General features: G+C 42.4%; 7 protein-coding genes, 1 non-coding gene and 1 pseudogene across 8 annotated transcripts; 6 read left to right on the top strand and 3 right to left on the bottom strand.

Annotated features, from left to right (window-relative positions):
* Positions 1-68,766: 68,766 nt before the first annotated feature.
* EIF3M (eukaryotic translation initiation factor 3 subunit M) lies at positions 68,767-86,716 on the top strand. The gene is made up of 11 exons (XM_056851657.1): positions 68,767-68,849; positions 72,239-72,371; positions 73,042-73,180; positions 73,865-73,988; positions 74,567-74,661; positions 77,027-77,110; positions 77,713-77,812; positions 79,582-79,663; positions 85,379-85,522; positions 85,914-85,974; positions 86,443-86,716. Exons 1-11 carry the CDS (start codon positions 68,808-68,810, stop codon positions 86,561-86,563), a joined length of 1,125 nt encoding a protein of 374 aa, XP_056707635.1. The 5' UTR covers positions 68,767-68,807; the 3' UTR covers positions 86,564-86,716.
* A 281-nt stretch (positions 86,717-86,997) lies between these two features.
* Positions 86,998-155,185, bottom strand: CCDC73 (coiled-coil domain containing 73). Its single transcript, XM_056851934.1, has 15 exons — positions 155,054-155,185; positions 142,706-142,777; positions 141,507-141,578; positions 139,667-139,702; positions 137,335-137,409; positions 129,269-129,307; positions 124,278-124,413; positions 120,241-120,320; positions 116,852-116,980; positions 116,077-116,136; positions 107,538-107,648; positions 104,830-105,040; positions 101,657-103,027; positions 95,562-95,695; positions 86,998-87,249 (listed from the first exon to the last, which is right to left on the bottom strand). The coding sequence occupies exons 1-15, from the start codon at positions 155,183-155,185 to the stop codon at positions 86,998-87,000; spliced, it is 2,910 nt and encodes a 969-aa protein (XP_056707912.1).
* Positions 155,186-189,605: 34,420 nt separating this feature from the next.
* On the top strand, positions 189,606-203,053 carry PRRG4 (proline rich and Gla domain 4). The gene is made up of 5 exons (XM_056851787.1): positions 189,606-189,711; positions 194,707-194,870; positions 196,766-196,814; positions 199,716-199,851; positions 202,837-203,053. Exons 1-5 carry the CDS (start codon positions 189,609-189,611, stop codon positions 203,051-203,053), a joined length of 669 nt encoding a protein of 222 aa, XP_056707765.1. The 5' UTR covers positions 189,606-189,608.
* Positions 203,054-215,332: 12,279 nt separating this feature from the next.
* On the top strand, positions 215,333-253,028 carry QSER1 (glutamine and serine rich 1). Its single transcript, XM_056850976.1, has 13 exons — positions 215,333-215,466; positions 231,588-231,697; positions 232,416-232,577; positions 235,174-238,812; positions 240,216-240,490; positions 242,230-242,346; positions 243,234-243,367; positions 244,802-245,004; positions 245,391-245,528; positions 249,273-249,370; positions 249,771-249,923; positions 251,160-251,255; positions 252,866-253,028. The coding sequence occupies exons 1-13, from the start codon at positions 215,333-215,335 to the stop codon at positions 253,004-253,006; spliced, it is 5,400 nt and encodes a 1,799-aa protein (XP_056706954.1). The 3' UTR covers positions 253,007-253,028.
* On the top strand, positions 217,903-218,349 carry LOC130478766 (40S ribosomal protein S15a-like; annotated as a pseudogene).
* A 19,552-nt stretch (positions 253,029-272,580) lies between the features above and the next one.
* DEPDC7 (DEP domain containing 7) lies at positions 272,581-290,196 on the top strand. The gene is made up of 9 exons (XM_056851480.1): positions 272,581-272,656; positions 280,235-280,628; positions 284,324-284,451; positions 285,716-285,905; positions 286,207-286,421; positions 287,410-287,552; positions 288,840-288,965; positions 289,061-289,139; positions 289,952-290,196. Exons 1-9 carry the CDS (start codon positions 272,581-272,583, stop codon positions 290,164-290,166), a joined length of 1,566 nt encoding a protein of 521 aa, XP_056707458.1. The 3' UTR covers positions 290,167-290,196.
* A 15,758-nt stretch (positions 290,197-305,954) lies between these two features.
* TCP11L1 (t-complex 11 like 1) lies at positions 305,955-324,395 on the top strand. The gene is made up of 9 exons (XM_056851567.1): positions 305,955-306,108; positions 307,943-308,075; positions 309,274-309,394; positions 314,662-314,882; positions 315,899-316,035; positions 316,126-316,313; positions 322,156-322,337; positions 323,217-323,389; positions 324,169-324,395. The coding sequence occupies exons 1-9, from the start codon at positions 305,955-305,957 to the stop codon at positions 324,393-324,395; spliced, it is 1,536 nt and encodes a 511-aa protein (XP_056707545.1).
* Positions 324,396-330,256: 5,861 nt separating this feature from the next.
* Positions 330,257-417,618, bottom strand: CSTF3 (cleavage stimulation factor subunit 3). Its single transcript, XM_056851149.1, has 21 exons — positions 417,543-417,618; positions 405,880-405,981; positions 405,659-405,754; positions 351,445-351,477; positions 347,695-347,792; positions 345,798-345,864; positions 345,666-345,700; positions 345,433-345,559; positions 344,076-344,153; positions 343,738-343,900; positions 342,400-342,509; positions 341,865-341,981; positions 341,659-341,733; positions 339,969-340,112; positions 339,789-339,891; positions 338,512-338,581; positions 335,543-335,738; positions 334,447-334,600; positions 333,687-333,781; positions 333,491-333,551; positions 330,257-330,979 (listed from the first exon to the last, which is right to left on the bottom strand). Exons 1-21 carry the CDS (start codon positions 417,570-417,572, stop codon positions 330,777-330,779), a joined length of 2,157 nt encoding a protein of 718 aa, XP_056707127.1. The 5' UTR covers positions 417,573-417,618; the 3' UTR covers positions 330,257-330,776.
* Positions 417,619-420,667: 3,049 nt separating this feature from the next.
* On the bottom strand, positions 420,668-420,739 carry TRNAT-GGU (transfer RNA threonine (anticodon GGU)). Its single transcript has one exon. It is a non-coding gene; the product is annotated as a tRNA-Thr (tRNA).
* Between the last annotated feature and the right edge of the window lie 13,190 nt (positions 420,740-433,929).

A 433,929-nucleotide genomic window follows, 5' to 3' on the forward strand; every position in this document is an offset into this window, starting at 1 on the left:
GACCGCCCTCCAAAGTGGAAGGGTCTGCAATCAAAGCTCCCCTCGCAGAGGAGCTGCAAGTGTCAGCCAAGCGTGGGGGTGACGTCATAGGACCGGAACGCTGAAAATGTATATGAACACGTGAAGCTGCCCTATACTGAATCAGGCCATCAAGTAGTAGGAAAGAGCAAGAGTCCGGGAGCACCTTAAAGACTTAACAAAAATATTTTCTGGCAGGGGATGAGCTTTCCTGAGCCACAGCGTGAGCTGTGGCTCACGAAAGCTCATCCCCTGCCAGAAAATATTTTTGTTAGTCTTTAAGGTGCTCCTGGGCTCTTGCTCTTTCCTACTACTGCAGACAGACTAACGCGGCTACCCACTGCAGACCATCAAGGTCCATCAAAGTCAGTATTGTCAGACCGGCAGCGGCTCTCCGGGGTCTCAGGCGGAGGTCTTTCGCATCCCCTCCTCGCCTAGTCCCTTTAACTGGAGATACCGGGGATTGAGCCTGGGACCTTGTGCGTGCCAAGCAGATGCTCTACCGACTGTGGCGTGGCGGCTCCACCTGCACGCTGAAGCAGGATGGCTTTAACAAAAATAATAACTTCCTGCAGGGGCTTCGCACTCTGCCTTGTGGGGAGGTTCTCCGCCGGCCAGGTGACTCAGGAAACGTCAGGGGCTTTTCGACGTTGACCTGCCAGGGCACCAGCCCTTTCCAGACACGGAATCCTCCCGCAGAGAGCATAAGGCCCTGCTGGATCAGACCAAGGCCCATCAAGGCCAGCCGCCTGTTCACACAGTGACCAACCAGGGGCCTCTAGGAAGCCCCCAAACAAGACGACTGCAGCAGCACTATCCTGCCTGTGTTCCACAGCACCTAATATATTCAGCATGCTCCTCTGATCCTGGAGGGAATAGGCATGCATCATGGCTAGTATCCATTTTGACTAGTAGCCATGAATAGCCCTCTCCTCCATGAACATGTCCACTCCCCTCTTAAAGCCTTCCAAGTTGGCAGCCATCACCACATCCTGGGGCAGGGAGTTCCACAGCTCCGCCAAAGCCTGGAAACTCGGTTCTCTTCAGAGGTGCTGCCCGCAGAAACAGTCGTTCAGCGGCCAAACCGGGTGTCTGTCCCGTTTCACTGACCTGCTCCTTCACCCGCAGCTTCCTTTTCGTCGGAAGACCTCGAGGCATCGCCTAAGCCCCTTCTCGCACTTCTAGTGACTGGGAAAGTAGGCTAGGCGATGGGAGACAGAGGCCAGTCACAGAGGACCCTTTGCCTCTGCGCAGATCTTACCACGCTTCTGCGCTGGAAAGGCTCAAAAAATGCCGAGGAGGCTCAGAAACGTATGAAAATTCTCCTCGCGGACAGTACAGAGGTTCGCCTTGCCAGGTGGCCAAATGCCGCAGGAGAAACGGACATCGACCATTTCCCCGCAGGCACTAGTCCAAGTTCACCGTTAGTGGCGGCGTTCCGCCGCATTTGAACCCAGGGCTCGGTAGAAAACGACCGTGCCGGCTCTGATAATCAGAAGACTCGATCGGCGTTAGGGGTGCTAGATCACGATGGTGCTGAAGAAGTGAGCGGTGGCTCGCCAAAGCTCATACCCTGCCAGAAATTTTGTTAGTCTTTGAGGTGCTACTGGACTCTTGCTCTTTTCTACTGTTAGGGGTGCTGTTATTGGTAACTAACACATTCTCGGTGTACAGAGAGGTTTGTCATCGTCTTCTTTGATTTCACCCGCGCAGCAGTCGCGTGAAGCCCCTGACCCTCAAAGGGAGGGATTTCCCCCCAAGCTGCTTAGGGAATTTGGTGTCCCTATGTCTCCTGTCCCATGCTTAAAACCAGGAAAAGTTTTAAAGCCATTCGTAAGGGATGGCACGAGACTCAAGTTGAACTTTCATTTCAGGGGAGGAACAAGGGAGGCCCTAAGAGCCTCTCTCCTTTGGAGGGGATTCTCGTTTAAAGGGAATTGTTTTGCTCAAGCCATGCGCTCTCAGCCCCGCCTCCTTCACAGGGTTGTTGTTGTTCGGCCAAAGGGTTGCTCTGAGTTCTCGGGAGGCAGGGAAAGATACAAATATAATATATATATATTTTAAACATTGGAGATAAAGGTTAAAGGAGGAGTCAGGAGCGTGTGGGCGCTCCATTCACACTCCCGGCACTCACGCAGCTGTCTGGAGCCCCCAGAACACTCCCCCCGATTTGGGGGATTTGCTTCATTTGCATAAAAATGCATATATTAGCATCAATTTAAAGAGCTCGGATTGGGAGGGAGGGAGGGAGGGAGGGAGGGAGGAAAGAAAGAAAGAAAGAAAGAAAGAAAGAGAAAGAAAGAAAGAAAGAAAGAAAGAAAGAAAGAAAGAAAGAAAGAAAGAAAGAAAGAAAGAAAGAAAGAAAGAAAGAAAGACTCATCTCCTGTTCTCATTGTAGATATCTCTTGGGTGTTCTTTAGATATTTTTTTTACTTCTAGATGAAACGGATGTACCTAACAGATAAAGCATTCAGGCGGAATCATATTCTCAAAGACCAAACACAGGTTAGAATGTGTACCAGTTAGTCACTCGTTGGTTTCAGTGGAAATTTCTTGCTGGGAAACCTAAAGACAGGCCAATCCGAGGAACTCAGAAATAAGGCCCATCGAGTTCAAAAGAGTCTGCTCAAGTAAGCCTTCATTGCATTGCAGCCCTAGGATGGCAGCTTAAGCTGTTTTTGACATCTGGCTCTGATGACAGCTCCCCACAGATGAAATTTAAAGCAATAAACTTACCAGTGTATGTTACAAGAGAGGAAGCAAAACGCCATAAATCACTCTTCTGGTGTCATTTGCAATTTTTCAACAGGTATTAAAGAGCCTAGTTAACATAATATTCCCTGGGGGATCGGGTTACATGGTACATGAAGAGGGCAACATCAGGATCTCCAATCTCAGCAAATTATTTTAATCGCATTCGAAACCTAGGTGTCAATTTACATCATTTGAAAGCAACGCGTACAGCTTTTATATCCAGTGCTGGGAACGCTATGCAGCATTTTAATGGTTTTTGTTAGTTAACTTTTATTCGTTTGTTTGCAAATTTCAGAAATGGACTACGTAGTCCACAGAATGTACTCACGAATATTTTCCTTTCAGCCATGACCTCTTATACGGCAAATACATTTATATGTATTTAAAGAAAGGATTAAGTGAACTTGATAAATTCACCAAAAATTGTTTGACTTCCTGATGATTCACTCCACTAAAACGGGAAAAAGTGTTTTACTTTTTCAGAAAAGTGCTTTGAAAAACAGAATAGATTGTTCCAGAACAGCCTAACATAAAAAATTAATTAAATTGGCAGGTTTCTACATTTTCGTTATTAAATCATTCTAATTAATTTGGAATTCAGCCCCCATAGAGTAGAAATCAACTCCCCTGGATATGTGGAAAATTGGATGGTGGCTAAAGGTACAGATTCGTTTTGCTCCTGCACATAGAATGTGGTAATCTTGGGTACAGAGGCAGCTTCTGCCAAATTTTTTCTGAATTGTCCTCATTTCAGTCATTTCATCTTCAATGTAAAGATCTTAAAAAATTTCCCTGCAGGATTGGTTATTTCAAATAGTATTTTTTAAAATCTGGATAAATGCCGTATTTATTTATTTTTTAAAGTTAATCTTTCAATTACTGAACTGTCCAGTCTCGATAAAGACTGTCCTCAGCATACAACCAAATCTAAACTCGAGATTTCAACAGATTTGGGCACTAAATTGGGCACTCAGATTGAAAAGCTGACTTGCTTTGACATACCTTTCTTGAGGACTGCAGGGGTTTTCATTACCCCCCCCCCCAAAAAAAAAGAGAACACCACTGAAAATCTGCATACAGCATATTCTTCGGAAATGTCACCGATTCTTTGCAAGTACTCTGAAAAGACCAAGGTAGTAACACAGTCAATCAATCATTTCCAGGGCAGCTGGCGCCCCAATCTCCTCGACAGTATCATTGAAGGATACTGCCCCTTCATTGCCGCGAAGAAGAGCTGTTGCTGTTCTCAAAACCTACCTAGGGGATTTATAGCTATAATATAGGCAGTTGTCTCCCGATTATAAATGGGGGGAGGGGTGGTTTGTGTTGTACATGGTGTACTTTTGGATTGTTCTTAAACCTCGATTTAAAAATAATAACTCGCCTTTAAACCTTAGCACAGGGTGGGATACGACTAAAGCCGCGCTGGCGTCTAAACTGATTTGCCCAACAGAGCATTTTGGCAGGAGCTGAAAGTGGGTCATATCGGTGGATTAATTCCTCAAGAAATAGAAATCGGGCCGGGACTGGATGTCCCTGAAACGCCCCTTTAGTCAACTCATCAACATCCCGTGTTTTGTCTTAGGAGGCAGTCAAACGACTTACTTCCCTTGCGCTTTCGAATGCCCGTCAAAGAGCGGTGAAGATCCCAGTCCTCACCCCACGTTTGAGATAATTGCACGTGAGAACTAAGACGCAGGACCCAAGGGTCACTTATGCATGGGAGGTTTTGCCTTGGATTTGCTGCTCCCTAGAAGCACATTTTCCCCATCCGAATTCTCAAACCTCTGCATGGGGACTTATTTTTGAGTTCTGAGAATTCGGATGGGGAAAATGTGCTTCTAGGGAGCGGCCAATCCAAGGCAAAACCTCCCATGTATAAATGGCCAAATGTCTGCCCTCGGCCATTTCCCTGCCGGTCTTCCTTCGCTCCTTCCACCTCCCAGAGCAACGCGCTCTCGTTTCGGAGGCGAAGAGGAGGAGAATCCCAGCCGTGTTGACTCCAGAAGGAAGCCCCTGACCAAATTAGCACGTGGAGGATCGCAGCTTGGTTTGTTGGCTCGCTTATGGGGTGATTTCTCTGTCCATCCACATCCCTGTCGCTCGCCGCGCATTCCGTGCAAGCTGGGGGTGGGGGAGCGGAGGGTGGTCTGTCTCCTCTCACATCCCGATCTGACTCTTTAAAGAGCCGAGAAACAAAGCTGCGAAGCATCTCCCGGCAGGAGACTGAGCCCTCGCCCCATTCCAAGGCGAGACCTGTCCATCCAGCGGGGCCGCAGGAAGCTGGACGGGTCTGCCCTGCGGGGAACGCAGCCAGCGTCGCTCTCCTCCTCCTCCTCCTCCTCCTCAAGCCGTCCCGCCGGCGTTTTCTGGCTGCCCGTAACCCAAGGGACGCGCGGTTCCGCTTCCCGTCCTGTCCTTTCCTCGCCACCTGCCCTCCCCGCAATGACACGCAGTAGGCAGAGGGGCACCCTCCAGCGGACCCGCTCCAGACGGCGAAAGGAGCGCGCGAGGCTTTCCGCTCACGCAGCGCTCTTCGTCGGACGGACAGAACGGGCATCGGCCACGCCAGGAGACTCCAACTGGTTGCTAATAAGAGAAGCTCCGCATAACTCCAACGAGCGCTCATTTTCTAACAGGAGACGATGCAAGAAGATGAAGTGCCTGTTTGGGGGGATTGTTATGGCCACTTATGCATGGGAGGTTTTGCCTTGGATTTGCCCCTCTCTAGATGCCCATTTTCCCCACCCGAATCCTCAAAACACTCTGCATGGGGGCTTATTTTTGAGTTTTGAGAATTCGGATGGGGAAAATGAGCATCTGGAGAGGGGCAAATCCAAGGAAAAACCTCTCATGAATAAATGGCCTGTGATTGTCTTGTACTTGGGGGAGTGGATAAGGCCTGGGGTGGGCGCGAAGATTATTAACACGCGCGTAAACCCTGGCACAAGAAGACAGAGGTCTCCTAGCAATCGCGGAGGGGCAGCGAATGGACCGGCCGCCCCGTCTCTTCTCTCCCGCAGACACCCTCGCCCACGCCGCCAATGGCTGGGGGGTGGGACGGGACACCTTCTCAGCATCAGTACTGATATCGGCAGGCAGCTGGGATTTGTCTGTTCCCGACTAGTTGGCCTGAAACAATTCGGCCGCTGCCACGGTAGAGGATCTGGCTTCCTGGCTCGTCTGAAGACAGGGGCCGTTTATGCAAGGGAGGTTTCGCCTTGGATTTGCCGCTCTCTAGATGCACATTTTTTCCCATCCGAATTCTCCAAACTCATCAATAAGCCCCACCCCCACCCCCCATGCAGAATTTTGAGAATTCGGATGGGGGGAAATGTGCAGCTAGAGAGCGACAAATCCAAGGCAAAACCTCCCGTGCATAAACGGCCAGGAAATTAAGATCTCCACAAGGAGACTTGGGTCGTGAGCTAAACCCGCTTGGCAGGAGGCCGAGGAGCGGTCTGCGGACCCTCGAAAAACGCCGGTGAAAGAAGAGGGCCGTTTATGCACGGGGAGCGTTGCCTTGGATTTGCTGCTCTCTCTCTCTGTGTGTGTGTGTGTGCGCGCGCAAAGCGCCTTCAAGTCGCAGCCGACTTATGGCGACCCCTTTTGGGGTTTTCATGGCAAGAGACTAACAAAGGTGGTTTGCCAGTGCCTTCCTCTGCACAGCAACCCTGGTATTCCTTGGTGGTCTCCCATCCAAATACTAACCAGGGCTGACCCTGCTTAGCTTCTGAGATCTGACCAGATCAGGCTAGCCTGGGCCATCCAGGTTAGGGCTGCTCTCTAGATGCACCTTTTCCCCATCCGAATTCTCAAAACTCTGCACGGGGGCTTACATTTGGATGGGGAAAAGGTGCATCTAGAGAGCAGCAAATCCAAGGCAACGCTCCCCGTGCATAAACGGCCGGAGCCTCCTAAGAGACTTCGCAAGGGCAGGGAAGAGCTGCGTCCAGCGACGGACGGCAAACCGAATCCCCACTCGAGCTGATGTTACTGGGAGATCAAAAGAGGCGCCCGGGAAGGGAGAGGGAATCCCTCTGCCCCCGGACTCCCCCTCTCAACTTCGGCATGTGGCCATCAACATCTAAGGGGAAAGCGAGCCGGGCTCCGTTAGCTCATCCTCGCCAGGGAATTCTGAGCACTTTGGAGCCCGTCTCTCCCCGCTTCCTCTGTAACCCCACCGGCAATGTACAACTGTAAAAACAGACAACAGACGAGCGATCTGTCAAGATTCATGGACTCCTTAGTGGAGGAACTTAACGAAGTAATAAATAGTGCCGGTGACCTCCTCTTGGCCTCGGCCAGCGCCGAAGTATGCATTGCGGGATCCCAGGGCAAGAACTCCATTGGGCGGCGGTGCCTCGGCGAGTCCAGGACTTCGGCCAATGAGAAACGAGAGCGAGCCGAGAGCGCTTGATTAGCACACGCCTAGCGCCGGGAGTCCAGCGGTAGAGAGGGCGGCGGTGCTGGCCGACATGGACAGGCGGTGCGCGGAGAGAGGGGCGGCGAAGCTACACGCTCCCAGCGAGGCCTATAGAAATCCACGTGGAATCGTAGAATCATAGAGTTGGAAGGGACCACCAGGGTCATCTAGTCCAACCCCCTGCACAATGCAGGAAATTCCAAACTACCCACACCCTAGTGACCCCTACTCCATGCCCAGAAGATGGCCAAGGTGCCCTCCTTCTCATAATCACAGAATCATAGAGTTGGAAGGGACCACCAAGGTCATCTAGTCCAACCCCCTGCACAATGCAGGAAATTCTGGACTACCTCCCCCTCCCCACCCCCAGTGATCTGCCTAATTGAGGTCATCGAATCAGCATTGCTGACAGATGGCCATCTAGCCTCTGCTTAAAAACCTCCAGGGAAGGAGTGCTTACCACCTCCTGAGGAAGCCTGTTCCACTGAGGAACTGCTCTGTTAGAAAATTCTTCCTAGTGTCTAGACGGAAACGCTTTTGATTTAATTTCAACCCGTTGGTTCTTGTCCGACCTTCTGGAGCGACAGAAAACAACTCGGCACCCTCCTCTATATGACTGGTTATTGTATCCCCTCTCAGTCTTCTCCTCTTCAGGCTAAACATACCCAGCTCCTTCAGCCTTTCCTCATAGGACTTGGTCTCCAGACCCCTCACGTTGCTCGTTTGAGCAGAAATGTCTTTAGTTTGGGCTGTAACCTGGAAAGGAATTTCAGAGAAAGGCAGGAATGGTTGCCCTAAGCTGTGTTCATGGAATCCTTGAGGTGTAAAGGTGTTAGACTGGAGTTGGACGTCGGACACATCTGGGACATCAGACAAATAAATCTGAGAGGATAAAGAAACAGAAACCTGCTCTGCCCTGATGTTCACCAGTCAAACCCTCACAAACTCACCTGCCTCACAGGGTTTTTGTGAAAATAAAATACAGGCAGGTGAACAGTGTCAGAATTCAGAATGCCCTGAATTCATTGGAGGAACAGTAGGATAAAAAGGTGTGAATCTCTTCCTGACTGGAACATCAAATGTGCAGGGGCTCCTGCAGAATCTCCACAGGTAGAGCCTTCAGGCAGTCCAGTTCACACAATGCTTTTCAGAGCAGTCCAGTTCACACATTCAGCTGCCCATCAATTACACACTAATTCATTTTAGAGAAATGTTAGTGCATTTCTGGCCTTTGTGCTGCAATCCTACAGCTATTCATTGGGAAGTAAACTCAGACAGTACTTTACTTCTGCGTAAACACGCACAGGGTCTAGTTTAATATATTCTTAACATTGCTTCCTTCTAGTTAGATGTAGAAGCAGTGGTAAGGTTATTATCCCTGCAAGTCTTGCTATGTGTGTTTCCATGGGAGTGAATCCCAGTGTGTACAGTGAGATTTATCTCAGGTTCATAGGTTTGCAGCCTAGAGCTATTTGGTAGGGGGAAAGCCCAGTTCAGTTAAATGGGCCTTACTTTTGAGCTGAGTCTTTTATTTGAATTTGGATTGAGGGGGCAATGTACTAGAGGGCCCATTCATCACAGATGCTGAACCATAAATCCTAAATTAAATTTAACATAATTGAATAAATAAGATGGCACATATTTACTAGTTACGTCTTGCAGAACGAAACAGAACAATAATTTGAGCGATGTTAAAATTCATCTGTAGGGAGTGCAGCAATAAAGCTTGCACTCCACAGTGTCATAGTTCAGGGCCCTAGTCCCACTTCTAATCTAAATCTGTACTTGTTGCCAAGGTCAGGAAGCACTCTAGTTCCCAGGAAATGGGCTGCAGGTGAGGGGGAAGAGGTCTAGTTTGTCCTCAGTGCTGCTAATTGTTCATCCTCACCCAAGGACGCATTCCAGCTCACCTGCAAGGAATTATGGAAATAGCTGCAGTAGTAGGGTTGCCAATTGCCTGGATAGAAAAAAAGATGCCCTGTCCTTTTAACAAAGGCTTGATGGGATGTTGTTTACCAGGAGATGTTATTTACCTTCATGCCATGAAAAACGTCATCTGTCCATTTCCACACATTATGTCTCTATTATAGGGACAAAATATTATTTTATCTCCAGGCAGTTTGCAAATCCTGGACCCAGGCCTACTGCCGGATAAGCAGGTGGCGGCCAGGAGTGCCTTTTACCAGCTTTGACTAGTTAGCCAGCTGCATCCTTTCCTGGGCAGAAAAGATCTGGCCACTGTGGTGCATGCCCTGTTTACATCTAGATTAGATTACTGAATTAGATTACTACCTGCCATTGGCCCTTGGGAAATGTTCAGAAACTTCAGTTGGTACAGAATGCTGCAGCCAGAATATTGACTGGAGTGGGTCATAAGGACCAGATCACTCCAGTCTTGGCCCACACTGGCTCCCACTTTGTTTCTGGGCCCAATTCAAGGTGCTGGTGTTGACCTTCAAAGCCCTATATAGTTTGGGACCAACATATCTGAAGGACTGCCTACTTCCTTATGAAGGAACATATCTGAAGGACTGCCTACTTCCTGTCTCTTTTCTGAACAGTGCAGGCAGCTAACATTACATTATACAAGAATGAATGTAGAACACTGATAATTACATTAAATTGATTTTCTTTACTTTACATTAAATTGATTTTCTTTACTTTGATAATATGGAGGGAAACTTGCACTCAGGGTTATGGGATGGCTCCAACATTATATTTAAAGGGTCTGTTCTTGACAACACATGTCCAGGCTGTCAGTTTGAACCAATAGCATAATGTTGTCTGAGTCTCTCCTCCCTCTTCACTCTTGTGCCAGCCAACACACAGGCGGTCTTTAAACCTCCTGAAAGGCCATCGAGAGGGGCATGTGCTTTGATCTGGGACTACTTGGGGGAGGAGCTGCAGCTCAAGGGTAGAGCCTCTGCTTTGCATGCAGAAGGCCCCAGGTTCAAATCCTCGGCATCTACAGTTAAAGGGACTAGGGAAATAGGTGATGTGAAAGACCCTTGCCTGAGGCCCTGGAGAGCCGCTGCCGGTCACAGTAGAAAATACTGACTTTATTGGACCAAGGGTCTGATTCAGTATAAGGCAGCTTCATGTGTGTTCATGTGTACTTACTAGACTCATCCTATAGAAAGGCACCTCAGAGACGCTTTTGTGGGTTTTAAAACAACCCTGTGACATCTGAAAGACTAGCCACATTATTGCAGCGTGAACTTTCCTCGGATTTGATAAATTGGGCTCCACTCCATGAAAGCTGATGAGATCAGCAGGCCTGTTCATTCAAACGCTGAGATGCTTTTTGGCACCCTGAACGCAGCTTCTAAGAACGGGGGTTGGGGCGCAAATCTCTGCACATTCCGCCCAGAGGAACTCCGTTGAAGTCAGTGGGATTTATGCCTGAGTAAATCAGCAGAGGTTTGGTGCGCATGAGACGCTTTGCTGGATCGGACCGAGGTCGTTCTGATCTACAGGCAGAGCACAACGCAGGTCGAAGACTCTTGCCGCCCCTCGACATACAGGCAATACAGTGCTCGCTCCCTTTAACTCCTGTTAGGCATAGCTGCCGTCCATCTGCCTAATCCTTCTCATTGGAAGAAGAAACTTTTTTCCCGTTGCTAAAGTCTAATGGCTTTCACTGTGTGATATACCTGAATTCCCAGCTGGTAAATATACTTTAGGAAAAGTGGAGGGCAGCAGGAAAAGAGGAAGACCCAACAAGAGATGGATGGACTCAATAAAGGAAGCCACAGCCCTCAGTTTGCAAGACCTGAGCAAGGCTATCAAAGATAGGGCATTTTGGAGGACATTGGCCGTTTATGCATGGGAGGTTTTGCCTTGGATTTGCAGCTCTCTAGATGCGCATTTGCCCCATCCAAATTCTCAACACTCTGCTTGGGGGCTTATTTTTTAGTTTTGAGAACTCAGATGGGGAAAATGTGCTGCTAAGAGAGCAGCAAATCCAAGGCGAAACCTCCCATGCATAAGTGGCCATTGATTCATAGGGTCGCCATGAGTCGGAAGCGACTTGACGGCACTTAACACACACAAATATACATAATATTTATTTTTAGATTTTTTCCCTTTTTGAAGCCACGACCCTTCCCCGAACGTGTGTAATTTGAAGTAACTTCCAGAAACTCCAGTAGGACTACCAGTGGCCCATGATAGATAAAGGGCACCTCCACGTTCACAAGCAGTCTACCTCTAAACACCAGTGCCTTGCCCTGTGATCTTCCGGAACATCTGGGTGGCCACTGCGGGAAAGGGGATGCTGGACCTTCTGTCTGATCCAGCAAAGCTGTGCGGGTGATCTCCCACGTGCTGTATGGAGTCGGTCCCCAGTCCTCCTTGGCTTCAGCTCTGCAAAACGGTTTGCGCCAGGCTGTGCTCACCCCCCAAGCCACGAAGCCCCCCGGAGCTCTCTTTCCCTCGCCTCTCTCCTCGCTCCGGTGTCAATGCCCAGCGCCCTCCTCTCGTTGGGCTGGGGGGCGGGGGAAGCCAAAGCAAAACAGCTTTGTGGAGTACGCTCTATTATTTTACCGTAAATCTTGGCAATCCTGGAACTAATTATCGAGAGGATATGTCTCAATTTGTTCTGCATTAATGCCACGTTGGGAATGGAGTCGGGGCCGCAGCCAGAGCAGACACTCGAGCACATGAAATTGATGAACTGAGACTTGCTCCTAGGCCCGAACACAGCATCTGGAATTCCAGTCTGAGGTTACAATTAGAATTTCTGACCCCAGATTCAACTTTGGGGAAGAACGAGGGGAGGAGGGGAAGGGGGAGAAGAAGTGGGGGGGGGAGGATCTCAAGAGAGATAAAGAGAGAGAACCGCTGCTTTTTTCCTGCACCTGTAGGAAATGCAATGCTCTAATCTCCCTTTCCCCAGAACATCATTCCTTTTTGCTGAATGAGCCTGCTAACACTTGTCTCCTGGGTGGAGGTATTTACACTCACACATTATGCTTGGGAGGTTTTGCCTTGGGTTTGCCGCTCTCTAGGTGCACATTTTCCCCCATCCAAATCAAAACTCAACAATAAGCCCCCCGTGCAGAGTTCTGAGAATTCAGATGGGGAAAATTTGCATCCAGAGAGAGGCAAACCCAAGGCAAAACCTCCCGTGCATAAATGGCCACTGTGTCATAACCTACCCTTCTTTGGTCTTATGGAAAAGAAAGACTTTGACCGCCCCCCCCAACTTCAGTGTTCTGGGATAAACTAGTTCCTACATTTTGTTTTCACTGGGCTGAAACTTCTGGATCAGGACGACAGGAATTATCCCTATAGTTTTGTGTTGAGATATGTGTAAGGGTATCATGATATGTGATTCATACACAGCTTAAATGGGAACACTTTCATTGTGATGCATCGATGGCTATGATCCAAACATCAGCTAAGCCTGTACCAGACTTTTCAACCCAGCTTTGAAATTTGAATTGTTTCATAGAATCATAGAGTTAGAAGGGACCACCAGGGTCATCTAGTCCAACCCCCTGCACAATGCAGGAAATTCCAAACTACCCACACCCTAGTGACCCCTACTCCATGCCCAGAAGATGGCCAAGGTGCCCTCCCTCTCATGAACTGCCTAAGGTCATAGAATCAGCATTGCTGACAGATGGCCATCTAGCCTCTGCTTAAAACCCCCCAGGGAAGGAGTGCTTACCACCTCCTGAGGAAGCCTGATCCACTGAGGAACTGCTCTGTTAGAAAATTCTTCCTTGCTTGGAAGTAAATTTCACACCAAATGTGCATTACAGAACAGTTTTATCTGAAAGTGAGCTTGTAAGGCTGCAATCCGTATGTACACTTATTTGGGATTTAGTTGAATTTGCTGTGATTTCATTCTGGGTTAGCATAGGATAAAACTGCCCTAGAGTTCAGGGTGGATGTTAGATTCAGCTGACTGGTATCCTGACCCCAAAACAAACTGAAGGCTCCAGTTTAAACGTGCTTACTTGGCAGTCCCAGTGAGTTCCCGGAGACTCGTAAGCATACATAAGGCTGTAACTAGACTTAAGCCTCACATTGATCTCAATAGAACTGATATCCAACTACTTAGACTTGCAGCCTAAATGTCCCATTTAAATCATTTCCTGTATTGATCTGTAAACCATCTCGGTAACCACTCTTTGGCTCATGGATCAGGTTGTGGCATTCAGTCTTCTAGGACGACTCCTCCCCCTCCCCGCAACATCTCACCTTGCACCGAGCTTCATTTTAAATGAAGTACGAGGGTACTGCAGAGGTCTTGTTAAATTTATTAGCATATTGCTAGGGCAAAACGGAACATAAATCAACCAGGCTGCATAAGGCCATAAAATATCCTTCTACAGCTAGTCCCAGCCAAGATTCTTGTGAATAAAAGTTCATATAAGAGTAGGTATCAGTAACATCTTTCAGATCTGTGTGACGTTTTAAAGGTCTGGGACACACAACAGGATCTCTGTGGAGATTAGCTAGGACTGCTCAGAAACTGTATTAGTAACTAGGACTTCTCATACACAAAAGAAAAACAGAAGAGGGTTCCAGTGGTCCCCAATTCAGCATTTTCACTGTATTTAAAGGAGTGCCTTACATGGCAATAATTTCAGAAATGTAGCCTGGTTAGTCTGTTGTAGAAAAATAAGCTCCTTAAAGATTAACAGTGTTTTATAACAGCATAAAATTTCATGGACAACAAGTCTTTAAGGTAATTTTTTTGATGGACTAGATTCTTGTTTGTTTGTTTGTTCAATTTATAACCCACCCTCCCCAGCCAAAGCCAGGCTCAGGGCAGGGAACATCATCAACATATCAAACATTAACAATAAAAGTAATAATTCTAACATTAAACAATAAAACCCAATTAAAACCCCTTAAAAACTCCAGATGGCTCTTAATTTGATCCATAGTGCCCGGAATATTTGTTTTTAAAAAAGGAAACCCCCAAGGATTCCATACATTTTGAACTGTACCATTCTTTAGATGTATTGGGGGGGGGGCAGCAAATCCTGTTGATTTGAATGAGATTTGACTTCCAAATAGGAAGGGCGGAGGTGTCAGACAGTTAAGACATTTCTCCACTCCAAGTGACATGCTGAGTTACACCCTTCTAAACCAGTTGATTCAGATGAACTTAGAGGGCTGTAATTCTGCGTGGGATGGCACTGTCCTTAGCTAAATATTCAACACTGGACTTTTATTCAGAAGCCCCATTGGGTAAAATTATACTCCCTTACTTGCATGCTAGAAATCAATTGGCCTTATGTTCAATGACCTGGGCTCAGTCCAACAAAAATCAATACTACAACGCCCTATAGAAATCAATGAAAAAGTGTATGGCTTCTTAAATAGTGCAGATCTTGTGATCGAGTAAGTTTTTGTCCAGGAGCCCCATGGCACAGAGAGGTAAGCTGCAGTACTGCAGTCCAAGCTCTGCTCATGACCTGAGTTCAATCCCGACGGAAGTTGGTTTCAGGTAGCCGGCTCAAGGTTGACTCAGCCTTCCATCCTTCCGAGGTCAGTAAAATGAGGACCCAGCTTGCTGGGGGTAAAGGGAAGATGACTGGGGAAGGCACTGGCAAACCACCCCATAAACAAAGTCTGCCTAGTAAACGTCATGATGTGACGTCACCCCATGGGTCAGGAATGACCCGGTGCTTGCACAGGGGACCTTTACCTTTTTAAGTTCTTGTCCACAACTCTTTGTTGCCACAAAGGACTTTGATTCACAAATGATGGTTCAAAGACATATTTATATAAAAAACTGTGTTGTATTACCTGGATCCTGACTTGTATGTTCAGAAATATAAGCTAAAGCTTCAAATGCAGCTGGTTATTGTTATATTAAGCAAGTAGCATGATATTGTGGAGTATGAGCCATGGAGAGGGGATTTTGATGAGTCAATATAAGCAATATGTAACAGATACTGTGACAGAAGAGAACTCAAGGCCTCATTAACTGTAACAAAAATACAGTTTCTTCTTTCATTTCTCCCTAGAACAAATGTTTGTTGTAACAAGGCAAGGGTATCTTGGATGCTGGTTTACCCTTGAGTATCTTGTAGTGAGATATTGTGGATTTGAGTGTGAGACGATGGATACAACTGCATCAATTCCAGTAGCGCAGCGCCCATCAAATCCTGCAGAAGATTCCTAAATTTAATTCAGCAGTAAGCAGAATATTTCAATTGTTAACATTGCTATATATGTTTTGCTGGCCATGTAGTCAACATCAGGGCTTAAATCACTACCCAAATGCAAATACAAATAATGCAAATATGTTTTCCAGATCCCTTCTGATTATTTCTTAGTAGCAGCTAAGATTTTTTTAAAAATAATTGAAAAGTGGATTGAAATAAAACAGCCAGCCTTCCCACACACCATCCTTTGATTCAGAAATCTGGTGTAAGCTTTTTCAAAACTGTACTTCTGTTTTTCACATGTGCACACCAATAGCAGGAGAAGGGCTGAAAAACTTTTAAAGTAGCACATAAGAACACAGCCTAAATATCTGAACATCTCACTGTCTCTAAACACTGAGTGTTATTATTAACAATGAAATGTACCTATACATATATGCATGTCAGAAGGCACAGATCCCATTGATTAAAACAGGTACCTGTTTGTTCTGTGCTGATAGCATTGACATAATTATTATGTGTTGTCAAAAAGTAAAGAAAGCCACCATTAACCTTCTTGACAATTGAACTTGGAATATATTAAAGATCAGGCCTTCCGATATCTCTGAATCTTGCTTCTTTAGTGAAATCGCTCTAAATGTCATCTGGGTTTTCTTTTTAAGTACAAAATCTCACATGAATCTCCAACAAACTAGCATAACCATCCCCCAAACAAAGGTGTGAACAGAGTTCACTGTATCAGAGCTGGCTTTAGGAAACGAACAAGGAGGGGAAGGGGATTGCTAGGGTCTGACCAGGGGGGAAATAATTTTTCATAACTCCAAATAAGGGTTTTCAGATAGACTTAAAAGGAGAAGCAAATCCATCCATTCTCCCTCCCCACTTCCAGAGGAACACTTTCTTGGCCCTCTAGCACAAGGCATCCTCTGTCATGTTGACAAATTCCAGAGAAATAGCAGTCTGTAGAGGGGAGGGGAGCCTTGTGGCTTCTTAAAGATTAACAGATTTACTGTGGCATAAATGCTTGTGGACTACAGCCCACAAAATCCATATCAAAATACATTTGTTCGATTTGAAGTTTCCACAAGACTCCTCCCCCATAACGCATGGCAGTCCCCCCCTCCCCGCCCTACACACACACACCCTAATGGCAGGAAAGTCTTGTCATTAGGGCACAAGTAAAGTACCAGATTAAGAATCAGTCTTAAACGTATACAACTGTCTGAACAACAGTGTGATTCTTTGTTCCCAGAATTGTTCTATGGAGACAATTGTAGACTTCTAATATTTTACAACTTAATTCCTGTGTCCACAGCTAGTTCATGGTGATACTAAAAGGAGGAAAATATCTTGGACAAAATCCAAAACCTGTCTCTCCTTATTTGGCACTTTGTGCTGAATTTTTTACTTAGGCAAAAGTACTATTTCTCTGGGGGGTTTTTCAAACTGTAAAAGTTTCCGGTTCACTCATCTAATATCTCATCTACTTACTCACCCATCAAAAGTCTAGCTCTCTTCTGTCAGGGAAAGCATTTTCTTACCCACACTGATCAATCTTCTTCCTTTTCTTCAGCACACCGACAAACTACATCTTAGTTCTAAATGAGACTGGCAGTATACTAAATTCCAACAATTTTCTATAGTCAAACAAAGAGATTATAACACATGCAACATGCATTTCATGCAGTAAAGGGAGTGAAGATCAATGTCCTATTGTTTTTACTTTCTGTTGTTCGAAATATATTCTCAGAGCATTACACAGGAAAGGGTTACTGATGTTCTACAGCTTCAGCAAATATTAATACAGCAGAAGATTTTAGATGCAACCAGCTTTTCTGCTGGTAAAAAAGGGAGGAGGCAGTTCCCTTTGATTAACCAAAAAAACCCCCCAAAACCTAATGCAGAGACCTGAGACCTGCATGGACAAAAAGTGATGTGGAACATGGGCTATACAGAATGACTTACATGAACATAACCCATTAATGATCTACATGTATGTGTGTTAATTCCTTCCTGCACAGATCTGCTTTTCATATAAGTATGTAATAACATGTGAAGAAGCCATGAGAATTAGTAGTGTTTATCACTCAAAGGTATTGGGGTGGGGGGAGGAGCTGTCTCTTGGTCTCCCGCTTCCTCTGTAATAGGTTTTGGCCTGGGCATTAGGATCTGAGAATTCCACATCACGTCTGAACCAAGTCAATGTGCTTAGTTATAGCAACACATCATACATAGTTTTTAAAAACACATTATTTAAACAGTTTTATAAAATAACCAAGAAAAATAACAAAATAAATCCTGTGGAAATGTGCTGCTGGTCCTCTCCAATTCTAACTTCAGGCTTCCATACATTCTGAACAAACAAACCTTCCATTGTGCCCACTTCACAGAACTAAATAATCCCTTCTTTTCCCTATATGAACAGTTGGATGCCTATCAGAATATTTGTGTTTGCTGATATCAGGTTAAATCACACACACCCAATGGGATACAATAATATTCTATCCAATAAGAAGATAATTGAACAAGAATCTCCAAAAGTAGACACTTTGATTTATTTATGAATTAGCTCATAGGCAGTAATTCATATTCCTGTTTAAGTTATTATTTAAAAACCAGATAATCCACATTTCCAAATGCTTTTAGCTCTTGGGAGCAGAGCAGATGTTAGCCTCTAGTTTCAAAAAATATTTTTTTCAGGGATGCCTCGCTTCTTTTGTTTTGACACTCTGCCTCAGAACTCAAAAAGCCTAGCCCCTGACTGTTTTCTGTACCATAGCTCTTCACTTATTTTCCTACTTCAGGTTGCCTGCTTCTGGAAGAGGAAGAGTTTAGTTGGAGTACACAAGGAGTGGAAAGATCTATGGTTGCTGAAGAGAAATTGCATTGCTCTTATGAAGCTCCGGGTGTGTATAAACAAGTGATGCTCACAGGAAGAGGAGGTAATGAGAGACAGAGAGAGATCTGAATGATGGTATGCTCCCAGTTCAAGTCAGAATTGCAATTTCTATAGTGGTCCTTCTAATGATGACACATTGGCCTTGCTTTGCATTTCTGGACCATTATTCATCTCATGGTAGGTTGTAACTTTTGAAAAAGACTTGTATTTGAGGACTTCCGGTGGTGCTGCTGGGGAGAGCACTCCATTTCCCCAGGCTGTCCTGGGAGAAATCCAAGTTTGCGTTATTTCTGGGGTACATAGATACCCCAATCCGACCCTTGCAAGTGGGTTGGAAAGCAGGAACTCCCTGCAGCCCGCAAACGCGGTTTGACCTCCTAGGTACTCTGAGGGGGCTTTTTAAGCCCCTCGGAGTCCTGGACGCCGGTCCTGCGAGGGCACTAGGGAAGGACATCGCCAAAACGCAACTTAGGCATCAAGCTCCACCCTCCACCACCTTAATACCAACATAAGGACTACATAAAGAAAAGAACCTCACCTCTTGACACCCAAGTGAGTACAAAAGAACTCTTCGTCTACTTACTGGAAACTTGAACAGACGGGGGGCTGATAAGAATATTTCTGGGACCCCCATTCCTCCTTAATCCGAACTGAAAAAGTTTGATCTGAGTTAGCCATCGGGATTAGCGACAGGAGCCTTATCAATCCGATCAGCCTAAACCATAATAAAGAGTCGGAAGGATACCTTTTGATTGACAAGAACTATCACCAATGGGTCCAAGGGAAGGGGAGGGTGATTTTTCTTCCTGATTTTCCGGCGAAGAATATCCTGCCACGTTTGCAGTAAGGGAACGCCTGGAACGGAAGACCCTCTATAACAACCTATCTATCATCGGAACTAAAATAACAGGAAGTAGTTGTAGGACCGATTACGCGTCGCACTCGAATTACTTGGAAATCATTCCTGAAGGAACAACCATCGAGAAGAGGCGGTAGAAGGTCCACGGCACTAGCAACTTCCTGTATACTTCCTGATCAGCCCGACCTAGAGCGACCGAAAAAAACTCACTGGTATTTCAAAACTTTAAAACGCAATTCTAGAGCCAATTTCGACTCTTTTCAACCCCAAAAAATTATAAGGCTGATGTTTGAATTATTATCTTTTAATTAGAACTTTAAAGGCCCTGTCTGTGCACATGTATTTTACCAGCTTCTTTTGGCTTAATACATAGCCCTGCTCCTATGAAATCAAAGGGAATTTTACAGAATTCAAACATGGAAAAAAAAATACAGGACATGCTTGCTAAACATTCTGAGGCGACAATTAAACAATTAAAACAGATTTCAACACAGATGGCTCAACTGATTTCAATGATGACGACTCTTGACCAATCATCACAGGTAGGCAATCAGAAGTTGGATCTGGTTATAGAAGACATAAAAGTCTTGAAAATTCAAACGATGACCACAAATACAGACATACAAGCAATGGACTCTTCTGCCCAAAAAGTCATGGAAGAATACAAGGATACAAAGAAGAAGACAGAAGTTCAAGAAAGCAACCAGCCGGCGATAAAGAGATCAGACATACAAGAAATAGACTTTTCATTTAAAAAAGTCATGGAACGACGTGTGGATATAAGGAAGAAGAGAGCAGGTCAAGGAATACAGATTGAAGCCACGATGGAGATGAAGCCCAGAAAGAGTTATTTTTGGATACGTATCCTGTCTGAGGAAAAGAGAGAGAACAAAGAAATCCTGTTCCCATACCTGACTGGCCTATTTCAGTTACAGAAGGAAGTATTAGACCATGGTTAAAGGATTGATTTAAACATGATTGCTGGATCCAAAGGCTTTGATAGTGTGGACGGGTGGCATGGCTATTAATGATGTAGTGGAATTAAGATTAAGACATCATTTTGGGAATAAAGGGCTAGAAATTCTTGAGAAAAAAGACTGGATTGTTAAAATGTTTGAAGTGGCAGAAATGGCAAAACTCACAGCTATTCTAAATGAAGAAAATGACGTTCGGTTTCTGGGGGAATGGGAGGCGTGGATGCATTATTGTGAATATGAGTTAAAATTGGGAAGAATGGAAGAATATTTTCTAATCTGATCCAGAGGATTATTTTTGGTTTTTTTTATAATGAATAAGCATAATTATATTTACTAACAGATTATGGGTTTTTTTATACAGGATATTGATAGTTTATTAAGATTAGATTAACTACGACGAGATGAACTTTTTATTAAGAGGAAGATAGAGGTGAAGGGGAAGTCAAAATTTTCCATTTCTCTTTTTTTCTTTTTTTCCCCTTTATTATATGTTATGGAACTATAACAACTTTAGGTTAGAATTGAAATTTTATATTGTCATAGATGTTGTATAATGCAATGGAAAATTTTTAGTATAAAATCCAATAAAATCTATAAAAAAAAAAAGAAAAAAAAAAGACTTGTATTTGAGTTTTTATAAAAATCTAGTTTATGGTAGTCTGTTCATGCACACAAGCCATTCCTTAATGGTATAAAGATGATATCCAGTTACCAAGTAGTAAACATGCATAAACTGGTCTAGAAAATCTCAAGCACTACTTAAAATAATGGTGCTATATTCTTTATTTATGTTACCTCATTCTTGCTCTGCAGTTCTCAGAAATTTTAAAGACCCAATCTTTCTGATACAATCTAGACAAACAAAAATACCTGCAGAATTTTGTTACTAATGGACAAAACATTCTGCATTGCTCAACAGGAGCCATGTGCTAGCATGTACACATTATAGCAGTAATAGCATTCCTCCTTTTGAGGAGTCAAAAAGAAATCAGAATGAATATTCATTTTAGTTTTTCCGAATTGTTGCCATTCAGCAATTTCCATATGAAAGTAAACAAAATACTGAAAACCCTTTTAATTTGCATATGATCACATGTAAGACTCTGCTTATGTAACTTAACCCAATGCTTAATTACCTATTTTTCATTCACTATCTTAGTTATATAATAATTATGACATTTGGTATTCCTGACCGGAAGTACATATTTATGGTTGTCACCAGGAATATATCACTTGTGGAAATGCATAATGCTGTCTAATTCTAGTCTCCTATACCAAGCAGGATAACTTGATGATCCTAGATTCACACTAATTAAGAGGTGGAAAAGGGCTACTAGGTCATGCAAGTCAAACCCCATGTGACACTGCAGGATTGTTCCCCCACGGTACACATTTCAACTCTTTGTCAAACTTAATGTTATGTTTCCCACACTGTGGAGCTTCTATCGTTTTCCTGAAGAAACAAGTCCATAATCTAACAGATCTCTCCTTATTCAGGCTCCTTTATTTCCTTTCCTTAATTACCTAATTATTCATTATGCCTTTGAGCAAGGACTTTAATACATTTTGACTTTAAAAAATGTTTCCATCATGTATGCTGTATGCAGCATTGGCCCTAGTACGGAAGGGCCAGGACCAGTGGGTCTAGAAATCAGCATGGTTTCTCTCATGAATCACGAAGTTCAGCCTCAGAACAGTCAGACCTAGGTAGTAGTAGTAGTAGTAGTAGTAGTAGTAGTAGTAGTAGTAGTAGAAGAAGAAGAAGAAGAAGAAGAAGAAGAAGAAGAAGAAGAGCTGGTTTTTATATGCCGACTTTCTCTACCATTTAAGGGAGACTCAAACCAGCTTACAATCACCTTCCCTTCCCCTCCCCACAACAGACACTCTGTGAGGTAGGTGGGGCTGAGACAATGAGACTTGCCCAAGCTCACCCAGCTGGCTTTGTGTGTCGGAGTGGGGAAACAAATCCAGTTCACCAGATTAGCCTCCGCCGCTCACATGGAGGAGAGGGGAATCAAACCCGGTTCTCCAGATCAGACTCCACTGCTCCAAACCACCGCTCTTAACCACTACACCATGCTGGCTCATCCAAGGCAAATCCTCTAGTCAAGCTCCCTGTTGCCACTGTTGTTGTTTCTTTATGGTATTAACTATCTACTCTCTACTTTTTGCCCCTTTCCTGTACTATTCTCTCCTTCACTCCACTGTGTTTCTTTGGTCTTTCAATAGCATCCCTTGTTTCAGTCCCACCTCTTGTAGTTAGATAACCCGGCTGTGTTGCTGGACCAAAAACTGGATGATAATCCATGTTGCTGAGAGACTGCAGCTTGCCTCCATGTCAAATTTTTCCAGCCTCATGACAATGGATGGGCAAAACAACTTCGTTGGGCAGAATGGGCACAGAAAGGATTGTGTAGTCAGCTCAGATGTCTTTACAGGATTCCAAGGCTAACAACCAGGACAAATGTCTTATCCAATGGGCTGCGTAAAATGTTGAATCTCAATATTTTTCCCTTTCTTTTTGAAGTAACAATTTCTGGTCTTTGTGGGAAGGCAAGGGAGTTTCAATGGATTTAGAAGGGTGTAAGGATGTACAAAATTATATGCAAGGGAAGTTGTCTAGGGTTTCTTAGATAACCTAACCTTTGACCAATATAAACCTGATCCGGAATCCTTCAGGTTTTATCTTTGGCAAATAAATATTATCCCCCCTCCCCTGTTCCCAAGAAGAATAGAAATTGTTACTTCACAAAGAAAGGTAAAAAGGAATGTGAGATTCTACATTTTAGGCAGCCCATTGATCGAGGCATTTGTCCTTGGTGTTGGCCTTGGAAACTTGTAAAGACAACTGACTGACTGCTCAGCCCTTTCTGTGCCCATTCCCCCATCACAAGTTGTTTTCCCCAGCCATCATTCTGGGGTGGGAAAAATGTGACATGGAGTCATGGTGCAGACTCTCAACAATATAGTTGATCATCTACCTTTTGGAACAGCAATATAACAATATTGACTTCAGTGGACTTGGAAGGGTGTAACTCTGTGCAGGGTGGCACTGTCAAACTACAGCAGTCATGAGAAGTACATTTAATTATATGGACCATTTAATCGTACATTTCCCATTGTTCTTCATATCTCTTATTTTGGACATTAGTTCTCCTTTGGGTATATGCAGCTGTATATCTTGACTCCTGCAGAACATTACCACCAACAGAAGCAACTTCCTTTAGCAGAGTGGACCTTCCTCACCTCCCTTTCTCACGGCCCCCCAAAATGCCCCCTGAAATGCTGCTTCTGAAATACGGGGCCCCCTAGATGACAGAAGGGGGAAGTCCAATGTCTGCAATGAGGAGAGGGATTGGCAAAAATCACCCTTTCTGTTCATGGGAATCCTCTGTGGGATCCAGACTTTTCTATATTAACATTATATGTCCAACTAAACACTTACAAGGATTGTTTCTACCTTTCTGTATATTCTTAGTATATCTTATTAATTGGTTCTTTGTTTCAAAATTATCAACTGGACTTTTTAATTGATTCTTACAAAGAAAGAGCATCTGAGGTTCTTTCAGGGTGGTGCCTTTTGTACCTGCTCCATCATTCTATGTATAATCACTGACTCATGTCTAAGCCTTCACTATTTTTTATAAATCATTCACAACATATTTTCTTCTTATTACTAAGTGATGGCATGAGATTTATCTCCATATACTTTTTGCTGAGCCATGTAACTAGTGCCTTATGATTAGGGTTGCCAACCTTACAACTGATCTCCAGCCGAGAGAGATCAATTCACCAGGAGAAAATGGCAGCTTTGGCAATTGGACTTTATGGCATTGAAGTCCCTCCCCTCCCCAAACCACACCCTCCTCAGGCTCCACCCCAAAAATCTCCCGCCGGTGGCAAAGATGGACCTGGCAACCCTACTTATGCCCCAGAGTCCCCTGTGCCACAAAGCCATGCAATACCCCTGCCTCTTCTTTGTCATCACAACCAGACCTCCTCAGGCTTCTGATGTGCCCTCTGAACTCATGCAAATGCTAGATATACATTTCAGCTCCATGTTGGAATTTCTAGATAAAGCAGTATAACTATTTGACCTTCCATATTTCCATTCTATGTTGCTCCTTCCACCACTGTCCATTCTACTGGGGAAGAGAATGAGACATACTAACAGACTTGCCTCCTTGTACTAGTTTGGAAATATCGATAGTGACAGGAGGCTATTGTATTATATTTTTCTTGCAAATCTGATCCATAAATCAAATGAGTATGTTAAGGCTGAAGAACATTGCATGGATCTTAAAGAATGCAGTAGTAGTGCATTTCTAAAGAAAATAACTATTTTCCTACACATTAGAACCCTAAAATGTTTATAAAAGTCTTTGGGGGTGGGTGCTGCACAATGGAAAAACATACCACAATGTAATGAAGGCCATGTTGCAAAATGTAAAAACAAAAAAAGTACTTTCTCCCCGCTTTTAGTTCATCTCCCCAAGGAACTAGAAGGCATTTTGTACATGTCTAATGAGACATTAAAAATAATTATGTAGAAGAGTAATAGCTCCCTTGGTTATTTTAATGTATTTTTGTCTACAAACAAGAAAAAAATCTCTAATCTGGTGCCTTGGCTTTGCTTGAAAGGTTTCTCAAACAAAAGCACTTCAAGTAAGCAGCAAGATCAGTGACAAGGATTTCAGAGTGAAAAGAAACCTAAAACATACTGGTGGTTAAAGAAGAGATTGATTCCCAAACAAATACCTTCCAGTAACATGTAAGATAACTTTTGCATTCAGAAGAAGATTGAGACTGGGAAGGGCAGCCATGAAGGAGCTAGAAAAGATTCTGAAGTGTAAGGATGTGTCGCTGGCCACCAAGATTAGGTTAATTCATGCCATTGTATTCCCTATTACTATGTATGGGTGTGAAAGCTGGACAATGAAGAAAGCTGACAGGAAGAAAGTAGACTCTTTTGAAAGGTGGTGTTGGAGGAGAGTGTTACGGATACCATGGATTACCAAAAAACAAATCAGTGGGTTATAGATCAAATCAAGCCTGAACTGACCCTATAAGTTAAAATGACTAAACTGAGGCTATCGTATTTTGGTCACATTATGAGAAGGCAAGAGTCAGTAGAAAAGTCAGTCATGCTAGGAAAAGTTGAGGGCAGCAGGAAAAGAGGAAGACCCAACAAGAGATGGATTGACTCGAAGCCACAGCCCTCAAAATATTGTCGAAGGCTTTCACGGTCAGAGTTCATCGGTTCTTGTAGGTTATCCGGGCTGTGTGACCGTGGTCTTTGTATTTTCTTTCCTGACGTTTCACCAGCAGCTGTGGCAGGCATCTTCAGAGGAGTAACACTGAAGGACAGTGTCTCTGTCCACAGCCCTCAATTTGCAAGACCTGAGCAAGGCTATCAAAGATAGGACATTTTGGAGGACATTGATTCATAGGGTCGCCATAAGTCAGAAGCGACTTGACGGCACTTAACACACACACACACACACACACACACACACACACACAGTGACTCTCCCCGCTTCCGTGAAAAAAAATTCAAGATTTACTATGCTTTTGTCTAAAGGTAAGCCAGCATCACTGCTCAATATTAACAAGTTGTTGTTGGGGCTTCACAATCACTGGAGATGCACCACTGCACCCCGATCCCCCACCACCCAGCAGCCACCTTTGTGATTTGCCACCTTTGCTCTCTCTGGGCAGTGGCAGCAATGGCAGCCATGGTCCACGTCTAATGATTTGGTTGTCTTCCCTCGTGTTTGTGTGCGCCGCTGCCTGTGTCTGGGCCAGCAGGTGCCTTCTTCTCTTCCTCTCTCTGCTGGTCTGGCTGAGCAACAGGGTAGAGGCCGCTTGGAGCAGACAGACCATTGCTTGCTGGCCCATTCACTTGCCTTGAGGTTGGATCCTCACTCAAGTAGCTGGGGATTTGTGCCTGCCCTCTGCAGGGGTTGATAAGAGAGGGGGAAGGAACTGGGTAGGCCCCACCTGAGTGCCCCTCCCCCAAACCTGCAACCCGCTCTGGGAAGGTATCCTAAAAAGACTGGAAGAATGACACTGTTCTATTACGACTTAATACTAAGTTGTTATAGCTACATGAGTTTGGTTGTATAATATTCCTTTTGTTAATTCCCTGTACCTGTTTTTGTGCTGGTTGGGGACCGTAATGAAGTTTTAATGTAATGAGTTATTATAGTGTGTTATTTTAATGGTAGCTTTTATAACACAGTGATCAGTTGCAAATCTTTCTCTAGAGTCCAGTTAGAGCAGGGGTGTCAAACGCATTTGTTATGAGGACCGGATATTACATAAATGTCACTTGGTCGAGCTGGGCCATGCCTTGCTAGTTCAGATCAGGACTGGAGGGGGTGGCTGTCTCAGCTGGCTCACGGGCTGGAAAAGAGCTCTCAAGGTTGGATCCAGCCCGTGTGCCTTATGTTTGACACTCCTGAGTTAGAGTGTCTTTGAAACTCTTAAAGAACTGCATGGGGACATAATGCACAAGACCAAACTGTGTTGACTGGAAGAAATAGTATATCCAGTAACTGGTGGGACATCAGACACCGTAAAGAAAAATGAATGCCAACAAAAGAGATATCAGACATTAGATGGAAACTGGAGGGGTCATCTGGTGGTAGCCCACTCTGCATCAGCAGAAAGGATTAAATAGGTTCTACTTTGGAAGGAGACCGTAACTAGCAGGACGATCCTATGCAGTTAATTTTCAAAGAAGCCATGACATAAGCCCCCAAAGAGTTACAGAGATATTTCTTACATCAGACTACCTTGAAATAAACTTAAATATCTCTATTATATCTAAGCTATCTTTATTTATCTTAATGGATCAAATTCACAAGGTGCTTTCAATGGAACATTTAAAAAATGCAGAGCCATGGCTGGTTCCCACATGCATATTCATTACTCAGAATCTGAGATATGTGTAGGAGCCATCACAGTGAATGCTTGAATAAGCATCCCAGATGGAACTTGCATATCACCCAGAGCCAGGCCAGACACAATGGGTTTGATCCAGCACAAGGAGTGTGCAAGGACCATCTTGGAGCAGTGGAGTCTGATCTGGTGAACTGGATTTGTTTCCCCACTCCTACACACGAAGCCAGCTGGGTGACCTTGGGCTAGTCACACTCTCACAGTCACCTACCTAACAGGGTGTCTGTTGTAGGGAAGGGAAGGTGATTGTAAGCCGGTTTGAGTCTCCCTTAAGTGGTAGAGAAAGTCGGCATATAAAAACTGAACTAGTGAGTGTACACAACACCCACCCCATTACCATTCAATGTGTTGCTTTTTTATAAACAGATATAAATAGAAATAGACATAACTCCTTCTCTTATTTCTGCAGAAGGCCGGCTGGCGTTCTTCCAGCAGAGACTTCTAAAGTATGTTTTGTACTTTGGGGCAGCAGGAAAAGGGGGTGGGGAGAGTCGGCTGCAGGGGAAGCTTGCGATGGGATAGTATCCAAGTTTCACATGAAGCAAAAAAAATATGGAACGAAAGCCTTGATGAAGGAGCCAAGGTGGTACCACCAGCTGCAGGACCATTAATTAATGTTCTACGCTATGTAGCAGTACAAATGACCTTGGTACTTGTTGAATACAAGGAGATAACATTTACAGAGAGGCGCTGCTTGCCCTACACAGGTATATTTATCCAAGAAGTAGCTTGCACATCCCCCCCCCACCCCACCCCATCGCCAGCTCTCAAGGCAGTAAATTAGTCCTAATTGCAAAGATATGTAATAAAAAAAACATGTCCTGCTTTGTGCAGCATTGGAAGATTTATTTTAGGGTTTTAGGTTTGCTTTGAGTGTCCAACTTAAAAAGAAAAGGAGCACCGCAGAAAATGTAGGTTTTATGGATCTATAAAATGACTCAGCTTCAGATAAACGCATGTTCCAGCGCAACTTAAACATGATAACCAAACACTAAAGAATCCGTGGCTGGCAGTGCAATGCACTGTATACATTATGTGACTTTTTAAAAAAACCAAAAACTCCACTTGATGTTTGCCTCTCCAAATGTAGAAACAATGAGCCTTCTTATTGTGTCTCTGAGAGGGGAAATATATGCACACAGCAGCATAACAAATGTGTTACCCCAGAATTTCTATGAAAGCAGTGAGCTAAATAATATAACAGTGCATACAAAGCCAGACTCCTTTGTTCTTGCCTTAAGCCAAACAGCAATTGACTTCAATGATTTATTTATTACATTTCGTCTCTTTCCTGCAACGTGCTCAGGATAGCATACTTGGTTCCCCACTCCTCCATTTCATCCTCACAAAAATCCTGTGAGGTAAATCATATGACATTCATCTTGCATCGGTCACCATCCCTCAGTGATTGGTCCAAGATGAGTTTCATATGAACTCACATTTTCTCAGTCCCAGTCAAACGTTACTCTGTTACACTGGTTCTGGGAGCTCCTTAGACTCAGCTCCTTACAGCTGACAACTTCCACCATTTTATTTGGGCAGAAAACATACTTTGCACCAGTCAAGATGCCACAAAATCCCAACATCTCAGTGAGTCTCTAGACTGTGGTGCATTTGGAGCCTTTATTTAGAATTATCCGAAATTATTTACACACTTTCACCATTGTGGCGTGTGAGGTCCTAACTTGAATTGATGCTCTTGTCGAAGGGTGAAATTCATTAGGTATTATCAGTGGGCCCAACTCTGCCTCTACTACAGGATGATCCTCCAGATTATTATAGCTTCAGTACTCATAGGTTGCAATCCTGTGCACACTTACCTAGGAGTACGCCCTGTTGAACTTCAATAAGATTTTCTTCTGAATAAACCTGTTAAGATCGCTCTCATAGAACAGTAAACATCAAAGAGATATGAAAATCACTGAAGGTTTTTTCAGTGAAGAATGTTTTGCACAGAAACAATCTTTAACTGGCATCAAATATCATAGCCTGGTATCAGGAATGGGCACACTTCCATTATTCAGCTTGCCAAGGATGCCAATTGAAAGAAAATACTAAATAAACCAAAATGGCTCAGTTCAGCAAGTGGTGGTGATCATTATATCAGGAACAGAGTAACAGAGAAGATTTTCCCTTGTTTTTTTTATTAAGGGATGGGGGATCTAGTTCATGTGTCTGTCATGAACTAGAGTTGCTAACTTCCAGGTGGGCCCTGGAGATCTCCTGGAATTACAATTAATCTCCAGACCACAGAGTTCAGTTCCCCTGGACAAAATGGCTCCTTAGGAGGATGAACTCTGTGGCATTGTGGTCGGTTATGCATGGCTGGTTTGTCTTGCAATTCTCCCACAAATGTCCCGATCCTCTGCATGGATTATGCATGATGTTCCACTCCCATTGGGGCTCAGCTTGCTTCCATTCCGCAATTTCCCTGGGTTTTCCATCCCCTGTTTTATCTCAAAAATAAGTGTACTTCTGAGCTTATCTCAGATGTGAGTAGGTGCATAGTTCAGTCAGGGGTCCATCTTCCCACGACATGCCCCCATTCTCCTACCCCTCCTCCAACTCCTCCTTCAGCCACCCTTCAGTCTTCTCCTCCTCAATACCCTAGGAAGCCATATAAGATATGGAGATGGCCATGGTCTGCTCCTTCTCTGTGCTCCCTTGCTGCGTTTTTTAAAAAAATTCTGCTGTTCCAATGGATGATATTATCATATCATCCAAAATATTATTAAAAATTGCAAAGAGAGCTAGTGGAGGCTAGAATTGTATGTTCGCTCTCCCCCTCCCTGCATTTAGGTGATGACTTACCCACGGGGGTGGGGGGAAGTAGGGTTGCCAGGTCCCCCCTCTTTCCGGCGGGAGGGGCTTTGGGGGCAGAGCTCGGAGATTGAGCGCACATCACTTCCGGTTTACAACCGGAAGTGCAGACTTTCTTACTCACCTGGGGAGCCGATTTGGTGGCCCAGGTGGGGAGCAGGGTCGGGCCGGCCAGCTGAGCGTCGAGGCGGCTGGGGCGCGGTGGCGGGAACATCCTGGGGCCTGCGGGCAAGCCGCTGCGGCACCTGTCCTTCCTTGCGGCGCCACGTAATGGTGCCCAACACTTGTGGGGCTGGGGCAGGGCTCTGCCGCACCTGCGCCGTCCTCCTACACTTCCTTGGTCCCACCCAAGTTCCGTGCTGTGGCGCGCATGCGTGCATGTTTGCCCGCTGACCCTCAAGTGGTCAGCGGGCAGAGGGGTAAATGGCCGGGGGTTTGCCCACCACCACCGGGCACCTGGCAACCCTAGGGGGAAGCAAGTGCATGATCCTAGGCTCCGCTGGCTCTCTCTGTGATTTTTAATAGTATTTTGGATGATATGATGATACATTGGTATTCCAGTGGGGTAGCAGAAAACAAAATGCTGCAAGGGGGCACAGAGTAGGATGCTTCTATGTTAGTGATTTTCAGCAGTGTGTGTCCAACCACAGAGATCTCTCCCCTCCCCCTTTCCTTTTGTGCGATTCGCAGGGACAAGCAAAGAACTTCCCCGTCTATTCTAGTCAGTTTCAGCTGAGTGTGTATGAAGGAGAATCCCTCCCCTTTTACTCTTGTGGACGCAACTCTGTACTCCGTTTGGGTAGTGAAATGGCCGCTCGGGGGGTGGGGAGGGGAGGGAGGCGGGGTGACGTTTTTGTCAGAGTCAGTACTACTGCCAATGACAAAGCAGCGTTTAAAGGGGCGGGGACTCAGGCACTTCCTGATTTCTCCTTGTGGTTATGCTGTGCTCATAAGACTGCCCAGGACTTTCTTAACTACAAGCCACACCAGGCATAAGGTTTTCCAATCTGAGGATATAAAAGTGTGAGACAAGAGAGGGACGAACCAGGGGCATAGTAAACATGCATGAACGACTCATAGCTCAGTGGGATCACTCCCATCCCCATCCCCCACCTTCCCCAGTCTCCACCCCCAAATCTCTAGGAATTTCTCAACCAGAAATCGGCAACCCTAGAGGTGACTAACAGCCCTGATGGAAATTACGTGCACAGATTAATATTACCTTTTAAATGTGACCGTGGGAGCTAAATCTTTCACAGGTGATTGTCCTTCAGGTGTCTCGTGTCCTTTGGCCTTGGGAGAAATCAGTTTAATACATTCCCCCCACCTTTGTTTCCTCCCCTCTCCCCCTACTTCTCTCAATCTCTCACTCTTTCACACTCCTGCCACCCTTTTTCTTACTCTCTCTCTTCTGTGCCTGTCTCTTTCTGCCCTCCCACCCCATCACTCTCTCTTTCTGCCCCCCCCCATCACCCTCCAAGCCACCCATCTGTGGGGGTCAGAGGTAGGTGCTCTGTCCAGCCAGGCCAGCAGGGGTTGGCAGCAGGCATGAAAAGTAGGTTCATTCTCTGCACATGCACAGATAATGCCTTTTTTATTTGTGAGGGAATTTAAAACCCCTATTTATTTATTTTTTAGTTTTCAGATTTAGTTTTTTGTTTTTTGAAGAAGCATCTGTTTGGGGTAAGTGTGCCCCCTATCTGTGGATTTAAGTATTTGCAGATAGGTACACACAGTGGGAATTAGATATATAGATATCAGAGAAGAAGCTGAAACATCATTTACCACTTCATGCCCAGATGGCCAAGGTGCCCTCCCTCTCATGATCTGCCTAAGGTCATAGAATCAATATTGCTGACAGATGGCCATCTAGCCTCTTAGAATCATAGAATCTTAGAGTTGGAAGGTACCACCAGGGTCATCTAGTCCAACCCCCTGCACAATGCAGGAATTTCACAACTACCTCCCCCCCACACACACCCAGTTACCCCTACTCCATGCCCAGAAGATGGCCAAGATGCCCTCGCTCTCATAAACTGCCTAAGTTCATAGAATCAGCATTGCTGACAGATGGCCATCTAGTCTCTGCTTAAAAACCTCCAGGGAAGGAACACTTACCACCTCCCGAGGAAGCCTGTTCCACTGAGGAACCGCTCTGTTAGAAATTTCTTCCTAATGTTTAGATGGAAACTCTTGATTTAATTTCAACCCGTTGGTTCTGGGGCGACAGAAAACAACTCGGCACCGTCCTCTATATGACAGCAGGAAACAACTGCTAATGGGCACTGGGAAAAGGTCTGCCTTTGAAGGTGGGATTCTAGATGGCGCCTGTCATAAAAGTTCTAAAAGTCACAGGCTCAAACCCCTAATCAACCTGGAAAATTGCACAACTACTTGGGTGATGAGGGTGAAAAAGGTTTCTGCTGGGAGACAGCTCACCAATCACCACCCAGGTCGCAAAATACTGTGCAGTAGCAATGAAGCTACGTTGCCTTAATGTACATCCTTAATCTGTGGAAATGTAAAATTGATTGATTCCTAATTTTGTTGGCCTTGGTTGTAAACATCTACTCTGCATGGTCAGTTTCTGTTTTACCTGGCATACTAGCCCCAAAATAAAATTTATTTATTTATTTACAAGGCATATCCAGAAGCCATATCCATAGCCCTAAAACAATAATTACAAAACTGCCTGAATGGCAAGCTTTAGAATGGGCATGTGTCTCCCAGGTGACCTGTAGTACAGCAGCCCACAGCCAGCTGGGTAAGGGTCTAGTCCATTGGTCCCATTCATATGCAGGACTCTCCAGTCAGTTGTTTATTCGGTCCTTCAGGCGTACAGCGCAAGGAAGCTGTTGGCAGAACTCTTCATGGCTCAGAACGTCTCCCTCTACCATCCTCAGCAAGCCTCTCCCTGCTGCTTTTAAGCCTTGCCTTAACAACCACCCTGGCTTGGCTGACCTGCTGTCCCCCACCTACTCCCAGCTGCTGCTAATGGCTGCTGACTCACCGGCTCCACCTGAGGACTCCATAGATTAAATATATCTCCTTGGCTAACCTGCCTTTTCTGAGCAAGCTTCTCAGAGCTGTGGTGTACCCTTTTGCGACCAGCCATGCTTGGGGCTTTCCTCACAGGGAGCACCTCCTGGCCTCCAGTAAGTGGGTTCCCCCTCTAGCTCTGCCGCTGTCACAGCTGGCAACCTCAGGCTTACTAGAAATTATTATGGGGCAACCTGCATGTAATGTCCCCCCAGAGTCTTGACAAGGTACTCAGGAAATCTAACCATAAAGTGTTGCTCAGTGAACTTCAGGAGGATTACAATGCATTTGCGCAGACAGGAGAATTATGTGGCATGTAAATTCTGCAGGTTAGCCAAGGAGATATATTTAATCTATGAAGTGCTGTTCATTAGAATGGGAGATGAAAAAAAGCAAATAACTAATTAAATTGATATATCGGTCCTCAAAACCCAAGATAAATATTTCTAGCACATCAGTTAGACAAGTCATTTTATATGGCTACAGTTAACATATAAACAAAGTGCTTTATCTAAGGATTGGCTACAAACTCAGAGCATACTTTCAGATAACATTCCAAACCTATCCTTTTAAGCTTTCAGCCAAGAATTTGTTTTTCTAATTTCTTTACTGTTGACAAAAACATTTTTGAAATTTTACTCCAAGTTCTTCAGTTTTTGCTATTTGTCACTACCAGTTTCATATTTATTTCATCGCAGATGCTGCAAGCATTCTGAAAACCAACTAGTAAAAAAAGTAGCTTTCTTCAAAATAAAATAGACATGCAGCAGCACCTTAAAAACACAGTTTATTATCAGCTTTCGTGAGTTAGACATCACTTCATCAAATGCTTAAAAGTAGTGTACATTAATTTAGGCAGATGCACTTTACACATCTGATAGAATGAGTTCTGAGTCATAAAAACTGGTGCAGGAATAAATTATTAGTCTTTAAGGTATCACTGGACCATTGTTTTATTTTGCTGCTAGAGACGAACGAGGCTACCCCCCTGGAATTATCCGATTGGGCATAAACTATTTGAGCGAATAAGATTCCTTCTTTTAAAAACATACTTGGATTTTGCACCCCACCCCCAAAGGGCAAATAACGTATATGCTAAAAATTAGATTTCCACTGGAATTACTTATTTGTCCATATATGTTAAGGCAAGGATTGAAAAGATTTTCAAGGAAGGAAAACCAGTGTTGACTTACACGGCTCCCACTGAATCTAACTGTGAAACTCCTCAGTGACCTAAATGGGAGTACAGCGGTGGTGAAAGTAGATTATGTGTTTTTCCACACTCCCATAATATTATACCAGAACTCTAAATCTAGTGATTAATGTGAATGCAGTTCTTTGAACAACATATCCAGAGTGGGCTTTATCACTCCTCACCGTCCATTGCCATTCAACCACTTGCTAACCGAATAGTAGTGAAAGGCATATTGTTACTATGGCAATGAGACTGAAGGTTCTGCAGACTGAAGAGCACACTCCCAGAATTTCATCTGCATAGCTCCACCTCTTTGTGTGCAAAGCTTTACCTCATACTTCCGTATGTAGATCATATTGTACAGTTACCAAAACACAGCAGTTGGGAACTGGTTATATATTTTACACAGAATAGTTATATATAGAATCATAGAATCATAGAGTTGGAAGGTACCATCAGGGTCATCTAGTCCAACCACCTGCACAATGCAGGAAATTAACAACTACCTCCTCACCACATCCCCAGTGACCCCAGCCCTCCCCACACCATGCAGGATCCCACAATCAAAGCACTCCCGACAGATGGTCATCCAGCCATCAATATAGACCATAGAATTCTATAAAACATAGAATTAAGTTTTTATTTTTTTCATGGCCTTGTGTTAGGTCAATTGTCAGTGTCTAGTTCTTGATCCTGTGGTGTAGGCGTTTGTATTTATTTTGTGAAATGTGACAGCTGCTGATCAACTTCCCACTATCACATCACTACCCATGTTGTATGTTTTCTCTAAGATTCTTGAACAGCCTCTTATCTAGTTTTAAATATACATCAACAAGGTAGATACAATTAACTGGACAAAAGGGAGCGTAAGCAGATGACATCACAAATGTTCAAAAAACATAACAACTGCCCAGCATCTTAAGTGGGTTACAGACATAAGGATAAAAGGTATAAATGCTCCCAGAGATAAGGAAGTGATCACTGTTCAGTGAAATAAAAAAAAACTTTGGTTGAAAAACTGGTCTCTTTCTGTTCAAATTAGCAATTTTGGGACTACTGAGTATCACTAAACATAAAAGGAAATTAATACGGACTAATACATCCATAGGAGTATATAATCACTAACGTGTGAAGGACACAATACCAATTATGAAATATTTTGATTTTGGAGAAAGCAGTTTAAATCATCAAGGTCAGACCAAATATCCATTGGGAAAATATACCGCCTCATTTGATAATTGTCTTCTTTTAGGCAACACCTGCTGCATATTCTGTCGTACAACAAAAATGTTTGGTCTAAGGATCAAAATCTGAGAGGCAAAGACATAGCATTGTGTCAGATCTCTATGTACTCTCCAGGCTTTCAGATATGACAGTTATTGTCAAAATGTACTGTAAAGGCCAAAGTATTCAATACGTGGAAACATGTGCAATGTTAGCCCAATGGTCCTTTTTAAACTGAAAAAGTCATTTCTGGAGGGAACTATTGTGAACAAAAGTGGACTTGACTCTCCCCAGTTGCTGTTTCCTCACTCCAGTCCTTCCCCCCCCCCCAAGGGTTTTTACATACATATTTGAAAAGTATTGGGTAGACAATTTTGAGAGAGAAAATGGCAAATGAGGGAAGACAAGAGGCTGGCAGGGGAAAGGGGGTATCCCTCCCAGTGCTTCTGTGCTTCCAGTTGCTCTCTTCTGCAGAAACTTTCCACTTTAAAAAAGGCTGCCAAGTTGTCAATTACACCCAATTGATCATAATATATAGTTTGAGCCTAAATCATCTACCTCTTTTGAAGAACTGATTGAAAGCACTGCTTTGCCAGTTAGGTAAATAATGATTGACTGGTCCTCCTAATTCAAGTCCAACACACTAACCACTACCATGGATTTCCATTGCACACACATGAATGGCACATCCTCTTTCACAGAGACTCATTTAACCCATGCATGGCATACATACTTATACAGGAGAAAACAAGAGGCACAGATTCTCTTTCCTTCCTACTCTTGCACACGGAAACACAAGTAGGGGAGAGGAGACACCAGGATTCTCAGTACAAAGATGGCAGCAGACTTTTCCTATGCATTTTCCTGTTCCCACTGCTTCATATCCTATACCCATTTTTCCTGCGCTTGATGGTTTCTGTAGCAGTCAGAAACCTGCATGTTAGGGAAGCAAAAGTTGTTGGGCAAACTGGTGGGCTGTGGCCAGGGCCATCTTAACGCATGGGCACACTGGGCAGTTGCCCAGGAGCCCCACGAGCATTGGGGCCCCATGCTAATCTATGTATGTGGTGAGCTGCTGTCAATGAATAAATAAACACTACACTAAACTATAAATATTTGTTATTGGAAGTGCCAATAAATATATATTTAATATTATCGACCATTTACATTTTTATTCCTGTGAGTGGTTGTGTAGGGAGGGGCCCCTGTGCACTGCTTCGCCCGGGGGCCTATAATACTGTTAAGACGGCCATGACTGTGCCCAGTGACAGTAAATGCCATTGTTGCCTGATTCCATATGCCCCCACCTGCAAGCTAGATTGGAACTTAAATAAAGCTCTGAGTCAGTGAGGACCGCTCTCATCTCACTTAAATACATATCCCATATCTAATTGCACACTGCCACTGGTCTTGCTATTCCCTGCTAGCCAACTGCAGTGAGGTATGGAGGAGCAGAATCAGCAGATCCCAAAGCTGTGCTCTCTGGAGTGGGTTATCCAGGGACAGAGGGCCTGCTACACATTAAATCAGAAGAGTTTATGTCTAAACATTAGGAAGAATTTTCTAACAGTTAGAGCGGTTCCTCAGTGGAACAGGCTTCCTCGGGAGGTGGTAAGCTCTCCTTCCCTGGACGTTTTTAAGCAGAGGCTAGATGGCCATCTGTCAGCAATGCTGATTCTATGACCTTAGGCAGAGCATGAGAGGGAAGGCATCTAGGCCATCTTCTGAACATGGAGTAGGGATCACTGGGAGTGTGTGTGGGGGGGGGAGTAGTTGTGAATTTTCTGCATTGTGCAGGGGGCTGGACTAGATGACCCTGGTGGTACCTTCCAACTGTATGATTCTATTATTCTATACTCATTTGCACACATAAAGCTGCCTTATCCTGGATCAGACCATCAGTCCATCAAGGTCAATATTGTGTACTCACTGGCAGCAGCTTTCCAGTGTCTCAGGCGGAGGTCTTTCACATCACTTACTGTTTGATCCTTTTTAATTGGAGAAACCAAGGTTTGAACCCATGACCTTCTGCATGTAAAGCACAGACTCCTCCATGGAGCCAAAATCCCTCCATGTGTGGCCTTTATTCCTTCCAATTCCAGAAAAAGGGATCAAACTCTGTGTATGCACAGGCACAATCTTGGCAAACAATATTTTACATGATATCACGAAGGGGACAGAAAGAGCAAGATGGTTATCTTGAATTGAAACAGAGTTTATCAAATACACACAAGAAAAGAGAAAGCAAGGAAAGAGAGTAGATGTAAAGGCAATGCAATAAATAATCTGTTGTGTGTGTGTGTGTGTGTGTGTGTGTGTGTGTGTGTGTGTGTGTGTGTAAGTACCATCAAATCACTTCCAACTTATGGCAAATTAATGAATGTTGACCTCTAAAACGTCCTTTCGTTAACAGCCTTGCTCAGACCTCGCAAACTTCCAAAGCCTTCCTTGATTCAGTTAATCCTTCCAATGTTGGGTCTTCCTCTTTTCCTGTTGCCTTCAACTGTTCCTAGCATTGTTGTCTTTCCCGGTGAGTCTTGTCTTCTGTGACCAAAGTATAATAGCCTCAGTTTAGTCATTTTAGCTTCTAGGAAGAGTTCAGGCTTGATTTGATCTCGAATCCACTTAGTTGTCTTTTTGGCTGTCCCCGGACTCTGTAAAATTCTCTTCCAACAGCACATTTCAAATGAATCAACTTTCTTCTTGTCAGCGTTCTTGATAGTCCATCTTTCATACCCATACATAGTAATGGGGAATACTGTGGCATGAATTATCTTGATTTTAGTCACCAGTGATACATCCTTACCGTTAAGATTCTTTTCTAGCTCCTTCATGGCCAGTCTCAGTCTCCTTCTAATTTTTTTTTTCATTTTTTTTTCATTGTCAACCTTACAGTTGAGTAATTCCCCTCTTTAAAACAATCAGCTCCTGGTCTTGGCAGACAGAATGGAGCTTCCCCATCTCCTGCTCCAATTATGTAATCTATTTGATTCTATATTGGCTATTCGGTGATGTCCAGAAATACAATAATGTGCTTGGTTGCCTGAAACATGTTTGCAATGAACAACTTTGTTGTCTTCACAAAATTCTATGAGTTGCTCTCCAGCTTCATTTCGTGCTGCTAACCCAAATCTCCCAACAGTATTTGATTCTGCTTTGTTTCCTACTTTTGCGTTCCAGTCTCTGATGATTACAAGCACGTCTTGTTTAGGTGTGTGATCAATTTCTTGACAGAGTCTAAACTCCTTACAGTATTGCTCTCAGCTTTGATGACACACACAAGCCGCCTCACCACATTAAAATGTGCATCCAATAGGGGGACAGAATATTCTAGTGCTAATGAATCATACAAACACAAACCACACAAATTAGAGAATAGGCAATCCACAAGAAGTTTAATCAATTTCTAGCGGAAGGGATCCTTGTAAGTTTGATGTTTTCTTTTATGGCTATTTGAAAAGTGGGATCCCTTCTGTGTTATTATACATACATGATATCTCAAAACAGACAAACAGAAAGAGATGAGGGGGGAGAAGGGAGAATGAGGAGGATGGGGTAGGGTAGAATTGCCAGCTCCGGGTTGGGAAATCCCTGGAGATTTTGGGGTGGAGCCTGAGGAGAGCAGGATCTGGGGAGGGGGGACTTCAGTGGGGTTTAATTTCGTAGTGTCCACCTTCCAAAGCAGCCATTTTCTCCAGGTGAACTGATCTCTATTGGCTGGAGGTCAGTTGTAATAGCAGGAGATCTCCAGCAATTACCTGGAGGTTGGCAATCCTAGGAGGATGCCATACATCCTTCCTTCCCTTCCCACTTCCTCCTCACCCAGCCCAACAAAGCCTGACATGGCAGCAGACTCTGGACTGCTCGCTACAGGGTAGGTAAGGGAGCAGAAGCTTTCGAAGCAGTAACGGTGGTGGCAGGGCTTCGCCACATAAGCGGCTAACAGTTCAGCCACAACATGTCCGAGGCTAGGGGAGTGAGAGCGGCAATGGGACACACCCTTGAAGGCAAAGCCCAAGTGAGGAGGTGGGGCAACCTATTTGTAACTTCCTCCCCTGCTTTTAACAACATGTGATTTCAAACTGGAGATGGCAGCTAAGTGGTGGGGTGGCAGCAGCTACAAAAAAAAGCAAGCACCACAATCATGTGAGAAAGGAGCATAACTGTGGACACATCCAAACAGTTCTCCAAAAATTGGCTCCATGCTTGCAACTGGTGAGCAGGAAGTGAGCCGAACTTGTGGGTGCTCAAGCATGCCTAGCAACTATATTTTGGTGCATGATGATAACAACACATATCAAGTATAATGTGTTCACAGATTCAGTAGGGTACACCTGCTAAATGCCCTATGTTCTACTTTTACGTTCCGTTGTTATATTGAAGCCAGGTTTCAATTTATTTATGATATGCTCAATATAGCAGATGCATTGGATTTAATGGATCCTTTGGCTGTTGCTATATCTGCTATCATCTGTCACTTAACAACCATGTGCACAGATATGCTACCAGCGCCTCTTATCTTCTATAGGAAGAAGTTTAATTCTTTAAGCTGAGAGTGTACGAAGGGGTCATGAGGTCAACTTAATCTTACAAATAATCTTTGCAACATATAAGGCAATCTGCCAGCATTCTTATCTCCTGGGTTTAAGGTAGTTATCATAGTTAAAAGGCAGGATTAGAGTTATCAAGCCAGTGTTTTAAGTTTTAGGAGATAGACTATTGATCATTATAGGCAGAACAACTTGGACAAGCAGTACATGAAAGATTCCCAGCCCACTACTTATAAATTAAACTGACTGCTTTTTTAGCGAGTTAAGAGCTTTTCTAGAATACAAATTCTCCTTATCACTTAGATAGGAATGATGGAAAAGACATATGCAATCAGAACATACAAGGTTTCATTAGGATCAGTGCCCTCTACTCTGTATTTCATAAAACAAAGCTTTGCTTAGGCAGATTACTGCTCGATTAGCAAATAAGTCGTCGAATGTGGCATTTTAGTTTGGGAAAGGCATACACAAATATGGTTAACATGGCTTTAATGGAGTGAGAATTGTGAAACAGAATAATTCATTAGAGCTAATTCTATTAATTAGCATTCTAACAACAATCAGTACACATTAACTTGACTGATAAGTGTTTCAAAAGATTGTACATATTTATTTATGGGTCTTAGGTTCTGTATTCTTTAGGTAGGACATTTTTCAAAATAAATGTAGAATCAGTGGAAAGACCCTGTCTGTCAAAGGTAAGGCCCAGGTTCAGGAGCCATAAACAAAACAAAGATTTCAAACCAGGGTTTCTAAAGTTAGCAGAGCTTCAGCTGGAAACTGGGAATGCTAAAGCCCATTGGGCAGAGCCAGAAAGTACTGCTTCATTGATTGGCAAGGGATGAAAGTAAGGCAAGTTTCCGGTTTGGGGGTCCCCTAGCCAGAAGATGCTCTAGGATCCCTCTGCCCAGCACCAGGCCTCCCGTTTGTACCTTCCTTCCAGCCCACCAACATGTCCCACCTGTCTGTGTGTCCTTCCCCCACTTGTTTGCAAGCCTTTCCAGTGATCGTATGTCCTTTCCTCAAAAGTGCTGGGTGGTCATGCATGTAGCTGGGATCACCGCCACTGTTTCCACAAGGAGTGCTGCCATTGTATAGCACCTGCAAGTCCTTCCCTGGTAGCACTGGGAAGCACACGCAGCCAGAAATGCGATGGTAGAGTACAAGTGAGCAAGCAGGTGAAGGCTCTGTGGTAGAGGGCCCTGCCAGAAGCCCTGGGCCCCAGCAGCTGTCCCATCTCAGCATATGTTGACAGAGGTCCTGGTAGGATTGCCTCATTGCCTGCCTTGCAACTGGTGGGAGGGTTTGGGGAGGCAGCATCCCAACAGAAAAATTTAAAAGAAGGCTTCATCTACTTAAAGGAAGTTCTTATCAGAGTTACTGGCAATTCCTAGAGGTAGCCACAAGTGAGAAAGGGTGGCTCTATGAATCACCAAAACTCTATGGTAAAAATGGAAGTTCTTATCATAGTTTCCGGTGATTCCTAGAGATGCCCCTTAGCACTTCTGGGTAGGTCTAGGAATCTTATGGTAAGAACTTTCTGTAAGTAAACAAGGCCTTATTTTTCGTTTCAGGACCTTAGGGCAGAGGATCCCCTTACCCTTAGGGTTGCCAGCTCCAGGTTAGGAAATACTTGAAGATTTTTGGGGCGGAGCCTGAGGAGGGCGGGGTTTGGGGAGGGACTTCAATGCCATAAAGTCCAGTTGCCAAAGCAGCCATTTTCTCCAGGTAAACTGATCTCTATCGGCTGGAGATCAGTTGTAACAGAGGGAGATCTCCAGCTACTACCTCAAGGCTACTAAAAAAGAAGACACCACTGTACTGATACTAAACAGTTAAGAAATTAGCACAGGAGCGACACAACAATGTAATTACAAAGTGCAAAAAAGTTCTGTTTGGAAAAGCTACAAATAATAAGCAACCACATAACAAAAATAAATCACATTGTGTCTACAAAGTCCAATAGTAACTGATGTATTAGTATTGAAGATAATAAAGCACAGGTGATGATGCTTTAAGAGATGACTCGGGGATACGGCCGTTTCAAATTTCTTCAGTTCAGTTCATCAGTCCCCAAACGTCAAGAAGACGTGATACAAATAATTTTTGACTGCAGTTACTAATACAGGATAGTTACCACGTTCCACTTAGGATACAACCAGTATAGCAGTTAGTAATACAAAGTAGTCAACATGTTCCACGTAGGATACAGGCAGTGTAGGTTAATTTTGAAATAAATTATGTTATGCTTTTAAGTGCATGGGGGAGGGAAGGCAGCATGGTATAACCCAATCTTGTCAGATCTTAGAAGCTAAGCAGGGTGGGTACTTGGATGGGAGCCCACCATGGAAGGCTCATCAGAGAAAGGCAATTGCAAACCACCCTCTTTCTCCCTTTCTGGGATCGCCATGAGTCAACTGTGACTTGACAGCATTTCACACATACACAAGATTCTCGTTTAAGTCAGCCACTATCAAAACATGATCACAGTTATGGAATGTTTTTCATGGGACAGAGAGCTAAAAAGACATTCTATGTTTTAGAAATGGACAACCAACATTTATTTAATAATCTAATAACAGAAGTAAACAGCATCTTATGAAATTAATAGATGGGAAACTTCCCATGCAGTGTTTCATGTATTCATGTCTGCCTGCCCCCTTTTTCGGAATCACCTTACCAGTAAGAACAGGAAAGGTAACACCAACAAGTTGAGAGAGTATAGAAGGTAATAGGATGTGATTTGGGAGGAGGAAAAATCCCAAATCTCCATTTCTTCTAGCATATGCAATTGGGAAATGCACAGACAGGCTGGCTAAGTAGGCGGGCCTGAGGGCCATTGTGTCACCTTCTGCCAGTAGATCAATTTCCTCTTATTGATAGCTAGCCATGTGATTACAATTAACAATCTAGCCCTTAATGACTCAATTCAGACATTACACAGAACCATAGGTACATAAACTAACTATGGATAGTGTGGTCATCTTGGCCATCTTCTGGTCACTGGGGGCATGGGGGGGAGGTAGTTGTGAATTTCCTGCATTATGCAGGGGGTTGGACTAGATGACCCTAGTGGTCCCTTCCAACTCAATGATTCTATTCTCTAGGAGGATCATTGATTTAAATCTGTATTGCTGTTCATATATTGAATACTCTTTTATCCCTTGAGACTCCTTCTGTTTACATATTCTACACCGAGCAATTTGCAATGTGCTTGTTCCACAATTATTTCTCTTGTCTTCTCTAAAGTGAATACAACCATCTCCTGTAGAATGAGGCTGGTGATGACAAATGGCCATTTTTATATTTGGATAAATTACAGTGTTAGCAAAGGCATCCCTTTTATTCACGCTAGCACACACAGCTTTCTCACTTTAAAATAATGCATTTCAACTTGGGCTTCCCCCTCTCCCCCCCCTTTTGACAAATCTTTCCCCAATTCTTTGACAGATAATCCTAGTCGTCTGCAATGACATCTACTGGATGTCAGACATGATGAAGACCAGACTCTCCTACTGCTTAACTTAACCAGACCTACTGCCAGTTAAAAGCTCAGAACTAGAGTCTTCCTGCAGCAAAGCCCTTAGCGCAGTTAATGGACATTTTTTTGCCTGGAAGGGAGCTACAGGACGGATCAGAACTTCTTCTGCTTATTTAAATTCCTGTTAGTTCTATGAAGCAATTTTCTGTCACTTTTCAAATCCCAGGTAACAAATTTCCAACCAGATTGCAGGGAAGCAAAGATTTTAGCCAGTGCTCTCGGAAACCCTCTAATTATCTGAACTGCTCTGCTCCCAGCTGCTATTTATTTTAGAGCTTTGTATATAAGCTGTAGTCAAAATTATGAGGCATTCATCAAGGCTACTCTACAAAACAGTCAGATATAGAATGTGATTATATTTTCAGTGCACTAATTAATTTCAACAACTTTCTGAGCTGTGAGAAACTTCACTTGTAATTGTGCTTAGCTCGGCTTTGTACAGCTCTGATCTCCTTTAAAATTCAGATTAGTGAATTTTTATATACATTTATAATTTTCTAAACAAAATATGTTAATGATAAATTTCATTAGGAGGCATAATTCACTCTTAGATCCAAAACAATACATATACATTTTCCCAGCCAGCTCTTAAAACAATGGGTAGGCACCACCCTTGAAAGTGCAGGCCAGCCCATAAAATGGTCTTTTGTATTCTCTCCTCCTTTGTTCAGTTAGTCAGGGCTTACTAGGGATTTCCCAAGAAATAGGGTTGTCAGGCAGTGCTCACAACTGATGGGAGGGTTGTGGGGAGGGGGGCAGCATCCTGGGAGAAAACTTAAAAAGAAAAATAAGTCCTAGCCTAGTTACAGGAAGTTATTTCCATAGAGTTCCTGGTGATTCCTAGAGCTACACGGAAGTGACAAGGGTAGCTCTAAGAATCACCAGAAACTCCGTCATAAGAACTTCCTGTAAATGGATGAGGCCATTTTTTTTTATTTTTTCTCCCACCACTACTTCCAATGGTGGTGGGCCACAGGACCTGGGGCCAGGGATAATTCACCCCAACTGGGGCTTAGCCGCCCTACCAAACAATGAGATGCTGCAGGAATTCTGTCACGTACAGTCAGGAAATCCTTGTACATCCTTACTTTGTTCTCAGAATGATGTCACTGCTCATATATTGGCAAAGAGAAAAGTGATCAGTACCACCATTGGTGATCATTGTACCACCATTGTCTCTGCTGCTAGGCCTAATTTTTTTATCACTAAATTTCCAATGTAAAGATACCAACTAGTGTAGTCCAGAGAATAGCACTGGTTAGCAGAATCCAGTGAGTATCAGAGGTCATGTGCCTGCCTAGCCTGGCTCACTGAGCATCTTTAGGCCAGTCAGTATCTCTTAGTCTTGTTAGGTTGGAAGCTGCCCTTACACGTGCAGTATGGTGGCTTCCAAGCCAATGGAAAGACCTTCAGAAAAGGGTAGTGGGAATTTACAGGTCAAAATCTGGACACATAGAACATTTATAGCAGCATGTGCACATTCCAACATTTCTTGAAGCTCTTTTCATAAACTCTTCTTGTTTTGCTTTTGCAGCCCAGTTGGTTGATGTAAAGGCCTAAGGTTAGGAGGAACCTGTCCATATGTCAGATACAAATGTGAGTATAAAGACTTATTGATGCCCTCTACTACTCGTTATCAATGTATGATCAGCCCCAACATAAAGACATCAATAAAAAGAATCAGCTTAACTGGACAGGCTAATAGCACTGGGAAGCAATGTATCACAGATGGATGGCTCTGACAGTGACCATAAACCTTTGGATCCTGCCTAGCACCCACTAGGACAACAAGAATCTTCACATCTGGAAGGAGGCCAATGAAAGAGTCACTAAAAGTATATTTATTACTGCCCACCCCTGGAAAGCATTCCCCAAGAGCCAAGGAAACAGTTAAGGCTTTATACAAGTTATGCAAAGGAAAAGAGAAAGTGCCTCCAGCTGAAATCTAGATAACATAAGACATTGCCCATTCTCTATTGCATTATGATGAGAAACCCACACATTTAACTATTATTTGTTTCTTAGAAAGATTATTGGGTCTCGCTTACTGGCAGGGATATCAAAATAAGGTATTTCCCTTTCTGTGTCAATAAAGTATGCAAGTACCTTCAAACTACTAGCTTTACAAAAATAATAATATTTAGGAATTTTCCCCACTGCAAAAATATGTATTGCTCATTTGAGACAGATTTTGAAATTTTACTGTGCAATCTAATATAGAAATGATCTGTGGTTGGATTGAAAGAAAATCTCTAAGCAACAGTCTTCCTTTGACAGAGGAAATCTTTCTCAGGCAGAGGAAAATCTCCTGCAGCAAAGGAAGTTTTCATCTATCAGAAACAGGGATGCCATGAACATGACACCAAACATGTTTGGACGGCAAACATACCATTTTCAAGAATCGCAATCAAGCACAATCCAGGCCTTTGATTTCCTCTCCTCGCCATCATCTGATTTGAACAGCTGCTGAACAGCTTAGCTTTTGATTCTTTATGAGTTGACTGAGTGGAAAGCGACATTAATTTTAAAGCGACATTAAAATGGCATCATTATTACATCCTACCTGGACAAAATACAAGAAACCGAGAGGCTGGCCCACATCATGGCCCAATAAATTTGTGCTTAAAATCAGGAAAGCCTGAGATTGAATTTTAGGATCATGTATACTAAAGAAGAGGAAGTCTGGCCTCAGGTTTAGGCAGAGAAGTAAAAGACAGGAGGTTTTTTAAAAATATATATATATATCCTGTATGGCGTTTGACAAGTGCTCAACCCTCCCTGTGCCTCTCTCAGCCCTCAGTAAGCAAAACTGAAAAGCAAAGCAAACATGGTTTTCCAAACCTGTGCATGTCTCATGTGTTTAGGTATCATCTTGAATCCTTTATCAGAGAAAGGCAGGCTTAAAGTGTCCTAAACAAATGAATGCTAATGAAAGGGGAACATATGAGCAGGTGGAAGTGGTGCTTTAAGTACCCCCTTGCTTGTCCACTTCCGGCTGCAAGTGCCTCCTCTTTCATTCATGTCAACATCACATGTCTGAGAAAAGAAACTACTTGCTTACTATAATGTATAGTTCTAAGATGAGGTAGCAAATTTGCACCTGGATTCTACCACTTCAGACTGGTAGTGGGGCTCATAATATGAAATGTTCCCCATGGAACAATCCTTTCACCTAGAAAATTAGCATGTCAGGAAGAAAGTCTGGCTAGAATCCTTCTTCCTGACGTCTAGTTTGTTGGTTTTTATGTCATTTATAGTCCACCTCTCTCACTGAGGCATAGCATATTAAACAGTGCAAGTCAATACAATCAACAGGATGAGACATCTAATAAGCAATGCAATTGTATTAGGATTGCAGAAAGATTGAGACCAAGGAGAAATCTGAAAAAGAGCAGAAATAAAACATAAATAATATGACATGTTACGTAGTTGGACTGTATACACAGCGCCAGATAGTACATACTATACATAGCAGTATAGTCCAGTCCCTATTCCTTTAGTAAAGGGTCTTTCTGAACCATTTTGTTATAGTATAGCCCTATTACCTGTGTAGAAACATCCTCCCGATTAAATAAGTTTTTCATAGTTTGCAGAATTCCAGCAGAGTGGGAGCCTTCCTGACCTCCTCAGACAGGCCATTATATAAGCTGGGGGCTGCAACAGAGAAATCATGTGTATGGGCAGAATTAATTTTGCCCATTTTTAGAGTGGTACCTGCAGAAGGCCTTGCTCAGATGATTGAAGCTGTTGTGGTGGAGCACAGGAGAAGAGGCAGTCCCACAGATATAAGGGACCGAGATCGTGAAGGGCTTTGTATGTGATACCTTAAACTAAACCTGGTAACTGATGGGAAGCGATTGAAGTGACTGCAAATTGAGAATAATATGCTCCTGATGATAATAACCAAGCTGTTGCATGATTTGGCACCAACTGGAGTTTCCAAGCTGACTCCAAGGGGAGATCTATGCAGAGTGAATTACATCTGTCTAGTCTCAATGTCACCACAGTGTGGATCCAGGTGGCCAGATTGGCCATACCAAGGCAGGGAGCCATCTTCCAGGCTAGTGTGAGTTGGAAGACAGGCATCAATTCAGGACCTTTACTGCATTGCCATGAGATTTGGATAAGGAGGTATAGAGATGGGTGCCTTCAGCATATTGATGACAGCCAACCATTAATGATTTGTCCTTAGGACAACACAGAGGTTGAAAAGCATGGGGGATAGGATTGTATCCAGTTGAACCCTACAGGATAATTCCATGCTGATGGCAACTGCCCTCCAGTCCATGAGGAATGATTTGAACCAGTCCAAACCACAATCCCTGACACCTACTTCTGCCTCCAAACGCCTCAACAAGATGGCATGGTCCACTGTATCAAAGGCTGCAGATAAATCCAGTAGGAGCAACGAAAAGGCATGGCCTTTGTATACATTCAGACAGAGCTCATCAGCTAAAGCCATCTGGGCCATTTCTGTCCCATAGCCTGGTGAAGCAAACGGAAAGGGGTCTACAGAAGATCATTTTTCTGAGAAGACCTGAAGTTGGTCTGCTAGTGCTCTCTCGGTCACCTTTGCCAGAAAGGGCAGCTCAGAGACTGGGCAAATCAGAGGTGTATTCAATAAGATGAGCCCCTAACCTGCAATCTGAAATTGTATACATAAGTTACAGGTTTGCCATGTGAGAATACCATTTTAATATGATAGAGCAGCTGCTTTTCTCTCTGTGTTCAAACTATTCAGTGATTGTGGTTACCTTATAGCTTAGACAATGCCTTTTCTCTCAGTCTCAAAGATATATGTCCCAAAAGAAATCTACTCATGCAACTCAATAAGATGCTAAAATTCTGAAGTGGTAGAGTAGACTGTACCACTTTAGATTTCAGGAAGGGATGCCAATTTTGAATGCTTCTTCGAGCAATAAAGTCCTTGCAATTAATATATTAAGAAGAAAGATTCTAGGCATTCTTCTGAGCTACTTTTATAATTGCAGGGAAGTGTTTTTTTTTTTTTTAATGGGTTGGCATTCAAAAATATTATTTCCCCCACCCATGTACTGTACCATGAACTGGTACAGTACATTCTGTCACCTCAGGCATCTTAACCTCATCCTCCTAATGTGTAGACCAGATCTATGGAACAGAGCAGATCTGGGGTGATCCTACTTATTCCCTTCCAGTTCCTGGCAGTCCCTTTTAAAGGGTGGAATGATTAGTTAGCTGCATTACAATAATAATATAGTATTTGGACAGGCCAATCTTATCCAAAGCTGTTCTTATGGCAGAATAAACCTTGGCTTGTAGCATCCTATGCAGGACAAGGAAAGTAAAGCACAACTGGTTTGTCTCCCTTGCCTATAAGCACATGGACAAGCTAACCCCCTCCACTCATACCTACTTTGCAAAACCTCCTGGCTGGTACAACACTGCCCCCACTAGGGCTTTGCAGCAGACCTTAAAACTGGGCACAAAGTGCCCTTGAAGATCCTATTCTCTCACAATTCCAAGATATACGCTTTGCTGTATGGGGTTTATCATCATCATCACTTAATGGTGATGATCGTGGCTGTGCCAGCATAGGCAAGGCTTACTTTAGCATGGGATAAGGAGAGTGGAGATTGCACAAGCAAAGGAAATGAGAGCCAGTGTGATGCAGTGTGATGAGAGCGGTGGACTGTAATCTGGAGAAGCAGGTTTGATTCCCCACTCCTCCACATGATGCCGGCTGGGTGACCTTGAACCAATCACAGTTCTCTCAGAATTCTCTCAGTCCTACCTACCTCACAAGGTGCCTGTTGTGAGGAGAGGAAGGGATTGTGATTGTAAAGTGCTTTGAGACTCCTTAAGGTCGAGAAAAATAGGATATAAAAACCAGCTCCTCCTCCTCCTCCTTGCCTGCATTACCATAGCATGTCCTTAATATGCAACAATATTCATTGTTTTTTCTTCTTAAACAAAGCTGTGAGGTAAGGACAATTGTCTTTCTCCTTTGGCAAATGGAAACTAAGGTTAAGATAGGGTCTGCTCAGCTAATCTAGGTTGTACAGGCTGATGATCATTTTAATTGCTTTTGCACCTAGAAACTTGATAACAAGAACTTGGCACACAGAAATTTGGCAAGAAAGCTTTTTTCCTACTATTTATTTGCAGGCAAGGGGAAGCAGCCCAGGCCAAACTTTTACATAAACTTCTATGTACCAAGGCTGTAGACCAGGAAAAATATGGCAACTCTAAGTCTCCCTAGTCCAGTACACAAACGATAGTATCTTGCTTACAGGAGCTGCTGGGAGTCCTACATGTTGTAAAATATCCAACATTTTTAATTAATCTGCTTGTAACTCTGGCCTCTACAATTATGTTATGGTGTCATCTTTCATCAGAAACACAGTATCTGGCAAACAAAATGTATACTCTAAAGTCAGATTGTTCAGTGTTTGAATTTTTTCCACAAAGGAGGGTCAGTGGTGCTTCAGATGCTTCAATTCAGAGGACAAGAAAGATGAGTCGAGTTTCACATTTATTCAGCATTGTTAATGATACTTGGTCCTGGAGGCCTGGGAAGCACTAAACCATTGAGCTGTAGCAGTGGAAATTAAAGATTTGAACAAGAGAATCATGAACTCTGGAAAAGAAAACATAACCCATCAAAGGTGATCACGGAATGGCCCCTTACAGAAACGAAACAAGATTAATGAAAGTGGACACCAGACAAACAACAGTTTTTAAAGGCCCCATATGTCTTATTTTCTAAAGAGCAAGAGGTGAAATCCAGGAATAATTAAAGCATTCAATGTACAAGTGAAAATTAAATGTGTAGAAAGAGAGGAGATAGCTTTGTAGATTCAATACAGTGTCATATTATGCTGCAAAAAATTCCAAACGAATAGTGGCTTCGAAATTTGTTCATATCCAGCAAACTTATTTCCACTGATTAATGAAAGATTGTCAAAATTCTCTCTGTCTCTCTCTCTGATCTTATGTATGCATATCTTGGACCTATTTCAAATAATTTTGCTTAGGACCACCGTTAAAATTAAGGGGAAAGGTATGAAAACCCTTAATAAAATCAACAAACCGCACTCCTTGAATATGATTATGGAGGCGATGAAGTCTTCCACATGCCTTACTGCAATTTCTCAAGGAACACTCTGGACAGTGGTCAACAGGGCTAGAGGTAGTCATGGCAGAAACAAGGATGCACATCAAATAGGCTAGAGGCTCTATTTACATATAATTGTAATTTTAATAGCCATCAAACATCTCACACCCCTGAGCAGTATAATTTTTGGTGCCCACCAGACTTCCAACAGAATAGGTAACTTGGCTTAGGACCAGTGACACTGAAGAAGGGGCTGTGTGCCCCAACACACACACACACAACACTGTGGAATGGGTTGAGGATGTTGTGAAGGTGGCTCTTAGACAGCAAGCTGGAGCAGCTCAGATTTCACTGGCCTCAAGTTCTTTTTGATAGTTGCACCCACTTTTCCCAGGTTAAAAAAAAAAACAGCAGGGAAAACTCAGAAGAGACAGAAAGAAGGTCTGCTTTACATATTAGAACCATGTCCATTTCAAGATTCCAAAAATGAATGAATGTCTGGGAAAGCTCTATGAAGGAGCAGCTGATGGGAAGTCAAAGAAATCAGTGCTTAGAGTGGCCTGCAGCTGTTACTTTTGTTAGAAAACCAATTTATCAATAGCAGGTACCTTTTAAATGTACTGATTTATTATCCCACAAATGATCATCTTTTTAGGACTGCTGTAAGCAGTAATAAAAGTCAGACAGCTCTTGCTGAAGTCCTGTATGGTCTGGTGATCTGTTCTACAGGAACTTATTACCTCAGGAGGCCATATCAATTCAGCAAAGGCCAGAAATGTGAGCCCTGTCAGATCTTGGCCTGACACTTTCCAAACGGAGGCATAACACTGCACCATTGACTGCTTTTCTTCAAGAGCTATCAGTTCACTGAGCATGCATAGCTATTTAATTACTCTTTAATCAGAATCATTCTCTGTGATATAAAAAGGTAGGAGCAGCAGACATAAACCTTCAACTATACCACTGGGATCACCACAACAAAAATCCCACTAGAAGCTCAGTGGACTGAAAACAATAAAAATGGCTACTTCCATTAAAAGTCTGGGACATTTTATTTAGTGAACTTCCCTCCCTAATGCAGTAAATCCAGTCAGTTTTGTTTTCCAGTCCACCATTTTATCACACCCTCTGATTTCTATTTCAAAAATTCCTACACACAGTGAATAGTAATAGCTATGCATACTGAATTCTAGAGGAGGGAAAGGAAGAAATTAGAAAGGTGGATTTACCTGTAACTGTTGTTTGTCGAGTTGTCTTCTGTGGAGGCAAATATTGGGGGGACTGCACAAGTGCAGGCCCTCCACAGAAGGATTTTTTTAGCTTCTAAACGCTGGATGGGGGTACTAACTCCACGTGCATGCGTCAGCTTTCCCCCCGAAATGACGCATCCTAGTGGAGCAGTGCCCCCTTTCCCTCAGTTCTTTATTCTGCCAGCTGAGTAAGCACCTGAAAAACACAATAAAGAGCTCACAGCGGGGCGAGAAGGAGGAATGTGTGCCTGCACAGAAGACCACTTGACAAACAACAGTTATGGGTAAGTGCAACTTTGTTTTCGTCTTCTGTGCAGTTCCACATTGGGAGAATGTGTCGCTACTCACCAGGTGGAGGGTGCTAAGCTTAGTCAAATAAAGAATGCAGGACCACTCTCCCAACAGCTCTATCTCTCCTAGTCTCAACGTCCACTGCATAGTGGCGCACAAAGGTATCCGGAGAGGACCATATTGCTGATTTACAGATCTCAGGTAGGGAAACACCTCCTCTGAATGCCTTAGAAGCCGACTGGGCCTTGGTGGAATGAGCTCTCAAGAGCCGTGGACACCTAGTCCCAGACTGCTGGTAACAGTGACGAATGGTCTGCTCGATCCATCTGGAAATAGACGGAGAAGATGATGCTTGACCTAACTTAGGTAAAACAAATAAAAAATAAATAAAAATAAATAAATAAAAATTATATCCTGCTTTTCTCTACCTTTAAGGAGCCTCAAAGTGACTTGCAATCACCTTCCCTTCCCCTTCCCACAACAGACACCTTGTGACATAGGTGGGGCTGCGAGAGTTCTGAGACAACTGTGACTAGCCCAAAGTCACCTAGCAGGCTTCATGTGTAGGAGGGGAGAATCAAACCCAGTTCTCCAGATTAGATTCTGCCACTCTTAACCACTACACCATGCTGGCACTCAACATGTAACAACTTGGAATTTTAAGGAACACTTGGAACTGGAAATGTTTTGAGGTTTGAAAACGCAGAGTTCCCAGCCCAAAGAAAAGCCAAGAGAATGCAGTTCATAGATGCCTTCTCATGGATAACATTTAATCTAAGGCCATTGCCAGCAAAATTGTAAATTTTATACACCTTTCAGTTCACATGGAGACAGACTTTTGTTTTGGGAAGATGTTTAATTTGTAATGGACTATGCCTATTTGAAAACTGTTTATGTCTCCTTCTGTGCGTAAAGTTTTCCAGAGGCTTTGGTGGTGTCATGAGACATATTTCACAGCATTCCCAAGGAAAAGTGGTTGCTTAAATTACAGCCCATGCCTTCGCAGCTTCATATTTCGGTTTAATGCGAAAAAGGCTTGTACTGCACTCATATAACACCAGCTTTGTGCCTTGCTTGGATCTTCAACAATTGTGTTTGCTGGGTTATTTTTCATGAATTCAAACAGTATAGTTCAGCACGGTGCAATGAGCAGTGTTTCACATTTCCCAGCTCCCCCACAGACCTGTAGTTGCTGCTCATCACTCGGCAGACAATCATATAGCTTAGGGATGAGGTCACTTGGGAGTGACCAGTTAAAAGTAGCTGTCTGCCTGTTCTCCACTGCTGTTGTAATCACTTTCTTATCCTTCCCCTTTAAGCTGCTGTAGCAGCTTCTTTCCTCTTTCTCTTTGGTGTGAAGGAGCCATGCACACCCATAATTTGTTCTGGATGGGGGGAAAACAGCACCAGAAGCCTTTCCTACCAGCCACTCCTCCTCCTCCTTTGGGGAGCTGGGTGCAGGAGAACTGTCCTTGTTCTTATTCTGTATGTTAATTCCACCTTACAATCTTTTGAGGCCTTTTCTGCCAGTGTTCTCATGCAGAAGGGAATCTCTTCTTCCCTGGACTTCAATGTAGCAGCTCCTTTCATGGACTTTGCCTTAGGGCTGGCTGTAGTCAGGCTGCTGGAGCCTAGCTCTCTCCACAGGTATTCAACCCTCCCTGATCTACAGCTTCCTCAGTTCTCAAGTTCCTTCCACCTCCTGAGGGAATTCTCTGCTGCAGGTATCTGGACTTCAGCTCTGTCCATTTTCTGAAGTCCTTCAGAACTCTTTTTCTGTTTTTTTGGGGGCTGACTAAGCTAGTTCTACTTATAGTTTGAAGGGGGATTGAAATCTCTAACTAGTGATTGGCTCTTACCAAAGCTAAAGGGGCCAATAAGATTGCTACGTTGTCCCGCCTGTCTGGTTCTTCTCTAACCAGGCTAAGGGACCAATATGACAGCTCTCTTAACTTGTTAGCTTTACAAACCCTGATTTGCATGATTGTTCAGCTTTCTAATACACATAAAGACCTTAAATTCATTCTAATACAAATATTTTTCTGCTCACAATTATAAATATAGAAATATATGCATGGGTTTCTTTATTCCTTTACAGGAGGTTATACTGAATTCAAAAATTAAGCCAACAGCCATGAGCAAAGCAATATTTACAGCCCATTCTTGAGCTTTTGGAGGCAGGGGACAGTAGGGAGGAGGCATCACTGCAGCGCCTCCTAAGCCGTTCCACAGCCACTGAAAGCTCAAAAAAAAGCCTTTTAAAGGCTTTTTTCTTTAAAAATGGGAATTTTTCACCCCATTGAGAATAGCAAGGCTGCACCTCCTAAAAAGCAGGTGCTTCTTTGGAATACCACCACACAGTTTGCCTGCTTATACTTATTTTTTTACAACTCCTCGCCTTTCTAGAGCTTTCTGTTTAGCTAAACTGAATGCAAACCCCTCTATGGTTATGCAGGGCAGAATTTTGAATATACCATACCCAGACAGGACCTGTCCTTGCTCTTCGGGCTCTATTGATTCATTAGCTCAAGCCCTCTTGGAATGCCGCTTTTATGAGGAACTTCTATCACGTCATATCTCTCCCCTTTTAACATATAAATCTAATGCCTCTGTGTCTGACATAATGCCTTTTTTATTAAGTGACAGGGATCCCAAGGCTACATTGTCAGTGGAAAGATTTGTTTCAGTCCTTATATCCCTCAAACATTAGATATACGCTGCTCAAGATCAATGGATCAAGGAGCTTCTAAGGGATAAAGGAAAGGAAAAAGCAGGCACAACCTTGCTGTTCTCCCCGCCAGCGTACCCGGGGCGAAAGGGGACAGGAGGCTGCCTACAGGCAGCCCTGCCCCCGGAATGCCCCAGGAACACCCCTGGGATGCCGGGATGCCGGTGCAGGCCTTTACGCCAGTGGGATGCCAGTGGAAGGCCCCATTGGCATCCTGGATTGGCACTGCCATGGCAGCGCCGGGCGACCGACGTCCAGGGCTCCCCACCAGCATTGGGGCCACTTATGGCAGCGCAAGTAGCCCAGACGACGGTGTGGGAGCCCCCAATGCCGGCGCAGCTCCTTCCTGGCCTCCTGAGGACTTTTGTCCTCAGAAGTCAGAAATGCGCTGTTAGTATTGCAGATGCAGTGAAAACTGAACTCATCTTGATCTCTCTAAGAAAAGGGTACACTATTCTGACTTTATACTTAGTAGAGGCTGTAGGAGTAAAACATGCCCACAAGATCATCACATCCTTACAGAAATTGAAAACTTATGTGAAAGTCTTGGTGGTCCTGGAAAAATAATTCTTCATTTAGTGTCATCATTCATTTCTTCTGTTTGAAAAATCTAGAATGACATACAAAGACTGATGTCTTTTTCATAAAAGGATATTTTATGAAATAGTGAAATGTAGCATATTTCCACCTGATAAATGCAGAGACCTGTAAATTCTGAACCCATCGTGACCTTTACTTCTTGTGACCCTGTTTAAGTGATTTATTTACCTTTAAGAACTGCAGCTTGAAGGAGGTATAATATGTGGTGTAGGTCTTCAATTAAAACAAATGAAATTTAAACCACTCACATTAGAAATGTTAATATAGAGAAGTATTTTCCTCATTTTGATTTCATTTTGTATGATTTGGGAATATGAACTAAAAAAATGTGACAGAAGGGTACCTTGCAGTCATCTGATTAAGCCATCCCAGAAGAAAATATAAAGGGGGGAATCCAGCTATAGGTAAATACTTTTTAATCCTCATGTGTTTCAATGGAAGAAAATAAAAAATGTGCTTATTTCCCACATTAAAATCAATTGGACTTAAAAGTGATTAACTTTGATTCCATTATGTTCTATTTTTTTTCTAAAATATGAACACCACAAATAGTTTTCTTATACTGGCTGGTTTTCTGACAGCACTCACAAATCAATGATCAGTTCTTGATTTCTAGGAGAGGTAAGGCAGGTGTGTGTTAAGTACTTCCTTTCCGCTTCGTAGTTAGTCAAAGTCACTATCATGTTTTCATTGATCATATGATTATAATAACCCAACTACAAATAATCATTTTTTAAAAAATAAAACGAGTAACAGCTTTGGCTAGCTACAAAGTGAAAAGTAGTACTTAACATACACCCTTTCAAATAAGAATAGACAATTAATAATTGATTCAGGAATGTGGGCAGGTCAGGAAAGAACAAGTGGTAATTAATTAAGCTGGAAGGAGAAGGGAAAAAAATGAAAAGGAGCGGCAGCCCTGAGAAAACATCAGTGCTTTGACTATCTACACAGGACAGCTTTGCACTGCAATTGCATTTTAGTTTTTTTTTAAAATCATCTCAAATTATGGCTGAAAAAAATACATAAAAGCAACACAAAAAAACTAGAAGGCAATGGACTGAGAGCAGTGTCATTGGGATTTGCTATAAAAATGAAATAAGTAATTCCAGACTCAACAGCTAGTGTGAAACTGCCTCACATCACCAATAAAGGGACAATACTGATCTACCTTGCAAGGCTGTTTTGAAGATTACTGAGCTAAAAATTAGTTGCACTCCCCTTCAAGGAAAGGGTAAAATTTATTCTTTTCTGATCCTGGTTTGTTTCCTGTCTTGAATATTGTAACTTGCTTTTCATTAGCCTTGTCCTGCACCTCGACTCCCTTGTTTCTATTCAGAACTTCACAGCCAGAATAAATTACCTTGCAAGTCGTTTTTGGGTGCAGTCCACATCCTACAGAAGTAAATGACAAAGCTCCCACTGATTTTAATGTAGCTGGATTGCAACCTTTGACCACATCCAACTACTCCTCAGTTCACTCAGCTGACTTTCTATTCCATTGAGCATCCAACATAAACTTTCCATCTTTACATTTAAGATTCTTTATGGCTTTCACATCTTTAACTCTTCCCTCATTCCCCACTTCGTTCTTTTCTGCTTAGGTAGTCCAGAACTCCCCAGAACCTGAAAAGCCTTCTTCTCGTTCTTCTAGTTACTAGAATCCATCTGTAGTTCGTTGCCCTCATTTTTATCTTAAAATACATGCTTGAAATCTCTCTTTTCATCTTCTGTTGATTTAGCATATTCTCTTTATAAGATTGTTTAATTCAGTGCTTTTCTCTCTTATTAACCCACAACCTCCACAACATGTATCATAACTCTGGTAAAAACATCTACATGTACTTGGATATTTTTTCGTTCTGTGTCTCCTTTTACATCCCTTCTTTTGGTTGAGGTATAAGAGTTCTTTCGTGACAGAGATTTGTCTTATTTATTTGTTGTGTGGTGGTGGCCAAACATATTTCTGGCACTTTTCCTGCTAATAAATAATAAGAATAGTATACACAGACAGATTGACCCAGATCGGGGTGATGCACTCCACATATTAGGAATTACTTTGGAATATAAAACAGTAAAATGAGCCTAAGTAAACAACTTTTTAAAAAATGGCACAAGCTGACAATCCATCTTGCTGCTGTTTTGAGCATACCAAAGCATAGGAATGAAAGCCTTTTGATACAATCAGCCATTTTTACTGCAAGAGCTATAGTGATGAAATTACATGGACTTCCAATACATCCTGTAAAATCCATGCAGGAACCATTGCCCTTTTAACATTAGCCTCTAAAATTCAATAAATGTTTGCATTTAACTATTAGAATTTTAAATTCTGAGTAGAAATATGTACACAAGCAGGAGACTAGCAAGGACTTGTGGGGGCGTGTCATTTCCCCCTCCCGCACCCGTTCTTCTTTCCCTTCCCTGAAAGCCCCTATAGCCTCTCCTGGCTTCCTTCTGACCTTCCTACCCACCAGACAATCTACCTTTACCTGCACCCTATCTTCAGTTTTCCCTCCTTGCCTCCCCCTGGTAGCCTCTCCCTGAGAAAATTCTGTATGGCTCTGTGTGCACGGACAGGACAGGCCCAGTTCTTTGGTGCTGACCACTGGCCTGGGTCCAACTGCACAGTCGGGAGCCTTGAAGAAGCTGTGAGGGGGCCCTCACTTTCCCCCACCCTAGCCGCCATATTCTCACTTTCCCCTACTTCCTTTCCTCCTACCCACCAACCAATCAACCTTTTACCTGAACCCCCATCTTCAGCTACATTTATTATTTATTTATTTCCATCAATCTCTTTTCCTCCATTCTATCCTTACAGCAAGTCTGTGAGGTAGGTTAGGCTGAGAATGTGTAACTGGCCCAGGGTCATCCAGCAAACTTCCACAGGAGTGGGAATTCAAAACTGGGTCCCCCCAGATCTTAGTCTGAAAATACTAACCACTACCACACTGGCTTTTCTGGTGTGGCTGCAGCCTGGTCTGGGTAAGTCAAGCAAGTTGCATAGTATCAAGTGACTAGTGGTTGCTGCAGGGCCTGGCTATGATGAATCCTTCCTCCAGAGTAGGGGGAAGGAGAGAAGTGGTGGACTGACAGGCCAAACATCCCTAGAAAGGGACCTGCCCCCTCTCCCTGCCTTTTACTCATACAAACCAAGGCTAGAAGGCCAGGATCAGGGCCCCTTAATGGCCACTGAGAGGGCATTCATCTTTTAAACTACTGGTGCTGCTTCTATTATTTTGGGTTTAACCCCTCAGTGTACTTTAAGGTTTCAGATTTTTCAGCAAACTTGGGGCTTTTTCAGGCTTGTAGAAAGATCTTCCATGTCTATATGTGGCCCCAATCTCTGGATTTAAGTATCAACAGATGAGGTCATATTGAAACTTAGATAACACTGACAAGCAAGGAACCCGCAAGGACTGCGAAGGGCATCTCATTTCCCCCTCCCCATTATTTCCTCTTTCCCTTCTCGGAAAGGCTCCATAGGCTCTCCCCTTTTCCTGATTCCTACCTACCAGTAAACCTACCTTTATCTACCCTCTGTCTTCAGCCTTCCCTCCCCCTGGCAGCCTCCCCCTGGGAAACTGGTATCAAGTTGTCCGGTAGTTGCTGTAGTCTTTTCCGATAAGTCTTCCTTCAAAGGCCAAAATAGGCCTGGAAAAGGTTCTGCCCCCTACCCCTACCTTTTACTGACAGAAACCACCCACATCAACCAAAAGGGCATTTATTTCTTAAAACTATAGGCACTGTTTCTATTATTTTGGGGGCAATTAACCCCCACACACACACTATATCTTAGATTTCAGATTTTTCTGCAAGCATGAGGCTTTTCTCAGGTTTGAAAAAATATGTCTTGTCTGTTCATGGCTCCAGTCTCTGGAAGTATAAGATTTGGCCATGCTGAGAATTAGATATATTGATGATAAACACAAAGGCTATATGGAAAATATTTATTTAGTCTTTCTAGCTACTTTCTTGCCGGCTTTAAATATATCCACTAAACGTAACAAATAGCAAGAACAGTAACTTTAATATTAGCATGGTTATAACCCACAGTTTCTGAGTGTCAATTTCACTCAATTAGGTCATGATGGCTATGCATATCATGTCTCATGCCACAAAAATCATATGTTCATATACAAATGGCTCACTACCCTACAATGATCACTTCCACTTGTGCAACTGCCTCCCGCACCTCTGGCATATTTGCCTGCAGAATATCTGTAATACAATTGGGTGTATGCCATAGGCTCACAGTGAGGATTACTGGGTTGAATTGTTGCTACTTCTTGACATGGCTCTGAGTTAACCTCTCTGATAACCTCTCTGATAACTGGGCTTAGGCTTGGGCTAAGCAGCTAGTACTGAAAGGGAACTTAAGAGACTTTTTGACAAATCCTAAAGCCCTAGTGGGTCTAGTGGAATTTACTTACTTATTCTTTTTTTTTTTTTTTAGTGTTTCAAGCCTTAGAATTCCATTTCTTAAATTATTCAAGTAATGCCCAGACACTATGGTCTTCTAATTATGCTTTGTACAAATTTGTTGGAGAATTTCAGTGGACACCCATTAGCCAAAGACAGATGATACTATGGGATGAGATGATAAATATATGAACTTATTTATTCATTTACTTCTTCCCCAACTTTCTCCTCAATGGGGACCAAAAACAGTTTACTTCATTCTCCTCTCCATATTATACTCACAACAACCCTGGGAGGTAGGTGCACGACTGGCCCAAGCTTCCATGGCAGAGTGGGATTCACCAGGGTCTCCCAGATCCTACTCCAACATTCTAACCACTACACAAGGCAGTATTTCACTTAAATCTTGTGGAAGCTGTTTCTGCCCATAGAAGGGGGCATGATTATAGGCAATTCCACACCAAAAAAGGGGGGAACCCAACCCAGAAATTGAATTATGTAACATGAAGATTGAGCAGAAACAATATAAACATGAATTCAACAAAAAAAATCAATTTATTACACAGTGGATTTAAAATAGTATTTTGTTGGATTTTTGGTTGATGTATACATACACACCATGAGGAAATGAACAGCCAAAATCATCATCTATATCAGTGATGGCGAACCTTTTAGAGACAAAGTGCCCAAACTGCAACCCAAAACCCACTTATTTATCGCCGAATGCCAATGCGGCAATTTAACCTGAATACTGAGGTTTTAGTTTAGAAAAAACAACTCATACATTAACATCTTTTGCCTTAAAAGAAAAACACAATAGCAGAGCTTTCAATGATACAAACAACTTTTTATTGAAAGGCAAATCCAAGGCAAAACCTCCCATTCATAAATGTCCAATAACCCCCCATGCAGAGTTTTGAGAATCTGGATGGGGAAAATGTGCATCTGAGTGGCAAATCCAAGGCAAAATCTCCCATTCACAAATGGCCAATAACCCCCCATGCAACTCCAAAAAAGAACAAGAATTTAGACAAGAAGCCCACCCCCTCCCCTCCCGGGCAACTGGGAGGGGCTTCCAGTTTTGTTGCGGGAAGCGATGAGATGTTTAACTCTTTCCCTCCTGGGTCATTTTCCTGATCTAATCTGCCTCTTCTCCTGAAGCTCTTGGAAACCCCCCTCCCGCCCCGCATGCCCAAAGGGAAGCCCGCTTCCCCCACGCGGGACCCCCAGGCCCCACCCGCAGGCAGGCACCCCTGCCTGGCAGGCCTGTGCGGTGGGTGGGGGTGCTGAGGCCGGACCGGAGGTCTGCTCCCCAGCCCCGAAAGGGGCCGCTGCAAGCAGGCCACGCGCTGTCCCACCTCGCAGAGTTGTTGGGAGGGAGGGAGGGAGGAGCCCTGACCCGCGCCCAGGGGGGAGAGGGAGGAGTGGCAGGACCCTCTGGAGCTCGGCAGCCTCCGCATCGGCAGGCTCCCCTGGCCAGGTAGGGGGGGAGAAGAGGGGGGAGAAGAGGGGGAAGTCCCGCCCACCCCCCGCCCGAGCCAGACACCCGAGCCCCGCGGGCTCCGCCCCAGCGCCAGCGAGGGAGCCATGCAGGCCAAGGCCGGTGCCAGGAGAGGCCTCCGTGCACACCTGCCCGCCCGCTCCTTCCCTCCAGGGGGCCCTTCCACACTCTGCACGCGCCCAGAGACGCACGTGCTATCCCCCACCCACCGGACTCACCGCCTGCCGGAAGGAGCCCCTGCCCGCGGCAGCGGCAGCAGTGGGGGTCCCTCAGTCCTCCTCCGGGCTGAGGCGGCGGGAGCTGCCAGCGGAAGCGCGCGGTGGTGGTGGTGGGCGGCAGGGGAGGAGCCACGCCTGGGGAATGGTGCGGACTGCCCGCCCAGCCCCTGCTGGCCCAGCCCCAGCCACGTCCCGCCCCCGCCCCGCCGGGGCCCCCAGCCAAGTTCTCTGACCGCACCCGGCACCGCCGCGTCTCTGCGCCCCATCTTCTCCCGGCTGTCAGCTTGCCAATTCCTCGCCCCGTCCCTCGTGCGTGCCGGCAGAGAGGACTACACGTGCCGAGTCGGGCACGCGTGCCATAGGTTCACCAACACAGACTTAGGGTCTGGGAGTCCCAGCTATCTTCCTGTGGAAGCTCACTGGATGATTTTAGGTTAGTCACATTCTTTCACAGGGTTGTTGTGTGGATAAAAAGAAGAAGAATATAAGCTGCTTTGGTCCTCATTGTGAAGAAAGGTAGAGTATAAATGAAGTCAATAATTACAGTTTAAGATGCAGATAAAAGGTAGGTTGGTGAATGACTGATAAGGAGAGAATGAAGTAGGGAAAGTGGAGTTTATATGGGGGTTCCCAGGGCAAGGGAAAGAGGAAATAGTTATGGAAGGGGGACATAGGGGAAAGTGAGGTGCCCCCCACAAGTCCTTAAGGGTTTTGCCACACAGAACTCATTCTTAACCATTTTGTAATTTTAACTGGCTTATTTGTAATAAAGTATTTGCTGAAATATGCTCTTTTCTTCTTTTTCAAAAATAAATGAAAATCAGTGAGATCTCATCCCCTTAAACATATATGATAGAAATTCACTCAATGGCCCACTTTTTAAATTCACAGTCCTCTATTAAATAGAATGTGTATGAAGAATAATTAGCTTTCATATTCTACTTTTTAGCATGTCCAAACATTTCACATAACATTAGCTCAGTAATGTTTAGAACATTTTTTTAAAGAATGGTTACAGATGAGGATCTAACAGGGAGTACTGTGCCTAAGGGCACCTCGTGAATTCATCAAACATTATTTAATCTGTGGACATCCTGACTCGCCGCTCACACTCTTAGTGCACCCAGGATAATTTAATCAGGGTGCACCCCATGGACATTTCTACAAGCATGCAGAAATTTCTATGGGGCATGGAAATAAGTGCATCTTGATTAAAATATCCTGGGTTCACTGTACACCTTTCCTGAAGTGATAACCATACTGGACATGTGGTTTGTGTGAAGCATGGCTAAATATTTATATAATTAAGAATTCTTACTTTAAATGCCAATGTTAATGTCTTCTTTCATGTAGATTTTGAACAGCAGACTTGAAAAATATCAATTTTGAAGTGTATGAAGCCATTTTTTTGTAAGTTTCCATTATCCGCGGCTATAATCTTCACTGGCTTCAAAAGTAATTGCTTTGCTAAACATAAAGGATGTCTGATTTTAATTTGGTATCTACATTCTCATTCTTTTTATAGATTATTTGAAGTTATCAACAGAATCTTCATTCACTCATATATAAGTGAAAGTTTTATCTTACTTTGGATATCACAAAAATAATTTATTACTAAGGAAACAAAACCTTTTGTCTCTCAATATATTTTGTCAGGACAGCTGTGGTATTTCAGCGCAATCACCAAAGCTGTGATGATCTGGGCTGCAATCAACTATTTTTAATAGGAAATTTTTACAGACTTTTAATAAGATACTCTAACGTAATTTATGAGGAGAGGTTTTGAAGTGAAGAGGTATTGTTTGGCAAGTATTCTTCCTCTAATCTCAGGAAATTTAAATAAAAGAGGGCTCATTTCCTCTAACTTGGGATTTCTTCCACACAAAAAAGGTTAAGAAAAACACCTGCTATATAAGTTACAAAACAAGAGAGTTTATTCACAGAGAGTTTATGCATAGAGCAAGCAAAAAGTTTGAAGACAAAAAATTCTGGGAATGTCAAATCCTATTGGTCTTATTAACTAATATTTAATAACAATAGGTTAGTTATTAATTTTATGCTGCACGGGGAAGGTGAGTGTCTGCTTACTAAATATTCTAATACAGGTGACGGGTTGGCTTGAGGAATGACATACAAATTAAAAATATTCCCAATCTTGTAATGTCAAAGCAATCATAGATTCTGAAATTATGCAGATGCAACAGATGACCAAACCATAACCAGCCTAATCATTTGCTTGCTGGTGCAGCAGATTCAGGACACACAGTTACTATTAAAGAACATGTGATCCAAGATTGTGTGGGTCCACGCACCAAAGAGGCTTTTAGCTTCTCCTGTCTTAACAGCAGCCATTTCAAACCAAATACTTTAAAAAAAAAAAAAAGTAAATGAAGGTTCAAAAGCAGTTTGCAGTGTAACATCAAGGGGTTATGTTAGGAAAACTAATTGATAGCTCTGTTTGGCATGTGCTAGTCCCCTCCTACCACACATGTCTAAAACGGTTGGTTTGCACCTCTGATACAGCCAATGGAAACAGGTTTCTATTTACATTTCTTTCCCACCCCCTAGAAGAGTGCTGCATGGGGGGGGGGAGAGAATCTCTGTATCCAGCACCATGGAGGGGAGGGTTTGAGTGCTTAACTAAACAGATGCTGATAATGACACGTGATAGCTCAGAAAATCTTGCTGAACATGGGGAGGGAGGTTGTTTAAGCACAGCAGTATGCAGGTAGCCTTCTAGAGTAAAAGCTCAAATATGTTGCTCAGAACCACAGTATTACAGTGCAATCCTTCCTGAGAATAAACACCATTGAATAGACCATTGAATCAGCACCATCAGGTTGATATTTGTTAACTGTGTGATCACTAAGTAGTTAGCATTGTCATCAGTAAGGACGTTAAAACTAAAGGCTTATTATGTACATCCATTTCTGAGTTTCACATATCACAGACTAAGACTTATCCCTGACTTTACTAGTGTATATACTATAAAGAAACTATTTTGTACCTTGTCTGGACCAGAGATACAGATATTAGAAGGAATGCATTGTAAATGAATTCACTGATGTGGCTTTTTTCATTTTAGTCTAACATTATAAAATAAATGCAAACACTGAAAGGCAATCCATCGGTGTTGACTAAAAATAAGATTCCTAATACTTGCAAAAGGAAAAACATAAAATTCTCTTATAACTCAATTGTGTGCTAAATGTACAAGAAATCAATTTAGTAATTTGAAGAGCAAAGAGCCTTAAGAAATCTTTATCCTGATTTCTAAGGTACATTTTGAATGTTCCTAGGCATTAAGAATATTTAAGGTCAGGAAGCTGTCTTCAAGACAACCAGCCAGCATGCCATAAAGCAGGGGTGGGGAACGTCAGGCCCGGGGGCCGTTTAAGGCCCGCAAAACCATTTGGTCTGGCCCTTTGTGGGTCCTGGCAGATCTCTAGTTCAGAAGGATCTAAGACTGGTGATCCGCCCCCTCCCGCGGACAGGAATAGTCTCTATTCAAGGCGGATGTGAGGGGGGGTTTTGCTGAGAAAAGGCATCTTTTCCCCCCCTTGCAGAAGAGTCATTAGCTATGGAGCTGCTAGGACCACCCAAGAAACTGTGTTAACCGTTTCCCACCCAGGCTATGGAGTAACATATTCCTGGTTGGATGCCTGCCTGCTTTCCCACGCCGGGGGGGATGGCAGCTGCCTGCTTGGGGCTTGGTTGGCTAATTTTTAAGTTGATAATTTTGTATGGCCCGCAAATGATGTTATAAATATCCAAATGGCACCTGGCGGAAGAAAGGTTCCCCACCCCAGCCATAAAGAGAAGCGCAAGAGGCCTGCAAGAAACAGAGATGGGAGAACTAGCCCCCATAAAAACTTTATCATAATCTCCAGTGTGATAGTTGGAGACTGGATTCTGTGAGGCCCTTTATGAGTTTGCTTTCTTCTCAAGTTTACAGTTCCAAAGAAGTGGGGGAGGGCCTTTTTCAGCAGCCGCATTCCACTATGGAAATCTGCCTGATCCATTCACCCTTGTTAGCATTAGTGGACTCTGACGACCTGTCAGGTTATTGCATTCCACCGCGGGGCTGCCAGGCAAATTAGGAAAGCAGTTTAACATTCTCCTCAGAGAAGCTATTGTGAGGTCATACGCTAACTGTGCTGCTGATACAGAGCAGTCTTTCTCAACTCCTGGTCTTTAAAAATCAGCAGCTATCATCCTCTCTCGGCACTGAACAAATGTTAAATATTAGAAGTAGTAAAACAAGGAACAGACACTTCCTCAATTAGAGAACAATGGAGACAAACACACTGTAATGAGGGACACAGAGAATAAACATGTCATAAATAAGGAAATGCATATTAATAGTGTTTTTAAAAGGGAGGGTATGTGTTGCCATTGGAACAACTTCCTGAAAGATTATTTCAAGAGTCTGTAGAGCTAAGCATACTTATTTTTAGAACTGCTACCTGATTCATCTTACATCAATTAATTGTATGGATAGATCAATTAAATCTGCAGTTTTCATAAGAAAAAGCTTATTTTCTTGTAGGATAGATAGTGCCCACTTTTGTTATAGCAGGTATCATGTTAGAAGAGGCATTCCTCTTCTCTTACACCAGACAGACACTTCTTCTAAAACAGCACCTACTACCCATAGCTTTTCTACATACTTAAATTAAAAATGGCAGGGAAGATGGCATAGTACAGACCAATCTCAGAAGCTAAACAAGGAAGGCTCTGCAGAGGAAGGCAACTGCAAACCACTTCTGCTTCTCACTTGCCTTAAAAGCCCCTTTCTGGGATTACTATAATGTATTTATTTTGTTTATATTTATTTATTTATTAGATTTATATATCCCACCCTCCCAAGCCGAGGCCAGTTGTGACTTGATGGCACAACTGTATATTTTAAAACTTAATTTACGAATTACTGGACTTAACAGATGGGCTACAGGAATGAAATACAATAGTCCTCAGGCTGTAATTTTAAAGGTTTACGAAACCTAATTTACCATTTATTTGTAATTGTTCTCACAAATTTTATTATTACCTCTTCTTTCAGCTTTCCTTTTTTTTTCTCTTTTCTTTTTAGAGTCCTCCTGTTCACTCCTTTCTGTTTAGAGGAGGTGGGTGGAATTGGGTGTCCCACTTTTCCCTGGCTGTGTAAATATAAGTCATTCAATGCAGAAAAAAACAAGGAAGGAACTTTTGAGCACAGCACACATACCTCTGTTGGGACCATGATCTTTGTAAAAATATCTCTGTGTTAAGGCTTAACCAAGCAATCCTGAAGGAGGAGCGGAGCTGCTCATGAGCTGGCATGACCCCTACACCAACGTAAGTGCCACCTGCGCCGACTAAGTGGGCACAGACACTGATGCAGGGACATTACGTTGGCTCCAGGGAGGCATACAGCAGCGCAAGCCTCAAGCACCAGAGCTGCTTCCCCGGAAGCATTTTTCTGATGTCGATGGGGGGGGGGCATTCCCAGGGGCAGAGCTGACATTACCTCCCAAAGCCATTTGGACCAGAAAAGCCCCTTTTGCAGGCGGCTACTTGCTCCTGCAAAATAGCTGGCTTGAGGGTAGTCCCTCAAGTTGCTTGTGGTTATCCCTGCCTGCTGCTCTGGTGATAGGTAGAGACCTAGATAGCCTGACAGACAACAAGGAGTCTGGAATATTCCAAGTGACAGCTGACACTTTATGACAAGCTTAATCCTAACATTTATTTCAGACATTAAATACTAGTGAGCACAAAAATTGCCACTATTCCTACAATTATACTAGAAGATGACAAAACTGCACAGCTCTGACAAATGCATATTCTGAATTGGCGGCTATATTTTAGAAGCACGAATGAAATAAATCAACAATACACCCACCATTTAGTGTAATTACAAATTTTCTGCAGAATCTTTCATGTATGAGCCAAGAAAAATTACACTGTGAAGTCATCCAAAACTTATTTCCAAAACTAACAACAGCAGTATTAGTTTCATGTCTTAGATTATGGAACTGTTTAAATAAGAGTGAACAACTCTTAACTGCATTTGTTACAGGAAAAGACATCCCTCTGGATGTTATTCTTTCTATGTTCATTGTGAAACCTAAGATTTACAGTGCAATCCTAAGAATACTTTCCTGGGAGTAAATCCCATTGGTTAGACACATGTAAGATTACTGAGGCTATCGTACTTTGGACACATTATGAGAAGACAAGAGTCACTGGAAAAGACAATAATGCTAGGAAAAGTTGAAGGCAGCAGGAAAAGAGGAAGCCCCAACATGAGCTGGATTGACTCTATAAAGGAAGACACAGCTTGCAAGACCGGAGCAAGGCTGTTAAGGATAGGATGTTTTGGAAGACATTGGCTGATTCATAGGGTCACCATGAGTCGGAAGCAACTTGACAGCACTTAACAAACACTACACACATGAGAGTCTAAGTAGTCTTGTTTAGGATGACATTGTAATCTGAAATCAATGTGCATAACATTGCAACATATTTTGCTTTTTGCTGTATCAAGTCAGTAGTAAGGTTGCCAACTGCCTGGAGGGGGAAAAATGCCCTGCCTCTTTAACACACCAATAATGATATAGGCTTGCCAACTGCAGGTTGGGAAATTCCTGGAGATTTGGGGGTGGTGGAGCCCAAGGAGTAGAAGGTTTGGGGAAAGAAGGGGCTTCAGCTGGGTTCTGCCATAGAGTTTACTCTCCAAAGCAGCCGTTTTCTACAGGAAACTGATGTCTGTAGTTTGGAGATCAGCCACAATTCCAGGACATCTCCAGGCCCCACCTGGAGATACTCACATTGAATGAGTTATTTCCCTTCATGCTATGGAAACGTCAACTGCCCATTTCTACGCAGTAAGCCTCAAAGAGACAGGACACTACTTCTCTTTTTTTTAAAAAGCGGCATACCTGGCAGTGGGAACGGACAATTTGTGCCGACCAAAAATCATCTTAGACACTATTTCGTCCTGTGTCTTGCAATAACAGCGTTCACAAGGGCATTTTTTTGAAAGGTCGCGCAACGAGCGGGTCCGGGAAACGGCTCTCGGCACCACGAGTGACAGCTCCGACCCGAATTGCAGTGACTATTTAGGAATCACAAACACGCAACACGCTTTCCCCCCCCCCCTTCTTCATCCTGACTAGGCTCGGGGAAGGGGCAACCGCGCACAAACGGAAACGCGGGGCCGGCGCTCGCCCCGGAAGCGGAACTTGCGTGCGTCTGCAGTGAGCGCGGCGTGCCTTTCCGGTCGGCTGGCGTGGTGGAGGGCGAGGAGGGAAGCCGCCGCGACCATGAGCGTCCCGGCTTTCATCGATATCACTGAGGAAGATCAGGTCGGTGGCTGGTTCGCGTCAGGCTGCCCCTCCCCCACCGGACCGTTGGCGGGCAACGGTCGCTCTGCGGAAGCGGGCAACGGTCCCTTCTCTCCCCCCCCCCCGAGACCCGCGAGAGGAGAGTCGGTAGCAGTCGCTGCTCCTCCTCCTCTGTTCCAGGCACGAAGTGAGCTGGGGACGGGCGGTTGCTGCTTATTAGCAGCAGGACGGGCCGAGTCGGTTTGCCGTTGGTGGATTTACGTCTAAGCTAAACAAGCTGTAGCTTAGGGCCCCACTCTCTTGGGGCCCCCCCAAAAAAAAATTAAAGGAAAAAAAAACTAGATGCACATTTCCAAAATATAAAATAAAAAACAAATAAAATAAAACCTACTTACAGCAACAGCGTTTTGTGTTGTGTAGGCTCCTATGATGTAAGTAATGGGCCCCGCCTGCTCCCTAAAATATCGCTGGTTGTCTTAATTGTATTTCAGGTCAACAATTACTTTGATAAAATACATATTTTGTTATGTGCAAATGGCTTTAGATACCTATTAGGTCCATAAATGACCATATAGCATATATTCAACACACAAAAACAGCGACAATTGGTTGTTGACAAAGGACAGCTGGACATATGAAGAGCCCCATTACCTTCAATAGCTTAGGGCCTCATCAAACCTAAATCCGGCCCTGGTGGAGGCACTCCACTTCGTCCATCCCTGGCTGGCTCCTCCTCTCTTTGACAATTACCTTCTCCCCCCCCCCCTTCTCCCGCAGCCAGTCCTAAAAAGGCACTTGCCCGAGCCAGTCGCGCTGGTTCCAGCGTCCTGGAAATTGTGCTTAAAATTGCAGGCCTGACTAGGGCGCTTTCACTCAGCCTAAATAGTGCACTTTCAATCCACTTTCACTGCACCTTAACGATCGTTGGTAAGTGGATTTTGCCAGTTCACACAGTGAAATCCACCTTCAAAGTGCAGTCAAGTCTGTTAATAACGTGACCAATCACGTTCCAACTCATCAACATTTCCAGACACAGTAGTTTTGCACTGCAGAATCACAGACTGCCCATACATATAAAAGTGTAAGGTCAACACCTGCAAAGTGCATTGAAAGTGGATTGAAAGTGCATTATTCGGCATGTGTGAAAGTGCCCTTTAGTTAGTGGAGGCACTCCACTTCATCCGTCCCTAGCTGGCTCATTCTCTCTTCAACAATTACCTTTTCCCCAGCTTCTCCTGCAGCCAATCCTAAAAAGGCACTCGCCCGAGCCAGTCTCACTGGCTCCAGCGTCCTAGAAATTGTGCTTAAAATTGTAGGCCTGACTAGAACACAGAAGTTGGCAGTTGTAAGCAAGGCCGGTGCTACCATTAAGGCGAACTCGGCGGTCGCCTAGGGTGCGGACCTCAGAGGGGCACAGAACTGGCCAGGGGACACAGTTTTAAAAAGATTAGTTTCTTGGTAAAAATGCAACTGACAATTTTTATTTTTTTATTTTAAGATAAGTGCCACAACAGTGCTATGGAAAATAATTAATTATAACATCTTATAAAAATTTTTGTAGGAATGTATCAGGCTTTTTATTTTTTTCTACAAGACATCTGTTTTTGAAAATTGGTTAGCAATGGGGGGGGCACAAGTAGTTAGCCTTGTCTAGGGCGCAAAAAAGACTGACATTGGCCCTGGTTGTAAGCAGCTAGGGCCCGAAGTCGGGCGGGGGTGTTCTCCAGGAGTTCTCTGGTCCCCATCCAGGAGTATCTCAGCATTTCCCTTCCCTGTGTACATATTAGTATGTACGTATTAGTAGTTCTGGGTCCGATAGAAGCAACAGGATAATCACAGTGTGGCTGTGGAGTAACTAAGAATGCGAAAAAAGGGATGATAAAGATACTCTGTGACTACTCCCTTCAGAGGTGCAGGGAGAGGCCTGGAAATCAGGGGAGCCTGTTACGCTTTCTGGGTTATATAGCACTTTATGTTGCTACTGATGGCTGGGATATTACAACAGGCCATGGTATACAACTCCACAGACTAGTTCTGTGCAGATCACTTACCTGAGCCCATGCTATGTGTGTGTGTCAAGTGCCATCAAGTCATGACACTATGAATTAATGTCCTCCTAAACATCTTACTGTTAACAGCCTTATTTGGGTATTGTAAACACAGGGTTGTGGCTTGCTTTATAGAATCAATCCATCTCATGTTCAGTCTTCCTCTTTTCATCGTTCATCCATCAAGCCTTTTCATGTCTTTTGGCGACAGAAATAGTATTTGCCCATTATCTCTAGTTTCAACCCAGAGTTCTTCTGGTTCATGTTCACTTGAACGTACTACTGCAAATATGTTGTTTAAACTCTTCAGAAATGAACTTAGATTGTAGTTTGGCACTATGAATGCTTTGGTGTTTTTCTTCAGTTTTATTCTAAAGTCCATGCTAGATCCTTGGAAACATTAATGTAGCCATATGGGAAATGCTGTTCTAGGACTGGCTAGGATTGGATGAGTCATTTATTAATCAGCCAAATGGAGGTGCACATGTATGCACACACCGGGGGGGGGGAGCAAGACAGTATTTAAAAAACTGTTCGACCTCTATATTGGGAAGAGTCAAATACCTCTGAATACCAGTGCCAGGAGGGAACATCAGGGGGAGACCTTGGCCTCTGTGCACTGTTGTTGGCCCTCCCGGGTAACCTTCTGGCCACTGTGTGAGATGGGATACTATTCTAGCTGGACCACTGGTCTGATCCAGCTGGAATCTTCTTATGATCTTAAATAGGAATTATGGTATTTTATATACTTTCCACAACCTTCACATAGTATCTGTTTATCATCCCTTTTTATTGGATTCCAGTCAGTGTGGTGTAGTGGATAAGAGCGCTGGTTTGGAGCAGTGTAGTCTGATCTGGAGAACCGGGTTTGATTCCCCACTCTTTCATATGAGCGGTGGAGGCTAATCTGGTGAACTGGATTTGTTTCCCCTTTCCTATACATGAAGCCAGCTGGGTGATCTTGGGCTAGTCACGCTCTCTCAGCCTCACCTACCTCACAGGGTGTCTGTTGTGGGGAGGGGAAGAGAAGGTGATTGTAAGCTGGTTTGATTCTGCCTTAAGTGACAGAGAAAGTCGGCATATAAAAACCAACTCTTCTTCTTCTAGTAGGATTGTAAATTATAGGAAATAGTGCTTGAATCATTGGGATTTTAAAATATCTTATTTACCCCAGGGCTTTTAATTTATAATGGTTGGATGTGATCTTTCTCTTAGACTTCTGTACTTAAAGTGGTGTTGTATAGCATAGGTTCTGTTTTCTGTTAACAGTGTTTATGAATAAAATTATAAAGCAGGTGTTTGATTGTTGAAGTGTTATATGAGTTGCTTGTTATATTGCCCCTTCTCCTCTTTTGTTAAAAGGCTGCGGAACTTAGGGCTTACCTAAAATCTAAGGGAGCTGAGATCTCTGAAGAGAATTCTGAAGGAGGACTTCACATTGACTTGGCTCAGATCATTGAAGCCTGTGATGTGTGCCTAAAGGACGATGATAAAGGTTTGTTTAGAAAGATATTAGTAAATGTTTGAATTGCTGACAATTAAAGGTAGTAGTGCAGTTTGATTTAAACAATGCATCTGCTAGTTAAGAAACAGAGACTCCATTCTTCAAGGTAATCTGCAAGTGTTGTTAATTTGATAGCAAATATGTGTACATAATAGTGTATATGGTGACAGCACTAGCTGTGTATCTAGAGATGCAAAGGCCTGGGGGGAAAAACCAGTAAAAAAATTTGGGGGGTCATCTTTTTTTGGAGGCTTCCCCCCATTTTTCCAATGGAAAAATTGGAAATTTTGGGGAGAACTGAGAAACATCCCTATGAAATATTTTTCTCTTTTTGAGTGAGTGAAATGCTTTTAAAGACAAGGTGGGCATGCTGCAGACATATACAGCTCTTAAATCTAAGTAGGCCAGTGGAAGTTTCTTCATGGTCTCTCCCTCTTCTGCACAGTGGCTGGGTGCCGATGGGCGCAGAAGGAAGCAGCTGCCAGTGGAAGCCAAGGTGTTAGTTTATAACAAGCATTTTTTGATAGGCCCATGATTCTGAAAATGCTTTTCTGTAAATCTTGCTACCAACATAAGTAATAATGGCTGGGATGCTTATAGGAAAGGACAAATTTTTCTTAATTATTTCTGTAGCCAAATATACTTTTTGTTTTCTTTGTAGATGTTGAAAGTGTGATGAACAGTGTAGTGTCTCTGCTGCTTATTCTGGAACCTGACAAGCAAGAGGCTTTGATTGAAAGCCTATGTGAGAAACTGGTCAAATTTCGGGAAGGTGAACGACCATCTCTTAGACTGCAGCTGTGAGTGCCTTCTGTGGTTAAAGGGAATAAACCATGTCCTTCATGAATATTAATATAGATAAGAGATAGACTGTCTTTGGTAGAATGTATAGGAATTATGAGCCTGACCTGGATAGCCCCAGGCTAGCCTGATCTTGTCGACTCTGGTTAGTATTTGGATGGGCAACCTCCAAGGAACACCAGAGTCATGATGTGGAGGCAGGCAATGGCAAACCACCTCCGAACATCTCTTGCCTTGAAAACCCTATGAGGTCGCTATAAATCAACTGTGACTTGATGGCACGCGCGCACACACACACACACACACACACACACACACACACACACACAGGAATTATGAGTACTTTGGCACCTATTCAGAATCTGATAATGCAATTATACGTAAATTGAGTTGGATCCTATCATTTTGTCCCAGTGGCAATTGCACTTTTCTCATCTGCATGGAATGTTTTGATGACTCAAGACTCTTCTATCAGTAAAATAGGACTGCTAGAGACTCTGGAGCTCAGTTAAAAAATCTGAGTGCAGATTATTTGATACAGAATTCAATGATGTGGCATACCTGTTGGTTTTAAAGTTTAAATGCTTGTAGCTATTCCAGTGGGGCTTAGTTTGTTGTATGTTCTTTCCATTAATGAATTACAAACACTGAGAAAAATTAATTGACTTTTCATTATTGCTTAGGCTGAGTAATCTCTTCCATGGCATGGATAAGAATACCCCTGCCAGGTATACAGTCTACTGCAGCCTTGTTAAAGTAGCGTCCACCTGCGGTGCTATACAGTACATTCCAACTGAATTGGAGCAGGTGAGCAGTTTTTGCACTTTCATTGTGTATAACTTCTTGGTCAAGGGAATCTTTTATATTATCATATACTTTTTTGTCTTGTTTTGATGTACGTGTCTGTTTGATGCAGTTCTTTCTCCTACATTCCAGGATCCAGAAGATCTTTTTAAAGGAAACCGTAAAGCCATAAATATTGTCGGGAATCCAAAGACCTAATGTGGGCATGTTTAAGAGCTAAGATGTACCTAATAGATTTTTAATTTGAACTGCTTAACCCCACGGTGTATTACATACTGCTCCGGAAATTCCCCTCATTTTCAGAATTGTACTACTGTGTTGGCGTAGAAGGCTACTGCTTTGAGAAACCCAAGCCAAAAGGGGCTTATGGTGCTTAGAACTAATTGTATGTGGTTCTTTGGATCCCCCAAACCTCTGTTTGGTTGCTGCCCTTAATTTGAAATGTAGAACAATATTTTCTAACTTTCACGTCCTCATGATGGGTTTTAAAATATACTTACATTTCAAAGTTGAAACGGTGTTCATTTTTCTCAACAGCCAATCCATTTTTAAAAGCTTGTGTTTAAAATCTTTATGTGTAGGTTCGAAAATGGATTTCAGATTGGAACCTCAACACAGAAAAAAAACATACTCTTCTTCGCTTGTTATATGATGCGCTAGTGGACTACAAAAAGAGGTAATCAACACTAAATACTGGAACATGTTAATTTTATTTATTTATATTTATTTACTTTATAATCTGCCTTTCTCACTGAGACAAAGTAGATTACACAGTATAAATTAATGCAGTTAATAGTTGAAACATCTAATAAGCAATGTAAACATGTGCCTGCAAGCAGGTGAACAAGCTGAAACTTAATCCCGACAAAACACGTGCTACTAGTGGGGATAAGGTCTGATCCAGGCATGGGACTATCCCCTGTTCTGAATGGGGTTGGGCTACCCCTAAAGGAGCAGGTTCTTAGCTTGAAGGTGCTGCTAAATCCAGGCCTCCAGTTGGATAAACAGGTGGAGTGGTGGCTGGGGTAGCTTTTATCAGCTTTAGCTGATAAGCTAGCTTTGGCCCTGCCTGGGCAGGAAAGATCTTGCCACTGTGGTGCATGCCCTGGTAGCATCTAAATTATATTAATGCAGTGCACTCTATGTGGGGCTGCCCTTGAAGACTGTGTGGAAGTGACACTTGATACAGAATGCTGAGTGGAGTGGCTCGTAGGGACAATATCACTCCAGCCTTGTTCTGTCTACGTTGGCTCTTAAAGCCCTGTGTGGCTTGAGGCCAGCATAACTGAAGAACCACCTTCTCCCACATGAACTTACCCATCCATTCCAGTCATCTTTAGAGGCCCTGCTTCAGATGTTCCCTCCATCTGAGGCTAGACAGCTGGCAACCAGAGAAAGCCTTCTCAGTTGTGGCTCTGCAACTTTGGAATTCCCTCCTCAGGGAGAGTTGCCCTCTTCCCTCTATTGTTGCCTTCCGTCAGCGGATGAAGCCTTTTTTGTTTGGCATTTTCTCACTAACTTTTATTACCGTTTCTCCCTGTTCGTGCATTCTGTGTTTTTATTATGTATTATTTGTTTTAAGTATTTTATATATTTTGTATTTTAAATGCTTTTTAGTGTCTCAAATCTTTTAATGTTCTGTTTTAATGCTTGCTACCTTGGGGACCCTGAATTGGGTGAAAAGGCAGCATATAAATGTTTTAAATAAATAAAAGGAGTAGGATTACATAAATCTAAAAGCGTAAAGTATTATACATGTTAAACAAAGCAGAAAATGGTATTACGTAAGTATAAAATGCAGTGAAAGCCCACTATCCCATTACTCTTATAAGAGTGCCTTTCTGAACGGTTTTATTTTAAAGCCCTATTGCCTTTATATAAATGCCCCCGAACAGTTCTGTTTTACGCAGTTTGCAAAATGACAGAAACATGGGAGCTTGCTTCCCCAGCAGCAGTGCAGGATCCAGTATGACCCCTAGGCTCTTGACTGAGTCCGCGAGGGTCATCTGAACCCCACTGAAAGTGGGAAGCCCAGTGTCCTTCAAGATCTCTGCATTCCCAACCAGCATTCATTCTGTCTCATCTGGGTTCTGTTTGAATTGATTCACTTTTAGCAACTGGACCACAGTAGTCAGGCAGCAGCTCAAGACTTCTTACACATCACCCCATCTTACCCATCAAGACTTCTTACACATTGGGCTCATTAATGTGGACCTTACATTGATTTTAGCATCGAGGGTGGGCAAGGGTCCAGCGCACCAGTGGTGGCCTTTACATATTATAAGAAGAAGAGCTTCCTGTCTTACTCAGTAGCCAACTACTTACTCTGGAAGGCTAACAACTAGCATTGGTATTCAGAGGTTTACTGCCTCTGAATATGGAGGTACCCTTTAGTCATGATGGCTATTCACCACTGATAGACCTGTCCTTCATCAACCTGTCTAATCCCCTGTGGCCGTCGCTACATCCTCTGGCACAAATTTTATATTTTAATCACTCAATCCCAGGATCCTGTCAATTGCCATCACAGCAACTGGGTCAAAATGGTCCGTAAGCAGGCCAGATGATACATTAAGCATTTTTAGCATTTGCCTCTGCTTAATTAGCAGTGTACTAATTATTGTATTATTGAACAGAAACGCTTCAATTCCATTTTAAAAGTCGTGGGTTTTCAAGTTAAAGTTAAAAGTCGTGGGTTTTCAAGTTAAAGATGGGTGTAATCATCCAAGACTATATATTCTCCTTTATACAAATCCCAGCCTTACTTTGCCTTTGTATGAATTTATACTAATTTGTGTAAAGAAGTTTTCACCTGAGGGAGGGCTTTCTGTAACTGGCAGATAATTTATTATTCTAAAGGTATAAACTGAACTATGAAATCAACATTTAAGAGTCTGAATGTTGGTCCTTTACCACTTTGCTACAAATGACAGTCAAAACCATTCACTTGCATTTTTCACTTCATTTCATAACTTGCTAGTGGCTTTAATTATTTGAGTATATTGTTAAAATGATTTTCAAAGGAATTTTTCTCTCCACAGTGACAATGCAGCAAAAGTAATGGTAGAGTTGCTGGGAAGTTACACAGAGGACAATGCTTCTCAGGCTAGAGTTGATGCTCACAGGTAATGGGAAAAACTTTCTTTCTGCCTTGCTGTGATATGAATGCTCCAAAGAACCTTTAAAATGCAGTCCAAAATTACATCCTTCTCCCGCTCATGTTCATGGTATGCTGTATGTTGTTGCAAAGGTGGTAACTGTACTGCCTGAGTTCTCAAACATTTGGACATTTTGTATGTGACTGATGACACAAACTAAAAGTATTTGTTAATTATTTTGTCCCGACTCTGTCCCACATACTTCTGGATTGCCATCTATATGACACCTCAAGAGAAAACCTTATAAAACCTCTAGTCCTGTACTCCTCTCTAAACAGCAGAAAAACACTTTACAAACTATTAGCTGATCATGATTCACAGATCACTGAAAATGTGGCAAGATTCCTGATGATAGCGGCCAATCAATGGGAATTTAGTCTGAAGAAGGACCACATCACCAAGGATTGAATTATGCTTAGACTCTATTTAAAAATATATATATTTCTTTTATTCAAAATATATATATTTCTTTTATTCCTTTATCTATTTTTACAAACTATACTATGCCAATAAAGTTATTTGAATTTGTTAATTATTGTTAAGTATGGACGCCCTTATTTTCTAATTAGGTGCATTGTCCGTGCATTGAAGGATCCAACTACCTTTCTTTTTGATCATCTTCTTACCTTAAAACCAGTCAAGTTTTTGGAAGGAGAACTTATTCATGATGTAAGTATTCAATTATGCCATATATAGTAAGTTTTCAGTTCACAAGTTACTTTGGTTTGCCCACCTCTAATGCATCAAAAATTATTTGATATGTCAGTCAGGTACATGTTCACTATAGACTGTCTCAATATGCATATATTTCTACTTCATCTAAGGGCTCATTCAGATTGTGGTTAGGGCTCATTCAGATTGTGGTTATCTGATTTTACAGTCGTCTTGTGCCATCATACCATCTTAGGATCATGTGAAGTTTTCTTGGGAGAAAAAATGGTCAGAGAAAGCCCAAAGCTTTTCACACGGTTTCTTTAAAACAAGTGATATTCCTCTACTCCCTTAAAAAAAAAATCTAGAGTAGTTGAAAGGAGTGTGCCAAATCAGAAAAAAATATGGCCTGGAGACTGGTAAAATCCCATTAACAGAGATTTTTGTTCATTACATATGACCGTAATGCAGAAGACTGTAGAAAGAGTTTATATCCCCCAGTTGAGATCAGCACCCCAAAAAAGAAATTCATAGTTACCTTTAAATAGGACAGCGGTTCCAGCTTCATTTTCAGTCTCACCTTGCAAATATATTTCCAACTGATCCTCTTATGGATTGTTAGGTTTTAGTCCAGTAGCACTTTAGAACCCAGAAGAATTTCAGACATATTAGTCACGTGTCTGTGTCTGACAAAGGGAGCTTTGACTCTCGAAAGTTTGCACTCTGAAACACTTCTGGATCTCTAAGGTACCACTGGACTCCAATCTAGATGTTATACTGCAGACCAGCAAAGCTGCCCTCTGAAACTATCTTATGGATTGCTGACCGGATAAAGAGGAAAAACAAATGATAGGAATAAATAGACAGTTGCCAATAGAATTCCTCAAGAATCAAGGACAACAATAGGTCTTCCAGACTCTGGTCCTAAAACTTCCTGGGGCCTGTGATTGGCCACTGTGAAGCAGGATGCTGGAGCACTGGTCTGATCTAGCAGGGCTGTTCTTATGTTAATCTTTATTGTAACTGCTGCTATGTAAATTATTCATAAATGATCTGGAGGTGGGAATGAGCGGGTGGGTACTCAGAAGCAGGATGCAATGCAGAACACTGCAAAGCTGAGAAAAACACAGAGCTGAGCATCCAACAAGGTCAAGTAGCGGCAGTCCTGTCTCTATATAGAAAATCTAGAATTTGGATTTTTAAAAAAAGTTTAGGAAATAGAGAACTAATAGAAGGATCTGGATTTAGAGAAGTTATGACCGGAGTGAATTTTTTCCTTTGCTGTTGGCATACTAGAATTTAGGGTCTTTCACTTAAGAAGATTTAGAATATAGCCAGGACAGGCAAAAGAGAGAGCTTTACTTAATGCATGATTGTATTATGGAATTAACAGCCACAAAAATACTGCAGTGGCCACCAGCTTTCTAAAGGAGGAATTCATGGACAATAGGTGAACAGCCTTAATAGCTAGACATAAAACCTTCATGGTCAGAGGGTGCATATTTCTCAATATGAATAACAAATGCGGGGTGTAGTTCCATTTATTTATTTGATTTATATTCTACTTTTCAACTATAAGGTCCTTCATATCTTGCTTGTGATTTTCCAGTGGTACCTGGTTGCCTTTTGTTAGGAACAGAGTACTGGGTGAGGTACCCCTAATTTTGTTTAGGCATTGCAAATGTCCATTCTTGATGTTAGACATCTATGAGACACTTGAAGAATTACATTAATTTTTAATTTTATCCTACTCAAACTAATCTGATTACTGATGTTTTCCTTTACAGCTTTTGACTATTTTTGTCAGTGCCAAGTTATCATCCTATGTCCGGTTTTATCAAAACAACAAGGACTTCATTGATTCTCTTGGTAAGTTTTTATTTTCATGTATCTCTGATTATTTTTTCTGTGGTATAGCTCAGATGTCAGTCTAGTGTGGCCTTGTCCTAAGGGAAGATCTCCTATTGGCTCTTGTGGTATAATGGAAGGACTCTCAACTATGTTGACACTTGGTATTTACCTTTAGGTTCCTCAGTTCTGTTTGTGGATTTGTCTGCTCAGCAGTTGAGGGATGCCTTACACTTGGGTGCCTGCAGGGGGCTTTTAAAGGCAGATTGGCCCTTTTGCTGTAAAATCCAGCTATCTACCCTCATTTTCTTCAAATTCTTTAACCAGTTGAGAATCAGGTACACCACTGAGTAGATGGCTTTCTGCTGCTTGGAGAAGTCTAGAACAGCAAAAGGGGTCTATCCTGTCTGCTTCCTTCCCATTATATGGAACATCTAAACACTTCTAGAAGTCTTATTCCCCTTCACTGAAACGACAATTGCTTACTCTAAATGAGATGCCCACTTTCCTTTTGCATTGCACTGAGAAGAGATCTCTATGTCTTTTGACTGCTTCTCATGTATACAGGTCATCATTTAATGTTGTGGTAGTGAATCAATTAACTTTAATAGTAAGACACAGAACCTGTGAATCTTGAAATATAGTCTTCATTTAGACACCACAAACAACCCTCAATTTGTAGTAACAAGGATGAGTGTGGTTTAATCATGGGCTCACCCATTCCATTACTCAGTGGTAGGGCATTTGCTTGGCATGCAGAAGGTCCCAGGTTCAACCCCGGCATCTCCAGTTAAAGGGACTAGGCAAGTGGGTGATGTGAAGAGACCCTGGAGAGCCGCTGCCAATCTGAGTAGACAATACTAACTTTGATGGACCAAGGGTCTGATTCAGTATAAGGCAGCTTCATGTGTTCATCCATTCAAAGGACTGTGGTATAGACCCATTTCTCTGTCAGTGGTTCCCAAAGTGGGCAGTACCACCCCCTGGGGGGGCAGCAGGATTACCTAAGGGGGCACTAAGAGGCAAGGGGGCAGCAGGCGGGAACTAGAAGCTGGTCCCTTCAACTGTGTTGTTCACTAATTTACAATCGATCAAGCTATGGCACCATGCTGGCAAATTTGGTGGAAACTTATCAGAATCCCCCCCCCCCAGACTTTGAAGAGCTGGTACCACTGGATCAGGTTCATCAGTTTTGTTGAATAAATTTCAACTAAAAAGTTTGATTTTGAATAGATGTGCAATTAATTGTTACTTTGAAATTTTATCATATGTTATTATCTTATTTAGTTCAAACCCCTATTTTGAATAATACTTTTTATAGGATAGGGTAGGGGGCACTGGGGTTGAGTTTGTGGAACCAAGGAGCTGTGGCCCAAAAGGTTTGGGAACCACTGCTGTAAGGTATAAAAATGTATAGCCAAGAAACGGATTGGTAGATGTGCAAACTCTGCTACCTTGTCATGGATAAGATGTTCTTTTAGGAGCCGAGGCTAGCCTGATCTTCTCAGATCTCAGAAGCTAAGCAGCATTGGCCCTTGTTAGTATTTGGATGAGAGATCTCCAAGGAGGTCCAGGGCCGCTATGCAAAGGCAGGCAATGGCAAACCACCTCCAAACATCTCTTCCCTTGAAATCCCCACAAGGTTGCCATAAATCAGCTTTGGCTTGACCGCATGTACTACCACCAAAGCTCTGAATGGGATCAAGCTGTGAATCAACCAGATCTTTGCAACAAAGATGAAGTACAATAAGAGAGAGTGCTTCCAAGTGTTCTTAAGCGCAAGTTTTAATTTTTTTTGCATATTCATTAGTCTTAACAAACCACATGCTATCCCGGTTAATGTTTCCTAGAATGAAGCTTTGTGATGGAATGTTAATGTCAGCACCCTTTTATTTACGCGCTGTGGAAAAAGGAGTAGTAATTAACACTTTGGTACTCCCCCATTGATGTGTAATTGACTGTTTCAAAGGAGCACTGGTTCATAAGCTATTGTATGCATGAAAATTACTTTTTCTGTATTGCAGCATTTTGGGACAAGGGTCAGTGACAATGCAGAAATTGTTCAATGGTGCAGGCTTTTATATTACTGCATTAAGGTTTAGATATACTGGTAATGAATAAATGTTTCCATAAAGCTGTTTAAGTGACAGTACATGTTGACAGCATACAAGAAAAGGGTATAATATATTTTTAAAACAAAATTTTAGGTCCACAGTTAACAGTGGCTCTGTCTTTGGCTTAATGGATTGAGGTAGAATCCTGAAAACGATGTTCTCAGTAACTGAGTTTTCTAATACATTGCTATGCATTAGGTTATGTCTGGTTAAGTGTATTTAGGTATTGTTCCCCATGTAGGAATTAAGCATGCTTAATTGTACATTGGATTGTACCCTTTGTCTTCTTGTAAAAAAAAAAAATTTTTTTTTTGGATAACCCAATAAACTAAATTAGAGTTTTTATTTTTTAAAAGTTGTAAGGAATACCCTACATGATCAGCTTGCTGCAGTCCCTAATTTCAAACTGGTCTATTCTCTTTTTCTTTTTTTAATCAACCAGCTAATCCTGTTTTTGTTCAAAATTCATCACAAGGTCCATGAAGCTGCAAAATCTGTTTAGTAAGAGCTTCCACAGGTGGCATCAGTTTGTTACAATTTGTTCTATTAATGCTGACAAGTTAGGCCAACAGTTGTATTGCCGTATGTCAACTGTGAATCGCCCTAACGTGTTCACATTTAATCTGGTAGTACGGGCAACCTTTTTACATTAGAATGGTAATTAACACTTCATTTGCATTTGTTAATTAGAGTTTATGTGCACTAATTGATTTTTGGAGCTTGTAGATTTCTATTAAAGCCAGTTAGCAGTAGTTTCTGGAGCTTCCCATTCGCTTGAGTTATGATGATCACATTTTGTTGAAACTGTGCCAGATAAATAGCCTGCATCATAATTACTCCTAATTAACACAACATTATGTCTGGTAGTAATGTGCTTCGTTGCTCTTCTATTAGTGTAACAATGTTATTAATTCAAAATATAAATATTTGTTGAGCAATCTGGTTATCCTGTCCATGCATTTTTGCTGAAACCTTATTCAAATTTCTGATGTAGTTTGCAAACCTTTGACTAAAAAGTGTACATGTAACTTTTACTTTTGTTTTCTGTTTATATATTGGGAACATCAGAAGTTTGCCCAAAGTCCTGGGAATAGTTAACCCTTGGACAGAATTTTAAAAGATGGCCATAACGGCCCTCTTCCTCCTCCCCTCACCCACAAGGATTCATATTAATGAGTCAAGTGTAAACTAATAGACAAGTAACATCAGGTAGGAAATTAAAATGTATCTTTATAAATAATGATTGCAGTAATTTCTGTAAGTCCCTGAAGAACTAGGGCATTTAGGGTTGAATCTTGAAACCTGGACCCCTTAGAATGGACTGACAAATAACACTTAAGAGTGTTTTGTGTTCTGAGTTTCCTCTTTCCTAAATTCTTATAGCATATTTGATGTCTGTAGAGTGAGGTTGTTTCTTCTTGTTAAATAACATCTGCTTCGTAGGAGAAAGGACAGCAGGTTGTAGCTCTATGCTAGCTCTCATTCAGTGCTGTGGAGAGATGGTAGAGTGCAAAAAAGGTTGCATGTTAATGTAAATCACTATAAGGGAAGTTAATGACGTTCACTTAAACATCTGTCTCAAAAGCAGTAGGGAGTCCACATGAATGTTTGGCTGCTTTTCTGTTACAAAACAGAAATCAGATTCTGCTTTCAGTTAAATCCTGACAGGTGCGTGTTGAATAACTGTCATGCCTCTTAGTTTTATTAACTCAAGCCCATACTACTATTTTGTCTGCAAAAAAAAATTGAGTTACATAGCCCATTCTAGGTTAACCCTCTTTTTCGCTGTGCAGTGTGCACACCACAGCATGCTGTCCTTTCTGTTCTATACATTATGAGTTTCTCTCCCTCATTCTGTCCATCGTGCAGTTCTTCCTTCTGTCTGTATCTCCTGGTGTTTCCTCACCTTATAGGGGTCTCCACCCAAATCTGTGTAATAACGATTTTTTTTTCTGTCTGCACCCTATCACCGGCTTTCTTCTTCCTTCCTTTGGACCACCACAGATTTCTTTGTGCTGCCTTCCCTTCTAACACCATGTTTCTCCACCCACATCAGTTGAATCTCCCACTCTTTTTTTCTCACTGCACAGATTTTTGCGTATCTCGTTTTGTGACCTCCGTCTTCCTTTCCACACCACCAGAAGCCATCCCTTTTTTTTCTTTGCTTGGGGTTGCCAATAGACCAGTAAAAAAAGAGTCTTCTGTTGAACCCAGTAAAGCATCACACAGTTTACAAGCATTGCAGCTGGTCATTTGAAAAGTTGACAAACATGTACTTGTCCTCATGCTCCAGGTCTCTACCTGTTCTCTGTTCTCTTTGTTACCTCCTCCTTTTTTCTGTTTCCCCAAACCATAGTAGTCTTTACACATCCATCCTGGTATCTGCCTTCTCCCCCCACAATTTCTGTTCTTGGTAAGCTTGCAAGTTTTTTTTTTAAATGGGTTTTACTTTCCCAGCAGTTCATATGTTTTTTTAATAATTTTTTTTATTTTTTCCAAATCATTATACATTCCAGTTCACATATCAAAAAGTATAGTTCATTAACTTCCCCTCTCCCCTCCTCTAACCCTTTATTTAGCATTGTTTCTCTCTTTGTGTTATATGTCTAATTCAATTGTAACCAAAACATCCATGTTGAATATATCCACACTGAATTAGATCAAAATATATTTCTTAATATCACATTTAAGTTCATTTCTGCAATAATTAGTCCATGCCTCCCATTCTTTTGCAAATTCATTGTCATCCTTTTGATTTATCAATGCCGTAAGTTTTGCCATCTCTACTAATTCCATCATTTTTTCAATCCACTCCGATTTGTTTGGTATATCCGTCATTTTCCATCTCCTAGCGTATACCATTCTGGCGGCAATGGTGGCATACATCAAAAATGGTCTCTGGGTCACTATGGTATCTGGTATTATACTCAACAGCATCATTTCTGTTGATTTAGGGATATTTTGTTGTAATATCAGCCTTAGTTCATTGTAGATCATATCCCAATAATTCCAGCAGTTCATATGTTGATGGAATTTCAGGCACAGGCAAGCCACGTATCATGACTGGTTGACTGCAAGAGGCTGGAAAAATAGTACCAGCTCCACTGTACACCTGTGACTTTTGGGGGAAGACTGTTGCAAAACGCAAGCCTGTTGCACCGTTGTGCAGGATGGGCAATTTACTATTTTGGAATTCTCCCCAAGAAGCTGCAAAACTCAGGACTACAGTCAGCTTTAGAGCCTTGAGTTGCACAGACCCACAGTATGGTGCTGTGCTGGTGTAGTGACAACTTTATACTGGTGTTCGAGCAGTGCTCAGGCTTAAAATTAAGTTGATACAGGCCAATATAGGAAGTACTATCAGAGGTGATAAAAATGACAAACACTCTTTCTACCAGGCTGCATCTACTCCTTCCCCACAAACACTGCCCCTCTGGCTGGTTGGTATTTTTATGGGGGGTAGTTTTGTTTATGTTAGAGGTTCAAAGCAACCTAAGAAACTGGTTCAAAGCAACCTAAGAAACTGGACATTATCCTAAAACATATGTAATGAAATATTAACACATCTTGTTTCTTATTAGCATTTACTGCTGAAAACTTATATTTGTTTTCTATAATGCAGGCTTATTACATGAACATAATATGGCAAAAATGAGACTGCTCACCTTTATGGGAATGGCGGTAGAAAACAAGGAAATCTCATTTGACACCATGCAGCAAGAACTTCAGATTGGAGCTGATGATGTAGAAGCATTTGTCATAGACGGTAAGAAATAGGTGGCTCATATTAAAAAACGCTCCTAGTAGTTAAGCATGTGGCCTATTTTAAATGGATATATGCTTAACAATAGATGTGCATTCTGCAAAATCTTTTTATATAGCTTTGATATTACAACGTACATAATATTTTAATTTTTTTAAATTTAAACTGGGTACATTGTGTAGAGAGAGACACTTGTAAAAGTTTATAGTATATTTGTTAATGACTTCCTTGTTACATCAATTTCTCTGCTTGCTCGATTGAAATAACCAAATAGAACACACTTCAGGAGGGTATATTTATACTGACCTACTCTAAGAGAATTTCAGAAACTCATATCACTTAACTTTTTAATAACTTTAAAGGCATTTCTTAACTTATATTTCTTTTTCTGCAGCTGTAAAGACAAAAATGGTGAATTGCAAAATTGATCAAACACAGAGAAAAGTTGTAGTCAGGTGAGCCTTAAATCTTTCTGTGGAGTGACTTAGTCCAGTGCTAATTATAACGCTTATACATCTGTTTAATATTTTAACTAGAAGCAAGATATTCCTATCTGTTGCCTGTAGTTAAATAGTTGCTATTTATCATAATTTTATTAAAGCTCAGACTGAACGTGATTAGCTTATTTAATGAAAGAGTCCTATTTTCCAGCACATTTCATTTAATGGCTAAACAGTGGGAAGAATACTAATGAGTTCTGTCTTTTTTTTAATCCTGGTGATGTCTACGGAATACCAGACTAGCTGACAATATAAAACATTAGGTACAGAGAGTAGAAATGTGTTTTTTTCCCTGCATGAAGTATTGCGATCCTGTTTTCCCCTCTTCTAAATAGATGTATACAATAATAGCAAATAATTTTTGGAAGTGCAGCTTTAGCATAATTGCCATGTTAATTCCTTTTTGAATTTATTTTCATTTAGTAACAGCACATACAGGACCTTTGGAAAGCAACAATGGCAACAGCTGTATGACACACTAAACACCTGGAAACAGAATTTGAATCAAGTGAAAAACAGTCTTCTCAGTTTGTCTGATACTTGAGTCTTTCACCTACGATTTGATTTCTCAGATGGAAGCTTAGCTACAGTAAACCAATTCAATTTGTAAAGTTTTTATTTGTTTTCAAAATATACGATTGGCATTCAATAATTTGAACTCCAGTATGCAAAAACAATAAATTTAAACTAAAACAAATCTCAAATTTGTCCAGCTTTTATAATGATGAAAAATTGTTTATATTCCAACATAAGGTAGGAAAGGAGCAGAGAGTCAACAGAACAGTGATATTGCAAAGTGATGGTATTCTATGACCTTTAATAACATTGGTAACTTTCAGGGGGGGATTTATTCTAGAGGGTTTTAATTTAAAGACATAAGAACTGTAGGAAGGTATTCTATTTTCTTCATACAGGGCATTCTTACACCATAAGAAGACTTTTCTCAGCAGATTTTACAAAACATGGCTTCCAAAATAATTACATTTCTGCTGTATTGGCTGTCATTGCTTTTTCTGGGTCATCCTCATACTTTCTTTTTCTTGGCTGACAGTACTTTTCCAAATACAGAAATTTTTCAATGTTGTTGAGTTTTGTTTTTATGGAAACATTCTGGGAATTCCAGTCTTTTCCTTCACTGTTGTGTGGGCTCTGATTTAACAGAAGCGTGCTTTCTTCAAAGATGAGTTGAGAAGACTTCTGTTGCAGTCCTGAGGGACACTGTGTTTTGGCCTAAAATACACATCATCATCATCATCTTATATTCTAATATTGAAATTGACCAAATCTTTGGATACTTAAATCCAGTGATTGCAGCTGTGAATGGGCAAGACAGATCTTTCTACAAACCTGAAAAGGCCCCCAGGTTTGCAGAAAAATGTGAAATTAAAAAAATATATATACTGGTGTTTAAAAAACAAAAAAATGACAAAAGAAGTGGCTGTTTCTAGGCACCCACAGCATTCCAAGGCTTGGTTCTGTCAGTAAAAGAATGGGGCAGAGCCCTTTCCAGGCCTATTTTGGCCTTTGAGGGAGGGTACCTTGGGGCCAGGCCTGACTAGGATTGCCAGCTCTAGGTTAGGAAATTCCTGGAGATTTTGTCTGAGGTTTGAGAAGGGGAGAGGCCTCAGCTGAGAATAATGCCTTAGAATCCAAAGCAGTTATTTTCTCCAGGGGGACAGATCTCTGTAATCTGGAGTTCAGGTGTAATTTTGGGAGACCTCCAGGTCCCACCTAGAGGTTGGCAAACTTAGGCCTGGCCGCAACTTCTGAATAACTAGATACCACCAGACTCATATGACTCAACTAGGCCTGGCTGCTTGCTACTATTCAACAGCAGCCACACTTTGAAAGCCAGTGTGGTATAGCAGTTACAGCTTCAGAGTAGGGTCTGGAAGACCCAGATTCACATCCCCATCTTGCTGTGAAAGCTCACTGAATGATTTTGGGTCAGTCACATGCTTCCAGCTTAACCTACCTCACAATGTTGTGCAGATAAAAAAGGGGTAGGCGAACAGGAGAACAATGTAAGTTGCTTTGGTCCCCACTGTGGAGAAAGGTGGGGGATAAATGAAGTAAATAAATAATAAATATAATTGAAGATGAGGGGCGAATAAAAGGTTGGTTGTTGAAAAGCTGACAAATGAGGCAGGGGAAGGGGAGAGGAGATGGGGATTGCCAGGGGGACGGAAAGGAGAAATAGTATAGGGAAGGGGTTAGAGGTAACACCCCACAAGTCCCATGCAAGTGGGCCTGGCCCAGTAGCCAGCACCACATAACTCGGCCATAGATTTTCTTGGTAGAGGCTGCTGAAGGGGGAGAGGGAAAGCTGAAGATATGGGGGCAGTTAAATGTAGGTTGGCTGTTGCATGGGGAGGAGAAGGAAGCAGAGAAAGGGAAGAGGCAGTGGGAGCTTTCAGGAAAGAGAAAGAGGAACTAATGGGAGGGGGGAATGAGATGCCTCCTGTTAAACTTTGCTGGTTCCTGCTTGTATATACTATTTGAAAAGATATTTTCATGTCAGATTTGGCACTCCTGTAGATTAACAGCATCTAAACATACATCACACTGGGTCAGGGGTCGGCAAACTCATTAGTCAACAGAGCCAAATATCAACAGTACAACGATTAAGATTTCTTTTGTGAGCCAAATTTCTTAAACTTAAACTATATAGGTAGGTACACTGTTTATTAACTTAATAAACTTTAATTAAAGTTTTAAGTCTTAATTAAACTATAGGTACACTGAATAAAACTTGATATCATACTTAATAATGGTCTTATTTATTCCTCTCTTAGCAATCTCTTGACTAACCACAAAACTTGCAATATTAACATTGCAATATTAAATGCAGGACTTGCTATAAATTACATTGCATTAAAAACTATCTTAGTGGAAAATAATGCAAGAGTAGATTGAAATGTAATATGAGTGAATAGGGTAATTTTTTTAAGCCTTGCAATTTTAGGAAATCCTAGATACCAGAATTTAAAGTTAGCAGAACTCCAGCTAGGACTAGATATAGTCCACCTGCCTTCACATATTCGAAACTAAACTCTGCAACATTTACAGAAGTTTTCAACGTTTTCAGATCTGAATCCACATCTAACACAAACCCTCAATAATATGAACAAGTGTTACTTTTTAAACCTTATGTATCAAGCTTTTCCCACTGCAATCATTTGCTTTTTCTTTCTCTCTCTCTCTCTCTCTCTGCACCTCGCATTTTTCTTCATTCGCCTTTAAAAATATTTTTATATTTTTAAAGAGGTGGAGGAGAAAGAGGAAAACACGCATGCTGGATTCCCCCCTCCCCCCCCCAAAAAAAAAAAGATCCAGCAGGGGAGGAAAAGTGGTCTGGCCAGCAGAAAAGGGGTCCGCACCACTCACCCCCTCCCTTTCCGCAGGCCCGCCTCCACTGCGAGGCGACTGTCAGGGGAACAAGGCGCCCTTCCCGCCGAGGACGGCCAAGAGCCGCCGCCCACATCCTACCTTTCGCCCACACAGGGTCATCGGCGACGGAGGGAGCAGACGCTCCGAGAACAGGCCAGCCGGCGACCCGAGAAGAAAGGGCAGCCCTGAAGCCGGGAAGGAGCCGGCTGGCAAGCGGCGCCCTGCCGCTGCCGCCTCAAAGGCCCAACGGCCATCTGGGAAGCGGGTGAGCCCGCCCAGGACAGGGCCAGGGAGGGCGATGTGTCCCCGGCTGGGGATTAGAGAGGGCTGACGTAAGCCCCTCTCTCTCTCCTTATATGGGCTCGAGGGCAGGACCTGGGTCATTTATGGCAGAGCTGCACTCAAGGACCCAAAGAGCCGCATGCGGCTCGCGAGCCACCGTTTTCCGACCACTGCACTGGGTATTATGCTGATACCGACAAATTCCTCACTTCCCTTGCAGACAACTTCATAGTCCAAAAAGTGGAAGACGTGACAAGGGGAACAGCCATTTTGAATCTGATCTTAACCAATTATGATGACTTGGTTTATGGGGTAGAAGGAGTGGGATCTTTAGGTGGGAGTGACCATGTTCTCCTGGAGTTTGTTATATAGCAGAAAGGAGACGCAAGAAATAGTCAAACATGTACTCTAGATTTTAAGAAAGCTGATTTCAATAAATTTAGGGAACTACTGGGTGTGATCCCGTGGGTGAGAATATTGAATGAGAAGGGAATACACGAAGGATGGGAAATTCTTAAAAGGGAGATACTGAAGGCGCAATTTCAATCAATTCCCACGTGGAGAAAAAAAGGTAGAGGTTTGAAAAAACCAGGGTGGATGTCTAAAGAACTTTTGGTTGAGATAGGATTTAAGAAGGGCATGTACAAGAAATAGGAAAGGGGAGAAATCAACAAAGGAATTCAAACAAGTTGCCAGCACATGTAGGGAGAAAGTCAGGAAGGCTAACGCGCAGAATGAGCTCCGGCTAGCCAGGGAAGTTAAAAACAAAAAAAAGGGTTTTTTTAGTTATGTCCATAACAAAAGGAAGATCAAGGTAATGATCGGGTCATTGTGTGGAGAGGATGGTGAGTTATTAACAGGGAAGGCAGAAAAGGCAGAATGACTTAACTCCTTTTTTGTATCAGTCTTCTCCCAAAAGGGGAATGGTGCTCAACCTGGGAATAATGGAGCAGAAGATGCAATAGGGGAATTACAGTATGGTATAGACAATGAGATAGTACAGGAATACCTGGCTACTCTTAATGAATTCAAGTCTCCAGGGCCGGACAAACTGCATCCAAGGGTGTTAAAAGAACTGGCTGAAGTGATTTCAGAACCTCTGGCAATAATCTTTGAGAATTCATGGAAAACAGGAGAAGTTCCAGCAGACTGGAGGAGGGCAAATGTGGTCCCCATCTTTAAAAGGGGGGGGGAAGAAATCCCAAATAATTATCGTCCAGTCAGCCTGACATCAATACCAGGTAAAATACTAGAGCAGATAATTAAACAGACAGTCTGTAAGCACTTAGAAAGAAATGCTGTGCCCACAGACAGCCAACATGGGTTTCTCAAAAACAGGTCTTGCCAAAGTAATCTCATATCTTTTTTGAAAGAGTGACAAGTATGGTAGATGAAGGGAATGCTGTAGATGTAGTGTACCTTGATTTCAGTAAAGCCTTTGATAAAGTCCCCCATGATCTTCTTGAAACAAAGCTAGTAAAATGTGGGCTGGACACTGCTACTGTTAGGTGGATTGGTAATTGGTTGACCAACCGAACTCAAAGGGTGCTCATTAATGGCACAACTTCATCCTGGAGAGGAGTGACCAGTGGGGTACCACAGGGGTCTGTCCTGGGACCGGTACTATTTAATATTTTTATAAATGACTTGGATGATGGAATAGAGAGCATGCTAATCAAATTTGCAGATGACACCAAGTTAGGAGGGGTAGTTAATACCCCAGAGGGTAGGGTCAGAGTTCAGAATGACCTTGATAGACTGGAGAGCTGGGTCATAAGCAATAAAATGGATTTCAATAGGGAGAAGTGTAAAGTACCACCTAGGCAGAAACAACATAAGGCACAGGTACAAGATGGGAGATAGTTGGCTTGACAACAGTACATGTGAAAGAGATCTGGGAGTCATAGTGGACCACAAACTGAACATGAGTCAACAGTGTGATATGGCGGCTAAGAAGGCCAATGGAATTCTGGGCTGCATCAATAGGAGTATTGTGTCTAGATCAAGGGAAGTAATACTACCACTGTATTCTGCATTGGTCAGACATCACTTGGAATACTGTGTCCAGTTTTGGGCTCCACAATTTAAGAAAGATGTTGACAAGTAGGGCTGTCAAAAAAAAAAAATTCGGTACAGTTCGGATTCGGCCGAATTTGGCCCTTGTGGGTTCGGTACGTGCCGAAGTCCGAACTCCCCCACTTCGGATCCGTTCAATTCGGCGGGAATTCAAAGTTCGGGAAAAAAATTCGGCCGAATAAAGCCATTAAAAACACAACCGCACCTTTCCGCGGCTCTGGGGGGGGGCATTTTTGGGCTTAGAGGTCCCAAACTTTCAGCAGAGCTTCAAAGGACGTATATTGAAAGACTCCCCAAGTTTTGTAAAGATTGGGTCAGGGGGGGCTGAGATATGGGCCCTGAAAGGGGTCCCCCCCACCCTTAATGTGGATCTCTCCGCAGAGCTTGCCGCCCACGCACAAAGCTCCCGGCCCGACAAACAGCTGATGAGAGCAAGGGCGGGGCAGGTGCTAAGAACTTTGCAAAGCAACACAACTGCAGAGCAACCCCTTTGCAAATATGCAAAGGGCGGGGCAGGTATGAAGAATTTTGCAAAACAATACAACTGCAAAGCAACACAAGCACGCAATGCAAAACCTTTGCAACAGTGCATAGCAACACCTGACACCTGGGAGTTTGCATACCATGGAAAGGGACAGAGGCAGCTAGCTATGCATAATGAGCAGGAGGGGGTGGAATGTCTCCTTTTGCATTGGACTTGGGACCAGGCAGATGCATTCTTTAAGTCACCATTTGAAAACCAGTTTTGAGCAAGCATCAATAACCTAACTGATCTTATGAATGAGGAAAAACCTGAAGAATAAAAATGAAGCCCCCCCTCAAACCAGGGAGAGAGAGACTGGAGGGGGAACACACACCCCAGGCAGAACCGGCAAAAGCCCCCTTTGGATTCCCCCCCCACCCACAGAAACTGCTCCCTCCCCACACACACACACAGACTCTGCTTTCCCCCACACACACACACAGAAAAGAAAAAATATAGATTAAAGCCCCCAAAGGGGTCTTACTGTGGCTGTCTTCTGTTCCAGCAGGAGGGGCTGGGAGGCTGGGTAATCCAATATGATTCCATTTGTATCCAATATAAGATCCATATGTATGCATCTCTCGAGGGTGATCCATTCATCCCAATAGGGGAAAGGGGAAAGCCCATATCTCGGGGGGCCCTGACCCAATGTTTACAAAACTTGGGTGGTCTCTTAAAAAGCCTTGACTGAAGCTCCGCCGAAAGTCTGGGATCGGCACACCCAAAAATGCGCCCCCTGCAGCCATGGAAAGAGAAAAGGGGGGGAGCCAATATTTCAGCCCCCACTGAACCCATCTTTACAAAACTTGGGTGGTCTCTTAAGAGGGATTCTCTGAAGCTATGACAAAAGTTTGGGGGCTGAACCCCCAAAAAAGCGCCCCCTGCAGCCACGAAAATGGAAAAGGGGGGAGAGGAAAAAGGGGTGGAGCCCATATCTCGGGGGGCCCTGACCCAATGTTTACAAAACTTGGGGGGTATCTTAAGAAGCCTAGTCTGATGCTCCGCTGAAAGTTTGGGGTCAGCACACCCAAAAATGCGCCCTCTGCAGCCATGGAAAGAAAAAAGGGGGGAGCCCATATCTCGGGACCCCCTGACCCAATGTTTACAAAACTTGGGTGGTCTCTTAAAAAAACCTGTCTGAATATCCCCTGAAAGTTTGGGGTCGGTACCCCAAAAAATGCGCCCCCTGCAGCCACGGAAAGGAGCGAATGTGCACAAGCACCCCCTCACACACACATGAGGATTTCCCTCTCTCTCTCTCTTTCCCCGGCCGGCAGCACATCAGCTGATTCCTCCAGCACTCAATCCTGACTGATTGGCCAGAAGAAGACCCAGCTTGGCCACCGATTGGCCGGGGGAGGAGAATGCTGCTTACTGACGGTTATGCTGCTTACTGATGGCCGAATTGGCCGAATTTATTCGCCGAACTCCCGAACTCGCTGAATTCGGGCCCCCCGGTTGCCCGCCAGTTTTGAGTTCGGATCCGTCCGAACTAAAAACCGCCGAATCAAGGGAAATTCGGCTGATTTTCAGTTCGGGCCGAACCGAATTGACAGTCCTATTGACAAGTTGGAGTGTGTCCAGAGGAGGGCGACCAGAATGGTCAAATGTCTGGAATCCATGCCCTATGAGGAGAGACTTAGGGGGTTGGGTTTGTTTAGTTTGGAGAAGAGAAGGTTGAGGGGAGCCATGTTTAAATATTTGAAGGGATGTCATTTTGATGAGGGAACTAGCTTGTTCTCTGTTGTTCCAGAGACTAGGACACGGAGTAATGGATTTAAACTAATAGAAAAGCGATTCCACCTAAACATTAGGAAGAACTTTCTGATGGTGAGGGCTGTTCGACGGTGGAATGTGCTGCCTCGGAGGATGGTGGAGTCCCAGTCTTTGGAGGTCTTTAAGCAGAGGCTAGATGGCCTCTGTCGGGAGTGCTTTGATTGTGGGATCCTGCATGGCGGGGGGAGGGTTGGGGTCACTGGGGATGTGAGGGGAGGTAGTTCTGAATTTCCTGCATTGTGCAGGGGGTTGGACTAGATGACCCTGGTGGTCCCTTCCAATGCTATGATTCTATGAATATTCCTGCTGTTTATGTATTAGAAGGAAATAAAGTGATATCTGGGGGATAGCAAAGTTGACTTATAAGGGAAGGAAATATTCTTGTCCTTTCCCACAAACGGGAACAGATCTTTATAACGGAGGATAGTACAAAAACTCTGTTACCTTCTAATTCAAAATGCTGTTAAAATACTGCTACTTTCATTGTCCACCTGGAGGGTGCTTAAAGGTTCTGTGAGTAAGGTATATTATTACAATGGTCTAATGTGCCTGTCACATTGTGAACTATGTCATTTGGAGGGCCTAATGTTTACATCATTTGCATATTGTAGTTTTCTTTGTGATGGCAAACTAATGTTTGATGCATCAGAAACTTGTACAACTGAGAATGGGAAGTGTGACTGATTTATTAGAAGGAGATGGCCAGCCCATATGTAGTCATGCTTTGGGTATTCTGTAGAGATGTCAGTAAAAGAAGGTGGTCAACCTATATGTAGTCATTCTTTGGACTTAGAACTGTTGTCCGAGAGAGAACTGTAAAATAGTTTATAGTTTCCAGTTCTAGCATGTCGATGTGTTAATTTTTAAAATGTATTATGTTTAGTATTCCAGAATGTTTTTGTTTGCTGTAATAGGGTTGGACTTCCTGATATTTGGCACACGAGAGATGAAGTTCCAATTGGGTATGCTCACAGATAGATGGCCATATTTAAGCAAGCAGGAGACTTGTGGGGTACAGGATCCCCATCATCGCCAATTTTTCTAGTCTTGATCCTCCTCCAGAAAATCCAGTGGCAAAGGCAGTAGTTCATAAATATCATATTAACTGCATTTGGTGAAGTAAGTTCTGACTCATGAAAGCCTATGCTGGAATGAATAGTTAAAGGTGCTACTATAGACTCCTGTTTTATACGGACTGCATTGCATTCAAAGTCTGCCATGCCCAAGAGAATGGATGGAAAGTAAGCAGAAGAACACAATATGCTTAGATTCTTCAATTCAAAAAGACTGGCTAAGATCCACTTGATTTATATGCTGTGACTTTTTCCTGCTGTTTTCCATCAACTTTAATTGTGAAAAATGTTGCCACATTTGCCCTCTAGATATTATTTTAGAGATCAAGTGGGTCTTAAAGCAACCAGATGCATATACTACTACACATAACTCGGGAGTTAGCTCACCAAGGTCTGCTCTGCAATATTTTTAATTGACTTACGTATTCTGTGGGAAAATAAGGTTCATAAAAAGTCTTTGCTATTGCATTCCATTCGTCAGTAGGATTTCTCTTGAGGCCTGGATTGATACTTTCAGAATTCAAAGTGTCAGCAACTCTAGTCATGCTGGTAGAAGCTGATGGACAAGGAGGAAATAGTAACAACTGCAGTTTATTCTCCAGGTACTAATTTTATAGTACATCATATAGTACAATACATCATCATTTTTATTAAACCAGAAAATGTCAGTGAATCTATAACATTTTTCATTGCTTTTGAACAGAGGAATATCAAGGAAACTATTTTAGTTTCAAAAACTTTTTGTATACAAATATTACTATATCTAATATATATACTCTTTCTCAAAATTAAAAGCATGCTTTTGACAAATACTTGCAGCATCTTACTTTTGCCGTTGTTGCACTGTATATGACTTTTAACAAATACCAGTAATTCTTCAAATAGCACACTTCAAAAAGGATCCATAAATATTAAGTTTTCAGTATAATTTTGATACCCACTTACAACTAACTGTTAGCAATATATAATAGACTGTTGAGAACTTTCTCTTCATACTGGGTTGGATCCCACAGTAGATTTCTATGGATGGAGTTGAGGCTATTTCTGAGTCCTCTCTTATACTGTTCCTGGGGGGTCCCACATACTCCAGAAGCAGCTTTTCAGGGGCATTTTGGGCTGTAGCAGTGGGGGAGGGGAGGAAGTCATGCTCCAGAGATGGAAATTCCATCCGTGGAAATGATTGGTGGGTCTGACAAAGGGATCTTTGACTCTCAAATCCTCATACTCCTATTTATTATTTATTTTATTAGATTTTATATCCAGCTCTCTCCTGACTACAGTCAGGCTCAGGGTAGCTAACAACAAGGATGAACAATCAATTTAAAAATATGTACTATAAAAATTTAAAAACCTTATTAATTTAAAATTCCAATGGTTGCCTTAAATAATAAGTACAATGATGGGGACAGCCAGTCAGGAAGAGAGAGAGAGAAAGGGAAGGGAAAGCAGAAACCAAAAAAAAAATGAGGAAATGGAAGGAAAGTAAAAGTAGAGGTAAGGAGGCCAGCTCCGATGTAACCATCACTGTCCTCAACCATAGGCCTGGTGGAACATCTCAGTCTTGCAGGCCCTGCGGAATTGAGCCAGGTCCCGGGTCTCACTTGATAGAGAGTTCCACCAGTTCCTAAAAATCTTGTTTTCTGAGGTGCTACTGGACTCAAATCTGGTGGACCCAAGCAACTGTGTTAAGGTTGGGATTCCAGACAATTGTCTGAGGCTAACTATATGCTCTGTACAGTCAAGAAAGCCTTTGTGTAAGCAGCATTATTTGTATTGCTTTATACTGACTGATAGCAATGCAAAGAACAAGGGCTGAAACTGTGAGTGCTTTAAGAATTTTGAGAACAGGTAGTCAGCGCCATAACAAAATGTCTGTCATGGGAGCTTGGTCTAATCACAAAATGTTTGGAGGATTCACAAAATATTAGGCAGTTCCAAGTCAAGCATCCTCCTGTGATGGGGGCAGGTGTTTCCAAATAGTTATTCCCTGCATACACAAAGATGATGCCTTCTTATCCAATGAAGTGGGGGAAAGCTACAACTGGTACCATCAAGATCACCTCAGCAGGAACCCATGGACACCATATTAAGGATTACTGTGTCAGGGTTATGCATGTGCTCACACACTGCATTCAGAAGCAGGTATTCATAGCCCTTCAACTTTCTCCAAAGAACTTCTGCTGTTTTCCCCAATTAAATCGTATCTCTAAACACAGAGTCCAGGAAAGAAACAGAAATACACACAATGATCAGAGAGGTACATTTCTAGAATTAAGGATTAGCAACAATTTTATTGGTTTTATCAGAATTTTATTGGCTTGACCTGGTGCGAGCCCAGGAGGATGAAAAGCCAGTAGTTCCTGCTGAGCAGTTTTTACTGTTAGTGTTGTAGCATGCACACAGAGCCCATCACATTCAGAGTAGTTACCTTTATACTGTAGGGTACACAGGCATGAGCTGTGGAAGATTTGTGCTGTAAACACAAATGTTCCATTCTTTAATTATCTATGTTGCTGGGACCCATCTGTGAGAGGGCATTACTTTGAACAACCCCATAGAGATTAAAACCTCTTTAACTGAATTAAAGCACTGCATTATAGGACATAAGAAAACTGTGTGGACCTTCTTTATTTTGCCAAGGCACCCATTTTTCTCTGTCGAACGTACTAATGTGTTTGTGCCACATGGGGGAGGGGAGAAATAGGTCTCTGTGCTTTATCGAGAATGCTACATGCAGGATTACATTTGTGGTGGACTGGATGGAATCCTCCATCGTTGTTACATTCTTAAAAATTAAATTATGTTTTGAAAACAAACGCTTTAAATACGTGACTGTTATTTGAATGGTCCATTGGCCAAGATTTCTTTTCGCCAGATAAATGCCATCCCTCGAGTAGGCACAGAAACTGGTTTGTAGATCGTCATCACCTTCCAAAGGTCCAGACTAATGGTATGTTTCCAAGACCTGAGCAAGGCTGTTAACGATAGGATGTTTTGGAGGACATTGATTCATAGGGTCACCATTTAAGAAAGGTGTAGACAAGCTGGAATGTGTCCAGAGGAGGGCAGCAAAGATGGTGATGGGGTCTGGAGACCAAGTCCTATGAGGAAAGGTTGAAAGAGGTGGGTATTTTTAGCCTAAAGATGAGAAGACTAAGAGGTGATATTATAACCATCTTCAAGTACTTGAAGGGCTGTCATATAGAGGAGGGTGCCAAGTTGTTTTCTGTTGCCCCAGAAGGTCGGACCAGAACCAACGGGTTGAAATTAAATCAAAAGAGTTTCCGTCTAGACTTTAGGAAGAATTTTCTAACAGAGCAGTTCCTCAGTGGAACAGGCTTCCTCGGGAGGTGGTAAGCTCTCCTTCCCTGGAGGTTTTTAAGAAGAGGTTGGATAGCCATCTCATTTAGGATTTATTTTATTGGCTTTATACTGTAATTTTTTTAATTATTTGTAAAGTGCCTTGCGCTATGAGGAAAGGTAGGATATAAATATTATGATAAATAAAAGGAGCTCACCATGTGGCATGGAAGGGTTGCTGTTTGAACACACCAACCCAAAGTCCACAGTAAGTCAAAAGCCCATACCTACCGTGTACATAAATCACTCCAATCCAGGGAATTATAATAACAAGCAGGGTTCCCCTCCCATTTCCTCTTTTCTGAAATCCCCCATACCTCTCCCTTGTTCTCTCCTTCCTACCCACTAGCCAACCTACCTTTATCTGTCTGGGAGACAGGCCTGGGCAAAGCTGCATGTATCAGAATCCCTGCTGAGTCAAGCTTCCAGCTAAGTTAGAACAATGGATGCACAGCAGTCTGTCCCCAGATCTTGGCAGTATCCCAAGTTCTGATACTGCTAAGAATACGCTGAATTCTCAGTACAAACTGTACCTATTACTGTTGAGCTGTCTCTGAACCCTGTGTATATCTATAACAGGTACATATCATAATTAAATTGCCAGACCTTAGCCTTCTTTTAACTTAGTGCCCTGCATATCTGATCCAGTGAACCACCCCTACAACAAATAACTGTGTATGACTATATAAGAGAGTAGTAACATCATATATTATAATAGCAAACACAGTGGGTAGCCATGTTAGTCTCTCTGCAGTAGTAGAAAAGAGCAAGAGTCCAGTAGCACCTTAAAGACTAACAAAAATATTTCCCTGCCAGAAAATATTTTTGTTAGTCTTTAAGGTGCTACTGGACTCTTGCTCTTTTCTACTATAATAGCAAAGTCAGCCAAATCTAAGGATACTTAAACCCAGTGACTGGAGCTCTGAATGGACAGGCCAGATCTTTCTACAAACCTGAAAAACTCCCCAGGTTTGCAGAATAATCTGAAATCTTAAAAAAATGCATTGGGGGGTTAAAAACCCCAAAATGATAAAAGAAACGCTTGCAACTTTAAGAAATTGATTCCTTCAGTGGCTGTTGCTAGGCACCCATAGCATTCTAGGCTTGCTTTCTTTGAGGAAAAGGCAGGAGGAATGGGCAGAGCTCCTTCCAGTGCTGTTTTGGCCTTTGAGGGTGGACTTAATGGGGCCAGGACTGGCAGCAACCATACGATGACTTGAAACCACCTGATTTACATGACTCACCTATGTCTGGCTGCTTGCTATTGTTCCACAGCAATCACCCTATGAAAGCCAGTGGGGTGTAGCGGTTAGAGCTTCAGAGTAGTGTCTGGGAGACCCAGGTTCAAATCCCCATCTTGCTGTGGAAGCTCACTGAGTGATTTTTGGCCAGTCTCATACCTTTAGCCTAACATATCGCACAGGGATGGGGAAAACATACCAAAGAACTACACTGAAGACGACCATGGACCGCCAAAAAAGACTAATACGTGGGTTCCAGATCAAATAAAGCCTGAACCCTCCCTAGAAGCTAAAATGACTAAAGTGAGGCTATTGTACTTTGGTCACACTATGAGAGGACAAGAGTCACTGGAAAAGACAATAATGCTAGGAAAAGTTGAAAGCAACAGGAAAAGAGGAAGACCCGATATGAGATGGGTTGACTCTATAAAGGAAGCCACAGCTCTCTGTCTGCAAGATCTGAGCAAGGCTGTTAACAATAGGATGTTTTGGACGTCATTGATTCACACGCAAACATCTTGGTCTGGAGACCAAGTCCTATGAGGAAAGGCTGAAGGAGATGGGTATGTTTAGCCTGAAGAGGAGAAGACTGAGAGGGGATATTATAACCATCTTCAAGTACTTGAAGGGCTGTCATATAGAGGAGGGTGCCAAGTTGTTTTCTGTTGCTCCAGAAGGTCGGACCAGAACCAACGGGTTGAAATTAAATCAAAAGAGTTTCCATCTAGACTTTAGGAAGAATTTTCTAACAGAGCGGTTCCTCAGTGGAACAGGCTTTCTCGGGAGGTGGTAAGCTCTCCTTCCCTGGAGGTTTTTAAGAAGAGGTTGGATGGCCATCTGTCAGCAATGCTGATTCTGTGACCTTAGGCAGATGATGAGAGGGAGGGCATTTTGGCCATCTTCTGGTCACTAGGGGTGTGGAGGGGGGAGGTAGTTGTGAATTTCCTGTGTTGTGCAGGGGGTTGGACTTGATGGCCCTGGTCGTCCCTTCCAACTCTATGATTCTATGATCTCAAAGGGTTGTTGTGAAGATAAAAAGGAGGAGAGAAGAGTAATGTTGGCTGCTTTGGTCCCCATAGTGGAAAAAGTCAGGTTATAAATGAAATAAACAATATATATAGCTGAAGATGGGAGGCAGATAAAAGGTGGGCTTTTTAATGGCTGAAAAAGAAGGAATGAGGCAGGAAAAGGCAAGAGGATACAGGGATTACTGGGAGAAGAGAAAGAGGAAATGGTGCAGAGAGGGGAATTCAGGGGAATGTTTATTTAATTTACTTCATTTCTATCCTTTTTCTCCAATGGGAACCCAGGGCAGCTTATATCATTCACCTCTCTTCCACTTTATAATAAAAAAAAACCTGTGAGGTAGGTTAGGCTGAGACAGTGTGGTTGGCCAGTAAGCTTCTATGGCAGAGAGAGGAATTGAACCTGGGTCTCCCACATCCTAATCCAACACTGTAACTACACCATGCTGACTGTTGAGAGTTGTGATAAGTTGTGCATTGAGTTCTGGTATTTGTGACTGACAGTTGATTCTTATAATACATGTGCATGAAGAAAAATAAGCGCACATGCGTTTGTCACATTTTATACTGGGTATAAATATACATACGGTTTCCAGCACAGAAACACTGTCTATGTAGGCCGTCATCTGGTGTGAACTGGCAGATTTTGTCTTTGTGTATGGATGCTAGCAGATGCTGCTAAATTGTTAAACATCAGCCACCTGAAACTAGAACCATTAGTATGACAGTACAATGACAATGCTTTGAAACTACTGTGAATGGACTTAACAAATGAAACGTCAAATTTACCCTATCTGTTCTTCCCCTTTCCTTTTCTGTACCCTTTATTAGAAAATAAAAACTTATTTAATAAAAAGAAAAACAACTGTGAACACGTAAATAATTTCTTACTTGTTTTTTCTCTTTTTTCAGCACTTTTCATGTTCATATTTTCACCAATTTTTCTTGAATGAGTATTTTTTATTTCTTGAGTACTTAGTTGTTCTTTCAAAAAGAAAGGCATTTTGGAAGCTGAAGCAGACACAATCTGACTTTCACCTTGACATCCTCTTGGTAAATCTAAGCGTGCTGAAATTTTTACAGTTTTATCCTTACTCGGCAGATCAAAGGATGATTTTCCATTTTCATTTAATAAATCGCCAGATGACTTTATGGATAAAGAACAAAATTCCTCCATGTTTTCTTCCTCGGTCATTTTCCCTTTAACTGTACTGCATAATGATTCTTCCTTATCATTTAGCACTATAGTTTCTTTATCATACACTACAAGAAATTGTTCACGCATAGTTTTCAAAGCATGGAATTCTTTTTGTTTATTTCTGGTAATTTTTTCCATTTTCAGATCTACAGCCTGAGACTCATTTTCAGTGCTGAGAGGCAAAACTTCATTTGTATGCTTAGGTACATCTGTAGTCATTTCTGGCAGTCTCAAACTGTCTTCTTCTAACTGTTTGTTTGGCCTCTCATTTATATCAATATGTTTAGATAGTTCTGCAGCATTCACAGTTAAGTTCCCTTCCAGAGGTGTATTATTGGTGTTGTCCTCACCGGCAACATGAATATTCAAAACTAAACTGTTATAAACAGAAGCATGCAAATGTGGAATGTTCTCTGGTGTGTTGCCAGTACTGTGGAGCTCACATTTATTATTTTTGCATGGATCACCAATATGTATTTCTTCATGGGAAGTATTAATCTGTTTGCATAAATGGTTGTTAGAGGTTACGCAATCAGTGCTGTGAGTTGTTTCAGCTTTACTGATATCACTAGACTGCTGCAAGCCATAGCTGTAGAAGGTAGGTTGACTATGCTGTATTTTCTGTGACAGGGTGCCAGAATTAACTTTAGTCTTAGTGTGGTTGTTTGTCGTTTTCTCCCTAGCGTTGTTGTCCTGCACTTTGGAATCTTTATCAAGTGGTTTACTTGTGAAGGAACCTTCATGGGTTGCATTGCTGATGTTTTCATTTGTCTTGGAAATGAGTGGTTTGGGGAGCATCTTGGGGTCTTTGACTGGTACCATGGAGTGGCACCTGTTTGGGAGCTTAATTTCTACTCTCGCATGTATTTCATCAGACAAAAATTCGTCTTCTCTTTCATTAGCAGCTGCTTTTTCACACTCAGCAACACATGACCCAGAGGTCAGCCCTGGAGTAATGAAACTGAGCATGCAGAGGGGTTTGCTTTCAGAAGCCTCCCTTTGGTTTTGTTTGCAAAGACAAGCTATATCATTTTCATTCACACAATTTTCAAGGCAATTTAAAGCTGTCAAGGTAAGAAGATAGCGTTAACGGTGAAAATATGAAATGATTTAAAAATATAATTCTCACAAATTATGCTGTTTTGCTATTTGCTATTTTAATCATTGTCTTCTCCCTTTGTAAAATAACTTTCTAAATGTAGAAATATCCTTAGGGATTATATAATTACAAACAAGAACCCGTAAGAACTTGCAGGGAGGCACCTTCATTCCCACTCCCCCACTATTTCCTTTTATTTTCCCTGAAAAGAACAGTACAGGCAGGAAACCCATAAGGACTTGCGGGGGGGGGGGGAATCTAATTTATCCCTCCCACACTATTTCCTTTCCCTGAAAGCCCCCATAGCTTCCCTCCTTTTTCTGCCTCCTTCTCTCCTTCCTACCTACCAACTAACCTACCTTTTATCTGCCCCCCCATCTTCAGCTACATTTTTATTTACATCATTAATACCCTGCCTTTCTCTACAGTGGGGACCCAAAGCAGCTTACATAATTCTTCTCCCCTCCATTTTATCCACACAACAACCCTATGAGGTGGGTTAGGCTGAGTAAAAATATAAGAAAAGCCATGCTAGATCAGACCAAGGCCCATCAAGTCCAGCAGTCTGTCCAGAAGTTTTGAATCTTTCACCCTCCAGCTTCAGCAGATGACCCCCCTTTCTAGTATTATGAGATGGAGAAAAGCTTCTCACTGTCTCTCCATAGCATGGATAATTTAATAGACTTCTATCATGTCTCCCCTTAACTGCCTTCTTTCCAAGCTTTCCAAGGACACTGCTTTCAATTATGGCCCTGGGTGGTGCACCATGCAACCAACAGCCACTCTCCCTCCAAGACTGGATCAGATGTTCAAGGGCTATAGGTTAACTAGCCAGTAACCTTTCTTTCATGCTTATTTTATTTTTCTTAGCTGTACCTAGATCTGTCTTGTAGTTACAATGAGTAGTGCCTTGCAGTAATAAAGTTATTTAACTAAAGAGCCTGCACACTTCCTTACTCACAGCCTTGCTACCTGGCAACATTAACAGAAGGTTCCCCTTTGGTACTGATCCTTGGGCAACACTAAGTGAGAAGGACAGATTTACGAAGCCTCAGTTGGTGGCATGGTACCAGAGGCAAGAGAGAGAGGCAAGAAGTAGCTTTCTGCCCCAGGTTCCTGACAGGGCTGCGACAAGGGAGGGGCCGTGGCTCTGTGGTAGAGCATCTGCTCAGCATGCAGAAGGTCCTAGGTTCAATCCCCGGCATCTCCAGTAAGGACCAGGTAGTAGGACCTCTGCCTGACACCCTGGAGAGCTGCTGCCAGTCTGAGTAGACAATACTGACTTTGATGGACCAAGGGCCTGATCAGTATAAGGCAGCTTCATGTGTTCAGGTCTGAGGAGAAAGTGTCTTCTCATTTATGGGGCGGTACAACCATTCCGTTACAATCTGTCTTGTCCATTCGTGGCTCCAGTTTATGGATTTGTATCTTCAGATCTGGCCAGGTTGAAAATTAAATGTATTGATCATTTTGGTATATGTACAAAACATTTTGTAATATATGAAATATATGTCACTAATTCTTCCTCCTGGGGCGGGAGGCGGTTCTGTACCAGTGCAGGAGCACAACTACAGGGCAATCAAGGATGTGGGCAGATCTGGTTCTTGCTCAGCACAAGCTCTATACTAGCGGCTTGGAACCCAGCAAAAATGAAAAAATGTGAATATGCCCAAAGGTAAGCACCAGGCCCACTTCTTGTACCACAGAATTTAGTCCTAGTCCCTACTCTTCTCTCATTCCATGCACTGGAAATATGAATATGTATACCTTCAACATGGATTGAATTCACTTCCCCTGCATTTATATCTGCGTAATTTTGTTCCATGTGTATTTCATCAGAATCCAAAGAGCAAGTTACAGTATTTTTTCCTCTCATTTTTTCTAATTCGAGATCATTAGAAATTTCTGTTGTTGCTTGGGCATATTTGTTTTCTTTTTGATTGCTGTGCATTTCACTTTCAGTAGACAACTGTTCATCCTGGAGGAAAACAAAGAATATGTATTTTTGTTAGTGCTTAGCATTGTCATGAAAGAGTAGCCCTCCCCTTTCTAATTTTTCTTATAGTGTGAAATTGATCGCAAAAGGAATGGGGTGGAGGAGGATATGTCTTGTTGCTGAAGAACCCAGGCGATGAGCTCCCTTGGCGATGAGCATGCAAATGTGGCTCTCATCAAAAGTATTGCAGTGCACATTCACAGTTTTTGAAAGACCACTATTCAGGTTGAAATTCAAACACTGTAATGGTTTGGCACTTTGGAGGACACTGATTGATAGGGTCGCCATGAGTTGGAAACGACTTGACGGCACTTAACACACACAATGGTTTGGCACAGCACTAACTTCCCTGCGTGCATTAATATAAACTGACATTGACCTGAAAGTTCTAAATCTGACATTAAACTGGAATTATCATAAGAAAGGGAGGGGGGGGTAAAATTTGGCCAGATTTACAATAGTTAGTAATGGTAACTAGTGAAGATCATTTTTTCATTAAAATATTAGCTTTTATTTTCTTTAGTATCTCTAAAATCAACGGCTTGATCTCTTAGAGAAAGTTTTTGAAAATACTGCCTTCATTCAGCTAATGTCACGGGCAAATTAATCCTGTATTACCATTTTATTTTGCCATCAAGTTGCAACTGACTTATGGTGACCCTCCCTCCATAGGGTTTTCAAAACAAGAGATGGTTTGCCATTGTCTGCCTTTGCATAGCAACTCTGGTATTCCTTGGTGGTCCCCCATCGAAATACTAACCAGGGCTGACCCTGCTTAGCTTCTGATGAGGTTGGGCCAGCCTGGGCTATCCAGGTCAGGGGATAACAATTAATACCCTCCCCTAATCATATTCACCAGCCTGTTCATTAGGCTCAAATGACCTTCCCATTATAGATAAGGATATAAATCCAAATCAGTAGCATGTATGGAAGGTTTATGTGCCGATCTCTCTTGCTGGATTGGAAGAATGACTTAGAGGTTGTTGTGGGTTTTTTTTTTTTTTTTAACAGGTTTGGTGTGTGTTCCAGTTCAGGACATGTATATTTTGACCATCATGCCAACCCTAGCACACCCCATGTACTAGATAACATATTGTACTCTTCTCTTCTCTGAGGAGGAGATGGATTTCAATTTACTTTTGGGCACAAGTAAGACAGACAACGAGTGCTTTGCTCTCAAAATCAGTTTCAAATATTGCCAAATATTCCTGGAAATTAAGAATGCCACATGTAGATTGACTTCTCTGGGTTAGGAGGGTAACTGTATAAAAGAAGGCACTTGTTAGCCATTGTTTGTCTTACTTGTGATCAAAAGTAAATTGAAATCCAAATTCAAATTTCAAATACCTTTATTGGCATAGTACAATTTACAGTATATAAACTGAAATCCATCTCCTCCTCAGAGAAGAGAAGCTGTTGCATGGTTGTCTGGGATCAGACAGATGATGGACAAGGTTTCTGTGACTTAGAGGAGAGGGTTTTACATAATAGGTGGAAATGGTATAAAGGCAATATCCTATAACATCCTAGCCAGAACCTACCCAAATTAGGTCATAGGTTGTGACACCTTCCTTTAAAACTTGATTAATTGCTATTGATAGGGTAAGATATTGGGAACTGGTAGCCCTCTTTCTGCAGAGGTAATTAAATATAGATGTTAGACTAGTAAGCTTGTGTGTAGGGATAGTCATCTATTGTATTCATCCACTTTATGTGTGTCTATCTGATGCTTTAGGAATGAGCACCTCCAGGCTGGGTCCTCCCCAGATCTTCACTGATGGAGAAGAGAGGAACCCTGGAAGACCCCATTGCTACTTTGATTGACAATATCTTTGTGAGCTCTTCCTGATACATATAGCTCTTACTTTAATGTAAATAACTGTGGATGTGGAATTTAGCACCCTGTTACACAATGGAGGCCCTGACCTGGATGTCCCAGGTGAGCCTGATCTTGTCAGATCTCAGAAGCTAAGCAGCAGTGACCATAGTTAGTACTTGGATGGGAGAATACCAAGGAATACCAGAGTCATTATGCAGAGGAAGGCAATGGCAAATCACCTCTGTTACTCTCTTGCCTTGAAAACCCTACTGGGTTGCCATAAATTGGCTGTGACTTGACGGAACTTTACACACACACACACACAAAGAAGTAATAATTCCATTTATTCTAAGTTTTTGATGTACTCTTGGAAATTGTACTTGTGAGTATAAAAAGCTAACTGTAAAAGCCAGGTGGCTTCTATTTTATAAGCACTGAAACAGTTACATCCGATTTCTAGTGCACAATTTGGATAGATTTTTAAAGTTATACAAGCATCTATTTCTTGAGAAGTCTGAAGCTTTCTAGAAAGCAAATAATACATCACTCTTCTTGCCTCATATTATGTAATGTTTTCTTGGCCTTTTGGAGTTATTGGGAATGTTTTGCTTAATATTTGCAAACATTGTTAATACTCTAATATTTAAATAATAAACCTACTTCATTTTTCCAAGTTGCTTGAGCTTTCTCATATTCATGCTGAAGATTAAGGAACTTTTCTTCATTTTCTTTTGCCTTCTCCCTTTGCAGCTCATTATCTCTTTCAAGGGTCTGCAATAAAATTAATTATCCAAAAAATAATCAATACCACATTAATGAATTTTGATGTGTTTTATGTTGCTTGGACCTTTTCTTCTAACATGCTGAAAGTGCCATACAGATCAGTGATAATGTGCTATCTCAACAATAATTTTCATAAATTAACAGAAAGGTGCTTATAGTTTAACTAACAGGAAACAGGGGGAGGTTATGAAAAAGAAATGGCTATAAAAGGGTATAAAAATACTTGCCATTATTCAGTTTCACTGCATAAGTTTTAATGTGCTGAAAAAGTAATATAAAGTGCAGAGCTAAGAAATATGAAATGTAGCACATTCTAAACCCTTTGTTTGTGAGGATAAATACTACAGTTCAACCCAGAATGTATATTTACTTTACCAATCAAACTGGAATGTGTTTTATTATGGTTCTATATAATTTGGATTTAATTTGAGAACTCTGGAAAGTAAAAAAGCATTCCAGTTTCTAATTGGAAATTGTCATTTGATTTCTTTTAAAAATTGTTTCAGTGAAATGGTATAAAATTACATTCACATAATACTCACATGCCATTGCTACTACAAACTGTGCTAAGCAGTGCTCTGAGAAGAATTTTTAAGCTGTCATACTTGTCCTACCATCTCTGGGTTAACTCATTGTCAGCTTTATTGTCATACTGATAAATTAAAGTGAGCTTGAGTAAATCAGCAGTAAAAGTTCTCATATATCTCTCAGGTACTACAGGATTTCTTTTCCTCTATCACAATTAAAATAATGAATTGCAAAGGATAAAACCCAGTGTATCCATTACTTAACAGAAGACAGTGTGATCACAATTGGCATCATAACTACAATGTTAAAACATTTGCCCAAATGGTATTTGTGGTTTTTGTGATTCTGTAAGACCACTTCAGAAAGAAAAGAGACTATAAAAGCTAACTTTTAAAATTGTTTCTTTTCTACTTCGACTTCTGCCTATAATCATATTACTCCTGGATTTATACAGCATTTAACTTGTCTGTGACACCTTTGAGCACATTATGTTGACATTTGAAGTATAACTAAAATATGTATAAAGTTGGTTTTTTTTAATCTTACAAAGACTAACAAATTGCCTTTACAATTGGTGGATGAAAACATTTATGGCGAGCTGGCTGAATTCTCAGTTCTGTGACGACTTTTTCAAAAACTTCTGTAAATGATTGTATGTACTGAACAGATGAAATTTATGTGCCTTGTGGCAAAAAGGAGTATCCTAACATGTATTTTCATGCAGCCATACAAACATACATATACATAATTTTCACTGTTTGAGGTAGAGTTCTGATTTTTTCTGATTTTGTCGTCATGGTATATAAAACTTTTTAAAAAGTTATAGTTTCAAAACTTAGCCAGAATTCCAAGTGTTGATACACAGAATGTTGAAATTATTTCTGAATTCAAGATGCTGACAGGGCAATCTTAAGCAAGAAGTCTTGGAAGTGTGTAACTCTGCTTAGGTCTGCACCATAAGTGGATTTCTGATACCCTCACTGTGTGATTGAGTCAAAAACTCAACTAGGTAAACATCCTCTAGAGTTACTATAAGAAGATTAACACTGCAGAAAGATATGCCAGAAAAAATTCTAAATCTGCCCCCAAAGGCATAAGAATTGCCACATAGATCTGAGAACCAAACTAGGTGGTAATTTTTACACAAATTCGCCTGATTCTGATTGAAACCGCATCATGGGGCCTTCCCCCCTCCACTGTTTTCATCTGCCACAAGCAGGGGAGTGATTTGCTCATCAGAAGGCTATAAGTGCAAGTGTTTAGCACATATGCAGCTTTCCCAACGGAGCGAATAACACACATACACACGGCCACCAGGTTGTTTTGGCTGCCAAAAATGGTGCAGGGGGAAGGAAGAAGCTCCTCTGCCTCTCCCCCTTGCTATGGGCCCAATCAAAATCAGACCCATCTGCACATTTTACACAGGAGTCGCTACCAGGACTTGCAGCAGCACTATGGTTGCCAGTCCCTGAGGTGAACTCACTTCAAAAGTAATGTCAAGTTTGGCTCTGATACACATATGATCTCCTGAGAAAGGACCCCATGCCCACCCTAACCCTATGGAGGCACAAACACTATCTGATTCAAGCTGATCATTTTACACATATTCTTCACACACCCACACATCTGGCTCCTCCAGAATTCCATGGTTCCTGATGGGCTGTTAGCGACTCTGTACACTCACCAAACCAGCTTACAAGGGATTGGTAACTGATAGGAAGGGACAGGACCTTTGCCCATCTATCACAACATGACAAGGCTGCCTTGTCAGGTCAAATGTAGGACTTCATTGTCACTAAGGGACAGTCTCAAGTTGAAATGTGTCAGATCACCATCTTCTGAAGGCAAAGCTGAGTTTGCTACCCCACCCATGCTAGGGTTGCCTACATCCAGATGGGGCCTGGAGATCTCTTGGAATTACAACTGATCTCCAGACTACAGAGATCAGTTCTCCTGGAAAAAATGGCTGCTTTGGAGGGTGGACTGTATGGCATTATACCCCACTGAGGTCCCTTCCCTCCTAGGGCTGCCAGCTCCAGGTTGGGAAATTCCTGGAGATTTTGGGTGGAGCCTGAGGAGGGCAGGATTTGGGGAGGGACTTAAATGGGGTATAATGACATAGAGTCCACATTCCAAAGCAGCCATTTTCTCCAGGTGAACTGATCTCTATTTCCCAGAGATAAGTTGTAATAACAGGAGATCTCAATCCACAACCTGGAGGTTGGCAACCCTATTCCCTCCCAAACCCTGCCCCCTCCACCCCCCAAATCTCCAGGAATTTCCCAACCTGGAATTGGTAACCCTAACCCATGGCAGGCTATTTCTCATTCACAATGGCTTTTATGCAGTGGCTGGTGTTGAACAGTAGTAAGCAGCCAGTCCTGGGTGAGTCAAGCAAACCACATAGTATCATTTTGCTTGTTGGTTGCTTCCTGGCCTAGCCCTAATGAGTCCTCCCCCAAGGGCCAAAACAGCCCTGAAAAGGGCCCTGTCCCCTCCCCGTCTTTTACTGACAGAAACCAAGGCTTCAAGGCTGTCAATATGAGTTTTAACCACCACCACCACCCCATGCATTTTGCAAGTTAGACCACTGTTCTATTAAGGTTAAACTGATAAATCTTTAATTTCGTATCTTCCTGGTCTCCCCCGCCCCCTTCCAAATAGGTATTACACTGGCTATCTTCTAGAACTATGATAAGGCTAATTTTAGTGATGTTGCACCTTTTAGTTAAAAAAACAATAAATTAAAATTTGTGAACAAATTATTAAATATGAAATAAGTACTGCAACTATGATGTAACAAAATTCTTCAGTTCACCAAAATGAATGGAAGTGCCTCTGTTAACAAGATAAATTAGCAGAAGAAGATTTACAGTACAATCCAGCCTTATTGAAATGAATGGACGTCGATTGAAGTAACTCTGCCTAAGGATTGTACTGCTAAAGAATTTAGCCTCTCTTTGACACATGGAAACATGATATAGCATCCTACTGCAGAGGAAACTATGTCTTGGGTATTCTCAAGGGTTCTCTGCATGTTGAGTGTGAGTGTGTGTGTGTGACTGCAGCGAGTCTTTGTGCAGAATAAAGTCTACTATAGACTTTCTAGAAATACAGTTGAATCCATTTGTCATTGCTCAGTCTGTGAAACAATGAGGGATGAACTACTCATAAACTGGGACTAGTACTACACCCATCTTCTTACCCTACTGGGACTATTAACAACTCAAGGGTTTGTGGGGATTCTATTGCAAAATCAGTGGCAAGGAAGGGCTCCCCTAGCTATTTTAACATTTAAATGTCCATCGGTCCTTATTGATAGTTAAAAGTTGAACTTCCTAATTAAAAGTCAAAAACTAAGCATATTTTCTGCTAAATATAGCAACAATTGTTACAGAATTAAGACATGTAAAACTGCAATCCCTAATGGATTTATGTAAGGATGCAGCAGAAGGGGTAACTCGGTTTGTCTCTAGTGACTCTATCAGGGAGAAACTAGGTGTGACAATTTCCTCATGGCATGCCACAAGGATGCTACCACCATTCTAAAGTCAATTTAAAATGCCACAAAGGCCCAATTCTTTGTCAAGCAGCTACTAAGACCCTGGGAACCTGCTGCCAACCACCAATCCAGTGCAGTGAACATAAGATCATACAAAAAGCCCTGCTGGATCAGACCAAGGACCATCAAGTCCAGCAGTCCGTTCACACATTGGCCAACCAGGTGCCTCTAGGAAGCCCCCAAACAAGATGACTGCAGCAGCACCATCCTGCCTATGTTCCACAGCACCCAAGATAATAGGCAAGCTCCTCTGATCCTGGAGAGAATAGGTATGCATCATGACTAGTATCCATTTTATGCTCCATATGCAGAAAAGAATTTACCAACAATATCCAAGGATGCCTTGCGTCAATTACTTCAAATGTGGAAAAGGCAGAAATGCTGGAAATTCAGGATAAAGAGACTGATTTTAAAAAGTCTGGTTTGTTCCTGCTGGTTAAAATTGACAAGTAACTGACTAAAAGAATTGGTTATAATGGAAATGGAATTATATAAAATATTAATCTACTAGAAATGAGTGCTAGGGAGAAATGGAGGATTTACAAATTAACTAATTTTTACGAGAAATAATTATATGCTTCTTACTATACTAATGCATCTTTTATTAGGGAGATTTAATATTTTTCTTCCTTTTTCTTAATCTTTTTTTCTTTTTTCTCCTCCTTATATGATGTTTTTAATTGAATTCTTTTTTTCTCTCTTTTTTTGGTTTTGTTATAGAAAATATAATAATTAAGTGATTAATGATTAATGATTATTAACAATGGTATTAGGGTTAGAAATTTATGCAAAAGAGATTACCGTATATACTCGAGTATAAGCCGAGTTTTTCAGCCCTTTTTTTAGGCTGAAAGAGAAGTCTCCACGGCTTCTCCCCCCCCCCATATACACACACGCAAGCACCGGCTGGTGGGGCGGCCGGGCGCAATCCGGGGAGAAGTCTCCATGGCTTCTCCCCCCCCCCCATACACACAAATGCAAGCACCTGGGCACGACTTCTCCCCGGCATCTCCCTCCCATACACACATCTCCCTCCCATACATACAGAGAAAGGAGGGCGCCTCTGAGGGGGGGGAAGGAGGAGGAGAAGTGGCATGGCAGACGGAGCCCTCTGACCCGCACCCGGCGGCAGCCGCAGCGCCTGCCCAGTGTCCAGCCTGCTGCCAGCCAGGGGCGGCAAGAGCCATTCGCTGCCCACCCAGTCGTCTGCCAAGCCGCCACAGACGGCGGCACCGCCGCATGGGAGCGCGCCCGGCCACGGCTTCAGGTGGGTCACCCTCACCAAGCCCACCTTCTGCCACTACTCCACCGACTTCATCTGGGGGCTGGCCGGATACCTGTGCGAAGGTAATGCGTGTGTGTGTGAGAGAGAGAGAGAGAGACCATCCAGTGCAGTGGTCCTCAACCTTTTTTTTTGCTCCATCCCCCCCCTTTCACCATTGTTCAGAATATAATTCCCCCCCCTTTCCCCACCCTCGGCTTATACTCGAGTCATTCAATTCTCCCAGTTTTTTGGGGTAAAATTAGGTGCCTCGGCTTATATTCGGGTCAGCTTATACTCGAGTATATACGGTACAAGTCTCTTGCAGGATGGAGGGAGAAGCAGGGGAAGTCAATTTTTTTTCTATTCAATATATGTTATTGTTAAACTTTTTATTAATAATTTTGGAAAATAATAAAAAAAATATTTTAAAAAATTACTAGTATCCATTTTAACTAGTAGCCATGAATACCCCTTTCCTCCATGAAAATGTCCACTCCTCTCTTAAAGCCTTCCAAGTTGGCAGCCATCACCACATTTTGGGGCAGGGAATTCCACAATTTAACTAAGCATTGTGTGAAAAAATACTTCCTTTTATCTATTTTGAATCTCTCACCCTCCAGCTTCAGCACATGGCCCCCGCTTTCCAGTATTATGGGAGAGGGAGAAAAACTTCTTCCTGTCTACTCTCTCCAAACTAGTGCAACAGTCATTAGCAGTGGATGGGTTCGAAAGTGACCAAGTAAGCATATGAATTGGGATAAGTAGCAGCCACTGAGCCAACTTTCTGCTGCCTGACAGGAGAGATGCAGCAGCAGCTACTATTCAAGTTCAGGCTCTGTGAGCAGTTAAAATATATAAAAACCTCAGCAGCCAATGCCAATGGTAAAGGAGTACGTGACTTTCTAGCTGCCGTTGCTGCTCACATGGGTAGAGAGGGAGATAGCTGCATGATCACAAATGGCTGAAGTAGAAGGTTCCTTCTCTGCCAGTCAACTGAGAGAAGATGCAGCAACTGCTGTTTGCCACCATTCACACACTTGGCTGTTCATCAGGTAGTAATACTGTCTGGAGCATGGGAATGAGAAGCCGCTGCTTGCTCAATCAATCCATTCTATTTTTACCCCATCCTTCCAACAAGGAAGAGATGTCCCTCACCCATTTTATCTTCACAATGACCTGTGAGTTAGTTAAGTTGAGGAAGAATGATTGGCCAAAGGTCACCAACTGAGCATCATGGCTGCTTACCTTGCCCTTGGGGCATTGGCTGCTCCTACCAACAATCACTGCTTAGTAAGGTATGGAACTGGGACAGCAAACACAAATGGCTAAAGAAATAGCTGCTGGGCCTCTATTGGGGTTAGAAGAAGGGGGAATACTAGATAGCATCTTACCTAAACTCCCCCCCTAAACCTGAAGATGTCCCTGGGATGGGTTTTGGTAGACTCTATGAGGATCACTTTGTGCATGCAACTTGAACACAAAGATAGGGAAGGACGATGTCCTAAATTAGTACACATAAAGTTATAAAATACCCCTCTTTTTTGTTTCATCCAAATCTACTGACAGCCACATGATACATTTCAAAGTTCACATTGATCGTTTTAAATAAATGATAAAAATAATTCAAAACTATTTACCAGACAGCCACAAAATCTAGAATAAAGAAATCTGACCTGATATTTTCCTTTCAGTGCATTCAGCTTTATTTCCATTCTGAGATTTGTTTCAGTTTGTCCACAGAGCAGTTGCTGCATACGTTGTAGAGAAGTAATGAACTCCTTATTTAATTAAAAAAACACACAAATTATCACACTTTAAATGATAGGGTTATTCTGTAAAAAGGGGCAAGATAAGGAGTGTGTGCATGTATTCTTTTATTTTTAGTTATAACTTTGTAGTAAGGTGGTTCAGTAATTATTACTAGCCTCTATATCCTGAATGTCAAAGGTAAAGAATGAGAGCATGTAATGGCATCTTGGCTTGAAGGTCAGAATAGTATGAAGAAGTGGTTAATCTCATACCACTTGAATTCTTCAAATTGCTACAGCTGAGATTCAATGTTTAATTTATTACTCCCCATTTATGTTGGTGCTACTTGGCCATTTTCAGCTTTTGATATAAGGAGTAACATATTTGTTATTTTATGGAAACAATGCATGTCTAGATGGAGAAGAAAAGGGCTCACACTCCAGTCCCTAGTAATTTAGTGCTCAGCAAATGCCTATTTGATTACACTTAAGGATTCTTAACTATTTGGAATAAATCATCTCTTTCTTTAGGAATGTACACAAAAGTTGTTAAAAAGCATGCCGAGCTCTTTGATGTATTGTGAAAATAAGTAGGAGATCACCAAATCTGGACTCTCATCCAGATTCTTAAATCAATCAGCTGTAGCCGTCATAAAAATGTACAGATTAAACAATAGCTTTTCAGCTGTTTTTGAACAGCTTTCCTATCACTCAGTATCTCTGAAGTCTTAGTCCACCATACCTATGGCAACAAAAGGGCTCTGTTTTCTTTTGACTGCCTTAACAGTTTATGTACAACAGGACAACTAGAATTTACAGCTGCAGTCCTATGAATGTAGCTGGGAGCAGGTTCACTGAACTGAACTGACTTGTAACGTAAGTAGATATGCATAGAATGAGGTTCTCAGTTAAGAACTGGTGCTTCAAATTCACCAGAATCTGAAGTGATAATGAGATCCAGGGACATCCTTTGATTATAAATCTAACTTGTCACAAATGGTCTTATTGGCGCTGGGCGCACATTTTGGCCTAGGCCGTACAGTGTTCTGAGCACAATTATTTCAGTCTTATCTAGATTCATCCTGACAGCTCGACCAACAGTTCCTGAATGATTTGAAGCTGTGCTTTTGCACCTCCTTGAGGCTGGATGGGGTGGGAAAAGGACAGCTGGGAGTAACATTGCAGCCATCCAAGTTCAGCCAGGACACCGCAAGAGCAGATAAAAGGACAGAAAGGCAAAATATATATACCCCAAAAAACTAAGTTTCGTATGTTTATTACTTCTATTTAACTGTTCTTGTATTTACAAATTACCTGCTTCTCTTTTTTAAGGTGTTCATTTTCTTCAGTGATTTTTGTCTTTAATTCAGTTGCCTGTAAATGAAAGCAGTATATTGAGCACAATTCAGGCCTTTTGTGGTTAGAACAGCTGCCATGTGAATGTAAGAATGCTGCCAAGAAGGGGTGTGTATGTGGGGAGGGGGTGACAAGAAATCCCTATGTGTAGAACAATGAATGAGGACAGTTGAATTGTGCCCAAAAGAATGTATTTCATATTTTATCATACAGTACTGCTTACTACTCCATAGTATTTTTTAAATTAGTAAATAGTAAAAAAGGAAAATAAATTTAACATGAAAGCATCTCCTCACATCACCATTTAACAACTATTAAAACAAATTACTTAGTAGTGCATGGCATAGTACATTACTGTGTGTGTGTGTGTGTGTAAAGTGCCGTCAAGTCGACTTATGGCGGCCCCTTTTGGGGTTTTCCTGGCAAGAGACTAACAGAGGTGGTTTGCCAGTGCCTTCCTCTGCACAGCAACCCTGGTATTCCTTGGTGGTCTCCCATCCAGATACTAACCAGGGCTCACCCTGCTTAGCTTTTGAGATCTGACAAGATCAGGCTAGCCTGGGCCATCCAGGTTAGGGCAGTACATTACTATAGATAGTTATGTAATCCTACAGTAAAGCAACAGCATCACAAAACAAGTTGTTCAAATCAAAAGCACTGATTAAATACCACTAAAACTCAGTTTTTTCAGATTAAGAATACAAAATGATAGCTGACAAACATTACTAAATACCATTGACAGTTTTTGCTGCAGCTTTTGTAACTCCTGTTCCTTTGCTATTAGACTGAGATTTTCTTCTCCTGCTCTGTGCTGGCCAGTGACATTAGACCTTATCAAGTCTGCAGTGACTTTCTTCAGTTCCTTAAATATAGGAAAAGATTCATAAATAGTTCATCTAGGTACAACTGCAAGCAACAAGACCAAAACCAAAAGTCCTACACCAATCAATTTCCTCATGAAAACTACACGGAGTCATCAATTATAAGGAGAAGAAAGGATAATTAGATTACTAATAATGAAAACTTACATGTGAAACTATGTGGAGAGTTAAATATGATTTACATTGGTTTCACAAAAGAACTTTTTATAGTGTCAGTGTCCTCTTCTGCTGAAACAGTACTATAAATAACACTGCAATTCTTTGTGTCTGATTCTGTGCTGTCATAAAAGTTCCACCAAAAGTTATTACTTTAAACATAGCAAAAAGGAAGAAAATATCACTCTAACGACATCACCTCACAAGAATATTAAATTAGTTACCTTGTTACAAGTAATTAATTACCCTACCGTTACCCAACAAGTAGCTAGTTTTCTCCTGTCTGCACAAAGGATTCGCGAGCAGTTTGTACGTACTTCTAAGTAATGTCCTTTTAATGTAACCTGTTTTAACCGACTTTGTAATTCTGTTTATGGTATACTGATGTAAATGCCTAATAAAGGTAATGATGATGAGGTAATTAATTAATAGTGTAATCCTCTGCACACTTGCCTAGGAATAAGAAGTGGGACTTACTTCTGAGTAAACCTTCATAGGATTGCACTGTAAATTAGTTACATTTATGTTTAAAATGTTTTTCATGCATTATGTATTTTACACTTTTATGCTGTCCTTTTTCCACCTGGTTTAGCCAAACTGACTAGTGTAGCAAATAAACAGTACATGCTTTGATCTCATTAAGTTACAATGTATAGTTCCTGGGGTCATAAATATTGTATCTTTCCCCCCACCCCTCCCATTTTTGTATGGAGTAGCCTGTTTAATATCTCTCTTTGCTTGAGTGCTCTGACGTTTACTCAGACAAATAGCAAAGGTTATGAATGCTGTTTGTAGATAGTATCAAGAATTCTTCATGATGCCATAATCACTGAACCAAGCATTCAGAAAGGCAATAGTTTTTATCTAGTAGCAACTAAGTTTGGTCTGTTTAACTTTTCTTCATAAAACTGGAATTCTCCCTTATCACAGTCCAACAGTTTAACTGTTCTGGACAAAATCATATCACAGTGGAAAGTAGAAATGGCGCTTATCTGAGCTGCTGAATTTTATGAATACCAAGTTACATAAATACAGCTACCAATTTAATGAAATTCATTTATCAGTGAATAATAGCACTGATCTAGCAGAGGATGATCTGCGTAAGGAAATGGGTTTTCATATGTGACAAACACTTTTGTATGCAGCTGTCTGATTGTACATACATAGGAAAAAAGACTGGAGGCTTGATCTAAAAAACAAAATACCACAGCGATCACAATGGCAAACATTATGTTCCCACTCCTGCTCATTCCATCATTCTACATAACTCCTTGACTAGTTTAACCCACAACCTTTTCCCGGCAAGGAATAAGGATTTCTGTGATAGTTTATCAGTCCGCTTTCTTTACAGAGGGAACAAGATGGAGGTTTGCCGTCTATCTCAGTGACACCTCTCCCTGCCCAAAGTGGCTGAAAGGCCATCCAGCAACCAAGAAGGAAAAAGGACTGATTGGTTAAAAAAAAAATTTCTGGGATAGGAAAAAATAGTAAGAAATAAGCTCCCAGCCCAAGGACAGACAGTTCCCTTAAACTATGGTTTTCTACTCATACTAGAGCTAGCCTGGGAGCTGAAAAGTCTTTTCCTTATTCGTGCCCCCGAGAGGATCCCGTTCACAAGAATGCTCTCATTTCAGCAGCTGAGGAGTTTGAAAGATTTATTCGGTTGTGTGCAGTAATAGGGTATACAGTGCTGCCTTCTTGTAGCTTCACATAATTTTTCAGCTCATCTATATAAACGATGAACAATAATAAATTGAAGCAAATGGGTTTATAATTTTATTTTGGTCATCAAACACAACTGATTTTGAAAGGGTTTTTTAAAAGACATCATACTCCAATAAACTTTAACAATGAAAAGCTGTATGCTCTGTTAAAATGCAGAACAATAAGTACAGGAAGAATTACTAAACCATTGACATATGCATCTGCCTCATTTTTTTTCTGGAAAAAAATGACCATGGGGCATAGTAAATGAATGGCCAAATAGTTTGTGATTCATTCTCTCTCTTTTTTATTTTACTTATTTATTTTTATTTTGTTTATGTTAGTTATAGTCTGCCTTTCTCACTGAGACTCAAGGAGGATTACACAGCGTAAGTCAAATACGATCAACAGGATGGGAAATCCAACAAACAGAGAAACAGGGTTTGAATTACAAAAATCTGAAAACAAGCAGAAATCTGACACAGAGCTGGAACAAACCTGAAGCAAAGCATAAGAGTTAAATGATGCAGAAATTACATAGCAGGAGCAGACTTGCAGCAACAGATGGTACTAATATAGGCCGTTAACGCATGGCTGTGTTCAAATATGTTTGTCCCTGTCCTGTCTCACACTTTATGATCCCACATTCAAAAAAACTGAACGCATGGGGACAAGGACAGGGACAAACAAATGACAAGAGGGGCACCTTCACCGCCAGGAGAAGTGGTGGCACCTTTCCGCCCCCTGGACCCCGTGCCTCTCCCCCTCCCTCCCCCACCCCCGCCTCCTCTGCTTCCCCCAGCCCTGGCGGCAGCCAGGGTTTTAGCCCACCTTGCAGCAACCTGCAGCCCAGAGCCCCAACATCAGAAGAGGAGCAGCAGCAGCTCCTTCCGGCACCAACAACACAAACTTCCAGCCCCCCGCCTTCACCTGTCAGGCTGGTGGAGGTGGAGGTGGCTGGAAGTTCACGCCATTGGCGCCAGAAAGAGCCACCACCACTCCTCTTCTGACGCCGGGGCTCCAGGCCACTGGCTGCTGCAAGGTGGGCTCAAACCCCGCCTGGGGCTGGGGGAAGTGGTGGATGAGGAGGGCAGGGGGCAGAGAGAGGGGTACGCTGCTGTTGCAAGCAGGGAGTTGACCCAGGCGCTGAAACGCACCATCAAACTCCCACGGCTGCAGCAAGTCTCCCTGGAAAATCTAAAAAGCATAGAGATCATAGAGTTGGAAGGGACCACCAGGGTCATCTAGTCCAACCCCCTGCACAATGCAGGAAATTAACAACTACCTCCCCCCCCCACATCCCCAGTGACCCCATGGGTTGAAAAAAGGTAGGATAGAAACTAAAATAAATAAAAAAGTACTGAATGAACTTCATACCTACCTCTTTTAAATTATCTATCTCAGATTCTTGCCTTTTATTCACTGCTATCAATTTCTTATTGAGCTGGATTGCTTCTACAACTTAGGGTCAGAAGAGGAGGAATGGAAAATAAGAAGGAAATATTAAAATATTCTCTTTTTGTGTTATTTCAAATGCTACACATAATTGAGGTAAAAATTTAATCTATGTATATGTTTATTTTCTAATGGGTAAATTATAAAGGGTAAGAATATATAATCTCTTTAGAAAATCATGATTATTCATCAATACATTAATATTAGCTGGGTTATCAGGATATGTAATTTTTTCCCCATGTTCCAATTTGTCCTAGGGAATGTAATGGGCCTATTTGGAGATTACTTTTGGAAAGCATACTTCACTGTCAAATGTCATATTGCTACATGTGCAGCAGGAGGTGCCATCTTCAACTTCAACCTATTTGAAAATATTACAACTCTCAAAAATTCTCATACATAATAACCCAAGGGATTAAAATAAACAGTTTGTAAAGGTTAAGGCCTTTTTCAAAGACTATAGTTACATGCTTAGAATATACAAGTGATAAACATAGTAAATCAGCAAATTTCACTGCAATATAAAATGCAATATAAAATGAATTTTATCTGCAGTAAAAGTATTTTACTAGAAGCTAAAATGACTAAACTGTCGTATTTTGGACATATTATGAGAAGACAATAGTCACTGGAAAAGACAGTCATGCTAGGAAAAATTGAAGGCAGCAGGAAAAGAGGAAGACCCAACAAGAGATGGATTGACTCTATAAAGGAAGCCACCGCCCTCAGTTTGCAAGATCTGAGCAAGGCTGTTAAGGATAGGACACTTTGGAGGACATTGATTCATAGGGTCGCCATGAGTCGGAAACAACTTGACAGCACTTAACACACACACAAAAGTATTTTGCAGCTAGTGTTTCCTTTTTCACCAGAATCTGTTTGTATCTGTGTATTAACCTTGCAAATGCTGTAAAATATAGTAAAATCTTATAAATATTTGTTTTGTAGAGAAATACATAAGATATACATTCTGAAGAAATATTTTGTCCTTCCTTTTGTAGCTATCACACAATTCCAGAGGTGTAAAAGTGTACCTATTTAACACAAAGCACTAGAAGATCCTGGTGAGATAAGAACTGGAATCAAGTTCAAGCAAAATTTACGTAAATTGAGCATTCTTCAATTAATTGTAGTCCACTTGTGACATACTAGAACCCTTTAATCCAAAAAGAATAAGGAAAGATGAAGGACATAATCCAGCCTTGAAAAAGTGACAGGCTTGGGTTTGAGGCATCTGCATATAAAAGCATACCAGGAACTGGTAGAAAAAGCCACACACATCTGGACTTCCGGTGCCGAGCTGGGCTGAGTGCTGCGTCTTCCCAGGGGCTCCTGGGGAGTATCCAAGTTTGCATGTGATTTGGGGTGTTTTATTGCACCCCAACCCAGCCCTTGCAAGTGGGCTGAGAGGCAGGAATTCCCTGCAGCCATATATGCGGTTTGACCTCCTGAATACTCTGAGGTAGCTTTAATAAGCCCCCCGGAGTTTCAGACGTTTGGTCCCGTGGGCACGAAGGGATTGAAATCGCCAGCGCGCAACTTCGGCTTTAGACTCTACCCTCCAGCACCCTATAAACATCATAAGGACTACATTAAGATTAAAGCCTCACCTCCGGGCGCCCAAGTGAGTAGATAAGAATCCTTCGTCTTTCACTGGCGTCATCGAATAACAGGGGGTTGAAGAAAATATTCCTGGTAACCGTTTTTCTCCCTTAATTGAACTGGATGATTTTGTTGTATGAGATCCATCAGATAAAGCAGCAGGAGCCTTATCAAACTGATCAACTTAAATTAAAACAACGAGCTTGAATGATTGATGTAAGATCTGCCAATCCGACGCGTTCTTAAAGGAAGGGGAGGGAGGAACTTTTGAGAAGTTACATGAGGAAAAAAAAGGTCCTCCAGCCACGTGTACAACAAAGAGGATCCTTTGACCGGAAGACTCTGTGCTTTACCTCTCCACTGCTCTACAAATCAACAGGAAGAAGGTCGTAAGACCGGAAATTCGTCTTACTCGTGTTACACCAAAACCACTCCTGAAGGTAATAACCATAGAGAAGAGACGATAGAAGGTCTACGATTAGGTAATCCCTGGAATACTTCCTGGCTCAGCCGATCTAGAGCGTCTGGTAAAACTCGTTGGTATTTTTAACTTTAAAAAGTTTTTTTAAGTTTAAATACTTATTTTTTCAACCCGAAAAAGATATTAAGTTGGACAATAAAGTATTCTCTATTAACTACATGCTGGACTCCTGCTAGATGACCATCAAATTTTTAATAAAGTTACATACTCTGGAGCCTCTCCCTGATCTGGCTAAATACATAGCCCTGCTCTTATGAAATCAAAGGGAATTCTACTGAATTCAATCATGGAAAAAAAAGTACAGGACATGTTTGCTAAATATTCTGAGGCGACAATTAAACAATTAAAACAGATTTCTACACAGATGGCTCAATTGATTTCAGTGATGATGACTCTTGACCAATCATCACTGGTATGTAATCAGAAGTTGAATCTGGTTACAGAAGACATAAAAGTCTTGAAAATTCAAATGATGACTACAAATATGGACATACAAGCAATGGATTCTTCTGCCCAAAAAGTCACGGAAGAATATCAGGATATAAAGAAGAAGACAGAAGTTCAAGAAAGTAACCAGCCGGCGACAAAGAGACCAGACATACAAGAAATGGACTTTTCATTTAAAAAAGACATGGAAGGACGTGTGGATACAAGGAAGAAGAGAGCAGATCAAGGAACACAGATTGAAGCCACGATGGGGATTAAGCCCAGAAAGAATTATTTTTGGATATGCACCTTGCCTGAGGAAATGAGAGAAAACAAAGAAATCTTGTTCCCATACCTGACTGACTTATTTCAGTTACAGAAGGAAGTATTAGACCATGGTTAAAGGATTGACTTAAATATGATTGCTGGATTGGAAGGCTTTGACAGTGTGGACGGGTGGCATGGCTATTTTAAATTTATGTTAAATGGAAAGGGACAAAGGTTTCAGAATAAAGGGATTAAATCATTTTAACGCTAGAACTGGTGGAGTTGGAGAAACTGGGGAAAAGGGGAGTATTGAAGGAATCATTGTGATAATGGACAAGATCTGGGAATAATGGAAGGCTACTTTTTATTTTGATCCAGAATGTAAAACTTTATAAAACATGAAACTTTAGAATGAAATTAGTGCTAGGATCAGTATATGTTAACGAAGGCTAATAATACTTTATTAAGAGGTAGATGGAGGTGATGGGGAAGTTGTCATATTTTTTATGTTTAATGGTAATTAAGACAACAATCAATATAATTGCGATTGTGATATTATTTTTACGCTGTTGTCAAATTATGGAGAATTTATAGCTTTAAAAATTCAATAAAAATTTATAAAAAAAAAAGAAAAAGCCACACACATCTGCCTTGACCCAGCCTACAGAATGATTATCACAGTCTCCTCTCTATCATTACACATTTTTCTGAGAGTGGCAAGGCAGTGTTGTCTGGTATTAATTGCATCCTCACCCACTCGCTCACCTCCTTTGCTGGGGTTATGTGGTGACCCTAGACAGGCAGCACAATCCCAATGGACTTAAAAGGTTGACATTCCGATTGCACTGCAAAGCAGCATCTCAGCAAGAGCCTGCTTCAGTGAAGGGAATCCTTCGTGAGGGGCATGTAAGTCCTAACAGACAATGGACAATAAGCCTTGTTTCAGGAGGTGGGAGGGGATACATGGGGGTTAAAAGGCTGTTAAACAGCATGCTCATCCTAGGATTGCCACCGCACTTTGGTCTATCTTGCAGCTGCTTCCTATATTCCCTTTTAATCCCCAGAACATGACCTTTAAGGGCACTAAGATCTTTCAGTTAGAGTCTGAGGGATCACTTGTTGCCTTGGCATTTTCACCAGCTGCCATACATGGCTAGATCCATGACTCAAATTTATAACACATTTACCATTCTGCTCCAGTCTCTCATGTGCTTCTTTTATTGTTCCAAATTGACATGTAATAACTGCATAGCATTTTTCTACTTCGTTCAGGCTCTTCTGATGATCTTCTTTGGCCAACATGTGTAATTGTAATGTTTGTTCCTGTAAAAAACAAAATAGATGAATTGAAAGAACTGTGTACCGTACAGTATACATATATGTACATATTATTAAGGAATGATTTTAAAAGGCATTATAAAAACCATTTACCCATGTTATAGCTGGAAGGACTGCAATTGAGAGACTCCAGTCCCAAAGACTCTGTTAGAGATTTTGCAATACATACAAAGTAGATCTCTCAAGAAAGTGTGCCAAACTTCAAACTACAAGAATATGAATTATGTAAGTCAAGTAACTAACCATAAAATATTTTTAAAACACACAGTGATATTCCAGAAGCTTATTGAGATTCTGCATTGACCACATCATAAATGGTAGACATGTCTCCCTGAAAGACAGCATGACTGCTCTTCACCAGGGGAAAACCCAGCAAAGCTAGACAGCTGGAAACATGAGCTAAGCATTTACCCTAAGTGGAAACATTTACCCCAAAATCTTCTACAATGCCCTGGGATTCCGTGGTAGATGTATCTGTGTGGAATAGGTTTCATAAAAATACAAAGCTTGAAAACTACTGTGGTAGGCTGATGTATTACAAACTCAAGAATCAGAAGATGCTAATAAAATTGGCAGTAATGAAAACGAATGGTCAACACGAGATTAGTGAAATAAGATACACAAATATGCTTTTTATGTTTTATAAGGCAGAAAATTAAAACACAGAACTAAAAAAGCTTAAGGCTAAACAGGTTGGCAACCTGAGAAGGGCTTTCTCATTTCTGGCACCAAAACTATAGAATTGCCTCCCCAGGAAAATTCATCTGTCCTCTTCTATCATTGCTGATGGACAGCAGTTGAAGACTCTTTTTGTTTGTCATTCCCTTACTGACTCTTCTTTCTAGTCATGCATTGATACATTTATATGTTTTGTTTAATTGAAGAAGAGTTGGTTTTTATTTGCCAACTTTCTCTACTACTTAAGGAAGAATCAAGCTAGCTTACAATCACCTTCTCTTCCCCTCCCCACAACAGACACCCTGTGAGGTAGGTAGGGCTGAGAGAGCTCTACGAGACCTGTGACTAGCACAAGGTCACCCAGCTGGCTTCATGTGTAGGAGTGGGAAAACCAACCCAGTCACCAGAGTAGCAACCATCGCTCATGTAGAGGAGTGGGGAATCAAACCCGGATCTCCAGATTAGAGTCCACCGCTCCTAACCACTACATCACTCTGGCACACATATATCACTGTTTTTATATATGTGTCTTTTTTATTGTTTGCCACCTTGGAGACCCTAAATTGGGTGGAAAGGAGGCTCTAAAAATGCAACAAAGTACTAATTCCCAGGGGGTTTTTTGTTTCAAAAAAGTTGTCTCTAGGCTTTTCATTGTGGAGGGGAAAGGTGCATGGGGATATGGCAGCAACGGGATGCTGAGGGAACAGCAAAAAAAGATACACAGAGAACTGACTACATGTGGAAGTACCCAATGTCAACTGAATATATAGATCCACTTTAAAAAAAATTCTAATAATGCCTGTGTGTTTGCTTGTGTAACCAAAGCCACTGAACAGGCAGAGAGCAGATGTCAGGTTCCAGCTCTGAGGAGTTACTAAAAAAGTTCCAGCGCATGACCCCATAGGTCAAGTAGGACTTTTGTGTTGGGTCTTACAAACATAATAGGGTTAGTTATTCAGTAAAGTTGTGGTCAAAATGACCTTAAAGACATTACTTTGCTTGTATTGTTCCATAATTTCCTTGGCTCTCAGCTATCCCTGCTTGTCATTTTCCTGTGCTTAGCAGTTCTTGTGCTCTGAAATGGCTAGGCATGGCACAATACCCAACAAGTGTGGCTGCTATGCTGCACCTATTTATATGTGCTCTGGTTTACTGTTTTCAGTGGGATTGAGTGCCTGCAACTGAATGCAGAATTACATCCAATGTGATACAAAATCATAGTTCAATTAAACTATGGTTAGTTTGAATGCAGGACATTCTAGTAACTATGGTTAGTTAGGATCCAGAATATCAAGCAGCCCATTCCTGGGGGTGGGGGAGGATCTGCAGCAGCCAGGAGCGGCGCAGCCATGCGGGGGGGGGGGGGGAGCCTTATCTAAATGGTAAAAATGAAAAAAATGGAGGAATACCCCATGGCGAACAGCGAGGCTATTGGAAATCCCTGCCTGCATGGCTCCGTGACTCCCGGACACCGGCGTGTTTGCCCCTGCGCCAGCATAATTGCCAACGTATTCCATCATAAAGTGGCACCTATGCTGGTGCAGAGTCATACTGGCTCCTATGGAGCTCCCCACCCCCAGGATTGGGCTGGGGTGTGTTAGTTCACACAACCAGATTGGTTTTAGCTATGCTGATTGCTTTAGCAATTATTTTTAACTGGTGATGAGGGGATTAATTTTCCCCACCTTATTACGGATTAAAATCAATCATGCTAAGCAACAGAGGCATCAGACAATAACTTGGCTGTGTGACTAATTGTAATGTGCAATGAATTTACCATGTCACCAAGGCCAAGAGACTTAACCCTAACATTGCAGTTTATTAGCATGAAGCAAATTCTTAAAACTATAATTTCTTTATCCCATTTGAAAAGATAGGAGGAACTAGTTACTGATGAGTAAGTGTTCTCCCAAAAGTATGCATTTTAATCTGCCATTTCAAGCTTATCCAGGCACATACCTACTCACAAGTAAATGCCTCAATTTGTCATTTCTTGTGATATCATTTCACCTTAATTATTCCTGTATGGCTCTTTCTATATACTATAAAAGTGTAATCAACATCAAAGAACAGAGAGGAATAATTTATGACTTGTATTAGACTAAACAAGTGGGGAACCCACAAGCACTTGCAGGGGGCAACTCATTTCCCCCTATATCCTCTTTCCCCTCTATTTCTTTTTTGCCTCCCCCTCCCCCAGCAGCCCCACAGCCTCTCCCCTTTCCCTGCTTCCTTCTCTCTTTCTGCCCCCAGCCAACCTACCATTATCTGCTCCTAGCCTCAGCTTTGCCTCCTTCTCTTCCCCTAGTAGCCTTTCCCTGGGAACAGTGTAGCCAATTTGTGTGGTGGCCAGCTGCTAGGCCCAACCAAATTATATGAGTTGTGAGTCTTCAGTGGTCATCACCAGGATAACCCCCAGGATAACACCAGCAGGGAGCATGATAGGAAAAGATGGTGGACTGTTTAACCAGGGCTGTTTTGGCTTCCCAGTCTACCTCTGCTCCCCCACCCAGCTTAGTTTGACACAGACCAAGGCTTAGAAGGCTGAGCAATCTTGTTGTGGTTGCCTAGTAGCCCATAAAATGGTCATTGATATCTCAGAATATAGTCTCAGTAGACATTATTTTGTTAAAACTACAGCTGTTGTATCTATTGTCTGGGGAATTTTATTCCTCCAGTGTTTTTTTGATTTATTTATTTTTTAGATTTCAGATATTTTTGGCACACCTGGGGATTTTATCCGATTTGTAGAGAAATCCCATTTGTTGGTCTCTGCCTCCATTTTGTGGATCTTATGATTCACACTCTGTGCTCTGGTTCAGAATTAGATATATGATCAGTCTATTTTCAATAATGTTAAAGAAATCACAATATATACAATAAAGCCTGGAAAACTTCATTTTGTCACAATTATTGACATGACAGATGTAAGGGTGAATCTGGTTCATTTGTTTGAAGGAATCTGAAAATCTTGAAACTTTGAATATCAAAAATGAATATGTCATGTGTATGTCTTTCTGTAAAGGAGGATGAAATCTGGTCACTTGCTAAACACATCTGGTTGGCTTTGAAAGTTACAGGTAAATGTAAGAATTTTCTAATGCTTGCAGCCAATTTCCTACTAAGAATTATCAATAAATTTCAGAATTCATGGTTTCTCTTACAGTTACTTGAGAAAACTACAGAAAGATACACCTAAGTAACTTTTTCTTAAATGGTACAACAGCCAAACTGTTATTCCATCAGCCATAGATAACTGAAAGTATAATAAATAACAGTATAACCGTTAAAGTGAAATAATAATCAACTCCATATTTGTGTATATAAAAATTACAAGTTCTGCTTAAATAACAAACCCAACTTAAAAGTGAAATAAGACAAAACACATTTTATGTTGCCTTTGATCTTTAACTTGTAGCCTTATCTCCCAGGTCAAAGGACACATTATTCAATTTCACCATATTTTGTGTAAAGTCACTGTAGCGTTGAAGATGACTTTCAGTACAAATGTCATGGTACTTAAGGCTAAGCCGGACTCTAGTTTTTCAGCTTCTTAATTAAAATCACAGTTTATAATGGTTCAACAATATTATCTTTATTCTTTCCAGTTGAGCAGCAGCAGAATTTTCACAGCTTTTAGTCAGTCAAGCTTAGCAATGTTTCAACAGCTCTCTTTCATTTGCAGCATGGTTCAGAGTAACTAAACTGCACTTGGAACCCTTTCCTCCTGTATTCCATAGAGGCTCCTGCCTCCTTCCGAGTTATTTCTTTCTATTCACATAAAATTCACATACTATTACCAATGTGTAAAAATTGATCTCTAAAACTCTGTAATATGTCTTCATTGAAAACACCAATCTGCAAATACAGAAAATAAGACCCCCTCAAGCCAGATAGTTTTAACTGTATTTTGTTTGCAGGAATAGACACTAACATACTAGCAAAGATTAAGTTGATAAAGCACCAATGTATCCAAACTAAAAATGTTCCATTAAGAAAAACAAATCCAAGTAATTAAGATGAAGTTTTGCTAAAATGTTTGCAAACTTCAGCATTACTTCCAGCATTTACTCATAAGCTAGAAATTGTTAGTGTACTTAGTAATACCAGTTAGCCCAAAATGTAAAACAGTGACCATTTTATAGATATTGTAATTCCTTACCATTTCATTAAGCTTGTTTTGTAAAGTGTATTTTGAAATCTGCAACAACACAAACAACACTTTATAACATTCTAGACAACAATTCAACATAAATTAACTGCAATTCTGTCATTTTAAAGAAGTGTAAGAGTTTCACCATGTGAATATAGTTAAAATGAATAATAATGTAACTATTAAAAAGCATTCTTGCAAATATTACTAGCTCAGTTTCCCAGTAACGTACTCATGTTGGCTATTTGTGGCATGAATGGGGAGGGACAACAACATGACTTACAGTGCATCCCTGAGGTGGGGGACTGAAAGTTCTCTGGAGGCAGCGTGACCCCGCCGCCAGTGTAAGCGGCCTCTTATCATGGAATAAAAGGCACTAACACTGGCAGCGGGGGCAGTTCCATCAGCGCCTGGGCACCACAGAGCTGCACACCACTCCTCCGACGCCGCAGTCTCTCCAGGACCTAAATCCCAGAAGAGAAATATGGCGCTGGCATGGGAGGGCTGTTCCTGGGGTGGAGCTGACTGTAGTCAACTTCCAAAGCCCCTTCAGCCCGGGAACACCCCCTCCAGCAACAGTGTTGCTGCGCCAGGTTTTTCCAGGCGCAGCATCACTGTTTTCAATGGGGCTTTCCCCCCCATTTTTGAATTTTTGTTTGTAAAAAGGGGGTTTTAAGCCTTGCAGCAGCCGGGAAACCTCTTTGGAGGCGCCACAGTGGCGCCTCAGCCACGCAGTCCCTGGCTGCTGTAATGCTCAGGAATGAGCTCATGGTCTGTTTCAGGTGCAGTACTCATTACAGAGGGCTCCTGCTGGACGAACAGAATCCTTTTACCCATTCCCCTGCTTATATACTCTTGGACATGCACACAGATAGCACAACCGTCAGCAACAACAGGAGTCAGTCTGCGCACCTCGCTTTTCCCCATTCCGCCTCTGCTCAGTGCAAGTTGCTTGTGCTTGGTACACATATGTTGCATTATGGCAAGAAAGGGGGCTAGATAGAGATATAGGAAGGATACACATAGAACATCCACGCTTTTTCACGGTGTTCTGTGTTGACTGCACATGTGCAAATGGAAGATCGAAAGCAGGGTTCTGTTGAGCTTTTTGTAAAAAGTTTCTTAAAAAAGAAACAGAAAAAAGGAGGGGGGACTTAAAATCCAGCAAGATTTAAAAAAGAAAGGGGGGAAAGGTGGGGGAAGGATATATATTAAGTAAAAACAACAATATAACGGTGATGGTAGATCTACACACGAATACCTATAAACAGTTTCCAAATATCTAAAAATAAGTCCATGCACAATTGCCGTCTATACGCCATATTCAAATATTGATAGAGTTCTAAGGTCTTCAGACCCACTGATGTACCAGAGGTAGGGTTTTATCTTTCCAATGTGGTAAAAGGGATTCTGTTGAGATTATGGGAATCCTCTGCACAGGCACTACACCCACAGTGGACTTTACCATGCCTCAGCATTGGTGAAAGTCTCTGCACAATTTTATTTTCACATACTCAGGGGAGACTGATGAACCCTTACTGATTTAAAAGTCTGTAGAAAGGTAGAGGTGATCTTAGGAATATTTTCAGTCCATATCTTATTCCCAATCATTCTCCATCAAAGGCTCTCCCCACATGATGTTTGCAACACTCTTGATTCTACAGGGGAGTGTTGCCTAAGGCATCCACTCCTGAACTGTATGCCATATTATTTTTCCCAGTGCTGCAACATGTATAAAATGTAACCCCTCTGCTGGGAGCCTTGACCATATAAACAATCTGTGACACAATATTTCACGTGCCTAACTGTACCCCAACAGTGAAGAGCATATATGCTCACTAGATTAAATGTACTACCATCTGCATTACTATATGGAAGATTTAATAAAGTTCCGTATCTGGATAAGGTCTGCCCATGTGGGGAGAGCGACATAGAAACAGTTTCACTTATCCTCCTTAAGTGTTCGCTCTATGATAGGGGCCGATCTAATCTCATAGACCTGTTACTTGCTGATAGGGAATGGTTACCTGCCAAATCTAAGGTGTCCCACCTCAAGACCACACAGGATCCAATAATTATTGACTCAGTGGCAAGGCTTTTTCAGCTCGTAATTAGAGAATGTGATTGTTACTGTGCACCACATAACGGTTAAGTTGGGATTGAATAACCAAGTAACCAATTTTGTGGGATTTGCATGTTCTTATAAAAATGATTTTATAGTAAATTTTATCGTATGATATCTGCATGCCTTTATATCATGATTTTACTGTAAACTTCACTGTACAATTTCCTTTTAATGCCAATAAAGGCTTTCATATTCGTAAAAATTCGTATAAAATTTAACATGGGAAGAGGCCCTTAATCTCTTCTCTTCATTGGTCCACTCTATTCCCTTACTGTGTCCATTCCCACTTGTACGCCTGCATGAATATATAAAAACTTCTATTATTTATGCCAGGTGTGCAGTATAATATTAACATTATGTTCAACCATCATACAACTGTAGAACATCCTGCTAGGTTTTGATCTCTACATGCCTTGAAATACTAAGAAGGGAATGACTATTGTAGCCCAGTCCGTCCTTTCCACTGATCAGCTGCTGTGGAGCAAGCAGCAGCTTGTGTTGGAACAACTGAACTTTCAGTCATTGCAAGGCAAGCCACCTTATTTCTGAGACCTCTTCAGATGTCACTTACTTTGTTAGCACAACCTAGACATTGAGCTATGAGAACAAGATCACCCTAGCTCTCGTTAGAGAGAGTGGCATTTGTCCTGCATCCTATTTATTAACTAAATCACTTTTATATTCCACCTTTCTTCCATTATGGAACTTTAATGAACAGTGATCTAGGTTTCCCTGGAAGTTCTCATTGAAGGGATAACCAGAACCAAGCCTGCTTAGTTTCAGCAAGTTTGCTGTATTCATGCCCTTCAACTATATATTGACCTGCCCCTTTTCACCAGCAGCCACTATTGCCTTAGGCAAGCAATTAGGCATTCCAAGGGTTTTAAAATATTTTTCAGTTATAATGACGTGGTTATTAGCAATAGGCCTGAGCACTGAAAACTGGAAGGTGAATCATTCCTAGGAAAATTTAAAATAACCCTAGTACTTGGGACTTTATTCAGGCAAAGATATCACACATTCTCAACTTGTGTTTCATATATGTGTGTGTGTGCTGTCAAATCACAGCTGACTTATGGCAACCCCTTAGGGTTTTCAAGGCAAGAGACATTTAGAGGTGGTTTGCCTGCCTTGGCAAGGGCTGAGAGAGTTCTGAGAGAACTGCAATTGGCTCAAGGTCACCCAGCAGTCTTTATGTGGAGGAGTGGGGAATCGAACCTGGTTCTCCAGATTAGAGTCCATCGCTCTTAACCACTACCAGCCTGTCAGCCAGCCAAGGCAACCACCCATCTCCGCTCCCAATCTGGGCTGGCGAGGCATGGCCCGTCCCAACCAAGTGACATTTATGTCATATTCGGCCCTCGTAGCAAATGAGTTCGACACCCCTGACAGAAGGACCTTCTCCATTTCAGCACCTGTGGCAATAGAGACAAAGAAGTCCACTCCCAGCATCTAAGCAAAATGAGAAAATCCTAAGATCCTAATACCCTGCCACTAGAGCGCAAGCATGCTGAACCTTAATTCAGAGACTGTTCTGATGATACTCTAATCAGATCACACATGCAAATAATTGAATGTATGCAATCAGTTTGCATGAGCAATATACCATGAGAACAGAAACCACCCATGATTTTGTAGCTCTTCTTCAATAAACATGAAAATTTCAACCTTCAGTCTACCTGTTCAGAGAAAGCAAGAGGTGATCTTAAGAAACTTCTGATGTTAAATTGTTTGGCTGACGCAAGTGAAGAGCCCACATAAACTCTTATCTGAGCAAGTGAGCGGGCTGAAATATCAGCAGAACTTTGAATGTCTTTGTTGTGGTGAATTTAAATCGGATTCCATCATTAGATGATAATTTCCCCCCAGTTTATGTTAGTTAAGAAAAGCAAGGGAGCATTTATTACTCTTTCAGTCCATGTATCATGTTCAGCAGACCATGAAGTACACTATATATCACTTGTGCTGTGTCATGAACTGAACAGGGCATAACAAATCCTTTCAGCCTTTTGTACAGAAGGTCAGCAATGTGAAGGAATTTCATTTGCTTTTAAAATAATCTCAGCATTAGCCAGATTATTAAATAAACGGAGAATGACATCAAAATAACTAAGCTATTTATAAAGTTAATGAGAACAGAATAATCAGCACAATATTAATGACAGATAAAACGTCCCATTGTTGCATAATGAAAAGGCACTGTGAATAATTTAGAACAGCAAGAAGACTTTGTAAAAGTCCCTTGTACTCAAATGCTTAAGGTGTGTCTTAAAGGTTTTACAAGAGTACGGGTGAGTTTTCATGGAGAAGAAATTAGAATAGTCTTGTGTGTATGCTTTTTTTTCCCCTCCAAAGTGTTTCCCCCTAAAAATGTCCTATTTTGAAGTTAAGGCAGAAGCAAAACTGTTTGAGAAACACCTTTAATTAGAATAACCCCATTATTTTTTTAGAATGAATGGCTTTGAAAGAAAAACTGAATGTATAGTGAAGTTTCATTCTTGCTGTCGAGTAGAAAACAGTTTACTTCAGGATGAAGTCCCCCCCCCCAAGTGGCCATATCTCAGAGGCAGGGCACCTGTTAAGTCCCAGGTTCCGTTCCTGACACCTCAGGATCTCAGGTAGCTAGGGTTGCCAACCTCCAGGTGGTAGCTGGAGATCTGCTATTTCAACTGATCTCCAGCCTATAGAGATCAGTTCACCAGGAGAAAATGGCCATTTTGGCAATTGGACTCTATGGCATTGAAGTCCTTCCCCTCCCCAAACCCTGCCCTCCTCAGGCTCCACTCCAAAAACCTCCCACCGGTGGTGAAGAGGGACCTGGCAACCCTACAGGTAGCAGATACTGGGAAATACCTTGGAGACCCCCAAGGACAAGCACAGTGGACAACCAAGCTTGTCTGTCTTAGGCGCTCCTTTCCCTCTCGCACACAACATTTTTAGAAGCTGAGGCTGTGGGAGGAATGTTATTTGCCTTTCGGAAGGATGCAGATGCAAGCATTCATTGTATGTGCAGCCCCACAACAGAGCAAATAAAGACCAAATAATGAACATAATGAACTTTAATTGGTCGCATGCAGTCACCAACTACAACTTCAGTTTCTAAGGTATGTTGATACTAGCTAATTTGTGGCAAAAGATCATTTTCACTTCACAGTGGAGACTGATTTGACTGTTGTAGGGCTTTACCTCAGCAGGATTCTGAAAAAGAATATGGCAATGCTGCTTATCAGGGACTTGAGCTAAGCCAGTGAGTATTCTTTGCTTGGATAGCCTCCAGTCAGGCTATGAGCCAAGTTACTAGTTTGCCAGAGCATAAAGTATAGAGAAAGAAGGAGTTTAATGGCCTTATGCTGTCCAAATCTGCAGATCAAAAGGACAATAAAAGTAGATCCCACCAGTGAAATCAATGGTCTTGTAATTGGAACACAGGGCAAACTCAAAGTACTGAAATTACTCCAGGTCTTAGGACTCCATTCCACTGAATAGTACTACTGCCTTGGAAAGAAAACGATCTGGATCGTTTCAAACACTGAAGGATAGTATTGTTTGTCAACCTGACCTGACTACTGTTATGCATGTCTTTCTAAATCCAAATTAGACTCCTGCACAGAGCTGCCTTTGAAGAATCCTCAGAAACAAAAATTGGTACAAAGAGCATCTGTCAGAATGTTACCTGTACAGCACTGGTATTACAATATCTTCACTGATTGCCATTATGTTTCAATTAAAAGAAGTAGTTTTGACCTTCAAAGACCTCATTATCTTGTCAAACATTTTGAGAAAAGGAACCACAAAGCCTATTTCACAAAGCAGAAAGTCTTCTGCTCCCCTTCCCACCCACAGGTTTGTGGGAGACTACAAATACTCCTCTGGTTCATGATTAAGCTTAAGTGCATTAGTGGCTTTAGTCAGAAGTCCAATGAAAACCTACAGTCCAACAGTTTTTCATGTTTAGACTTGGCCCCTCTGTTAGTCTCTTGCCTTGAAAACCCTATTGTGGTCGCCCTAAGTAGGCTGCAACTTCACAACACTTTACACACACACACACACACACACACACACACATTTTTTGTCTCCCCATATCGATTGTTCCTCATCCCTACCCGATGCCCAAGGTCAAGTCACAAATTAAAGAGTCCTTAGGGCCACAACTGAAGAGCCCCGTGGCGCAGAGTGATAAGCTGCAGTACTGCAGTCCAAGCTCTGCTCATGACCTGAGTTCGATCCCAATGGAAGTTGGTTTCAGGTAGCCGGCTCAAGGTTGACTCAACCTTCCATCCTTCCGAGGTCGGTAAAATGAGTACCCAGCTTGCTGAGGGTAAAGGGAAGATGACTGGGGAAGGCACTGGCAAACCACCCCGTAAACAAAGTCTGTCTGGTAAACGTCGGGATGTGACGTCACCCCATGGATCAGGAATGACCCGGTGTTTGCACAGGGGACCTTTACCTTTAGGGCCACAAGCCTTTGAGTCACAAGTGAGCTTTGAATTCTGTACTTGCCAGAAACACACAGATCAATTCTAATTGAGACCCTGGAGTGTATGGAGAAGGGACTTGAACCCCCGCCCCCACTTTCCCAACCTGAATCAGCACTGGGGAGATGCTATTACTCATAGGTTTCCAAACAGAGCAGAGAATAGCTCCCCGGACTCCCTTATAATCAAGGGTTGTTCAGAGGGAGAAAATTGAGACTTGGGCAGAATGAAAACTCACTGGGTTTTGGCATCTACAATGGCACTGGATGGAGTCCCGCTCACTGATGCTAGGCAGGACCTATTATAGGAGTAAGGAAAGCTTTCTCTTCTCCTTCCTGCCTGAAAAAAACTTCCAGCTCTGACTGTGGAAGTAGAAGCTTCAACTTCTTTGCCTCACAGAGTGGTCACTTTATTTAAAGTTGCCAGCATTTTATCAGCAATATATAGAAGACAAAAATATATCTTTAAAAATATGCTGCAGTCCATTTTGGGTAGTGTCCCTCATTTAAATATTTGTAATGTCTACTTGAAACTGAATCATTAACCAGTCATTTGGAGAGAGGATAGTCTTTAAAAAAAATCTAAATAAATGAATAAAACTTAGCATTTTGCCTCAAGAAGCCATTGCACATGCTGGAGCACCTATGTAGTATGCTCCTAATATCCCATTCATCCAAACGTCTGGACACTCATCCTGGGCATTACAGTAGCTTGCATTTATGGATATGAAGTCATGGGGAACTGTTGCTAAGTCCATATTTCCTCATAAGCTCCACAACATCTTATCAACATCAGTTTTTTATCAACATCAATTATAAGAGTAACTAACAGTAACATGATTGTTTTATGGTGCCCCATGTTCATGAAATGTTGATTTGAAACACACAGCAAATTCTGCTTACCAAAAACGAAACAAAAAGACAAGAAAAGAAAAGAAAATGCTCTTAAACATCATGGCCTCAGTCCTGCTAAAGGCTGTAAGTACCTGGCAGCATACTATAGAACTGTGGATGCAGGCTTCTGGGCACTATTTTTAATGAATGATAAACTGCATGTACAAGTGGTTGCTGCATATGCCGTACCAATAGAGTTGCCAACCTCCAAGTAGTAGCTGGAGATCTCCTGCTATTACAACTGATCTCCAGCCGATAGAGATCAGTTCACCTGGAGAAAATGGCCGCTTTGGCCATTGGACTCTATGGCACTGAAGTCCTCCACAAACCCTGCCCTCCTCAGGCTCCGCCCCAAAAACCTCCCGCTGGTGGCAAAGAGGGACGTGGCAACCCTACATACAACCTAATGGTCTCACTTTTCAAAATGAAGTCTGGATTCATCAAGCAGCTGCATGGAAGAAGCAAGGTTTCCTTTCTCCACAGCACGTCCCCAAAAACAAAGAATGGAGCTTATTTTACTCAGCTGACCACAGGTGGACTGGGCTGCTGTGCACATATTTTGCTGCACACGAATAAAGTTACCTGTAACATTTTTAATGTTTCCTTCAGTCCTTCGATTTCTTTTTCTTTTGATTCTTCGGCAAGTAGGTACCTCCCCTTCAAAAAGACAGCAGTTTTTATTAGAAGAAGGAAATTTATGATGGCAGACATTTCTAAGCCAATTCCCACAGGGATAGCTATGTCAGTCAGCCTTGCAGCAAATCTAAAAGATTTAACAGATTTATGGTGATATGAACATTTGTGAACTTTCTCACTTCAGGTAATTGAAGTGAATTCTCAGTTGGCAGACATTATGAATTGGATCTGACAAAATATGAGTGAAAGGGCTCAAACAGATGCAGACCTTTCCTGCTCTCACCCTTTTTCCCAGGAACCCTCCAAAACCTCCAAAAAGCTGTCACTGGTGGTTGCAAGGATCTGCAAGGACAAACAGCCACACAGTCTGGGGTGGTTGCAATGCAGAGAGGGAACTTGGTCAAATTGCCCCATGATCCTCTTTTACCGGCAGTACTTCAGTTGGTGCAAGAGGCTCCCCTGGCATAAGTGGGGTAGGGTTGCCAACCTCCAGGTGGTGGCTGGAGAACTCCCACTATTACAACTGATCTCCAGGTGACATGGAGCAGTTGACCTGGAGAAAATGGCCACTTTGGAAGGTGGACTATATGGCATTAAGTCCCTCCCCTCCCCAAACCCCACCCTTCTCAAGCCCCACCCCCAAATCTCCAGGTATTTCCCAATCCAGAGCTGGTAACCCTGGGAAGGGGGATCTTCACCCAGCTGCACTTTCTCACTGGTCAATTAGTCACTCAAAAAATTGTTGCTCTCTTGAGGCGGAGCAAAAAAAACCCCCTGAACTTAAAAGGTTATTCATGGAATCGAATCGAATTCATAAAGCACGATGTAGCTTGGATTACTCATGAGAAAAAGGCCGCAGCATTTGACAGTGGTTGTGTCTGTCCTGACCTTTCAGCCCTCCTCCTGCCGACAAGCTCACTGTTGAGACCTGCCCCCACCTCCGTCACAACTCCGCCCATCACAGCTCCGTAGAGGGGAGGCATTCGAAGGAGAGGGGGAAGGAGAAGTCCTATTGGGCTCCAAACCGCTCGACTCCACTTTCATGCAACCGAACGCATGTGGAGTTCTGCCTTGGATTTGCCGCTCTCTGGATGCACATTTTCCCCATCCGAATTCTCAAAACTCAACAATAAGCCCCCAATGCAGAGTTTTGAGAATTTGGATGGGGAAATGTGCATCTAGAGAGAGCGGTAAATCCAAGGCAAAACTTCCCCTGCGTAAACGGCCCTTGTCTCCCTTTCTGGTTTGACTCGGCACGGTTCCCCCCCCCTTCCCTTTCAGCTTTGGATTCGTTTTCCCGTTGACTTCTGTTTTCTGCTTCTGTCCGCTTTCCTTGTTTCTCTTTTAGTCCCTCCCTCCCTTTTGATGGTGTGTCCTGACTTGTTGCTTCATCCCCCTTTGGAATAGTTTTTTTCACTTCTCCCCTCGTGATTTATGCTCGCGCGCCTTTTTTTCTTCACCCCTCCACTTTGTTTCCCACTTATTTTTTCTTTCTTCATTAGTGCAGCAGCCAAAGCCCCAGGGCTATTTATGCATGGAAGGCCACACATCTCTTATAATCTTGCCGCAGAGATTTGGATTTGGTACGGCACTCAAGCGCGGATCTAATGGCAGCGCAAAGTGCACGAAAAGGGGTGGGTCTGTCCGGAACAAAAAAAGAACCCTTGGCCAATAGCCGCCCTTGTGGGTGGGGAGACATAGGAGAAGGAGGAGACATTTGCCGGGATGGGCGGGGAGAAGAAATCTGACTCCAGGGAGTTTTTCATGGGACCCTCCGGCAGAAAGGGAAAGATCGTAGCAACACAGGTTTGAGTTGCTGCTGGGATGCTGCGAATTTTATGGGCCAATTCGTGGCAGCTGTAAAAAATCAAAAATAAGGTCCGGAGCAACAAAGCATGGAAACCGCATGAATAAATGACTACTGCCAACCTCCCCACTGGCCATAACCTCCAGCACCAGCTGTTCAAAGATATCTACAGCTGCAGGAGAAAGGAAGAGGTGGTAAACATCCACATTGGCAAGTGCCTTCTGATGGATCCAACCATACACACATGCATGTAGATATACGGGGGGGGGGGGGACTGCAACAATGGGGTCATGGGGTGTTACTCTATAAGGCCTCTGATGAAGGTCTTCAAATGTGTGTGTGGGGTTACCAGAAGGAGAGAGCAAAAAGACTGTCATGAATGCCCAGGATACCACACACACAGCATTTTGGATTCTTACTGACTAAGCATTTGTTGAACAAAAAAAACCTTACAACAAATATATGGATTACCTTTTCTTCTTCAACAGCCAATATTCTTGCTTGAAACTTACATTCCAAAAGAAAGAGATTTTAAAAGTATGTTCTAAGAATATGTGCAACATTTTAGTCAAAGTATGTTACATTTAATGCTTTTTAACACATGGCTTTATTTGTTTATTTATTTGTTTGTTTGTTTGTTTGGTTTCTATCCAGCCCCTCCCTGGCCAGGCTGGACTTGGGGTGGCTCACAACATATTCCAACAATTAAAACATTCCAACAATTTAAACACAATAAATGACAGTTAAAAGTTCTCAACTAAATTCTAATGGTACTCTGAATTATCACAGTAATGGGGGGTGACCAAGAAGAGGAATAAGGGAGGAAAGCAATCTCAGTAAAGGAAGGCATAGGATTAGGAATATGTACACTGAACAATAATAAACTAAAAAAGCAGGGTGAGAAGAGGGGAGGGAAGGAGGCCAGCCAAGATGGAAACCATCGCTGTCCTCAACCATAGGCCTGGCAGATCATCTTGATCTTACAGGCCCTGTGAAATTGCATCAAATCTCGCAGGGCCTGGTCTCATCAGAGAGAGTTACACCAGGATGGTACAAGAGCTGAGAAGGCGCAGTGGGCTCTAATCTAGAGAACTGGGTTTGTTTCCCCACTCCGCCACATAAGCGACGGACTCTAAGCTGGTGAACCAGGTTGGTTTCCCCACTCATACACATGAAGCCAGCTGGGTGATCTTGGGCTAGTCACACTTCTCCCTGAATTCTCTCAGCCCCACCCTACCTCACAAGGTGTCTGTTGTGGGGAGGGGGAGTGAAGGCAATTGTAAACCATTTTGAGCCTCTTTAAAGGTAGAGAAAAGTGGGGTATAAAAACCAACTACTACTCCTACTACTCCTTCTTCATATATTGCTGTATATTGGATCCTACCATATGATTTTTGCATCTTTTTAACGCATCCAATTAATACTATTAACATTTAAGCTTTGCTTCAGCTCTGTTTCAGATTTCTTCTTTTTCAGATTTCTGTAATCCAAATCCAATGGCATTGCTTTTGACATTCAGTTGTAATTCCAGGAAAACTCAAGACCCCACCTGGAGATTAGTAGCCCTATGCCCAGGCCACTTTCTGACCTTTTTGTTGTTAATTTCATTGGCAGTGCCACATCACAGGATCATAGGAGAGATGGGAATGTCAAAAAATAACATAAAAGTGGCAAGCACCAATATGCCACTTCCTATTACACAGGAGTAACCTGGTACTGTGTGGTACTTTTTCATGTATTTATATTTTTTTAATATATTTATAGAGAGCTTCCACTCTAAAATAAGGAACTGCTCTTTACCCTACTTTTGAAAAAAGAAAAACAGAGGCTATCCCCAGCAGCAAAACTCATCCACACCACCAATTGTACATTAGGGCTAGGCCAGCATGGCCAAGGCTAGCAATAATGCAATGCTAACAGTAATATTCCGGGGGGGGGGGTTGTTGTAATCTGAAAAGGCCCATAATAAAAGCTGTTTCCATAAGTATTAACATGCAAAGGATCTATTGCAGAATGGTACAATTAAACTGAATTACCACAATCTAAACTATTTAATTCCAGATACTTCAAAAGAGATTAAATCAGTTTAATAGCAAACACTTCAATTTAACTATCTCTCTGAACTGGAATGACAAGAAGTATTAAAGTATATGGAACTACTAAAAAGCTGATTTTTTTTTGTACAGAGATGTTATAATTTATTACTGACATCTTCGTGAAGTCATCATTAACATTTCCATGTGAATTGAATTGACCTGTACATAATAATAATTATTATCATTATTATTACTGCAAAGAAAATGAAGCTCACCTGTTTTTTAAAGGTTGTCATGGCTTCTGAATGCTGCTTGTTTAATGTTTCTATCTGATATTGAAGAGCTTCCTATTTATTGACAGTAATTTAAATTAGAGAAGATGAAAACGGATCTTCAACCATCTAACTTTTTGTCAGCTATGATAGTAGGTTAACATCTTAATAAAATATTTCAATTTGTATTTTCAGTATCAGTTTTAGAAATAATTATTACAAAAGGCACACAATACTAACAATCTTGCAGTCGAGTAGCAAAATCATAGGTCTGACAGTGCAATGAAAGGGAATCTTTTCTACAGAAGATTAATATACAAATCCAGAAAAAGAAAATGCTATTATTGTTTTAAAACTTATTCACTTTAACACCTTATTCACTTCAGATTAATGTCTACATCAACTTGGTTTAAAATTACCTTTTAAACACTATTACAGTATCACTGTGATCTGAAGCAGTGACACAAGAGCGATTCAGTATTACTAGCTAGGGTCAAAGAGATAGTCAAGTCAAGTTTATTAATAGGGTCGACTTACCAATCACGTGCCAACACATCAAAATTTCCAGACACTATAGTTTTGCACTGCAGAATCACAGACTGCCCGTACATATAAAGGTGTAAGGGTCAAAGAGATAGTACAAACCTTCTCCACGCTTCGTTTTGACAGAACAAATCACTCCTCAAGGGTAGAATCATAGAGCTGGAAGGGACCACCAGGGTCATCTAGTCCAACCCCCTGCACAATGCAGGAAATTCACAACTACCTCCCCACCACACCCCCAATGACCCCTACTGCATGCCCAGAAGATGGGGGAAAACCCCTCCAGGATCCCTGACCAATATGACCTGGAGGAAAATTGATTCCTTACCCCAAAGTGGCAATTGGCACTCTCCTGGGCATGCAAAAAAAGGGCCAAACATTAACGCAACAATACCTGCCCTCCCTTTCATAATCTAAATTCACAGAATCAGCATTGCTGACAAACGGCCATCTAGCCTCTGCTTAAAATCCTCCAAGGAAGGAGAGCCCACCACCTCCTGAGGAAACCCCCACTGTTTCCACAAAACTTCAGAAGCACTTGAGAAAGTATGTGCGTAGATCAGATCAGAAAACAGATTTTCCTCATGTTTAATGTTAATCTCATCATTTAAATTACAAGGATCTTCTACTACTATACCTAATGATTAAAAAATACTAACCTTTTGCCACTCAAGTTCCTGTTTTTCAATAATAAACTTGCTAATTTGCTTCTCATCATGAATTTCTGCCTCCTGATATCAAAAGCAAAAAAGAAACTGTTGACTTTTTAAAAACGGTTTGTTGCAAAGAACTGCTAGTTATTTGTGAATTAAGATATTCTTCTGCTTTTCAAACACTTCAGTATATGCAACAGTCAAATCTTTGTTTAGAATCTGGCTTTGTGGAGGGAAACTAATTCTGGTTAAACTACATGCTTGCATTCAGATGTCATGGGAAACTAGAGCTACAGCCCATTCCTGAAGGGGAGTAGATAGGCGGCAGCTGGGAGCAGCATAGCCGCAGCACCTCGTCAGAGGCTTCTGGCCAGAAAATACCCAAAATAAAGGTATTAAAAGATAGAAGCCCATGAAACTCCATGGAGTTACACAGGGCTACGCCAGCTGGCGTACCAATGCTGGAGCACAGAGGGACGCTCCTAGGCCGAAAGGGATTGGGAAGCTGACTAACATCAGCTCTGCCACTGGGAATGCCCTGGGAATGCCCTCCCTGATACTGGCACGGGCACTTGCTTCCGGGATTTCGCTGCCTGCATGGCAGCACAAGTGGCCAAGACCTGCGCTGTGGCACAACGCCAGCACAGGGTCATGCCAGCTTCTATGGCGCTTCGCCCTCCCCTTCAGGATTGCACAGTTAGTCTTGCAGGTCTTAACAGGAAGGAGACTGACAATATGGATTGACAATGGAGGTCTCAGACAACGTATAAACAAATCACCTTGAACAATGGTCTGGAAACCAATAGTTGATAAGGATAGTTGTTGTAAACTTTATATGTCCTCATTGACAAACCTAGACAAAGACTGGCTTCTGCAATACAGTCTACATGAAGAGAAGCTTCAATGAGTGATCAATGAAGCAATCATTAAGATTACAAATAAGGACAGTTGTTTCTAGATACCTCTCCATGCATTAAGCTCTGAGCCCGGTTTGCTGGGAATGAGGGCAGGCTATAAATGCGACAGACAGACAGACAGACAGACAGACAGACAGACAGATAGATAGATAATTCCTGAACAGAGCGGCTACCTGATAATTCAGGAGCAAGGCAAAGTCCAGAGATGGTCCTAAGGTAGTGCATCTGATGGGAATACAAATGCCATCAGCAATGTGAGGAGTTCCATCTCCTACACAGTAGGTTCACAGGGCAATCCTGAATAGGTTTATACCTTTTATAGTCCATTTAAGTAAATGAGCTGAATTTTATTAAGGATTGCTCTATCATCCTTTCTAAACACCATCATTCCCAGCCTGCCTGTTGACTGTCCTCTTGTGGCCACTTACGGCTTTCAGATAAGTTTGAAACCAAGACTGCTTGCTGTTTGTTGGTGTGATAGCAGACCCGAGGGTTAATTTTTTATCTCAAGATTTTTTCTTATGTTGTAATATAACAAATACTAAAGATATATTTGAGATAACTTTTTGGCTGTTATAGGTGTGTAAAGTTTCGTCAGGTCGCAGCCGACTTATGGCAATCCAGGAAGGTTTTCAAAGCAAGAGACTAACAGAGGTGGCTTGCCATTGCCTTCCTCTGCATAACGACCCCGGTATTCCTTGGAGGTCTCCCATCCAAGGACTAGCCAGGACCGATCCTGCTTAGCTTCTGAGATCTGACAAGATTAGGCTAGCCTGGGACATCCAGGTCAGAGCTTGGCTTTTATATATTGTAACCAAAATGCAAAATGTGATTATAGTATTGTTATCAAAATACTGCAAGTGCCCATGTGACATAAAGGTAAAATAGATAGACAAGAAAATGTAAAAGCTCATTAAACATTTCTCTACATTCATTAAGTAAGAAATATTCTGCAGATACAACAAAATAGTTTTCCTATGATTATCTAGAAACACTGAATCTAGATGCATCTTCTATTACTCTCCCAACAGGGACAAAAGCCAATTATTTTGATTACCTTATGACTTTTCATAGAATGGGGAGTATGCTTTCAAACAATTTATTTACCAATGCTGTTAAAATGTGCAACCATTACAGTACACATTAATGAGAAGTGGAAACATGATATGTCATTAGTAAAAGTTATATAGAAAATACTAAGTGTACTCCTATCTTTCCTCCCACAGGGGAAACAGCAGCTACAGAAACAGATTTTGAACAAAAAATGACCATAGGAAAATACTTACTCTCCCCATTGCCCTTCCACCCCTATTCACAGCCTCTTCAGGCTGCTTATTTCATTAAAAAGTCCAAAAAGCATTGTACAGCAATATGTAATATGGCTTTCAGTGATGGAAGTTACTCTGTGATTGTCTATAAAAGCTATTCTTTATTTTGTAATATTTTATACAAAGCCACATATCGGATAGAATGGTGCTAAATGGATGTTGTTAAAGAAGTCAGGGTTAGACTACTGGACAGCATGACTGACCCATCCCACATGTGGGACTTGAACCTGTGACTTTGGGTATGCTATACATGTGCATTCCTACTCTGCTAAGGCTTTCTCTTCTGTCCTCCCTGCCCTGGTATACATGGCTGGTGTTGATACCAGGGAAGCTGAGAAAGATCAAAATTGCCTGTACAATGTCATGTTCTTGAGTGGCTAGTTGGGTGTGTAGTTATAGGTCTGTCCCAACCATGTGAGCTGTGGCTTCTAGTCTGGCTTTGTTTTGCTGCTGTTGGTAAAAGGTGAGCAATGCCTTCACATCACCATCAGTGGGATCTGAATCTATGATAGTGGACTGATAGTAGTGTTTTTCTCCCTGAGACTTATTACTGAGTTGACAGGAATGGCTTTTGTGAAAATACTGTTGTGTGTTACATGGCTACTACTCCACTGTCAGCATTCCTCTTGTCTAGCAAAAGAGTGGTGCTTCTAAGCCCAACCCAAGACACAAAGGCTTGTATAGGAGAGGTGTGGGTGATATAACAGTGTTCTGGATTTCTCTGGTCAAGTCTGATTCAGATATAAGTGGGCACTTAGGGAACCTTAGGCATATATTTAGCTTTTCTATATCAGATCATTTAATACATAGACAGAGGTACACCTCAACAACATTTTTGTCTGTTATGGGTATAGTGCACAAATAATACTAATATTATATCCTTTATTACTATATAGGACCTGTATATTATAGGTACATGTGTCTTTAACACTAACTCAAAGGCCTTTTATGCAGGGAGGTTTCTCTGCAGTCATCCCAGGCGACTGCTTCGGGGCTTCCTTTTAATTATGCATGCCTTTTCCACCCATTAGCGGTCACCTCGCTCTCCCCATGCATTTTGCCCACATTTTCCAGATTCTGGCAAAAACAGCATCTAGAAAACACAGGCAAAATGTGCTGGGAGAGCAAGGCAACCTCTGACAGGTGAAAAAGGCATGCATAATCAAAAGGAAGACCCGAACCAGTCTGTGGGGGTGACCACAGGGAAATGTCCCTGCATGAAAGGCCAAAGAAAATTATACTATCCATTACTGCTACACAGATAATTTAAAAAGAGCAATTACATGAGTCCATAAAACTATTGTATCCAAAGATCAGCAGGTCACAAGCAAGGAGCCCCTTCTAAAATGAAGCTTCCAAGCAATTCAGCTTCCCATATTTACAGGTTTTTAAAATAATCTCCCAACAACAGCTTGTTGTCCCACTTGATGAGGGCACCCATTCATGTCTAACTAATTATGTTATAACATGGGTTCTCAACAAGGGGGGAATTCCCCCCAGGGGGATTTTAGGGTTCCAGAGGGGGGATTGGGACCACTACTCAGCAAAGTGTGATGTCCTGTAGATTATGTACAATCTGTAAAATTGTAGTTTGTTTTTAATTTAATCTGTGACATTGAATAAAGTTTATGACTATTTTGGGAAGGGGGAATTTTATTCTGAACAATGGTGAAAGGAGGGAATGGATCAAAAAAAGTTGAGAATTACTGTATAACTTCAAACACCTTACAAAGTTATCTATCCATATCTTTATATAAAAACTGTTAGTTCATTCTTACTCCTTTTTATCATAACAAAGTCTATTTTAAATAGTTATTACAAGTTTCTCATATATATGAATATCTGTTGGCCTTCAAGCAACACACACATCTTTGAACTATATCTTCTGTGAAGTTGGATATTCTTGTCATTATCAGAGCTTCTGCAGCTGGGCCTCAGCACATAGTATCCATTGATATGGGTTAAATATTTTCTACCATATTATTGTGTTACTCTTTTGTTTCTTGCCCCTCTCCAAGGCTATACAATTCTGGGTCTTTAAAATCCTCTTTGGGCAATGTTTAGCTGAGAGGCTAGGCCAGCTGTGTTTCTGTTGTGCAGACATCTCCCATGATTAGGATTGCCAACCTCCAGGCACCTGCTATTACAACTGATCTCCCGCCGATAGAGATCAGTCCACCTAGAGAAAATGGCCCCTTTGGCAATTGGACTCTATGGCATTGAAGTCCCTCCCCTCCCCAAACCCCTCCCTCCTCAGGCTCCACCTGAAAACTCTCCAGGTATTTTCCCAACCCGGAGCTGGCAACCCTACCCATGATCTTTTTGGTCAAGACCAACTACTATTCCCTTGTTCGTGAGTGAACCACAGATAGGGTTGCCAGCTCTGGGTTGGGAAATACCTGGAGATTTTGGGGTGGAATCTGAGTGGGCGGGGTTTGGGGAGGGGAGGGACTTCAATGCTATAGAGTCCAATTGTCAAAGTGGCCATTTTCTCCAGATGAACTGATTCTATCGGTGGGAGATCAGATGAAATAGCGGGAGATTTCCAGCCACCACCCGGAGGTTGGCAACCCTAACCACAGAGGAAGCATGTGAATACTGTAGCTGGGGTGGCCCTCTTTCTTTCCCTGAGCATGTGCCTGGGAAAACGAAACTTAGGGCTGCCTATTGCCTTGCAAGCTCAGAGTCCCATGGAGCAGCCCCTGCTGCATTGAGGAGGCTCATTACTACCCCCTGCTCTCATTCACCACATCAGCCTCTGTGTGCTCCATCCATTTCTTAAACCCTATCTGATCCAAGATGGAATCTGCCAACACCTGTGGCTCCACAGGCCACTGAAGTGTAGGCGTTCTTGGGCAGCAACATACAGGTAAACTGGATCTATATAAACTATTATATTAATAATAGACTAGCTGAATGGAAGAAACAGAAGCTGCATTTTTTTTAATAAAGGAGTTTGAAAGCAGCCCACAGAGCTTGAAAGTAACACGAATAGTAGTAGAAAAGTGCATTCCAAAAAGACTAGTCATTTTTAAAGGAAATCACTAACAAAAAGGGTGTTCATCAATATTTTCCACATACCTCAGTTTACCTCAACTACTTGTTTTATTCATGCCAGACTGCAAGTTTTTTAAACTTATGCCATTCAATCTTTAAATATTCATTAAAAAGAAAACTTTATTTTGTTTAGGAAAAGAAACTATATATAATTTAAAGAGGGCAACAAGAAAACAGAACCTTTAGAAGTGTTGATATTTTATTAGCTGCCTTAGGACTACAAGGATTTAAGTGTTAGTACAAAAACACCACCACCATAACAATAAACGAGGAGTCATTTGATGGTTTATTTACTCATTATAACCTTTAGAAAGTGTCAAGCCTTTTGTAAAGTGCTTGCTTCAGGCTGTAGTTTTACAAGATAGGCTGTGCATTGGTCAAGCCCCCCTGATTCTTGACCCTGAACAGATTTAGGAACAGAGTACAGCTGGCTCACATCCAAGCAGCCAAAACTAGCTACTTTTACTATCTTCTTCAAACTCATAATCCACCTCCTACGAAATTGCAAAATCCATTTCTTCATGCTGCTCAATCAAACAGTTCCTAGACTTCCAGACTGTTACAGTCTGTTCAGGATGCCCTACATAAACTAGCCGCTGAAGTAAAACTTTTAAGGACTTAGTGAACATTTCTAAAGTTCAGTGCCCAGTGTAGCATGACTTAAGGGAAGCCAAGGTTACTTGTGATGAATATGTCATGTCACCAATCTCTCGCTCTGATAACAGAGCAAAACAGAAACAAAATGTTAAAACTGTACAGGTGGCTAGTGAATGATAATTAGGAAAAATTAAATATTGCTAGCTCCTGAGAGATTCTCTCAAGCCACAGCACAATGTAACTGCCTTTGACAAAGTAAGCAAATAGACTATGCCATTAAAAAAAACACAAAGGCAGATCTTACTACTATGTAATGACATAGATATCTACAGCACTGTTTTTATGTAAATTATATTGCCTTGACACTATTTATTTATTTAAAGAGATTTTTATGCCACCTTATCAGATTCCTATTCAAGAAGGCTTACAATTAAAATAAGTTATCAGTATGAAAACAATAAGCCATTGAAAAAAAGCAGCTATAAACTAGCCGTTTCTAAACTATCCATAAAACAGATCTCAGACCAGAAGCAGACTATTAAAAAGCTGGAAAGATAAAAACCACTAATTAAAAGTCTGGGTAAAAAGATATGCTTTGGTCTGACAGTGAAGTAGGCACCAGGCAAACCTCAAGTAGGAGGGCATTCCGAAGAATGGGAATGCCCCGTCTCTAAGGTCATTTTTTCACGGAGGTTTGCAGCGGTTTCACTTTTGTTTTGCCACGCTGCTAATTTTTTATTTTTCATGACTGCTTCGAATTTAAGGGAAAAAACTGCTTCATCCCCGTGTCAAGTCAAACCTGTTTTGGTCCGTTCTTTCCTTTTGCTACGCGGTTTTCAGAGCAGATCTTCATGAAAAACTCCCTGGGGTCAGATGTATTTTTCCCACCCATGCAGGCAAATTTCTCCTCCCTCCCCGGCACGCCAACGGTGATTGGACAAGGGGAGTTTTGTGCTCTGACAAGTATCATAGGCCACCATTCCACCTCTGCAGAAGTCGTCCGGCCAGAGATGTGTGTGTTTCCTTTTCATAGGCGTGCTGGGCGGCGCATAGCTGCTGCAGATCGTGCTCTTTGTTCTTCGGAGAGTGAGTGCCGCGGCTTTGCTTGCGGGGGGGTATGTTTAGGGGATTGCGCCCGGGGGACAGCCTCCCTCCAAGGCAGGACGGATCAGCACGCTGCGAAGGGAAGGGAGAGTGTTTGGCCATTTATGCATGGGAGGTTTTGCCTTGGGTTTGCCACTCTTTAGATGTACATTTCCCCATTCAAATTCTCAAAACTCTGCTTTGGGGGATTATTGTTGAATTCTGAGAATTAGTTTTTTTTTAAAAAAAAAATTATTTTCTTATACATTTCCATACATATGAATAACATTATCATTTAATCCCTTCTAAACCTTTGTTTAGCCTACATTATATAATACTATCACCTAGATCTACTTTGACTTCCCCTCTTCCTTCTTCTATCACTAACTTATCTCCATAATCCTCTTTGCAATAATCTTTAATTCATTATAAAACATTCTAAAATTGTTAAAAAATACTTAATTTCCTTATTCATTAATTCTACAATATAACTAACAATTGAATTAGACTAAATCATAACCTTTAACATTTTTCATACTGAGTTCATTATTACAATATACAATCCATGCCTCCCACTCCTTCACAAATTCATCATTGTCTTTTTGGTTTACTAACGCAGTCAGTTTCGCCATTTCTGCTAGTTCAAACATTTTATTTATCCAGTCAGTTTTGTCCGGTGTCTCAGTCATTTTCCATTTAGCTGCATAGACCATTCTTGCAGCTGTGGTGGCATAGAGTAAAAAAGTTCTTTGTGTTAAAATATTTTCTGGTATAATGCTTAACAACATCATTTCCGAAGTTTTAGGGATGTTTTGTTGTAAAATTAATCTTAGCTCATTATATATCATATCCCAAAAAGTTTTTGTTTTGTCGCAAAGCCACCAAACGTGATGAAAAGAACCAACTTTTTCCTGGCATTTCCAACAATTTGGTGACATTGTACTGTACATTTTGGACAATTTTTTCGGTGTCAAATACCATCTATAAATCATCTTGTAAATATTCTCTTTATCGACTGGGAGAGAATCTTTTTCATATCTCTTGACCAAAGTCTTTCCCAACAGTTCAAGGAAATATTATGACCAATTGTCTATGCCCAAGTTATCATCGTTGGCTTAATTCTTTCTTATTCTGTATATAGTAGCAACAAAAGCTTATACATCTTTGAAATTAAATGATCAGTATTATCCAACAGTATCTGTTGTAGAATTGATTTTTCTTTAAGAAATCCCATTTTCATATCTTGTATATATACAGATTTTATTTGATGATATTGAAACCAACTTAGGTAGTCCTTGACATCTTCACAATCTTTTAAGGCAAATTTATTCCCTTCCCATTTTAAAAGGTCTTGATATGTTATAAATTGTGATGGTCTTAATGGACGTAAAGCTAACATTTCTTGTGAGGATATCCATAACGGTGTCTTAATCTCTAACAGATGTTTGTATCTCAGCCAAGTTTTAATCAAGGATGATCTTATAATATGATGTTGAAAAGCCATATGTATTTTAAGTTTGTCATACCACAAATACCCATGCCACCCAAATCTATTATCAAAGCCTCCCAAATCTAATAAACATGCATTGTTCAACAGTATCCAATCTTTTAGCCATACCAAAGCTGAAGCTTCTGCATAAAGTTTGAAATTAGGAAGGGCAAAACCTCCTCTCTCTTTTGTATCTACTAGATATTTATACGCAATTCTTGGTTTTTTTCCTTGCCAAATAAAATTCAACAGATCTTTCCTCCATGTGTCAAAATATTTTATTTGTGTGATTATTGGCAAGTTTTGAAACAAAAACAACAACCTTGGCAAAATATTCATTTGTGTTACTGCAATACGACCCAATAAAGAAATATTTTTATTTGACCACAATATCATGTCTTTTTTAACTGCTTCCCAATGTTTAGAATAATTGTTTGTCAATTATTTTTCATGAACTCCCATGAAACCATATCAAAGGCTTTCTCCGCATCCAAAAAAATGAGAGCCACTTTGTGTTGTATATTTTGTTCATAATATTCTATTGCATCCAATAGAGTCCTCAAATTATCCTTTATCTGCCTTCCAGGTACAAAACCCGCTTGATCTTCATGTATCAAGGTTGTTATAAGTTGCTTTAATTGATTTGACAATATTGAGGCATATATTTTTTAATCCACATTTAATAAAGATATTGGCCTATAATTAGCTACTCTCTCTAGATCCTTTCCAACTTTGGGTATAAGTGATATGAAAGCATGCGACCACGTCTCTGGAGCTTGACCCGTTTGTAGTATTGAATTGCATATCTTCAAAAAAGGATTAAGTCTTCTTTAAATAGTTTGAAAAACATGGCTGTAATACCATCTGGGCCAGGTGTTTTATCTGTCTTTTGTCTAAGTATGGCTTCTTCTAATTCTGTTGTTGTAATCGAAGCATCAATCATATCTCGTTGCTCGGAGGTTAACTTGTTGATATTCACCGTGCTTTAAAAAAATTCAATTTTCTTCCCAGAAATCAAATCTTTTTGGTACAATTTAGTGTAAAATAGTTCAAATTCTTTCTGTATATCAGTTGTTGTATAAACCGGTCCTTTTGCTGTCTGTATTTTATCTATTATTTTCTTTTGTCTGGAGTCCCTCAATTGACTGGCAAGAAGTTTTCCTGGTCGATTTGCGTGTTCAAAGTATCTCTGCTTCGCATATTTCAAATTTTTATTCATTTCTTCCATAACTACTAAATTTAGTAGTAGATGTTTCACTGTCTTTGTATTCTGAATTATTTCTGATCTTTTATCATCATTTTGTTCTGAAACAAGTTGCTGTTCTAAGTTTTGCAGTTCCCAGAGTATTTTGTTCGTTTGTTGTAGCTGTTTTTTCTTCCAAGCAGTATTCTTCTGTATCATAAATCCCCTCAAAACAGCTTTAAAGGCATCCCAAACTATATTCAAACTGGTTTCTCCTTTCATATTAATTTCAAAATAGTCCTTTAGTAACCTATGTATTTCTTTTTTAATATTATCATCTCGCAGTAGTCTATCATTTAGTCTCCACCGAAATACTTGTCTGTTATTCCATTCAAAAGAAACCAGATTATCCATTACTGTGTCTGTAGCTGGCTTAGCTGTTGCTGGGCTAAGAAAGGATCCCGAACGTTGCCATGGTGCAGATATACAAACTAGCAGCTCTTGAAATAAATATAAAAGCGGCTCCGATCCAGTTAATCTTCGGTAATCCAATTGCCATGCATCCTCCCACCTATTTCACTTGATTTATTTGGAAATTGACTTTCAAATTATTGTAGAAAACCAAATTTTAAAAATCCATATACCATACAGTATCAGGACGCTCTAGGTCGGCTTCTAGGACAGGAAGTAGGAAGTACCTCGGACTTTCTGTCTCCTCCTCTCTATGTCCAGCAGTCGGATGAATTTACCTGCTACACTGGGAGGAGCATTTCCGGTCCGTCGGTCTCGCTTTGCAGCCAGAGTTCCCTATCCACAGCCAGTAGCGAACAGCTCTATGGGATGTCGTAGTAAATTATTTTCTTTTGGAAGCCAAAAGAAGAGGGGGATTTCCTCCTTCTCTCCCGATTTTCCGATCATTTCATTGGAGGTTAGTACATCAATTCCAAAACGTTTGTTTAGTCTAACTCCAAATAGTCTTTTTAAAGTCTTTTTAAAGCTTTCCTGCCACTTTTTTCAGAAGTTTGCTCAGATCCAAAGTTCAAAAATAGGATTTTTAAGTGGGAGGTTAGGTTCTCATTTTAACTTTATTAAGTTTCATTTAGTTACGAATAGCAGGGCAAAGAGGTTCTTGGTACTCACTAGGACTTTGAAGGTAGAGGCTTTCGTTGCCTTTATTCATTTCTTTAGATGGCATTGGGTAGGAGAGATCGAAACCTATTTCCAAAGAGACGTCTGCAGCAATGCAATCCCCTTAGCCGGCGGCGCCAGCATCTGAGCCTCCGAGAGTCTTAAAAAAGCACTCTCGAAGAGTTCGGGAGTCAAACCGCTCTTGATCGGCAGCAGGAGTATTCCTGGTATCCCGTTCCAGTTTTTAGGAATCGGGGAGGCCTCGGGGGCCCTTTTCAAGATGTTTCTTGGTTCTCCGCCGGGAGCTCCGGGGAGAAGCTGCGTTCCGTTCAACAAACCTACTGGAAGTCGAATTCTGAGAATTAGGATGGGGAAAATGTGCATCCTGAGAGTGGCAAATCCAAGGCAAAACTCCCTCCTGTCACCCTTCTGAGGAGGGGTGGCCAGTCTGCTCTGGGTCTCCCTCCTCCCCCCACCCCATGCATCCTGTGCCTCCCCAACCTGATAAAAGAACAGAACAAAGGAACTATGGAAATCTTGGGAAAGTGTGCGGATCGGCATGCTGCAAAGGGAAGGGAAGGGAAAGTGTGCATCCAGAGAGCATCCAGAGAGTGGCAAATCCAAGGCAAAACTCCCCATACATTTGGTTGCATGAAAGTGGAGTCGAGCAGTTTGGTATCCTGAGCACTTGCCACCAAGGCTCGCCCCCAAGGCTGCCAGCCCTCTTGGATGGAAGTTCCTGGCACTGGACAGCCTGAGCTGTACTGGGGGGGGCACAACGATGACAGTCTGTCAAAGTCTGGAAAAGGGGGGAAGCGTTGCCAAGTATGGGGGTGGGGGGAAACGGGGAGCATGGTAAATAGAAAAATTATATAAGGAAACAAGAGGGACTGGTGCTTGTTTTTCTGCACTGGGGCCATGTCCACAGAGGTGAACCACACAAGGTAATCCGCTGGGTGGAGTTGGGGCAGAGTTGGGGGCGAGCATAAACAATGAGCTTATCAGAAGGGGAGGGCTCCTGCAAAGGGGCAGACCAAACCGTTGTAGAAGACTGCCTGCTTTGTTCCCATGAAAAACCAAAACTACTTCAGGATTGACAAGGATGATCCGCGGTCATGAAAAACAAATTTAAATCGCTTTTTTTTTTTTTGCTCCACGGCAAAGAGCAGCAAAATTGTCCATGAAAAGTTGCCCTGATTGTCACCTCCACCATGGATTCAATTTTAGAGTTAATAAATTTAATTCACTTATTTGGGGTGGTCTCAGGATAAAATTAATAGAATGAAATTTGAACAGATTGGTATAAATATGCCTATGTCCAGCAAAAACATTCTGACTAGATCCTGCTCCATCCCTTGGAAAAAATCTACCAATTTGATATCTAGGGATATGGATCTATAAGGATCTAGACTCCATAGAAGAATATAAGCACCACAGATGGTATGCAGAAACTGAAAATGAGTTAACATATTGGTGTACCTTTCCTCATTCCTGGTTGGGCAGAATTTCAAGTACAAATTGGAATGTAGACAAGCTAAAAATCTAGATCAATAAATAAGTCAATGTACTTACTCTTCTCATACGCAATTCTTCGACTACTTCCAGAAAACTTGTTTTAAAATCTAATCGCTGAATAGAAAGCAAAGCTTCCGAGGAATTCTGTAAAGTATATGCAGTTGCTTCTTTATTTAAGCCTTCATCCATTTCAGAAATTTTATCTAAAATAAGAAAATATGTACATGATTTCCTAAGTTTTGACTTTAAAAAAGAATTTAAATACAGAATGCTGATATGTAACGCCTGCAAAATGACTGAATCAGGACTGTGGCATGGGGGAGGGGATTCTGCCTCTCATCCTGACCCAAAATGGTCCTGGGGACTTCATTTGCCCCAGAGGAACCTTGCACGTGCAGCCCTACAACTGGGCTGATACCGCCCCCACCAGGACCATTATGGGTAAGGAAGGCAAGAGCCCTTCCCCCCTTGCTGCTGTTGCAATCTAAATTGACCCCTTCTAAATTGAGTTTTCATGGGGAACTTACAGCTATTGTGTGGTGGCAAGTCTCCAAGGTGACCATGTGGTAGATGTAACAGGTAATTTGGAACTCAGTGCTAGCCTAAGCATAGTTATACCTATCATACTACAGGGCCACCATCCTCCTCTCCCCCCCCGGTCTCCTTTCCCAAGCCGGTGAATCACCGGGCTTAGCTCCCCGCCTATGTGCATGTGGCATGTCCCTTACCTGAACTCTTTTCTTCCCAACCCCCCACCTGAATTTTTGGGGTTCCTCTTCTCTGGCAGAAATTGCTACCACTCAAGGCTCCCCTAAATCCTGTTTGCCCACCTCCCAGTGCTTTGAGTCACCAGAAGGTAGAATACGCTTGAGTGTAATTGTGCATGTATGAATAGGCAGGTGCATGGGTAAGGGTTTAGGTGCATTCAAGAACACTTTACAAGAAAAGAATTTTATTAAATAGCATAGATCCTACAGAAAAACCAACACAGGCAACTGGGAATTAATCAGAACACAGCTAGCGATGTTGTAGAGCACTAGAAATAACCCCTGCCCCAAATAACTGGCTACTCTAGACTGATATTGACTTTATGTCAACATTCCTCTTCCAAAGAATGGGCTCAAAGGCAGCAAAAACTTAACAAAAACTGCTTTCCAACCTTGGCACAGTTTCAGGCTTTGTTCCCCTGATTCCTCCTTGTCCTTTGGCATGCTTTTCCCAAAGAAGCTGACCATTTTAACCCTAGCCAGGGGAGACTCTTTAGGACCAATCAAAGATTGGGGGGCTGACTCCCCACTTCCCGCCAAATTTGCATTTTCTAATCCCCCTAGGTCTTGTACTACTGATTTTTAGGGCTCTGGGCTGGAATATTAAAATATATCCATCCTGCACTCTCCCACCCACACCATGACAGCTCAGCCAAACAGAGAGAGCTTTCTTCCAGTTCTCACCCATCTAGCACCATATCTTTGACTGCCTCACTTCCTGGATTCAACTCAATATTTTTATGGCAGGGTTCACAGCGGTGTGTGTGTATTTTCCTAAGGTAAACGGTCTCCCATTCATTACACCACCCTCTCAGTGCCATCCAAAGTCCACAGAAGTCAATGGGTTTAGAAGGATATAACTCTGCTTGAGGATGCACTGACTTTTAGGTACAGCGCCAGCAGGGTAATCATGTTAGTCTGTAACATCAAAAAATAAACAGCAAATTAGCCACACTACTATGAGTGAAATCTATACCTTCTTGATCACATCTGAATTTTATATAATTACATTTCATCCCATACTTTCTGCATTTCACTGCCCTTGACCCTGATGTTAATTATTTTTGCTACCTCATATCCGAATGTCTGCCTAGTGAGGACCCACTGTTATATTGCATCTGACTAAGGGAGCCCTAATCCATGAAAACCTAAACTGGAATAAAATTTTGCTAGTCTTTAAAGTGCCACTAGCCTCTTGTTAAGTATAAGTGTTAAATATTGTCAAGTATAGGCCTTCTTCTCTGAAAACTGCTATATAGGAGCAGGTCCCTAGAAAGCTGCCTCAAGAGCATTTACCAATGGGGCAGGATATATACAGGTAATAAATTAAATAACCTAACTTTGGACCAAGAAGGACCAGTCTGTTCTGTCCTGTCACCAACTTTGGACTCCTCAGCAGCAAGGATCTACACAGCACCTAAGTCTGGGCCTGGCCCTCAGGCAGCATGGAAGTCAAGGTTATACTCTGGGTTTCCTAGGTCTTGGTTTACAGGGAAGCCAAAGCCACTGGCCATGTGAAATGGTTGATCCTGCAAGGCTCCCTCTTGTGTTCAAGGCTTAAACATCCTGCAGAGGGAAAAAAAACCACCTGTTCCCAAGCTCCCTTCAAACAAGGCTTGGTTGAGCCCCTGTTCTGCAAAGAACTATAGGTGCCTGAGCAGTGGTCTGGATGAGTGGCAGGAACATGGGCCACCAGTCTGGCACTTTATTGTCATTGTGATGTGTCCTCATGGCCTTGCTGTCTTCATTGCTCTTACCAGGTGGGGAAGAACCTAAGGGACTGATGGTCTGGGTTCTAGCCTTAAAAAGAAGGGATCCAGCTGCCCTGGCATCAGGCAACATGGCAGCACTGGCTGGAGCAAAGGAGTCAGGGACAGGCCCCTCAACCAAGGCCTTGGGGGCTCCAGGTTTGCAGGGAATCTGTTGGTACCAGGTATTCCCTGAGCCCCCTGATCTTCTTCCAGCGAGGTCCCTGGCCCATCCTGGTCAAAAACAAACATGAAAGGGAGGGACAGTGGCTCAGTGGCAGAGCATCTGATTGGCAGGCAGAGGGTCCCAGGTTCAAGCCCTGGCATCCCCAGTTAAAGGTAGGGCTGTTGATTCGGATCGGCCCGAACTGAAAATCAGCCGAATTTCCCCTGATTCGGTGGTTTTTAGTTTGGGAGGAACCGAACTCAAAACTGGCGGGCAACCGGGGAGCTGAATTCAGCGAGTTCGGGAGTTCACGAATAAATCCGGCAAATTCGGGGCAGTCAGTAAGCAGCATAACCATCAGTAAGCAGCATTCTCATCCCCCGGCCAATCGGTGGCCAAGCTGGGTCTTCTTCTGGCCAATCAGTCAGGATTGAGTACTGGAGGAATCAGCTGATGTGCAGCCCGGCCAGGGAGAGAGAGAGAGAGAGCGAAATCCTCGTGTGTGTGGGTGGGTGTGCTTCTGCACATTCGCTCCTTTCTGTGGCTGCAGGGGGCGTATTTTTTGGGGTACAGACACAAAACTTTCAGTGGAGCTTCATATGAAGCTTCTTAAGATACCCCTCAAGTTTTGTAAACATTGGGTCAGGGGGTCCCGAGATATGGGCTCACCCCCTTTTTCTTTCCATGGCTGCAGGGGGCGCATTTTTGGGGGTACAGACCCCAACCTTTCAGTAGAGCTTCAGATGAAGCTTCTTAAGATACCCCCCAAGTTTTGTAAACATTGGGTCAGGGGGTCTTGAGATATGGGCTCTCCCCCTTTTCCCTCCCCCCTTTTTCCATTTATGTGGCTGCAGGGGGTGCTTTTTGGGGGATATAGCCCCCAAACTTTCAGCATAGCTTCAGACAATCATTCTTAAGATACCACCCAAGTTTTGTAAAGATGGGTTCAGTGGGGGCAGAAATATCGCCTCCCCCCTTTTCTCTTTCCGTGGCTGCAGGGGGCGCATTTTTGGGGGTGCAGATCCCAAACTTTGAGCGGAGTTTCAGACAAGTGTTCTTAAGAGACCACCCAAGTTTTGTGAACATTGGGTCAGGGGGTCCCGAGATATGGGCTTTCCCCTATTGGGATGAATGGATCAGCCGATCCTGTGTGCATCTCCAGAGCAAAACGTCCCGTGCCTAATTGGAATCATCTTGGATTACAAGTCCTCCTCAGCCCCTCCTGATGGAACAGAAGACAGCCACAGTAAGACCCCTTTGGGGGCTTTAATCTATAATTTTTCTCCTGTGTATGTGTGTGTGTGTGGGGGGGGGAAAGCAGAGTCTGTGTGTGGGGGGGGGAGGGAGCAGTTTCTGTGGGTGGGGGGGAAGCCAAAGGGGGCTTTCGTCGGTTCTGCCTGGGGTGTGTGTTCCCCCTCGAGTCTCTCGCTCCCTGGTTTGAGGGGGGAGGTTTCAGTTGTGTGTCTTCTGGTTTTCCCTGTTGCAAAGGTGTTGTTTTACAAGGTTGTGTTGCTTTGCAGTTGCTTTGCAAACTTCTCAGCTGTTGTCGGTCCTGGGAGCCTTGTGCATGGGCGGCAAGCTCTGCTCAGAGATGCACATTAAGGGTGGGGGGGATCCCTTTCAGGGCCCATATCTCAGCCCCCCCGACCCAATCTTTACAAAACTTGGGGAGTCTTTCAATAAACGTCCTTTGAAGCTCTGCTGAAAGTTTGGGACCTCTAACCCCAAAAATGCCCCCCAGAGCCGCAGAAAGGCGCGATTTTGTTTTTAATGGCTTTATTCGGCCGAATTTTTTTCCTGAACTTTGAATTCCCGCCGAATTGAACGGACCCAAAGTGGGGGAGTTCGGACTTCGGCATATCCCGAATCTAAACGGGCCGAATTCGGCCGAATCCGAACTATACCGAATTTTTTTAATTCAACAGCCCTAGTTAAAGGGACTAGACAAGTAGGTGATGTGAAAGACCTCCGTCTGAGACCCTGGAGAGCCGCTGCCGGTCCTAATAGACAATACTGACTGATGGAACAAGGGTCTGGTTCAGTATAAGGCAGCTTCATGTGTTCATGGGTTCATGAAATCTATGTAATAACTATTGTTAGTACCAACCAAAGTGACACAAAACATTGTGCAAGCTTTTGAGCTCACCAGAACTCTTCATCAGGATGGCTGTTACAAAATTTTAAAAGATAGAAGGGTAGAAGGCAGATTTCTCAGGCCATGAAATTGAGGTCGATGTTTTGTGCCAATTTGGTTGGTCCTAGTATAAGGTACTCCATGGATCCCCTTATTGGTTTTGGATTTTGCATGGAACAATATGGCTATACAACATTTTCATTATGGTCACCTTCAGATGAGGAGTCAGTTCCTGGGTCCAAGTCTGGCCCAAGAGAGAGACGCCAATTATCAACCCATCTCTAACCTTCCTTGTTTGAGCCAGATGATCAAGTATGTGTGGTGAAGCAATTTCACATATCACTGAATGGCATACCTTTCCTTGATTAATTTCAGTCAGAGTTCAGACCTGACAGAGAGGGCATTAGTTGTACTAATAGATAATGTGCATATCTCATTATATGGAGGCATTTCTTCTTTATGAAAATACAAACTCTTTTTCAGGAAAATTAATGTTGGACTAACGGGCTGGATCCCTTAATCCACTTTTGTAAAGACTATGGATCTTTCCTACATGCCCCTCCCTCTAGCTGGGAGACATGGAACTGCTCAAGGGGTCAAAGGGAGGCAAAAATGGCCCTACAAAAGAGGAAGAACAGGCTCTCACCCACCCTACACGGGGCTGGGACCACTGGTTCACAGAAGTGGCTCACAACCACCCCATGTGGGGCTGAGGATATTGGCTTGAGGCAGCATCTGCTGCCTGCTTTGCACAGGACAAGGGCTGCCCTTGCCCCACATTGGACTTTTCCCAATGACTTTAATGGCCAATCTGGCCCTGAACTGATTTCTTCTTCATCTTCCATTTGCTGAAGTGTGCTGATGAAAAAAGGTGCTTCCCAAATTGCATGTCTGTTAGTATACAGAGATTCCAGGACTCTAGGAATAAACTTTCCTGGGGTGAGAAAGGAATACTGGGGGAAAGATCTGCGATCCTCATAACCTTCCACTGACCACCTCCTCCAATACTATCCAGCCTGCTAATTAAGATTTCACAACACCTATTCTCTGTGTCACTTCCTGCAGAGGTGATGCAGGAGGCAACCACAGACAGGGCTTTTCCAGTGATGGGACCTTGCCTGTAAATTGCCCTTCCCCTTGAGGCTCACCTACATGTTTTAGGTAACAAAATATTTGTTTCAATCCACACTTTTAATTAAGGGGTTGATCTTTAAATTGTTTTTAGTCTGCTTCTAACCTTAGAATTGTTTTATAAGGCTTATCATAAACTGTTAAATATTTTATACTGTACTTATGCTCCTGCTGGATTTCATTAGTTAGTTAATTTTTAAAACAAATTTCATGCCATTTAATGTTTATCATGTTTTATTTTGTAAGCATCCTCAAGCAGGTTCTCTGAAGAAGTTTTCTAAACAAATACATATATCATATATCTATCCAATCCCTCCTCTCAGGAGTTCAGAGATGCATATATGATTCTCCTATCCTAAATGTTCTTCTCACTACAATCCTGCTAGTTAGATTAATCTGAGAGAGAGTGATTGGGCCAGTGAGCTGCATGGCTAAATGGCAGGAGTGCCAACTCTAGGTTGGGAGATTCATGGAGATTTGGGGGCAGAGCCTGGGGAGGGCAGGGTTTAGGGACAGAAGGGAACTCAGCATTCATCTGACATCATAGAATTCACCCTCCAAAGCAGCCATTTCCTCCGGGGGAACTGATCTCTATAGTCTGGAGATCAGTTGTAATTCTAAGGTATCTCCAGGCCCCACCTGGAGATTGGTAACCCTACATGAGGATTTGAACCCCGTTCTCATCTAACGCATTAACTGCTGTACCACACTGGTTCCAAATTTTATCAAAGGCAAACTCATTTTCTTTTACTTAAACTAATCTGGCAAAAAAATTAAAATTACAAAAATGATTAAATTCACTACATTGAAGTGTCTACTGCATTTGTTTTTCTATTACTGATTTTATGTTTAACAAATATTACACGGTAAAGATGGCCTTCTGGAAAACACGTTATAAAAATCTCTTTTTACCATACCTTTAAGTGCCATAAAGGTGTTTTATATATTTGAACAACACTTATTAAAAATTACATATTAAATACTCTACACTGGAAAGAAAAGCAGCCTATAAGCCTGATAGGGGTCAAGGTAATAACACAGAATGAACAAATTACTCTGTCATTCCACTTAAATTATTTAAGTTATTTAATTTGACCTGTAGATAGTCTCTTGTCTCCTCATCATGCCTGACTTTTAAGTGGGAGGTCTTCATTCATGATGATCCTTTAATGGAAGCAAAGCTTTCTCCATTTAACCCATGGTATTATCAATCATGTACAGGGATAAATGAGCCTGTAAGATTTTGCCAGTATCACAAATGACACTGTGACCCGAGGCCAACATCTTTATTTGCTTCTCCAGTGATTCACTTCAGCAGATATTAACCAATTTTATAATCCATGAAAGGCAAAATTAAAGGACACCATCCATAAAACAGAATAATTCCTATCAGCAACAAAGTGATGTCTGTATTATCTTATAAATTATATGGCCATACAGTGTGGAAATGTAATGAAGTAAAGATGGTAATAATCAAATGCCTCGGGCAAACGCTAATATGCATTTAATCACACAGCATGAAGCCATTTGTCACTACAGTTGAATGCATGTGTACATAAAATACATGAGTCACGTCCTTATTGTTATACTATAACAGCATCAATTTCACACTATCATTTTACTGCAATAACAACTGGAAGGATTTGCTGTTACCTAAAACAGCCCAACATCACACCCACAAGGGTGTCAATACTTTATAACTATTTTTAAATACACTTCTTCCCCTCCATTTGTCTTTTTAAAAAATCCTTTAAAAAAACCTACAATCTATGAAATATTTAAGAAATTCACTGATAACTTTCATTATGCTTTTTAGAAATGCAGTAATTTAAAGATATTTTGGGCAAACTAGATAAGGTATTACCCCGTACCTTTTCATTAATAGTTATAGACATATTTTTGTTTGTTTATGAGTAACTAACCACAGTATGCCACAAACATTCAGGTTTATTTAAATACCTATGATTTCCAACTTTGGGGGCAACCCTGAACAAAATTAGGCTGCTTAGTTCCCATTGGCCACAGTGAGACTTTTGTAGCCTATGTGCATGACTGCTGTCTTAAGTATCACTCATTAAAGTAAAGAAGAATGTATTCATTTATTTATTATATCAATCTTATAACCCACTCTACCCCGGCAAGAAGGAAAGATTTTAATAGCAGCTTCTCAAATCGTCTATTATTCTGCTCCTAAACATATCCCTAAAAAGCCCCGGGCCCAGAGTGGTAAAGCTGCAGTACTGCAGTCAAAAGCTCTGCTCACGACCTGAGTTCGATCCCAACGGAAGTTGGTTTCAGGTAGCCGGCTCAAGGTTGACTCAGCCTTCCATCCTTCCGAGGTCGGCAAAATGAGTACCCAGCTTGCTGGGGGTAAAGGGAAGATGACTGGGGAAGGAACTGGCAAACCACCCCGTAAACAAAGTCTGTCTAGGAAACGTCGGGATGTGACATCACCCCATGGGTCAGGAATGACCCGGTGCTAGCTCAGGGGGCCTTTACCTTTACTTTAAACATATCCCTACCCTGAACTGGATAGCCCAGGCTAGCCTTATCTCATCAGATCTCAGAAGCTAAGCAGGTTGGACCTAGACAGTATTTGGAAAGGAGACTACCAATGAATAACAGGGTCCTGGCATGGAGGTAGGCAATGGCAAAACACCTCTGAATGTATCTTGCCTATAAAACACCATGGGGTCAGCATAAGTCAGCTGTGATTTGACAGCAAATACACACACACACACACACACACACTTACACCTTATATAGAGCTGCATATGCTGATATAGCTATTCAACCTCGCTGAGTAATGAAAAGAATGGGGCAGTCTACTCTGCTTTGGCACAGGCCACATGCAATCTCATTCTAAAACCTTTTCCCAAAGTATTATGCTGAAGTCATACTATATTTGTTCCAGAAAGTTGAAAGTAGTATTAAAGAAACATCACTGACCATGATCTATAAGACTAATCTCAATGTTGCCTAGAGTAAATGGGTTTTGCTGGGTTTCATAATGTTTCAATAACATGAGAAACCTGTTTGATCAGAAGTAACAGTGGAGTGGAAGAAATTAGTTAAGTATATTCGCAGAAAGGATTCCATGGCAGTATACCACCTTTAATGCCCTCAGAAACTATTGTGTTTCTCCACCTTCATGTGCATAATTTTGTACAAATATAGTTGGCCTATATGCTGATTGAAGAGGTATTAAAATGCCAAAACTGTAAAATAACAGCCTGTGTGCAGTACTGCCTTGACTCGCTTCACCATTGTCCGTTTCTGAGCTGCATTACAACTATGCACAACGCTATAATACTGCACTAGCAACGATTGCTGACCTCAGTGCAGTGATTATACTTGGCATTTGTACAGTATATGTATTTTATCATAGTAATCCTTTAGTCACACAAATTAGGCCAGTATTATTTTCCTCATATTAGGTCAGTATTATTTTAGGCCAGTATTATTTCCCTCATATTGTAGGCGGAGCAACTAACGGTGTGTGTGTATAAAAGAAAGAGAGAGAGAAAGGGAGACAAATAACACCCAAGACCAGCAAGTGAGTTTACAGCTGAGTGGAGATTTGAGATGACAATCTCCTCAATCACATATTATTTATTTGTTATATTATATGATTTAGATATTTATGTATTTTGATATTTATGCCAATTTTCCCCCAATGGGGACCCAAAACAGCTTCAGCGTCATTCTTTCCCCCTCCATTCTCACAACAACCACCCTGTAAGGTAGGTTAGCCTAAGAGTGTGTGATGGGCCCAAAGTCATCCAGCAAGTTTCTGTGGCAGAGTGGGGATGTGAACCTGGGTCTCCCAGATTCTAATCACGCTGGTCAGACTACTCTTGCTAGCCATTATACTGTAGCAGCTACCATAGAGTGCTGCCAACCTATGTTTAACGCATTGGAATAGGAAGTTGAAAGGCTTCCTCTGAAGGACTGAAATCATGTCCAAACATCCTTTTTAAAAAAAAAAATCTACATTTTTAGTAACATCACAGAACCCCATAGATTGCATTGCAAAATTATGCAAAGACAATTCATTCTCTTCCCAAACAAAGTATAGAAAAGGAATATATATCATTGTTAATCTTTAAGTAAAAGCTAAATATGTAATCATGTGGCATTTAATTGACACTTGTAGACAACTTGAGAGATTTTCCTTGACAGGGGCAGAATTTAGGATCTCTTGCTGAGTTCTGCCCACCTGTCAAAGCCCAGCTACTATCAACACAACACAGATCAGCTAGCTTATCCAACACATCTGTGGTTCTCACCTGTTCTTTCCTACTGCCACCAATGCTTCCTCTTCTCTGAAAGTTGTGGCTTGAGATTGTACTTCACTGCTACTGTTTCTCTTCCCTGCTAAAGCAACCACTGCTAAAACCTGGCCCGGCCACTGATGCAAGGGCGTCACAGAAGGGAAGAGATAAAAGGTGTCCATACTTACAAATAGGGCTGTCGATTCGGTTCAGCCCGAACCGAAAAACAGCCGAATTTCCCCCGATTCGGCGGTTTTTTGGTTCGGATTGAACCAAACTCAAAAAAGGGGGGGAAACGGGGAGCCGAATTCGGCGAGTTGAGGGTGTTCCTGTATAAATTCGGCGAATTTGGGCCCTTTAAACAGATCTGCGCCTTCCAGCTGGAAGATCTGTTTCCCCCCCGCGCGCGCGCGCACCTCCCTGAAGGTCCGCGGGGGGGGGGGAAATCTGTGCCTCCCGGCTGGGAGGCACAAATCTATTTAAAGGCCCCCCGCGCGCCTTCAGGGGAGTCCTGGGAAGAGGGGCAGGGGTCTTTAAACCCCTCTGGGGGGCCCCCCGCACCTTCACGGAGCTTCCCTGAAGGCGCGCGGGGGGCCCTTTAAACAGATCTGTGCCTTCCAGCACAGAGCCCCCTGCGTGCCTTTATGGAAGCCCTGTGAAGGCCCACGGGGGGGCTCTTTAAAGACCCCCACCCCCTTCCCGACTCTTTGAAGTGGTGAGCGCCGCCTGGGCAGGCGGCGCCCAGCACTTCAAAGACCCGGCCGAATTTTTCCCCAAACTCCGGATCTCCCGCCGAATTTCGGGGATCCGAAGTGGGGGAGTTCGGACTTCGGCATGGCCCGAATTTAAAAAGGGCCGAATTTTGCCGAAGCCGAACTTTACCGAATTTTTTTTCAACAGCCTACTTACAAACATGCGACGAGTCACAAGAAAACAATCCTTAGCAGGTCTACTAGGAATTTTACACAGTTCTATCGAATGGGGGTTACTCTCAGGAAAGTGTTGGGTATCATACTTACAGAGGAGGCCCGTGACAGAGTGGTAAGCTGCAGTAATGCAGTCAGAGCTCTGCTCATGACCTGAATTTGATCCCGACAGAAGTCGGTTTCAGGTAGCCGTCTCAAGGTTGACCCAACCTTCCATCCTTCCGAGGTTGGTAAATATGAGTACCCAGCTTGTTGGGGTAAAGTGTAGATGATGGCAAACTACCCCATAAACACAGTCTGCCTAGTAAACGTGATGCGATGTCACCCCATGGCTCAGTAGTGACCCGATACTTGCACAGAGGACTACCTTTACCTTTATAGTACTTACAAACATAGATTTTTCTCCCTAGAGTTTACTGCCACGGAATAAGCAGACAAGCACCAGGCCTTGGCACAAAACAACTTTTTCCCTACCCCTTTGTTGAACATGTAGCCTAACAAAGTCATTGTGTAACTCAAAATCTCATACACTGCATTTTGAATTTGGCCTGAACAAAATTATGGTTTCACTTGTTCTACTTGATTGGACCAATACTGCTTTGAAAACTTTGAATACAATTCATTGCATTCTCTATCTAAAGCATCTATAATAAGGTAATGTACTCCTTCAGTTACAATGTCAAAATGTATTTCCATATTTCTAATGTTTATACACTGGGAGCTATTGTTGGAAAGAAATCCATGTTCATCTTGATCCCTTATAACTAAATTGAGCCCATCAGTCAAGCTTGTTTTAAATATAAATCCCATGTATAGCTTAGCCACAAAATGCAGTGCTTGTCATAGGTTGCTCTCAGACTTCATGAACAGGGCAAAGAGAAAATGACATTAATTGATTACAGTTTTCTAATCGTGTTTTCCAAACAAATATGTTCAAACAAACATGCTTTCCCATCACATTCTGGCTGTATTTGGCTGTTATTTTTAGCATTCAGAGTTAGAACGCAGTCTAAATCCATGATCCATGCTGTCTGTTTCATATTGGAGACTAAAAGTAGCCTTCCTACCTAGCTGAAGATGAGGGGAAGGGGACAGATGGGTTTGCATAAAGTTCAGCAATTCGGATGTGGGAAGAAAAAGAGGGGCACAGACAGCTGCTAATACAGTTGACTAAAGCACTGGGGGGGGGGAAACAGGATTTCTCACTCTGGGGATCTGATGTGGGGTGCCATATCTGTGGCTGTATATGAGTGCCTATGTGCTTCCAGCTGTGCTCTACCTGTATATTCATAAATAAAGCAAATATTTCAAAGCCACCATAAGCTTTCAGTGCTTTCTCTAAAGCTTTCCTACCTGGGTAAGCACTAGCTCCTGGAACTTCTCACTGCTTGGAGAAGTGGGGCACACATACCAACATTATCAGATACTGCTGACATAATGCCACTGGTTGAAGTGGAGGTACCCTAAAACTACCAAGCAGAAGGTTACCAAATAAAATAATAATTTCAATTTGCACTGGTTTGTGGCCAATGGTGAAAAAATACATTGGGAAAAACATAGCCAGCCATGTTATTGAGCCTGCTGGAGAGAGGCTTCCCTGCCTCCTACTGCACCCCTGAACCCTCTGAGAGCCAGCATGGTAGTTAAGAGCGGTGGTTTGGAGCAGTGGAGTCTGATCTGGAGAACCGGGTTTGATTCCCCACTCCTCCCCATGAGCGGCGGAGGCTAATCTGGTCAACTGGATTTGTTTCCCCACTCCTCCACATGAAGTCAGATGGGTGACCTTGGGCAAGTTACAGCTCTGTTAGAGCTCTCTAAGCCCCACCCACCTCACAGGGTGTCTGTTGTGGGGAGGGGAAGGTGATTGTAAGCTGGTTTGAGTCTCCTTTAAGTGGTAGAGAAAGTCAGTATATAAAAACCAACTCTTCTTCTTCATCGTCTTCTTCTCTCTCCAAATTCTGCTCCTGGGGATGAAGGAATTCTCAGAAATAGCATAGGGTCAAAGTGGGAGCCTACAGTGGAAGCAGGGACTGAAAAACTGCCCTCATCTCCTCCACCAACGGAAGTGCTGTAAGTGCTGTTCCACCACAACAGAGGGATAGTACCTAATGCTTGGGCGGGGGGAGGGGGTTTCCCAGATTACTTTAGACTTAGCTTTTTTAACAGTTTTTTTTTAAAAAAAGTTCTGTCCAGTGTGATCTGACTACTACTACTTCTCTGGCACCAATTCTTCATGACTGTGCACTACCCTCCTGGATTAGTCACACAAATGATCCCACCCAATCAGGGATTTTGTAGTTGATGGGATAACGTCAGCAAGCTATGTAGTCAGACAGAATTGCATTATGACATCACTGAGGGCAAGAAAGCATTTAAATAAATAAGGAGTGCAGAAAAGTTATCCAAAAAGGGATGTTTTGGGCACTGTTTAAAAAGTTCATGAAAATCTCATTGAGGAGATTCAGCTCAATACTGTAAATGATACACTGCACTGTTAAATCATTGTACTGTTAAATCATACAGACAGTCCATATAAACAATTAACAATCACACAATTGTGGCTGAATTAACAACAGAAAAACTTGAAAATATGTTTCTGCAATTCACAAAAAAATCCTGAGACATGATGAATTCCACACAGCACAAGGAAAGCAAAGTAAAATCTAATCTTTGTTAGAGACGTGGAAATAAGGAGCTAAGTATAAGGTCAAGAGTTCCAAGATGACAAAACGGTCCTGAAAAGAGCAAGAGTCCATTAGATATTGGTAGTAAAAGCATCAAGAAGCACCAAGTTTCCGTTCAGCTCCATGATTCATATGATGTTGTGTGGATGCCACTAACAAAGTAGCTGTATACCAACAATTCTAGGAAGGTAATTTCTGCTTTGGCATAATTCCCTTCCAGAGATCTCCAATACACAATTTCCTTTTTGAGCATATTTTCCACAAGAATCTTTTCCTAGGAATCAAGACAAATGAGAAAAAATACACTTTGGGAAACAATTGTCATTTTCTCTTACCTGTACTTTACAGGAAACGGCCCGTTTGTAGAAATCTTATCAAATTGCTACCTTTCAATCTGTAGTGGAAAATAAAGAGTTTTTCCTTGTCTTAAATATTATACTGTCATCCAGTGGTCACTACAATGAACTACGCAATTTTTCCATTTTACACACTAATAGTTGTAGGGGATTGTTACAAAAATAAAATAATATAATTGGGGAAACCGCAAGGACATGCAGGGGGGCATCTAACTTCCCCTTTCCCCACTATTTCCTCTTTCCATTCCTTAAAAGCCCCCATAACCTCTCCCCTTTTCCAGCTTCATTCTTTCCTTCCCACACACCAGCCCTACCTTTAACTGCCCCGTCTTCAGCTTTCGCTCCTTCCCTCCCCCTGGCAACCTCTACCTGAGAAAACTATGGTCCAGCCGTATAGTGCCAGCTGCCAGGCTGGGCCCAGTTGCACAGTGGGGAACCTGCAAGGACTTTCAGAGGGTGCCTTACTTTCCCCTGCATTCCTGCTCCCCACACTATTTCCTCTTTCTCTCTCCTGGTTGGCAATCTTCTATTATTGGGGGGGGGTTGACTCCCCAATTTTATTTATTTATTTTTTAGATTTCAGATTTTCCCATAAACCTACAGCATTTTTCAGATTTGTAGAAAGATCTGTCTTGTCCATGCATGACTCCAATCTCTGGATTTAAGTATCCATGGATTTTACCACATTGAGAATTAGATATATTGATTTGGGGATAAAACAGCAAGAAACTCATATAGAATCATAAAAATCTACAAGAACGTCATTTCCAAATGAAGTACTACAGATTTACTGACAGAAAAAGGTCAAATGACATTAAAGGTAAAGGTCCCCTGTGCAAGCACCGGGTCATTCCTGACCCATGGGGTGATGTCACATCCTGACATTTCCAAGGCAGACTTTGTTTGCGGGGTGGTTTGCCAGTGCCTTCCCCAGTCGTCTTCCCTTTACCCCCAGCAAGCTGGGTACTCATTTGACCGACCTCGGAAGGATGGAAGGCTGAGTCAACCTTGAGCCGGCTACCTGAAACCAACTTCCGTCGGGATCGAACTCAGGTCGTGAGCAGAGCTTTTGACTGCAGTACTGCAGCTTAACACTCTGCGCCACAGGGCTCAAATGACATTACATCATGGATATTTTGCTTGATCATCCAGTGGAAGCTATTTAAAAATAGCTTTCAAGCAGAGAAGTTTACCTATCGCCATAAGAAAATGCCTGATGAAACATGCTTTCAGGAAATATGATAGTCAAAGTCTTTTCACTCCTACTTATCTAAAATGTGTTTTACATGGGTAAAATGTTAAATTATGTCAGTTTGTGTGGGGTGTATGTCAGTGAAAAAGAAACATCTGTGGGTGGACACTAGGATTTATCCACTTGAAGAAATCTTGTCCCTGATTATCTGTAATTCTGCTTTGAACATGTGGTTTGAAACAAATCCAGAAGTTCTGTTCTTGTTTCTTTGTTCATTACTAGCTGGTCCTGAGCTGTCATCCAAAGAAAGTGGTCTTTCATCTTTAGGAACGTGCTTAATGTAGTGTGATGCCTGATTTTATTTGGATTCTTGTTGAAGTATAGTAGTTGTTTCCACATCAGTATGTCCCTGTCACACAAAACCGCAGAGTATCTTTACCTAAGGAAAACTGTCAGTATCTAAATAAAAGTGAACACCAAAGGTGATTCAATACTGAGTCTGTGTTCTGCTTCTTTCAACAAGGAATCCCAGTCAGTCCCTCTCTGGGAGATAGGGTTGCCAGATCCAGGTTGGAAAATTCCTAAAGACAACTGGCAACAGTCAATTAATAGCATTGGAAGTTGTGGGCAGGGCAGCCAGGACCCTATAATAAGCCATACAAAAAGATGGGGGTGGGGGAGCAGGAGAAGAGGAAAAATTAGCAGACTCCCCCCTTCTCCCCAAGGCAATCTGTTAACCTTCCAGGTAGGGCTGCCAGCTCCAGGTTAGGAAATACCTAGAGATTTTGGGGATGGAGCCTGAGAAGGGCGAGGTTTGGGGAGGGATTTATAATGCCATACAGTCCACCTTCCAAAGCGGCCATTTTCTCCAGGTAAACTGAACTCTGTCACCTGGAGGTCAGTTGTAACAGCAGGAGATCTCCGGTCACCACCTGGAGGTTGGCAACCCTACTTCCAGGTCCTAGAGGGTGAGGTAGCCTCAGTGAACTAAGGTCTCCTGAGTCCTGACCCACCTCAACGCTGAGCAAAGACAAGCCCAAGGGGGAAAAAAGCAAAGAGTACAGAAGCAAAACCGCGTACATTCGGATTTCAGGCGCTACTTGCATCCTTTTCAAAGCATAGCCTTTTTTTTATAACATAAACACATAAAACAAAACAAACAAATACAATAATAAAAAGAAAATACAAAAGAATATCAATTATAGAATATAATCTTAATCAACTTAATATAATCAAAATTACAAAATTCATAATATCCTTTTGACCCACCACCCACCAAAAAAAGTGACCCATCCCCAGGCTTCCGGAGAAGTGTCTAGACAGTTTGAAAATTACATTATTAACAGTAAAGTAAAAAAAAAAAAATTAAACTTATTTCTATAACTCATTAACTAATATAGCAAAATCCATTTTTGCCCGTTTATCCCAATATGTGACGGCCTTCATCCATGTTTTTTTTTTTAATTCTTCCATATCTTTTCCATGTAGGAATTCTGTTAATTTGGCCATCCTCATAGAAATCCATAATGTCTCTCTCCAGTCACTGATGAAAGGTTTATTTACTTGCTTCCAAACTTCGGCTATTGTAATCCTTGCAGCAGCAAAACTATATTGGCAAATGACCCTACCCTTTTTATCCATATCCTTTTTACCCTATCCAAGCATAGCCTTGACAGAGAGAAACCATCAGGGGCAAGTTTCACAGTTTTAGCAAAATAAGTAGGCCTCGGGCCTGTAGTAGTCCTGCCTGCCTCTTTGCCATGCTGAGGGGAGAGAAAAAGCCTGCTGGCTCGAATCCTCTGACTATCTCGTGACGAAGAAGCTACGTCCAAAGGGCAAATGGACAGATACCTGAATCTTCTACCTCACCTGCAAGAGGCCAAGGCAGAAAGAGCAGGTGGTCCAGCCAGCTGAACCAATATCAGTCTGAATCTCTTTCTGCCTACAAGTGTGAGCGGGAAGCGGCTTGTCACAAACAAGGTTGCTTTGAGAGGGGCCACCGGAGAAATTTCGCGTTTCCTTTTAAGAGCCTCCTCTCTTTTTCTGCCTTGAGTACAAACATGTTTCCCCCCCCCCTCAGCAATATAATTCAATCAACACAACTTTGTTTAAATTCTGCCCCATGACCAGGGTTAATTCCGTGTCACCATATCGTTTCAGTTTGGTTGGCAACATGGCGCTCGCTCTCTGAAGAGAGGGGATCTCTCTTCAGAACTTGTTGACATAAGTAAAGCGGGAAGACAAATTAACACCTACAATTAGGGTTGCCAGCTCCAGGTTGGGAAATACCTGGAGATTTTGGGGGGTGGAGCCTGAGGAGGGCAGGGTTTGGGGAGGGGAAGGTCTTCAATGCCATAGAGTCCAATGGCCAAAGCGGCCATTTTCTCCAGGGGAACTGATCTCTGTCAGTGGGAGATCTCCAGCTGCCACCTGGAGGTTAGGAAAAAATGGGGCGCTGTGCTGTGGGGTAATGTTGGGAGAACAAAACCAGCACAAGAATTTCAATGCAATACCACTATATTAAGGTGCAAAAAGTAATGAATACTTAAGCCAAAAAACACACAAATATTTACATATGTACAGAGAAAACAGATACCACTATATTAAGGTGCAAAAATTAATGACTACTTAAGCCAAAAAACACACAAATATTTACATATGTACAGAGAAAACAGATTCCGTTCTATAGGTTCTATAGAATTGAATCTGTTTTCTCTGTATAATTGTACATATGTAAATATTTGTGTGTTTTTTGGCTTAAGTATTAATTAATTTTTGCACCTTAATATAGTGGTATTGCATTGAAATTCTTGCGCTGGTTTTGTTCTCCCACCACCACCTGGAGGTTGGCACGCCAACCTACAATCAACATTTCTAAATAAAAGGTACAAAAGTGGCAGATATCAAGGGCTGAGAGTACAGAAAGAAGCCCAGGCTACTATAGGGTTGCCAACCTCCAGGTACTAGCTGGAGATCTCCTGCTATTACAACTGATCTCCAGCCGATAAAGATCAGTTCACCTGGAGAAAATGGCCGTTTTGGCAATTGGACTCTATGGCATTGAAGTCCCTCTCCTCCACAAACCCCGCCCTCCTCAGGCTCTGCCCCAAAAACCTCCTGCCAGTGGTGAAGAGGCACCTGGCAACCCTAGGCTACTAGTATCTTCCTGCCCATATTTTTCACCTGAAGTAGAAGAAAGCTGCTGAATCTCCTTTCACCCCAAAATCCCAACTGTAGATTCTTCATTCTTGGGAATGAAGCATAGCAAAGAGGAAGAGCTTAGGCTAGGACTGCAGGGAACAGCCAAAGCAGCTCACCTAAGTTTAATCCTGGAAGGCCCCTGTACAACCTAAATCCCTTCATCCCAAACTAGACATCACCAGAAGACTGATGTTTCCAACACAGGTTGCTGAACAGGTATAAAGCAGGGATGGGATAAGCAATTAATACTGACCGATGGGGAGGCAACAACATGCAGAATTTCAACAGATGATGCTTTCCAAGTGTGATGGTGTGGTTAGAGTGTCAGATAGGACTGGGGAGTACTGGGTTCAAATCCCCATTTAGGGGCCAAGATGGCGGCGCTGAGTAAATCCATCCCCCACAGCTGCTACGAGATCGGGCACACCTGGCACCCCCACTGCGGGAGGGCCTTCCTGAACATCACCCAGGGGGCGCTGGGAGAGTCGCTCCGGATCTATGGGACCCTCTACCTGTGCCCCCCTTCCCCTGAGGGGTGGGAGGGGTGAGTGGGTGTCTAAGGGGGGGAGAGGGGCATTTGGGGGGGGGAGAGGCCAGACCCGAGGGGTGGGGGGTTGAATGCTTTCTGGAGGGGTGTTTTGGGGGGAGGACTGAGGGGTTGGAGGGGCAGGCAGTGACAGGGGGAGGGGCTGTGGCTCAGTCTGTAGAGCATCTGCTTGGCATGCAGAAGGTCCCAGGTTCAATCCCCAGCATCTCCAGTTAAAGGGACTAGGCGAGTAGGTGATGTGAAAGACCTCTGCCTGAGACCCTGGAGAGCCGCTGCCAGTCTGAGTAGACAATACTGACTTCGATGGGCCAAGGGTCTGATTCAGTATAAGGCAGCTTCATGTGTTCATGAAATGGGCGATGTTAAGACTATGCATCCTTTCTGTCAGTCTTTCTCACGGTCCTATTGTGAACATAAATGGAAGAAAGGAGAACTATTTATGCTGTCCTGAGCTCTTCAGAAGAAGATTGAAAATAATGCAATAGAGAATACTTAATCTGTTGGCTTTATGCCTTTCATTCAGATGATAAATATAAGGAATTCTGCCATTAAAAAGCAGCAAACCTAATCCCATCAGAGAACTGGGTTGTTAAACATCTTACTTATGTGAGTGTGCAGTACTGCAGATGAAATGAAAATGTTGTGATTACAGTAGTTTCATTTTGTAGTTTTGTATTATACTGAACTGAGTTTTTAGCAGTTATTATTAAGTGGTTTCTTTAACTTGCACAGCAAAAATGAAATAACAGACAATATTAGTAAGTAATGTTAACAAATTCCTTCTTCATTCTCCCCTTTATGGTACTCCATACAGAGTTCAATTAAATGTAAAATTTTAAATCCAAATTGAAGTATGAGCTCACATTACTAGCCATTTAAAACTCCATTACTCTTCCCTGTGGATACACCTTAGTTTCAGATGCTTAGATGGAAAAAGCTTGTAATACAATGCATCCTTTCCTGCATGCATAGCTGTACAGGAGAAGACACTGTGAAGGAGTGAATGAAAATTAAAAGCACTCAAGATAAAGGCAGAGAGGGTATGAGAGGGTATGAGTTTTTCACCAACAGAAAGAGCTGATGCCAGAACACTTATGCTGACTCTTACCTTTTCATAAATTTATTCTAAGAAATAAGCTTTTGTAAGTACTTGTCCCAACGACAACCAAAAGCCACACCAGGAGACTTAGTAGTCCAAAAGAGTTGGTTTAATGGTATCACAGGCAAGCAGAGCTTAGAAATCCAAAGACAGCAATGGGGGGAAATGGCATGCACTTGATAATATAAGAACATAGAAAAAAGCGTTCAGCAATACAGTCTCATGAGATCACTTCAAACAGTCTAGAGGCACCACAGCTCCCACGGGCACCTGCTAGCTTCAAAGGGAACAGGAATGCAGTTTAGGGAAAACAGTCCTTGAACAATCCTTGAAGGAAAGTCTGTGAGAAAACGAAACTATTTGAGACACAGCGAGTAGGCCTGACATGGTGTTCTGGTGAAAAACATTAAAAATGGGGTTTGGCTGAGTGAATATGTTACATTAATTTTCTGATATGTGAAGGAGTTGAATACTGCTATAACAGCAATGGAAATTAGTTGCTTTATTTCTTCATTAAGAACGTGGGAGGGAAATTAAATATCTACAATGGCTTTTCAAATTAATTAAAATAATTCTTCATTAACGTGATATTTGTACATACAGGTTTTTTTGCTGAAATAATTTTCTAAATGAATCTTAAATAGACTAAAAAACTAAATTTTTAAGAGAATATTTCTGCTTTGTTTAAATTTCACTAATTTCCATTTGGTAATACAGAAAGATAAACATACTTTCTTATTTCTTGTTCTAAGCACAAGAAAATAATATTTATGGTTCTTTTTTCACCACATGGTAAACAGTCTCTGTCTCTCCCCCCACCCTCTATATATATCTATGTACACACAGAGAGACTCAGCATTCAGCCAGGATCGAACGCATGCGTTTCGCCTAATGTGCATTCGATCCTGGCTAAAACAGGGATTAAAGGAGGATAAAGCGACCATGCGTTAGTCTAAATGGGTTCTAAAGAGAACCAACATGGTGTGGTGGTTAGAGTGTCAGATTCAGATCTAGGAGAGCCAGATTTGAATCCCCACTCTATGAAAGCTATCAAAGTGACCTTGGGACAGTCACATTCTCTCATACCTTGGGACAGTCACATACCTTCCTCCTACGGTTGTGAAGATAAAATGGAGACAAGGAGAATGATGTAAGCTGCTTTGGGCCCCCATTGGAGAGAAAAAGAGTATAAATGAAATAAACAGTTTGTGCCCAGTTTGTGTACTCTGTTGGGGAACATATGCTTGGCATATCTATGCTGTAAACTTATGTCAGTGGTATGCCACCTTAATAGGGTTGCCAACCTCCAGGTAGTAGCTGGAGATCTCCTACTATTACAATTGATATCCAGCTGATAGAGATCAGTTCACCTGGAGAAAATGGCCGCTTTGGCAATTGGACTCTATGGCATTGAAGTCCCTTCCCTCCCCAAACCCCGCCCTCCTAAGGCTCTGCCCCAAAACCTTCCTGCCGGTGGCAAAGAGGGACCTGACAACCCTACGCCTTTACTGTCATAGCTTCTTCCTTTCAAACTTGGTTGTTGTGAGGAGAAGCAGGAAAACACACCAGTACTTTTTCTTCCATCCATAGGCAGTGGCAGACCTACATTTTTGGGGACCTGAAGCTTGAACTGTTATGGGGGGCCCTTCGCAACCGGCAACAATAGGGCAACATCCAACAAGGTCCAAAGGGCCTTGCTGCCCTTGCAAGGACCTCGAGGCCCAAATGGTGGAGAACAGGGTGGTGGGGTGGAGTCCTTGAAAATGGACCATACAGTGGTGAAATAAAACTACAGAACTATTAAGCCATGCACCAACAAAGGATCTGACAATCCAGCTGCCAAAATGTAGGCTGTGAATAGATCCTGGGGAGCTCAGTGAGACCTTACAGCTGGGGGTTCGAGCACAGCAAGCCCCTGAGAAAATTGTGAAATCTGACCAATGACAGGGACATTTTGAGGCCATATGAAATGGGTATTAGAGCATATTCTAAAGTCAATATTAAGTACTTCAACCCATCGGCTTATGATTCTATGCACTTAAAAAACCCCATCGATTTTGTTGAGAAATTCACTCATTAAAAAAAGTTGCTTCAGGAGGCCCCTCCGGGATTAGGGGCCCTGAAGCTTAAACTTCATTAGTTTCACAGTAGATCAGCCTCTGCCCATAGGAAAGGAAATGGTGGGTGAGATTTTAAGGGACAAAGTAGCAGAGCTACTTTTCCCAGAATATCCTGGGAAATAATGGAACAAATGTTTAATCAGTTTGAAGTGTTTTCCACACTGAGATAAACATATGTAGTTTCCCTGTTGCTGCTGCAGAATATGAATCTTTGGCAATGGGGCTTTCACATTGCAGGCTTCCCCACAACTTCCCTGCCTAGGTCCTCCGGAAGCAATCCCCACACACACACACACACACACCCCACATAACCAGGGAATATCCTGGGAAATAATGGAACAAATGTTTAATCAGTTTGAAGTGTTTTCCACACTGAGATAAACATGTGTAGTTTCCCTGTTGCTGCTGCACAATATGAATCTTTGGCAATGGGGCTTTCACATTGCAGGCTTCCCCACAGCTTCCCTGCCTAGGTCCTCCGGCAGCAATCCCCCCCCCCACACACACACACACACCCCACATAACCAGGGCTTTTCCAGGTTTTTTTAATCAACAACTGATAGGGTTGCCAACCTCCAGGTACTAGCTGGAGATCTCCTGCTATTACAACTAATCTCCAGCCGATAGAGATCAGTCCACCTGGAGAAAATGGCAGCTCTGGCAAATGGACTCTATGGTATTGAAGTGCCTCCCCTCCCCAAACCCCACCCTCCTCAGGCTTCATCCAAAAACATTCCCCCAGTGGTGGAGAGGGACCTGGCAACCCTAACAACTGAATATCATTATACTGATATTCCATTACAACAATATGTGCAACAGGTTCTCTGAATTTTTTGTAGGCAAAACTGGGAAAAGCCACCCATAAATCAGCCATCTATGTTTTGCCATGACCTTTCCCAAAACCTTGCAGCAAAACAGGTATTGGAAAAATTAGCAGGGGAGCCAGGAAAACTCCAGGAGGTGCCGAAATCCACCATGATGTTGGGGGGGGGGGGAGAGAGAGCTGCTTCCCAATTGCATGAAACCCAGGACAAATAAACTGTATGAAATTCACCTTACTGCAGTAACACTTTACACTTTACCTCAGAACATCTTTTCCATATGATGCACCTTATCATTTTCATCTCACTCCCTATGCAGAGGTTTTCCTAGCACACATGATGCAGAAGCAGGTGTATTGCCTTTACTGCCACTTAGGTTGCAGTGATAACATGACTACTGAGTTGGTGGGAAAGGGAAACTCACCTGATTACATTTAGCACAGAATTTGGAACTACCTGCTATTTTAGGTAAAAAAAAATAACAGTACATAAATGGGAAGAATGGCCAGCAAAACAACAGAGATGTCATAAATATAAAAAGAAAATGTCTATAATTGTCAGGCCCAGCCTGGGCAGTGAACAGAAACTGCCAGGCATGGTCTGACAGAGGATGTTGTGCTTTCTCCAGGTGCTGGCCAAGGTCAACTCTACTGCCAAGTATTTGTTTTGACTCAGGACTCTGTGGGAATCTTACCTCAGTGGGAGGGGGGTTGCCATGGCATCCTGAATTGTTCTATGCTTTCTGATATAGGCCCCGCACCATGCTTATAGTTTTCATTAGTGCCATCTTGAATCTTAGTTGCTGTTAACCTGTAGATCTTCCAATAAATCAACTCTCTTTTGGACTACCTGTCTACGGATGTTGTTTATGGGATTGTCACGGGACAAGTGCTTACAATAATACAGCACAGATGATGTTTATGTGAAAGCAGTCAAACAGGAAAAACAAGAACAGTAAAGCTATTAGTTGCAATGATTCATATAGTCCACTGCCAAAAACACTTACAGCCCATTCCTGAGCTGAGGCATGCGGGGACGGCGGGGAAGAGGCGCAGTTGCGCCTCTTCCAAAGCCATTTCCTGTACGCCGTTAAACAAACAAAAAAAAGCCTTTTTGCGTCTTTCTTTTGTTTAACTGGGGCCTTTTGCCCCATAGGGAACAGCGAGGCTACGCCTGCTAAAAAGCAGGTGCAGACCCGCCATTCCCGGCGCCAGAAGAAGTGGCCGAAACGGAATAGGGAAGGCCCCCCTGCGCCGGCGTGGCCTCTCCACGCCATTGCTGGTGCCATGGAGATGCCGCGCTGGCTGAAGGGGGAGGCGCAGTCCCATGGCGATTGGCTGCCGCAGGGACTGGCCTCGCCGCTGGCCTGAATGAGTGTAATCGTGTGATTACATGCATTTACGCAGGCGGCCAGATCATGCCGCCTCCAAAGAACTTTCAGCCCCATTCTCAGGAATGGGCTGTTTGGCAGCTACAGCAACTGCATTAAAAAAAAAAATTCAGAAAGACTACCTCCTGGGAATATGATTTGAGATTAAGGTTAAAGTGGATGCCACAGCACTACAGTCATAGATGTATAGATTTCTTATACTTTCTGCTACTAATTGTCTTGTTTCAACAGTCAGCCCTGGATGAGGTATCCAAAGGCACGTCACCACCACAAAGACAGTGGTACAACCCCTACATTTGGAACAAGTTTTTTTTATTGAGACTGCTGTACAGTGGAACCTACTTGCACTATGTAAATGTTGTTGATGATGTACATATACTCCATGCAGTATAAATGTTCAAAACTTGTTACTTGCCAAGTAAGTTGTGCAATCATTTTAGATAGATAGACAGACAGACAGACAGACAAGTTTCAGTCACCTTTATTGGCATGATAATAGTAACAATAGTAACAGGAATACATAAAACTCCATACTCGCTCAAAAGAGTCACACGTACAACAATATAGCCAAAACTTAACCATCAATTTAAAACTCTTCAGTTTTAAATGCTGTAATGATACATTCTTCCAAGCGACAAATGAGAACCAGGACCTATCGCACAGCACAGCTAATACCTTTTTATGTATTATTTCCCAGCGTCTGTAGATTGCCTGTTGGTTTTATTGTTTATGTATTCCCTTACCTCTTATTTTTATTTTTAATAACAGTCGCCAGAAACTTTGCCTCCTGTTTGGAAACAGCAGGAATCCTATCCACTAATAAAAATTTGGTGCCATCATATGCTAAATCTTTTAAGGACATAAGGTGAGGGTTAATTAGTTCTAGACATTGTTTACAGTACAAGGGAATAGATAGATAGATAGATAGATAGATAGATAGATAGATAGATAGATAGATAGATAGATAGATAGATAGATAGATAGATAGATAGATAGATAGATAGATAGATAGATAGATAGATAGTTTACCACTGTATAAGCATAACTGAGTCGCAAAAGATAGATAGATAGATAGATAGATAGATAGATAGATAGATAGATAGATAGATAGATAGATAGATAGATAGATAGATAGATAGATAGATAGATAGATAGATAGATAGTTTACCACTGTATAAGCATAACTGAGTCGCAAATTTAAGCAATCTGACAGAAAGGCAGTAGCAAGTACCCTGCAAATATATAATGGACACATACATAGATAAAGCCTTTTTAAACCAAGACCAGCAAATGCAACAGCTCTCAAAACTCACTAGAGGGCGTCAGTTTCCTAGCCATACGCTCAGATAGCAGAGCTGTCAACCAATAATTTGTTTTTGAAAGGGGTGGGGAGTGCTTACAGCAAAGTTGTCTTGAGTTTGCCATCACAGATCAGACTTGAATCAGCAAATCACTAGGCTGGCATCCTACACAAAGCCACTACTGCAAAATGCTTGAGGCAACAATGAGACAATGCACAATGACAACCACAAGCACATTCTAGTACAGGGGGGCACAACTCAGTGCAAAACATTTCAACGAAAGCAGAAACTGCAAGAGGTTATGGTAACACAGGGACTCTATTTGAGTTGAAAGACAGCATAGAAATGTTTTAAATAAATAAATAAACGTGACATCAGGCTCAGGGCATAAATTATTATTTAAAATAAATAAACAAAAGTTCCTGCTCTAAAATGGGCACGGCTCATTTTAGTTAAAAGTAGTAACAGGGAACAAATAACCTTTGTTAGAAAGTCATTTGCACATGTCCTGTTCCAGACAACCGACAAAAGTTCCATTTAGCAAAGATTCATGTGTTCATGAAACATGTTCATAATTCTCTAGGGTGTGGGTGCCAACATAAAGATGTATACAGTAACAGAATTGCCATTCCTTTGGAAAACTTGCCTTTCCTCTTAGAAGAGCAGAGTCCTTTTTCTTGGTAAAGTTATCCTTTGTATATTCTTCAGTTTCTCCAGTGGCACCAGAAGATCTTTTAAACTGGTGACATCAACCAATTTTAATTACATTTTTTCCTTTCTGTATAGTATGATATGGAAGCCATCTTTATGCTAAGAGCCAGCGTGGTATAGTGGTTAAGAACAGTGGTTTGGAGTGGTGGAGTCTGATCTGGAGAACTGGGTTTGTTTCCCCACTCCTACACAGGAAGCCAGCTGGGTGACCTTGTGCGAGTCACACTCTCTCAGCCCCACGTACCTCACAGGGTGTCTGTTGTGGGGAGGGGAAGGGAAGGTGATCGTAAACCGGTTTGATTCTCCCTTGATTGGTAGAGAAAGTCAGCATATAAAAACCAACTCCTACTCCTCCTACTCCTCCTTCTCCTTCTCTCAGAGAATACCATTCCAGCAACCATGTATAAATTCAGTAGCATAAAATAATCCACAATATCAGACTTTGTCCTTATCCACGATCACTTCTGGAACAGCTTTTATTTGCAGGTTAATGGCATTGTCACAAGACTCCAGAAGACTCCACAAGACTATATTCCTCAGGCTCCCAGTGCCTCTTTTACACTTGAAATGCATAGATAAAATCTTCACCATCCCTTCAGAGATTCCATCCGAACTTCAGCAACTTCCATTCCACTTGCAATCTAAGGCTAGACCAATTGACAGAACAGGTTCATTTTCTGGACACCATGCGTAATGGACATATAAGCGCCACCTTATATTTAGTACCCACTAGTCACTACATGTGGCTACACACTTCCGGCAGCCACCCAGAATACAATGTAGTCATTATTTAGGACCAACCCCTACAATGCAACCACATTTGCTTCAGTTCTCGTTTTTTGGAAAGGATGCATACCAGAAGGATTTACACTAGCCAACCACAATAATACAATACAACAGCAATACCCACCCAAGGAACAGAACGGCAAGACTAGACTTGTAATCCAGATGTAGTCTATTATAGGTCATATGCAAAAGAGAAAGCAACAGGAAACAGCATTACATCATTTACAGCTCCCAGTTAAATATCTCCAGTGTTTCTTCAGCTATTAATATCTTGGACAAGGATAGTTATTTTATCTCACAGACTGGGATTGCAGGCTAGTCCTCCTTTATGTACAGCCCCCTAATCCAAAACAGCTATGCAGCAACATTAACAGGCTATGTAATATGAACACAAACCCAAGAATTAGGCTCTGCAACAAACTCCAGATGCCAGCTCTGCCCCCATCTCTACTCAGGCAGCGCTGTAATAGTAGGGCCTAATAACACCAGCCATACCTCATTAGGGGCTCATTCACCAGCTCATCCTCCAACATAATAAATGTGATCAAATGCTAACAACACACTTCCATTTCTACATAAGATAAACAAGTCTATGCAAAAGAATAAACAGAAACAAACCTGACATTAAAAAAATGGCAACAGTCAGAAACCAATGGGAAAGCAGCTCCGTCCCCTAGAACATGGTGAGTTGACCTGAAAGACACCATTATTCAACAAAATTTTTTGCTGAATTAGAATTTATCAAAATTATATTATTCTGTTAGGCCATGATAATGATTTTTCACACTATGGTGAGTTTTCTTCTCTTACTGCTACCATTATTATGGATATAGCTACAAATATAGGGAAATAGTTGCTAGGTTTGACCAAAAAATTCGCAGAAGATGTCTCTGGGTAGCTACAGACTTAGCCTGGCCTCCCAGCTAAAGATGCCAAAAAGGGAGTTCAGAGTCCCAGAATAGAACAGCCTTGGAGAGGGATAAGAAACAAAGCAGTAACACAGTGATATAGCTTTGTGTAGATTAGAAGCTGTCTAGCCTATTATCAATAGATATTATTTGTTGAGACCCAGGTATAGACAGCATCTAAGAATGCAAGAATGTCCAACTTCACAGAAGTGAAGGTATGATTCCAAGAAGGGTGTGTTGGTTGAGGGATAAAAGGCATTCATATGTATGAGAAATTTGTAATCACTTCTTTAAATAGTCTTTGCTATGATTAAAAGAAGTAAGAATGAACTTACAGTTTTTATATGCTTTAACATGACATTTCAAGTATAGATAACCTTGTATGGTGTTTGAAATTTAAGATAATTAGTGAGCCAAGAATGTACATCCTTATCAAGAGGGACAGTTAGTTATTGTTAGAAGATGATGCTAAAATCCTATAAATAGAGGAATCTGTGCTCTTGGTTGGAATGACAGCCCTCAGAGTGGAATGACACCCTCTGGGAGTAGCAGAAGTATTCTGGCCCATGCAAGTCCATTGGCAATACTGACTCCCATGATCTTCAATAGGCCTTTCAGCCTCTCCTATTGTTTCCAGTGGGCAATCCTGTCATTCCTTTAGTACAACCCTTTGCAGACTACAGCCAATATACAAAGCAGTGTTTTCAAGGGGCAGAGACTCCGATTTGTGCTGGTGATTCTGCATTACAAAAACTTACTCCTGATACCCCAGGACTTTCCTCAGGGCAAACAACCACCATGCATAGGATTTTGAGAATTCAGATCAGAAAACTGTCGGTCAAGGGAGCGTCGAACCCAGGGTAAAATTCCCATGAATAAAAGACCTCTGTCACAATAATGGATTATATAATTTTCTGTTGATTTAGCCATTGTTAAGAATGCTGAATAAAATGCCTGACAGAAAGAAGCCAGTTTCTGTACCTTTGATATTGTCTAAAAACCAATGGAATCCCAAAAATTCATTAAGAACTGCCTTTTAGGGCTGTCTGTTCTTTCAAAATGCCCTGTCCTAGATGGCCCAGGCTAGCCTGATCTCGTCGGATCTCAGAAGCTAAGCAGGGTCAGCCCTGGTTAGTATTTGGATGGAGACCTCCAAGGAATACCAGGGTTGCTGTGCAGAGGAAGGCACTGGCAAACCACCTCTGTTAGTCTCTTGCCATGAAAACCCCAAAAGGGGTCGCCATAAGTCAGCTGCAACTTGAAGGCACTTTACACACACACAAGAATGCTGAATAATTATGTTTTTATAAAAGTTTTTTTAAAAGCAGAAATTCTGTAATAGTATTACTTGTATACTACACCCATAACGAAATAGAAACATTACTGAGGTTTACCTCTGGTTGGGATTTAAATGACCTGATATAGAAAAGCTAACTAGAGAGGGAAAAAACAAAGATTGCTGTAGCAGCTGCTGCTGAAACATTATTCCAATTTGCACAGTCAGTTAGGTCTCTAATGGCCATTCAGAAGCCCTGCTGGGCAGGAGCCCACCTGCCTCTACCCACTTTCTAAAAACTCTTGACAGACACCAGGAAAGGTGTTGGTGAGTGTCATGGTTGGGGACCGCTGTAGTTGAGGCTTAAGATGTCTCTCTAGCTCTGCTACCCCTCTAGATGTCACCCAAAAGGTGGGGGGATAGGTTTGCCCCTTCCACATACTCTTAAGCAGCACAAAGTTAACTAATTCAATCTATCTATTAAATAATAGTACTACAACCATGGAAATAGTACTGATTCAATGGTTCCATAGAAACGATCTATAGCCATCCTTCACCAGAGCGGCCAGGGAAAGTCTTGTTCTGGAGATCATTCTTCCAGTAGTTCTCAAACTCATTTCTTTCCCCACAAGCTGCCACCCACTCCAATACCTGGGCAGGCATTTTCCTACTGCTCAAAAGCAGAGATGGATCACATGAAGCTGCCCTATACTGAATCAGACCATCAAGGTCCATCAAAGTCAGTATTGTCTACTCAGACCTGCAGCGGCTCTCCAGGGTCTCAGGAAGAGGTCTTTCACATCACCTACTTGCCTAGTACCTTTAACTGGAGATGCCGGGGATTGAACCTGGGACCTTTTGCATGCCAAGCAGAGGCTCCACCTCTGAGCCACAGCCCCTCCCAAAGGGTTGGGGACTCCAGTCCACTCAGACTGGCAGCTGCTCTCCAGGGTCTGTGGCAGAGGTCTTTCCTACCTGGTCCTTTTCAGTGGACATGCCTGGGACCTTTGGCATGCAAAGCGGAGGCTCTTCCACGGAGCCACAATAGGAAAAAGGAAATGAGTCTTCATAGGCCATTTATGCATGGGAGGTTTTGCCTTGGATTTGCCACTCTGTAGATACACATTGTGCGTGTAAAGTGCCATCAAATCGCAGCCGACTTATGGCGACCCCTTTTGGGGTGGTTTGCCAGTGCTTTCCTCTGCACAGCAACCCTGGTATTCCTTGGTGGTCTCCCATCCAAATACTAACCAGGGCCGACCCTGCTTAGCTTCTGAGATCTGACGAGATCAGGCTAGCCTGGGCCATCGCAGAGTGGTAAGCTGCAGTACTGCAGTCAAAAGCTCTGCTCACGACCTGAGTTCGATCCCGACGGAAGTCAGTTTCAGGTAGCCGGCTCGAGGTTGACTCAGCCTTCCATCCTTCCAAGGTCGGTAAAATGAGTACCCAGCTTGCTGGGGGTAAAGGGAAGATGACTGGGGAAGGCACTGGCAAACCACCCTGTAAACAAAGGCTGTTACCGCACTAGGTATTCCCAGCGATGTATTAAGAGTTTGAAAATGTTATAAAAAATACTGTTTGCACTTTCTATGTATTCCCACCAATGTATTAAGAGTTTGAAATTGTTATAAAAAATACTGTTCGCACTTTGTTTGGCCCCTTTAGCTGTGAAGACGTCTTCCAACCATTTATAAGCCGTGGTATCCAAAAACCCTTTTAAAGCGATGTTTTTTATAACATTTTCAAACGTTTAATACATCGCTGGGAATACAAGTGCGGTAACAGCCTTTGGGAATACATAGAAAGTGTGAACAGTATTTTTTTATAACATTCTCAAACTCTTAATACATCGCTGGGAATACAAGTGCAGTAACCTCTGCCTAGGAAACGTTGGGATGTGACGTCACCCCATGGGTCAGGAATGACCCGGTGCTTGCACAGGGGACCTTTACCTTTAGATACACATTTTCCCCATCCAAGTTCTCAAACCTCTGCATGGGGTATTGTCGAAGGCTTTCACGGTCAGAGTTCATTGGTTCTTGTAGGTTATCGGGGCTGTGTGACCGTGGTCTTGGTATTTTCTTTCCTGACGTTTCGCCAGCAGCTGTGGCAGGCATCTTCAGAGGAGTAACACTGAAGGACAGTGTCTCTCAGTGTCAAGTGTGTAGGAAGAGTAATATATAGTCAGAAAGGGGTTGGGTTTGAGCTGAATCATTGTCCTGCAAAAAGTATCAAAGGTAATGTGCTAATCATTGTCCTGTATCAAGATAATGAGGGTGTGGTATGTTAATATGGAACCATTGTATCCTGAAGTGATCTGTTAATGTGTGAAATCCAAGGCTAATCTGCATAGCTATTGTGGACTGTAGTCTTTGTTAGTTTGGAGGTTTTCAGGACAGGAAGCCAAGCCTTATTCATTCTTAAACTCTCTTCTTTTCTGTTAAAGTCATGATACTTTTTGCAGGAGAATGATTCAGCTCAAACCCAACCCCTTTCTGACTATATATTACTCTTCCTACACACTTGACACTTCCTACACACTTGACACTGAGAGACACTGTCCTTCAGTGTTACTCCTCTGAAGATGCCTGCCACAGCTGCTGGCAAAACGTCAGGAAAGAAAATACCAAGACCACGGTCATACAGCCCAGATAACCTACAAGAACCTCTGCATGGGTTTTTGAGTTTTGAGAACTCGGATGGGGGAAATGTGCATTTACAGAGTGGCAAATCCAAGGCCAAACCTCCTGTGCATAAAAGGCCATAGCAGCTTTGGGGGAGGAATGAGGCTGATTTGCATCCCAACTTTAACAGAAAAGAAGAGAGTTTAAGAATGAATACGGCTTGGCTTCCTGTCCTGAAAACCTCCAAACTAACAAAGACTACAGTCCACAATAGCCATGCAGATTGGCCTTGGATTTCACACATTAACAGATCACTTCAGGATACAATGGTTCCATATTAACATACCACACCCTCATTATCTTGATACTTACAGGACAATGATTAGCACATTACCTTTGATACTTTTTGCAGGACAATGACTCAGCTCAAACCCAACCCCTTTCTGACTATATATTACTCTTCCTACACGCTTGACACTGAGAGACTGTCCTTCAGTGTTACTCCTCTGAAGATGCCTGCCACAGCTGCTGGCGAAACGTCAGGAAAGAAAATACCAAGACCACGGTCACACAGCCCGGATAACCTACAAGAACCTCTGCATGGGGACTTATTTTTGAGTTTTGAGAACTCGGATGGGGGAAATGTGCGTTTACAGAGTGGCAACTCCAAGGCCAAACCTCCTGTGCATAAAGGGCCATAGCAGCGTTGGGGGAGGAACGAGGCTGGTTTGCACCCCAGGAGCTCCTCTCTCTACAGCACTTATTTGCACACCGGGAAGCGCACGCCGCGCGCCGGCTAGCTGTTGCTAAACTCTCCCCTCCTGCTCTCGCCCGTCCGCCCGGAATTTGGGTGGGCGGCTGCCAAAGCAGCAACGGGGAGGTCAGGTGATCTGGGCTCTTCCCACCCCGCTCGGCGGTCTTCCGCACCGGAGGCGGCCGGCATCTCTACCCCCAGGACTTGAGCGGCGGGTCCTGGGATCTGCGTCTTGGAGTCAGCAGGTAAGTCCGGGAGAAGGAAGGAGAAACTGTCGTGGGGAGAGCAAGGAGAAAGGAAGATCTCCCCCCGTAGGAAGGGGCTGGGTGAGACGCGCGGATCTACTGGAGAGTATATGAGACAAGCCTAGGGAAGGGGACTAGCAAACGTGCCTTTTCCCCGCGGAGCCTTTTTTGGTCTCCTGTTGGACTGACTGCCAGAGCTGTGCCTAAACTCTTTTTGCATAACAGTGTGGAGGCGATCTGGGCTTCAAGGAAGTCGGCAGACAGCTGGGACGGGCACCTCTGCAATCGCGTCGCAGTTTGTGACCAAACGTGTAGAGGGTGGTGGTATTTCAATCGTGGAAGCCTTCTTTTTTTAATTGTTGGGAAACGGGGGAGACGAAACTAAGGTCATTTATGCATGGGAGGTTTTGCCTTGGATTTGCCCCTCTCTAGATGTACATTTTTTCCCCCTTCTGAATTCTTAAAACTCTGCGTGGGGGCTTATTTTTTGAGTTTTGATCATTTGGATGGGGAAAATGTGCCTCTAGAGAGGGGCAGATCCAAGGCAAAACCTCCCGTGCATAAATGGCCTAAGTATCGAGTGTAGAGAGATCACTGCTTTAAAGCTGGTCAGTTTCACTTGAACTAGACTGTTATAAATTCCTTTCTCGGCCACCTTGCAGCTAGTCCTGAGAGGGCAAAGAAGACTTTGGTAGTAGTGAGATCACGATGGGTAGCCGCGTTAGTCAATAGCAGTAGAAGAGAGCAAGAGTCCAGTGGCGCCTTAAAGACTAACAAAATTTCTGGCAGGGTATGAGCTCTCTGAAGAAGGGAGCTTTGGCTCACAGAAGCTCATCCCCTGCCAGAAATTTTGTTAGACTTTTTGATAGTAGCGTTTCTCCAACAGCAACCGCTGTAGACACACAAGGAATGGCGTTGGAAGGGAAACTTCAAAAGCACGTGATATGGGAGGGGGGAATCCCAGGGAGTGGATGAATGCAAATTCTTGGCCATGCCACCAACTTTATCTCTCTCCTTTTGTCTGTTGACAAATGGCCTGGCTTCAGCTGGGGAGGGCAGGTTATAGATATAATAATAATAATAATTGATGTAGTCAATAATAGTTGCCATGTGTTTGTTTTGGAATTTTGTTAGCTAGATTAGTTTGCTATGTAAGGTTCCACACTAGAAGAATGGGCTGGCAGACAAAGATTCTAACATATATAATAATGGTGTTTTATCTTAAGCAACTGTATCCCTCTGATACCAAAGGTTCAACTTGTGGAAACAATCTATGTAACTATCTGCCATTATACAGCAAGGATGATGTGCATGCTAGACTGGTTTGGGGGGTGGCCCATAGCATATTTCTACCATAATATTCATTCAGATTTCTTGTGAAGACTTGTGACTGGTGTTACGTATAGTTATTTGAAATGACTAACATGTCTTTTCTTGACAGGTACCAGGTTATGTTCATTTTTCACCTATTGTTGCTTCAGCAGCTGCTAACACTACTTGCATGTCCACATTGCCAAAAAAAACTAAACAAATCAAAAGATGCAATGAAAGAAGGTAATGTTCCCTTTTTTAAAAAAACCTGTACTTTGTAAAGCTGACTAGATGAGCTGATGCTGCGTTTCTGTTCCCAATATGAGGCACAAAATAATGATTTGTGCAGCAAAGCTTTAACTTTCTTTCATTAATCAGAGAGTTGAGTTAGAGATGAATTGTCCTGGTGCTATTTCAAAAGGCAGCTCAGTCACCGTTCAAGAAATAGTTTATTTATGTGGATCTGTAGAATGTATTGTGATAGTCATAGCAGAATGAGATAAAACACACAATTCTAGATTTAAATAGCGCGTTCTGTTTTCCTATCCCAAACATATTTGTCAGGAGACCGTAGGCCATTACAGAGCTAGGGTGCCTCACACAGCTATCAGTGTTGTCATACTTTGTAAACTTACCACTGCACTGTCGTATTATTTAAACGTCATCTGAAGTTACCCATGATTCATGCACCTCCCAATATCCATAAGAGGTGTGTATTATGTGCAATCCTCTGAGCTCTAGCTAAATATGCAACCTCTGCTTAATTGACACCATCAGATTCATAGAGAGCTTACGCAAGATTTTTTTTTGCAGGGAAATGTCTCCATCAGACTTTCTTGAAAGACTCACAGGGAAAAGATATCTTGCTGAGGTGTGTTCCTACTAAAATTACTACATTAGCTCGCTATAAGGTTCATCTCAGCTTCAAACTGCCTTCAGTTTAACCACAACATGCATTCTTATCTTACTTTGACCATCAATATGCAAGTGACACCCAGGTCTTTTCCCCATGTAACAAAATCGAGTGAACTCGTTGATGTCCAGGAAAAAAGTGTCTGGAGTTGGCAATGAAATGGATGAGGGCCAGTAAACTAAAGCTCAGTCCAAATGAGACGGAGGTGCCCTTTGTCCCTGATGGAGCCTATAAATGATTAAAGAATCCACCTGTTCTAGATGATTTAGCAGGTTTGTAGCTTGTAGGTACTTTAGGTCCATGCTTTCAGAAGGAGACACAAGTTGCCTTTTTTAGCCAGCATGGCATAAGTGGTTAAGACTGGCAGACCCTAATTTGGAGAACCGGGTTTGATTCCCCACTCTTCCACTTAAGCGGCGGACTCTAATCGGGTGAACCGGGTTGGCTTCCCCACTTCTCCACATGAGGCTGCTGGGAGATCTTGGGCTAGTCACAATTCTCTCTCTCAGCCCCACCTACCTTACCAAGTGTCTGTTGTGGGGAAGGGAAGGAAAGGCGATTGCTTTGGGACTCCTTAATAGTAGAGAAAAGCAGGGTATAAAAACCAACTCTTCTTTTTCAAATGTCTTTGGTTAGTGTGGCAGCTACAGGCTGCAATCCTAAGGATATTTTTTGCTAGTAAGTTGCATTGGATAGCATAGGACGTACTTTTGGGTAGACCTGCTTTGGATTGCTCCCATAGTCTTTCACTGAGAAATAAGATTTGCACACAGAAATTCGCGTTCCTATTGTCCATTGTGAAGTGCTGAGTCTTATCTTTAAAGCTTTAAACAGCGTAAGTACCAGGGTACTTGAAGGACTGCCTTCTCTCATACCACTCTGCTTGTCAGCTTAGTTTTCCAGCCCTGCTCTCCCACCTTCTGAAGTAAGGTGGATGATATTCAGAGAAGGGGCTATTCTGGGGACAGCATCTCATTATGGGCTGCGCTCTTCAGCAGTTCACCTGGTACCTAATCTGTTTTTGTTTAGACGCTAGATAAAGAGATTTTCGTTTGGTGAGGCCTTTTAATATGATGTTGATGAATGACCTTTAGAAGTGTTTTTGGTATCTTGACAGTTTTATAGATCTTACTTTATGCATTATCAATAGAAATGTTTTATTTGGATACTGTTTTATTGTGGATTTACTGTACTGTTATCTGGCTACTTTTATGGATATATTACAACATTAATTATTTGCTCTTTATGTGACTCACAGACATTATCTCACCATTGTGAGACTGATGCCATTCTACTACTTTATTGATTATTGTTGCATTTTTAATGTTGATTTCGATTGTTCTGTTGTAATCTGTCTTGGACAGCCACAGGAGCAACAGGGTATAAATACCCTCAAATATAATTTAAAGTAAGGATAGTCGTTACCGTTGATTTTCCAGATCATAAATTTTCTTGCTAATATGTACAAAACTGTGAGGTCAGTCATAGTGCTGGTTCTGTTTGTTATTTTACTATTACTAAGGTAACTATTGCTCTGACTTGGATGGCCCAGGCTAGCCTGATCTCGTCAGATTTCAGAAGCTAAGCAGGGTCAGCCCTGATTAGTATTTGGATGGGAGACCACCAAGGAATACCAGGGTTGCTGTGCAGAGGGAAGCGTCAGTAAGCATGTGGAAAGGAATGAGCCTGTGAAGATTGTGTATTTGGATTTCCGAAAGGCTTTTGACAAAGTGCCCTTCCAAAGACTTCTAAGCAAACTTCATAGTCAGGGATTGAGAGCTGGCTGAAAAATAGGAAGCAGAGAGTAGGAATCAATGGTCGGTTCTCCCAATGGAGGGATGTGAGCAGTGGGGTCCCTCAGGGATCTGAGTTGTGACTGGTGCTTTTCAACCTGTTCATCAATGACCTGGAGTTGGGGGTGAACAGCGAATTGGCCAAGTTTGCAGATGACACCAAATTATTTAGGGTGGTTAAAACAAAATCGGACTGTGAAGAGCTCCAAAAGGATCTCTACAAACTGGAAGAATGGGCATTAAAATGGCAAATGAGATTCAATGTGAGCAAGTGTAAAGTGATGCATATTGGGGCAAAAAATCCCAACTTCACATATACACTGATGGGATCTGTGCTGGCAGCGACAGACCTAGAAAGGGATCTTGGGGTGGTAGTGGATTGCTTGATGAAGATGTCAACCCAGTGTGCAGCTACTGTAAAAAAGGCAAATTCCATGCTGGCCATAATTAGACAAGAAATAGCTGCTGCTATCATACTGCCCTTGTACAAATCTATGGTGAGACCACACTTGGAATACTGGTATAGTTCTGGTCACCACACCTAAAAAAGGATATTGCAGAGCTTGAGGAGGTGCAGAAAAGAGAAACTGCCCTATGAGAAGCAGTTAAAACACTTAGGGCTATTTAGCTTGAAAAGAAGGTTCAGGGGAGACATGATAGAAGTCTAAAAAATTATGCATGGTTTGGAGACAGTGGACAGGGAGAAGCTTTTCTCCCTCTCCCATAATACTAGAATGCGGGGTCATCTGCTGAAGCTAGAGGTAGAGAGATTCAAAATTGATAAAAGGAAGTATTTCTTCACACAACACATAGTTAAATTGTGGAACTCCCTGTCCCAGGATGTGGTGATGGCTGCCAACTTGGAAAGTTTTAAGAGGGGAGTGGACATGTTCACGGAGGAGAGGGCTATTCATGGCTACTAGTAAAAATGGATACTAGTCATGATGCATGCCTATTCTCTCCAGGAGCAGAGGAGCATACCGAATATATTAGGTGCTGTGGAACACAAGCAGGATAATGCTGCTGCAGTTGTCTTGTTTGTGGGCTTCCTAGAGGCACCTGGTTGGCCACTATGTGAACAGACTGCTGGACTTGATGGGCCTTGGTCTGATCCAGCATGGCTTTTCTTATGTTCTTATGTTCATTTTTCTTAAGCAGTCCCACTGATTCAACATTGGGGATACATCGTTTTTCCTACTAATGGAATGATAAGAACAAATAGATTAAGCTCTGTAGAGAATAAACTAATATCAAACATTGAAGACACCCTCCAGTCCAATAATTTTGAGAAAATGAATCTGATCTACCTCTTTAGTGCATAGAAATCAGTCAAACTTCAAATTTTTGTTCCTAAAACCTGCTCTTCTAATGATCAATAATCATTTTTTCCCTTGTGGATATTTTCTTCTTTGTAAAACGGAAGTGAAATGAGTATTGGAAAACTTGTCTAATGTGATTCCTCTCTTGCTGTTGTTTAAAGGTAAACTGCCCCATAATGTTATATGGAGAGTAATAAAAGAAGCATATGGGTGACTTTCTTGTAACTGATGAATAACTTTCTGAAATACCATAGAATAATAAGGAAATATCCCTAAGTCATGTACACTGCAATCCTAAAAACATTTTCCTGGGAGTAAGCCCCAATGAATAGACCTAAACAGGATTTGGAGAAGATCGGTTTAGGATTAAATGGTAAGCTGCAGTGATGCTAACCCTAACCCTAAGTAAAGGACAGCAAACATATAGTCCCAGTTGTCACCAGGAGATAAGAGGTGTGTGACTAACTAACAAGACTCTGCTCTGGTTAGACCTCAGCTAGAGCACTGTGTTCAATTTTGGGCACCACAATTCAGGAAGGATGTAGACAAGCTGGAACATGACCAGAGGAGAGCAACGAAGATGGTGAGGGGTCTGGAGACCAAGTCCTGTGAGGAAAGGTTGAAGGAGCTTGGTATGTTTAATCTGGACTGGAGACGACTGAGAGGTGATATGATAACCATCTTCAAGTACTTGAAGGGCTGTCATATAGAGGATGGTGCGGAGTTGTTTTCTGTTGTTCCAAAAGGTCGGACTAGACCTAACGAGTTGAAATTAAATCAAGAGTTTCCGTCTAGACATTAGGAAGAACTTTCTGACAGAGCAGTTCCTCAGTGGAACAGGCTTCCTCAGGAGGTGGTGGGCTCTCCTTTCCTCCAGGCCAGATTGGCCAGGGATACTGGAGGGTTTTTTCCCCGTCTTCTGGGCATGGAGCAGGGGTCACTGGGGGTTGGCAGAGGGGAGGTAGTTGTGAATTTCCTGCATTGTGCAGGGGGTTGGACTTGATGACCCTGGTGGTCCCTTCCAACTCTATGCTTCCAAAACAGAAGCTGCCGTTTGAGAGAATGGGAGTGCCAGTTCCCGCTCCATCATTGTCTCACTCAGCAGATTTTTACAAGTTCTTTAGTTAGATAAAGATTGCTGTAGAGATTCTTTTGGGGGAAATCCCTGATGGAGTTCCTGATTTAAGTATTTTTAATAATTATTTCCCCCCAGTATTCACCTCAGCAGAGGAAGCCAATTCATTCCTTGGACGGCACCTTCTAGACAATGTACTTGAGCCTGAAATATTTAACACAGATAATCTTGAAAGAGAATGCCATGAAGAACTCTGCAATTATGAGGAAGCGAGAGAAATTTTTGATGACCCAGAACAAATGGTAATGGCTTTACTCGGGTGACTTGAATAGGAGATGTGTCAAAGGTCAATGCTGCAGGCCATTCCACACATTCAATAACTAGTCCAGAACCCACTCTGCTTAGGAGTCAACCATTGATGTTGTAGTTTGGTTAGTTCTGGTTTAGTGCAGTTGGTTCTTAGTGGGACAAGAATGACTGATCATAGAGATCGTCAGATCTGGAATGTGCTGGGACAAGGAATTCCCTGAAAGCGCTTCCATATCTACGTGATTCACTTTTTAACTAGGACTGGAAAAATCCAAGTACTGTAGAGCAGGGGTGGGGAACCTTTTTTCCGCCAAGGGCCATTTGAATATTTATAACATGATTCGCGGGCCGCCCAAAATTATCAACTTAAAAATTAGCCAACCAAGCCCCAAGCAGGCAACTGCCCCAGATGAACCCCCCGGCGTGGGCAAGCAGGCAAGCATCCAACAGGTGGCACACTCACCCACCTGGTGGCACAGGATGGTCTGTTGCACCAGCCAGGCGTAGTCGTCCAGCCACATGCCGGAGTTGCTCCTGCTCTTCATGGTCGGAGCCAGATTCTACAGCTGGCTCCTGCTACCACTGCCTGCAGGGATGAAATGAGGACACACTGGCGAAGAACTCCCTCCCCCCCCCGCGCATTCTGACCCTGCCCCCTTTAACCCCCTTCATTGTTGCCACTTCTGCCCCCAGCCCTCTTGTAGTATAGAGGAAATACGTTTCTCCATGGCCCAGGTGGGAAAAGGTGAACATAGTTTCTTGGGTGGTCCTAGCAGCTCCATAGCTAATGACTCTTCTGCAAGGGGCAAAAAAGGTTCCTTTTCTCCACAAAAAAAACCTCACATCTGCCTTGAATAGAGGCTATTCCTGTCCTCAGGAGGGGGTGGATCACCAGTCTTAGATCCTTCTGAGCTCGAGATCTTCCAGGACCCACGAAGGGCCAGACCAAATGACTTCACGGGCCTTAAATGGCCCCTGGGCCTGACGTTCCCCACCCCTGCTTTAAAGACTTACTAGGTATGGGTAGATCTTGTAGTAGTTCTCTAGGAGGGCTATAGCTATCTTCACTACCATGAAAGAGGGAAGGAGCTTGGTGCCTTCTCTGAAGGGCATCGGGAAGCAGTGACAGAGCAACTGGGATACAGCTGTAGCCCAGCTAGTAAGGGGATAGCAGAAGCCACTGCCAGCAAGAGATGTCCCCACTTGTACCCATTCCAAGTACTACTACTGTCTGTTCAGCAGCCACATACGTGCACAGTGCTGCAGCAGCCTTGGTGCCTCCATTGCTGCCTCCTGGTACCTTGGGGTACAGGTACCAAATCCCCCCTCCCTTAACAGCAGTCAGTGGTAGATATGTCAAGGCACCGTGAGTCTAAGCCCTGTGCAAATGAGCTGAAAGGCCTCTGCCCAAATCCCCTCTGACCCTGCAGAATTTTTTCCCAGACATGAGGGAGAGAGACAGAGAGAAAGCCAGGCTTTAAATTCTTTAATACAGAAGTAATATTTATTAAGCTCACATCAAGAAAATTCAAAAGCAGCCCTTTGTATTCCATTTATACACCATCATATACCTCCAGAAGTTACAATGCAAGCAAATACTACTGTGGCTAAAGAATAATTTCCTACTTTTTTGAGTCAAGTGTTCGGGTCTGCCGTGCCCAAAGCAATTTATCTATGTTGATACTTGTGGAAATAGCTTCATTAATAATAGCATTAGGGCAAATCTTTAACATTCTGAACCAAATTCCATCCAGAGTTCATCAAGAGCAGCTTTCAGGGAAAGACAAGTCCTTAACAGATATTTTTTCTTAACGTTAGAAGTATGTATTTTCCCTCTGTGTTCCTGTAGAGTTGTTCTCAAGCACTTGTTTGTTTTTTATTTTTCTAGAAGACTTTTTGGAGTGCCTATGTCTCTGGAAATTCTGGTACAATGCCAGGTAAGACGAAAGCACATCACATCTTGGTCAGTTTTGCTTTTTATGTTGCAAGTACTAACTATTTTCAATAATTTAATCAGAATTCACTTGTCTTTACATAGGTATTGTTTGTCGTGTTTACCTAAAGTTCTAATCAGTTCTGTTGAACAACGGAAGCTCACTTTTACCTTTGAACCAAAGCTGAGCCAAAGTAATTCTTGAAATGGTCTTAGAGGGCAATGCAACAGCAACTGCCAGTGAAATCAATGCGCTTCATCTGGAATTCTGCATAGGATTGCACTGTTAGTTGCCAGATACTTAATGATACCTATGCACATTACATATGCTCTTTGTCTGTCCACTTAGAAGACTAGGGGACTCATAGACACGGTTGCCAGTCTCCAGGCGTGTCCTGGAGTTCTCCTGGAATTACAACTGATGTCTAGACTACAGAGATCAGTTCCCCTAGAGAAAATGGCTACTTTGGAGGGTGGACTCTCTGGCATTATACCACCCTGAAAGCCCTCCCCTCCCCAAACCTTGCCCTCGCTGGGCTATACCCCCAAATCTCCAGGAATTTACCAACCCAGCGTTGGCAACCCTATACAATGTCAGTGTGGGTGCTTCAATTCATACTGGAAAAAGATGGGCAAAACATTGTATCATACATTTATTTTTCCCTAATAGTGTGGTTTGACCCACTGACATGTTATGTTTTTACCTGGAGGCAGCTACTCTGTGAACATCTTGTCCTGGTGTATTCCTCTCATCCAGGTTTTTTGTTGCAGCTTGTGGCAGGCACCAGGTCTGGTTTCAGGAGTGGACTGGGAAATTAAAATAGGCCCTAGGAGCAAGCAAAGGCCAGTGGTGCCTGCTGCTCTGTGAGGCAGCACTGTAGAAGCCACTCAACTTAGACCTGGCCAGCACCACCAACAATGAGAGAGGCTCACTCATTGTCTCCTCCTGGCACTGCCACCAACTGGCACGAGTTCAAGAAGTCGCAACTGGTAGCATTCACGCAGATCATTATTGCCACTGAAGGATCCAAACTGAGCAGCCTCTGCAGAGCTACTGGGGCTTGGGCCTGCTTGCCCTTCCAGGTTGCCAGTGGCTTGCCAAGGAAGTGGCCCACAGAGAACTTTCCCAGTAAGTTAAATAGCCTGACTTGTCCTGACTTACTTAGCATCATCATCATCATCATCCCTTTATTGGCATACAAACACACTACAAAAGGTTACAAAAGGAATGGAAAGGTTAAAAAGTACCCTTTATAAAATGGTTAAAAGGTGGTTACACTGAGAAATACAGTTTGTTGGTACTGCCACTGAATTAGCTGTTTGGCAGGCTTTTAAAACAAACTTTAAAAACTGAGCCACCATCTCCAATATTTTGGGGTGAATGATTGTTCTATAAATAGAGAGCGTTAAAACAGGGGTGGGGAATGTCAGGCCCGGGGGCCGTATAAGGCCCTCGAGATCATTTGGTCTGGCCCTTCATGGGTCCTGGCAGATCTCTAGCTCAGAAGGATGCTGCCCTGCCTGAATCTCTTGGGCCCAGCTGGGGACAGCAGAGCTCAAAAGCAAGTCACTCTATGTGGCAGACACTCGGAGCTGTCTCTGGTCGTGCCTCTTGGTTAAATGTTTGACCAAAATATAGCAGGCTAATTTTTAAGTTGATAATTTTGTATGGCCCCCAAATGATGTTATAAATATCCAAATGGCCCTTGGGAGAAAAAAGGTTCCCCACCCCTGGTGTTAAAAGAATCCAAGACATTCAATCTATTTACCAACAGGGGGCTTAATAGTTCATTACGAGATTCTGTGTAGAAACTACAATAAAATAAAACGTGAGCGACTGTTTCTATACAATTACTGTCACACGGGCAGAGCCTGTCAAAGGAATTTTCCGAAATCTGCCGTTGAGTACCGCAGATGGCAAAACATTAAATCTGGCCAGAGAGATAGCTCTACATTGGGATGGATCACACAGGAGAGATAAGTATGGCGAGGGTTGGTAAACATCAAAGGGTACCCCTAAATTTAACGGGGAGAGTGTTTTATTTGCAGCACTATTTAGATCAACTTACTTAGTAGTTTAATCTGTATCCTTCTCATCACCTTGTGAGTCTGTTGGCACTTTCACACATGCTGAATAATACACTTTCAATACACTTTAACAATAGTTTGCAAATGGGTTTTGCCTTTTCACACAGTAAAATCCAGCTGCAGAGTGCATTGAAAGTAATTATTTGGCATGTGTGAAAGTGCCATATGTCTTATATAATGATAATCCAAGAGTTTTTCTCCAGTAGAACTTGGGTTTACATGAGAGAGGTTTAGTAGGGTTGCTAGGACTCCCACTAGAATGGTAGACTTCCCTCCAGCAACACTCCAACCCCCAACACCACTTGGTAGGCCAGCAGGGGGAGGGGGAAATGAATGGGGAAATTCCATTGTGTTGGTTGATGGCATGACATTACTTCTGGGGCAAATCCAGAAGTGATGTCACACTGCTCTAGGATTCAGTGGAAGTTCTATGGTAATCATAGTTTCTGCTGAATCCTAGAGTGATGTTTTGTCACTTCTTAGTTTGCCTCCAAAATGATGTCATGCCACCAATGTAACAGCACTCCCCATGTCCCTGCCTCCCACCCACCTCGGTCTCCTGCCGGGTGCCAACCATTGGCTGGCAACCCTCTATATGAGTGATGTTCAGAGTGGAATAAGGAACATTAATACAAAAGAACATGCATTTATATAAAGTTGCATTCGTAATTTTTTTCGGAATAAACCAGGAACAGTTTTAGGAGGTTTAAAATACTGACACATCAGTGTTTTGAGATAGTAGTGGATAAAGGATGTAAAACTAAAATATAGAATCAGTGCAGGCTTCTGATACACTTTATTATTTTGACCTGTTTAGGTGGGCAAGAAGCACAGGGGATTGATGTTATACTGCTTCTGACTGGTCTAATTGCAGTTGGAGTACTATTGGTTATAACTGGCTTGCTAATTTATTATCTCTGCAAAAGAAGATGCCCACGAAGACAACCACCACGGTAAGGCACTGAATGCTGGAACTATTAAACATATTTTAATATAGTGTTGGCATTAAATCTCTGCACCCTAAATACATTTCTGGATTGGCTATGTATAGATGCATGCAAACATCTAACAAATGCAGTAAACCTCTAACAAATGCAGTAAACTAAGTCCAAAGCATATGATGAGTGCATTTTCACCGAAGAATTCATAGGCTTGCAAACTGAACAGCTGAACAGTTAAATTCTTAACAGGAAGGAGCCCCGTGGCACAGAGTGGTAAGCTGCAGTACTACAGTCAAAAGCTCTGCTCACGACCTGAGTTCAATCCCGACGGAAGTTGGATTCAGGTAGCGGGCTCAAGGTTGACTCAGCCTTGACTGATCCTTCCGAGGTCGGTAAAATGAGTACCCAGCTTGCTGAGGGTAAAGCATAGATGACTGAGGAAGGCAATGGCAAACCACCCCATAAACATAGTCTGCCTAGTAAATGTTGGGATGTGACATCACCCCATGGGTCGGGAATGACCTGGTGCTTGCACAGGGGACTACCTTTACCTTTTAACAGGAACGTACTTCTGGTAGAGAGAAGAATGGCAGCAGTACATCCTGATACTTGGCAACCGCCCACTGTCACTATGGAGACCACATTCTCATGAGGGTTGCTTTTCCATTTTTGATTGGGGCCGATCATACCGTTCTCCATTACTAGGGCTTTGTCGCAAAGGATTGTGGAGCTTAGGAATGCGATCTGCTTCTGTGTAGGTTTATCGTTATAAAACTACATGAATTAGAAAAGATGTCGAAGACACCCAAGTTTTAGTGAACCAAAAATTGGCCAGTCCTAGTCTGTTTTGTTACATGGTGCTATGTTTGCAGTGTATAATTTGTGTACGGCCAAAGCCGGTTGCTTAAATAAGAAATCTCATCCATTCAGTTGGCTTCTACTCATTTACAAATTAATTTGCAAACAAAGCTACATTGAAGTGCAAGAAAGCTACCTTGCTTTATTTGTACAAAAGAACCAATGGTGGGATCCTCTGAGATCTTAGTACAGTTTGACCACCCTATCTAATAGTGCAGGTAAATTTGTACAGGGAGATATACAGAATGATTGGAAAGAGAGGGAAATTCAATGTAAATGTCAAGATCAGAACTCTTCAAAAGCATCTGCTAGTGTTTGTTGAGACCACAATGGTAAAATCAGAGGGGGGAAGGATAACATACCTATCTCTTGATGGGAATTTCAAAATTTTAAGTGAGGACTCTTTATAGGAGTGAATACTTCACAGGAAAGCACCCTTTAACTTCTACTTATGCACTTGTTTTGATCTTCAGATAACTAATGCAATATGTGTTGATAATTAAACACCGGTACTTCTAAGAGCTGATACATTACAGCAAGAAATATTAACACTTTAAAGCAGAAAAACGGAAAGGAAACTATCTTTGTCAATGACGAATACCCTGATTTGGCAACAAGGGATCCATACAAGGAAGCAACCTTCTACATGTGCAATTTATTTAAATCCAGATGAGCGCCAGCTTCAGAAACACCTTTTCAAGTACATGGAAAAGTCCATCCAGAGCCCCCAGTGTTAAGCATAACCAGAACGGGGGGGGGGGGGGCTGTAATGTCGATACCGCTACAATATATTGTCCTTAACCAAGTGGCTGATTTCATGGCTACTTTCTGATGACACAATTTTAAGTTTGCTTCTGGGATGGAAAAAAAGAACTTTTTTAATCTTCTAAAAGCATTTGCTGCTTGGTATACCTGATAAGTTAGAGAAACATGAAACGCCTTCTGTGTATAAAGCAATTTAACAAAACATCATTCTAGGGTTACCTCACATTTAGAGAAAACTGGGATTGTTTCTCTGTGATTAACTTTGTGTGAAGTTACTCAAGAAAACCACAGGAAACCGTTAAAACTATGCTATGTAGTACTGATATTGCTTCTATAAAGTAATTCTGCGCACCATCTACAGCTCTCTTCTGTGGTGCCACTACAGGAGCCTCAAATGCATACATATGCACCGTAGCATGGAATTAAAGGTAAAGATCCCCTGTGCAAGCACCGGGTCATTCCTGACCCATGGGGTGATGTCACATGCCGACGTTTACTAGGCAGACTCTTGTTTACGGGGTGGTTTGCCAGTGCCTTCCCCAGTCATCTTCCCTTTACCCCAGCAAGCTGGGTACTCATTTTACCGACCTCGGAAGGATGGAAGGCTGAGTCAACCTTGAGCCGGCTACCTGAAACCGACTTCTGTCGGGATCGAACTCAGGTCGTGAGCAGAGCTTTTGACTGCAGTACTGCAGCTTACCACTCTGTGCCACGGGGAATTAGGACCAGGTAAAATTGGCAATTATCCCTTCCAATACTAACTGTAGGCCTTTAGCCTCTACGTAAAAGCGGCTGTTATCACTCGGATCCATCTCTCTAGCATTTTCTGGTGCATCTTTTGGGACTTCTGTGACACTCTTTTACTGCCAGAGCAACCACACAGTGGTAACTAGAGCTTCCAAGTGGCATTGTCCCAGCAAGTGCTCACATTAGAGAAATTTCTGTTTAACAGCCATCGTACTTCCTTCTGGGATTGACAACTAAGTCAATTATTACAGGTCACTTGAGTGTGGGAAGGTAACAATGCTGGGGGTCATGGACACTTGTAAGATGATGCCCCAGACATGACGGTCCTTTTAGCTGTTGCTCCTTATAGTTAATTTTTCTTGAGAAGTTATATGCTTTTCCTGCCCAGTCTTGGTGCACATACCTAAGTAAACTTTAGGCAATTTCAGAACAAGTGAAAGGTGCAATGACAAGGCCAACCCAACCTTTTTCTTTGTCCTGCTGGATGAAAGGCTCAAAGAAAGAAGCTTTAGTCCACTGTACTGGTAGCCAGACACCAGCGGTATGAAATGCTTTACAATTCTTGTTTTAAAAGTGCTGCCATTCTTCAAAGATGTTTCTTCCTTCTTCTTCCTTTTTTTTTTAAAGGCACGCAGGCTGCCGGCTGCATAATTCTTCCATCTTTAGACGACATGAAGAATTTTCCTTAAATCCTCTCTCCGCCTGCCCTGAACACACAGGACTGCCAACCTACGAACAAGCAGTGGCACTAAGAGGAGATTATGGGGCTCCACCCCCACCCTATCCGGGCCTTTCAGGAAGATTTAAAGCATTCAAGAAGTCTCTCTCACTTCCTGGCCCTTAATAAACACGACTTCTTGAAAGAGACTAAACCCTCACTAAAAGAAACGTGCAGCTGAAATGCCGCAGTATTGTGACTGCTTCACGATAGCCTTTCATAGCATGACAAGGATGTGGCTCTTCAGCATACCTAAGAAGTGAAGTGTCAGGTGAACAAGGAAGCCATCCTTCTGCAATGTTCTGATGCCCCATGTTTTGTCATACGTCTTTTCAGGTGCTAAGTACAGTAGTGAACTTGGCTTCCATGCGTTTTGAGCCAACTGATATGCCACTTTTCTTGTCTCTTACGAACGAAAAAGTTTAATACAGGTTGAATATCCCTCATCCAGAATGCTTGGGACCTATGGTTGCCAGGTCCCTCTTCACTACCCGCAGGAGGTTTTGGGGACGGAGACTGAGGAGGGCGGGGTTTGGGAAGGGACTTCAATGCCATAGAGTCCAATTGCTAAAGCAGCCATTTTCTCCAGATGAACTGATCTCTATCAGCAGGAGATCTCCAGCTAGTACCTGGAGGATGGCAATCCTATTGGGACCAGAAGTGTTCCGATTTTCAGATCTTTCTGTATTTTGGAATATTGGCATATATATAATGCGATACTTGGGGATGGGACCCAAGTTTAAACACAAAATGCATTTATGTTTTATATATGCTTTATACACATAGCCTGAATATAATTTTAAACAATATTTTAAAATAATTTTGTGTACACTGAACCAGCAGAATGCAACGGTGTAACTATCACACCAGAATACCTGTATCAGTTTTTAAACAAGAGCAACAACAAACTACCAATGGCAGGCTTTCAGTCTCCACCTATGATGCTGTGTACTCTGTATTTAATTTTTCTAGGTGAGAAGAAACATCAGAAGCAGTTGAGGGACCAGGAAGTTGGTCCTCTAGAGATAAGGGGGCATTCTACTGGATGGCATTTTAAAATGTTTCTTCCAGAGTCATCCCCCTCATTAACAATGCTTTTTTTGTCTTAGAAGTCTGAGTTTGGGGTCATTCCGGTTTTTGGATGTCCTGTTAAGGGATACTCAACCTGTAGTAATTTTTTCAAAACCCCTTTGTATTTTAACTATTAATCTGTATGAATGATACAATGTAAATGTAACAAGGCACTGTTATTTTTAACTACTTCTAGCAATATTTTAAATGAACTGGTATTCTGTTAATATTTCATGCGTGATGCTGAACAAAGTTTAAACTTGTGTATCTGACTTAAAAGGCCTTGCTACCAAAAGGATATGACTGAAATTCTGTTCGCACTTACTTTCCCCCCCTCATCTTCAGGATGAGTCCTATTTATTGCCTGCTGTGCAAATCAGGAAAATTTGTTAATGAAATTTGCAAATGAGGATAACTGTTACAGAAACTGTTACAATTTTAAAAACAATTAATGTTTGCAGCAAATGTTTACTACATTAAAATTACAAACTTTCCAGACTTGCTTGTCTCCTTCACACTAAAAATGCATGCATAATGTCTACAAGTGTCTAATATACAGATATACTTGGGAAGATTAGCATAGGAGTGGAGTGAAAGACATATGACTCCATCTGGCAGGAGTTACTCTCGGACTCATCGGTGGCAGTTGATGGTTATCCAGCTTCTAATTGACACCTGTTGGGAGCAAGTGGAAGGTACACAGCTCCAAGTGGAAACTTGGGGTAGCTGCAGGAATTTCCGCCCAGAAGGAACAGGGCGGGCTTTTGAGTCCCTTCCTTCACAGCAAGAAAGGCTGGGTATAAACAAACTATTTTCTTCCTTGAATAGAAACTCCCCTCTGCCATAGTGGAAGTTAATTCTAAAAGTCATTTTAAAAAAGTTATACAAGCTATCATTTCTCTTATCAAAAATATGTTTATTTTGGGAAATTATCCATTATCCATTATGTCACTACATCAATGATAACTATGCAAAACAATATTCAGTTTGAAAATCAGCTGACATATATTCATTTCTAACTAACAACCTACGCTATTTTATGCATTACTCTACCACTAAATTTAAATATCTAATTAAGAGTTGCCAACTTCATACTTTATGTTCCCCAAATGTCACAGTGCAGGCTATCACTTCCCCCCTTCCCACTGGGTATTTTGGGTCACCACCACCCAAGCAAATCTCCCCTTCCCTCATATACCAGTGGTTCAGGACGTTGGGTGGGCTCTGTGTGCCTGAGAAGAGTGTGGCTGCTCCTAGTTCCCACCCACCTGTTCACCATCTAGCCCCAATCCAGCCAGGAGATTGTAGCATATATCACAGCACTAAGGACTACTGCAGAATTAAGAACACTCAATTGCAGACATAAATAAGTGCAGAACACTTATTGCAGAAATAAAAACACTTGAAGCTAGTCTAAGTCTTAGAGACACAGATGTTATCCTCTCCATGGGATGGATACAAGCTCACTGGAACTTATGAAATAGAGGCAGACATTCCTCTATTCCCTCCCTTGTTCCTGTTCTGGCTTGACCACTGCTAACCAGGTGTCCAGATCTTTTAACACTCCCTGCCCACTTCCTGGTTGAGTTTCCCTTCACCCAATCCTGAGTTTGGAAAGTGATGTCCCTTGCAGGTCACTTCAGTACTCTTTTCTCCAATCAACCCGGAGAGCATGTCTCCTTCCTTTATTGCCCCTCTCAGGTCATCCAAACAGCTTTTCTATTTGCCCAGCTTCCAGGAAGGAGCAACTCCTTGTAGGAAATTCATCCCCGCTCAGCTAGCAATTATGCAGGTTATTACTCCCTTCCCTGGGAAAGGGTGTTCTTCCCTGAGGTTTGGGTCCCCTGGGTGTAATTCAAAGCATCTTATACTCCACTGTCACACTACCTATCTGAATATATTTCAGGTACTACTGCTTCTACCCTGACCTAGATGGCCCAGGCTAGCCTGATCTCATTAGATCTCAGAAGCTAAGCAGGGTCAGCCATGGTTAGTATTTGGATGGGAGACCACCAAAGAATACCAGGGTTGCTGTGGAGAGGAAGGCACTGGCAAACCACCTCTGTCAGTCTCTTGCCATGAAAACCCCAAAAGGGGCCGCCATAAGTCGGCTGCGACTTGACGGCACTTTACACACACATACATACATATAATGAGGCTCGTGTCCAGCTCATTTTCCCCCTAATAAAAGGTGTCACAGGGGTACTGCAAGCAGATTTATTGCAGATGTCGTTATTGGGTGAAAACAAGCAGGTTACATCCTCCACTGCCAGGTTCTGCACAGTAGCAATTAAAATTTGTCAATCTAAGAGTATTCCTAAGGAGTGAAGGACTAACATCAAAAGGGCATCCATCGGTTATGTAATTATGTATTCAGATTATTTAGGACTGAGTTCCCAGAAAGAAGGATTATGTTGTAACAGCATTTAGTATGTATATGAATATATTTGCCCGTTGAACTAACTATATGTATTTTTCAGGCAAGGCCGTAATGAAGTGTGGGTTTTTTGGCCACACACACTACTGCATCTAGGGAAAATACTACTGCAGCCTAGTGTGGGACAAGACTTCACAAGCCCCACCATTATCCATTTTACATTAAGTGAACAAATTACTAAATGATGTGATGCAGGGCTAGCTCTTGACAGCAGAATGGAGAAGTCAGTATGGAAACAATTTTCCCTGGCCTGTCACCAGGTCATGACTGTACTGGGAGCACAGTGACTTAGGTGCTTTATGTGGTAACTTTCTATTGCAGTGCATACTTCTGCAAGAGTCATGGTGCCATGAAAAGTCACCAGATGAGGTATTTCAGTCATGGTGTGGTGAGGAACCACATGGAACAGCTTCTGCATCACCTGTGTTTACCCTTCAGCTTTCTTCCTATTAAATAAATGCGACAGCAACACTTGGGGGTATTAAGGCATATAGCTCAGGGTCATAACCGTGGCTAACACCCTGAGCTATGTACCTTGATTCACCATTTCACATATTATCTAGGCCAACAGTGGCAAAATGTTTACCATTGCATTCTCATACCTTTGCATAGAAGAGGGAATGTTAGTGGTGCACCTGGCAGAAATTCATTCTTCTACTTAGAGAGCCAGTGTGGTGTAGTGGTTAAGGGAAGTGGTTTGGAGCGGTGGACTCTAATCTGGAGAACTGGGTTTGATTCCCCACTCCTCCACATGAGTGGCAGACGCTAATCTGGTGAACTGGGTTGGTTTCCCCACTTCTACACATGAAGCCAGCTGGGTGACCTTGGGCTAGTCACAGTTCTCTCAGAACTCTCAGCCCCACCTACCTCACAGGGTGTGAGGTAGGCGAAGGGAAGGTGATTGTAAGCCGGTTTGCTTCTTCCTTGAGTGGTAGACAAAGTTGGCATATAAAAACATCTTAGCAGTTAAATGAAAAGGAAAAAGAAACAAGTCCCAAGAATCTGGAACTTGGCTGAGTCCCAAGAATCTACTGCAGGGGTGTCAAACTCATTTGTTATAAGGGCTGGATATGACATAAATGTCATTTGGTCGGGCCGGGCCATGCGCACCAGCCCAGATCGGTCATGTGTACCAGCCCACAGCGGGTTCCCAGCCCAGATCAGGACTGGGGAGTATCTCCCTTGGCTGACAAGTCTACAGCAGTCTCACCAGCCCAGATCAGAAATGGGCGGGGGGGCTTCCTTGGCTGGCAAGCCCAGCGCATACATCACTCTCCCACACTGACCCCAACTTCAGGGGCGGCGGGGGAGGGCGATCCAAGTGCTGGGTTGGTGCCCGGCACATACATTGACCTCCCCAGCAGCCCCCAACTTCAGGGGCAGTGGGGAAGGGCAATCTACATGCTGGGCTAGAGCCCCACCTTCCGATCGCTGCTGCTTCCGAGGTCCCAGCTGGCAAGTGGCATGGATTGGAAGGCCCCTGCAGCCCAGAATCGGGAGCAGAGCTTGCAGGGCTGGATCTGGCCCACGGGCCTTATCTCGACACCTTTGGTCTACTGATTCACTTATTTATTATATCAGTGCCCCTCCATTTCTTCCCTCACCAAAAATAATTTTCTTACTTAGGCAAACATGATCTATAAAAATTACACTGTATTTCTCTTATAAAAATTAAGCATTAGAACTGAGTTTGAGTGGATTCTGGAGCCCAATCAATCAAGCCTATTACCTCCAGCCTATTTTGAGAGCCAGCGTGGTGTAGTGGTTAAGAGCGGCAGACTCTAATCTGGAGAACTGGGTTTGTTTCCCCATTCTTCCACATGCAGCCTGCTGGATGACCTTGGGCTAGTCACAGTTCTCTCTGAACTCTCTCAGCCCCACCTATCTCACAAAGTGTCTGTTGTGGGGAGGGAAAGGGAAGGCGATTGTAAGCCACTTTGAGGTTCCTTAAGGGAATACAGAAAGCAGGGTATAAAAACCAACTCTTCCTCTTCTTCTTTTAAGGGAACAAATATTTTTACAGGCAAACCTTGAGTTGCATTTTTTGTTTCTTTATTTGTCATCAAGACACAACTGACTTATAGCGAACCCTGCTGGGGTTTTGAAGGCAAGAGACATTCAGGAGTGGTTTGCCATTGCCTGCCTCTGCATAGCAACCCTGGCATTCCTTGGTGGTCTCCCATCCAAATACTAAGCAGGGCCAGCCTTGCTTAACTGCTGAGATCTGACAAGACTGCGCTTTCCTGGGCTATATAGGTCAGGGCCTACTGATGCGAGCTGAGCTGCAGTAGCAGCTTTTTTAAAAAAGCAATTAAGCAATTAATCTATTTGATCCTTCCGCAATTAAGCAATTAATCTATTATCAGATCCTTCAGCACCACCCACACACCTTTAAGAATAAAACTGAACAGAGCTCTGAAGGGGAAATATTATATTTATTATTTATAAAAATGCTTTCTCCCCAATGGGAACCCAAAGCTGTGTCATACATTTTTCTCTTTTCCATTGTATCCTCACAATAATGCTGTCAGATAGGTTAGGCTAAAAGAATGTGACTGAACAAAGCTTCCATGGCAGAACCCCAGCGTCCCAGACCCTAGTCCAGAGATCTCCAACCTTTTGGAGTCTATGCACACCTCTGGAATTCTGGCATTGTATGGTGAGAGAAACCACAAAACGGCTGCCATAGAAGGCCCAGCCATGCACATACACAGAGGAAGCCCAAGTTCAGGGAAGATGGGGGATAATTTAAAAATGGGTAAAAGGAGAGAGACAGAATAACACCAAACACTGTGCTGGCAGCTGCTGCTAGAAACAACATTAATTTAATCAGCAGAGTCAATCAGATCATCAATGGCCAATCAGAAGCCCTCCTGGCCCTACCTACTTTGTAAAACACTTGGTGGGCCCCAGGAAAGGTATTGGCAGGCACCATGTCAGGGGTCCTGTCCTAGTCTGACACCCTAACCACTATACCACATCTGTTCTGAGTTAGCACATCTCTACTCTGCTTTAAATTCATGCTAAAAACAAAGGGATTCAACAGTGGTAGAATATAATGCAACAAAGGTATATTTTCTGAGCATATTCAGAGTGCCATATTTCCAAGCAGTGCTATCCCCCCATCCCCGCAGGTTTGGAGTCCAATCCCAGACTCCCAAACCAATATCAAAAACAGTGTACTAGCACATTTTTAAATTTACTATTAAGTTTGGCTTTTGAATGAATGATTGGTCTCTTTTACTTTCTGTGTCACCCAGCAAAAAGGGACAGGAGGGAAAAGAGAGGCTATCACTAGGATTGCCAGGTCCCTCTTCACCACTGGCGGGAGGTTTTTGGGGCGGAGCCTGAGGAGGGTGGATTTGGGGAGGGGAAAGACTTCAATGCCATAGAGTCCAATTGCCAAAGTGGCCATTTTCTCCAGGTGAACAGATCTCTATCAGCTGGAGATCAGTTGTAATAGCAGGAGATCTCCAGCTTGTACCTGGAGGTTGGCTATCACTACTGGCAGACGAGAAATTGTTGCTCTCTAATTGGCTATAGCTACCATCAGTGGTTACAACTAGATTTGCTATGTAAGAGCCCGGTAGAAAAGGAGGCAGCAACCTCTGATAAAAAGATTGAATTGTTCACAACCAATGAGAAACAATGTAGCACATCACACACACACACACACACACAAAAGGTGGTCAGATCCTTTGCACTGAATTTTAACCATATCACTGACCATGCCTGCTGCCTGAGCCAGTAACTGAATAGAACAAAAACAGAACCATATCCCCGCCCTGACAGTAGGGAGAAAGAAAGCTTTGCCACCCTAAACTCAAGAAGATACAAAGTCTAAATGGGTTAAACGGTTAGTAATCAGTGAGGAGTGTTTAGATTTTGTTTCCTTCCAGATCGGGGTGCCTTTACATATGGCAGTTCACTAAAAACTAGGACATAAAAATGGGGGGGGGGAGAGAGAGTTAAAATTCACTTGACGGTGCCTGAAAACTGACTCATCCTGAAGCAATTAGTCAGCTTACAAACCAGCTGCCACAGACCCTAGCAACTGCACACCCAGTCACAAAATTGATTGTCCTAGGTTGTCCTAAGGTCAACTACTGCCATGTGCAAACAGCAGCAAGCAGCAGTGCCCCAGTGGTGTTAAGCAAACTATTCCTCATCTTCTTCATCCCTTGCATATCTATGGTGCAAATTTAATACCTGAAAAGCATCATAGTGCTTTGGCTTGCATTCCAACTACCACAGCTCGAGCTGGGAAACAGCTTGAGCCTGCAAGTCAGTGGTTCAAATCCCCTGCTAGTCTTGCCTAAGCAAAGGCACCATTCCTTTTTCTAGGAATATACAAACATGGGAGTAATTACATTTTACCAATACCACACAAACCTCAGTGGTTGGAGATCAATACAGTGCTTCCATTTACACTGTAAGATACTATAAACTCACCAGATTAGGCAAGTACCTGCAGGCTAGGAGCTGAATCCCACTAATGCCCCCTACCAGGATTACACAGTCTTTTGCTAGACAAAAAACCAGGGACATACAAGGTTTTTTAAAAAAATGAATTTCTAATCACAGGAATCAGCCAGCTTCACAGTCCTATGGGAAGACACTGTCTGTAGAAAACGTTTCATAACAAGGGTTCAAGTCTCACTGTGGGCAACACAGATGGGTGATAGGAATCAAACTTTTTGCAGACAGTGGGGACAGTCACTGGAAAAGTTAGCAAAAACTCATAATAGGGGCTTTGGTCTGAGATGCAGGAACTAGACTATGACACACACCTTTCCGTCACCCAGCCAGCAACCACAATGGGGTGAGCCATTATACAGCCTGGCATACAGTGCTCTGTTTTAGTGGAAGCATTGCTGGTTTAGCACACAAAAAAACTACAGACTCAGTCCCTCTCTATTGAGGCCAACTATGTCTTCCCCTTGCTAATTTTCTTGACTGGTTACAGCTGCTGCTGATCATCCCAGCAGATCCCAATATCCATGTCCTTCCTTTCATCCAGGTCGCCACATAATTTATCTCATTGGCTGTAGCCACAGGGCTTTCAGAGCTGGTGGGAATCCTCTCTCTTGTTCTTTAGTAGAGGGCTTCTTAAACTTTTTCTGCTCGAGACCCCTTTTTGCCTGATAATTTTTTACATGACCCTGGGTATATAGGTATATAAAATAGGTATACAAATCAAACATTTACTGATAATAAATCATAAAGAAATTATTTTTTAAATTGCAACCCCCAAATTTAGTTACATGAACCAATATGGGGTCATGACCCACAGTTTAAGAAGCTTTGCTCTAGTAAGCTGGTGTTGAGGAAGCCAGAGCCTGGAGGAGTAATAATAAGTTCTAGCCTGATGCCTGCTAGGATAAAATCCTAATGGCTAACTGATACAACACTGAGAGATTGTATGTTCTGCTTAAACAAACACAACTTTTATTCAACAGCAGCTACAGAGGATGTGCTCCAAAAAAGTAACCAGGCAGAGGGTGGCAGTTTTTGTTTAAGGCTCCTGTGCTCTTGAAAGCCGCAGATAGAGGAGCAGGTGGAGTGTTCCTATTAGTACAACCCCATGCTAGAAATAGTATCTGAAAAGCACATGGGGATGTGGAATGGTATATAGCCCAATCTCATCAGATCTCCGAAGCTAAACTGGGTTGGTATTTTGAAGGGAGGCTGCTGAGGAAGACAGTGGCAAACCACCTCTGCTTAATCACTTGCCTTGAAAGCCCCACCAGCGGCTGCTGTAAGTTGGCTGCAACTTGATGGCACATTACGCACACACAGTTATAATATTGACTTAAAGTTAGCAGCCCCTTAGACTGTGATCCTGTGCATTTACCTGGGAGTAAGCCCTACTGAACAAAGGACTCAGTTTCTAAGCAAACATATTTAGAAACTTCAGTAGTTATTTCCATGTAACTAGGAGCTACTCCAGCTTAAAAATAATCAAGAGTTCCAATCCTAACCTAGTCTGATCAGGGGTAAAGGAAGATAGGATTCCTCAGCACCCTTAGAGCTGGTGTAGATATTAGTTGTTGGGGGTTACCTGCACAACACTACCTGAGTATGATATCATATTTGTGTAGCCAAGCTGCTCATGAACAACTGCAGTTGCTCCTTCGATGAAAAAAATTGAGCCCATTCTACTCATGGTAAAAGCTCATGAGCAGCAACTCTAACATTAGGGTTGCCAATCTCCAGGTACTAGCTGGAGATCTCCTGCTATTACAACTAATCTCCAGCCGATAGAGATCAGTTCACCTGGAGAAAATGGCCACTTTGGCAATCGGACTCGATGACATTGAAGTTCCTCCCCTCCCCAAACCCTGCCCTCCTCAGGCTCCGCCCCAAAAACCTCCCACTGGTGGCAAAGAGGGACCTGGCAACCATAAACATCATGCTGCTTATACATGTGATTTCCCTACCTACAATATAAAACAGAAGAATCCAGGAAACTGTTTCCCTCTATAAGCTTTTGGACTATTTTGCACTGATGGCAAATTTGGTTTGGGTTTACACTAGGAAGATCATGGTTCAAATATATGTTCAGTAACGCACCTACTTTGATAGTGTCACCCAGTCAATTATTACTAGACTAACCTACCTCATTGTAAAATGGAGGTGTGACAATGTCTATCACCACCAGCTCTTTAGAAGAGTAGGAATAAAATGTAATAAACTAAAAAGAAACCCAGATTTTCCTCTGCATGCATTCAACAGAGAGCAGCAGCACTCAATAGATTCCTTCATCAGTATACCGGTACAGTTCATGCGCTTGCAAGCACCAGTTCATCCTTCCAAAAGTTGAGGTATCAGTCACACCTAAAATATTATAACATGTGGAACAAGAATGAAGAGAAAAAAAGCTGCCCGTATACATCCAAAGCGTCTGTGTGAGCATATACGCCAAATTCATACGTTACGTCTTAGCGAGGTCACGTAAAAACATTCCAGCTGCATACATAGGGTTGCCAACCTTCAGGTACCAGCTGTAGATCTCCTGCTATTACAACTGATCTCCAGCCGATAGAGATAAGTTCACCTGGAAAAAATGACCGCTTTGGCCATTGGATTCTATGGCATTGAAGTCCCTCCCCTCCCCCAAACCTCAGGCTCTGCCCCAAAAACTTACCCAGCAAAGAGGGACCTGGAAACCCTATGCCTACACAAAGGTGTAAGGTGCGCATGGGGAAAATGCATGCCCTACACATGGCATCTAACAATCCCACCAAAAACATCTCACTCACAAAATACTGCATAGTATTATGAAAGTTTTGAAGTGTAAGGATCTGTCACTGGCCACCAAGACTAGATTAATTCATGCCATCGTATTCCCTATTACTATGTACGGGTGGAAAAGCTGGACAGTGAAGAAAGCTGATAGGAAGAAAATAGACTCCTTTGAAATGTGGTGTTGGAGGAAAGTGTTATGGATTCCGTGGACTGCCAAAAAAACCAATCAGTGGGTTATAGATCAAATCAAGCCTGAACTGACCCTAGAAGCTAAAATGACTAAACTGAGGCTGTCGTATTTTGGTCACGTCATGAGACGACAAGAGTCACTGGAAAAGACAGTCATGCGAGGAAAAGTGGAGGGCAGCAGGAAAAGAGGAAGACCCAACAAGAGATGGATTGACTCAATAAAGGAAGCCACAGCCTTCAATTTGCAATTCACACTGGGTAGCCGTGTTAGTCTGTCTGCAGTAGTAGAAAAGGGCAAGAGTCCAGTAGCACCTCAAAGACTAACACAAATATTTTCTGGCAAGGTATGAGCTTTCGTGAGCTGCAGCTCACTTCTTCAGACACACGTAAAAACATACCCTGCCAGAAAATATTTTTGTTAGTCTTTAAGGTGCTACCGGACTCTTGCCCTTTTCTACTACTGCAGACAGACTAACACGGCTACCCACTGTGAAACAAATATTGCCCAGTATTATGAAAGTTGTAGAGGCAAAAAGGTGCTACCGGACTCTTGCCCTTTTCTACTACTGCAGACAGACGAACACGTGAAAAACATTATGTGAAAACCATGTGAAAAATATTGCCCAGTATGATGAAAGTTGTAGAGGCAAAAAGGTGCTACCAGACTCTTGCCCTTTTCTACTACTGCAGACAGACTAACACGGCTACCCACTGTGAAAAAAATATTGCACAGTATGATGAAAGTTGTAGAGGCAAAAAGGTGCTACCGGACTCTTGCTCTTTTCTACTACTGCAGACAGACGAACACGTGAAAAACATTATGTGAAAACCATGTGAAAAATATTGCCCAGTATGATGAAAGCTGCAGAGACAAAACAAGCACAAGCAGGTTGGGGGTTCCCCCCCCATCCCCACCGGTCCCCGGGTTCAGGCGAACCCCTCCTTCCCGGGCGGCTGCAATCCATTCTGGCGCGCCGTCTTCCCCCAAGAGGTCAGGCTCCGGCTGCCGCTCCCTCCTCCGGCCACCGGCGGCGGCGAGAGCAGCAGCAACCGCCGCCGCCGCCGCTTCCCGGGCCGAGGAGCCCACCAGCCCCAGGCCGCGGTGGAGAGGTGGGAGGGGCGTCCTGGGAAGCGGCGGCCGCGAGACCATGGGTCTCCGCCCGGGCTGCTCTGCCGCACCGTTGCGCGCCGCGGCTCCCCAGATGCCGAGCCGCCCCTTGTAGCGGAAACTGAGGGGAGGACCGTTGGGGGGGGGAGGGGAGGACCGTTGGGGGGGGGGTCGGTTGGCCGCTGCCGTAGCCTCCCTCATGTGAGAGAGAGAGAGAGAGAGAGAGAAAGGGGGAGTGACTCCCCCCCTTCAACCGCCGCCCCCCCCTCACCACCCCACGCCGCTTCCTTCTCCTCACACGCCCAGGCCCCAAGCGGAGCCGCGGCGTGTCCCTCTCCCCCTCCCCGCCCTCATGATGGACAGGAACTACCCGGCGGCGCCTGCTTTCCCCGACCCGCTGGCTTCTTCGGCCGCCGCCGCCGCCGCGTCTCCGCAGCCCGCCACCGCTTGGGCCTACGAGCGGGGCGCCAGCGGCCTCAAGCCCAGGTAAGGAGGCCCAGGAAAGGCCGGGGATGGAGGCGAGGCCTGCTGTTTCCCCTCAACCGCGCCTGCGGGGCGCCTCCGCTCTCCTCGGGGCCGGGGCGGCTCCGCTGGCCCCGGGGGCCTCTCCGGAGGTTGCGGGGGGGGGGGAGCACGGAAGCGCGTGCCCAGGACCGGGTCCTGCCAGTAGGGGAGCACTCGGGCCCTGCTCGCTCTTGGAGAGGTGCGTTTGCAGTGTGGGGTGGAGGCATGCATGCCCTGGGGGTTATCGAGGGGGGTCACAATTGCAAGGGGGGGGGGACACCGTGCTGCGCTGTGGATTCATGGGAGGTTTTGCCTTGGGTTTGCCACTCTTTAGATGCGCTTTTTCTCCATCCGTATTCTCAAAACTCAACAATAAGCCGCCATGCAGAGTTTTGAGAATTCAGGGGGGGGGGGCGGAATGTGCATCTGTAGAGTGGCAAATCCAATGCAAAACCTTCCATGAATAAATGGCCCCGGAAGGTATGCTTCGGCGCTGCCGTGCAATGGCAAGCCGCGCTTCCCACCCTGCAGGGCATTTCCTTCCTTTGGCCGTTTGTGCACGGGTGGTTTTTGCCTTGGGGTTGCCGCTCGTTAGATGCGCGTTTTCCCCTATCCCAATTCTCAAAACTCTCTGCAGAGGGGCTTATTGTTGTGTTTTGGGGATGGGGAAAGAAAATGCGTATCTAAAGAGCGGCAAATCCAAGGCGAGCAAAACCTCCCGTTCTTAAATGGCTTTTGACCCTGCAGAGATGAAAGTTTAGCATGATAGTAATTCACAGTGGTGAAGAAGTGAGCTGTGGCTCACAAAAGCTCATACCCTACCAGAAAATATTCTTGTTAGTCTTTAAGGTGCTACTGGACTCTTGCCCTTTTCTACTATAGCAGGGGTGGGGAACGTCAGGCCCGGGGGCCGTATAAGGCCCGCGAAATCATTTGGTCTGACCCTTTGTGGGTCCTGGCAGATCTCCAGCTCAGAAGGATCTAAGACTGGCTATCTGCCCCCTCCCGCGGACAGGAATAGCCTCTATTCAAGGCGGATGTAAGTTTGTTTTGCTGAGAAAAGGAACCTTTTTCCCCCCTTGAAGAAGAGTCGTTAGCTATGGAGCTGCTAGGGACCGCCCAACAAACTGTGTCTTGTGTTTGCTGCCCTTCCTGAATTTCTCGGGCCCAGCTGGGAACGGCAGACCTCAAAAGCGAGTCACTCTATGTGGCAGACACTCGGAGCCGTCTCCGGTTGTGCCTCTTGGCTAAATGTTTGACAAAATATAGCAGGCTAATTTTTAAGTTGATAATTTTGTATGGTCCTCAAATGATGTTATAAATATCCAAATGGCCCTTGGCAGAAAAAAGGTTTCCCACCCCTGTACTATAGCATGATAGTGGTAACCTTCTCCCGCCCCACCCCAGCCATCTACATTGGGGTGCCTTGGCCGCTAAGAATGCAGCCCGAGTGGTGGAAGTGGCTTGCTTTCTTCCCGTTTCCAAGGTGTGCGTTCTCCAGGCCGGGTTCAAGAGTTCATGTTTACCTTTTGCACGGCCTAGGGGAAGCCCGTTTTACTGTATCAACTTTCCCGATGTCTTCTGAGTTGTGGGGGGGGGGGAGTCCAACCCCATAAGTATCAGAGATAATGAAGGGGAAAACGTGTTAAAGTGAGGCTCCAGGAGGCGTGGCTCAATACGTTAACGGCACTGTCTGATGCGGGAAAGGAGTGCAAAGAGAACAATACCTTGTTCCTTGGAAGGAGCAAGCACAAAATTGCCAGGCGAGAAGGGTTGCATTTCGGGGATGGGCATTGCCGGCTCTTGGTGATCTCATGATAACCCATCAACAGAGTGTTTTGGGCTCGTTAAATCGCTTCTCGGTATTTTTCCTTGATTTGGATTTCATTGTGCCATCCTATTGTTTTAATATGGACGAATGTTTCTTAGCCTTTGGATTATAAATACTTTTGTTCAACAGCTTAAAACGTATTTCCTGCTGAAACTTTCAACCCCTGGGGATGGGAGAGTAAAATATAGTAATTGAGTGGGACACTTCATACTCTCTGTGAGGCATTGTTCAGATATAGTGAAAAGCATTCCCTCCCACCTGCAAGTGATAAAATGCAACCTGTCCTGGTATATCAGGGTTTTTTAACGTATGCGTAGCGATACCTTCGAGAACCAGTGTGGTATAGTGTTTAAGGTGTTGGACTAGGATCTGGGAAACCCAGGTTCGAATCCCCACACTACTAAGGAAACTTGCTGGGTGACTTTGGGCCAGTCTCATACTCCGCTTCGATCTTGGCAAGTATTTGGATGAGAGGCCTCCAAGGAATACCAGGGTTGTGATGTGAAGGCAGGCAATGGCAAACCACCTCTAAATGTTTCTTGCCTTGAAAACCCTATGGGGTCCCTTTTTCAGCCATCTTGCTGTCTGGCACCATGGTGCACATGAATGTTCTGGCAGATGCTCTTAAAAGCATCAACAATGCAGAGAAATGTGGCAAATGTCAAGTTCTCATCAGGCTGTGCTCCAAAGTAATTGTCTGGTTCTTAACTGTGATGATGAAACACGGTTACTTTGGTGAATATGAAATCGTCGATCACAGAGCTGGGGAAATTGGTGTGACCCTCACAGGCAGACTCAGCAAGTGTGGTGTGATCAGTCCAAGGTTTGATGTCCAGCTGAAGGATTGGGAAAGTGGCAGAACAACCTGCTTCCTTCACGCCAGCTTGGGTACATTGTGCTGACCACTTCTCCTGGCATCATGGACCATGAGGAAGCGAAGCGAAAACATGCAGGAGGGAAAATCCTGGGCTGCTTTTTCTAAACTTGTAAAAAATAAAAATAAAAAGGCAGATTAATGAATGGTTTTAAAAAAACCTATGGGGTTGCCATAATTTTGCTGTAACTTGACGGCAAAAAAAAATACCTTCTAATTTTATTTAATCAAAAAAATTCATCTTCCTCCTAAAATAGTTATGGCATTTTGCATATTGCTGTCAGAGTCACACATTAAACATTTTAATTGAATTGTTCAACAATTCTATTACAGGGTTAGAACAGTTCACTTCCCAGGTGACATCTGTGTACATTGTGTTAGAAAGCAACTTGTATCTGAGGTAGGGAAAAGCAAGGAAAGAGGTGCTTGTTAATGTAGAGGAGGCTGCAGTTTATCCAGGATATATCAAAATGTCTAAAATGAGTAACGGCCTGAGGTAAATTCAGTAGGTTTCTGAAAAGTGTGTATGGCCCTTTATAGCCAAATCTTTTGCGTTTTTAGTTTGTATAAAACTTGATTCAAAGTGTGCCAGCACAAGGTGTGATTATAATTTCATCCTTGTGCTGATATTTGAAACCAATACATAAATTGGTGCAACACGAACCATAGGCATTTGCCTCTTCCTTCAGTGTGGCAAATAGTGCCTCAAAGAGTTCCCTGTGTGGTGTATGGCCGTGGGTAGCTAAGAATTGATTCAGCCCTTATAGAGCAGGCTATGTTGAGGCCTCCGGTAAAGGCGAGGGGTTGTTGGCAGGGTCCTTTTTAGCAGCACATATGTTTTGGGACACAGTTGGCTTTGCTCTGTCTACTTTCTGAAGCACCGTGTGGGGCAACCAGATATCAGGTCCTTTAATGTGTTGGCACCTCAGTTGAGGACTGCCCACTACGTAGTGTTTTTATTGGTGCCTGGTTTGCTAAGCTTTATGTGTCAAGTGAAACCCATTTTTATTTGGCCAGGCATTCTGTTAATTATTTTGTAACTTTTTGTCTTGTTTTCCTGGTCAGTTTTATCACCTACCTTTATTATTTTGTCATTGTGCTCTCATTTTAATCAGATAGTTTTATGGACCACTTTGTACTGAATAGAAAAGAGCAAGAGTCCAGTAGCACCTTAAAGACTAACAAAGTTTCTGGCAGGGTATGAGCTTTTGTGAGCCATAGCTCGCTTCTTCAGATACTGCTAGGATGTGATTCCATCTATCCTTAAGTAGAGAAGAGTGAATTAGACACACAATGTCAATGTTAAAAGCAAGTAAATGACATTAGCAGGCGTGATTGGATCTTTGTACTGAATGGTTTTGGTTGCATCTCATCTCTTTTGCTGTTTTGTCCTGCTGCTTTATAAATTCATTTTGCAATCTTAAAGTTTTGGTCTTGTTAATTGTTTGCAGTTTCAGCATTTGGGGGGGATGTGGTTAATCCTTAAATGAAAACAAGCAATTTTTAAAACATTAACTTAATCCATTTATGTGTTCCAGACAGATCTATGTGAAGGAAGTTTATAGTGAAATCACTTTTGGGTTCACAGAACAAAATTTTGGAATCTAGTAACAAAAGGCAGAACAAGGCTGAGATTTGTGGGAATTTGTGACACATCTTCAGGATGATGAAATCACTTGGACACTCCTTTTCTTCATTTGTTTGTATGAACAGATCAGTAATAAGGAGCCAAGTGAATTCCCATCACAAATTCTTTCAGAGGGTTGCCAGGTTGGCCTCCAGTAGAACAGCTGGATTCTTAAGCATTTCTTCTCCGATTTAATCCAGCTGATTACAGTGTGCAATTGTACCTTTGCATCCTTGAGTTCCTTGTTTGCAACCAACCCCCCTTATGACTGGTTGTATCTGATCAAGGAAACTTTGTCTCTCAAAAGCTTATACCCTGAAAATTTGTTGGTCTCTAAGGTGGTACTGGACTAGAATCTAGCTGTTAATCACTAATACTGTTTCTGGACAAGCTAACAACTCTGCTACTCTTATAAATGTGCCACATATTTATGTTTCTGGATGTACAACTTCTAATTTTTGCTTCTTAGGAATGAATAATTTTACAGCTTGTATAAGAAGAAGAGAAGATAAATTACCAAACCGTGTTGTCTGTTTGACAACACTTAGATGGGGCAATGTGTCTATATGAATGTTTCTTTTATGACAGATTGCCGTTGTCTCTGATGATCCCAGGATCAGAAATCTGATATTGTCTGAGTCCATTTCTATTCAAATAAAACACTTCCTTTTGTTTAGTACAGCAGTTGTGTTTTCTATTTTAACTTTTATTTTTTATTATGTTTCACAAAGCAGAAACATATGTGCAAAAGTAGCATAGGGTGCAGCAGTCTGCAGCTCTCACTCTCTAATAATGGGTATATTAATAATTTTCCTTGTAGAAAACCAAGGCTTATATACTTGTACATTTTATAAATGGCAGATAGTACAATATTATATGCTGTTTTGTAAATTACCGTATATACGCATGTATAAGCCGACCCGCGTATAAGCCGAGGTGCCTAATTTCTCCCCAAAAATGGGGAAAAATTAGGCACCCGCGTATAAGCCGAGGGTCGGCTTATAACCCCCCCGCCCCACGCGCGCGCAGGCTTACCTTCTGGGCTCCTGGCGGCGGGGCTGGCGGAGCGGCCTCCCTGCGGCCGCAGGGGGCCTCTGCAGGCCGCTCCCGGCCGGGAGAAGGCAGAGGGGGCGGCTGGGCGGCCTCCCCGCGGCCGCAGGGGTCCTCTGCAGGCCGCTCCCGGCCGGGAGAAGGCACAGGGGGCGGCTGGGTGGCCTCTCCGCGGCCGCAGGGGGCCTCTGGAGGCCGCTCCCGGCCAGGAGAAGGCAGAGGGGGCGGCTAGGCGGCCTCCCCGCGGCCGCAGGGGGCCTCTGCAGGCCGCTTCCAGCCAGGAAAAGACGGCAGTGGCAATTTCCCCCTCCTCCCTCCCCCCTCTACCGTATTGACCTGCGTATAAGCCGAGTTCGGCTTTTTCAGCCCTTTTTTTGGGCTGAAAAACTCGGCTTATACGCAAGTATATACGGGATGTACTTTATGTTGTGAAAGCAGCAAAGCAAGTTTAGGTTTGATAACACCAAATATATTGGATCTATTTCAGTTTCCTCCCCCCTCCCCCCACTGGTAAAGAAATCCTGTTGGGTGTATTTTTTCATGACTTCAACGTTTTTCAGAAAGTTACAAATCTGAAAGTAACTGTCTTTCAGACTAATCTATCTCATAGGACTGTTTTGAGAATGAAATGGTATCCCCATGTGTGCTGCCCTGAGTATCTTGGAAGGCAGGGTACGAATGTGCTAGATAAATAATGAAATGGATCAACTTTCCACCTACTTACTGTAGCCAGTTAATATTCACAATCTCAGCAGAAAATATTTCCGAACCTAAGGCGTCTTCCAGATTGCAGCCCTGATCTGGTTTCCCCCCGCCTCCAGGGCACCTCTAATGATAGTGTGATAGGGGCAGTCGTTCCACACTGACTGGTTTAGTGGGGAACTTCCCTTTGTGTGTGTGTCTCGTACTGTTGCTTGCAGATCGTTCTTTGCACTTGTGCTGGAGTGATGTGGCATTTCAATGCCCCCTTTGGCTTATGCAGTTATTGTCCCCAAACCCCAGCAGCAAATCGTACCTTGCCTACCTGTTTGTCCTTTTGATTGGTTAGCTGCTTTCCAATGTTAGTCCGGTTGCTTTGATTGGCTGTGCTACCCTTCCCTCCATTTTTGAATTATGGAATTGAGCATAACTATAATTATGGCTGATTGCAGGGCTAAGGGAATATTGCTTCTTGCTCTGAGGAGGAGGGCTTCTTGAACTTTAAATGATTCCCACCGATTGCTCAGGGAGGCAGGAGCTACTTCAACAACTTCCTGTCTTCTGGTTGGCAGTCACCCAGTCCAGTTTGCTTCCTGCCTTGTTAAGGGAGTGCAGCTGGGGGGGGGAGCTCTTGCAGTGGCTTTAATCCCCCTCCTTTTTACTTACCCTTCTTCTAGAGTGATTCAGACCTCTTTTTCACACCTCCTTTTAACTTTGCTTTTTTCTTTTGTTTTCCAACTCCTCCACCTTCTTCTTAATGGCCCTTCTACAAACCCCAGAGGCTTTGGAGGGGCACAGAAAACAAAAGAGATGAATTTTCTCTCAGAGACCACTGGAGAGCAATGCTCCTCATTGAGCCTGAGCCAGAGCAAGCCAGGAAGGTCACAAATCAAAAGTGAAAGTGCTTAAAGAAGCGCAATAAAAAAAGGCGGGAAAACAGCACCTCTGGTGCAAGTTGCTCTCTCAGCTGCCAGTTTGGCCCCTGGCGGCTACGACTGCATTCCACAGGCTCCTTCACTAGAACAGATGGATTCCTTGACCACCAGAATGGATCTTTAAGGGGGTAATGTACCGTCTTCCCCACCCCCTCAAGGTAGCAGGCAGGTGGACTCCTTGCTCGACTGAGCTGATGGGAATTCTAAGGAGTGCCTCGAGAGAAGCTGCAAGGAATGCATGAACATTCCTCTCACAAGAAAAGAGAGGCTCTCTCAGGTGTCAGTTCAGCCCCTGAGGGCTACAATGGCATGCCAGGCTCCTTCATTGGACCCCTCCATCCAAATGGACTCCTTGACCACCAGAATGGATCTTCAAGTAATGAACAGTCTACCTTTCAAGGTAATGGGTGGGTGGACTCCTTGCTCGGTTGAGATTTCTAAGGAAAACCTTGAGAGGAAATGCAAGTAATGCATGAACGCTTCTCTTCCAAGAAAAGAGAGGCTCTCTTAGCTGCCAGTTTGGCCCCTGAGGGCAACTATGGCATACCAGCCTCCACTGTAGGAACTATCCCCCCTTCCAGACCCCATCTCGAGGGTCTAAACCCTCCAATCCAAAATCACCCTTGCCTGACCTCCCCAGGAAAGGTCCAGGCGCAAAAAGGGATATGCCTCATCCTGTCGGGACCCTTTCTCCCAATGGCCAAGCAAGGCAGCCAGGGAAGCCACCTCCTCCACTGCCACCACTGCCAGGGTCCAAGGCAGCCCCTCAGGGATGGAAAGCCACTCGTGACAATCAGATCCTGAGAGGGAGGAGAATGCCAACCATGTTCTCAAGGCAATCGCCTTCCTGGCAGATGCTTCACTTGACACCATGACTTACGGTCCATCTCAGCAGAACACACTCAGGGTTCCCTGAACTACCAGGTGGACTGGCTGAGCAGACAGACTGACAAAAAACAAATGGTCCCTGCAAATTGCAGCCAGGGTTGGGTTTCCAAAAGTGGATTTGTTTGCCTTGGCATCCAGTTATCAAGTACTGAGATTCTTCTCCAGATACCATCACCCTTGGTCAGAACAAGTAGATGCTTTTACCTCCCCATGGCCTTCCCACCCTTTTCAGTGATCCCAAAAACTCTACAGAAGGTATGTCAGGAGGGGGGAGGAGGAGGAGGTGACCTTCGTGGCACCAGTTGGCCCCACAGTCCATGGTTTCCATCCTTAGTGGCTCTCAATTAAGTCGACTTGGAAAATTCCAGTGAGATCAGACCTGTGCAACAGGGCCCATTTTGGCACCCAGACCGGCTCGATCTGACTATGTGGATCTTGAAAGGAATGGGCTCCTGAATCTAGGCTATTTCTTAGAGGTTGCAGAGACCATCATGCTCTCCAGAAAGGCCTCCATAAGGCACATCGACAATCCTACCTGGAAAACCTTTGCAAGATGTTGCTAGCGCAAGCATGTCAATCCTCTCAACCGTGACCTGGGTCACTTGCTGGCCTTCCTACAAGAAGGCTGTCGTGCCCCCGCTAGTGTCGCCACCCCCTCAGATGGGGACTCACTCGGTCGCAGTTGCCGGTGCTTTTGCAGAGAGGATCTCCTCGGCCTCAGACCACTCAGAGGAGGAGGACGAACCTTCCTCCCCTGATCTGGCTAGCTTGATAACCCTCAGAAAGCTCCGAGAGTCGCAGTCAGCCAGCGTCCTCATCAGCCTCCCCCCCCCTCTGTTTTATACCTCTCCCCCCAAGGTAGCTCCACCTACCTCCGCCTCAAACCAAGGCTACAAATATCCCATTCCCAGCCCCTTTCCCTCTTTGGCTGGAGAGCTTCCCCCCCCCAGAGGGCGGGGGGTCTGTTTCTTCCCCGCCCTAGCTCTTCCTCCCCCCCTGGGCTCGTCCTGTCATGGGCAGGTCTTCCCCTCCTCAGGTCTTCTCCCCGGGTCCTGGCTTCCCTCCCCGTCTCCCCTGCTGTCTCCGAGCGGCAATTGTGGGCTGAACCCTTGCCCGCCCTGCCGCAGTTGTTGGGTCTCCAGGCGCCATACCACCGTCAGCTTCCCTGGGCCCCATCCTGCTCGCTGGCGTGGGGACCGGAGGGCCCTGCGGCTGTCGACACGCCCGGCTTGTGGGGCGTGACTTGCCCAGGCAGTTTTCCCCGCCCATCAACTGACGGGTGGGCCTCACGGCAGCCACTGAATTACCCAGCCTTGCCGCTGGTGCGGGGCGGCAAATCCAGCTGTTGGACGTCTCCCCGGACCTCTCCCCCGGTAAGTGGGGTTCTGTGTGCCTGTCTTCCCCCTGTGGGGCCTGCTGCTCCAGAGAGGGGGGGACAGGAGTCCCGGGAGGTTGGGCGACGCGGGACAAAGGCATTCATTATAAATAAATAAAAATCCTTCCTTTGTTGCCAGGTGGCTGCTATGATAATACCTCAGACAGCTGATGTTCCTTTATTGTCCCCTTCATCAAAGGGGTTTGCTCACATCAACCCTCCTGTGGTCCACAGATTCCTCTCATGAAGACTGGACATGGTTCTTTTGGCTCTCACTAAACCTCCTTTTGATCAGCTAAGGGAAGTTTCCCTTAAATGGCTCCACATGAAGGCTGTCTTCCTCACAGTGGTGACTTCCAGTAGGAGAGAGAGGGAACTTGGGAGCCTTGTCAGCCAGGGAAGGGCTATGTGTCTTCCTCAAGGACAAGGTGGTGTTCAGCCGGACTCCACCTTTATTCCCAAGGTGAACTCACTATTGCATAGGAGTCAAGAGATTCCTCTCCCTCCTCTGCTTGCGACCTAGCCACCCCAAAGAGAGGGAGTAGCACTCACTTGATCTCCAGAGGACTTTCAGTATCTACCTCCAATATACGGAGTCAATCAAAAAGACGGACTCTCTCTTTTCATTTCATTAACAGCCCCGAGTAAGGGGAAGAAGATGTCCAAATTGGCCATCAGCCACGCCATTCAATAATGCATCTCCCATGCCTGCAAGGCAAGCAACATTCCGACTCCAGCAGGGATCACGGCACACTCTGTGAGAAGTGCAGCCACTACTGTAGTCTTCAGTCATGAAGTCTCAGTGGAGGAAATATGCAAGGTGGCCACATGGTCTTCAGTTCTGACATTCGTTAGACAATATAAACTTGTCTCCCCCTCCTCAGCCAACACCACCTTGGACATAGAGTTCTGCAGCATGTGATGGATGATAGTTAATTCCCACCTGTCTCTTGAGACACTGCTATTAGAAGTCCCAAAGTTCAAGATGCCCTCCTCCTCAGAGCAAGAACAGAACCTTGGATACTCACTGTGAGGGTTCCTTCTGCTCTGAAGTTAGGAGGGCATCTTGTCTCCCCCCACAAAAGTGAGAGAAACACAGAACGATAGAGAAGAAAAGAGGAATGTCTATGAAAAGCAGAATCCTGAGTCTGATCAGTGCTATGTGCTCAAGCGACAGTGGAAGATGCTTGCTTGCTTGCTTGCTTGAATCCTCTTTAACACCACTGTTCCTCTGGTTATCAATTGTTTTGCATCTAACAGTGTTTTTTGTACCTGTTCTGGTGTAGTTTTATCTCTGTTCTGTTCCTTCCTGTCCTCTGATTTATTAGCTCATGAAGTAACCAAACTGAGCCGGGCGACCCCCAACTGGGAGACAGGAAGTTGTTAATGTTGGTCCTGCCTCCCTGAGCAATCGGTGGGAATCACCCAAAGTTCAAGATGCTCTCCTAACCTCAGAGCGGAAGGAACCCTCACAGTGAGTATCCAAGGTTCCGTTTGGAAAGTTATTGTTGAAGTTCTTCTAAGCACCCTTACAATGGGCCTGTTCTATTCATCCATCATTTTTTTTTGCTGTGTTTATGCTCCATTCATTATTACTATGCAGTGCTTTTGTTCACAGAAAGTGTTGGAAGGAACTGTACATAGTACAGGCACCTTTTTTTGGCCAGCAGAGATCGGGGCTGCTGTCTTGGCTTGCCTGCCTGCAAGGGCCACATCAGGCTGCCAGCTCCCTCATGGTCACCCCAGCTCATAAGCCTGCACCACACACACAATTTGAAATGGCACCTAAACACGGTGTTCAAATTTGCTCTAGGGAATGTAGTATGAGGTAGCAAGGAAATTATTGGCTGTTTGTTTCTGGTCTTCTGATTGGGCATGATTCAGCACCTACCCAGTCTACCTCTGAAATGCTGACGAGAATTAAAGAAAAGATATCACACCCCACCCAAAATGGCGGGGTGGGCGAAGAACTGGGAAACAGCATAGGCATTTCAGACTGCCCAAAACGTGAGATCAATCCATTTCAGGAAAAAAGATTGCGCAAAAAGAGGCTTCAGAAACATAGAAAAGCTGGAACTGCAAGGGATTGGTAACGAAGCTATGTGGAAATGAAGACGCTTGAGACCACAAACAAGGGCTGTTTCAGACAATGAAGAAACACTCAAAGTCCCCTTCCTGCAATCTCTTCAATAATGTATTATCATCATATGTGTTATAGAATAGTAACTGAACAAAACTAGTAACATTTAAACACATTAATAGTTGAAAATAGTACATGTTTATGTATATACAGGGATTAGCATTGTTGTCTTACATAAAGTTTGTGCTGTACATTTTCATTAAGTAAAATCTTGTGTTAAAAAGCATTTTGCAAATTCCAAACAAGAGTATTTCATAGAAATGTTTTGCAGTACTCCCCAAAATTTCCAGTTTTCCTATTAGAAGAAAGGCCACATTAATTTCCCTCCCCCCCTTTCCCTAGGCCCCCACTATTCTAGTGACTGTACTGACCTAAGCTAAGTAAGCTTCATGGCTGAGTAGAGTTTGCAACCTCATGACTTTCTGGTCCAAGTCAGATACTCCCTCCAGTATACTGCATTATTTTTTCCTTTTTAAAAAGCTTTTGGGTTTTCCCTGGACTTTACAATCTTAGCTGAAAGATGTCTGGCATAGATAGAGCTGCCTGAACTGAAAGTGATGTGTGCCAGGAATAAACGGATTGGACATGGAAGGCAAATATGGGGAAATTAAGGCATTATGACTATCTTGTAAATGTGTGGTAGACTGCCAGATTTCTTCAGGGATTTGATCTGGCATTCTAGGCCAGTTTGCAGTGGTATGCAAGTATGTTTAATTTCACTTGGGCGGTTCTGCCTTTTCTAGAGTATTTCTTCAAACCGATGTTGCTCAGTGGATTTTACAAACATTTTTTTGCTGCACTTATAAAAAGCAGAGGACAATGGTCTATCATGAAATTGGCTTTGGAGGTATCATTGTTTCTGCTGCACAATAGTTCATAATGATAGGCAGTCACCCAAAATTATCACTTTGGGCAGGTGTTAGTGCCAAGAACAAAGTGGAAATGGGCATCTTGTCTATAACAGGGAGTCTGCTAGTAGACAGCATGTTGTATATTTTTTGTGGGGAATCCAGTATACTTGCTCCGGATTCAAATATTAATAATATTCTTCAGAGGTTTTCTATCAACAGAGAGGCTTATAAACTCGTTTAGCAATTAAAGATCTAAGTTAATGAATATTAAGAAACTTAAGTGATTACAATATGAACAAAAACCAACATGTTGCATGGTTCTATAATTAAGTATGAAAAGCTTGTCATTTTCAAGGTATAGAGTTACTCTGATTAACTTGCAAGTCTATGCTAGTTTGGCACAAGTTTAGGAATTCAAATAATTGCATCTTTCACCAAATGATTGCACATTCTGAACCTTCCAGACATTTCTGTGATACCATATACTACATGAATAATTTATTTTGCTCAGTTATGGAAACAAAAAGTAAAACTTTTCAGTTGATGTTACTTTCACTTGTTTTGTAGGAATTGGGCAGTTGTTTAGGATATGCAATTGTAGAAAGATGGTTTTACAGGAAAATATGCGTCAGGAAATATGAATTCAGAACATTTACCGGTGCTGTAAATGGAGCATGATTTCATTCACCATTTTTATTTTGACTTATATTTAGTAAACAAAAGTTTAAAAGGCCTCATACCAACAGCATTTGAACTGAAACATTTGAGTAGAAAAATAATAATCAAGTGTGGTTTAAATGTTATATTCAAACAAATTCAGAGCTTTATGTAGGAACTATTTTTATTGGAATAATGCTTGTAAAATGTAAACACAATATAGTGTGTATTTAATGTACATTGTTTAAGAAAAGACATCTAAAAATAATAGTGACAACTCTGAAACTGCCAAGCTTGTTTAATTTTGTATTATATAGGTAAATGGAATGGTAGAAAACTGCGAGGAACCCTGGTTTGGGGGAGGGGGTTTAGAATATGTAGATCCAGAACTGTTGTTGTTTTTTGCTATTTAAAAATATTGTAGGTATTTAATGGATTTAAGGCAAGCCAATAATTGCTAACTCATATTAAGATACTTCAACAGTATTTGCTTTCAATCGGCACACTTCAGTTTTAGGTGGTTGTTGTCGCTGTTGTTTAAATTAAGGATAAAGCTCAGAAAATCAGGCAAATAAAACTAACATAGTGAAGAATTTAAGTTCCTTCTTCCAAATATATCTGATCTGTATATACATCCAATGGTAATTTGGTGCTCATTAAAAAAACTGTGACAAAAGTAAAAAAGATAATCTCTTTGAAAGGTAAAAAAAAGACAATCTCTTTGAAAGGTATTTCCTCAAGTCATACAGATGCAAAGTGTATTTTTGATATAAGAGGACTTTCTGCTCTTAGTTCCTCTGTTCCTGCTGTTGACGAGGCCTCTAGAAGACATGTTTGAGTACTAAAATTCATAACTCTGCTGGATTATAAAAACATTATGTGTTAAATAGTGGCATCTTTGAAGGTCATTGATATGCATTTTCCATGCCCTGCAGGGATGCATACTTTCCAAATTTAGTGTGTGGTTCGAGATACACTGGAGACAGACTAAGAAAGGAAGTTGCTACTCAGTATAGTAAGGAGGCAACAATGATCCGGATTGGCCATCTGTATAGCCTTGTCTGCTCCAAGCAAATAAAGCAAGAGGTGGAAATCCACTAATGAGACAAATCAAATAATGGGGAACACTGACAGCAGTGTTTCGGTTATTCACCATTTTTATTACTGAGCTGTGATGTCCTTCTATCCAGCAGCCTTGTTTGCTCATACAGATAGATACACAGTTATGTAGAGAGAGGGGATTTGTATTCATTGTCTCTCCTGAACTTGGGACAGTGTGGTACCTTAGGGTTGAATTGTGCCAATTACCACTTAAAGAGGGTTTACAGGTGATAGTGTTGCTTAAATTCTGCAAGTGTGGTTTGTAGATTATTTAAGAGCACATCCTTCTGAATTAGTCCTGCCCTTCATGTCTTCACTCTCTACATTAGTTAACTAAAATAAGTCCCAAGTCCAGCATATCATTAAGTATAGTCTATATTGATGTGTTTATTTACTTCATTTATACCGCACCTTTCCCTCCAGTTGGGGAACCAGAGATGCTTACACAACTCTTCTCCATTTTATCTTCACAACAGCCCTCTGAGGTAGTTTAGGCTGACAGAGTGTGAATAATGCATGGTCACCCAGCAACACCCATGAGGGTGTTGATATCTGAACCTTTTTCTCCTGACTGAGTGGTTATTTAATACTTTGAATGGCGCCTTATGGATTCTGGGAATGTGTAAATTGTGTGTTTTATTAGAGATTTTAATAGAAATTTATTATTATTCGTTTAAACTGAAACTGAACTATTGTTTTATTTATGCTGGATGTGAACCACCCCAAGCCCGACAATTGTCGGGGAGGGGTGGGATAGAAGTGTAATAAATAAATAACCTGGCTCTCCTAGATCCTAATCTGACACTCTAATCACTATAAAACACTGGCTTTCAGGATATGAATCACTCGGTTATTCTTGTTTTGAAAAATGGAGACATAATAAGAATTCTGTATCTTCACATTGCTCACCAACTAAATGTGACTTGTGAGTTTTAAAGGTCAGTGCCAGTCTAGCCTGATCTGATCAGACCTCAGAAGCTCAGCAGGGTTGGCCCTGATTAGTATTTGGAGGGGCAACCTCCAAGGAATCCCAGGGTCATGATGTGGAGGTAGGCAATGGCAAACCACCAAACATCTCTTGCCTTGAATACACTTCAGGGTCACCACAAGTCAGCTGTGACTTGACAGCACACAAAAAAGGAGCGGGGAATTGGGAGAAATTGTCCCTCTACCTGCTGCACTAGTGGAGAGGTTGTTCCATTACCTCTTTAACATAGTTCTTGTAGTATTGCTTGCTTTCAAGAGCTGTGCCAGAAGAAAATTAAGTGGAACAGCATGCTATCTTGATGTATTTTGGAGTTCATAGGAGTAGCAGAGTCCTGGAGGCTATACTTTTTATGCATATGCCAACCTTGGTTTTCTTTTCTTTCTGACAGAGACCAGAATCTGTGGAGCAAAATGGTTCACATCAATGCTGTATGCAGCTGAGCTTAGATATTTTAAGATGAACTAGTATGAATGGTCAGCGCACTTCTATGCATTTGAGCTTTGCATAGAAATGTCCCAGCTCCATTTCAAGGGGTTTCCCCCATCCTGCTGCCTGAGAATCTACTTTATACGTCTGATGAAGTGGACTTTACCCACAAAAGCTCACAATTCAATAAATGTGTTAATCTTGAAGGATGCAATTCCTTTTTGTTTGTTTTTTGCCGCAGCAGTTAACATAACTTACCTCACTTGAATTCTAAATTTCTGTTTTCTTTTTATCCCACTTTTTCAGATAAGTTGAACTTCAAAATTCAAAAGTAAGAGCAAAGGTTCCAGTATGGATCTCTGCAGTCTGTAGAACAGCAAATTGTTGCCAGACTCGTATGGCCACCCTTTAAAATATGTAAAGGAAACAAATCACTGCTTTTGTTGTGTTAATGTTTCAAAGACTGCTTTGTTTTGTAAACCGAATTATCCTGTTTGACCAGTTGGTTCATACAAAAGCAGTCTTAATTTAAAGTATTTGGCACTATCACAGATCAGTCATTGCTTAACCAATGAACTGCTTTAACACTTCTGCTCTATCGGTTTTCATGTAAATGTTCCTCCCCCACTGTACATTTTACCACTTTTAATTTTCTTTTTAGTTTAAGCTATGGAGGAGGACATCCATCACACTCCGAAGCAGATCTTCACAGACAAACATATACAACTTCTCATCAGCTTCCTGCATATGCTACCACACCCCACCCAACTGGTAAAAACTCTGACATTTCAGTTTAAATTTCAGAATAAAGAATTTGACGGTTATATTTTATTCCAAGATATTACTGAATTTAAACCTGTTTCTTACCTGACAAGAAAACTGTGTGCTTCATTATGCTGAAAGATAATAACTTGCCCGGGATCAACCAGTAAGGGTCATAGGGGAGGGGCTGTGGTTCAGTAGCAGAGCATCTGCTTGGCATGCAGAAGGTCCCAGGTTCAATCCCCGGCATCTCCAGTTAAAGGGAGTAGGCAAGTAGGTGATGTGAAAGACCTCAGCCTGAGACTCTGTGCTTCATTATGATGAAAGGTAATAACTTGCCTGGGATCAACCAGTAAGGGTCATCGGGGAGGGACTGTGGCTCAGTGGTAGAGCATCTGCTTGGCATGCAGAAGGTCCCAGGTTCAATCCCCGGTATCTCCAGTTAAAGGGACTAGGCAAGTAGGTGATGTGAAAGACCTCAGCCTGAGACCCTGAAGAGCCGCTGCCTGTCTGAGTAGACAGTACTGACTTTGATGGACCAAGGGTCTGACTCAGTATAAGGCAGCTTCATGTGTTCAGATAGTTGAGCTGCATAGCCAATTAAATATTTGTTTGAATATGTTTAAATATTCAGGCATAGCTCCCTACTAATTGTTGTGTGGTATTGGACAGCATATTCATATGTGGTATGGTATAAATAAAAATGTTTGTCTCTGTCTTTCTCCAGGTCTTTCTGGAATTTTTGACAACACTATGCACAGTGGTAGTAGCAACACTAAAGAAACATCCATAATGAATTTTCTCACTGCTATTGATTCCCGAAACGCTCAAGCTGTTTCTTCAGGAACTACTCTATTACCACAGTTCAGGGCTCCAACATGGCAGCCAGGTGACATTTTTTTCCTATCTTTGGAATTCATGCCAATTGCTCCTCAGTAAAAATATTGATGAAACGTAATGTTATGTTTAATACCTTAATGTTAAACTGAGAGGACTATTTTAGCTTCAGAGTTACTCTTTAATTGCACATTTCTAGAAGGGGAGACTTGAAATATTTTGTGCTAAGAATATTTACTAAAAAAGTGCTTTGAGAAAAATTTTTGAGGACATTGCGATAGTACCAAACTGCAGTTCTCAACTATTTTAATGGTTGCTCTCTGAACCCTGTATAATTAAATTAAAAGCATTTATGCTAGCATATCTTCTTGCAAAACTAGTATAAATTCTTTGGAGGACTGGATTGTTAACTGAATATCTTGCACAAACGTATCCTTGGATCAGCCTCATATGACGTTTTCCAGAACTAATCTGATGTCTGTTTGCAGTCCTATGTCACAAGCCTTTGATGTCCTAAGCCTAGAAGTTGGATCATGGGGCATCCATTAACAGAATTCTTCCTTACAGCCAGCTGTTATGCAAACCTAGCATACATACTCTCAGTGCTTTGCTAACTTCTTAAAGGTATCCTTCGAGCTTATTAGTTAGCCACACATCTTTTTATAACAGGGTGCACAGTTATAGGTTGTTCTCCAGAAGTTATGAGTATTGAGAACAACCCAGTCTCTGCCTTAAGCAAGAAAGTATTTGTTAAGGTGATTGCAACATAATGAGAAGTACATCAGAAATTGAAAGGGACCTAAACTATAGCTTATATATCCTGGTCTGTGTATAGACGTTTGAATTTATACACCCATCTAGCAGAAATACTAGAGGTTCCTTGACAAATTTGCTTCAGTTTTATGAGCCACCCCCAAAATTTAGGAGCCAGACTTATTTCGCAGCTTTCAGAGTTTTAAATTTTAATAACCATAGTTTCTAATTATTGCTACCACAAAACCTAGTCTTACACACAGTTCCTTGCCATTTTTAAAGCTATAATAAAATGTCGTTGCATATAAATAAATATGGGGTAACCCTGGTTGTCATCCCAACAAAAAGCTAACCTCTGTCCCTCACCTGAACCAGCTTTATAACTTCTACTGAGAACCACCAAGAGCCACTTAAAATAAATGACTGCTGAATATACTAGGTGCCAAAATGAAATTTCTAGGCACCCTGGAACCTGGGATTTGTCAAGCCGAGTCCTAATCTTTGTGATGCTATAATAGCTATTTTTTTAAAATGAGGAGGACCCACAGTGTTGATAAGACAGAAAAAAATACGGAGCTGCAGCAAACACTGTGAATATATTAAAAATGGCTATTGCAAAACTTGCAGAAGAATATACAATAACAAGAAACACTGTTAAAATATTACAGTGAATGAGAAATGACAGTTCACATTCAAATATGGTTCAAAGATTACGACTAATGAATACCAAAGCCTACAAATGACAAAGACATGAATCCAGATATAGTCCTGTTTCAGAGGATTCTTCTTTAGTATATGAGTACCAAGTAGACAAAAATGTCCTTCTGACCTCTCATGAAGATGAATATATTCATTTTCCTGTATAGACAAGAGTCACAACAGAGAAACCTCATTCAAACATGTTCAGACTTCTAAGTCAGGAATCCATAATCCTCTCCATGGAGCAGCCAGTGAAATAAGCAGTACCAGTCATTCCTCAATCATTGTAATCTTAGAACTGTATTTCTTGTTGTTGTATATTCTATTGCAAGTATTGTGGTAATCGTTCTTAATATATATGCCAAATGTTTGCTGAGGCACTGTATTTTTTCCCTACTATAATAGCTGTAACATTCTTTGAAAATGAACACGCTAATACATAGAAAATTGAGTCTTCATGAAGGAGAAAGGTTGAAGGAGCTGGATATGTTTAGCCTGAAGAGGAGAAGACTGAGAGGGGACATGGTAACCATCTTCAAGAACTTGAAGGACTGTCATACAGAGGAGGGTGCCGAGTTGTTTTCTGTTGCCCCAGAAGGTTGGACCAGAACCAACGGGTTAAAATTAAATCAGAGTTCCAGAGTTTCCATCTAGACATTACGAAGAATTTTTTAACAGTTAGAGCGGTTCCTCCGTGGAACAGGCTTCCTCGGGAGGGGGTAAGTGCTCCTTCCCTGGAGGTTTTTAAGCAGAGGCTAGATGACCATCTGTCAGCAATGCTGATTCTATGAACTTAGGCACTTCATGAGAGGGAGGGCATCTTGGCCATCTTCTGGGCATGGAGTAGGGGGTCACTGGGGGTGTATGGGGGAGGCAGTTGTGAAATTCCTGCATTGTGCAGGGGGGTTGGACTAGATGACCCTGTAGGTCCCTTCCAACTCTGTGATTCTATGAAGGAGACTTCTGCATTTGTACGAAATAGTCATAATCATTGGAATGCTGTTATCTACGCATGTGTTTAAGTGCATGACCCTAAATATCTTAGCGGCAAGGAGATGCAATGAAGGCAGAACTGGTGCCTGGAATACAACAATCTCACCTCTTCGTTTTTATATTAGCAAAATATCAAACATCTTATTTCCATTTTCCTTTTCCTAAAGGCATCATTGTATTCCCCTCCCTTTCTTTCTCAATAGGTATACATTCTTCAACAGCAGCTGAGCTTTTTGTTACAGGAGCTTTGCCAGCCTCTGGAACATTCCCACCAGCATCAGTTTATCAACATCCCTCCGCTTATAGCAGTAGAAACTTTGCCACAACTCCCTCCCTAACTCTTCAAGATGCAACTTTCAGCACAACATCCAATGGACTTCTAACTACCCATGACCCTTTGTTGCAGATCAAAGCATCCCAAGGCACAATTCCTACTGCACTGACATTTGAGCGCCTGGGCAGTTCTGTGTTGAGTACCAGCATCCCGCCTCAGTCTTCAACGTACCGCTCCGCTCAAGAGTCTGCAGCGCATCTCTTGCAGCCGCAGTTTAGTTTGTTGCCTTCGTCACTTGGAGGAACTCAGCCGGCTCCACAGGTGTATAGCTCATCTCTGTTTACTGGTTCCACTGCCTCCATTGAAAGAGCACTGCAGAGAGAATGTAGTGTTATCAAACACCACCAGCGGCCTTCCAGCACACAGTCTGCTCAGGCGCAACTGACTGGTTCGCAGCATTCCTTACACAACTATTTATCAAGCGCGAGCGGAACTGATTTTCCAGATACATCCCAGCAGTCATCCATTTCTTGTAGCCCAGTTGGCGATGCTACTCAGGTGAGCAATGGTGGACCACAGCAGAAGACCTCTCAAGTTTCAGTGGAACTTGCTCAGTCGTACACGTTTGCAATTCCGTCACCTGGCTTCCCGTCCGTTTCCACTGCCGAGGCAAAACAGTGTTCTACAAAGCAGCCACCAAGGGTAACGGAGACCCCCAAGCCTCAAAGCATAGCCCCTACTGTGCAGATACAAAGCTATTCCAAAACTGCACAGAGTCAGAGTTCTGTGATAGCAGGCCAAGCACAAATCTATTCTACAGCACAGCTCCCCAGTCTCTTGTCAGTAAGCCAATCGCAAAATTATATTTCAACTCAGTCACAGAATATGCCGTCTGTTAGCCATGCACAGGTATTCCCAGCCATTAAGGTTGAGAAGCTGCCTTCATTGTACAAAACTCTTTCTTTTTCTGGGCAATCACAAGCTATTGCTTCTGATAGCCAGACACTAAGTTATTCTGATCAACAGGTATTAAGCTCAGTTGCAAATAACAACTACTCTGGGCAAACAAGGGATCTTTCTTCAGTCAGCCAGTCTCAAAATTATTCTTCTAGTCATTCTCAGGGTTTGACGACAGTCAGCCAATCACAAGTTAGTTATTCATCTCAGTCGCAGGATTTGTCAGTTGTTAGTCCGTCAGAAACCTATACTACAGGTCAGTCTTTAACGTTAACATCACAATCTCTTCCATTTTCATCCTCAGCTCATGTTCAAAATTTATCAGCTTCTAGCCCTCCCCAGAGCTATATTTCTCTACATTCTCAGGCACAAGAGTCATCATCTCCACCGTCTCAAAAGTTTTTGACAGTTGTCCAGTCAACTCCTTTTGCAATGCCAGATCAGTCACAAGCACTGCAGGACAGATCTTCCTCAGATACAAAATCATACATGAAAAGGAAATCGGATCCTAATTTGTATCGGGTATCAAAGCAAGACGATCATTTCCAAATGCAAGATTTGCAGGTATTGCAGCAGCAAACATCTCTCAATTCTACCACTCAAAGAATAACTGACGGTGAAGCTGACACTCAGGACAACACTTACAAAGTTTCCAAAGTGGATAACCCTTATTCTCAAAGTGTAATCAGAAGTAACTCTCGCCTTGAAGATCAAGTTGTTGGGCTTACTCTTCAGGGGTCAAAAAAAGATGAGAGAATGATTAGCTCCGTGGGTCAGCTTACCCAACAAATCAGCCATATCACAAACGTGGTAACCCATGATGTTAAAAAGGGAGCTAATTTAATGCAGACAACTCAAGTGAATGTGGATGCTAAAGAACTAAACCAGCAACATTCTCTTCTGCATAAGGTACATGAAGCTAAAGCCTCAGAGCAGCAAGGTCAAATTGTTAGCACATCACCCCAGCTTCATACACAGGCCATAAGACATGGCCATCAGCTCTGCTTGTCCGGTGCTCAAGTTCTTCTAGAATCTGCCTGTGACTTACAAATGCTTCAGCCATCAATATTGCAATCTGGCCTGGGTACCACCAAAATGTCTCCACAAGTGCAGCGCATTCAGAGTCCTCAGCAGGTGACTCATCAGTTTCTTCAGGTGGACAGTCACATGGTTCAGAGTAACGGAGGACATTCTCAACAGCAGCTTCATCCTCACACTGCTGAAGTTATCTGTGAACCCACAAAACCACTACAGCAGCACTTGGCATCAAAAGATAATTTTGTGCAGCCAAACCATGAACCTAAGAATCAGTTTGTCTCCCTTAGTACTGTATGTTTTCCAGAGTCCATGCTTCTCAACGATGAGAGGAATATACTGTCGAACGTAGATGATATTTTGGCAGCAACAGCTGCTGCTTGTGGTGTAACTCCAACTGAATTTGCCAAAGTATCATCTAATGAAGAAGACATTCAGTCAATTGAAAATGGAGACAATTCTAAATCTCAGTTCCAGGCAATGGATGTCAGGCATGTGACACCTAGCTTCAGCTCCGTGCCAACCGTTGTTGGAAAGCCACTGGGCATAAATAATATTTCTTTAAATGGAGGCCAGGTTACCCTGAGCCTCACAGCAGCGTCTGCAGGGCAGCCGAAAAATTTGAGCCTCGACCAACAACACATAGAGACTCATCAAAGCATTCCTACAAGACTTGCCACATCAGAGCTTGAACAGAGGCAGGGACAGGTTTCTGGCCTAGTTAAACAGCAGTCTAGCACCAGTAATGACTCTGAGGGGAAAAACCTTGACAGTACATTAAATGTAAAAGAGGCAGAGCTTGTCTCAAGTGGTAGGACTTTGAACAAAGACAGTGTCATATCAAATAATAATTTTAACATGGAAAGTGACAACACTGTGATAGGAAACAACGCTAAAATTCCATTGCAACCAGTACTATCTATGCAACCACCAGGAGATGAAAATGGTAGCAAAACTCAAGAGGAGAGGCAAGATATATTGCAAGAGGACCTTCAGAGGCAAAAAGACAAAGGGCAGAGTAAAACTAGAAGCGTCAATGAAGACGACACAAATCAGAAGCAAATGAAGCGAGCTGGGCAATGCAGAAGGCAGAATTTGAGAGGAGCTGATGCCGGCTTGCTGTATCCCTCCCCTGTTGCTGAAAGCTGCTATGAAACCTACCAACATCATGAGAAAATGAGGCAGAAAATCAAAGAAGTGGAGGAAAAACAACCGGAGGTCAAAACAGGATTCATTGGCTCTTTTTTAGATTTCCTGAAGTCTGGGGCCAGGCAACAGTTCTCAGTTCCTGCCATACGAGTGCCTAATCGTGTGAGGAGGCCCGTTGCCCCAGTCATTAGAGCACCTTGCGCACATCTCCAGTCGAAGCCTTGGATGGCAGCACCTCCCGTGTCTCTTGAGAACGGTTGTGAAAATGCAAACAAGAAGGGCAGCGCGGAGCCTAAAAGGAGTTCTGAAGCGTTGCCTTCATTTTCTTCTGACGAAGATTCTGTAGGCGCTAACCAGGATCTTCAAAAAAGCATCACGTCTGCGTTATCGACTTTGGATGACGCTTCTGAGAAAAAGAAGAAAACAGGTAAAGGTGAGGACGTTCATAATTGGATACGTGAAGGTAGATTAAATGGGATAAATGTCGATCATTTCTGTTGGTCAAAAAGTTGTAAGCAGATATCTCGCTTGCTCGCCTTTAAGCAACCCAGTTTCAGCCAGGTAAAAAATGTATTTTGAAGTAAAATTTGTTCTACTGAAAGATGCTGGATGAGCTCTTACATTCACCCACTTTTATTTTCCATCACAGTGTTCTAATTTGCTCTGATTTAATCCTTTGCTGAAAGCATTTTTGTTGTTGCTGTCTGCATTAATTTAATGCACCTTTTAACTTCCCTCCTAGCTTGGCTGAGCTAAGCTTCCAATAGCCTACTGAAATGGACAAGTTTGACAATGAAAAATTAACTGGCATTTTCCTCTAACAGAGGGATCTCATATTCACACTATGTCACCCACACACTTCCCCTCGCCCCAAACATTCACAGTGGTTGGTAAGCTTAAGATCTGCCTCACAAGCCATGCTCTGTGCCCCCACTTTCAGAGGTGAGATGGGTGGCAACCAGAGACAGGGCTTTTTCAGTAGTGGTACCTCGCTTGTGGAATGCCCTTCCCCTTGAGGCTCGCCTGGCACCTATACCGCTTTCTTTTAGGTGCCTTCCAAAATGTTTCTGTTCACCCAGGCCTTTAATTGAGGAGTTGATTTTTTTTAAAACACAATTTTATCCTGAAAACTATTGTCTAGTCTGTTTTTTGTGATCTATTTTTTAATGCTGGCTTTTAGTATCTTTTAATCTGCCTTAGGCAGGTTTCTGGAGAGGCAGCATTAAAATGTTCTAAATTAACACATACTATGTGGGTATCAGGAGCCCCTTGGCGCAGTGTGGTAAGCTGCAATACTGCAGTCCAAACTCTGCTCACGACCTGAGTTCGATCCCGCCGGAAGTCGGTTTCAGGTAGCCAGCTCGAGGTTGACTCAGCCTTCCATCCTTCCGAGGTCGGTAAAATGAGTACCCAGCTTGCTGGGGGTAAAGAGGAGATGACTGGGGAAGGCACTGGCAAACCACCCCGTAAACAAAGTCTGCCTAGTAAACATCAGGATGTGAATTGGTGGCAATTCTAAATGTAGTATCAAAACACAGTTTTGCTTTATGCTGCATATTATCACACTGAGTTCTTAGATCTCCATCATTATGTGGTCTCTCACATATATACACATATGCCGTGTGTAATTGCACTTGCTCTGGTTAGCTCTAGAGCAAAGTGGGACTTGGGCTGTCAAATTAAATTTTGCTAATGGCAGGGAGTTCTGATAATACCACATGTGGAACCAGTGGATCATAATTTTCTAAAGATTTACAAAAAACTAATGATATTTGTATATGAAAGTAAATTGAATTCTTATTGAATCTAATGCTTGTTTTTGCACTTCAGAAATGGAAACAGCCGTGTCCAGTGCCATGACCAACACTGTTACAAAGAAGGAATCTTCTCAGATAGCTCCTTCTGTGGCAGATGCTCCAGTGAAAACCTGTTTTGTACAACCTGAAGAGGAGGGTGCTGATTCAGACCACTTAGCAAAGCCACAGACAACCACTGCAATAGAAGGATGTACTGAGGAAGAGGAGAATGGGGACAGTGGAGGAGAGGGCATGTACAGAGAACGTGATGAATTTGTCGTGAAGATTGAAGATATAGATGCACTAAAGGTAAGCAGGAAGTTTGATTTCTGTGATTTAATGGTGCAGAATGTCTGTTGATTAGCGTATCTTTCCCATGTTTTCTTGGTGTGTTAGAGGTAAAGTGAAGGTCTGATTTAAAAAAAAAACAAATTCTGTTAATGTATATGATTCTATTTAAGTGTTGTTAGGGCCTATAATATTTTAAGATTTAGCAGCTTGATGATGGCATGTCATACAGTGGCTCAGTTCAGGCATCCTGCCGAACCTTAAAAAAACTTCAGCTATGGTTTTGCATGGTATGTTCTCCAGAGAATGTTAAGATCATTGGATACCAATTTAGTGGTGGTCCCCAGCCCAAAGATGGTCCAGATGGCCTGGGCCAGGGTTTTCTCTGCCCTGGCGCCTGCCTGGTGGAATAGTCTTTCTAATGAGACCAGAGCCCTGTGGGACCTTATGGCGTTCCGCAGAGCCTGTAAAACAGAACTATTCCACCAGGTCTATGGATGAGGCCAGCTACGGTTTCTCTTATCAGTGCTGACCTCCCTACTCTACGCCACCATGCCTGAGTGTTCCCATCATACTCGCAGGCTCGGCATCTTGTTCAAACTGCCCGCAGGCCCTGCTGTAGCCTTACGTCACAGTTAATTGCGCCACGGGAGACATGCGGGTTTTATTATTCAATTGGGCTGTTTTAATTTGTTGTTTTTATGTGATTTTGAAGTTTTATTGTATATTTATTGTTGCATGAGCCACCCCTGAGCCTGGCTTCCACTGAGGAGGGTGGGCTATAAGATTGATGAAATAAATCATGTCTAGAACTGTGGTGTGTCACCGAAGACATTTCCTCACCTCCAGAAGCTGCTGCTATATAGAAACAGAAGTGACTGTGAATTTGTGGGGTTTCTAAAGATGACTGTTGAGGTTACAGGAAATGCAAGCAAGCAGCTTAAAATTGTGGCTGACCATTGCCTGACATGTCTCTGTTGAGCCAGAAAGTACCAGACTTCTTCAGAAACTTTTGTGTACTCTGTATGAGTGTGTATGTAATTCTTTCATTCTAAAAACTTGAATGTTCCAAAAAGAAAAAGTAACATTATTCCCTGAGATAGATGTCAACGACTTGCTACTATTTGCTTTTAGTTGAATCTACAGCATTGACAACGACATGTGATTCTCAGTAAGTTTTTAAATATTTTGTAGGGTTTGCAAAGTGCATCATTACATTTTTTCAGCATTAAATCAGAAATGTTATGTATGATTTCTGTGGACTTCCAGTCTCTCTCTAGTATTGTATCTTCCAAATCATTGGTAGGGGAGAGGTGCTGATTTTGCACATGGGGAATCCTACGTCCCAATCTTTACTCATTTATGAGCTTGCTGGGTTGCCTTGGCTGAGTTACTGAGTTTCTGCTTAAGCTACAACTGATGGGGAGATGCCATTTTAACCCTGTGTGTTAAAAAGTGCTGTGGAAGTGATAAAATCATGATTTAAAATAGGTAAAGGTAGTCCCCTGTGCAAGCACCGGGATTTAAAATACATAATAAATATTAAAAGTAGTTCACAGTGGGTAGCCGTGTTAGTCTGTTTGCAGTAGTCAAAAAGGGCAAGAGTGCAAAATATTTTTGTTAGTCTTTAAGGTGCTACTGGACTCTTGCCCTTTTTGACTATTAAAAGTAGTGACAGGTAGAGCTGATTACTAAAGCTGCATAAGTACAACATTAACATAAACTGATACTTTTTCATTTTAACAATTTTGGTTTTATAGGTTGCTTTAAAAACAGGAAGAGAACCTCCAGCCATCTGGAAAGTCCAAAAAGCGTTATTGCAAAAGTTTGTTCCTGAAATAAGAGATGGACAGAGGGAATTTGCAGCTACTAACAGTGTAAGTATGGCTAGGTGGTAAAGCATGTGCTTGGCAACCACGAGGTTCCAGGTTAAATCCCTGGTTATTTCTGGTTAAAAGGATCAGGTAGTAGGTGATGTGAAAGGCCTGAGATCCTGGAGAGCCACTGTCAGACGACATAGACCGTACTGACCTTGATGGACCACGAGTCTGTTAAGGCAGCTTCATGTGTTCAAATATAAAGATTCTGTATTAGTTTCATACCAGAGAAAGTTCTATGTGGTTGGAAAGAAAGTCGAAATATAGTATTGCAGCTTTAAGATTCTCGTGGTGCTCTATAAACATACATTTAATGTGGCATAAGCTTTTGTGGCACTTTTAACTATTGTAGTTAAAGGTCTGACAAGTGCATTCTTTCTCATTCTCTGATTTATATATACTTTCAGTCAAAAGTAGCATAGTGTGGTGAACATTTAGTCCCTATAGTAATGGATGGACCTTTCACTTGCAATGGTTTGACCATTGGGAAGGTGCAGCAGGACTGTGTGCTGCCTCTTCCCTTCCCTTTTCTACTTCTTGGTTTATGCTAATTATAGTTTGCTGTAATCTGTGATTAGTGAAAACTTGGGTTACTTTTCAACCTTTCACACCAGCACTGGAAACCCACTTCAGACTGTGGGGAGAAGGGAAAGGAAAGACACTGAAACTTTCCTTCATTCACCTGCAGCTTGTTTAGTATGATAAAATAATTTCTGATTATCCCAACTATAAATCAACACCTAATCCTGTAGAACGAGAAGTTGTAGTCAAACATTAATAGCACATTGTCTTCTGTCCATTGGCCTAAAGTAGCATAGTTAATTGTACAAAAACATTTCCTCTAAAAGGTATGCTTCTAATTACTTCTTTGTTTTTGCTTGTTGTAGTATCTTGGGTATTTTGGGGATGCAAAATCAAAGTATAAACGGGTGTACGTGAAGGTCTTAGAAAATACAAACAAAAAAGAATATGTCAGAGTATGTTCCAAGAGGCCAAGAAATAAACCTTTGCAGTCTCCAAGGTATTTGATTTCACATTTTTTCTGTAACTCAATGCTGACCATTGACAATATTAGATGTGTAGGCTTATTGGGTTGTATCCAGAATTTCACTCGCAGAATGGAAATTTCCCACCTTCCCTCCTGCTGCAGCCCACTATGTTCTGAAGCATTGCTCCTGGGGTTCAAGGTCCCTCCCAGGGACAGTGCAGGGCACAACGTGGGATCTGCGGTGGTGATTGGAAATCAGTGGAAGCCACACCCATCCCTCTATTGGTGGGGAAAGCAAGCATTGGCTACTTCATATATTAACACTAGTATATTTTAAGGCAATTGTTTTATATCTTGTGTTTCTGCATATGCTTAAGACTTGTTAGTGATTCCATCAAATAGTCTGCTGTACAATAGCCTGAAAACCCAATCTCGCCTTTTCCTGCTGGGAATTAATTTTATCTGATACCTCCCAGCAGAAGTTATATAATAATGCTGGTTATTAACCTCTTCTCCAGCCAATAACCTACAGGACCGAAACATTGCTTATGCATTCCTTTTAGTTTCCTCAGTGGAGTATGTTTGTAGGAAGCTTCCTTTTTGGTTAACAAATAAAACTGTACCACCAGTATGAGTTAGCCTTCAACTGTCTTGCTGCTTCATGGGAGGATCTTTTAGTATATATGTCTGAACATGAAGAATGCATTGAGAACAGCATCTTAACTAAATAACCAGATCCAGTTGTTTAATTATTTAAGCTATTGTGTCTGTCTGTGGTGGCAAAGGGATCAAGGTGTTTGTAAAAATACAGGCATACCTCGGAGATATTGTGGGTTTGATTCCAGACCACCCAATAAAGCAAGTCACATGAATGTTTTGGTTTCCCAGTGCATATAAAAAGGTATGTTTACACTATACTGTAGTCTATTAAGTGTGCAATAGTATTATGTCTAAAAAATGTACATACCTTAATTTAAAAATACTTTATTGCTAAAAAATGCTAACCAAATGGTGGGGAGGTGGTTGTGAATTTCCTGCATTGTGCAGGGGGTTGGACCCTGGTGGTCCCTTCCAACTGTATGGGCACTTTCACACAGCCCAAATAATGAACTTTCAATCCATTTTCAGTGCACCTTAACGATAGTTTGCAAGTGGATTTTGCCAGTTCACAAAGTGCATTGAAAGTGGATTGAAAGCGCATTATTTGGGCTGTGTGAAAGTGCCCAAATATCTCTATCTCAGCCTTCAGCGAGTTGTAATCTTTTTGCTGATGAAGGAAGGGTCTTGCCTCGATGTTAATGACTGCTATTAAAACGCAATATCTGTGAAGCGCAATAAAGCGAGGTATTCCTGTAGTTATAGTACTGATGATAGAAAGTAGCAAAGCTTAAAATGAATAATCTAAACAAATGAATTCATAGAGATCAATCACAGTCTGTTTCAATTACTTTTTTAAAAAATGAGCAGGCCTGTTCATTGTAAGCCGAGTCCTGGCATCAGCAAAGTTCCAGATCCTGCAGCACCAAAACCAGCAACGGTCACAACAAAAGTCTCTTCACTGAAACCCAAAGCTAAGCAGCCAAAGACCAAGGCTGAACCACCACCAAAGAAACGGAAAACATGGAAAGAAGAATTCCCCACTTCTCCTCAACGCCAGAGTGAGGAGGAGGGTGAGTGTTACTGTGTCAAAAGTAATTCTATTCCAGTATGCAGTGTTTTCAGATGCCAGGCCAGGAGTTCAAAATAAGACTATCCACATATTTACTTGTTAAAAGTAAAAACCAAATTTTGGCTAGAATGAATTCACAGCGTACTTGTGAAAACTGCATAAGATCAGATGCGCTTCTCAACTTAGAGTTATTCCACTGTTCAAGTCTGACTTCGACATTTCGTAGCTTCTTCATTACTGAAATGGAAGCTTTCTCAAGTGTTATGAATAGAACATACCTAACTAGGGAGAGTGTCTCTTGATGTGTCTCATTCCTTCCAGTGGTCGCTAGAGGTCACCAGAGTTACAATGAAAAAAAATAAAATGCTTGTGTTTTTGACATTTCAGACGCTGAACCTCCAACTCCCTTTGTCGCTCGCTTTTTGAACACCAGAGCTATGAAGGAAACATTTAGAAGTTATATGGAACTACTTGTTAGCGTCGCTCTGGACCCAGATACAATGCAAGCATTGGAGAAGAGTAATGGTACGGTTTGTTCACCCTTTTGCTTATGATAACTTATTGATGTTTACATATTATGCTTATGCTCAAGAGCCATATACTGGCAAGATCAAAATAGGCACATGTTCATATTGTTTCTTGACATGCTTGTCAAGAGCTTACCAGTCTTGTAACAGTAGCTCTTTGTACCTCTTGGAAGCAGGCATGGACTGGGAGATCAAAATGGTCCTGGAGCAAGCCAGTCTGAATGGCCCTTGCAATGCAAAACAGAGCTTCTGGGGGTTGGTTGTGTTTGCTTTTGGCTGCCAGCAGCTGTCCAGGGCCCAGCAGGAACTTTCCCTGTAAGTTAAATGGCCAGTACTCTCCTACTTGGAAGTCACTTTGGGAGATTATCCTGGCCTAGTCAGACTTTTTGTAGCTCAGGGGACTACAAGAAGCGATCCTGGCTACTGATTCTGATACATTTTGCTTCTCCATTAGAATTCTATAATATAAATAAGTACAGTAAAAGCTTTGTTATGTGGAACTTGATTACCCGGAATGGCCAGTTAACTGGCTTTGACCAGAGTGCTGTTCCTTAAACTGAAAAAGTCTGTTTGATAATCTGTTTCAAAGCAAGTTAGGGCTGAATAATTGCTCTCTAACTTTTATCCCAGATATGCATTTTTCTTTGCACCAGAAAGATGTCCATTCCTTTTCTATTCCAGTCTGTGGCTCAAAGTTGCTTTCAGTTTGTCAATCTTCATCCGTGCTTGCCTGAAATCATATTATGCATGTTCATCCCTTCAGACTGCTCAGAGTACTTCTGCAGGCAGCACATGCACCAAAGTCCCATCCTAACTGAGGTAGATGTGCACCCTGGCAAAGATAGGAAAGCCTGCTGCATCTTGGCTGAATTCTATCAGAATGACACAGAGAGATCACAGGCCTATGAATGTCTGGGATGAGGAGCATGAGGGCAGGGCTGAGGGCTACAGGCTACAGTAGCATGTAATGAATGAGACTTCAGCCTGAGACTGCAAAGACAAAGCAGCGTTTCTCAAGCTGGTGGTCATCCTGTTGGGCGAAAGAAAAACAAGCAGAGTCACGCAAAACTGTTGTGTGTTGTTCAGAACAGAGTCAAGATTTTATTTCCTGATGCAAGTCTTTGACTCAGTTCAATCAGAGTGAACGTTAAAGGCTTTCTTGTCATCATCCTAGCTAATCTGTCTCAATCAGCTTCTTCGGTGTCTTACCTTGGTTTCGTGGCATGTTTCGGTTTAGATACAGATAGTGATCTTATTTGGGATGATAAACATTAAACAGTCTACCAGTACAATGCAGCATATTGGAAGCATGCCTTTTATCCATAATATTATGAAAAAGAAAACATGGGTAAACGGATTTGCACAATGCTACATAAACTCATTAATTCACAATTACAAAAAAATGTTTAGTCTGAAATCTTCTAAAATAGCTGGTACAAAAGAAATAATGTAGTTACAGACCCCCTATCTTGTAGAGAGAGATTTATACGTGTTTTGCAGTGACCATTTATAGTGAGTTGGATCCTAGAAAATGTCAGTGCAAGTAGTTTGGAGGCAGATTGCCCTATTCTCCAGTAGCCCCTGTGACTGAAAAGCTGTTGTTGAGGTAACTCAGCTGGACATGACATGGGGGGGGGTTGCAGTAAGGAAGGGAAATCAACCCCCCTGTGCCTTGTACTGGTGATAGAGACATGATAGAGGTCTATAAAATTATGCATGGTTTGGAGAGAGTGGACAGGGCGAAGCTTTTCTCCCTCTCTCAATACTAGAATAATACTAGAATACGTCTGCTGAAGCTGGAGGGTGAGAGATTCAAAACAGATAAAAGGAAGTATTTCTTCACACAACGCATAGTTAAATTGTAGAACTCCCTGCCCTAGGATGTGGTGATGGCTGCCAACTTGGAAGGCTTTAAGAGGGCAGTGGACATGTTCATGGAGGAGAGGGGTATTCATGGCTACTAGTTAAAATGGATACTAGTCATGATGCCTATTCTCTCCATGATCAGAGGAGCATGCCTGTTATCTTAGGTGCTGTGGAACACAGGCAGTGTGCTGCTGCAGTTGTCTTGTTTGTGGGCTTGCTAGAGGCACCTGGTTGGCCACTGTGTGAACAGACTGCTGGGCTTGATGGGCCTTGGTCTGATCCAGCATGGCTTTTCTTATGTTCTTAGGTTCAGGTGGAAAGTTTGGCCCATTGCTTGAGATCTGCAAGTGCAATGGGTGGAGGTGGTTTCATCCAGTTAACCTCCTTTCTGTGGCCTCCTGTGCCACATGGCATTTTTCCCCAGAAGTGTTCCCAGTCTTCAGCATTTGTTTTTCAGTGTCACAGGACCTCTAAGGTTAGGGGAATGTAAGGAAGATTAGGATCCCATCCAGTGTGGTACTTGAAAGGCTCAGTACAGCAGATAGGCAGTTGGTTTCCTGGGCTTAGTGCTTGCTTTTTATCTGTGTTGGCTTGTGGAGATATGAGAAATGATCAGTATGGGGGTGCAGATATTGGCTCAAGATGCACTGCTGTTAAAGTGGTAATGAGATACATTCTTTGTAAACTCACAGTTCTTGGGTTGTGAATCACTATATTTAGAACTAGGGAGGAGTTTCATTCAAACTGGAATACAGTAAAAACTGGGATAACTGGCATCCTTGGGGACCCAGGGTTTGCTAGTCAAACCAGACGTGCCAGTTACCAAGTGGGTACCCACTTTCTGCTCCTCCACACCCTAAGAGGAGAAGAAGAAGAGTTGGTTTTTATACGCCGACTTTCTCTACCATTTAAGGAAGAATGAAACCAGCTCACAATCACTTTCCCTCCCCACAGCAGACACCCTGTGTAGGTGGGGCTGAGAGAGCTCTAAGAGAGCTGTGACTAGCCCAAGGTCACCCAGCTGGCTTCCTGTGTAGGAGTGAGGAAACAAATCCAGTTCACCAGATTAGCCTCCGCCACTCATGTGGAGGAGCAGGGAATCAAACCCCTTTCTCCACTGCTCCAAACCGCCGCTCTTATCTATTACACCACACTGGCTCAGGAGGCTGAGGAGGAGCAGGCAGCAAGCCTCAGTGGGGTTCCTGGTCATGGGCATCGTCACCCTTGGCCAAAATAAGCAGCCCCCCCCCCCAAACTGCTGATGAGCTGTGTGGCAGGCAGGTTCAAAAGGAATGGCATTCCAGTCCTTTAAATCGCTGTCCACCATACAGCTGATTACCAGCACTGAGGCAGGAAGCAATGGTTCGTGGCAGCGGGCACCCTGGTCATAGGTACTGACTGTGAGCTGGTGGCATCCATGGCTAGTGCTTGGAGCTCTCTCCACCACTGCTTGCTCTACTGTGAGAACAGTCAACAGCAGCCAGCATACCGATTTACTGTGTGCCTATAACAGTTTTTACAGTTTATTGTATGCTTTTGCTCCATCTGATTATTGTACCGAGTATGTTTCTTGTCTTTCTAGATAGCTCTGTGATGCACCTCACTTGAGTTTCTTCTGTTCTTGAAGTATGATTATAATCTAGTTGATTATATACCAGTTGTGGTAGAGATGTACAAAGAACTGCCCTTTTTCAGAGCATAGAGTTACATTATCTCTGGGTCTGTCCCACCTGTACAGCACATTAATCAAGCCCTTTCTACAAGCGTGAAAACAAAATATGTCATCACTTGCTATCTTTTCCAGCCCATCGCCATAGCAGTGTGCTCCACTTGCTTTCCATTTGTTTTGAACTATCATATTGCATTTTTTCCCCAGATGAGCTACTTTTGCCTCACATGAGAAAAATTGACGGTATGTTGAATGAAAATAGAAAAAGGCTGCTCTCCAAATTACGCTTGGAGCGCTCTTTCAAGGTACAGGTTGTCGTTTACACTCTTTACATTACTGGAAACATTATGGAAAGTGTTGCTCAATTTATGCAAGGCAAATACGTAACTGTGAGCTACAACAATTACTGCTAGATTTCTATTTTATTTTACTGTTTGTTAGCAAATGAAAGAGAGCTTTGCTATGTATGTCAATTACTATACTATATTGTTAATCTCTATCTTCACTTAAATGAGGTAGAGATTCTGGACCAGATTTCCCCTAGAGATTTTTAAATGATGAATTGTAGTGGTTTCTGTCTAGTCCTGCCATTGTTTGCGTTATAGAAAGATCTTCGCTAAACTTCTAGCATGCTCATCTGACAGATTTTCTACAGCAGAATCCTTTACGGTCTGTTAATTTGCTGCTTTTATGCTGTGTTTTAAGGCTGCTTTGGAAAGCTTTCCTGAACTAACAGTAATCAATCGTGATTCTAAAACTAAAAGTGGGGTGAGCGGAGTTTCAAGAATCAAGATGAATGGGAAAGCTTACAACAAGAAAACACTGAAGATTTCTAAAGCAACCACTAAATTAGCACAGGTATGTGTGTTTCTGCTGCCCTGTTTCTCAAAGTACACTAATACAATGCAGAATCGTTTCTTGATTGTGGTTTGCATGCATATTTGAAATGTCATGCTAAATGTGATACTTTGATTAAAAAATTTAAGCAGTTGGCACATTGCAGTATCTTAAATAACATTTTATTTTACCTTCATCCTTGAAAGCACAATATGCAGTTTTATTCTAAACTGGTGAATATATTTGAGTTGGGAATAGACAATGAGTTCTGAGTGGAACACTTTACTTCCCGAAAATAAATGCGGGTAGTTGCTGGGGGAGAAAAGTACTAACCTACCTCCACCATTTACTGTGTTGATTAATTCTGGTAAGGAATCAGTTGGTAGGCCTCCATGCACACGTATGTGTTTTTGCAGGGGGCTCTCGTTCTCATCCCTTGATCCTTGGCTGCCTGCCCGCTGGTATCTTTCAGGGCTTTTAGTACATACTTTGTCATCTGCTGTTGTAATTTTCACCTTTGGCCGTGTAAATATTGAAATGGGTTTAATTAATACCGTGAGCTTCTTTGGTCCTCATAATCTTTGTTCTGAATCTCTACAGTTTCTTCTGTCTTGAGAGCCTTAACTAACTTGAGTTGAAAAAACATTTTTCTTCACTTAGACTGCACTATTGCACTATTGCATTTGATATTTACCAGAGTCAATCTCCTGGTTGAATCTTTTGTTTGGTGCCTACTAAAGAAAGTATAGATTCCTCCTTAAAGCAGAATTCTAGACTATTACTAAAGTTACCATCAATCTGGCAGGGTGTTTCTGGGAGACCCAGCTGCACAAAGGGGGAGGGGGATAGAATTTATACTTGCCTTTCTCTTGTACCACATGATCTGTTCCCAGCTATGTTGCAGCCTAAGATGGTAAGGGCCGCCTTTGCTCATGTGACTTTCACATTTATATTGGTGATAATGACCCTGCAAAAGGAAGTAGTACAGCAAGAGTTATTAATGCTTGAAATTTTAAATAATCTACTATTATCTCCTAATAAAAGAACTGGAAAACCCATGTGAAATTACATTTTACTGGAAGCAAAGTGGAGCAGTTATGCTCAGTCTGATGTTAATAAACTCCATTCTGTATGATGTTGGAGTATGATGTTGGAGAGAATATTCACAGCTATACTTTATTTATGGTTTGTTGGGATAAATATTTATACCCAGAAACCTATTATCTATAGTTACCTAACAACTATTTGTCTCTGCAGGAGTTTGCTGTAGATCCAGAAAAAATACCATTGTGTTCTTTGTATCACTCACTCCATCACTACAAATACCATATGTTTCTGAGATGCAAAGTAGAGGTGAGTGTTCCTCTATATTATGGAGTCCAGTCAATGCAACAGAAAAATCGTACAAGGAGGGTAACCCTCAAGGACTGTATCACCTCCTCAGCCACCAGCCAGCCTATCTTTTCTGTCCCCCATCTTCAGCGTATCCTCATCAACAGCCTCTCCCTGGAACAACTCTGGCCAAGTTGTGCAGTGCCAGGCATCAGGCTGTGCCTGGTTGCATGGTGCTAGCTGTTGGTGCTGGACCAGGCCCAGTTACGCAGTGCTGAACCCACAAAGACTTGTGCAGGGCACCTGAGTATCCCCCACCCACACTATTTCTTCTTTCCCTCGTCTTTGCATCCCTATATCCTCTTCCCTATCCCTGATTTCATCCCATCCATCAGCCAACGTATCTTTGTCTGCCCTCTGTCTAGAGCTTTTCTTTCGTTCCTCCCCCAGCAACCTCTCCCCAAGAAAACTCTGGCTGAGTTGCATGGAGCCGGCTCCTAGACCCAGTTGCATGGTGGGGAACCCAAAATTACTTGTGGGAGCACCACTGAATCCCCCTCCCCCATACTGTTTCCTTTTTCTTCCTAGCAGCCTGTCATCTTGTCCCCTTTCCTTTCCCTTCCTTCCTTCCTTCCCTCCTACCCACCAACCAACCTACTTGTTATCTGCCCCTCCATCTTCACCTATATTTACTGTTTATGTACTTCTTTTACACTCTACCTTTCTCTACAATGGGGGCCCAAAGCAGATAATATCATTTTCTTAAAGCAACAGGCACTGCTTCTATCATCTTGGGGAATTTTATCTGCCCCCCACCCCGTACTGGTTTCTTCTTTCTTTTAACTTCAGATTTGTCTGCAAATTGGGGACTTTTCTCAGATTTGTAGGAAGATCTGTCTGTTTGCTTATGGCTCCAATCTCCTGATTTAGGTATCCACAGATGGGGCCACATTAAGAATTAAATGTATTGATATAGTAACACCACAGGATCTTAGGAGATTCTCTGTTCAGCAATAATTGTGTTTAAATGCAAGCTTTTAAAAACATGAAACGCTGTTGCTGATACTTGTGTACTGATACAAGTGTACATAGGTCCATATATTGCAGCGCATGTTAAATGTGTAATAGATCCATAGGTATTAAAGCTGGCTTCTGTGGAACCAGTCCATCAGCAGTTCCTTATGGGTTGATAATCATGCAAATAGGTTGCGTTCAGTGATCCAAGGGCAATGAGGATCACAGATCTTTCCCTTGTATCCTTCCCCCATAAAAGTTTGTTCGTGTAGTCATGGGACCTGTGTGGACGAATAGCCACACAGGTTACACTGTAGAGTGGGAAGAGAGTAAAACCGCCCTCCTGCCTCTTCTCCATCATTGCAGCTCTGCTTACAGAAGGTAAGAGGGCTGATTTTTAACCCCTTTCCCTCTGTACAGTCCCCCTGATTTGTTTTGCTTGTGTTGAAGTTGGCCATCTGTCACAAAATAAATACTTGTGGTGAGAGGATGCATATATTATTCATTATTTATTTATTTGGCTTTGAATCCCGCCCTCAAGTTAAAGTTCTGACTACTTGAGGTGTAAATACTGACAAAACTAATCCTGTCCTGCTTGTTTGGTCTTTCCTCAATAGATTTCTTCTGCTCAAAAAAAGAATGCAGATCTAGGCCAGGAGGAGATTGTACAGTACTGCATGAAAAATGTGAAATGGGTAGAAGAACTCTTTGAGAAGTTTGGTGAACTTCTGAGTCATGTACAGCAGAAATGTTCCTAACAAACTGTCCCAAATCTCATGTTTTTTCTACAATATTCATAACAATAAACTTGAATGCTCAAAGAAGTCTCTGGTTAGCCTAATCATGCCAGACTATTCTGCGTCAGTGGAACAAGTGGTGTTCTTGGTTCCTTGGCTTATAAGGAAAGGTTATGCTGCCACGCAAATGGAACCACAAGCAAACCTCACTGCATTTTTAACCTGAAGAATGATTTTTGTATTTTGTAAACTCTTGTATTGAAATAACTTAGGTTTATTTTTGACAAGATGATCAAAGCATGCACTATATATATATTTTTGGCTGTGATGAAAGCAACACTTAAAATATCATGGCTTTTTCTGACTCTGAATATTAGAAAGAGTCTGGGTTGGTAAACTAATATTTACATTTGGCTGACTTATTAAGTAGATCTTGTACATTTTGTAAACAGAGTTAGTGTGACAGAAAATTCTGTATATGAAAAATCACCATAAAAAGGAAATTCTTGTTCTATGGACTCCTTTTACTGCTGTTGTGTTCAGGAGACTGAACATGGAGTTGGTGCAATCCCAGGACTGGTATTTTGTCAAATTATATTGTAATGAAAACAATGACCTATTTTTCCTGTTTTTGTTTTTTGAAGAAAAGCATTTTCCATTATTCTGTGCTTTTTTTCCTTTGGAAAGAAATTAATTGTACATTTTATCTCACTAATAGTTGTATTTTTCACAGAGGAAATATTGTGACTTATAATTGTTTCATGTATCTTTGTAATACTTTCTATTGTTTTCGGTAAATCCTGTTCATTTTATATGTTAATTTCATATTGTAAACTATATATCTTGAGATAAACATTTTGTTTATACAGGCTTCCTTCAGTGTTAACCAGGAATAAGATGTTCTAGACTTTATAAGTTTGCTCTGTAAGTGCAGTTGTGTTTAGACACTGCATTTATTTTCTGATACATAAGAATAAATTTCTTAGTACAATTGGATGATTAATTGAGAGTTTAAGTGAAGAGCTACACCTGTCTTCTGGAAATCAAAGACTGATGCAGTGTTAAAACACAGCAGGCATAATTTTGTTCTAGAACTGGTAATGGCAGAACTGTTTGCTTCTTGGTGCCTTTAAAATCCTCAGACATATTTTGTAGTTTTTCTCTGAGTTTTTTTTTAATCAGTAGGGCCAGTAGGTCCCACCTAGACGACAGATGTGTTAATCTCAGATCAGTAGGAAATTTTATTTGCCAACAGAATGCCTTACCTCAGCCACTGAGTCCTCTGCTTGGATTTGTGAAAAGACTGGACGTATCTTCTTCAAATAATTTATAAAAAATAATTGATTTGTCCTTTCTCTGCCACTTAGTGCCTTAATTTCAGCCAAGAACGCAGGATTCCTTGTTCACTAGCCAACCAGGATATTCTTATATGTAGCATGGTGTATTTTCCTTAGTTGTAAATATGTTCATTGCACCTTAGATTTGTAAAGTATAATGAAGGGCTGTGATAATGAGCAATTAAACTAGGATTTCAAAATATCGAAGGACAACATCTTGATATCTTCGTTATGTTGGACAACCTCTATACTTTCAGTTGTTTTATGTGGATACAGTACCTTTTTCTTCAGTTTTGGGGGACGGAGATGCAGGAATTGAAAATTTGGAAAATTACTTTATTGGTATTTGAAAAATGATCATGTGTCTTGAAGGTTCTTTATACTGCACTTGCCTTCGATAAGCCAGGTTCTATTTACTGTGACTGTAGGTATGTTGTACTTCAAGTGGTCCTATACAAGAATTTAATTGTCTATAGGTTTACAGTGTTATGGCTGCATTTTTAACCCTCTACCTGAAATTATCTCTTTTCACATTTTATTGGTGAGATACAAGTCTACCTGCAAGGAAGAAGCCAGTACTGCTTAATCTTATCTGAAACCTCAGCATACACATGTTCCCGAGAAAGAGAGGGTGTGGAAGAGATGCAGAGTTGTCATTCTTATTTCTGCCTTTAGAATTCAGAATTTGAAGGTGAATCAGCCAATTGATGGTTCACAACTCTTAATAGTAAAGAGTTCTACAAGGCAGGGTAATATATAAAGATGTACTTTAATGGAACAAATGAAGGCTTGTTGCGTGACTGGCTCATTAATTATAAAATAAGGTAGAATTTGCTCACCATGAACCCTTCAGGAAGGGGTAGTCAAACAAGACAAGTTCTCTTAACTTTTTCAAATGTTCTTCTGTTTCTGTAACTAACTTTTAGAGGTATCTCATCTCAAGCAAACCTTCATTCTTGATTGTTGCGAGTTATTCTAACTGAATAAAGTGCTAGGGATTGCCCTGTGCCATACATAAAATACAGCTTCAGCTTTGTTTTATTCCCGTGGTGGGACTATTAGGAGAAGTGATGCCCAAGTAATGTTTTGGGACCATAGAAGAACGCAAAGGACTCTTCTGTCTTTTGCTAAGCCACCATGTTTTAAACTTCCTACATTCAGGAACCTTCTTTCATGTTTGCCATAGAAATTCCTCATGTCTGATATCGGGCCAAGTCTGGAAAAGGATTCTGGCATCTCTTCTAGGGTGCTGATCAGTTCACACAGAACCTGTTGGGCCTCATCATTCCCCCATGTTAAGTGAGATTACACCCTAAGGCGTAGCCAATGATTCTTTGTGGCTGAGCATTACATGGCAAGATCTAAGGTGGGAGAAAAGCTCTGTCTCACGAACAGTTCCCCATCATTAATTTCTTTGCTGAATAATCCCTAAAAAGCTGTTAGGGAAGTAATTGTGCTAGACAGCCAGCACTTGTGCTTTGTTTGGCAGAGTCCAAAATGCAGTATTTTTCAGGGAAATGAAATGACACATAAACCAAAACATAAATGAAGATTTAAAATTTCGTATGCTAAAGTTACAGGAGGAAATACAAGCTTATAATCCAATTAACAGGGTTACCAAGGAGATAAGAGTAACAGCAACGCTACCTGAGAAATAGTTGATTTGTAACAAAAACATTCTATACAATGCAGAAGTACCAATAAAGATAGAATTTTAGATCAGTGCTTTCTTCTTACCAAGAAGAATGTGTGCCAGAGAGCCTTTGAGGAACAGTCAGCATCCTCAAATGATTGGAGTTACATAGGATTTCACATAGGAGTATACGTAAGATCTGAAATCACTGGGACTTGATTCCACTCTAATGTACATGGTTGGACTGTAGCTGATACAGATGTTATCCTTCTGCAGGCATTGCACATACAAAATGTGGCCATACCTCTGCATTTGCATAATATCATTTTTTTAGATGATAGAACTGGTTGTGGCCACAGAAGTGTGCTCTGATGTATTCAGATTGCAGTATCAATTAGGTGTAAGACTCAACATTTAAATTATTTCCATTTTTTGAAAATTGGCATTCCGACAAGTGTGTTTGTGTTCTGCAAAACAGATTTCTAAAGTCATATACTCTCACCTTTTCCCTTCAATCTTCACATCATATCAGTGATACAAATGATTTGTACAGCTTTCTTCGCCTGGATGTTGCATCGTTTTTCTCTACTGCTTTAAGTAATATATGTTGAAAAGGAAACTCAACCAGTCTTCCAATAAACAGTCTTCATAGAGGAAATATATTTTAAATATTTAAATTTTTACTACTATTTAAAGTAATTTAAAAATGAACAGGCCAAAACTATAGGAAATTGAAAATATGAGTGTATAGTTCAGATTTTGCTGATCACAATTTATGTTTGGCTTTATACGCTAACAACTTTTATAAATTACACAATGCACATCCTATATATCTTACTTTTTAAGTTAATGTTCACATCATTCACAAATGCATGGTAATGCTTATCTCCTCTATGTATTGCAAAACTTTAGGCTAGGACTAATAAGATACCTTTTGCTTTTTAGTCCAATTTTCAGGTGGTCCATAAAAATGTATAGAGTTATAAAAAGAGTCATGATTTTTTGTAACGTTTTGATGTTACTAAACACATTAAAGTGGAACATTTTTTTAATAAAAGATTGTTCAGTGGCTTATTAACTGAGATGTTTTTTAAAAACTGGGTGTCTGAGGCAAGAGTTTAGATCACTTATAAAATGTGTACAGTTTTCCATTCTATTAACTCACGTGGTGTGTCTTAACTTGTTTGGGAGACTTGCTGGCCTCCTTAAAACATCTTTGAAATCATTAAAATGTGTGTTCCTGGTGGTCACAATTAAGACAAGGGTTTGGGGTGGGGTTAGTGTCTGTGTCACTATAACTGTGCATACCACACTGGAAGTTGCCTTTGGCGCTCAGGTGCAGGAGGAGGGTGTTGTATTGAGAAGAATAAATGCACATGATCAGTCATTCACGCTTGATATAATTCCTGCTTGGCAGAAGTTGCAGCCATGGCCAGTTTTGGCCAGCTGCAAGCTTCTCTGAGAACCTCTTTGACAGCTTGCTGCTAGCTAACACGTTGTTTCGAGTAGCCACTATCTGTAGGGCAGCTTCCCCCTAGCATTTTCACTGTCAGACATTTCTGCTGTTCCCTACAAGGAAAAAATGGTTTATGAGTTTCCAAAGAAAGAAGAGTTGGTTTTTATATGCCAACTTTCTCTACCACTTAAGGGAGACTCAAAACAGGCTTACCATTACCTTCCCTTCCCCTCCCCACAACAGACACCCTGTGAGGTAGGTGCGGCTGAGAGAGCTCTTAAGAGAGCTGTGACTGGCCCAAGGTCACCCAGCTGGCTTCGTGTGTAGGAGTGGGGAAACAAATCCAGTTCACCAGATTAGCCTCCGTCGCTCATGTGGAGGAGTGGGGAATCAAACCCAGTTCTCCAGATCAGTGTCCCCCGCTCCAAACGACCGCTCTTAACCACACCACCACACTGGTTGTAAAACAGGTTGATTTTTTTTTAAAGTTCATAAATCTATACATTGCTGGTAAATTCTGTTGTGTTCTTAGAGCAGTAGAAATATTCATTTGTGATTAGGCAAAGTAGTGAAGCTGTGCATTTTAACAAGAACATCTGAGTTCAGACTGAAGGCTGATGTACACAACACTGCCAGCTTACCTCTCACAATAAACAACTGCAACTCAATTAACCAAAAAAATCTCCTTCACAAGAAAGGTCTTCCTAGAGTGAATCAGCATCTTCCATGTTAAAAAAGGACAGACAAGGATGTTATGAACACTTTATTTCAGCTTTTCTTTTTAAAAATTAATTTGGCCAATAAAGTGGCTTATGTTTAGTTTCTCTATATTGTGTCATACAAAAACAGACTAAATTTTACAGTTTCAATTGGCATATTATAATGGACCAATACTGTTGCCTACTTCACAATCCTCCGTTATTAACTACTAATATGACAGTTTCTTCACTGTGGTCCTTAAAGTACTGGCTCAGCTCCAAAGCCCATGCGTCAGCAATATCTGGCTGTTCGTTCCCTACCTGCTTTCTCCCTGCCAATTAATTTTGTGTGCATGAAAGCTGGCTATGATGTTTTACAAACATTTTCATATGTTCTGGTCACAAGCTGGCTGAAGATCTAATTAAATGAGGAATGGAATACAACAAGGAATGTGGATACTTGTCACATATTGAGGCCAGATGTGGCAAGCTGAGCTCATCTTTTACTCCCTTGACTTATAGTTTCTATTGGGGAAAACAAAGCATTCAATATTACCAACATGGCTCACAAGGATTTTTTTCTGTTATAATCCACTGCATACATTACTAATGTTGGAGGAGAGTGTTACGGATTCCATGGACTGCCAAAAAAACAAATCAGTGGGTTATAGATCAAATCAAGCCTGAACTGACCCTAGAAGCTAAAATGACCCTAGAAGCTAAAATGACTAAACTGAGGCTGTCGTATTTTGGTCACGTCATGAGACGACAAGTCACTGGAAAAGACAGTCATGCTAGGAAAAGTTGAGGGCAGCAGGAAAAGAGGAAGACCCAACAAGAGATGGATTGACTCGAAGCCACAGCCTTCAATTTGCAAGATCTGAGCAAGGCTGTCAAAGATAGGACATATTGGAGGACTTTCATTCATAGGGTCGCCATGAGTCGGAAGCGACTTGACGGCACTTAACACACACACACACACACACATTACTAACCTTTAAAAAAAACTATTCAGTATCCTATCTTGATTCCCTATGGGGATCCAAAGAAGCTTATAAAAGTACAATTCAAATATGCAGTTACTCCAGTCTAAGCCCAATGAAATCAGTGGGATTAGACTAGAGTACCTCTGCACGGGATTGCACTGTTAGAATCTCCAGCTGCAAGCTAAGGGTTTTAGAGCCCGTAAGAGCCACACCCAGAATAGATACCTGCAAACGCAGGCCAAACAGCTCAGCCTAAAACCCCATCAACTGTCATAAAGATGCTAACCACCATTCTTCCCTGTGTACCAATTTATGTCTTTTCAATTACAAGAGAAGAACTCTGCCTGTGCCAAAGGTTCAGGAATTGCTTCCATGACGACCTTTGTCATGTGAATAGCAGAACAGTTTTTTTACAGCAGTCACTCTTAAGGTAATGCCCAAGAACAACTGCTATAGGAATTCAGTGCTCATTCCCGGCATTATCTTGGAAAAACCTAGCATCACTGTTTGGCTAGGTGCTTTTTTAAAAAGTTTAAACCCTTTAAAAATAATTTCTAATTTTTTTTACTGATAGAATAATTTTATCTTGGCTTGGTTTGGAATCTGGTTTTCAGAGGTTTTCGGTCCCAGCTTCTTCGTTCATATTGCATCACAGGCTCCTTCCGCACTGCAATGATTCTGTGTAGCTTTCATTGCAGAGATGAGGAAATTCACCAATTGCCTTTTCCCTTATATGGCAGAAACAAGGGCTAGATACTTAAAAAAAAGAAAAAGAAATAAAAGTTGGGAGTTCAGAGGAGCTATTAGATTGTGATAATAAAATGTTACAACCTACAATGCTTCCTGTTTTAAAACCTGAAGACTCCCAAGTTGTGGGGGGAAGATGGCTGCGAGGGGGCTGAGGTGCTGCTGTAAACAGGGCCTGCAAGAGTCCACACCTTCCCCTTCCACATGGCATAGGGCTGCCAGGTTCCTCTTCTTTGGGGTGGAGCCTGAGGAGGGTGGGGTTTGGGGAGGGACTTCAATATTATCAATAAATGTTTGGTTTGTATACCTGCTTTACAACAAAAACACAAACCTTTATTGGCATAATTACAATGCCATAATCATAAATCCATATAAAATACACTTAAAGCATAATATAGATTGGACGGATACAATAAAACTCCATATAAACTAAGATATTATAAAATATACTAATTAAAAGCAGTTTTAATCTTAAGCACTTCTGCGAGATATTGGGCCACCGTCCTAGTTATTTCAGGGATCGAATTGTTCAAAAGAAACTGACATTTAAGATAATTATTCAAAAATCTTTTGGTAGCTAATAAAGTAGATAGCAATCTTTCCCGCAGACATTCATAAAGAGGACATTCTAAAATTATGTGATCAATGGTGTCAATAGAGTTAGAGTTACAAGAGCATAGACGTTTGTGCCTTGGAATCTGGGAATAGGGACTTCAATATCATAGAGTCCAATTGCCAAAGTGGCAATTTTCTCCAGGTGAACTGATCTCTATCTGCTGGAGATCTGTTGTAATAGCAGATCTCCAGCTAGTACCTGGAGGTTGGCAACCTAACACAGTATGCAAATATACTTCGGCTATGATACAAGCCAGGTCCATCAAAAAGTGCAGCAAATCAGGAGACACGAAAGCAGGCCAAAAAATGGGATATTGTCATGTAGATGTTCCAAAACAAACAAGAACAAAAATCCAAGTTTGAACATAAAACCATAGCAAAACCTCTGCCTGGAAGCAGCCACAGAAATCCACAGAAGTTTCATAGAGAAGAAGGGTTTAACATTAAACATCTTTTCATCTGCCTGCAAAACTGACCACACGTGCAGAATCCAATTGAACATTATGAGTGGGAGAAGAACTTGTGGAGGAAATGGCATTACAGGCTTTACAATATGGACAAATAGGTATATCAAATCAGGCAATTACAAATTTTTCATCTCTACTTGAAAAGTAAGTTTTATTTAATTCAATTGGTGTTAAGTGTTCTGAGGGTTACTGCAGCTTTATGTACACTTACCTATGAAGCAGTCTCAATCCCCACTGAAATCAGAGGAATTTACTTTCAACTACAGTGAGCTTGTGAGCAGGATGTTAAGTCACTTTTAAAAAAAACAACTAGTTTTTTTCAAGGTTGACAAGGCAGGCATTTCTACATGGCTATAATCCTAAACATTTACCTTTTGTGATTGTTTAAAATTCAGTGCATGAGATCGCCATTCTTAATGTAGACATGCCTACTTTCTCCTATATTTCCATAGTTAACAAAGTGTTAATCATATGAACCATCTCCAGTTCTTCTATGAACTCTCCTTGAAAAGTAGCAATGCTATTAAAGAGGGGAGGGAAAGAAAAGTAGCAATGCAATTGTCTCAAAAATGCAGTTTATATAAGTGGCAGGTATCTCATTCAAGGAAGCTGAATACTTTTTGTTAAAAAAATAATCACCTTTCCCTGTTTTTCTTTTTCTTTTTTTTTTATATAGATTTTATTGGATTTTATACTAAAAATTTTCCATTGCATTAAACAACATCTATGACAATATAAAATTTCAATTCTAACCTAAAGTTGTTATAGTTCCATAACTTATAATAAAGAAAAAAAAGAAAAAAAAAGAAATGGAAAATTTTGACTTCCCCTTCACCTCTATCTTCCTCTTAATAAAAAGTTCATCTCGTCGTAGTTAATCTAATCTTAATAAACTATCAATATCCTGTATAAAAAAAACCATAATCTGTTAGTAAATATAATTATGCTTATTCATTATAAAAAAAACCAAAAATAATCCTCTGGATCAGATTAGAAAATATTCTTCCATTCTTCCCAATTTTAACTCATATTCACAATAATGCATCCACGCCTCCCATTCCCCCAGAAACCGAACGTCATTTTCTTCATTTAGAATAGCTGTGAGTTTTGCCATTTCTGCCACTTCAAACATTTTAACAATCCAGTCTTTTTTCTCAAGAATTTCTAGCCCTTTATTCCCAAAATGATGTCTTAATCTTAATTCCACTACATCATTAATAGCCATGCCACCCGTCCACACTATCAAAGCCTTTGGATCCAGCAATCATGTTTAAATCAATCCTTTATCCATGGTCTAATACTTCCTTCTGTAACTGAAATAGGCCAGTCAGGTATGGGAACAGGATTTCTTTGTTCTCTCTCATTTCCTCAGACAGGATACGTATCCAAAAATAACTCTTTCTGGGCTTCATCTCCATCGTGGCTTCAATCTGTATTCCTTGCCCTGCTCTCTTCTTCCTTATATCCACACGTCGTTCCATGACTTTTTTAAATGAAAAGTCTATTTCTTGTATGTCTGATCTCTTTATCGCCGGCTGGTTGCTTTCTTGAACTTCTGTCTTCTTCTTTGTATCCTTGTATTCTTCCATGACTTTTTGGGCAGAAGAGTCCATTGCTTGTATGTCTGTATTTGTGGTCATCGTTTGAATTTTCAAGACTTTTATGTCTTCTATAACCAGATCCAACTTCTGATTGCCTACCTGTGATGATTGATCAAGAGTCGTCATCATTGAAATCAGTTGAGCCATCTGTGTTGAAATCTGTTTTAATTGTTTAATTGTCGCCTCAGAATGTTTAGCAAACATGTCCTGTATTTTTTTTTCCATGTTTGAATTCTGTAAAATTCCCTTTGATTTCATAGGAGCAGGGCTATGTATTAAGCCAAAAGAAGCTGGTAAAATACATGTCCACAGACAGGGCCTTTAAAGTTCTAATTAAAAGATAATAATTCAAACATCAGCCTTATAATTTTTTCGGGTTGAAAAGAGTCGAAATTGGCTCTAGAATTGCGTTTTAAAGTTTTGAAATACCAGTGAGTTTTTTTCGGTCGCTCTAGGTCGGGCTGATCAGGAAGTATACAGGAAGTTGCTAGTGCCGTGGACCTTCTACCGCCTCTTCTCGATGGTTGTTCCTTCAGGAATGATTTCCAAGTAACTCGAGTGCGACGCGTAATCGGTCCTACAACTACTTCCTGTTATTTTAGTTCCGATGATAGATAGGTTGTTATAGAGGGTCTTCCGTTCCAGGCGCTCCCTTACTGCAAACGTGGCAGGATATTCTTCGCCGGAAAATCAGGAAGAAAAATCACCCTCCCCTTCCCTTGGACCCATTGGTGATAGTTCTTGTCAATCAAAAGGTATCCTTCCGACTCTTTATTATGGTTTAGGCTGATCGGATTGATAAGGCTCCTGTCGCTAATCCCGATGGCTAACTCAGATCAAACTTTTTCAGTTCGGATTAAGGAGGAATGGGGGTCCCAGAAATATTCTTATCAGCCCCCCGTCTGTTCAAGTTTCCAGTAAGTAGACGAAGAGTTCTTTTGTACTCACTTGGGTGTCAAGAAGTGAGGTTCTTTTCTTTATGTAGTCCTTATGTTGGTATTAAGGTGGTGGAGGGTGGAGCTTGATGCCTAAGTTGCGTTTTGGCGATGTCCTTCCCTAGTGCCCTCGCAGGACCGGCGTCCAGGACTCCGAGGGGCTTAAAAAGCCCCCTCAGAGTACCTAGGAGGTCAAACCGCGTTTGCGGGCTGCAGGGAGTTCCTGCTTTCCAACCCACTTGCAAGGGTCGGATTGGGGTATCTATGTACCCCAGAAATAACGCAAACTTGGATTTCTCCCAGGACAGCCTGGGGAAATGGAGTGCTCTCCCCAGCAGCACCACCGGAAGTCTACCTTTCCCTGTTTTTCGGTAGTGATGATACATAGTTTCAAGAGATGGAGAATCTCATCTACTTTTCACATGAAAGTTAATGAATTGTCTCTGTGTTATGTGCTATCAAGGTGTTTCCAACTAAAGGTAAAGGTAAAGGTCCCCTGTGCAAGCACCGGGTCATTCCTGACCCATGGGGAGACGTCACATCCCGACGTTTTCTAGGCAGACTTTGTTTGCGGGGTGGTTTGCCAGTGCCTTCCCCAGTCATCTTTCCTTCCAACTACCCTGTGAATTAATTTTCTTCATGTCAGCTTTCTTCATTGTCCAACTCTCACACTCATACATAGTAATGAGGAATACCATAGTATGAATGATCTTGATCTCAGTCTTCAGCAACATTTCCTTATACTTAAAACTCTTTTCTAGTTCCTTCATGGTTGCCCTTCTGAGTTATAGAATTAGTAAGATTGTATTTATTTAATTGGTTACATTAATTATTGTTCATCTTTCTCAGTGGGAGTTATCAACTTTACTATTCTCATCAACAAGGGAGGGCCCATGGCTCAGTGGTAGAGTATCTGCTTTGCATGGAGAAGGTTTCAGATGCAATCCCTGAAGTCTCCAGTTAAAAGGATGGTGTGAAAGACCTCTACTTGAGACCCTGGAGAACCTCCACCAGTCACAGTAGACAGTTCTGACTTCGTAGACCAATAGTCTGGTATATGGCAGCTTCATGGCAACAGCCATATTTTCACAGGCTGCTTTTCATTTCATATTTCCCACCGCACCTGAATGAGTGTGCAACTTACAGAAGCTGCTCAAAGTATAAAATTTTCTGCTTGAAGCAATACAATTAATTGGTTTTCCACAGTACATCTTGTATGGATGAAAACTATATAATGAAAATCCATTTGTCTCATCCAAACGGTAATGGCTACAGATGCATGTTTTCCATGAGCAACTGTTTAAAATGTGTTCCTTGTGCTTCAGAGTGGCTTCATCTGGGCTGAATGCAACCATTGTTCATATGATGAAATAAGATGCAGATGAGGGCTTGTTAGAAATAACTGAAATATTTATCAAATAGTTACGGTGAATACTATTCGATATAATTCAACAGTGCTCTAGACATAGAATCAAATTATTCATTCTGTTTATTATAATCCTTTTATCAATATTAAAAAGTTAAAAGTGTTGTTCTCAAGCACACATTTAAAATTTTGTAAAATGAAGGCTAAGTTCAAACAATTGTTTAGAGCAGAGTTATTACAAATTTGTTCACTTGAAAGAAATTCAGACATAGGATACAGACTAGCCTAGTGTTTAATGTTTCTGTATGTGCCTTTAAGACAACTAAACTTTGGTTATCTAATGATCATTGACATATGTAAGCTATGGGTGGTGCACACACATAACCTTAATTTTGTCCTGAAGTCATCCAATGCAAGGAAAAACCTACTTTGGAGGAAACAGGTAACTAGGGACACTTGAAAACCTGCTTGTTCAGCTCACAGTCTGTTTGCTGGTCACAAACAGGGAAACTGTTGTTTTAAAAACATTTTTACTGTTTGGTATTCATTTACTGACATTATTTTGTGCATATGCATTTTCTACAGCACGGTACAGAAGTCATGAAGTCATTATTCTTCCTCACATCATCTAATCACCTGACCCAGTGCAGATGCAAAAGACCCCAACAGGGCAAGGAAATGAAGCTTCACCTCACAAGCTGAGCCCCAAGGGAGGGGAACATCTTGCATAATCCCCACAGAGAATCAGGACATTTGTGGGAGAATCGCAAGACAATCCAGCCAAGCATAACCGGTCCAAATTAGCATTTGACCAGCCTTAATATTGAGAATAGGTTTCAAGCATGAGAACTGGTTTAAATTAAACTCTACCGCATAGCTACACTGCAGAGTTAAGCTTGTTTAACAGTCATTCCTTTTTCCATGTTATCTCTGGCAGCTGTACAGAATTGTGAAGGGGAGTTCAGCACCTTATCAAACTATAATTACCATGCTTTTTTGGAGGCAGCCAGGACAACTAAAGTGGTATAATACTGATGCACGAGTGTAATATAGACATGCCCCAGATGTCTACATTTAAGCGTTAAGGTAGAAACAAGCAGAGACATCCTAATTTCCAACGGTTTAGCTTAGGACAGCGCCCTGACCTGGATGGCCCAAGCTAGCCCGATCCCGTCAGATCTCAGAAGCTAAGCAGGGTAGGCCCTGGTTAGTATTTGGATGGGAGACCACCAAGGAATACCAGGGTTGCTGTGCAGAGGAAGGCACTGGCAAACCACCTCTGTTAGTCTCTTGCCATGAAAACCCCAAAAAGGGGTCGCCATAAGTCGGCTGCGACTTGACAGCACTTTACACACATACACAGCTTAGGACAGCACTGTCAAACTCATATGCATGCTGATGTTCAGTTTGGCCTAGCCTTCTGACAGCCCCATCCTCTGCACAGCTGATTTCAATGGGATCAGAAGTGCCTGGCACCACATTATTATCACAATATTACACACAGCTACAGTGCCATCTGCATTCATTTGGGCATCAGCACTCTGTCCCCCTGTCTCACCATAGGCTGCAGAAGCTCCCTCCAGTTTAAGGATCCTTCTATTGAAGTAGGGGTCGCTTAAATTGCAGGAAGGCTCTTTTGGCAAGAAAAAAGCTGCCGGCTTTTCTCAGTGGAGTGGTAGAATCCCGGCCACAGGACAAGTAGACTTACTGATAAGTAAGCACTCATAGAAACCAAACACCTGAATCTGTGAATCTGGATGGGGACACACAAGAAGTTGCATTAAAGAACACTATTAACAATGCCTTAAACACAATCAGTAGCAGAAAAACTAATGTGTCTGTAACCGTTATCCTGACACAAGTCACACATGTACAAATACTAAAACAATCCACATTTCCTAATGGCAAAAGTATGATCATCCGTAAGTTCGTCGTCCAGGACTGCAGATTTCACAATGCAAGCTGGCCTTGAAAAGACTGAGAAATTCATCTCAGCTGATCTGTATAAATATAAACTAATCTATACACACAAGCAGGATTACAGCTGAACATCAAGGACAAAAGTAACGACTACTGAGGGGTTACACAACTTTAAGGATGACAATGAATAAACTGAAATCGTTAAGGTTACCTGTTTCTTGGCTAAATCATCAACCAAAAAGACTGCCACCAAGTATTCTGAAGGAGATTGACAGTGCAGTCCTAAGGGGGGAGGGGGAAAGGATGACCTTAAAGAAAAACATAGTTGCTGCAGATGGTGTTCCAGGTTCCAGCCGCTTCCAATTCAGCCCTGGGCCCAGTGCCCTCAGAGCTAGGAGCACTCACCCTTTGTGAATGGGGTACCCAGGACTGCACCATGGAGGGATCAGCCACCTGTACAGATGTGCAGTTCCTTCCACATCCCGAAGTGGCTGGATGCTCAGCAATGTCTCTTCTGTGGGGAAGCTGGCCAGCATGGCATCCAGGAAGCTGTGCAGACAGCGGCTCACCAAGGTCTGGGTGAGGCCTTGAGGACCTCAGCCACAACCTCTTGGAAGGATCCCCTTAAGGAGAGCAGGATCTTCTGTAGAGCAGGGCTGGCATTGGGGGGTGGGGTGGAGATCCTGGCCTTTGAGAGCTCGCGTGAGCTCGTCACACAGGATCTGGATGGCTCCCTGTCTGGATGGAAATGATCCAGACAGGTACCGTGGGACAGAGGCCTGGTATCATCAAGCATGGCACCTTCTCTGCCATCACTTTGCCACCCAGACGTGGAGCTCAGGCAGTAAGTGGATGTGTTGAGCACTTAACAGAGGTAGGAGGGGCTGGGGCCTACAGATACAGGAGGCTTCATTCAATACAGTCATAGGTGTTAGGGTCCATGTGGTCCAGGCACCCTTGGTCCCCATTCCCATGGAGGGGTCCCTTGTGTGTGCAGCCTCCTCCTGATGCCCAGTGCCCATTGTGAAAATGGGGGGGGGGAGAACATAAGAAAGGCCCTGCTGGATCAGACCAAGGCCTATCAAGGTTAGCAGTCTGTTCACACAGTGACCAACCAGGTGCCTCTAGGAAGCCCACAAACAAGACGACTGCAGCAGCACCATCCTGCCTGTGTTCCACAGCACCTAATATAATAGGCATGCTCCTCCGATACTAGAGAGAACAGGTATGTAGCATGACTAGTATCCATTTTAACTAATAGCCATGAATACCCCTTTCCTCCATGAACATGTCCACTCCCCTCTTAAAGCCCTCCAAGCTGGCAGCCATCACCACATCCTGGGGCAGGGAGTTCCACAATTTAACTATGTGTTGTGTGAAAAAAGACTTCCTTTTATCTGTTTTGAATCTCTCACCCTCCAGCTTTAGCAGATGACCCCATGTTCTAGTATTATGGGAGAGGGAGAAAAACTTCTCCCTGTCCACTCTCTCCAAACCATGCATAATTTTATAGACCTCTATCATGTCTCCCCTCATCCGCCTTCTTTCCAAGCTAAACAGCCCTAAACATCTTAACCGCTCCCCATAGGACAGTTGCTCTAGTCCCCTAATCATTTTGGTTGCTCTTTTCTGCACCTTCTCAAGCTCTGTAATATCCTTTTTTAGGTGCGGTTCCTTTCCACAGAGTGAAACCAGGGATTCTGTAGCTTGCCAGAGTGCCTCACCCCGCCTCTGCATTTTATTGTGTGCGGGTGACATGGCCACACCAACATCTGGTGGCAGCAGTGGCCACCGCCAGCCTAAATGGACCATGGCTGAGAAGGCACCAGATGACATGGGGGAATCTGGCCCCTTGCCCCACAGCTGGTGCAGCCCATCCCCCCTTCCTCTTGTCCATGTGGGTGGTGATGAAGCAGGAGCGGCTGGAGTGCCACCGAGAGTGTCACTTGCAATGGGACTTGGACCCTTTAAGTGTGTGTGAGGGGGTGCCACTAGTGAGCAAGCATCCCTGGCCCTGCCCATTGGCTGAGACGGGCACTAGGCTCGGCCCCCATGTCTGGAGACCCGATTGGTTCTGGCTGCCCTGTCCATCATGGCCTCGTCACCTTGCCACAACACCTTCAAGGAGTGCAGCAGCTCAGTTGCTGGGGACACTAACACGGTTGCAGCCAACAAAAGCCAAAAAATAACACCTTTTTCCTGCCAGCTGCCACATAACCGTAGGGACCAGACTAGTGGCACCATAGTTACTTTGTGACTAGCTGCTGCAGCACAGGTACACTTCAGGATTGCTCTGCCTGACTGGAAAGGGCAGCCACGAAGGAGCTGGAAAAGATCTCTAAGGTTAAGGATGAGTCACTGGTGACCAAGATCAGAATAATGTATACTATAATATTCCCCATTACTATGTATAGGTGTGAAACTTGGACAATTTAGAAAGCCAACAGGAAGAAAACTAATTCATTTGAAAAGTAAACCGAGGCTATCATACTTTGGTCACATGATGAGAAGACAAGAGTCACTGGAAAAGACAATCATGCTAGGAAAAGTTGAAGGGAGCAGGAAAAGAAGAAGACCCAACACGGGAAAGGAGGCCACCGCCCTCAGTCTACAAAACCTGAGCAACACTGTTAGTGATAGGACGCTTTGGAGGCCAGTAATACATAGGGTCGCCGTAAGTCAGAAGCGATTTGACGACGCTTAACTCAACCACGCATAAACATTATACCAATCATTCTGAGCGAATGTGTGTGTTTCTTGCGTTCAAGAATCTTCCTGGTGCAGGTGACATTTTTAAACGTTTTAGAGGAACTGTGAGCTTTCCCGCTGAAGGCACTTGCCCGACAGCCTAACCGAGCCTTGGGCTCTGAAGTTCCTTTTTTAGATCTATGATTCTTCTCTCCATCTAACTTATCCTCCCCTTCTCCAGCTCTGGGCTACAGGACAAGACTTCTGTACTTTTCACAAGCATGATGAAGAGGAAATTTAACTATGAGCAGCTTCATTTATCACTGAAGCATTATGGATGAGAATAAGCAGCAATGTCCTTCGGTGTGAAAGCTGGACATTGAAGAAAGCGGATAAGAAGAAAGTAGATTCCTTTGAAATGTGGTGTTGGAGGAGAGCGTTACAGATTCCGTGGACTGCCAAAAAAACAAATCAGTGAGTTATAAATCAAATCAAGCCTGAACTGACCCTAGAAGCTAAAATGACTAAACTGAGGCTGTCGTATTTTGGTGACATTATGAGAAGACAAGAGTCACTAGAGTCATGCTAGGAAAAGTTGAGGGCAGCAGGAAAAGAGGAGGACCCAATAAGAGATGGATTGACTCAGTGAAGGAAGCCACAGCCCTCAATTTGCAAGATCTGAGCAAGGCTGTCAAATATATAGGACATTTTGGAGGACACTGATTCATAGGGTCGCCATGAGTCAGAAGCGACTTGACCGCACTTAACACACACACCTTCGGAGGTTCTTTCTTCTGCCTGTATGCAGAAACCCTCCTCTGCTTTCAGTCTGTAACGTATCACAGTCATTTTTGGGCCCTAGGCAAGGCTAACTACAAGTGCCCCCCCTTTGCTAACCAATTTTTTTTTTTTTTAAAAAAAAGACTCCTTGCAGAAAAACAAAAGCACAAAACCTTTTATAGGACGTTGTTATTAACTATTCCAAAGCACTGTTGCGGTACTTACCTTAAAATAAAAAATATATAAATTGTCGAAGGCTTTCACGGTCAGAGTTCATTGGTTCTTGTAGGTCAGGGGTGGGGAACCTTTTTCCTGCCAAGGGCCATTTGCACATTTATAACATCATTTGGGGGCCATACCAGGTGTAGATCTCTGAGTGGGGGGGAGAGGCTAGAGTTGCCAGGTCACCGGCCACCACATGGAAGTTGGAAACCCCAGGGGAGGTCATGCAGAAAAGGCCTGGAGGGCGCCCCCACTCCCCTGGTTTTCCCCCTCCCAGGCAGGAGGGCAGCCAGCAGTGGGCCCGAGCAAATGAGGCGCCAGGGGGTGCAGCCTGCGGTCGATCGGCAAGGGAGGAAGGGATGAAAGGGAGGAAGGAAGGAAAACAGAGAAAGAAGAAAAGGGAGAGAGGGAGAAAAAATGGAAAGGAGGGAGAAAGAAAAAGACAGAGGAAGACAGACACAGAAAGAGACAGAAAGAGAGGGAGAGAGAAAAGCCTTTCCCCACACACACACACACCTGCCGGCCCCATGCAACCGGGCCCCAGGCTCCATGCCTTCCCCCCCCCAGAGTCCACAAAAGGCCCCCTGAACCTCGATCGGCTCCTGTGCGCATGCTCTGCCGCCGGGAGCCACGGGCCTCTTCCCCCCCCTCGCTGTTCAACAGGCAACAGGCAGCTAGAGGGGCTTACAGTGTGACCCGGCGTTCCTGCACGCTGCGGCAATAGGGGGCAGCCTTGGGGAAGCATCCCTCCCCCTCCTCTGGCCGACCAACACCAGTCGGTGAGAGGAGGTCCAAAGGGCACCACAGTGCCCCTGCAAGCCATGGCCCCAGGAACACCCTCGGGGAGAGCCGCCCTGTGCCGTGCCTCAGCGGCAGGGCCCTGGAGCTCCCGAGGGCCACAAAAAATGTCCTCGGGGGCCGCATTCGGCCCTCGGGCCTGAGGTTCCCCATCCCTGTTGTAGGTTATCCGGGCTGTGTGACCGTGGTCTTGGTGTTTTCTTTCCTGACGTTTCGCCAGCAGCTGTGGCAGGAATCTTCAGAGGAGTAACGCTGAAGGACAGTGTCTCTCAGTGTCAAGTGTGTAGGAAGAGTAATATATAGTCAGAAAGGGGGTTGGGTTTGAGCTGAGTCATTACCTTTGATACTTTTTGCAGGACAATGACTCAGCTCAAACCCAACCCCCTTCTGACTATATATTACTCTTCCTACACACTTGACACTGAGAGACACTGTCCTTCAGCGTTACTCCTCTGAAGATGCCTGCCACAGCTGCTGGCGAAACGTCAGGAAAGAAAACACCAAGACCACAGTCACACAGCCCGGATAACCTACAAGAACCAATATATAAATTGTCAGTTGCATTTTTTTCCTTCCAAGAAACCAATCAGTTTAAAACTGTGCACCCTCAGGCCAGGTCTGCGCCCTAGGCGACCGCCTAGTTCGCCTAATGGCAGCACCGGCCCTGAGCACAGGACTGCTTCTTACTTGTCCTCATCCTTGGATAGGATCATTCGCAGTGGGTAGCCGTGTTAGTCTGCCTGAAGTAGTAGAAAAGGGCAAGAGTCCAGTAGCACCTTAAAGACTAACGGAAATATTTTCTGGTAGGGTTTGAGCTTTCGTGTGCCACAGCTCACTTCTTCAGATGAATGAAGGTCCTCCAAAATGTCCTGTCTTCGACAGCCCTGCTCAGATCTTGCAAATTGAAGGCCGTGGCTTCCTTTATTGAGTCCATCCATCTCTTGTTGGGTCTTCCTCTTTTCCTGCTGCCCTCCACTTTTCCTGGCATGACTGTCTTTTCCAGTAGTAGAAAAGGGTGAGAGTCCAGGAGCACCTTAAAGACTAACGGAAATATTTTCTGGTAGGGTATGAGCTTTCGTGAGCCACAGCTCACTTCTTCAGATATAGCTAGAATGACATTCTGCTACTTGGATAGGATCAGAAACAGCGAGCGCAATTTTCATGATTGCACGGGCAGCAAAAAAAAGGGGGGTCTGCGCCTGGCTGGGATGTTAAATAGCCAATAGGCGCGGCCCCCGGCCAATAAGGGGAGCCGCTGCTAGTAGGCGCCGCCCTTTTCTCTTGCAAGGGAGCCGCTAGGAGGCAGCGGCGCTCCTGTCCTGCTCGGGGGACCCATCCACCTGGTCATGATGGCCACCGTGAAGGAGAAGGCGGCAGCTTTGAATCTCTGCCCTCTCTATAGCCCGGCCAACAAGCCTCCAGGTAAGGGCGGGCTCGGGGGTTGCATTCTCCGTCGGGGAAGAGCGAGTCCCCGGGAGGTGCTTTTGCAAGAAGGGTGCGAAGGAGCTGGCTGCCTATGGAGGAGGGAGTTGCTGCCGGCCCCTTTCACTCACCTGCCTCATTCTCAGCCCACCGCAGAAGAAGTGGCCGCCGCAAAGGCTGCGCGGGGCACGTTTCTCTCCGGTTTTGATGGGCGGCTCCGACAAGATCGTTGTTGCGGCGCTCTGGGGCTTGCTTTGCTCCAGCTTGTGCGTGCCGGGTTGGCTTAGTTAGCAGTGAACACAAGGCAACGATCGCTTAAGGCTATGCAGTAGCCCAGCAGATTGGGAATTTGTATTCTGCGAACTGTCTTTATTCTGCGAACTGTATTTCTCCTTATACCTAATGTATGTGCTTTCTGACGGACTGGTTTTACCCGACTTTTGCTCTTATTAAGCACTTCCATTTTAATAACGTACTGCTTTCGTTCGGCTTGATGTTAATTAGCTACGTACCTTTGCATTTCCCCGTCATTTTAAGTATCTAAATTTTAATCGTATTTTGTACTTGTTTTACTTTATATTATTCAGTTTGATGGTCTGTGACTGCAAATAAAATGATGATGAGTGTGTATGTGGGACTTATTTTTTCCTAGTTACTAATGGGGGGCACTCTTTCTCTCCCCTAGCTATGAGGTAGTCGTGGCTGAGAGACTGCAGTTGGCTTGCGTGCTGTTTTGTGTCCTTTTAGTTTAGCCATACTAAAAGGTATTATATGGCTTTTGTGTTTGGATTTTTCTTTCGCCTACCACGTCTGTGTGGCGCCTCTGTCTTATTGGCTCAAGGTTACCCAGGGAGCTTGGGTACCACCTTGGGGCTGAACCCCAGATTTCTCCTGGTTTGTAACTGCTGCACAATACTGCCTCTTCACCCCAAAAAAGCATTTGACTGGCCACTGTCGGAAGCAGAATGGTGTGCAAGAGAGACCTTTGGTCTAATCCTGCAGGACTTCCCCATATCTCTCCTCTCCTGTTTCTGGATGATAAATTAGCTGTAGTCCTTTCGGAAGGTCAGGCTAGTGTTATGTTGAGCTCTGATTTGGGTGTGGTTGGGAGTAGCTTTTCTGCCTCATCAGTTCAATTAACTTGGTGCTAGTTGGGTAAGGGTTCAGGCAAGTGTAGTTGTTTGCTAAGGTGGGTGTATACTTCTGCAGTGGCCTCTATTGGCAAGATAGAGTTCCCTGCTCCCTTCCTCCAAGTTCTGGTATTTTTGATGTTTCCTGACACTGGGGAGGTTAACCTTTGGCTTAATGTGCAGCACCGGTTGGATGCATCTCTTATTGACTTCCTTTCAAAGCTTGGCTGGAACCCTGTTAGTACTGTTGTTCAAGGAAACCAGCCTTTTTCACTTTCCCCTACTGGATGCCCTACAACTTTATGGTATTGTGGCATTCATTCTGTGAAAAGCCTTCATTTCTTTTGGGCTGTTCCTCCACCAAACTTACATGGCTCACCACAAATCCCTTGTGGTCACAGGTTTTATCACCTTGCTTAAAGAGATATATTGTAAAACTATGAATACATTGCTGTTTATGTAAAATGTGTGAAGCTGCTAATTAGAGCAGATAATTAGAGATGCAAAAAAAGATTTTGAGGGGCTTATTGCTAAACACATCAATAAGAAATTCTTTAAGTATATTAGGAGTGGGAAACCAGCTAGGGAAGCAGTTGGACCATTGGATGACAATGGGAGTAAAGGAACTGTAAAGGAGGATAAAGCGACTGCTGAAAAACTAAATGAATTCTTCTCATCTGTCTTCACTGTTGAAGATACAGGGCAGATTCCTTCTCCTGAACAGAGATTTTGGAGAGGGGAAATGAGGAACTGAGGCAAATAGTGGTAACAAGGCAGGAAGTCCTAGAACGTCTAGACCCGTGTTGGCGAACCTATGGCACGCGTGCCACTTCCGGCACGCGTTGCCCTCTCTGCCGGCACGCGTGGTTCCTCCCAGCTGCTGGCCTTTCCGGCTCCGCCCCGCCCCGGATGGGGGAGGCTGTAGGCAGGCGGCTGCTCAGCTGGGCCGCGGGGGCTTTGAACCGCTCGGTTCAAAGCCCCCCTTTCCTGGACTCCTTGCCAAATTTTTCCACCCCAGCCTCAGTCCCGATCCCCCCCTGCCCAGAGCCGAGGGGGGGGCGGAGAACCCCCCCTCCCTGCTGCCTCCCGCGCCACTCCCGGGCCTGGCCGTGGGGGGAGAAATCCCTGCAGGGGGTGCGCGCATCAGGGCCTCCCGCTGCTCCTTCCCCGGCCGTTGAGCCGGGCCTCCTTGCCTCTCGCTGCCCGGAAGAGGGGAGCCCGTCGCCGCTTCCTCTCGCTGACGCTGTCGCGCCTCCTTCGGCGTCTGGTGCCCCTCCGCCCCCCCGGAGGGTGTTCCGCCCAGCCGCCCTTCTCACTCCCAGCAGCCGGCTGGCCGGCTGTCCCCCGCGGCCCTCTGGAGGGGCCCACGTGGAGGAGTAGGGTGCGCGCGTGCACACACACACATGTGTCAGGGGGGCTGGACTCCCCGCCTGCCAGAAGGCCCCCCACCCCTCTTCAGTTGGGCCGATTCAGGGGCGTCTGCCCTTTTTGCCTTTGGGGAACCTGCAGGGGAAAGGTAGGTGGTGGTGGTCGGCTCCTGTCTGGGGATGGTGTCGTCGGCGCTTCGCCCCCCTCCCCCCCCCGGCCAGGCGCCCAACTGTGGAGGTTTGTCGGCGGGTGGAGGAAAGGACGGGTGGGAGGGGCTTTTATCCTGCCGTCCTGACCCCTTTTCTCCCCCCGCGGGTGGTGGCTAGCCCCCGCCGGTGTCTGGGAAGTCCCGAGGTGGCCCGGGCTCAGGACAGGGGTTATTGGCCATTTGTGAATGGGAGGTTTTGCCTTGGACTTGCCACTGAGATGCACATTTACCCCATCCAGAGTCTCAAAACTGCATGGGGGGGGGTGTCTATTTGTGAAAGAGAGGTTTTGCCTTGGACTTGCCACTGAGATGCACATTTACCCCATCCAGAGTCTCAAAACTGCATGGGGGGGTGTCTATTTGTGAAAGAGAGGTTTTGCCTTGGACTTGCCACTGAGATGCACATTTACCCCATCCAGTCTCAAAACTGCATGGAGGGGGTGTCTATTTGTGAAAGAGAGGTTTTGCCTTGGACTTGCCACAGAGATGCACATTTACCCCATCCAGAGTCTCAAAACTGCATGGGGGGTGTCTATTTGTGAAAGAGAGGTTTTGCCTTGGACTTGCCACTGAGATGCACATTTACCCCATCCAGTCTCAAAACTGCATGGGGGGGGTGTCTATTTGTGAAAGAGAGGTTTTGCCTTGGACTTGCCACTGAGATGCACATTTACCCCATCCAGAGTCTCAAAACTGCATGGGGGGGGTGTCTATTTGTGAAAGAGAGGTTTTGCCTTGGACTTGCCACTGAGATGCACATTTACCCCATCCAGTCTCAAAACTGCATGGGGGGGGGTGTCTATTTGTGAAAGAGAGGTTTTGCCTTGGACTTGCCACTGAGATGCACATTTACCCCATCCAGAGTCTTAAAACTGCATGGGGGGGGGTGTCTATTTGTGAAAGAGAGGTTTTGCCTTGGACTTGCCACTGAGATGCACATTTACCCCATCCAGAGTCTCAAAACTGCATGGGGGGGTGTGTCTATTTGTGAAAGAGAGGTTTTGCCTTGGACTTGCCACTGAGATGCACATTTACCCCATCCAGAGTCTCAAAACTGCATGGGGGGTGTCTATTTGTGAAAGAGAGGTTTTGCCTTGGACTTGCCACTGAGATGCACATTTACCCCATCCAGAGTCTCAAAACTGCATGGGGGGGTGTCTATTTGTGAAAGAGAGGTTTTGCCTTGGACTTGCCACTGAGATGCACATTTACCCCATCCAGAGTCTCAAAACTGCATGGGGGGGTGTCTATTTGTGAAAGAGAGGTTTTGCCTTGGACTTGCCACTGAGATGCACATTTACCCCATCCAGAGTCTCAAAACTGCATGGGGGGTGTCTATTTGTGAAAGAGAGGTTTTGCCTTGGACTTGCCACTGAGATGCACATTTACCCCATCCAGTCTCAAAACTGCATGGGGGGGGGTGTCTATTTGTGAAAGAGAGGTTTTGCCTTGGACTTGCCACTGAGATGCACATTTACCCCATCCAGAGTCTCAAAACTGCATGGGGGGGGGTGTCTATTTGTGAAAGAGAGGTTTTGCCATGGACATTCCACTGAGATGCACATTTACCCCATCCAGAGTCTCAAAACTGCATGGGGGGGGTGTCTATTTGTGAAAGAGAGGTTTTGCCTTGGACTTGCCACTGAGATGCACATTTACCCCATCCAGAGTCTCAAAACTGCATGGGGGGGGGGTGTGTGTGTCTATTTGTGAAAGAGAGGTTTTGCCTTGGACTTGCCACTCAGATGCACAACTCAACAATAAGCCCCCCTGCAGAGTTTTGAGAATGCAGATGGGGAAAATGGTGTTTGTCAGTCATTGCCATGATTTAATTTTATGGATGACAAAGGATAGTACAGTTAGTTCTGAAAATGAAATCCTTAAAGTGTGGAATTCTCTGCCAAATAATTTTAAATCAATTAAAGCACTTGGGATTGCTTTCCTTACTTTGTTTGAATCATTTTATGCTTGTGAGCATAAGATGTTAACGTATGAGGGTTTTTTTCTAAACTAAAACCTCAGTATTCAGGTTAAATTGCCGTGCTGGCACTTTACGATGAATAAGTGGGTTTTGGGTTGCAGTTTGGGCACTCGGTCTCTAAAAGGTTCGCCATCACTGGTCTAGACAAACTGCAAACTAACAAGTCACAGGGACCAGACGGTATTCATCCTAGAGTTCTTCAAGAACTCAAATGGAAAATTGCTGAACTTCTAACAAAGATATGTAATATGTCCCTTCGATCAGCCTCTGTACCAGAGGACTGGAGAATGGCCAATGTAACACCCATTTATAAAAAAGGTTCCAGGGGGGACCCAGGAAATTACAGGCCAGTTAGCTTAACGTCTGTTCTGGGTAAATTAGTGGAAAGCATAATTAAAGATAAGAATTGTCAAGCATATAGAAGGGCAAGGTCTGCTGGGCAAAACCCAACATGGCTTCTGTAAGGGTAAGTCTTTTCTCACTAACCTATTAGAGTTTTTTGAAAGTGTCAGTAAGCATGTGGACAGGAATGAGCCTGTGGATATTGTGTATTTGGATTTCCAAAAAGCTCTTGACAAAGTCCCCCACCAAAGACTGCTAAGCAAACTTCATAGTCATGGGATAAGAGGACAAGTCCTCTTATGGATTGAGAGCTGGCTGAAAAATAGGAAGCAGAGAGTAGGAATTGTTTGTGGCTTCCTAGAGGCACCTGGTTGGCCACTGTGTGAACAGACTGCTGGACTTGATGGGCCTTGGTCTGATCCAGCAGGGCCTTTCTTATGTTCTTATGCTTTTCTTCACAATCCCTTTAGGAAGCTAATATGTATAAATGTGCAGGGACAGGTCTCTTGTGAACCCTTTTCCTGGAGATGGTATACTGTCTTCCCAGTTTGGGTTAGCTATTGGGAATCTGCCTGAATCTGAAGGCTGCAAATAAACATATCTGTCCCTGGAATTTATTGGCATCAATAAGAAGAGCTATAATGCTGCTGGCTACTCTTCTATAACATGTATATGGGAAATAAAAGAGCAGCTTCACTACATAATGTATGTATGCCATTCCATTATAATATTTGGCCTGTCACCATGTGGGAATGTTTTCACTTTCAGTCCCTTTAACTGGAGATGCTGTGGAATGAACCTGGGGCCTTCTGCATGCCTAGTAGATGCTCTACCATTGAGCCACAGCCCCTCCCCTATGTGTATGTTATATGCTGATAGCCACCCTGAGCCCGGCATTGCCGGGAAAGGGTGGGATATAAATCAAAATAAAGAAATAAATGTGTGCTTTTGAATTTGGTGGCATAATGGAATGCTATAAATTGGCCACAGGGAGCCTCCAACCCACTGAGCTGCTACCCTTGTTTTTAATTATTTATTACTATTCCTTGGGAGCAGTCTTATTTCTGGCCAGCTCATTAGTTCTGTACTCCCACCCTTATTATAAGCAATTAAACGGGTATATGTGCTAGGTAGGAACCCATTTGCTTTTTAAAAATGGCCATAATGTGTGTATGGTTTTGCTATAGATATTATGAGGTACAAATAGTAACCAGAACAATTGTTTATGGAATATGTTGCTTTTTCTACTGTTTATGGCCAAGGAAAAGTGTCACCCCAATGTCTTATATCTCTATTAGTTTCATTTGTATCTTACTCTTCTTCTAAGGAGCTCAGGGCAGTGTACATAACTCTCATGTTCTCCATTTTATCTTCACAACAACCCTGCAAGGTAGACAGGGCGCTGAGATTGTGACTGACCTAAAGTTACCCAGTCAGTTTTGTGGCTTGGATAGGAATTGGAACCTGGGTCTTTTTGGCCCTAGCCCAAAGTTCTGACCACCACATTAAGTAAGGTAAAGGTCCCCTGTGCAAGCACCAGGTCATTCCTGACCCATGGCACATCCCGACGTTTCCAAGGCAGACTTTGTTTGCGGGGTGGTTTGCCAGTGCCTTCCCCAGTCATCTTCCCTTTACCCCCAGCAAGCTGGGTACTCATTTCACCGACCTCGGAAGGATGGAAGGCTGAGTCAACCTTGAGCCGGCTACCTGAAACCAACTTCCGTTGGGATCGAACTCAGGTCCTGAGCAGAGCTTTTCACTGCAGTACTGCAGCTTAACACTCTGCGCCATGGGGCTCATTGGTTCTCTCATATTTTCCTAGCCTTCTCCCAATTAATACTAGGCAGAGACATCATTTCAGAAGCATCTATACAATTCCTTGTAATATTTTTCTGTATGGTTTTCCCCTACTCCCCCACGGCAAGTCCCACCTGACCTCCTTTTAAACCTGGAGAGCTTGGGGGCTGAACTTAGTGCATCTGCATGCAATTCATGTGCCACCTCCTAAGAACAAGTGGTTGTTTTTTACCCCAAAAAGTCCTAAACGGACTTCTTCCTGCCCATAGAATGACAGGTGAATATTAAAGAGCTAGATGAAATAAAGAGTTTTAATCTATTTCACAGGATATTTTATTGATCCTCCAAGTTCATAGTTTGTTAATGGCTTAGACTTAATTTATGGTAATACACAAGTATGTAATAAAAATGGTCAGCAATATGTAATATTTATGAGGGGGGAGTTATCTATTTGATTTGGAGATACTTACCTCAGATAGTCACAAGCTGTTCTGTTATTAACATCAACGGACTTTCTTTGGGGTTGTGGGGCATAACTATTATAACCCCCTGCAACAGCCAGTAGAGAAAGACATTTTTCATGGTGATGAGATAGTATGGTGTTACAGGCAAGTTTGTATCTCCTTGGTAAACTACACACTTTAGAAAGATTACCAAAGCTTAGGTTTTTGTTGTTTTTTAGAAAGCCCTCTAGAACTTTTTTAGAACTGTCACCAAGATGCATCTAGTAATTCTTCTGCATTGTTTGCTAGGTTTCAGTTTGGCGCAAAGACCATTTGGAGCCACGTATGTCTGGAGCAGCATTATCAATGCGCTCCAGACCCAAGTTGAAGTGAAAAAGCGGCGTCAAAACCTGAAATGCTATAATGACTGCTTTATTGGCTCCAATGCTGTGGATGTTGTCTATGCCCACCTTCTCCAGAACAAATACTTTGGAAAGGTGGATATTTGCCGGACTAAAGTTGTGAGACTCTGCCAGGCATTGATGGACTACAAGGTGTTTGAAGCAGTTTCTACCAGAGTCTTTGGGAAAGATAAACGGTCTGTGTTTGAAGATAGCAGCTGCAGTCTCTACCGGTTTTCAAATGAATCAAGCCAAGGGAATAGCCCCTCTGAGGAGGAGTGTGGCCGTTTTATACATCCAAGGTTAGTACCAATAAAAGTGTTGGAAGACTTAGAAGCTATATTTTTCTTTTCCCCTGGTTAACATACAATCTGATTATGTTGATTGAAACTCTACTTTGCCTAATAACTATTCTTAGGATTGTAGTCTGAGCCTGTGTACGTTTACTCAAGAGTGAGTCCTACATATTGCTATAGTTGGAATCACATTGACTAGTGAAGTAAATGGATCTATTCTTCTCTAAATAGCATGGAAATGCCTAAAGCCAGCGGGACTAATTCCATGTAGTGGCTGCAATCCCTAGAACAGTATATCCAGCCTTTAAAAGTAGGAAGTATGGCTGAAGAAGGAAATACTGCAATCATACGCTGTTGTTCGGGTCTTCTTCAATTGTTAATGATCTGTTCTGGTGGCACTCCCTCTGGCTCTTGTCCAGAAATTCAGGGGTCTGTATCCATGGGCTGTTTTGTGCATGTAATCAAGTAAACTCCAAGTTTACTAGGACTAGCCCAGGTGGATAATGATAGTCTGTTCATGGACTGAAGAACAGCTCCCCATTCTTTCTCAAAAGGTGATTGGTACTCTGGTTGACTTCCTGGCTGGGCATGAGCACAACCCTGAATTTGAATGGCAGTTCCCTGTCCTTGTGATCATGTATGCAGCAAAATAGATACATAAGCAGAAGATGGCTTTTGTCCTTCTGTTACCTTGGCTGGATTGATAGCCGGGGTCCACTAGGCCCATCAGTCACTAGAGCAGTGGTTCTCAACCTTTTTTTCCGACCGTGGCCCCCTTCCAACCTTGTTTCCTTCCTGTGGCCCCCCTGTCCTACCGGTAGAAAGGTAGCTATTTAAATGTTTTGTTTGTAAATAGCCAAGGAACAAAGAAGCATAAACAGCCACTCAAAATGCACACATGCAGTTCTTATTGGGAAACTGAAATTTACAAAAAATGCCCCACAAAAAGGGAATACAGCACGCTAATAAACTACAATGTTCACATACAAGGGAGAACAAAACTTCTATCACTTTTGCACAAGATTACAGTGATACAAAAATTCACAGTTGCAAACCATGCATACAAGTGCAATGAAGAAAGTCATGTGTTAGGTTTTCATGTGTTTGTTTTCTTCACTTCTCACTCCCCTCTGTGGCCCCCTAGTCTTGTGCCATGCCCCCCCCATTTATGCAGTTTTCACCTGTGGCCCCCTTGGAATATTCTGCCCCCCCGGGGGGGCTATATGGCCCCAGGTTGAGAACCACCGACCTAGAGCACCAGTCTTCACTGCAGCTGTAGATAACCACTATGCTAATCTAGGATAGGCATTGGCTTTTACTAATCTAGGATAGGCATTGGCTTTTACATTTCTGGCTTGTATTTTGTTCTTCATGTTCATTATACGTGAATTATTATTTGAAGTTAACTGTAGCATGACTGTACAATTTGAATCAATTGTATTTATGCAATTTCAGACCATGGTAATTAAAAATGGCAAAAAGGGGATATTGTTCTAGGTGTTCAAAAAACTGTTTTGTTTTTTTATTTTGTTGAACATATGAAGCTGCCCTATGAATTAGACCACTGACCCACTTCTACTCTGAATTGCATCAGCTATCTGTAGAGAATGTCTCTCCCCCGCCACCCCCCGTGAGATACCTTTAACTGGAGATGCCAGGGATTGAATCTAGGACCTTCTGCATACATGATACTAAGCCACAGCCAGTCCCAAAAGTAAATGTGGGGAAGGGGAGGAGATTGGCCTACTAGAATCCCTAACTATTTAAAGTATCCTGGCTTAGTGCTGTGGTGTACATGTCATAATACTCGATTCCTTCCTTCTAGGTAATGGCTCACATATTTAATCGCAATTTAATATGTAACTGTGGAATTCTGTTTGTGGAACAGGACTTCTGTTGTGGAAAAGTAAAACATTAGTGCTCCATACTTGGGGCTTAATCACATGGAATAATTCTGATTAAAGGGGGGGGTCTCCACTTTTTCAGTACGTACTTATTTGAGTGGAGATTCTAGTTTGTCATGGACTGTGCGTATGGAACCAGTGCATGCAAGCATGGAACACAAGGGTGTGATCTGGGGCATGTGGTGTAAGGCCTCTGACTAATATCCTTTTTGCTGTCAACTTCATTAAAATACTATTCCATGTGTCGTAAGTATATAAAGAAGCCTAGTTTGGATACATGATACCAGTGTAATAAGCTGAATATGATTCCTTGGTTGAATGTAATTTAGAGGAACTCTGTATTGGATAATGCCAAGCAGAATGTTTAATTAAAATAGCCACCTTGTTCATTTTGGTAAATGGAGACAGTGAAGAGAACATGAACTGAAACTGCTTTCTGGAAATTCTTAAGTCACATGGATGAGCAGAAGCTATAAAACCTATTAGACTCTTGCTGATTGAGGTAAAAACATGGGAAGGAATAGGAGAGCTAACAAGTACATGGCTAGTGTACACTTGGATTTCTAACTTGGATTTCTAAGATTGTCTCTGAAAACAGATCACAGGATTCTTCTTTTTTTGCACATCTGGGGTACTGAAAATTATCTTTTTGGGTATCTCAGGGTAAATTAAAGATAACTAAAAACTTTTTCCTGGGAGAAGTATATTTACAACCTGAATTGCTGACAGGTTGATCCTGTTGTGATTCGGAGATTTTTCTGTACTCCTTCACTGGCAAAAGTGGAGACTACAGCATATTGACTGTTTATTTCCGCAGTGGAGGTGTGTTATTTGATATGTCAGTCTTTATGGAAAGCAAAAATGCTTTTAGACTCTTTGAGTGCCTCCCCTCTCTCCCTCCTCTCTCTCATTTTTAAAGAACAAGTTCTTCCTTCATTACAGTCTATCTGCTGCTGTTGTGGCTGTTTCCATAAATAATGCGAATTACCTCTTGGGAAGTTAGCGCCAGTATTGTGTAGTGGTTAAGGTGTCAGACTAGGACCTGGGAAACCCAGGTTCGAGTCCTCACTCGCGCTATGGAAGCTTGCTGGGTGACCTTGGGCTAGTCACACACTCTCAGCCCTGACCATAGCTAGTATTTGGATGGGAGACCTCCAAGGAATACCTGGATGATGCAGAGGCAGGCAGTGGCAAACCACCTCTGAAGGTCTCCTGCCTTGAAACCCTATGGGGTGGCCATACGTCAGCTGTGACTTGATGGCAAAAAAACACAACAAAAAGGAAGTTTGGTTTTTCAAACATGGAGAAATGCACCAATCACACAAGGGCTTCAACTAGTTTTTTTTTTAATGCTGTGCTTTAATCACGAAGAGCCTTGCTAATATAATATAAGGGTCATCAATATCCAGTCCACCAATATTTTCAATAATTCACATTTACGAATGATTCTTATGCCACATGCAAATCCTCTGTTTAAGCCTGAAGATGCCTGGTTATGTACTTCTAATCACAAACGTAAGTAACTGTCCCAATTTCTCCTTATACTTAAACAAAAAAGTGGGTAAATCTACCCTTTACTGCTCTTGAGAGAAGTAATAATATGACAGTAAGTTAAGGGCACTACATGTCTTTGAGTTTCTTTTTCTGTTCTAATCTGAAAGCTTGAATGGGTGCTTTGAAAAGGCAAAACAATTGGATAGCAGAGTATTCAAAATGTGTGTCAACGGAGTTCACCAAACTATTGCTATGGGGCACTCTTCTAACAAGTGTGTGATTCAACCAAACTCCTTGTTTCAGGCAGGAGAAGAGAGCATTACTTAGCACACCAGTGAAACCTGAAAGCTTGGAGAACCTCTTGGAGAAGTTGAATCTAAAGCCTGCTAGTTTCCCTCAAGTAAACAACTTTTCAAGTTTGTCTCGTCAAGGTAAGTGACATAAAGATGGTACAATTGCTTGCAGCTATGGGAATGAACACCTGTTTGACTTGAAACTGGAGGGAACGTGTAAGCTAAGCTAAACTGATGTCGGTTATGAAATGCAGTGCTTAGACTACAAGAAGTAAATTGATTTGGTGTTTTTGCCTGAATTCTAATAGATATTCAGTCTGAAACTGAAGGGAAATACAGTTATTGAAAGAATTTATTTTGTCACGTGCTATTGTGCATGCACTCTTGAATTGCATCAGAGGCACTAAAGTCTGCTGTCTTTTTGGGAAGAGGGGGGAGTCTTTCCTTACCATATTTAATAACAAATTTGCACCCCAGGTTGGGTATATTTTGGGTAGCCAACTTCTTGCAAAGGCACCGCAGCTGTCAAAGGGGGTGGGAGCTTGAGTCATGTCCAGAGGGAAGTAGGAAGGCATGAAAGACTGGCATTGATGACTCCCTACGTCTTCAGTGATGAGTTTCTGTCTAGTCCCCAGCTTATTTTAATGGAGCAAAACAGCAAGGTATAGGACAGAAGGGGCAGGCTTACCGTACAGATGTGCTGTGGTGTTTCCTATAGTGGCACTTTTTTTCTGCTTCCAGCCTGACTTGTGGTACTCTTGTCAAAAAACTAGGCCACCAGTAGGCCTAACGTTTTTCCATTACTCAGTCATTAAAGTAAGAGCATTCTAATGCAATGCTGCCATCTCTTTCCTTTCCGGCTGAGCAAAAAGAAAATGGGTATTGCTTTGACTGCTTAAAAAACAACGACAACAGTATCTTAAAACCGAGTACTGATTGGGAAATGTAGCAAGGGGAGAAGTCATTAGATTTCAGTTATAGAATCTTTGATTGGGCAGGGACACTTGAAGCTAAGTGTATCATTGTTCAGCTCCAAAGGCCTTAAGAACAAGACCTTCTTTCATCACGGATCCCTATTAGCATGATTTATGTGATCAGACCCTCAGCCTGGCAAAGATCACTTGCAAGTTACACAGGAAAGTATGTAAAGCATTTGGGGTATGTCCAAGCACAATTCTCTTTAACACTTGGAAATGAAGTGCTACAGAAAGGACTATGGGACGCCATCTTTTCACTCTGAAGTATACTTGTAAGGAAACTTAGGAATTGAGTCCCTTCTGGCTGTAAAGTACTAGATCTCTTAACCTAAAATACTGCAATCTCAGATTACTCATTGATTCTCAGACAACTTTGTTTACTTGATCTTGCTGTTTGGTTTGTGTTCTCTCTGCGCCCCTTCCAGTTATTAATGAAGTCTGGAGAGAGCAAACAGTTGTCCGCCTCCTACAGCTTATTGATCTTCCACTTCTGGACTCTTTGCTTGAGTATGGAGAGACAGCAGCCAGATTTCCACAAGCCCAGCAGGAGGAGAAATGTAGAGTCACAAGCAATTGCCTGGACAGAGAGATTCTGAAAGCTTTTGGTGACTCTCAGTAGGTATATATTTGTACAGGAAGACAAAAATACTGACTTGCACACATAGTCACTTTATGTGAACTTAATTTCCAAACTGTGTTGGGTTTCGAATTGTTAGCAGTGTACCAAAACAGACAGACGTGCAGGGAACAAATATGAGATGGTCCATCATAACCGAGGACCTTAAGTGCCACTGAAGTCAAGAGGATATGTTCCATTTATTTTGATGACACTTGGTGATAACTGACTTCACCTGCATTGGGGCCAGTGTCTCGGAAAACATGCAGCTTTTAAGATGTATGTATTTTCACTTTCTAGGGCAGATGAATGGCTGTCAGCAGCAATAGATTGTTTGGATTATCTGCCTGATCAGATGGTGGTTGATGTCAGCCGAAGTTTGCCTGATAGACCCGACATGACACATGTGGGGAAACTGCTCCTCTTTGATATCATTGGTAGATACTACAGTCAAAAGAAGGAACCACTCTTAAGTCATGCCCCTGATATCCATCTGGGAATTGCAGATAAGCTAGGTAAGTGCAATTAAGTACACCTGATGCAGGTAAGTGAAGGCCAGGTATTTCGGCAAATATCACTATATCTAATTTTTAAGATGGCCCCATCTGTGGATGGAAATTAGGGCATAGACAGTTATCTCCTTTTGTTTTAAATTTTCCCCCTCAACCACAATGATCACTCCTGAGACTTTTTACTTGTCTCTTGTTTGTTTGTTTTTGTCCCACACTTAAGATGGTTAGGGGATCTGTCAAAAAAAAAAAAAAACCCTCTTTCTTTATAGAAGGCAGAAATATGGCACAAGAGAGGCTTATTGAAACAAAAACTCAAAATTGTTTTGTTGCTTTTGAGAAGAAATGGAAAAGTCAGGTTTGCAGGGAGGTTTCCAAAAATAAACTAGGCAGGTTAACAAAACTACAGGAATGAGGAAATTTAGTATGTTTAGAAAGCAATAGATGTTTTGTAATCAGAATGTATCTGATGTTGTTCATGGACAGGTGTTGATACTTCAGATAAGTGCTAAGATAGAGTTCAATTGTCAGTCACTGTTTAATTGAATAAACATAAGCTTTTTTACACAATAGTTCTTATGTTGGAGGAGTTAGCAACAAACATACAATTTCCCCCAGTTTTCTTGCCTGCAATATAAAGCTGCTGGGAATGTTCAGTGTGCTTGAAGACATGCTCTTAGCTTACATGGAGGCAATGATGAAGCCCTGTAGGCTTGCCCAATTGCCCGGATGAACTTGATACTCATCCTAGTCTATAAATAGGGATCCTCTGCACAGTTCTAGGTGAGAGGTGATTCCTTTCTTAAAATATTCAGGTTTATGAAACAAGATTTTTTTAAATACATATGTTAGCCTAATGGTAATTGGTGTGTGTCCTTACTAGCAGACTTGACCAGCAGTAATGGGGCAAGTTGTTGGTTATCTAAACAGAACAGCAATGTAATGTGGGTGTTTTGTCATCAACAGCATTGTTCTTTTTTTTTTGTTGTTCCAGTAAATGGAAAGACTGATCAAGCTCTGGAAGCAGTTCAGCTCTACTTGAAGTTGTTGGATAACTCCACAAGAGAGGAGTTCAGGCGGCTGCTGTATTTCATGGCTGTCGTAGCTCAGGATTCTGAGCTCAAGCTGCAAAAAGAGGCAAGTGTGATCACTTGGGCCCCCTTCCAATGTTACATTTAGAGGAAATGTTCACTGCAGGGTAGGGGCTGTGGCTTAGTAGTAGAGCATCTGCATGGCACGCAGAAGGTCCCATGTTCAGTCCCTGGTATCTCCAGTTTAAAAGGTCATGTAGTAGATCTCAGTCTGAGACTCTGAAGAGCCGCTGGCAGTCTGAATAAGCAATACTGACTTTGATGAATTAACAGTTTGATTCAGCATCATGTGTTCCCTGTGGCTGTTTCCAGTGCTTCTGACAGTTTTTGATGTCGAACCTTCTGTGACAGGAGCTTCTGCTGCAGCTCCTTGCTATGTCAGTATAACCAACCCCCACCCCTCCCCGGAACTGAAGTATTGCTGGAGTAAAAAGAAAACACAGCATGAGCTCCACCCACACAGTCTTGATTTCTACTACTGCTGTCCAAGGAGATGGTCTGAAGGCACATGACGTAGTATGGTGAAGCTAAGCAAGTTTGAGTCTGGCCTGTAGATGGGAGGGTGACCTTGGAACATAATGTACGCTATCTTGAGTTACTGATTTTTTGGAGTGTAAGGAGGATGGTATAGAAATGTAACAATAACACTAGAAGGCGTCATGTTTCATTCTTACTTCAGGAAGATCAAGGTGTCAAAAGGCCCATTTTCAACCAGAGGCCCATTTTCAACCAGAGAAACCCAGCAGGCAATAAAGATGCCTCCGCTCATGCCAAGTTAAAATTCGCCCACAATAGCAATAAGCTTATGCCCCTGGACAGTAACCATTCTTTCACAAAGTAATGGGAAATTATTCTCTGGGCTCTTCCTTCTGGATGGAGAACACGCCTCTCTGCTAGGGTTGCCAACTGCCAGGTAGTTACAGGAGTGAGAATTGTTAACAAAGTGCAAAAAACCTTTTATATCGAATGCTACTAATTAAACAACACAACAATTATATGCAACATATAATGTCCACTATCCTATAAATATAACACGGTGCAGCAATTGTGTCAACCTCAGTTATATGGATTTCTCAAAGTGTCTCTTGCAGAGTACATGATCTTTTCTCCCCCAACCCATCCTCACAACCTCCCTGTGAGGTAGGCTAGGCTGAAGTATACTGACTGGCTTGGGGTCATCCATTGAGCTTCATGGCAGACTGGGATTTGAACCTGGGTTTTCCTGTAACCACTCTGACATCCTGATCACTACTACACGCTGGCCTCTATGATGGGCCTTAGGATAGAATTCTGCATGCCCTTCAGTAGAAGTTCTGTTTCCTTTGTTCTGTAGAGTGACAACCGGATGGTTGTGAAAAGACATTTCTCTAAAGCCATAGTGAACAACAAAACACTATCTAAAGGGAAAACGGACCTTTTGGTTTTGTTCTTGGTTGACTATCAAAAAGATGTCTTAAAGGTAAGTGCCTGAAAGTTCTTTTTTCCTCATGTTGTAATTGTATAATCTACCTAAATTTCAATGACTGAAATAAGCTGTTGTCTCCTTTGCTCAAGATCCCAGGGACATTGCATAAAATGGTTAGTGACAAGCTTGTGGCTCTACAGCAAGGGAAAGATTCCAGCTTGGGTTCAGGTAACCTTGGCCTTAACTCTTCAATCACTTAAAATGCTTTAATAAGCCTAAACTCTCTTATTCCATATAATTTGGATCAGGATACTTGATACAGGAGGTACGAAATGATAAAATGGATGCTTAAAACAGAAGTAACAGACTTTACTATAGCATAGTGCAGGGGTCCCCAACCTTTTTGAACAGGTAGACACTTTTGAAATTCTGGCCCAAGGTGGGGGGCACAATCACAAAATGGCTGCCAAAGAAGGCAGAGCTAATCATAAAATAGCTGCTGCAGGAGGACCATAAAACGTCAGGGAGTGAGGTTATACTTAACTCTAATCATAGCAATTCGACATTTCAGGCAGAAGTTCTGTTTGGCTGTGCCGATCCTAAGGCATCCTGTTAATCAGCAGCCTACTGGGCAGACATCCCACCACGCCTCTCCCACTTTCTAAAAGCAAGTGGTGGCACCAGGAAAGGTGTCAGCGGGTGCCCCATAGGGGACCCCCGGCATAAAGCTTCATATGGTGGGGCCCAGTGCATGATGCACTGGGGCCTGCAAACAGCATAACACTACATATTAGTCAAGTTTTCTAGACCAAGATGAAGTTACCACCATGAGCTGGAAATTTCTGGTACAATAAATTTGCAAAGTAGCCATAGGCAAGGTCTCCACTCTGTAATATAGGGATAGCCCTGGCATACCAGTGTTGCTTTATAGATTACAGAGCTAACATACATCTGAAGCAATTTGAGCACTTCAGGAAAATGCTATATAAATGCATAGCACTACTGTTAGTTTTTAATGAATGTTTTAAAACTTTCTTTAGCATATACCTTCTGCCAAAGGCTTGATGAGGGCGAGTATCACTACAGTGCCCAGAAGACTACAAAAGATGAACTCCTAACTTTGCTAAAAACCATTGATGAAGACACGAGTCTCTCCGCCAAAGAGAGAAAAAAATTGCTGGATCAATTCTATGCTACTAATCCGGCAATATTTTTGCAGTATTTTGGTGACAGGACTACAGATGGGGCTGTGTAACTTCAAACATGGCAGGAAACTTTTTTAAACACTGTTTTTCAGCTCTTGTATTAAATAAAATTGTTTTTTGTCAATATAGAAATAACTCACCTGTAATTTTTTTAAATTAAAGCTGTTTATTTGAAATGCTTGAATTCTGCAGATTCATATGTTGATTAGCAGGACAATAGAAGATTGTCCAGTGTTCAGTCTTCCCTATCACAATTTTGTTTAGACTGCATATGCTACCGCTGTTAAAGGCCTGCTTGAGGTAGCTCATAAAGTAAAATGTTTATGTAAGTTTTAGGCTTCCAACAATGGACTATTAGTTAAAATGAATTTTTCCTCCTGAATGTCAGTTCTCTTCTCGTTGCTAATTGTTGGCTGATTCACAGTGCAATCCTAAACCAAGTGTCATCATTCTATAGCCATTGAAAAGTCAGTGGGTTTAGGCTTTCCTGAGGACTGCTCTGTCTGCATACCCGATCTGTTAAGTTCTACAGGAACCTGACAACTTTGGTAAACTAAAGATTGTATCTTAATTGTATATTTCCACTAGCAAGTTTATTGAGTTCCAAGGAACAAATCGTTCCCATTAGGACTGCATTCTTAAAGTCTGAGCCCCACTTACTTCTGAGTAAATGTGCACAGGATTGAGCAGCATGTATATCTGGAAAACCCTGGGGCCTGCTGTGGTAGGATATCTTGTTTATGGGTCAGTTCATGTGATCCTTAGCCTTCTGTTTTCTATCCAGTTTAGTGCTGAATTGGTGATGGTACACTGGATAGCAGTTTATACCTGTGGTAGAGTTTTGTCGATGGCTTAAAATCCAGGCATCTGAAGACTCTGCTCAGCAAGTAGGAAAATACTCATAGATCCAAGGGTTGTGTAAATTGTCCTTTTGGTTGAGAGCAATAGCAAAAAGAGAATTTGTAAGACTTTCGTGTCTCGCAGTTCTAAACGAACCCTCATTACTGGCTCTTCCCTATTTACAGTCTTAAGCTGCAAATTGCGGTGATATTGGAATACATTGTAAAAATGTTTAAAAAATGGTCTCATTCTCTGGAACACCTACATAAATCTGTAGCGGAAATAATAGATCATAACCTAGGAGCTTTCTGTGTACCTTCTGTGACTAGAAATGGCAGTTGTAAATCATCCCTGGTACCTAGACGTACTTCTGACCTTACATGGACACAACACCCGCTGCATTTGCGCAGGAAGACTGGGCATGTTGTCATTTTTATTGAACAATGGGAGCTGAAGGCTAATTGCACTCCTAAATGGCCGAGTGGGAGTAAATGTTTCCAAAATACCCTATTAAAACTGTTCATTCCAGAGCACTGCCAAGGTGCAACCTCAAAATATGTACTGCTGAACTGCTTGTTTTTGTATACTAGGGTGTTGCCTTTTTAAACGAAAAGCTATTGAGCCTTTAATGTTCACAAGGCTGTTGACTTTAAAATATACAGAAATGGGCTTGAATGCTGTAGTTTGTCGCTATCAATTTTGGGGTGGTTGTGGTCTCACCATAACAAGCGATACTATTATTTACAGAATTTATACCCCACATTTCTGCCCTCATCAGGGCCACCAAGGCCGCAAACAGACTAAAAAAGTACATAATAAAAACGCAGCTTACAAACAATTACGATACAATAATACACAAACAATTAAAAACACGGCGGGAAGGAAGGATATCTTCTGCTGGCAGAAGACAGCAACAGAAAGGAACAGGTAAGTGTCTCTGGGGAGAGTGCCAGAGTTTCGGTGCCAAGACTAAAAAGGCCCTCTCCCAGGTTGCCTGCCACCTAGGGTTGCCAACGTCCAGGTACTAGCTGGAGATCTGCTATGACAACTGATTTCCAGCCAATAGAGGTCAGTTCACCTGGAGAAAATGGCCACTTTGGCAACTGGACTCTGTGGCATTGAAGTCCCTCCCCAAACCCCGCCCCCAAAAACCTCCCGCCGGTGGCGAAGAGGGACCTGGCAACCCTACTGCCACCTGCCTAACCTCAGAAGGCAGGGCACTGAAAGCATAGCCCTCAGAAAATAACTGTCGCAATCGGGTATGGTGGTCACAAACCATGTAGCATTTTAAAGGTCAATGCTAGCACCTTGATTTGTGCTTGGAAACCTATTAGGAACCAGCCTAGATGGGCCAAGGCTGGAGATATATAGAGTACTGTGTTCAGTTTTGGGCACCACAATTTAAGAAAGATGTAGACAAGCTGGAACATGTCCAGAGAAGGGCAACAGAGGGGTCTGGAGACCCAAGTCCTATGAGGAAAGGTTGAAGGAGCTGGGTATGTTTAGCCTGAAGAGGAGAAGACTGAGAGGGGATATGATAACCATGTTCAAGTACTTAAAGGGCTGTCATATAAAGGAGGGTGCCGAGTTGTTTTCTGTTGCTCAAGAAGGTCGGACCAGAACCAACGGGTTGAAATTAAATCAAAAGAGTTTCCGTCTAGACATTAGGAAGAATTTTCTAACAGAGCGGTTCCTCAGTGGAACAGGCTTCCTCGGGAGGTGGTAAGCTCTCCTTCCCTGGAGGTTTTTAAGAAGAGGTTAGATGGCCATCTGTCAGCAATGTTGATTCTGTGACCTTAGGCAGATGATGAGAGGGAGGGCATCTTGGCCACCTTCTGGTCACTAGGGGTGTGGAGGGGGAAGGTAGTTGTGAATTTCCTGCATTGTGCAGGGGGTTGGACTTTATGGCCGTGGTGGTCCCTTCCAACTCTGATTCTATGATATATGGTCCCTGTGACGCACTCCAGTCAACATCCTGGCTATAGCATTCTACACCAATCAGTAGACTAGATTTTGTGCTAACAGATTTGCTTGGAAGTAAATGCTTCAGCCTAATATGCAACATTCCAGGTTCAGAGTATAACTTACATGTACTTTGCATTTTTGTGCCAAGTACACAAAAAGCATTGTGGAATGTAGGGTAATGAGTGGCAAAAAAGTGAACCATGTGGAACAATGTTTAAATTCCACTGGTGTGGATAGGATGTTCTATATTTATTGGCCCAAAAGAGAAGAGAGTGTGCTCTGTTACTAGGGAGAAGTACCATTTGTGTGTGTGTGGGTGGGTGAAAAGCATTGAAGCTAAATGTGAAAGATTTTGGTCCATATTTTAGCAGAGCCCAACAAGAGTGGTTTTAAAAGAAATCCTGTTAATGAAAGCTTATAACATTAGGAAAGCCTACAAATATGCATAAGTGCACACCAGGAATCCAATTATTTCCACAGGTGACTAGTAACTTTCTATTTACTCAGTAATGCTTCCTAGCGGTAGAAATGTCAAATTAGCATGTTTTTAGTAACTTAATACAAAGGAGCTAGATCTTAAGATAGGCATAGCACTGCCTTTAGCTAAACAATATGAACCTTTAATTTACTACATTAAGCAACGGATGCAAAGATTGGTGAGAAACACCATTCTTTTGAAATGCAACCAAAAAAAGATCAGGACAACTCTATAGGAGCTCACAGAGCATATTAAGTCCCTAAAAGGGTTGAAGTACCATTTAATTTCCTCCTTGTATCTGCAGTCATACTTAGGGTTTCCAACCACCAGGTAGTAGCAGGAGATCTGCTATTTCAACTGATCTCCAGCAGATACAGATCATTCACCTGGAGAAAATGGCCACTTTGGCAATTGAATTCTATGACATTGAAGTCCCTCCCCTCTCCAAACCCCACCCTCCTCAGGCTCCACCCCAAAAACCTCCCACCGGTAGCAAAGAGGGACCTGGCAACCCTAGCCATACTGGAGGTCTTGTTCTAAAACAACTAGAGCGGTACTATTCTGTTATCACATCTTCTCCCCAAAAAGCTCAGGATGGCATATGTGCTTCTCCCCCACTCCTGCTTCATTCTCACAACAGTCCTGTGAAGCAGATGACACTTAAAGAGAGTTATTGGCCCAGAATGTTCAGCTGCAAGTAGCAAGCCTCTCTTCTTTGCCTCGCATAAGCCTCTAGCAGTGCAGCACAGGCATTCGTCTGAAGTGAATAAAAATGGCATGGTGGGAATAGGATGCTGCCTGGCACCACCCCAGACCATTCCTGTCTGTGCTCAGCTTTCCAGTGCTGCAACTGGAAAGTTGCGCAAATTAGAGATGCCAGGGATTATGTCTTCGACCTTCATAAGAAACATACACTCCACTGCTGAGCTGTAGGCTTTCTAATACAGGGCAGTCAATCTTTACAGGCCCCAACCAATTCTTTCTTTCACAAATAATACCCTCCAGTTCTCCATGGCAATTTGAGTTGAGATATGGGATGTGGATGAGGACATTTTTTGTGAGAGAGAAAGATGTGGAAAAGCACCCTGAGTGTACTCACAACTGTGGATGGAACTAAAAACAAATTCTCTATCTTTGATAGATCTATCAAACTCTATCATGGCCCTAATCTTAAGAATTGCTGAATTAGCAAGAACGTTCTAGGTGGTATAGGTGTATGCATAGATGTATCTGTACTGATCTTTGCCAGCAAAATGTCATTGTGGGTGACAGAATATTGCAGACTCACCTGCTAGCACAAATGTTAAGGATTAGAAGGTTAGTCTGGAGAGTTCATTCATCTGCTTCCTGTGAGAATATGATTGTTCCTGTCTACAACTGGAGAAATAATGTGTTCAAGGGTAGGGCTTCTATTAATATGTATGTATGTGATTAGGTTGTGCTACTGTAGGGCATCATACGGTAAGTGGTTGTGGCTTAATGATGGACCTTCTGCATACTGAACAGATGCTCTAAGTTCAAACCTCAGCATCTCCAGTTAAAGGGATCAGGTAGTAGGTGATGTGAAAGATCTCTGCCTCAGGCCCTGGAGTGCTGCTGCCAGTCTGAGTAGGCAATACTGACCTTGATGGATTCAGTATAAGGCAGCTTCATGTATCCAACTGCCATGCAGCAGGAGCATTTTGTTCCTGGTTCCTAAGAAGACTCCTCAGGTGCCTGGCCTGTGGCGCAGAGTGGTAAACTGAAGTACTGCAGTCCAAGCTCTGCTCACAACCTGAGTTAGATCCTGAAGGAAGTCTGTTTCAGGTAGCCGGCTCAAGGTTGACTCAGCCTTACATCCTTCCGAGGTCGGTCAAATGAAGACCCAGCTTGCTGTGGGTAAAGGGAAGATGACTGGGGAAGGCACTGGCAAACCACCCCATAAACATAGTCTGCCTTGTCGGGATGTGACGTCACCCCATGGGTCAGGAATGACCCGGTGCTTGCACAGGGGACCTTTACCTTTTAGTGAGCCTCAGCCTTTTGTTTCCCTGCCCCACAAATCCTGCTACAGGAGGCACCTCCCTTTTGTATTTCTTGTGTGACAAGGGGTCTTGCAAGGAAGAAGCAAGGACCATTGCATGTATGTAATCGGAGCAACATCTGTCCTCCAACCTACGACACTCATGTTGAGTGTTGGTACAAGTTGCAGTTTAGAACAATTTTGAAAGAGACTTCTCTGTGCTGCTAGGGGTGGGGGGAATCTGAAAACTTCTGCTATGTTGCTATATATGAGAGGCTTTCCTTGCTCGTGGGTGGGGGAGTTGTAACACCCACAAAATCCACGAAGAACTACAAAATCTGCAATGCTTTTTATTAGGACCAACCAAATTGGCTCAAAACATTGTTCAAGCTTTGAGGCTCACCAGAACTCTTCATCAGGCTGGATGATACAAAATGTAAGAAGTTGGGATGGGGGAAGAGGGAGAGACATTTTGACAATGACAAGCCATGATGAGGCCTTGATCTCACAAGCATCTTCTGTGAAATGCATGCAGGTACAAAGCTTAACTGTAGGGCTGGTGTTAGGTTCCAGCACATTCTCTTGGAAGAGGCATTTTTGATTGTGTCTGCTCTTTGTCTGCACATTGAAAACACAGAAACCAGCAATAGTCTAACCATGTTCCTCTCAAATGACAGTATAAAAACAGGAAAGTATTTTGCTAGCGAATACTATACTTATAAGGGCATTTACATTCTCCCACCATCCTCCAGATTTATGGTTGCTACTAATAATCTGCTAGGAAAGCAGAAAAAAGAAACCTCATCCAAATTTGTTGAACATCTTTTAAAAAGCCAATCCATACTTTACTGCTCAAGTATATATACTTCCCCCCTTTAGAGGTATGTGTGCGTGAAATGCCATCAAATTGTGCCCATTTATGGCAAACCGGTAGGGTTCTCCAGGAAAGAGACTTACAGAGGTGGTTTGCCATTGCTCTGCTCTGCATAGCGACTCTGGTATTCCTTGGTTGTCTCCCATCCAAGGACTAGCCAGGACCGACCCTGTTCAGCTTCTGAGATCTGATAAGATCAGGCTAGCATGGGAGAACAATGTAAGATAATTTGGGTACCCACTAGGAAGAAAAGCAGGGTATAATATTAAAATAAATAAATATAAACAAGTGGATCAAAAGCAAACTAGCATCAAGATGGAGCATCAGTGCAATTCCAAGAACACTTTCTACTCAAGGGAAACGCCACTGAATAGACCTGAGTAGGTATCTGAGTAGTCCTGCTTACATGTGTCACGATCCTGCTTTGGGTCTCTGTGTTGCGTGTTTCTCTTTGTGCCACCACCCCAAGATATAAAACCCAGCCTATGACGTAATCTGTGCCCTGAGAAACCCTGGTAAGGCTGCCTCTGAGCAAGTACAAAGGGCAGAGCTTTCCAATTACTTTAGCTCCTGCCGGTGCATGCATGTTCTTAGCATGTATAAGCGGTCTCGTGTGTGGGTCCTTTGGACTCAATTCATAACCTATTTTCCAAAAAAGGTAAGCTCGCCAGTGATACAAATGATTATTAGTAAAACATATCAGATTCTTAAGCACCAGAACCCTACCACCACTAAAAGCTAGGATCACCCATTATTCAGCCCTCTCTGCAGTGGCTGCTGTTGGTTACTATGTGAGTACCAAATTGGGCTTGGCCGAGCACATCTGGATCTAGTTACTGGGAGATAGTTTGGCCTTTTATGCAGGGACGTTTGCCCGTGGTTACCCCCGTCGACTGCTTTGGGGCTTCCTTTTGATTATGCATGCCTCTTCCGATTGTCAGAGGTCAGCTCGCTCTCCCTGCGCATTTTGCCCGCATTTTCTTGATTCTGGCTTCCAGCATCTGGAAGCACTGCAAAAGAAGAATTATCCCATCCAATTAGACATAAGCAAGTATTGACGCATTCATGCAGCTTAGAAATTGGATCTAGCTTCTTGTAGCTTTAGGGAGGGTAATTCAAAAGTCTATTCTGTACCATCTTATCCCTGAGTTCGATCCCAATGGAAGTCGGTTTCAGGTAGCCGGCTCAAGGTTGACTCAGCCTTCCATCCTTCCGAAGTCAGTAAAATGAGTATCCAGCTTGCTGGGGGTAAAGGGAAGATGACTGGGGCAGGCACTGGCAAACCACCCCGTACACCAAGTCTGCCTAGGAAACGTCGGGATGTGACGTCACCCCATGGGTCAGGAATGACTCGGTGCTTGCAAAGGGGACCTTTACCTTTACCTACCATCTTATCAGCGCCCAAGGACAGAGGCCTTGTTTTCTTTGCCAACAGAATAGCAAAGCCAACATAAAAAACTTGTCAGGGTACAAAAGGCCCATTTTCAACCAGAGAAACCCAGCAGGCAATAAAGATGGCTCCGCTCATGCCAAGTTAAAATTCACCCACAATAGCAATAGGCTTATGCCCCTGGACAGTAACCATTCTTTTACAAAGTAATGGGAAATTATTCTCTGGGCTCTTCCTTCTGGATGGAGAACACGCCTCTCTGCTAGGGTTGCCAACTGCCAGGTAGTTACAGGAGCGAGAATTGTTAACAAAGTGCAAAAAAGCCCTTTTATATCGAATGCTACAACACAACAATTATATACAACATATAAAGTCCACTATCCTGTAAAGATAGTCATGCTAGGAAAAGTGGAGGGCAGCAGGAAAAGAGGAAGACCCAAGAAGAGATGGATTGACTCAATAAGGGAAGCCACGGCCTTCAGTTTGCAAGATCTGAGCAAGGCTGTCAAAGACAGGACATTTTGGAGGACTTTCATTCATCTGAAGAAGTGAGCTGTGGCTCACGAAAGCTCATACTCTACCAGAAAATATTTTTGTTAGTTTTTAAGGTGCTACTGGACTCTCGCCCTTTTCTACTACTGGAAAAGACAGTCATGCCAGGAAAAGCGGAGGGCAGCAGGAAAAGAGGAAGACCCAACAAGAGATGGACGGACTCAATAAAGGAAGCCACGGCCTTCAGTTTGCAGGATCCGAGCAGGGCTGTCACAGACAGGACATTTTGGAGGACTTTCATTCATAGGGTCACCGTGAGTCGGGAGCGACTTGATGGCACTTCACACGCACACACATCCTGTAAAGACAACCCGGTGCAGCAATGGTGTCCACCTCAGTGGTACGGGTTTCTCAAAGCGTCTCTTGCAGAGCCCATCCGCCATCGCAGATAAGATATTTCAGCGCGTAGTCCTATTGACTGCAGCGATTGTAGGCTGATGTCAATGCCTAATAAAGGTGATGATGATGATGATGACTACAATTAATTCATTTGTTGCTGCCCTGATGATGACTACAATTAATTCATTTGTTGCTGCCCTGATGATGACTACAATTAATTCATTTGTTGCTGCCCTGGCTCCCCCTGCCGGCGTGCCGCGGCTCTGCTGGACCGGGCTCCCCGGGAACCCGGCCGGGGATGCTGGCGCGAGAGGCGGCCCGAGGCCAGGGCGGAGCGCGCGGCTCTGACTCACGGCTCCCGGCAGCCTGCAGCCATGGCGGAGCCCTGCAAGGAGCGCGCGGCTTCCTGCTCCGTGCAAACGCCCAGCTGGCGGTGAAGCGGGCTGCGAGGAGGAAGCCCCCCGCCCCGCCCGGCCACTTGGCCTTACTGCCGTCGGTGCTACCGGCGTGAGGCTGATCTCCGTAGGCCCGGGGGGAACCAAAGCCGCCGTCCCCTGAGTCCCCCTTTGCAGGTGAGCGGGGCGGGTGGCGGGGTGGGTGTTGCAGCCCCATCTGGCGGGCCGTGCCGGGGCCGGGCGGCCAGGGGAGGGGGCCTGCCTCCGGGTCTCTCGGACGGGGTGGGGACGAGCGGAAGGCGCCCAAGGGACGCCCTGCTGCCCCTGTCTGTGCCAGCTCCCTTCTCCATTCGGACGTAGGCGCCGATTGCAGAACAGCACTGGCGCTTCCCCCCTCCCCCGCCTCGAAGTGCTGCGTCAGGCCCCCCCCCCCCCCAGGATCCCTTTAAAATCACCTAGATTCTGAAACATTGATTGTAAAGCATGTGCTAGGATCTGTGTAAGACGTGACTAAGAAGTCGAAAACTAGATTTATTGCAATGAAGGAATGCACAGAGTGCTGAGAAGCTTCCATAAAAGAGCAGCGTGGACAACAGAAACCTGCAAAAGGAAACAAAGATACTCAGATGAGCAGAAGAATAATTTTCTTATGATTTGGAATCTATCATCTATCTATCTATCATCTATCTATCTATCATCTATCTATCATCTATCTATCATCTATCTATCTTCTATCTATCTTCTATCTATCTATCTAAACTGAAGGACATTGACTTTGAAACAGGACACTTTACCGGATCCCTGTCTTGCTTGTTTTCGATGGTCCTTTGTGATTTTTGTATTTTGAAGAAATTAAGAAAAAGTATGAATTATAGGATCTTTGGGAAGTAACAAATGATTATATTATATATTAATTGAATTTATTTTCAAATTTGGTGTTATTGATTTATGTTACTATTTAGCCATAGTGACTGCATACGGTTGACTAACCTCCAGGTGCTAGCTGGAGATCTCCTGCTGGTACGACTGATCTCCAGCTAGGGTTGCCAACCTCCAGGTACTAGCTGGAGATCTCCTGTTATTACAGCTGATCTCCAGCTAGGGTTGCCAACCATCAGGTACTGTAGATTTCTGTTCCCATAGGGATTAGCAGAAGCAACCCATGTATTCTTTTTCATATAGTAATTCTTCCAACAGGATAATAATTCACTGATACATGGTTGCACAGACAATTGTCACTTTGTTATAACATTGCCTGTGTTCTGTACTCTCTTCCTAATCTTAGATATTAGTACAGAGGTGTTAATTTTTGGTTGCTCAACCACCAGGTACTAGCTGGAGATCTCCTGTTATTACGGCTGATCTCCAGCTAGGGTTGCCAACCACCAAGCACTAGATGGAGATCTCCTGCTATTACAGCTGATCTCCAGCCAATAGAGATCAGTTCACCTGGAGAAAATGGCCACTTTGGCAATTGGACTCTATGGCACTGAAGTCCCCTCCCCTCTCCAAACCCCGCCCTCCTCAGGCTCCTCTCCCAAAACCTCCCGTTGGTGGCAAAGAGGGACCTGGCAACCCTACCCCCAGGGTCATGGTGAGATGGCTCTTGGCTCCTGGGCTATGAACTCCTCCTTGGGCTCCCTGGAAATTGGCCCCAAAGCTTTGTATCCACACCCATTAATGCAAATTAGAAATCCTCACATTGCTCTTGACCGTGTATGGGAAGAGTGCGGCAAAAGCCGGATCTAGGTGATTTTAAAGGGATCTTCATGCATTCATATGATTTTCATACTGAAACAAAATAATGCCACCATGAACACATGAAGCTGCCTTATACTGAATCAGACCCTTGGTCCTTCAAAGTTAGTGTTGTCTACTCAGACTGGCAGCAGCTCTCCAGGGTCTCAGGCAGGGGTCTTTCACATCACCTACCTGCCTACTATCTTTAACTGGAGATGCTGGGGATTGAACCTGGGACCTTCTGCATGCCAAGCAGATGCTCTACCACTGAGCCACAGTCCCTCCCCATCTTACTGTAGATCAGGCAGCACAATAAAAATAATTGATCCACACTTTGTGGCGCAGCCATTGTGAAAAAACATGGATCCAAAGTACGGATCCACATGATTTGTATGTTGGATTAGCCAGATAGGGTTGCCAAGCTCCAGGTGGTGGCTGGAGATCTCCCGGAATTCTGAATGATCTCCAAGCTATAGAGATCAGTTTCCCTGGAGAAAATGGGGGTTTTGAGAGGTGGATCGAGGGCATTATGCCTGCTGAGCTCTCTCCCCTCCCCAAACTCCACGCTCCCCAGGTTCCACCCCAAAGATCTCCAGGAATTTCCCAACCTGGAGCTGGCAATCCTATACCCAAAACTCACCTTCAAATCACTCATCACATCTGTGAGCATAAATTACATCACATCAGACTGTGTTTGTGCGTGTGTTTTGGTTTGGTAAAATTACAAACATGTATATTTCTGGATGCGACTTGACGGCACTTAACACATACACACACATATTTCTGGATGGCCCAGGCTAGCCTGATCTCATCAGATCTGAGAAGCTAAGCAGGGTCGGCCCTGGTTAGTATTTGGATGGGAGACCGCCAAAGGTTGCTGTGCAGAGGAAGGCACTGGCAAACCACCTCTGTTAGTCTCTTGCCATGAAAACCCCAAAAAGGGGTCGCCATAAGTCGGCTGCAACTTGACAGCACTTTACACACACACACATATTTCTGTGTACTTGGAGAATTCCGTGAGTATACAGTCGACTGCCTTATCCATGGGTGGCTTGGTTGTGCAGCTTTTATGAGGGCCAGCCATTTTACTATTAGATGTTGTGGTAGTTGGTCACCACAACCCTATAGGTTTTAATGGGCCTTTGTTGGTTCCCAAACATCACAGCTCCATTTAACATAGTGGATTTTTTCAGATGGCCGGCTACTTTAGTTGCAGCCCAAACAACAACAAAAAAGGCTTATCATGCCTTCAGGATATATACCGAGTATGTTTGGTAAAGCTTTATCCTTTGCTAGATGCTATTTTTTCCAAAGTATTTTGAACTTTGAGGGTAGCCTTGACAGAATTTGGTTGGATATACAGTTCTGCCTTCACAGAAAATGCAGTAAAACTGTGTATAATAAATGTTTGTTTTCTTATTGTCATACCAAAACGTGAATCTGGAGAAATGCCCTCTACTCAAGCATCCACCTTGGTATATTATCAACTGGGACTATACACAAGCTCCAGAAGCTGCAATGCTGGTAAAAGACTGGCAAAAGAAAAGCTACAGGAGATGAGTCATCTCTCTCGTAAGCTTAGAGCACTCCAGTTATGCAAACGGCTGTGGCTGAAGTAAGAAGGGAGGTTGCACATCTCGCAATTTGCTGGAATTTTACACTTAAAGGGACAGATACAGGGATAGCCAAATGGCTAGATAGTATTTTTGTCCTCTTGAGGCAGGAAGTTCAGGACTGACTCCAGGGGAGAACGGACTCCCAAGGGAAGATAATAAATTATCAGGACACAAGGAAGAAGCTGTCTCTTATCTCTTGGTGTTCTTTTGTATACAAGTCATGAAGGTCTAAGTCTCCACCTTGATCACCTGTTGAGAGACAATGGGGAAAAGTCCCAACTCTGAAAACTAAAGTAAAGAGGGACTTTTAAATGCTGCAGATGCATGAATTATTAGCCTATCCTGATTAAACATCATTTAGAATAAGTATAGAGTTTAGTGGTTAGAGGATTGTGCGTTTTCACCTTTACTTCCTTGGTCAACCTGATTCTTGAACAAACCCTGTTTTTTGTTGTTGTTGATTAAAATTTCTATTGCTTTAGTGTTTAGAGCCTGATCTCAGTAAACACACTTTGCCTGTTTGGTCTTGCTTTTCAAAGAGTGACAAATGGGAAGGGTAGAGGGGTAAGCTCACCGTACTTGAAGCCCGATAGCTCAAAAGTGTGTTAGGTCACTCCCGTGCTAGCTAGTACAAGCAGAGCAGGAGGTGCAGCCACTAGGTGAGTCTTTAAGCAGCAGTGTAGACATGGATGTACAAATCGGTCTAGCAGGAGATACTCCCAGATTTGTTGGTTGCAGCAGTTACTACACAGTGAGACGTTTGGTACCCCCACAGGAGAAAGGGAAACAGGTGGTATTACTGCATGGAGACTTGAGATAGCTGTGGGGTAGGGGTTGACCTCCTGGGACTTGAAGGAATGGGGCTTGCAAGTCTGTTCCTTCATAATGAGCAATGCACTAAAGATTATATATAGTTGGCATCCTTAACAGCAATGGTGGTACTTTTTTTAAACATTTATTAAACAACAACAACAAAAGGAATACAAATGGTTACCTGGGAAACTAATTGGGGCAAGTAAATACATAATCTAAATAAAAGGGTCTATATGCCAAAAAATACAGCAAGAAATGAGCTATCTGATTACACCCAACTGTCTAAAAAAGTCTAATGGCAATGTTGAACTACAAAGCAAAACAGGAACCAATACCACAACAAGCCACATAAAACTAATCACATAAAACTAATCACAACAACCTACGGAATAAATGATGGTACACAAATCAAAACAGTAAGTACAAACTGTGAACATCAACAGCTAAAGTAACAGCAATTGTACTTCTGATCTAAGAAAGAGCCGTTTGTCTTTATCAGAACCTAGCCCAGGCTGCTTGGAATCCAGGGGGAGACATTTCACCTATAATCCTGAGACATTTCACCTATAGTTTGCTGTGAAGTGTATATAAAGTTTGCTGATGGTTCTCGGTAATAAACACAGTACCCAGCATTTTTCAGGAAGAAAGCCTTCTGAATGTAACTCACAGTGTAATTGTGTTGAGGAGAATTTGACAGATCAAGCACCACGGGTTTCCAGACAGCTTTCAAAAGATGCTTCTAGCAGGTTCAAAAGGGGCTTTGTGAACAGAGAACAACCAGGGTTTGTTCTACCCACACCAGCAGATCCAAGATACAGTGCGGTGAAAGCGCAGGAACGTTTTAAATGGAAAACTGACCTAGCCGGTATGCTTGTTTCTATAACTGCAGAAAAATACGTTGAAACCAACTGTGCGTAGTATGAAACAGGAACAAAATTTGGAGGAGAAGGTGACTGAGCTCTAAACTGAAAACCTGTTGCTTTTCTTGTTCTGGATGTGTTGAATTTTTAAGATAGATAAGGGAGCTGGATTTGGAGCTTGATTAAAATCGAGGGCTTTAAGTCCTAGTGTTGGATATGCACAAGTGATTTTGGGCCTAGTTGCATATGGATCCCACAACGGATGACTGCAAAAAATGCCACACGTGAGTGCCACTGCTGAAACAATCTATGGGCGAAAATACATGGTCGCTTTATCCTCCTTTAATCCCTGTTTTAGCCAGGATCGAACGCACATTAGGTGAAACGCATGCGTTCGATCCTGGCTGAATCCTGGCTGAAACAGGGATTAAAGGATAAAGTGACCATGCATTTTCGCCCTACGTTTAGAAGAGAGTTGAAGAGTTGGTTTTTTATACCTCGCTTTTCTCTACCTGTAAGGAGTTTCAAAGCGGCTTACAATCACCTTTGCTTCCCCTCCCCACAGCAGACACCTTGTGAGGTAGGTGGGGCTGAGAGAGTTCTGAGAGAAGTGTGACTGGCCCATGGTCACCCAGATTAGAGTCCGCCACTCTTGACCACTATGTATATTGCTCAGGGTGCATTCTTTAGTGTATTTCACTTGAAACTAAGCAGTGTTCGAAAAAAATAGCCCTGCTTGCATTAGTTTTTTTGGAGTGCTTAGGATGCTAAATTCTAAGCAGTTTTTAAGATCCCTTCTTAACTCACGGGCAGCTTATATTTTCTATTGTAGCATGTAATTGTCCTGTGCTATCTTTCCTACAAGAACTCCTGCTCCTGTCTAGATTTCCTGGCCTTGAAATTGTAGTAACCTGTCATTGTTTTGCTGGCATTGTATCTCCTATATTTTAAAGGCTTGGTCCAAGGACATAAAGGTAAAAATTCATATAATTCATGTATAAAGCATATGAAAAGCTAGGGATATATTGGGTAGTTGATTTCAGAGATGTTACTTCTTTTATTCATTGACCAAATTCTAATGCGGAAGTGAAATCTGTTTTGGGTTTTTTAAAAGGTGATAAAACTCTTCATTTCCTCTCTGGGGCATTGCTTTTCTCAGGGTGTTATTTATGTGTTTTGTATTTGTGGGCTTAGAGGCAGTGCATCTTATGCCACTTAATGCTATTTCTGTTGACAGGGTCGGCATAGTTGTGAAAAGGAAAATGACACTAAAAAAGGGTGACGTTAGCTTGTTACTCACTTTCATCACGGTGTTGGTCTGCAAATGCTTTCCTAGAAACTGGGTTTATTTGTAGTATTGTCCATAGTTTTTTTCTTTGCACCCCAGAAGTTCTATATTATTTTCTTCATGAGGCATCAAATTCATATCAATATTTACTAGGAAGTCTGGGAAAGGACTTTCTCGTCCATTACCTCATTGTTCAGTGAATTGCATTTGCATGTGTGAACCATCTCCTATGAAAAGTATAATGGTTGATATTATGCTGGTTCTCTTGCGGGATTTCTTTTGGTGCTTGGGCTATGGTGGCCATTTTTTACCTTCATGTCACTGAGTGATGGTAGCATGAATAGCAGGGGATGATGGTTTCTATGGTCTTCTGAAAAGAGAACTTGAGAAGACCAACAAATTCTTTGAATATGATATGAAGCCAGAGCTATTGAAAATGATAAACATTTCAATTTAAGCATCATTTTATTCCAATATCTCTCAATAAATATTCCTAATTTATCTATGTACCTCAAAGCTATGATGGGCATAGAGGCCGTGTTCTGTATTTTGCTATATTGTGATAAGACTGACTGCATTAGGTACAGAGTTTTGTTGTGTAACCATTCAAAACAGTTTGGGTGGAGTGATGGGATTACAAGAGCTAGTTTAATTGCTTCTAATCTCTTCAAACCCTAAAGCTGAGAATGTCCCAGGACCAAGACAAGCTAGGAAGAAGTGAAAGAAACTCAAGTGAATCTGAAGATGACCAGCAGGACACCTTAGACAATCCAGAACAGTCTGTCAGAAAGAAGATTCGACAAAATACACCAAGTCCAAGCAGAGGCAACATGCCTCAAGGTGAGCAATAACTATCAAGATATTTCCCCTTCCTTAAAACCAAACTATCCTGTAATAATTTCTGTACTATTAAATAGTTTCTCACACTATATGGGCCATTTTAAAACTGCGTTTGCACTTTCATTTCATAAAGTATGGATTGGATCCTTTGGTTGCACAATTGGAAGATGGATTTCCCCCTACCTTCCTGTTCCCACAGCAGTCCCACAAAGGCATTGCTGAAGGGGGTCAAAGGACACCCATTGTCTGGAGAAGGCTGCAGTGTAGAGGGGAAACTGCTGTGTGGAGGGGGAACCCCACCTTGCTTTTGCGCCAGCGGGACTCCTGCTTTGTGTCTCCCTCTTGTGAAATTTCAACATGCTCCAAGGGTTATTTGATGGCGTGAGCCATGGTATTGGTACCCAGTGTAAATTTGTGCCCATATTCATTAATTTGTTCAGTTTAAATATTTTGGATTTTCTGAGTCTGAAACTGAGAACAGATTCCTTTCTTTTCCTGTTGTCCCATTTTCCCCATTGTCCTGTTTGGATGTTTCCCAGATTTTAATAGAATCAGCAATAATGTATAGAGGAAGAGGTTAGTCTCTCCGTTTTTTTAAAACTCTCAGCCTCCTTAGTTTTCTTCTTGTTTATGTTTATTGCAGCACATACACTGCCTTTCTGGCAGCCTTCATTTTATCCTACCCTTGGAAGGATAGATATGAAAAGCAACCTATTTTTCCTAATATCTGGTTGGATCTTCATTAATATGTTTAACTGACTGGTTGCATCTTTATTAATATGCCTAACTGACTGTTCTTTTTAACAGCATTCCTGAAACTCGTAGTATCATTTCCCTATAGTAACTATGCCCTGACCTGGATGGCCCAAGTTAGCCTCATCTTGTCAAATCTCAGAAGCTAAGCAGGGTTGGTCCTGGTTAATACTTGGATGGGTGACCACCAAGGAATACCAGGTTCACTATGCAGAGGAAGGCAATAGCAGACTTCCTCTGTTATTCTCTTGCCCCTCCTGGGTTGCCATAAGTTGGCTGTGGCTTGATGGCACTTTACACACACATTAGTAACTACAGAGGTTTGATATGGTGATTGTACTTTATTATCAAGAACTTTAACCATAAAATAATTCAGAGTCCGCCTAGTTGTGATGGAAGCAAATACATTTGTTTATTCACATGTATGCCCTGTTCATGTGTAAAGCAAGGGGAGGGCCTAATGTTTACATGAAAAGGGATGCAAGCATGTGGGGAGTTTACTTCTGGTCTGCCTTATTTCCACAGTCCATCACTCCAGACATTTTTCTCTCAGTGCAACTCCAATATAGGAAGAGCAGTGGAACTGAGGGAGCTAAGATGGTTTAGCTCTCCTTACCCATATGCCCCTTTTCATGTAAAAATTAGGAACCCTCCCTTTCTTCCACAGGTTATATGTGAACAGGGAAGCCACTTAAATAGCAAAACTGAATGCCTCTGTCATGTCTAGGGTCCTTCATATATGACACCAGATTAAAAAAAGGGTTGGTCTATCTAGCAGCATGAGGAATCCCAAAGAAACCAGAATATTCCATTTCAGAATTTTTGCAGAATTCCAGATGTTCTGCTGGATCTTACAACATAGAATATCTCTGTGGCTTAAAATACCTTAACAACCAGAAAAGCTAGAAAATTTATTTACATTTAAAAAAAACTGTGAAACTCTTATGACTCAGAAACAGCATCAAAGCCTGTGGCTTGGAGCCAGTAAGCAATCTGCCTTTGAGTGAGCAGAATACATTTTAACTTGACCACTGTTAAACCAATAGGATGTTTGGCTGAAGAATATTTAATTACCTTACAGCTAGCCCCCCTCAGTTTGTATCGGTGGAGGAGCTGATGGAAACAGCAAAGGGTGTAACAAACATGGTATTAGCCCACGAGATTGTTGTCGATAGAAGCTTCCAGATTAAACCGGCAGAATTACCAGAAAACAGGTATGAGGTCTGTTATGGCAGATAGAAAAAGGCAAGTAGACTGTTCTGTAGCTTAGAGTAAAGCTTATCCGGACATGAAATCCCTCCTTTGGGAATCCCTTTTTATAGACTTGTCAGTAGGGCTGCCAGGTCCCCCTTCTCCTCCAGCAGGAGCTTTTGGGGCAGGAGAGCGGTGCACGCGGGCCTGCCAACGCACCCACACGGCACTTCCAGTTTGCAATTGGAAGTGCCGCCTTGCGAGGAGCCTTATGCCACTCAAACTCTTAGTTTGAGGTAAAAGGCCACTTGCAATGCGTTTACACCCGGAAGTGCCACATCTCAAGCGGCCCTTTACCACTCAAACTAAGAGTTTGAATGGCATAAGGCTCCTCCCGAGGTGGCACTTCGGCGCACGCTCACACATTTGCCCACCGACCCTCAGGTGGTCGGCAGGCAGAGGGGCAAATTACCGGGGGTTTGCCCACCACCGCCGAGCACCTGGCAACCCTACTTGTCAGAAAAGTAAGTTCTCAAAAAAAGACTGGCTGTAGCCTCTAAATTGATGGTTAAGTTTTAGTTATATTGTTGAATTGTGACTATGGAGTATGGAGATTTATGCATTTCTGTTACTACTATTTTTATTATCATGCCAATAAAGGTGACTGAAACTGACTGGCTGTAGCCGATCAGTCCTTTTGCCACTGTGCCCCAATTGCTTTCATTCCCAATAGTAACAAGGAGAATGCTGAGTTTCTCTTGCTGCTGCATGATTTAGCTGTGGCTTTTGATCCTGGCAACATCTTCCTGGCTACAGATTCTCCCGTCTGTTCTTGTGAACTATGACTCATTCATAGACACAACAAACACATTGTCTTTAGCTAAGACATTTTCTTTCTGTTACAGGGTCAGCCATTTCCTAGTCTAATATAGCTGCTTTTTGCTTGTCACTTTTTAATCTTACCCATCTTCCAAGGAATGCCGGACAACATACACAGTTCCTTCCTCTTCCATTTTATTCTCGTAACCACCCTGTGTGTTAGGTCAGCCTGAGAATGAGTGAATGGCCTAAGATTGCTCAATTAACATCAGGGCATAGTTAAGATTTGAATCTGGGTCTTCTTAGTCCTGTTTTTGCTCATCAGGTTTTCCTTTTCTAAGCCCCACCTGGCTCTGCTCTAGAGATCTCATTTCAGTTTTCTCCTGTTGCATTCTTTGTCAGCCTGGAAAAAAGAGTCAGAGATATTGTCCACAGAGCCTTTTGGGAATGTCTGGAAGCCCAGTTAAAAGAAGACCCACCATCGTATGATCATGCAATTAAACTCGTAGGAGAGATCAAAGAGGTAAGAAGAGGGAATAATTTGTTGTTTGCATACCTTCTCTCTATCCATAGCGCCATTCCAACAGGGCAACCCCACTAATTGGTGCCTCCCATTATGTATCAATGTATTGCTATTTAATGGTTCCTGTTTTTAACCAGCTACCAGGCCATAAGAGGAATTATCCTCTTATTCTGTCTCAGTGGGGAGGGATTTTGTCAGAGGTTCTGCTTTTGAACAGCCTGGTATTTATTACAGTGAGGGGGGAAAGTATTTGATCCCCTGCTGAATTTGCCCATTTGCCCTCTGACGAAGAAATGACCAGTCCATAATTTTAATGGTAGGTTTACCGGTATTGTAGCTGTGAGAGACAGAATAACAACAGGAAAACCCCCAGAAACCCAGAAGACAAAAGTCAGAGATTGATGTGCATTATAATGAGTGAAATATGTATTTGATCCCTTTGCAAAAGATGACTTAGTATTTGGTGGCAAAACCTTTGTTGGCAATTACAGAGGTCAGATGTTTCTTGTAGGTGGCCACCAGGTTTGCACACATCTCAGGAGGTATTTTGCCCCATTCCTCTTTGCAGATCCTCTCCAAGTCAGTAAGATTTCAAGGCTGATGTGTAGCTACTCGAACCTTCAGCTCCCTCCACAGATTTTCGATGGGATTAAGGTCTGGAGACTGGCTAGGCCACTCCAGGACCTTAATGTGCTTCTTCTTGAGCCACTCCTTTGTTGCCTTGGCTGTGTGTTTTGGGTCATTGTCATGCTGGAATACCTCAACCCATTTTCAATGCCCTGGCTGAGGGAAGGAGGTGCTCACCCAAGATTTGACGATACACGGTCCCGTCCATCGTCCCTTCGATGCGGTGAAGGTGTCCTGTCCCCTAAGCAGAAAAACACCCCCAAAGCATAATATGTCCCCCTCCATGTTTGACGGTGGGGATGGTGTTCTTGGGGTCGTAGGCAGCATTCCTCCTCCTCCAAACACGGCGAGTTGAGTTGATGCCAAAGAGCTCGATTTTGGTCTCATCTGACCACAACACTTTCACCCAGTTCTCCTCTGGGTCATTCAGATGTGCATTGGCAAACTGCAGACGGGCCTGTACATGTGCTGTCTTGAGCAAGGGGACCTTGCGGGCTCTGCAAGATCTCAGTCGTTCATGGCGTAGTGTGTTACCAACTGTTTTCATGGTGACTATGGTCCCAGCTGCCCTGAGATCATTGACAAGTTCCCCCCGTGTAGTTCTGGGCTGCTTCATCACTGTTCTCATGATCATTGCAACTCCACGAGATGAGATCTTGCATGGAGCCCCAGACCGAGGGAGGGAGGTTGACAGTTAGGGTTAGGGTTGTCACCTTCTCACCAAGCTGCTTGGCAATATTCTTGTAGCCCAGTCCAGCCTTGTGCAGGTCTACAATCTTATCCCTGACATCCTTGGACAGCTCTTTGGTCTTGGTCATGGTGGCTAGTTTGGAATCTGATGGATTGATTGCTTCTGTCTACAGCAGAACCCTAACCCTAACCCGGCTGGTTGATAGGGGATCAAATACTTATTTCACTCATTATAATGCACATCAATCTCTGACTTTTGTCTTCTGGGTTTTGGGGATTTTCCTGTTGTTATTCTGTCTCTCACAGCTACAATAAACCTACCATTAAAATTATGGACTGGTCATTTCTTCGTCAGAGGGCAAACGGGCAAATTTAGCAGGGGATCAAATACCTTTTCCCCTCACTGTATGTACCAAATGATCCTTGTTTACCTTTTATCAGCACGTTCAAAGATACTTCTAAAGGTTAATTCAGCAGATTCAAAGGCACCTGTAATGGAGACCAGTGCTATCTCTACCGCCTTCACCGAGACAGTTTGAATTTTGTCGAAGGCTTTCACGGTCAGAGTTCATTGGTTCTTGTAGGTTATCCGGGCTGTGTAACCGTGGTCTTGGAATTTTCTTTCCTGACGTTTCGCCAGCAACTGTGGCAGGCATCTTCAGAGTAGTAACACTGAAGGACAGTGTCCAAGACCACGGTTACACAGCCCGGATAACCTACAAGAACCAATGAACTCTGACCGTGAAAGCCTTCGACAATATTTTGAACGCCTCTACGGGGAGGAAATATTTCAACAGACCCGGAGACTGGAAACACTTCAGAACAAGAAAGCACATCTACTGAGACACTGTCCTTCAGTGTTACTACTCTGAAGATGCCTGCCACAGTTGCTGGCGAAACGTCAGGAAAGAAAATTCCAAGACCACGGTTACACAGCCCGGATAACCTACAAGAACCAGTTTGAATTTTCTTACAGCAATAATGTGTTTAGTCTAGTTATGCTGTCTTCAGCAGTGACCTGTTCCATTTATTGTACATTTATTTATTTATTTACTAGATATTTTTAGTCGCTGGTCACCCAAAGGGTCTCGCGGCGACTTATAACATTAAAACAGCATGTGTAAAAGTGCAGTCAAGTAACAACTGACTTATAGTGACCCCTGGTGGAGTTTTCAAAGCAAGTGATTAAGCAGAAGTGGCTTGCCATTGCCTTCCTCTGCAGAGGCTTCCTTGGTGGTCTCTCTTCCAGGTACTGACCCTGCTTAGCTTCCGAGATCTGATCGGGCTATACTGTACCATTCCACACCCCTTAAAACAGTATAAACAACATTAAAGCAGATAACAAATATAAATATTAAAATTAACATTAAAATATTAACATTAAAATTTGGAGTTGACCATTGCATGGATCAATGTGGCAAGGTCTGACCCACACAAATGAGGAGCCAGCTGGCTGGCCTGGTGTAGGGGAAAAATGTTGACCGTGTTACCATGGACACAGGGAGTAGATTGAACCCTGTGGGACCCCACAATTCAGGTCTCGTCAGGAAGACCTCTCCTCCCAGATATCACCCCTCTAAGAGCATCCTTGGAGCAATGAGAACTAACTAAAGGTGGTGCCTCACACCACCAGAGATCCAAAGGAGCCCCGTGGCGCAGAGTGGTAAAGCTGCAGTACTGCAGTCGAAGCTCTGCTCACGACCTGAGTTCGATCCCAGCGGAAATTGGTTTCAGGTAGCCGGCTCAAGGTTGACTCAGCCTTCCATCCTTCCAGCTCGCTGGGGGTAAAGGGAAGATGACTGGGGAAGGCACTGGCAAACCACCCTGCAAAACAAAGTCTGCCTAGAAAACGTCGGGATGTGACGTCGCCCCATGGGTCAGGAATGACCCGGGGCTTGCACAGGGGACCTTTACCTTTACCTTTAATAGATCCAAAAGGATCAACAGCGCCAGCATGCCTTTATCCAGATGTAAATGGAGATCATCAACCAAAGCAAGCAGAGCTGACTCAGCCCTGAAGCCCAATTGAAAAGGGTTGAGAGCAGATGTCTCATCCAGGAAGTCCTGAAGCTGCTCAGCCACCTCTCACTCCATTACCTTCCCCAGGAAAGGTAAATTAGACACTGGGCGGTAATTGGCCATCAGTGATCTTCGGCCTTCTTGGGCATAGTTGGGTGTTAAGCTACATAGGAAACTTTTTGGTGGTTTTGGAATACTTTGATAATTATTTTGCTAATTCATAGTTATGGGCCCTGTACCACAGAGCTCTGAAATCAACATGGTAAGCAGCCTTTGTTTTCCCATAACTCTTTTTATGACTAGATGCTAATGAAGAGTGATGTTGGCCACACTGTTCTCCCAGCTGATTGACCAACAACATTCCTTCCTCTTTGTAGTAACATTTCCACATTATGTCTTGAAACTCTGTATGCTTCTTCTCTTCTGCGAAGCAGTATTGGGAAAAGGCAATTTGCAGGGAAGAAGCATTTATTTGTATATTTATTACATTTGTCCTTTGCCTTTCTTTCTTCATGGATGATAAGGTGGGGCTATATAGGATTCCTAGCAGGTCTCCCACCCAGACACTGACTGGACCTAGACTTACCTTCACTAAGGTAGCTGCACCATGTGTCCTTAGAGCCTCCTGCGGGCCCTCACATGCCTCTTTCCCCTTACATTTCTCCTCTTCCCCAGCCCTGTCACTTCCCCTCCCCTGCTAGGGCAGTGGTCTGCAAACTCATTAGTCAACAGAGCCAAATATCAACAGTACAACAATTGAGATTTGAGAGCCAAAATTTGAGAGCCCTCTTCCTCCTGAAGGCGATTCTAGAGTTGCAAGAATAAAAGATTTTGGTTTTGCATTTCTTGAAAGCAACATATCTACCGGGAACCTTTACACAAATGCAAAGTATTGTTGCTTTTTAAAACCTGTGCCGGTTAGCAACTCTATGCGTGTATGAAGGCAAGGAGGGCACCCTTGACCAAGCCCCTCCCCAGTCTGGGTCTCCCTGGGCCAGAGGTCTCCCCCTCCCCAAGCCTGCCTGATGCATAGACCCTGGCCCACACCACCTCCCCCACCCCCCAGACGTTGCGCCTCTCTCGGGGCCGAGAACCGCTTCCACTTACTTCCCCCTTTTCCACAAACCTCTTTTCACGCCTTTCTCCCCGGTCTCGGCAACCAGCCGCCAACCAGTTGCCTCACCGCCTCCGTGTTGCTACGATCACGTGGCACAAAACAGGCGTCTCCGATTGGGTCCATAGCTGTGTTGACGACACGCAGGCGCCAGAAGGGGGAGGGTAGAAAAAGAAATTGCCTAGGGCCCTACACAATGAGACTGCTGACTGACTCACTCACTCAACTCGTGCATGAGTCGCGCATGCCTCCCCCGCGCCGCGTGCCCCGGTCATTTGTGGCAGAGCCGCACTCAAGGGGCCAAAGAGCCGCATGTGGCCCGCGAGCCGCGGTTTGCCAACCACTGGGCTAGGGTGTTGCATCCCTATTTTCCACAGAGGAGGGAAAGCATCTAGAAGTTGTGACTGGGCAGCAGATGGGAAAAGGGTTAAGCATTGCTTTTCCCAGCCACTACTTTCTCCCTGTAAATCTTCCCCTTCTGACATTAGTTTACCGTGGTTCAAAATATGAGGTAGATGCAAAATATTCAGTTCCCCCTTTAGATGTTTCAGTCAGGGGAGGTATTCCCTGGCTTCATGTATGTAGTTCCTGCTTAAGAATCCCAAGTGGCTTGTTTACTATAAGCAGTGAATAAAAACTTTAATTATTAAGTTTAATTATGAAGTTGGGCTTTATTTTTTGTATGTGAAATGATAAAATTCTACCATATGTAGCAATGTAATATTTCTGTAATGGTTATTGGGTTTGAAATAACATTGACAGACACAGCAATGCAATATTGCTAAATGCTAGTAACAGGAACATTATTTTCTTTCAGGCCCTTCTGTCTTTCTTGCTGCCTGGTCACACTAGATTAAGAAATCAGATTACCGAATCGCTAGATCTGGAGCTGATAAAACAGGAGGCGGAAAATGGTGCCCTTGACATTTCTAAGCTGGCAGAATTCATTATTGGAATGATGGGGACCCTCTGCGCTCCAGCTAGAGATGAAGAAATTAAGAAGCTGAAAGAGATTCATGAAGTAGTTCCCCTTTTCAGGTACTAGAGTGCAATGAATATGTCAGTCGGTTCTGGCTTGCCTGCATGCTCTGGAAAGTTTTGAGAGGTGAAAAGTCTGCATGCAGCACTGAATTGGTTTTTCTTTCAAAACTGGGTAGACTACTGCAGGGAATGCGGGAATAGGGAGTGATAAGGAATATTGTTTTGGTCAATATTTGGTCAGTGTTAAGAACGCTGCGGAAAACTTGTAGTTAGATTAAGTCCGTCTGCCCTTGCTTTCCAAGGATGCTGCTGAATGTTTCTTTCCCTGTGGCCCACTGAGGTGGTAAACTGGACTCCAGCCTGTATTTCTTCAGTTGTACTTCAGGTAGGGGCTCACAAGATTGAATCTTCTTGTATCTGCAAACATTCCTAGCACACACAAAAATAGATGCTGGGTAGAAGGGTTTTAAGGTAACATTCTCCCTGATACCTGGTCTTCTATGTGCAGGGAATTTTTGTGTGAGGACCATTTAATGAGCCCCCAGTCGGAAATGGCACAGCTGAGGCACAGGTTTATCAGTGAGAACGAGCCTGAAATAATGTGAAAATTACTATTAAAGCCAACGGAGTTGTTGTGATAGCCTGTGGCAGTCAAAACCAAAGAGATATCTGGCACCTTAAAGATCAATATTTAATCACAGCAGAAGCTTTTATTTATTTATGCATGCATGCATGGATACTACAAGAAATCTGTTAATCTCAATATGCCTTTTTGCAGTACTTAAAGGTAACCTGTTGTCTTTAAGTTTTTGCAGAACTGAACTCTAAAGAGTGTGTTTGATCTCTGCAGACCTTCCTTTGAAAGGAGAGCAGTCTTGATTCTGTTCACAAAAATCTTGTGTGTGTGTGTGTTGTTGTTGGATGACATCTATATTTGTTTTTCTTGGCAGCTTATTATTTTCATTATTCCTGCTAAGCCGTTTAGTAGGACTTAAAGTTTGGATTGACTGCAACTTTTGCACATCCTGCTTGACAGACTCGGTGTTCTGTTTTCTCTCTCTCTCTTCCTGCAGAGCGATTTTCTCTGTGTTGGACTTGATGAAAATGGACATGGCCAACTTTGCTGTTAGCAGCATCAGACCGCATTTAATGCAGCAGTCGGTGGAATATGAAAGGAAGAAGTTTCAGGAGCTGTACGAGAAACAGCCGAGTATGACTTTTGTTATTTGCCTCTATTAAATGTCCTGCTGCTGTCACTAAAATGCAGTACAGTTCTTGACTGTTTCTGGCTCCTAAACAGATTCCCTGGATTTTGTCACTGAGTGGCTGCAAGAAGCTGCCGATGACCTGAGGTCCAAAATTCCGCCGGCTGTCAGTGAGGGGACTGCCTCTTCCCCTAGAACTCCCGTGCTGTGTCCTCTTGCCATACAGAATCACGCGTACCTTAAGCTCCTCAAGTGGGATCATCTGCGGAAACCATTCCCAGAGGTAATTTAATGTATTTAAAATATTAACATTCCAGCTCTGCTCTCAGATTCGAGGCGGCTTACATAAGTAACGAGTTGCAATCGAAAAAATAAAGCGGTTACACAAAACAGAATTGCAGCAAAATGGAGGTTGAGGATTAATTGGGCTCATCCCTGGATAGATGAATATGTAAGCTGTAGAATCATAGATTCATAGAGTTGGAAGGGACCACCAGGGTCATCTAGTCACAACTACCTCCTCCCCACTCCCCCAGTGACCCCTACTCCACACCCAGAAGATGGCCAAGGTGCCCTCCCTCTCATGATCTTCCTAAGGTCATAGAATCAGCATTGCTGAAAGATGGCCATCTAGCCTCTGTAGGAGCAGGATTGCTGTTATCTTGCATATGAAACTCACAGTTCCATAGAGAAGCACAAAAGGGAGCCATGAACGACCTTAATAGTCAGTAGAGGGGCATTGGGAGAAGGCGCTGAAACACCCTTTAATGCTGTATATGTGTGGACAGGGTGACCTAGGAAGTCAAGCTTAAGAGGATGGCTCGGAAAATTTTGGCTGTGTAAACAAATGTCAAGTTAATACATGCCATAGTATTCCCTATTACTATGTATGGATGTGAAAGCTGGACAATGAAAAAAGCTGACGAAGAAAGATTCCTTGGAAATGTGGTGTTGGGAAAAGAGTGTTACGGATACTGTGGACCACCAAAAAAACAAGTAAGTGATTTCTAGATCAAATTAAGCCTGAACTGACTCTAGAAGCTAAATGGCTAAACTGAGGCTGTCATACTTTGATCACATTATGCTAGGAAAAGTTGAAGGCAACAGGAAAAGAGGAGGACCCAACAAGAGATATGGATTTACTCTAGAAAGGAAGACACGGCCCTCGGTTGGCAAGACCTGAGCAAGGCTGTTAACAATAGGACATTTTGGAGGACATTGATTCATAGGGTCGCCATGAGTCGCAAGCAACTTGACGGCACTTAACACACACAAGCAAATATTGTGTTGCAGTACCTCACTGTCTCATACGTGTTTGCATGTTTTACGGTAGGAAACCTTCAGTGGCAGGAATGATTATTGACAGACAGTGAAAAGAACAATGTTTTGATTCAGTTTCTGGTTTGTTATCTATACTAGTAAAGGCTTATGCTTGTTAACAGGTGATCCGTAGGCATGTCTCTCAGCTGAAATTTATATATAGACTGACTATACATCACATTGACCTTTCCACAGACGTTCAGGAACTGTATGCTCTTGCTTGTGTTACTGCTACCATTGTTAAAAAATGGCTGCTAATTAGTTCTTTCTGGATGGCTGAGAAGTTGTTTTGATTGTTCAGTATCTGGATCCATGAGAAGAGTCTTTATTTATATGTGGGAAATTGCAGCCAATGTCAGTGTCTTTCAGGTACCATATATTTAAAAATTGGGACACACAGCCTGAACATTTGATTCATGGGCATGTGTACTCTGCACCAAATGACCTGATTGCAGGGCAGATTTATGACCTCTGGGCTGGTGCTGGGATCAATATTGTCATTTGAAGTAATGTAGGCTTGGCTGAGTTCCATTGAATCTCGCTTATTTCATTTGTGTTTATGGAAAGGAGAAGATGGCGTGCCTTGTAACAAACTGACTTTCCTTGAGAAATAATTGCAGCAGCTGCTCAGACATATTATTTGCAGCTATTTTTTCCTATTACTGCTGCATAGTTTGTATATTATTACATAATGTGTGTATTATAATCTCAGCTTGAGTCCTCTCTTCCCTCGAAGATGATCCATGCCAGTCTGGGGCTTTTGATCAGGCCACCTATGAAGCTGACAAAGGTGCCTGTGTCCCATCAGGTGGCGGGTGTGGTCATTGGTGATAACAAGTTATGTCAGCCAGTTTCCTTAGTGGCTTTCATATTGCTTCAACAGTTGTCTGTCTTCACTCAAGAGGATTCTGGTGATAAATACTTCACTCTATATATTGTCGAAGGCTTTCACGGTCAGAGTTCATTGGTTCTTGTAGGTTGTCCGGGCTGTGTAACCGTGGTCTTGGAATTTTCTTTCTTGTAACCACGGCTACACAGCCCGGACAACCTACAAGAACCAATACTTCACTCTCCTTGAGGAAAATTCAGATCTGCACTTAAGAGGATTCTGGTCATCATTACTTCAGTTTCCTTGAGGAAAATTCAGATCTTCTCTGTGGTGTTCTTTTAGCTGATGCTACTATGTGGGGCTGAGCCCCGTGGTGCAGAATGGTAAGCTGCAGTACTGCAGTCCAATCTCTGCTCACAACCTGAGTTTGATCCCAATGGAAGTTGGTTTCAGGTAGCTGGCTCAAGGTTGACTCAGCCTTCCATCCTTCCGAGGTCGGTGAAATGAGTACCCAGCTTGCTGGGGGTAAAGGGAAGATGACTGGGGAAGGCACTGGCAAACCACCCCGCAAACAAAGTCTGCCTAGAAAACATTGGGATGTGATGTCACCCCATGGGTCAGGAATGACCCGGTGCTTGCACAGGGGACCTTTACTTTTACCTTTTTACTATATGGGGGGGGGGTAGCTTGGAATGGCTTCCCGTTCTAGCTGCTCTATATGGGAAGCCAACAGGGTGCCGGGGAGCTGGGGAAGGGTTAGTCAATGCCTCCCCGCTACATTTCAGACAATTAAGTAATCTGAAACATCATTCTCTTTGGCAATAACAAGGAATAAAAAATGAGCGTGCGGAATACTGTTACAATATTCTGGCTTTGAATATGAAGCAGCATGGGCAGAATCATGCTCCAGGAAGGCTGTAGCATCATTCTGTCCACTGCACCCTTCTGGTTCTGCACCCTGAAGTTGTACTCTTGTGGGTCAGTGAACACCCCCACTCCAGAAAGGAGGTGGGGAATTGGCAGAAATTGCCCTCCCCTCCTTTGCCAATGGAGCTGCTGTTATACCTACAGAATCACAACTTAGGATCCAAGCCTCTGCTTTTCTTGCAGTTCTCTTGAATATTCAGGTCTCTGAATATTTGCTATAAATCTTGGCCCTCCTGCAACATTAAATGGGGCCCTAATCAGTTAGCGTATAGCTGTGTGCATTGGTAGGCGGTTTTCTTCTGTTACTACAAAGGAGTTACCACATGGAGAAGATCCTTTGAGCCTCGCCGTAATATGTTGCGCACAAACAGCTGGGCCGTGTAGAGGCGGCTAGTGTGGGGGAGCAATTTAAAGCAGGGTCCGTACGGTAAACGTGTCGTGTGCGTGGCTGTTCCTTTCTACACTGTGTGGTTGTGGACTGCTTTGAGAAGAATGTTTCATGCCGTGTACCATTCTGAATAACACAGAGGTGGCAAGAGGAATGGGAAGGCTCAGCCATTATAAATCGTTAAAGAGCTGGGAAGGTTTGTTTAGTGCTCCTTAGTTAACATCCATTACATTTTCTAGTTTTCGATGGGCCTTTTCAAGAGCCCTATTTAATGCCTTTCCATCAGCTATGCTCAGCGGGAGATTTCAGCATATACCTGTAGAGGCCAGATTATGCCCCTGTAATTTTAATTCAGTTGAGTCAATTATACATATTTTATTACCCTGTGAATTTTATCAGCAGGTTAGAAATAAGCTCATTTTACCCGTGTTGTCTAGAAATTTTAGAAATGTTAACCATTCAGATGATTTTATTGTTAATTTTTATTAGAAGATAAAGATGCTTTTATATTTTACTCAGTGGCAAAGTTCTCTTATGTAGCCAATAAGATACGGAGGTCCTCAGTTGGGGTTTCAAAATTGTAAATTTTGTACTGATATATTGTTGAAGGCTTTCACGGTCAGAGTTCATTGGTTCTTGTAGGTTATCCGGGCTGTGTAACCGTGGTCCTGGAACTTTCTTTCCTGATGTTTCGCCAGCAACTGTGGCAGGCATCTTCAGAGTAGTAACACTGAAGGACAGTGTCTCTCAGTGTCAAGGGTGTAGGAAGAGTAATATACAGTCAGAAAGGGGTGGGTTTGAGCTGAGTATTGTCCTGCAAAAGTATTGTCCTGTAAGTATCAAGATAATGTGCTAATGAGGGTATGGTATGTTAATATGGAACCATTGTATCCTGAAGTGATCTGTTAATGTGTGTAATCCAAAACTAATCTGTATGGCTATTGTTGAATGTTGTCTTTGTCTGGAGGAATCAGCACCTTACAAACCTACAGTCTAGTTCAGGTTCGTAGATGATACATTTACCATTTGGAGCCATGGTGAAGAAAAATTAATGGACTTTCTAAACCATCTTAATAATATCCATCCAAACATTCAGTTTACCATGGAAAAGGAAATTGAGGGTAAACTCCCATTTCTTGATACCCTTGTCATCCGTAAATCAAACCTTCAGTTAGGTCACAAGGTCTACCGGAAACCAACTCACACAGATCGCTACTTACACAAAAACTCCAACCACCACCCCCGACAGAAAAGAGGAATAATCAAAACATTAATGGACCGTGCAAGACGGATCTGTGAACCACAGTTTCTCAAGGAAGAAACTAACCATCTAAATCACGCACTGCTAGCAAACGGCTACTCCAAGAATGAAATCAGAAGGGCCATTGAACCAAACAAAAATCAGAAAACTCAAGAAAAACAGTCTCCCATAGGAAAGGTATTCTTGCCATTTATTAAAGGAGTCACTGATAGGATGGAGAAACTTTTGAAAAAACATAACCTACAAACAGTGTTTAAACCCACCAAGAAAATACAACAAATGCTACGATCAGCAAAAGACAAAAGAGACCCCCTCACCTCTGCAGGAGTATATCGTATACCTTGCAGCTGTGGAGAAGTTTACATCGGGACCACAAAACGCAGCATACAAACAAGGATAAAAGAACATGAAAGATACTGCAGACTTGGCCAACCTGAGAAATCAGCAGTGGCTGAACATGGACTGACACAAACAGGACACAGGGTCTTATTCCAAGACACTGAAAGACTGGACAATTCTACCAACTATTTTGTCAGATTGCACAGAGAAGCCATTGAAATTCATAAACATCAGCACAACTTTAACAGAAAAGAGGAGAGTTTAAGAATGAATAAGGCTTGGCTTCCTGCCCTGAAAAACCTCCAGACAAAGACAACATTCAACAATAGCCATGCAGATTAGTTTTGGATTACACACATTAACAGATCACTTCAGGATACAATGGTTCCATATTAACATACCATACCCTCATTAGCACATTATCTTGATACTTACAGGACAATACTTTTGCAGGACAATACTCAGCTCAAACCCACCCCTTTCTGACTGTATATTACTCTTCCTACACCCTTGACACTGAGAGACACTGTCCTTCAGTGTTACTACTCTGAAGATGCCTGCCACAGTTGCTGGCGAAACGTCAGGAAAGAAAGTTCCAGGACCACGGTTACACAGCCCGGATAACCTACAAGAATTTGTACTGATACTTGCTGGTCAAATGACTGTAAATAAACTGAACTGGATTGTCTGAAGCCATGGTGACGAGGTTTTGAAATTTAGGGGGTTACCGCACTTTGTATTCCCAGCAATGTATTAAGAGTTTCAAAATGTTATAAAAAACATTGCTTTAAAAGTGTTTTTGGATACCACGGCTAATAAATGGTTGGAAGACGTCTTCACAGCTAAAGGGGCCAAACAAAGTGCGAACAGTATTTTTTATAACGTTTTCAAACTCTTAATACATCGCTGGGAATACAAGGGTGGTAACCCCCATAATCAAGTTGTAGTCAGTCAAGAATGCCCTCTGCCCTCGCCTTTTCATTCTTACATGTTGTCGTTTGGCCTTCCCACTGTCCTGAAGTCCCTGACTTCTCTGTTGTGTCGAAAACGTTTCTCTGCAGACTGTGCTGATGGACCAAACGCGCTTTCAGGAAATGCAGTTGGAGCTGGGCCAGCTGGTCTTAACGGGCGCCGTTCTCTTGGTAACATTCAATGCAGCAGCCGCAGCCCTTTCGGGTTTGCCAGGCTTTACCGACAAGCTCAAAACCGCTATCCGTGTGCTGCTGACTGGGCTACACCATCCGTGAGTACCAGGCAGCTTTTGATCTCTCTGGGGTGGGATGCTGAATAGTATGGAAGTCATCCCATACCGTTCTTACAGATATGCTGCATGTCCTTCTCCATCTCCCGGAGATGCAAAAGGCATTGTAGTTTTGGGGGCGGGAGACGGGACATGGCATTCCCTGTAACAATTAGTTGTTCATTAGAAGTTCCTCTGTGCCACCAAGGTTGACAGAAAGGGAAGTCAGGCAGGGTATGGGCCTTGGGCTGTGGGTAGGGTGTGTAATGTGAACCCTACGGTGCTCCCAGAGATATAATCAGGAATACAGTGTTTGTTTATTTAGATGATTTGCTTGCTGCTTTTCTCCTGGAACACAATACTCAAATTAGCTTACAAATTCAAAACCCCTAAGCACAAGAGTATAATAATTCAAAATCCCAGTATAGCAAGATGTTACATATCTATTGTAACAAAACCCACTGTTACATACCTATTGTAATAAAACTTAAACTGGAACCCAGTCCCTTCTTGATATCCTTCAGCCCTCTAATATTGCGACAGATCTGGACCCCAACGACAGGTTCCACATTTTTATGTGGTGGAGAATTTTTAACCACATGACATAATGCCCATACTTTGAAGTGGCACTCTGTTTTTCATGAACATTGATCAGCTCCAGTCCTATTTAGGAACCGACTTTTTCTTCCACTCTAGTTTCTCAGGTGGTTTCAGACTTTGTTACTTTTAGTGGGTATATGAGGCTTCCTCCAAGTAGTGCCTCTCTTTTGTTTCCCTTCAGGGTTTGTTATATTAATGTGCCTTATGATTTAAGTTTCAAATGTAAACAAATCAGTGGCGAGTTTTTACCAGCCTTAAAGAATCTAACCCTTCTTCCTCCAGCTCCTTCAACTTGACTGAAGCTTTGGCTACCATCAGCGAAAAGGTCTGTGCTGAAGTTAGCAGTTGTCTTTCCCAGCATGGATTCACACCGTTCACACTTGAAAAAGAGACCGTGCTGAAAGGACAGATCCAGGCTCTGGCCAATCCCGACAATTCCATATGCAAACTGATAGGTATGCTTAGCGGACCGAATTAATTTGCGTGAGGGAGATTGCCTTTTCCCCACACACACACTGACAATCAGACAAAACCTGTTATGGCACATATTTGGGATTGGATGCAGATTAAATTTTCCACTCACGCAGGTCACTTCTATCCGTGGAACAGGATGTTCCGGTCCTCCTCCCCCTGCTGCTGCTGCAGCCCCTTGATCTCCCTGAAACTCTGTTCCTTCAGGACAGGGGACCCCCCCAGGAACAAACAGCATGAGAGGCAAATCCGGGGTCTGCAGCAGAAAAGGGGGATTGGTGGAAATTGCTCCACTCCTTCCATGAGTGGCAAACTTAGCCTGGATTTGGAAGACAAAAATCGTGACACTGAGAAATCATATTGTCATTAACAAGCATCAGAAGGCTACTTCGCCAAGGTGAAAATGCCATGTGAATGCCAGGAAAGAGGGAACTATTTTGGGAGATCAAGGAGCAGGCTGAGAGCTAGAATTTCACCAGCGATTATGGGGACTGAGGGGTATAGAAGAGCAGGGAATGTTTCGTTTTCATTTTGTCTCTGTGGGTGATAGGGTTCCTCTCTTGGATCTGACAGAGGTACATGAGAATCAGAAGACCCTGGTGCTTAAGGAACTTGAGTTCACACTGAAAGAAATATTCTGGGCTAGGATAAGGCTAGAGGATTTTTTTTTAAGTATTAACATGAATTTACTTGATATGCATTTCTGTTTTCCTGCCAGGATCTCTGTTAGTAATTCTTAATCATATTTATTTTCCTTTTCCAGATTCTAGAAGCCAGGTTTTTTTAGACAGCTACCTTGCTTCAGGTTATCAGAAATCCATTCTTGCTATTCCTGGTGGATTAGGCCCTATTCAGCAAGAGCTGGAGGAAATTGCTGTCAAGTACGCTCGCCTTGTTAACTACAACAAGATGGTCTTTAGTCCTTACTATGATGCGGTTCTCAGCAACATACTGAATAAAGAAGAACAAGGAAAACTGGAGGATGATTAACTCCCGGATTTTGCTCTAGCCTGTAAGGCTTTAATCCAGAGAAGTGCAATAAAAGGCTGCATACTCTGATGTTTCTACCAGAATTATGAGGGTTCAAAAACAGATGAGGGGACTCCTATGATCAGTTTTGGCTTCCCCTCCTCTTCTCCTTCTGTCAAAGATTGGTGTTGTTGAGGTACCTGAGGAAATCTGACATAGCATCAATGAACTGATGTGCAGACCGGGATACCAAGATGAGGTGTTCACTTCTTCCTGCTTCTGCCCCATTGATTAGTACTGTGACGAGGAGCTTCAGTCAGAAGTTCCATGCAGAGCTATTGGGAGTATGCTAAATTGTGCCTGCCCCCATTCCTTCTGGCTAGTTGTTCAAGGTACACAGGCAAGATGCTCAGTGAGTCACTCCCTCTGGCACAATAATTTTCCTGCTACATCAGATGCATGCAGTGAAGCCCGTTTCTGTGCATCAAATCAGGGCAATTGATCTGTTGTTGACACCTTGCAACCTTTGGAAAATGGCTTGCCTGCAACCATTTCAGTAATTCAATAGCAGCGATGGAGTGTGAAGCTGATGCATCAAAGAAATAAAGGATAAATGCAGATACACAAGCCTAATATTCAATTCAAAACAAATAGAAGAGCTGGGAGTCTTTTTAATTTTATCTCTGGAATATGAAGACAGATGACAATAATATCTTGATGTTTTTCTATTTACTATAAAGGTAGCATGCACTTTGGTGCAAAAGAGGTAACAACTTCTTTGTACGCTATGATTCGTAAAGCTTTTCCTAATAGTAATTAAATGTCCACATATAGGAAACTTGGATACTGGCAGTTAAAGCACTTTAGATATGCTGTAAGGCCATTAGTCTTTCTGCCAGCCACATTTTTAAAAATAGATTTGTTTCTTGACTTGCACATATTCTACCAAGACATATACAATTATATTTTTGTATTTTTTGGTTTGCTACTAAAGTATTCACAATAGTGACAAGCTGTAAACTCACAGAGCTGCTTCTGTTTTCAGATGCGTGGAAATGAAAACTCTTTTGATGAATAGGGTGTTTCTTGGTTTACTGCTGGTAACATGAAATACTAAATGTAGACATGCAAAACTTTACATCTATAGAAGCTGTATAATAGTTGTCCACTGAATTTCATACTAGACTATATATGTAAAAGTTTTGAGACTGATAAGAGATACTACATTTCTAGTTCTGTTAAATGACAAGACCCTAATCCAGATGTTCTGTGTTCTGCAGGATACCACCGGGCTGCTGTTGACCTAGCCCCTCCCTCTCTGTCCTGCGTAGCAACCGGAAGCAGGCTTTCAGGCTTGACTGCTTCCAGGCAGGTGTTATTCTAGCTGGACTGGGATGCAAGACTTTAGGGCACTTTCACACATGCTGAATAATGCACTTTCAATCCACTTTCAATGCACTTTAACAATCATTTGCAAGTGAATTTTGCCAGTTCACACAATAGAATCCAGCTGCAAAGTGCATTGAAAGTGGATTGAAAGTGCATGATTTGGCATGTGTGGAAGTGCCCTTAATCTGTATATTGTGTGTGTTAAGTGCCGTCAAGTCACTTCTGATTCATGGTGACCCTACGAATGAAAGTCCTCCAAAATGCCCTATCTTTGACAGCCTTGCTCAGATCTTGCAAATTGAGGGCTGTGGCTTCCTTTATTGAGTCAGTCCATCTCTTGTTGAGTCTTCCTCTTTTCCTGCTACCCTCAACTTTTCCTAGCATGACTGTCTTTTCCAGTGACTCTTGTCTTCTCATAATGTGGCCAAAATACCACAGCCTCAGTTTAGTCATTTTAGCTTCTAGGGTCAGTTCAGGCTTGATTTGATCTATAACCCACTGATTTGTTTTTTTTGGCAGTTTACGGTATCCATAACACTCTCCTCCAACACATTTCAAAGGAATCTATTTTCTTCCTATCAGCTTTCTTCACTGTCCAGCTTTCACACCCATACATAGTAATAGGAAATACGATGGCATGAATTAATCTAGTCTTGGTGGCCAGTGACACATCCTTACACTTCAAAATCTTTTCTAGCTCCTTCATGGCTGCCCTTCCTAGTCTCAATCTCCTTCTGATTTCTTGGCTGCAGTCTCCCTTTTGGTTGATGGTGGAGCCAAGGAATAGAAAGTCTTCAACAATTTCAATTTCCTCATTGTCAACCTTAAAGTTGTGTAATTCTGCTGTAGACATTACTTTTGTTTTGTATATTAGACAGTGGTTTATAGCTTAAATTTTATTTTCCAGAGTTCATAAACTTCTGGAGTAAATTTTGAATACTGGAGAAAATTAACGGTGTTTCTTAAGTAGGTGTCCTGTAAAATGATTTTCAGTATCAGAGGCCTGATTTTTATGTATGGTAAAAAAACCTCAAGGAAACAAGATTACATGTTCAGAAAATTGCTTTTGCTTGAAAAACAAAACAAATCTTTGTAACGGAATAAAATGCGAGCCTAAAAAGCATTACCACTTTAGTCCCATTAACTGATGATTTCTCTGAAGTAAGCAGTTTGATTACAGTTTTGACTCTGCAGATAAGTGAATTTGACTAGCATCATCCACCAGGAAAATACATTTACTTGATCAAGCACTTTGTTCTACGTGTATGTAACGGATTCTTCTTGATGTTTCTAACTTCTCCCAGATCACTGGATTAGGATGACTGTCTCTATATGGAAATGCTTTCCATTCTGTGAAGCTCGTGGGATTTGACTTTATGGCAAATGTCAAACAGGTGTTCCTTTGCGAAACAGTTCAGTAATCTATGTATGTGGAAGTAGCATTGATTTGAAGGGTGCTGAATTTGGCTGGATCAGGCCAGTTGGTCTGGGATTTCCAAAACAAAATTAATGTTCTTAGTTTGTTGAAGCCTAATTAAGTTTTGCTTTAGAATTATGATCCCACATGCTTAACTGTTGCTGCAACTACAAAGCAGTAAAGTTGGAAGATAAGGAAATTCAGTGTTCTATCAGCATTGTTACATTGTGTTTGGAGCCCCCTTATGTATTTCCTTGAAGGTTATTAAGAATGTTAACGTGTTGCTGCTGTAAAGTATCAGATGCTGTTGTCCATGCCTTTCCTCCACCATAAATGTGACATTGTAACTCAGCTCACCTGTAATAAATACCTTTTATGTGATCGTCTGTTACAGTTCCACATAGTGTTCATTGTATTTGTCTGTCAGTGACAGAGAATGTCAATGCAAGGATGTTAATTAGCTAGATTATGGGTCAGTACCAGGAGGTGACATCCGGGGCAAGGCCTCATGCTCTGTGCTCTGTTGCTGGCCCTCCAGAATAACTGGTTGGTCACTGTGTGAGACAGGATGCTGGACTAGATGGACCACTGGTCTGATCCAGTGGGGGCTCTCCATACGTTGTAGAAGTAGGGGCGTCCACTCAGATATACCCAATACACTGGAAATTAGCTGTTTTGGATTGGTTCAGGGATATCTGAAATGATGAAAACCATTCCCAAATTCTGGGAATAACAAAAAAAAAATTATTTCCCAGAATTTTGGCAGTGTTTTAGGTTTTGGAGGCCAGGAGCCATGGGGTGGGAGAGAGGAAGCTGTTCTGCCAAATGTTTCTTCAGCGGTGTCTCTCTTCCTTTACACTTTCAAGAGTCATTATTTTCTATGAGAAGACCAAGCCTTCAAAATGGAAGCCCCCATCTACTCCCATAGAAAATAATGGCCCTTTAAAATTTAAAGGGACTGAAGATATATAGCAGTCTCCTAGGCTAGGTCTACCACCCATAGGAAAGAACGGAGCCATTATTTCCTATGGGTAGACATAACCACTCAATGGTCATAGGAAATAAGTTGCTGATTAGTTCCTGTGTATGGGAGATTTGACTTCCCTGTCATCACTGGAAATATTCCCTCCATTAAGTCCTAAGGATTGAGGCCAGGTCTACCCAATCATCTGTTAGTTGGCGCCTCCAGTCCCTTTAAATTTTAAAAGGCTGTTGCTTTTTAGGGGCATAGACCTAACCTGATTTAGCAGCTGAGTCTTTCCCTAGAAAATAACAGCCCTTTAAAATGTAAAGGGAGGGAGAGGCTGCCAAATAGCTGTTTGGAAAGACCTGCTTCCCTTCTCTCCCTGCTCTTGCTGCTTCCGGGGGTGGGGGGTGGGGGCAGGTGAATCGGGGGGGGGGGATTGATAAATAGGTCCTTTACTTTCAAGACCCACAAAAAACCCTGAAAAAATCCTGAAATGGTCACAAACGTTCAGAATAATGAAAAGCATGCCCTCCTCAAATCTGGATTCAAAATTAATCTGAAAATTTGATGTGCACACCCCCTATTTGGAAGAGAACAAACTAGAGCTGTCAGATTGTGACTACTGGTGCTCACACAATAGCTGCAGAAAAAGCTATAGTGCAGTACCAGTTACCACTTGGGGGGGGGGGAATGGAACATTGAATTTATGTGCCATAGTTCCTTAAGATGTTAAAAATTGGGGCAGAAGGATGGTGAAATCCTAAAAGTTACCTTTGGAACAAAGGATGGGTTAGGCCTGAGGTTTGTTTTGTTATGGATGCTGTGTATCTCCTTTCTCAAGGAAAGAGCCCCTAAGTCCACGATCCATGTGGCCAAGGTGATGATCGGAAAAGCCACTATGAAGGAAAGGAACCTAAGATTGGCTTTTTTTGTTAAGGCCTTGAACAGTGTACAAGCTTTTATGTTGGAAATCTGTGAATGGGAGGAGGTCAAATCAGTATAGCTCCCTGCTGAAAGAGATGGCGATGAGGATGGGTAGACAAAGGTTGGACCCCTCTTCTGCTAAGACCATGGGCAAGAATGTTCCTTGAAGTTTCAGGATATTGTGCTTGAAGCTACTGTTCCAAGCTGGTTTTCGATTTTTCTTCTGAACTAGTGAAGGAAGGCTTTCCATGGGACAATTTGTAGAGTCCTCCTTTGAAGCCAACAGATATTTAATACTTGGAGCAGCTAAAACTTAACAAGATATGCTTCTCCACTTCCATGCAAAGATGGAGCTAAGCTGAGTCTGACTAGCTTTGCCTCTTCTCTCTACTCTAAAGACTGACTACTGCAAAAGCAAATGTCAGCCATGACAGGGGGCAAGACTGAGGTAAGGGCTCCAAGAGTGAACACTTTTGCTCCGGTGAGCGTAGTCTTTTATTTGTTTTTTGCTGACAGCATATCTCTAAGAAATGTTAGTGGTTGATAAACTGAGTTTGACCCTGCAAAAATACATACGAACATAAGAAAGGCCCTGCTGGATCAGACCAAGGCCCATCAAGTCCAGCAGTCTGTTCACACAGTGGCCAACCAGGTATCTCTGGAAGACATAAACAAGATGACTGCAGCAGAACCATACATTCTTTAGTTTTTCTGAAGTTTTTTCTGAAGTTTCCCCTTACGTTGCTATGGCCATGAATAGCAGTGTTATCCCTAGTGTGTTGCTGGTAAGATTCCATATAGCAGAATATTTATAGAAAAGTGGCATTAGAGGAACTGTGCACATGAATCCCAGCAAAAGCAAAGGGGTGATGTTCATAAACATGCTTAGATGGTTTCCTATACAGTTCCAAACATGTGCAATAAAGTCTTGGAGTCAGACAAATACACTGGTCTTGTGGTGGATCAAGTAAAGTAATGAATATCCCACACTTCATTGACATATAGCAGAAGCACAGAAGCTGTACTGGAAGATCAGAATTTGCAAATTTAGGAAAAGTTACTGTCAATATCAATTATCTATACCCCCCATGTTTCTGAAGCATATTACTGGTAATAGCTTGCTCTTTTTGATTAGTGATGTTTAAACTCCTTTTGTGTTAGAAATGAAACAGGATGAGACACGACATTATGGAGCTCCTTTATTTGAAAGGAATGTTCTTCCATTTTAAACTACAAAACAGCTTCCATTTATTCTGCCATAAATAAAAACAAAGAATAAGGCAGGACAGACACTACATGAGCAAACTGAGAACAACGGTTTGTTTTTCCAGAAGTGTGAATTTAAAATAGTTCACAATTATAAGCAATCCAGTTTTTAAAATAAAACTGTCAAAACCCCAACAAGATTTCAAGTGGTAGATGGAGATACACTTGAAGAGCAACCAGATGCAAATTCAGACATTTTTGTGTGGCTTGTGATCAAAAACCTAATTTTTGCCAGAGCTCAGATTTGCTCATTCTAAGACTCACCTGCCCTTTTCTGATGAAGAACGAGCTGGTAAAAAAAGAGGCACCACAGTAACAAAACAACCTCAGTGGCAAGATGCATGTTAGAAACCGCAATCCCTTTCCCATGTTTGATTTGTAGAAGGGGAAAATTCTGTCAGAAGTCCTTTGTCTTTTACCATTGTCTTTGCAACTCGTCTCACCGAATCCGCTTTTGCTGCCGTGCTCTGTAAATGTCATGAATGGGAGGAACCACTGATCCTTTTTCCTCTTCATCGTCTGAATCTTCATTTGGTCTCTTGACAGCTTTATTGAGAAGGGCGTTATTTTCCAAAGGTCCATTCCCTTCCATTGATAGATCAGGCAGGCCTCCTGTAATGATCCTTATGGCTTCGTCGACAGCTTGGGAAGGAGGAAGAAAAAGTGAGGTTATTAGTGTTGTGAGGAAATCCTTTTTCTCAATTTTTGTGAAAATTAGTCTGTCAGATAGTAGCATTAAGCTTGTGAATTTCGGTTTAAAATATTGGGGAGACCACTAGAGAAGAATCTTTATTCTTGAATTCTGGAAAGAACTCAGCTGGAAAATGATACTGGGTTGGATCCATCCAGTGATCCAGTCACAAAGGGATTGTGGATATTCCCCACTTTTGCCTCCCCCAGCAGTACCTTCTGACATGGGATAGTTGATTCCTGGGATCTTTGGACCCATATGTTGGTGGGCTGTAGTGAGGAGGGGGAAGGGAAGAAATTGTTCCTTTTATGTCAGTGGAGTTCTGCTGACTGAAGAGGCAGCTTCACCAATGGAAGAGGCAGGAAGGGAAATTTTGACCCTTTATCCTTTTTCACAGAATCCCACCAACCATCCATATGGGTTGGGAATCAACTATGCCAGGAGGAGGAGAAAGCAGGGAAGTTCTGTGACTATCAGAATCTTCTGGCAGATCACTGGATTGAACCCCTGTCCAAAGATATGTTAGGCTAAGGAAATGCATACTCGATGTGCTTTCAGAAAGCGAGATCACATAAGAACAAAGCTGTCACTACCCTCACAGGATTTATTCAGCCACGTGCCATATATATTTCAACTGGAGCTCTTCATTAGAAGCTATGCTCTATTTACTCAAGTATTCAGATGAGAGAAGTGCTGTCTTATATAAATGACTATAATACAAGATATTTTCCACCCCTTTCTTTGGCATTCCTTACACTTGGGAGATAATGACAAATGCAAGCCTTTATTGGCCCCAGGACAGGTATTAACAATGCTGAAAATATTCATCGAGTGTGATGAAACCTTTATTGAAGCAGAATGAAAAACAGAACCACGATATTGGTAAAGCTAGATCTGGTGTTCCTTGAATCATTAACTGTGACATATGCTGACTTACATTTTAGAGGCTACATATTACAACATAGCCAACCTGTGGTCACTCAAGTATTTACTTCTGTTAAAACAAGTTTGGCTTTGTAATGTTACTATGTGGCTTGTTTACAGCCACCTAATTTTGCTTTGTATTCCATGGAATTTTGAAGCTATAGCTCTCCATTAACAGAACTTACAGAAGCTGCCTAGCATTCTACTCTTTCTGTCTTGAAAATGAAAGTGTATTTCCCCCACCGCTAGTTCCCTTACCCAAAGAGTGCCATAAGAATGCAGACGCAGTTTGCCTACTGGTTCAAGAACTATGCATGTTGCTGGTGTTTCCCAGCACTGGATATCTGCATCCCACATTCAGAGCCGCAAATGCAGCACATAATACTGGATTGGAAAATGCAGGCACCGCTGTCAATAGGCAGGGTACCAGCTGACCTCCAGCCCTCCACCTTCCCCATCAGATGGGATGGACGAGTGCTGGATTCATCCCTCTTCATCCTTCCCCAGCAAGTTATTGCTACAATTGTCATGTGATATCTGTGGCTCAGGAACTAAGATTCCGTGAGGGTTTAGAGGGGCTTCTGTTCCTAAATAAAACAAAACTTTGCAACCTGCATAGGTGAGAAATTATGGGGATATGCCACATACTAAGTGGGTGGGAAATGCAGTCAGGAAATATGATTGGCAAGTGGAATTACTTTTTAAAGAACTAATTATGTAGAACATCAGACGAGTCATTTTAAACAGGAATTAATATGCGAGAGAATGTTGTGAATTAACAGGCTGATTTGTGTAATATAATTCATAACAGGATACTAAAGAAGGGGATGGGGCTCAGAAACCCATTGTTGTTCACATGATGATTAGCATGGCAGACTGGCTTCTTCAAGCTTTTATCGAGTAGTGACTTTACCACAACAGGCCTCCAGAGATCCACAACAATAATCAATGGGGAAAAAAGCAGCCACACATTACCACATTGTGAATGGACATTAAAGCTAATATGAGCCCCCTCCCAACAATCTTAGGGAAAACTGTACAGTGACATCATTGGCCTGCTTAATAAAGTCCTCCTTTCTCATGTACTAGTTTTGTTTAAGAAAATTAGGGCAGATCTTCTGTGCGTAAGATGCAGCCTCAGTTTAGTTTGCTTTTCAGGCTACTATCCTATCTACTATGGTGAAGTGTTGAGTCGTGATCATCAAGGGATCAAATCTAAATTCATCTACAGCTCATGTCTGAATACACTGTGCAGTCTTACACTTAAAAATGCAGAGGGCAAACCTGAGCATGGTCTGAAAATTCCAGTGGGATAGCTTAAATTATCTGATTCTTTTCATTTGAACTGGCATGTTTTTAATTTTTGTTTTGTTTTGCTGATAAGAGTATTCACATACATACATCTGTGCCCTCATGGCAATGATCTTAGCACTGCATTTCAATCTGTCAATAATGAAAACAGACGTCCACAATAATTCAGAATTTCAGTGCAGCAGTGTTGATGCAACTCTGTGCTAAATAGGGCAAAATTAACTTACTGTCTGGCAGTTTGCATCTCCTCAAAATTTCCATGAGTTCATCCACCTGCACAAAAGGGCCCTGCAAGGCAAAACAACAGGTTGTTTCAGAGGAAATGATTCTACACAACGGCTGTAGTGAAAAATTTAATGGGTAGAAGTGGAAAGCTACCAGATGGAAAAGGCTTTGATATGTTATCAAAACATAATGACCAACCTGGAAACACAAAGGAGGAGGGAGAAGCTTCATTAGAACTACAGCAGCAGGAGGGACCGGGAAGACCCCGCCAGGGACCGGATGCAAACCTGGAGCTAGCAGGTAAAGAAAACGATACTTGCTTTAGACTCAAGGGCTCTTGTTTTGGAGAAGAAAAAGCAAGATGAGCACAGTTAATTGACAACTTAGCAATGTCTTTGTGCTTTAGGCGACTGCTTACAAAGCACCATACAAGAATGAGAATAAACATGAACAAGATTCCAATTTAGGAAAGAACTTAAGCTAGCTTTAAACCTAGGCCTTTAAAATTCTGCCCCATGGTGCAGAGTGGTAAGCTGCAGTACTGCAGTCAAAAGCTCTGCTCATGACCTGAGTTTGATCCAAACGGAAGTTGGTTTCAGGTAGCCGGCTCAAGGTTGACTCAGCCTTCCATCCTTCCGAGGTCGCTAAAATGAGTACCCAGCTTGCTGGGGGTGTAGATGACTGGGGAGGGCAATGGCAAACCCCGTAAACATAGTCTGCCTAGTAAACGCTGGGATGTGACATCACCCCATGGATCAGTAATGACCTGGTGCTTGCACAGGGGACTGACTACCTTTACCTTTTTAAAAACTATTCAGACATTCAAAAAGACTTAAAAATCTTTAAACACACATGTGTGTAATAATGAATAGTAGAAACAATTAAAGTGAAGACCAGTCAGAGTAAGGTAGAAGGCTAGTTCTTCGGTAACTTTGACATGACTTAGAGACTAACGTACGTGCTAAATGTCTTGGCTGAAATGGAATCATCTGCTGTGTATCTGGTTTTGGATATTCTGGTTTCCTGTCCACTTCGTCTTTCAGCACAGGCACTATTGAAGGAGCCACCACAGTTTCTGGAATCATGGTCGATAGTTTTGCACGAGAAACATCCTGGAAATTCATCCAATGAGAAGAAGCCCAAATTAAATTTTTAGTAAGCAAAAGATGGGTTAAGTTGCCACTCCCTCTCATGTTAGCTCAGTTGTATCAGGGCCGCAGACTGGTCAGAGTTTCTGTTGCTGGCTGTATGAGGGGATCCTTTTCCTCAAACAGTCTGAGCAAGAAAATGAGAGTTCTGCCTGTTACTATGTTTTAAAAGTTATTAACTGTCTTTCTAACTAAAAGAGTTTTTAAGAACATCCATGTTAAAAACAGGCAGGGAAACTTCCTATTAAATTCTAGTTTACGTTAATGAGGGGTTAAGACAGAACAGAAATACGAATTCATTGGATACTTATCTTCCCTGACTAACATAATTTTCGAGTTCTTCCAGCACCAAGCTTTAACAAAATGGCAGGTTTCACATCACTAGTTTGGGCACAAGATTAGAGAACTCATTGGGAACTCATTAGAGCCAGCGTGAGTCCTATAATTGACTCATCCTAATCCTGAAGTAGATATTTGTGTCTGGACTCTTTGCAAAAAGACTCGGTTTTAATTTTTTTGGAGCTTCAACAGGCAACTTATGCCAGAACAGTTCTGGGATGATGAGGGAGCTAGGAGACAGCAGGATGACCCCACCACTTTTTCATACCTTGGAATGTGGGCAGCCAGCTGAAAACCTGCTGTGAGTATTTGGGGTTGTCTGATGGCTATCAGTCGGCTTCCATAGGATGCCGCAGACCACTCCGAAATATTTAGAAGATACCAAACCGCTGTTCATGTTTCAATCTGAAGGCTTAACATTGGCAAGGAATTGGTTAAAAGGCCTGTACAAGTTTTAAATTAACTCCCTGAAAATGATTAGTAATTATGAAGGCTATGTACATGACAATGCAAGGCAACTGTATTTGCTTTTCCCATACATGCTTAAGAAGGTTCCCATCCTCTTACCTTGTAACCAAGAGCTTTGAGTTCACTAGCAGAGCAGGGGTACAGATCCATGAACTTGTATCTGTCTACCAGCAGAGCTGTTTCTTTGCCCTCATACTCCTCTTTGAAGGCTGTGAATCTCCGTTTCTCTACTTTAAGTATGCTAGCCAGGTCACCAATGTTACTTTCAAAAGCTAAAAATCGGGCCCAGATTTCTCTGTACAGGAGAATAGAGAAAGCGAACGAATGATCAAGGAGAAAGTAGTACAAAAAACGGAAGACACAAAAACAGAAGGATTGTGGAAAACTATGCTCTTTATTACCACCATACACCTACAACTGTGTTTGTAAGCTGGTGGACCTCAAGCCAAATCTACTGCAAGCCTAGCCACCAACTAAAGAACTATGGCTCAGTTTGTAGAGCATCTGCTTGGCATACAGAAGGTCCCAGATTCAATCCCCGAGATCTCCAGTTAAAGGGACTAGGCAAGTAGGTGATGTGAAAGACCTCTGCCTCAGACCCTGGAGAGCTGCTGCCGGTCTGAGTAGACAATACTGATTTGATGGACCAAGGATCTGATTCAGTATAGGGCAGCTTCATGTGTTCAACCCCTCTCTTTCCTGTTCTTTCCACTGGGTTGCTACCTCAGGTTAGCCACTTTTATCTTGGCTTGAGAACTATACCTGGAGACGAAGAGAACTGTAGGAAGGACAGTTGCTAGGCAACTAATATGTATCTCTTATCACTTCCTTATCCTGCAACCAGAAGCCATAACAGATGCATAGACTAGTTACTAGGAAGGTGATGCTGGGGAATTGGTGTTCTGCCCTGTGGCATTTTGTAGGGGTCCATCTTGTCTCTTATGCTGTTTATATGAGACTGCTGGGAGAAATTGTGTAAGGATTTAGAGTGAGGTGACACCCATATGATGACAATACCTAGTTTTATTTCCCCTTACTAGCTGAGACTGATGGGTCTATGGAAGTCCTGTACAAATACTTGGAGAAGATAATGGGGTATTTTATGGACATTAACTGAAATTCAGTCTAGACAAGGCTGAAGTGATGTCGGTCAATGACAAAGCCACTCAAGGACCAAGGAGTCAATCTGTTCTGGAGGGGTTTGCCCTCCTATTGAAAAAGCAGGTTCACAGCATGCGCATGTTACTTGATCTTGGTGCATGCAATGCCTTTTGTCAGCTTCAGCTGATAAACCAGTGACTTTTCCTTGAAAAGCATGATCTGGCCACAGATCACATCTAGATTAACATGATTCTAATGCACTTTATGCCCTGACCTGGATGGCCCAGGCTAGCCTGACCTCGTCAGATCTCAGAAGCTAAGCAGGGTCAGCCCTGGTTAGTATTTGGATGGGAGACCACCAAGGAAGTCCAGGGTTGCTATGCAGAGGAAGGCACTGGCAAACCACCTGTTAGTCTCTTGCCTTGCAAACGCTATAAGGGGTCACCATTAGTTGGCTGCAACTTGACGGCACTTTACACACACAATGCACTTTATATTGGGCTGCCTCTGAACACTGTTCAGAATACCCTGGCCAGTCTATGGCTGGGGACTGAAGTCAAGGACTGCATCTTCTCTGCGCCAAAACGTATGAACTGGCTGACCAATTGTTTCTGGGCCCAAATTAAAGTGCTGATTCTTATCTTGAAGGTTTTAAGCAGCTTGGGGCCAAGGTACTTGAAGGGCTGCCTCCTCCTGTACTTTCAAGCCCACCAGTTAATATCTTCTTCCTAAGCCCTGTTGTTGGTGTCCCTGCCTGCAGAAGCACAGTGGGTGGCAACCACAGACTGGGCTTTTAGGTGCCAGACCAAAACATTTCTGTCAAACCAGATGTTTAACTAAAGGGTTCCACCTTTTTTACTGCTTCTAGCCCATTTCTAGTCTGAGTGTGGTTTTGTGGATATTACTGTTTTGATGTTCCTAGCAAGCTCTTTGCTTATATTATTGCTGGTGTTAACACTGATGATTTTATGCTTTTAAAAATGACTTTATTGTTTTACTGCTTTTGCTTTATGAGCTGCCTCAATCAAGTCTCTGCAGAGGTGGCATATAAATTCTCTAAATAAATCAAACTGCAAGTAAAGTTTGAAGGGCCACCTCCTGCAGCATTGACCCGCTTTCCTTCAATCTCCTTGCCGCTGCACAAATTAGACCCAGAACTTGTAAGAAATAGATCAGCAATAGGCAGTGATTATGCGCTGCCTTGGGACTTCTTCCCTGCTGTTGCCACTGGTCACTGAATACCAGAGAGTCTTCTGGGTCTCCAGTTGCTACTTACCCCAGACGCCACTGGCCGAAAGAGAAAGAGATCATGAGTAAAATAGGCAAAACAGCTAGGAGCGGAAAAAATTGGAGGGGGGGTTGGTACTGTGATATGTGTTACTTGTGTGTGTGTGTGTGTGTGATGGTCCATATCAACTGTTGGTCCATATCAGCCAAGAGGCAGAGAATCTAGCAGGCAGCTTTGAAGAGAAGACACAGAAGGCAAAGGCAGGAAAGGAATGTGCAACACATGGGTTTGTATGTGAAAAGGCTACAAAGCGTTTAACCTCATAGCACAGACCAATGTCTTTGTGTGTGTGTAAAGCCAACTTAAGGCGACCCCATAGGGGTTCCAAGGCAAGAGATTAAGCGGAGGCAATTTGCCATTGCCCTCCATTGCAAAGTCTTCCTTGGTGGTCTCCCATCCAAGCACCAACCTTGCTTAGCTTCCAAGATCTGATGAGATCAGGTTAATACTATATCATTCCACATCCCCGCGATGTCTTTATGTTAGGGCTATCATAAAGGTTTATTAAGTGTCCAAAGAATAAACTCCAAAGAAAACTTGTACTACCTACAGCTTTTCTTATATAGGACTCAAACTAAAGTACACACTGCAGTATCTCTGGATGTTATCTAGACTGTACAAGGGGCCTTCAAGCACAGCAAGACCAGCGGGTTTAGAAAGGGGCTTTGGCAAGGCTTACCCAGACTTCTCAGGTGGGAGGCTCCCTGAGGTCAATACACGTTCAAACAGGACTCTTGTATTATTGTCCTCTAGTTAAAAGTAAGTAAAAGAAAAGAATATGAAAATAAGCTTCAGATCTGGTTTTCTTTTAATTATAGAGATTACAGGGGAAAATAAAAGAGCAATTGGAAGTAGCTTTGATTTCAGTGAAAATAATTTTACAATCTCCTCCACAATTTCTGTGCATTGGTCGCTTCTTCTGTTTGGAAAGATTCTTGGGTCAAACCTGTGCTTAAAGTCCTATGCCAACAAAACATACCAAGATGTATCAGGCAAAGGCTCTTGGAAGTACCTCTGGAAGTCTCACTTCTGTTTTCCAGGATAACAAACAGGTATTACAATTCAAACATTTTTTTAAAAATGCATAAATTGCCTTTGTACATTTCTATGCATGGAAGGTGACGTTTTAAAGCAATTATTAAAGTTCGATTAACCTTAACATCAGAATTAAAATGCCATTTGAAATCAGTGATGGCAGCAGAATGCAGGAAGTGGTTTTAGAGTTGCCTCCATCCACAGTGGCCTTTGGCTTTTTTTGGTTCTCTCTTCCTTGCAGACTATTGATTGTTAACGGAAGATCTCCATTCAGATGAGTAGTCAGTCTGTAACTGAGCTGTGAACTTTGCTTATTCTCAGATTATGTTTAGAGGGATGAATTTTATGTATGTTTAAAAAACTCTGATTAATCCAGTTTACCTCAAAAGAATGAACAGTAACACTTGGCACAACATTATTGCAAGTATTCTTTCAATAATCCTTACAGCAACCTTGTACAGTAGGACCATTATTATTATTACAGATGTGAGGAGGGCTAGCAGAACTGCTGCTTTCTGACAACCCGCTACTGAATTTGTGACTGATGTGAGATTTGGGGTCTTCCCTGCTCCCATTTCAATCTTAGCCACTACACCACACCACTTCTCTACATCTAGCTATACGCTATGACACACCAATATTATTCATCACACTACTGAAGCCAGATTTTCCCAGTACGCTTTACACTGTAGGTACACAACCGGATGAAAAAACAAATAGGCAGTCTGTTTGCTGTTAAGATAATATGTCAGGGTGCCCATGAAGTTATGTGCGGCAACTACAATCTGGATCTTCAGAGGATTCTATATAAATTGCTCAATTTTGTATAAAAGAGGCTACTGCCTGGAGAAAAGAATTAGTCCTAGTAAAACTGGAACCAAAAGCTAAATGGACTTAAGGCTCCCCTTTCCCAGAACTTACCATTCAGATGAGAAAGGTAATCAATGTATGCCAAGACATACTCTGGAATGTCTCCATATTTCTTTAGCCCCAGCTCAAAGATTTTAAAGGCCACTGACTTGTCCTGAAAATGTTAAGATTTCATTAGTTGAAGAAAGCTAAAAGGCTGAAAGAAACATATCATCCACTGAATGTGATTACCTTACTGCAATAATACTCCATCAGAGCAGCTGTAACATAGACATGATGGCGGGTCCGGACATCCTCTCGTGCCTTCTTAAATATCATTCTGCCCGATTTTATGCCTTCTGCTCGCCTTGCAAATTTCATGTACTGAATGTATACCTGACACATACATGAAGAAGTGAGGACATTTTTGACATAAAATCCGGTATTCAGAAGTTAACTCCACATTAAACACAGAGTTGGATCCTACACATCCTAGCAACCTGTTATGGTCCCCCCAAACCCTCTACTGAGAGTCAGGGACCACCCCCCTCCCCAACAAAATTCTGCTACTTCAGTCAGGAGAGGTTGAAGTGAGAAAGGGGAAATTGGTAGAAACTGCCCCCCTTCTTTTCTGCTGGCAAATAATAGAAATGTGAAGGCCCAGATTCCTCCATTCAGTCCCCTCCCCCAATTTTTTTATTTTTCCAATGGAGACATTGGGAAGCACTGGGGGGGGAAATCCTGTGAAATATTTTGTCTTTTAGAATAAGTGAAATGCTTCTTAAGGCAACATTTTTCACACTCAAAATGCATAGCATGAAAAAGTTTGAGGATTTTTCCAGTTTTTCCTTCTACTTCTGGAATGAGTGAAATGAAAGACAAGGTTTTACTCAAAATGTGAGGGTTGAATTTTTTGTACATTAAGACAATCTGCAGCATTAGATAATGATAGTTCCTATATATTGTAGACATTTACAATATTTTCAAGAATTTTGTTTTGTTTAAATATAAATAATTTGGCAACAATATTGTATAATATATTTAATGTTAATACATTGTTAAAGACTTCAGTGTTTCCACTGTTACAAACTTAACACCCAGCTATGCTTGTAGTCCTATCTACTGTGGCTATATAAGAATGTTTGTGACCAAATAACACACTTGCTTTTGTTTACTACAAAATGTATTTTCTACCTTTAACTTCTATTTTTTCCCACCTTTCAGATGGCAACAACTAAAGGTATATGTACTATGGTAGCATAGGGTGTAGCAGTTTGTAACAACTCAACTACTGGGTATAATTGCAATTTTTACTTATAGAAAATGAAGACATTTATACATTTTAAATTCTATACATATGCAAAACAGTATAATTTTATATGCAAGTTATACATTTTATGTTGTTAAATTAGTATTTATTTATTTATGGTATTTATACTCTGCCTTTCTCACTTGGACTCAAGGCAGATTACACAGAATGAGGGCCTCGTCTGACCTAGATTCACTATCACTTTTTGCCAGATAACAGGTTTTCATTGAAGGAATTGATTACCAATATGACCCCTTGCTATCTCTTTTCTGTCAATGAAATTTTTGTCTTCTATGGCTCTTTGCTAATCTTAAAGTAGAAAGTTATAAACAGTTGTCATCTTTTCTAGAGATTTTGCAAGTTATATAGAAAGCAAACATATAATCTCTTGTTTCTACTGAGAAAAACAGCTGGAAGAATATACAAATAACTATGTAAAATGTGGGTGCTTTCTATATTTCAGAAACCTGAAAAATAAAAGATAAATGCAAAGGATTTTTAAAAGTGTGGCTTTCAATGTATCTATATATTTTAATTGGCCTTATGCTAAGAGAATCAATGTGAGAAAATTCACATCTTTTGATTCTTTCCTCATTTTAACAATTAAGGTAAAACAATTAAGATTAAACATACCAAAGTAGGATCAATATCTTCTATAGCCAGGAGCCTGTTATATATGCTGTGCACCTTTTCGTATTTCATCCGACTCTGAAGAAATATAACATAAATTCAAGTATATCAAATGACAGAATTGTTTCCTTGGTTATATAGAAATTGAGATCTTCAAATTGAAAATGCCGGCTGTACGGGAGTCTGAAGATAGTAATGTCTGGGCTTACCTCTTCATAATCTGCATATGCAAAATAAAGAAGCATGTTCTTTTTTAGTAAAGTGCTGATTGCTCTTTCATAAATATTTGCAGCTTCATCACTGAAAAGTTTAGCATTGTTCATGTCCTGGAATCAGAGGAAATAATGAAAGGCTACCGACCATGCTGAAAACAACTCAGTCCTGCACTCACACATATATTCTAAACCAGAAGAATTACTTACACCTGCCAAGAACCCACCAACAACCAGAAGACTGGGTCAGGGAACATACTAAAAACATGCAATTTCAGTGCATATACCAACTGCAAAAGTCTAATACAACTCAGCAACTTGACAAACTCAGAATATTTAGCTGTTTATACAGTACAGATTTAGGACCGCTTTAACAATCATAATTTTACCATTTTTAAACAATTAATGATATATTTTTTGCATACAATCACAAATGCTTTTGACAGAATTAACAGTATAACTGCTGCATATCAAACAAAAATGAAATAGACATATATTCAAATGCAGTAAAAAAAAATGTCAAGTACTTTACCCCTTTCTCAGCTAGTAGCTTGCTTGATTGTTCAAGATATTGTGCAGCTTCGTACCAGATATCTGGATGATGCCCCAGTACCAAGAGGCATTGCTCATATGCAAACATTACTGGAGAAAGCAATTGAGATGAGAAAATAAATATTCCTATCAGGAGGTACGTTATAAATTGAGTTACTATTTTTTTTAAACAATGGCTCCTGGATTTAATTAAGAATTTACAGTGCAATCGTAAGAATGCTTCTGTGGAAGTAAACCTCAATGTACACACCTGAGTAGGATTCTGAGTAGACATGCTTAAAATTTCTCTGTTAGCCTCTTCAAAACTCACCTCATGGTATCATTAAGAATAAGAATGTGCCATAGAGTCGCAACCAACTCACGGCAGCCCCGACCATGGGGTGTTCAAGGCAGAAGATAAACAGAGATGGTTTGCCATTGCCTTCCTCTGCGTAACAACCCGTGTTCCTTGGTGGTCTCCCATCCAAGTACTGACTGTAGTTGATCCTACTTAGCTTCCAAGCCCTGACAAACTCAGGCCAAACTGGGTTAATCAGGCTGCTATCCTGAAAGGTCCAAACAAGCCAGCCTACTTTGTGTCCTATCAAGAACTCAGCAGTAACTCTGGGGAATTCTAGGGTCAGTGTCATATATCTCCTAGTTATTTCCAATCCTTTTTGAATTAGAATATCTTAACTAAATTTGGGAGGGAAGGCGATGTGATATAGCCCGATCTCATCAGATCTCAGAAGTTAAGCAGGTTGTGAGACCACCAAGAAAGACTCTGCAGAGGAAGGAAATGACAAACTACCTCTGCTTCTCACTTGCTTTGAAAGCCCCTGGCCGGAGTCGCCATAAGTTGGTTGACTTGACAGCACTTACATACGTAACTGAATTTGGCTTCATTTAGGTTTGAAACTAGACTCCTGAGTAGCCAAAGTAGCACTTGTTAATTGGTGGCACAGGAACCAACAATATTCTGTTTCTTCTAAGTCAGAACCACATAGATTTACTACTTCAAGAGTGATCACTGGATGTCATTTACAGATTATCTATTATGGAGAGTCAGGAACATAAATGTATATGCTGGCAGGCCACAGAGAAAAGTTAAATGCGCTTAAGTCCATTGAAATAAACAGGATTTAAGCTCACAGCCCAGTACTGTGTTTGTATATTGTGTACTTTGTATTCACAGAAGGCCTCAACAGAGCTAAATGTCTGATAAGGTCATCTTCTTAGTACCTCAAATTTCAAATACCTTTATTGGCATAGTACAATCTGCATTCTTAGTACTATCCCTGACTGAATCAAGAGGAGCTCAAAAGGAATGCATAGTTACCTCTTTTTGTTATGAGGGTTTGGTCTTCTGTACGTAAGGGATTGCTCTTTTCCCACTGTATATATTTCTTCCACATGTCTACCTGCTGAGCTTCCTGGGGAGTATTTTGTGGTGGGACAGAGGGAGCATTGCGGTCTAGACCTTTCATTACAGTCTCGTATTCCTGCAGAAAAAAACTGAACTATTACTGCCTTTGTGGCAGGGAAGGGGGCTCATTAAGGTAGTTTTTAAATAATGTGCCCTTTAGATAACCTTCTGCGGCACTTGAAGGTTTCAAATGAATAATCATGCTTATTTAAATCAAAGAAAAAGGCAGCACAATGAATGAGACACTGTACCTTGGCCACACGCCTAGCGTTCATATAATCTCTACTGCGATCTTCAATCATTTTCTTAGCTAAGTGAACATTTATTCCCTATAAGAAAGAAAAACAATCAGTTAAGCCTGGACCAGGATCATCCTTGGACAGTCATGTCTTCCTTATCTCAAAATAAAGAGAAACAGCACAACACTTTTGTTATTCACTGTTTCTATCCAGCCCTGTTCACCAAAATCACTGATGAACAGTGCAGTGCTTATTATGGACTGCAGAAAAGTCTACTTCCTTTTCTGAAGAGAAAGAAAACAGGGTTGCCATGAGGCTGCCTTCTCTCTGTTCAGCCCTGCATAGGGTTGCCAATCTCCAGGTGGGGCCTGGAGATCTCCAGGAATTGTAACTGATCTCCAGAGGGTGCTTTGGAGGGTGGACTTTATGGTGTTATGCTCCCTAAAGTCCCTCCCCTCCCCAAACCGGTGCCGACGAGGGACCTGGCAACCCTACCCATTATTATACCTGTTCTTTTACTTACTAACCTGTTATAGCAGGGGTCCCCAACACAATGCCTGCCAACACCTCTCCTGGCACCTGCCAAGTGTTTTTAGAAACTGGGTGGAGCCAACTGGGGCTTTTGCCCAGCAGGGTTTCTGATTGGGTATTGGAAATCTGATTGGCTGGGCAGAATTTTAAAATGTGGTTTCAGTAATAGCTGCCACTACAGCACAAGGATGTTCACTGTATTACTATGTTCATTTTAAAAGGCATCCGGTTAAACAGAGGTTCTGACTGAATTGTTAAAAGATTTACTGTTAAGAGTTATACATAACCTCGCTTTCTATCACCATGTAGTTGGCTCTGCCTCATGCTGCAGCCGTTCTGTGGCTGAACCCCCCCCCCCACCCTGTGTCAGAATTCCAAAAGTGACCACAGGCTGGAAAAGGTTGGGCACCCCTGTCCTGTTTCTGGCAAAACCTGTATGGCCCCACCCCCTTTCCGTGATAAGGCTGCTTCCCTTCCATTTAGAACTCAAAGGGAAGGGGAAGGAAATGGTCCTGGAAGCACATGTACTCTGATTCACATTCCTGTGTCCCTCACACAGCAATCCGTTAAGTGGCAAGGGGCTGCCACTTCCCATCTTAAAGGGTGAGGAAGAGAGCAGGATTGCGTTTGTTGGATTTATGCAAGCATTTTTAGCTTAGCCTCAGCCAACATGGCCCTACCGGGTTGCTCTCCAGTCACATGGAACTGCTGAACAAAAGAAATGTCTGACAGGTGGAGGCTGTTCCAAGCCTCCAAAGCATAGATGCTACTAGTGCATGAAAGAATTGTGCTAGCGCAGCACCCTGATAACTGGGACGTCAGGCATCTTTGGCTTTACCTCTTCATACTTGTTATAATCTCGCCAGAGTTGTTCAATGTTGATCATGGGGTTCACGCAGCCACGCTGATAAACCCTGCGGACAGCTGTTATCCTCTGGTTTTCCGCATAAGATCCTACTGCTTCACTAAATCATGAGGTGAGACAGTAACACGTCAGCAACTACACAACCCAGCCTGTATGAATATCAACATGGTATCAATCAATTTAAAAGGAAACAGTATTGTACTTACACGCCTTTCAAAAAATTTATGTAATCCACCCAGATCTGTATAAAAATACATAGAATCACATTGTGAGAGTTTACATTTGTCGTGTTAATCAACCACTGCAAATAAACATTTCAGCGAGTAATCAAAAAGTACCTGATATGACATTATTTCCATGCCAATTTTATCCAGAGCAAAGTCGTATGCCTGAGCCATTTTTTCTCTAGGGAAAAGACACACATACATACACACTATTAGAGTCACATGAACAAATTACTGAGGGGCAGTCATACCAGTCTACAGCCAAATAACAAAATCTTGCAGCACCATAAACACTCATAAATATATTGTTGCATAAGCTTTGCAACAAAGTAGGCTCTGATTCATAAAAACTTAACGCCACAAAAACTGTTTAAGGTGTCACAAAACTCTGTTATCCCACCGTTGCTTACAAAACCCTAACATTCTAGACACCAGCACCTTGTGTCAAATTTATTTCATTAGTCAGAGATCAGCATGGTCCAATGGAGTGCAAAAACACGTCTGCCTGGAGACTTTCCGTAGCACCAGCTAGTCCCAACAACCTCAATGTTACTTTTTTAACTCACAAGTCTAAACAGCTCAAGCCACAATACTTAAAAAAAGAAAATAAAGTAGCACCTTTCTTTGAATCTTTAAAAAGAAATTCAAGGCACTCCAATTTAAATTAGACTTTTTGGCCACAGTCTGCTGTTCATTATAATTTTATTCTGGTATTACACTGTTGACAGAGGGTTTTGATATTTGTATCGTTTTCTTTGAATAACTCTCAGTCTAAATTCAGATGTCTCGCTAAGCCAACATTTCCTGTGATGGACACAAATGCCACTTGTTTCTTGGGCCTTGACATGCCCCTTTCTCCTTCCTTCTCATCCAGAGCACAATTAAGGAAGCTTTGCTTTGGGGATGGGGATGGGAAACAGCTCCCCATGACCTATAACTGCAGGCAATTGGCTGAACTGGAATGTGTTTCCTTTCCACAAGCCAGGATTCCAAACCATGGCTTAAGCCTAGTTTAGAATCCTTGCTGGTGAAGATTCCAATTCAGCCAAACACCGGTATTCGTGTCTCACGGGGAGACAGTGTTTGTTTCAAACAAGAAATCTTTAGTTGTACTCCAGATGAGAAAGGAGAGAAGCAAGGGGAGCATTGATGCCCATCACAGCAAATTGCAGCTTAATGTGATGTCTGAATGCAGCCTCATTGTCGTTAGCCACCTTCAACATGGGATGAGACTAGATATTATTTATTAAATATCTTCAAATGGAGGAAAGTTTAAATGTGGTTTGAAGGTTTCATGGGAGCTCCCAAAGAGAGACAATCTACCTCATTTTATCCTGATGGGTAGGCGTGTTAGTCTGTCTGTAGCAGTAGAAAAGAGCAAGAGTCAAGTAGCATCTTAAAGACTAACATGATTTCTGGCAGGGTATGAGCTTTCGTGAGTCACAGCTCACTTCTTCAGATCCTGAAGGGAAATGTGACTCACGAAAACTCATACCCTGCCAGAAATTTTGTTAGCCTTTAAGATGTTACTGGACTGTTGCTCATTTTATCATGTAAGGATATTTTAGGCTGAGAAAAAGTGACTTGCCCAGGACTACACACTGAACTCTAGAGTTATGCAGGGAGTGCATGATGGGTTTGCCTTATCCCGGCTCTCTATTCCCCTGTTGTTCTATCAGCACATGGTGCAAGCAGTAATATGTAAGTAGGAAGGGGACAGCAGGACCAGCTTACAGGGTTGCATTTTCATTGAACTACCAAACCACAGGGGGGGAAAGTAACTGATCTTGCTTATCGAATGCATAGGACCTTGTCTCAGATGTGCCATTTTGCCAGCTCTATCAGCAAGTGAACATAATTGTCAACTGGAAAGAAGTAGGAGGCATATAGGTAAAATGAAACACAGAACAACTAGAAGTCACCTAAACCTGTTTTTAAACTTGAATGCTAGTCTCTGAAGCAGAGTTCCAATTTCAGTGCCCTTTAGTGAAAAGTGGATCGGAGTACTTACTTATAACTGGGCAGCTTCCCTTTGGTTTCCCGCACATATGAAAGATAGCACTTCCACAGGTCAATGTGTAAAACTTTCATAAGGCACCGCTGAAACAGCTATTTATATAAAGGAGAAAGAACCAGGAGCCCATGAGTAGACATTAGTAGACCATTATGCCTTTGGTGCTTGAGTGCTCTCAGGAATCACATCTCAAGGCAATATACAGTCAGAAATTTGAAAAGTAGCTCTTTCAGACAAAAGATGCACAAATGAGAATCATATAGCACATGCTCAATAGTATACTTCTCGGTTGAGACACTGCATATTGATAGCGGTGGAAAGTACCATTAAGTCATAGCTGACCTGCGGAGACCCTGTAGCATTTTCAAGGCAAGAAATGCCTGGCTCTGAATGGAAACCCTGAACTTCCTTGGTGGTCTCCCATCCAAATAGGACTGACCTAGTTTATTTTCTAAGATCTGACAAGATCGGGCTAGCCTGGACCATCTGGGTCAGGGCGCACTGCATATTACCCACCTTAAAGCACAGGTGTAACTACTGAAAGCACATCTCTAAAAGTAATCCTGGTGGGGCAAAGCCACATCACTACAATTCTTATATCTTACACAGGCTTTTTGTCTGTATGCAAACTTGAAACAGTTTTGCAAATAACATTAAGGTTTATTCAAGAAGAGCAGACAGATACAACATTTCTTGAAAAGGGCTCCAGTAGCTCAGCTGGTAAGAGAACCCTGGCTTCCTAGATCCACATCTAGAATGTACATGGATTTGTACATTACTCTGACATCAATACCTTCTTACCAGTGCTCCATATTGAGGAACAATGAAACTTGCATGAGCAGTTCTTTTCTCTAAGGGCTTGTAAATGCATTGAGACTGCATTAGAACAGCAATCAAGAGTGAAACTATACAAGTCAGAGATCATGGATTGCAGTACATCTTTCAAGAAGCAATTTCAGCCACACGCAATCCCAATTTGGGGTCTGCTGGGTAAGGGAAAAGGGGCTTTAACCCTTCTGCCCCCAAATAGTCTTGTTAATTGAAGCAGTCCCCCACACTATTGGCCCTTTAAAAGAAAAAAAAAACTGGGCATAGTCTTTTGCATTTCAACAGCCAATAAAAGTGTCATGGAGACCATTTCGTTTAGCAAAACCATAGCAGGCAGAAGGGTTAAATCATCTTTCCCCAAAACCATCGCAGGCAGAAGGGTTAAAAATCATCTTTCCCTTCCCTGCATGGTTTCAATCCAAACTGAGGATCCACATGGCTGAAACTACTCTTTTAAAATTACAGGAAAGATCTAAGCACAGATTTCCCTGAATACCATCTGCTTTGACCCTGAAATATAACTGCTGAGCTGTTTACCTCGATAAATACTGTGCTCACACATCTTTCCCCCTATATTGTGGAGGTTGCTAGAAATAATTCTGACAGCCCCACATAGTTTCCCCACTGCCATCATTTACATTGTTCAGTCATCTGCATTTGACGAACAAATTTTTCAGCTGTACTGAGGATTCTTTAATTTGTTGACTGATGGTCAAATTAAATCGTTCCCCACACCATTCTTGGCTGCTTAGTTTCATCATCTCCAAGATTGTCAGAAGGCAAACGCATATGCCTTGTCAGATATAACATCAGCGGAATTTGGCTTGCAGCCCGCCAGCTCTCACAGAAAGGAGTCATTTGTAGGAATCAGCAGTTACACATGACAAGGTGTTCACGCAGCCGTTGTGATTTGAAATGTCTGCAGTGCCTCAAAAAGTATTACCAGTACTGCAGAAGTCACAGCAACCCCTTCACAGAGGCAATAGTTATCACCAGGAGTACCTCCACATAAAACACTGTTGGGTTACAAGCCTGGTGGCAGCCTCACACAATCCTGAGTAGGGGTGTGCACTCAGATATACCCAAGCTGAATATAAACTGGAAATGAGCTGTTTTGCGTCATCTCAGGGATATCCAGAATGACCCCACTCCCAAATGCCAGGAGTAACAAAAATTTATCTCTCGGAATTTTGGGGATGTTTTAGGTTTGGGGCACCAGAAACCAAGAGGGAGAGAGAGTGAGCTGGTCTTTAAATTCCCTTTATGTTCTTCCATGGGAAGAATATAAGAAGAGCCATGCTGGATCAGACCACAGGCCCATCAGGTCCAGCAACTGTTCACACAGCAGCTGACCAGCTGCCTCTAGGAAGCTCACAAGCAGGATGACTGCAACAGCATCCTCTCATTCGTGCTCCCAGCAACTGATATACTGCCTCTGGGACTGGAGGGAATAGATATCCATCATGAGTAGTAGCCACTGATAGCCCCGTCCCCCAAGAATTTGTGCACTCCCCTTTTAAAGGCTTCCCAGTTGGGGACCGTCACATCCTGTGACAGCAAGTTCCACATTGTATCTATGCGCTGTGTGAAGTACTTTCTTTTTCGCCCCTTAATCTCCACCCTACAGCTCAGTGGATTACCCCGGGTTCTAGCATTATGTTCACTCTCTCCACATGGTGCAAAATTTGATAGGCTTGTCATGTCTCCCCTTGCTCACCTTCTTTCTAAACTAAACAGCCCTAAGTGTTTTAGCCAGTTCCTCCTAATGCAGCTGCTCCAGCCCCAATCATTTTGGTTGCTTTTTTTGTCTGCCTTTTCAAGCTCTACAATAACGTTTTTCTGGTGCAGTGACCAGAACTGTACACAATATGCCAAGTGTGGTCTCACTACAGATTTATATAAGAGCTGTATGATGACGAGAGTTTTATTCTCTATTCCTGTTCTAATTATGGCCAGTGTGGGATTTGCTTTTTTCACAGCAGCTCCTAGCCGTAGGTCTACCACCCACAGGAAATAATAGAGCCATTATTGCCTATAGTCAGTAGAGAGGCTACGTCGACTGACCATAGGCCATGATTAATGCAGCCATTATTTCTTTTGGGTAGACCTCACCTCTATACCACCCAGAGGAAATAACTGGCCCATTATTTCCTATGGGCGGTAGACTTAGCCTCTCTATGGTCTATAGAAAACAATGGCTCCATTATTTCCTACAGGTGATAGACCTAGCCTCCTTTTTGAGCCCTTTAAAGCTAAAACTGAGGGAGACAATGTATAACAGCTGTTTGGTGAAACCATCTTCCTCTTTCTCCCTGTTCGTTCTACCTCTGGAGAGACAGGGGAATAGGGGAGGGCAATTGCTAAAATGGACCCAAATTTTGAGGAACCCCTGCCCCTCAAAACTGTAAGGAAAGTCCCAAACATTCAGGATGACGAAAAGCATGCCCTCCGCAAATCCAGGTCCAAAATTAATCTGAATATTTTTGAATGTGCACGCCCCTACTCCCGAGATATTCATGTGGGGTTTGCCTTTATATCACAACCAGGCCATTGCAGCCATTTCTGATTGTGAAAATGCCCTTTTCCACGGCGTTGGGGGATTCTTCAGTTTGGCGGTGTATGGTTAAAAAATGTTTCCCATCAGTCTTAGCCGCTTAGTCCCTTCTTCTCCAAGACTGTCCGAAGACAAAAGGTTAGACTTGAGGTGCAGCCTTTTGCGCTCTCTTTCTGCCCAGTGATAGAGATGGGAGATCCTCCCTTTATAACAATAGCAAATATTAGGAGGCTTGATATATATATTATTTACACATCGTTCATAGCTGCTGTCCTCATAGCATTAAATGGACAGACTATAGCTGTTCTGAGTATTTATATTTTTCCCATTATCTGTTCAAAATGTAGGTGTACTCTAGCACTCACCTTTTCTACTTTATCATAGTTTTTTGCTTTTATCTGTAAAACAAACAAAAACCCAAACAATTTAAGTCAGCTGTATGCCAAAGATGAAAAACTTTGTACAACATATTTGCCATAATCTATCTTCATTTTACCATTTATTTACATAATACTTTGCATATTTTCCTAATGTTGCTTTCTCTGAAATAGCTGGAATTATCATGATGACAGCATGACTTATATACCAAAAAACCTATGTTTGCGTTGAGTATCTAAGCAATGTGTATGTTTGTTTACCATATGAAATGGATATATTACCTTTAATCCAAGCAGATACCACCAAGGTTGAACCAAATCAACTGCTGTAGCTAAGGTTTACAAACTATTAATATCAGCTATTTTAGTGCAATGGTTTTCTAACTTGTGGCACCTTAAATTTGGCCTGCACTCGGGTGAATTAGAGCCTAGTTTCCCTCAATCAGCTGAGGTATATAGATAGGGGAGTAATAAAAGAAACACGACAAGGGGGAAGAGGAAATGTTACTGTTTGAAGGGAAAGAGTTTCATTTCTAAGGAAACCACAGATGAAAACAAGATTCTACAAAAAGGGCACATTATTCATTCAGCCTGTGTGGACCATTCCCAGCTGATGGTGAACTGACAAGTCAGAAGAAAATGTACATAAACATCTAGTGAAATTATTGTCCATCTTCAGCTATTCCCTCTCCTTACTGAGTACAAGCCTGTTGGAATTCATATGAAGATATGACACTAACCTAGCATCTTCACGCTGAAGTCTCTCTTTGAAACTTTTGTTCCCTGAAGCATAGCAACATTTAAATATTATTGAATTGATGAAAAATGGAAATCCTCCCTCAGCTAGTTTCTGAGTGTTTCCATTTTTAATGTGTGATGTGTGACCATTTATTTTCTCGTACGGAGAGTCTGGTTTCCTCGTTGTAAATGGCAGAGAGTCGCTTGATAACACACTTGAAGACGTACCGGAGAATAAGATCTTAATGTTAGAATTGTTGACCCCAGTGAGACTGTTCTTTGAGTAGTCAGGGGATTAAATTAGCTCTGGGGCTAGTTCTTGAGTTTGTATTTCCATTGGGTGCTCTATTGTTTTTGAACAGCAGTTTGGAACCTGTGGGTCCTCTGGAGTTTACTATGGCTTCCTCAATGAGAAAATAAGTGACAGTGGCAAGTTTTCCCAGGAAATAGTTTGCCCATCATTGTGTGTGTGTAAAGTGCCGTAAAGTCGCAGCCAACTTATGGCAACCCCTTTTGGGGGGGTTTCATGGCAAGAGACTAACGGAGGTGGTTTGCCAGTGCCTTCCTCTGCACAACAACCCTGGTATTCCTTGGGGGTCTCCCATCCAAATACTAACTAGGGCTGACCCTGCTTAGCTTGAGATCTGACGAGATCTGGCTAGCCTGGGCCATCCAGGTCAGTTGCCCATCATTACATACATTATAATACAGACCTGCTCCCATTGTAGGGCACACTCGCTGGATGACATTCTACGTGCACTGAGAGCATGTCTGGATAACATTCTACGTGCACTGAGAGCATGTCATATAAACTGCCACAGAAAACAGGGTTGCCCTTAACTTTAACCATTGTTCATGGAGTGGTCATCTGTACAGTCAACACATAGGAATTGCACAAGTATACTGAAGAAAAGTTGGTTTTTGTACCTCACTTTTTCTCTATCAAAAGGAGTCTCAAAGTGGCTTACAATCGCATTCCCTCCCCCCCCCCCAACAACAGGCACCATATGAGGTAGGTAGGGGTGAGAGAGTTTGGAGATAACTGTGACTAGCCCAAGGTAACCCAGCAGGCTTCATGTGGAGGAGTGGGGAAACCTGGTTCTCCAAATTAGAGTCTGCCTCTATTAACCACTACACCACTCCCAGCCATGAAAGACTCTCAGGCCCACTGAACCATGAGGTCTTCTTCCCTCCCCCATAGTTTCCCCACCCTTTGGGGTCACATGAGGGGGATGGAAGCAGGAAGGTGCATACAGAAACACACAGGAAATACAATGTTTTGGTTAACATGAAACTGTAATAGTTTTGGTCAAAAATTCCAGACTAGGTCTAACAGCTACCTTGCCTTTGTAAACCAAAGGCAGATCCTATCTAGCACCTAAATTGCTTAGTTGACATGCAAATGTAATCATGACCAAGAATGATGAAGGGAGCTTTGACTTTCGAAAGCTTATACCCGGAAACTCCTGTTGATCTCTAAGGAATTATTGGAATCAAATCTAGCTGTTCTACTGCAGACCAACACTCTGAAACATGACTATGGGCAAAAATGCATGGGAGGTTTTGCCTTGGATTTGCCGCTCTCTAAATGCACATTTTCCCCAGCCAAATTCTCAAAACTCAAAAATAAGCCCCTATGCAGAGTTTTGAGAATTTAGATGGGGGAAATGTGCATCTAGAGTGGCAAATCCAAGGCAAAATCTCCCATGCGTTTTTGCTCTATGAGTGCAGTCTTAACTGAAATAAACTGTTGGGGGCATGTAGCTAAAAGCTCAAATGTTTTAGGCATCAGTTTGGAAAGTACTAAGGACACACCCACCGTGGAACAGTAGCTGAGACTAGTGGAAACACGTTTAATTAAGCCTTTGAAAAATGCTTAGACTCTCTCTGCGCAAAGCCAGACTTCCCTTGTATAGGTACATGAAAAGCACCAGTTGCTGATATGTATATTTTTATAGATTATTAGGCAAGATTCTATGTTTAAGACCTAAAAGATATTCATGTAAACAATTTAAATCACATACTATAGGTAGGATGGCTTTTTTCACAAATAAACAATTCCTTTTCCATTTAGTGGAAGACATTCTGGTGGACAGTTTCTTTTTTAAAGGAGAGGTTGGCTCTCATTAATACTCTTTGAACAGATTCTGAATGCCTCTTGTCTAGATATGAATCCACCAAACAATGAGATGGTAATTACCTGATGTGATGGAATAACCCATCTTCAGACAAGAGGTTGCTGACAATTGAGAGATGAAGACATCTCTCCTTTGATAACCTCCTAAGGTAAGTAACCTAAGGTAAGTACCACTAAAAGGTTTTAAAGGATATTTGCTCTTTCTCTGTTAACTTGCACAAGACCTTGGATTCTATTGGCATTGAGGAAATGTGTAAAAGAGTGTCCTTGTCCAATTCATCTGGAAAGTATCTTCTTAAGATTTGGACCAAGAAAAGCTTGACCAGCTATCAAAAAATAATCCAGCATGTTGTACTGAGCTTTGTGGTGAATAAATCAATAGATGGGAACCCCCATTCTTTGAAAACTGACGGAAGTTAGTGGGAGGATAGGCTCCACTTGTGTTCCTCTGTAGGGATGCTGCTCAATCAGCCTAAGAATATAATTTTTGATGCTGCAGCATGGATTGTCTGAAACCTTATATTCCACTGAATGTAACATTCCTATAGTTTCATTGCTCTTTTGCACAACATTAAGGACGTTCTTCCTTCTTTTTTGTTGAGACAATATATGGTGGTAGCGTTGTGCGCAGTAATCTACTTTCTCTTGTAGTAGGATGGCAAATGAAAGAAGTCATGCTGTAAAGCTTTGTTTTGAACTCTAGCACATTTAGACAGAGAAATCTCAACTGCATCTATGTGAGAAGCATCTGTTTCAACTGTTATGTGCAGAATCAAAATGCCAAATGAACAATCTAGCAACAGATTATGATTGTCTCTATCAATTCAAAGACTGTATAATGTCTCTGGGAATAGTCAAATGTTTCCTCTGATTTTATGCGACTAGGCTGAAACATCCAATGAAGTTGTTTTGAAGAGGCCTCATCCTTGGCCTGGCTAAGAGGACACAAACTATAGCAGAGGACATTAGGACCAGCATTTTTTGTATATGATGGACTGACTGGAAATAGCACATCTGCATTTTCTTGTTTTCCAACTTGTTCTGTGGCATAAATGTATTGCTGTTTTTGTGTTTGGATAAAAACCAACACAGTTAGTTTTGATTTTTCCCAGTTTGTATAAAGGCACAATTCCTATGTTGACTACAGGATAATAACTGGTGCTGAATTTATAGTGATAATTCAGTTGTCTAGATTTGGAAATACAGCGCATTCGTTTAGCTATGCAATCACAACACACTTCATAAATACTACTGGGACTGCAGGTGGTTAATAGCACCTTTTGCTAGTAGACTGTTCACCTCTTCTCCCAATAATGTTGGAAGTTTAACATTTTGAACAAATGGGGGATTTTCTTTTTGAACTCTGAATTCTATTACAAAGGCTGAAAAATATTTGGAGAACCCTTTGATCCCTTGAAACTGGCTAACCTATTGTTGAAAACAGAGTTCTATGAAGGGAACTTTTCAGATAATCAAAAATGTTTTTTGTAGTGCCTTAGATATTGATGAGGACCATTGTTTGACTTACAGGAACAATAGGAGTTGTAATGCTGAAATTATAGATGTTTACACTGTAGGTTGGACACTACACTACTGATTGGTTTAGGCCTTTATGAACTGAACCAAGGATCAGCTGCTTCAAGAGATTTTGCTGTGAATCTGCCATCGTCCTCTCCAAGCCGTGATCTGTGATAGAACTGAATAACTCCAATTCTGGTTTTTGTCTCTTGGGGGGGGGGGAGTTTCTCTCTCTCAGACAGCTCTGTAACTATGTTCCCAACTAAACCGTCTATGACAAGTTTTGTGGTACTTGTTGTTTTGTCAATTACTTTTTGTCCTCTAGAATTAACCCCAGGAACAGAGATGTGTGCTCCCAAAAAATTAACTGTTATCTGCCCATATTAGCATGCTAATTAGATATTTTAAAGGTAGGAGCACATGAGAAGTATGCCTTTCCCCCCATCATATTTAATTTCCTTCCCTCCTTGTCTACTGAGCTGTGGGATACTATTTTGTCTTCCTTGCAGTACATGTGCTACCACTGAGTTTGCTACAGCATGCACAAACAAAAAGGAACACCACTCTTGACTGGATCATTATGAACAGAAGCTGGAAGAGATGGGTTTTAGCCACAGTTCCGCTGAAACATCAAGCAGACTGCATCACAGGGCATGCAACTTGTCCTACAGACTATGAATGCAGAATATGAAAAAGGTGATCAGTGGCTGAACATAACACTTCTGTGTTAAGAGAGTTTGCCATCCTTAGGAACTGTTCACTATGCAATTTAAGATCTTCACTCTCAGATATAGGACTAGGATCTCTAATGGTATCATCAATTGATGTTTCTGACAGTACACTTTCTGACTCTGAAGGTAGGAAGGCCTCTTTGCTATTGGTGTCAGAAGCTGATTCCCCCCACCTTATGGACTGTGTTCTTGTTGAGGTCTGTGAAGTAGAGCTTCATTATGGTAGAGCTTTATTATAGGCATTGCATTTTTCGTTGGGATGCTCATTTAGAATACAGATGTGTGGGTTGGTTCCATGTATCTGTGGCAACGTTTATCCCAGCATCTTGCTCAAATTGACATCTTGCTGGGGATAATTATCAAGGGAAGTTGTGCCCCTAATGATGTGTGTACTCTGTGCCATTCACAGCATCTCCTAGAGCATGCAGCATGTACAATCACATGGGCCATACAACTGCCCTTGTTCATGGGTAATCGTCTTGTAGATTCATGATGTCTGGAACCAAATGGTCGTCATTGTCTATTTCGCTTTCTGAAACTTATTGGATGGACCTTGTATTCACGTTGGCAGAGATATGAGGGAAAAAGGTGTTCGTACAGAAATTATTTCCTCCAGTTTCTAACAGTGATTTTTCCATGTTTTGAAGATCTTGGTTTGAAGCTCAAATCTATTTCTAATTGTCTTTATGATGATGAAGTTTGTGGCTGTTTTTCACTTTCATTTTAGCCAGTGGTTCAGGATAGCTACATGATGCTTCATTGGAACTGGCTGCCTTGATTTCTGAGGCATCATCTTGTTTGGTTCTAGTGTAGGAACAAATGTAGGGCATGAGTGCCTCTCAGAGATGGGATTGCTTTGTTCTTACTTGATGGGCTGCTTCCTTCACTTGCAGCTAGGGCTTTCTCCCATAATGTAGCTTTTTGTCTGTCACTCCTCAATTTGAAGTAAACTGCCTACATACTGGATATGTTTGAACATTATGCTCATCTCCCAAATTAGACAGGGTGAATGGTTGTTTCTCTGAGTAATCCTCATCTGCAATCAACACACTTCGTAGAGTTTTTTGAGCCATTTTAATAAAAAAGAAGACGTCACCTCTGACCAAGTAGACAGCAAACTCTTGATTCATCCTCTCACATGATTCCGAAGACGGGAAAAACACTGAGGGAGACTGCCTCACATTCCAATCAGCTCAAGAAACATCTGCAGCTAGCACTGCTCATGCATGCGCAGTTCTTGTATGGGACTGCTCAAAAACCTTGACAGTGAACTCTTTTATATAGAACACAGAGGAGCGTCTGAGGAGACACGCAAAGGTTTTCTTGGCAGATAAATCAATATACTTAGGGAACGGAGTCCCGAAGTGTACTGAGGTTGAGAATTACAATTTTGAAGTTATATGTTTCTCCAACCAATACCAGGATTAACTGCCAAATGGAAGATACAAAATACAAAGAGAGACAGCTGCTTACAACACTTGCCACTTAGTGGATTCCATGGCAGAGAAAACTTAGAGCAGGGGTGGGGAAAACAGAGTTGCACTTACCTGTAACTGCTGTTCATTGATGTCTTCGGTGCAGACACACATGTGGGACTGCGCCTGCGCGCAGGCCTGCCGCTGGAAAAAATTCAATAGCCTTAGTCCTCAACCGGGGGATGCCCCTCCCTCACAGGCGGGGCCAGCCTTCGCGCCGTGCAGCCCGCATGCTTCTGGGCGGGGCATCCCCTTCCCTCCTCAGTTCCTTCTCCGCCGCCGACCAAGACTGGCATACACGTACCAGCTATAACTTAATCCTTCTACTAATAATTTGTTTCTTTTGTTTCTAGGTCGACAGCGGGGTCGGAAGGGAGGGATGTGTGTCTGCACCGAAGACATCAATGAACAGCAGTTACAGGTAAGTGCAACTCTGTTTTCATCTTCTGTCTTCGGTGCAGCCCCACATGTGGGATATTAGCAAGCTTACCCAGTAGGTGGTGGGGTCGACTCAGGAGAAAAGGGTCTGCAGAACTGCTCTACCCACTGCTGCATCCTTCCTGGCCTGCAGGTCCAGAGCGTAGTGCTTCACAAAGGTGTCTTCTGAAGACCACGTCGCCGCTCTACAGATGTCGCCAACAGGAACCTTTCTATGGAGAGCAGCAGAAGAGCCCTGCGCCCTGGTGGAATGCGCCCTAATGCCCAAGGGGCATGTCACCTTCGCCTGTTTATAGGCTATTCTAACCGCCGTGACCACCCACCTCGCTATAGATTGGGCCGAGGCGGCTTTACCTTTCTTGGGACCCTGATAGCATACAAACAAGGATTTGGACCTTCTGAACTGTTTGGTACGGTCAATGTAATAAAGGAGAGCTCTTTTTACATCAAGGGTATGTAGTGTCCTCTCTGCCTGAGAGGAAGGATTGGGGAAAAACACTGGTAGAACTAAATCTTGAGCTAGGTGAAAAGAAGAGATCACCTTGGGTTTAAATCTAAAACTAAGGTGGAGGACCACCCTTTCATTATAAACCCTGAGAAAGGGGCTATCAATACGAAGGGCTGCCAGCTCCCCCACTCTCCTAGTTGAAGTCACAGCCACCAGGAAAGCTATCTTAGCTGACAAAAACGACAGGTGTACTTGAGCTAAAGGCTCAAAGGGTGCTAGCATCAGTTTGGCTAGGACCAGGGAGAGTGACCATTGGGGTGTTAGTATAGGAGTAGGAGGAAATAAATTATTAAGACCCTTCAGAAAGCGTTTTGCAGGGGGATGGGAGAAAACTGTATAACCCTCCACCTTATCGTGGAAGGCTGAAATCGCAGCCAAATGTACCCTTATGGATGAGACTGCCAGTCCCCTCTTGGTTAATTCCAACAAATAATCCAAGATCTTAGGAACAGGACAGGTAAAGGGAGAAAAACCTTCTCGATTCGCCCAGGCTAGAAATCTATCCCACTTCCTGTCATACGAATAACGAGTAGAGGGCCTTCTAGCTTGCAAAAGGACCTCCTGAACCGACTGTGAACAACCCACTAATGAGAGGGAAGGATTCTCCACGCCATGAGGTGTAGTCTCTGTACATCGTGGTGGGCCAGTTCCCCCCAGCGAAGTAGGTTCGGGTGGTCTGGAAGTGGTTTGTAATTCCCCCCCCCGCCAGGTGTGTAAGAAGGGTGAACCATATCTGTCTCGGCCATCGGGGTGCTATGAGAATGCAGTCGGTGTTGTCTGCAGCTATTTTCCCCAGAACCCGAGCAAGCAGGGGGAATGGGGGGAAGGCGTAAAACAGGCGGTTCGACCAAATGAGCTGGAAAGCGTCTCCCAGGGACAAGGGGTCGCTCCCCGCCAGAGAGCAGAATTCTACCGCCTTCTTGTTGCCCCTGGTCGCAAACAGGTCTATCTGAGGAGTGCCCCATTCTTGGAAAATGGGGAGGATAAACTGATCCTGTAGTTCCCATTCGTGGTTTGTGGTAAAAACCCTGCTCAGGGAGTCTGCCCAGGTATTGTGGATCCCCGCTATATGCATGGCACGCAGGTCTATGTTGTGTCTCCCAGCTATTGCCCAGATCCTCTGGGCTTCCCTGGAGAGAGGAATGGAACCTGTGCCCCCTTGTTTGTTTACATAAAACACTGTGCAGGAGTTGTCCGATTGTAAAAGTGTTCTCGAGTTCTGGAGGATATCTGAGAATGAGGTAAGAACATAACGCACGGCTCTCAGTTCTAGAAAATTAATGTGCATCGACAACTCACTAGGAGACCATCTATCTTGGACATAGTGACTCCCGCAATGACCACCCCAACCCTCCATAGAGGCGTCTGTGGTGACTGTAAAACTTGGAGTCCAAAACCCCAGAGGGATCCCTTTAAGAAGATTAGGCTCAGAGAGCCACCATTGTAGTGATCGCAGAATAGGCCTAGGGATAGACAGTCTATACCACTTGGAGTGGCGAGAGCAGTCGTAGGACCTAATGAACCAATTTTGCAGTTCCCTCATTTTAAGCCTGGCTAGAGGGGTCACTGCCGTGGTCGACGCCATTAGGCCTAACAATCTCTGAATAGACACTATTGGTTGGTGTCTATATCTCATAAAAAGATGAACTAGCCTCTTAATGGAGGACACCCTCTCAGTGGGGAGGAATGCCCGACCTGCTGTGGAATCTAACACAGCACCAATAAACTGAGCCCTGGGAGAAGGGCTTAGTTTAGACTTTTTCAAGTTGACCATCAGTCCCAACTTTGAACAGGTAGAGAGAACCAGCTGCAAATTGACGGAGAGAGACTCAGGGCTAGAAGCCGTGAGCAGCCAATCGTCAAGGTAGGGAAAAATCGAGCATCCCTGGTCTCTGAGGAAGGACATAACTACCGCCATGCATTTCGTAAAGACTCTGGGGGCCGTGGCAAGGCCGAAAGGGAGGACAGAATATTGAAAAAATTCAGACCCATAGCGAAACATTAAGAAGTGTCGATGTTCAGGGTGGATGGAAATATGGAAGTAAGCGTCCTTCAGGTCCAAAACTGCGAACCATGTATGAGGTGAAATAAGTTCCATCACAGAGGGTAGGGAAACCATTCTGAACTTGGAAACTCGTAAATATTTATTCAAAAATCTGAGATCAATAATGGGTCTAGAGCCCCCATCCTTCTTATCAACCATAAAGATACGAGAAAAGAATCCCAAACATGGGAGGTTAACCTTTTCAACAGCACCCTTTAGGAGAAGTTCACCTAGTTGGGGTGCAAATTCTGGGAGTGGGTTATCTGCCGCAGAACTGGCAGGGAAACAAGTAGGAATGGATTTAAACTCCAGGTGGTAACCCTGGGAAATAACCTTGAGAACCCAGGTATCAGAACAGATAGCCTGCCAAGCCTCAGAAAACTTAGCCAACCTATTCAGGAACGGTAGCCCCTCCTCTGAGGGTTGCGGAAATAGTCAGAACTTTTGTGAGGATTGTCTCTGATCCTTGTTTTGGGGGTTAGGGTTAGAGCGTTGCTTGAAAGCGTGTTTTGGTCTGGGTTGCTGATGTTGGAATTTATCCTGTTGAGGATACGGGTGAAATCTTTGAAATCTCTGGTATCTGTTGAAGGAGGGGCCGAAAGATTGCTGACGGTATTGAGGTTTGTCCCTTTGTTGTTGGTGAAAGGGAGGAGCCACCCCTAGGGAACGGGCGGTCTGGCGGTCCTTCTTGAGATTCGTGAGGAAATCTGTGGTTGACGAAGCAAATAGGGTATCGCCTTCAAATGGGAGATCCTCGATGAGCGATCTCGTGTCCAACGGAAGGGCAGTAGAGCGAAGCCAGGAGTGGCGGCGTAGAGTGATTGCTGAAGCCATCGTTCTAGCTGCACTATCTGCTGCATGTTTGCCTGCGTTGATCTGCTGTCTCGATAAGCGAGTGGCCTCTGCTTGGATAAGACGCATGGCATTCTTAGACTCCTCTGGAAGCAGGTCGATATGAGGGGCAGCCTTTTCCCACAAGAAAAGTTGGTACCCCCCCATGATGGTTTGATAGTTGGATATACGGAAACTCAGAGCAGAGGAAGTGTATGTCCGTCTGCCCAGCTGATCCAGTCGTTTACTCTCCTTGTCGGCAGGGGTTGAATGTGGTCCCTGGCGCTGTCGAGATTGCATCTCCGTGGTCACTATGGAGGAGGGTGGAGGGTGAATTGTGAGGAATTCAGCCGACTCAGCTTTTGTCCTATACAGGTTTTCCACCTTCTTAGAAGAAGCTGGTAAGGAAGCAGGTTTCTTCCAGAGAGATGTAGCTATCTCTGAGAGGCCCTCCAGTATGGGGAAGGCAGCAATGCCCGGTGTATCGGGGTAGAGACGACTAAGGATCTTGTCCTTGGGTCTATTGTCCGTTGTGGAAATATTAATATCCAATGCTTCAGCCATCCTTATCATTTGCTCCGTCCGGAGCTTGAGGTCTTCAGATGGTGAAATAGCATCTGTGTCCCCCACCAGTTCATCTGGTGAGGGTTCTGATACATCTTCAGAGCTTTCATCCTTTGACCCTGTTTCCTCTAGTTCGGACTCCGGTCTAGGAGTGCGCTGAGTCAGAGGGGTAAATGGGGAGGGCAGTTGAGGTGTGTGAAGGACCACCGGTTCGCCCCTGATGGAGAGTTGTCTAAAGCGGCAGAATTCAATCCAGTCCTTGACCAACTCAGGGGAAATTGTGGGCCCAGAAGTGGAGGGGGCCGGCTGGAAAATCTGCTGTGGTACCGAGGGGGTCGGTACCATGGAAGCTGGGTCTAGCGGGTCCGGATCCGTAATCAAAAGAGGGTCCTCGAGAGGATCCAGGTCTGCTTCAGAGTAAGAGTGGAACGGAGAGTCCAGATGAGGCGAGGGCGTCCTCGGTACCGAGGGTGGTACCGAGGGCGGTGCCGATGGCGGTACCGAGGGTGGTACCGAGGGCGGTACCGAGATGGAGACGTCCGGTGCCAGAGGTCTTGGTGTCTCCGCAGGCCTCTTATGCACTGGATGGCTGGAGCTAGACTGCTTCTCAAGATGTTTCGTCTTGCGCTTGTGTTTCTTATGGGCCCGGGACGGATCCGAGGAGATCGGATCCGAGGGTCTCGGTGTCGAGCTGGTACCAGGGATCGGTACCGATCTGGTCGACTGCGTATCTCCCGGGGTCCTCGAACCCGTCGAAGGGGAGGGGGCCGAGAGGGCCTTTTTCCACAATTCGGCGCTCAGCCGGTGCGCGCGAGCATTGCGAGACCGGGTAGAGAAGCCTTGGCATATGGAGCATTTAGACACGTTATGCCCTTCGCCTAAGCAAGTTAAGCAGAGTTCATGTTGATCTGAGTGCGGTATCTTGGCCGGGCACTTCTTACAGATCTTAAAGGGGGCCTTAGAGGCCATCACGTAGTTCAGCTTTATTTGTTAACGTCCTTTAGTTACTTATTTTATTTTTAAGTTTCTTTCTTCTTTCTTTTCTTTTTTTTTTTTTTTTTTTTTTTTTTTTGTAGGGAAAGAGAAGAAGGGCCGGGGACGCGGCCCACAGAACTTACGAACTCGGAGAGGTAAGGCAAGGAGCTCCAATCCAGGCGGCGGCAAAAAAGGAACTGAGGAGGGAAGGGGATGCCCCGCCCAGAAGCATGCGGGCTGCACGGCGCGAAGGCCGGCCCCGCCTGTGAGGGAGGGGCATCCCCCGGTTGAGGACTAAGGCTATTGAATTTTTTCCGGCGGCAGGCCTGCGCGCAGGCGCAGTCCCACATGTGGGGCTGCACCGAAGACAGAAGATGAACCATTTTTCCGCCAAGGGCCATTTGGATATTTATAACATCATTCACGGGCCATACAAAATTATCAACTTAAAAATTAGCCAACCAAGCCCCAAGCAGGCAGCTGCCCCAGATGACCCCCCCCCGCATGGCAAGCAGGCAGGCATCCAACCGGTGGTGCTCTCGCCCACCTGGTGGTACAGGATGATCTGTTGCACCAGCCAGGCGTAGCTGTCCAGCTGCACGCCAGAGTTGCACCTGCTCCGCATGGTCGGGGCCGGATTCTACAGCCAGCTCCTGCTACCTCCGCCTGCAGGGATGAAATGAGGACACACTGGCTAAGAACTTGCAGCCCCCCAGACACATTCTGGCCCTGTCTCCTTTAACCCCTCCATTGTCGCCACTTCCGCCCCCAGCCCTCTTGTAGTACAGAGGGAATATGTTTCTCCATGGCCCGGGTGGGGAAAGGTTTCTTGGGCGGTCCTAGCAGCTCCATAGCTTCCAACTCTTCTGCAAGGGAGAAAAAAAGGTTCCTTTTCTTGGCAAAACAAACTCACATCTGCCTTGAATAGAGGCTATTCCTGTCCGTGGGAGAGGGCGGATCACCAGTCTTAGATCCTTCTGAACTACAGATCTGCCAGGACCCACAAAGGGCCAGACCAAATGATTTCGTGGGCCTTAAACGGCCCCCGGGCCTGACGTTCCCCACCCCTGACTTAGAGCTATCAGCTAAGCCAAGCTGGATGAGACAGCAGGATATCTGTGCTCGGATCTCATGTTGTAAGTCAAGAGCAGCCTCAAGATGCCTGTATCCCTCCCCGCCCCATAGTTATTTGTATTACAATGGAAACGTGCAGGCACCATACAGGTTGCTAGCCTATAGACTTCCATATTGGGAATAGATAAAATCCTAGTTTTCCGCACATGCTAGTATAGATAAGACTTGCTCTCTATCTGTGTGAGATTTTCAGAGTGACTGAATATCCAGCACTGAAAACCAGCTTTTCTTCTTCATCTTTCCCCAAACACTTCTACCAGGAGATACCTAAATCCTACAAAGCTGGCTTTCAAAGCTGTTTACACTAAGCAAATTAATTGTTACACAGAGAGACGCAAAAAAAATTAGGCTAGATTAGCAAGTCTGCAGTCTGGTGAAGTTTTATTCAAGACAAAATTGAGTCTACTAAACACATACCTACTAAACACAAGTGAGACATGTTTGCATAAACATGAGTTTGAATGGTTATGCTTCAGAGTAGAAGTAGAATTTAAAACTCAGATCCCAGCTAGCCTAGGAAAAGGTAAAGAAACAATAAACCTTATATTTAAAAATGAAAACAATTTTGCTAGCAATGGCTGGGAACTGAGATTTTTGTTATTATTGACAGTCTGGAGTTTCTTAGAAATAACTCAAGGCACAATTACACTGTGGCAGGTATTACAGATACAAAGTTCACTTTAAACTTCTGAGTATGTATTAACAACATAACAGCTGAGTGCTCCAGAATTTATTGCAAGACAATGAATTGCTGTGGAAGTATACCATTGTGTTGAACGTTACATTATTAACAGATATTCAAATGCCTTTAACTAAACAATGCCCACATTGGCTTTAGTTCTCTTTAGCTGAGATGTTCCCACTTATTGCCAGTATTGTCAAAGAATCCTATCATTTGTTTCCAAAATTCCCTTTTATAAATGGATTTTTAAAAAAATTGGAACTTCATTGCCACAATAAAAAAGATGGCGAAAACTGGCCTGACAGTGCAAGTCTAAGGAGAATTACACTATTGTAAATTCCTTTGTAAATCAATGGGCTTAGAGTAGTACAGCTGTGCTTAGGATTGCACTGTAACTTATAGGTCTAAAACCTTACCTAAGAGCCAAACTAAACACGACGGTGTCCTTGTGACCACAAGGATGCCATCATGTCTAGTTTGACGCTAAGTTATATGTGGCTTTGGTTGAGTCACCTTGTTAGCTAAGATACAGTGCAAAAGTTTCTCATCTTCTTACTCTGCATTGTAACATCTGAACCACAGTCTCCGCATCATCCTGAGTAAAGAATGCTTGCAGATCTCCCAAGTGGGACACAGGCAGTGCCATACTTCAGAGGTGACATTTTTGCAGAGGAATACAAACCACCAGGAACTTGTTTTAAACATTCCTGAGCAGCATGATAACATTCAAAGGCCCTTTTTGCATTTTTTGCCCTCTCTCTTTGCATTTCACTACAATCAAAATGCCTGCAAAGATCACCATGATTCGATTCACTTAAACATCTGATTTCTAGAATGTGTGCACACAATTCCAAAATTCTGGGAATCAAGTTCCATTTCATTGATTCTTTTGTTTAATTTGTTTATTTGGGGGGATTTTTTCTTTATTTGTTTAGGGATGGGAATAGCTGTGGGGGTTATTTTTGCATAAGTGGTGGTTAATTTATATTTCCCCTCTTTTTTGCTTGTCTTAGTAATTTTCACTTTATATGTATTGTAATATTATTTTTATAGAAAGAAAGGTTCTCTACATGATACTCTGTAACTTTTCTACAGCCAGGTAATGAGAGATTTGTGGATTGGGTATATTATTTTCAAGTCTTATGTTCAATGTGATATCATAGAATGCTAAGGGCCTGAGAGATTCTAATAAGCGTAAAAAAGTTATTTCCAAGTTGAAAGATCTTAAACCTGATGTGGCGTTTTTACAAAAAACACATGTAAGATGATAAGAATGAGGATAAGAATTACTTGTGTAAGGATTGGGTCGGTGAGGTATGTTACTGATATATCTAATCAATCTAAAGGTGTTGCTATATTGATATACAAACGTGTTTCTTTTCAGGTTCAGCAAGTGATTACAGATTCAAATTGTTGCTTTATTTCTTTGGTAGTGAAAAGATCTGATTCTATTGTTGTTATGGTTAATGTGTTTGGCCCAAATGTGGATTCTCCGGACACATTTCATCAATGTTTCAGTCACCTGGTAAATTTTACATATAACTTTTGGTGGGAGGAGATTTTAATGACATACAAGATACAGCTTTGGACCAAAGCACACCCCTCCGCAAAGAATATTCTTTGGTTTGATTGATCCCTGGCATATATTGCACCCAATGGACAGAGATTATATTTTTATTTCTTTTGTGCATCATAATTTTTTGTTTCAGCTTCTCTAATGCCCAAGATTATTGTCTGTGATATAGATGTTATTATTGTTTCTGATCACCCCACATAGCATTAGCCCTTTGGCTTCCAGACTGGGTTAGACCATCTGGTTTATGGCATCTTAATATTTCTCTTCTTAAATGATGAGACTTAAAAATCAGATGATGGCTGAGTTATCATACTATTTTAATACAAATCAAGGAACAGCTAGTACTCATCTTATTGAATGAGATGCCTGTAAAGCTTTTATTAGAGGGAAAATCATTGCATAAGCTTCTCATAAGAAAAAGCTTAGATAAATGAAAGAAAGAACATTGAAAGATTGACTGGAATATCTTTTAAGCCAGTTTGCTATGACTCCAACACTATATCTTTATCAGGAACTACAAAAAAGTTAAATATGAATTGAATAATATACTATCAGTGAAAGCAGAATATGCTCTAACTTGTTTGCGTCAGTCATACTGGGAAAGCGGTGAGAGACAAGGTAAAATGTTAGCATTTCATTTAAAATAAAGAATAAGAACTACAGTCCTTTGATAAAGATGAGAAGAATATAATACATACTTGCCTCTAATGCAATAAATTTACAGTTCTATAAGTGTTATTCTGAATTGTACAGTAAAGGCAAAGAATTTACAGAAAAAGATTTGGAAACACACCTTGATCTTCCATGCTTAGATACTATTCAACAACAGATTCTTGCTGAACCTTTATGCATGGACTAAATAAAGGCAGTAATAATGAATATAAGTAATGGCAAATCTCCAAGACCAGATGGGTTGCCAATTGAATGGTATAAAACCTTTGCAGATTTCTTAATTCCAAAACTTTATCAATTGGATAACAAGATTTTTGAGTCTGGCTCATTGACATTATCATTATATGATGCCTGTATCACTGTGATCCCTAAAGACCATTCTCAGTGTGCAAATGTTCATACTATTTCTTTGATGAAAGTAGATACTAAGATATTAACTGCTATTCTTGCTAACCGTCTCCAAAAGGTTGTTACAACTTTGGTACACATAGATCAGGCAGGATTTATACGAGATAAGCAAGGCCCTGATAATCTTAGGCTCGTCAATGATCAAACCGCTTTAAACAGTAAGAGATCTGATCAAGTTGCCAATCTCTCACTTGATGCTGAAAAAGCTTTTGACAAAATATACTGGAAATTTAGCTTTGCTACATTGACTAAATTTAGTTTAGTGGATTAGAATTCTTTATTCATCTCCCAGATCCAGGGTGATGGCTAATGACTAATGGCATATTTTCCACGTCATTCCCTTTGAGAGGGGTATCAGACAGGGTTGCCCCCTTTCTCCTCTAATTTTTTCATTTATGTCTAGAACCTCTGGCTTGTGCCATTAGACAAAATAATAATATTTAGGGCAAAAAAAAAAATTCTGATCACCAGAGTCTAGACACATGGATGGCCTAGGCTGCATTAGTCTGCTAAGTGGCTGAAAAACAAAACTGGCACAAAGCCTGCTTGGGCTGCATAGTCTGTATTTCCTGAGCATTAGCACTAATCTTGGGCTTTCGTCATCTGGAAAGATTTGAACTATATGCCATAAGGAAAGGGAAAAGTTAGCCTTGCTCTGGACTACTGTACATCATAACCCTGCTCAATACATTTTTGAAAAGTGAAATATACAACTCAGCACTGGAGAAAGAGGGGAGTGTTTACTCTTCAGAGATAAAATGTAAAAACAGCAAAAGGTTCATGAAATGCATGGGCATATTCCAGATGGAAAACTAATATGGACAATGACACTATTGCTTTTAAGAGCTGGCTAACTGGCCCAGGTAACATTGATATAGCAATGGAGCACTCATTTTCTGACATGTCATTTTTTATAAATTAGTTCAGCTCATAACACGGTAGAAGCAGCACAGGGAGTGGGTTGTATTGTTCATTTCTCATGTTGTACAGACACTATCTGATTGGTACCTATGGTGCTTGAGAAACTTCATTCCACACAGAAGTTACAGTTGCTACAAATATGCTAGCTGGGGAATTGCTAGTACTTTTCCAGTAATAAATAGGGAAATGCCTTAAACTGTATTTTATGTTTATGTCGATGCTATTGTGGTATAACTAATGCCAATAAAGGCTTCGTATTCGTTTGAATAGGGAAATGCAATTCTCCCCACCACACAAACACTACCTTGCACCTTTATTATACTACGAACATTGACCTGCAAAGCTCCTGATTCATATTCAATGGTTAATGCAGGTATTTCCTTGGAATATCAGATGCCATCAGATTATGTTCATTCAAACAGAGAAAGAGGTAATCTTTGATTTCACATGTCCTTTTCTTATTACGTTTTCATTCATATTTGTGCAACTAAGGATGTATTAAGATGTTTGAATGGTACACAAGAATGAATAAAAACAACCTAAGGTAGCAGAAATTACAGGTCTCTCAATTATAGGGGTAAAAAAGCATCCCTCAATCTTCGCATGAACTACTTTTACTGACATCCAAGGGAAAGACTGGCCTGCGGTTTCATATGTTTTAATACATTGACATAAGAAGACCCAAATGATAGTTAGGGGCGCAATCCACCAGGACATTCTGGTATGCAAGGCCTACTGAAGCAGTAGCACAGAAAAACACTACTTCAATGGAACATGCTGTGTGTGCCTAATTGGGTTTGTAAGTCTTTATTTGGTGTACAACATGTCTCCCTTACACATCCAAAATCAAGATTCTGTAAAAGTAGTTGAGGCCAAATAAAAGTCATTCTTACCTACATGTGCTGCACTGTGCATTATTTTAGGCACTGAAAGCCTGAAGTCTTTGTGATAGGATTCATTTCTTTATCATGCTATTTCAGATAACAGTACATACAAACTGCTTACTTCCTTGTGTATTGTGACACATCACCTTCTATTTTAGTATTCATTTTGGAATTTATTAACATGAGAATTGGTGGTGATCTTTAGCTTGGGTGGATTTTAAGAAAGATTGGATGTACAAGAGTTATTCTATCAACAGCTATTAACAATTAGTTAAATTCAAACTCCTTATCTAGAGAGCCTCATTATCAGGATCTGGGCACATGAAACAGAAGAGGGATAGCACCTGGTTTTGCTTGCAAGCTGCCAAGGGACATCTGAACAGCTAGTTAGAAAAACAGGGTTGGATCCAGAGGCATCAGCAACAACAGCATACCTGTTTCCACATTCCCGTCCCCAAGCAGACCCTTCCAAGCCTGGGAAAGCCAGTTTCTGGGGTCATGGACCCTCATGGATTAGAAGCCATGCAGGTTGGGAAAAGAGAGAAGGGGGTGAAATCACCCCTTGCCTCCTTCTTCTTAGTAGTGTAAAGGGAACAAACACATTTTACACAGGCATCTATGAAACGAGCGGTTGAGTGGATAGTAAAACAAGAGGTACAAACCAGCTACCAGATGCTTAATTTGTAAGTGTATTGAGTCTATATATTCTACCAAACTGATAGCTAATGCCACAAGTATCTGTACAATAGCATATAATTTTTGTTACAACTTTGTGCACCCATTAAAAATTATATATGCCTTCCAGCGGTTGTGAGTATAAGGAAAAAACAGCAAATCCAGTTCTACTATTTAGAACAAATCATGCATTATGCAGCATCTCTATAAATATTTTGAAAGTCTAAGCTGAAGGAACAGTGAAGTAAATCATGGGTATACTTCTATTATATGTAGAAGGCCCAAAACAGTGCAACCTGGAAAATAATAGACTGTCTTCATAGCAGCCAAAACTTGCTCATCAAATCTAGGCATAATGGAATGGACAGCGCACCAAAAGTTGTCACATCCACTGTACTAATGGATTTTGCATTTCATTTTGCTTTGGCAAGAGGGGCTACCTCCTAAATCCAGCACATCAGTAGCCACAGCTAGAAACAGAGGACTGAAGTCAGTGATTTGGGATCACGTCACCCCCTCCCCCAAACCATGCATTTCCCCTATTTAGGTTGGCTGTGCAATAGAATTCTTTCTTAATTCTTCTGTTTGGTTTGAAATGCCAACTGCACCTGCCATCATTGGTGCCCATAGGCTAGGTTTCCCCAACATGGTGCCTATGGCTGCCATGGCACGCACCACTACTTTCCTTGGCGCCTGCCAAGCTTTTTAGAAAGTGGGTGGGGCCACTATAAATTAGGGATTGTTTTTGGGCTGCCCTCGTTCAAATGAAGGAGTTTTCCACTGGATGGTCAGGACTGGTAAGCACCTGAGCTTTCCTTAGTCAGTGTGTGGTTCCCTCCACCCTTCAGGCTTTCCTTCTTCCCTGGAGGTTTGAGGGGGCAGGCAGTCTGTTTGGCTCTGCCTCCTGCAGCAGCCGTTTTGAGGTGGCACTCCCCATCCCCTCTCAAGATTCCAAAGGTGCCCACATTGGGGACTCCTGCTATAGGCAATTAGAGAAAATGCAAATTTGAACAGTGGGCAAGGGGGACAGAAACTAATACCACAGATTTATATAAGTATTTTTGCCTTGAATAGACTGAGAATGTTACAATAAGTCCAAAATAATATTGCCAAATGATTGTTTCAGCATACTTATAGAAGTTGGTAATTAACATGATGCTATAAATTAGTGGGTACAATTATGTACAAGATAAAGGCCTTCCTCCCGCAACCGATAGATATAATATTAAATGTTATAATTTAATAACTACTAACATACAGCCAGCGCCTAGAGGCTGCACCAAAAAATAGCATCAAAAGCATATCAATGCATAGAATGTATATGTTTTTAAACGACAAAATAAAATGTGTTTCATAAAAAGGTCTCTTCAATGGAAAATAACTCAAAGACATGTATACGACTTTAACTTGCTTGAACTTGTGTAAACACCACGCTGAGTTTTCGTTTGTTACATTGAGGATTGTTCATGATTGACAAAGGATTGTTCATGATTTTGAAACATTCTGAAAATTTCTTATTCCAGATTTACAGTGCATTTATTGTATTTTTCATTACCAAACTGAATGCAAAATGGATTCATTATCAAGCTTATTTTATATCACTTTGCTGATGTTATAGAAGATGTATCTCAACTAAATAAATGGAATTTTCCTAGAAATGGAAGTAGACACATATTTTAAGGAAGTAGTTGTTCAGATTTAATAAAATACATACTATTTCTTTGCTGTTTTTCTGCACTAATACTATATAACCTCAATTTATTGTGGTTTTAAGCTTCTTTGATGAATTCCCAAATAAGTTGGCACACCTAGCTTTCTCTGGATTGTGCCCACACCGTGATGTATTATATAATGGTGTTGTATTTTGAGATGATGATGGGGGTGAGGCTGTTGACCATTAAGGGAGAAATCCAAAAACATTACGGCAAAAATGCTAAATTAAATAAAACATATGTAAGCATTTGCAATGCATTACAACTACAGACAGGGCAGCTCTTAAATAGTTTATTTTGGCCTCACCAACCAAGCCCCAGAAACACTGAAAAAATGATACACAAACACACACACACATAATTATTTCAAAAGGCTGATCTTTGTCTTTTGAAGAAATCCCATGCTGATCTGTGCTGGATTACTTGTCCCTTTTAACATGACTCTTTCAATCCACAAGCAATGTCAGGCATGCTTCATATATTACACATCTACAGTGATAACAAGGTTTTTAAAAACATATAATTTTTAAGTGTGACAAACATATACAACATACAAGTAGATCTGCCACAGAGCCAGGATTGCTATGGCTTCCTGTTGACTGGCTGTCACTCGGTGCAGGCTGACAAAATTTTCTTTGGCTGTAGGAATCAGCCCCAAAATTCAAACGCCAGACTCACTTATCAGCTTACAGCGTTGTGGATCTTAATTTTTATATTTTATAATCATGGCTACCACAAAACCTAATCTTCACTTCTTCAGTTTCTTGTAATTCTATTAATGCTGTGACACAAGTGTTGTAGTATATGGATAACTATGGGGACCTTGAAAACTAATGGGATCTCATGTCTCCTTTCCCCCTTCCCATGGCAGTGCCTGAAGCCCCTCTCCTTCTCTCATACCAAACTTCTCTCATACCAAACATACCAAACTTCTCTCATACCAAACTACCCAACTTTTTATCGTTTCTCCCCTGGTAGCCTCTGTCCACTCATTTACCCACCTTTTTCAGTTCCCCTCCCCCATCTTCGTGTTTTCCTTACTTTTTCTGCTCCTCCCTCCTCCAGCTTTACCTTCCCTTCCCCCTATCTTTTACCTTTTGTAGTCTCCCCCCCACCCCAAAAAAATGGCCACTGAGGTTTCACAACATAGTCTCGGAAGATTTTTTTAAAAAAAGCAGATACTGTTTCTAAACTTCTCTCTCTCTCTCTCTTTTTTTTTACATTTAATATTTTTCTGAAAACCCAGAGATTCTCCCAGGATTGTAGAGAAATACTACCAGTTTGTCCCCGACCTAAAAGAACATTAGAAAGGTTTGCTGGTCCATTGTTGTCCAGAATGGTGTTCCACACAGTGGCCGATCAGTTGCCCTGGAGGACTAACAGAGGCAAAGGCCCTCCCCTGCTGCTACCTCCTAGCACTGGTATTGAGAGTTTTGCTGCCTCTGAGTATGGAAGCTCCCTTCAGTCATCATGGTCAGTAGCCATCGATAGACCTCTGCTCCATGCACCTGTTTAATCACCTTTTAAGGCTTTCTATGCTCATGGTCAACACTATCCCTTCTGGCAGGGAATTGCATAGTTTAATTACTCATTGAGTAAAGTATTATTTTCCTTTGGTCTGTTCTGAACCTATTTCCCAACAATTTTGTTGGGTGCCCCCAAGTACTAGTATTATGGGAGAAGGAGAAAAAGTTCTTTCTATCCACTATCTCCACCCCATCCATTATTGCTTTAAAACGCTCCACTTAAATGAATATTGCAGTTGGTATAGAAAGCAACTGGCTAAGAAGGAAATGCATCCACTCTCATTGAATGGTATATGGTTAAGTCTACAAAGAAACAAGGAACGACAAGAAACAAGGAACGAGAATTTCATGCATTCATTTTTGTCATTATGTACTTTTTATGTACAATGCACTTTTTATGTACAATAACAAATAATTCCTGAAAATGCGAGATGCCACAATGAAATTTTTAGGCACTTGGGATTTGTTGAGCCCTTGCTTAGTGTGCATTGACTCTCTATTGTTTGCTTTTGTATGTGGTTGCAGGCTGGGATCCCAAGGGTTTGAGTATGTCTGGTGGAATTGGATTCCTGTTCTTTGAACAGCAGACTCGTGTGCCATAAAGTTGTTTGAGAAACCCTATCTCATCCCTGCTCCCACCCCCTCAGAACATGTAGCAAGGTTTGTTGGTCCTCAGCATTTGTACCTAAATGTAAACACAAGTGTATAAATGTGAAAGTGATAAGCAACCATGTATGTCATAAAGAAAACTTTGTTTTGTTAGGAAGTTGTTGGTAGTTGTGTGTGGCCCATTTTCATGTTTTCAATTTGTAAAAATATAAAGCTTATCAAGAAAGAAAACTATGTTTTCAACTGAGAAATGTCAGTGGGCAATAGAAAAATTATAAAGTTAGAAATAAGACTTCTGGCAAGTACTGGCATGGTGGGACTGGTGGAATGGGGCCTGCTTAGCTTTGGCTTACTTTAGCCACTGACTCAGTGGTTGCCAGGTCAACATTCAAAGAGCTGAAGCAGAAAATGGGCTGAGACACAACTGAGTACAATGTGACTTCAGTCACACTGAAAATAACTGCATGGCAGCAAAGATGCTTTTATATGAGTATACTAGGTAGCAACAATTCCTTCTATACTGTCAGTGCTGAAAGATTTAATTAACTAGGATTTTTCCATCTAAATGCTGAACCGTTCTCAGACTGCTGTAATACATTTGCAATTTAATGTGCCAACAGTATTTTGATTTGGGAGTTGCAAACGGCACACAGAATTAGGCGTCATGATCTGCTTCTCTGAATCATTTGTCTTCCTCTCTCCTAATAAATAAACATGATATGCTTGGCAGAATGAAAGTATTCACCTTAAACCTAACTGTTGAAAGCTAGTCAGGATATAGATTCTTAACTACCATCCATGCCATTTACAAACTGTTCTTACTGGGAAAAGACAATAGGGTCAGGGATAAATCAGTGCCTTTCAGCTCCAAACACAGACAAATATTGTGCCCTTTCCAGAATGCTTGGAGACTAGCTTTTGGCCTGGGTATGGCAATGAGAGTGCCTTGTGCTCTTGACAGGATCTCTGCACAGAGATCCAAGAAGGAAATTGCTGGCCGTTACAACTTTCTTCAGTCTTTGAACATTGGTCCTAAGATGCTGGTTACAATCGCTTATGATTCAGAGAGGGTCTGTTCCTGGTCAGTTAGGCCTGGAGGATGGCAACAGGAAGATACTTGTCACTGCCTTAGGATGTCCTCGGTACAGGCCCACTCTGACTCCCATCGTTTTCAATTTGTATAAAAAGCTTCAGGAAGAGATTGTATGGAGACAGGGAGTACACTAACAATGCCTTCCTCTCTTCCAGTGGTCCAGGAAATGCTGTACTGGTGTTTTCATAGTCTTGGGCCAACTACCGGGTATGAGCAAGCTGACTGAATCTGAATACAGACAAGTCATTATCTAACAGTGGGCATTAGAACTGGGGGAAGGGGTTGGATACATGTAATTGGTAGGGTTCGGTCAGATTCACACTTATATTTGTTGCTGTTTCTGAACATGCAGGTTGCAACAGTTTCTGATTGCTGATAATGCAGGCTGTTGTTTTCCCCCTTCAGTTCAGTGGTAGCATTATACTTTTGCAATTTTAAGGGTAGACCGCTGTCAGGATGTCCATACAGGTCTGCATGATGACTTTGGAAACTCTGGCAGGTACAAAAGGTATAGCCAATTTTCAAGTGCTTATAAGGTAGGAAGAGAATCAGAACTGTATTATGGTAATGCTTCAGTCTGAAGTAGCTATTGGGGGATGTGATTCAAGGTGAAGCTTATTCACTGTAAACGCTCTAGAGCCAACATACCTGTGGCACTGCCCTCACTTCCATGTCCCATCAGAACTTAAAAAAGCAACCAACACACATAACACGTGCCAAGTTAATATTGACTTCATCAGAGCTGTACAACCCTTCCTTTAAAGAATAATTAAAGTCAATGTCAAGTTTTAACATCAGTGTTTTAATGTCGAAGGCTTTCACGGTCAGAGTTCATTGGTTCTTGTAGGTTATCCTGGCTGTGTAACCGTGGTCTTGGTATTTTCTTTCCTGACGTTTCGCCAGCAGCTGTGGCAGGCATCTTCAGAGGAGTAACTCCTTCAGTGTCCTTCAGTGTTACTCCTCTGAAGATGCCTGCCACAGCTGCTGGCGAAACGTCAGGAAAGAAAATACCAAGACCACGGTTACACAGGCCGGATAACCTACAAGAACCAATCAGTGTTTTAATGTTTAAAAAAGTTTTCGCTAGCTCTATTTGCATATTTCAATGGTTCGAGTTGACTGTTTTTATTAGCCTTGACTGTTGCCCAAATAGTTTTCCTAGCATTTTTCATATTTACCTAAGTCATTCAGTACCTTAACAGTTTATACCTTTACATTCGAATGGAACATATTAATATTAAAAAATCTATCAAAATACTTCTGCCACACCAAACAGCATGAAAATATAGGTAGAATCTTGTCTGTATGAATGTTTCATAGTAGAATATTGTCCCTTTAAAGCAGCAAGAGAGTGATCTTGTAAGGAATGAGGCTCTTTTCATATAATGACTGCAGCCTGAGGAAAATATTCAAAGTCACCACCAAAAAGAGAAAGGGTATGATTAATAAATAGGACTAACTAAGAAATGCAGGAAGCACACCCCAGAAGCAACAGAAAATGAGATGGTTTCATTAACATGGTGCATATCAAAAGATTCCACATACGGTTTCGTCTTCCTATAAATAAGTGCATATAATTTAGAGATCCTTCTTAAACAAGCATGGAAGCCAGGAACAGCCTGTTAGAATTACCCTTTCAAACATATCCAAGAAGTATTCTGCCATTCAAGGGCATTAACAGTATTTATACAAGCTGGAATGTGTGTGACTTTTTTTGGATTTTAAAATAGAAGGTGCCTAGCATTCTTTGGATTCTACAGCTGAATGACCAGTATCAGTACCCCTGTGCCAGTATAAAAAACAATGATAGTTTAGAAAGACTTGACACTATTTATTCCAAGCTTCCAGAATAAGATGCTTGTTTTCAGCTCTGCTCAAACTTGTGAATAAAGAGTATTGTTCAGTGTTCATACACTAGATCATGACAGTGTCTACTACTGTTGTACAGTAGACTACTGTAGTCTACTACACCACTGTGTCTTCTAGAGTATAGGAACTTCTTAACGCAACCATTGTTGGGGAAGAATGGCAATAAAAGAAGTTGCTTAATTTCAATATTAAAGTAAAATTGGAAGGATCCAATGCAAAGACATTGAGAGGTTCCATCTTCAAACCCATCTTGCCATTTCTACTGATTTAACATTATATGTCAAGTGCAGAGTGACAATGGCAACATAGGACAATACAATATAATACAATACAATTACCTTTATTGGCATATGATGTAAAACAATAGATTGTCCATACAGATAATAAACGGACAGAGGAAACAAAAAACATATTAATTAATTAAAAGCCATCAATTGTTAGGCCTTATCCAATCTGTTTTTGATTACTGAGCTTAAAAAAATAGCTACTTTTCCAGTTATTTCAGGTGATAAATCATTAAGAAGATGATAAATCTTCAGGGCTTCCGAGTGGCATGATATATTAGCTAACATAGAATCAAGAAAATTGGAGCGGATGACATTATACTGAGGACAACAAAGGAGGATATGGGAAATGGACTCGATTGAATTTGAGTTACAGGGACAAAGCCTCGCTGAGTATCTGGTTTGGTTATATCTGCGAAAAGTAATAGCTGAAGGAAGGGCATTGCACCTAGCAAGTGCAAAAGCTCTGCGCATTTGCGGGACATGTAGGGTAGACAAATAAGGAGCCAGTCGACCAGTAGTTAGGGGAATTTCAAAATTCAAGGGGAACAAGATTTTTTTTCAAGACTAGCAAGAGTTTGTAGTTCAATGTCCAGTGTATTTTGTCCAGTAGGTATTTTAACTGCTTTACTTGTTCTATTTCTTTTCCTGCAAATATCCATTTTTGGATTTTGCAGGATTTAGAAACTACTAATATTTTGGATTTCTCATAGTTCAGTTGTAATTTGTTAATAGAGAAAAAATTTAGACATCTATTCAGCAAACGTCTGAAACCCACCTTTGTGTGGGAGAGTAATACTGCATCATCTGCATAAAGTAAAATGGCAACATAGGACAATGAAGAGCCACCATGTGTTGTGTCAGGTCTTATGGTTCAGGTCTTATGGCTCGTCAGGTCTTATGGTTCAGATAAAGCCATGCTTTATATTCAGATAAAGATGATGTTTATAAAAGCGATGGCAAACGTTATCTCTAAACATTGTCACAAAACGTTTGCGAGCTGTACTTGTACAGTTGTAAAATAAGGATGAAAACAGTATGTCAAAATACTTGCACTTAAACGAATCATAACTTTGAACTGTGAGGCCTGGCCTAGGGAGGTGGTTGGGCCTTTGGATAACAAAGGAACAAAAGGATTGCTTAAGGATGGGGAGACAGAGAAATTGAATGAATTCTTTGCATCTGTTTTCATTGTGGAAAATGTGGGGCACATACCCATGCCAGAACCACTGTTTTTAGGAAGGGAGTCTGATGAACTGAGTCATATTGAGGTGATGAGAGATTAAGTTCTAAGACTACCAGGCAAACTGAAAACTAGTAAGTCTGCAGGTCCAGATGGCTTACACCCGAGGGTTGAGAACTCTAATATGAAACTGTTGATCTACTAATAAGTATATGTAACCTGTTGCTAAAATTGGCCCCTGTGATAGAAAATAGCAAACACAATCCCAATTTTTAAGAAGTAGTCCAGAGGGGTTCAAGGAAATTAAAGGCCAGTTAGCTTAACATCTATTCTGGGTAAATTAGTAGAAACTGTTATGAAAGAGAAACAAAGTCTGCTGGGGGAAAATCAATGTGGTTTCTGAAAAGTAAAGTCCTGCCTCACCAGCCTGGTGGAAGTCTTTGAGCAGGTCCACATGCTTGTGGATAAGGGCAATATGGTAGACTTCATATACTTTAACTTCATATACTTTAGCTGGGTGACCTTGGGCCAGACACACACACTCAGCCCTGACCAGGCTAGTATTTGGATGGGAGACCTTCAAGGAATACCAGGGTCATGACACAGAAGCAAGCAATGGCAAACCACCTCCAAATGTCTCTTGCTTTGAAAACCCTACAGGGTCACCATAAGTCAGCTGTGACTTGACAGCAAAAAAAAAAAAAAAAAAAAAAAAGGCAAGATGCAGAAAACAAGTTCTCGCAATGGAGGGAAGTGAGCAGTGGGGTCCTACAAGGATCAGTATTGGGACCAGTGCTATTCAATTTGTTCATAAATTATTTGGAATTGGGGGTGAGAAATGTAGTAGCCAAGTTTGCAGACGATACCAACATTCGGGATGGTGAAAATCAAGGTAGATTTTGAAGAACTACAGAAGGATCAATCTCTAAATTTGGTGAGTAACAATGTGGTAAATGAAGTTCAATGTGGGTAAAGTGATGCATATAGGAAAATAATCCTAACTTTAGATATATGCTAATGGGGTCTGAACTAGATGAAAGAGATCTTCAGATTGTAGTGGAAAGCTCAATGAAAATGTCAACCCAGTGGCAGCGGTGAAAAAGGCATTGAATGTATACGGTCACAGAGAAGACCTTATAATTTGTACTACATGGATAGAAAGAAAGTTTTAGGCCTGGCCACCAACCAGTTCCTTCAAGAAACCCAAACATTTGGGAACTGCTGAAGAACAAATTATTTGACTACAGTGAATATTCATACTTTATAGTACTTTTTTCTCTCCCCCCCCCCTAGAGTTTTCAAGACATACAAAACTACTACCTTTCTGGACCTGTTACAAATGCACTGCATCCATGCAGAATAAGAACTTAGAAATCATAGTTCCTAAGTTTAGAATGTGGAAAACTTGAGGATGAATAATTGTATTGTACTAGCAGCGGACCCACAAGAATTTGTGGGAGGCAGCTCACATCCCCTCAGTATCCCCCTCCCCATATTATTTCCTCTTTCTCTCTTCTTGCCAGCTCCCTCAGCGTCCTTTCCTTCCCTGCTTACTTCTCACTTTCCCATCCACCTGCCTACCTTTATCTTCAGTTTTCCTTCCTACCCTTGCCCTGGCAGCCTCTTCGTTCCCAGTCATCTAACTACCCTTTTCTATCTCCCCCTTTTCAGGTACTCCTTCTCTCCCCTTTTCCTTCACTTCTTTCTATCCTTTTACCCCCCCCCCCCCCCCATGATTTACAAAAACCAAGACCTGGAAGACTTGGCAATATTGTTTGGTTGCCTAGCAACCTTCCAAATGGCCATCAAGATCTCAGGACCTATGTCTTGCAAAATGTCTGTGGACATTCAGCTCTTAAAGCTATAGATAGTGCTTCTATTATTTTGGAAGGTTTTTTAAAAAACCATATATATTTTATTTTAAAGATTTAAGATTTTTCTATAAACCTGAGGTTTCCCTCAGGTATGTAGGGGGAAAAAACCCTGTTGTCCCTAGCCCCACTGTGTGAATTTTTAAATCCACAGTCTAGGGCCGGGTTCAGAATTAGATGCAATGATCAGACACCATTGTGTTGGATATGGTACTAGTTTCATATTATGTTATGGGTTCTACAATGCCTTAGAGCTAACAAAAGAAAATGAGAAACCTTTACTGTATTTTTGCAGCAGGAGCAAAACAAACTTGCAGGAAACAAGGGGTCTGAGAAAATGCACAATGGTGTATCTTTGGGGAAAGGTACTGCATAATCTGTTATGTTTTGCATAATCCATTACGACAAAGATAACTTTTGGAAGAAAATATAGGTTTGAGGACAGGGAGCAGAATCCAAAGGCTACACTCATATCACATCGTCATTAAGACTCATCAAGTTGGTGCGCTCATCAGAATTAGGCTTAAAGGATTCCTTCATCATGCTCCACCCAACAGGTGAGGGCACAAGCATTCATTCAAAAAGCTCATTCAGGGTTAATATCCAGTTGATGTAATATATGAATGCAGCCTAAGGCTCTATCTCTAACGATTCAACTTTCTCCCAACTAATCAGGGACAGTATTTGGCTGAAGATGAAAGTTTATTTTGGCTCTCAGTATATATTTTAGAACACTGCTTTCTGTGTTCCACACTTTCCATGTGCAAAGAGATTTAGCACAACTTTGATATGAAACATGTTTAACAGCACAGCATATCACAATAGGGGAAAGCTTAAAAGACTTTTTTTTAATTCAACCAATTTCCTTTTAAACCTTTCACTCTGAAAAATTCTGATGACCACCCATAATTTTAGAGCATATAAAACAGTCAAAGGTGATGTACACAGTTTTCAAAGGAACTAATCAGGAATATAACTATGCTGATTTTAAAGGCGAGCACATGCCATAATTGATCAAAATGAACAGGTCTCATTTTAATTAGCTGGCTCAAGGTTGACTCAGCCTTCCATCCTTCCAAGGTCAGTAAAATGAGTACCCAGCTTGGGGAAGATGACTGGGGAAGGCACTGGCAAACCACCCCACAAGCAAAGTCTGCCCAGTAAATGTCGGGATATGATGTCACCCCATGGATCAGGAATGACCCGATGCTTGCACAGGCGACCTTTACCTTTACCATTTTAATTAAACCCTTTATTAAAACGGTAACTACTAAAACCCCTCTATCATAATCTGTACTGGGTCAGGGGCCATTTAACTCTAAAAAGCTCAGACTGGACTGGAAAAAAACCCAGCTATTTTTCTGCAGCAAACAGTGCAATCCTAAGAAGAATTATTCCAGTCTAACTCATTGATTTCAATGGGTTTAGACAGGAGTAACTCTTTTTAGGATTGTGCTGAAAGAGATTTAAACTCAGATTTATTAAACTCAGATTTATTTATTATAAAAGACTCAGCCTTTCATCTTTCCAAGGTTGGTAAAATGAGGACCCAGCTTGCTGGGGGTAAAGGGAAGATGACTGGGGAAGGCACTGGCAAACCACCTTGTAAACAAAGTCTGCCTAGGAAACGTGGGGATGTGACATCACCCCATGGGTCAGGAATGACCTGGTGCTTGCACAAGGGACCTTTACCTTTTTTTAATGGTGTAAGAACAAAAGCAGTTTGAAATACTACTTTGCTTTTGAAGTCTGAATGCATTTTTTCCATTTCCATTTTAAGTTAAACTGTTGACAGAAAGCTTATTTGAAGCATTTCCTTTTAAAAGTCATAGTTATGCTATTGCACAGATTGTTTGCAACCCAAGTCTTGACAGTTTAGGAAGCAATAACAGGCCTGTGATGCACAACACTCACGTCTGAAACAGAGGGATCTCAAATGTGTATTATTAAGCATAGGGGTTTGTTATACAAAGAGGACACCCCCCACCCAATTCCTGTTTTAGTTCTTTGTATCCAGAGTAGTATGCCTTGATAGCTTGAAAACAATGACATAGCACTAAAAAAATCAAAGCTGTGTTTTGACTAACAGATATAAACTATGGCTGGACAGTTGTTTCCATATTCTATATAGCACTTCCATATTCTATATAGCACTTAGACCACAGGCATTAAATTGCTTACTATAACTAGGTTAACTCATTATCGCCAACTACATCCAACTTGAATGGTCACATAACTTACATACTTTTGAGTTTTGCACCGAGATAGCACAATCTGCATTTCACAATTTTCTTTTATTTAAAAAATGTATATGCCACCTTTGCTGTTTCCCTCTGCTTATGTATATTCTGCTGATGATCCATTATATACACCTGATGAAGAAGACCCATCTACAAGTGCATTTCAATAACGTGTTAGTCTTTAAGATTACACACATACACACACACGTTTTCCTACCACTAAATATATGCCCAGAGCACCAGTTTTAGAGTATTCATTTTAGCTGCTTAACAGCAGCAAGGATATTCATAATATGACTTTTGTGGGAAAATACTAATTTCAGGTCAGATTTTTTTATTTTAAAAAAACTGGCACAAGAGTTAGCCAGTTGTTTTAGTGAGTGTTCTAATCATAATAGGATATTTCAAAAGTATCCCAATCACAACTGTATTTCAGCTGCATGTGCAAGAGCAATTACCCTTACTGCAATTTTTTCAAATGTTATAACAATAAAAGATTTTAAATGGGTATTATACACCACTGGAAAAAAGTGTGATGTCATTTTGAAGATGGGAAAATGACCAGTTGACAAACGATATATACACAAAAGGTCTTTTAAGTATCTACAAAATCAACAGAGGAAATGGCGAAATTTCATATGCTCCTGTTAACTAGATGTCATTAAAATAAATATACAGGTTTCTGTGGAAAGAAGGGATAGTATCTGAATTTTATGGGCACAATCTTTATCTACATGCAGAGAGAGGGTCAGCATGACACTGCTACACCTGACAATCACTGGGAGCAAAAGGATGGGTTGAGATATGGGAGATTTCCCATATACCATAATTACAGAATGATGCCAGCCTGCAAGCACACAATGAGTGGAAACACGCAGAGCTGCTGTGTGTGGGGAAAATTTTAATGGGAATTAATAGCTCCAGTGTACAATTAATACTTAGATCTGATAGGAATTCTAAAAATTTGGAATGATATATCACATTAATTAGTACAAGATAGGTTCCTGTCTAATTATCAGCACCCCACCCCCACCCAAACAACAAGAAAAGTCACAGAAGGGGTCCCAAATCTAGAGTTTAATAAAAACCTGGGAGTGCTTAGCAAGATGCAATTCAACTGATACAATTCTGACAGTGAAAACTATTATTTCCCCATTATATTATCAACACATAATAGGCCTGCAAACTCTTAACAGTGTTCTTGTAGGTTATCCGGGCTGTGTAACCGTGGTCTTGGAATTTTCTTTCCTGACGTTTCGCCAGCAACTGTGGCAGGCATCTTCAGAGTAGTAACACTGAAGGACAGTGTCTCTCAGTGTCAAGGGTGTAGGAAGAGTAATATATAGTCAGAAAGGGGTTGGGTTTGAGCTGAGTATTGTCCTGCAAAAGTATTGTCCTGTAAGTATCAAGATAATGTGCTAATGAGGGTATGGTATGTTAATATGGAACCATTGTATCCTGAAGTGATCTGTTAATGTGTGTAATCCAAAGCTAATCTGTATGGCTATTGTTGAATGTTGTCTTTGTCTGGAGGTTTTTCAGGGCAGGAAGCCAAGCCTCCAGACAAAACCTCCAGACAAAGACAACATTCAACAATAGCCATACAGATTAGCTTTGGATTACACACATTAACAGATCACTTCAGGATACAATGGTTCCATATTAACATACCATACCCTCATTAGCACATTATCTTGATACTTACAGGACAATACTTTTGCAGGACAATACTCAGCTCAAACCCAACCCCTTTCTGACTATATATTACTCTTCCTACACCCTTGACACTGAGAGACACTGTCCTTCAGTGTTACTACTCTGAAGATGCCTGCCACAGTTGCTGGCGAAACATCAGGAAAGAAAATTCCAAGACCACGGTTACACAGCCCGGATAACCTACAAGAACCAATGAACTCTGACCGTGAAAGCCTTCGACAATATTCTTAACGGTGTGTTCAGTCAGATTCAGCACAGGCCTTTCATCACCATTGCTTATATTGTCTCCCTGCACACCATGTCTTGCAGCTCCTCAGTAAACTAGGAGGCTGGGGCTCTTTAGGTGGAAAGAGATGAAACCAGAGAGCAATTCTGTCTATTGCTCACTTTGACAAGAGTAATCTATACACTCCCACATTCCCTCAATGCCATCTGGAATCCCAAAGGATCAGGGGGGTGAACCATACGGAATGGTCCTCCATCCAGAATGGATAACTCCAAATATCTCTGGAACATGTAGTGATCTGAACATAACCTAGGCACAACTCCACTGATCACCAGAGCCCACAGGAGAGGAAACCCATCAAATGTACTCTACCCAGTACATCCTGAAACACCCTCAGTTCCCAAGGAAGTTCCGACCTAGACCAGTCACAGAGACTTCAGCATGTTGTAAGTTTAGGCACTTTCAACTCTATGTCAGAGACCCACTTGGCTGACTCAGCCAAGTAGTCTACTGGACAACCAGGTGGATAGTGCACCAACAGAAGCACAGGTCTGTTCCCAGTAAACAGAAAGAACACACTATCAAGGCTGGCCACTACCTATACTGGGTGTCTGCACAAACAAGATCACAGAGGATTACAGAGAAATGACATCACTTCCTCTCCTTGACACACAGTCGAAGGTTGAGAATGGATCAAATTCCCAACTATAATAACATGAGCCAAAACTGGCCCACTTGGTTTACATTTCCAGCATGTTATCACATGAAAGAAGTTTTATTTTTAACAGAGCTGATATTCAGTACATCAAGTTAGTCACAAACTTTGGGAAACAAAGCATCCATTTTCTTTTGAACAGCTATCCTTATCATTTCATGTGCAAACAGAAGGGCAAGCTTTTAACCCTTCACATAAGGTGCTATCAGATGAGCCAGTTTCTGAAACCTGGACCAACCCAAGGCAATCTGTTTTGTTTTGCTGGCTGATTTATATTGAATATATTTATTTTTTGGTGCTATGAGCTCCTTAGAGTCCCTTCAGTGAGAAAAACAGGACATAAACATATAAAGAAAATCAACAGTGTTCTTTCCATACCCACGTTATCTTAGTAGGATTCTGCAGGATGGTAACTAACCTAGCTGCTCTGGCCAGGTACATTACACTCACCTTGCAACAAAAAAGGGGGGGAAGAGAAAAAAACGATCCAACAATTTAAGCCCTTTCTCCCATGGTCCCTCAGCTGATAAAAACTTGTACTTGCTTAGTGTGAAAATAAAAACCCTAGCTGCAACTAGGGAACGTGGGAATGAATAGGGATGCTGGATGCCCCTGTAAATAGGCACTTCGTTCACCATAATGGCCAAGTATAACATGTGGCCAACTAAAGGCCAGTGAGGGAAATGTCTGCTTTCCCCACATGATTATGCCCATATGTAGGACTGAGCTGTATATAAAAATTTGAAAATAAAAGCAATAGTAGCAAATTAATCTCTCATATATTATGATCGTACACGCTTAAGTTGAAAGAGAATACTAAGTATTATTCATAGAATTGTAAACTAAACTGAGAAAGTCCATTGAGGGAAATTGGAGGCTTATTTTTAATTACTGATGAAGCATTTAACTGGACAGAAAATTCTGAATACTACAAACTTTTCTTAACACAAAAGATTCAGATAGTTTAGGTCATGAGTTCTTAACCTGCGGTCAGTGGACCCCTATCAGGTCCATGGACTGGGGGGATTTTTTTTTTAAAATCTTTGATTTCCTTCCTGCAGTTTTGAAAATTGTCCCGTGCAGGGGGCGGGGTAGCATGGGACGCTGCTGTAGTCCGGCAACATACGATCGTAATTGTCACCACGTTATGCTTTTCTGGGGAGTGGGTCTATAGCTTTCATCTGACGCTCAGAGGGGTCTGTGACCCAAAACAGTTAAGGGCTATGGGTTTAGATTATTTTGACAATCAAATAGCACAGATATTAATAGTCATGCTCCAAATCATGCATGTTTACCAGATGGTCAGGGTATGGCTGCCTGCTTTTTTGCTGTAGTCTTCAGCTACATCAAGTAGATAAAGCATGGGCATTCTCAGGGAGATGGTGATACAGGGTTTTTTTTGTACTGAACTACAAACTGCTTTTGAAAGTTCCTCTGTTTCAGAAATAGGTTATTATGCGGGGGAAGCTTCAATTCAATTAAGAGAAATCCAAAGCTACTTTATTAACACAGAACAAATTGTACTTTTTTTGGGGGGGGGATTCTATCCAAGGCTAATTGATTTTAATAAATAGGATATAAAAATATACGAACTTAATAGTTTTTTTTAACAGAAGCTTGCTGGAATAGGAAAAATCTGAACATTTTACTGATTATTTGGATATATGATTACAAATATAACTGAATTATTAGGTATTTATACAAGTTGAAATGAGAAACTTGTGTGTGATTTTGCTGTCACGTCACAGCTGACTTATAGTGACCCCAAAGATTTTTCAAGACAAGAGATGTTCAGAGGTGGTTTGCCATTGCCTGCTTCCATGTGGGCTGAGAGAGTTCTGAGAGAACTGTGACTGGCCCAAGGTCACCCAGGAGGCTTCATGTGGAAGAGTGGGGAATCAAACCCAGTTCTCCTGATTAGAGTCTGCCGCTCTTAACCACTACACTACGCTGGCTCTCAAAATGAGAAACGTAGATGAGGAAATATCTAGATTTAAAGTACTCTCAAACCCCTTTTTCCTGATAACATAGTTGCCTGCTTTTTAAACCTCTCAATGTTTGAAGTATAGTGCAGAATAAATATCCACTAGCCAGAAAAAGAATTAAATTCGAATTCAATAGTGCCTCAGAGACCAACTAGATTTTCAGGATATAAGGGAGCTTTGACTCTCAAAAGCTTACTCCTCAAAAAACTTGTTGGTCTCTAACCACTACTGAATTAAAATCTAACTCTTCTACCACAGACCAATGCGGCTACCCTCTGAAACTATCACCAGAAAAAGGATGAGGCCAAACTGTCAAAAACGTAAGTATAATTATACTTGAAAAGTTACTGAATAGTATTAGAAAACCTACTCTTAAACACTTGCACCTTATTTTAGTTTCACAATTGAATGGCCTATAACTGCATTGTATGCTCTAACAGAAATCACTTGGCCTCTTTAGAATACATGTATGTTTAAACTGAGAATCATGTTGAAAGCAAACAGATTGGAAATTAGAGTGCTTTACATGTAAAATCTCCAGAAAAAGGATTTTGGTGTGGGATGCATTTTGAACTACCATAAAAGAGGAAACTGCAAAAGTCATACTCCAAGGACATACACACAGAAACGTTGGGCTGGATCCGGCCCTAAGAGTATCAAACCACTTAAGTGCCTGAATAAACTGCTGATTAGTAATCCCACTAAATTTAATGGACATCTCCCATAGTGCTGTTAAGCTCATCATACATATATATTCAGCAACTGATATCTGATTCAATACAGGCAGCCTACTTGGAAGCATATTTGTATAATGCCAGATCAATTTTCTTAAACAGGATGTTATTAAAAGAGGGACTTCTCCACACAATCTACAGTCCTGTGGAGCCTTCCTCGTTATGCAAGTAGAAGTACGCATATGCTCTGGGGGTTAGCAATGTTAAATTTAAAAACAGCAATAAGATGGGATAGGTTTCCAAGCCTACGATAGTGAAAAGATTTAATTAAGGAGCTCTGAAAAGCCCATAATACCTAAACATGCAGGGCTCCAAGAACATTTTCCTGGGAGTAAGCCCCACTGAATAGACTTGAGTAGGATTCCAAAGAGACTTAGTTATGATTGTTCTCTATAACACATAATTTTAGATCAATCCATTATATCTCCATTTCTGCATATGAATAAAAAAGACCACCACCAATATAATGCTAAAATTAAGAGCACAATATTATATTACTCAGCTCTAATTCTAATCTGAATTTCAAACTAATTGTTTCAAGGTGGGAAAGTGATACTGGCCCTCCATTGCCACCACTACTACCCTTCTCAGGTAATGCAGGTCCTAACACAGTCTCCATTTTTGCTGGTTTCCACTGCCACATTTGTTTGGGGAGGAGGAACACAAGGAACTGAGCAAGTAAGGATGGTAGAAGTCTGGGACAGCCAACTATAACAACAAGCAATCAAATACTTGGCTCTGCATTCATTTTGAAGGACAAGTGGATTTTACATTTTTTTTGCCATCCTTCCTGAGTTCAGGGCAGTGTACACACAGTACTTCCCAGATATACCATCTTAAAAGAGGCATCTCCCCTTCTCTATCACAAGGAGCGAACGTTTCTTCTAAGATAATTATTGTCAAGCCTATTACTAGTGACTCTTCTGTACTGAATGGGCACCCAAGAATTAAAATTTTGAAGTAGAAAAAAGGGGGGGACTGTTTTCTAGACTTCGATTGTTTTATGATGTGGCACTGTGGAGATTGTTTCACCTTCACCATTGCCATTGAGAAGATGTCTACAAATGTCCACCTTATCTTGATTGTAACAGACATTAACAATATTTTGGGAGAAATTTGATAGTCTGGCAAAACACACACACACACCAGACAGTGATGCAAGTTTCCCTAGAAGTAGAACCCCAGTGCTGACATGAGCTTCTTGGAAAATTCAATCCACAAACACACTAGCGTACAAACACTTGGAAGCTTTTATCTGCAGTGATCTGATAGGATGGCAATTCAGATTATGAAGATATTGTCTTGGATCCTGCAGTAAGTTTCAACTAATGGAAGGAATTTTTGGGAGCATAACATGATTTCCTCACCTCCCCCCCCCCCCCGGCAACCTGAAGAGGTGCTGCTTGGAACAGAGGACTCTCAGGAACACGTACCTGCAGGTAAAAAATCAGCCCTCCCACTTCCACCAGCAGAAGTTTACCATAGGATCAAAGTCATTCTGCACCTGTTAAAGGTGATGTGCATAGAACAGATGCAACCTTGTAATCAATTTTCCATTCAGCAATTTGTGCGCCCCCCCCCAACTATCGGGATAATTCGAGCAGATCCCAAGCAGTTTTAAAATACAAGATAGCATTAAAGCAAAGCAGCTTACCACATCATACCCCTTTTCTAAATTGCACAAACCTGCGTGGCCTGTTCTACATACCTATCTGTTCACTGTCGTACAACACTAAGCGATACACACTCTTCGAATAAAATCGTAAGATGTGGAGGCAAGAGAAATAAATTACAATGGACACATAGTGCTTACAAATAATTTATAAACAAATCATGAGTGTGTTTACACATGAAATGTATACCAAGATATTTCAACACTTCACTTGCACAGGATAAGGGTCCACCACCCTACATAATGATGAGTGACTAAAAGTTGAAGAGAAACAGCCACCTTTTAAAACAAGTTCATTGGGTAGCATAGGGTGAAATTCTCTCTGTACCTAAGATCCCTCAGTAGTAGCGGTAGGTAGAGTGCTGCAAATCAGGACTGTCTGGGGCTCAGACAACTCTGTTATCTTGACAAAAATATTCCACGGACATTGCAAGTTTGGAGGAACTGGATGTAGTTTCTCTCTCTCTGCTGCTAAGCAGGACTAGGGTCTAGGATCAAATCTATGTTGAAAATAATAGAAATGATAGCCATCCTCGTAAGGACTCATGTGTAGATAACTTCTTTTTCCCAAGTACTGCCTGGGATCCAGCCTCTGAATCACCATTTTTTTATATTACTTCAGAAAGAAATTCAAACATCTCCACTGGCCAATGTTAAATGAAAGGCAAATAGCCCTCTTCCCATTTTAGATGTCACACATGTAAAAAAAAAATAGCAGTGAATGCAGTGTGATTAACAGCGATTCTTTAAGTAGGCAGAGGGTACTGCGGCAATTGCAAAATTGTTAGACTTGCATAGGCCTGAATAATTGACCTCTTATGCTTTGAGTAACAGATTTCCATTTTAAGGGTTTATTGCACAGACATTCTGCATCACAGCCCCATTCTATTAGTTTATGACGTCTTCTCATGTGTATTTGCCCCAGTGTTAGGGAAATTAGATACACACATGGCTGTTTTACATTGCTTGGCTTACTGGTTTTCTGATAAGCGGATTTATACATTTAACTGATACATCTCTAATGCTGTGGCCACTGCCTTGTTTTCTGCTTGTGTCATAATATACTATGGATAGTGTCGCTCTAATCTATCAGGGAGGAGTGTATTAATGAATGGAAGCACCAGAAAAGGTCCCTGGATGACCTGACATAAAGACCCGTTCCAGGCCCATGATACTGAACTACTGGAGACATACTGAAAACAAAAATAGAAAATGGTCTTTTAAATAGAAGTCTCTTTATTATATATTTTTGTGAAAATAAAGTCCAGTCATGTTCATAACATTATGCATATTTTACACAATTCAGAAAAAGTATACTTGTTCAACATCTATAGTTATGCTACAGAAAATTAGCTCAATATTGAACATCTAGGATTTAGGACAGAAACACAATTCATTATATTGACTTAATTCAGTGTAAGGCTGTGATGTGTGTATGTGCCTTGACTTTATGACAGACAGCAAGAATGACCAAAAAAACAACAACAAGTTGGGGAATGAGACGAGTTTATCATCATAAAGTACATTAGCAATGTTTACAGCAGGTCAAAAAATTAAGAAGTTTGCAAATACTTCTTGGAAATCATGGATGTGAATGGAACATTCTGTAATCACTAGAGGTTCCCTCTCTCCACGAGGATTGCTAATGCACCACAATCTCAGGCTGCACAGTATTGTACTTTACCAATCTACACTGCAGGGCAATAAAATGTTCTGTCTCAGAGTGAGATGGGGTTCAGAATTTTTGGTTAGATCCAATGAAACATGGGCAAAACTCCGCTCAAGGAAGATGTTCCCTCCTTCCCCTTCCCTGAAGAAGTCTCTTGAGCTCTGCCAAAAGAGGGCCAGGAATCCTTAGGAAAGGCATGGAATATCAGTAAGCTGCAGCTCAAGGGGAAATGAACAAGATTCATAAACTATCCCTTTCTCATTTCTGCTTCTGTAAAAGATACTTTTGGATCCAGGCAATTTTTCCTAAGAGAAATTCCAACTAGATGCTTTTGAAAGCTCACAAAGGGAAATGATAGTGATGGGCTCATCCCATTTGTCCACATCTGACAGGACCAAAACAGAAACACACTGCTTTACACTAGAATCACATCCTAAGGACTGAAATGATGCTGCCATAATGGGAGGGGAAAAACGATAGCAAAAGTGAATCCAAGATTTAGAGAGAGCAGAACTTGTACTACCTACTTTCAACCTACATGAAAATGGATTAGTTGCTGTTCCTGGTTTAGCAATTATATAAACAGCTACTCCCATATAAAATGGCCTCAGTTGGAAACCAGTTGATGCTCACCACAGTAACCAGTAGTACTGTTCATTCATTACAGTAGCCATACTTGGCTACAGGAACCATAGTAGCAGTAATATCGTTAGTATTTAGAGTTGGGGGTCCTCACAAAAGCAACTAATACAAAGCCAGAATTATTAATTCTTTCTGGCTCTGAGGTGTATTGTAGTCTCTTGATCAGTTTCAGAGGGTAGTCATGTTGGTCTGCCATAAAAGAGCCAGATTCTATTAGCATCTTAGAGACCAACAAGCTTTTCAGGGTATAAGCTTATTCCCCAAAAATTGGACTCTAAGGTGCTAGCAGTCTCTTGATCAAATGCTGATAATCACCTGGGGACAATTACTTACCACACAGAAGCAAGCAGGTTATCAGTTGCACTTGTAAGAAAATAGTTAGATTAAATTCTGTTTTATGACCAAGCAGACCAATACAAGTCTCTTGTATGATACTACCTAGTTAGTGGCTAGAGTATATTAGCCTCTCAATATTGGGACTGCATACCCAGCATACCATGGTGCATAATCTATCTGCCTTACTTTATCCCACACTTTAAAAAGATTTGCTTCACTAATTAATCAACACATCCCATGGCTCTCAAATCCATAGAAAACTACATATATTAAAAATAGTCCGTGGTCTTAAGTTTGAACATACCAATTTCGCTAGTACTCCCAAGTCCATACACTAGGTGAATAATTATTTTCTTGCTACTATTTTCATTCCGCTTATAACTTCATAATTATTATTCTGCACTCCCTCAGATGCCTTTTTAAATTGCTTTAGTAGAGGGTATCTCTGAAGTGCCATGTTTTGCATCTTCTCAAGTTCTCTATAACTAAACGTATTACCAATTTTTCTGCAACAGGTTCTCAAAGCAGCTTATAGCATTATAAAATACAATTAAACCTAGATCACTGCAGATGCATGGTGGCACCTTGAAATATTGCTGCAAGGCCACTATATTTGTCAGGGCTTTCAATGGGGTATAGACTGCAGGTATAGTTTTAAAAAGGATGGAGGTTATTGGGGTTTTACATTTTATTCTGTACATTTTAATTTGGGATTTGTAAACCCCGTTGAGCCATGAGGAGAGGCAAGATAAATACTTTAATAAGTGCGTGTATGGGGAGTAGAATGCTCCAGTCCAGTTATGACACAGACATCCAAACGAATGACAGATCCAAGACGACTGTCAATATAAAAGCCTAGCCCTTAAGAGGAAACAGCTTTTCTATATAGTATAGCCATAACCTACATTGTAAAATAAATGTGAAAATTAAATGTAATCACATTCCTTAGTCACAGTAGCCACAGGACTATGCACACTTCACAATTCTATACAAGAGCTAAATTTAGTACGTAAGGATCTCAGCTTTCAGTAGGGGAAAAAAGAGGAAGGCAAGAAAGGCTAACTCATGCATCTAAAGAACATAGGGACAACGTCCAGTGAAATATCCAGAATCAGACAATGATAGAGCATAATTTCCAATGGACAAGATTGTATCTTTTCATCCCACAGTACTAATTGAAACAAAAGTTTGTAAAATGTGAAAAGTGTGCATGATTTATACAGTAAGTGAGCTCCATATTATTGTGGTACAAAATTCAGATTTTTATGGAGATACAGTGCCACACAAACAGAAGATGGACATTAAGTGTTACACATTTTTGACAACTAAATAAATTAGCATTGGGTACATAATACTACAAAATCAGAAAGTAAGCCTTAGTGTACCTTGCAGACTATAAGGAGATATACTCTCAGGTATCTCAGTGTTACTTCAATCACTGTTAAATGACAGCCTCCAGGCTTAGCATTTCTATCAGCAGAAGGGGAACAGAGAGGATTTTCACCAATTCTCCCCTCACACAGACCTCCACCTCTCCCAAGCTCTTCCTAGGGGTCCCCCATCATCCCAGAGAAGCATTTTGGGCTATAGTAGAAAGATGAGAAAGTCACACTGCTTCCAACAGCAAGATCCATGCCAGTCTCATTTGGCAGACCAGTTGCAAGTATTTTTGTGCAAATGTAAACACCTAAAGTAGTTGCATAGGGAGGAGCCATGAAAATCAAATAGGGAATCAATCAGGTATCATTTATGTCAGGGGTGGGGAACGTCAGGCCCGGGGGCCATTTAAGGCCCGCGAAATAATTTGGTCTGGCCCTTCGTGGGTCCTGGCAGATCTCTAGCTCAGAAGGATCTAAGACAGGGGTGGGGAACCTCTGGCCCGCGGGCCATGTAAGGCCTGTGACATCATTTGGTGTGGCCCGCGGAAGCTGCCATTGCCACCACAGGTCCGCGCGCGCAGGTGGGAAGTTGGGAAGGCTTCCCCTGATCGCGCTTTGCCACTTGCATGGCCCAGTGACTCTGTGTATGTGGAGGGGAGGGGAAACCGGGAAGGCTTCCCCCGATTGCCAGGCTGCTTGTGCAGAACCCAGTGAGTGCGTGTGTGTGGAGGAGGGGGGAAAGCCGGGAAGGCTTCCACCGATCGCAGTGCTTTTTGCGCAAAACCCGGTGAGTGCATGTGCGTGTGTGTGGAGGAGGGGGGAAAGCTGGGAAGCTGTGTGTGTGTGGGGGGGGGAAAGAAGCCTCCCTCCCTCCCCTGCAGAGCCTCTCCTAGGTTTGCCAACCTCCAGGTGGTTGTGGAAAACAAAGGTATCAAGCTCACAATAGTAATGCAAAAAGTGCTCTATTATTTACAAGTGCAAAGCGTCAAAAATATCATGAACATATACAAACATAAAACAATGACAATGTATAGCTGAAAGCTACCCGAAGAAGACAAATGTTTGCAAAAGTACAATGACTTGTTTGACAACTTTCTTCTTTTAACAGAAAGCAATAATGGAGCCTAGAATCGGGGGAGGCACGCCTCTGCTGGAGCGTTTGCCGGATGATTTAAACGCTTCACTCAGGCAGCCAGAAAGGTGTATGGAAGAGAAAGATTGCTATTGAAAAATTATTTATAAAGGATTTGAAGGAGCAACAGTTTGAGGCCACCGGCTGACGAAGCTGTCTTCGGACGGCAAAAGCGTTTAAATCATCCGGCAAATGCTCCAGCAGAGGCATGCCTCCCCCGATTCTAGGCTCCATTATTGTTTTCTGTTAAAAGAAGAAAGTTGTCAAACAAGTCATTGTACTTACTTTTGCAAACATTTGTCTTCTTCGGGTAGCTTTCAACTACACATTGTCATTGTTTTATGTTTGTATATGTTTGACGCTTTGCACTTGTAAATAATAGAGCACTTTTTGCATTACTATTGTGAGCTTGATACCTTTGTTTCTCCACAGTTCGCTGTTGGTATCTGTGCTGTATTTTTGCTTAACCTCCAGGTGGTGGCTGGAGACCTGGCAACCCTAGCCTCTCCCCCCCCGCCAGGAGATCTACACCTAGTATGGCCCCCGAATGATGTTATAAATGTGCAAATGGCCCTTGGCAGGAAAAAGGTTCCCCACCCCTGATTTATGTAGTGGGAAAAGGAATTGCATAAAGCATAGAGTAATGCTGGGGGGGGGGGCAATGGCCTTTTTTGGAGCATGCCCCCTGCCAGCTAAGTGGGCACTAACACTGGCATAGGACAACTTATGCTGGAGGCGGTGTGTCCCCAGCTGCAGAAGAACCCCCCTTAGGATTGGCAATTAATCTACTATCTCCAATAAAAAGGTATAGCTAATTGAAAACATGTGTTTTAGTATTTCCCCATCAATGTTCTAAGCAACTATAAAAACAAGTTTGCTGAATTGTTTGCAAAACCTTAGAATGTTCAGAAAAAGACAAACAAGATACATTAATCCAAACACATCATGGTGCTATTAAGCAGAAGAGGACAAAGTTTGTCTTTTTTCAATGTAAAGTCTTGTGGCATCTTCTAGGGGTCAGAGTGAAACACTTACCAAAACAAAGAACCCTTCTATTTGCAGCTGAACCTGAACCAAATAAAAAATGGCTTGTCCCACTGGGCATCTTAAGGACAAATGAATGTTTTGTGGCACAAGTTTTCTACTTTATCAGACTCAAGATTTTGACATATGCTAAAATTCTACTATACCAGAACGCTTGTAATCAGAGAAAAACATTGCTGCAGGAATATTATTGGCTTACTGCATCAGTGTAGAATAAATGGGAAAGCCATCGCTACAGTGTACTTTCAAAAAGGTCAGAAAGGCATGTGTTTTATGGTTAAGCTGTTGCTTATGCCATTTAACAGCTACCTTAATAATGGAGCCAAAAATGGCAGACAAAACTACATCCGATTTCTCATACAAAACTAAAGTAACAACACAGAAAATGTTTATTAACAGGCAGGGAACAACAGATGTTAAAAAGTTGTGCTTACAAAAATCAAGATTTTAAAAATGGCTTCATACAGAGAACCAACAACATTTTTGTTAATGGCTATTCTAAATTATCTATGCAGTCATACATATTTTTATTTCAAGTGATGTTAATATAACAGTGGGAAGATCTTTTACATTATAGCACTTTTATATTTTCAATTTTGTATTTCTCATATACTTTTTTCAGAACTGAAATAGATTATGAAAGTATCAAGAAAAACTGAAGAAAATACTTTAAATACATTTTTTAAAAATCTAAATTCTGGCATATACCTTTTATTTCCTAGAGATTGTGTACTCATTTGTCTGTTAAAATGCAACTAAACCTAAGTTTGTGTTGTACATTGTCGGTCTCTAATATAAGGGAAATTCAAAATATCTAATACTGAAATAGCTTGACGAGAACTGACTCACAAATCAAATTCCATATTAGGTTTCTAAAATGTGCATCTTTAATTATGAGAGGACTTTTTGAATCTATCACAGGGTATAAACAGAAATTTTAATAATTGTCTTTCGTAACCCAATGTAATAAGTACTATTTTGCTGAGAGGAATCAAACACTTCACTCCAGTGCCGTAAAAATACATAATTCTTTGGGACCTTAAAAGTTAATTGTTGCTAAAGGTGGATTTCATCAAAAGCATGAAATCTGCTGAAGCACAATGGCAGGTCTACAAGCTAGTATTTACACGAGGTCTCCTCCCTCCCACCAACACGCTAAGATCATGAAATCTTTATCTGAAATTAGACTGATAGTGATGAGAGGCAAATAGGAGACTCTCCAAACAGACATCTTCATAAGAAAGAAAATATTTGGGGATAATCACTATCCTTTTTAAACATAACTGGTTTTAGATGCAGCTTGTCTGACAATCCATCCTAGATACACTACAGCAGGGGTGGGGAACGTCAGGCCCGGGGGCAGTTTAAGGCCTGCGAAATCATTTGGTCTGTCCTTTTGTGGGTCCTGGCAGATCTTTAGCTCAGAAGGATCTAAGACTGGTGATCCACCCCCTCCCGCCGACAGGAATAGCTTCTATTCAAGGCAGATGTGAGTTTGTTTTGCCGAGAAAAGGAACATTTTTCCCTCTTGCAGAAGAGTCGTTAGGTATGGCGCTGCTAGGACCGCCCAAGAAACTAATTTTTAAGTTGATAATTTTGTATGGCCCACGAATGATGTTATAAATATCCAAATGGCCCTGCCGGAAAAAAGGTTCCCCACCCCTGTACTACAGAGTCATGACGCCTGAGAAGTTTCTAAACTAAAACTTTTCTCTCAGTAAAGTAGTGCAATTGTACCACATGCTTTAACATACATTAAAGTAATATTTTGAAAACTGCAAGCATTGCCCATACCCACAGGAACAGGATCCCAAGACTTTTTTTAGGATGTCCAAGGACATGACAATTTTCTGAAAACATTCAGTTTAAATACACAACCTGTTTCTGTTTACACAGAACCAAGACCTCAGGGTTTAACGGATTGCCGTATACTTTCTAGTAAGGATATTCACTGCTCCAACTCAAGGTTATTTTTAAATTAAAGGGGAACATTTTGTAGTTTATAGTCCCTCATGTGGTATACCCACATAGTGGTAATTGTTAACATTTCTGTATTGCTTTTTTCACAAGAGTCAAAACAAATTAAGCCTCACAACAACCCTGTGAGGTAGGTAATCATGTTATCTATTAGATGGAAAGCTGATTCGTTAAATGAGGAGACACAGCTGTTTGAAGTGAGAGCCTTGCTGGGTTACACATCCAAAGAACATGCACTGTTGCCCACTGGTCTCCAAGAGGAGGCAATCAAGGGAAACATTTCTGGCACAATCCATGTGGGCTTGATGGTGTGTATGCCCCCCCTCAATGCTTCTGTCACTGCCTATTTGCTTTTGCACAATTGAGTTAAAGAAGGAAAAAAGTCCTGCCCATTATTACTAAGAATCAACTGAAATCCTTGCCCTTTTGACCCACCTCATCATCTATTCCCTTACCCAGCAGCCTTAACACTTACCAACTACCCAATATAGTATACGTCAAATATTGTATCCAATGCATGTTTCAAAACTAAAGGTATTTCAACACTAAATTATGTGAAGGACATTAATCAGAAGTCGCAACATCTAAGTTTACACACTTCTAAGGCTGAGAGACCTAGAACAAAATAGTGGCATTCTAAATACGAAGTCTATGAGCAGCAATTCCAATTTAAGAAGTGAAAAACTTCCAATTTAAGAAGTGAAATACAGAGCAGACTTTGGGGGAAATCTGCTACATGGTATTTCAGAGCCAGCTATCCAAAATGCTGGGCCCTAATTTAGCAAATTTTAAGAAAAACAAAACAGAAGTGCTATGGTTCCCTTCAAAGGTCTAAGGAGAGGAAGTTAGCAGCAACTCACTAGCTAGAATTCTAGAATGTCTCGAAAACTGACCCTGCACAAGTTCAGAATCTAATTGCAGAAACAGAGGCCTCAAAAAACAAGAATAACCAGAAAAGGGATACAAACAAAAATACTGCAATACACATGTCAGTCTTCCACTTCAAAAAGATATGGAAAGGATATAAAGAAAAAGATGTAAAAATTAATTAGTTGTATAGAATATTTCACATATAAGAAAAGGCATTTTACAAGTAGGGGATGGGAAAGGTTCACAACTGTGGACTGTGAATGAGTGTGCCATGCTGGAAGAGAAGACCTAACTCAACCTTCTACTCCCTTCATGCACGGATGCCATAGCTGAATAAGGGCAGTGAGATAGATCCAAACAAGATTTGATGCTACACCATATTTGCCCTGGGGGCAGTAGCCCTCTTTTCTGTCACAGCCTCATCAAATTGACAGGAATTTCTCCGGCCACATATACAATTAATTAATTCAGGACAATTAATTCAGCACTGGCATTCAACTATCAATTTAAAACTGGGCAGAAGATGACACAATGAACCTCCCTATACTCATGTTTCCTTTCCCTTAAAACACATCCTATACAGGGGTCTTAAATTCAGACACAATTTGTCTTATACACAAATAAAAATACAGAATTTCTTACATATACACTGGCAGAAAACCTCCGTGACAAAGCGAAGAAAAGGGAGTAAAATATTTGTGTCTGCCTCCAAAAGACAAATACAGAATGGCAGGCAAGCATTAACTTCACACCTCCAGCCATTGGCTGATTGCTATTTCCCCCAGAATACCAGAACTTGGACTTTTATCTTTTTGAACTGGACTTTTATCTTGTGTGAGTCACCTGAGAAAACAGTGCCTAACAAATGTTTTAATTATTCCTTATTTTCTTCCCACTTCCATGTGCAACAGAGACGATACTGAAATGAGTTAGTTAACAAGAATTAAAATCAAGGACTCTCCAGCTGCTGTCTCAAATAGTAAAACAGCCCTTACACCCCAGCCATTCTTTTTTCTGAGCTAGCATGACCATATTACTTAGAAGACTTGAATCCCAGCCAATGATTTAAAACCAGGACTAATAGAAGGGGGATGCTAATTAATCATGCAGAAACTGGAAAGATGTACAGGATCAAGACTGTTTATTTCAAACATCATTAAGAGAAAAACAGAAGTAGTGTTTTAATATGGCACAGAATTGACCTGTGAAATTCCTTCAAAGAGGATGGGGGACATTGATTATACAACAGCAAAAGATCCCCCAAAGGCTGCTGCATTTAAGGTCTTCATGTTCCTATAGTTCCAGGACATACCCATAGATAGGCAAGTTAGCTTGAATATTCTAAGCTCCTGCCCAGAACGTTTAAAAAAAAAAAGTTGAAGTTTCTGCTCAGCTGTTCAGTAAAATAAGCCTGCCCTCATGTTCTCACGAATATATACAAATGAAACTGTGATAGCTGGCATATGGAAGCAGTGATAGGCTGCTTTATTGATCTCTATTTGTATGTACCAACCAATAAAATTGGTATGTCAGTTCCAAGTGGAGTCCTACTCAAAAGGCAAATGGTTGGATATATTTCCTGATTGTCTGGGTATAAATTGATTTTTCTGTCTTGAAAGCAAATTGGTCAGCAGCTGGCACTTATTAATATTATTGCAATTAATTTCAGTAACATCTTTATACTACTGACATTTAGTTGTTTGTCGCTTTGCATTGGTTTATGACAAACATTGGTGTGCCTGTACGCCAATCCACCCTCCATAATTATGTTCTAATTCTATGAAAGGATAAAACTGAAATCAACGTGGACTGAAATACACTGTGCCCAGATTATTAGTTTATAGCATCTGAGTATACCAATATTGCAAAGCAAGTTTAGGCACTGTACTTTTTTTAAAGTGAAATTTAAAAAAAAATCTTACAAAGAGATGCACTAATACATGCCCGCAAACACACTTTAGTGTTTCATATGACCTCTAGAAAATCCCTTTGAAAATTGGAATTCAGGCATCTTCTAAAACACAGGGCAGGTTTTAGCCTTGACAACTGTAACTGTACCTCCGTCCCATCTTGTTTCATATTCCATTTCTTTGTTGAATACGTTCTATTTGTTATAAACGGACTCCAGGATAAAGTTATGCCTGTCTCTCTTCTTCCGAATTCTGTAGACTACAGTAAAAAACACAATAAGGTACAGGGGAGGGCTGTATATGTACAGGTATGTGCATTAAAGTGGCACTATTTCACACTTTGGACTTGACTTGGAGAACACCTACTGAAAATAATAATTACAACTGTTTTAAAACATCAATGTTTTCCCTGTACAAGGATATATAAGGTCAAAGGATGGAACCCCTAAGAACAAGAATACAAAATCTTCTCAGCTGAGTTGTCAGTTATTTAAAAATTACCTTGTCCTACCAAATTACCCTTCTGTTCCTTTCCCATCTGCTACTGCACCATTTTTGGAGTCAGACTGTTAAATGCGAGTAACATTAAATCAAACTGAATTCTTTTTATGCTAAATGAAGCTTGACCAATAAAACAAACTTACTGGTAAATCAAATTTGATCACATTAAGAATGAAAATTTTAGTTCATTTGTGGAATGTTTGGGATGATATGCCATAAACGAAGGTCCTGTCCATGAGTTCACAAACCCACTTACAATGCTAACCATAGTAAGGCTCTCTTCCCCTGGCAACTACAACTTAGCTGCAGTCCTGCCTCCTCCCTTCCCAGCACCAAGGAATACTGAACACATGGTTTGCCGCTGCTTCCTCTCTTCCAACATCTCCTTGTGCTCAAGCCATTTCTGCCAGCACATCCTTCAAACCCAGGTTCATCACAGCAGTGGCACCATGCAATGGCAGTTCATATGCTGACATCCAGGAGATGAAGGGAAACAAAGAGAGTGGCAGATAACCTACTCAGGACTGGTGGTTTTGGGAAGGGAAGAACAAAGGATGCAAAAAAGGGTGGCTGGAGGGAGAGAGGAGAAAACAAGGGGAAAGTAGAACAAAACCACAGGGGGGATCGTCCCTGTAACATTAAGAGAAGACCGAGAGGGTTGGTTGGGAAACTGTCATGCGGCATTATACTTTGGAGAGCATGCCCCAAGATTGAGACAGTCACTAGAGCTTCATGCTCTGAGCTTGAAACCGGTGACAGAAATACAGACTATACGTAATTCCTGGCTTGGCACTTTGCTTCAGAGGCAGCTTCTTTAAGATGCTGAAGAATAAGCTTCACACTGGAGGTGCAGGATTGCACTGTTGCGCTGGCTACTAAGACAAGCTCACTTTGGGCCCTGGACTTGCATATAGGCAAGTCCTTCACTCTTTAATGCAAAAATATGAAAACCAATTTTTTGAACAGGAAACTATATTAATTATAAACTTGGGGGGGACCCTTTTCTATCTTCATTGCTATGTCCCACCACCACTTATTTGAAACATTCACTGAAAGCAACGGGGCTGCCAAGTAGCATGTTAAATGGTTTAAACAAGAGGACACATAACAAGATAATCTTTAATGAAACCGGCAATAAACACACAGAGAGTTATGGTTATTATTGTAAGACACTCTAACTGCTATGCGCAACCCAGTCAAAAAGTTCCAGTCTCTTGATGAGATCCTCATCACAGTCTGGAGGACCATAGCTCTGAAGCAAGGCAAACTTTCCACAGTCACATTAAGAGAAGGTAAAGAAGTCTTTGCCTTTCAAAAAAATAGAATTTCTGCACTTTTTACTTCCTGCCCTAAAAAACCAGAGAATATACCACAGGAATGTATGTCACTCTGCCCTCTTCTAAAATTTAGAAGCAGGAACCTACAAAGAGCCCAGGTGTCAGATGTAAGAACTCTGCAGCAAAATAATGTGCTTAGCATTCTCAAACCTTTAACACAAACCTTTGTCATAACAAGCTGTATTAAGAGACATTGTTCTTTTCAAACCTTTAAAAGTGAAAACTGTTCCTAATCTTAACTACTCTATATATTACTTATGCAATAACTTTCACAACACTCAAGAAACTAGTGACTACACCAGAAAGGAAAGTTCATCACTAATCCAGGATAAGTTAAAAATTTGGGGCAAACAAATGGTCAGACCTGTCAACCTGCTTTAACATAAATACACGTGAACAGGTAAACCAGTCAATATGTGCACTGGCCAGTGAAATATGAGTTTTTGTACTTATTTGCAAAGCTGCAGAAATAAGATTTCTGACAATCAAAAATTAAATGTAGTATAGAATCACAGAGTGGAAGGGATCACCAGGGTTCTCTAGTCCAACCCCCTGCACAATGCACTAACAGGCCAAGAAAATTACCTAGTGACATACCAAATATGACTACTCTAGAAGCAAAAATCTAACATGTAAACATGTTCCCAAACCAAAAATAAATCCTGTTTTAAATTAAGATAGTGCTTTTCACTAAAGTCCCATTTATGAAATATAGAACATGTCCTTGATTTGCTAGTGGATAAATCATTGCTCTCATATACACTGGCCAGGATTCCAGGAGGACAATGCAGTCACATAAAATACTTCTACACATGCATGAGGGAAGATGACTAATTTTTCCTTCCAGTGGCACCCCTTGTTTGGTGCTGCCCCCAAAGGCCTTCACCCTTTAAAAGGGGGCTTTGCGGGAACCATAAGGAGCTCCTCAGGAAAAAGGGAACTGAAAAGTCTCTTTGCACATGCAGAAGTCTGCACATGGTGTTCTGTTTCTGGTCCACTTTCCAAATACCACGTATAAAGTGGGGTGCCAAATTACCGAAGGGTGTCCCTGACATACATATTAAGTAGGTGAAGCTTTTCCTAGTGTGGAGACTAAATGATAAAAAAATCACAAGTAGTTTCAGTATTCTGGGTTGCTTTTAGAGGCCTAGTAAAAGTTGGCAAAACACAAACTAGCAAGAGTAAGTCCTATGTAAGTAAACAAGACCTGCATCCATTTCCTGTACACACATTTCGATCAGCAAGTTTGATCCACACAATTGTGGGTAGACCTTTATTTGTGGAAAAGTTTCCTTTCTGCAATCCCCTCCACCACTGACAAAACCAATCCTGAGAGACAGAGGAATTGTGTGGGATATAATATAGGTGCTACAGAGCAAAGGGGGAAATTCCCCTTCCCATTCTTGTGTAAGTTCACATTCCATTAGTACAAAAGAGGGAAGGAGAAAGGTGATTTCCACCAGTTCCCTTTTCCCAATGCAGACAATGCTATCAACATCTCAGGACCAGCTTGGGGAGGGGGGTGACAACACAAGGGGCTTCAGAAGAAGGGGAAAACAGCAGAGGTGTCTTTTGTGAGGGCTGCTGTCCTCAGTTACCTGCAACCATTCCTAAAAGTCTACAATGTGAAAACACTAAGAATATATTATATGTGAATCTATGTAGCTAAGTGTGATACTGCAATTTAGAATGGAAAGGAAAAATGTACCTTGGACCCACTGAAGTGTTTCCAGGGACAGGAGGACGTCTGCCCACAAAGCATGAATTTCTCACCTCCCCCCTCCTGCTCAACTTAAAGTATGCCCTGGGGCCCCCTTGGGATCCCGTCCCCAAAAAGCAGCATTTTGGGCCGCAGCAGGAAGGGGGAGGCAAGACAGTTGTGCTCTGTGGGTGGAAATCCTTCCATCCTTGGAAACGCTCTGGTGGATCCAAGCTGGAGGTTTCCAGTCTACAAAACAGGGGTTCATAAATGTTGTTAAATGTTGTTATACTATGTCTCCTCAAGTCAAGTAAACAGTTCTTCTGACCTCAAAAATATATATATATTCAGAAAACATAATGTTCACCTGCAAGTGCCTACTTGCCCTAAACCTGCAATAAAGCAGATCATGTGAAAAAAAGTAAGCAGCATGGCCATATCACTTCAAATTATACTTTACATTTACAGCTCAGGGATCTTCTCGTGTGCATGTCACACACAGTAGGCACTTGTTTGTAACATTCTTCCATAATTCATTTTTTCATACCATATCTCAGATTATAAGATATACTAATTTTGTATACCATATATACTATATACCAGGAATTCTTCAAGCTGATTTTACTTACCATTTTAGATAGAAATTTAAGTCACAGCTTGTTTTATCATTACTACAATAAGTTACTATCTACTACTTTAAAACCTATTTTATATATTTACTTGCCAGTTAAAAACATATGTACCTAGATAAAATAACTTATTATCCTCATTTATACTTTATCTGATATTATTGCTCATTAAGACAGGACACATTGCACATTTTAACAGAACAGGACATAATTTAGTCATTTTGATGATGCAATATTTTGCTAGGCATGTACTTTCATTTGACTAGGATAGCTGACACCTAAGTTTAACACTTTCAGCTATTTTCACATAAAATAATTTGCATTTCCACCCCACCCTGTAAACATTTCAGAAATTTAAACCAGCCTAGAAATCAAACTATTAGAGCCCAACAAGTAACAAAAACATTTAAGTTAGCATATGAAAAAGGAGCTCTAAATAAATGACACAGGAGGCAATAAATTGACACGACAAGTAAATAAAAGGCTAAAGCACTCCAATACCATTGAAACTGTTTTAATGTTGTTGCAAGTGCATAATGCAACAATCATCAGACCATAAAGAAACCCAAATATTTAGAATGCATTTTAATTACCCCTTTCCACCTATTTTACAGAAGAAATGTTCAGTTTCACCTTTACCCAGGTTTGTGTGTGTGTGCCTAAGAAATTAACGTTTCTGTGCCAACTTAAATTCCTATATGTTTTAAAAAAGAATATGAAAAAATATTAACCTCAGCTTCAATGTACAGTTTCCAGAATCTGCCAGAACTTGGGAACTGGGCAACAAGGCGTTCATAGGTCTTCCGTGCTTTGTCTATAGGTTGATTCTAAAAATTGAAAACCAATAAACATTTACAATATTTATGATGTAAAATCATACACAATTACTTTCAGAACCAATTACTGTGTGTGGACCCATTTGATAAGGAAATGTAATCCTATGTCACTAAACCTGTGCCTCTCGAATGAGAATGCTCCAAGCGTCAAGGTCATATGGATTCTCTTCTAGTTTCTTTTCAGCTTTCTTTACTTTTTCTGGGACATATTCAGCAGCCTAGAAAACACAAAGTAGAAGATTAAGGATCCCAAATAAACCAATACATTCAGTGCCAACAGCTACTATTAACGATCAGTGCATCACTAGATATGGGGGTGGAGGTTCCATAAAAGTACACAGATGAACTTGCCCAGAAGTTGCATACATAAGCACAGTCCACAAGAAATCAGCTGCACAGTAACAAAGGTACTGAATGTCACGGTCATCTTTGGTTTATTTTTAATTTTTCTTCACCACCTCATGGTCTACAAGCTTTCTACAAAAAGCAAGCACAGGATGGGGGACAGATTTAAACGCTTCACAATTTGAAGGTCTGCGACTGCTCAACATACTTTTTTTTTCTATTCATGAAGCTCTTGTGAACCTTGTGCATTCTAGTGGAAGAGTGTGATTGCTCCAGCGGTTTTCTGGGGGATTAGCACAGGGTTCCCTTGACATTCTATAGACAATATATTACCAATGAACAGTGTTACAGGTATTTCAAACCATCCTAAATGCAGAAAGCTACAGTATGCTATAAAGCATACTTGATGGTTTGTGAGGATATTCTGGATGTGGCAGGTGCTCGGAGTGTGGACTGGATCTCCTTGGCTAAACCTGGGGACTGTACATTTTCCCTTCTCCTCCTCTTCTGCATTCTCCTTCACTGTCCTAATCTGTTCTTGTATGCACTTTCCCCTGTGAGAGTTTCTCCTTCCTTTCTCCTGAAAGTGGAGTATCTGTTGTTACAAAGTAGTTTCACGCAAACGCCAATTTTCATCATCCAGAACAGGCATGGATCTGACTGGCTCAGTGGTAGAGCATCTGGTTGGCAGGCAGAAAGTCCCAGGTTCAATCCCCGGCATCTCCAGTTAAAGGGACTAGGCAAGTAGGTGATGTGAAAGACCTCTACTTGAGTCCCTGGAGAGCCACTGCCAGTCTGAGTAGACAATACTGACTTTGATGGACCAAGGGTCTGATTCAGTATAAGGAAGCTTCATGTGTTCATGTGACTGTCCCACACGATGCAAAAGTGAACTCTGCACAAACATTTCTAAGGAAGAATCCTCCATTCTTCCTTAATTCAACACACTATGGAGCTACTAAGGTGATAGGGGCCAACATTGTAAGAAGGGACAGATGGTAAAAAGGGACAGATGGCAGTCTTTTTACCACAGATATTCTTAATGCTTTGTTGTATCTGGTGTCCCACAAAGAGGAAAGTTTTTAAAAGATATTGTCAGGCGCTGCCTCCTGGGGGGTTGGAATCAGGGGTAGGCACGCTCCCCAGAAACCCAGTGTCATCAGTCCCATCAAAGTCTCAGAAAAGGAGGTGGGGTAACAGCACCCTCAGTCATCTCTCCTCCAGCCTTTGGTCCACCCACTGGTTAACTAGGTATGAACTGGCCCATCTTCCTTGACTCCCTCATAACCTGCATAATAAAGAGTTCCTGGGGGTGGGCCTACTCCCAGGGCTCCTCCAATTCTATCGCTTTGGGGCAGAATGCCTCCCTCAGGATTCCCTTAGAAGACTCCTCTGCTGGCAGGTGCTGCCCCAAGAGATGGGTGGCCCCATTCCCTGTTCTGTGGCCCCTCCCAGGCTGGTAGCCCTATACCTGCCTCCTTCCCCTCCTGCTAGCTGTCTTGTCTTCAAGCCAGCCTCTCTTGTGGGCCAAACCCATGCCTGACTAACCCAGCCTTCCTCATCCTCCCTGTCTCCCAACAGGCCTGCCAGTTCCCCACTGCTCTGGCAGCCTCCTTCCAGCGCCTCTCCCAGCCTTCTGCAAAGTCTGCCGGGACACATTGCTGAGGTCCCAAAGCCACTGCAGCTACCCAGCTTGACTCCCTGGTTTCGGAAGGCAGCAAGGAGAAAGCTGTTGGATTGGCTGTTATCTCAGGTCCTTCACCTCTGCATAGCGGGGGGGGGGGGGCTCGCTGCCAGCCCCAGACAGACATTAAGAGATATACATTTCAGAGGCATACATCAGCCAAATAATCAGTGGCTGGTTGGAACCCCCCACCCAATTCTGAGGCTCCCTCTTCCACTCCTTTCCCTATTATCAGAACACAGGAAGGGGACAGCATACACAGGCTCCCCAACTCCTATAAATTAGGGACAGCTGTAATTTGCTAGGATTACCAAATGCTCAATTCTGGCAGGAGGGCTGCCACTAGTGGGAGGGCTGCTGGACCAGTGGGAGAAAGGTCTGGGACATAAGTGACAAAACACTGCATGTCATGCAACATCATTTTAGCCCACTGACCAACTCCAACAGCTCCCAGGGAGGCTGCCAGCAGCCTGTCATTCCTAGATGAACCCTTTCAAGTAAAGCCTGTTTAAGACTGAGGCCCATTCTGAAGGCAATACATGGAATGGTTTACACACACACAAACACACTCCAGGAATTAGTAGCAACACACCCTGGCACAGTAGCCTTCAGAATAGAGAAGCTCCATTCTGGAGGCATCACACATGGGTGTTTTATTCTCGCTTTCCCCTTGCAAGTAGGGGAAACATAGAGTCTTTGTCAATGCCTCCAAAGTTACAGAGGCTGTATGCATGGTTGGCTTGCCTGACTGCAGGAAGGCAACTCGTATAATATTTTATACAGCAATTGTATTGGACAACATGTGGGAATGCTGGCTTGAAAACATTAGCCTCACTTATTCACTGCTATCATTATTAAGTAACAACCCTAGAAACCCTAACAGCAACAAAATCAAGATGACCTCTGTCCCCAGGTTTACAATGCATTAAAGCAAAACATGAGAAGAGACTAGAATAGCCAAGGCAAATAAGAGTGCAGAGGCTGCCTGAAAATCAACCATTACTTGTACTACTGGAAGTGGCAATGGATATACAATGCTATCCTACAAACCTCAGGTGTAAGGTAGGATTCTCAAATACATTTATGTTTAAGTCCTATTTTTAATGGAATGTACTTCCAAAGCAGCATGTTTACCTCCAGTATTTAAGAAACTTGAAGCCACATTGCAAGTTTTTGCCAATCACCTTGTTACTAAAGGAGAACATATTAGGATATTCTTACCCTACAGGCATTGTTCAATGTATATGTTTACAAAAATGTTGGCACATTGATGTTTTTAAAAAGATAACATATTTAATATATTAAAAAGAATCTTGAACTAAATGTTATTCTTGACATTTAAGTTATGTTACAAAAACATGGGATCAAATTTAATTTTACCTCTTATTTAGAATTCATTTTATGACATTTATAAAAGTAAACCCTTTTCTATGGCAGCAGCTAAGCATGACAAAATTTTCTGGATAATTCATTCATTCAGCTTTTCAAAAAAAATGGTATTAAAAACAAAAACTGATAATTCAGAAGATTGAACTGTTACACTTGTATATCCCATTGACAATGCTTAAGAGGAACTTTAAAAGGTTAACAGTTTGGATACACAAAAACTGGCCTAGCTAAACAAAAAAGCTGAGAAATTATTTAAAATAAGTTACAGGCTTGCACATAATACACACAAGACTTAGCTAAACTCTTTGCCCAGTGATGTTATATACCTATTTTCCCATTTATTTGAAACCAACAACGTTCAAATTTGTAAAGCTCCGAATACATATGAAGTAAATATGAACATTAGTTTGTAGGACTTAGCATAGTCAATTTTCCCTCTGCTTTCAAGCTTCCATACAAGAGTGGTATATACACTACCCAAATCTAGCAAAAAGGTTCAAACAGGAATGCATTGGAGCAATTAGTGAGGTGCACTGACTTATTTCACTTTAACATCATCAGTTTTACTTTACTTACTTCTGACAGATTAAAATGTAAATGCAGCTTTGCCTAAGAACAGGCCAGAACAGTATTTTAACAGTACAGTGGATAGGACCAGTGTGTAACAAAAGGCATTTGTTTTAAAACACGGACTACATCAGGACCACAATGCATGCAGTTAAAAAAATTGCTATAAAAATAACATGCACAGGATCCGTTCTCACTTGAGCTCAAGCCCAGTTGCAGTTCACCATGCAGTAATTTTTAAAAAGTATTTCTGCACATGGCTACTGTCTAGACCTGTACTGAGCAACTTTGTCAGTCCAGCTGCCTCATCCAGCGTGGATCTTGCATACAAAGATTCCCACTGGGCCCTCACATGGAAGGGACTACTAATGTTACTCCTAAACACTCCCACATTTACAGAAGCATCAAACTCAAGCAACTCCACCCACTCCAGTTTTCTCATTATCATATGAGCACCCCATCCCATTGTTCCTTTGCTCTTTGTCACCTAAACAAGTAACCCTTCCCTTTCTGTCTGCCATCCACCCCACCATACTTTTCTTTTTCATTAATCCTCAGCATAAGCATCCCAGTTTCTCATTCACCCCTATGTATGCTCTTTGAGACAAGAGTATTTTTCTCATTCTCCAACAGCCAATTTTGTCTTGAAGTCCCTCCTCAAAATTGCCTTAATCTGGAAAAATTGGGGTCCTGGGATCCCCCTACTAAGGGAGAGACTTCTGATCAGTACAGCCACCTGAATTCTGGCATTAAAATCTGAAACTACATATAAACAGGACTTGATTGGGGGTAGCCCACACTAGTTGTACTTTCATGGTCTTACAGTTTTTTTTCAGGTTGTGCCACAATGATTAGGGGCATGTCCTCAGGACACCCCCTCTGCGCTTAGCTGCATGCCCATTGGGGCTCAGGGAGGCCTGCTGCACTGCTATGGCGGCAGCATGAGTTGTTTCTGGCTGTGCCCTACCCACTCTGCTAGGTTTTTTCAATTACTTCAACACTGTGTGCTTTTCAATGGGCACACCGTGGCTTCCTTCCCTCCCTGGCAGAGATTTTGGAAGGCAAAGGGAAGCAGAAATGGCAGCTGAACCCAGCTGTTCAGCCGCAGCATTAAGAAAAGCTGCTACTGAAGCACAGAAGAGCCTGCAGCTGAGCACTCCAGGGACTACGAGCTGGGTTGTGAAGGCCTTAAAAGGTGGTGCGCTGCATATTCCTTGGTCTTTAAAAAGCAAAATGGAAGTTGAAATTTCTGTCCAATTTGGCAGAACCATCTCTCACTCCTGCACTGCATGCTTGCTCACTTTTCTCAGAGTTGATCACCAGCTCTTCCAGGTTCTGGTGAGGGCTGTCTGAGATCCATACATTCAGATGACCTGGTAGGCTGGCACACTACCTCCCACCTCTTTAAGTAAGACTGCTAGTACATTCTACTGAAATCACCGTATTTTTCACACCTTTCCTTCTGGGTCAACAATAAGAACACAAACAGAAACACTTTTTCTTTGCAATGCACTATAAATCCTAAAACAGTTTGAATATTTTAGCTAAAATCTGAAAATTCAGAGCAAGCCAGGGTTATAGACAGAGGAAGGGACACAGAGGAAGGGACCCCAAACTGACTTGTAGAAGAATCCCCTGAATTCTACTAGTCTTTTATCCCAAAGCCATGCTTGCCCCAAGACTCACATTCTTAACTCAGCCTCCTTAAGATACATTCAGTCAAAGAAACTGCATCTCATTTTGAAAGACTGCAGTAAGGAAAAAAACAGCATGGCAGGCATGACAAAGTTTGGCAGAGGCAAATCTATATATCATCAATATATTTGAAGAAATAACAGAAACCGCAAGCTTTGAGCGCTTAAATAAAGGTGCCAAGATATTAATTCTGTATTCACCAGAAGTAATGTGATAAATTAATGGATGTCATAAGATGCAAGTTGTATCGCTGAAGCTAAGCAACTTTGACCTTTAACTCTCTGAATGGGAGATCTTCTAGAAATGAATGCAAGATCCTCAGAGACTGGAGTAGAAGTTTAACACATTAATAGTAACATATTCATCTTGTGGTATGGAGAGGAGAGTAATGTAAAGTCAAAGAATGTTTTAGCTAACAGCAGTATACCCAGAGAAGCCTGTATTGAAGTGGTAGAATCCTTTCCAATTAATCCACTGCAGTGCTCTTTCTAGCCTGAGGAAAGGATGAAAAGATGTGCTCTATGAGCTGCATGGAGCTACTTCTCATGGGTACGACATCTCTGCTCATGCCACAGAAAACAAGACTGGAGTACTCATTAAAGGTCTGAATAAGACAAGAGAACTTCATTCTCTGGTTTTGTCGCATCTTGGCGAATGAAGATTGCAGCAGCAGACACCCAGGACAGAAAGCCGTGAACACTCACGCCAGAAATCAAAAGTAGAAGGGGCTTAAGAAAAATTAAGTTTAAAGAAGCTAGTGAAATATAGTGGCTGACAGACTGTTCAGACAGTAATTAAAAATCACAAGGTAACAAAACATTTCCTGTACCACTTCAAACTGCAAATGGAGGGGGCTGCATATCAGAATATTACCCCTCCTTGCAGTAAAATTCCTTCCTGATCATAGGAAGTGAATACAGAGAATGCTCTACTGAATTCTTCTCCTACACATGCTCATTTCCTAGATGCTGCAGCTGCAAATTTTTGTATTGGGGGAATAGTTAAGCATCCAGACTGACAGCCTTAAGGGGCACAGAGTTAAAAAAAAAATTACATATTTATTCTGATTATGTAAATAACTCCAGTAAGGGTACATTTTAGTGGAATACTAATTAGTGGAATCCTGGCAAATATAAAAATGTATTTTCCAGCCTCTATTCCTCTAGAGAGCCAACATGGTGTAGCGGTTAGGAACGGTGGACTCTCTAATCCGGAGAACCAGGTTTGATTTCCTACTCCTCCACATGAGTGGCAGACTCTAATCTGGTGAACCAAGGTGTTTTCCCTACTCCAACACATGAAGCCAGCTGGGTGACCTTGGGCTAGTCACAGTTCTCTCTGAACTCTCTCAGCCCCACCTACATCTCAAGGTTCCTGTTGTGGGGAGAGGAAGGAAGGGCGATTGTAAGCCGGTTTGATTCTCCTTAAAAGGTAGAGAAAGGGGGTTACCGCACTTTGTATTCCCAGTGATGTATTAAGAGTTTGAAAATGTTATAAAAAACATTGCTTTAAAAGGGTTTTTGGATACCATGGCTTATAAATGTTTGGAAGACATCTTCACAGCTAAAGGGGCCAAACAAAGTGCAAACAGTATTTTTTATAACGTTTTCAAACTCTTAATACATCGCTGGGAATACAAATGCGGTAACCCCCATAGTCCGCATATAAAAACCAACTCTTCTTCTTTTATGAAGGGCTGAATTGTACTGTCCTTATTTTTCTTTTTTAAATTTTTTTGCAGTCAAGTCATAACCAACTTATGGCGACCCTGAAGGGTTTTTAAGGCAAGAGACATTCAGAGATGGTATGCCATTGCCTACATCATAGCAACCCTAGTTTTCCTTGGTGGTCTCCCATCCAAACAGTAACCAGGGCCAACCTTGTTTAGCTTCCAAGATAGAGCTATCCTGGGCTATCCAGGTCAGCCCTACCTCACAGCAATGTGGGTAACTGAAATATTTGTAACAATATATATGATTCCTTGAACATGAAGTATGTGTAAATATTTTTACTTAAATGTAAACAAGGGTGAATGAACTGCATGCAAAAATCAAAGATTTATTAGCAATGCTACATCAGAGTTCCCCAGCATGGTGCCTGTTGGTGCCATGGCACCCACCAACACTTTTTCTGGCACCTGCCAAGCATTTTAGAAAGTGGTTGGAGCCAGACAGGGCTTTTGCCCAGCAGGGTGTCTGATTGGCCATACAGATCATTAAAAATGTTGCTTTGGCAGCAACTGCCACCACAGCACAAGGATCTCCACTGTCTGACTGAAGTTACGATGTGTATATGCAATATGTTAAGCAATATTTTTATTTTAAAAGACACCCAGTTAAGCAGAGCTTCTGCCTGAAATGTTGAAGAGTTACTGTTAGAGTTATGCATAACCTCATTCCTTACGTTTTGTGGTTGAGTCCACCACCTCTTTAAAATTCTAAAGATGCCCACAGGATCAAAAAGGCAGGGACCCCTGTGCTAAGTTATCCCACTAATGTAAAACCATCCATTTTAAAATTCCAACTGAATATTTTGAACAATCCTGTACTCCTGCAGCATAATGATGCCACATCACTAACCTCTAGAAAGTGTGCAAGTGCACTGAGTTGGATTGTCAAAGAAATAAATAGAACAGATAACAATACAACATGATACAGAGCTGAGGAAATAAATGGCCAACAGGACATTCCTAAGGAGAGTTACTATAGCCTAAGTCCATTCATTTCAATGGGCTTAGACTGGCGTAACTCTCATCAGGAAGGCAGTGTAAATCCTCTAACAGAGAGGAAAGTTCTGATAGCTGCCCTTTTAACAATGAATCTGGGAACCACTGATATAACAAATGATTGATCAGGAAGGAAAAAAATGAATGTCCTACAAAGGAAGAACATTCTACTATGGGAAAAAATAATGAATGGGGGACAAGAGAGCAGACAAGCACTTGTAAGGCATGCAGTCAGAAAACAGAGCTTTTCCTCACTTGTCCAAGGGAATTTTTCTTTAGGTTTTCAACCTCCAGACACCCATTTCTATATCACCTAGACAGGCAAGAAAGAAACCCTGCCACTTTGCAGACTTCTGAACAGTGCACTCTTAATTCATGTGGAATCCAGCCAGACCTCACCATTGCCACACAAGGGTGTGTTCTAGGGCACAGTTCAGCATTTCCCTGCAAAGCTGCATAATGTAGAAAATTAAGTCTTTTTTGGAAACTTGTCCACCATTACTAATCTTTTCAGTGAGAAACCTCACGGTTTTCCATTAGTATGAGAAACTCTGGCTTAAGGCAAGCTCAGCTCAGTCTATAGAACCTCTTTATTTTTGCATAACTGAACAAATGGACAAGAGGCACGTGGCTGCACAGATTAGAAAACTGTCCCTTTCTTGAGAAGATCAGGACTTTCCAACTGTGTTTTGAGAATGCTTTTTCATTTCTTCTAACCCCAATATGGTCCTCCATTTTGGCAGATACTGTAACTTAAATCAGTACACAGCTAAGTATTAATGTATTTCAATGTCATATGTGAATGAAATTGTCTTCTTACCCTTGCCTAAAAACATTTTGCAAGCCACACTATGCCCTTGTCCTTCACTTGGCCACTAAAACTGGCCCAGGGTAATAGCCGCTACAGCTCAGAAGAATGACCGCAAAGCAGAGAACCCCACCATGTAATCCCTTCTGTAGCCTGTAACCAATGTTGTAGTCATAATCACACAGTGCAATAGCTAGATTTAAATTTCCAGCCAGAGAAATTTGCACCCAAGTGGCTGTCACTCTGAGAGGCTGGCTTGGCCCTTCCAACCTAACCCCTGCTCCTTCCATTGCAGCAAAGAAAAAGCAAATGGAGTCAGCAATACAGCCTCCCATGCTGGTACCACGCATACTTCCTCCTTCTGTAGCAATCCTGGCTGATTAGTTCATGTTAGACCATGGGTCCCCAACCTTTTAAAGCCTGTAGGCACCTTTAAAATTCTGACACAGGGTGATGGGTATAACCACAAAATGGCCACTGTGGAAGGCAGAACCCACACACACACAGATAAAGCCCAAGTGCAGGGGACAAGAAAAGTGTTTTTTTTTTAAATACAGTGGGAAACAGGAGTAAGAAAGAGAATAAACCCAACACTGTGGTGCTGAAACAAAATTCTTTTCTGCAAATCCAATTAAATCTCAATGGCCAATCACAATTCCTACTGAGCAGTAGCCCCACCAGGCCCAACCCACTTTCTAAAAGCATTTGGTGAGCACACAAAAAGGTGTCAGAAAGCCCCACGTTGGGGACTTAAGTTTTAGACTGTGGAAATTAACCTGCCCTCCTCACTGTCCTGTTGGAGTTCCCAAAGAAAAACCTTGAAGAGGCCACCCTACACTTAAGTACGGCGTCATGGCTTAAAAACCATAACTATGTAGAAAAAAAGGGAAAATTTTCATATTTTGCAATACACTAAATTTTAAAGGTTTTTTTTTTAAAGCTGGCTGTATATAAACTATAAAAGTGATATGAACTGCCAGGTTTGCAATTGTCCACTCAATATCCAAAAAGATATCTGGCATGACAGCATCCACTTAGTTCCATAGGAACAATCAGTAGACGTTACCACTGGCAGGAAAGCAGACTAATTTTTCTTCTAGGCAGAAAATAAAATGCTTGTTTTTAGCATATTTATTTAGAATATTTACATGCCACTTTCTTCCTGGAACACAAGACTAATTCATAATACTAGCCTTAATGGGGGGGAAACTACATAAATTTTGTGATAAACAATTTTAGCATGACTACAAACTAAAGATCAGCTAGGGGTACAATGGAGGAAAGAAAAGCCTAGTTCATCCCTGGGCCCACAGTATTAGTTTTATTATCTCTGGATCCATGCTAATATCAACTATCTGACAACATATCAACCTTATAGAAATAAAACCACCAAACCCACAGCAGTGACTTCTATGTATCAGTACAAACAGTAATATTTATGTAATTTGGTTGTATGCATTAATTATTTACAAGTTATACCAGTTTTATTTACATTCCTATGCACATCCACTGCAATTTATGTCGAAAACAGAAATCTGCTACAGGAGCCTCAACGGTTCAAAACCATCCAAGATCCTTTACAATTAAAATTCTTTAAATTTAGTGTAATTAAACCACAATTAATAAAAACCTGCAACTTCGGGGCGTTTTCTCGTTCTTGAGAGGGCCCTTCATCGCACGAAAACCGAAACTCGTCCCCCATTACCCAACACATGGTCGTTTGTGGCCATTTATGCACGGGAGGTTTTGCCTTGGAGTTGCCACTCTCTGTATGCACGTTTCTTCCCCTCCCCCCCATCCGAATTCTCAAAACTCTGCACGGGGGCTTAACGTTGAGTTTTGAGAATTTGGATGGGGGGGGGGGAACGTGCATCTAGAGAGCGGCAAATCCAAGGCAAAAAACCTCCAGTGCATAAATAGCCTGTGTGGGGGAAAACCGCTCCTCGTCCCCTCCCCTATTGATTTAGTCGAAGAGGGAAAATACTACAGCTAATCCCGCCACCCGGATGCACGCCCCAGTCAACTCTGTGGCCATTTATTCATGGAAGGTTTTGCACTGGATTTGCCACTCTTTAGATGCACGTTTTCCCCCTCTGAATTCTCAAAACTCTGCATGGGGGCTGATTGTTGAGTTTTGAGAATTTAGAGGGGGGGGGAAAGTGCGTCTAAAGAGTGGCAAAACCTTCCATGAATAAATGGCCACTGTGGGATCTACTCCGTGATAACCGGGCCACGCTGCTTTAATCCTCCTCACGTGAAGCACGTGAACTAAGCGGGCCTCGTTTCGAAGAACGCGTGTTAAAATCAAAAATAAGTCAGGCGCTTAGCTAAACGGGGGGGGGGTATGGCCTGGGTCCCCGCGACAGGCTCCAAAGACTGGAGATGAGGGGGAAGCAGGAGGGATGAGATGAGACGAGACACCCCCCCCATTTCTCTCCAAGCAACACCATCTCAGGGCCTCAGTCGCCCCGTCCGGCCTAATCCCATCACCTCCCCCACCCCCAAGAATAAAAAACCTCCTCTACCCACTACCTCATTCTTAGTGCGGAAGGCCCGGTTCGCTCACCTGGTCGCCGGCGGGAGTTTCTCCAGACATGGTGAGGTAAAATGGTCCCCGCCAAGGGGGAAGGAGAGGCAGCCTCGAGTCTCTCTTTCCTCACCTCCCCCACCCCCTGCCTCCTTCCGCCTTGGGCCAAACCCCGGGGTCCCCCCCCCCCAGCCGCCTCGCTAACCCGCTAGCTGCCCCTCCTCCGCGCGCCGCCTCTCCTAATCCAAGGAACAAAATGGCGGCCTAACCGCCCCCCCCCGGACTCCCGCCTTCCTTAGTAAAGGAGAGAGGCGGGGTCGAAAGGGAAAGCGCGAGGGCTGCCGGGAAACGGAAGGCACGGACGTCATCAGAAGAGAAACCGCGCGAGAGACTCAGTAAACGAGCGGAATCCGAGAGGAGGAAACGGCTGCGCGTGAAGGGGGAAAGTGAGCATGCGCACGGGTCTGAGGCAGGGAGCGTATGGGAAAGGCGTGTTCGCTAGGACGTAGTGCGCAATAGCGAGGCGGAAGTGGGCGAGAGTTCGTGAACGAAGGTCTCGCGGGCGTTGAGGAGTCCTAAACCGCATTCTGTACAGGTTGGGGATGGCTTTGCACGCTGCGGCTCATTTTCCTGCTATCACTTTCTCCCCTTAATCTTTCTGGTATCCGGTTAGTTTCGACCACCCATGCAATTTAACTTCTCTCTGTGTGTGTGTTAAGTGCCGTCAGGTCGCTTCCGACTCATGGCGACCCTATGAATGAAAGTCCTCCAAAATGTCCTGTCTTTGACAGCCTTGCTCAGATCTTGCAAACTGAGGGCTGTGGCTTCCTTTGTGGAGTCCATCCATCTCTTGTTGGGTCTTCCTCTTTTCCTGCTGCCCTCAGCTTCTCCTAACATGACAGTCTTTTCCAGTGACTCTTGTCTTCTCATAATGTGACCAAAATACGATCGCTTCAGTTTAGTCATTTTAGTTTCTAGGGTCAGTTGAGGCTTGATTTGATCTATAACCCACTGATTTGTTTTTGTTTTTTTTGGCAGTCCATGGTATCCGTAAAACTGTCCTTCTTACTTACTCTCCTCCTTCTTACTTCTACCAGCCATCTTTTCCCACCTGGTTGTTTATATCAGATCTATGATGAAACGGCAGGAAACAGTGTGTCTGTCTATTCAACGAAATTACAACAGTGAAAATTTCTTTAGAACTGCACTGGAAATGTTGGTTGTCGTCATGTCAGCTGAGTGGATCGGGTTTTTTAAATGGCTCACTTGTTTCCTTCTTGCGGCCCATCACATCTCGGTACCCGGCTGTCTCTTCGTGTTCCCTCCCCTACAATATCTGTTTTTGTGGTAGCCTTTTCCGTTTAGCTCGCACTTGCTTTCAGCGTGGATGAATAGCAAGGTCTTGCAGTGAGATTTCCTGGATGTTAAGTAGGCAAAAGGCATGATGTATTTGGCCTTATAGCAGCTGTGCTCAGTCACCCGGCTAGCTATGATCAAAAAGGTTGAAAAGCCAAGAACTCTGAGAACTATGTCAGGCCTGATCATTTGAGAGGCTCTGAGGTCCTAATTCCTCATCACCTATTAACCTAAGCAGGACTTTGTCCTTGTTGTTAACCTTATCGGGTATGACTGAAGACTATGTCAACTTTACAATTGTAAACACTAAAAAAAGGAAAAATCTTCCAGCCTGTGTTTTTCCACCTGTGTTCCCTCCCTCATTATTAAGCAAATCCTATTCTTTGTTTATGGAGAGAGTAAATATGAATCCCCTTTTAAAAAAAATAAAATGGGAAGGTACAAGTGTTACATGGTTTAGCATAATTTGCATTAACTGTGTTCAATATGTGTTACTTATTCATGTCTTTTTTGTGTTACAGGCCAAAGTAAAAATGGAAAGGCAAACGTGGCTGTTGCACCATACTCTTTTGTAAACAAAGAAAAAATACTTGCTATACACTGAAGGCTGAAGACTAGCAAATACTCAATGGGTTTCTGCAAGAAACTCAGTTAGAAGCATACAATGCACCAGTAAAAGACTTAGTAATTGGTGGCGTAGTGGGTAGAGTGGTAGACTAGAACCTTGAGTTACCCAGGTTCAAATCCCCACTTCTGCCATCAAAGCTTGCTGGGTGATCTTGGGCCTGTCACACTCTCAGCCTTGCCTACCTCACAGGGCTGCTGTTGTGACTGGCTATAGTTTCTGAATTGTCTTCAAGGGCAGCCCCCTTGAGCAAATTAAAATAGCCTAACCCCAAGGTTACTGTTGCAGACCTAGTGTTGCTGGGCCCAAGTAGGGGCTGGTCTCTGACGTAGATGTAACTGATGGAATACTTTTTGCATTACTCCCTAATCCTGTTTCTCTAGTAAAAGATATGTAACTGATAAATGCACCACATATGTTCTTGATACCAACAGATGTAATTCTAGATTTTTAAGGTTTTATAAGAGTCCTCAGCTCACATCAGAGAACACTTAACATTATGTAGATTAGATTCCAATCAGATGGCTTCTGCATTTGATGTGGCTGTAAACTTATAAGGAAGACACAGTGGAGCACAAGCTTTGCTCTGAAAAAAATGCATTGTTAGGACCTCCAACTCCACCTTGGCTAAATTTGCCAATTTAGGAGTTAGCCGTACCTTGATTTGGAGAAGGTAAAGTCAAGGCTTTCTTTAATCAGGCTATGCTAACGAGTGGCCAAAACCTTGGGCGGGAGACTGATTCACTGACGAGACATCTGCATGCCTACCCATTGCCACAGCAGCTTGCAAAGCCAGGTCTATGTAATTTTGCTGACAAATGCAGATCTTTCCGAGTGCAAAATCTAATTACTATCAAGCAGCCATGTGGGCTTGATTACCCTTACTGACTCTGCCTGAACGTCTCCTGCCAGCCTGCCTCAGGCATGGGCAAAGCCTCTATCCTGCCAGCCCTTTTGCCCTCCCTGCATAGATGCAAGAACCTTTTGTTACCATTCTGGGAAGCCCCCTCTTAATTCAGAGCCAAGATATCCATAGATTGTGATCCTGGACTCACCCTCCATGGGAGGGGGTGGATCACCAGTCGTAGATCCTTCTGAGCCAGGACCCACAAAGGGCCAGACCAAATGATTTTGCAGGCCTTAAACAGCCCCCAGGCCTGTCATTCCCCACCCCTGCTTTAACTGGAGATGCCAGGGATTGAACCTGGGACCCTCTGCATACCAAGCAGATGCTCTACCACTGAGCCACAGCCCCTCCCCAAATCAAATCGCTTTAAATCACAATTTAAATAATGCTTTAAATCACATGCACACATGAAGCTGCCTTATACTGAATCAGACCCTTGGTCCATCAAAGTCAGTATTGGTTAGAAAAGTTATTCCTCCTCACCTGCTTCCCATAAGCCTGCATAGTGAAAAGGTTGCTTTTTGACCTTAGAAAACAGTCTGTTATATCCAGAAAGAGACCCTTTCCCTCTTGGATCTGAGCCTAGACTTTAAAATTATAGGTGAATTAGCATGAACTTTTTGTTTTAAAACTGTCTTTGATTCCTCCCCCTCACCTCTGTTCTATGATAAATTAATGGAATAGGGCTATTGTACTGGCTGCTGAATATGCAGGCCAGAAAATTCTTCTACATGCCTGGCTGCTCTCCCTTATTATTGGGCTTCGTAGAGATAGATACTGAAATAGAATAGCTGCTTGCCCAGTGGACACTGGAACGCTCTGAAGCCTGCCCTGGGAAATGCCCTTAACTCTCCAAGGGTCCAAAAGTTCCCATAGAGTTCTTCTTGCCTAAGAAAATTGGTGTGTGATAAGGTGATAGCAGCTAATAGAGGTCAAGCTGTCAGAACAGGTGAGAATCGAAGTACAGGTGATCTCAGTTCTGTCTAATGCTTAGGATTGGATGCAGCGGTAGCCCTATGCAGATGAGCTGTCTGCACCATTTACTCACTTTATGGGTGGGGAGGAAGAGTGGGCACAAACTTGCCGGCCCTGCCTCCGTAGATGATGTGCAGATGACTTGGCAATCCTGCAGAGGTGGGGGGGCAGGGGCAGCAGGCACATGCCCGCTCTCTCTCCCCATGCAGTGAGTCAACACACAAACAGGTCTTCGGACGGCAGTGCATGCCTTTCTGAGCCTTTTCCTCTATTTTGAAGAATTTCCTGTTTCTATGTAACTGGGTCTGTGCAAGGGTTGGTTTGTTGTTTTTAAAAGATAGCTCTAAGGTTTCCTTTTCACCTTAGAGATTTTGGTCTGCCCTTCCTCCAAGGAGTTGAGAGCAGTGTGCATGGGTTTTCCTCTCCCCCACTCCCAATTTTGTCCTTGCAACAACCCTGTGAGGTTGGTTATGCTGCAAAATAGTAACTGATCCAAGACTGGCCAGGGACCTTGATGGCAGAGTGGGGATTTCAACTGGGTCTTCCTGGACCTTGCCCAATGCCCTAACCAACAGAACACGCTGGCTTGTTCTCATAATGGAGCCCTGTGTCAAACAGGTAACTAGCAACCAAAGTAATAGAAATAGTAAAGCAACTGCTGATCTAGTGAAGTAAGGTGCTAAAGAAATATATCTCATTGCAGAAATGCAGAACCTGCATTGCAAAATTTAATAATAAAATCTGAATTACAGAGGATTTTGAGGTTTAACATTTACAATACAAGTAATCTCATATTAGGGTTTGGGATCAGTTTTGTAGACTGTACTATAGTTGTTCCACTAGATGGCAGCTTGACACAAGTGCAGGAAACCTTGCTCTGAAGGAAGATGTAAGAAGGAACTTTCAAGCTTGTTCTGTGTTCGTACACAAGCTGTTGCAGAAGTCAGGCTCCGCTTCATGCCTGTCAACCCCATCCTGGGATGATCATTTCCCCTCCTGAGCTGGAGTCACATTCTGGCTGCCTCATGCATTCACTGAGCCGGAACCAGCCCAAGATCTTGGGTGCTGCCTTGGGAGCCATGGACTCTCCAGTTCCCATGTAGGGTTGCCAGGTCCCTCTTCGTCACCAACTGGAGGTTTTGGGGGCAGAACCTGAGGAGGGTGGGGAGGGGAGGGACTTCAATGCCATAGAGTCCTATGGCCAAAGCAGCCATTTTCTCCAGGTGGACTGATCTCTTGGCTGGAGATCAGTTGTAATAGCAGGAGATCTCCAGCTAGAACTTGGAGGTTGGCTACCCTATTCCCATGCCATGGCATGCAGAACGTCCAAGGTTCAATCCCTGGCATCTCCAGTTAAAGGGAATAGACAAGTAGGTGATGTGAAAGACCTCTTCCTGAGAGCTGCTGCCGGTCTGAGTATGGACCAGGGGTCTGATTCAGTGTAAGGCAGCTTCATGTGTTCATGTGTCCAGCTGCACATATTTGTGACTAGCAGAACATACTGACTAAAGGGAAAGCCTTTAACTCACACTCTGTTCCCAAGGACTAGATTTGGGTTCTGGCATGGAGCCTCTGTGAGCTGCAAGTGGACTGCAGACTGTATCCCAGGCATGTGCATTATAAGCCTTCACCTGCTAAAACATTATTTACATTTCTCTTGTTTCCTGTGTTAGGCTTGCAGTCAAACTTTGAAGGTTTCTTCTGAAGAAAGTGTGTATTGTACTCTTGCAACTTTATCCAGTTTCACAGATTTAGTAGTGAAGCGTGTGACTTCACATTTCTTTGTTCACAGCAAGTGTCTGCAAACATGCTACATGTCACAGGGAGTTGTATACTCCATATTAGTATATAGGATTGTGTCTTCCATCAAGAAACTGAACTTGGACTGGGATTTGCACTATAAGGTTTCTCAGTTCACAGTGCCTCCTCCTATGGAACGAAGTAAGTGTGCTGCTGTAGAGGTCAGAACAGGCCCACTGGTGAGAGGTTTTGCTCCCATCCAATATTGTCCACTGATGTGATCTTTTGATTTATACCATATCTGTGAATGACTAGTATTCGCACCTATGTGGAAAACAAATTAGGCATTGCATTTGGTGACAACTTTGTGGTGAGGAGAAAACCTGCCTATCGCGCCTGGCAAACAGTGACCTCCATGGTGGGTTGTAAAACATTGATTTGTTTGGGACTCAGATATCTCAGAAAGGTAAAAAGTTAATGTTGCTTGCTTGGAATCAGCAAGTGCCTGTTAGGTGATGCTTTAAAAAGAACACCCATAGCATGGTATTCCTCCTAAGATCTGCCCCTGATTTTGTACATAACATGTTAATAACTTCAGGATGTTTATTAGTGAGGGGGCACAGCAATAGAAGTCCCTGCAAAATTCTTTGCCATCCAGTTCAGAGCAGCTGTTCTCGGCTCTTCCCCAGCTGTCAGTACTGCTCCTGGCATGTCTGCCACAATATTTTTCAAAGGACTAGTGAGCAATTGCTATTTTCTATATTTTGATTAGTATTTCTTCCACAAGTAACAGTCTCCGGAGCCACCTGATTCTGCAGTCTGCTGGGCCTTGGTTGGAGAAAAAGTAAGCCTGAGCATATGTCACTGCTACTAAAACAGAAACATCCATACATAATGCAGTTGGCTTGATGGATTAAATATCTTCTGCTGACTGCCTCTGGCTAATTTTTCAGAGGTGACTGTTACACCTATAAAAACAAGTGGCTAGCTGTGTTTAAATTTTTCTAGCTTACATTTTTTCATTCTGTTTTTATACTTAGGCCATTTCCCAAAACACTGCATACCAGCCTCAGTCCTGCCATGTGGGTGTGCCTAAATATTTTAAAAGGTTTGTGAAAATATAGTTGTGAAAATATAAAAGGCTGTCTCCAAATGTGCAGCTGTAATTGTCGAGAAATGGCCTCCTTTTTTAAAAAAACACTAGCAACACTTGACTGTCCAAAATATCTCATCCCACAAAACTTTGCATCTTAAATCCTTTGAGTTTTATTCTCAGTCTTTAGTTACACTTTTTAGTCCACAAATGATTCCAGAAATAAAGTAGAAAAAGCATAATCAAATATTATTGGAAGATTTGCTCTAGGAGCATGAAAAGCAGGAGAGTAACTCATAGAATTCTGTGCAGCCAGCAATTTGGTCATTGTGAACACATATTTCAGGCAACTAAACAAATGATTGCGTACATGGACATCAGTGGATGGCCAATATAGAAATCAAATAGATTATGTAATTGGAAGCAGAAGATGGAGAAGCTCTATTCTCTCTGTTAAAACAAGACCAGGAACTGATTGTGGTACAGACCATTAATTGTTAATATGGAAAATTAGAATAAAGCTGAAGAAAAACATCAAACCATTCATAGTGCCAAAATACAATCTGAACAACATTCCTGAAAACTTTAATGAATGTGTAAAGAACAGATTTGCATTACTAAGTTCAAGTAAACATGAATTGTAACAAATATGAGTTGAAACCAGAAATATTATCAACGAAGAATGCACAAAGAGTATTCCTGTAGCCAAAATAAGTGAAAAGCCTTGATGGATGACTGATGAAACTCTTAAAATTGCTAGACAGATGAGAAGCAAAAGTAAAAGATGATAGAAATAGAATGAGAAGTCTAAATGCTGAGTTCCAGTGACCTGCATGTAGAGACAAAGAACTATTGTCATAGCTAGTGTAAAGAAATAGAAGAGAACAACAAAAAAGGAAGAACAAGAGATCTGTTCCACAAGATTCAAAAAATCAAAGGGAAATTTAAAAGATCAACGCAGAAATACATTAACTGAACAGGACAATATAAAAGATGGAAACAATACACTGACGAACTATATAGAAGAGATGAAAGGTTGACAGATTCCTTAGAAGAAACATTTGTAGAAGAATATACAGCTTTAGAAAGTAAGGTGAAAGCTGCACAGGAAGCAATTGGGAGGAACAAATAACCAGGAGTAGATGGGATATCAATAGAGCTTTTCCAAGCCATAGAAACGGAGTCAATCAAAATCTTAACAAAAATATGCCAATAAATATGGAAAACAGAACAATGGCCCACTGTCTGAAAATGTTCGATCTGCGTTCCAATTCTAAAGAAAGGAGACATCAAAGACTGCAGCTACTAATAATACCATCGCATTAATTTCTCACACAAATAAAGTGATGCTCAAAATCTTACAACAAAGACTGTTATCATATATGGAACAAGAAATGCCAGATGTTAAAGGTGGTTTCAGAAAAAGGAAGAGTCACTAGAGATCATATGCAAATTTGCATCAGTTACTGGAGCATACGAGAGAATTTCAGAAGAAAATCTGCTTGTGTTGCATAGATTACAGCAAAGCTTTTGACTGCAGATCATGAAAAGTTATGGTTGGTTTTTAAATAAATGGGTGTGCCACAACATCTGGTTATTTTGATGCACAATGTGTACTCTGTATAAGAGGCTACTGTTAGGACAGAATATGGAGAAACAGAACTGTTTCCAATTGGCAAAGGTATTTTATCTCCCTGTCTGTTCAGTATGTATGCAGAACATATAAAGAAAGATGGATTAGATTTAGATGAAGGTGGAATGAAACATTAACAATTTGAGATATGCAGATGACACCACATTCCTGGCAGAAAATAGTGAAGACTTGAAACAACTACTGCGGAAAGTTAAAGTAGATAGTGCCAAAGTAGGATTACTGCTGAACATCAGGAAGGCAAAAGTAACGACTACTGGGGAATTGCACAAATTTAAGGTTGACAAGAAACTGAAATTGTTCGAGATCTTCAATTCCTTGGGTTCTAGATTAAATCAAGCCTGAACCGTCCCTTGAAGCTAAAATGACTCAACTGAGGCTATTGTACTTTGGTCACACTATGAGAAGATGAGAATCATGGAAAAGACAATAACGCTAGGAAAAGTTGAAGGCAGCAGGAAAAGAGGAAGACCCAACATGAGATGGATTGACTCAATCAAGAAAGCTATGACCCTCAGTTTGCAAGACCCGGGCAAGGCAGTTAATGGTAGGACGTTTTGGAGGTCTTTAATTCATAGGGTTGACATAAGTTGGAAGTGACTTGATAGCACTTCACACATACACAATAGCATATAATTAATGTCCGAACTTGTAACAGGTTCTGTACTACACAAATCTAACCTTTCCAAGGGCTGGTTCTTGTGTGGGCTTCTGAGTTACGTTTATCCCCCAGGAATAATGGCAGGAAGGCCATTTTCTGACATTTCCTGTTTAAAAATTATGCAATTGGCCACATTAGATGACAGGTTAATTTCAAGCTGTTTTCCTGGCATAACAAACTGGGAAACTTGCATTTTAGAATTATTATAGCTCTAATTATCTGAGGTTTTAAAAAACATTGTCCATGATTACTTCTGTTTGTGAATTCCACATTCTGGCTTCCATTTTTAAAAGCCCCATAATACAATTTTTGGGGATTAGCCAGGTTGGCTTTTTAATGGGTATTCTTTGTGATACCTTTCCCCTTCCCCACCAGTTCTTTCTAGGAAATGATTGGCAGTATCTGGCTATGTTTGTGTTTCATTCCATTTAAATGCTAATCTGTCTTGATACTAGGCAAAGATGCAGTTGCTGAACTCCGGCTTCATGTTGTCATTCATTACTTGTCCAGTACTAATGGGCTTTTCACAAGCCCTGACTTTGAGATATGGAATCGTTCACATCCTGAACGTGGGTAGGCATCCTCTGTATGGTTTAATTTTTTAATAAGATGGAGTGCTTGAGAACTGAGGGATACTTTGCATTCAGATACCTCTGTTTATAGATAGTCTGGACTGGAGTTGCTCAAGGAATGTGTACCGAGGATATACATGGTTCATGTCGTTCTGAGTTAGGTTAAAAAATAGGCCTCTCACAATATGAACATAAGTTTGGGACCTTGCTTCATAACCATTCTTCAGCTAAACTGAAGAAACTATATAATCCTGTGATTAAATAGATCTTGTCTTTTTCTTTATAACAAACTGCCTGTATTCTAAGATGGACTGTCTTTTCGGCTTTATGAAAGAACCTACGAGATCATTTTGGCTGAATCCGTTGCACCTTTCAGATGAAACGGCGTTGGCATGTATCAGGAGGATCGCATGTAGTGCATCCATCTCATACATGTTGTATTCGTGGTGCTACAAACACATCTGAAAAGGAACATCAGACATTCATAAATGGATTGTGTAGTCCAACTCCGGAAATTCCAGTTGCAAATTATTGCAATAGTGCAACGTTAGAGTAATAACCAGTGATGTGTGGATGCAGCCTTAATTGCATGCTTTCTTGAAAGAATAATGCCCAGATTAGCAAGTGTAATATCAGGGACAAATCCCAGATCTTAAAACAGTTCTTCTCTATTGCTTGGGTTGGTTTGGAGTGTCCAAGTTGATCCTAATAACCACGGTTGAGGCAGTTGGTCTTTGCTAATATTAAAATTCTGTCCTAAATGTTTTGCTTCCACACAACTTCAACAAGAGGTTTGAAAGCAATCCAAAATGGGTACAAAATCATCAAAATGATTGTCTTCTGTCCTTTAAATGTGATTTGCCCAGAGGTGGGGATAGGGTTGCCAACTCCAGTTTGTGAAATTCTTGGAGATTTGAGGGTAGATCCTACAAAGATGCCATTTTCTCCAGGGCAACTGAGCTCTGTCTGAAGATGAGTTGTAGTTCTGGGAGATCTTCAGGCCCCACTTGGAGGTTGGCAACACTAGGTGAGGAGAGGCCAAAAGCGGCTGATACGGTGAACAAGATTCTTCTGCTTCCCTTGTTTGTTAGTTATACTTGACGTTCAGTACTCATTAGCCAGAATTGTAAGGTGACGTTACACACCACACTCATTTACACAGATTCTCTCTCTGACGTGTTTTTATTTTAGGCAAAGTGGTGGGGAGAAGCTGCGATCTGATCTGAATCACAAATTCGCAGTCACACCAAGAGGGCTGGGTGATTATTTATTTCCTTGCAGGCTCTTTTCCTGTCAAAATGACCCCCCTCTGTTTTTCACAATGTTGGCAAAAAGATACAGGCACTCATATATATATATATTTTCTCTCCCACAAGCCAAAAACTGTTCAGCAGGGGCAGTAGTGATAAGAAAAATGGCTTGTAGGCATCCCCTATTCCCCCTTCCCCAGCATAAACTTCTGAATCAGATTGTAGCTTTTTACAGCTGGTTAAAAAAAAATAAAACTTGTGGAAAACATTCATGTTATTAAGTGCAGATGCCGTCTAACTCCTAGGGACTAAGATTAATCATGGGCTACAGCAGCATCTCATTGTACACTCAAGAGTCGGGTCCAACAACAGAAGTTGTTTTAAAGCTGACAGCACAGACCGGCCTTAATGTGAGCCAAGGGCAGGCTCACTTAGATTTTGCCTCAGTCAGTCAGGCTCTGGAATGTATGTAGGAAGGTGCATTTCCCTGACCTGGACCTGTTTCACTGTGGCGGATATGATCAAGTAAAGGAAATCAGTGTTATGACATCCTGTGCTTCTTGCAGCAGATCTAGGAACAGGCTAATAGCATCTTGGCCTGTTATAATAAGACTACATTCCTATCCCTCGTCAGATCACCTTCCCATCGTCCTCACGTTTAAATAGGTGAATAGGATCGTCTGTTAGTAATCTATTGTGTGTGTCAAATAATTTTCCATATTACATTAATACATTTTTGCCTACCTAAGTTAGCGATGTTAATTCTCCTTCAGTGCGGGGAAGTCATCCTCCTCTGGTTTACACCTAGGGTTGCCGACTGCCAGATAGTAGCAGGAGATCTCCTGTTAATTCAACTGATCTCTAGCCGATAGAGATCAGATCACCTGGAGAAAAATGCCCGCTTTGGCAATCGAACTCTATGGCATTGAAGTCCCATGAGATAGAGAGAACCTAGTTTATTGGGCCTTTAGGGCTAGTTTCTTCCAGCCATTTACTATGCCAAAGACAGTTAAAAAATCTTCAACCTCCTCTGCACCCTAAAACTTTTTGTAGCAGCCACCAAGAGCACAAAAGGCCAAGGCCCCTTTGAGGGCTGATTCTTCGCAACGTGCCACTCCAGAACTGCACCAGTCTAAGCCATCATTGCCCCAGGCATGGGATCATGGTGATCAGTTAGGATCTGCAAATAATTGTCCAGAGCTCTCCCCAGGTTCAGCAGCAGCCGAGGCTTTGATTTTGGCCACTTGGGCTTCCAGCATTCAGGTGGGCTTCTCAGTCCCTTCCTCCCAAGGCCTCAGCTGGGATTAGGGTTGCCAACCTCTGGGTAGTAGCTGGAGAGCTCCCCCTATTACAACTGATCTCCAGCCGACAGAGATCAGTTCACCTGGAAAAAATTAAATTGGCAATTCAATTTGGCAATTCAAGCATTGAAGTCCCTCCCCTCATCCCACCCTCCTCAGGTTCCACCCCCAAAATCTCCAGGTATTTCCCAATCGGGAGCTGGCAACCCTAGCTGGTTTGGGCACAGATGTTTTCTGGATGAGCCCCTGCTTCATCATTGGGAGATCCCCCCTATAGTATGGCTGGGCTGCCCCCCCCTCATTTGGCTGTACTGTGAGTATGGGGGTGACTCAGCAGTGCAGTTATGGCAATTCCCTCAGGATTGCCTTCCCCTTTTATGGGGATTTCCTGCTTTCTAACCACCGTTCATTGGTTGCAGCAGGACTTCAGATGACTCCTTCAGATACCCTATCTGCTAGGCTTGCCCAATCCTCTTGTTTCAGAAGCAATCTCTGGCCCCCAGGGCTTTGTTCTCTGGCAATATTCCACTCAGTCACATGCGATTTCCAAAGCAACCCACACACCCTTTGTTCGGATTCCTCCTCTTCTCAGGATAGGGTTGCCAGGTCCCTCTTTGCCACTGGTGGAATGTTTTGGGGGCGGAGTCTGAGAAGGGCGGGGTTTGGGGAGGGACTTCAATACCATAGAGTCAAATTGCCAAAGCGACCATTTTCTCCAGGTGAACTGATCTATATCCGCTGGAGATCAGTTGTGATAGCAGATCTCCAGCTATTACCTGGAGGTTGGCAACCCTATCTCAGGAGGCTTCCTATACATGAAAAACTCTCCCTGACAGGCACAGAGAAGGTGTTGAGATCCTTGTCCAATTGTCTGGTGAACACTCAGATTCCTTTCCAGAGTCCGGTGGCTAAGGGAAGGAACTACTCTCATAGGCCTTTTGAAGCCTCCACCATCTCCGAGGGCAATCAGCGTGAGCCCAACTAGTATGAGGTGTCATTCCCATCTACTGGGCAGAATGAGGAATGCCACTCGGTCATGAGAACTGAGTTTGGTAGCTTCTGATGAAGAATGGGAGTGGTCAGGGGAGGACATCGCTACCCCTGAAACTTCCACTAGGTTATTTTAGACAGAACACTTTACTAGACATTTGCCCAAAGTCATTCAAGCTCTCCATTATAAACCAGAATCCACAGATGAGGATTCTTGGCTTCTTCCAATCCAGCCAAGCAATTCTGTGTGACCATTAAAGTTGCTGCTTAGATTAATATTGTAGAATGAAAAACCAAGTGTTTTGCCATAGATTTAAAGCTATGTTAGAATGTAGTCTGTTGAATGACATGACAACCTTTATTCAGTATATAACCAGCAAAGTTACAAAAAGTCCCTGATTCTAATACACTAGTAAATCTAATTCGCCATCCAAATACAATGGATGGAATACAATACCCCACAATAAAATTTAACTAACATAGGTATAAAATACACATATAAATCCCATCCAATCGCCTAGGTAACAACCTTTCATTTAAATCACCACTTTATCTTTATGAATTTTAAGGGCTATAGCTAAAAATCTAGCATAATTCAATATGAATTCCGGGTTTATGTCAAAGTAATTTCTGGCTTATTTCTGCATTGGTAATACCATGCTATCGCTTTATTGGGGAAATAAGCTTCATTCTACTTGCTTCATAGAACATACAATGCAATAAAATATGGTCCATCGACTCAATCTTCCCTGATCCACAGGGGCAAAACCGCTCTTCCAATGGTACCTGTCCCCAACCTGTCTCCACCAGTTGGAGGCTGCTTTGGTCAAAAGTTTTCCAAAAGACAAAACCTTGAACTCCAGGCTTTCGCCCCAAGTCCAAGGAGTAGCTGCCACCAGCCCTTTCAAAAGATTGAGCTCCAGGGGGAAGATAAGGGCAATCCTCTCCCAACTCACTCCAAAATTGAGTGTAACGCTTACCCTGCAAGGTAGAGACCTGCCAGGGAAAGATTACACTCCCAAAATGTCTTAGGTTTTTGGTAGGTGGTTTTTACACTTACGCAAAGGCACTTGGAATTTAGGCTTTGGAATCCCAAAATCACAGACACAAGCCATTTAAAGGCTAACAATTTATAAGATTCAAGCTGGTTTACAGGAAAGAAAAGTCATGAAGTGTTAAGCAAGAAAACAATAAACTATTTAGCATAACTAGCTAATACATTCAAAAACCTTTTTGGTTCAAAAGGATTGGCAAAGGTTTCTTGCATCAGGTTTATAGTTACCAACTTCCAAAGATGTTTCCAGCATTCAAGAGTTTCAAAAGGTTGTCCAAAGGTTTCTCCAAGCAGGTCAGCTTGACCAGAGTTTCCCCCGCAAGGGCCAAAATCAAATGGGTTGTGATGCAGCCAGCCCAGCTCTCCTGCTGTACCCCAAAGCATGCATAGTTTTCTCAAGGGTTGGTTTGTCCTTATATTCGTTTTCTCAGTGGCATGAGCTCATAGAGGCCAATTGAGAAAACGCAAGCACTTAGCTGTTAATTAATCGCTTGGTCAGAATTGCTGACTCACTCAGAGATGTGTTCAGGTGAGGAAGCCTGCAGAACTACCTGCACCTGGACATTGTCATGATGGCCGACCATTTAATTACCATGGCAATGCACGGCCTTACATTCCAAAAAGGGGAAAGGTTAACTAGCACCAGCTGGGGCTTACTCCCTCCACAGAAGCAGTTTTCAAAAGGAAACTTATTTTTCTGGTCTAAAATCCCAATAACACAGAATTCATAGGCCTCCCAGGCCTGAACCAAAAGAAATAATACAATCCAAGAAATTGAGAGGTCTCAACTTCTTGACAGTACCTTTTTATACCGGCCTTCTGTATAGCTGAAGGGAAAGCGTTATATCTTGCCACTGTATATGCCCTACGGTGTGATGGAATCTCTAAAAGTGATAGATATTAGTCTGTTGAATTAACTGACAAATTAGTAATTGTGTTTACGTTAAAATTCTTTTTTATTATTTTGATCCGCAGACGGACTTATCCAATGTTTACCCCTTTTCCTATTCTTTTTTTCCTTTTGTATCCTTTAAAAATAAATTAATTAATAAAAAAGTTGAGTATTGTCTAACAAAGCATGAGGGTTAAAAGGGGTACATGGTTTGTTCAGATGAATCATTGGAACTAAAAAATCAATTACATGTTTGGAGACTGTTTAAAAATACTTTTGTCATTGCTGCTCTCACCATTTTTAGTTAATTTTACAGACAGGAGTGCCACAGTGAGAAAGTAATGAAGTACTGCCTTAAAACCTGGCTTGGATCCAGTAGAAGATTTCCTGCTGCACTAGAATCCTAGCAGAAGTGTGAAAAATAGATTGTGCTGGCGGTTTGCTCTAAATTATACCTGTTATTTCACTGCTTTCCCCTCTGTTTACCCAAGACTTTGAGCAAGTGATTTCTGGATAAAATAAGACACAGAAAGTGCTAGGTGTTGTAGAAGACCTTGCACAAGTGGATATACAGTCAGTCCACTTATGTTTCCACTTGCACATCACTGGATCCAACCCATTGAGTGGTTGCTGTGTACCTTAACTGTCAACAGAACAGGCTTTTAGCTGTATCATGAACATAAACTCTGTACAGAAGATGCGTAAACACTGCAGTCCATACTTGGAACCAGCAACGCTCTGGTAGAAACACAAATAGACTTAGTTTGTACAACACTTAGTGCTTTTCTTCCTATATGTACCTAGAAAATTTAGTTGTTCAATATCTTGTGCAAGCAGAAACACAAGTGGGAATACTGTAAATCTGACTTAGCACAAGCAGCTGCTATGGTCTTTTTCTTGCATTTCTGCTTGTGCAAGATCTGTACCCCAAGTGGAATGTCTGTGCTGGGTCTGACCCAAAATGTATATTTTGTTCACATATACATACTCAATGTTACATTCACATGATCACTTTAGTCACCCAATAAAAACATAAAATCACACATGCATCTATCTTCCCCAAAGGAGATACAAGAGCTGACACAAACGAATTCCCAAGGAGAAGCCAAGTACTTTCTGCTGGGAATAATTCCAACTCAAATCCAATCAAAGTATAAGGAGCTATATCAATATGCGATGACGGCGGCGAGAACTGTGTTTGCAATGAAATGGAAAGACAGAGACACCTGAACTAACACTGTGGATTACAAAAATGCATGAATACGCATCTATGTCAAGTCTTTCAGCTTTGCTCCAATACAAGATGACTGATGAACACAAACAAAGATGTCAACCTTTTTATGATAGATATTTGTGACC

Source organism: Euleptes europaea, chromosome 6 (assembly GCF_029931775.1).
Source record: "Euleptes europaea isolate rEulEur1 chromosome 6, rEulEur1.hap1, whole genome shotgun sequence".
NCBI lineage: Eukaryota > Metazoa > Chordata > Lepidosauria > Squamata > Sphaerodactylidae > Euleptes > Euleptes europaea.

Excerpts from the sequence above, each read along its gene's own strand:
- EIF3M (XM_056851657.1), top strand. The coding sequence starts at position 68,808 with ATGAGCGTCCCGGCTTTCATCGATATCACTGAGGAAGATCAG. Across the intron at positions 74,662-77,026 it reads CTAGTGGACTACAAAAAGAG|TGACAATGCAGCAAAAGTAA; the intron begins GTAATCAACACT and ends TTCTCTCCACAG. Across the intron at positions 77,813-79,581 it reads AAGGAGAACTTATTCATGAT|CTTTTGACTATTTTTGTCAG; the intron begins GTAAGTATTCAA and ends TTTCCTTTACAG.
- CCDC73 (XM_056851934.1), bottom strand. The coding sequence starts at position 155,185 with ATGGATGAAGGCTTAAATAAAGAAGCAACTGCATATACTTTACAGAAT. Across the intron at positions 124,414-129,268 it reads AAAACAAGCTTAATGAAATG|GAACAAACATTACAATTACA; the intron begins GTAAGGAATTAC and ends TGTTTTTTACAG. Across the intron at positions 105,041-107,537 it reads AAGCAACTTGGAAAAATGAA|GATGAACAGTTGTCTACTGA; the intron begins GTAGGTTTATTA and ends GTTTTCCTCCAG.
- PRRG4 (XM_056851787.1), top strand. The coding sequence starts at position 189,609 with ATGTTCATTTTTCACCTATTGTTGCTTCAGCAGCTGCTAACACTACTT. Across the intron at positions 189,712-194,706 it reads AAAAGATGCAATGAAAGAAG|TATTCACCTCAGCAGAGGAA; the intron begins GTAATGTTCCCT and ends ATTTCCCCCCAG. Across the intron at positions 194,871-196,765 it reads TTGATGACCCAGAACAAATG|AAGACTTTTTGGAGTGCCTA; the intron begins GTAATGGCTTTA and ends TTATTTTTCTAG.
- QSER1 (XM_056850976.1), top strand. The coding sequence starts at position 215,333 with ATGATGGACAGGAACTACCCGGCGGCGCCTGCTTTCCCCGACCCGCTG. Across the intron at positions 215,467-231,587 it reads GCCAGCGGCCTCAAGCCCAG|TTTAAGCTATGGAGGAGGAC; the intron begins GTAAGGAGGCCC and ends TTTTCTTTTTAG. Across the intron at positions 240,491-242,229 it reads AAGATATAGATGCACTAAAG|GTTGCTTTAAAAACAGGAAG; the intron begins GTAAGCAGGAAG and ends TTGGTTTTATAG.
- DEPDC7 (XM_056851480.1), top strand. The coding sequence starts at position 272,581 with ATGATGGCCACCGTGAAGGAGAAGGCGGCAGCTTTGAATCTCTGCCCT. Across the intron at positions 272,657-280,234 it reads CCCGGCCAACAAGCCTCCAG|GTTTCAGTTTGGCGCAAAGA; the intron begins GTAAGGGCGGGC and ends ATTGTTTGCTAG. Across the intron at positions 285,906-286,206 it reads AAAGCTTTTGGTGACTCTCA|GGCAGATGAATGGCTGTCAG; the intron begins GTAGGTATATAT and ends TTCACTTTCTAG.
- TCP11L1 (XM_056851567.1), top strand. The coding sequence starts at position 305,955 with ATGTCCCAGGACCAAGACAAGCTAGGAAGAAGTGAAAGAAACTCAAGT. Across the intron at positions 309,395-314,661 it reads TCGTAGGAGAGATCAAAGAG|GCCCTTCTGTCTTTCTTGCT; the intron begins GTAAGAAGAGGG and ends ATTTTCTTTCAG. Across the intron at positions 322,338-323,216 it reads CTGACTGGGCTACACCATCC|CTCCTTCAACTTGACTGAAG; the intron begins GTGAGTACCAGG and ends TTCTTCCTCCAG.
- CSTF3 (XM_056851149.1), bottom strand. The coding sequence starts at position 417,572 with ATGTCTGGAGAAACTCCCGCCGGCGACCAG. Across the intron at positions 405,755-405,879 it reads TTCTCATTCGAGAGGCACAG|AATCAACCTATAGACAAAGC; the intron begins GTTTAGTGACAT and ends TTCAATTTTTAG. Across the intron at positions 344,154-345,432 it reads ATTATAACAAGTATGAAGAG|GGAATAAATGTTCACTTAGC; the intron begins GTAAAGCCAAAG and ends TCTTTCTTATAG.